This window comes from Onychomys torridus, chromosome 13, assembly GCF_903995425.1.
Source record: "Onychomys torridus chromosome 13, mOncTor1.1, whole genome shotgun sequence".
In the NCBI taxonomy this organism is placed as follows: Eukaryota; Metazoa; Chordata; class Mammalia; order Rodentia; family Cricetidae; genus Onychomys; species Onychomys torridus.
The window spans coordinates 29667530-30244245 of NC_050455.1; the positions used below are offsets into that span (position 1 = coordinate 29667530).

The 576716-nt window shown below is 38.8% G+C and overlaps 1 protein-coding gene across 3 annotated transcripts; it reads left to right on the top strand.

Annotated features, from left to right (window-relative positions):
• The first annotated feature begins 5535 nt into the window (after window positions 1–5535).
• Kctd16 (potassium channel tetramerization domain containing 16) lies at window positions 5536–288737 on the top strand. 3 transcript variants are annotated; one of them, XM_036204711.1, is made up of 3 exons: window positions 5536–6371; window positions 6699–7857; window positions 286768–288737. In XM_036204711.1, the coding sequence occupies exons 2-3, from the start codon at window positions 7026–7028 to the stop codon at window positions 287217–287219; spliced, it is 1284 nt and encodes a 427-aa protein (XP_036060604.1). In that variant the 5' UTR covers window positions 5536–6371; window positions 6699–7025; the 3' UTR covers window positions 287220–288737. The 3 variants fall into 3 exon arrangements, with proteins under 3 accessions (XP_036060604.1, XP_036060605.1, XP_036060606.1); XM_036204712.1 differs by having other exon boundaries at window positions 6703–7857; XM_036204713.1 differs by having other exon boundaries at window positions 6943–7857.
• The last annotated feature ends 287979 nt before the right edge of the window (window positions 288738–576716 follow it).

Genomic DNA, 576716 nt, shown 5'->3' on the forward strand with positions numbered 1-576716 from the left:
CCATCTTAACAACAATGCTTTATTGACAACAGTTTCTCAGTGATTGCTGTCTTGGAAGAGCTTTATTCTGGAGAGTTCTAGTCAAAAGCACCATGGTGATACAAACTGTTTCTATTTTTGTTTGTATTCTGAGAGTAGACTTCAAGAATGTTTTCAGGAAGAATCGCCTCATATGAACTGTCACTATTACTTCAAACTGTTAGCTAGATCTGAAGCAGAACTGGATGACCTCCAGGGGCTCCCTGCTCCAACTTGACTATTCAAGGCTCATGTAAACTCTTTAATGTGAGGCTTTGTGTTAACAGTAAGTGCCTCTGTTTGTTACTATCATGCTTTGCTTCTGACACAGCAAATCACTTGCTGGGTTGTATTTGACAATATTGCGGCTGTGTTTTAAATTCATTTTGCCATCACTCATCAGATCTCTTTAAGAGGAGAGGCAGTATTGAAGGAAGCAGAGGCCATCCCATGTCAAATGCTTCATTCCCATCCGACATGAACTGTAGGACTAAAGGCTGCATCTAACATTAGGCATGTTCAAGGAAATAAAAGGCAGGCCTCAGGATTCTGATATTTAATCATGTTTCTACTGGTACAATCCTTCTTTGGGCTTGTAAACTTCCACATTCAGCTTTGTATCTCAACTACTTAGTGCTGTACTGGATGCAACATCAACACTTAAAAAGTACATGTGTAATGTGACCTGTCTTGGTGAAAGATAGTGCTGTTTTCTGTTTTAGCCACTGGGATATGGATTATTTTCAGTTCCCCATTCTATTTCTCTGTCTCTTTCACAAAAACCTAAAATTTCCCATAAACTGGAAAATCGCTCAAATGAACTTTAGTCATTACCTGGCATTTTATGCTAGTGAGAGCAGAGATTTTAAAAGTAGAATTGTATTTCAATCTTGAACCATGTTTGTAATTTCTTTCTGCCTCTGCTAGAGTCTGACAGTGAACTCAGTTACTTTCGCTGCCATTATGAACACTAATTGCAGTTACTTAGTGTTCACTGGGAGCTGCAGAATGTGCCTAAGGACCCATGCGCCTTGTAACATTTAATCTGCACAATACACCTATGAGGCAGGTCTTCTTATTGCCATTTTACCCTAGCTGGGAGACGGAGCCTGCTGCTCTAAGTTGTGATTCCAGTTTATCAGGACATGAGGAGGACTAATGATCATGGTGAACCTTCATAATGATCGTGGTGAAGCCTCCATAAAGAGCAGCCATTACAATGTCAGTGATAATGCCAGAGTGCTGGGGGTGTGTCATATGATGAGTATACAGCACCTTAGCAGGAGTGGGTTTATGAGGTCAATTTTTTTCCTGAGAGCAAAGGCAGCGTAAAAGCTATCTCTGCTGCATGATAGAGGAAACTTAAGTATGTTATGTGTGGAGTGTGATTACATTATCCCCAAATTAAAACTGTTCTTTCTTGAATATACCTTCAACAGTTCATCTATGGGGGTATGCAGAAACGTAGGGAATGGAATTCAGACTAAGATATATTTCTTCAATTTAAATAATCAGTGTGTTGATGTGCTACTTGCTTGAATATTACAAAGATCAGGATGAAACAGTCTTCTACGTGCTTTCCTTAAGAGAAATACATTCTATCGGTTGTTTGGCCTTTGGGCTGCATGTCCCATCCCACAATGTTTCAGTGGAGAGCTGCCAGAAGGAAATAATAACACCAGCCGTGTGATCTGCTGACACGAAGGACAGAATATGTTTCCAGCCTCGACTTGGCTTCTTGCCTTTTGTTGAGGCACCAAGCAGTCAGCCTTACTCCAGCCTCCAGGAGATACTTGCTTACGTTAGCACTACTTAAGTCTGTCCATAGTCTGTGCTTCCTTCAAGCCTTTTGTCTCTTACATTTCACCTCTGTTTGTTGTCCCTGAGACAGAGGGAATAGGGCGTACCAGGGTCCACATAAATATGCTTCAGGCCAGTTTCAAACCTAAATCTTGATGCAATAGAGGCTCAGATTTTTGAGGCTCAAAGTATATTAGAATGTAGATATTACCAAAGAGAGCTAGCAAAGCAGCTTCCAGTTATCAGCCATTTGCTATAGTAAGAGAATGCATTCAGCACAGAACTTTAATGAAATAGTATAACTATAGAATGTTCATAGTGTTAAAAATTGACACTGTGTTTCAGGTGCTATAGGTAAATTGTAGGTCCTAAAATCATGTAGACTGGTGAATATTTACTTTTCAGTCCTCAGAATATGTCTCTGAGGGTATAAATATATAATTTTATTTCAAAATGGACTGTTGCATTAAAAACTGGGGAGTGTTATACGAATCAAGGCTTCCCATTTCTCATTTTGTGTGTGTGTGTGTGTGTGTGTTAATTGCTAGGTGTCATCAGTCCTTTCTCCAGCATCAGTTAAGAATTCCCTGTTCCTGCTTAGAGGATGGGAGAGAAATCTCTACTAGCCATTTATGTGGCAGATGACTAATATGAAGAATATATAAAGAACTCGAAGCCCATAACAACAAAAGAACAAGTAATCCAATCAACAAGTGAGCAAACTGTCTGAACAGATACTTCTCCAAAGAAGTACATCTGGCCAACAAATATACCCAAATCAAAATTATACCAATAGTTCTTCTCACTCCAGTCAGATGACTGTTACTAACAGACAAAGGATAACTGTTGGCAAGGATGCAGAGAAAAAGGAACGACTGTTATGTACTGGTGATGGGAATGGGGACCAATTTAAACATTACAGAAAACAAAAAGGTTCCCCATGAAACTAAAAATAGAACTACCATTTGATGCAGCTGTTTTTACCAGATGTAATCTTATCCACACTCAATAGAGACACCTCCATTTTTTCATTGCCATGCTATTATTCATAGTAGCTAGGGTATGGAATCAGCCTTGGTGTCTATCAACAAATGAATGAATAAAGAAAAAAAATAACACACACACACACACACACACACACACACACACACACACACACACGCACACACACACACACACACACGCACAAAGCACCCCCCCACATACATACACAAACACACAGGACAGGTCACACTGGAGTTTTACGTAGCCATAAAAGTGAACCACTTGTTATTTGCTAGAAAATGTATGGAACTAGAGGTCATCATGTTAAGTGAAATAAGCCAGACTTAGAAATAAATATATCTAACATATGTGGAACCTAAAATTGAAAAAAAATTTTTTTTAAATTTTAAGAAGATGACCTGAAAGTGGGAGGACTGTTAGGAAGGGATGAACAGATGTGGGAAAGGGAGGAATAGGAAAGGTTAAGAGTGTGGTGGCGAAGGTAGAGACAGGCAAAGTGCAATGTGAATAAATAGAAACAGCTGCAAACCCATCAATTGGTATAATTCATAGCAACTATCATTTTCAAATGAATGATTGGTCTGAAAATAACCTAACCTCTGAAACAAAGACCAATGAACAGATCCTTCTCCCTCTCTGTTTGGGTTTTTGAGACAATATCTCACTATGTAGCTCTGGCTATCCTGGAACTTGTTATGTAGAACAGGCTGGCCTTTAATTCACAGAGATCTATCTACCTGTGCCTCCCAAGTGCTGGGATTAAAGGTATACTTAATTACCCTCAGTTTTGAATTGAGAACATTTTCTTTGAAATTGTAGGATCTTTCATCTTTGTAACTTAAGTTAATATTAGAAATTCTTTGAAATGACTTATCATTAGAATGTATAATGATCTTGAAATTCTTGTTTTCTTATCAGCTATCCTCCCTACCCTTGGTCTAGAATACATAATGAAGAACTCAAGCACTGAAGCAATGGTTATAATGTACTATTACATGTCTAAAAATTAAAGCAGAGAGCCTCAAAATGAGGATGAATCTCAGGAGTTGAGGTTTTACTGTCCACATGTGAGGGTCCATTCCCACTACCATGCATGTGCATGAGAACACACACACACACACACACACACACACACACACACACACACACTGGTTAGGTGTGGTGGTGCCTGTAATCTTAGCTCCTGGAAGAAGAAGAAGGAGAATCAGGGAGTCAAAGTTAACCTTGGATACATAGTGAGTCTGAAGTCAGCCTGGGATACATAAGATCCTGTCTCAGCATCAACAGTAACAAGAGAAGCCCAACATTCACTTGTTTTCTTATTCAGCCCAATCTGTACTTAAATCAGTATGGACTCAGATCCACTCTTTTCCCTGAGTTGGTGGAAATAGAATGTTTATTTTGTCATCATGGTGAATAATGAATACAAAGTAAATTCAGTTCACTATACAAACGTAAAAATGGGTAGTATTTTTAGTTCAGCCTAATTTCCAGATACCCAACTGTACTTATAGTTTTGGACACTAGATGGCAATATAAGTGCATCACATAATAAACCTTTCCTTAATTGCTCCAGCTTTCAAATCAGGCTATGGAGGCCAGAGAGAGCAGGTTAATGCATTAGTTAAAGCAGCAAAGTCAAATATAATCAGGGGTTGGAAGTGAGCTAATACTCTGATTATATTCAGTAACCAATGGTTATTAAAAGAAAGGATTGTTACACACACACACACACACACACACACACACACACACAAATTTAGTCGGCTGTTGAGAGATCTTCAAGCTAATAATTCATGGTGCAAAAGTTGGCAGTGAGCACACGCATTTCCTCAAATGTGTTCAACTTCATTTTTGATTTTCAGCTTTTAAAATAGCAGTTGTTTGGGATGGTGTGTGCCTCACCTGTATTATTCATTGATGAAAAAGTGCATTCTTACCAGGGCTGTGAGCCCAGGACTTTGGCATTTTAAGGGGAAATGGTGGACTTACTGTAAGCAGTTGGCTAGGCCATTATTGACTGGCAGGCTCAACTGGAAGCACTTCGTTAGTGTATTAGGTTGCCCTGGAAATGCCTTCTTGAAACTCTAATGATGCACTTAACGGAGCCCTCTGGGACAGGGGTAAAACGTCTCTTAGCAGGCGTGTCTTCCACGGGAGTACTCTTGGGATGGGTTGGGATGGGCAGGAGCATCTAAAGAGAGTCTCAGTAAGGAGGAAGCATCAGAACAGGTTGCAGGTAGCAGTTTCTTACAGGTAAGTCAAGATAGTGACTTACTGCTAAAACTCCTAGCTTTTTGTGGACATTTGAATAATCATGTTGAGAGAGCATCCTCAATCTGTGTGTGTGTGTGTGTGTGTGTGTGTGTGTGTGTGTGTGTGTGTGTGTGTTGGCCGAAAGAATGAAAGGGGAAGGGCATCTGAATGAATCTGACTGTAATCAAAGGCTTAAGAAGAATCCAAAAGACTTGTAACTTGAACATTCCTAGGATTAAAGGAAAATGGTTTAGAGGAAGAAATGCGCCCTTCTGCAGAGTCATGCATTTGAAGAGCTCGTCCTGAGGTTTTTCAAATGAAAATCACTGCCAGTGTGAAGGCTAATTGGTTTATGTTGGGGGTGGGGGGACAGGGGGTTGGAGGTGGGGTTGAAAACAAGGAAGAAAGCCCAGAGGTGGCCTCTGCAAACTCAAGATCACAGGCGGGACGGGGGTCGGTGCAGTGCAGCGTCCCCGCCCTGCGCCAGCAACCAGCGCCTCCCGTCCAGTGCCCACCGCGGGCGCCACGTCCCTGTCAGCGCTGGCAACCTGTCACCGCCGAGGACGTGACTCCGAGCTGCCTCCGCTCTCTCTAAGCCCTATTCCTTTAAGATGATGTAATAGTCATTTCCCTGGATGGTTTCTTGCCTGCACTGCTCACACAACAGCATCGGAACTGCTCCTGGCACGGTGGGACCTCCTAGCTCCGGAGCTCGAGCCTCGCAGGCATCTCCCCGCCGCCCGGGCTTCTTCTCGCTCCTACCTGGCGGGGATATGGGCGTCCCTTTGCCCTTGCGGGCAGGTGGGGTGGCTGCTGCGACCCTGGCTGGGCGCATCTGTCTGTCTCTCTGCCTCTGGGCTCTCTGAACGCCTCAAAGTCCAGTTACCTCTTGCAACTCTCCCAGGTGTAAAGGATCTGCTCTAAAGGTTTTGATTTTGATATTTTTTTCTCTTCCTGCCGAAGGTTTGGTTGAATATTTTTTTTCCCTTTGCTTCACTTCTTCGACTCAGCCTCCTTCTCATGGTTCAACTTTTTTATTTTTGCGATCCCTTTTAACTAGAGATTTGGGAGTGAATACGTACACACATACATACATATACACAAACGTACTTTTCAGAGCGCCTAAGTGCGGGATCGTTTGTTTTCCGAGAGCACATCTCTCTGGCACTTTTCTTTGATACCTCTGTCCTTTACCTGTTTGGGATTTGACAAGACCCAGCGTGGCTGTGGTTCCCGATTGCTCTGCAAAAGATTTTTTCTTCGCAAGAACTAAGTCTCCAGAACTCGCTAAGGTAAGAGCAGAGACTCACGGCTTTCTCTGTCGGGCTGAAAAAACGGGTCTTTAGAAGTTGAAAACTGCTTATGCCATTTACATCAGATTTACAAACAGGATTGATTTGAACAGCAGTTGATAGTGTCATGAGGATTAACTTAAAGACAGCGCAGTCAGGGAAGCATCAACTCAGTTAAGGAGTGATTAAAGTCAATAGTTACAGGCTGCTTATGTAAAAATAATCTCCTCTCTGTCATTCCCCCCCCACCCCCGGTCCCTCCCCAGAGATCTCTCTCTTTCTGACTCATTCTGGGTCTGAGGAAATAATTTCTCTCTTTTCCCTCAGACAGACCTCTGAGTAACTGGGCACTTGGCCTTCTTGCCTACCCGGCCTAATGGAAGATGGGAAGTAGACAAGCTGATTATTACATTCTCTGAAGTAGTAGCTCACTACCAGACAGCTTTGAACTTCCTGTCCAACATTACTTCACCTGTGGACTCTCCTAAAATTTGCTTTGTTGGGGGAATAAAGAGCGAAATCGGGGTAAGACGAGGTCATTTTTTAACAAGTTATCACCTCTTCCTTCCAGTACACCTGGATGCAAAACCTAAGGCTGTGACTCCGACGTCGGATTGTACCTTCAAGTCCAGGACGCTGCATAAGAAAGGGACGATGGCTCTGAGTGGGAACTGTAGTCGTTATTATCCTCGGGATCAAGGGGCTGCAGTTCCCAACTCCTTCCCCGAAGTCATAGAGCTGAATGTTGGGGGCCAGGTTTACTTCACCCGCCATTCCACACTAATAAGCATCCCCCATTCCCTCTTGTGGAAAATGTTTTCCCCCAAGAGAGACAACGCTAACGATCTAGCCAAGGACTCCAAAGGAAGGTTTTTCATTGACAGAGATGGCTTCCTGTTCCGTTATATTCTGGACTATCTCAGGGACAGGCAGGTGGTACTGCCTGATCACTTTCCAGAAAGGGGAAGGCTGAAAAGAGAGGCTGAGTATTTCCAGCTCCCTGACCTCGTCAAGCTCCTGGCCCCCGAGGAAGTCAAGCAAAGCCCGGATGAATTCTGTCACAGTGATTTTGAGGATGCCTCCCAAGGAAGCGACACAAGAATCTGCCCCCCTTCTTCACTGCTCCCTCATGACCGAAAGTGGGGTTTTATTACTGTGGGCTACAGGGGATCCTGTACCTTGGGCAGAGAGGGGCAAGCGGATGCCAAGTTTCGGAGAGTACCCCGGATTTTGGTTTGTGGAAGGATCTCCTTGGCAAAGGAAGTCTTTGGAGAAACTTTGAATGAAAGTAGAGACCCAGACCGAGCCCCAGAAAGATACACCTCCAGATTTTATCTCAAGTTCAAACATCTGGAAAGAGCTTTCGATATGTTGTCAGAGTGTGGATTCCACATGGTGGCCTGTAACTCCTCGGTGACAGCATCTTTTGTCAACCAGTATACCGAGGACAAGATCTGGTCAAGCTATACCGAATACGTCTTCTACCGTAAGTAGGAAGGCTTCCGTTTATTTTTGTGTATTCTACTTTTCTTCACAAATGTATGTGGTCTCGTGTTTTGCTAGGGTCTAAGGATACTGGTTTGGGATTGCAGCTATGCTAAAACTATTGAGTCCTAGAGGTGGCTGTACTTCAGTTCTTGGGTTTTACTCCTTGTGCTGGCGAAATCTTTCTTGTTTTTTCCAGTGAGGTCACAGGATAGTCAGACTTCATAAATTAGAAGGGACCAATGATGCTCCAAGAGTTCATAAACAAGCATGCACGACTTTTTTCTACATAGTGATTTGTGAAGGTAAGGTTGCTGATTACAGCTTGGCTGTTGGTTCTCAGGGTTTGGAGTTTTGCAGAGTCAGTGTGGATGAAGTACCACTGCCAATCCTTTCAGCTAAACTCTTGGGGTCTGTTAAGCTGATTGCTGCAGGCTTGCTTTCATTAGTGGTTTTCAGAACACCAATGGATGTTGTACAGAGTGATGTGGTCTTGGCTAGATGGCAGTGCAGACTGCTGAAAAGCCCCCCATTTCCCCCAGGTCTGAAATTCACTTTTATGGGCTTTGCAAATCTGTTTTTTTTTTTTTTTTAAACATTTTCTACTGAGACTGGAGTTGCAATGCAGGTTTAATTAAGCTGAACTTTGTTTAAGATCCACCTAAAATGAACTAGATCTCTGAGACTTGCCAATCACATGCAAACACCCCAGATACCGAGTTGATAGAATTCCTGACATAAAATAAAATCAGTATGTTCATAAGAGGGGATGTGATTGCCAGTCCCTTTCAAGTAGGGCTCTCCAAGTCTGTTCTTGTGCTTAAATGGAGACTTATGGTGTGGATAGCTTTGTTTTATGGAAGGGCGTTGTGAATACAAGCCATTGGTCTTTGGAGGATGAACAGTAAATTGGTCTATACAGTGTGATGCTTGCAGGATTTGGGCTAAGATGTTGAGTTCATTCCACAGAGATTGTGTTCTCAGTATTAACATTCCATTTCCTTCTGTTGATTTGAAAGCAACTTCAGAAATCAGGATTAAGATGTCTACATTTGTTTAAATATGAAGAGAAGACTGAGTTTCTTGGACCAGGCATTGCCTATAGTTGTATTTCTCCATTTGGAGTTAGTGCAGGTGGAGAAGCCAATGGGATGTGGAGTTTTCCAAAGTGGGTCATCACATATCTACTCAGAAGTGAGGATGCGTACATTGCATGGACAAGGTGGCCCATGAAGAAAAAAAAAATCAAATCAATCCCAAGAGCCTACTGATGTGTATGGAATAGCAAACATTATTTGGTCCAGTGGCCCTAATTGTGGTCTTGTCAATCAGTATCTTCATTTAGGCTAGAGTGTAACCAACAAATATCATTTTCTTCTGTCTGGAAAAGTTCCTATGGATACAGAGATAAGATTCTTGATTTTTAAACCTTTTGTAAGGAGCTGACACTGTCTGTCATCCTGTAGAACATATATCTTCTTCAAACTTTTGGGGAAAATGTCCTTTAAAGATAGGTCAAATGGAGGTTTGTACACTTGACTTTCAATCATTTACCCACCTAATGATGCCTTTGCCATCTAGGTCAGTGGTGTTTCCGTGTTCATCAAGCGCTTATCTGTCTGACACTATGTCCTCTTTAGAATGCTCTGGAAATGTTCCAATTTCCTGATCATATAATTGCTGCTTCTTTTGTTGAGCTGTGGAGTCGTAGTTTGCTCTCCGTATCTCTATGAATAGGCTGGCACAAATGCACAGGAGCTTCATACTAACAGTATATATTTTGCAAATCATAGACTTCCCTTTTGTACCCAACATCCAGAGCTAGGTATTAACTCTTCCTCTGTCTTAGGACCAATAAAATTGACAGCTGGATTTCTAGGGTGCATAACAGCTTCCGTGCAGCTGCTTAGCCATAATTATTTAATTAGAAGCTGCCAACTGTGCCTATATAAGCATTAATTCATCAAGCTGTTGTGCTCCGCTTAATGGGCCGAAACCATGGGAAGTGCTCTAGATCAGGGAGTTGACTGCATGCAAAGATGCTTTTCTCTGAGGAACTAATTTTCTTCCTGAGCTTAGTGGTAGTAAATTCACACCACACACACACAACCCTTAGATGCAAGGTATTAACTATAAGCAATCAAAATTTTAATAACTTAGGAATTATGTAAAAGCACATTGCCTGGATTCACATCACATTAACAAATGAACATAAGGAACTAATGCATTTGCTCTGGGTGGTTAGCAGCTATGGGGAGGGAAGACTGTCCCCCATCATTTCCCTGTTTGTCCATTTTTTTCATCCAAGTCTTGCAAGAGTAACATTCCATCTGTCAACAGATTAGATGGATAGCATCATTGCCACCCTTAACCTTTCATGTGGATCTAATTGATGGCCAGCATCAGGTAGTACCGAGTGTTCTGTTAACATAGAAAGTCACCTGGTGTCTGCAAATGTTTAGGAGAGACAGAAGAAGTGTAAGCTGTCTCGCTCAGTCACTAAAGAATGAGTAGGAAAGGGATATAAAAAGAAGTGTCTGTGTTAGAATCAACTCACAAACTATTTTAGACATTTTTTGGCCTTTATTTAAAACAATGAAAAGGTCCCTTTTCACCCCATCTGCTAAGTCCCACCTCCTTGTTCTTCAAGCAATTCATAAAAGGCAGCACCATAAAGAGTCAACAGTGCTTCCCTGGCTCATCTTTAAATAAAGTGTCAATTCAGTAATTTGGAAACCAGAGGCCCTACTGTAATCAAGTCGCAAGTGCACAGAGAGGGACGAGCACTGGGTTTCTAAGGCTTTTTCAAAGACTGTCACATGTTTTCTGAGCCTCAAGAGTAACTTCAGGTGAATGTATGAAAGAACAGGGGTTTTAAAAACATTCTCATGAAACAACATGACCACAAGTAGAGAGTTTTGTTCATAAGATAGTATGTGTATACTCTGAGCTCCATTAATTGTACAAATGGCTACCCATGCACCACCTTTTGCACAAATGACTGCACATGCGTATGTTTAACCTTTATCCTTTCCACTTTGTTTCCTTAACTTTAAAGGGTCACACCAACAAAAGTCTCAATTTTTTTGCATACATACATACATACATATATACATAAGCTATTGATTAAATAAAGACTGTCAAAAAGTAGATCATGCAACGATTTCCCACTTAGAATTCAATTTTCAGACCACAAACTGAGAAGAAGTGATTGTATTGACTGTGAATCATTTCTTCAATATTGACCACACAGCTTCAAATAAAGGGTATACTTGCATAGGAAAACAAGAAGAAGTGGAAATGCATCTACCCCCAATGACAGTAGTGCCTTTTATCTTGTTTACATGGCAGACACCAGCGATAACTTTAGTTTTTATTACTCATAGAGACACAGCATTGGCACATTCAGATGAACCAGAGTGTAGCCCAAGTCATGGAGTAAAGGATGCTTAATATCTGTATCTCTTCTTCCTGTGACTTTTCCTCTGACCTTGTAACTTAGGTGTTTCCTTGTCTCCTTGTTGAAGCTCCTCCAGGTATCCGGTTCTGTCTCCCCATGCTAAAACTAGGGTTTGTTGCTAGGAAAACTTCTGTACTGTCATCATATACAGAATGCTCTCAAGGTAGGACATTACTTCTCCAGAAGTATCTGAACATGTAAGAACTTTCCAGAGTTGTATATCAGGCAGCTTTTTACCCTGAAAGTAATGTTCTTGAGACTCCAGTTTACTTAATTTTTAATTAAGAACAAATCACAATTTATTTAAGTCTGAGGCCATCTGATGAAGTCAGCACAGGTCCAATGCCAGGCAGATATCAGAGGGCAAAGTACAGAGGGGAGGTCATCATTTTCTCCTTATTGCTTTAAGATGCTGTGTGCTGAGAAATGGGCTCTATATAATAGTTAAATAAGCATGTTAGTAATCCATTTGTATACTGTTTTCACTTCTATTCCAAATAAGATCTGTTGCCTGACTTCAATCCCTTGTGGAAGGTGATTGAAAGAGGTTATTCCTGGGACTATGATGTTACTGAATGAATTCGGCAGCAAGAAAAATGTCAGTGTTTGAGAAGAAAGGGAAGAGGACGAGTCTCTCATATTGCTTTCAAATGTCCTGAAAAGTTTAAAATACACATACAATTGGGAAGAGAGGAGCAAGTATTACCCACAGCCTCATGAGATTTAGGTCCTATCAAATAAGTTAGAAGTAAAGAGAGCTGTGAGCATACTAAAGCTACCCAACATAGAAGACCTCCGAACACAAAACATGGAGAGAAACGTCTGAGGCACTTCAGGTCCCCATTTCTGAAGGCCATTCCCTTAAAACTGATAGACAAGCTCTGCTTCATCACTCACAGCTGCTTTTCTTCTGTGGTTTTTGCTCTAGCTTTCCTTAAATCTCATAGTTCTTGGGTAGTTAAATTTTTATTGTAGAAATACTTCAAGTGTAAACAAACGCAGAGGCAGTGTGTGAGACACTTTGATCTAACCAATTACCCCCCTCCCCTCTTTTTTTGAGACAGGGTTTCTCTGTGTAGTTTTGGTGCCTGTCCTGGAACTCACTTTGTAAACCAGGCTGGCCTCAAACTCAGAGAGATCCACCTGGTTCTGCTTCCCTAGTGCTGGGATTAAAGGTGTGTGCCACTGCCACCTGGCAACACCTATCTCTTGATGGTTGCGACTGTTAGCATGAGGTAGTCATCCTTCATCTATGCTCTGATTTACCTTACCTTTGGTCTGTTCTGGATAACTTTGGGATAAACCCCTGATACTGGTCTTGTGATTCATCTATAGGTACTACAACCAGTATTTGTATAAATGAAAATTTTAAAAATATAAAATGCAGTTATTGCATAGAAAATCATTATCTTCACTATCAAATATCAAGCCAGTGTTCAAATTTTCCTGATTTTTCTTTGCATTATCTTAGCTGGATTGTGTAAATCAGTGTCCATATGAGGCATATCCATTACATTTAGTTGATGTAGTTTCCTTATACTCTTTCATAATTTAACAACACTGCATACAACTTCTGTGCAACCAATTGGTTAGGCACTGTTAACTTGTTAGATGTAGGCATTTGAACTGGTCATTTGAGTTTCAGTATTTCTGGTTAGTCTTCTTCATTGTTTATGGCAAGTGGATTTTCATTTGTATAGGTGGTCTGGAAGCTACATGTTAGGAAGTCAAATAAGGGCATCCTTTTATTGTTAGCTTTTATATTCATTATAGGAATAGACAGCAATGGGGACAATTTCTCTCCATTTTCCAAGTCCATTGTTTTGACAAAGTAAGCATAACAAGGGGCACCATACTTTTCCTTCCAGTTGTTCAGGAGACACCCAGTATTCCATGCTTGTTGTCATCATTGGATCAGGCTGCCTTGAGGAGTACATTGAGCTTCCCAGGATGTGGACTGTGTCTTACTGACTGTGAGTAGGAGTCATCTGGGGTGGGAGAAGTCACCTTCTACCCACTCTAATTTTGTATTTGAGAATCCATGGATTCTTTCAGCCATGGTGACAGTCCACTGAATTCACCATCTCTTTCCAAGTAGTTTTTTCTTGTGTATTTCCCTATCTCAGTAAATGGCATCTTCAGTCACCCAGTTCTTCAGGGATAATAACCCCAGAACGCATCCCAAGCCTTCATTCTCCCCAGTGAACCTCTCTAATTTATTGCGCATCCTCTTCCTCTCTTCTTCTTTCAAAAACCCTTCCATGCCTTTCCATAGTCATAGATGCTACTCCTTCCTGTCTGAGTCATCAGTGTTGCCCTTCTAGACAATTGCTTGGATTGTCCTCCACACCTGATACTCCCCTTTGGATCTAGTGTCCATGCTGCAGACACGGTGAGGTTTTGAAAACGTTAGTCTGATCACGCCACTTTTCTACTTCATCACCATGAAGTGCTCTTGAGGGGAGTTTTTACTATGCACCAGGACCCTGTACTTTTGAAATGACCCCTGTTTCCCTCTCTAGCCTCTATTGTTCCATCTCACCTGTGTGTTTCAAGATCTCTGGAATACATTTCATTAAGTTCCTGGATTTCATTTTTAAATATCTGCTTCTTCATTCTTACACATGATGTTCCCCTGCTTGGAACTTTGCCTCCACCTGTCCTTACCAGAAGTCACATTTTTAGATGCCTTTCCTGATCCACTATTGGATAAGGCATGCCTTATCCTTGCCTCCCAGGGTCCTAGCTTCTTCTACAGTAACACCAATCCAAATATGTTATTCTTGCTTACCTGCCTATCTCTCTACATCTCAACTTCATGAAAATAGAAATTGTGTCTGTCCCGTTCATCATAATTCCTGGTACTAACACTCAGGTAGGTACACTGTCAACCTATTTTTAAAAAATGGAAAAATGCCAACTGCAATGTTCTGCCATGGCCACAAATGCCACTAACTGGGAATACTGTTAGAATAGCTCTTAAAAGAAATGCTGGCGGCCAGCAATGGTGTGAATAATGCTGTAATGACTAGTAAGGACTCTTCCTAATGGCCATTGAGTGCTCCTTTTACATACAAAGTGGAAGTGTCACAGAAAGTACTCTACTATTAGCACTTGTCCAGTGATTCCAGCCCCAGGGAAATGAGAAGAACATTTACCAGCAGTGAAGCCTCCTGTGCTCCTTTAGCTAGAGGGAGGAAATTGAAGCTGGGTGGGACTTGTATTTAAGGAAAAGCCCAGAGGGGAATCAGGATTCAGAAAAGCATGCAGAATTGATGAAATACTCATAATAGGAAAAGAAATTGACTGAGTACAAAGTATGTTACAAGACCTGCCTTCTTTATTTTTGATCTGCCTTCTTTATTTTCTTTCTGCCCAAGTGTTCCATTTACTTTCTTTGATTCCCATCAGCAATCATATTCCTTAATGCCAGGGGCAACCTGACCCTGTGGTTAAGAGCCTGGTGATTGGAGCACAGGTGAAAAGTGTGCCATTTCTCCTTAAAACAGTGCCCAAGTTCAAATCCCTGTTTGTTCCCTATTAATAATGCTAACATTATAAAAATACCTTCCTTGCAAGCCTCAGTTTCCTTACCTGGAAAGTGGGGTTAAGAACAATAGTAGTTGATTGATAGGATTATGAGGCTCAAATGGTTGATGTACAAAGCACAGTAGAGAATGCCTGGTACCACACAGTGTTCACGATGTGAACACCCAGTCCCCTGGTAATTCTGGCAGGGAGTAGTCACAGGACTTCAGCTAAATAACTTGTTGGCTTCTTGTTGGTAGTTCTTTGTCTAGTTTACTGACCTAATCATGCACAAATGAAAATCATGTATAAGTATATTTGATAGAAGGAAATTTTGATTATTCATTTTGATTGAATAACTGTAAAGGCAAACTCCACAACAGACTTCAAATTAAATGGCACATTGTATCCTATGAATATGAAAGTTTCTAAGTATGAATTGAAAGCATATGTAAATAAGATTATGTAAATATTAAAAAAGAGAGAGAGGAATAGGTCTGACAATCCAGCAAAGTTATGCTTTACATTCTACACTGGAAACTGTTAACAGTGGCCAATTCCCCAACTGCATTTCAACCTTTGGCTTTCAGAGCCTAGGATAACAATGTAATGGGGTTGGAAATTAAGAATACATCTTAAATCATAGATTCAGTCTCTATGGAACTAGAATTCCCTTTTTATGAATCTCAGCCTGGAGAGTATCCTTTGTGGTGACATCAGAAATGATTATTGAGTAGGCCACTGACAATGGGACCATCCAAATTGTTCCAGAAGCAAAAAGAAGACATTTTACTCCACCTATACATAGCTCTGTGTTCTGATACAACAGGGAAATGAGCTTGTTGATCCACATGTGCTACCATGTGACTTATTCAAAAACTGCTCCATGTAAGATAATTCACTCTTATCTATTTTTTTTTCAGCCTTATTCTGAGGCAGAAACAACTTATAATCATTTCCATGACCAATGCACAGTAACCTTTCATTCCCGAGTGAGTGTGATACAGTATGTTTAAGAACCTGCTGCACTCAGGAAAATAAAAGGCGAGCTAAGAATTTCAAGCTTCTGTATATTGTATCTTGGAGAACTGTGAACTACCCAGTCACCATTGCTTATCAACTAAACAAAGCAGGGGAGACTCTGGAGGAACAGAGAAATTCCAGTGAGCAGTATAATAGAATTTGTGCTCATGTATGCTGGAGTGTTGCAGAGGCAGAGGAAAGTATCTGAGAAGTTCTGAAAATACTCCAAAGAGAAAAAGATCCCATCTGACATATAAAGTACATTGAGTATTGGACAGACATCATTGGTCACTCTCTTTAAAAATTGACCATCCATTTGCATCTGTTGAAGCCATTTTCCTATAGACATGGTTCTTCATATTTACACAGCAATGTGATTGAAAATAAGACCCAGTTTTTATTTAACTCGTTTCTAGTAAACTAGTTGAAATCTTTTCTTCTTTAAACAGAAGGTAACTGTGTACAATTCAACTTTGACAGTCTGCAACAGAATGGGGAGGTATTAATTTTTATTTTTCCAAGAAAAACATACCTTACAAATAAGGAATTTTGCTTTGCTGTTCTTGATGGACATTCATGTGGAATAGGGATGTGGCAACCAACATTCTGTAGTGCTTTCCAAAGCTTTAGGCATGCTTTTGGAGTTTAACGTAACAAAATAGTTACTGTGTTTGTTTGCAAAGACTTTATTAATTCCTACTTTGTAAGGATCCGTCTCATGTAAAGTATCATTTCATAGGGCTGTCAGCTTGAGATGGGTGGAAAATGTCAAATCTGTATGCAAAATGTCTAGATCCTGACTCATGAACTCTTCATGCTAATGAATTTCCAGTACTTCTCCACAATCTGCTGAGGAAGTGATTGACAACCCGTACAAACGCCATTGATTGGAAGCCATAGGCACTTCAAACTTCCCTTCATCTGTACCATCTGCATGCACCAAAAAGATGCAGTGCAGTGTTTTCTAAAACATCTTGACCCCCTTTCACTAGAATACTCTTCAACGTTAGGCCGACTGAACTCTTACTTCAGTTATCTGTGGAGTGTGCTACTCATTTCCTTCTGGCCACATGAGTACCTGCTGGCCACTGGGACCTTGCTCCATTCACTGCTGGCTCAGATACTTCTGATATTCTCCTTGAATACTGAGAGGTTTCATGAAGAGAATACTATATTCAAGTATAGTATTCTCTAGGGCTCATGGTTTATGGGGAGATTAGATTACAAAAGGGAAATTACAATTTTATGTGATGGGAAATGTACATAAACACACAAGAGGATCGAGAGTGCATGCCTAACCTGAACTTAAGGGTATCAGAACATTAGACTAGCTTTCATATTAATGCTTAGAGAAGAGAAAATGCTTAAATCTTCAATGCATTTGTTGATGTTAAGATACTAGCTCACTGATGAAGTCATAAAAGTTATAGCCTAGTATGGCTTAGGAGAAATTTGACATTTCTACTAATCCTGTCATTTCTCATTTAATTGGCTTTTTTTCAATGATAGCTGTATAATGATTGTACTTATGCCCAGAACCTATAACATGCTTTTTAACTCTTTATTTCTCTCTTCTGTTGAAAACATTGCTTGTAAAAGTGTATGTTCAAAATCAGAACCCAAATGCTATCCCACATGACCAGTAATTGGTTATTAAATATTGTACTTTTATGTCTCTATTCTTAATTTTATGAAGACTCTCAAAGTGGTGTGCTTTTATTATTGATACTTTAATTTTTAAGGACTACTGATTTACCTTGTCAGTCTGATTCAGAAATCATTTCTAATGAGTACCACAGTGCTGAAGACACAGGAAGTGCTCAATAAGCATGTGTTGAGTGACTGAATAAATTTATAATGCTACTTTTTAATGAAAGAAAATGCGAAAGGTAAAATGAATAGGATTTGCTCTCTATTTTACTCAGTAGTTATCTTTAGTCATGGATTTATCTACAAGCAATAGTAACAGTATGGTTAAATACATTAGAGGCATCAAACCTATGCACAAAAAAACCCCGTAATTCTATCACATCCTGCCAAGATGTGCCTGAACAATCATCAGCTAAAAGGGGGTAAGGAAGCTTCTTTCAAGAAAGCACCCAAGCCATTAGACTAGCCAGTAGGATGACATTTCCATTATAAGCGATGTTGGTTTGTATAAAAGACTCATGAAGAGAGTTTGGAAGGTGAACTTATTATAGAGGACCTTGCCCATGATTGAGCAGAAGTCAAGCTGCTAGCCACTGGGTCTCACTCTGGACTAATTGCCACACACTTCATTCCTCAAATAAAGAACAAAATCAATCACATAGCCCATTTCTCTAGCTCCCTTGGCATGCTCTCTGTGTCCATCCTTTCTAAAAGCATTGTGCATTTGCACTGTCCCCACCCTGGGCTTTACACAGTTCTTAGATCTGCCTAGTTTCTTTTGTACTTCAAGATGCTGCATTTGTGTTTCCTCTTCCCCAAACACTCTCTTCGACCTCTCACCACTCTGAATCCTACTCCTCTTTCAATGTCAGGCCTTAGTGGGATTTTTTTTTAAGAAAAAAAATTTATTCAGTTTACATATCAATCAAAAGATCCCCTTTTCCTTCCTCCCACCCCTCCAGCCTCCCCCTCCCAGCCCAACTCCCATTCCCTCCTCCAAGAAGGTAAGACCTCTCATGGGGATGTACATTTAGTAGAGGCAGGTCCAAGCCCCTCTTCCTGCCTCAAGGCTGTGTGAGGTGTCCCACCATAGGTAGTGGGCTCCAAAATGCCTGCTCATACACCAGGGATGGATCCTGATCCTACTGACAGGGGGCCCCTTAAGCAGATCAAGCTACACAATTGTGTCAATCATGCAGAGGGCCTAGTCCAGTCCCATGCAGGCTCTACAGCTGTTGATCTAAATTTCATGAGTTCCCACTAGTTTGGTTTGGTTGTCTCTGTAGATTTCCACATCATGATCTTGATACCTTTGCTCATAGAGTCCCTCTTCTCTCTCTTTGACTGGACTCCTGGAGCTTGGCCTGGTGTTTGGCTGTTGATCTCTGCATCTGCTACCATCAGTAACTAGATGAAGGCTCTATGATGATAGTTAGGGTATTTACTGATCTGATTACTGGGGTAAGCAACTTCAGGCACCTTATTCACTATTGCTAGTAGTATAAGCTGGGGTCATCCTGGGATTCCTGGGAACTTCCCTAACACCCGGTTTCTGCCTATCCCCATGATGTCTCCCTCTATCATGGTATCTCTTTCATTGCTTTCCCACTCCATCCTTGTTCCAGCTCAACCATCCCATTCCCTTATGTTCTCATCCCCCATCCCCTACCCTCCATTGCCCACCCATCATCCCCAGTTTGCTTAGGGAGATCTCATTTATTTCCCCTTCCCAGGGTGATCCATGCATCCCTCTTAGGGTCCTCCTTGTTAGCTAGCTTTTCTGGAGCTGTGGGTTGTAGTCTGGTTGTCTTTTGCTTTATATCTAGTATCCACTTATGAGTGAGTACATGCCATGTTTGTCCTTCTGAGTCTGGGTTACCTCACTCAGGATGATATTTTCTAGTTCCATCCATTTGCCTGCAAATTTCATGATGTCATTGTTTTTCACTGCTGAGTAGTACTCCACTGTGTATATGTACCACATTTTCTTAATCCATTCATCTGTTGAGGGGCATCTAGGTTGTTTCCAGGTTCTAGCTATTAAGAATAATGCTGCTATGAACATAGTTGAGCATGTGTCCTTGTGGTATGACTGAGCATTTCTTGGGTATATGCCCAAGAGTGGTATAGCTGGGTCCTGAGGAAGATTGATTCCTAATTTTCTGAGAAACCACCATACTGATTTCCAAAGTGGCTGTATAAGTTTGCACTCCCACCAATAGTGTAGGAGTGTTCCCCTTGCTCTGAATCCTCTCCAACATAAGCTGTCTTCAGTGTTTTTGATCTTAGCCATTCTGACAGGTGTAAGATGGTATTTCAGAGTAATTTTGATTTGCATTTTGCTGATGACTAAAGATGTTGAGAAATTCCTTAAATGTCTTTCAGCCATTTGAGATTCTTTTGTTGAGAATTCTCTATTTAGCTCTGTAGCCCATTTTTAAAATTGGACTGTTTGTTATTTTAATGTGTACTTTCTTATATTCTTTATATATTTTGGAGATCAACCCTCTGTCAGATGTGGAGTTGGTGAAGATCTTTTCCCATTCTTTCCTTTTGTCTTATTTACTGTGTCCTTTGCCTTACAGAAGCTTGTAAGTTTCAGGAGGTCCCGTTTATTAATTGTTGCTCTCAGTGTCTATGCTACTGGTTTTACATTTAGGAAGTAGTATCTTGTGCCAGTGCATTCAAGACTACTTCCTACTTTCTTTTTTTATCAGATTAAGTGTAACTGGTTTTATATTGAGGTCTTTGATCCACTTGGACTTGAGTTTTCTGGATGGAGATAGATATGGATCTATTTGCAATCTTCTACATGTTGACATCCACTTATGCCATTTATTGAAGATGCTTTCTTTTTTCCATTGTAGAGATCTGGCTTCTTTGTAAAAAAAGAAACAAAAAACAGGTGTTCATAGGCGTGTGGGTTAATGTCAGGGTCTTCAACTCGATTCCATTGGTCCGCATGTTGGTTTTTATGCCAATAACAAGCTGTTTTTATTACTATAGCTCTATAGTAGAGCTTGAGGTCAGGTATGGTAATGCCTGCAGAAGTGGCTTTATTATACAGGATTGTTTTAGCTATCCTGAGTTCTTTGTCTTTTCATATGAAGTTGAGTATTGTTCTTTCCAAGTTTGTGAACAATTGTGTTGGGATTTTAGTGGGGATTGTATTGGAACTGTAGAGTTTAGAAAGGCCTCCCATTCTACCACAGCTGAAATAATCAGTCTTCCGAGTGGCTACCTGCAAAACATCTTGGTTTTTTTCCTGTTACCTGATCGTGCTGCTGATGCGTGTGATCATATGTCTGATTCTCTCTCTTTCCTGAAAGCTTTATCAATATAGTAGTTTATTTGTCCTTTTTGTCTGCATCCTCAGCACCTAGTGCCTAAAAGATTCTTAGATTTTTTTCTTCTCCATCTTTCACATACCATCATGTAACATTATAGTAGAGCCCCCCTCATATAAAGTCCATTGATGTACACACATACACACACGCACGCACGCATGCACACGCACACATACACTTCACAGATGAAGATCTGGCTAGTATAATACAAACAAATGAGAGAAAAAAAGAAAAAAAAAAGGGAATGTAAACCTTTAGAGAAATTACTTGAGATGTGGACACGAGTGGGGATAGTTACTTTGAAAGGTTACTTAACCTTTCCAACCTAAGATACCCTAACTGCATAACATGAACGGTGGACTAATTTAGTTGTTTCACAAAAGAGTTAGCAGTAACGTGACATGTGTTAAATGATTATGTTGCTTGATTAGTTGTTTGTCATTAAGGCAGATTTTATTATAGCTTGACTAAATATCCAGAAAATGTCTCAAGGACAAGCAGCTACAACTGAGGAGAGATTAAATCTGTTATTTTTAAAAGTGTAGAGGTATTTAAACATCAGTGTTCAGAAATAGGCAAATAAGCTTTGATGGGAGCATAACGTGGTATAATTTCAGTTTGTGTAATTATAGAAGCTTGAGTAACATACAGTTGAAATGTACTGAGTACCCTTTGTTTTATCCATTTGTGTAATGATCATACAAATATAGAGAAGATGCTGGACAAATGAATAAACAGGCCCCTTATCAAGCCTCTAGGCCATAATGGTGAGTGGGAACCCGAAGTGTATCTGTCATATTTGGGGAATATGCTGGGTAATTTTTGTCAACTTGACACAAGATAGAGTTACCTGGGAGTAGAAGCCTCAGCTGTAAAAATTCTTCTATGGGCCCTTAGGCAAGCCTCTGGGGCATTTTCTTGATGGATGATAGATGTAGAAGGGCCCAGGCCACTTTAAGTGATACTAGCCCTTGGCAAGGGACCAGCCACATGTCCCTTCATGATCTCTGTGTCAGTTTCTACCTCCAGGTTCCTGCCTTGAGTTCTTACCTTGGCTTCCTTCATGGTGGACTCCAACCTGTAAGACAAATAAATCCCTGTCCCTCAAGTAGGTTTGGATTGGTACTTGATCTCAGCAATGCAAGGCAAACTAGGACAGCAAGGAACCAACTGGATTCACCAAATCAGAGCATCCTGGTGGGGTAGAGGGGATATCATAATGTTATGACTCAGTTTCCTCTGAGTCATCAGGCTTTAAATGAAGTCCTGGGTAAAAGCCAACATATGCAATCTCTTTAGTGGTGCTATTTTGATTGTGTTGAGAAGTGAGCATAAGTTGTCACTTCAACTCCTGCTTACTTCCTTTTCCTGCCCTTGGGAAAATTCCAGGAAACCCAGAAACCACAACATTTGGTTGGAAGAAACATGACCGGATACTCCAAACAAATGATGGGTTTTCTTCGTTTGAAAAATTTTCAGTTTGCATTTCTATTAGGTTCATCTTCATTTAATTTTCATTTGACATAAGGTTTAGTTGTTAGACAGAATCTGTAGGAAATCAATGAGAAAAGCTGAAGAGTTAAAAACAGAGTTAATTTGCCTTTTATCTCTGACATTTTCAAAGACAGCTTACTTAACCACTTTAAATGTATATTTATAACAATGCAAACAATGGTAATTATTTCTATGGAGATGGTTTCTAGGGTTGACTTCATATGCTGCTAACTTGGAATTCTTTTCTGTATTGTGAATACAACCTAAATTTGTATATTATTCTATAAGACTAATACACTATGTATTTCCTGCAAAGAGTTTAAGAAATTATGGTAAAATCTATGGTTAAAATGGTGCTGCTTTCTGTATTTATATTCAGAATTGATTAGAAAAAACAAAAAGTCTGTTGGAGGCTTTTGCACACAATTTCTCTTACCAGTCATATTCATATATATAAAAACAGCAAGAACACTTTCCTTCTGCCATAGATATATTTTCATATTTAAAATATACAATTTGCTTTGGTAATTTCTTATGGGAAAGAAAATTTTCTTAAAAATAACCAGATGCAGTCTAGTCAAATAATTGCTAGTTTAGCTTGCTATTGAAGCCTCCTTGATTTCAGAAAGAAATAAAGGTTACACACTAGGATACATTTAAACTCTAAGATGTTAACAATATTCATGAGCAATTTTTATTGAACTTTATGTCATATATTATGTAAAACATTTTTTCATTTGATTCTAACAAAACCTCTACAATGAGACATTGAGGTTCAGAGAATGTAAGCTTATCAAAGATCACACTTTCAGTAGGTATTTACTGCATTGAAGGCTTTCTATGTAGATGGATCAAATTGCATCTATCTTGTTTTATATTTGAGCAAAGTTCATTAGTTTCTATCATCATTGAGTTCAAAGGATTGACTAGGATCTGTGGTCTAGGGATGGAGCTTCACTACAAATGCAGATCGGTATTATGCCATCTGATAACTGGTGTGAGCCCAACTCAAACCTCAATTGTCATGACCACCGATGTTCTGATATTCTTAAGTCATGCCATAAACACCACAGAAATATCACACAGCAGTGCTGTGTTTTCAGAGCTGTCAAGTAGCTGTTCAAGGGAATCCCACATAAAGCCTGAAGTAGAGTGTGTGGATGGTAAAAGGTGTTCCACACAGATGACTTCCCTTGCACTTCCCTTTCAAATCTCAAGGCTTGTGAACATGACTTTCCCATGCTATAGCTTCAGAAAAGTTAAACCAGATTGAACAAGTCTGCAAATCTGTCCTCAGTTACCCACACAGAGCTTCTGGGATACAGTCTCTTCTTCCAGAGACTCCCACATAGCATTATTTTTACAGATTTGATTTTCTAGGTGCCACAGATATGAAAAGGCACAATATTTCATAGTACAAAAAAGATGTCAGAAACATTTGAAGTGAGCATGGCAAATTTATCTTATTTCCCCCCATTCCATTGAATACCTAAGTAAAAATAGCATGTGTGTGCATATGCATACATGTGCTTGCACGCACACACACACACACACACACACACACACACACACACACACACACACATCAAAAGAGCACATTAGCAGGCTTTAGTCCTAAAGCTAGTAGCAAGACAGAGATCAGACTCAGATTGGGGACATGACAATCACTGATGGTTCCTGAAGAAAAGGAACATTGAACCCGACTATTGTGAAACTGTAAATAACAGATGCAATTTGAACTTCTTATTTAGTGGCTTGCCTTGATTGTGCTTAGGGAGTTAACAGGAAGCTTACTTCTCTGTACTTTATGTTCATAATAGTTCTCCATTACTTTAGAGGCCAGTGCTGCAACCAAATACTAAAGAGAAAACTTCGTTCTCTTGAGTTTACAACCAGTTTGGTTTCTTAAAGCAGTTTATTCTCAAATCTTGTAAAACACAGAGAAAGAGCAGTGTAATCTTGTTTGTCTTAGTTTCTTATGAGTTTTGCTTTTCCACATCTACCTGTTTGCCTTTCCCTAAATTGAGTTATAGATGCCATTGAATGCAAACAAATCAAAAGTGCTTGTGGACATGATGTTCCCCTTAGAACACCAGGGGTCCTCTTAGCAACAGTTTGAAAGGATGGTCTTTCCCATTTTACAGACAAGAAAACTGAGACATATGAAGATTCTTACTCAAGTTTACAGCTAGCAAATAAACAAAATCAGGATTCAGACTCCCTGTCAAGTCTGTCTGACACCAAAAACTGTAACTGCTTTCTAGCTGCTAACATTCAAGTAGAAGATCTTTCCTACTTATTGGTTAGTATTTTTAGATCACATAGAGTAACCACTAGTAAGGCTGCATGATCAAATAGGTCTTGTTTCTTTGTCCACTGTGAGACTGGGCCTGGAAAGATTATGAAGTTGACTCTGAGGAAGCAGAATCTGTATTTGTATGCCTTCATAATAATAGCTAATATTTATAAGGGTAGTTTATCTGTGCAAGGCTTTATATTAAGGGTTTTATGCAAAAGCTATTTACGCAACATTTTATTTAAACAGGGCAAACAGAATTGAATTCAACGTTGAATCAAGTAAATGTAATTTCCTGACTTCAAGAAACTTAAGTTTTGGTGTGTGTGTGTGTGTGTGTGTGTGTGTGTGTGTGTGTGTGTGTGTGTGATGTGGGATAGTTAATAGGCAGCATAGATAAGGAAAATGTGATATATAAGTATAAAAATGAGAACAAAGATCTGCACTTGGTGGTTGCTACAGTCAGCTTTAGCTGTCCACTTGACATAAATATATAGTCATCTTGCAAGAGGGAACCTCAATTGAGGAATTACTTTCTTTAGAATGGCTTTGGATTTGTCTGTGGGGGCATTTTCTTTGTTGTTGGTTGATGAAAAAGGGCCTAGGCTAGTATGTACGGGGGTTGGCTCTGCTAGGTAGATAATCCTAGGTTGTATAGGAATGATAGCTGAACATGAATGAGCCTGGAAGTAAGCCAGTAAGCAGTGTTAGTCCATGATCTCTGCTTCAGTTCCTGCCTAGGATTCCCTCAGTGATTGATGGATAATGACCTGGAAGCATAAGTCACATTGGTTTTTGTCAGTGTTTTATCCCAGGAACAGAAAAGCAAACTAGAACAGTGGTGTGCATTGATTTCAGAGAGAAGTCTGGCCAGGCATCATTGTGTGGTGGTGACAGTTAAAATATGATGTGTAGGAGATATGTCTTCAAGTTGTGGAGTTTTTAAGAATCCAAAGAAAAAGCATGAGCAGAGGTCCAGAGGTGAGAGAGCACTAGGTCTATTAGCAAAGGGGCTTAGGGGGTAGCTGGAGCAGGTAAGGGAGACAGATCCAAGAAGGAAATAAGAACAAAGAGCTACCTAAGGGCCAGTTTGTGGACTTCTGTTAGGACTTTGGCTCTACCTGCTGGGTGATGTAGGTAGTGACCATGGAGTTGTGAACAGATAGATGAACCATGTGGAGTGCTTTTCGAAGCAGCCTGCTCGGTGATACAGGAAATCTGGCTTACCTTTTCTTAACTCGTGCTGCAGCTTTCAGAATGATGGGGACACAGGAAGAAGGACCCTCAAAACAATGCCTATGTGAATGGAGAATGATCCAGTTCTGGTTTAGTAGTGACTTCATGTGGTTAAGGGGGTTGTAGATGATGAGAATGGCCAGACTCTGCATTTACACATGGCTGTATGTATGGCAGAAAGGATGACTCCAGGCAGTTTGGCTTAAGCCTCTTGGCTAACTGGACCATTACAATTGTAGGAGAGAAAGACTGAGAGAAGAGCAGGGATTGGTGGTCATAATAGGAATTCAGACCCTGGAATTTATTACACATTTATGTTGATATGTCAAGTAGCAAGTTGGATATATGCGCCTGTGACTGTGAAGGAGAAGGCTGGGATTAACATACCAGTTTGGGAGTTATCTTTACAAACTTGAAAAAGCTGGATGAGAAGTGCAAGTGAGTAAGACAGGGTAAAAGAGTAGGTCCATGAACTAAGGCCCAAGTCTTCAAAGGTTAAGGTCTGAGAATTGAAGAGAAACTGCAGAGGATGGCTCAGAAGGCATTCTTAGCAAAACGGAAGGAGAACCAAGTAGCCTGAGATGCAAGTGCAAGCACAGTGCTTTGAATAGGAGGGAATGATTAACTAGGGAGAGACTGATTAATCAAGTCACATACTACTGCCAGTGACCTAGATGAGAATCCAGAAGTCACTGGTGACTTTGACTGCAGTCATTCTGGCCAGTTGGTGAGAATGAAAGCTTCCTTAGAGTGCTTTAAAGAGAGACTAGGAATGGTGGAACTTGGGAAAATGAGCGCAGATGGCACTATGAAATACAATATAGAAGTTAGGTGGGACAAGACAAAATGGGAGTAAAGGAAGAAATTATCCAAGATGGTGGATGAAACAGTATGTTGTATGCTGAAAGAAGTGAAATGAGTGCATATCCAGGGGAAATAGTACAAGTGCAAGAGAGGAAATGTAGCTATAGTGATATCTTTGGAGAAGTAGGTAAGGGGATGGAGGGCGTTCAGAGCTTATTATTAGTTTGAGTTTTGTCTATTCATCCACAGGAATAATCTCTCTCTCTCTCTCTCACTCCATATTCACTATATATGGAGCTGATATTGTATATGTAACATATACAATATATTATAATATGTATATACATATATAATATGTATATATAATATGTATATAATATGTATATATATATATGGAGCTGTTATTGTACATAAATAATAGTATCAATATATATTCATATGTATGTGTGTAAGGAAGTATATAAAGTTTGAAGATCATCATAAAAATAGTAATCTAGTGCTGTGGAGGAATGAGTGAACTAGAGAAGTGTATTGTTGATTAGTCCCATCAAGGACTCACTTGAAGCAAATAACATTCAAGTGAAGCCCTATTTACTTATTTTTTACTAACAGCAGTCTCTTGATATAAGGGCTTTGCCCTGTCTTGCTGCATCTTGTTTTGTCCTGTTTGTCTCTTAGAGGCCTGCTCTTTTCTGAAGAGGAAACAGAATGGAAGTGGATCTGGGGAGAGGGGAGTTGGGGGATAGCTAAGAGTAGGGGAGGGATGGCCTCAAGTTAAACTAGGCATTGGTGGGTCATTCCCACAAGTTCTGCGCCACCATTGCCCCAGCACATCTTACGGGAAGGACAGATTGTAGATCGAGGGTTTTGTGGCTGAGGTGGTGTCCAGGTTGCTCTTATCATAGCTTGCAGAGTGTTTTCTCACGACAACGAGGCTAGAACTTAGGGGTGAAGGCTCCATGAAGGCACTAGCTTGACCTCTCTACCTTCAATGAGTTGTGTGGATGTTGTCCTCAGCAATGGGGCTCCACTGTCTGTTTTCACAGAGAGTGACCTTCTGTCTTAGCTTCAGCCTGGGTTGTTTAGAGATCTCCATCAGACTCCCTCAGCCATGTACAACCCAGTCCCACCACTGCAAACCTTGCTTGGCTACTTCAGACTTCTTGATCTTCCATTACTAGAAGTCCTCACCAGGGTCACCTTCATCAATTCCAGGAAGTTTCCACTGCATTAGGTTTCCATCTCTCCAATCTTCCCCAATTCCAGCTGTCTCTCCTGACTTCTCTCCCTCCATCCCCCTACATGATCCCTCCCGCTCCTTTTCCCACTGCCTGCAGTCCATATGCAAAATTTTCTCTATTTCACCTACCCAGGGAGGTTCATACAGCTCCCAGAGCTCTCTTCTTTATCTAACCTCTCTGGGTCTGTGGAGTGAAGCTTGATTATCATTTACTTAACACTTCATACCCTCTTATTAGTGAATACATAACATACTTGTCTTTCTAGGTGAAGCCATATTTTAAAGTGACTTCATTGAGTATGGTTGTCCATTTTCTTTCAAGACGTCCAACTATCTGGGTACAGGCAATATATAGATTCAGATAGGCCTATGACCGCTGGTTAGAGTCATCACAGACCTAAGAAGAGTCATGGCATACCTGAGACTTATTAAAATAACTGACCATGTGTAAGAAATATAGGAAGTGGAAGAAATGAGAGGCAATGAAAGGTGTAGGAGCAATGAACTAGAAATTTTCATGGAGTCAAAGGTCCCCATAGAACTGAGTAGTGGGGGAAGTAAGCTGGAAACATGGCAGGAAGGGGCAACTGTCTTCAGGTGCACATATGGACAGGAAAGGCATTAATAGCTGGGTATAGGTATGGCAGTGAAAGTGAGTGATCAAAGGTCTAAATTTAGAAGAGAGGAGTTGGGTTGTCTATATGGGCATTGTAAGAATTATTTCTTCTTCTTCATAACAACTGTAATCCTTATTTTAGGGAGCAAAGTAGAAGATCAGAGTGTGTTTAGTGCAAACTCCCCAACACTAGGAGATTTTAGTGCTCATATTTATTTGAATCTGCCATTTAGGATGTATCTTTTACCTACTGTACATCATGGCTCCAGCAATAGTTGTAGCTTTGTTGCCTCCATGCCATGGACAATGAAAGAAGTCAGGGGATTTTAAAATATTTTTGTTTCATTTATATAACCAACTTGTCATTTGCAAACAGAGTTTTATTTATGTATTATGAATTTATTTATTTGTTTAGATCCCTGGCATTGAAAAACCAGCTCCTCCCACATTCTAATTGCATCCTCACTTCCTAAGCTGCACCACTAGAACCCTAAAGTTGATTTACTTAGGCAACTTCTAAAGAGCATTTCTCTGCACTGGGCTGTTTGCTTCAGAGACAGATAAACATCCTGTGTGGAATTCAGTTTTAGCTATCATTACCTGTGCCAACACAAAAGTGTTTGAATAATTATTTCAATGTCTTATGGCCTCTTGCCTTATTATGTTATAAAAAATAAGTAGAGAGTTGAAAATGAAAGTGCAGATATTGGTGATAAGAACCTAATATCTCAGGAATTTAATATAATTGAGACAAAGATGGAACTATTCTCGTAAGCTGAAAAAGGAAAATCCTTAGCTTTAAGTGTATATCATTGGATTTTTGCCAGTTGAGTGAGTTTTCAATTAGGAAGAAAAAGAAATCATAGTTTAAAATGTATGAATTGTGGGAAGTATATTTCAGAGATGCTATGTAGAAGATGAGGCATAATTAGCCATTGTATTATTTGTTTCTCATTAGGTAATGCTGGTTATAAAAGGTATAAATCTATAGATTATATTTATGCAGCTACATCTTTTGCGTGATTTCAGGAACTTATGAATGACTATGTACAACATATATAAAACATAGCAATGGTGCAGATATTAGGAAAACAAGTGAAAGTATTCAATTTCTGTGGTGTAATGATCAGAGAAGTCTTTTCCAAGGTAGCAAATGTTTAGCAAAGTCATATAATATAGAATGAGCCCGTCAAATACAGGAACAGAATTGGGGCATAAGGACAAGCAAGGACCATGGCATGGAATCAGGGGAAGCAGAGCCTGTTCTCTGGACTTCATAGGTGGTCTGTAAGGGTAGAGAGCAGACAGAGAGGACTGGCGAGAGCAGGTGGTGAAGACTCATCATAGCACGTTAAGCTGCCTACCTTCAGCCTAGATGGTCGAGGCACATTTGGGGACCTAGCAGCCACAAAACATTCCTATCTGTGTTTTCTGCTAATTGAGTGTCAGCTTCATTGATATCTGTATTCTTTGGTGCTTTTATAATACTTTAAAATATTTAACTATTTGGTTCTGAGCATATTTCTCAGACCTATGCACACAGATTTCTTCCTTTTAGTTGCAAGTCTTACTAAGCCCTTGTCTTTGTTCATTTATTTGATAAATATTTATTGGGCACCCATTCTCTACTTCAGCATGAGCAAAGTTTCTGTCTCATGTAGCTTATATTGGTGATATATATATCTCAACAGACAAGCTACTACAGAAATATTATTATTTTACATGGATTTTATAGTGTTTTTACTTATCCTTTGAGAATTTTATACAATATATTTTGATTATTTTTTTTCTCCCTTAACTCCTCTCAGATCCTCCCTCATCTCCTTAATGACTTCAACTTCATACTAATGTTATTCCCTGTCAGTGCCTCATCTTTCTTACAAGACTTTGATCTAGTGACAGAGTGCATCATATCTATCTATCTATCTATCTATCTATCTATCTATCTATCTACCTACCTACCTATCTATCTATCTGTTTAATCAGCTAAGAATGTTAGGTCAAATCATTGCCTATGGATGTATCCCTAGCATTTGCATTATGTAGAGCCTTGAAGATGATACTTGCTCCCCATTCTCTTCTGTACTTTTAATCCTGTCCGCTGTTGAGTTTCCAAACATCAAAGCATCATATACAGAAAGGAGGAAGATTCCCAATTATATCATTAGTTCTCCAATTAAAAGAGGGGGTTACTCACAAGCTGACTGATTGCCAAAAGATTATTCTTCACGTGTGAATTTATAAATGAAGAGTAAAGTATTAAATTTTTCTTAAACATGTTTTTGGAATTTACACTCTCAACAATGTTCCAATGACATATTCTAAACACAATAGGAAGGGTACCAGCCCATGTCTTTGAATCCTTACTTGCTATCTACCTTAGATTTACCACTGGAACATGAAAAGTCATGGGCTCAGAGCCACAAAGCAAATTGTCCAAGGTCAGAGCTAGTAAAAGGCAGAGCTAAGATTTAGATCATGGGTTTCTAGAGCCTGACTGCCAACCCCCTCTGTGCTGCCAGAAGGCCAGGCTACCAAATAGTAGTCTTTTTCATTCTGGAGAAGTACCCTTTGATAATATCTATAGTTGACTCTCTCCCCAAGGTAGAGTTTATAGAATTTGGAGTAGTCATTAGAAACCTGCAGTAAGCTATGCATGCTGATTTATATTGTATAGTAGCCACAAGAAGTAAAATGGAGGGGTAGAGAGATGGCTCAGAGGTTAAGAGAACCAACTCCTCTTCCAGAGGTCCTGAGTTCAATTCTCAGCACCCACATGGTGCCTCACAACCATCTGTAATGAGATCTGGCACCCTCTTCTGTATACATAATAAATAAATAAATCTTAAAAAAGAAGTAAAATGGAAACTAAAATTAATTAGAATAAAATGTTTTAACCTAATACAGAAAAAAATTACATCAACATAGTTTTAATATTCATTTGCTTCAATTTTTAAGTTAAAGTCATTGACACTAAACAAAGCATAAACGTTACATTCTTGAAACAACTTGCCTTATTTCATGGGCTTTATAGCTATGTGTTGCTAATGACTATGGCCTTGAAAGGGAAGGGTTTGCATATTCTCATTTAAAAGAGCTTCAAGTTGCCCATGCCCATGTAACATACAGATCTATCAAGAGACCTGAGGTTTTAGCATTGTCTGGTGAGAGAAGATAGAAAATTAGAGTATTTCTGTTTCTGTCAGGGCAATATTCTCTTACTCATTGTCCCTTATCCATGTAACTGTCTTCTAGAATTTGTAAGTGTTCAACAGATACCTAGCATGGTTCCAGCTTGAAAGGGCTCCCATAAATGGGCTTACATTAAGGACAAGCTTCAGCTGAATAGTGACATCAATCTCGAGCTTGCTGTCCTTGTAGTCACAGACTGAGTCAAAAGTTGTGAACCTTGACTTTTTCCTTCACTCATAAGGGATATTATGATTCTATCATTTTCAAGTCATTGCTTTAATATATTGAAATCAACATCCTGAGCCCTTGGTATCATCATGATCAGCTCTTTGCATCTGAGCTTTGCAGTCAGCAGGAGGTCTTACCTATCAAAGCATTCTTACTAAGCTTGAGCAAAAGAAAGAGAAGAAAGGAAAGAGATGTTGGAGGCTTGCCTGTCAACTCTCCTCATACTTCCCCCTTCCCCCATTCCTCTTTATATTTTATTGTAAAAGACAAAGAATTTTGTGATAATGACTTCAGGTTCTATCCATCAGAGTCTGTTCCCCAAAGGAGCACGCTATTACGTTATTTGTACCTGAAATAGAATCCATTGTACACTAGGCTTTTTCTTGTTTTAGGCCCTTTAGATCATCTATAAACAGGAGAGATAATGAACATAAAAGGGACCAGCTTACCTAGGAAGATAAGAAAGAATTGTCCAGGGGTTTAAATTGTGCTGACTGGTTTTATCTGGTTAAGATAAATCCCTTCTTGCCTTAGCAGTCAATCCCAGAGAAGGGGAGAAATAAAAATGCACAAATTAGTACTCACCATTTATTTTGTACAATATCTGCCTTGTACCCAGGAAACCATATTATTTACCAGACAAAAGTCTCCTAGGATTAAAACACAATGGCAGTATTTTCTGCTTGGGGAAGAAAATATCAGCAGGAGTGAAAGATCCTTGCGAAGAAAAGACTCTTCAGTTGTTGCAGTTTGCTTTGGACAGATGCATTTGCATCCCAGTCATCCAGCACCAAACTGGTGCTGTGTCAGCAGCCAAATCTCAGTGATGGAGAGAAAACGAGTTGTTTTTACTTCTGATGTAGCCTTCCGAGGCTCCAGCTTCAAAGTCAAGATGGACTGTTCAGACTTCCTTACCAAGAAGAGGCTTGGGTCATCAGTCTCAGCTTCCTGGTTATCATCCCACAAGGGCCAATTTATATTCTAAGTTTTTGTTAAGATATGTGGTATAGAAAAGCCTCACTTTAAAAAAAAATGCATGTTGGTTCTGTCAAATCATACCATATTTGCCATCTATAACATCCCTATCCCAGCTATTACAAGTTATTTAGGTAACATCCCATACATTGTGCTAATAAAGGTGGTTTATAACCAAACTCAATTCTGAAGGCAAATGAGTATAATAACTTAGCAAGAGGCATCCAAAGCTTAAATTGTTCAGTCTAGTTGTGCCTCCTACCAGCATTGTGACTCTGAGCAAAGTACAGGGCAGCTATGTGATAGATCTTGAAAAAAAAAAAAGAGAGTGTCTTAGGGTTTCTGTTGCTGCAATAAAACACCATGACAAAAAAGCAAGTTGGGGAGGAAAGGGTTTATTTGGCTTATATTTCCACATTGCTGTTCATCATTGAAGGATGTCAACACAGAAACTCAAACAGGGAGGATCCTGGAGGCAGGAGCTGATGCAGAAGCCATCGAGGAATGGTGCTTACTGGCTTGTTCCACCTGGCTTGCTCAGCCTACTTTCTAATAGAACCCAGGACCACTAGCCCTTCCCCATTGATCACTAATTGAGAAAATGCCTTACAGCTGGATCTCATGGAGGCATTTCCTCAACTGAGGCTCCTTCCTCTCTCATGACTGGTTTGTGTCAAGTTGACACACAAAACCAGCCAGTACAGGGAAAGACAGAAAGAGAGAGAGAGAGAGAGAAAGAGAGAGAGAGAGAGAGAGAGAGAGAGAGAGAGAGAGAGCGAGCAATTCCAGACACCCGCCTTACTAGGTTGTTGTATATATTTCAGAAGATGCTGTTTGTAGGAAAATATTTGGAATACTATAAAGTATTATGTGGAGAAGTTGTATAGATGGGTGTAACCATACACATTACAATCTCCTTTTTGCATATCAAACTTATTATGGTTTGAAAATGAATTGCTGAGATAAGACAGAAACTAATATATACCCAAAGGGACCTTGGCCTTTTTCTATCTCTCTCTCTTAGTTGAAAAAGAAATACACCACTAACTCTGTGTCTTGTAGATGAAAGCTAAAAGCCTTCCAATAAGCAATAAATAAACAATTGCCAGGAAATATGCACACTAGGGCTCACTGAGGCTGAACTCAATTTTTAGTCCATGAAAATATACAAGTGCACCTAGCTGATGGAATAAAATGCTCTCTGCTTATGCTTTTAGGGATAATCATTTTGCATGGATGATAATCTTGTTCCTATGTATGAAGCAGGATGTACTGATTCTGTGATTTCCACCTTTTAGCAATGCATTCCTCATGACTGGGGCTCAATAAGGTCTCATACTTTCTTCTTCTTTGGAGGTTCTGTGTACCCCTCTCCCAAAGGTATGGCATCCCCATACACAGTGAAGGGAAGCTGGTGCACTCTCTCTTCCACTTAATTGAGCTTTCCTGAGACTGATTATAGACTTTTACTATCATAGTTTAATATGTGAAGGAATCAACTTAACTGGGTTCAAGTCCTCACTCTACTGCACACTTTGTGTCTGTCCTTGTGTATGTAAGTTTCTTAAACTCTTGATGATTCGGTTTCTTCATCTATACACAATCATGACAGTACCCATTTGAGGGAGTTACTGAGAACATTAAGTGAAATGATTGTAAGACAAAAAGTGCTTAGTTCATGGTAAGCTCTCAGTAAATGTTGGCTTCTGTCACAGTGTACTTAAACATCATGGGCACAAGACTCCCATAGTGTAGACATGTGGAATGTGTACATATCCATCACTATAATATAAATGAAATTTTTAAAAAGCCCAGGAGATAGGACATTATATTAACATGTTCTTTATAGCTTTTCAACCTTCCAGCATGTCTTTTGAGAGTCCTTATTGAAAATCTATTCCTATAGGAATAGGACTCCTTTTCTCTGAAGTCATTTTATATATTCAATTCCTTTTTCAAAGGGAAAAACGTCCACCATAGGAATTGAAATAACTTGAGAATATGAATGTCCTTCTCCCTTCATTTTGGTTCTCTATTTCATCACTGTGTGCTTTAGGGCTATTGATCCAATATTCACTATGATGATTTTTATGCTGGAGTTATTGTCGGTGAATTAGAAAAAAATGGTGCATTCCTTGGCAATGCTTTTGTTAAATGTTTGATATCATGAGCCAACAGAGCCTTTACCAAGGCCTCCTGCATGCCAGGCACTGTTAGATGCTGAAGATACATAGAACTCTAGTGATGCCTGTACAGGTGGTCTCCTCGAGAAAAGAATCACAAATTCAAATAATTATCAGATATCAATTAATGCTATGTCTGAGAGCAAAGTTTAAAAAAAATGTATGGAACAAAATCCAGTTTGTTTAGTGAGCAGAGTCAGGCAAAGCTCTGAAGTTGAGGCAGCATGTAACTAGGCCTTCAAAGGTAAAAAGGAGTTGGCCTGGTGAATGGGGTCTGGAGTTGGGTGAGAGTCATTATACCAGAAGGAATGACATGCACAAACACATGGAACCTTGAAGATGGCTTCATAGAATTTTGGGGAACTGGTGGATAATCTGGAATATCTGGAACAGAGTGGTAATGATCATCTCTTTAATGATACCTGAGCATTATGGACATACATCTCTTCTATAGTGTAGAAATGAGGAATGTGTGTAGCTCATATTTTATGACAGAGCCTAAATATTAAGCAATGTATTATCTGAGGGAAACTACTACTTTTTTTGGATAATTTAGTAAAGACTTTGTTAGAGTGAGGGGCTTGGAAGGCCTGTGATCTGATTTGTCACAAGGGGACAGTCTTGGCAGATGCATTTAACTTTGGTCTGGGATGCATGTGAGAGAAACATTGGTCTTAGAGGAAGGAGATTTGCTCTTAATTATATAAGTTAATTAAAGAATATTGATTAGCCTCAGTGGGCCTCAGTTTCTTTATTTGTAAAGTAAGATCTTTGGTCTAGATGATAATGAAAATCTCAAAATTTAAGGATTTATCATATTGGTATTAGGTATCTCAGTACTGGACTGGACTGTGGTTTTCTGTGTGGGATTTGTGTGCATATGTGTGTGTAGGTGAGTATATGTGGTATGTACATGTGTATAGAGTTATATTTGTATGTGTGCAAAGGTATGGGGTGTTTATGTGCATGTGTGTGCATATGTATGGTGAGTATGTGTTTGTGTATATAAGGAAGTACGTTTGTATGTGAGAGCAAGTGTGTATGTGTGGGCTGTTCATGTGTATGTATGTGGGCATGGATGTGTTTATGTGTATGTGCATATGTTTGTGTGTTTGTATGGAGGTCTAGTGTCAACTTCAGGTATTGTCCACCTTGTTTTTTGAGGCAGAGTCTCCCAGTGGTCTGGAGCCCACCGATTAGGGTAGGCTGGGCAGTCAATGAGCCTAAGAGATTCACTTATCTCCACTGTTGAGGTTACAAGTGCATGCCACAGCACTGAGGTTTTGTATGTGGAGTCTGAGGATCAAACTCAGGTCCTCATGCCTTCATAGACAAATTCTATCTATCTATCTCCCTATCCTCTTCAGCATGTATATCAATGGATTACCTGATTTCCAATGGAAAATTTCTAAGACATACCAATTAGGTATCAGTGGTTAGCCCTAGACTGAGAAACGAGATCTTTTTTGATGTTCTTTTCTTATTGCTTGCTTGCCCCATACATTCTAGGTTCCTTGGCATGCTATTCTTTTCCCCTTCCCTTAGTCCAAAAGTCTGGTTGCTTATGGATCTGTCAATTATATGCTTCTATTTGGTTTTAATGGGGGTGAACATCAACTTCTGAAATAATTTCTGATCAAAATGGTTTGACTCTGGTTGGTTTCTCATCCCAATAAAAATTGGTCACTGTTTAGATCCTGAGCCATGAGCCCACTGTCCCTACTACTTTAATTGTGATTTGGCACATTGATACAGTATTAAATTCCACTTGAGCAGATGGTTCCAGGATTTAAACTTATGCTTATCAGATGCAGATGGTCCAAACAGCAAACTTATTGGTTATTTTTATTTAAGCAGGTTAAACATTAATGACTTTGTATCATCATTCTTTTGGGACTTTTCCCCCCAGTGATTATGAATGATCCCCCCTAATCCTCCTTCTTTGTAGGCAATCTTATATTTTAATTAATGTATATCTCCCCTATTTCTGACCCAGATTGTCACTTGTAAGTAGGATGCATTTGATTTCCAGGTTTTTGCTTTTATTTATTTTTAAAATTTTATAATTAATTTAATTTACACATCAGCCATGAGTTCCCCTGTCCTCCTTCCTCCTGTCCTCCTGCCCTCCCCCTAATCCACTCCCCATTCCCATCTCCTTCAGGGCAAGGACTCCCCTGGGGATTCAGCTTAGCCTGGTAGATTCAGTTGAGGCAGGTCAAGTCCCCTCCTATCTTCACCCAGGCTGAGCAAAGTTTTTGCTTTTTTAATAATAAAGAAAACCCAGTCCATGTTGCTGATTGTTTTGAAAGCAAAAGGCTTGCATATGATGGAGTTTGTTTTTCCCCATTCCTGCCTTGATATGAAGTGTCAATATCACAGTGCAATTTAGAACCTAGAAGGCCTACGCTCACTTTAGAGAAAAGACAAGACAGCACCAGATAAACCAAACGATTTGTCCAAGGTTCCAATGAAGAGTATGAAAGAGTCAGGCACAGTACTGTGTGTTCAAGTTGCTGTTTGGTGCTCTTTTCAGACTATGCAGCCTCCTGGAATGACTGGTTGCTTAGCATCAGGCACAATGACGAGTACCTGGCAATGGAGAAATTGATAGTCTCACCATGGAGAACAAATCCTCTGCCAGCTTTCTGAAAAACCTTAAATTCTGTCAACATCTCATGGTTCTGATTTTGAAGGTGATGTTTATGCACCCAGATAGCCATAGACCAAAAAAGGTGATGGTCTTGTAATGAAAGAGACAGGAACAAACACCAAGGTGTTGGTTTTCAACTCAGGATAATGAGATCATTGTATGCACAACTAAAGGGAAGGGAGCTATTTCCCACTGGGTTTCCACTGTCTTCTTGAAGATTTCCAGGGACTTAGTGACCAACAGGCTTCTACTCAGTATGTCATCACTCTGAGAATGAGTAAGTACCAATTGATTTCATTTCTGAGCCTTTTTCTGTTTGTTTGGTTACTTTCAATCAGTATCCATCATTCCCACACTTCTTTGGAGGAAGTGGGAATTACCTAGTGAGTGTGACAGAATTGAGCTTGAAAGAGTTCCATATAAACTGCTTCATTTGCAAAGGCTGTAGCTTGGACACATGCTACTCTCTGATCATCTGAGCTCATGTAGTCAACTTGGAAGTAGGCCTGACCCTTTCACCAGGATCACCTTGTATCAGGGTCATCCATAGATGTGTTCTCTCTTGGAAGGAAATGAATTATAAAATGCTAATAGCTATACATAATTTTCATTTATCTAATAAAATTATTTTACATTCTTTTGGGACATCCTTCAGTATCAATTTTCTGAGCTTTCCCCATTCCTTTATTCCACAAATGGTCCTTAAGTGCGTGCCTGGTGGCAGGCATGCAAGGACACAACTGGGGTCAAAGAGAAACCTTTCTGTAAGGATCTTGTAGTCTGGAGAGGAGACAGCCAGGTGGATGATTACAGTTCCCCACGATAACCTCAGAGCTATGATAGTAACAAGCCCACAAGGCTGAAAGGGCACACCAAGGAAGCCTTTGGGAGACACCTCAGTTGTCTTATCTGAAGACAGGGAAACAATACTTTGCAGATCGCTTCTCCAAGTTTTTATGAGAATCAATTGAAACAATACACTTAACAGCACTTAAGAAGCCACAATGCTGTGGAAGGGAGTCATTAACTGATGTACTCTTCCTGCTGTTGGGTGTACCCATGGTACAGTTATTGAAATTTAGAATTTATTATAAGTTTTGAGTGTGTTTCCTGGGAGAATGGATTTCAGCCAAGGAAATATATCTTAAGAGGCCTGAAAAACTCCAACTTATCTTCCTTACAAGACAAAAACACATGACATAGGCTCCAAAGATAGTGGCAGAGAATCTAATTTAGTTGGCATGTAAAGTGAAGATGATTCTGAAAGACTTTCATTTTTCCTTTAAAGGGCTTTTAATTATATATTTATCTCTTTAAGTCATATTTTGACAAGTCTTTGAATTCCCAATGACTAAACCTATGTGTTTCCAGATTCCCCTAGAGACACTGAAAATGCCATAATCATAAATAATCAAGACTCCTTGAATGCCTTCAATGCACATTACATTGAAGAAAAATAAGAATAAATGAGGCTGTCCCTAATATCAAAGATTTTATAATATAGTTGATAAAATGACTATTATTCACAATAATATTTAATGTAGAGCATATTAAAAACTGGGGGTTAGGGAACTTATTATTGGTTCATGAGAACACTGAGAGTCCATTAGCACTTGAAGGAAGGATAGTATTTGGATAAAGCTGAATGTAATGATAAATAGTTAACCCATATTAATGAAAAGGAGGCATAAACATTTGAAACTAGTAGAATGAATGCCAGTTTCCAGGATAATGTTATTTGCTTCCGTGTATTAATGCTGTCATGTGACAAAAGTATGTTAAGGTTGCATGGATTGCCTCATTTAGTCCTAACAACCTTAAGAAGTTGGTTACATTAATATTCTTGTTTCCCATACTAGAAAATTTAGGTTCAGAAAGATCAAGAAAAGAGGTATCAGACACACAGTTAGTAAACACTAAAGTCAGGTTTCAAACTCAGCTGTCTGATTCTAAATTTCATGTTAATAACCACACTATGCCACTTTCTTACCCCATTTGCATCACAAACATTCCAATGAGTACCTCAGATCTACTGAAGACTTAACATTTAAGAAATTTATCTCCTGAAATATCTTCCTTCCTCCTTCTTTCTTTTATCATGATATGTGGAGATTTTTGTTTGTAATAGTAAATTCTAAAATTTAGATTCAATGTTAGTCTAACAGAAGAGTCGAACAAATAACACAGACCCTTTGCAAGCCTCTCCTCAGGTTCCCATTTGAGGTAATTATAGTATAGAAGCCAAAACTCAGCAGTTAACCTTGATATGATGTTATTAGCTAAAGTTCAGAACTTTCATGGATTTGACCATTTTTCACTAATGTCCTTTTCCTGTTAGATGCTACAGCTTGTTTCCCCACATCCTCTTTTTGTGTGGAATACTTTCAACTGTTGCTGCTTACAGAGATAGGTGGGCTCTTGGGATGTTACCTATGATGGCTCTGAACTCCTTGGCTCAAAAAATCTTCTGCCTCAGTTTTCCAAGGCCTGGGTTCATCATTTTTTTTTAAACTAGATATCATTTTGTATTTTCAAACTGAATGGTGCGCTTCAAATATTTCTTTTTATTTATTTAATTAATGTATTTATTTTACACCTCACCCACAGACTCTTCCCCCTTCTCTCCTCCCACTCCCTCTTTCCACCTTCCCTCAGACCCCCATCAATCAACCTCTCCTTTGTATTTACTCTGGAAGGGGTAGACTTTCCATGGATATCAGCAAAGCATGGCATATCAGGCTGCCAGAAGACCAAGAACCTTCCCCTGGGTTTCAGGCTGGGCAAGACAATCCAGTATAAGGAATAGGTTTCCAAGATCCAGCCAAAGCACCAGAGACAGCTCATGCTCCCATTGCCTGGGGTCCCAGAAACAGACCAAGCTATACAACTGTCACATATATGCAGAGGGCATAGGTCTGTCCATGAAGGTTTCCTGGTTGTTGGTTCAGACTTTGCTCATTCCCATGAGCCAGGCTAGCCATTTCTGTGGGGTTTCCTATGATGTCCTTGATGCTCCTGGCTCCTACAATCCCTCCTCCTTCTCCTCATCAGGACTTCCTGAGCTTGGTACAGTGTTTGGCCATCTGTCTCTGATCTTGCCTTCATCAGTCAGTGAATGAAGTCTCTGGGCTGACAACTGGGATAGTCACCAATCCAATTACAGGTGATTGCCTGTTCAGGCTATGCATCCACTGCTGCCAAAAGTCTTAGCTAGGGCCATCCTTGTAGACTCCTGGAAGTTTCCCTTGCATCAGGCTCCTACCCTACTTCATAATGCCCCCCTTTCCAGTCATCTCTCTCAGCACTCCCCGCTTCTGCCCACCTCCCAATCACCCCTAAAGTTCCCATGCCTACCTGCTCCCAATCCAATCAGGAGATCTCCTCTATTTCCCCATCCCTTGGAGATCCATGCACCCTCCTTTGGACCCTCATTTTTACCTGGCCTCCCTGAGTCTGTGGATTGTAGCATGGCTATCTTTTACTTTATAGATAATATCCACTTCTGATTGAATACATACCATGTTTGTTTTTTCTGAGTCTGGGTTACCTCACTAAGGATGATTTTTTTCTTAGTTCCATCCATTTGCCTTCAAATTTCCTGGAGTCCTTGTTTTTAACAGCTGAGTAATACTCCATTGTGTCCCACATTTTCTTTATCTATTCTTCAGTTGAAGGACATTTAGGTTGTTTCCAGATTCTGGCTATTACAAATAAAGCTCTGCTATGAACATAGTTGACCAAGTATCCTTGTGGAATGATTGAGCATCCTTTGGGTATATGTTTAAGAGTATTATCACTGGGTCTTTGGGTAGATTGAGTCCTAATTTTCTGAGAAACTGCCATTTTGATTTTCCAAAGTGACAGTGTAAGTCTTCATTCCCACCAGCAATGGCAGAGTGTTTCCCTTGCTCCACATCCTCTGCAGCATTTGCTGTCACTTGTGTTTTTGATCTTAGTCATTCTGACAGGTGTAAAATGGAGTCTCAGTGTTGTTTTTATTTACTTTCCCCTCATGGCTAAGGATCTAAGGATGATAAACATTTCTTTAAGTGTTTCTCTGCCATTTGAGATTCTTCTGTTAAGAATTCTCTGTTTAGGTTAGTACTCCATTTAAAAATTGGATGATTTGTCTTTTTGACATTTAGTTTCTTGAGTTCTTTAAACCTCTGTCAAATGTGGGCTTGATGAAGATCTTTTCCCATTCTGTAGGGTGCTGTTTGTCTTATTGACAGTGTCCTTTGTCTTGCAGAAGCTTTTCAGGTTCAGGAGGTCCCATTTATTAATTGTTGACCTCAGTGTCTGTGATACTGGTGTTATATTCAGGAAGTAGTCTCCTGTGTCAATGTGTTCAAGGCTACTTCCCACTTTCTCTTCTATCAGGCTCAGTGTAATTGGATTTATGTTGAGGTCTTTGATCTACTGGGACTTGAATTTTGTGCATGACGAGTGATAGTTATGGATCTATTTGCATTCTTCTACATGCCAACATCCAGTTATGCCAGCACCATTTGTTAAAGATACTTTCTTTTTTCCATTGTATAATTTTGGCTTCTTTGTCAAAAATCAAGTGTTTGTAGGCATGTGGATTTACCTCAGGGTCTTTGATTTGATTCCATTGATACATCTGTCTTTTTTTTGTTTTTGTTGTTGTTTTATTTTTTGTTTTGTTTTGTTTTGTTTTGTTTTTGCCAGTACCATGTGGTTTTTATTATTATAGCTCTGTAGTAGAGCTCGAAATCAGGGATACCTTCCACATCCTCTTAACTATCATTTGTCCATAGTCTTCAATCCATAGCAGTTCCCTGACCTTTCTGGTCTTTTGAGATCCTAACACTTGTCAAACATATGGTCAGCTACTTACTTTCTTTTCCTAATAAGGCCTATATGGTCCTTTATTATGATTAGGTTGGGGTTATGTATCAATGGGAAAGGTGTTAGGGAGGTGATATGCCTCCTGTATATGTCAGTTGGTACTTCTTGACAATGTATAGTTGAAGAGGCACTCAAACACTCTTAGGGTTGTTAAGGCTCTTGAATAAATTAAAGAAGAGATGTACCTTCACCAAGAGTAAGAGTAGGATTGCCCTAGCAGGTCTGGAGTGGGGAGTAGCAAGCCCTAGTCCCGTATCCTATCTCCATACTTCAAACTGCTACAGAACAGAGCAAGACACAAATCCTTCCATCCAGTCATGCATTAATTCTGAGGTTCTCTTAACCCTGAAATTCACTCCACAGGGGCTTGAGCTTTTGTCTGAATCTGATTTTCTGCTTTGATAGACTGGGATTGTGATGCAGGAAAGAGGGCACTAAATGAGTAAAAAGCATTCCAAATAATAGCAGTGCCTCTCTACCCTCACTCCTGCTCTCAAAGTGTTTTTCCGAAGCATTGAAAGACAAGGTTGGAAACCTGGAACACAGCTTTCATTACGTCTGAGGTGGGTAGCTTATATTGGAAGCACTCATCATGTTGGGAAATAACAGGATGTTGCTGCAGTAGAGTCATTTTTCACAGAAGGCTTTTGCTTATTCTATAGACAGGACATTGCAATCAGCTCAATTAAAAGGACAGTAGTTTCACAGGAATCCTTTAGTCACCAACTTTAGTGGAATCTTAGTTTAATTAAAAGGAGTCAAATAAGCCGTGTGTGAATAAAAATGAGGAGATTGGTTTTATTGCTATCACTCTTCTTTTGAATGTGGTCTCGTGATTTGAAATGAATCATAAGTCAGTGACAGAAGAGAGCGCAGTATAATAATCCAGGGTCCCATGTTTTGTCTATGAAGCAAAAATAACGTTTTCCTTGCCATTTCTGAGTGAGTGGATTAAGCAGCTCTGAAGAATTAACCGTGTTCTTTCAGGTATGAGCTCACTATACGATTCAACCCTCACCCCCGCAGGAAAACTCCATAAATTCCCATGTTCTGTGAAATGTGCAAAGGATCTAATTTCAATATCTTGCTTCATTTAACTGGTGACACATCTGTGATCCGACATGGCAGCCATGCTGTAGTGGAGAAATAAACAGCACCATTCCATTCTCTAGAAGAAAAGAGTGCACAGAGGACTTTGCTCTACCCTTTTTCTGGGACAGTCCTTTGCAACTCAAAAGTTATAAATTCAGGAGGAAAGCTGACAACATAAAGAGGTTTTCTTTTCTTTTCTTCCTTCCTTCCTTCCTTCCTCCTTCCTTCCTTCCTTCCTTTCCCCTTCCTTCCTTCCTTCCTTCCTTCCTTCCTTCCTTCCTTCCTTCCTTCCTTCCTTCCTTCCTTTCTTTTAATAGACCTATCTTGGCAGCATGCTTAATCTTCTGCAAACTTGTCATGTCAAATCTGAAGCTATGCTAAAGCAAAAAAAACATTGATAGTACTTCTCCAAACCTAGGCAGTCCTTAGTTATCTAGGGACAATCAACACCTTGGTTTAAGACAGGGGTCATGTTAGTCTAGTTGACAAAAATATATTAATTACTAGTTCACAGCTTTTTTGTAACAAAGGATACAATATTTCAGCATATAAAATATTATTATTAGTAATAATATTATTATTGTATAAATAATACAGACTATAAACTATTATATAGTTGTTCACTTTAATAACATTTGCCAACTTCCAAATTAATATTGCTGTTGTTACATATTTTAGTTGCATATGTCTCACTGACCATTATAAATATTTGGTGCAGCTGATATTCTTCAGTAAAGCACTATTGATATGCTATGAACTAAAATACAGAATTTACCCAGAGTTCCTCAATGTTTACCCCTTATTTTTATTTCTGTGTAAGTTTCTATTCAAAGTACCATGCCACATTTGTCTTGTCTCCATAGTCTCCTCTTTGTTGGCATTGTTTTGTGATTAGATGGAGGATAGGCTTTTGGGGAAAAGACTACAGAAGTAGAATGCAATATCTTTGCATTGTGTTAAGAGAATACATTATCAGCATGACTTAGGGTTTGTCAAACTAGATATAGATCTTAGTCATTTGCTAAGGCAGTTGTTGTCAGGTTTATTCAGTTTAAAGTTATTATTTCTTCCTTTCCCATATTGTTATCTCTTGTCTCTAGTCAGATGTCTAAGGCCATACCTCAGTAATGACAAGTAACTTGCTCCTCAAAGACAGAGTGTCCACATATGTTATTTGAATTTTTTTTCTTGAGTGGAATAATTTAGTTTCTTCTCCACTACTTATTTATTTACTCAGTAATTTATTTATTGTAGGTATTTGTCTTCCTCTTTGGGAAATAATGAGGTACCATATTAATTGTAACTCAGCTTGCTCCAACTTTATCCATTGGTAGTTCTTGCTGTTGGTGCTTTCTTCCTTTCACATATAATTAGCCTTGTCTTCTGTGTTGTTTGATAATTTGGAGGAAGACACTTAATGTTGATCTACAAAGCCTTGCAGGTGTGATGCTCTGTCTGCAATCCCAGTGCTCAGGTTTTTTTATTTTATTTTTTATTTATTTATTTATTTATTTTTATTAAGCCTTACATCAGATGTACACTAAGTCATTGCTTAGAGTACCCCCAGTTTTTGTTACTGGATAATGGCATTATAAATCAAGACCTGGGTGCTACAGCGGTTCATTACTACTATGGTGATGTTGCTTCCAGATTTTTTAAACTGCTAAACACTTGTGAAAACTAACTCAGGTGTACATACATGTTTACAAATAATGTACGGTACATGAAGTAATGGTACACAGACAATGCAGTAATTTTTATCTATGTTAAGGGAAATAGAAGTTGGTACCAATATCTCTAACTTGTGGTTCATTAGCATGTGAATCAGTCTAGCCCCTGGTCTTTGGTTTTCTGTAGATTCATCCTCTAACAGTAAGAAAACTTATATGCTGTGATAGACACATGCTTCCATTTTCCTCTCTAGCATGCACAAATAACAAAATCAGTGGGACACAATCTTACTGACCAGAGTGTGCTTCCGTACAGTTTCTTTTTCGTTTTGGAGTCTTGTCCTTTCCAGTGTCACTTAGCTCAGAACCTCTTTTCTTTGCCCTCTTCAGCAAGGTTGTTTTACGCATTGGAAGCCTATTTAGAGTTTTGTCCTATTCCACAATACTCTAGTATGACTAAATTGTTTTGTTCTCTATTTTTTAAAGCCCTTTGTTCATTCATGAACTGTGTTGGGTATTTTCTTCTAACCTCTCTGTTTCACTTCTCTAACTCTCTCTTCAACCAGGTTTATTATATTTTAAAAATCACCCGTTTAATTCTTAATTTCGATGGCTGTGTTTTACAGATCTATGTTTTTCCCTTTATTTTGGTTTAACAATTTCCAGCTCTCAGTAAAGATTTTTAGTTGTGTATATTAACACTTTTGAATATTTAAAAAATAGTCTGTGTCTAATGACTTTAATATTTGTGTTTCCTGAGGGTTTGTTTATACGGTCTTTCAAAAGATCTTCTTTCTAACTGCTGTTTTTTCTCTCTTTTTGGGTGGTTTATTTCTTATTGAATTACACACCAACTTGAAGAAAATGTCACAGTAAAGTGATATCTCAGATGGTTTTTTCCCCCCAGAGATGGTTTATTTTTGTTCTTAGCACAGAGCCAAGGACACTAAAATATCCTAGGTAACCTTAACCCAAATTCAAGGGTTATTTCAGCCCAAATTCAGGATGAAAAGGAATTTGTTTATGAATATTCATTCATTTATGTTATGTAGCTTTTTTGAGGTCTTCTAATCAAGCATAAAAAGTTCCCAATGATTCTTACTTTGATGGACTCAGAATTCCAATTGCTGGCACATAAAATCTTTGAAGCCCTCACTAACTTCTTTTGGGGAATGACAGATATCTAGTGGCTTTCGTTAAAGGAGAGGATGGGGGCGAATGATCTATAAGGTCCTTAAGTGTGAGTTATAGTGTTGGGTTAAGCCATAGTTGCTTGGGAGACCTGTTTCAGTAGTGAGAATAGAGGTATACACTGGATACATTAAGAGCTGATATGAGCCATGCACAGTGGTGCACACCTTTAATCCTAGCCCTCAGGAAGAAGATGCAGGTATCTGTGAGCTCAAGTTCATCCTAATCTAAAGACTAAGACTGATTAGAACTTGTAAGATAGAAAGAATATGCATAAAACAGGAACATAAAGTAGAAACTGATGAAGGTTGTGGAGTCAATTGTATAGAATTGAACTTCTTATCTTTGCCAGTTTTTGTGTATGTGTAGTGTGTGTGTGTGTGTGTGTGTGTGTGTGTGTGTGTGTGTGTGTGTGTGTGTGTGTACATGTACATCTGTGCCTACACATATAGAGGCCAAATGTTGAAGTCAGGTATTAATCTTTATTATTCTCCACCTTATTTTTTTGATGTAGAGTCTCTCATTGAATCTGAAGCTTGTCAAGATTGTATGGCCACTGAGTTTCAGGGTTCTGTCCATCTCTGCCCTTCCCCCATATTGAGTAATAGATATGCTTAACTTTCATGTGTGAGCTGGGATCTGAACTCAGTTACTTGCCTGTCTAGCAACCACTTTACCCATAGCACCAGCTCTCTATGCCACATTACACTGATTTACTAAATACTTTCTAGGCAGATACATGATCAGATATATCTAAATTTTAAGAAAGTAAATTCTTCTAATAAATTAAACATATATTTTTACTTGGAGCTGGAATGGTGCATTGATTTTCAGATATCTTTCTCAATGTGCCCTCAGTCAATGATGCAGCTGCTAGTTGTTCACCTTCCCTAGTCATATCTGCCTGAAGTTTCTGTTATCTTGAGTTTAGGTTCTTTATCAGGAAAGATGGAGCTAACAACCAATTCCCTTTTAGGGTGGTTTTGAGGTCCAAAATGAACTGTAGTAGTGATGAAGCTTCCTGAAGGCTGAAAATTACATATGTTTTTGTTAAATTATTAATATTAATTTGTCTTATCATCAGATTAAGAACCTTGAATATAATTGAGAAAGCTTTGGATATGAACAGACAATGACAAATATTGTATAATGAGCTCATTGAGATACTTATAAACCTGAACTGTGGTTTAAAAATTCATTTTTATATTCATGCACTTATTTATTATTTAATAAGTAGCTGAATATGGGTTTGTCACTGTGATGGGTGCTGAGGTTGCAAAGAAAACATGCAGTCTTTGTCCTCCAGAAACTTATCATCTAGCAGAAAGATTAAAGACTCTCAGGACTTACTAAACATAAATTCCAAATATAATGAGGGGATGGAGAAATCAGTGATTACCATGAGATTAAAATACATGCATTAATGATACACAAAGAGGATGTCAACATAATCTAGGAAAGGCCTAACATCTGTAAAGGTGTTGTGGTAGAGGACATATGACATGTCCAATACCAGATGTGATGCACACCTACAATTGGGGCATTTGGGAGGCTGAGGCAGGAGGCTCATGAGTTGACGGCAGTCCTGAACAAAATTAAGGAACAAAGCCACCAACAGCAAGAACTATGAATGGCTAAAGTTGGATCAAGCTGAGTTACAAATAATATGGTACCTCATTATTTCCCAAAGGGTAAGACAAATACCTACAATAAATAAATTACTGAGTAGATAAATAAGTAGTGGAGAAGAAACTAAATTATTCCATTCAAGAAAAAAACATTCAAATAACATATGTGGACACTCTGCCTTGAGGAGCAAGTTGCTTGTCATTACTGAGGTATGGCCTTAGACATCTGACTAGAGACAAGAGATAATAATATGGGAAAGGAAGAAATAATGACTTTATATTGAATAAACCTGACAACAACTGCCTTAGTTGTATAGTGAGACCTAGGATTCCTAGCTTGAAGGAAGGAGCACAAAGGGAGTGGTATATGAGATGTAATTGAGATCCAAGTGGAGAGTGAAATCTCCAGGGCTCTGTGGGTCAGAGTCAGGATTCTGATCTTCAATTAAGGGCAGGGTGATCCCTTGCCAAGTACATGCTGATTATATAGTAAGTGACACTACTGTGTCACAGAGGTCAGGTAATGTCTATGTGTTCTTCATCAAGCTTCATGCCCACTAGTCCAGTTTTCCATTTTCTACTATTATGTTCAGAAGAGTGACAGAATGTGAGTTCTTCCATATTGAGTAGGGTTTGTGTCTTGACCTATGAGTGGATTATTGAAGGGCACTGAATATAGTCCCAGGGATTATTTTAAATGACAAAACCATATCATTTACTGAATCAATGTATGGAGGACATTTAGGGTGAAAAAACAACAAATCTGGCTTGAATTAATATGTACTAAATATTCTTTTTAAGGAATAAAATAGGGAATGTCAAAATGGTATTCTACTTAAAGTAGAATATACAGTAAATAAATAAAAATTATGTAATTTTTATTATAGTTTGAAATATTTGTTTTGTATTGACATAGGAGGGATGACATATATGATATTGGCTATAATCTCCACATCTCCTCAGATGATCCAGTTCACAGTGGTACACAACACTGGAAGGAATTTCTATGATGCCTACTTCCCTCCTTTATTTTAATTTTTATTTTCGTACCAATTTCCCTCTTTTATGCCTTCTGGTTTCTGGAATATTCCTCTGCTTCCACATCCTATTATTCATTGAGCTTGCTTAGTATTTCATCCTTGAGCCCTGGGGATGATTTATTCTGACAAGCATGCCCTCTGGAGTCAGTTCTGTATTAGTCTGGGTCTCAGCAACAGTAAATGTCAACAGTGTGATCTCGAGCAAATCAGTTCATCTCCCTGCAGTTCATTTTCTTCTTATCCCAAATGTGGGATTATGCCTCCATATAGGGATATTGTAGGAGTTGAGTTATGTTGTTAATGATTATCCTAGTTATAATTTTTAAAAATGTCCACAAAACATTGTTCTCCCAATCTCAATGTTCTTTGGCAGTGAAGCCAGCTACTCTGATATTAAGGGTTAGGATTTATCTCTTTTCTGTGGCTTGTGACTGCTTTGGCCATAGAGTGTGGTAAAAGGGCATGCAAGTTCCAACACCAAATCTAAAGAGATTTATATCTTGTTTCCTGGATGCTTCTATTTGGAACCCTGGACTTCCATGTACAAACCTAATCATTCAGAGAAAGCTCACCCACAGAGAGGCCACATAGAGCCTGGTAGGTCTCAGATCATAGCCAGTATTGACTGTCAGTCATACAGTTGAGCAGAACTTGGAGTGATTTGACTCTCCTGCGAGTCAAGTCTTCCCAGCAGAGGCACTGGATATCATAGAGCACTGAAAAAACAACCCCATCATGCCACTTGCACCTCTAAACACATAATCTGAGAAGACAGTGTGGTTTTTTTTTTTTTTTTTTTTAAGCTGGTGGGGAGGTAGTTAGAGGCAAACTGAAATACTTTTCATAAATTCTAGCCATTTATCCCAGTTTTCTTTCTGTTTGATAAACACCATAATCAAAAGCAACTTGGGGAGGAAAACGTTTTGTTTTGTACTTACAGATTACAGTCCACCATGAAAGAAGTCAGGCCGGGAACTCAAGGCAGGAACCTGAGGTAGTAACTGAAGCAGAGACCATGGAGGAGTGCTGCTTACTGGCTTACTCTCTTTTGCTGGCTCAGTCTGCTTTCCTACACAACAAAAGTCCACCTTCCTATGGGGTGTCACAGCCCACAGTGGGCTGGGCACTCTCACATAATTCATTAAGCAAGAAAATTCCCCATAAGCTTGCTTACAGGACAATCTGATGGATGCATTTTCTTAATTGAGGTTCACGCTTTCCAGATGACTCTAGCTTACGTCAACATGATAAAAAAAGTCATTAACACAATTGAGCCTTTCTCAATTTGACAGATACTTCATTATTAAACTGTAATCTTTCACTTTTGTTTACCTCCAAGATATCATGTTAATATTACTATCGTAATATAAAAACAATATAACTTTTAAAGTCTTACAGCCTTCAAAAAATTCAAACACTTTAAGTCTTTTTAAAATATTCAATGTCACTTTAAAATCAAACGTCTCTCAGTTATGGGCTCCTGTGAAATAAAAAAAAAAATTCGCCCGTCATTACAATGATTATTATGACCTTCTAAGGTTCTCAACCTGTGAGTTGTAACCCCTGGCAAACCTCTGTCTCCAAAAATATTTACATTATGATTCATAACAGTAGCAAAATTACAGTTATGAAGTAGCAACAGAAATCATTTTATGGTGGGGGGTCACCACATCATGGGACACTGAGTTAAGGGATTGCAGCATTAGGAAGGTTGAGAACCACTGCTCTCAAGGTAATTTTTATATAGTTCAGTATTGGAGACATAAAAAAAATCAATAAAACCAGGCCCTTCTGATAGTGAACATGTAGAAATTCTTTATTTTCTTATCAAGTTAGTGCTGCCATCAGTAGGCACCCTAGAGTATCCTTTCCCTTAAAACTTCCTTCTAATGCGCATTTTAATGTTCTTGCTATCTTTTCTTCACTATTCCTCCCCACAAGCCACACCCCATTAACCAGGCTCAGTGTGTGTGTGTGTGTGTGTGTGTGTGTGTGTGTGTGTGTGTGTGTAGCATGGCACTTAAGAAGTGTGTGTGCGCGCGCGCGTGTGTGTGTGTGCGCATGTGTGTGTGTGTGCGCGTGTGTGTGCGTGCGTGTGTGCGTGTGTGTGTGTGTGTGTGTGTGTGTGTGTGTGTGTCTGTGTGTAGCATGGCACTTAGGAAGTGTGTGTGAAGTTCAGATTCCTTGTTTATGCCGAAAGTAATCCTATGGTCCTGGGAATGCGGCACTGAAAGAGACAGACAGCCTTGCCCTTAGGGAACTTATGTTGCAGTTTGGAAAATAACCTGAAATGAATGGTGTGGAGAAGCTTCAGTAGAAGCTTCAGGAACAAACTGTTGGGAGCTACTGCCTTGGTAGAAAGGTTAACAAAGGAAGACCCCAGTGAGAGGATGAAACATCAGAAAATTTTGAAAGAGGCGCGAGAGAGGGTCATCTGACATCTAAATAATGTATTTTGTCTAGGAGAATTGGGAAAAGCAACGGCCTCATATTAGTGGCTAGGACCGTTCGAGGATCCGCAGGAACATCCGTGAGGCTGGGAAGAGTAAATGAGCAAATGTGGACTGTGGAGGAATGGGTTCAACAGTGTCGGGCCTTCTGGGCCTGTGATTGGGGCATTTGACCCTGACTTCGGGATGGGAGAGCAATGAAGGATTTGGGACGGAGGAGTAACATCATCGGAGTTCCATTTAACGGGCTCCGCAGGTGCTGTATTCAAAGCAGACTGAAGAAGGCCAAGGTTGAGAGCAAAGAGAACAATTAGCAGCCATTTCAATTTCATCTGGGAAGGAGCTAATAGGATTTAGGATACTGTGATGGCATAGATAGAGATAAGGACAAAAGGCCCTCAGGTTTTGCTGGTGACCTGGACAAGGCAAGTATGCCTTCATAGTGTGAATTCTGAAAGCCAGGAGTGTGTAATGCCATCTGCTCAGGAGAAAAACGGTAGGTGGAGCAGAGCAGAACACAATCTCAGTTTGGAATTCTGGTGCCTACCATAGGGAAGCTTTCTTTCTGTTTTCAGAGGGTTTTTTTTTTTTAAGTTTTTTATATTTATGAGTGGGTCTCTAGGAGTATTTGCCACATGTATGCAGGTACCTCTGGAGGCCAGAAGAGGCCACTGGACCCCCTGGAACTGGAGTGACAGGTCGTTGTGAGCCACCTAATATGGGTTCTGGAAACCAAATTTAAGTCCTCCAGAAGAGCCATGCTCTTAAACATCTCTTTAGATCCCAGGAGGGACTTTCTTAAAGTCAAATATTACCTGTACCTCACAACAGAAAAACCGACCAGCCAACAAACCAACCAAACAAACAAATACAAACCAGTGTCACCATACAAAAGCTCTGCCCTTCTCATTGACTTTGGTCAATGTCCACACCTGGAGACCTGTGGATTGCATCACTGTTTTAAGAACCCCTGAACAGTTCCCCCTTTGTCGGGTTAGAAGAAATCCAGATTCCTTACCATAGCCCCAAGACTCTTCCCAAGCTTACCTTGTCCACTCTACTGGAAACAGTCCCCTTCTTCTTCATTGTGATACTGTCCTTGGGTGTACTGTCTCTTGCTTTGGATGCACCAAAATCAGTTTGGATTTGTAGTTACTGGTGTTTTTTTTTTTTTTTTTTTTTTCTGGAATATTTCCTTTTTCATTATTATTTCTTCTGGACTAAAGACTGCTTATGATTATAATAATCCTAGCCCATGTGTTCGTTTTATCAGAAAGCTCTTTTTAAAAATGAATTGCTTCAGTGTACCAAACAGTGGGTTTCATAATGACATTTCTGTGTGTGTGTGTGTGTGTGTGTGTCACTATTCTCTGTGCGGAAATCTCTTTTGTGCCCATTATTTTAATAGCACTTCTCATCCTGTGACACCGTGCATTTCCTTGCTTTCATATCCTGTGACTACTCCCGCCTTATCCCCTCCTCTCTGATGTCTTATTTGACTTCTTCGCTACTAGATTCATGGCAGTCTTGCATAGAGTTACTCATTAAATATTTGTCAAATAAATGAATGGAACTAAGATAAAATGCAAATAAAAAAACCCTTTCTTGTTTTATAATAATAGTTTTTTTTTAAAAAAATCAAATATTGTCTTTACCTTGGCTATAACTGTCCTCTGACATAAGTGAATGCATTTCATGGTTCAGATTTTACAAACACTGATAATATTTCAAGTGTGCTTACACCAGTAGTGTAAGATAGGTTGGCTTGTCCATCCCTGTTGTGAGTCTGAAAACAAGCCTCCTAGAGACCGGTTAACCTCCTTAAGCTCATTCTGAACTTGAACTTAGGTCTTTGACCTTGAGCCCCTATTAGTTGCATTTTCTCTGGATACTATGCCAGGTCTTTTTGATGCCACAGGCACTGATAATTGTCAGAAGGAGCAACATATAATCAAATGGGTCAGATAAAATTAGAAGTGGTCTCAAATTTTGCTGACTCCAGTCTTTGCCCATGTTTAGAACCAAAATCAGATTTACTAATGTTTTTGGCTTCCCTATGCTTGAATAACTCTCTTTAATTTAGGTACTAGCAGTGTAAGAGGGAATCTAAGATGTCTCCCAGGGATAGTCTCATTTTCAAACATTTGTCCTATTTCACAGTTTCCAGGTGCTTTAAAATCCTCTAGGAGACCAAACAAATGGCTGGTTTCAATATGTTCCACAAACCACAGCATTTTCCACAGTCCTCATTCCAAGGTGAGGGGATGAGGCATTTCCTCCTTGGGTTATTTTTGGAAAAGCTGTACAGGAGAGGGCTCCCTATACCCTAGCTCTTGGGCACTGTCTGCTTTTGTGTTAACCTACCCATTGGCAAGAATAATGTGCACTTTAGTAGAATGGTGCTTGGGTGTGGGGAGAGTGCAGGGAGGGAGCAAGGATGCTCCTAGGGCATCTATAGCCATAAGTCCTAAAATGGACGCTAATTTTGGAAGTCTTTGCCTTTATTAGCTCACTTCTACAAATAGGTGCGGCTTGAGTCTGTATTTCAAAGTCTGCTCTTTGGTCAGGAGTCAGACTTGGATATAAGGCTCTGTTTGTTTTGTTTAACCTCCCCATGATTTTGTTTCCTCAGGTTTCATGGGATCAATGATTCTTATATGTATTATTACCTACAGTTATACAACTAGAGAAACAGAGTTCTTACCACATAGTAATTGGTTAATAAATATTAACATCTACAATTAATACATGTTCATATATGTGTTTTAAAATGGTATGCAATCCTTGATATGTGACTGCATTTCACATTGAGGAAATGACATTTGCAGGGTTGTAAAAAGGTCAGAACGTGGAGCTGAGGAGATGGCTCAGTAGGTAAAGTGCTTTTCCTGCAAGCATGAAGATTTGGGTTTGAAGCTCTAGAAATCATACAATGTCTGCCTCAGTAGAGCATGCTTGTCATCCTAGTGCTTCTTCAGGGACAAGGAGGGCTGCAACAGGAGAATCACTGGATAACACTGGTCTGCTTTATCTAGTAGAAAAACCAACCAGCCATCACCACCACCACCACACCACCACCACTGCACAACCACCACCAGCACCACCACTGCCATGAGCACCAAACAACAACAAAAGACCCCATCTTAAGGTAGTAAGTGGATGAAGTCCTATGCTTAAGGTTGTTCTCAGATTTTTACATGCATACCATAGCATCTGTTTGTCCATATTCACACACACACACACACACACACACACACACACTCACACACACGCACATGCACACATGTACTTGTGCATGCACACACGTGTACACAGACAGATAACAACAACAATAAATAATAATAATAATAATAATAATAATAATAATAATAATAATATGTATGAGAAGTAGCCAGGCTCAGTTTGATCAGAATTTGGCATCTTCTAATGTAAGAGATAATAAAACTGAAGTCACTTTAGGTGAAGCTTGAAATTTAACTGTTGAATTGAGAATCTGTGTGAGCAGATGAACAAAGTACATGGTTTTGCTCCCTACTTCCATTGTTTACTACCACACAGCCTTGGGCCTTGGGCAAGCAGGCAATCTCTGCCTCCGCTTCTTTGGTTATAATGTCATTATCAACATCAAAGACTTACACTGAGTATCATGAACTAGAGCTAGTACATCCTCATTATTAGCTGAAAGCCTGACAAAAAATTCAGTAACTGGTACCATTATTATCATTTGAACACAGCTGAGTAATTGGTTTACAAGTGTAGAAACAGGATATTCATTTCAGTGCTCTTTTATAACTACAATGGGAACACCAAGAAAAGCTTTGAATAAAGCAGGCAAAATGTGACATTTAAACCTCTCTACCCCTAGTATTTGCTTATTCTCTATTTTTCATGGCCATTTACAGTCCTTTCTTTCCCTTCTCCCTCCTTTCTTTTCTTTCTCCCTTTCTTTCCCCTCTTTCCTTCCTTCCTCCTGTTTTTCTGCCTCTTCCTCCTTCCTTCTCTCCCCCATCCTTCTTGCCTCTTCCCCTCCCTCCATCACCCATTTTCCTTTCTTGTATTCTTATCTTCTCCTTCTTGAAGAGGTTCTTCTTATGTCATCTATACTGGCCTGGAAAGCTTGACACTCCTGTCTTAGCACTTAGCTAAGGCAAAAGGATCTCCAAAAATTCAAGGCTATCCTGGGCTATGTTTGATATTACATATAGCATTGAATTTTTAGTGTAGCCAGTATGATATCTATCTGGATTTCCAGAACTCACTCATCCTTCATAATCCATTGCCCTGACCAACAATAAAGTCCAACTGCTCATTTATTGAAGTTGTCCCCTGACTACCTAAATAATACTTAGAAAATAACTCTTTTGATAGGGCTATCTAAAGCTCCATTGGAGCTCAATGTCATGTTTCTCTTTCCTTTCTTTTTCAGCAACTTTATAAATATTCCAAATTGCAAATATTATTATTGTGTCAGTTTTCTTCAGATGCAAACATTTGACAAATAGCTCTAGTACTTTTCACAAAAAATTAATAAGTAGAAATTTCACTTCCCCATAAAACTTCAAGGAGTCCAAATGCTTCACCTGAGATTAATGCCCCATATAGGACAGTTGGATTCTCTTTGAGAATTTCATACATTTCGATAATGTGTTTTGATCAAGGCACAGCCTAGTCCCTCCCCTCCAGTTTCTCCCCGTCTCCCTGCTGCTTTGCCCTTTCACTTGACAAGCTTTGATTTTAACCCACAGAGTCCACTTAGTGCTGCGTATATGGGCGTGGGTATACAACCACCCACCAGAGTGGGACATGTGTAGCCCCTACAGGAACATATCTCTGAAGAAAACTGATTCTCACTCTGCCATCAGCCATCAATTGCCAAAGCTCCTCTGCTAGAGGTGTTACTTCAAGAGTCCTCTCCCCTTTCACTCTGGGATTTTGGCAGATAGGTTCCCATAGGTTGGAGCATACACTCACAACCCCTATGCATGCATGTGTCCTGTCATGCCCAATAAATACTGTTTCTCCGTAGGCATCTCCAATTTTAAAAGTAATTTTTTTTCACAGTGAGATTTAATCAGATCACAAATATTCCTCTGAATTTTGAGAATTCCAGGAAGAGTATAAATATTGTCAGAAACCCACGATGGGACATTTTACTGGGAGCATCTTTAACTAGATGACATACATCAGGCGAGTCTCCTAGTGGAGGATGGGCCAGTGATGTTTCATCTTTCCTTACTGCTTGCAGCTCAGTGACTGGAGCTTGGCTTACTGTATTACAGCAGATTCCCTTTCTATTGTCCCCTAATTTTAACTCCCTGTCACCTCTTTCTTTTACTCATTGTCAGTTGGTGTCTCTAAAATCAGGAACCCATTTGAACATCTGTGAACTAATTTTTAAAAGTCAGACCTGCTTCTAATTATCTTAATAAAGTAAATGGAATTAAAAGTACTATAATTTAGATGTATCTATTTGAGAAAGGAATACTAGGAACATCCAGGATATTTTTTGCATGCCCTAAATTGACCCCTCTTTATTTCCAAGCTGGCATGTTCTCTCCTCCCACACCACTACTTATGAGTAGATTCTGACCTACCTGTATTCCATTTATATAATACATAATTACATATTACAAGTTGATAACAGTAACCACTTTCCTTCTGGTCATGAAACTTTGTGATCTGGGTAACACTAATTGGTTTGTCTTATAAACAGTTGTAAACATATAACAATAGTGTTGCCCACAAACTTCATATATTTATTGGGTACTATGTAGTATGTGTGCTCCTGAATCTTCATGAGCTCCAGGGTAGTGGTGAGGAAAAAGCAGGTGCACATTTGCTTATCAAGCTGATTGGCTGTTTATCAAATATATTCCATTCTCCTAAACAAGGATCAATCTATGATTTCAGTAACTGCATCCTTCTCTCCTTTTTTGGTTCACAAATAAACTTGTTGCAAATATATGGCTTCAGAATATAATACAATTATTCTTGGAAAAGAGGGAAATGGAAGGGGGAAATGATATAATTATATTTTAATTAAAAAAATTAAAAGGATACATGAATATTTATAAAGACATAATTTTTCAGTGAAAAGTTATGAAGGCTATTCTGCACTGATGGAATGTATTTTTTGTGGTGTTTTGATTCTTTTGCATGTCTTATAAGCACTCTACCACTGAACTTTGCCTTTGACTGAACTATGGTTATTACATAAGTTCTTGTCCTACTTGGCTGGGGTTGTAGCTTGTGGTAGAGAATTTGCCTACTATGTACCAGACCATAGGTTCGACTCCCAGTACTACAATAAATGAATCAAAGAATGAATGAATAGATGACTGCTTCTAAGGATAAATATAGATTGAATGCTAGTGAAATCTGGAAGTATTTTCCATGAAAACTTTGGAAAATAGGTTCTTTTTCATTTAAAAGCTTTGGAGCTTGTTTATCAGGCTTACAGAAAGAGAAGGTTGTCTGCTGTGCTTTAGGAAATCACCACTGACTCTCAAAGGACCTGAGGAAGGAATCAGCAGCTGATACAGCCTCTCTAGGGTAACAACTGTTGTCTGCTGACCTGTGTATCCAGGGCCTGGTAAGCCTCCAGAGAATGCCATTGTAGTTAGGAAATGCATGTGATAATACTCACTGCCTTAACCAGGGAACCCCCTCCTTGCATTTGAGAGTTAAGTGACCACCCAGTCAGAAAGTCTTCTAAAACTTTCAAAAATATGTTACATTGTCTGACTGACTTTGTCTAGTGCATTCTGGTGGTTGGTCAGTAATTCCTCATTCATCCTTCCCCAGCCCCTGGCATCTACCATTCCATTCTTTATTATATGACTTTGACTATTTTAAATATCTCATATGAATAGATACATGAAGTATTTGTACTCTGATTTGCTTATTTCACTTAGTATGGTGCATCTAAGGTTTAGATGTTAAATGCCATTGCATATGGAGACTTTCTTTCATTTGAAAGCTGAACAATACTGTGCCTGTGTATATGCCATCCTCTCTTTATTTGTTCATGTGTAATTGAACATTCATGTTAGTTCCACACCTTCGCTACTTTTAATTGTGTAACAGTGAATTGAAGAGTGCAAATATTTCCTTGAGATGCTAGAATTGAACTGATTTCTTATTTTGATAAATGTGCAGAGCTAGACTTTGTCTCTTTTTAAAACAGTGTGAGTGTGTGTGTGTGTGTGTGTGTGTGTGTGTGTGTGTGCGCGCACATGCGCGCGCGCCCACATGCGCGCGCGCCCACATGATTTTGTGTTTGAGTATGGGCCACAGTGCATCTGTAAAGACAGGGTAGAGGACAATTTCATGTGTCAGCTTTAGCTTTCCACCTTATTGAGGCAGGGTCTTTCACCTTCCAAACTAACTGGCTTGCAAGCTTCTGGGAATTCTTCTGTCTCACCCCCCATCTCCTTGTAGTACTGGAATTCCAGCTATGTTCTACTGAAACTTGCTTTTCTGTGGGGTTACAGGTTTTCTAAGCCAGCTCCTCAAGCTTTTGCAAGCACTTTTCCCACTGAGCTGTCTCCTCATTGCAGCTTTGTCTTTTCAATAATATTCATATGAGCAAATGTGGAATGGAATATTATTGTGGTTATAATGTGCATTTTCCAAGAGTAACAGTGACCATTTTCTGCCATATATATATAGCAGATATTTTTATATTTTCATTGGTGAACTGTCTATTGAAGAACTTAACCCATTTGCCTTTGTGATTCCTCATATTGAGCAAAGAGACCAGCATGCCTTTGACTGAAAAGGGAAAAGTTAGAAATGAGCTCAATTCTAAAATTATTTCACTTCAGACAATATAGAGGCATATAAAACTATCAACATTTGGCAAAGAAGGAAATAAAAAACAATCATGTCCTGTAATAAATAATAAAACCCTTAGAGAGTGCTTAGTTATTTTATGACAAGTGATTGGAGTTGTGGAGGGAATAAGTGAGCTGGGTGAGGACATCTAACCACTTACTGGTAGAAGCAGATGTCGAACTAGCTGCTTGCTGCTTACTAAATCACACACAAGGAGAGCTAATGCTGTAACTACTAGGTCAGTAATGTGTCTGTTTTCGCTTTCCCATTTTATACCAGGGTGTTTTTGTGTTTTTATCCTCTATTGATGAAGATAAAAGAAATTGCAGTTGTTATGTTGCTATTATCTAATTTGAATTCAGGAATTTGAGTTAGAAGTGCCTCTTAATTAAACTTAACCCTACAAACTGGGCATTGCCTATGGTAACAGGTAGAGAATCGTTTAGATGAGACTAAAACAGAACAGATAAAAGGTGCAATGACAGTTCATGGTAAGAATCCTAACACCACATTCTACCTTACGTTATTATTTGGAGTTCAAACCAAAGAATATTTCCAGCCATTGTAAACATTGTGACTTCAGCCAAACCCACAGACTTCTGTTTGCCTCTTTCCTTCCTAATGAAATAAAATTGTGATGACTAGTTGTAAGAGAAATACTATTAGAACACCTGTTTGGCAAGAATCTGTTAGGTGTTCATCAAACAGAGTTACCCATAGTCTGGCATTTCCCACACACGATTCATTATTTCTTGAGCTGAAACAGGAAAGACCCAATGAGGGAAGACTAGCAACTGAGATTTTCAAATATCCCTAAGGAGTCTTTTAATAGTGACAGTCTGTTTGACTTTCCCCGGGGCTCGCCTGAAAGGAGCACCCTCCTAACAACATAGTCAAAGCAACAAAACATTGTTTATCTAACATGCAAGACGAACAATATGGGGATAAGTTTTGCCTTTCTAAAAGTAATATCGAAGGTCTTTCTTACACATGTCTTACATGGGGGATGGAGGGTGCACCTGCATATGGAGAACTGTACATATGACCTGAGGCTGCCTGGTCATCATCCTCAATCGCTCTTCTCTTTACTTATTGAGGCAGAAGTTCTCAGTTGAACCTAGAGCTTGTTGATAGGCTGATCTAGCTAGCTAATTGGTAACAGGGATCCCCTGGTCTCTACCTTCAGAGTCCTGGAATTAGAGATGGGCTGCTATATCCAACAAGCATTCTTGTAGGTGCTGGGGATCTGAATTTCATTATTCCTGTCATTAGGTGCTTTACTTTCTGAGCCATCTCCTTAGCCCGTACATACCCTAACTGCCAACAATCAGTATCTAGTTATCATTCTACTGCATCACCAAATTACTTACACATATATCTGTATCTCTAAGAGATCTGGAGTTTTTAAGTATTACTTATGTATTAATCCTTCTAAAACACAAGTCTTTGAACATGTTGAATGATTGTAGAATTATTTTTACTCTAAAATGCCTCTATCACCACTACAACAGAGGAGCCTCAACTTCATAAAACTGTAAGAAAACTCTATTGTAAATGTAATAACAAGATTAAATGCTTTTTATACAAGTAGGCCAGTTCATAGCTAGTGAACCAATAAGAAAGATAGTTTGTTTCATATTTGCAAATTCTAAAATAATTCCAAACAATAGTGCATCTTTATCTCATCCCAAGGAACAATCAGAAATTTAGATACTATTTATTGTTGGACTGTAGGGCTTCAGTCTGCCATGCTGAGCAGTTCAGTACTTGCAACTGACCTGGGACAACACAGAACAGCAACATAAGCCCCACTACCCCTGTAGAGCTCACTTAGCCTATGCTTGATGGAAGCTGTTTAGATAATCTTTAACCACAGTTGTCTCTGGCTGGATGGATATATCTACCTTAACTCATAGAGCTGTACCCCAGAGAGTCCAATTTGCCAATATTTATGTTGTTTATTCTTTTATACACCAGGCATAGAGTTTTATCTCTGTGCAAGACAACACCCAGGTTCTAGGAATTCTGAAATGAGTAATAACACCTTAGTGGGGAATGAGGCTGGAAGAACTTCACTATGAAGCCTGGCTGGCATCCACTAAGTCTCTAGTGAGTATCTATACACCTTGGTTCCTGCTCTCAAAAGTTAAAACCAAAGGATAGACAAACTGAGTCTGTAGGTGTCATAGTTTGATCATTTACTACTTCTGATGTTATTCAAGTTAATAATTAGAAAGAAACAAATACAACTTTAAATATACCTTTAAAATGAATATTAAAAGGATGCCAACAGACCTTGTGCTCAAGGACCATAGCTAAAGGACAGTGTTTATTTAGTAGGATTAAATGTATAATCAGTATGTAGTGTGATTAAAGCATTAAATAAGACAATATCATACATAGTTTTATGTTTCTATGTAATTAAATAGACCATAAGTGTAATATGTACCAATACACAGGAAGAGAGTACACAGTTACTAAAAGTCCTTGTTCCATTATTAACCAATACATGCTTTGATTCAAAAGAGTAGAATTAGGGAAAATGTTCATTCTTCTTGAATGCTTTCTGTGTTGCAAGACATTGACTGCTACACTTTAAAAAGTTTGACCTCACTTCTTTTGCATAGCTATTTTTAACAAGTATTATAAACTTTGATGTTAAAACATCTTGCAAATATAAAGCCATTATACAGATGAGTTTTATTGTGCCTTTCCCCACTTTTGGTCAACTTGATAACAAGTTAGAGTCATCTGGGGAGAGGGAACTTTAACTGAGAGATTGTACCCATTAGATTCCTGGAGTTAAGACGGTGGGGCCTTTTTTGATTAATGATTGATGTGTGAGGGCCCAGCCCACTGTGAGTGATGCCATCTTTAGTTCTGAGTAATATATTAAAGCAGACTGAGCAATCCCTGGGAAGGAAGTTAGTAAATAACATTCCTCCATGGATTCTGCTATGGTTCTTGGTTATGTTCCTCCTTGAGTTTCTACCCTGACTTCTTTTCCTGATGGACTATGATCTAGAAGATAAATTAAAGTCCTTATTCCTCACATCACTTTGGCCATGGTGTGCTGGGGATGTTCTTTATGTCAAATGTGTTGCTCTGATTGGTTAATAAATAAAACACTGATTGGCCAGTAGCAAGGCAGGAAGTATAGGGGGGACAAACAGAGACGAGAATTCTGGGAAGTGGAAGGCTGAGGCAGAGAGACACTGCTGGTCTCCGCTATGACAAGCAACATACTGGTACTGGTAAGCCACGAGCCACATGACAAAGTATAGATTAATAGAAATGGTTTAATTTAAGATGTAAGAACCAGATAGCTAGAAGCCTGAGCCATTAGGCCAAACAGTTTAAATAATATAAGAATCTGTATGTTTATTTTATAAGTGGGCTGCAGGACTGCCAGGGTTTGGCGGGAGCTAGAAAGAAAAACTCCAGCTACAATGGTGTTTATCACAGCAATAGAAAACAAAATAGGATAGTGTTTCTCTTTTTCCATGTCATAATCCTATCAGAGAACTATCCATGTATCACAGAGGAAATTACTAATCATATTCTTTTGAGAACAGTCCCTATATTGGGGGAAGACATGAATACAGATACTGCCTCATTGAAATGTTCTTCTAAACAAGTGATGTGTCCAAAATTTTTCATAGCTCTTACAGAATTCTGTTCCATTTCTATGTGCCATTGACTTTGAGATTATTAAAGAACCAGTAGCTGGTTTCAAAGCTATCTTATTTGCAGATTTTGTAGATAGGTCCCCTTATGCCCACCAAACCTGTCAGTCTATATTATACCCAGATAAGTTGGTTAAAATGGGTATTCACTTCACTTGGATTCATTTGTTGAAGAGTACATTGGCAGAGAATGACTTATCTTCTCAAGGTATAAAGTGCTTTGTCCTCAGTGGTTGTCCAATAAATATTTGATGTTGGTTGAGTAGATAATGTTGATGGTATGTTGAGTTCACTTCCTTGGAATCATGGATGTTACACTCTTTGCCAATCAAACAGATATAAACAAGTGACCCACTGAAAGTTGATGAAACCCTCTAGTCATCAAGAAGCCACTTGTTTTCAACCAGCAAATGTTTTCCTGTTAAGACCTTAGTCTCTGTTCTGGACAGTTTGTCTGTGGGAATTTAATGGCTCAACTATCTTCTATTCTGTCATAAAGTTTAATACTATGTTGTCAAGGTAATGGACCAGAAAATAGGACAAAAGTTTACAAATCAGCCCTAAGAATTTTACATTTCCTTTTTTTTTTTTTCAGCCAGCATGACATGATAGGCCCACTTAGGGATGGTTACTTCAAAATTGAAGGTACTGTACACAAATGGTACAAATATGAGCTATGACATCCAGAGGCCTATAGGAAGATTATGTGTGAGTAGATTAGAGAAGATCCTGAGTGCTATGTTTGTTTATATAGTTCATGATCTGTGGCTTCATGTGAGGCATTCCCCTGGCCTGGTTTTAAAGATCCAGTAATGCACAGTGATGCTGATGGGCAGGAGGCTGAACTTGTGTGCGAAAGAACTCATCTGCAAGTAGCTTCTGAGCAGGAAAAACAAGAAGATGGGATTTAGGGGTGACACTGTTAAAATCCAGAAAGCTCTGGTGAACAGAGAAAGAACACCAAACCTCTTCTGAAGGAGTGGGTCCCAATCTAGTGATCTATTGAAAAGAACAAGGACCCCAGTCCTTTTTTGTTAGGGGAAAGGGATCTACTCTTTATGAGAGTGTGCAAAATATGATTTGTTTATTGTTCCTGCCCCAAATAGAACAGAATTAAAAGGTCAAGTGAAGCGTAAAGGGAATTAACAAATGTACGATTCCCGCAGCTTGTTGAAAAGACATGGTTGTCTGCTTCTTTTCTTTCTTTCTTTTTTTACCTTGAGAATTTTGAATTGCTTGTCTTATCCTTGAGTCAGCATTTATCTTGCTAAAAGAGATCATTATCCTAAGAAAAAAATGTATTCTATTGCTATTATCTTTTAGGTAATTATTAATATCATTTTTTAATAAATGGATATAATTAACTCACAGACTGGCATCTTTCTTTAGAATTTTCTCTTTTCTGTCTCTTGAGCTTATCCTGATATCTGACTTCAGTGTGTAAATATCTGTTTAGAATTGATTAAGTGACCTCATTCGGGCCCCAGTGAGTGGAGCAGTGGAGACTGTCAGACTGAGCCCTAATGTACTGATACAGGGTCAAAATTAACAAACAGAGGAAAGATATGTAGAGAATAAACCATACAGGCAAATCCCCTGAAGATCCCATTTACACAAAGCCTGGATGTTAGGGAAGGAATGTTAAAGGAAAATCATTACTAGATTAATAACTTATACATATGTGATTAAAAATTCTATGTACTGAGAGAAGGGGGTTTTCTTAGAAGATTAATTTGAAAAAATAATGTGCCAGAGGCATCCCTCAAGTGTCCTCAAATCCTCCTGTTCTCTCTCTATTTTTATAAAGGGTAGAATTTGACCCAACACATTACCTCGCCCTCAGTACTGCTTTGCAGCAATTCTTTCATCTACAGATTTCAAAGTGTTTTCAAATATGTAAATTAGCGAGCCTCCCCACTTTTCTCTATAGAGATAGTTCATTTAAGTAGCACAGAAACTTACCTAAATGGCTTTTTCAAGGTCACTGGAGAAGTCTTTTGTGTAATCTGGATATGGATATTCAAAATGTAAAAATACCTTGCAGACTCAGTGCGGAGCTAGGTTCTTTGAAACTCTTGGCAAGTAACACTGAGGGAACAATTAGTTTTCTTCTTTAATCTTTACCAAGAGCCTTCTACCAGATGGCCTTCTCTCAGCCCCAGAAAGCAGCCACAGAGGCAGAAACTTCTGTCTGGTTTACCTCCAAAGCGCGCGCTCTCTCTCTCTCAGTCTGTTTTTCTGTGTCTGTCTGTCTCTCTGTGTCTCTGTTTTTGTGTCTGTCTCTGTAGGTATGTCTGTGTGTGTCTGTGTGTGAGAGAGTTTTTCAAGACAAGATCTCACTGTGTAGGCCTAGACTGACCTACAACTAATGATCCTTCTGCTTCCATCCCTCAACGTCACCCCTAAGTTTTGGGAGTGGCGGGAAGGCCATGATTGAGAGCCAGAAAGAGAACTTATACAAGTCTGGATCAGGAAGCGTCTCCAAACAGATGAACTCGCTCAGTTCTTAGCATGGCAAATGAGAAATGACAGCAATCTAATCTGATAGAACTGCCACTCCCAGACTGAGACTCAGCTGGGGTAGAACAAAGGCCACTCCTGACTGCTCTCATTTGCTCAGCAGAAATTGCGTGCTAAGAAACGGCATATGTAGTGGTTCATCCTAACCTAACGGCATGTGCTACAAAATCAAGACTGCCACAGCCCACCAACTTACACAGGCTATGTCTCTGTTACTGCCATGCTTGTATTCATCATAGCGTGATAAATGAGTTTGTGTTTTTATCTGCTGTGCTCTGAAGGGCCTATTCTTTCAATAACTTGACAAGTCCTCCACTCCGCTAGGTTTATAGACATGTGTTTGCAGACCTGTGTAATAATAATTGCTTATCTGAGACTTAATTCTTTTTTTTTTTTTTTTATTGCTTTCCCCAGTGAAAGTGACAAACATTTGCTGGATACTTATTTTTGTTACCAATCATTGTGTTAGACCTAAGATATGTTGCAATCTTGCCCCTCCCTTTCACAAGGAAGACAGACAATACACAGGAACGTATCTTGTGATCCGCAGGAAATCTTGTGAAGTGGGTACAGAATGCGTGCATCATGGGAGGCCTGTCTTCCAAATAATGAGAGTTTTACTGAGCCCTGCAATATGGTAAACCAGACTTTCAAAAACACACAAGGGGAGAGTGCCCTTGTAGATGGAACCACAAAAGTAAAGAGCAGATATCAAGTGGAAAAAGAGATTGGCACATTAGAACCCAACCCCGTCTTAATGAGCCAGTGTGAGTTAGTAGGAAACTGCTGCAGAGAAAAGGTATACTGTGTGTACCCTGGAAAGACTGTGTCCTTCATTGTTAAGACAATGGCCAATCTATCATGGGTTTTAAGTAGGACAGTAATATGCTCTGATTACAAATTTTAACAATTACTTTCTTTTAACCATTACATTAAAAGAATAAAAATTATACACATTAAAAGGTCAGACTTATGCTTTAAAACTTATAAGAAGATAATCTTGCTTGCAAACTGTTTGGCCTTTCCCTACATATTTAGTGTTTCAGCATGTGGAACAGGTTTTCTTCTTACACCTTGTAGCCACTGAAGAAACTGGAGTAGAAAGTAGCTTTTACTCTCATTTTAATCTTTTAAATGATTTATTCTTGTTTTTTTTTTTTTTGTGCGTGTGCGTGTGCGTGTGTGTGTATGTGTGTGTGTGTGTGTGTGTGTGTGTGTGTGTGTGTGTGTGTGTGTGTGTGCGTGTGTGTGTCCTTAGAGGCCAGATGAGGGCATTGGAGCCTCTGGAGTTTTAGGTGCTGTGCTGGGATGCTAACCCTGGCCCTTTGCATGATCAGTTAGTGCTCATAACCGATGAGCCCTCTCTTCTGCCCTCATTTTAGTCTTTACCACACTACTTTCTTGAACACTCATAATCACAGAATGAAATGCTGTTTTGAGGGGAAGATCTACCTGGCACCATCAGTCTCTGCAGTAATTGTGATTGGCATTCTTGCCTTCCAGGATCAGGGACCCCACGTGTTTCTGTGACATTACTCTTCCTTCTTTGTGGTCCTAACCAACTGCTATGCAGATACCTCATGCTGTGAATCTCACCACTCCTTTTTTTTTTTTTTTTTTTTTTAAGTTAATAAGATGTTCTCCTATGCCAGATGTTCTGCTGCTGAGTTCTGAGGGCTGGGACTATTCTCCTCCCTTTCTATTTCTAATTTCTCTCAAGGAGCTGGTGCACTGGGTACTCAGAACTGGGTGGCTAGAGACTTAGACCATGTCAGGACATGTCAGGACACATCTGAGTGTGGGAAAAGGGCACTGTTAATAACTAGGACATGTGTAAAGTTGTCCTAACCACACTGAGCTAGGATTGTGACTCCCTTAGTAATCACTACAATAAATTACCAGCACAATTGTGAGTGCTAGGGTCCTGGGGTTCTTTATAAGCAAAGGATAATCTAGTGACTCAGTTGGTTTAGGGCAATGGGTTCCAAAGCAAGGCGACATCATGCATAGTCGATATTTGCAAGTGACTGGCCATCAGAATCAAACACTTCCATAATTCCCCCTTTGGTTCTTCATTAATCTTGCTAATCATTATAAAGAGGAACCCTCAGTTGGATGCCTGATTAGCGTCACCCCTCTAACCTCTGCTAATAACCTTCCTTTATTAAGGAACCAACTTTAGAATTGGAATCTTTGAAGAGGGAATGGTGACTGTCTGCAGTTTGATATTACTGTGTTAATTAGGTTTGTTTTGACTCTTTTCTTCTTTTCATAATTTATGGTACTTTCCCAGGTAGGATTAGGATATAAAGTTTAATTCCTAATGAATGTTTTGAAATAGAAGGTGTAAAATTTAAAATACCCCAGTGAAGAGTTATGAGATTTTTAGCAAAAGAGAAATCCCACATCAAGTTGACATACGTGAAGTTTAATCTTAGTTTTCAATTTGACTGGATCTGTGGATCTGTATTTGACTAAGAAACATACCTGAGGTGTGGGGGGGGGCAATGTCTGTGATTGTAATTTCAGGAAGAATTATTTGAGAGCTAATTCTCCTAAGGTGAGTAGCATTGTTCTGTGCTGGCTCAGCTATAAGCAAGTCTGAGTATTTACCAATCTGATTACCTGAGTAGGCCAGTTCAGGCACCCTCTCCTCTATTGCTAGTAGTGTAATCTGGGTCATCCTTGTGGATTTCTGGGACTTTCCCTAGCACCAGGTTTCTCCCTAAACCCATAATGTCTCCCTCTATCAAGAGATCTCTTTCATTGCTCTCCCCCTCTCCCCCTCCCCCAGCTCAACCATCCTGTTCCCTGATGTTTTCATCCTCCCTCCCCTCCCCTCTATTGCCCCGCATAATAGAGCCTTCTTCATCTAGTAACTGATGGAAGCAGATGTAGAGATCCACAGCCAAGCACCAGGCCAAGCTCCGGGAGTCTAGTTGAAGAGAGGGAAGAGGGATTACATGAGCAAGGGAGAGTAAAGACCATGATGGGGAAATCTACAGAGACAACTGAACCAAGCTCATATGAACTCAGGAACTTTGGACTGACAGCTGTGGAACCTACATGGGAACAGACTAGGCCCTCTGTATACAGAAGACAGTTGTGTAGCTTGGTCTGTTTGAGGGGCTCCTGGCAATAGGATCAGGATCTATCCCTGGTGCATGAGCTGATTTTCTGGAGCCCATTACCTATGGTGGAACATCTTGCTCAACCTTGATGCAGGTGGGGATGGGCTTGGTCCTGCCTCAACTAAATGTACCAGATTTTGCTGACTCCACAGGAGCCCCTACTCTTTGGGATGAGGCGATGAGGGGATGAGGGGTGTGCTGTGGGCGTAGACTGGGGTGGAGGGATGAGTGGGGGATCTGTGGTTGGTGTGTAAAATGAATAAAAACATTCTTAAATTAAAAAAATATGTCTGGCTGGGTGACAGTGGTGCACGCCTTTAATCCTAGCACTTGGGAGGCAGAGCCAGGTGGATCTCTGTGAGTTCGAGGTCAACCTGGTCTACAGAGCGAGATCCAGGAAAGGCAAAGCTACACAGAGAAACCCTGTCTCCTAAAACAAAAACAAAAACAAAAACAAAAAATATGTCTGAGTAGTCAAATAAGGAAATAGACCTTGGTGGCTAGCTTTAGGAGTGTCATCCAAGGGTTTTTAGCAAGGCAGAGGGAATGGGGGAGAAGGGCAAGGCCTGTCAGAGCCATGTGAGCTAGTGTTCCTTCAGGATGGTCATTGGTGATGCATCTGTCTTTGAGTCATTTCTGCCCCTGTAAATAATCTCTCGCCCATATTACTGTAGGTAATCCAAGAATTCATTGGTTCACCTGTACTTTGGTCTGTCTTCAGTTACCTATCTGGGGTGAGCAGATGGTGTGTGTGTGTGTGTGTGTGTGTGTGTATGTGTGTATGTGTTGTGTCTCCAGGAAACAGCTGACTACCAAAGTCCAGCAACCAAAAGCCCCCTTTGGTTCACCTAATGAACGTGCCCAATTAAAATTACACACCTCATTCTAACATGGGGTTTCCCCTTCATAAACCACCATTTGCCTCTGGGCCATGCCTGTCTCCCTTCTATCCAGAGGCTGTCTGTTGTCCCTCTGGGACAAATATGCCTTCTCCCTTGTCACCTGTCTCCTTTACCACCATATCCTAGTCCATTCGAACACAGACTTAACCCTTCTTCTCTTCTTAAAGATTATACCTGCATGATTGTTTATGAATAATTTTCTGTCTGTGTCAGAAAGAAGCCCCCTTTTTTACTTCCCCACTTAATAAAGGATCTCTCTGTGGGGGGGGGGGAAGGAAGTCTGAGTAAAAACCAGTCTCTCTTGCTTGCTATTGGTGAATACATCTATCCCAAACCCACTAGTCCTCTGTCCTTCACTGGCATCAGAGCCCAGCATCTTTAGTTTTCCAGTGTGGATTAAAGACCCATAGTTCTCTAGGAATCCTCTTGGCTATTAGCCCCAAATGGGTGCTATGGAGGCATCTTGCCTTGTGACCTGTGCAGTTGCTCTCTTGAGGTGCAGGTGGCTGTTGTTGGATTGCCAACCCCATATCATGTAAGATAATCTAATACATCCTCTCTATATCTCTATCTGTATCTCTTCCATTAATTCTGTTCTTTTAAAGGACCCTGATGAATAGAGTATGCAAATGGCTATAGTTTGGAAAGTGACTCAGAACAATGATTCACAATGACTCCCTTCTCTCTTTGTTTGTATTGACTACTATACCAAAATACCATCCACTTGGTGGCTTAAACAATAGAGATTGGGAAGTCCAAGACAAGTGTGCCAGCATGGTTGAGTTTCCTAGGGGGTTGTAAGGGGCCTCTCAGAGTCGGTATAGGACACACCCAGATACCAAATTCTCAGCACAAGGGAGATGTGTTAACCTGGAGTGGCAAGCCAGGTGTGGGGGACTGGATTGGACAAAGACAGACAGCAGGTGTTTCTGTAAGAGTGTTTTTTAAGGATAAAAAAGGGCGAGTCTGTGCTAGGATGAGTTGGTAAATCCTGACTGGACATGTCAGCCAGTAGAGCCAAATAACAAATTTTGATTGCTGGACCTTGGTGTTTTGATAGAGGGACCTTGGAGTTTTATTCAGGTATAACAAAGTGACCAAATAAGGGAATGGACCTTGGGGGCTAGCTTTAGGAATGTAATCTAATAGTTTAGCAGGGAAGAGGGAAAGGGTGGGCAAGGCCTGTCAGCACCGTGTTTGCATTGCTCAGGCCTGTTAGAGAGCCCTTCAAGGGCTCTCCTTGCATGTATATGACCAACCTCCTGCTGTAGTCTCACAGAGTAGGGAGAAATAACTCAAGTCTCTTCCTCTTCTTGTAAGGACATTGATCTCATTATGATGTCTCTACTGTCATAACCTTTCTAGACTCAATTACCTCCTCAGAGCCTTGACTCCCAATACCAGCACAGCATGGATTTGTGTATTTACACATTCTTTTTTCATTTATATGTTAGTAAGTGTGCAGTCTGATTCCAGATATTAACCATTATGAATAATGCTGCAGTAAACACGGTTGTGTACCTATATTCATCGTAAGCTTAGATTCCTAAAGGTATACAGCCAAGAGTGGTATGACTGGGCCATATGGTATTTCAATGGTAGTGTATTTGAGGAGCCTACATCCTGATTTCCATAGTGGCTGTATTAGTTTACATTTCTACCAGCAATATATAAAGGGTCCTTTCCCTCCATGTCCTTGCTAACACTTATTGTCATCTGTTTTCTTGACAATAGTATCTGACTGGGATGAGATGGAACCTCAATGTGGTTTATGTGCAGTTTCCTAATGGCTAAAGATTAAACCTTTGCTGTTATTGTTGTTGTTTTAACAATTTTACCAGAACATGTATTTTTCTTCTCTCAGCAACCTTACTTTGCTATTGCAGAAAAAAAATAAAAGCACAGCACATTGAATTGTGTTCTAATTTCAAGCCAGAAGAAACCTGTTTGGTGCATATCGAGCCAAACAGGTGTGAGTAGATGAGTGCATGCTTATAAGTCTGGTATAGGTGTCACAAATGTCTATTTACATTTCTGAAAGCATAAGGACATTAGCATGATGTAACATTGTTACCTTCATCATCAACAGGTAAGAGGCTTAAAAATAACAATAACAAACAGCAACAATATCAATACTACACACCCAAATAATAACCTGATCTTCACTCAGTGTCTTCTGTTTTCTCCAAGGGTTCTCTGTTCAGAAGGCTGCCTAAACTATTACTTGACTTTTATATTATGTATTAAATTGTGTACTAACAGGTGGAGATAGTATGATCTTACAGCACTTTGTTAAGAAACACAATTAAATTAAGTAAACAACCTGTGACCAAGAAATGGACTTGTGGCCATGCCCTGTAATCCCTTTCAGTCTAAATGCTAATAATTTTAAAGAGTAGTACCCAGGAGAGCTATGGAATTGTGATCTTGGCTGTATCCTCTGTACCCAAGACAGTGCTTGATTCTTAGAATACTCAATGGGCATATGGCTTACTTATTAAATAGCCACAACATATTTTTACTATATTTTGTACATTGGTCTTAATTTTCACTGTTGTGTTCCAAGTTCACACAGGGGTAGGTGTAGAATTCAAAGCTAGATATGTCTGACACTTAGGCTTTAGTCTTTTTCCTCTACAGAACAAGAAAGAGTTGTATGGCTTCAAAAAGGGCTTTATATATGAAAAGAGAAAACTCTAATAGTTCAGAGTTAGAATAAGGTTCTTTTGTATGGTCAGAGGATAGAAATATCAGAGAAGAGAGAGAGAGAGAGAGAGAGAGAGAGAGAGAGAGAGAGAAGAGGAGAGAAGAGAAGAGAAGAGAAGAGAAGAGAAGAGAAGAAAATAATAATCCCTCTGTAATTCTGGAATTGTGTAAAAGATTTTTTTCTGCCCCTCAGAGGTTGGGAAGAGACTTCAAAGAGTGATAAACATATACTTCGTTTAAAAAATAAGTACACACACACACACACACACACACACACACACACACACACCAGCTCCCCTCCCCGCTCTTCCTCTTCTCTTGTTGAATAGCTTCTCTTTACCAGCCTGGGGACATTGAAGGACTCAAGACAGACACCATGACTGGATTTCTCCTTCAAGTCCTGTCTCTCTTTGGCAGCAGGGCTGTTGTCTGTGGTGAATGGAGACCAGAATGTCTCCAGAAGGGAGCAGAGAGTAGCACCAAACAACCTTCCAGGAGATGACGGCATCAAAGATACCCATTCACTAGAGTCTGCAGATTCCTGTAGCTTTATGAATAATTCAACTTGGTAATGCTTCATCAAGTGCAGCAGAATCACCTCAAAAGCCATAGAAGCTAGGTTTTCAAAATCTAAAGTAAAGCATATCAGGAATGTGTCCCTCTATGCCTAAATTTATTACTTTTTCATTTCATGGAGAAAAATGTGTGAGTTTGCTATGCTTTCCCACTTATTGTGTGAGGTCCAGCTTCTGTGTCCCACCATCAGGCCACATGTATAGAGTACACGGATCCAATAAGCTTTCTACTTGGTGTTTTCTTTGACAAATTACAGCTGGATACTGTGCTTGTCTCTGGGAAGAATCTAGTGAAATGGGTATTTATTTACCATCCTTGCTGAGTCACATTCCCAGTGCCATGACAAAACATTTTCTTCATCTGGCCCCTCACTATGAATTGAACCCAACATATTTAAATTGGTTGATTTGTTGTTTCTTGGTATTCATGACTTGGATACACAAGTTTTAAAATATGCTTCTCCAGTCCCAAGGTGAATGAACAGGAAAAATGGGTGATTCAGAAAACTCTATCCCAACTTCCACTGAACATTCAAAGTATCTTCCACAGAGGTGGATCCTTACAGAAGACAGGGTAAGCTGATTCACTGTAATCAATAGACGGGAACTCTGTCACCTGAACCTAGCAACATCAACTACTTTCTTCTACTCTTTATCTCACTTCCTCGTCTGTTATCTGTGGGTAAGAATGATTCTGACCTCAAAGTTTCTTGAGGATTGTTAATAAATGAAGGGCATTTGGGGGAAAGGTGGAACACAGTGCAGGGCACTTTATAATCTAACTGCTATCAGTTATGCTCTGCCTCATCTTGACACCCTTGCTATGCAAAGCTTTTCCTCTGGGCATGCAGACAGCATGCAGCAGATATTAACTTAATAAATGGGTGAGTGATTACTTGACTTTTCATCCCAAGGTCTTCTCTGTTTTTCATTTTCCTGGAATATATTTAATGTATCATCAGCTCTCCCCATCTGTACTACCCTTTGAGACAAGGCTTCAGAATATAATCTCAGCTGGTCTAGAACTCTGTAGCGTCAATACTCCTGATTTATCCTCTTGAATGGTGTCAAGTCATGTCAGTATTTCCCATGTTTCATCAGTTCTCCATACATGTTTCCTGATATACATGATCAGTAGAAGAAACACAATAAACAGGGAGTTGTCCAACTCATTGACAGTGACACTCTTCCTCAAGTGACCAATACAAAGTGAATGGTTTGAGCTGATGGGATTTTGAAACTTAGCTTTTCTGCTGGTCAAAATCTCTTTATACAAAAGCACCATGTACAATATAAACCCACTCTGAGGCTTTTAGATATGACGTACTCAAGATCACAGGGGCAGAGGGGCTCTAGGAATAGTGTAGAATACTAGCCCCCAGGTGTTTATAGTTCATCCTTAACAATTGCACTGGGAGAATTTGTAGTAATGATTTTGAAGTCTGAGGTCTATTCGATGTTGTTGTAGCTCCCAAAGGAAATCTTAGACACTAAATTCTGTCTATTTCACCTATGAGCACAGTAATCACTCCCCATCCCCTCACCTTACTCTGTGATAGGCAGTTATGTATGTGATATTGGAATACTTTGTATATAACTTGCAGGAGATAGGATGGCCCAAAAGCATCCTGCCTTCCTGACCATCAAGGACCTGGATTGTGCAGGCTGATTGCTATTTATGATCATGAAGGTGAAAACAGAGCAGGTAGCAATGGTCACACAATCCATCCAAATTCTTCATGTTCATCTTATTTCACCTGAAGTGATTCCCAGAGAATTTAAAGTGCTGGAAAACTTCCTTTTAACTCCATTCAATTTTTGCTCCTTTGGGTACCAGACATCAAATATCAGGACAGACAAAAGCAACTTTTCAGAGGGCTAGGTGTCTGCGTATGCACAGGGAAAATGGAGGTCCAGAAAAATCCCTGGAAGACCTTAGATTTATACCTCAAGTTTATCTTTGGCACAAACACAGGCTACGAAATGAAAAACAAAATAACAACCAATAAACAAAAACAAACAAAAAATCCACAGCAACTCCTGGGAAAGAGAAAGAATGTGGTTTCCAGAGTTTACACCATTATAGAGCCTAATGTTTACTCCTTGAGAATCAGGAGATTGTGTTCCATTAAAATAAAAACAAATTCTGCAGCAATAATTGATGAAAAGATCACAGGATAAGATTTCTTAGACAAAGACTTTGAAACTCTTATGTTAGAGGTGCTAAAATCAAGAAAACAAAGTCCTGGGACGACCAAGAAAGAGTTAGAATATCCATAAAGAAAGAATGAAGAAATTTTGAACTGAAAAGTGACAACAGCAGAAACAGAAAAAGTTTGCTAGAGGGCCTATGGTGATATATTGTGTACCCTAATAAAGCTTGCTTTGAAGATCAGAGTGCAGAGCCAGCCACTAGGTTAGACATAGAGGCCAGACAGTGGTGACACACACCCTTAATCCTATTACTCAGAGACCCATTTGAATCTGTATGAGTTCAAGACCACACTGGAAATAGAACCAGGCAGTGGTGGCACACACCTTTATTCCCAGTACTGAGAAGCACACTTGCCTTTAATCCCAGGAAGTGATGGTGGGGTGGAGAAAGGTATATAAGGCATGAGGAACCAGCAACTAAGGCAGTTCAGCTGAGATTCTTTCGGATGAAGACTCAGGCTTTCAGTCTGAGGAAACAGGATTGGCTGAGGAATTGGTGAGGTAAGGTTGGCTGTGGCTTGCTCTGCTTATCTATCTTTCAGCTGTCACCCCAATATCTGACTCCTAGTCTTTTATTAAAAGACAATCTGAGATTTGAACCACAAGGGCCTCCAAAGCAAACCTGACCAAGCAGATAACTGAATTGAAGACAGAACAAAGGAAATACAGAACACTGAGGAAAAGACTGAATAAAGTAGGCAATCACGTACCATGGCATACACTTGCTGGAGTATTGCAAGTTTAAGACCAACTGAAGCAGTTTAGTGAGACTCTGTACAGAATCAGAGTTAGGTAAAAGGTAGAAAAGAAGGTGAAGGGTAGGAGAGAGAGAGAGAGAGAGAGAGAGAGAGAGAGACAGAGAGAGAGACAGAGAGACAGAGAGACAGACACAGACATAGAGACAATCATAATTAAAAGATATTGAGAGTTGGCCCCATTATCCATCTGTCTTATGGTGACAGGGTGTTGGGGTGAAGTGCCCATCAACACCAAAGGCATTGATGGGAGAGATGACTTTGTGGTCATGAGAGTGGGAGAGCCATCCCTGACCCCCACCAGATGGCTGCAACACTCTGGAGAGCAGGCTCTGCACCTCTCCAGGACAGCACAATAAAGCCAACACTGTTAGTGCACATGTAGGTGAGACAGAACCAAAATTGTGACCATGGGAAAGCTATCCATATTTCCTAGTGGACCAACCCTACAGCTGCCTAAGCCCAGACCTAGGCTTGTAACTTGGCCTGCCCCAACATCCACCCCATCTATGATTTGCAGGAGCATGTGAATGTGTAATGGAGACCAGGGGCCTTGAACCAGACCAATGATTCTTTGCAATGAACACTTGCAAGTAGAGATTTATGGACAGAGGGGTATACAGTTTGACTTGTTGGGTAACACTGCAGCTTTCATGATGAGATTTTTAATTCCTTCTCTTTTTATTTTTTCTCACTTTATTTTCTTCAGGTTTTCTCTTGCATTTTGTTTTATTGGGGGGGGGTGTGCAGGGGCAGAGGGCAGATGGGAAGGGATGGGGAATGAGTGGGATCAATATACACGATGTGAAAAACACATAGAATAAATAAATAATAAGAAAAAGAAAATATACTAGGGGGAAAGAAAAGGGGCTGGTAATATAGTTAGTGGTAGAGCACTTGTTTAGCGTGTATGAGGTCTTGGTTCAATCCCTACTCCAAAGAAATGAAAAAAAGACAGACAGACAGCAAGGACGGGAGGGAGTAAACAGATCCTGTACACATAGGACATCACTAAGTAGACCAACATGAAATGTGAGAATCTTTATGAGAAGATAAAGAGGAAGAGATAGCATTTAAAGACACAATGCCCTAAGCCCCCAAATGTAATAGCAGATAGGGACTGCACCATGCAGTTTGTGCAGTGATCTTGAAGTAAGATAAGCCAAAAGGAGAACAAGACATATTATCCCCAAACTTCAAAACATTGTTGAGGGAGTTTGTCACCAGTGGATCTTCACTGTAAGAAAGGCTCAAGGTTAGTGGGTAAAGTGGAGTGGAAGCACACAGCACAGTAACTCAAATCTGTGAAGACCCGAAGAGGTGAATACTCGGATAAAAAAAGTTCAGTATGTTTTGTAACAGTTTATAATTCCATTTTTTGTTTTGTATGTGATTTAGGAAACTGATATAGAAAAGCATATTAGTCCGAGTTAGTATTAGTGTAAGTTTTGTTTGTCGGCAATGCATTTTGGTTTCTACATAATCCAAGGGATTAATGCATTTAAAAGAATTACTAGTTTATGTTTTTGAGATCCAGTGTGTAATCATGTAATTTTTTTTATACCAACACACAAAAGAGATGGGGCCAATGTGGTAAAGAAACAGAATTTTATATTATTGAATTGAGACAGAAATAAAGTTATTCTAGAGTGTTCATGCTTTGGGCAATCAGGTTTGATTTCTATGGTAACCACAAAGAAAATGCCCATAGATTATATATAGAAGGAATTGGTAAAAAAAAAAAATTACTGCAGATATCAATAAATTATAAATGATATCAATAATCCTGGAGATACTGGACATATTCTATAAGGAAAAGAGTCACAAATCACAAAGTAGCAGGTAGTTAAGACTTACTGTAAGTGTCATACTTTAAGTAAGAATGGATTAAATTATCTACCCAAAAGAAAGATAGGAGTGGGACAAAAATGTATTGCCTAGCTATAAGCTTTCTACAAAATCTCATTTTAGATAAAAAATGTAAATAGACTGAAAGTAAGCAAATATAAAGATATATGTAAATTAAACAAAAAAGAGATATAGTTACACTAGTATTCAGCAAAGAGTAATGGAAGATGTTTAATGAAAATGTAGACAAAAGACAAAGAGTGCTATATATTAATGAGTGATTTAGTACAGTAAGATTTCTTGATAATGATAAATGTTACATGCCTACTAATAGCACATAAAACGTATTAGCACAAATTGAAGGAATTAAAGGAAGCAATAGTCTGCAACCATAAGTAGAGACCTCAGTATGTCACTTTTAACAATGGATAGGACAATACAGACATACAGAAATAGAGGTGTTACAAAACACAAAGAACCAATTAGAGTCCATGAACACATTCAGAATTGCCTACCCAGAAACAACAGCATACGCAGTATTCTAAAGGGCACATGCTGCATCTTCCAGGATTACCAGATACTAGGCCCCTAATGAAGCCTCAATACATTTTTTAAAAAATGAATATTGTATGAAGTATCTGTTCTGGCTAATACACGGTGGAATTAAAATCCAACAGTGGAAGTGAACCAGGCAGTTCACAAGTTTGTAGAAGTTAAATAACTTACTCTTAGAAAACAGAGCAAAGAAGAAATCATAAGGAGAGAAAAATGCTTAGAGGCAAGTGCAAACGAAAGTTAAGCTATAAGGGAGATGGGTGGGTGGGAAGGAAAGGAACTCATTATATCAGAAATCAAAAATGTAGTCATTAGATTATTATTTCTCATTTTGCTGAAGTAGAAATACCATAAGCAAATACTAATTGCATCAAGAAGGTGAAGTGATTGAATTTCTAAAAACACAGCCTACTATGTCTGTCATGAATAACTAAAAAAAAAAAAAAAATTGATCAGATCTACATCTGATAAAGGGATTTAATCAATAATCAAAAATACCTCAAGAAAGAAGAACACTGGACCTATTTATTGACTTCACCAGCAGGTTACATTAAACATCTAAAGACAAGAAATAGCATCAATTGTTACTAAATTTTTCCAGAAACTTGAAAAGGTGGAAACTTTCTTAATTTATTCTGTAAAGCCAGATAAAATCTTGGTACCAAAGCCGGATAGAAACACAAGGATACAGGCCAACATCCTTAATAAAATACCAGAAAACAAAATTTACGAGCATAGTAAAATGATTCTAGAACATAAATTTGATCTAGCATATCAAAAATGGCCACTGAATTAATATAATGAAGTGGGGGGCACATAAAGTCATCTCAGTTAGCCCCCTCAAAATTGTCGAAAGTCACTGTTTACTCATGCTAGGAAGGGGAGGGTGGATGTTGCAATGGATACAGTGAGGTAGGAAGTCACTTAATGGCATTAAGTTTTAGTTTTACCAAATGAAAGAGTTATGGAAATGGACTGTGGTGTGTAATATTCTGAATGACACCACAAAACAGTTTGCTAAAAGTGTCTAAGGTGTTACATTTTATGTTATGTGCATTTTAACATAATTCAAATTCTGGAAAACCCACATGGATGTTTTAGAGAAAGGATCAAACTATTTTAAAGGCTGTTTGGAAATTGCTTCTTCCTCCCTTTCCAGGTTCTCTCTTCCAATAACCTCTGCACCCTCCTTGTGTTTCTTCTCACTTAACATAGTTCCAAATGTGTGGCATGCACAGTGGGACACCTTTAGAGAGGGAAGATCTGTGGAAGTGAGGTAGCCTGTTTAGAGTCAAGGCTCCTGTGCTGTGGGGTCATGAATACTGAGAAAGCAGGCAGGAAGCGGGATTTGAGAAAGCTTTCAATGCTTTACTTAGCCATGGTAACACTAACCTGAAGTCACTGACACTGAGGAGGCATGGGGAAGAAATGTATACTGTCTTTTATTAATTTGAATGTGACTCTACAACCTAATCAATCTTTCTTCAGAATCCACAGAAACAGAATTGGTTACTAAAGGTTATTATGACCCTTGAGAGATATTTAAATGTGGTGCACAGTAATGCTGCTACATACTGTAAGGACTCTACCTGTTTCCGCATTTAGCCTTCTTATTTTTAGCACATAAAAAACAGGGTATGATGATAGACAGAAATAGCAAAATATCTTGCCCTCCTGTATCCTATGGAAGCCTTTCTTTAATATAACTCACTGTCGCAAGCCTGTGTACTGACCGTGTGAATTCCACTTTTAAGGCCTCCTGGATCACAGATTTCCTTTTTTCCTTTGGATTTTCTGTTTTACAAGGAACTTCAAACAAAGTCCAACAGAGTTGCCGTGTTTCTGAAAGCTAACTGTTTAAAATTGCGCCCAGGTAATTGTAATTTCTGTAAATGGCGACCATTCCTCTGGTAATGTGAAGTCACACTTTAAAAAAAGGATATTTTGAAATTCTTTAACAGCATATTAAAATGCAAATCGGTCTTCCTATTAAAGATTTCTGGAAGTTCTCTGACAACACATTTAAATGCAAATTGCTGAAGTGTAGATGCTAAAATTAAAATGGGGGAAGCATAATACACCTTCGTGGAAGGGGCAGATGATTTTAACAGGCAGAGAGAGGAAGGCAGATCGCTAGGCTCCCTGAGCTCTAATCACCCCGGGCAGTGACCAGGTGTGGAGCAGAGCTGCAAAGCAGGGTGTGAGAACAATCCCTTCTCCTCTGGAGCCCTGCAGTAGCAGGACCTCAGCAGAATAGACACAGTGTAGCAGGTCCTTTCTCTATCTTCCTTATCGTGATGCCTGGGTGGGGACAGGCAAAGCTCTGCCCCTCTGGCACTATTTACTTTGTGGTGATGGCTGCCTTGTCATAATTGCAGCCTGTTGGGAAATTTCTCCCTTCTCCTGCTGTCTCCAAACTGGATTATCATAGGAGGCAGATCCCCATGGCAACCATACAAGCAAATGCCTTCCCACTTCTGGTTTTGTGACACCACAGGGTCTTTCTAATTATTCCAAAGAATGTCACAGGCTTCTCAAAACCAAATTTGTTTTAATTCACTCTAAGTTTAAAAATAAATATTCACTATTCTGGTTTGGGATTGCTCAGTGGTAGTGAAGCAGTGGGTAATAAGTTACATAAATGTGACAGTAGGCGTGAAATTAAGTAATGAAATGAAGAAGTGCTCGCCAGACTGGAAAGCTCAGTGTTAGAGACTGTTTTACAACTGTGATTTCTTATGAATAGGTGGAATGGACCTCCAATCCCTACAACATGGCTTCAAGATCTGTATCCCCTCTCCCTATGAAAAGAACCTTTCTTGGCAAAGCTAGGCACTGCCATCCTGTGACACTGGTTGTCCAGGTGACCTATCTTTTTGTGTTTCTGTGTGGCTCCTGAAAGTTTCCTGATGCAATAAGTTTCTTTGGCAGCTTTGCTTAAAAATTAATTTTCAAAAGAATACTAATAACATGTAACTACACTTTCTCTTTAAAAGACCTTTCGCTTTAATGCAACACTTGTCTCTCCTTTCTCAGAAATAACCCTAATTTTGGCTTTGCTATGAACATTTCAAGACAATTCCAGAAGCATCTATAGACAATAGAAGTAACAATTGTGTGTGTTCTCTTAAAGTATTGCAGTTTTGCAGTATGGTTTTGTTTTTTCATCGCAATAATATTTTTAGGGATTGATTACTTTTCATAACTTTAACTCATTTTTCTATCTCTGATATCATGCAATAATATTATATCACAGTTTATTTAATCAGTTCCTTAAGGGTAGCCATAGACTATTAATATTGCACACTAACAAGCAGTACTGCAAGGAGTGATTTTTGCATGGAGTTCACGGTAGGATAACAAAGTGGAAGCATGCTACTGCTCCTCATCCATCACAAGGCTTCTGGCCAGGCTTATTGAAACAAAGTCAGAGAACATGCTGAAAATGTGCATTCATTCAATACAATTTTACATAACACCCAAGGCTTCAAAAATTAATACTCAAGTTTTGTCAAATTTTCTGTACAGATTCACTGACAAATGGACAGTGTGTACAAATGTAACTGGGCATCAGGGTGTGGTCTAAAGTAACAGAGTGAGGAGGGAAACTCAATGAGGCCTTTGTGTTCACATGTATAGCATGCCTTTCTCTCTGTGGGTATTGGGGGGAGGATCCATCTGCAATGAAGATCTTTGAGGAAGATCTTCTAATGCTGTGGAGCTTTGTTTGTATGAGAAGGGTTCTAGTTACCATGGTCTGTCTTCTAGAAAAGGAATTGTAGTTTCTGTAAATGGGCATTCCATGTAGTACCATCTTTTGTCCAGCTGACACTACTTAGGGTCCTTCTGAGTGGCTCTGGGAAACAGAGACAGACAATAGGAAGATGTGAGAAAGTCTGTAGATCTTGTTCCAGGGAGTTTCCATCCTCTGAAGTTCAAAGCATGTAATATGGTGGGCCACCGATTCTTAAACTGTTGTGTGTTGAGAAATGGAACTAGTATGTTTTTAATTTTTCACATAATTTTCCAACTTCTTTCAGCCTAGTAGTTCACGAATAGACCAAGAAGTATACCTACCAACTGGAATCTGGTTTCCTGGAAGGAGAGATTTTACCCCTTATTATAATTCTAGTCTATAATCTATGAAATTAAAAAGAAATAACAGAAATGCAAGAAGTTAAAATGACAGCCATATCCTGTGTAATGATAGGGTGTAAAACAGGGACCTGAGTTTTCAGCTAATACCATTTTTTTTTTTAAAAGTATTTTTATGTCTATATGTGTTCTATATTCTCCTCTGGGGGTTGAAAATCTCTCTATAAATTTTCCCTTGTTTTATTCCCTTTCTTAAAACTTTGTTCAGGAAACAATGTTTTGCAATTTTAGACTTCTTTGTCTTATTTTGTGGTTTCCTGGTCTAGAAAGTCAAGTATTTGGTAGCTTTAGGCATGTGAGAAGTTCAGCTTTCATGATACTGTGCAGATGGAACCACCCCATCTGGCTGATCTGTATCTCATGACCTACTGGGTCACTTTCTGATGAGGAACACAGAAACCAATGGAGGAGAAATGCACCATGTGCTTCACCTTCAATCACTTGACTGCAGAACTTGAGAAAGAATTTAGACTCCTGCCATAATAAAATGTCTGAGAAAATTTACTATCAAGGAATGAAGCATCTTGTTCCAAAGCTCTGAGCAGGACAGCATCAGGACCAGGATTATCAACCAGACTCTGCAAAGTTGAGTTTGAAGAATTTATATAAAGTTAACTTTTATTGGCACACAGTCCCATGGATTTCGAAAAAAAAAAATCCTCAATAAAGTAAAAGGATACCTAAAAAGTAATTTATGACTCCTTTGCATTCAAACCCTGCTTCCCCTTCCTGGCTCCTCACAACTACTGCTCTCTAAAGCTGACATAGTACAATTTCCAAGATCTAATACAAATGAACACATGTGGCACTCAACATTTAAACCTGGCTGTTCACTTACATAACATGGTTAAGGTTAACACATCTCAGTGATTGCATTAGATATCTGTTCTTATTTCTTAAGGACAGTTCATTGCATGACTTCCAGCATGGCTTGTTCATTCACTTATTGAAGGACAGTTAGATTATTTCTACCTTCTGGCAATTATGAATTATGCTGCTATAAATACTTGTGTATATGTGTTTTGTGTGAACATTATATTCTTACGTGGTGTATAGCAGTGTGGGATTGTTAGGTCATTTAGTAAATATATATTTAGCATAATAAGAAATTACCAAGTTCTTAAACATCATGATTGTGTCATTTTGCAATGAAGCCAGTCATCTAGAATTTTGTTTGTACTTGGTGTTTGCAATGTTTTGATTTGAACTAATTTATTCAGTTTATAGTTCTATATTTTGTGCTTGTCATTTGAATATCTTTTGAGGGAAAATATCTGTTAAAATATTTTATGTAGGCTTATATCAGTTTGTTACCTTTCTGTTGCATTTTGAGATGTGAACACTTATCTTTAGATGCAAGTCCTTCATTAGGTATGTAAGTTTTTGGTTCTTTGCTCCAAGTAGGAGGTGATTTCTACATTTACCATTTCAGAGGCAAAGCATTTAATTTTGCTTTTATGAAGATTTTCGTTTTTGGCATAGAAAAACACAATTTTGATAGGAAAGAAGCACTTTTTGGCTGTTGTTTTTGTTTGTTTATGATGCTAGTCCTGTTTTGTACCCCAGGGTTGCTCTAAACTCATCATTCTCCTGCATCAGATTGCTGAGTGTATTATAAGCCTCTGTCTACAGACATGACTAAATGTAATGATTTTACTTGTGTTTCTATTTCAGTTCCAAAATCAAGTGACTCTCAGAACCAGGGCAGGTTGAGAGAGCTGTGGGACTTCCTGTGAGTTTGAAAGCATTTAAGGACAGAAAATGGAAATGGGTACAACAGGTAAAGTGAGGTAGAGACACAGGATCACTGACAGCCCCATGTTCACCTTACTCAAACATGGTCTGAACTGTAGCACCCTGTCACTGACTCAAGCTTGGCTACTCTTGGTTGGCTGATATCCAGCTCTGTGTTGCTCTAAAGTTTGGCTCTCAATCAATTTTGTACTAAATTAAGTTGCAGTTCATTACATAATGGCTCATGTGTGTAGGCCTGTAGGCCTTTTCAAGACAACTTTAGCTTGATTTAGAAGTTGTATGTTTTCCTGATGTGTCTAAGAATTCTGCCTAACCAGAGATCTCCAAGATCTTCTGTGGTATTGTCATCATTCGGTGTTTTCCAGTCTAGTGGAGTATCCATTTTGATTTCATTCTATTTACTGAGCAAAGTATACTTTTGAGTAATTTTTGTTCTGTATTTCTTTTTCATAAATGTTAATATTTGTAGCTTTATTTGTGACCTGCTTGTTCACAATTGTCAAAGAGCAATTCCAATTCCTATGTGTTTATTTCTGCAATGTCTAATTTTTTCATTTCTGCATATAAACATGTAGTGGGTCGCCATCCCAGCATTGGCCTGGAAGTTCCAACCCCCATTGAGGCTTCGGTAATGGTCACACCCACAAGGCAGGGCAGAGGAGGCTGAGGGTGGGAGCCGCCTGGGCTTTTGGAATTTGCCCCACGTGAGCACCAGATATTGGTGAAATTATTAAGGCCACTCCACGTAGTTAAAAGGGAGGTTTATTTTGTGGGCTAACTTACAAATGAAGGGGTAGGCTGCAGGGTCTGGCAAAGGTATAGTGCAGTCCAGGGGTGTTCTCTGGAGAACTCTGCTCGGTCTACCTCCAGAGTCCAGGGTCCGGGAACCAAGTGCCAGACCTCTTCCTGATCTTTGATCTTCCGCTTCCTCCTCCACCCTGCCTTGTGGGCGTGACCATTACCGAAGCCTCAATGGGGGTTGGAACTTCCAGGCCAATGCTGGGATGGCTATCCACTACATAAACACCCATTCTTCCATAACATTAAGTTTATTGTAGCTTTATCTTCTTTAATTGATTAATTAATTGGTTCAAAGAATTGAGTTCAGGGCCCTGCTCACAATAGGCTAGTATACCACCACTGAGCTACATCTCTATCTCATAGTGCACTCTTACTATGCATTTATTAAAATATAAGTGAGCATCCTCCTTTTTGTTTGTTTGTTTTGAGACAGGGTTTCCCTGTGTAACTCTGGCTGTCCTGGAACTTGCTCTGTAGACTAGGCTGGCCTTGAACTCAGAGATCCACTTGGCTCTGGGATTAAAGACACATGCCACCACTGTCTGATGAGCATTCTACTTTCAGTGGTAGTTTTCAAGTTTTCTCAATTACTTTATTTCCTTTGGTTTTTCACTATAAATTAGATTTTGTTTTTTTACAGGAATCACCCTGGAATTTTCACTGGGTTAGTATACATCTCTGTATTGTTTAGAAGAAAGTTGAAGAAAATAATAATTTTAAAAAATGGAATACTCCAAACTCTATGTAATGTTTAGTGAAGTTATTTTTCATATTCTTTCATTGGTGTTCTGTGTATTTTAACAGTAAAGTCCCAACTCATTTTATTAGGTTTATCCCCAAGTTTTTCTTCCTTCCTTCCTTCCTTCCTCCCATCCTTCCTTTCTGTCTGTTGAGATAGCTTAAAAACTTTAATTACTTAAAATCATTGCTTAAAATAAAGAAATATGACTGAGTTTTGTTTATTGATCTCAGATCCTCTGACTACACTGAATTATTAATTCTTTAAGTCAAGAGTCCTTTTTCTAATTGGTTTTGAATTTTTTCTTTTCAAATAATTATTTGTAGTTTTGTTGATTCTTTTCCAGTGTGAATACATTTTCTATCCTTGTGCCTTTGCAGTAATTAGTGCTTTAATTATGTCCAATTGAAGTGATGGAATGGATGTGTCTTTGTCCCATTGATTCATTCATTGTTAATTATGATGTTGGCTGTGTATTTTTATAGTGATTCTCAAGCAGCTGCATGTTTTTAATAGTGATTCTCAATCAAGTTAAGGGATATTCCCTCTACTTCTAGTGTGCATAGAGTTGGGGCTTTGTTTATTTGTTTGTTTGTTTAAATCTTGGATGACTGTTGAATTTTTAAATATTTTTTTTCTACATGAATGGTTGGCTTTCTCCTTTGTTCTGTTAATAATAACTACTGGTTTTCTAGTAAGGAAATAGCCTTGCATTCTTCAGATGAAGTTCACTTTGTCCCAGTTTGTGCTTCATTTGACTTATTGCCTGAACTGACTTGCCAGTATTTCATGGAGGGATTTTATGTCTAATATATTCATGAGAGAGAATAGCTCTATAGTTTCCTTTCTTCTTCTCCCTATGTCTAATTTTGGCATCAGGATAATGTTGGCATCATGAAGTGAGTAGTGTTCTGTGCATGCCTGCCTTCTGGAAGATATCACATAGACTAGGCACTATTATGCAGTTTTTAGATGTGAAACTGTCTAGGCCTACAGATGTGTTTTGAAGATTCTGAATTATGACTTCAACTTTTTCACTAGGTATAGTAATGCTCACATTATTGATCATTCCCCCACCAAAAAAAAATGGGCTTTGGTGATGGGTCTTTCACTTGGTTTATTTCATCTAGTTTGTTAGGTTGAATTTTTTTTGTATTCTCCTGGAATTCTTATCATGTCCACAGAATCTGTTGTATATATTTTGATACTGATAGTTTGTATTTCCTGTTTTTAATTTCATTTCTCCAACTGGATCAGCATTCATCTTTTTTTGTTTTGTCAAAGAAGGTGCTTTTATTTTTATGGACTCTTTTATGTTTCATATTTTTATTACTATATTTACTTCCTCTGCCTAACTTAAGCTCCCTGTCCATTTCTCTCTCTTTTTAATTTTTTTTTTCGTTTCTTGGGGTAGAAATTTAATTTATAGACTTTCTTCATTATGATATAAGCACGCAGTGTTACATTTTCATCAAAACATGCTTTAGATGCACCCTCAGATTTTGACATAATGTATATGCTCAGTTTTGTTCAATTCTAGATACTTTTCTGCCATTTTTTTCAAATGTTTCCTTGACTCATAGTTTATTTAGAGTGTGTTGTTTAACTTTCAACTATTTGGGGGATTTTCCCCCCATTGTTGACTCCTGGTTCCATTTTATTATAAACAGAGAATAATAATTTGAATTATCTTAACTGAGATATTTCTAAATTTGTTTTTTTCTGATGTAGCCTGTCATCTCACACACTGTGTCTGTCATATGTGCACTCGAGGGGGAAAAAGGTGTTATGTTATTGTTGAGTGGAATGCTTTGTAGGTGTTAATTAGGTCAAGATCACTGCTGGTGCTGTGCAGGACTGATACATCCTGTTGACTGTCTCTCTACTTGATCTCTTGATTACTGAGAGAGGAGTCTGCATGTATAATTACAAATGTGCCTGTCTTTCCATGTTGTTACATCCATTTTCTTTCTGCATGTATCTTGAATGGCTGTCATTAGGTACAGATACATTTAGCAGTTTCATCATTTCTTCACTAACTGATTCTTTACCTCAATTGGTGATGTTCCTCTCTAGGTCTGCTGTGATATTGTGAGATGTATGTTCGGTTTCCTTCCAGTTACCCAGCCCAAAGCTCCTAAAACTTCAGAATCTATGGAATGATGAGGGTATTTAATGTACTGCTAACATGTGCTGTATGGGGGTTGTTGTGGGTTTCATGATGAGTCCTGACAGGAGAACACTCACATCAGGATGAGAAGATTTGTACTTTAGCCTCATCCTTCAGTGGGTGGCAGGGGTGGCAAAGGCAGGATGAAGGGCGAAATGATTATGAATGGCCAGTGATTTAATCAATCCATACCCACACAACAATGCATTCACAAAACCACAAAAGGCCAGGTACAGAGAGCTTCCTGATAACTGAACCTAGGGGTCGCTTGCCAGAGAGGGCTTGGAGCCTCAATGCTGCTCTCACATACTTCGCTCTATTCATCATTATTGGGTGGTTTATCCTTTAGACTATCCCTTATTAATAAACCAGTGTCTGTAAGGAACACTTCCATGCCTTATGGGAGCATCTATAGTGGATTATTCAAATTTAAGGAAGGGGCCATGATTTGGAACCATTTTGTTAGAAGTATAGGTGACAGCCTACTTCTTGGTACCCGAAGTGACAGGCAGTTTTATGGGACTCATGTCAGATTTACTGTGTGAGGTGCTTTTGCTAAAAGGCATTGATTACACTTGACCCTGCCAAGCAATGAAAATCACGATAAAAGCAGCCTGGCATCTCTGCCTTTATGTTACATTTCTGTCCTTTAGTGTAGGTCAGGTGACTTCTTAGTCTTGTCTGTACATATGTTTACCAAGTAAGGGGGTGTCAGTCTAAAAACTTATGAGACATGATTGAGTGGCCCTCTAATTTACCTAACCCATCTTGTTACACTTCATGAAGTCAAGAGTAGATAAGATCTTTTATTTCCAACTTCCAGAGTATTCTGTTCCACATCTTCAAAGAGGTAACAGAAAATTAGCTGTTATTATTTTAAATCTGCAGTGAGATTAGAATCTAGAATGGGTGGGACCTCCCAAGTATGCCTTCCTCTAATTAGGAGTAATTACTACATAGTGGAAATGGAGCCTGATCCCCAAGTAGAAGCAGTCAACTCCTAGGAACCAGATGGCCTCCTCAAATGGTAAGTGCTTCTCTGGAGCCAGCTTTTAGAACCCAGAATGAGACCATGATTGACTGGACCACAGTTAGCCAGAACTAACTCACACACTACTCACTCCATGCCCCCATTTTTCCATTATTTAAACCTAAATATGCTGAGATGTTTCATCTCCCTACCCAATCATACCCTTATTAATTGATGTTCTTTCCTGGCTTCTTAGCATACTTCTATTTGATTTCTAGGGATGTGTAGCTAGCTTGGCCTTTTCAAAATCTCAGAGCTGAACTCTGGGCCAGGACTCTGGTTAACAGAAGGAAAAACCCTTGTTTCATTGTCTTATATCGAATAATTTCTTGTGCCACTTTTGTACCCATTTCTATAAGGGTATGATTTGGTGGAAAAGGAGCAAGAGATACTAAATTAGACTCGTGAAAACACTGAAGGTTTGCCAATTTTTCTGGTATTATAGAAATGCTTTATCTGAGGTCTTCTAAAAGCCTCCACAGGGGCCCAGGAACACGACTGAGACATGCATGAGTTGAACTCAGAAGAATAAACAGGAAGGTTAGCTAGTTGTGAGAAACCTGCTGGTGATCCAAGAATTTAAGAGGAGAGGCAGGAGGATTGTGAGCTGCAGGCTAGCTTGGGTTAGTTAGCAATTTTCAGTCTCCAAAAACAAAGGAGAAAAACAGGGAAAAAAATCAGTATCCCCACCCTATCACAGCTGTTTTTGTCCTGTAGAGGTCCTTTTCTGGTTCTCTGATTAAGGAAAGGAAGAAGGTACCTCTTGTGATGTTTTCTATTTACCCTGTTGCATACAGCTGGGATTTAGGCTCTAGTGAGTACTGTGAGGCATATGTTGTATGGGGGATAGGAACAGTCTATAATGTTGACCATACCTCTGGTTTTATTATTTGCTGTGGAATGTTCTGTATGTCAAATGTGTTGCTCTGATTGGTTAAAATAAATAAAGTGCTGATTGGTCAGGAGCCAGGCAGGAAGGATAGGGTAGGTGGGACAAGGAGGAGGAGAATTCTGGGAAGTAAAGATTGGGGGGGGGGGAGATACTGCCAGCCGCTGCCATGACAAGGAAGATGTAAGGTACTGGTAAGCCACAAGCCATGTGGCAAAGTATAGATTAATAGAAATGGGCTAAATATAAAAGTAAGAGCTAGACAATGGTAGGCCTTAGCTAATGGCCAAGCAGTTTAAATAATATAAGTGTCTGTATGATTATTTTATACAAGGGTTGAGGGACCACAGGGGGCTTGGTAGCACCTGGAGAGAAGCTCTCCAACTACAATTATTTATATATTTTTAATTTGTGTTTAGGTATATGTGCCTGCCTTAGTTTATATGCACCACATGCATGCAAATGCCCTCATGAAGTAAGGGCAATCATAGGCATTTGTCAGCCACCTGATGTGGGTGCTAGGAACTGAACTCAAGTCCTCTGCAAGAGCAGTAAGTGCTGAGCCATCTTCCCAACCTCTCTGTTATTTGTTTTTAATGCAACCTGGTAGTTATCTCCTAAGAGCTATCCAGAGGCTGTCTCTGTAACAACTGGTAGAAAATGCCTTGAGTAAGACAACTTTGTAACACTATCTCCTAAGCCAGGTTTCTTCTTTATTTTATTCCACATAGTGGAGAACTGAAAAATAAACACACACACACACACACACACACACACACACACACACATAGCACACACACACACACATGGCACACACACACACATAGCACACACATACACAGAGTGTACACACACACACACACACACACACACACACACACACACACACACTATTATACATTCCCGTATTCACTTCAATAAATATAAGGCTATAAAATGGTAATATCCAACTACTTCAGTCAATTACATATTAATTATAATTGGCATATGTGGTAGTTTGAATAAGAATGGCTCCATAGTCTCATATATTTGAATGCTTAGCTATCAGGGCATGGCACTACTTGAAAAGGATTAGGAGGTGTGGCCTTGTTGGAGCCCAAGTCAGGCACATCTCTTCCTGCTGCCTGTGGATCCAGATACAGAACTCTCAGTTGCTTTTCTAGCACCATGTCTCCCTCCATGCTGCTGTGCTTCCTGCCATGATGATAATGGACTAAATCTCTGAACCTGTCAGCAAGTCCCAAATAAATGCTTTCTTTTATAAGAGTTGCCTTGGTCATAATATCTCTTGAAAAGCCGTACAACAGTGACCCAGACAATGTCGCTTGTATAGATTCTAACCTAAAACAAACACAGAAATTCTTTGGTGTAACTGAGAACTGATTCTTAGAGACTTATTTTTTAAAGATCACACCATAGGCATAAAAATCATGAAAAGAGGTAGGCAAATAAGAATTTTGCCTACCAAAGCTATGTAAGCCTAGAGGTAGCAGCTTACATCAGGAGGGATTCTATAGTTTGTGATCATAAACAGCAAATAGCATTTGTTTTAAGATAAAAGGGGGGAAGTACTTAGAACTAGAGGGACAATATTACTTCAGAAACAGTTGGATCCAGTCATTCAAACCTTAATGCTTGAAGCCCGGCCTCTGTTGTATGTCTCATATAGTTTTCTTTTGGCTTAATGCTTAGACGAATTATTTTCATGACGTGGCCAAGTCATAACAACTCCAGCTTTATGGTCTTCCTTCTAAACAACTTCAGCAAATAAAGTATCTTTCCCAGTTTTGTAACTGAATGCAGGAAGTTCACAAGAACTTATGTGAGTCAGGACTGGGATGAAAGTCAAGGTGTGCCCTGTCTTGTCTTTGCAAACAGATTTTTTGCCAGAAAGGAGCAAGTGCTCTGATTGAAATGAGGTCCTGTGAACAGTAGGAAGGACTCAGACTGGGAAAGACAAAATGAGCACTCTCTACTGTGTAGTCGAAGTGAAAGGTTGGAAGGCTCTGAAGAGAGACTTTTCCTGCTTCACAGTGTGACATGGGAACCTGTTTTCTGTGAGAATGAAAGCTCACAGGCTGGGCTTCTCAAACCCTAGCAGAAACAATTCTCTTGCATCTGGGGGAGGAAGTAAATATGTGGAGCTTTTGTATTCACTCATTTTCAAATTGACACGTATAATCAATGCTGTTCTCCAATAATGTTGAATGGCATGTATGGAAGACAAACTATGCCCCTTTTGCAATAATTGCTACCTGCACTGTTTTGTTACTTAAAAAAAATTATAAGGAACAGATTGCAAGTTTAAAAAGACTGCCTTTCAAGTTAAAAAGTCAGATATGCTTTTTGTGTCAAAATTTTCAGAGCTGTGGAAAACTCACTGAGAATCCAAAGCAGACTTGGTGGAAGAAGAGGGCAGACATTTCTAAGCTTGTGACTGTCCCTTCTCTGTCTTGGTTCTCATGGTGAACAGGTTCAGTCAGGGTCCACCTTTCAGTGTGACACAGAGCCAGGTTCCTTAATTGGTTATCCCAAACACATCTTCATGGAAGCACCATAGGTCAGCCCCCACTGGTCAGCTACCAGGTGGCGTGGTGGAAGTGAGAAGTTCAGAGACAAAGTGACTTCACAGAATATTGAGCAGGCTTCTGAGAAAAGGTTATGTGTAGGTAGATATGAAGTGAGAAATATACAATTGCTGTAGAGGTTGATACAACATGAAGAATTTCCTAGGAACCAATAAAGAGACAGGAGATTGAAGATTTCCTGTTCAAATGCTAGGGTGACCATTAACACTCAAGGGACAGAAAATTTATCTGCAGCATCTTTGACACAAGGAGAAAAAATAATAAGAAATGCTTTCATGTTTTTTTTTTTTTTTTTAAGTAATGTGTTATTGTTTCTCTGTTAAATGTCCCCAGGCTCATGTGATTCAACACTGGCTATCTACCTGTTGGCCACAGAATCCTTAGGAAGCAGGCCCTCACTGGTGAGTGCAGGTCTAGGAATGGGCCTTTTAGAGTTATAACCTGCCTCTAGTTTTGCAAGCTTTCTCTTTTGTCCCCCTAGAGATGTGAAACAGCACCCTCACAAGCTTCAGTAGCTAGTGAGTTGACCTCTCCAGTTGTTATACCTCCTCATGATGAAACTGTGAGCCTCTCCTCTGTTCTCCAGTACATCACTCCTACCAGGTGTTTTACCATAGTGATGAGAAGGTAACTAACATGGTACCCTTACTTTGTTCTGTCCCTGAGCCCGCCCATCACACTCTGTTCCTTATCTCTGCTTTATATAGAGTCAGAGTGTTTGTGTGCTTTGGTACCCAGTAACTTTGAGTTGTTTTTTTTTTCTCTCTCTCTCAAAGTGATACATGCTTACCATGGCTCTCTTTCCTTGGATTCTATTGAAAACATTCAAATGATGTTCATGTACTATTTGCCTCCCAAGCATAACATTGATGAACAATGAAAGGAGCATGCACAATTTCATTTAAAGCTTGCACTCTGCATTTCCATCTGCACCTTCAGGGCTATTGTCAGGAATGATGGTGTTTTGGGGTTGACAATTACAACATTCTGGTGATCTGACATGAAAGCACATGTGCAGGAAAACCATTTGTACTTCATGCTCTACTTCTTCAAAACAGAATACCAGATAGAGACGTTTTTAGACTTGGAGAATATTTTGTTTCAACCACAGGTTCAAGCCTTTGGAAAATAGATGATGGTAGTATGCCAGTCCGTGCCATCATAACATTATCTGTTTAAGAGGATTTTGTTGTTGTTGTTTGTTTTTAAAATTTTCATCCTAGCCAGATGCCAGAGAGGAGTAATTTGTTATGAAGCCTGGAGAGTTGAGCTTAATAATTTTGTATTGCTTGTCTCATTTTGTTCTTCGATGTCATACCTCTGGACAATGTATTTGGGAAAGTCATATCCCAAGTATATGAGTGAATACATCTTCTTTCTTTCTAAAAATGCCTTTGTTGTACACGTTTTTTCACATTCCTGAGTTATAGATATGAATGGGCCAATAGACTCCTACAGAGATAACACTGCTCTCTGCTGTTACTTTGAGCACTAACCTGATTGTGCTTAATTCATAAAAGTGTGTACATTTTCAAAGTGCTCTCAAATTCAATGAAAATAACTCATTTTAATAAGCAGTCTACCTTGTACATTGTGTATGACAAGCCTTGGATAATTTAACGATTCAGTTTAAAGGGTAGTTATGAAAACCATCATGATTAGCTACCATCAGAGATGCTGGTGCTGTTCTGGTGAATAAGACTTTGTCTTCCTGCATGGGGGTTGGAAGCAGGAAGCAGATGCCCTTGCTTATTGACATTCTGCATTGTACTTCAGGGCTGTCATTTAATTTTATCCTCAGATACAGCTTTATAAGGAAGGATTATATCTCTGCCTTCAATGCTAATTTTAAGAGTATTTGCAAACTTCTTTTATATATATCAGGCTACCCTGAGCTGCTTTAACAATGTCGTGGTGCATGCCTTAGTAGTGCGGCTGAGGAGAAGCCGTCTATTTTCTATGGTAATTGTGGTGAGAGCAGCAGCAGCAGCAAGAGCAATGACATGATGTCAAACACTAATTAAGCATTTACTATGGACTGGGGATGACTATACACATATTTTATGATTTATCTCTCCTAATCTTTATGTGTTCCCAGAAATAGGTATGACGACAGGGTTGAATATGCAAGCATTTTGTTAGGGAAAATGTCTCCAGCAGCAAAATGAGGGGAAACTGCAGGAGGCTGGAGGTGTCTCAGGTCATTATGGTGGCTATTCTTGGTTGTCAACTTGACTACACCTGGAATTAACTGAAACCCAAGCTGCTGGGTACGCCTGTGAGGTTTTGTTTTTTTTTTTTTTTTTGTTTTGTTTTTTTTGGTTTTTTTTAATTAAATAATTTCAAGTGGAAGGCCCACTTTTTCCCTTTCTATTTTATTCTTCTATCACAATTCCATTCCAAGGGCAGTTCCTGTTCCTCCACTCCTCCCAGTCCCCTTCCCCTCTCCACCAGATCCACTCCTCCTCCCTCCATTTCTCTTAAAAAAAAAAAAAGAATTGTGGGAAGGCCCACATTTAGTCCAGATCTTTTGAGGAGGAAAGATCCATCTTTAGTCTGGGCTGCACCTTCTATAAGGTCATGGAGGAAGGAAGATCACTCTCTTTGCCTGCTTGCCCTAGCTCTCACTGGCAATCCTCTTTCACTGACATTAGAGTCTACTTCTTTGGGATTCCAGCATGCACTGAAGCCCAGCTGAGACCTCCAGTCTCATGGACTGAACAATTCCTGGATTCGTCAAACTCCTGTTGGTAGATAGCTATTGTTGGACTAGTTGAACCACAGCCTATACTCCAGGCTAACAGGTCCCCTAATTTAACTAATAAATTAACTACTAAATCCCCTAACTAATAAATTGTAAGTTCTGTTCCTCTAGAGAATTCTGGTACAGTCATGGTCTCTGTTTCTCCTGAAGTGAGAGTGGAAAGGGAGGTTAGACAGAAGCACCTTAGATTGTCGTCAGTCACAGGACCACCAGTCAATGTGTCTGTGGTGGCTTGAATGAGAAGGGCCCCCATCAGCTCATGCAGTTCAACGCTCGGTCCCTGTTTGTTTAAACTGTTTGGGAAGGATTAGGTGATACAGCCTTGTTGGAGGAGCTGTGTCACTGGTGTTGGGCTTTGAGATTTCAAAAGCCCATGTCAAGCCCAGTCTCTCTCTTTCCCTGTCTGTCTCTCTGTCTCTGTCTCTCTCTGCCTCCTGCTTGTGGGTCAGGATCCAAGCTCCCAGCAACTGCTTTAGCACCATGCCCGCCTGCATTTGCCAAACGTTCTGCCATGATAACCAGGGTGTAACACGCTGAAACCATAGTCAAGCTCAGAATTAATTGTTTCCTTCTATAAGTTGCCTTGATCCTGATGTCTCTTTATAGCAATAGAAATGTAACTGACACCAAGACTGTCCATGGAGTCCTTGAGTGGAAATTGGCTGTCAAAGTATCCTCAGACCTTCCAGAAATGGGTCTGTCTGAATATGCTTCCTATAATGGGAAGACATCTAAGCGTGGGATGGGGGAGGGGTATTGATTGCAACACTGGTGTGGATATTGGTGCAACCACCACCTTGGTAAATTGACTTCTGATGCTGAATGTAGCTGAAAGTTTGTAGATACAATTATGACTATTCCATTTTGCAAGTGAGAAAACTAGGGCTATACAGAGAGTTCTTAATAAATCTGGGGAAGTTTAACAAGTGACAACTGACAGCCAGGGTCTCAACCTTCACAGTCTGATGTCTCATTCTATGCCTTTGAGAAGATCATTATTTCTCAAGGTTATATTTTCATAGTTTTATGTCCCTTAACCCAACAGATTCTAGATTGGTAGATCTGGGATGAAACTTTAGGATTTGCGTGTTAAGGGCCATCCTTCGTGACTGTTTACTAATGGTTCTTGAATCAGACTTTCATATAAGCTGCCATGGAAAACAAAATTTCAGTTGGATGCTGAAAAAGGTATCTGACATTCTGGTTAAATCAATTTATAGTTGCAAGGCCTTGGATGATTTGCCTAAGTTCATGAGACCCAGCTTACAACTTTGCAAACAGGGATGGTAATTACATTGCCATTTAATGACACAAGACTCATCCCAGGTTGGTGTGAGTTCCCACTGGGCTAGATGCCAGCACTGTGCATGGTGCTGCAAGCATAGTGCAAACACAGGTTGTGATAATCGTGTTCCAGGTACGACCCTCCCTCAGCAACAAGGTGTTTCTCTGAGTGCATCTATCACTGATGATTGGTGGAAGCCAACTATTTGTCAAATGTCAGGTACTTCAAATTTGGACCTGTTGGATATCTGTCTTTCAACCTCTATGAGGAAAAGAGGAGTACCATTTAGTGAGGCAATAAATCAAAGAATGAATTTACTTCTATTTCTGCAGGAAGGCACATAAGGTCTTCAGAGAACATCCTGGTCATGTGAAAGGCTTGGGAATGGCATCTTTGCAATGTCCTTTCACTGGTGCACTTGCTGACACCTTTAAGAAGTCAACATTGAAAGCATATCAAGCTACTGTGGGACATGATGGAAAAATTTTATTTATTGGTTGTTCTTTTCTGCAGCTTACTATGGGGACCAGAATGTACCCAGTGCCTGCAGACTGCTACATTTTACCCTTAGGTGCATAATGTATGAATTGCTCATAGGAGACATTCACAGGGATCAGTTTAAATGCTTGTTTTCCAAGGATTTAAGTGAATAGAGGTTTAAAGTAGTGATGCACCAGTCATTGATGCTTTGTCTGCCTATAGATATCTGCCTGCTGTTTCATGGGTCATACATTACTTAGCCTCTTTTGTCTTCCCAGGACACAGTGTGGTTAGAGAGGGCTGCTGAATGGGCTATGCTGCCTGCTTGACTCTTTTGTGTTGTTAAGCCAAGATTCTTAGCAAAGGGAAAGTTGCTACCTCTCCTAGTTTCAGCTTCTACAACTCGAAGCAATCTCTATTTCAGTGAGAATGATCATTAGATAAAGCCACTCCTTTCCTAAGACTTAGCTGGCCACTAGACTATGGTAAGTTGTCTTCAATATTAATTCCTGTTTCTAGTTAACAAAATAGTACAAATAAAACTTTAGTTTCTGGAAATGTTTAATAGCATGAAATTAAGAAATTAAAAGTTATCAAAATAAATGAAATGAACATCCAACTGATAACATTTTAAAAACAGAGCATCATTCCATAGCCTAGCGTGGTGGTTTGAATGAGAACAAACACCATAGGCACATATATTTGGATATTTGGTCCATGGTTGGTGGAACTGTTTGGAAAGGTTTAGGAGGTGGGGCCTTTTGGAAGAAGTATGTTCCTGGGGCTGAGCTTTGAGGTTTCAAAAAGTTCATGCCATCCCCAGTTAGCTTTCTCCGCCTGTGTATCAAGATATGAGTTCTCAGCTACTGCTCCAGAGCTGTGCCTGCCTACTGTTGCTAGGCTCCTTGTCATGGTGGTCATGGACTCACCCTCTGAAACTGTAAGCCCCCAATAAACTCTTTCTCCTATAAGCTGCAATAGAAAAGTGACTAAAGTGCCCAGGCTTGCCTAGAACTCATGTACTTATACAGTCCAGACTTGTATACTTCAGCTTGTAAACTCCCACCTCAGCCTTCCATTGTGGGGTTACATGGTATTAACCACATACCTGGCTCCAAGGGATAATTTTTAATAAATGTTTGCTAAGTCTATAAAAATAAATAATAAAGGTCTCTACCTTTAAATAGGTCTTTCAGAAAAATGATTATGAATGGATAAAGATGTATCAAATAAAATTATTTCTGGACAGGGATCTTTCTTTTCTATGGTTTATTCATTTTAAAGATGTTAATGACCGAGTCCCTATACTTCCCAGTTATTGGGATAGTGAATGTGCAGGGAGAGGAAGTTTTCATTATGACTTATTTTTCAAAGATTCTATGTTCTTTGCTGTCAATACACTTAAACTTGTTCATACTGCATATCTGTCAGACATGTGCTTTATAGACAGATGTCATCATTTCTCATTTGACAACGTGGCATTCCCAAGGCATTTACTTCCAAAAAAAGCACTGTTTTAGTCTCTCTGAATGCCTGTCAAGAAGTGTAGATTTTATGTTTAGAAACGTCAGCTAATGACTTTGGAAATCATCTTTGAAGTGTTTGATTCATTCCTTCAGCTTTATATGAACTCTACCCTCATAGCAGCCAATTATATTCATATTCAGACAGAGCCATATGGATTTTAAAGACACTTAATTAATTTAAAACTATCTTGTTTCAAAAGGATTGTGAGTTACAAAGATATAAGAGTGAAGGACAGAAAAGTGAGAGAGAGAGAGAGAGAGAGAGAGAGAGAGAGAGAGACAGAGAGACAGAGACCCTATGGACCAGGGTGGCAGATGAAGACCCAAGGCATTTAGCCTAAATGGAGGAAAAACTCTTCTGTGTTTGGGCACTGGAGATCGGGGCTCTAAGTTGCTATAACAGAAAAAATTAAGACATGGAATTTAGCACAGAGTGCCTAATACTCTTTTATGACTTGTGGGCTGGCATTCTGAAGTCATAGATGTTAGAAATCAGGTATACTCCCATCCCAGCTTGTCTACAGGGACTTAGCTACTCAGCAGCTAAGTCAAAACTAGTTACCAACTCTTTAAAATGTCCCATCCTCTTAGATAATTCTCTTTTTCTTTCTCTTTGTTTGTGTATCTGTCTGTCTTTGTCTCATGTTCCCACTCCAAGATTTTTTTTTTCTCCCTGCCTGCCCCCATCCCCCAGTAAACTTCTTAAGTGATATCCCTTGCATGGTGTGATCTCTTTGTGACACACACCTGGGCTCCAAACCACCAAGGTACTTCTGACACTTAATCCTTATAATATACACCTAGTGAAGCCAAGATCCCCTCTTCTCTCCTGTCACTCTTTCTGGTACTAAATAAACTTCTGCCTCCCAGATCACTAACTTTAGCACTCCACTGTGATATACATCCTGCCCTTTCATTTTGATATGATCATATGTTCTCTGTGATATTTTCCTTTATCCTTCCAGGCAAACTTTATGATTAATTTCTCTTTGTTAAAATACAGCATATACCATTAATTTGATGAGGCATATTGGCTTAGTCATCTTTTATCCTCAGTTAAACTGTGTACTTTAAAGACATGCATTGATAAGTAGTTGCTCATAATTACTTCATTTGAATTGCACTGTGTACATCCTGCTTGAAATTTTAGAGAGGAATGTTCTGTCCATATAACTTTAGTGAATTATAGTCCCCAAAACCATAAAACCAGGAGTTATTAACATGAGATTATAGTAGACCCAAAAACAAGCCAAGAAAAAAAATACCATCTGTATTTCTGTTTATCACCATCTTGAATTTCACATTTTTTAAAGTTATAAACAGTAGCTACCAGTTCAGTCATAGCAGTATCTCACCTCTACATCAATCTGTCTATCTATCTATCTATCTATCTCCATCCATCTATCTATCTATTTTAAATCAGTTTTGCTGTGGATATTGCTTTGTATGCTGTGAATGTGTTGCTCTGATTGGTTAATAAATAAAATGCTGATTGGCCAGAAGCCAAGTAGGAAGTATAGGCAGGACAAGCAGAGAGGAGAATGCTGGGAACAGGAAGACTGAGTCAGGAGTCACCAGCTGCCTCCACAATAAGAAGCAAGATGTAAAGATACTGGTAAGCTATGAGCCACGTGGCAAGGTATGGATTTATAGAAATGGGTTAATTTAAGATATAAAAACTAGATAGCAAGAAGCCTGCCACAGCCACACAGTTTATAAGTCTCTGTGTGTTTAATTGGGTCTGAGTGGCTGTGGGCCCCGGCAAAACTGGAGAAAACTCCAGCTACACAGTTTGTGTTTGTTTCTCTGCCTGATGCTGTAATAAATCACCCAGGACAAAAAAAGCTACTTGGGGGAAAACAGTTACAGGGCACAATCATTTCAAGAACTCAAGGCTGGTCACATCACAGTCACAATCAGGAAGCAAAGAATGGCAAAGGCTTCTGTGCAGCTGCCTTCCTCCATCTCACAGAACTCACGCCCAAGGACTTGTGCCACTTGTTATTTTTCCTGAGGTTCTTCTCACCCTAGTTAAGGTAATCAACATAATGCCTCACAGGGATGCCCAGAGACTAAATAATCTCTCACAGCTGTGTCTAGAGTCCGGTTTCCTAGGTGATGTCAGGTTCTGTCCAACTAAAATTTATACTAAGTATCACACCGTTTCATAGTCATTTCAGTTTCAAAGAAAATTGTTTAAGAAAACTTTTTCAAAGTCAAAGTGGTTGTTGCACTATGTATGGATAGATCTTGCCATTTGGCTAATTATATCTAGGAACTCATAATTCTACATGGATTTTTTATAGTATTTTAACTATTTTTCAATAAACTTGGGTGATTGTGATTCTTTACATCTTTTTTTTTTTTTTTTTTGGTTTGTTTTTATCCTTAAAAACTAAGTGGCAAACTCCCTAGCCTCTATAAGCCTCCTTACTCTACCCTCCTTTCCAGGAAAGCTGCTCTGACTTACTGCTCTTGTCCCTGTTCCTCCTTCATTGCCCTCTCCTCCACCACATTGGTTCTGTATTACATATATTAAGGGTCCTTTCCACTTTTATAGCAATATCCTGTTTTTTTTCAAGCTTTAAAATAACTGTCATCTGAAATCATGAGACTTCAGCCATGACCTCTACCATAAGTGAAACCTAGGAAAACCTAAAGATGTATACTATTTATCATTTTCTCCATCATTTAATAATCTATGTTTCTTGTTAGTTTGATTTGGCTGTTTCAGAAACTTAAATGCTTGTTTATAAAGGTTTTCTTTTTCACTAATATTCTTGAAATCAGAACCAATGGTATTGGTGTGTTGCCACAGTCCTGACTGTATGAGACAATGAAGTGGAAGGGTTGCTTGAACTCAGGAATTTGAAGCCAGCTGGGCAGCATAGCAAGGTTCTTTATCAGAAAGTACAGTCAATTAACTGATTATCTTTTAATTATATGTATTTATTTAGTTGGTGGGAGGGGGGCTACATGCTGTGGCATAGATTTGGAAGTCAGAGGATAACTTATGGGAAATGAGTTTATCCCTTTACCTTGCGAATGCTAGAGAACAAATGTAGGACATCAGTCTTGGTGGCAAGCACATTTACCCAATGAGCCTTCTTGGTCACTCTGGAGTTTTATTTTTATACATCACTACTGTCTCTGACCCTATTCACTGCTGAGATTTTATTTTGAAGTATCTTTTAATTTTAACTGAAACTTTATTCATCCATAGAGACCTCCCAGAGTATTCATATTAAGCAGGAAGGATGGTAACCCATTTAGAAGCCTGCATCTGGAATTCCAAAACCCCTTAGGTCCATGCCAATTTTCAGCGATGAATTAACCACAAAAGCAAAGCTTAATAAAACAGAGTATCCATTTCACTTCATTAGTCAGTCTTTTTATGTAATTAAACAAGCAGCCAATTGCATTTTACATATAATGTTGGATTTTTTTTTAGGAGATTATTAAGTGGTTTAACTAGATTATAAGCCCTACATCTTGGTAAATTAAAACTGCAGTGTATTTTTGAATGAATACCAATGAGTCATATCTTACTTTGCTTTTGCTGACTCTAAAATGAAAATAATGACAGAATAATCAAAATGGATTATAATGAATTTTTAAACAGCTATTGACTTAACTTTCACTCGATTCCCATCAAAAATATGCTGATAACCATAATTCAGAGCAGCTTTCTTTTTAACTAGATGCCTATGATATGAGTTTTCTAAGATGCACAGAGATGTTTAACAGTGTCCTTGATACCAAACTCTCTGGGTACTGTGGACATGTTTACATATAGACTTTATTTTGTAAGAGGTATCTTTCCTATTTATGAGCTCATTATTATTTCACTCATATTTTGTGCATACATAATAGTTTAATTTTACACGGTTGTGATTATCTATGATCAGAGTCTTGGGATGATGAATTATGTGGTAGGGGCTGGGTGGGGAGTGTTTTTCTCAGCACTTTTGTTTCATAGTAGGGATTTGGGAATGGGAGAGTGAAACCTTCCTCCCTCCTTCAAGGTAGAGTCTACCCCTTTTCTGAATGGAACAAACTGATTTTAGGTTGTGAAATGATACAGAATATGTGTTTGGAGTTGACACTGTGAGGTTCAAACTATTGCTTCAATATTCATAACATGCATATTACCAATTTAAACTTTTCAATCACCAGAAGCTTTATCTGTAGTAGTAATTTCCTCACTCAGCTACCATGTACTGAAAATTTATTAGTTGGAAGGCAATATGTTAGTGATCAAGATTAACTCATAGAGAATTTATTTACTTGTGTGTTGCATGTGTGTGTGTGTGTGTGTGTCTGTGTATGTATCTGTGTGCTTGTGTGTGCATTGTATAGTTTATATGTGATTGAGCACATGTGCATGGGGTGTGCCCATCTAGATGTGCATATGTGGAGACTAGAAGTTGACTTTATGTATCTTACTTTATGCTCTTTACTTATTTTTTTCTGACAGAGTCTCTCATTGAATCTGGAACTCTTCATTTCAGCAAGACTCCCTGGATAGAAAGCACTCAGGATCTGTTAGTCTCTCCCAGAGCTGGGCATGTAGGCATGTGCCATCATATCCAAATTTCTCATGCTTGGGATGGGACTTGGGTCTTCATGTTTGTATAACACTTCACCCACTGAGTGATACACCATACCCGGGGTTAACTACTTCATTAATGGAGGATAATAATTGTACATTTATGTAAATTAATGACTGTTAGTGATTAAACAAAATGCTAGATCTGAGGAAGGGCTTGGTACAGCATAGATACTTTATTATTAATACTAATAAATATACATTTACAGTTGGTTAATGTTGGTTTGCTTCAATGCCTTGAATATTGTCTGGCATATATAAGAATCTTCTTGGGTAGGGCTCTTTATCAGCAAAATCCCAGGAAAGAGTTTGTGTCTATCATTACAGAAGTTCTTCCAGTATTGACTAGTAAGGTCCATAGAGAGCAGTACAAGATACCAGTAAGGACCAAGCAAAGGTAGGATCTATGCATGCTAGTTGAGGCAGCCTGATCCTTCAGGACACGCTGAGCGAAAAATACCCCTCAGGACAATTTTAAGGAGATAAGGACTTTCATACTTTGGTACATGTCAGTCAATGACTAAGAGTTACTATAGGGTAGGCAGAATAGTGGCCTCTCAAAAATATCTATGCCTTAGTCCCAAAACCTGTAAATGTATTTCCTACATGGCAGCAATAACTGTGAAGATGCTGTTAGGAATATGGATCATTAGGCAAGGCAAGTATCTTGAGTGATCTAGATAGTCTAACAGCCATGGAAGTAATTAGATGTAGAAGATTTTCCCAGAACTCAGAGAGATGCTGTTCTTCAGATAAAGGGTTAGAGAACTATTTCTAATGACTCTGAGTGGAGTAAAGAAGCCAGAAGGCCATGAATGTACAATAGCTGGAGAATCTGAAAACAGGCAAGAGAATGGGATAGCTCCCATCACTTCCAAAAGGGAAAATTGTTTGGCAGCACCTAGTAAGATTCATGACTGGCTTCTGATTTACACAATTTTAGTTAATAAATTTTCATTCATTCTATTTATTAAATCAAGACATTGCGATAATATTATTGTGACAACAGAAAACTAACACATCTTATAAGCTTCTAGACTTTCATAGTCTACCAGTCTCTGCCCCTTAATTTTAGCAGCCCATGGTAATTTCTCCAAAGAACAATCGTGGGGTGAATCCTGGAGTTGGAGGAAAAATATACCAAGGCAGAAAGGGCTAAGAAAACCTTGAAAGAGGTCTTGGTAGATCTGATGGAATTCGTTACAGATTGTAGAATTTTTCAGCTGAGCAAAGAATGAATGAACAGTTGTGAATTCTGAGTGTGGAGAGGCTGTGACAGCAAACAGCACTATGGTATTTCTTTTTCAGAGTGTATGAAAATCAATACTTTTTTTTTCACATTCAATTGTCTTTCCTTATCTTTAGGTTCTTGAAAGGCCAGTGGATTAGAAAAATAGAAGTGTTCTTTAGATCTAATTAAAAAAAAAAAAAAGCAAGGTTTCAAACTCTGTCTGCACCATAGAAATCTTTCAGAAATACAATGATTCAGCCAGGCAGTGGTGGTGCACATCTTTAATCCCAGCACTCGGGAGGCAGAGCCAGGTGGATTTCTGTGAGTCTGAGGCCAGCCTGGGCTACCAAGTGAGTTCTAGGAAAGGCGCAAAGCTACACAGAGAAATTCTGTTCCATTCTGTGTACCTGACTTGTAAACTGCTGTAACTAACCAGCTGGAGAATTCTCTGCCCTCTGGAGCATTTGGCTTGCTTGGCAGCAAAACAAAACACAAGTACCAAGGAATGGAAAAGGAGCATTCTTTAGAAGCAAATGTTTTGAAAAGTAAGTTAAGGTCAAGACAGAATAAGCTAAAGGAATCCTTGTCACATTTTGATGTTTACCTTACTCTAGGCTTTCTCTTTTCTCACCCTTTGTTTCTGCACAAGAATCCCAAATGAATTTCTTTCTTACAGTAAATGTAGACTAAAGCCTATGTATGTGGATCATGATCTCTACATCTTTGCATTTAAAGAGTCAATGAAAGACAAAGATAACTGACATGGATTTGTTCATGTTCTTTGAGCCATGATTTCTGCAACTGACATGGTTTCATGTTGCCCATCTACAAAAGATGCTTTAAATCTAGTAAAATTGAAGTGAGCTCATGAGCAGCAGCCTGGGAGGTGCTGTTATCATCAAATCAATACTGCTATTGACTCCAGTTCCCTCTTTTAGTCACTTCCACAAAAAAGTGTTGGTAGTATTTTTATTGCTGCATGAAGAACAATAGTATATCCTTTTAGATTTAAATGTCACAATAGTGAGAATGCCTTCACTACAAGTAAGAGAAAATTTGATCCAAATATGCTTAAACAATAGGTATTTGTTAGTTCTAAAAAGTTGGGAGACAGAGGCAGTCCAGGTGAAGATCCCATGCTTTCTATCTTATCAGATTCCTGGCTTAAAGTTGTTTGCAGAAGTTTGGAACCATGTCTAGACATACAGATCATATATAAAATGAAAAAAAAATTGCTTCAATGAGGCTTGTTTTGGTATGGACAGAAGCTCTGTAAAAGACCTGTCTTTAGTTTACTTCTCTTGTTATTATTATAGCAGGTCGAGAAGCTAGGCATAAATGGGGATTGAGTATCTGTTGCAGGTTGTTGGAAAATATTATTTTAAGATGCGTTACATTTGTTTTTACTGTGGAACCTTTGTTTAATGATGCAAAGATGTGTTACATTCTTTTATGTTGCATTTGTTTAACTCTGTGAAGTTGTATTACTTTGCCTGTCTAAAACACCTGATGGTCAAATAAAGACCTGAATGGCCAATAGTGAGGCAGGAGAAAGGATAGTCTGGGCTGCCAGACAGAGAAAACAAAAAGAGGGACAAATCTAGGAGGAGGAAGAAGAAAGAGCAAGAGAAAGAGGATGGCACAAGTGGCCAGTCACCCAGCTATACAACCAGCAATGGAGTAAGAAAGAAACAAAGAAATACAGAAACAGAAAAAGGTAAAAGCCCAGAGGCAAAAGGTAGATGGGATAATTTAAAGTTAAGAAAACCTAAAAAGAAGCCATGCTAAGGCCAGCCATTTATAATTAAGAATAAGTCTCCATGTGTGATTTATTTGGGAGCTGGGTGGCAGGCCCCCAAAAGAGAAAGAGCAGGTCTTCTTGTTTTTATGTTGAGAGATTGCCTCTGCCAGTGAGGAGAAAGAAGATTGCTATGAGACAGTCTTGAGAACAGGTTCCCCAGTGTCATGATAGCACAATATGTTAATGCTGGTAAGTGCTTAGCACTGTGCATGTAAGCACACCCAGGTTTAGGGTGCCTTCTCGGGCATAGTTCTTTGGGAGGTGCTTTTTACTAGGTTATTATAGTTAAGAACCACCAGCAATATCAACCCAACATTTCAATGAACTTTATCTTGTCTCTCAAATTAGATACAAGTCTATTATTTTGTCATCAAAAATACTTAGAGCATCTTCACCCATTCTCATCTTCAGCCCACACCTCTTTGTTAGTTAGATCTGTTTAGTCTCATGTAGACTTTTGGAATTCCTTTTCATTCACTATCCCAAGCCACATAATGACGTCTCATGAATGGAGCAGGATGACACAGAATTCTTGGGAAGCTAACCATGAAGTAGGATTTTATTGGTACGTTAAATAGAGCAGTGTATTTTACTTTGACCCATTACTGAACTGTTTGATGCTGCCTAGCATTTTAAAAAATGCAGTACTAACACAAACTTTTCAGGACTAGACCCAGAAACTTTCCCAGTGAGGCTGAGAAGGGAAACAAGGGTAATTTGCTGTTCATGAGGACCTGCTCTGCTTTTCGAACAGCATTGTATGCCAGAACAACACCTAACAACCTAGGTGGAAATACTTGTCAAACATTCAAGGAAAGAAGAGATCCTACTGATCTTCACCACACTTTTTTTTGCCTTTCTCTCAGAGTTTTTAATTTCTCTGTGCCTTGGGTGGTGGTAACCATACAGCTCTAAATCTGCCTTTGTATAAAAATGTTTGTAATAATGCTAAGAATATGATTGGTTGCTCCACTTGGATTCCAGTGTTCTTTCTCCACCTTCCTAACTGTTCAAGATGTCCTCCAGCTTTGAAAGGAGAATTAGCTCCATCCACCATTAATTTTTATTACTCTAGGTCTTTGCATATTGTCTGAAGGAAAGTACTCAGACAGTCATTTAATTGCATAAACAAGTCAGTTAGTGCCCTCCACTTTGGGAACAGTATTTCTGATTATGCCTCTGTGAGCTATTCTACTCAGCCTGTAACACTGACATGACTATCATTACTATAATTCTCAGGTTATTGCTAAGGTAAGGCTTTTAAAAGGTTATATAAATTGATTGAAGTGATACAGTGGATGGTAACCAATATATCATTAGGTCTTCCTAACATGCTTTTAGAATATATCAACCTGCTTATGGCTAGTGGCATTGGGAAAACTGTTACTAAACAGGAATGCCATTATTTCAATATAAACATGGTATAGGGTCAAAGCATTCACATGTCAGTGAGATGTTTAATAGATTTCTCTACTAAAAGATAATATGTGTCCTACTTTACCTCAAATTTACAAATATTGGAGAACAAATGCTATTATTTTGTTTTTTAGAGTCCTACTCCTCAATGACTTACAGTTTTATATGATATCCATCTGCAGTAGATTAGAATATTATAAAGTAATGAAAGAATGTAGGAAGAGAAAACTAAGTGGGAAGATAACATATTTATAATAGAGCATAATATAAAATTAAAATTTTGTTATGTACACTATTTATCAACATGTGGTACAAGAAAAAATTTGAAGTGTATAATACTATTACTGGCACAAAATTAATTTTTGTTTGTTATACACTAAGAAATGAAGGCATTCTAGCCCAGAAAATTTCATCAGTTATCATTTCTGGTTGGCTAACTTGGAAATCAATACAGATTGTTCCATGATCAATGTAGCTGCATTGCTTTTAGACCAGTCGAATGTGCTGACTAAGGTTGTCTATAATGGAGTTGTTCTGCTGCACTCAGATACGGCCAGAGCACAAGCTATGCTAGCTCTCCATAATCCCAAGTGAAGGGCATTAAATCATAAAATATACAGACATGTTTAGGAAGGCAGGGGGAGGGTAGTCTCTTGGGTTTCTAATCTAGCTAGTTATACTTTCGCAAAAACAGTACTAGATATTTTATATACGCTACCATAAAATATGTGTTTCGCTGTCACTCTTCAAGTCCTCCCTGCCCATATTTTCTCCCTCATCTTTACAACCTGCCCTGAGTGTTGCTGCTAATTAGAGCACCCAGGTTTTAGAGTGTGTCACTTGTAATATTGAATGAGTATGAATTACTTTCTCCTATTTCACTGAGATAATGTGGCAGGAAGTGTTCTGTAATACACAGGACATTTTGCAATGTAATATACAAGCTATAATTGACTTTGTACATTCAAGTCTGCAATAAATACTGATCATCTAACCCATCACTGATATGATGGTAATTTCAGAGGATGTGAGGTGAAGGAGAGACATCCTGTTAGTGAAGACCTGACACTGGGGGATGATGTAGCCATAAACAATGTGACTGAGTGAAGCAGAAGAAATTACCCTAAGGATTTTACACTAGGAAGTACCCTTCCTAGACACTAAGCAGAAGTTTACTAGAATAATGAAAGAAGGACATACTCCTGCATGGGATGCCTAGAGTTAGGAGAAGTCATGTTCTGGGAATGGAAAATAGTTTGGAGTGCATTATGAGTATAACCCAGGAAAACAGGACCAAGAGGAGGATCCAGGAAGATAGGACCCATAAGATTACAGAGGGCCTTGAATTAAATAATACAGGAATTAAACATTTATTTTTCCTGAAGACAGTAGGAAGGATTTCAAATAGAGAAACAATTGAATAGAATCTCCATGAAGTTGGACTCCAAAGACACTAAATATAATAAAGGTAAAGACATTTTCAGAGGTCATTTAAATAGCCATAGAGGTCAGGAAATTAGTTAAGGGGACATAGCAGCAGAGTTTTCAAGGGAAAGAAAATAGAATGCCGTGGTACAAAGGGTTAAGGGGGAGTAATAGAACAGGAAGGCTTAAACTGGGTTCGGAGGTAGAGAAGGGAATACAGAGATAAGAGTAAAGACCTTTTGAAAAAGTCACATGAAAACCTACTAGTATAGAAGCTTCTATCTATCTATCTATCTATCTATCCATCCATCATCCATCTACATCTATCTTCTACATATCATCATCTATCTCTATCATATCTATCTATTAAATATATCTTCTATCTACCTATCTATCCATCCACACACACACACACACACACACACACACACACACACACATGTATATATATATATGAAAAGAGTTAAAATGAAGTTACCTTATAATAGGGAAACAATAGCCCTATTAGATACTACATATTACCAAATAAAAGATCAGTGCCAGGAATGGGGTACTCTGAAATACTGCAGACTATTACTAATGCTATTAGTTACCTTCCAGTATTTGAAGGTAAAAGCCTACTGCTGAAAACACAGTATCCTTGTTTCAGAGAACATTGACAAATCAAGCTGGTACTTATCTGGAAGCTTCATCCCTATTGACTAGCTTTCATATCCTAGAATGTGTTATGCATACTATAAGAGGGGAAGAGTGATCATCAGTCTACTAATTGTGGACCTTCCCAGCTACAATAACAACTGGCCTAGAAAGACATGCCCACTGGTGCAATAGTGGCATGAACATATGGGAGTATCCAACCACTTTATGATTGATTTTAAGTTCCACTGCATGAAATAAAACCTGTATTTGGCACCATTATCAGTCCAAGAATCTATGGCTAGACAGGTCATAGACAGTAGGAGAGAACATATTACTACTACTGCTAAATGAAAATAAAATATTAAGTTGACTACTTATGACTTATTGTTATATCCAGAGATTAATGCATCTCTCACTTCTTATCAGAGAAGGTTCAGTTTGTAGTAGATGGTGATGAACAAAGAATTCCACAATTGGCCAAGATGTAGAGAACCATACACTGCAGAATGTGAGCCCTGAAGGGGGCATTACACCTACTCCTTCCTATCCTCAGGGATCATTGTAGAAGAGGGGGCAGAAAGATGACAGTATGCACAAAACCAATGCAAGTTCAAGCCAGATAAAATCCCAACATGGAGAGGGGATGAGTGTTGTTGGTTGCTCATTGACTCTTTTGGGAACCTGCCACCTAGTTCCCAAATAAATACACAGAGTATTATTTTTTCTTATGAATGGATGGCCTTAGCTTGGCATATTTCTAGCCAGCTTTTGGCTCTGGACTTTTATCTTTCTTTATTAAATATACATTTCTTTACTTCTTACTTGGTGTTTTGCAGTGTAGCTGGGTGGCTGTCCCCTGATGTTTCCCTCCTTCTTTTCTCATTCCTTGGTCATCTCTTCCCAGACTTTTCCTCTTATTTATTCTCTCTGTCTGCAGGCCTCACCTATCCTTTCTCTTGTCTTACTATTGATTCTTCAGCTCTTTATTATACCAATCAGGTGTTTTAGACAGGAAAAATAACACAGCTTCACAAAGTTAAAAAAATGCAACATAAAAGAATGCAACACATCTTCATATCATTAAACAAATGTTCCACAGCATAAACACATGTAACACATATTTAACAAATATTCAACAACAGAGATAGGCATGGAGTCCAACCCAATCTGAGAAGGTATAGGCAACTATAGTGGTCAGTATAAAAAGTGTGGAGATAATAGGTATGATATAGCACAGTGAACCAATGCTTTGAACCTGGCTAGGGTAACATAGGGATATTGAAGGAGCCTAGGTAGGATTCAGAGAGAAGAAATAAGTCAAAGAAGAAAAGGAGTAAAAGAAAACAAATATAAAAACCAGAGAAACTAGTTTAAAAGAACAATGTGAACAGTTGCATGAATGATACAGCCTCAGGAATTTTATGGCAGGGGATTAAGGGACCTTCACCCATGTGCTATGTTGTATCCTTGGAGTAGAAAACTATTTGAGCACTTACAGCATGGCTGTTTTTGTGGAATGCAGCTTTACTTACTCCCAGGCTATTTCTAGACCTGTTAACAAATTCACATTCTTCACCCACTGATTTTTTTTTTTTCTGGATAGAACCAGCTGAACTGACTTCTAGCTTTCTGAATATTTATTATTGAATTTTAAATACACTATCAAAGAAAGGATAACTTAACTTTTCAAGACCCTGTGTTTTGATTTGATATCTGAAATTCACACATTCTGTACAAGAAATTGCTCTCATCTGTAAGATGTGTTTTAAAGTAATATCAAAGTTGATTCCATGGTTGTATATGGAGGATGGGAACGCTTTGTATAATTTGATATAGACAGAATGATTAAAGGGCCCCTCATTGGTTATGTCTTCGTTCTTTTGTTTTTATTAAATTGGTTCTCCTTTGGTTAGCTGATCCAGGGGACAGAAATGTAGCCTATAGACTGGCTAGAAGAGTGCTATGGAATATGGAAATTGTTTCTATACTGTAGGAGAAATCTAATTACCTTTATTGATCATTCATCTGGTCTTTCCTCTCCTTTGTTGTGGGTCTTATTTGGTTATATAACTAGCATCATTAGAGTCTCCCTTCAGAAGGCCTGTGGTTTGGTGGTCACTGGCAACCTTGATGAAAGTCAAGGACAGCATACCTAAGCACAGTCTCCAGACATATGAGTGCCTGGCCCTCTCTAGTTAACTCGTTTTTCCCTGCATATGTCACTGGATCCATGCTTTTTTCCATGCAAGTCCTCTGAGTTTCAAATTGCTGTTAGTAAACTAAGCCTCGGAAGTGATGTTTTTCTCTGGTGTGTTAGAAAAGATGAAAAGTTTTGTAGGCCTATTAGGCAGATTTCTGTTAACTTGCTTACAATTGATAAAAAAAAAAAAAAATCAGCTCTGCTCCTTTAACGATTCTCTAAGACTACAAGGTAGTGAGAAGTTCAGGGGCAGAAATGGAAGGCTTGGCATTTGTGTCACAAGAACAGTGGCAATGTCCAAAGGTTTCTAAAGGTTTCGAACATGACTAAGTTTACTGGGTCCATGACCATGGAGTAATTTATGCCTCATTCTGTGGTCATCAAAAATATCACTTGTAATACAGAAAAACCTCTGGGATGAACTCTTTTCTCTAGCCTATATACATGGTGATGTGGATCAGACCAGGGTGCATGATGAGACACAGGTTGGGTAATGGTTCTTTGACTTTGAAGAAATCATACCTCTCCAGCTCCAGTCCTCTATTTCCTATGAGTTGGTCAAATATGTGAGTTTAAACTTTAATGTCCTTAGAAGCCTAGAAAGAGAACACCAGAGAGCAGGCAGGACTTAAGTCTGTGGCAAGTAGAGAGTCTAGGACAACTTGGACCAGGGTACTATGGCTATAAACTTACTTATAAATAAATACCCTGTCACAGCAACTATAAAAGTGACACCCTGTAGGCTTAGCTATCCATGTGCTGCTCCCCAGGTGACATCGTTTAAACTCCTCCCATTTGGATATACATTACCTGGCTCTAAAACAATGAAAGGACTGGAGTTAGCACAGTGCACACCAAGACCAAGTCGTCAGCACAAAGCAGGTTTATTTGCCCCAGAGCGACAAAGACAGGGAATAGGAGACAGGGGAGAAGGGGAAAAGGGGGAACGAGGGGCGGGGGGGACATTTGCTCCAGAGGGACAAAGGCCTGCCTATGGATAGAATGGAGACAGATGTAGCCCATAGGCAAATGGCAGTTTATAAAGGGGAAAGGGAAAAGCTGTGTGTTAGGATGAGTAGGTTTGTTTTGATTGGTCATGTTAATTAGATAAGGCAAAGGGGGCTTTTGATTGCCAGACTTCAATACTTTGGTAGCTAGACCTTGGTGATCCACCTCATGAGGAGGAAGTGGCCAAATAAGAGAACAGAACTTGGTGGGCTAGCTTTAGGGATGTAATCTATGGCTTTAGCAAGGGAGAAGGGAGGGGGAAGGGCAAGGCCGGCCAGCCCCATGTTTGCCATGCTCCAGCCTGCTAGAGCCCCTTCAAATGGTATTTCGGTAGAAATAGAGAATGAAAGACCTAAATTTAAATACTTTAGACTAAAGAAAAACAAAGCGAAGCAATAATTCAAAAGTGGTAGCGATGAGCTTAATTAGCTTAGGCAGAACAACAACCCAGAAGACCAAGAGACCACAGTTATAATCATGTTCAACCTGAGTAATGCCAGTGGACAGTATTTCTGTGCAGGGAAGAGAAGGTAAACAGCATGACAATGTGCTTCACAGCCTTAGCCAGTAATCTTTCTGCCATCCTGAGCTTTGGTCTGACTCTCATTGTGAGGCACTCCAGATGTGGTCAGAGACATCTTTGGAACAGAGTATGAAGATGCTCAGAAGCACTAGGGCTGATTTTTAGGGGATGCAGAAAAGAGTGTGAGTTGATTGGACTGGAGAAGAGAGGAGAGAATGTAGTTTCCCTCCCCCAACGCTAATAGATGTCTATTTACCCCAAATAGCAAAATGACAACAGAGCAAAGACATGGCTCTCCCCAAGTCTAGCTTAGTGAATGACTGAGTTCACTGCCGTTACTTACAGGAGCATAGAGCAATCCCAGGGAGATGCACCATGGACAAGCCCACCTGGCTGTATCATGGGAACTCTTTTATAACTTTTAAGTACCTTATGTGACTAGAGTCTCCTTTCCCTGGCAGTTGTTTACTACTTTTACCAGCGAGGGGACTCGTAAATGTTCTAGGTTTCCAGACTTTCCTGGAGGCTTGAAAGTTTTATTTACTTCTTGGGTCTCATGAATCTGCCTTCTTCCTCTAGTAGGGAATGTTTCAACTCAGAGGAAATCGCTACACAACACATCCCCAAAATTAGGATCTGCTTTCATTGCAAAGGGTAAAGCTACACACCTCCTTTGCTGAAAGTGAAAGAAGCTGAAACAGAGAGCTTCCGTGAAAGCTATGGAGATTTGACTGGGCATTGGAAACACTATCGGGGGCTCACTCGCAAGCATCATCTATTGAAAGATGGTGAGATGCTTTGATCTCTGCTGATAATTAAGTAGAGCAGAGGCAAATATTGTCTCTGGTTACCCTCAAAATTAGCTGAGAAGCTGGGCTTGTGACTTTCCTGACACTGACATCCTCATCCCCACCTCCTTTGGAGAACTTTCTTTAATCAGAAGAGGGAGAGTTCACAGAACACTGGGGTTCTCCTGGGGTAGTAGTAGCAGAAACTTCAAAGCCACTGAAAGTATCAAAGTCTTTTTTCTTCCTGAGCTTTGCTTCCCCGGCTAGTCACCCTCATTTTTGTTTATTGCCTTGTTCTGTTTGCATTATCTGACATGTAGGAAACTCCCATTTAGACTTCCTTAGAGCAGAAGGTTAAAATGATGGACCATCTCTTTTCACTCTGGTCCCAGATTCACAGGAGAGACTCCATGATGTCTGAATTGGGTCAAATGTTGACTCCATCTAATTAACCATTCCATGGAGTGGGGTTGGAAGGACTTGGGTTGAAGATGGTCAGAGGATCTACAAACCAAGGTGGTTATGTGAGCTGGGTGATATTCCTAAAAAGTTTGTACATTGGAGCCCTTACATTCACTGGCTCAGGGGATGACTCTATTTGGAGATGGCATTTGAAGAAATAAGTTAAGATGAGGTATCAGGATGGGCTCGAATTCAACTGGACTAGTGCCTTCCTTCTTCTTTCCTTTTTCCTTCCTTCCTTCCTCCCTTCTTCCCTCCCCTTCCTTCCTTCCTTCCTTCCTTCCTTCCTTCCTGCCTTTCTTTCTTTCTTTCTTTCTTTCTTTCTTTCTTTCTTTCTTTCTTTCTTTCTTTCTCTTGTTCTTTCTTTCTTTCTTATAGTTCTAAGCCTAGAACCCAGGGCCTCCTGTATACCTGGTGGAGCTTTCTCACTGACTACACCTCTAGGCCATGAGTGGACTAGTGTCCTTCTAAGAAGAAGACATTAGAACACAAAGAAAGTAAGGATTCATGACACTGAAAAAGTCCTTATATAGATAAAGTAAGGAAGAGACTTTCTGTAGGCCAGGTAGAAACCTCAGAAGAAACCAACCTTTCTAAATTGTATATTGTGGAAAAATACTCTTGTTTAAGGCATATGGTCTATGGTGTTTGCCTATTGTAGACTAAGAGATGAATAAGAACTGTCAGGGCAGCACTGAGAACAATAGGATTTATTGTGAACTGACCAGATACACAAAGGAAATACCACCACCACCACCATCATCATCATCATCTACAGCAACAATAGTTGATAATTGTACAGACTTAGATAGCTCTTGTCTCCCCTTTTAGGAGTTTGTCACTAGATGTAAATGTTGTGATTTGTACTCCAGCTGCTCAGCAGTGTTTCTAAATCACTGCTATATTCTTGGTTAGAGAAGTAACTTCAGGCAAGAGGAAGGCACAGTGATTTTGCAGTTTGGTTCTGGCTGTTGTGGTAGTAAAACCTACCAGAACCATGACCATTTCTTCCCTTTCCTCTCCCCACTGGTCATCAGCACTGTGAATCTTTTCCTTGTTCTGTTATCAGCCCCTATAACTATCACTGGCAGAACTGTGTTCTAGGTTCACAACCTCCTCTGTGCCATGAATGCCAGTGAAGATGGTGTTTCTGTTGGCTTTGCAAGCCTGAAGAGCTAGAAATCTACTGGGTCCCTTTGCCCAGAAATGAACACATTGCTTCCTCTGTTTTCTGCTTGACTTGGGCCAGGGCAGCAAGCTGGGATTTTGGGGCAGCAGAAGACCAGCTGTTAGCATTAATGAATCTCACCATCTAATTCCATTGCCACACAGGATCTTGTCCATTGCTAAAAACCTTCCTAAAGGCCTGGAAACAAGGCTAGATATTCCAACTGTTGTTTACAGAGATTGGGAATGTCTTGGATGTGTTGCGAGCAAGCCATTCAATTCAACACTATTTTTAATATACCAGAACCAAAGAAAACTTTCCTTCTCTCTGATTTTATTTGGACAAATAATTCTAATATCCTGAAATGTCTGATGACTTTTTAACTAGGCTGAACATCTCTTATCTGAAATACCTGGGATCAGAAATATATTTAGCCATTGGATTTGGTGTGGGAGTGAATGTTACAATATTTGAATGTACATAATGAGCTATTTCAGGAATGAGACACAAGCCTAAATGTAAAATTCACTTATGTTTCATATACATGTGCTACCATAGCCCAGAAAAAAATTTATACTGTATTTTAAATAATTTTTATATGAAATAAATTTTCATATTAAGGAATTTTTTTACTTGTGATATTATGTAAGCTTTCTAAAATTTTGTAAATTTTAACATTTTGGATTTCAGATTGTTAGGATAGGAATCTTCAGTCTCTGTTTCAGGTTAAACCTTGGATCATCTTTCTTCCTCTCCTGCTCTCTCTCTCTCTCTCTCTCTCTCTCTCTCTCTCTCTGTGTGTCTCTGTCTCTATCTCTTGCAGTGTGTGTGTGTGTGTGTGTGTGTGTGTGTGTGTGTGTGTGTGTGTCTGTATAAACTGGATACTGAATCTAGAGCCTTATCTATCCTAGACAACTGTACCACTGAGCTACCCCTCCAGATCACATTATTTCATTTAATAGTCTAATGTGTGTGTGTGTGTGTGTGTGTGTGTGTGTGTGTGTGTGTGTATTTAAATGAAGCAACTAAGACTTTAAGTTTACATTACCCCCAAGTTTTACAGTTTGTGAGTAGTAAGAGCTGACCCCATTTCTACTTCAAAGCCCACCAGTTTAGATTGCCATCTTGAGGTCCTCAATATTCCAATGCTGAGTTGAATGGATTAAATAGCCTTTCTATTATGGAGCCCTAACCCATGCTGAGGTTATTCATGCAACAGACCCTGTCATAAATGCTGCTGCTACTGCAGCTGCAACCGACTTCTATCCCTAATTCCCAGCCAAGAAGTTTCCTGAACAGAGCTTTGGGGAGATTCAAAGCCCACAAGTGTCATTAAAGATTAAGGTATATAACTAATCTTGGCCCAGCCATGCAATAGCTTAGAAAGGTGATGTGTTGGATGCATTTGCCATGCTAAGGAGAGAACAGCCGAATGTTAACCAGAACATAAATCATGCTGACAGATGGTCTGCCTGGCTTGGTCTCTTAAACAGCCTCTTCCTCTCTTTCCAGCACATTGTTGTGTATCTATTAGTGTAAAGAGGATGACATAAGATATGGTGGGCTTAGGTGGGAGCCAGGGCAACCTTTTAATATCTAGAAGGAAAGGTTAGGCTCTACAATTATAATTGCCTTTAGTCTGCTAGCCCAGAAAAACAACTCCTTTCCTTCTATCACAGGTGCCCACCCCATCAGTACACTTAAAATATATGCTCACATTCTGCCTGGCAACCAGGATAGCTCACAATCACAGCTTCACACACAGCACTGGAAATGACTACCGCCAACCAGTCCGATAAGCGTTCCCTCTGAGGGGAGCTGCTGTCCCCTGACTTTATTTTTGTTGGCTCAGTGGGTTGATTCTAATTTGGACGAAGCAAAATTTAGCTTGTCTGAGGCTGGTTGGCAGGTGTTGATTTTTGTAACTGGGCTTTTTGAATTCTTGGGATATCTAGATTTTCCAGGCTACCATCACCTTAACAGGAAACTATTTCTTTTTGTAGCAATGTGGCATTTTGGCAAATTTCTTCTTGTAATGGTTTGATTGACAGTGCCTTGACTAGGGTGTGTGTGTGTGTGTTTGTGTAAGTTAATCACACACAAAGATAGAAAAAGCCAACCTTACTTACACACCATGGGGATGAGGAAGAACAGGCCAAAGAAACTTATGAACAAGTAGTTAAACAGGGTCAGTAAAAGAGGAGAGAATATGACAGTTCCTTCCTTCCTTCTTCATGAGCACCCACTCAATGTTGAGCTGTCATCAGGCATCTCACTGAATGCTTAGACATAGAATTTAAGGTTAGCTTCATAGCTGCTTTATGGACAAGAAGACGGAGCCAAAGTCACACTGACTGTAAACGGGGCTGGGAACTAATGTAGGCTAATCATATCCCAATACCCACCTCTGTCTTCTATAATGAACTGTCAACATTTTTGCAACACATTTCCCTTTGCCTTTTTGGAAAAACAAACTAATTAGTAGTGAGAGGAGGTGAAATGCTAGAAGCAATCAATACTTACTCCTTTACTGCTGTGTTTAATGGACAGTTCTACGCCAAAGCGCCCAAAGCACTTTATGTATTCTTAGAATACCCAAACTTGAAACTGTTAATTGATACATTCTACAGCTCTGAGAAGGAAGTTATTTACCCAGGATAGCATCCTCTGTCTGGAGGCCCAGGGTACTCCTATTTTCTCCATGTCAGAGAGAGAGAGAGAGAGAGAGAGAGAGAGAGAGAGAGAGAGAGAGAGAGATGTTTTGAATGAACTCTTCATGGTTGTTAATATTTTAGTCTTCCAAGCCTTGCAAGATTGGGAAGTGGGCCAAGACATTTGTAATCATGATGGCAAGAGTCCCGAGACTAGACAAATTTCTGTTGTTTGGGGCTAAAATATTAGTCTGCAATCCCCTGAAGTCTGAGTGCAGATGGAAGAATAGACCTCAGAGGCATAACCCAGAGATTATGCATTGATTTAACCAATCTGCAATACAATAGTTTCTTTAAAAAAAATACATATGCCAGATTTGTGTTCAAGAGGCTCCCCGAAAAGTGTCCTGAAAGAGATGAGGCATTTGGGAGGATAACTATCAAGAGGTGGGGAGATACTCCTCTTTGGAAGAATTTATATCTCTGTGGCTTAACAGAAGAATGTAGAAGCAGAAGAAGGGTGGGAGGAGGAACATTTGCATACAGGACAGTTTATTTTGGGGTTCTCATGATGTCATTGTGTATGTTTAAAGCCTAATTTATGAAGTGGTTTATATTTTATACTCGTTTTTTTTCATTTTCTAATCTAACTATGATTTGTTCAAAGTGGAAGGAATACTTTTTAAAAATCACCCATCCTAACACTTAACATTAGACATTAAAGTTTGGCCCATGACTGGCTTATCAGCCCACAGAGGAATTCCTCTTTGTTACAGGCAAGCTCATTGAGGTTCCTGTAGATTTCTCTTCTTCTCCAAGTAGCCGTGGGAGAACCAGTTAGTGGTGAAGAAGGAAAACTGCACAAGGGCAGAAGGCTGACAGCACTTGGGTTGTGCTCCCTCCTTCCCGGTGTTGCTCCTGTCCTTTTATAGTTCTCACTGCTATCGGACAGCTCCAGCAGGTTGAAAATCTGTCTTCCCTACCACCAATGCATGCTGCTCCTCACATCACCGCCGCAGGCTGGTCTTTCCAGAGAGTGCTATGGGAAATATTTCCCAATATCATTGTGGGTGGCCAACTGCCGAAGCCAGTGGTGGCAATTCTGTGTCAACCCCTGGTTAGGAATAGGCAAGGCTAGACCATTCTTTAGGGTTTGCAAAAGCTGTTGAAAGGCTAGTATCTCTGAGAGAGTTACCACTTTTTAATGTGAAAACCATACTAGTATTTAGCATGCTTGTTGTTAAAAAGGATGAGAGTTGTTGCTTGGCAAATGCCTGGCATCTACAAGACTCTTGATAACAGGTATGATGTCCTTGGAAAGATGACCAACTTTGCTATAATTCTACTCCTGAGAAGTATGCTGACAGCCTAATTTCAGATACATGCAGAGATGTGTAGAAAAAGATGTAAGTTTATCACAGTATCACCTCTAATTGGAACCATAAATTATTGAAGACTACAGGAATGGTTAACAATGAAGTCACTGCCACAAACAATACTCTGAAGCCACTAAAAATTACTTGATATAATTTTATTTTGTGAAGAGGAAAGCAGTTGGATGTATGTACTGTCGTAAAGAATAAGTTGCTATCCAAAGATAGTGTTAGTTACAAACTACAGACATTAATGCAGGTATATGGAGTCAGATAGGATATCCAGCCAAAGTCATTGAAAGGTATTTCATAAAAACATGGACTTTTGGCAAACTACACAAGTTATATACATCTGGCTTTATTTTCTAATCCAGAAGATACAGATATCAGAAAACTATCTCTAATTTTTTTGACAGAAAATTTAATGAAAATCTTGGAGAAAAGCATTTTGTTTTCTTGAGACAGGGTCTCTAACTCAGGCTGGTCTGGAACTTAGGTAGCCTAGGCTGGCTTTGAGTTCACAGTCCTCCTGCTCTAGATCCTTGAGTGTTAGGAATGTCTTTACAGACTCACCCAGAAGAATATTTGACTAATCTCATAGACGCATTTCAATGGAAGGAAGTGGACAATCAAGATTAATAGTCATGCTCTCAGCACAACCTATTTCAGGCTAATACATGCCTAGTATTTCGTTTGTTTGTAGTGCTGGAGATTGAATACAGGATTTTGGGCAGCTAAGTGAGCACAGTACCATTGAGCTATGAGTTATGTAAACGAAGTTTACAAATCTTAAAATGTTAATCTCTGTTTCTTTTGTTTAATAAGCACTTGAAAAATTTCCCCGTGAACATTTATCACTTTGTATAACTTTTAAAGCCCCTAAACAAGGACATTATTAAGTTATTTGCTGCCGATCATCCAGTACCTATTTATAAAGGGTTTTCTCGGTGCCAGTTACCTTGCTTGTTCCATCACAAAAAAACTGTCTCTTGAAATTTAGAGTGTAACATATCACACCAAATCAAAGAAAAGGAAAATGGGAAATTGGTTTGGTTGTCTCTCTGGACAGGGATGAGAACTGAGGTTTCTGTCTCCAGTATTCCATGCCACTCTGCCCTGTGAACAGCTGTTGACTCAAAACTTTAGGTCATCAGTCATGTTCCTCAGTCTTCCTCCTCAGTACCCATCGCTCTGACTGAACATATATACTTGAAGTAAAAATCAAATTGACCTCAAATACATCTTCAAGGAAAGTCTCCCTACTACCATCTCCAGTCAGATTACTGTTGCTAAACCTTTCCCATATGAAAATTTTGGAGCTACCCATAATAGGAAGGAAGTCAGATTGTGCTAGTTAATTTTAACTGTCAACTTGACACAACTAGGAATCATCTGGGAATAAAGTCCTAATGAATAATTATCTAGGTTAGGGTGGTATGTGGAGGATTGTCTTGATCGTTAATTGAGGTAAGGCATAGTCCATCGTGGGTGGCACCACTCCCTAGATAGATGGTCTAAACAGTGTGAAATGGGATAGGTGACAGAAAGCAGCAAGTCTCCATGTGCTCTTCCAATTTGAATGTGAATGTGATGAGTTTAGCTCCTGCCTTGGCATCTCCAACACAGTAGGCTGTAACCTGGAATTGTTAGCCAAAAAACCCTTTCTTCCACCAGGTTGCTTCTGGGTCAGGGTATTTTAACACAGTAACAGAAATAAAATTAGGACACAGGCATATTGTATTTAAGTTAACTTGTAATAATTTAAGTAGTTAGCTTTTAAGTTCACTCTGTTTGTTGCACTGATGTTGTCTAATAACTGATTCCTACTTGTGGTCTCATACATAGAAGAAGAAACTCTTGACTTTGTTCATGTTAGTAAAATTTTTGTTGTATTTTGTCAGTAAGATTTGTTGTTATATGTAGTCAGATATTTGGTATAACAATATTCTTGATCAAAATAAATCCAGGGAGGAAAGATTGGTTTTTGATCAGTTTCTGGTAGTTCACTCCATCACTATTGGCAAGGCAGAGTAGCAAGCAACATGGCATTCAAGAAGCAGAACATGAGAGGGAACTTGCTGATGGGTTTCCTTTTTCTCCCTCTATTTCATCTGGGGCTCTAGTCTATTAGACGGTGTGCTGTAGACCATGCCTTACTCTCTGAGCTAATCCACTCTGGAAATGTCTTTATAGACTCACTCAGACGAGCTTTTGATAGATCTCATAGGGAGGCATGTTCAGTGTAATCAAGTTGACAATCCAGGTGAACCATTATAATCTTTCTACAGAAGAAGGTGTCTATTGAGAATTATAATATACAATAATGTATTGTTGGCAAAGTCCTTCAAGGATGTCCAAAATGCTGAAAGAGTTTCCCCTTTATCCCTTTTACTCCTGTGCCTAACAGCATTTGGAGTGTTTCTGAAGTGCAGTAGGAAGCACAATGCCAACAGTCTGCAAGGAGACTTGACAAGGAGAGATAAATTGGTTCCCCAAGAACTGTCAGGTATCTCCTTCTTAAGCAATTATTAAAGGAAGTTTTGAATAACTAGTTTGTACACATCAGCTCAGATAAGAAAGTGCTGGTTGGAAGGCATAAGTAGTACTGGTGATACTAGATGGCAGAGAAGCATGAGAAGAGCTATGGAAGTTCATGCCATGCCCTGCAGTGTAGTTACAGCCTCTGTTGGGCCATTTTTATGATGTGGAGATAAGTTGATAACACATGGCTTTGAATTGTGGCTGGAGGTGAGCAGGAGTGTTTTCTTAGGAGGGGTTGTTTCATGGGGTTGTAAATATATTGGAAATCAATGTACGTTAGAAAACATAAATACCAAATACACCAACATAAAAAGGCACACTAACATTAAAAGGTAATATTCTTGTAGCATCTCTGCCGCTAGAGGTGACCAGCCTTTCACACAAAATTTCAACTTTTGCTGGCATAAATCTGCCAAATACAGCCTGTTTATGGCATCTAAGCTATAGTTGAGCAGTTTTATGGTGATGGTCCTTCAATTATCACCTGTAACCAGACATCAAATTTACTGTAAGTTTTAATTATCATAGAGTAGAACAGAAATTTTAAAGGGAAGTGAGAGATGATAATTTATTAAAGTTACAATAGGGACCACTGATTCTTCTTTATGGGTATTTTCACTGTAACTTAATAACTTCCACAACGTAGTTACATTTTATAAAAAGGATCCTCCTCCTTACTTTGGAAATCAGGGGGTGATGTTCACCTCTATGTAACTATGGCCTTCTTGTAGTGATGAGATGGAAGCTTATGTGTTGAAATTGACCTACATGGGTAGGCAATATAGAATGCTCAGTCTCGCAAATTAGTTGTGATCTCAGTAGCCACCACAGTATAAGCATCAGAATCAATAATAGAAATAACAATAATAGTGATATGTATTGAGCTCATATCATGCCTAACACTGTCTCAATGGAAACTCTAAGGATTAGTACTATGAATGTGTTATCTTATTTTATTATCCATTGTGGTAGTGTCATTATTATTTCTGCTTTTCCTAGATAAGAAACTGATATTTGAACAGGTTATTTTAATTTAGGGCCACAAAGTGGATTTGACTTCAAAAATCTCACATTAGACTTTAGGCCTTCCATTCTAAGGACCACATGGAAGAATGCAATCATCTGAAAAATTTTCTCTCATTTTCATTTCACTTGGAGCAAAGAAGATTTATTAATTATCAGATTTATTAACCAGTGTTGGGTACTAGTAAAGCTATTAGGCAGACTCAGGGTATTTGTATGGGATGGAAGTACTCGATTCTTTATTCCGTTTATATTTTGTGAGCCAGGGACATGAATTCTTTGGAATATCAGGGGAGGTTGAAGTGAAGTGAACTGAGATAAAGCATCACCGTCTTGGGAGTTATGAGAGTTCCAGCAAGGGCAGTTTCTCATACAAGGAGATTGTAGGTTGTTTCACCCACTGTCCTTGTTGTAAGTCTGCACGCTTGGTAAAGAACCTTAGGCTATGTGCCGTCTTCTCTCTTGGGGAAGACTGGTGAGGCAGCCCAGGGACAGAACCCTAGGAAAGCCTGGGGCCCAAATTAGAGCATGGCCTGCACCTGTGGTGTACTTGTAGCCAAGTGGACATTATGTAAATTTTTTAATGAAAAAGTGTGTGTGGGGGGTTACATGAAGGCTAAAAGAAAAAGGAACCTGCCTCTTTTCCTCTCTTGGTTATTAATTCATTAAATAATTGATTTTCCTCTTTTGGTTACTAATTAATTAATACTGTCTTTTTCTCTCCTTCTACATTCATTGGTACTGCATTTGCAATTTTAATCAACAATAGCCTAAAAACTTTTGTAAAATGTGTCTTTACTAAACATGTTCAAACATCTTTCTCACCATTGTTCTTTAACTAAAAAAGGATAGCAACTCTTTATAAAGGACAGTTAAATTTATAATGCATTAGGTATGCAAGTGACATAGAGATGATTCAGAGTGTACAGAAAGCTGTGCCCAGGCTATGTGCAAATGCTACTCTATCTTATAAAGGATTTGAGCATCATGGCTTTTTGTGTCTCAGTGGAGAATGTTGAAGCCAGAACCAATAAATTATAGATACTGTGAGGTGTGCTTTACTTAAAAAGAAAAACCTAAAAAAGTAGAAACCTTATCATTTTATTTGAAAAGATAGGCATTTTATTATGTTAGTTGATGACCTATTTTTTCTAAATTTTTTATTATTTTATTTGTGAGTGTGTATGTGCATGCACATGCATGCATATATGTACATGATGTGTTTATGGAGCATGCATGCCACAGCCTGTGAGCAGTGGTCAGAGGACAGCTTTGTGGAGTAGGTTCTCTCCTTCCATCTTTATGTGGGTCCTGAGGATCAGACTCAGGTTACCAGGTTTGTGTGACAAGAACCTTTACCTCCTGAGCAAGCCATGTTGCCGTCCTCATGAACTCTTCTGTACAAGCACATGCACACCGTGAGAACAGAAAGTGCAGTTAACTCTTAACTACTTTATGCCAGAGCCCTGGTGGCTGGATCACGTCACAGAGTTGTCTGCGTTCACGCCTTCATTTCACCTTCTTACCTCTGGCAGCTACTTCCCCATTCAGTTGAGGCCTATAAAAACATGAAATTCGTTCAAGGATAGATTTTCAATAGACAACATCGTAGCCTTGAGGGTCATCAAAATTCAACTCTTGGTGTTCATTAATCACTGTCCTGGGTTTTGGATTGTCCTCCTGGATTTCTAATAGACCACAATATTTTTAAGGCACAAGCATATCCACAGTATGAAAGGCCATGATGGGAAGTTCCATGTTCTGAAGAACACGGCAGTCTCTAACACCAGGTTATATGGTAAACACTGAAGTTTTAAATATTGCTAAAACATCTTTTCCTCAACCTTTTTTGGGGGAAACCCTGCAGCTGACAACCATAGCTGAGTAGACCTAGTGTGTATAAACCACAAACATACTCTATTTCCCTACTCCTTCTGTTTAGAGCCTATTTCCTTAATTACTCTGAATATTTTTTTTTTATTTATCTGGGCTGAGGAGACCTTTATTTTCCACATTTGTTTCCAAAATATGAATATTATGGTTTCTGGAAAGCATAAATGATATACTACTGATTATAGGACTTTAAGCAGTGGAGAGATACAGATGGCAGAAAATGGGCATTTTGCAAATGCATTAATCCCAAATATAATAATAGTAATGAGGATCAAAATAACATTTGTTTAGTGTGTCCCAGTTAGTTTTAATTGTCCACATGACAGAGCAATGTCACTGGCAAGAAAAGCCTACAGTAAAGAATTTCCCAGATCAGATTGGCCTATGGGAGATTGTCTTGATTATTAATTGATGAAGGACAGCATAGCCCATTATGTGTGATAGCATCCCTAGACAGGGAGGCTTTGGTATGTATAAGAAAGCCAGCTAAGCATAAGCTTGAAGGCAAGCTGGAAATCCATGGTTTCTGGTTCAAGTTCCTGCTTGAGTTTCCACTCTGACTTAGCATGATGATGGATCATAACCTTTAAGTCAAAATAAATCCTTTCTTCCCCTCAATTTCTTTGGTCAGAAAGTTTTCTCATGGCAGCAGAGCTAAAACTAGTACATAAAGGTAAGTGGAAGCTAAACTTTTCATGCATATTAGCATATAAGAACACACACAAAGATACAGACACATACATTCAAACATACACACATGATCACACACACATATATACACATACACAGGGGCAACACACACATATACATAATACACACACATCTACACACACACGGACTATATATAGATATACATATATGCGAACACACATACACATAGCACATAGACATACACACATACACATAGATATACATATACACATATAGCAATAGATACACACATACACAGCATACATACATGCACACACAGACATGTACACATAGGCATATACTCATACTCACATACACACATCACACACACACATTTTTTATAGTACTTCCATGATATAAGTACAATTTAAGGATAGTGCATGAGAGGCCTGAGGCTTGAAAGGCAAGATGATTGTACAGTGTACTAGAAATAGTAGATAGGAAGATAGACTCCATTTACTTATTTAAAATTGTAAAGCCTATTCTGTAAGTACTGTATTTAATCAAATCAGGACTGATCATTGTGTACTTTCACCACCGAAGGGGATAAAGAAGGAGCAAAAAGAAAAGTGAGTTATACACATCCAAATGTTTTATTTTAACTATAAATATACATTCAGCTCAGTGTGGTGGGATGTATTTGTAGTCCTAGCACTTGGGATGCTGAAACAGGAGAATTGTCATGAGTTCCCTTACTTAGAAAGACCCTGTCTCAAGAACATCCTAGAAAAAAGTGTGTATTTATGTAGGAATTCCTTAGTCATTATGGAATAGTAGGCCCACCCACACAAAATATAGATTCAATTGTATTGTTATGGAAGGATGATTATAAAAGCAGCATTTTCTTATAGTTTATGGTTTTCTTTTTGGTATAATTTCAAAAGAAAATTATGACAGATACAAAACTGGCTAACCAGGATCAGACAAAAAGCCTTAATCCTAGGAAGGTATAGGCAGAATTGCCTGGGGTTTCCTAAACCTGGGCCTGTGTATTATTGTACAGAGTGGATTTTAGGGTGATTGGAGAGGTCAGTTTCAGAGAAGAACTTCTATAGCACAGTTATCGAGGGTGCTTGGAGTCACCTGGCAGAAGCCACTCACCTTAGGTACCTGAGGCCTACTCCATCCTGTATCTAAGAATACATGCTGATCAAAGTCAGTTCCATGATTCTCAGCAAAAACTTCACATTTCACATCATTTGTATATAAGTTCATCTATCTTTCTAGTTTCAGTCTTTAAAACATGAATAGGGTGGTAGGTGTACACTGCAATGAGAGAACATGTACTTTCCATGACTATATTTTGGGTTTAATCCTTAGTATTTGTTGTCTTCCCCCACAAATAGATGAGATAGATAGCTAGATGGATGGATGGATGGATGGATGGATGGATGGATGGATGGATGGATAGATAGATGATAGATAGATAGATACATAGATAGATACATAGATAGATACATAGATACATAGATACATAGAGACATAGATAGATACATAGATAGATAGATATATAGATGGATGGGTAGATGGAGAGACAGACAGGCAGACAGACAGATAAACACACAAATGAAACAAAGCAAGTCTTCAAAGCTGAACTAAAAGTCATGCAGTGAATTCTCCTAAAGAAAAACCTCTGAAGCTGCTTCATTGAGACTGGGCTGATGGGTTGATTGGGTGATGGGCTGATGGGTTGGTTGATGGGCTGATGGGCTGATGGACTGACAAGGTGAAACAACTGACTAAGACCTGCTTTTGAGAGAAAGTGCTAGTTTAGCTTTCACGGTGTTGTATAGTAGAACAACCCCATAGGGTTGAGGAAATTGGCTCAAACCAGTTGCCAAGACATGCACATAATGTACTTCCTTATAAAGCCAACCTGGAGTTTGGCTATTTGCCTTCAACTGACTCCAGGTGTCTTTGTCATTGATGCTGTGTCTTCTCACCCCTCCCCTGAGGGAGCCTTTAGGAACCAGAAACGGTGTCAGTGTTTCTCAACATGTGACATATGGACCACGTGCTATCAGAAAGTACCTTAGCTACTCATAGCACAGGTTTGGGAGCTTTAGGAATAATAGGTCCAAGAATCATAAAGCTAGTATGAGCACAGCATACTCTTCCATGTTTAAGGCCTTGTATAATGTAAAGCTACTCACTGTTTATCCGAATAAGCATACAGAATACTTTGGACCTGCTGCATTGATTCTGGCTTTGCCCTTAGTTCTTCTTAGAATGTGCATCCTCACTTTTTTCCTGTACTAGGCTGCTGGGAAATCCTTCCAATCTCTGTTCATGCCTGCTTCTCTTTGATTTCTTTGGTTCCCCCTGCCCCCTATCTATCAAACTTCTGTGCATGCACCACCCAGAATTGTAATTACCTTTTTACCTGTGTGCATCTCAGGACAAAAGGAGAAGGTTGTATTCATCTGTATTTCTCTAGCCTCATTCCCCATGCTTGGCAAATACCACTCGATAAATATTTGCTGAAAGAATGAACAAAATCCCAGGAAACACAATTTCTATTTGGTCTCCCACCATACTCAGGCTGGAAGTATGAATGCGTTAGCTGTGATGCATTTTCCTGGGTGTGCAATGCTTTCTTTCAGCCCCAGGTAGAGGAGATGGAAAAGCGGTTTCCTTCACTCTTGCAAATCTTTCACCAGATTTGAAAGTGGGATCAAAGGCAGAGCCCTGAGTTGCCAGCTCTAGTCTTTGTTACTACTTTCCCTTTACAGATAAGAATGAAGGAGGATTTTCTGTATATCTCACCACAAACTTTGATCTCACTTGGTTGATGTGAATGGTATCTTGTCCATTGTCCATTGCTTGGGACTTAAACAAAGCAATAAGGAGATATCTGTGTGGCAGCCAAGTAATGCTGAGGAAATGTATGGGCTTATTTCATTAGATATAATATATATTTTCAGCAGATACTGGTCTGCATGCATAATGTGATTCTTGGAATACCACATCAGGTACTCTGTTACAGTAAGGTGACTGCATTATTTTGCCACTTTTAGACTTATTAAAGGGGAGCCTGAGCTCTACTAGTCTACTTGTGAGTCCGACTCACATTCAGCACATTTACCCAGGCTCTCCTTTTATCAGGCCATGCATCTTGTTGACCATGCCTAACAACCTCACCCAAAATGCTTCTTAGCAAGTGCCTGAGCTTGCCCTTTGTGGGCACAGAGACTGCTTGGAAAAGAAAGAAAACAAATCCTTTGAAAACACAGCATCTGACTTTATAGCCCCTGTTGGCAGGTTTCCCAAAGAAAGCAGAGAGGCAACCACACTGGTGATGATGCTAGGTGATTCAAAGATTCATGTTTACATTTTGGCTTGAATACTTATTAGGAAAAATTAAACATGGCATACAAGACAGGATTTCACTGATTTGATGTTCAAAGAGAAGTTAAGGCACCTACTCCGTTTGAAAGTGAGATAACCCATCTTCCATCTCTGGAGGGTCATTCAAGGGCAACAGAAATAGCCTACATCAGTGGTTCTTGAGCTGTGTATAGCAACTCCTTCAGGGGCTGCATATCAGATATCCTGCATATCAGATATTTACATTACAAGTCATAACAGTAAGAAAATTGCAGTTATGAAGTGGGAATGAAATAATTTTATGCTTGGGGGTCACCACAACATGAGGAACTGTGTTAAAGTTTGCAGCATTAGGAAAGTTGAGAACAAGTGGCCTATGTTCTGTCAGTCTCTTGGACAACCCTGACGAACAACCCAAAAAAAGTACTTCTCATGTCTGGTGTTGGTGGTTTTTGTTAGGTGGCCTTTGGGTCTTGTGAGAGCATTGTCAGCCAAGGTGGAAATTTTTCATTTAAAGTATGTGTTTATACATCAACTTACATGTATTACAGGTACTTTCAGGTAGATAGTTAATACTATGAATCCTTGTGACTTTTCCAGACATCTTTACTGTTAGTTTACCTTTTTCCTCCTTCTGTATTTATCAGCATCTTTCCTCCCTACTTGAAGCCCCACCTCTATTTTTCTCATATCTCTGCTCAGATCACTGGCACCCTACTATTCTCTTTGCTGTTGCCTACCCATCCCTCCATCCCAAACAGGTTGGGTGCTCATATCTGAAGACTTGGAGCTAGGAGCCTCATTGAAAGAGAACATTCAATGTTTGTCTTTCTGGATCTGAGTTACCTCATTCAATGTGACATCTTTTATTTCTATCTTATTTATCTACAAATTTTATTTTTCTTTACAGATGAATAGTATTATATAGTGTTTATGTACCACATTTCATTATCTAGTCATCAGTTGAAGGACATTTAGATTGTTTCCATTTTCTGGTTATTATGAATAGTTTATGCAGAGAAAGTCCAGTTGGCCTCAACCCTACATGAAGAACTGCAGGCAACAAAGGAAGGCTGAGAGCAGAGAAATCATCTTCCCGAGGAAGAACACCAATTGGTTATCGAATACCAAATGGTCAGCCCTGAAAACTAAAAATGTGTGTGTGTGTGTGTGTGTGTATGTGTATTTTCATATACATGTATACACGTAATTATATATATGCATATATATGTATATATATAATAGTATATAGACTGAATAGGATATATTTATGTATTTAAATTAATGATAAAAAAGAAGCCATGAAAGAAACTGAAATAGATCAAGGAGGGGGATATGGGGAGATTTGCAGGGAGGAAATGGAAGAAATGACATAATGATAAACTATTAAGTTAAAAACAATAATAAAAATGTGAGATAACTTGAAGATAATTTTAGGAAAATGATATTAAAAGTTACATGGGGGAATGGCTAGAGTGACTAAGGTGATAGTCCAGGAGCGAATGTGTGGGAGACAGACCTAGAGTCTTGCTTGGTATGTGCTTACGAGATGTTTGCTAGGATGAGTGAAGAGCAGCTAAAAACAGTAACAATAACTTCAGTGTACCTGTGCCCGTTTTGTGTCCAGTTCCTATTTGAGAATTATCATAGTGTTTATTTTGATTCTGACAATTTGTTTTCATCTTATCAATAAAGGAACTGAGACACAGAAAATAACTTGTGCCCAGCCTCACAGTGAGTGGTGTTAGACCTACTGTCTGCTACCCAAGCCCATCCACTCAAGTGACTTCTGTGATTAGATACTGAAGGGTAGTGGGGTTGTGATTTCCATCTGCCTAGGTTCTCTGTGGTATGATAGTGCTTTGAGTTTATCTCAGACAGCTATTTTCTGCTCAATGTACTGCAAATATTGTTCACTGGATAAGTTCTGTTGGGGGGTTGCAAGGTTAAACAATAGGCATTTTGAGAAGTTTCCTGAATCTCTCCAAAGTCCATGGTCTCTTCTGTCATCTCATAGGGAACTCTTCTTCTGCTTCATTGGCACTGCTATAAAAATGGGTGACAGCTTTGGGTGAGATTTCCAGGTCCGTTCATAGGTTGCCCCCCAAAGTTTATCTCTAACAAGACTATCAGCAATGATGAGACTTCATTGGGAAACTTGTTGTTTGAATAAAAATGGTTCTGCTGATTTATCATGACATGAATGTGCAAGGTGCTTTTGAAAAGTCTGCCAGGGAGATGACATTTTCAAAGTTACTCTGTTATTTATCTTGGTGAGTTTACATACAAATGTGTGAATACACAAATGCATTACTTATATTTCTCGATGTTATAAATTTACATGGACCAAAAGCTTCCTTCCTTCCTGTCTCCTTTCTTGATGTAGTGTATCTTTTCAGTGCCAGGCATAATGACCTATTTTCTAGGACAACAGGAATGGGCTAAATATTGATTAAGTTTCATAACCTGATAAATAAAACCTGGTAATGTCCCAGAAGCCTTTCCTTGGATCTTTGGGGAAATCTCAGAATACTAGTAGCTTCCAATCTCATAGCTGTAATCTTTCTAAATTTAACACCATCTGCATTCTCTACAAAGGGTCTTGTTCTGTAAAACCCAAGAGCAAGAGGGAAAAGACATTCAGAAGAATGCATTATAGTGTTTTCATAGCCTCAGTAAAGTTATATGCTGTTTCTTACATTTGTTCTTCAGTGCAACTCATCTGCTACTAATGATAGAACAGGGGTGTGTGGTTTGGATTGACTTCAGAGTCGAGTAATGTTCATTAAGTAATGAAAATGGTGTTTTTTCCTCTTCATTCACTCTTTCCAACACTAGCTTCAGTAAAAAGACAGGTCAGACCATAAGTAAGTTATGGGAATTACACACATCTCAAACTTTTTTGTTTACTTATTTGTGTACATGTGTATGTGTTGATGTATGTGGACATGTGTGTGGGTACACATGGAAGCCAGAAGCAGGACTCAGATCACTGGGATTCAGATTCACCGCTGTTTGTGGGTGCCCAGCTGGCTATGTTGGGTGCTGTGATCTGAACTCTGGTTGTGTGACAAGCATTCTCAGCCATTAAGCCCTCTTTCCAGCCCGTCATTCACCTTTCATATATATGGCACACATTACAATCTTGAGTAAAATTGCTCTGCTATGTCAGTGAAAATCAACAGTTTCGTCATTGGCAATTGAGATAGACAAGGTATTCAAAAATCCTTTCTTTTAGAATTTCTCAAAATTCAATCATGATCTTCTGTTTCAAAATCCCTGGGGTTGTTTAAAAAAAAAAAGATTCCTGGTTTTCAATGTACACTGTGGTATCTCCAAGGGACCAGAAAAAACAAACTTAGAAGCCAGTCAGGGAATTGCTAGGAAGGCTAGAGTTGGATGATAATGTTAATCTCCATAGGGTCCACAGATACAGGGACAAGAGAGAAGAGATGTAGGCTGGAAAGCTAGGTGGTAAATAAGTCTACTTACTGTGCTTTTGTTATTTGGTACCACCTGGGTGAGCTGAAGTTCTTTCCTTCATTTGACATGCATCTTTCTGCTTCAGCGATGTAGTTATATACCTTAACTACTTCTTAGTTTGATTTGATGGCCTTATTCTATTAGATAAGATGTGTTAATTACTCTGATGGCATTTTGTGGCAATAAAGACTTGGTGTTACATTAATAATTTCAAGATCATGAAAAATATGCAGCACCTCTGTGTCTGAGCCATTATTAATTTGTTTCACCAGTGCTGAAGTGTTTAAAATGCAGTTTCAAGCATGTCTTCTCTAAGGAAAAAGGATGATACATGTATTGAAAAGCTTTTCTTTTATTCTGCTCTTTACCCTGTCCATGCTATCACAATTAGTAGTACCTTGTACCCAATTAGTGAGGCAAAAATCCAATTTTATTTTATTTTTAAGAATGCAAGTAAATCAAAACAAAGTCTTTGCTGACAAATGAAGGTGAAGAGTACAGTGTTATAAATTTTGTGAAGTTGTTCTTCTTATAATGAAGCTCAGGGTATATAATTTTATAGCAGGATTTTTTTAATGTCCCAAGTTTCTCAGAATGTCATGTTTCTCCTCCTAAAAGTATGTTTTGTTCCTCAACCGCATGGTAATTGAAGAACAGACACCTGCTCTGTCTGCCTGTCCAGTATCCATTGCTATAGGTGAGAAGTGCCTTTAGTGCCAACTGTTGATGGCCATTTCTGATTGACAAATCAGCACATTCTACCATCCTGGGAATAGGGGCTATCTCAAGGAGTCTCTTGTTCAGTTCTGCTTCCTGTTCATGAAGGTGTCTATATATGTCTATATATGTATATGTATATACACACATATATACATATATATTGGTTTTTCAAGACAGGGTTTCTCTGTGTAGCTTTGGAGCCTGTCCTGGAGCTCACTCTGTAGACCAGGCTGGCCTCAAACTCACAGAGATCCACCTGGCTCTGGTCCCAATCCAAGTGCTGGGATTAAAGGTGTGGCACTGCCACCTGGCCCATGAAGATATTTTTACAGCCATCACATATGCTAAGATTTTCTTCAAAGTACCATCAGTTTAGTGTTGCACACGGAGTAGAAGCATAGACTTTCAAATCAGAGAAGGCCTATTAAGAGTATAGCTCAGAAAAACGGGACCCTAGGAAAGACACAGGGATCACCCAATGACAGAGAAATGGATGAGATCTACCTGGATGACAGTGGGAGTAATGAAGGGCAAGGTTTGAGGGAAAGAAAGCTTAGGGGAGCAGGAGATCCCAGCTGGATCAAGAACAGAAAGGGAGACCATGGAATAACAGACCATGATAAATGAAAACCACATGAGAACAGGAATAGGCAGAGTGCTGGAGAGGTCCCCAGAAATCCACAATGATACATCCTCTGTAGACTGCTGGCAATGGTCGAGAGAAAGACTGATCTGACCTATTCTGGTGATCAGATGGCCAAATACCCTACCAGTCGAGCTGGAACTCTCATCCAGTAACTGATGGAAGTGGATGCAGAGATCCTAGGCCAGGCCCCAGGTGGAGCTCCAGGTGTTCAATAGTTGAGAAAGAGGAGGGACTGTAAGAGCGTGAATTGTTGAGATCAAGATTGGAAAAGCACAGGGTAGTTGTGCAAATCTAATGAGGAACAGTATAAATACTAAACAACAGAGCATCTGGTCTCCCTTAAATGCTTAATAATTGTCCATGGTGGTTGTAATGAAGGTGTCAATGGTGATAGACATATATAGATCCTTTTGAATATGGCAATTTATAGATCTTTATCCATATTTCCATATTTAAATAATATATTGGAAATTGCTGATTGTGCACTGTTATAGAGTTCTGAGGCAGCCTTTCAGGTTTCTGTTAGTTGCTTTTGGAATCTTGAGGGCTCCTTCTCTTTCTTGTTCCCAAACCTTGTCTATGGATCACTCTCCTCCTCTATATTTTTTCTATTTGTTTCTTCCTCTCCCTTGGCCTTCAGTTGAAGTACAACTTATTTAGTCAATACTTACCTATTTTTTACACAGTAAATATTTATTATTATTATTATTTACTCTTAAAAGTCAACTATTAAAGTCAACTATTTTGAAAACCACAGACACTGTTTCTATTCATTTAAATATTTATCTTTGTACTTTATGGGCACACAATTTCATATTAACTACTTAAGAACAAGAAAGATTAACAGATTGTACTGTTATATATGTACATATATGCATCTATATGAAATAAATAATTGATCTCAGTTAAAAGTCATGGCCAGCTTGACAACACCAGCACATCCCTCTGATAGATAGTGGCTATGATAGCAGACTGTGCCGCTCATAACTCATGGACCATCAGTGCTCGGCATTGTGGCTCATGTACTGAATGTCTTGGTATGTTGATGGAACAATGATCTGTTTTAAAGTTGTCACACTTGCAAACACAAGAAGACAAACACTACACCTTTTCACTCATATGCAGACATTTTTAAAACTTGGTTTTATAGAGGTAGAGATCAGCAATTGTGGGTGAGAGTATGGAGAAACCCAACTGACAAAACATAGTCACATGGGAAGATTATGTTCTGATGCTATACACCATGATGGGATGACTATAATTGACAGTTATTTGTCATGTATCCAACGAAGAACTAGAAATCTTGATGCTCTCCATCTCAAAGGAACTATACCTGTGTGAGGAGAAATGCTGACTTGTCCATAACATATTGTATTGAATTGTTACATTTCCTCCATTGATATGTGCAACTGTGCCCAAATTAAAAAAAAAAACCTGAGAAATGTGGCAATGCTAGGTTTTTGTCCCTATGTGTGCAAAACGAAAACATAGTACTTGTATGTAATTTATAGCCCACAGTCTTTAAAATCTAATGCTGAGTTAATTTTCATTATTATTATTTTAATTATATTATTAAACTCTAATTATTTCCCATAGCAGATTATTAATAAGTAATCTTTAGTCATATGAAAAGTAATTTACTCATGAGCTGAATGATTAATTGGCAGTGTTGGAGCACTGTGCAGACTTTTCTGGGGTCCTATTTTGAAAAGCATTGGTCTAGTGAGGTGTCAGTCAATGTAGTAAATCAAGTCTGACCCATAAGGCTGATTTTCATTTCCTGTAATCACTGTTAACCAAGACCCTTTCTTCTATATTTTCTCAGGCTCTGTCCTTGGAAAATTAGTTATTTGCTGATTTCTCACAGTATGATTACATCTTTTGGTTTCTTATCCTACATCATTTTGTTTTTTTCTTTTTTGACTGATACTTTGCCTCATGTTCTCTCTCCCCATTTCTTTCTTCCCAAGTCTTATGCATACCAGGAGGGCTGACTTAGAAATATAGCCAAGGATTATCTTGAACTCATGATCTTCCTGCCTCCACATTCTGAGTGCTGGATTCACACCTGTTCTCTCTTACCTGGCTGCCTAATTATTTTTAAAGGATAGATAGCTAAAAACTTATATCTAACTTTCCATATCCCCCTAATGAGTACTGTGGGCAGAATCTCAGTATGTGTTCTTCTTGCCTATTTCTTATTTTTTTAAAGTTTATTTTAGAATTTCATATATGAATACTGTATTTATATCATTCTCCCTCCAATCCCTCCCATGTCCCTCCCACTCTTTCTCAAATTCACAGCTTCTTATTCCTTAATTGCAATCGTTACATATATATGTGTAGAAGTTTATAAATACAATCTGCTGAGGTCATTTATTGCTGCTTATATGTACTTAGGGCTGGCCTGTTGAGTTGAGGTAACCTACTACCCTAGAGAAGACTAATTTTTGCTTTCCCAGGGACCATCAGTTGTGGGTAGTTCTAAACGTGAAGCCCCTTGGAAATTTCCCCATTTACCCTGGTATGTCAACCAGTACCATTTTTAGGTCCTATTTAGGCACCTAAATGGTTGAGATTTCCAGTGTGCAGCTTCCCTGTCACAAATAGAAGACAACATCATGCAACAGATGTCCCCACTTGGTCCTCTGGCTTCTAACACCCACTTTGTCCCTGATCCTCTTGCTCCTACCTGTCCTTTGTCTCTCTGCCATGATATTCCCTGAGTCTCAGGTGTAGAGGTTCCACTGTGGATGTATCAGTTGCATCTGAAAAACCCCATAGTCACTTGTTCTCTGCATTTTGACCAGTTGTTTTGCAATTCCACCCCAAGCTCCACCCGAAGGTCTTCAATGTCTTATCTTCATCTCACATTTTTTTACCCAAAGATCCTTAATGTCTTATTTGCATCTTCCATTTTTTCTTCTGCACTTTGCTGACCTTCCCCTTTCCTTCTGGGCTTCTATACTCACCCATACCAAGTTACATCCACTGTGCTCCCCCTTCCATGGGCATTTGAACCAACACTTCCATTCACATCAAATCTCTTTCCCTTCTATTGGAGCTATTTATTGCTTAACCTACAATTTTCAGGTTGGGCCTGACAGCCTTCACTTTGGAGAAACACTCTACCCACTAGCTTCCAAAACTCCCAACTACTGTTTCCTATCAAAGCCTTGTCACACTGCCTCATACCTGCTCATTGACCAGCCCAGTACCCATCTCCCTTCAACTCTACAAACCATAACTAAGGAGTTCTGCTCTGTTCATTGTCTGATACCCAATGTCTAGAAAAATGATTGGTATGCAGTAGACATTCAATGAATATTTGAACTAACAAAATATTTCATGTAGAAATTCTACCATGTGTGAATGTTTTCATTTATATTTAATTTCATTTCAAGAGAGAAGCTAATTAGGAGAGGACTAATAATTAATAACAAGACCCCCAATCAAAGCTGTTTCTTATGCAAGTAGTTTATGTGAGGAAAAGGTCTTGCTCTTGCTTCTTCATTGAATGGAGGTCACCCATAAAGGAGGAGTGTATTACAAATGTTTTGCAATTGTTAAAAGACGACATTTAAATGGCACAGATCCGTGACTATTTCCCCCATCAGTTACCAGCACACTGACTGCTTTTCAGACACACCCTCTCCAATGTTGGCATTTAAGTCACTGACAATAAACCCATAAAGTAAATTGACTTTAAGAGAGTAATAGTAAATATAGAATACCAGTGTGATCACAGATGATAAATGCCACAAAGTCGCAGGAGAAAATAGAAAATAATGATCTTGCTAGTGGAACAAACACATCTAACTAAAGTTAAGCTTAAAAAATATTTATTGCCTTTTCCATCAAGGATACCAGTTTATGGTGTGTTGAAGTATTTTCCCATCCACTCGATATATATAACTCAAAGCACTAAAACCAAATGAAAACACTTGTGTCACAGATAAAATTGGACCTTATAACTAATCCTGCTTTCAATGTTAATGTCTCCCACTATGTTTTTGACTAAAGATAATTGTAAATAGGTTTGTGTGGGCTCTTCTGAAACCACTATTCACCATCTTATTACCAGTTTATATTTATTGAAAGAGGGAAGAAAGGAAAAAAATCTAGTGTATGTGTATGTATGGTGTATGTGTGCTGGATGTACATGTGTGAGTGGATGTGAGTTCCTGTGCATGCAGACAGAAGCCAGGGGACATAGGTTTCCCTGCTCTATTAGTTTCTATTTTCTTGAGGCAAATGACCCTGGAGACAGGCTGGAGTTGTTTTTCCCTCTCCATCCTCCCTGCACATAGTGGGATTACAGGGTCATGCTCCCACACCCAGCTTTTTACATGGGTTCTGGGCATGAGAACTAAGGTCTTCATGTTTTCTCAGTATTCTTACAAATTGAGCTATTTCCCCTGCCACTCTTTTGTTAAGTGTTAACTATTACATGTTCATGTTCAAAGTGATGTGTTTCATTTTGCCATTTCATGTGTGTTAGATATTTTACTCATAGTAACCCACATTCCTCCATGTTTCGTGCCTTAATTATCCTTTCCCCCTTGACTTTTGTGCATGTGCGTGCGTGCATGTGTGTGTGCATGTGTGTGTGTGTGTGTGTGTCTGTCTGTCTGCTTGGGGGATGGGGGTGGTGGTGTCGGTGTGTGTTCTAAATTCTGTATATGAGGGAAATTGTGACCTTTGTTTTTCTGAATGTTATGAAGTTCCACCCATGTTCCTAAAAATGATGACGTATCTTTATTCATGGCAGAGTAAAATTCTACTGTGTACACATGCTTCTGGATCCTTTTTGTAAAGATGAAATAGCCCAAGAAAGACTTTTCAGAAAACAAGCCTTAATAAAATGCTTTGAAATGCCCTTAGTGTCATAAAACACTCTATAAAACTGGCACATTATGATCACAATTTAGAGCCTTTCTGTCCCTATAGTATAACGGCATGGTCAGTTTCCCACATGACTGAAGTGTTCAGGACATGATTAAATTTAGTATTATTGAACAGTTCTGGCAATATGGGGGGAATGTGGAGTCTTAGAAAGCTCTGGGCATGAGAGGGACTGAGAAACACAGGGAGGACCTGGCAGAAGAGAGTATGTAGAGCCGGAAGTGATGGTGAGACCTCGACCTCTATATCAGAGCACAGCAACGTTTTTCTAGAAAGAAATAAGCAATTCTTTCTCTGGAGGTCTCCTGCTAATCACATGGTCCCTAGTAATATCAAGTTCGGAGACTGCTTGTTTCAAAATGAGTATACTGTCTTCTGAGAGTGACATTTACCTGCTTAATTTGAAGGTTTAATAGTTGCTCCTGGAACAGTTTGTGTATTGCTGGTGCAGCTGTGATTAAATATAAACATGGATTTACAAGATCAATTTAAATGATAATGTTTGGGGTATTTTTTTAAAATCCACATTTGTATTTACTGTGTGTGTTGGCCAGTCTTATTTCAATTGGACACACAAAACTAGAATTATCTGAAAGGAGGGAACTTCAATTGAGAAAATACCTTCATAAGATCTGGCTATAAGGCATTTTCTCAATTAGTGATTGACGAGGGAGGACCCAGTCCATTGTGGATGGTGCCATCCCTCAGCTGGTGATCCTACATTAAGAACGAAAGCACGCAGAGCAAGCCATGGGCTAATCCAGTAAGCAGGACTCCTCCATGGTCTCTGTATCAGTTCCTTCAGGATTCTGCTCTGTTTAGGTTCCAGTCCTGACTTCTTTTAATGATGAACACTGATGTGCAAGTGTAAGCCACATAAACCCTTTCCTCCCAACCTTGCTTTTGGCCATGGTATTTCATCATAGCAATAGAAACCCTAAGACACTGTACATTGAATATATTTCTACTAGCATATAGAAGTCTGCCTTATTTTAGCAAAGCAGTCATTTTAAAAGTCTACTTCATGGGTACTTCTTCTCTTACTGTACCTAGGTTCCTAATCATGGAGGCTTGGTTGTTTATAACTTTCTGTCTTTATGAGAAATGCAGTGAAAAATCTGTGGCAAATTTTTGCAGGTAAAATTCCAGGTTACATCTCAAACTAAAGCCTTTCAGGGTTGAGAGCACATGCTTAATTAATTTTTGTAGGTAAATGCTATAAAAATTGCACCAATTAGTTTGCAAGAAGCAGAATATTATTAAATAAAAAATGGTTTACTTTTCTCTTTCCTATCAGGTGAGAAAATTGAGTGCAGAGCAGTGTGTTTTATCTCTTAGTCCCTACCACAGGTAACAGAGCACTCAATAAATATTTGCAGAAGGAAGAAATGAATGTTACATTATCAGAGTTATGTCAGAAGCAATATTAAAATCACGTGTTAATTTGACACCAATACAGATCTTGATAATTCACGGAAAGGTGCATATGTGAATGTGAATACACCAGGCAATTATGTAGAAGCCCCTCATTCATCTTATTTAGAGGCTCAGGGAGAAAAAGAGATCTTTCCAGACTCAATCTACATTTCCTTTCTTTCAAACTGGCTATTTACTGAGGTTACCAGAGGCTGTGATTTCAGTCTGTGGGAAGGGATGGAAGGAAGGCATATTGTCTTCTTTTCCCAAAGCGAGAGTGCACACCCCTACCAGATTAATTGGGGGCAATGTTGGCTGCATCATGCCATTGTTCAAGGGTATTGCCTCCTCCGTGTGAACACTGATTATGGTTCCTAAACTTTCAGTGAACAGCCTTTCCCCTCTTCACTGACCATGAAGGGATTTCATTGTCCAGCTTAAGTGTATATTCCATGACCCTCCGTTACTCCAAGTATTCCTGATAGCTAGCTACCTATCATAGCTTTTGAAGAACAGTTTTCGTGGACTCACTCTACCCTATTCCATTGTGAAAAGTTCTTATCTTCCCAAGTCTTAAGTCTTACATCTTATGACAAAGCTTTAAAAAAAAACCCTATCATATCTATTATATATTATATTGTACCTTTTGCTGCTGTGATAAAATACCATGACCAAAAGCAAATTTATTGAGGCAAGAGTTTCTTTTGGCTTGCTGTTCTAGAGCATGAGAATCCATAATGACAAGGAGTGCACGTGGAAGAGAGTTGATCACATTTCCATACATACACAGGAATCAGAGGTGAGGGGAGATGGAGAGAGAGAGAGAGAGAGAGAGAGAGAGAGAGAGAGAGAGAGAGAGAGAGAGGGGGGGGGGGGGGAGAGGTGCTCCCAGTGAAATACTTCTTTCGGCAAGGCAATACTTCCTAAATATTGCATAATCTCCCCAAACAGCTCATCCACTGAGAACCAAATATTCAAATACATAAGCCTATATGGGACACTTCTTATTTCTTATATGAGTCACTGAAGTCAACCATTCATAGTTCATTTTGGGTATCACAGTGATTTTTCATCTGTACCTGGAGTTTGGGTGAATAAGCAATAAATATGCCATCTTTTTGTATTCAATCCCAGAGACACAGAGTAGGATTTTGTTGTTGTTAAGACCTCTAGTACTTTCTAAGGCAAGTTTATTTGAAATACTGTCTGTATCTGCAACACCAATGCCCTTGGGAGAGACAAGGTGCATCTTAGAGGTATTTACTTCCTCCTCATGCTCCCCAGCCTGATGTCTGTCTGCCTGATCAGCCCTGACTGTTTCAGTGCAGGTGTAATGAATGTCCTAGATGACCTGGTGACTTTGAACTTTAATTTTTATTAGCTAGGTTCACTCAAAGAGCACATCTGTTCCCCTGTAGTCTTTAGGATGTTCCTTCTCTGGAAGCTGAAAGGATTTATGAGCTCAGGTTGGAAAAAACATAAAGATGAGAGGATCCTCCTGAGAGATCTGTCTCTTCAGGTTAGCGTTAATGCAGAAACGTTATTTATCCACTAGATCCCAGGGCCATAAAAAGGAAATCCACAGAAGAGTTCTAAAAGATGGCTCTGGTTCAGAGCCATTGCAGCATCTAAAACCAACACTGCAATCAATGAAAATCAATGAAAACATTTTATTGGCACTCTCTGGTTTTACTACAGGAAAACTACAAAACTCTGTTTTGTATCATAACAGCAACAGATTTTGTTGGTGGCCATGAATCAATCTGTTAAATATACTTGAAGGAATGTGGATATTATTGAAGTTGGATAGGAATTTTCAGGTGGTGCCAAAAAATGAGCTTCTACAAATAAGCAATCAATCAAACAAACAAACACAGTAACAGGAGCACTTGCATAGGTCTTACAAGATTACAAAATATTTTTACACATATTGTATGTTCATCATCTTCCAACTCCAGGAATAACATGGCCCAGGTCTGCTTTTTAGCTATTACATTTTAGATACAAGTGTGTATTTGAGGTTCAGAGGCCTTAAGTGATATGTATGAGACTGAGACTTTCTTGAGTGGTTTTGGAGTTGTGTGTGTGTGTGTGTGTGTGTGTGTGTGTGTGTGTGTGTGTGTGTGTTACACTTTATAGCTTGAAAAACAAATGAGGAAAATGTAGATGCTTCATTTCTAAACACACCAAGTCCTCAGAAGTAAAGATCATTTCAGCACAATGTAAAATCACCACTTGTAAATGTTACAACCTATTAGAATGGTATTAGGGAGTTCACCTGGGCAGTTCACTTCCTCAACACAGTTAGGGTTTCTTCCCCATTGGAAGAATCTACTCACTTAATGGGTTACTCATTTGTCCCCTTATTTACACATTGAAAAGTCACTGGATGTTTTCTGTGTATCAGGCACTATACTGGAGAAGATGAGTGACACATGATCTTTTAAGAATAACAGTAGCAATATAGATAATATTATGGTAGTTTAAGATGGGTCATGTAATTTGCCAATTACTTAAGGCAAATTATAATATTTTAATCCAAGTTCTCTTATTATTTCTCTCTTCCATGTGTGAAAATGGAAATTCATATCCATTAGTAAGTCAGTAAATGGCAGCTCTAAAGTCTATTAAAAGCAGGAAGCATCAAGTTGAGATGGAGTAAGTTATGGGAGAGGTAGATTTTAAATGAGCTAAGGGAGGTGGGTGTGAATATGATCAAAATATGCAATATGCATGTATGGAATTCTTAGAGGTATTAGATGTAGATGTAACCGTCTTGTTAAATAAGAAACATAGAGCCATTTGCAGAGTTAAAAGCCAAGAGGTCAGAGCAATAGCTGAGAGCTGAAAACCTTACCCTTCACTGCTGCTCTGTCTTTTCTCTCCACAAGAGACCTACTTCCTGTATCCTGTCTTTTATATAGACTTTCTGTTCTGCCTTCTCATTGGTTGTAAAGCCAGCCACATGACCTCTTAGTCAATGCCTGTCTGTACAGAGACCTCCAGGTCTTCTATGGTTGGTATTGAGATTAAAGGCATATGTGTCGCCATGCTGGCTGTATCCTTGAACACACAGAGATCCTGCCTAGCTCTGCCTCTCAAGTACTGGGATTAAAGGCGTGCACCACCACCACCCAGCTTCTGCTATGGCTTGCTCTGACCCCAAGGCAACTTTATTAATATACAAATAAAATCACATTTCAGTAAAAATAAATTATCAGTATAATTAGATATTATATTTAAAAAAAACCCTTCACTCAATGTCTGTTTTGATCACAATGCTCACACATTGTCCACTTTCTAATACTTCTCTCCCTTACTCTGCTAAAGCTATGAGAGAGACAGACTCAGAAAAATATAACTTAGCAATGAACTAGAGGAAGTTCAGGAACAAAGGAACAAATAAATTATAGGAACACAAAGTAAGCAAAATAACAGTAGTTTGCTTTACTAAATAGAACTGATCTCTTTTTAAATAGCCATGAAATATTTCTTGGCAAAGAAGAAAAGTTAACCTAGGAAGAACGGATGTATGGACTAAATTGTAAAGTCACATCTACAAATGCCTGCCTTTAGTGTCATGGGAGATATTCATTAGTTGCTGACTATTAATAATTATTGAGTCTTAGAGTTCATGGTATTGAATCAGTTGTCTATAGTTCTATCTGTGGAGTAGGTGTGATGCTTTCTTTAATTTTATTTTAAGGTAGAAAGGGTGCCTCAACGTTTTATGATAATCAGACCTCAAAGCACAGCATCATCACTGGTCTGGTAGACTCAGTTTCCCAATAAGCACAAGCTGTGAATCCCATCCTCTGTTTTATCAGGGCTCCATAATACAGTGATTGCTGCTTACATATTCAAAAAGACTTCCCATTCACACAGGAGCCAGTAGCATTGGTTGAAAAGCATGAATCTATAATTACCCAGAGCAGCGAGAATGACAGTTGTCAGCTGTCAAGCAATGTATGCTTCTCGCTGTGCAGCACAGTTACAGGGGGAGACAGGGTGGGTGTCCATTTCTCTACAGACTTAAAGTCTTTGAGGTTTGTAAATTAAAGCTGGGATTCCAGTGTCACTCATCAATATTGGTATCATATCATTAGGAACCCCAGAAAATCCTTGGAATGCTGAGTGCTCCACCCTTAAGAAACAGTAACAAAGTCCCCAAGCTGTGTGGAGAAATAAGTGGAATGTATTGAATATAATTATCCAGAGAATTCTTTTGAGTAATTGAGTCATAGTCTTATTTTCAAGTTGGAATTTTCCTAGCTCTAAGTTCCATACAGGAAGTTCCTCTACACCCTTAAAATATTTCCTATAATTAGAGCTTGTGACCTTCTGGTTACTAGGAAGAAGCCAAGAACTTTTAGAGGGTTTCCATGCATATTAAAAACCAAGGAGGGGGGGCATTCCATAAAAGACAATAGATTATGTACATGGGTTGTCTTTCTTCATTCTCCTGTCCCTATTAAACAACCCCTAAAATAATACAGAGGAATAAAAGCAAAATCCGCACGGTCCAAGGACACAGCCTGGGAGGTGATACCTGATGAGAAATGTCAACATTTTGAAAGTGCGAAAGTGGATGCCCAAGTGGTGGCTGTCATAGCAGGAAGGAGAAAGCTGGGGCAAAGTGGATAGGAAGGATGAAAGTGACTTTAGGTGGTGACCAGCCGAGAGGGTCTGGAAAGTCCTGGTCACCTACGTGCTGGAGGAAAAGAAGAGTGCTGCTAAGTTTTTGTCAACGTAATACAAGCTAGAGTCATCTCAAAAGAGGGAACATCTGTAGCAGGCTTTCTTTTGGGTCACCAACCTGCTCCCAAATCATGCCATGGAGAATTATTGTTAGTTACGAATGTTTGACCTTATCTGATGCTTGTCTACTAGCTCATAACTTTTAAGCTGTTTCTCTTCATCTATTTTGCCTGGGGCATTTCTACCTTTCTGTTATTCTGTATATACTACTTTTCCTGCTTCTTCTGTGTCTGGTTGGTTAGCAGCCGCCTGGCTGGCTGGCCCTGGGCCTCTCTCTCTCTCTCTCTTTCTCCTTTGTCCTTTCTTCTCTCTCATTCTCCCTGGAGCCTAGATTCCTCCTCCTACTTATTCTTTCTGCCCACAAGTCCCACCTATTCCTTTATTGCCTAGCCATTGGCCATTCAGCATTTTATTAGACCAATCAGGTGTCTTAGGTAAGCAAAGCAACAATCTTTACATCATTTAACAAATGCAGCATAAACAAATGTAACACACTTTTGCATATTTGAAGTAATATTCTGCAACATAAACAAACATAACACACCTTTACGTAGTTAAAATAATATTTCACAACAAACATCAATGAAGAATTGGCTTTATCAGGTTGACCTGTGGAGCTTTCTATAGGGGCCCCACCTATAATAGTACCAAGTTACATAAGCCAGCAAACTGAACAAGTCACAGTACTCAAGCCAGTAAGTAGCATTCTTCTGTGGTTGTGCTTTAGTTCCTGCCTCCAGGTTCCTTCCTTGAGTTCCTGGCCCGACTTCCCATATGATGGACTATAACTTATAAAGGGAAATAAACCCTTTCCTCCCCAAGTAACTTTTGGTCATGGTGTTTATCATAGCAACAGTGAACCAGGACATCTGGAAAACTGTGTAAGGAAAGGCAGGCTTTGCAATGATTCACCTATTTTGTGCAGCCTGGACAAGAGTAGGGTCAGTTTTCTTCAGATGACTGAGAGGGGAGGCTTTGTACTTATGGATAGCAAGTCCAGTAGATGACAACTTTGTGGTACTGTATTGAAAATAGAAGGTTTGAATTAACCTCTACATTGATTCACAAATCCCTCAACTCCCATCCTTTGTCTATCTCACAGAATGGTAAGTAGCTCAACATGAAACTGGGAGATTCCTCTTTTGTAAAAGTTACCTGTCCAGAGGCAGGCTGAGGAGAACACTGAAGATATGAACATTTGGTATCACCCAAAGAATCAGTTCCACCTGCATTCAGTCTTTCTACACTGAACACCCATCAGTCATTTGTCATAGTGCCGTTCTTTCTTTTCCCACTACACAACATGGTTTTAAAAGCAATTTCATTGTGTACTTTAGGACCTCTGGGATGAGAGAATTAATAATATAAGAGCATTTCTGCAATCTGTTCTGTAGTGCTGGAATCACTGAGTAGTTGCACAGGAGCTCAATGGAGTTCTCCAGTCAAAAGCTCTTAGAAAATAAAATTTATTTGCTGCAGAGTATAGCTTTTTTTTTCCTGTTCTCATAACTTGGCCACAACAATGCAGAAAAGAAACCTTCCTCAAATATTACTGACTTAGAACAATATACATTTATTTAGCCAATAATTTTGGGCCAGCTGGGTGGAAGCTTTGGTTCTGGCTGGCTTCACTCAGCTCAAGTGGCTTTGGGTGGCAGTTGGGGACTTGGCAACAGTGCTACTGATTTGTTCTCTGCTCTCCCTGTTAGTCTCTGTGTGTCTAGAGGCTAGTCAAGATGTTGGCTGCTCCAAATTGTCCAAAGCAGGGATACTGGAGACAACCCCATGCTGCTTCTTGTATCTTCCCAGCAGTCTACTCCGGGTGTGTTAAAAGCAGATGGTACCCTACTTACATTATAATAACTAATGTCCCAGTGGCAAAGCATGCCACAGGGCTGAGTATAAAATCATGATTTGGTGAATAACCAGATTCCTCAATGTCCCTGGTCTACCATACCTAGTTCTGCCAACCCTGTATCTGGACCCATCCGTGCAAAGTAGGGAATGCTGATATTTAGGGGTCAGCTTTACCCAATAATTTTCTCTCAGCTGAAAAGATTCCCCACCATATACCTTTTTAAAACTTCTGTACTTCAACATGCAACTCAACTTGAAATTAGAATACATTTGCCTTAGCAATTAAATGATGTGGAAAAGAATCCTCTGGAGGTTTGAGAGAACCAATTTATTCAGAAGATGAGCTGTTCTGAATGATGTGATTGTGAAGGAGTTTACCAATATGGGGTTAAATCCACAAATCCTCTTCCAGAATTGAAGTGACATATTGCTCTGTTGTGCCATCTGATTCCAAATTTGTACTCTTGGACCACATACAGGGTGGGGTTCCTAGTGGAGTGAGCATCTTAGTTGGCTCATTGCTTTAGGGTACAATGTGAGGTGACATTGAGAAATCCCTTGACTTCTGTTTCATTCTCGAGAAAGAATGATGTTTCATTTGTTTAAAACAAGCTATCTCATAGACTCTGTGACAGAAGGAGACAAATGGATGATGTTATTTATCTAAATGTAAAAATTCTAGACAAATTAATAATTTTATAGCACCACTATTGTGGCAGAAATTTGTATTTATGAACCAATAACACCTCCAATGAGAGTTTTTATTGGCTAAGTATATACTGTATCCCAGGCAATATGTTAGGGGCTTCCATAATCTTATATAATCTTCTTAGTGTGGCTATGGAAGTCACTATTACCCTTGTTTTACAGAGTGTTGGGTTTTAGAAAGGGAAACTAACTCAGTTTTGTAGAGCAATGATGGGGCGTATGAAAGGAACCTGGTGGTTACCAGAGCATGTACTGTGAGTTAGTGTTCCCTTGCTACTCACTGTGGGAATCCATTGCTGTCTGGAGCCTTCTGCACTCTTCAGGGCAGTCACCTCATAATGAATTCCCATGATGTAACATGTTGCATTAAATAGAAGAACATATTGCTAATTATTAAACACCTACTGTTTGTAGCATGCTGCTAAAAGTGAGACAGGAAGGCTAAAGCATATGAAAGGCTTACAAGTAATGTGGCCCACACCAAAGCAAGCAAATAGCTAATAGACAGATGGGTCGAGGGCAGGGGCCAGGTGAAGCTAAGATCAGATTGAAGGGATATATATGTGTAAATTACTTTTATTTCTTTGTCAAACAGTCGTATGTTTGTTCAACAGTCATCAACTATGAGGAAGATCCTGGATGCTGAGACTTGAGTAAGACAGTTCTTGTCCTGAAGGAGCCCAAGTTCTAGTGAAAGGCACAGATGGAGAAGCCCTTTCTCCAGCACCCATGGTGCAGCACAGTTAATAACAGAAACAAGTTTGAAATGCAGAATTGGGGATGGAAATTTAGTGAGAGAAACACGGCAGGAGGAGGTAACGGTTGAACTGAGCTGAAAGATTGAAGAGGGGACTGAGAAGGAACCCTCAGAATAAAAAGTTGAGAAATAAGTAGAAAATCCAAGCAGCTGTGCAGTGAATACAAAGCATGGTGTGATGAGCCAGGGGCTGGATACAACCAGAGAATGAAAGCATGGTCAGAAAAGAATGTCAAGAGACAAGCATGGAGCAGGCCATGAAAGACCATGCTGAGAAAATGGGGACTGTCAGTCTTTAAATCTTGGAAATTCATCAGTAAGAAAACATAAAATGATTGTTTCAGTGTGCAGGCTTTGCCTTTGTTTTTAAGGACTAGTAAAGACAATGGTGATGCCACATGTCCCTGCTGTGAGTCTAGGACATTGGGCCTTCCTATGAGTCACACAGCATTCTCATACTGACAGAACCCAGGCAGACAGGCTCTAGTGTGCATTGGCCCATGCAAAATCAGAGTGGCTACATAATGTCTCTGAGAAGATGGAGGTCTTCTTGATGCTGGAGGAAATAAGCCCTAATAGGAACAAACTCCCAATGTGTCTGCTGACCTCACTTTGGTGTCTGTAATGGCAGTATGGGCAGTAAGCAATGGAGATGATGTGTGAGCCTCAGTCACAGGCCACAGTTGTGCAGAAGTCTGTTACTCTAAGACAGGAACAGGTTGTGCAAGAACAATGTGACTTGGAAGCCAGGAGAATCGTCTGCATTTGCAGGCTGTGAATTAGAAAAAAATCTGCCATGGCAGAGCCCCTGTAATGTCTTTTGTTTTGATCAGCCTTAAAATCCTTCAGAGACCATGTTGCACCCTGTCCTGTGCCTGATTGACGGCCTGAGCCCATTGCTGCTGTGCTCTGGTTACATCCAGGTCATTATTTTAAGGTCCTGCATGCTTCTCACCTTTTTAAGTTGAACAAGTTGCCAGGTTTCAGGAGTAGACACTCAGCAAGCTTGTTTTTATGATTTCTTTCTAGTTGAAAATGGAAAACTGTTCCAGGAAAGTAGTTCCAGAGTAGAAAGTATCTATTCTCATGCTACAAACCCAGTTCTTACTCTCACTCCTTCTCATAACTGCAGAGTACCCACACTCACACCCCTACATCCTCTATTGTCCATGTACCACATAATCACAAAATTTCACCAAAGCAAACCAAGATCTGCAGGATTTCATATCACACAGAATTCAAGGGAAAAGAGATGTCTGCATAAGTGGGTGTCAGTAATAATAATGACTAGTGCATATATTTTTATATTTTGTTATATTCATACAGTGTTAATTTTTACAAGGCTCGGTAGCTGATATAGAACATTACATTGGCTTGATGGATCATCCTCACTTTATTTGTATTCTTATTGGGAACAAGTCGATTTCAAATATTTGTATTTATAACTAAAACCAAATGAAAATCTTTGCATAGAGTTTTATTTATGGAATAATTTCTAGAGGAAAAGCATCCTCTAGTACTTTTTGGAAGGGGGATAATGGGAAACTTTATAGCTCTCAATAGTTATTTTCATCTTGCTTTCCCAAACAAGTGAAAACCTTTTGTGTCAATGGAGTATGACTGTGCCAATCTCTGGGTTTTCTGAATAATGGGCTGTGGTATTAAGGTACCTTTCTCATCCAGTCTGTTAGGTATATTGGAAAGAACAAGCTTGCTTTGATTTGAAATTTCATGATAGTAGAAATTTTCCCAAGCACTTACATATTTTCCCTTATGTATATTATATGTTGATATCTTTTATATATTTGATGTCTGTGGTACTTCTCATAAAACTTAATGGGCTTTAAAAAGTGGTGTAAATATTAACCACTTGGATAAAATCTTAGACATCTGTAGAAAGTAATAACTTGCATTTTGAAATGTTATTTCCCTAACTATAAGTGAGATTTGTTCCTTTTTGACAGCATCCAGCACTCAGCTCAACAAGCAGCTTCACTGAGAGAGCAGCCCTGACCTGCCTGTAGTGTTGGGGGTGTGGGGTACCATAGACTGACTAATTGGATCTTAGTTCTGCTACCTACTATGAAGCAATAGATGCAATAGAGACACTTTTGAAAATACTTACTCCATAAGATTGTTGTGTGTATTGGATGGTTAGTATAAATATCACACAATATCTACTGCATAAGGTTGTTGTGCATATTGGATGGTTAGTATAAATATCAGATAATACCTACTCCATAAGATTGTTGTGAATATTGGATGGTTAGTATAAATATCAGACAAGCCAAGCATATAAAAATAATACATGGTACAGCAAGAACTTTAGATACTAGTGGGCTGAGATGCAAATCCCACCTCCATATCCTGGCTGTGAAAACTTAAGCCAGTTGCTTAACTACTCTGAGCTTCATTCATTACAGGCTTAAAGAGTTGCTCAGACAATTAACTAAATTGCAACATCTCTGTAATGACCCGTGAGATATATTGGATACTTAATAACTACAATAACTAACTGATATTGAGAAGTATATATGGGTGATTTTATTGACAGAGCATTCTGCTAGTGCCTGCAGAAAGCTTCCCATGAGTTCAGAGAACAGGCAATTTTGAGCTGATTTTCAGATGACAGGTTTAGATGTCAGAGATACCTTTAACTGGGGTGGCATGACACAAGCCAAGATTTCAATAGGGATCTTTAGAATATATGCATCAATTTGCTTTGCACCTACTGAGAGGAATAGTAAGTGAACATATGCATTGCACTAGCTAAAGACCTTGAAGTAAGTGCTTGATACTTAGTACATGATGTTGCTGAACATACATATTGCTATCTAGGGAATGAAGTGGGTAGTTGAGTTATAGGTGTAAATGAGCCAAAATCAGCTGTGAGTTCTGATGGTGGAAGATCAGTAGACTTCTCTCTGAGATGCATTGAGATGCTTGTGAAACAGAGCAAAGAGGAACAGTCCAGGGCAGTTCGATGGAGCTTATAGCAAGAGATACGCTATCCTGTGCTCTATGATGCACTGAAGAGAAACCACCTCCATTTATTCATCTCTTTGGGCTTGAGTTAAAATTTTTTTTCCAGATAAATGCTTTGATACATCCATGGAACAACTTTCTGAGCCATCTAGATTAGCATCAGATTTGATTGGCTGCCGTGTCTACCATTTATCAAGCATTTACTTTGCACAGAGACGTCCTAGCTTGTGGTGTACATCAAACCATTTTACCCTATCGGTAATCCCCAAAGCAAGCGAATCACTGATATCATCTTCAGGATGAGGACATTGAAGCTTGGGGAATTACACAGCTGGGAGCTGCTGAGACTAGATTCAAACCTGGGCTTGTCTCTTCTCTCAGCAGCATCCACTCACTTTACACTGTCACTACACAGCTACCCAACTGCATTCTTCCCATCTTTTTTTTCCACCTCCTCAAGTACATTATAATTCTTCCTCTCTGCCTCTTTCTTCCTTTTGCTTTCCTCAGGCTCATTGTGTGCTTGGTCTTTGGGGGTTTTGTGAAGTCCATGCCATATGGCCAGCACTCTGCTGAGTGATTCTGTTTCAGGTTTTACTTCTGCATGATGCCACAGTACTAGAAAGGCACTCAGTGCACACACAAGCTTGGTCCAGGGCCATCCAAAAAGTGCATTAATGCTGTTTTAGCCAAAGGTGCCAGAGGTAGGAGGAACATGCTTGATGGCTTTCTTCTTCCCTTTCTCTCTTCTATGCTCTTTTCTCCTCAATTTTCCAGACAGTTGTCATGTGAATGTCCTATATTAAACACCATGTCAAATACTAGGGGTAAAATGGATTTGCAAGGAAATACAAATAAATGTAATGAAACAGGATTTTTGATGCAATGCAGGAAATACATCTGAAAGTTGTTGCTCAATGTTATTCCTCACTTTGCAGTAATAACATGCTATTGCTTCTGTCTTTTGTATAAACCCCAAATAGAACTAAGCTTAGACCCAGAGGAAAACACCAGTGATTAAAGAGAGAGGGACACCAGAGTAGTTCTTATCCATGCTTTCTTTCTGGGAACTACAGACTTTGAAGCATATGTCCAATAGGATTCTAAGGTTATAGTCACAACTCAAAGCTAGAGAGGAAGAGCTGGAGCAGCTGAGATGTTAAGAACCTGAGAGTTGAACAACACAGCTATGGCCATGAAGCACAGTGTCTGGGTGTGTCTAAGAGTGATGGACTGGATGCACATGCTGCCCAACAACTGAATTTTGTAAATAGTGTATACATATACATATATATGTAATATATATATATATATATATATATATATATATATATATATGTGTGTGTGTGTGTGTGTGTGTGTGTGTGTGTGTGTGTATGTGTTAAATGTGTGTATGTGATTCCATGTGTGCAGTATGTGCACATACATGTTAAGGCCAGAGGTGCCTTACTTTATTTATTGAGATTGGTCTCTTCCTGAGTCTGGAGCTCACAAATTCTTTTAGGCTAGCTTGCCAGTCTTAAATGTGCAGCAGGGGTGTACATTTCCTTTGTGTTGGGATTATAGATATGCTCCACCAAACCTAGATTTTTACTTGACTCTTGGGAATCCAAACTCAAATCATCATGCTTGAATGGCAAGTACTTTACTGACTGGGGTGTTTCGCAAATCCTCTCCTTGTTCTACTGATTACTGGGTTGAAGCCTTAGCCCCTGATACTAAATCACATTAGGGTCTTAAGCATTTGGGAGATAGTTAGGTATAGATAAGTACATGAGAGAGGGTCCCTGAAGTAGAAGTAATGCCTTAGAATGGGAAGAGAGACACCAGATCTCCTTTGGCCATTGTGTTAAGGTAAAGAAAGAAGGCAGCAGTCTCCAAGGCCTATACCAGGAAGTGGGCCAGCAGGAGGTTTGATCATGGTCTTCTTAGAACCAAGAACTGTGAAAACTAAACTTATGTTCTTTAAGTCATGTGGTTTAGTTGGTCTATTTTATTTTATCACCTGAACTGACCATAGCACCATGTTTTTCTAGCACCAGGATGTTTGTCTTCTATGAATGACTGGAGGGATCAGACAACATCCTTTTTCTCTTCTGGGTGGGATGTCAGAGAAGCAGCAGGGTACTGTTCTTCCTATTCACCTACAGAGAACCTATTTCCCAAACCACACATCGATGAGAAGTAGTTATCACAGAGAGTATGGAGTACACTCTGACAAGCTGGGCCTCTTAGGGCCTGACCTCAGCCCATCATGCAGACAGACACCCAATCTTTGTGAATTAGATGGGAGGGTAAAGTACATTTGCTTTTCACAGCAGATATCTGAATGTCTGCATTGAATAGGAATCTTGAGCTAGCCTGGGAGAGGGCGTTATTTTCATCACAAGCCAGACCTCCTTTTAAAATATCTTCACATAGTTGATCTCTGATGACAAAGAACTAAGAACCTGAAGATGTTCACCTACTATTAACTTATTCATCAGCAGCCATCATGAGCTTATGTTTCTCAGCCCCAGGAGGACATAAAGGTTGGACTTCAGGGACCAGCATGTTCTCATTTTCTAGTGGTAGACACTCATATATTTATTAAGTGAATAAGCTGAGTACATCTAGCCCCACAGGAAATATAAATGTTAATTTTTCATTCATTTCACACATTACTAGCATACATTTGTGTAACAGCAGAATCCTGTGAGTTAGTTTCATGAATTTGTTTTTACAAGTCACCTCATGGGAAGTTTTTATTATATTATTACCTTTGCCTTTGTTTCAGAAATCTCCTGGAAATGTCTGACAAATGAATGGGACTAGCCACAAAGTTACATAGTGTTAGGAAGTTTAATTACCAGAAATCACATATAACATTCATGTCACCAATTAATTTTATAAGCTATGTACCAATTAGATCCTGAGAATCGCTGGATGTTTTCAATCTGGAAGTCTGTTTTCCTGGACCATTTTTTTTTTAAACTTGGAAAGGATGTAAAATATCCTTTGGCTTATCATTCTGGTAATTCCTTCATTTGTCCAAAAGGTATTTACCGAGCATGTCCCAATGCCAAGGATTGTGTTAGATAATGGAGTACAAGAGTGAATGATATAGATAAGGGATTTGCTTTTACAGAATGCATGCTATCTGCCAGTGCTGTCTAGCAGGGCTGCTGAGCTGATGGAACCATTACAGTGTGATTAAGTTTGATCAGAAAATGACTTCCCGTCCACTAAGCAATAGCCAAGAACCTTGAGTGGCTGCTGAGTCCTTGTGTATTGGCAATACAAATGAAGAACGTGACTCTCAGAATTGTGATTCTTAGTAAATTTAAACCCAGCTAGCCACCAAGGTCTAGTGGCTAGCATCCTTGACAGCACAATTCTGGTGGGAGAGACTGACTTTGAACAAATAGATGGGAAACCAAGATATATTCACACCTTGTATACTGTAGAGGATAGAAGTGTTAGGTATGTACGGTGCAGGTAGTGGAGGAGGCTGGCTTCAGATGGAGGGCTAGGATGGGCTCTACATTAGAAGGAGCTGGCTCTGAATGAGAATGAGTGGTTGAGGGGGTGAGAACTATAGGCAGTGTGAGCAACAGTGTCAAAGTTAAGCCCAAGTTTCTCCAGAAGTTTACTGAAAGTAGGGACACACTGACTTATGGGCACACTTGTCCTTTTTCAGGTATATGTCCTATATGGATATTTCTACTTTTAGATGACTAAGTCTCTGCTCTGGGAGAACTATTTCTTTGAAGAAGCATGTGTAAGGTTGAGGAGTGAGCAGGAAGGCCTCTCAGATCTACCCCAGTTGAGTTCTTGAATTGCCATCTCTGCCCTACATGGTACTTGGTGCAGGAAGCTGCCTCTATGTCCTAGGTGGTTCCAGATGTTTTCTGAGTTCCCTGGCTCTAGGTCTCCATGCTCAGCAGAGCAGTATCTCTTGCTTAGATTATTTTCTGCATCTAATTTCTTTTCTGATTTCTCTGGAGAAGGAATGCAATTTCCTCCCCGGACTCACTTTCTTATCTGCATTCAAATATCTGCAACTTTTCTCACTGCCACCATCTTGAGTCCATTTATTTACCTGCTCATCAGACCAGCTCACTGTTTTTCCTCCTTATGCCATCCTCAATAAGCCATTTCTCCGATTCTGTGTATAATGTTATCCTTCCATAGTTATGCAAAACTTTTGCATATACTGGAAAATTTGATACTCAGGGTGTGGCTATTATTATTATTATTATTGCTACCATTAACGTTATTGTTGCCATTGAATTGGAGAAAGCAGGAAAGATCTGTAAGGACCCAATGCCTCTGTGCATTCAGATGAAGGTAGAGGGAGAGAATAGGGCCAACTGGGGCCAGATATAATTAAGATACACTGGGTATATCTGTGAAATTTCAAAAAATAAAATAATATGATAATAGATCTTTAAGATAAGAAAAAACCTACAAAGTCTAAAAAAATGCATACATGGCTGACATATGGAAAGTCTTTTCCTGAAAAGTCTGGTTTTTAGAGGAAAAAAACTTAAGATTGGATAGCCTCATCTGTTTGGCTTCTGAAGGAGATTCTCTGGCTTCCTTGCAGTATGGTGGGTAACATCATGGGATACATGTGCTAGAGAGAGAGCAATTACAAGGTAAGATGGGAAGTAGCAAGGGATTGTTCTTTAAAACAAAACAAAACACTGTAATTTTCATTCTCCTGGGAGGCCCTGCTGGTCAGAGGTTACAGTCTATCATGGCCTGGCAGCTTTCTCCAATCTCAGCAATGTAGTCAGAAAGTTTCTCCAGTCCAGCCAAGCCCCCACAGTCCTGTGGCCCACTTATAAAATAATCACTCAGAAGCTTATATTAATTATAACTGCTCAGCCATTAGCTCAGGCTTATTACTGACTAGCTCTTACACTTAATTAACCCATAATTCTTATTTATGTTTAGCCATGTGGCTTGGAACCTTTTTCAATTCTGCCTTCATATTTCATATCTTGCTTCTCATGGCAGCGGCTGGCAGCATTTCATGACTCAGCCTTCCTGTTCCCAGAATTCTCCTCTTTCTTTGTCCTGCCTGTACTTCCTGCCTGGCTACTGGCCAATCAGCACTTTATTTATTAACCAATCAGAGCAACACATTCACAGCATACAAAGTGATATCCACAGCAGTTCTGCCTTGTCATCTTGCTTCCTCTGTGTCTGGCTGGCGACTCCTGAATCAGCCCTTCCTCTTCCCAGAATTCTCCTCATCTGCTTGCCCCACTTATACTTCCTTTCTGGCTACTGGCCAATCAGTGTTTTATTTATCAGCCAATTAGAGCAACACATATTCACAGCATACAGACCGACATCCCACAGCACAGCAACATGAAAGACTCCCTCCCCAGGGAGGTTTTGTGCTCTCTACCTATCCTTATCTGGAGGATGTCTCTAGGCCTGCGTGCCTAACTTATCTTTAGTTTGACCCTTGGCATGGTTCCCTGCTAGAAGCTTTCTGCCTTCTGCCATATAGTAATGAAGACTTGTACTAGGAGTTTTGCCATAGGACACTGCTGCCACATACAAAGCCTTCTGATAGTGGGCGTGCCACTTAATGCGAATTAGGGTTTGTCTCCAGGCTTCCCAATCCTATATATTTTCTATACTCTGGAATAAAGTTCAGTTGCCTCACTGAAGTCATATCCTGGAGGGCTCTCTCCGTTGTAGTCATCTGAACCTTATTCCCTGCTTTTGCTCCTTCCCCCTGGTGGACCAGTGGACTACTATCTGAGGAAGAAGGATAACCACATCATCTTATTGCTAAGCTGTCATGTGATGTTTAAGCCCTTCCTTGTCTCTTGCACACCATACCCCTCAGTCTCCCAACCGCATCCTGGCTCAGGATGACCCCATGGCTCTATAACAGGAAGAGAGACAATCAGCAAGGAGTGAAAGACATTAAAAATCACTGTGTCCTTGAGAACAGCTCGAAGACAAGTCATTTCCAATACAGGTTAGTATTGTTTATCCCATGGTATAAAAATGACTCTCAGGAAGCTAGAGGTTCTTCCATGGAGAGGAAGCTCAACTGGGAATTCCAGCATCCCGCCTTGACTTCCCCTGTCCATTTCTGCTGGATGGTTGCGAGCTCCCTATTTGATGATGAAGCTTTGTTTGCTCTTTCAGTCAGGCTTCTCCTGTCGTTTCGGCTGGATGCTGTTAACTATTTTGATGCTGTTCTGTTGTCTGTTGCTTCTGTCTATCACTAATTGATATTTGTTCTTTCATTTTGTTTGCTGTTACTTAATAAGCTCAGCCATTAAAAAAATGAAAGTTAAGACAATCTTAGTTCTTTCTCTGAAGTGTACGGAATACTCTTACAGGGACTAGCTGGGCTTCCAGGAGAAATCTATCCATCCTTTCTGAGGCCAGCACCCCAGTGAACCAAATACTTTGCGCTGAGCTTCAGCTCCTCACAGTGATGCCATCTCCCACTGCTAACTCACTGGGTACCACACTTCTAACATGTGGATCTTCTGGGACACACATGAATCCTAGCTAAACTACAGCAATGCCAATTTCTATTTTTATATTTTAAATTACAAAAATTAAATTCCTTCCAAGGCAATGAATACAGAGTGCCAAAAATGGAGAACTAGTTGTTCTTTTTATAACAGAAAAAGATGAAAAGTATTGTGTTTGGAGCATGTCAGCTCTGTCACAGTGAAGACATAAAACAAAGCTATATTTATGACATTATTTCAATATTAAATTATGAAAACCTGAACATACTAAGTTTTTAATTTAAAAAATATTAAATTTAGCTGTGTGGTGGTGGGCACATGCAGAGACACACAGATCTCTGAATTCAAGGCCAGCTTTGTACTGGTCTAGATAGTGAATTCCAGGACAGCCAGGGCTACATAGAGAAGCCTGTCTCAAAAAACTAATAATAATAATAATAATAATAATAATAATAATAATAATAATAATAATAAATTCATTGAATAAGTTCTGTGAAGATGAGTATTTTGCCTGCATATATGTATGTCTGTGTTCCATGTCGATGCCCACAGAGTTCAGAAGAGGCCAGAAGAGGGCATATGATCCCTATAACTGGAGTTATAGTTGGTGGTGAGCTACCATCTAGATGATGGGAACCAAACCCAGGTCCTCTGCAAGAGCAAAAAGTGGCCATAACTGCTGAACTGTCTCTCCAGCCCCCATGTTAATTTTTTAAAAGGAGTCCCAGTCACATGAATAATGGCTTTACATGAATGCCTAGGTGAGTGGGGTGTTTTGTTTTGTTTGTTTTTAAGCCCATGTTGCCCTTCCTGCTGCTGTGAATCCTCAAGAAGTAAGAAATTCCCATTAATAACAGACATACCAATGCTGAGCTGTTAGAAGCTTGATGCTTTGGAAGTTTGGGTTCGCATGTCCAGCCCTCCCCACCCCCAAAGATGACTTATACAACTAGGTAATTAATGAAAGTATGGTATTTCTCTTCTAGGATAAACTTGCATAATATTTTCTTTCCTGGCATTTCCACTTTGCTACTTTCGTGATGAGACTCTTTATCTACTTTTCATTAGAGAATTCTTAGTATTATATACTTTGTAAAAATTTCACATTGGATTCCTCAACCCCTGATTCTGGAGACATAAAAAAAAAAAAAATTTGCAAGATGCAAGAGGATTGCGTTTTTTGTGCATATGTACCTATGTGTTTAGTGTCAGGGGTCAAATCCAGGGTCTTGAATATGCTAAGCAAGCACTCAGCCACTGAGTTAAATCTTCTACTATATTTTAGTTTAAAATTTAGGGCTGGATACCACCCAAAGAAAAATGATACTTTAAAATGGGTTAAAAAGTCAAATAGAAGATGTGTACTGGGTGAGTGATTTAAGCATACTCAGGACACTGATTGATTCTCTTCAAACTCCTTTATGGAGATTTCTGATACTTGTCCATTGTTCTCAGCCTAGGTTCTCTGCTCTTTCTTTTCATCCACCCTATCTGCATCCTCTTCATACCACGGTGAAAAAAGGCCCAATGTGGACAGGCCTGAAGTAGGGGATCATGTTGTAACAGACTTAATAGCCGATATGATTAATGTCATTTGGACAAATGTGCCCTTTGGAACATTTAATGTTTTAAAAAGAAACAATCAAAATGTATTTATTTAATATACATTATAATGGCTCAGAAATACTTAATTTTTAAAAAAGGAATAAATAAGCAGGTGGTGGCGGTGCACGCCTTTAATCCCAGCACTCGGGAGGCAGAGGAAGGTGGATCTCTGTGAGTTCAAGGTCAGCCTGGTCTCCAAAGAGATTTCCAGGAAAGGCACAAAGCTACACAGAGAAACCCTGTCTCGAAAAACCAAAACAAAACAGAACCAAAAAAAAAAAAAAAAGGTTAAATAAAACTAAAATAACATTACAGGCCAAGATACACAGTCCTATACAGACAACAAGTGAAGAACAGACCATCTCAGGACAAAAAAATAAAAAGACTGTACATAAGAGAGGCTGGACAGCTCAGGTCAGGGCTCTTGACATGAGACCGACTTTGAATAGGTTTCTTCTGGATACTTCTTAACAGCTGTCCCCCACTCCCCCCGCCTCCCAGCCCCAGAGCTCTACAAAACATGTGTTCAAAGAGCTATCAATGACGGGTTCTCCTAGGAGGCTCTGGATAGAGAGAGTGTTGGACCTGGCATCATACAGAGCAGACCACTTATCCCAGTCAGATGTAACTGTTACAGTGATAGCAGATCTAAAGAACTTCACTGTGGGTGTATTAAAAGGGTTGCCACTGGGGAACTCTAGTGAGTTTGATCCCTCGGGTTTTCATACTCTCTAACATCAACTCCATGCATGGACCCTATCTACTTGAAAAGGTTGACTGACTCAGGAAGGCAAAAACTGTCTTGTCACTAGATATTATGCATGCCATCAGCTCTTGTTATAGCCTCTTTCCCAGGATGCCTTGGGTGGCCAGTAGACTTAGGTGCTCAGTGGACAGTGGTAATGTATGGGTTTCAGCTGGGAAAGGCCATCTTGATGGCTTTAGTGGGTAGACTGAAATGTGGGGAAGACCTCTGCAGCTCTGTTCTGTTTGTTAGAAAACTTTCCAAGTACTTGACATTAAACCTGGGCTAGAACAATGGACCTTCTCTACACCAGGAATAACAAATAAAAGAGACTTCTAGGCAAAGTCATGTGGACAATGACAGGACAATGTGGAGGTGCAGACTCAGAAAGGAAAGACAAGGCTTTGTGAAGGCTGTATTAAGCTATTCTCATGATTTGAACTTGATTCTGCAGGTAATAAGGAGCCAGCCAACTTTGGGAAACAGGATCAGACAACATCATTCATCATCAAAGAAATGTACATTGAAACCACAATAACCTATCAAGTCATACTTGTTAGAATGACAATGACCAAAAAAACAAAACAAAACAAAACAAAAGCAAACAAAAAAAAAAGAAAGGAAGGATGGTGAGGATGTGGTGGAAAGGATATTTACATACTGTAGCTGGGAATGTAAGCAAGGGAAGCCACTGTGAAAAACAAGAAATTTCTCGTGATATTAAAGACAATAAGCAATTCTGTTATCAGTTACATATACAAATATGAAATAAATAAATCAAGAGACAAATATAACCATGTGTTCATTGAACTATTGTTCAATATATCTGTGATTATGGAATCAGCCTGAAAGACCATCAGCAGAGAAGTATCTAAAGGCAATGTAGTATACATTCTCAATTGAGTACTATTTAGCCTTAATAAAGAAGCAAGTCCTGTCATTTATGACATGGATACATTTGGAAAACATATGTTGATTGAAATAAGCCATGCATGATCTTATTGTCAGAAAAGGTGGCTTCATAGACAAGGTTAAATGGTAATTATCAGAGGCTTGGGAATGGAGGGAGAGTTGAGAGATATTGGCAAAAGAAGATTTGATAAGAGATAAATAACTTTATAACTGTTGTACAGTAGGTTTGCTATAACTATTGTGCATGAGAAAATAACTAAGGGATTTAAGTGCTTTTTCCATGAAAAATAAACATGTCAATTAATGTGTTTGTAATATTGCTTGATGTAGCCAGTACTTATTGCAAACATATGTAAAACATTCAGTATGTGTCATTAAAATTCAATAATTTCCTGAGAATTAAAAACAAGTACAAGAAAGAACATGAAGGCAAAATATGATCATGCCCAACTCTTAGAGATCCACAACAAAGCAACAAATTGGCTGGGAGATTTTATTATGTTTGAGACTGCAGTCTGATACCAAGGGTAGGAGAAGGTGATCATGGTGGACATGTGAAGAGACTGCAGGTGACTTGAAACTGTGAGCTTCCTACTGGGAACCAAGACAAGTGTAGGCTGAGGACGAATCCTGAGCATATGTAACATTAGTGACGTCAGCTGACAACCCTCCCACCCTGCCACCTGCCCCACCCATTCTCTCCTGCTTACTCTTCTGAACTTGGGGCTTTGTGGTAAATTCTTCTGAGAGTCTTTTCATACTTGTAGTTCAATAGCTTTTTGATTTCTGGGGTAGCAAAATTAAGCAAATTGAGTACAGCCCCTACAGAGCTACTGAATTGTAGAAGCTAAGATTTACAAGAAAGCAATTTGATTGTGCCCTGTCTCTGAAAATTTTTCATTTGCTTCTGTGACAGTTCTTGCTATGGTTTCAGATCAAAGGGGAGTGTAGATTTATTTTTTAGCTATTTTCATATGTAGAAAACATGACTGGTGATTTATGGGGACAAATCATCTGACTTGGTACTAACAGGGTTTTAATCTTCTTCCTCCAGTCATTTATTTTTAACCTCAGCATACCCACTGCTCACTGATACAAACACTCACTTCTGAAGCCAGTAACCTGCCTACGGAGGAATACTGGATCAGCCAGTGACTCTCCTTTAATTAGACTTTTCTCATTATATTTGGCTTCTGAATGTAACATGCTTTCGAAGAGGCACAAACTTAGGTAACTAAATGGAAATAGGACAATGGAATCTTAACCTCATATAGGCCAGGGCTAGTATCTGTATGTCTTCCTCACTCGTAGGAAGCCGAGGACCTCGTGTTGTCCACAAAGAGTCCCATCAGATCTTGGAGCACTCTAGAAAAAAATTTTTTGAGCACACTGTTTTAGAAGACACTTTCTGCACTGGCTGATCAGCCCCGAATTGCTGGTTATACTAGTCATTTGTCTCCTGGTTCGAGATCATGGGGGCGGGAATGTGTGGTACACTGTCATTTCCAAGTGCTTTTCTGATAGCTTTCCAGGCAGAGCAGTGGAATTAGAAGAAGTAGAGAAGAGATGGTGCAATGGTTAAGAATGCACCTAGAAGGACTGGAGAGATGGCTCAGTGGTTAAGAGCGCTTACTGCTCTTGCAGAGGACCCAGGTTCAGTTCCCAGCACATGTATCTGACAGCTCACAGCTAGTTGCTTCAGAGCATTCAAATCCCTCTGACTTCCATGGGTGCCTGCCTAGATATGGTGCATATAAACTCACACAGGCATACACATATGTACATCAATAAAGTAATAGAAAAGATATTTTAAAAAAATGGAATGAAGCTAGAGAGACAAGTAGAGGGAGAGTTGTTTGGTTCCAGCTGCTGTTCCCAGAGTAGCCTTTGGGCTTAGAATAATCTTCACTCTCTAAACCTATGAGTTTCTTTACTTATAAACTGGAATAATTCACTAAATTAATTTTATTTCATTATTGTGAAAATTTAGGTAATATGTATAAAGTGCTCACATCATTGGTTCACTTTAATAACTGTAATAATGTGTGTTATCATCTATTTGTATCCACTTGAGAGGTATTCCAAAGAGCTCTCTAACTCCTGCATTTCTTAGTGGTGGGGGACTTCCCAAGACTAAAGAATCTAGCATTTAATAATAGTGAGTGGTATGGAAATATACGTAAATAGCAGAACTTTGATTAGATGGTTATTCCTGTGACCTACTTTATTTGAATATAACATAACAGAAATAAGGGGCTCGGCATTTGCCTATGCTGGCGGTGGTTTTACAAAAAAATATTAAAGTGTATCTTGAAGATAATTTAAGTGCCTGAGATATATACACATAATGTATTTTTTGGCTTGACATCATCCTCAATTATAAAACACATTGATGTAATACTTTTAGGAAAAGAGCAAAGAAACGCATCATTGAACACATATTTTAAATTTAAAGTAATTTGGTGAATGTGAAAATGTGGAGAGTAAGCTGTCTAACTTGGAAAAATATGGTAGCTGAAAAGGGATCTCCAGCTGGGCCTATGTGGTACAAGTTTGCAGTCAATACCAGATAGATGCTTGGGAAGCTGAGATGCGGGGTGAGGGGATGGGATCTCGGGTTCAAGTCTTGTCTGGGACATAGAATGAAACAAGACCAGTGTGAGTAATTTAGTGAGACCCTGTCTCAAAATAACAAATATTGGACTATGATAATAGCACATAAGTAGGATGCTTGTTTACCATGTGTAAGCATGCCTGTGTTTGATCTCCTCTACTAGAGGGACTTTGGGAGAAAGTGGAGAGAGAGAGAGAGAGAGAGAGAGAGAGAGAGAGAGAGAGAGAGAGAGAGAGAGAACTTAATAAAAAGAAAGCACAAAAGAAGGGAGCAGTAAGCCCAGTTTAGCAGGAGGGTGGTTTCCCAGGAAATAGGGTACCTGTAGCTGACAGTATACCTTTGGGGGATTGGTAACAAACTTATGACAAAAATTGGGATGGGGAGGGGATGAGTTGGTCAATTCAGTTAGCCTAGCCAGGTGTTCTGGTGTCTCTTCTAGGTTCTAGCCACACAGTCACATGAAGCCTTTAGGGAGAGTGCTCAGTTAAGAGACAAAGACACAGGGAGCAGAGCTCTCTTCAGGCCTCCTGCCCCCAATGAGGATGTGCTCAGAACTACTGCCCTGTTGTCCCCACCCTCCCTGGCCACTTTCTCTCTCCTGTTCTTACAGGAGAAAACATGAAACTAATAGACATTAATGTTACTGCCTATAGGCAATTTTTATTAGCCAGTGAAATATGTTTTCTGGGCTCTTCAAAAATAAATTTATCATTCATTTTCTGATATGTATACTTATGTTTATACATGCTTACATTTTATAAAGATATGTACAATATATGTGATACCTATATTTAGTATATATTATAAACACCATCATGCAACTTAAAAACAATTATATAACTTGTTTTTATTATTGGATAAGTAGACTTAACTTCAGTGTGAATGGAGTCAAATCTATCCAGTTGTAAGAATTGATGCCAATAAATCTACTATATACATATGGTTTGGTACCTTGACCATTCTCTTGCTGTGTCTGTTCCACAGATGCCCCAGGCTCCTTTAAAATCTAAGAGGGACACGGACTCCTCCAAAGCAACATTTTAAGCTTTTGGTATTTACATATATTTTAAAAGAAATCTTGGCACCCCTGAAATTGATTTTAGACTCCCTAACCACACCTACGGTCAGTGGAAATTTAAAGCTCCTAAATTTTGCAATGATTGGCTTTCATATGAAATCACATCTAGCATTCATGGTAAATTGTTAAACACTGAATTTTGATGTCAGTTTGAAATTAAAATAACGGTTTTAAATATTCTGCTTTCAAAATTCTGAGCAAACTCATTTGATGGAATAAGGTTTCTGTCTATTGTAGGGGTTTCCTCTTTGTTAGGCTCAGGTATGTGTTCAGTCTATGGTTGACATAAAATATGATTTACATGTTAATCAGAAAAAAAAAGGGAATTTCAAGTAAGATGTATAAATCATCATAGGCCCCGTGATACTAGGATGTTACTTTGAAATTTCTTTTGGAGTACAATGTAATTGAGATGTTATAATGAACAATGGCTTAAATTTCTTTGAAAGTCTAATAACTAATCATAGTTAACATTTATTGAGAAGTGAACATGATAGGTGGCTCTATTAAATTCTTTACATGTGTTTTCTTACCTGGCTCCCACAGCATCCCCAAAAGGCAGGTGATTTTGTCAACCTCATTGAGCAGTTAGTGATCTAGACAATCTTTCGCTGAGGTGCTACATCCCTCTTCTCATGCAATTCTATAATGTGTCAAGTTGAGAATTAGAACTAACCATTCAAGAAGTCGAAGGAAACATCTGCTCAGTCAGACTGTAGAGGAAGTAGAGGTAGTGCAATTTCATTCTTATGACTGACATGAACTATTTGTTCTTTCTGTGGTATTCTACTGTGTAGATGAAATAATCTACAATTAGTACTCAGACTCAAGGGTTTTTAAATTGTTGTCGATACCATGTTGCATCTTAGAAATGTCTACTTACTCAAAATATGAATGACGGCTTTGAGTTGAGGAGTGAGAGTGACATTTCCATGTCAGTAGATCAGATGAGCTTGTGTCCGGTTGCTAGCTCACCCATGACTTGAGCAATTCAAACATTAAGAGTTAATTTTCCCTTTTATAAAATACTTGAGAACATAGGAAGTCTTAAAATCACATCATCTGCCAAAAGAACTGGGAGGATTATATGTGATGAGGCATACAGATTCCCCGATTTAACCTCTGACATATATTAAACACAGTAATTTCCACTTTTTAGAAGTAGTGGTATAATTAGTATTATAAAATATCATCTGAAACTCAACCTTATCAGTACCAATATAACTATGACATAGCTAGTTTTGTGAAATGAGACAATGAGATTTTCCTCCTTTATGAATTGTGAGATAATGAAATTTGTATCATTTGCATCACTGTATTGTCAGGCTGGAAATGCTGATGCTAGCACATCTGCACTCGAAGGGAAGGCATCTCAAGTGGCCAGCTAATTATGGGTCTGCAGAATGTTTCCTGCTTAATGGAATTCAGGTATAAAAATAAAATGAAGGAAACAGCCTGGTGTTCTAACTGTAGTTCTGGCCAAGGGGTAAGAAGATGTAGACCTTGGCAGCCAAGGCAGAGGTGGGTGGTTTCTACCTCTTCAGTGGACCAAAGCTTTCCTTCTCTCTAGAGTTCCTACAGAATATTATCTTTAGATGTAGAAATACAATGCCTGATCCTTTGTTGAAGGCTCTAATCTCATGGGACAGATTTATCAGGGAGGAAAGTACAATACAAATCACTCTAGCCATCAAAGGTATCGAATATGTCTGGTGCCAAGGACTGTTATCAGAGTCTGGGCAGACAGGGAGAAGTAAAATGGAACTGAGCTATGCTCTATTTTTCCAAATGCTCACAGCTCAGTAGATGTGATAATAGGTGACAGAATAAGAGACTGGTAACAGAGGGCCTAACTTTGGAGATGGACCTTGAATAAATAAGAGTTTACCTGGAGGAGAATGAGGTAAAAAAATGTTTTAGGAATAATTTTTCAAGTCACTCACAATTCTCTTTGTCTTGGATTCTGGGAAAGATATACTTTCCCCATCACCTCTGTTTAGCTCAGAATCACCTAGAATGTTGTTAAAAATATAGCTTTTTTACATAAGGGGAAAAACAAATAGATGTAACAATTATCATAGAATACATACTGAACTCTCCATGACATACTGAAATAGAATCCATGGATGTTGGGCACAGACGTTTATTCTTATAGTAAGTGGAGACTTGGAGGTTGTGAGAGGATTAGCTGATTTTCCATTTTGAAGCTTCCGGGCACATTAAGATGAGAGAAATGCCACCCAAAGGTTACTCAAAACTATGACTTAGTGTGCTTGCATTTGGTAACTTCATTCTCCCAACACATATACAACACGAAGTGGATCCAATTTTAGTTGGTACTTGGAAAATGTTGACATTTGAAGACTTTGAGATATTTATGCCTTTGGGGCGAATGGCCTATGTTGTCCCTACTTTCAAGCTGTCCTAACAAATTACCATGACCTTCAAGGCCCATAAACCACCACAAGTGATTCCTCAGTTCTGGAAGCTCAACATCTAAGACCAAAGTGATCGGCAAATTTGGCACCTGTGTTAGGACCTGCTTTCTGATTTGTTGATGATATTCTGGTTGTAACTTTAAGTGGTAGAAGTAACTAATGAGCTCCTGTGGGTCTCGTTTTTCAAGGTTTTTAATTCCATTCCTGAGAATTCCTCTCCCCAAGGCCTCACATCTTAATTCTCCCTTGAAAATTCAGATTTCAAGTTGAAAATCTGGAGACAGAATAAATGTTCAGACCAAGGCAGCTATTTTCTGAAATTTACCAAGTGCCCATCTGCAGATTCACACTTGAGATTGTTTTCTGGCTGCCCAACCCAATTGTACACAGGAAACTAAGACTCAAGTTCAAAGTGTGACCACTTCCACATTTTAGAAATGAGCAGAGGCTGAGGTAGTCATGCATCACAAATACTCACTGAATCAAAAACTACAGTCCAGGTGTCTAAAATGCCCTAGCTCTGCAGGACTGAGTATAAATGGAACACCTTCTGAGAGTGTTTCTCACAGTTTGGGTTACACGCTCTTTTCATTTACAGACACCTCATAGTGTTTTCTTCAGAATCATTTCCTCTCAACACCTGTCAGACGGTGGCTAGAAGAGGCAGAAGCTCTTCAATAGAACCAGATTGTCTTAAGCAGGTCCTCATTAGCCCGCTTTTGTGAAAAGAATAGTCATGTCTTTCAGGAATTAAGAACACAGAGTGAAAGGGGGAATTTGGAAAGTTTTATATTCTACTGTACTTGCTATTCATCAACTTTCAGCCTGCTCTGTGTTTTATGATAATTGTTATATCTATTTGTTTTTCCCTTTGCGTAAGATTTTCACACCTCTTACTCTGGAATAGTGAACTCAAATGGAGGCTATGTTGCCAGGGGATATATCGTTTGGCCTCAAATGTTAATAGTGCCAAGTATGACAAACCCTGCTATACAACATAGTTTTAGTAATTTTTATTTTATGTACATTGATGTCTTGTCTGCCTGTACGTCAGTGTGAGGGTGTCAGATCCCTTGGAACAGTTACAGACAGTTGTGAGCTGTCATGTGGGTGCTGGGAATTGCAGCCAGGTCCTCTGGAAGAGTAGCCAGTGCTCTTAACCACTAAGCCATCCCTGGATCCCCCTACTGTGATGGGGTTTGAAACAGGTACTCTTATAATAGAGTCTATGAGTCTATGAATGGACTATAAGGAATTTGTGAATTTCTCTGAAATTTTGTGTAAGAATTTGGCTGTCCGCATCTTGTTTATAGGGAAGTGTTATAATTTTCCTCATATTGTCAAATGCTTACGTAGTAAACCACACAATTTCACTCTGTCACATGCTATGCTAAGGAAATTCTCCATACCATTTTGTTCTATAAACCTTGTTTCTGACCTTCATCAGAATGTGTTTAATACTTGTCGGTAAATGTGTATAGACAAATAGGATGATTGTCTGTCCTGGGATACTTGAGGAATGCTAGCCTTCATTAGTAATAATATCCCTATCAATATCAATTGGGTCTGGTCCTGATGGGAGTGATAGGTTGTCAGATTACCATTTCGGTATGTTGAGTCCTTTTCAAATCTCTCCATGCTTTCAGACAATCCCCACTGCCAAGGAGGAAATTGTGTATTTTTTTTTAAAGAAATGCTTGACAATCCCACAAATGTATATATAGAACTCCTTTATTGCTGACTACCACCTCAGGCTATGTAATCCTACTGGGATAGAAGGAAGAAGGATGGTATAACAAGTGCCCCAATTATATAAATATTTTTCTCAGGATATTCTTATGTACTAAAAACAGATAACATTTAGAAACCTCATTATGGATACAAAACACTTGCTAAATTAGGGCATGTTCTCAAATCTGTAGCCTACCTAGCTAAAAACCCTGTAAAAATCAAAGTTTATAAACTTTGGTCTCGAAAGAGGCACATTATTTTATTGCTCTATTGTTGTGAGACTGGTATTATTAATGTGTGTGTAGTGAGGGTGACATTTTTCTTGCAATTGTTTCTGAGGAAGTCATTAAGATCCAAGAAGGAAATCTGTAAATTGAAGGCATTAGAATTAATTTTCTCTAAAGTCTTTTCCAGTGTAGAAATCTATATAGATTCTTCATTCACTCACTCATTCATTCATTCACTCACTCATTCATTCATTCATTCATTCATTCATTAATTATTTCTTTCTTTCATATATTTCTTAACTGGTGTCTCCAAAACAACTGAGCATTTCCTCCTACAATACAAAAAGAATAATTCTTTTAGATTCTAAGGACCTCAGGCCCCAGTAGGCAAAGAGAATAGCCAAGGACATTTTAAAGTGGATTTCTTAGCACAGCCCTGACCAGAAGAGGAGAAAGATGATGTAGAAAAGGGAGGAGAGTATATTTGTTTACTCTTTGAATATAATTCAGCAGTAAATGCCTGTGGGAAGATCTGATTCCAGTGGGATGAGCGTGGCTCATCTACTAGATGATAAACTTCCTTCAAACAAGAAATCACATTTTCTTTTACAATATCTAATATGGTGGTAGAAAGGCCACTAGGGGCAGGGCTTTGCTGCTGGATCTGCTTGGAATGACAACTCTGACATCTTGGGCAAGAGAGGTCACTCTCTTGAAGATGCCACTAACTATTTTAAAGGAGGACTTAACAGGATTGACTAAAATGATGTGTCGAAGGATCAGATATCAGTACTGAGGCAAAGTTAGCTCAGGGGTTGCTGGATGTGAACATCCCAGGAGAAAGAACATAGCTGTGAGTGTTCAAGTCTAAGCTCAAATACAATCCCTGATGATCAAGGGAAAATGAATTTACCAGTCTCAACCTCACCTTCTTATCTGTTAAGTAAGAATAATTATATACACTACACAGAGTTGTCATAGTTCAAGAACATATGTGCCAAGTGATTGGTAGATAGGAATAATTATTTGAGAAGTAGTTTCTTCTTTCTTAAATCCTTTCAATTATCTAGGTTTACATTGACCCTTTACTGAAAATATCTATAGAACTACAACTCACCATGTAATTTGTTCATTTTCAAACATTTATTGTATGCTAGCCTGAGCCCAAAACTCAAGGCAAGTCTTCATGGTGGATAATTGGAGGTATCAGTATAATTGTTTTGACATACCCCATCAGTATGTCTTTGCATAGGAATGCTGGTAGCAGTGGCCACATCTTCCTTTGTCCTGCTTCTTCCTGCTCATTTGTGACAGGCTGCCTGCTATACACTGATGCTATGGAAGTTACAGTGAACGCTGCTCCAGGAACATCAGAGTCAAACTGGAAAGGACAAGTTTTCAGAGGCCGATTGCCTCTGAAAAGGGTGTGTGTACTAGGGCAGGGGGGCATGCTGCTGAGCTGTCTACTTTCATTGAATTCTCATCTCATCTGTGCATGTCAGGATCTATGTTCCCAGTGTGACACCTCTCAGAAATCATCAGTAACTGCTGGAGAGCTGCTTTCTTGGCCTTCATCTTCCGACTTCTGCCTCTTTGAAGCCCTTTCTTGGTGAACATTCTTTGTAACTATGTGTACTTCAAAGACAGTGCCATTTATTGCTCTCAGATTTTACAGAGTAGCCAAGGTATGATGATGGGATTTGATAGATTTTATTTGGAAGGATGATGCCACAATTAATTTTGTGTGATTCAGATTTTTGTGAAATTTATTTACAGATTAAAAGGTATTTTTTAAAGGTTGGTAAAGGCAAGTTGCATCCTTAAGTCCTTAGTTCTCAGATATTTGATACCTATGGTCATTTGGGGGACTAAAATTATGTCCTAAAATTCAAGCAGTGAAGTCATGGTTCAAAGCCAGGTTCATGGCCTTCCCTGACTTTGAATACAGTTTTCTTGTATGAAATGATTGTGGGAAGCTAAGTCTGTCATTGCACTGCCAAGCATCTGCACCTGCAATTCTTGAATTGAAGCCAGAGCTGGTAGTTTTTCATCAAAAGGACACGCTAGAAAGGAGGATTAGCAAAGCAATTTTTACTTTTCACTTTTGATTTTTCTCTCTGCCCTGGTGGGTGTGCCTGGATGAAATTGAGAACTGGTGGGCAAAGCCAAGTACACATTGGTTGTAGTCTGTTGCCTTCCAGAAAGCCAAAGGGAACAATAAGCATTACTCCACAGGTTATCACATGCAAGGAATCCAATGGTGTGCTGCTGCACTCTGATCTGCAAAGCAGAGCACGGCTTATTAATATGTAACTATACAATCATTACATATTTAGGCTCTATCAAATACATAATTAGAGCCATGGTGACTATAATTTATTGTCAGTAGGCACAGTTAAGACTGTTAAGATAACCATGTACTGTAATTATGTAGTAATTGCTATTCTTTGAGTAAAAGTAGTTACCAGTAAAGTGAAAGCTGGTAAGTAATTGCTTTATAATTATTTTGGGAAAGGAATTGTTCCAAGTTAAAGACTAGAGATAAACAGATGAATATTTCATCTGATAGACTGTGCTCACTAGCTCTAGTGAGCTCCACAGTTGCAGCTAGACAAGTCTCTGCCTCTTGCCTTGCCTTTGTTATTTGTAGCAGTTTGGGCAGTAGCTCAAAGTATGCAAATTGAGTCTGCTTAGGACCCTTGGAGTAGATATCAGCAGTGATTGCTTTCAAGGTGGGGCCCAGTTAAACCAGAACAGAGCAAAACCTCATTTTGTGTTTTTAAAAATCTCCTTCAGTTATTCCTTTGATGATAAAGCTATTATTTCCACAAACCTAGCAGTGAGCTGATCAATCCTAGAAGTGTTTCTATTTTGTGATTTTTAATAATTATCATGACAGTTTTTCTCATGCACCATGTTTCTTGTGAGATATTACTTCTAATAAAGGATTTTGGAGGTTTCCCTGGGAGGTTCTTTGATTCGCCATAGCTCCTAATTTATTTGGTACCAGATGGAGAGGATTAGAGATAGAGAATTCACTCAAAAACAGAGGTCTTCTAAACTGTCTTAAATTCTACTGATGTATAACTGATTTAATTATTATTATTTATTTTACCACTAATTCTAATTAGATCAACAGGGAGATTTTTTTTTTTTTTTTTTGTATTATTGTTGTTCTCAGGTTGGTTTTTAAAAAGCCACAGATGTAAACTAATTTAGCTCATGTAGGATGAAAATTTCCTTTCTATTTCCTATTCTCGTTTGAAAATCAAATAATATAATTGCATGGATCTTTTGGAACAAAACCAACAGGAATCAATACTCTCATTAGCTTGAGGTTGCTTTACCTGCTTTTTTTTGTTTTTTTGTTTTGTTTTTTTTTTTTTGAAAAATCCTTATGTTGTTGGGAGGTGTGAATAGCAATTATGCAGGATGCTAGAGTTTCTGAGCATACAAAAATGTGTTTATTTGTACAAGTTATAATTAGTGGACAGCCCACTAATGGAATGGGGAGCATAGAGTACATGGAAGACTTTTATTTATTTGTTTGTTTGTTTGTTTATTTTTTGTGAACATCTCTACAGTTACTCAGTTGAAATCATTTTTAGACTTCTGATCAAGGGGGGGGGACAAATAAAGAAATGTGTGAATATTATTCCACTATTGAAAATATTGAGCTATGGATCTGTTATTTGCATGAATATAATATTATTAGTGAAAAGATACATCAGACACTGGTTGCAAAGTTTATTCTTGACATGGAATCCAGGGATTTTCATGGAAAGTGTATACATTAGAGTGCTTTCTTTGTTTTCTCTTTATACATCTCTTTTACCTAGTTGGAGTGTACACAAAAACCATGTACTTGTTTGCATGGGTGGGAAGGGTACCAATGGTAATGTGTCTGTTGTAAAAATTAGACATTATTGTTACTGTTTTAGTTGTCTAAAGCTGGTTCATGACAGAAACTGTTAATACCTCCACTCTCCAGTTGCCTATCAAAGATTTGTTTGCCAGAATCATTTAGGTGTGGAAAACTCAAGCCCAGAATCTCAAAAAGCTGCAAGTCCAGGGAGGAATATTGAATAGAGTGAAAACTTGTTTGTGTCAGGAAATCTTTAAGCAAATCTCCAGACTGAAGCAGAACTTATGCTTCTGAGATGTTCCCAGACATTACAGCGAATTTTCCAGGGTGGTGAGTTGGAAATTCCAATTCCTGGCATAAAGACCAAGCTTTGCCCATTGCTAACTCCAATTTGTAAGGAATTGATGATATTTCTGCATGCTCTTGGGCCTAAGGGGACTTGGGAGTGGTCCTTGGGCAATAGCTGTGGGGTTTGCACTTAGAACACAAAGGGCTAATCCAATCACAGGTGACTGAGGAGTGGACATGGAATCTAGCTACAAAGATGTGGGCTACCTCCAAGAACAATCAGTACAAATGTCTTGCCTAGTAGTTCATTCTGGTGAGTGGTTGTGATTAGAACCAGTTGACTCCTCACTTGAAAGACCTGGAGCTTCTCATGTACATTCAGGAGATGGGTTCTGGGGGCTCTGGCTATTTTGAGAGGGATGCAGAGAAAACCCTTTTGGCAATGCCCACACAGTTGAATCCCAAGAATTAACTTCCACCCTATACATTGTATACATTCCCGAGCCTGTTATGTCTATCAGATGTGGTCTTGCCCCTCTGATTACAGCTTATAAGATAAGAGAAGGGTGGGAAATGTCAATTCTCCCCTTTGGGGGTTAGAGCACTGGTCATATCAATCACCTGAATTTTAGGCAGATCAACACTGGACTTGGGTGAAGGGTAAGTGAAAGGCTTGTGGAGAAAGGCTGGTATACCAAGAGGGAAGCAGGCATGCAAATATGGTTGTCTACATGGGATCTTCAAGGTAACATGAATGGGAATAGGTTATTAGCTATTTCTTTGTTTCTTTAGTAATAAATCTTAAAATGTTTTCTTTTATTTTATTGTTGTTTGTCTGGGGGGTGCATTAAGAGTACTCCTCCCTGCTTTATATACATTTATATACATATATATATTTCTTTATTGATTGGTCTTATATGACAATTTCATACATGTAAATAATGAATTCTGGTTACTTTCTGTTCTCTCCCTCTTTCATTTCCCCCTGCAACCTCCACCAACCCCATAATACCATTGAGAAGGTATAACCAGCTTTGCTTTAGATGGTTTCTCTGCATCATGCACATATGATGTGTGGTTTCTACAGCAAGAGGGTGCTACCATCTCGTTTCAATGGCAAACTGAAAGGAATGTAGTTATTTTTTACAGATATTCTGGGACCTCTATGATCAACAACTCATAAGGTGGTATCCCAGCCCTGGTACTAATGTTCTGTTTAATAAACCATGGTTTCTGGCAACAGCTTTTTCTAGACTTGAAGAATATTTCTTTTCAAACTTAAAAAAAATATTTTTATTTAGTTATAAGAAAATAGGTTTCATATAGCTTTTAAGTATCCCCTGCATTTTATTTAATACTTCCTTCTGTCTGCTCATCTCCCAAATCCACTGACCCCTGCCTACTAATACTTGCCTAGCCCCAGTATTCTTTCTTTCTTTCTACTTTGAGGTAACTTACACTCTACTATTTCCTTCCCATAGGACATGCTCCTCTCATAGGCCTCTATTTAGATTTCTAGTTTCTACAGGAATGCTAAATTGAACTCACAACATTAGAAATTCAAAGCAAGGATCCACATGGGAGAACATGTGGCTTTGTTTTTCTGTGCTGGTCTCACTTCACTCATTATGGTTTTATTCTAATTTCATCTGTTTTCCTGTTAATTTCAATATTGTTTATGGCTGAATAAAATTCCATTGTGTATGTATACCACATTTTTATTATCCATTCATCAGTTGATGGCTGTGTAGGCTGACTCTACTCCCTGCATTATGAACAGGCCAGCAACGAATGTGGATGAGCAAGTGTCTTTGTGGTAGGCTATAGAGTGAGGCCTTTGGGTAGATGCCCAGGAGGGGAATAGCTAGGTCATATGGTAGGTAGTTATAGTCTTGGCCCTTTGAGGATTTCTGTGCTGATTTCCATAGTGCCTGGACCAGTTAGCACTCTTACCAACAGTAAATAAATATTTCTCTTTCCTCATAGGCTTGTCAACAGTGGCTGTCATTTGATTTATTGATGTTAGCCATTCTGACTGGGATTAGATTGGAATCCTAGAGTAGCTGTAGTTTATATTTTCCTGTTGGCTTTTGGTGTTGAACACTTTTTTCCTGTATTTATAAGTCATTAATAATTTTCCTTTGCAAATTCTCTGTTCAAATATATAGCTCAGTTTTGACTGGGTTATTTTATATTTTATTGTTTTTTTAAGTTCCTCTATGTATTCTAAATATTAATCCTTTCTTAGATTTGCAACTTACAAATATTTCCCTCCATTTCTTGCCCCTTCACTGCTGGGTCTTTCCTTTGCTGTATGAAAACATTTAAAAGGCTCTGTTTATTGGTTGTTGTGGTCCACACCAGGGAGGTTATGCTGGAGGAAAGAAGACAGAAGGATCATGAATCCCTTTTGCTTGTGCTCATATTTTATAGAGGATTTTCATTGGAAAGACACAGCTTTCTGCAGTGAACCCTGCTGCATACTCAGGCTCAGAAAGACTGAGCCCCAGAGCAACCTTGTGTGGCCTCATTGGGTCACAGTTCATAGTCTTCCTTGTCAAAAATCACATAAATGAAATAATGTTTATCTTTTACCACACCCTGACATATTTTTCAAATGCTGACATAGAAAATATTATCAGTATTTTTTATCATCTGCAAAAGTCAGGTGACAATGTACCCTACCCTATCCAGGAGCTTAAATATATTTCAAACTTTGTTTTAAAGATGCAAGTAAGACATTATTAATGTCTTAACATCCCTGTGTATACTGGAGATTTATAGTAAATAATATATTCTCCTATAGCACTGGCCTGTGGATAGTAATTAACAGATTTGCTTTGTTTGTATATGATAGGGAAAATCTTGTTTCTATATAACCTTTGTGCCTAGTACTAATACTTGTAAATAAGTCACCTTATATTAAATTTATCAATCAGTTGATTTAAAATGGGAAGAAAATACAAGATTATCCAGGTAAACTCAATGCAGTTAACACAAACTATATATGCAGAAGGGAAACTGGACAGTGGTGGCTCACACCTTTAATCCTAGCACTTGGGAGGCAGAGTTTAAGGCCACCCTGGTCTACAGGGCTAGTTCCAGGATAGCTAGGGCTGTTACACAGAGATACCATGTCTTGAAAAGGAAAACCAAGAAACAAAACAAACGGACAAAAGCCAGAAGGGAGTCGGGGACTACGTTAGAGATTGGAAAGGTGAGGACTCAGCTTGGCATTGTTGGTTTAGGTGAGGATTAGTAGAAAATAAATTTTCATCCCCCAAAGGAACAGAGAAAGGGTACCCCTAGCAGGCAGCCACAAGAATAAGAAATTCACCATCCATCTTGTTGAGCTTGGAAACATTACATCCCAGAGTCTCAGAGAAGAGCCCAGTCCAGACAACACCTTGAATTTGGCCTTGTGAGACCAAGTAGAGAACCCAGCTAAGCTCCACTGTGCCTGGGCTTCTGACCTATGCATACTGCATGATAGGAAATGATTGTCTGAATTGTCGAGCCTCATAATTAGTTATGGGACAGATATGGACTTAACACACATGTGTTCCAAGGCATGGTGCCAAGTCCTACACTTGTTCTAATAATGATTATCCTGTGATCTCCAGAAGCAAGACTGCTTGCCTTTCTGTTATAAAGGAGGAGGGTGAGGCTCATAGAGGTTAAACTCTATATTAAAATTAATAAATTTATTATTTATTATTGGCGGAGCCATGACTGCAACGCAGCATGTTGGCAGGGGTCCCAAGTCAGTGTAGTTTGCAAAATAAGATTTCAAACTCTGGCTAATTGGAAATGAGGCCCTGCTTCATTCTGGTAAATAAAGGGACTTTCTTGAAACGTTCTGTCAGATAAAGAACTCGTCTTATCCCATCTCGTCTCTGCTGGTGATCCTCTATACAGAGAAGGAGCCAAACAGCAGCTCTGCACCTGCACAGAGTGGCTGTGCTGCCCCACAGGCCAGATTAGCCTTAGTCAGCCTGTGGTGGAAGCCAGGGGCTCATGTGGGGCCTGGCTCACTCCCTACTTGGCATCCTGAACTCAGTCAGCATCATTGTCCAGGCTCTGAAGCATGAAATGGGGTTTTGCGCTGAAGCTTGGGAGACATGGTGCATGGAATTTGGTTTGGCTATTTTCCCCCCTGCTGTTTGTTTTTAAAGATGAAGTAAGGGCAGGCATGAAAAAGGTCTCCCAGGTCTTCTGCATGAGATGGTAGCCACTGTTGCAGGCAGGAATACAAATAAGCAGAGGCAGAGCCGGCTCTCTGAACCCCAGCATACAGCCAATGCTTAATATGCAGTAGTCATTTTGATTATTACCTCAGCTATTATTATGTGATTATTTCAGAGGCATGCATAAAGCCTCCAAAAAGACTCCTCCACTCATATTCCAGGGACCTTTCTAGTATGTTAGTTTCAGATTCATGTCCTATAAAATGTGTTTTTCTTTTCTTTCTTTCTTTTAACCTTGACCATCACTCCCCTGACATCTCTGAAATGCACAGTGTTATAAGAAAATAGCAAGTACCATAAAGAACTTTAAGTATTTTTATTCAGTCTAAATCTAATATTGACCATAAGAAGTGTGTGTCATTTAGGTTCTAACAGTGTTTCCTGGGTGTCAAATGCATCCCATAGATAGATGCATTTGAGATGATTATAAGTGATTTGCTGATGATATGTTCACTATGTGCTTTTAATATGGATTGTAAAGAAGCATGAGCAATATGTTAAGGACATGTTTTCTCAATGGGGCTAAAATGGATAGGTTGTAAAATAATGTTATTGGAGGGAAAATATTAAGTGGATAATATATAGGGAGCCTAAAGGTAGAAAAACAGTTTGGGGGCTCCAGTGACTCTGCTTTAGCGTGTGTCTCAGCGTATTGGATTACTTTCAAAGAGTACACCAGAACAAGGGTAAAATAAAAGGACCATCATAGTCCTCTGAAGAAACTGTCAAGACCACTTGAAGGGAATGCCAAGGCAGCTGAGAGTTCAGGTAGAGGTAAGCTCTGACTAAGAAGTCTGTCTAATGGGAGTGACGTGCATCTTTTTTCCTAGCTCTACTCACACAGACAGATAAGTAAATGGCCTGAGACAGGGATGTTGGCTTACCAAACTGTCTCACCTGTGAACAGCTGGTCCACTGAGTGGTTCACTTATTTATTTTGTGGTGGCAGAATTCACTTAGGGTTACCCTTTGGAGGAGAAGAGTCACCAAAGCAGGTACTAGTAGGGACCTGATTTGATTCATCCTCTTGCTGACAAGCAGTTTGGAACATAACAAAGGTAAATTATTTCTCTGAGGTCTCATAGAGAGTCAGTGGAAAGCTTGGGTCACCATCCTCATCTTGTGACTCACATTGGAGAATGGAGAAATTTAATCTAGTATAAGAAAGGGTTGAAGCCTAGGTCCTGTGTTGATATGGCACAGGGAAGAGACACAGAGAAAGGTATAAGCACTAGATTTCCTTATGTCCACTTTATGCTGTTTCCTTTGTGTGTGGAGTGAGGTGAAGGCCAGCAGGTGCATGTGTGCACAGGTGTACATGAATGTGCTTGTGCCTATAGATTTTCCTGTGGTGCCCTGCTCATTTACTATCTGCCTTATCGTTTTGGGACAGTCTTTTACTTACAATAACTCACTTATTTAGGTAGACTGGCTTGCCAGCAAGCTCCTGGGATCATCCTGTCTCTGACTTCCTGGAGCCAGGATTAGTGTTTATACCACTATGCCTAGGCTTTTACACGGATTTTGGGGCCTTCAAACCTAGGATTTCATGCTTGGACAGCAGGTACTTGTGCAGCAAGCAAGGAACTGTATCTTCAACCTCCTGCTTTTATGTTGTTTCATCCTAGCTTTTTGTTTCATCATTATCAATGGGCAATGAAGACTGAGCCAAGTCTTCCCATGGTAAATATATGCTGTTCCAATGAGCCAGAACATCAGTCCCTTCATCCACCTGGTCTTAGGAAACATTGTAACACACTGCATATTTAAATTTAAAATATATAATACATTTATTAATGCTTTGAGGATACTATACATACATACAATATTTTGATCATACTCCCATGACTCCTTCCAACATCTCCTAGATGAACAGCTCCACCTTCCTATTCATTTCCAGCTTGATATCTTCCCTTAAAAAATAACGTACTAAATTTATGTATGCTGCCTGTAGCAGAGAACTACTTGCAGGGAATGTGCTCAGACCAGCCAGATGACTGTCCTATGACACCCTTAGTTATGTATGATTCTGAGTTTCTGCTCCAGGACAATGTTTAAATGTTTTTGATACAAGTTTTGGTATAGCTACATAAGCCAAGGATCTTGAATTAGTGGTAACCAAGAGTCTTGGAATAATTCTTTTCTGGCTGAAGCTGTATTTGCCTTTTCCATAAATATGAGACTTAGAGTCCTCTAACATATGGGAATAGTTTGAAAGGAGAGAGTCTGCTGTGAATCCTCAGGCATTCATTCACAGAACAAGTAATACACAGTTGTTATTTATGGGGACATATGCAGCAATAAAGATTGATGTGAGATTGCTAATCGCCTATAACAGCTCCTTCCTGTATAAGATCACCTCCATTATACACCAGAAACAAATATCTGTATTATTCTATGAACTCTCCATCCACGTCTAGTAATAATAATAATAATAATAATAATAATAATAGTAATAGTAATAATAATAATAATAATAATAATAATAATAATAAACTAGGTTATTCCATTTCTTCTTGAGGCTATCACTTGTGAAACAAAGCTGTGATTCTGTTGGAGTTGAATGTCTGCTTCTGGTCACCATGGTCCTGCCACCCCTTTGCTTGCCATGTTAGCAAGTGTCTAGGTATTCCTGTTGTGGTCTACATTAGCATTTGTCACATAAAAGCAAAACATCCTGTCTTACGTTGCTTTAGCCATGATGTGTATGCTCCTCTCACACCAAGCTCTTCTTCCGCCACAATCTCTTCATTTTGCACAGTGGTCTTGGGTTGGTGAGGTATTTCAGGACAAAATCTCATTTTGCTAGAGTGTGGTATATGAGGGATCCTTTCCCACCACATCCACAAACCTCATTCTGAATAAATGATTTTGTGGTATGGAATAACGGACATGACCCTTGTTCAGGTATTTTTACTGTGATGTAGAGGCATGTGGTTTAAGACTATTTGGGGGTTGAGAGTGAAACACTAATTTACCATGAGACTTTCCCTCAGTAATGCTGTCCCAGGCTTACTGTCTCCTGGTAAAATGAGGAATACTTCCCCGTACCTCTACCTATAAAGGTTCCTGCATGTCTCCTTGTCCCCAGACACCAAGCATAGCAACTGAAAATTGCTGATTCTGTGTCACCAAGAAGAGGCTAGTTCTTAATTTAGAGCTAAGAAATATTTATTGAAAACACTTCCTTTCTGCTGGTGTGCTGCATATGGGGCAAAAGCTAGGTGAGAGCGACAACTTGCTACTAATGAATAATTAGCACTCTTTTTAACAACCCAGAGATGTCCCCTGCCTCTCCTCCTACTAGCTGTCACCTTGAGCTTTGTTTGGTAGCACCTCTTCTCACTTTTTACTCCATTATCAAAGCAAGGAGGGATAAAGGACAGGGAATTGGTCATATCTGTTTCATTGACAACTCAAGATTATCACATGTCTTTATATGTTGAGCACCAAGAGGAAGGGTCAGTAAATTCATTCATTCATTATCATGGGCAAGCTACATTCACATGCAATTTCTAATTGGGTAAATTTGGGAAATGTATTTTACACATCTCTGCTTTAGTTTTCTTATCTATGAAATGTGATTAATAGTATTATCCATCCAATTGAGTATTTGGGGAAGAATTAAGTTGTAGAAGACACAGTATCCATGCTGTAGTCTAAGCCTCTGATAAAGGTTAAATAGTCATTGTTTTCTTAGTTTATTCAGCAGTGGTTTATTAATATCTCTCTGTGCAAGTAACTATGTGCTGGAGGCACAAAAAATACAAGACACAGATGTATTAGTTATGCTCTCTTGTTATTGGGACAAAATGCTAGACAAAGGTGACTCAAGGGAGGAAATCTGATTCTGTTTTGGCTCATGGTTCGAAGGTGGGGAAGGTGTGGTGGTAGGAGTCTCTCCCAGCCAAAATGATAGTCCATATTAACCATCACAGCAGTTTTACTGGGGAGGCCATTGCAATGGCCAGGCTAGAGCTCTGAACTCTACATGCAGTTAGTTATTGTCTGGTGGGAAATGCTCCACTTTAGGGCTACATGCATACCTTAGAAGGAATTTGTGGGAAGAAGCCTACCTCAACCCAGTCCTACAGTGAAGACAACACTTGAATCATGCCATTCAGGTCTTTGGGTACTAGATAGTCAAAGTAGTCAGGGAAATCACGTGATAAAGGCATGGCAATAGGAAGCACTCTGTATTATGGCAATTGAATCCAACATGGACAGCCAGAGTGCTGCATATCAAAGAAAGCCAGAAGGTTAGGGGAACTAGATCGTGAAATACTGAGCCAAACACTTTACAGACTCATGGCTCAGTATGAAGAGCCAAAGAAATGCTGTGAGGAGGTGAGAGTTCATTTTTGCCTTTGAAGAGTTGAACTGGGCAAATTCTCTTCCGAGCCAGTTTGGGAAAGGATTAAAATAGACTGGAGAAGAAGTGATGAAGCCTTGTCTAAATTCACCAGTTAAGTGCAACTGAAAACAAGGCACAGATTCGAGAGAAATTGAGGACACAGAATGAAAGACTTTGGTGAATGATGTAATGTGGGGTGCAAAGAAGTTAAAAACAACCCCAACGTTCTGGCTTAAGCAGCTGGATAGTGTCATTAACCAAAATAGGGAAAGAAAAAAAAAGCAGGAAGCAGAACTGGGCTGAGGAGAACAGAGACTTATAAATTAGAGTCTATGGCTTGCCCTGGTGCTTCCCCAGTTAAACTATTGAGGTGTTTGTCAGTGATAGGGCTTGAGGATGGTAGTACAAGACACAAGAGGCATATCCAGAGCACCTTGGAAGTAACAGGCTCACTTACCTCTCCATAGGCAAATGAAATCTTTAGTCTGCCAGAGACAGAAAAAGAGCCATTGATTTTCAGATCGTTAAATGATGAATGCTCATTATAAAAAGAGGAATAGGTTTCCTGCAGCATTAAAGGGAATATAGGTCATTCTGTGATCTCACCATCCAGAAATAATCACCTGGTGAGTTTGGGAGTGTTCTGGTTTGCTTTTCATTTGCCTCGATAAACACTGTAACCAAAAACAACCTAGGGAAGAAAGTTTATTTCTTCTTATTGATTTATAGTCCACCATGAAGGGAAGTCATGGTAGGAACTCAAGGCAGGATCCTGGAGGCAGGAATTTAAGCAGGTACAATGGAAGAAGGCTGCTTACTGGCTTGTTCTGCATGGTTTGTTCTGCCTGATTTTGTATACAACTTACAACCACCTACCTGGGGGTGGCACTATCCACAGTGAGCTAGGTCTTCCCATATCAGTCACTAATCAAGAAAATGCTATACAGACTTGCCTATGGGCCAATCAGTTAGAGAAAAATTTTCAATTAGGAGTAATTCTCCCCAAATATGGCTAGGTATGGCTGACAAAACCCAGCTAGCTTAGGTTGCTCTTTTTGAGATCCAGTGTCAATTCCTGCATGCCCTCTGCTTCTTATTATTTAAGAACACATAGTTCACATCCCAGAAACTAGTTTAATCTTGATAATATTGACAGTTTGTAATTCATTAGAATGGGTGACAGAAATCATAGTGTGTAAATATCCTTGGGAGAAGTTCATAGGTATGGAATAAGCTTAGGCATTTAAAAAATGACAAATCAAGACTTACTGTTGGTTTCTATTTGACAAGTTGATAGTTTGCCAGTCCAGGTTCTCTCAATGAGAATGGAGAGGATATGTGTCTTTTCCATGACTACTGGAATACATTAGTTACAAAGTTAGTGTTTTAAAACAATACAAGTGTCATGTCTAGCAGCAACCAGTCTGAAATGAATGTAAAGGGGCTAAAATGCACAGCTGATTCCTCAGGGAGGCTCCAAAAGAGAAGAGTTTCCTTGCTTTCTCCAATTTCTAGATTCATCTAGAAGCCTTTAGCTCCTGAATGCATCATTTTAATTTCTGTTCTGGTACATGGGGAGGTTTGAGTAAGAATGGCCTCCATGGGTCAATATACTTGAATGCTTAGTCATCAGGGAGTGGAACTCTTTGAAACGATTATGTGTGTCCTTGTGGGAGAAAGTGTGTCACTGATGGTGGGCTTTAACGTTTCAAAAGTTCACACCAGGCCCAGTTCCCCCTACTCCTACCCACCTGTGGATCAGATTGGAGTTCTCACTGCTTCTCTAGCACCCTTTCTGCCTGCCTGGCCTATGTCATGCTAATAATGGACTAAGCCTCTGAAACTGTAAACAAGCACCCAATTAAATACTTTCTTTTATAAGAGTTGCCTTGGTTGTGGTGTCTCTTCTCAGTAATAGACCAGTGAGAAGGACTGTAGTTGGAGAGCTTCTCTCCAGGTTCCACCAAGCCCCCATGGTCCCACAACCCATGTATAAAATAATCATACAGACACATATTATTTAAACTGCTTGGCCATTAGCTCAGGCCTACCATTGTCTAGCTCTTACTCTTATATTTAGCCCATTTCTGTTAGTCTATACTTTGCCACATGGCTTGTGGCTTACTGGTGTCTTTACATGTTGCTTCTCATGGCAGCGGCTGGCAGTGTCTCCTCCCAGCCTTCCTGTTCCCAGCCTTCTCCTCTTCCTTGTCCAGCCTACCCTATCCTTCCTGCCTGGCCACTGGCCAATCAGCACTTTATTTATACAGGGTGATATCTACAGCAAAGGACAGTCCACACAGTTCACCACAATCCCCCTTGTTGACTCTGTTGCCTCTGTATACAAACCCTTATGGTTGCATTGGGGCTCATGTGGATAAATGCAAATCAATTAGTTAGCCATTTGTGCAAAGTCCTTTTGTGTTGTATATGACAATGTATTCACATGTTCCATGTAGTAGATTGTGAGTATTTTCTGGAGGTTATTTATTTTTCATATGATAAATATTACAGAAACATAATATGAAATTTTCCATAAGAAATGACTGAAATTGGAAATAACACTCACTGCTTGGCATGTATGGCAATGGGCCTTCTGTATTTCCTGAGACATAGGGATGATGAGGAATCTCCATCAGAACAGCAATTTCTTGCCTTGTTAGGGAGAAGTTGAGAGGGACAGAAAGGTTAGTATTTAAAATGGCGCGAAGATTCACAGTGATAAAACATTCTCTCCTACAGGTCATACTATAGGTTAAATAGGAAAAGGAAAGTATCGTAACTCAGATTTCTCTAGAATCTTACATGTATTTTTCTAGAATGAGATTTCGCACTAGTACTTTAGTTCATTTCTTCCTAATGGAGGTGAAGTTGGTAGCAGAAGGGAACGTAGAGAGAGCCATATGGAGCAATAGCTCCCTAAGTGGTGTTATATTGTGCTCAGCAAATGGGGTTGCTAACCCTGTATCCTTTCTTGCTTGATTTCTATGGTCTTTGCTGTGCTGTGCTTCTCACTGGGCTTTAAGGAGACAGATTTCCTGGGCTCTGCATTCTCACTTTCTATCCAACAACAATAGAAAACCAACCAACCAATGAAATGTGAAGCCACTTTCTCAGGACTATTCACTTAGGGACTGTTGCTGTTTCTCAGTCCAAACTGCCTTGCATATCATTCCATATGAAAACCACATTTGGTATGACACATTTTAGGTCAGTTATGCAGTACATTCTACTGCTTGCTTGTCCCTGGAGAAGGGGTTGAGCATATGAAAGCAGGTCAGCCATTGTCTTGTGGAAGCCATAATTCAGAGTTTCTTTATCCAGTAGATAATGACTCATTCCCTCCAGGTTCATGGCTCCACATGGCTTCTGTTAGAGGAGATACAGGGAAACATGGCCATAAATCCTTGGCTAGCAGATATGCTAGAAAACTCATAACTCCTGCTATCCCTTACTCTTCTGAGTCTCTAGATAGATTGCTAGTCATATATTTCCACCTGTTTCAACTGTAATAGAAATTGAGCTGAGTCCCCGAAGCTTACTATCACATAGTTGGGAAGTCACAAAGCTTTCTGCAAGTAAGTGTCAGAATGTGAGCTTATACTTCTCTACAATGTATGAGCATATGAGGTTTTTGTTATTGTTGTTGATTTTTTTTTTTTTTTTTGAGACAGGGTTTCTCTGTGTAGCTTTGCACCTTTCCTGGAACTCGCTTTGTAGACCAGGCTGGCCTTGAACTCACAGAGATTCGTCTGCTCCTGCCTCCTGAGCGCTGAGTTTTGTTTTTTAAAGTACTTAAATGGAGAGGGCTTGACCCAGAATTCCCTTCTTTTTCCTTTATGGTTAGCTGTAGTGTGGATACCAAGAATGTGTTGACCCTGTCAAAGAAGACAGTATCCAAGGTGATGGTGGGAATGTCAGGTAGGTGGGGTCCTAGTACTTAAAAAGCTTTAACAGTAGAACTTGCTGTTGAGTAAGAAAAAAAAAAGTCCTCTTTATTGCAATCATTGTACTTGTGTGTCTCCTTTTGTATGACATGGACATTTGCCTCAGTGTTCATTTCTGAAAATGGAGAGGTGACATTCTAGGGATACTTGCTAGGATTGCCACGTCAAAAACTTTTTCTTATTGAACCCTTACTCATTTGGCCTCATTCATGGTTTTTCTTTTATGTTATATATTCTTTACCTCTTTCAGCACTTAGCTCCTACCAGCACATAGCTAACTCATTTCAGATACATATTTCCACTGGCATTTGTTTCATATTGTATGTACAGAAGGCACAATATTTATCAAAAAGACATACACACAATACATATGTAATGATGTGGGTGAACTGTTGAAATCTTAGTGGTTGGTCTGGTAATATTTTCTAGTGAGAAATGAACTTTGCTGTGCAAATAATTTGATAAGACCTTCTCCTGTCTTTATTTGTTTAGTGCTACTACAACATAATACCAAAATGAGTAATTTATGAAGGAAATAAACTAATTTCTCATAGTTCTTCAGGCTAAGGGGATTTATCATTGAAATGCTAGTATCTGCTAATGGTCTTCTTTGTATCATTATTTCATGGCACAAAATCAGATGAGTTTAATATCCTGAGATGACAATAATAGGCTTATCCCATCCTTTGCCCAATAACTTGTTCTTGCACTATGAAGCCCACCCTTATAGTAACAGTATTAATGTTTTCTATTGAAAAAATAAAATATTGTTATTTTTAGTTCGCATGTATGTGAGTGTCTGCCATATTGTGTATACATGCCTGTGGATAGCAGAAGAGGGTATATGATACCCTGGATCTGGAGTTATGGGTTGTTATAAGCTGAGTAAAAAGTGGGTTCTAGGAATTTAACTCAGGTCCTCTGTAAGAGCAGTGCACATTCTTAATGGCTGAGCCATCTTTCCAGCCTCATTGGTGTCATTTGTGAAGGCAGAGCCCTTGTAACTGAACTGGGTTTTGAAGGTTCCCCCTGTCAACACTCTTGTATTGAGGATCAGTTTCTACAACATGAACATTGAAACCATGACTCCTCTAGATTAGTGTCACATTCTGGATTCTAGGAAAGAGCCTAGCAACTGAGTTTCATGGTGAAGGAGCTAGTATATGCAATAAAAGAGTTCAGTTAGCCTTTCAAACTGGCCATTCTCCATGGAACTATTTTCAGCTCAAGAAAGACAGCACATTCTGAACTTAAAAAATCCTTGGAGTTCTGTTATTGTTACAACATAAATTTCTTCAAGTTAAGTATTAATGGAGGTCCTGGGTGCAGCATACAGGAGTAAATGTCTGGGTGTTCTTACAATAGTAAAGACTAAGAAACTGATGAATTTACATCCCAAGTAAAGCAGGCAACTTTCGTTCAGCTATTCCTCATTTTGTTCCAAGCATGGAAGCTTGCTAGTGTTACCAGGTCTGATCTTCAAAAGAAACCAGAAATTATGAACAGTATTGCTATTTCCTAACCGTATTTACATTATAGAGATAAGAAAATGCAGAGCCAAGTGTTATAGTGAAGATCTGTACTTCTAGAAGAAGGAAGTTTTGGGCAGGAGGACCATGGGTGAAATTCCACCCCAAGCCACATAGGTAGCTCAAGGTTACACAAGACTGTGCAAACAAAATAAGTAAGTGAGTAAGTAAATCAATAAAAACAAACAAACAAATAAACAAAAAACAAACAAAAAAAAACCACTTACCTCTCTGGGGCCAGAATTATTTTCCTAAAACGATCAAAATTATCCTTCATTTAATCCTTTCTTCTCCAAACTCACTCAATCTGCTCTACACAGTTAATATTCTGAAGACTGGAAAAAGGGGAGAGAAAGTCCTCCCTCAACTTGGTCCTCATAGAAGGTTACTCATATCAACCAATGCATTCATACTGCCACTAAGCACAGCCTGTAGATAAGTTCTCTGCAGGGTATTGTGCTACACTATTCATCACAGGTTCACTGTGCTCCCAGACTCAGGAATGGATGGGCATCTAGGAATGGGAATAATGACAACAAAATGCCTGTGCCATATGCCCTCCTTCCACGGTGCTAGTTTGTTGTACATGTATGAAAGACATCACTTCTATTTTTCATCTTACACAGATTTTCTTTTTCTGTGACTTCTTCTCGCACAACTAGAGAAGTGTGGATATAAGCATCTTCCTATACGTAGTACATATATGACTTCACCGTATTGGGGGGAGGCATTAATATGAAAAAAGAAAGAACTTGGGCTTTTGGTGTAGATTAGTGGTTAGAACACATTCTTATCATGTGTGTGGCCTTGGTTTCAGTCTCCAGACAAAAATCCCAAATGAAATGAAACCAAGTAAACTAAACCAAAAGCCTTCAATGTCCACCATTGATTCACATTTCCATGGGTGGCTTTCGATGTTAACGATGTTTCCATGCATGTCTAAGGGTATGGACTTCTCTCTTTGTTTTCTCTTTTTCCAGGTGAAGGAATGAAGGAACACTGCTAGCCATGTGGATGGGATGGGAGGTATGTGTAGAGGTATAGGGAAAATCTGTAGTGCAAAGTAATGGAAGAAAACAGAGGTAAGGAATTCCCAACATGGGAGTGAAACAAGACTGACAGGTATATGAATAAATCATCTATTGTTGAGTAAAAAATAAGCAGACCTAGTTCTCGGCTTTGTCAGATCATTGATAAGTGGTTTAAAGAATGCAAATCTATTTTAGTTTTCATTTTTTTCTAAAGACACTATACCATTGTATGTTCTTTACTGAAATCTTGCCACAGTCAAAACAATTACTTAGTCTCATGTGTGTGCATAGTAAAGACAGTCTGTAGGGTTTTTAATGCATATTTTGACTATTATCTTTATGCTATTATTATTTTCATGTGTAATTTGAGTGAGTTGGTTTAAGTTCATTTAAATCATTGCTCATATTTCACCAATAGGAGATTAGCTTTGTTAGGTTTACCTGTATGAAGGCAGAAGAATAGACTTGGATATTAAATTATGCAAGTGAGCAGCTAACTTACCAGGCAGAGATTGAGCTGGAACAATGTAGTATTTGGTCTGTTTTCTCTGCCTCCCTGCACACAGACAGATAATTGCTTTGTCTTAAATGACTTTGTACAACACATTGATTTTCTACTAATGCCTGTCTTAGGAGAAGAGGTAAGCTTCCATGAAAGGATTTCTACTGTATTAATTGTGAGCTTTCTGTTAGATGCCTTGGCTTCAGAGCAAATGCTCATGCATCACTGTGGAAAGAAGGATGGACACTAGAACACTGATGTTTGGGATTTACAAAGAATTTCTTGCCCTTGATACAGTTGTGTTCAGAAGTAGATGCTGCTTATCAAGGGATGTTTGAGGCAGATAATAGCATTTCACTACTATCCACTTCTTCCTTATCTTCTGCTTATTAGGGTTTCCCATTAATATAGTTGTCTTGTGTCCAAAAGATCCATGTGTTTCTAATGATGATCAAAATATGACCTACAGATGTCAGAAAGATGCATATACAGTGTACACATTAGGTTGGACTTCAAAGATGGGAGGATTAGTAGATATACTTCATGATCCAAGTGAAGATAGATTTTATTGGGGTGAGTTTGGAATTGTGACAAGATGAAGGGTGTGCTGTAAGTGAGCTCTGCAACTACTAGGCTTGTGAGAGATCAGTGTACATTGCTGAGAAAGTGTATGGAAACTATCTTTATAGACATCTTCATGGTAAATCAGGAGCAAGGAGTTCATTAAGAATATTTGTGGTATGCTGTAGTCTTTTTTTAAAATTTTTTCTCCAATTCCTTCCCCCAACTCCCACTCTCCAATCCACTTCTCCTCTGTTTCTTTTCAGAAAGGGGGGGCCTCCCATGAGTGTCAACAAAGCATGGAATATAAAGTTCAAGTAGAACTAAGCTTCTCCCCTTGTATTACGGCTGGGCAAGGCAACCTAGTATGAGGAATAGGTTCCTGAAGGCCAACCAAAGCATTAGGGATGGGCCTTGATCCACCGCTAGGATTCCCACAAGTAGACCAAGCTGCACAACTGTCATGCATATGTAGAGGGCCTAGGTTGGTCCCATGCAGGTTCCCTAGCTGTTGATCCAGACTCTGTGAGCTCCTAAGGGCCCAGGTTAGTTATTTCTGTGGGTTTCATTATGTGACCTGACCCCTCTGGCTCCTACAATTCTTTCTCCCTTTCTTCAACTGGACTCCCAGAGCTCAGCCCAGTGTTTGGCTGTTCGTCAGTTTCTACATGTGTTTCCATCAGTTCCTGGATGAAGGCTCTCTGAAGATAACTAGGGTAGTCACCAATCTGATTTCAGGAGTTGGCCGGCTCAGGCACCCTCCCTAATATTGCAAGGAGTCTTAGCTGGGGTCTTCCTTATAGATTAGTGGGAGTTCCACTTACACCAGGTTTCTACCTGACCTCAAAATGCCCTCCCAATCAAGATTTCTCTTTCATTATTCTCCCCCTCTACCCACCCACTCTAGCCCAATCCCTCATGTTCCCATCCCCACCTGCCCCCAGTCTACCCAGGAAATCTCTTCTATTTCTCCTTTCCTGGGAAATCCATACATCTCCGTTTGGGCCCTCCTTGATATCTAGCCTCTCTGGGCCTGTGTATTGCAGTGTGTTTATCATTTACTTTACAGTATGCTGTAATTTTAACTGTAGTTGTTAGTTTACTTTCAAGGACAATGTCAGTATTTTCAGATAGCTTTTTCATGGCTGTATTTCAAGTTTCTAGTGAGACTATTCACCATTTCTTTTTAACTAAGATTCCACACAAATACACCTTAGAAGTGCATCTAATTAGAGATGATCTATGGCCTATCTTCTTTGGTTGGCATCTGATATTGAGAACTTGAGTCAGGCACGGTTGGTATATTCCCAACACTTGGAAGGTCAAGGCAGGAAGATCAGAAGTTCAAGGCCAGCCTTAAGTACATAAGAAGTTCAAGGCCAGTCTGGGTCACTTGAGCATAAAAATTGATACAATAAAATAAAATAGAGAATTTGGTAGAAATGAATCAGTGTATTGCCCTTTTAAACCCATATCATCTGAAAAAATGTCGTAGTAAATTTGTATTTTAAAAAGCAATATGTGAATTAGAGATCAACCAACTGACCAACATCTCTATTACTTAGATTATAAAGATAATCTATATATTTAATTTTCATTTTTCTTACATAGAAGTGATACATTTTTACAATGTATCAATTTAAAGCATACACATAGTTGCAAATGTAGTTTGGGTTTCTTATGCCTGGAATGCTATCCATGGTGATCTAGAATTCACCTTTAGAACTCAGGTCAGTCTTCAGCAACTTAAAGAAGTTTCTGGATGGATCCCATGTCTCCTTTCTCTGATGTCACAATTAGACTCCTCTTTCTCAGCTGGTTATATTTGTTGCTTGATATACATGTGTTAAGTGAATAATTATTGAGTGTATTTATAGACCTTTTCACTTTAGTCTGAGTTACAAGAAAGTAGGAAATAAACTCTGTTTATAGCCACATGTCCAGCAGCTAACATCATATCCATCATATAGCAGATATTCTAAAAGCCCAAATAGACTGTTCTAAAGCCCTGAAGTAACCAGTTAGAATAGACCTGAATCTGTCAGTGTGCCACAAGAATTCTTACACATCTACATTTATCCCACTATATTCACCATAACCCAAATATGTATATAGCCCAAGTGCTACCCAGATGAATGGATAAAGAAAATATGATATGTGAACAATAGAATTTTATTTGGCCATAAAGAAAAATTAAATTCTGCCATTTGTGTGAAAATGGATGCAGATGTAAATCATCATGTTAAGAGAAATAAGCCAGACACAAGCATATAGTGCAAGTTTTTTCTCATTTGAGGGTCCATATGTAGACTCATGTCATATGACCTGAAAACAGGAGGAGGGTTAAGTGAGGATAGGAAGGAGACCTAGGTGTGTGTCTGTGGGTGGCCAAGAGAGTGTAATAGTGAGGTGAGTAGTCAAAAGCACAGGATTTGATTTGCATATGTGAAGAGGTCACCATGAAGCCAGCTCTAATTGGAAAAGAAAATGATGTCATTGAAGGAAAAGAAAATACATGGCAGCCAGAGTGCTATTTCCTCAAGTGGAGAGCATTGTTTGAATGTGTGTATAGGAAGAACTAATAACAAAGAAAATTAAAAAACCAAGTGACAAATGAAAATGGCAACTCTTTGTTCCTGAGGGGAAACTGTATATTCTTTTGGCTTTTTGAGACAGGGTTTCTCTGTGTAGCCAGGCTGGCCTCGAACTCACAGAGATCCCCCTGCCTCTGCTTCCCAAGTAAAGGTGTGCGCCACCACTGCCCGGCTGAAAATGTATATTCAAAGCAACCTATGGTGTATTTTGAGCCCATTTATGATTGTTCTTGTGCCTTAAAATCTGCTTAACTTCTTTCTGGATATTTGGATATTTCTGCTTGTGTTGGGAGCAAAGGGCTGTAGCAGGAAGCTTCCACTCAATTCTCACCCTGCTTTGTACGGCTTGTGCACATCTCTCACACCATCTTCTGTAGGATTCCTTTTCTGTTTGGAACACACAGTGACCTCTAGTAGAAGGTTCAAGTGGCTTTTCTTATCCTGTGAGGCACTGCAGGTTCCTCACCTGTCCTTAATATTTATTCCCTTTGTGGATAAGCAGCAGCGTTCATAATCTCTTGCTACAGACCAACAGCCATGTCAGCTACTCTATGGTCTGAAGAACCAAACCAACCAAACATCAAACAAAAACCACCAAACCAGATAAAGAAGATGGTTGAAGAGGATCTGAAGACTCTCTTCAATGATCGATGAGGATTTAAAAATTACTACTTTAGCTACATACTGGACTTGTTGGTTAAGTTGAGAAAGCTAGCCGTTACCCTTTCATCCCACGGAACTGAGATTTCTCTTCAGGCAGAGCTCACACTCAGACCCTTCTTTTCGTATTTTGCTGAGTTATTCACTCCCAGGTTCAGCTTCTTTGATTTGAAAGACTCAGATCTACCTTTTCTGAGGGGTATGGGACTCCTCATATTCCCCCCAGCAGCTTTTCATGCCACTGAACTACATCATGTGTTAATAAGCTTTTTACTGTGTTAAATTGCTTTGTTTGTGTAGCTGATTTGAAGGCAAAAAGACCCTAGAGGGTGTGTGGTGGGGGAGGAGGAAACATTCGAAAGTAATTAGAATGATTACAGCAGCTGAAATCATCGCTTTCTTAAAATTGTAATATTTTCTTAGTATTTTTTTTAACACTAGGCCCAGGGTACTCTGGGATTGGTGTCCACAAAGCAAATGGTGGTGGACAGTTTCTCTTACAGAGCAAAGGGATAGCCAGACCCTGGAGATTTTTAAATGTGTTGTCCTCATAGCTCATCTTGCTTGCACTGTGTTTGGTTCCCTGTCTTCATGGCCACCTAAGTGTGAGGACAAGCAGAAATTTTGAAACCACTTGCTCATAAACTGATATTATGCTTATGTGTAAAAAGCTATTTGTTGAATGTGTCAAATGCTATTGCTTAATGATCATGTTGCCAAACCACCTTCTGAATATTTATGTTTATACCCATCAATGTGTGTTGCGCTCAACCTTGGTCAGAGAGTCTTTACAGAGAGTTAGTTAAACTCAGAGACCCATAACTAGACAAGGTACTGTCTATGTGACTCTGAATATTCAGCTGTTGTTGGCTCATCCGTATAAACTGTCCCTTACCCTCAGCTCAGGGGGCTGAAAGAATGCAAGAGCCTGAGGTTGGGGGAGAGAGCTATGAAGTGCTGTTTCATGATCATGGCAGGGCTACTGCACACATGAACTTTCATGAACCTGTGGTCACCTGTACAGAATACCAGCACAAAGAGGTATAATGGACACCTAAAGTTCCCCCAAGCTGAGGAACTAGTGGTAACTGTTGGCTGCGGAGGAAAGGACATGGGGATGAGAGGGAGGCCGGCTGGTGGGTCCTGAGGTGACAATGAGCAGCTTGGGGGAATAGTTTGGGTGGATATCATTAAAATATGTTGTACACATATATGAAAATTTCAAAGAATTTTTAAAAATGTAGCAAGTTATACATATAGGGTTCGGTGAACCAAATTAGCAAATGTGGTAGTTGTGAATGGACAGTAACAACAGGTTAGCTTCCATCAGTGAAACCAGGCTTTGTGCAATCCAATCAGTGTCACTTCTTTTTCTGGGGAAAGCTGAGTTTGATTTTCATGAGAAGAAGAACCCACTGAAGCAGGTGAGGATGTGTGATGGAGTTATCGTGTTTTATTTCCTTCTCTCGTGCCATCCCATGCAGATCGGCAGTGCACAAAAACCCATTTTGGAATGCTTTCTGACTGTCACAAAATCATTTGCCCATCATTTCTCCATAATAGAGAAACAGGTTTGGGCACTCCTGTGAGGTATGAAAGCTGGTCAGGAGGACAGACTAGAGGCAAAGGAGGAGGTCTGGAAAGGAGGCTGCTCAGTCCACACTTGACATCCTCTCTACTCTCTCCCTATCCATCGGGAAAACTCAGCAGAGCTATCTGGATCCATGTAGAAACACCCAAATCCTCACTGTGATATCTTCAAATCACACACATCTCCAGGTAAAATTTCCCTCCCAAACTGCAGTACCTGGTTTGCTGCTATTTTAGCACAAAATTATATCTGTTAAGATCAATCCATGTGAGTCTGTTTAATGGGCAATTGGGATTTATTAAGATATAAATTGGAGAAATACACTCATTGATACAGAACGGAGTAAACAACTGAAGTCATACTCTGTTCTGCTCAGGAGTGAATGCACCTGGCCATCTGGTGTTTGATCACACCCATAAGAGAGCATGACCCCCCCTTTCCTTTTAAGAGGTCACACACCCAGGCAAGAGGTCATGTACACAGGCAAGAGGTCATGTACACAGGCAAGAAGCACTGCCTCTTTCAGGCTGTATAGCCCAAGGTCATGGGCAGAGCAAATACCACTACACTTTCCCTTTTTGTTTTAATAAGAAGGTTCTAAGCCTAATATAAACTATATACAATAAGAATGATTAACAAGTATTGTCCAGGAGAAATAAAGGGTAATAACATAACCAAAAGTGGGACTACAACCAACAAGGACAACATCAAGTAAGGAACATACTAAATGTCCACAACATAGGTAAACGACAAATTACAGAGATTACTCCAAATCTGTCCTATCCTGAAGAATCTGAATCTGGTACCTAATGTGCCCTTAGATAAGCTATGAGAGGCATGTAGCTGTAACTATCTAGTCTTCAACCCTATCAAAGATCTGAGAAAGAAAATAATAGTACCTGAGTAAATGGGAGTTGGAAGCCAGCAGCTTCCAAGAGATACAAGAAATGACAGAGACTGCTAGCTGTCTGGACAGTCATCCAGTATTTCTCTGCAATGTTGGGGTATCCACTTATGTCTATAGACCTAGAATATATGACAGACCAGTTTCAGAAGCAGAAATTTTGAAAAACCATTTTACCCTGTCTTGGCAAGGTTCAGCAGTGACTTTTCCTTGTGTCTTGCTTGTCTGGAATGTACAGCATACTTACTGTCAGCAGTCAAGGCAAGGGCGGTTCTTTGTCCATTTTTTTTTTTTTTTCCAAGAAGAAGACAAACTCCATATGGAGTGTCTTCAATGCCTAACATACTCTCAGAGTAAATAGATGCTGCCAGGAGCAATTGTGTCTCACATCAACAGAATTACATCTAGGTTATTAAAACATTTAAATGCCATATTCTCTAGGTCTATGAAGTTTCTGAAGTTTACCTATCTATCTGACATCTATTTTTTATATCTAGAAAACCTAATTAACATGACTATAAATATGACAAGCATGGGTGACTATAAACCTGTAATTCTTTTTTTATTCCTTTTTTAAAAATTATATTTGTGATTTAATTTTACACATCAGCCATGGGTTCCCCTGTCCTCCCCCCTCCCGCCCCCACCCCCACCTTTTCCCCATCCCCTCCCCTCCATTTCCATCTCCTCCAGGACCAAGACTCCCCTGGGGATTCATTTAAACTTGGTGGATTCAGTATAGGCACATCCAGTCTCCTCCTTCCAGGATGAGCAAAGTGTTCCTGTATAAGCCCCAGGATCCAAACAGCCAGCTCATGCACTAAGGATAGGTCCAGGTCCCACAGCCTGGATGCCTCCCAAACAGTCTAAGCCAATCAACTGTCTCACTTATCCAGAGGGCCTGATCCAGTTGGGGGCTCCACAGCCTTTGGTTCACAATTCATGTGCTTCCATTCATCTGGCCTTATGTCCCCGTGCTTTTCCCAAACCTGGGCTCAACAATTCACACTTCCACAGTCCCTCCTCCTTCTTGACAACTGGACACACGGAGCTCCACCTGGGGCCTGGCTGAGGATCTCTGCATCCACTTCCATCAGTCACTGGATGAGAGTTCCAGCCCAACCGTCAGGGTGTTTGGCCATCTGATCACCAGACTAGGTCAGATCAGGCTTTCTCTCGACCACTGGCAGCAGTCTACAGAGGATGCATCACTGTGAACCTCAAGGGACCTCCTCCAGCACTCTGCCCAATCCTGTTCTCATGTGGTCCTCATCCATCATGGTCTACCATTCCTTGTTCTCCCTTTCTGTTCCTGATCCAGCTGGGATCTCCTGCTCCCTCAAACCTTGCCCTCCATTTCTCCCACTCTTGTCCAGGTTGTTCATGTAGATCTCATCCATTTCTCTGTCCTTGGGTGATCCCTGTGTCTTTCCTAGGATCCCGTTTTCTAGGTAGCCTCCCTGGAGTTGTGTAGCAGTCTAGTCATCTTTGTTTTACATCTAGTATCCTCCTATGAGTGAGTACATACCATGTTTGTCCTTCTGAGTCTGGGTTACCTCACTCAGGATGATTTTTTCTAGATCCATCCATTTGCCTGTAAACCTCATGATGTCATTGTTTTTCTCTGCTGAGTAGTACTCCATTGTGTATATGTACCATATTTTCTTAATCCATTCTTCAGTTGAAGGGCATCTAGGTTGTTTCCAGGTTCTGGTTATTACAAACAATGCTGATATGAACATAGCTGAGCAAATGCCCTTGTAGTATGATTGAGCCTTCCTTGGGTATATGCCCAAGAGTGCTACAGCTGGGTCTTGGGGGAGATGGATTCCCAATTTTCTAAGGAAGCGCCATATTGATTTCCAAAGTGGCTGTACAAGCTTGCATTCCCACCAGCAGTAGAGTGGGAGAGTTCCCCTTGCTCCACATCCTCTCCAGCATAAGCTGTCTTCTGTGTTTTTGATCTTAGCCATTCTGACAGGTGTAAGGTGGTATCTCAGAGTCGTTTTGATTTGCATTTCCTGGATAATTAGGGATGTTGAACAATTCCTTAAATGTCTTTCAGCCATTTGAACTTCCTCTGTTGAGAATTCTCTGTTTAGTTCTATAGCCCATTTCTTAATTGTACTGTTGGGCATTTTGATGTCTAATTTCTTGAGTTCTTTATATATTCTGGATATCAGCCCTCTGTCAGATGTGGGGATGGTGAAGACCTTTTCCCATTCTGTAGGCTGTCGCTTTGTTTTGTTGGCTGTGTCCTTTGCTCTACAAAAGCTTCTCAGTTTCAACAGGTCCCATTGATTGACTGTTTCTCTCAGTGTCTGTGCTACTGGTGTTATATTTAGAAAGTGATCTCTGGCGCCAATGCATTCAAGACTACTTCCTACTTTTTCTACTATCAGGTTCAGAGTAACTGGATTTATGTTGAGGTCTTTGATCCACTTGGACTTAAGTTTTGTGCATGGTGACAGATATGGGTCTATTTGCAGCCTTCTACATGTTGACATCCAGTTATGCCAGCACCATTTGTTGAAGATGCTTTCTTTTTTCCATTGTATATTTTTGGCCTCTTTGTCAAAAATTATATGTTCATAGTTGTGCAGGTTAATGTCAGGGTCTTCAATTCGATTCCATTGGTCCACATGTCAGTTTTTATGCCAGTACCAAGCTGTTTTTTATTATGGTGGCTCTATACTATAGTAGAGCTTGAGGTTGGGGATCATGATGCCTCCAGAGGTTGTTTTATTGTACAGTATTCTTTTGGCTATCCTGGTTTTTTTGTTTTTCCATATGAAGTTGAGTATTATTCTTTCCAGAACTGTGAAGAATTGTGTTGGTAATTTGATGGGGATTGCGTTGAATCTGTAGATTGCTTTTGGTAAGATCGCCATTTTTACTATGTTAATCCTGCCTACCCATGAGCATGGGAGGTCTTTCCATTTTCTGACATCTTCTTCAATTTCTTTTTTCAGGGACTTAAAGTTCTTGTCATATAGGTCCTTCACATGCTTAGTTAGCATAACCCCAAGGTATTTTATATCATTTGTGGCTATTGTAAAGGGTGATGTATCTCTGATTTCCTTCTCAGCCTGTTTGTCTATTTTATATAGGAGGGCTACTGATTTTTTTTGAGTTGATCTTGTATCCTGCTATGTTGCTGAAGGTTTTTATTAGCTGTATGAGTTCCTTGGTTGAATGTTTGGGGTCACTCATGTATACTGTCATGTTATCTGCAAATAGGGAAAGCTTAACTTCTTCCTTTCCAATTTGTATACCCTTAATCTCCTTTTGTTGTCTTATAGCTCTGGCTAGAACTTCAAGTACTATATTGAATAAGTATGGGGAGAGGGGACAGCCTTGCTTTGTTCCTGATTTTAGTGGTATTGCTTTGAGTTTCTCTCCATTTAATTTGATTTTGGCTGTTGGCTTGCTGTAGATTGCCTTTATTATGTTTAGGTATGTTCCCTGTATTCCTGATCACTCCAAGACCTTTATCATTAAGGGATGTTGGATTTTGTCAAATGCCTTTTCTGCATCTAGTGAGATGATCATGTGGTTTTTTTTCTTTGAGTTTGTTTATATGGTGTATTACCTTGACAGACTTTCATATGTTGAACCACCCTTGTATCCCTGGTATGAAGCCTCCTTGATCATGGTGGATAATTGGTTTGATGTGTTCTTGGAGTCTGTTTGCCAGTATTTTATTGAGTATTTTTGCATCAATGTTCATGAGGGAGATCGGTCTGTAGTTCTCTTTCTTTGTTGTATCTTTGTTTGGTTTAGGAATCAGGGTAATTGTAGCCTCATAGAAGGAGTTTGGTAATATTCCTTCTGCTTCTATCATGTGGAAAAATTTAAAGAATATTGGTGTTAAGTCTTCTTTGAAGATCTGGTAGAATTCTGCAGTGAAACCATCTGGTCCCGGGCTTTTTTTGGTTGGGTGACTTTTAATGACTGATTCTATTTCCTTAGTGGTTATTGGACTATTTAAATGGTTTATCTGGTCTTGATTTAACTTAGGTATGTGGTACCTATCCAGAAAATTATCCATTTCTTTTAGATTTTCCAGTTTTGTGGAGTAGAGGTTTTTGAAGTATGACCTGATGATTCTCTGGATTTCCTCATTGTCTGTTGTTATGTCCCCCTTTTCATTTCTGATTTTGTTAATTTGGATGCTCTCTCTTTCTTTTGGTTAGTTTGGATAATGGCTTGTCTATCTTGTTGATCTTCTCAAAGAACCTACTCTTTGTTTCATTAACCCTTTGTATTGTTCTCTTTATTTCTATTTTATTGATTTCGGCTCTCAATTTGATAATTTCCTGGCATCTGTTCCTCCTGGGAGACTTTGCTTCTTCCTGTTCAAGGGCTTTCAGGTGTGCTGTCAAGTCAGTAGCGTGAGATTTCTCCAGCTTCTTTATGTGGGCATTTAGTGCTATGAATTTCCCTCTTAGCACTGCTTTCATAGTGTCCCATAAGTTTGGGTATATGGTGTATTCATTTTAATTGATCTCTAGGAAGTCTTTAATTTCTCTCTTTATTTCTTCCTTAACCCATTGGTGATTCAGTTGAGCATTATTCAGTTTCCATGAGATTGTAGGATTTCTGTAGTTCTTTCTGTTGTTGAAATCTAACTTTAAACCATGGTGGTCTGACAGAACTCAGTAGTTTATTCCAATTGTTTTGTATCTGTTGAGATTTGCTTTGTGGCCAAGTGTGTGGTTGATTTTAGAGAAGGTTCCATGGGGTGCTGAGAAGAAGATATATTCTTTTTTTTTCGGGTGGAATGTTCTGTATATATCGATTAAGTCCACTTGAGCCATAACATCAGTTAGGTCCATTATGTCCCTGTTAAGTTTCAATTTGGCCAATCTGTCCAGAGGTGAAAGTGGGGTGTTGAAGTCTCCCATTATTAATGTGTAGGGTTTTATATGTGATTTAAGCTTTAGTAATGTTTCTTTTACATATGTGGGTGCCCTTGTGTTTGGGGCATAAATATTCAGAATTGAAACTTCATCTTGGTGGATCTTTCCTGTGATGAGTATGTAATGTCCTTCATCATCTCTTTTGATTGATTTTAGTTTGAAGTCTATTTTGCTGGATATTAAGGTGGCTACACCAGCTTGTTTCTTAAGACCATTTGATGGGAAAGTCTTTTCCCAGCCTTTTATTCTTAGGAGGTGTCTGTCTTTGAATTTGAGGTGTGTTTCTTGTATGCAGCAGAAAGATGGATCCTGTTTTCATATCCATTCTATTAGTCTGTGTCTTTTTATAGGTGAATTAAGTCCATTGATATTAAGGGATATTAATGACCAGTGATTGTTTGTTCCTGTTATTATTTTTATAATTTGGTGGTAGTGCGTGTACTTCTCTTTTTTGGGGTTTACTTCTGTGGTGTTATCTATTGCTTGTGTTTTCATTGGTGTATCTGCCTTCCTTATGTTGGAATTTTCCTTCTAGTGCTTTCTGTAGGGCTGGGTTTGTGGATAAGTATTGTTTAAATCTGGTTTTGTCTTGGAAGGTCTTGTTCACTCCATCTATGATGATTGAAAGTATATTAGTGTAGGCTGGCATCCATGGTCTCTTAGTGTCTGCATTATATCTGTCCAGGTCCTTCTGGCTTTCAAAGTCTCCATTGAGAAACCGGGTGTTATTCTGATGGGTTTGCCTTTATAAGTCACTTGGCCTTTTTCCTTTGCTGCTCTTAATATTCTTTCTTTATTCTGTACATTTAGTTGTTTAATTATTATGTGGCGAGGGGACTCTTTTGGGGGTCTAGTCTGTTTGGTGTTCTATAGGCTTCTTTTATCTTCATAGGCATTTCCTTCTTTAAGTTGGGAAAGTTTTCTTCTATGATCTTGTTAAATATATTTTCTGTGCCTTTGAGTTGGTATTCTTCTCCTTCCTCTATCCCTATTATTCATAGGTTTGGTCTTTTCATGGTGTCCCAAATTTCTTGGACATTTTGGGTCATGACTTTGTTGGTTTTAGTTTTTTCTTTGACTGGTGAATCTATTTCTTCTACCGTATCTTCAACACCAGAGATCCTCTATTCCATCTCTTGCATTCTGTTGGTTATACTTGCCTCTGAAGTTCCTGTTTGTTTACTCAGATTTTCTATTTCCAACATTCCTTCTGCTAGTGTCTTCTTCATTTTTTCTATTTCCCTCTTCAGGTCTTGGACTCTTTCCCTTGTTTTTTCCTGATTTTCTTTCAGGGACTTATTGTTTTCTTCTGCTTTAATTGTCCTTTCCTCTAGTTTTTTATAGCGTTCTTTCCATTTTTTGTTTGTCTGTTCCTCCACTTTATTTTTGATTTCTTCTATATAAGGCTCTAGCCTCTTCATGATGTTACTTATAAGGTTGTTTTCTTCTTCCTCCTCCTCCTCTTCTTCTTCTTCTTCTTCTTCTTCTTCTTCTTCTTCTTCTTCTTCCATTTTGTGATGTTCAGGTCTAGCTGTTGGAGAAGGCTAGGTTCTGGTGATGCTGTATTGCTCTTTATTTTGTTGTATGTACTTCTGCCTTGGCATCTGTCCATCTCCTCTTTGGTTCGTTCTTGGTCTTATCAGTGTACTTGGTCCAGACAGAGCTGACAGATTTATGGAGCTTCTCTCTGGGCCAGATGGAAACTCTGGGCCAGATGGGAGCTCTGGTCCAGATGAGAGTGTTGGCCGGATAGGAGCTGGGGGGCTGGACTCTGAGTTGCAGGAAGTCCCTGGGATCTGCTTATCTTGTCCATATGGGAGCTCTTCTTGTCCAGATGGGAGTTCCAGGACAGGATAGAAGCTCTGGTCCAGATGGGAGTTCTGGGGTCTCTCTGGTCCAGCTGGGAGATCCAGGACAGGATGGAATATTGGACACTGGTCTTTAAGTCTCCGGAAATGGCTGGGGTCTCCAGCAGCTGGGTGTGGGTGCAAGGAATTGAGGTTGTAGTGTCCACCAGAGGGTCTCTCTGGTCTCTGGTCCAGATGGGAGTTCCAGGGCAGATGGGAGCTGGGGGCTGGTTTCTGAGTCTCAGGAAGTGGCTGGGGTCTCGGACAAATGGGTGTGGGGACAGGGTGTGGAGACTACAGGGTCTGCCTGCAGTCTTGGAAAAGGGGAACCTTCTCACAAGGCCCACCAATTGGCCAGAAACTGGGGCCAAGTTGGGTAGGTCCTCCCAGGATTGTGCCCAGGGGTGGGACCCAGGGGTGGTTGCCTCTCTGACTATAACCCCAGGCACTCACCTCTGGTCCAGATGGGAGTTCAGGGGCACATGGGAGCTGGGGACTGGTCTCTGAGTCTCAGGAAGTGGCTAGGGTCTTGGGCAAATGGGTGTGGTGGCAGGGTGTGGAGACTGCAGGGTCTGCCTGCAGTCTTGGGAAAAGGGGAGCCTTCCAAACCTTTAATTCTTATCAACCTAAAAAACTTAAAGACTAAGGCTTCACATTATAAAAATGAACAATCTGTAAACAGATGTACAGTATAAATGCAATGACCCTGAATTTGTCACAATATATAAAATATCTTAATCAGAGGTATATTGCAATATAACAATATCCTTAATATGTATCAATATACAAAATATTCTAAACAGAGATGGAACTTGCATACAGTATGACAAATATAATCTTACATTTGTATCAATATACAAAATATTTCAAATAGGAGTAAGAACATGTCTACAACATGACAAATATAGTTTTGTATTTTTATCAATATACAAATTATCTTAAACAAGATTAGAAAAAAATAATTTTACATTTGTATCAATATACAAGAATCCATACCAATGCAAATTATCTAAAGCTGATAGTTCTGATTTAATTTACAAATAGATACAATAATCTACCTTATTATCCTATCCTATCTTTTCCCCTTTTTTCTTATCCAAAAGTGAGTCCTGAGTCTAAACTTTGTCTCACTCCCAACCCTATTACAACTTATAACCAACTCCTAAGAGAGGACAAGAATCCATAACCCTGAGAAAATAAAACCTGTTGAGAGAGGGGGCATTGTTTTCTTAAAATTGCTTTCTGCTGTCTAGAGGGCTATGGTATCTCTCTAGGATTCTGTAAGAAAACTAAAACAATGGGTTAGTCTCATAATGACTAGCTGTAATGCTTCTAGCTAGTCTCAAAGTAATGGTTAGACTAGATAATTATAATTCTAGTTTTCCTTAGCCATGATAAAAGATAAATTAGGTATTAAACTTTAGACTCACAAAAACAGGATAGATGATAGAATATTTACTTTAATTTTGCTAAATACAAATAGACTAGATATTATAACTGTAATTCTTCTTGATAACTGTTTTGTTATATGTAATTTTACTATGTTAAAGTTAAAACCTTCCTTTTTGATTAGACAGCAAAGGGGAAGTGCTGTGGGGTGGTCTTTCTATATGCTTTGAATATGTGTTGCTACTATTGGTTAATAAACAAGCTGTTTTGACCTGTGGTAAGGCAGGATAAGAGCCAGGCAGGAAACCCAAGAGATTTAGGAAAAGAGGGTGGTCAGGGCAGACACCAGCCTACCACCCAAAAACAAGATGTCAGCAGACCAATACACCACGTAATGTGACAAAACATAGATTAATAGAAGTGTGTTAATTTAAGATCTAAGAGTTAGCTAATAAGAAGCCTGAGCCATAGACCAAACAGTTTGCAATTATTTTATAAGCCGCTGTGGTTCTGTGGGTAGGCCTTGACTTTGGGGCCAGGAGGAACCGAGAAATATCTGTCTACAAAAATCAAAGAGAATTTTACTTTTTCTCTGACTTGGGATGCATTTTTAAGTATTTTCGATGATTTTTTTGTTAACATTTCCATGCTATTTATCTAGTGTGGAGACTAAAGGCTACCAATCCAAGGGACTCTTGTCATGACTGTGGCTTATATTTAGGATCTTTTGGTTCATCATTGTTGTTTCTAATTATGGTTACTTGGTTACCATGGATAAATATGTCGATAACTGAGTATGCAGGATGTGACAAGTAGAGAGTCAGTAGTATTAGAGAATGGCCTTTCATGAAGCAAATATGTATGCATATATTCTGTGTTACTGCTTTGGCTGCATTCTGTTTCCTACTCACTTTTGGAATGCTGACATTCAGGGGAGTGTTGCATACAGTTTTGTATTTTGGATAGTGTCTGAAGCTAGGAAGAATAATCAGCAATCTCAAACACTGTGATTTTCTTCATGGTTCACTGTCAGATAATAATGTACAAGCTTAAAACTATGTGCCTTGATTATAGCTCGTACTGAAGGGAACTCCTGATTGAAGCTATAGCCTTTCAAATTCAGAAAAATGCTTACATCTGTTTGTAGGTACTGATGACTTTAGTGATAGAATTATTGTCTTATGGCTGCAATTTACTGGTAGTAGACATACAATCAGGATCTGGAATATATATATATATATATATATATATATATATATATATATATATATATATATATGTTATTTCTTTTTTCATACTTGGTTTTAAATTTCCCCCAGTAGTAGATATATGGGGTCAAACCAGAAAGCTTTGGGTTGTTTCCATTGCATTTGCTTTCAGTGCTGAGTTCAACTTCCTGTTCTATTTAGAGTGTTACTCCTCCTTTACTAGCAATGGGTGGAACAGTGTAATTAGCATTTTTTCCATATTAAATTTCTGTGTTTTTCCTAGACATCTGTTTCGTGCCATTCTGTCACTATAGAATATTTTTTCCTCAAAATATAAATGTAGCCACCATAAGTTCCCAAGTTCATGTGTTACTTTTCTCACCATCTTAAGAGAATGAAATTGGTCCTCGACAAAAACCTGTTGCTCCTGCTCAAATCATGAGTGAGTGTGTGTGATAGGTGGAGGTGGACAGGTTACCTGCCAAAAGCTGCTCCTCTGAAGCCAGTATCACTACTTTTTGTGTGGACTCAGAAAACTCCAGGGTTAACCTCTATCTTAAAGGGTGTCATGGTTCTTTTGTAGAAGCCTTACATACTGTCTCTTTTTTTCTTTTAAAATTATTGATGTCCGGAGGGTGTTAAAAATGTCATGAAAAGGGGAAAATGTAATCAAAATATATTATATGTACTATAGGAATATCACAATGAAATATATTACTTTGTATAATTAGTGCACATTAATAAAAATAAGCAGAATTATTGGTGGAGAGTGAGGCTGAGCTATATGGTGATCACTGTTAGGGATTTTAAATGTTATTCTTCTAAGTTCCCCATGCCACCCTGCTGCCACTGAGCAATTGTATGCCTGGAAATGTATATATACAGAACATGATGAAATGTATACATCTATTGGATAGACAGGAAAAGCTGGCTAAGAGCAAAGCAAATACTTTTTAATCTCCTGTCTGCTGCAGAGCTGAAAAGCTATTGACTTTTTCTCTGGGTTGATTGGAAAGGGCTCTCTATGGTGAATTGTGTAGCTAAGGTGGGTACCTCTCAAGTTTTCAGTTCTGTCGTTATAGTATCCCAGCTGTACAATGCCCAACCCCAGAGAATCCCAGATACCTTAGTGAAGTCAGTGGCAGGAAGAATCTATTTTTGGAATTTTTTTTTTTGTCATTGTAAAAATACATTGACTGTTCACTTGAGGAGACTGCTGTATTACTTATTGTTCTAAGGAGGTTATTGACCGCTCTGTGGTCAATGCTATGCATAGTGTTATGGTCCCATTTATAAAGTTTTCCCCTGACTTTTTCTGTCATTTTGCATTTCCTTCCTTTAGACTGCATAGTCCATTATAATACTTAACACACTAGTACTAAATGACTGAGTATGTGTGTCTGCTGTGATGGAAAACATATCTGCATCTTTTTATATTTCTTGGATTTATTTTCTTTTTTCTTTTTCTTTTGGTTTTTTTTGAGACAGGGTTTCTCTGTGTAGTTTTGGTGCCTGTCCTGGATCTCACTCTGTAAACCAGGCTGGCCTCAAACTGACAGAGATCCTCCTGCCTCTGCCTCCCAAGTGCTGGGATTAAAGACATGTGCCACCACCGCCCATTTCTTGGATTTCTTAGCAGGATGCAATGCGATGCTTCTGTGAATTAAGTATTCAGTTAACACATGTGGGTAAATAGGGATATAAAAGTTGATATGTGCCTGGATCCTTTTGAAAATATATTTTTGAAAAATAAAAAATCAACCATTTCTAATCAGGAGAACTCATACTACAAGAGTTTGGAAGAGTCAGTGCTCAAGATACTCACTGTAAAATTATTGGGGACCTAACAGTGAAATAGGTCTTATTCTTACTATAAAAATAGAACTCCAGAGACGCCAGACTGAAAATAGCTTATACCTGAAGGACCCTTGACCAAAACATTTCAAGTATCGGTAGCTTTGTGAGGGTGATCTTTTTGATGTCTCTACTTTGTAGGTGGAGAAATGGATTCACTGGAAGAAGGTAATTGGTCACATATTTACTAATATACTCCAAGTTCTGGTTTCCTAGATGTGTCTGAGTTCCGTCCTACATCCTAAGAAAACCTATGTGGGGTGAAAACATCCTGTCTTACAGAATATAGTGATTCTTCTTTATATATATGAATCATAAAGTAATAACTAGGCCTATCATTGTTTATTTGGATAGGAATTCAGTTGTGACTGTTGGAATGGCTTATAAGCTCCAGTATAGGCATGAGGTTCTCCAATGAGAGCTGTAGATGAAGAAGATTGTGGGCATGACAATTTCTCTCAATCCCATGAGCAACACTAGAAGTGCTGTTTTCAGAATGGAGTTCTTTACAAGTTAAAACATGGGCCAGCCAGTGTGTTGTTACCAGTGGACACTGCACTGTGATACAACTTTCAAAGGCAGGTACTTAAGCAACAACCCCACAAGCTAGGGGATTGAATGGACTCTCAATCCACTCTTTTGAACTGGTCAGAAGTTCTGTGGGGAGTGTTTAGTAGTCTATCTGAGGATGTCCATGCAGAAGCACCAAAGCCAGAGTCAGTGGTCTCTCAATTCTTTTCTTTTTTTCATTTGTAAGGTCAAATGTCATGGGGGATCATATTGTTTACTATTAACCAGAAGAAATGAACCAGATTTTAATTTTAGAGCAACCTTTTCAAAGAAGTAGACCACTTTCTCTCGGGTTGCACCTGGTGGTGGTCAGGGACAGCTCTCTTGCCCTTCTGATCTCAGGGATACCTTTCTCACCTGCCTCAAGCATTGATGGGGAAGCATCTCTCCACCACCCATGCCACCACATGACAAAAGACATTCACCTCATCTGTGATCTGCTGGAGCACATGAAGGTACTGGTCCTACAGACCCAAAGCTCCAGGGTCTCCATGACACAGAGCAACAATAGAATAACCAAGAGGAATTCTACTGAGGGCCCAGAATTGATAGTATAGCAGAAACCAGAGGCCTCAAACCAGACCACTGCTCTTTACAATAAACACTTGCAAGTAAGATATATGGACAAAAGGATTTACTGTGTGACTTACTATGTCACATCACAGCTTCCATGATGATATATATTTTTCTTCTTCTCTTAAATTGTATTTGGCATGGGAGTGGGGCTATAAGGGCAGAAGGAAGATTCACAAAGGACAGGAAATGAACTGGGACCAAGTCACATGATATGAAAGACAGAATAAATAAATGAAAAAAAGTAGACCACTTTTGCATTATTGTTCTCCCTTCAGCTGCTGATCTATGCTCTGCCTTAGCAAAAACAAAAGAGGTCCAGCCCCTATATGTTTTCTCCCAGGGTCCATGGAAGAATCTAACCACCAGGTAAGGATCTACACTTAGGGATATTGAATGAATCTATGTACATCAAGCTTTTACTCCATTCACTTTATTCTTCTCAACCAATTCTATCTACACAACTTCTTTTTTGTTCTCATACTTAACTCCTCTCTGTCCCTTCTTCTGCTGTTTTCTTGTTGTTGTATCTTAGTTCTTTCTCCTTTATTTCTCCAACCAAGCATATATATATATATATCTATATATATATATACATGTATATATGTATATGTATATATGTATATATGTATATATATGTGTGTATATATGTGTGTGTATATATATGTATATATATGTATATATGTATATATGTATGTGTATATATATATATTCATTACCATTCATTTAATAAAAACTACAAAGTAAACTCTCAGATACAAGTATTCTGATAAGAGTCAAACTTGGCAAAGACATGGTTAGTTAATTGTGACTGACAACAGCTGTAGGTTGTAAAAAGTTCTGGCTATCTTTTAAAGGGATGGCTACAAGGGTTACAAGGGAAGAAAATAAACCAATGAGAAATTTAGGGGAAAGGCAAAGAATATGTGTATTGTTTTATGTGATTAATAATATCTGGATATGGTTAGTCAGTTAACAACCTTTTCCTGTTAATCACATGAATCTCAGGACCTATACATAATTAGTCTACTGAGTCTAAAATCTTGCATTAAAAACTGGTGTATAAATAAATATAAAGTATTAATTGATTTTTGAATCACAGTGGGGAGGTGGTGGTGGAGGAATCTTGGGACAACACAGGTGCTATTGATCTCTTGAAGGACTAAGACACACCAAGGCCAGACACCTGCACTATCACTTCTGGTTCACTATAATTCTTCTGAAGGGTTTTGATCCAACAAGGCCAGGCACCTGCAGTTCCGCTCTGTGAAAGTTCTATGAGGACACTTTGTCTGGCCAATTTCACCTTGTCAGTGCCTAAGGATGGACAACAAAGACCTCTAAGTCTTTACAGTTCATGTGGAACAACAGACCTCATTATGAAGCATATTTTAGTAGGTTTCTATTCATAAAAATATTGTATAGTTATGTAAGAAACCATCTTCTTGACTATCCACAATTATGTGTGTTCATAAGATCAAGATGTAATCATGAGATTACATGTACAATTTACATGGAAATGCATGATAAATGGGGAAATATCATAGCTGTTTTGCATAAGAAGTTTACACCAAGAAACAGCCAATTCATTCAAAAGGCAGTAATGCCATAATGCCTTGTGTGATGGTTTCCTCCAACAGAACTCTTGGTTCTGATAGGTTCACCTTCTGAGCACTAGTTGTCACCTGCTGTATACTCTCATGGTCTTTGCTACCAATAGCTCTCAATACTGCCTTTATTAGTTTGCTTTGAATATCGTCCTAGATTTAATTCCCATTTAGGATTTTATCCTTGGTTTAGGATCATTTTAACATTAGATTGCTCAGGCTAGCTATACAATCAGTGTAGGAAAAAATGTTAACATTAACCCTAAATGAGTAATCCATGTAATCTTATCTCTCTGTACAAATGGAAGGAATCCTTTTCAGCATTTGTAATTTGGGATTGTATATAGTATGCTGGGCCTAGTTAACATTTTTGGTTTCCCTCAGCCATATTGAAAGTTGGCAATAGGGGTGTATACTGATTCATTAGATAATAATTATTGAACATCAAAAACACTTGAGATATAGTATTCAAGACAAGACTGTACCAGTGACAAATAATATCCTCTTCATGCATTGTGATAAAATGAATTAAGTATACTTTAATGTGTGAGAGAGAAAAAAACCTATGTGAGGTAGTAGATGTCATAGAGGAAAGTACAAGAATAGAGTAGGGGGAGATGGATTGTGAGGGATTCTACAGAGGGTGGTCATGGAAAGCCTATCAGGGGGTATGGGAAGGTGGTATCTCAGAGGAGCACTAACCCCCTTCCATCAGTGAGTCCTCTCTGAAGTTGTGTATTGTAATAGCAGATGAAATGGATCCTAGAGAAGAAGGACATCTTCTCTGAACACATCATTAGAAATAAATGATTGTCGAAGATAAAAAGCATCATGCAACAGATAGTTAAAGATCCACAAGGAACATGGATGAGACTGAGTCAGATGGCAAGGTGGGTAAAAGCACTTGCTGAGTCAATCACTCAAATGCATACAATGGAAGGAGAAAACCAAGTACTGCAAGTTGTATTTTGATCACGTGTGTCATGGCATCCACGGGCATACACACAATTGCTGGGATTTCAGTGGATAGAGATTCTCTGAATAGTCACTGTGCCTATTGCACCCCCTTGGAGATATTCATTACCTAATCTCTTATTTTAAAAATTCTGTTTTCAAGACTAATGTGTCCTATCAGTTACCTCTGAAGCTAGCGGCTACACACTTAATATTGCATGTAGTCCTCTTAGAAGAATGTGAAGGGAATTCAAGCTGGTCTCACTCTGGTATTATCCTTCTCTATGAGTGAGGTGGCTGCCTGCCAGGCCAAGTGCATTTCCCTGATTTTAGGTCTATTCCACTAACTTTAGACTCCTCTATGAGAACAAGGAGCGATGTACAGTGGGGCCCCCTTGTGGCAGGAGCTGGAAATAGTGATCTTTTCAAAGCAAAAGGGAAGGGAAGGTAGGAGTTGGAATACAGAGGAGAGGAAGAAAGTTGACTTCATATATCCACAGCTATTGGGAGTATGAGGGCTTTGGCTTTCAGGGTACAGCTCCTTCATACTGAAATTCATGTGAGTAAAATAAAGTGACTAAAATTCATAAGCGGGACTGTTTAGAGCTCAGTCGTAGGAAGCATGCTGCGTGCTGTGGTTTCTTTTGTTTCACTGAGATGGAGTTGTTTAATCACCTAGGACACAGTTTCTCTGTCTTCAGCATCTTTTCACCTTCTGCCTTTCTTCTGTGGTCTTCCTTTGGATTCCCTAGTTATTGATCATTTCCTTCTCCTCCTGTCTCCTGAGAGCACATCCAAGGTTCCTTTATTCAGCCACCATAGTCACAAAGCTCCTGCATTTGCCCTGCACTACCCCAGTATCTTATGCAACACTCTGTCCTTCAGAAGCACTCAAAACACATTTCTTGACGACAAGATGTGATGGAGCTTACTTTGTTAATATAATCCCCACTGAGCGCCACAGGCATTGCATAAGGGCTTCCGAGAAACATGTTTGTCCATGCAGTGATGCTGGAGAGTTCAAGGTTCTCAGAGATACTGAGAAGGACATATTTATGAAGCCAAGCACCTGATGAAGTTTTTCTTTTGCCACATCAATTCCTTTGGGCAGAGTTTCTGAAATGAATTCAAGACTGAAGGTCACACTTGGCATGTCTATGCAGTATGCGGCCCAGGTGTTGTATTAATAATTTCCCTTTCATTAGCACTGCCCCCACATGAATACTTCTAAGGCTGACCTTCTTAAATTGAGAGACAGGAGGTGTGAGGCGAGAGAAACACATGGACAGTCTGAAGTTTCCACTTCACCTTCTGGCATTGCTTCCAGACAGCAGGATGCTATTGAGTGGGTCTCCTCACTCCTCTTCACTTCCATTTACTCATTGCAGGATGGTAACCTGACCTGGCCATTTGTAGATTTGAAGGGCCATTTGCTGATAATGAGTATAAAATCTTTATAGAAATCATGAAGTAGGAAAAAAAATGACATAGAAGTGTGTTTAAATCTAACATTTGGATGTGCACTGTAAATCCCAGATTAGTGGCTTTCTGCCATGCACATTTTCACTGATTTGTTGATCCCTACCAGACACTAACAGTAAAGTTATGCTAAATTTACTCATCCATGTGGATGTGTGTGACGAGCCTAAGGGAGGTTGCTAAATACTGTGTATAGATGGTGGGAAAATCAACATCGTTCCTTCCCTCAGTGAAGTTCTAAAGGGAAAAAGATATTAAACCAACTCATGAATAATTATACAATTATAAAGTTTAATTAAAAGGATGACAATTCCAGGGAAGGAGCCAAATGCTGTGCAAGGGAGCTTCGAAGGAGGTCCAGTGGAGGCAGGGCAAGACTAGAGGGGGGTACTGACAGAGAAGTTCAAGGAATGAGAGAAATGCTAGCACTAATGTGGTGATATTTTATTTGTACTGAAATGTGATTTTATTTGTATATTAATAAAGTTGCCTTGGGGTCAGAGCAAGCCTTAGCAGAAGCTGGGTGGTGGTGGTACATGCTTTTAATCCCAGCACTTGGGAGGCAAAGCTAGGCAGGATCTCTGTGTGTTCAAGGACACAGCCAGCATGGCGACACACACCTTTCATCTCAATACCAACCATAGAAGACCTGGAGGTCTGTACAGACAGGCAGTGACGAGGAGGTCATGTAGTTGGGTTTACAACCAATGAGAAGGCAGAATAGAAAGTCTATACAAAAGACGACACAGGAAGTAGGTCTCTGGCGGAGAGGAAAGACAGCAGCAGCATTGAAAAGTAAGGTTTTCAGCTCTCAGCTATTGCTCTGACCTCTTGGTTTTTAACTCTGCCATTGGCTCTGTGTTTCTTATTTAACAAGGCAGTTCTGTCTGCACACTAATGCTTGACTGAAGGAAGGGAGAGACAGGAGTGCTCTGAGCGGGTTCAGTAGTGGACAGAAGGATGCTGTCATAGTGCTGGGTAGGACTGGTAGGAAGCTGACATGAAAGCTGTGATCATGTGACCACACTGAAACATACGGAAGCAGGACACCCATAGGGCTACTAGAGTAAGGTGTGGTATGTATGTGTGTTCTCACTCCATGAGCTTTGTGTGAACAGACTGGCAGCCATCTGTAGGGACAGGCACACTAGTAGGCACACGGATGCAGTGGTCCAGGCCGTGGATGCGGGTGTTAGTGGCCATCACAGGCAGTCTTCATCCATGCTTCCTCTTCTCCCTCTGATTACAACTCCCAGGGCACAATAAGAGTTCGCTATTCATCTCATTTGAAAGGCATCCAGGAGCTTTTCAATATTTACTCTGGTCAGGGACACTGAGAAGTGACGTGTGTCTTTCCTAGAGAGGAAGTTTAAAAGCACACGTTTTATTTGCTGTGATCTCTATCTTCTGCTTCTCTGTGTCTGGAAACACGTTTGCATGGAGCCTCTTTTGGTGTGAGCTGTTGAGTAGTTATGATTATCAGAGTCAACTGTATATCTACTGTGCCACTAACATTTTGAGGTTCTCTGTCACTGCAGAGGAAGTTGTCTGGACTGATTTGTATTCACATGTTAGCATACTATTTCACTCTCAAGAGCTTTAAAAAAATATTTTTAACAATTTTGTACTATTAATATAATGATATTTTATCCTTTTCACCATCTATAGTGATTTTATAGCAGCTGACACTTCTCAATTATGTTGTTAGCATTGGAGGTTATCGTTATGGCATTCATTTTATACCTTGATCAGGATCACTGTTCTGCTGGTGTTAATGAGTGGGTGACTCGCATCCATAGCCTAGTCTTTTCATAAGGATAGTTCAGTACTCAGAACTCTTGTCTTGGTTTCAGATTTTTCCCCCTGAACTTGCTGCATGTCTATCGTTCAGAGCATAGGCAGAACTGAAAAAAGCAAAAAACTTAAGTATGTGGGAAGTTTACATTGCTCTGTTCTGTTTTCTTTAATTGATGGTGAATTTGTACTTTTCACTATATAAATATTATCAAGACATGAGAGATGCTTTTTTTTATTCCCATGCCATTCTTTATTTAAGTAAAACCTCAATTATATACATTGTCAATATTCATATGCATATAATTATGTATATATGAACTGTACATTACATGTTAAATGTACATGAATCTATATGTATATGTTTATATACACATAAATAAAAAGTATCTATTTTAAGAGAGCCAAATTAGTTCTTCCCTGCCAGCTGCTTGCCTATTTCTCACCCACTTATGCAAGTTATGGGAGAGCAGGCTGTGTATTTAAAGTATTGGCCCATTCCCTGGCAACCTGAGTTCCAAGGTTTAAATGGCATGTGAGCTATGGCAAGAATGGGAAGAGTTAATTGCCTGCTTTATTTTGTCGGGAGAGGCAGCTTTCATTTCACATTGATTTTCTGCATTCTCTGTGCCAATTTGTGACAGCTTGTTTCTCAGCTCCACATTTGTTTAAAGCTCTCTAACAGACTGGTTCTATTTTTTCCATGCTGTTTTTTTTCTTTCTTTCTTTCTTTCTTTTTTTTTTTTTTAAACTTAGGCTAACATGGCGTTGCACGTGGCTGGGAACCCAGATAAGCCTTCTTCTCTAAAGACCATGATTGGCAGTTCATCCTGTCATGCAGATGTGAGTTGAGGAAAGCTAATTTTCCCATAGACTTTCTAGTTTCTATTACTATCTGTCATTTGTATAACAGTACTCATTACAGCCATCTTCTTGCCAGATGGAAATCTGCCTACTCACGGGTGTCTATTTTCTGCCACTCATGGATCATGACAATGTCAGACAATATGTCAGCAAACTCCCTTCAATATCCCTTTTTGCATTGGATAGATGGTGGCACTACATGAAATATTTGGTATTGGCAGGTAACTGTCTTCATGTAGTATGTGAGCAATGGCAAGACTGGCAAGTCTAGTGTATTCAAGAAAAAAAAAATGTCCGTTGTATGAGAAGGGATACATAGGGCCAGCATTAATTGTCCTCTGAAATGAAACCAAGGAATAACCCACATGGACAACTCCATGGTGTTGATGTATACCCAGTTAACACTAGACAGTCTTAATTTTGTTGGGATGACAAGGCACAGCTGGAAACCAGGCTTAGCTTAAAGCAGTTGCTCTAGAAGTATGGTGAGACTTTCCAATGTCACCTGAGACTACATGAGAACCTCACACTCAGGCCCCACTCCATGCTTATTGAATCAGAACTCCAGGGGTTAGCCCAGCAACCTGTTATAAGGAATCCTTAGATGAACCTGGCAGCTAAAGTTAGAGAACCACCATAGGGACAAAGCAAAAGTTACAGAATGGGTATCATCACCATCCTAGGAATATTGTTCGATGGCCAGACTCTTATTTTGGTCTATGTTTCTTTTTCTTTCTTTCTTTCTTTCTTTCTTTCTTTCTTTCTTTCTTTCTTTCTTTCTTTCTTCCTTTCTTCCTTCCTTCCTTCCTTCCTTCCTTCCTTTCTTTCTTTCTTTTTTTTTGTTTTGTTTTTTCAAGACAGGATTTTTCTATGCCTTTCTTGGAACTCACTCTGTCATCCAGGCTGGCCTTGAACTCACAGAGATCCTCCTGCCTCTGCCTTCCAAGTACTGGGATTAAAGGCATGCACCACCACCATCTGGCCTAGACTCTATTTCTTTAATATGTATGTAATGAAGAGGCAACATTTCTGTGACTGATATATTAAACAAATAATTTGTATAATACAATCAAAACACAAAGTTGTCAAAAATATTTTCTTTAAAATGTATTGATTGAAGGGCATCTTCTTATGTTGTTTGAAGAGTTTTCAGATGCTTTCATTGAGCCTTCCCATGTTATTGATGTCCTGTGGACACTTTAAGGACAAACAGATCTCACAGGATTGTTAAGACTTCAGCATCAGCTGAAGGCAGAGCCAAAGGTGACCTTTCTTATGTCTCCTTCCCCACATCCTCTCTACCCAACACTCACAATTTTGTGAATCTCCTGCTTGATAATCTCTCTGCCTGAGTTCAACCCTTCTCCCAGAAAGTCCTCTTGGTCAGAATTCAAGCAATTCCAGCTGACTCTTTTTTCCCAATATGGCAGTAATCTGGAGCATGGGAAATCATCAAACATCTTTGCCTAACAGCTGTAGTCAAACATCAGTGAAGCAGCCACTGTTAGGGCTCTGCTTTCAAAGGCATCTGTCTGTCATCTCTTCCCTTAGCATCTCAAGTATTGACAGTTACTACTCCACAGACCAGCTCTATTCTGCTGCCTGGTTTTATGAGCTAAGTTTCACTGAAGTGCAGCCAAATACATGAGATTATATCTGATATGTGGTGGATTTTAAATGATGATGGGCAGAAAACTGTATGGACTGAAATACCTAAACTATTCACTATATGACTTCTTGCAGAAAAAGTATGCTGTCTTCTAGACAGGAGTGTGGAGAGTGAATAGTAAAGGGATGGGAGTGCACAGACAGAGTGAAAAAGAAGAAAATTGAGAAGTCAGACCTCAGTCTCCTTTGTTTCCAAAACTCCAGGGATAGATGTATCTCTCTTAGGCAGTGTTTTGCTTTTTTTTTTTTTTTTTAAAGTACCCTAGGTACTCCTGCATTAAGGTAAGGAAGTAGCCACATGGTCATGGTTTTATCCAAGAAATCCCTGCACAGATTCTCTCCTTACTTTTCTGACTTTCACACCTCATTCATGATAATCTAAGGAAAGTCTCCAGGAGCCAGTCACATAGCTTGTAAACACATGATATTGGTCTACTGCCTCATTTTGAGGCAATATTTACTGCTTAATGTCATGAGTTAAAAAAAAACCATAACATGCATCCAGGGACATTTGGGTTTAGAGAGTTAAACAAACCTCGGCTGATTACCTAGCTCTTGGTTTGGGACTTGAGGCAACTATTGATGGACGTCATTAAAACTTCATTGATCATTTTCTTTGAAGATAATGGAAGTCAGAGGCTAAATCTCATGAGATGAGCACTAGAGCTTGACATGATTGTCCAAAGTGCCTGGCACAACAGTGACACTTCAGTTACTTCTTAGGCCCTTGTGAAGCCTTCTGATCACTAAAGGTCAAGCACAGCAAATAAAAATTCCAAGCACTAAACTGGGTGGTGGTGGTGCTCGCCTTTAATCCCAGCACTTGGGAGGCAGAGGCAGATAGATCTCTGTGAGTTCAAGGCCATCCTGGTCTACAGAGAGAGTTCCAGGATTGCCAGGACTATCACATAGAGAAACCCTGTCTCAAAGAACAAAAAAACAAAACAAAACAGATCCAAGTACTGCTCTTTTTCAAACAGGTTCAAACTAGGCTTCCTGGTGATCAATATTCCCATGACAACACTGACACATGCATTTAAGCATGTGCTTGTGCATGTGTGCTCACATGAGAACACACACACGTATTTCAGACATTGAAGTTGTCAGAGCAATAAATTCTTAAGTTTATTTTGTATATTAAATACACAGACTTAAGGGAAGAAATGGAAAATTTGTTGTATTACTTGAAATGGAAACACCCTTATGAAAGTATTGATGATATTTAACTTAGCTTTGGATTTTTCAAATTCTGCTAATTTGCTTTTTAAGAATGTATTTTGAGGGGTTGAGGATTTAGCTCAGTGGTAGAGTGCTTGCCTAGAAAGTGCAAGGGCCTGGGTTCGGTCCTCAGCTCTGAAAATTTAAAAAAAAATGTGCTTTGATACCTTCTTTATCAGTCTTCATGTTTATTGGTGGGATACTAGTGACATCCCAGGTAGCAATGAGAAGAAATGGTTAAAGTAGTAATTATTATGTACACTTTACTATTTTGTCTTATCAAATCTTGTTTTCTTCAGTCTATTATGTTTACAGCCAGTCAAGTGTATTTTAGGCCAACATGATTATGAGAACACACTCATTTACATAGTTATAGCACAAGAAAGATTGTTAAGAGAAAGTGAGAGTTTTCTTAGTTGATAATTCCCCATTAAGTCTTCCAGCATGAACTTGAGAAATATTAGTTGTCTTGTAGCCTCGAGTTGTTTTTAAAAAAAATTATTCACAAGCTTTGAAGCTTGGTTAGATGTAAAAATACTGCCTTCTATAAAAAGGCTGAGAATAGTTTTATACAAATAAACTCCTGTTATAAATACTTTTTAAATATCATACAAACATACACACACATATACACACTCACACACATTCACAACACAGAGCCATATTTATTTAAATTCATTCCAGGAGACTAGCACAGACTTTCCTATATTAGATATGCATTTGTAATTCTTTTTTTGGAATACTTTTGTTTCCTCAAGATTTATGCTATTTCTGCACATGTAAATAACATTATTTTTGTTGTTTTCTTTCAGTGATCCCATGCATTTACATCTCACACCTTTATTCCAATAGAGAAAAAAATAGACTCCCCATTGGCTCTTATGATCACCATCTCTTGAGCTGATGATCTACAAGGGCCAGAGGAAAGTGGAAGCATCTTTACTAATTAGATGAGCAGAGTGTTGACCGGTGCTCTCTGGAAACAACTGGTGATAGGACGAGTGTGCATGAAGCATGATTCTTGATGCTGGGAGAAATCTATAGGTAAAATGATGTGAGAGCTACACAGTGAGCCTTTGGGACACTCATGACCTAGATGTATTGTTTTATCCAGGTTATCTCACATGAAAGAAATCCACATGAAATGATGGTTTACTCTCAAGTTATCTAGGTCATTTCTATCTCCTTAATTCTCCAAATAAAAACAACCCACCCTTAATGATGACTCTCTTTTGTTCCAGATTTTTTTTATCAGTCTCTTAGTGCAGAACCACATTTATCTCTTAAAAAAAAATAGAAAGAATGAAAAAGACAGTAATGGGCCTTTTCTGGCTTTGGAAATTTCTTCTTGCTCTTCATTTCCTAATAGCATTACTTTTCCATGATGATTTATTTATTTCCAGCAGCTCTGTCAATTATGAATGTATTTTTGAAGTGCAACCATTTAAATAGATAATGAAAACATACAAGCATCTTTTTTTTCTAGCAATCTTATTGCAATGTTAAAATATATCTCATTGCTACGAGTACAGTCTCCTAAACACATTCGTTGTAGACATCACTAGCATGTTTGGTAAATCTGTAGAACAAATAGAGTTTCATACACAAAAGGAACTTCTTACAGAATGTAGCAAAATGATGCTCATCTCACTCTCTCATCTTCCACCCTCCTTCTGGGGGAAAGGTAGAACTTCAGTTCAGTGTTTACTAAGCTTCGACATGAGAAAGAATTTAATGTCCATCTACTCAGGTAGAGAAAAGAGGTAAGGATTTTTATGATGCTACAACCTCATATTTTGAGTATCCATTAGTTAGTACTAAAATCTCCAATTGTTTCAGTTTTTCTGACTGATTTTCCCCATGCTTATGGACTTGAGTGTAATATAGACACAGCAGTGTTCTCAGTGTCTTAGTAATTTTAATTTCAAAATACATTGTCTTCTGTGCACAATACAAATTAATCCATTACCTGTAGCCACATGAGTTCTCTTCTGGGAAAGGTTGAGGAATGGTTTGGGTGGACACAGTCAGGATAGAGTTCTTGAGGGCAAGATTCCTGCCAGAGAGAGGTACAGTTTTGCAGTGAAGGAGAGAACATTTGGAAGGTTTTCTTCAAAGACACTCACATGAATACATGAATTGGACAGGTGTGATATCCCTACTGGTTTATGATAAGAAAGGGATCCAGAGCCTGAGAGGGCAGAAGGCTGGACAATATGAACAGAACTTTCAGAGCCTGTTGCTGAGGGCACAGCCTCAGGATTCCTCTCACTACTTAAACCCCCAGGCATCACATCAGAATTTGTGAAATTTCATTATTCTTCATGGTATTTGAGGAATAGAGGTATAGGACATGAACCCCAGTAGATTCTCAGAGGATACTGAGTGTCCCGTGAGAGGAGGTGTAGGAGTCATTCTTTGATATCCTAGGCTCCTGGCAGATAAGGTTGTTCCTTGTATGGCTAGGTACAATATTAGAAAGGTAGGCAAACAAACAAATAAAAAAACAACAAGCACCAAGAAAATATATATTCATAAGAAAACAACTAAGACTGTAATTACACTGTGCTTGTCTGCCATGGACAGCATCCTGAGTTTGATCCTAACATTGAACAATAAAGAAGCTCACAATAGCAATTACGTTACAACTTTAAGTCAAGCAATAAGAATAGACTTTTCTAAAGAGGAGACATAAGAGCAGAATTCAAAGGTGGGGGGACAGGACATGACACACAACCAGCCACTGATGTTAAAAAAACTACAAAGGACAACTTTAGGCAGATGATTAACTCTAGTAGCCCAGAGCTGTGAATTTAAAGTGGAGAAGCCTTTGGGACACCTCCATTCACCTACCTACCTACCTACTAATCCAGCCAGCCACCTACCCATCTATAGGGAATGAATGAAGTTATGAGTTATGAATGAAAGTATATTCTTGGCATGGGTGTGACCAAGTTAACACCTTAGTGCCTTAGTTCCAGTGAATGAAGGAGCCTTCCAAAGGTGAGGCTCAGAGATTGCAAAGACTTCCTCTTGTCCAGGTATACATGTTGGCAGTGTGCACAGAAAATGCCCAGGGTAGATTTCGTCCTCGGATGTTTCCAGCTGGAGACTGCTCTCCTACAAAGATTAGTTAGCTATGCCTCTTTGTTCAGTTTTGTATAATAACCAGCCTTCTTGATTAGATATCTGTATGTAATAATTATCATCCTTGTTCAGGCACATGGAATAACCCTAGATCCCTGTTCAACTGTATATGATAAACACTTCGGGTTTCCAGGTTGCTATGGCTTTTCCATTAAAGAGCCAAGTCCACCTGATGCCAGCTTTTCTATGTGTATGCCTGCCCTTTCTTCATTCTCTCTCTACCACAGTTAGGTCAGTCCCCAGAACTGTACAAGGCTGTGGCACTATCCATCTTTCTATTCAGTCCATTCATTGGCTGACTTGATAGTTTCTGGTACTTGCAGTGTCCTGACTTTCCTTTAGCATTTCTTGTAAGTCATCTCTCATATAGATTAATTCCCTCCGATTTTGCTCTTCTGAGTCTGAATTCCCCTTCTTTCCTTCCTTTTTGAAAAAGGATTGCTGAGGATCATTTCCATTGTTTGCAGGCTTTGGATTTTTGTTTTTATTTTACAGGATTTGAAATACCTTAACTCACTCCCCTCTGTGTTCCCATCACAACAAAATGGAATATATGGGGGGGGATGAGATGATGAACATGCTCATTAGCCTGATTTGACTAGTCTACCTGTATACATGATTGAATCATCAAAATTGTACCCCATAAGTATGTAAAGGTGTTATTTTTCTCTTTGAAATAAATAAAGAATTCAAAAACAAGACAGTTCCTATACAGAACATCTTTTTAAGAATCAAGTCTTCAGTGCTTTCATAAGACAAAACTGCTGTCATTCCGAGTTCAATGTGAATATCAAAGATGTTAGGGGAAGTGAAATAAATTATTTAAACTGATACAGCCAATATGTAACATAAGGATGTGATCTATCACAAAGCTTAATATCGCTGATGGACAATCTTCCAGACACACAGAAAAAGTCCAAAGAAAGGAAGCAAAAATGATGGATTCTGTCATCTTCAATTTTTGGAAGAGCGGGTCAAGTTGGCACATTAGCCAGGACCCTTTGGCACATGTGATATTCAATGTTGTTATTTACTTTATGCCAAGTGACTACTGGCACTGCTCACTGCTCATTGGCTTAAGAATACTGTTTATAAGCCCAATGATTATCTCACAAAAGCATCTGCCCCAGAAAGATGATTCTGTGGCCTCTCTTTTACCACTTCCCCTTAGAGGTCAGGTGAATAACGACTGTTTTTCTTATATGAAGACATGAAGAATGGAAGTGTGAATTTTATGCCACAGGCAGACCTGACTTTCTGCTTTGTGTCCAGAGAGGCCATTTAACTAACAACAAATAGGTAACAGGAGATAATGGCTTAATGATAAGACAGATTATATGCCTTGGACTCAGACCATTTCGGGTTTAGTTCTTAAGGAGGTAAAACTATTACCATCAGTAGTGCTAATTCTTTTTGAAAGTTCCAGGAAGCAAGGTCTTCCTTAACTTGTCTAGCTTTTAGGGCTCTTAGATTTCATTAACTCATAATTAAAATCTCTGCCATACTGGTAATAAAGCAATCCCCTCTATATTTTTCCTGTTCCTAGGCTTAATGTGGCCATTGTGCATAGTGGCACACCTGGATAATCTAGGTTGGAAGCTACTCAACATTTTAAATTAATGACATTTGAGAAGTCCTTTATGCTGTGAGTTACAGATTAAACCATATCTGTCACAGTAGGCTGGTGTCCCATCCTGTAGTAAATACAATCTTATGAGGAAGGCTGTGTAGATGCAGTCAAATTTCAATGAAGCCTTATCCCATATATCCTAATAAAACAAGTGAGATTGGCCACAGATATCCAAAGAAGAGAATACCATGTGAACACACATAGGTGCCTATGATACAGAAAAAGAGTGTGATGTGATGCCTCTATGAGTCAAGTAAGGATAAGGATTACCAGAAACCACACAGAGGAAGAGAGGCTTTGAAGAGGGAAATCCCCAGAAGTCCTCAAAATGAACAGTTTTACAGAGAGGCACCAATTTTGAATTTATGGTCATGAAAAAATGATGCATCATATAAGATAAAATATACTCAGATTCTAAAAATTAGTTCCTGAACATCTTGAGGGAAGGGGTTCCATTATTCCATCTACCTGGACATGTATGCATAGTTTTCCAGCTTCCTTTCCCTTGCCTTCCCCTGGGCAGGGCTTTCAGATAAGCAGGAATCACAAACTACCTTGAGAAAGAAAGGGTAGTTGAGGCATCTTGGAATCATTCCCACTATAGGTTGATTTAACAAAATTAGTGTTTACTTACTACTCTATTATAAATAAGTATGAAGATTAGAATATAGCATTCTCTGTCTCTTTAACCTGACCCCAACAAAAGATTTGCTTCTGGAAGGGTAAACAATAGGATCCTGTCTTTAATGTATAACACTCTCACACTTGCTAAAAAATTAATAATAATTAATGTAAGTAAATAAATAAAACTTTGACAAAATCATGGCCTGGAAATATCTTGGGCACCATCCAACCCATTTAATAAAAACAGTATTTTATAGAAAAATTAGTAGAAGAATTAGCTAAAACATAATTTGAATAGCTTCTGTAAGGTGCCACTTGCATATTTGGACATGAAAGTAAAATATTGTTCCTTGTGGTCTGATAAGAAAGCCTGACAAATATAACAGAATCTACTCTCCCATGAGTATTAAATATTCACTAACCTCCAATTAATACTGATAACATTATTAAGCTAAGCCACATCTCTCATTTTCCATGGTTTGGGTTCTCTGCACGTACTACATGTGAAATCTGGGTATTATTTCACTGGTAAATGTTCTGGTCATGGGGAATATCTGTGAATCATAATTTGTGCATGACATCTTCTTTTAAAATCTGTGTCACATGGATACTAAGACCATGATACATCTGAGTTGGCAAATGTCAGCATGCTTTGGAAAGCAGCAATGTATAATTATAGAGGAAAATTGAGTAGGCAAAACCAATGGGTTTTATACTTGTTGGGAAGCCAGAACAGGAATTTGGCACCATGGCATGTTGGGAGCATTCTATTATGAATTTCATTATGGTACACAGGTGCCAGGTTACTTGGTAGTCATTATGTTGTGGGGAATTGGTGATGAAGACAAATTTAAGGGTTCCTTCATGGTTTTTGATGCCTGTTTACACAGATGGACACTGCTGAATGACTCTCAAATTCAGGACATACAGAGTTAGCCTGTATATAGAGTACTTCCAAGGGATCCAAACTTTGACTTTCGTCCTATCACCAAGGAAGTAAGCCAGATCTTTCTTGTGCCCTATACACAGTTTAAATAAACAGTGGTAGCAACAATAATACCAAGTCAAGTCAATATTTATAAGCATGCTGACAATAATGCTTTTTGTACTTTACACACTATTATTTTCTTAACAGGGGACTGAAGTTGAGTAATTTGCCCATGGTCCTAGGCAATCAATACCTAATCCAGAATTTGAGACTTAGCTTTAAAACTAATAGTCTATGTTAAGAAAAGCCCACTTGGTTTGGGTGTTTCCTACCTAAAGATAAGAATGAAAATTGACAGTAAGATCATGACAGTGAAACATAGTTTTCTACAGACCCAGTTTTGCCAGAGATTGGAGTGAATTCAGGCAATGAGGATGTGAGCTGAAGAGATGTCTGGGACCCTGTGATGTTTCGAAAATTGCTTTTCTGGAAGTCTTGATCCTTGCAGTCACAGCATGCATCTCACTCTTGTTCTCTCCTCAGTAGGGATGGAGACATGCCAGGAACTATTTTTGCAAAATGAATCTTTGTTGTTCTCCAAGATGCTTCTCTCATGCCCTGCCTTGGTTTCATTACTCTGTAACACATGAGAAATCTCACCCTGCTAAGATATGGACTTAGATTCTATATTTGTCACAGCTCACCAGGTAATTCTGAACTTGGAGCCCCAGGGCCAAGAATTCTAGCAAGCATCACATCTGTAGGAAGTTGCTTTCCCCCGGAGATACTGGTGTAGGTGGCTTTGTTGGCAAATAGTTCTGTTATGGCATATAATTGATTGGGATGCCAGAAGAAAAAAAAAAAAAAAACAGCAGAGATCTCTAATAGGATAACTGAAAAGAACAGGGTCAATAGAGCTCCCCAGCTAAGCTTTGAGTTTTATCCCACTGAATGAACCATTTGGAAACCATGGGTAGCAATAAGCCCCCGCAGAAATCCTAGTTGATTTTGAGTTCCCAATGGAGTGAATAGAAAAATGAAGGTGAACTTGACTATGTTTATTAGGAAGAGTTGATGACAGAAAGAATTGTTGATGTGCTAGTGGATTCTGATGAAACCCCAAATTTGTTTTTCCTAGTGATGCTTTATGCAAACATGGCCAGCTAGCATTACAAAATGATGTGCCACTTGCAGTGAGAGTTAGTCAGACAAATAGGAAGAACCCTAAGAATTCTTAAAGCTTTTTCAGCATAATAAGAGGAAACCCAGGAACATATGGGCAACATAAATTATAGTTGATATTTTTGTTTTGTTTTAAGAAATAAAATTTGGAGTAGGGGAGTGAAAGTCGATCTGAGAGGAATTCAGAGGAACTAGGGATGCAAATGACCAAAGAACATTGTATGAGGTTCTTAAAGGATTAATAAAAATAATTTTTATCTATCAAAATAACATTTATTACCACAACATGAAAAATGAAACTGACAAAGTAAGTTACACATTCCTATCAATCTTTTAAAAATTCCATATATTCATTTACTAAAAAGGCCTCACTTGCAAATTCCGCTTGAGCTACTCTAATCAAATTCTCACATAAGTAAATTATAATTGTTAACAATCTCTTTTGAGGGGAAAGTTTGTGGTTTTTTCAACCTAGATGCCCTTCAACTGAAGAATGGATAAAGAAAATTCGGTACATATACACAATGGAGTACTACCCAGCAGAGAAAAACAATGACATCATGAGGTTTGCAGGCAAATGGATGGATCTAGAAAAAAAAATCATCCTGAGTGAGGTAACCCAGACTCAGAAGTACATGGTATGTACTCACTCATAGGAGGATACTAGATGTAAAACAAAGATGACTAGACTGCTACTCCAGGGAGGCTACCTAGGAAACAGGACCCTAGGAAAGACCCAGGGATCACCTAATGACAGAGAAATGGATGAGATCTACATGAATAACCTGGACGACAGTGGAAGTAATGAAGGGCAAGTTTCAAGGGAAAGAGAGCTTAGAGGAGCAGGAGATCCCAGCTGGATCAAGAACAGAAAGGAAGAACAAGGAATAACAGACCATGATAAATGAAGACCACACGAGAACTGGAAGAAACAAAGTGCTAGAGAGATCCCCAGAAATCCACAATGATACATCCTCTGTAGACTGCTGGCAATGGTTGAGAGAAAGCCTGATCTGACCTAGTCTGGTGATCAGATGGCCAAACACCCTAATGGTCATGCTGGAACTCTCATCCAATAACTGATGGAAGTGGATGCAGAGATCCTCAGCCAGGCCCCAGGTGGAGCTCCAGGAGTCCAATTGTCGAGAAAGAGGAGGGACTGTAAGAGTGTGAATTGTTGAGACTAATATTGGAAAAGCACAGGGACAAATAGCCAAACTAATGGAAACACATGAATTATGAACCAAAAGCTGTGGAGCCCTCAACTGGATCAGGCCCTCTGGATAAGTGAGACAATTGAATAGCTTGAACTGTTTGGGAGGCACCTTGAACTGGCTGTTTGGAACCTTGGGCTTACACAGGGACACATGCTCAGCCTGGAAGGAGGGTACTGGACCTGCCTAGACTGAATCCACCAGGTTTAAATGAATCTCCAGGGGAGTCTTGGCCCTGGAGGAGATGGTAATGGAGGGGAGGGGCTGGGGGGAAGGTGGGGTCGGGGGCGGGATGGGGGAGGACAGGGGAACCCATGGCTGATGTGTAAAATTAAAACACAAATATAATAAATTTTAAAAAATGTTTTTTAAATGGAGGAAACTTACACCAAGTGTAGAGTGTTCAATTTAGACAGGATGGCTGTAACCCTAAGCAGTGGCTAAGAGGATTGACTCATGTTTTCTCATCACTAAACAGAGTAAGTTATAGTTCCCCACTTTTGTCTCAAATTTATTGTCACCAAAAGACCTTAGTGTTATTACAAAATGTCATGCTCTGGAAAACAAACATCCCTTAAAGGCCAGAGAGTCTTTAGTGATTTGAGTTGACGGAGAACTCAAAAATCAACTTTGTGGTCATGTCACTTTTGAAGGCTTTTTTAATGATGCATCCTTGAAACCTCTGTTTGTTTTGTTTTGTTGACAGTTTTTCGAGACAGGGTTTCTCTGCATAGTTTTGGTACCTTTCCTGGATCTCGCTCTGTAGACCAGGCTGGCCTCAAACTCACAAAGATCTGCCTGCCTCTGCCTCCCAAGTGCTGGGATTAAAGGTGTGCTCCACCACCGCCCGGCATGAAACCTCTGTTTGTAAGTGACCGTTTTCTCTCCAAAGCACCAAAAGACAAGCTTTATTCTCACTTTATATCCTGTGGTCCAGATGAATAAATTATGGTTCAGATCGTTTCAGAATAACTCATACATCATATTGGGGCATTGAAGCATGGCCAATTCACCACCCAGTGGTGGTCAATGTGGGGGCAGTTGTGGCCTTGCTATTTGAAAAAGGAAAGGGACTTCAGATTGGGGTGATTACAAGAAAATACTAATCTCTCAACTGATAGATATTTCTACAGCATTTATCTTACTTTCCAGAAACCTTTTGCCAAAAAAAAGTATCATTGATTATTTCCAAACTTAATGTTTCTTTGGGTTTTGAAGACAAAATTATTTATTCTTGATCCACTTGTCAGTATGCGGCACAAAGACTGGGTTTTAGCTTATATTTGAAGACATAATTTTATTTTAATGGCACCAAAGTTGGGTGAAAAAGCAGAGAAAGAATTTTGGTAAAGGTAGTAAGGGTCCTTGATATCACACTCTAAAGTCAATGACTTTGATTGGTGGCCAAGTCAAGGCAGAGTTACAAACCCAAACATACGGGTGTTAGCGATGTCTCAGAATCTTCTACCCTGCTTCCCCTAATCCTTGTCTAGCTTTTCTATATTTCCAAAAGATCTGATATTGGAAATACAAGAATAGAAAAGACAGATGAACGTTTACTGATGGTTTCTTTAGACATCTATCATCTAAGCTCATTGACTTGAAGTTAATATGAAGCAGAAATGTGGAGCTTTGGGCAACACCACTGCATTTTCTCAGCACCACTCTCTTGCATGTCATCTATCTGGGACAAAGCTCAAAGCCAGGAGCAGGTGTTGTTTTATGTGGATTACCTTTGTAATTAAGCATGGGCTCAATAAATTCCTAAAGAAAGATCTTCACTAAAGCTCCACTTTGGAAACTATAACTTGATGGTTTCATGAGGTCCTAGCAAGCCAGTTTCTTCATGAAATGCATTTCCATGGAAGTATATTTATGTATAACCATAAAACCCCACTTTGTTTTGGAATAGCTGAAATGGATCGATTCCTTTGCTCTATTAGTTCTTCCATTTTTCCCCCTGGTTCACTTATCAGTTCAACAATGGAGACTTAGTAAAATAAAGGTATCCTCCTTTGCAGAAAATGGACTTGGAAGCAGAAATAACGGTTGGAGCTCTCATGACACCTAGGACACCTGAACACTCCTCACTTTGTCCAGTTTGCCCTGTAAGCTGTGGCCCTGCCTGAGGCTCTGATTTATCATCACAAGTATCCTCTTTGCTCCCCCGCATTTCAGCCGTTCACACTTCTACGTTTTATTTCGAAGCTGCAACTTCTTCCCCATTTTATGATTTTCATTGCTTCTTTGGAGCTTCACGAAATTCAAATTTTCTTAAATGTTAGCTCAAATTCTTCCTCCTCAGAGATATTACTTTGGCACTATATGTATAAGTCACTGTATAAATTTTTATAAAGCATTTTAACCTGTCTTCTGTTATGAGAATACATATATCAAGAATACTGAGACCCCATTTTTCTTATTTGTCCTTATATTCCTGGTGCCAGGCATATTTGTTAGTGCTTAAAGAATGTTACCACATGGTTGGATAAAGTTCTATGTCTTGGTTAATTTCTAGAATTCTCTAAGCCTTTAAATTTTCTTTTTGTAAAAGGGGAAAAACATATTGAATCGATAACTTAGGTTAGTTTCATGTCTGGATTGAATATGTGCATGGATTATACACCACTGAATCCTGTTGTTCTTTGTGCTCATAAAAACCCCATGTGAAAATGTATTACAAGTTGGGATTTCTAGTCATGATACATTAACAAACAGCTTATATGGACTGAGTTTTGACATCATCTCTGGAACAACAGTATCGTTTTTCACCCATTCAACAAAATTTCATTGAGACCAGGCATAGTGTTTGGTTTGGGCAGTGCAACCATGAACAAGATTGTCTTTTGTCCTCAGAATTCCCACACTAGCATGGATAAGACAACAATGAAAACAGGCTATTTCCTGTCTAAACAAGAGCTGAACAAGGACAGTTAACAATAGAAAACATGGAAAACAGTTAACATGGCAAAGCTCTTTATATATATATAAAGAAAGAAAGAAAGAAAGAAAGAAAGAAAGAAAGAAAGAAAGAAAGAAAGAAGGAAAGAAAGAAGAGGATACAAATTTGAAAGAGCAAGGAGAGGGGTATATGGGGGGTTTGAGGAAGAAAGGGAAGGGAAATATGTTGTAATTATATCTCAAAAAAAAGAATAATTTTAGAAGCTATCAATAGAGTTAAAAGTAGGGACTTGAGGCAGTGTTGTATGATTTCACAGGCAATGCATCTGATGCCAGTGTAAGAAATCACGAATATTTTTACAGTACTGAGACAGTTCAGTCAAGCAGAGGCACTATGGGTCAGGTGATCAGGTGATGGTGAGAAAGACTAGCCTGTGTCAGGAAAAGGCACCTCTGTGTGCTGATGCTTCTTGGGGAAGGCACTACAGCAGTGGTTCTCAACCTTCCTAATGCTGCAACCCTTTAATACATTCCTCATGTTGTGGTGATGCCCCCCCAACCATGAAATTATTTCATTGCTACTTCATAACGATAATTTTGCTACTGTTAAGAATCATAATATAAATATCTGATATGCATAAGATATCTAATATGCTACCCCCAAAGGGGTCGTGACTTCATAGGCTGAGAACAGCTGCTCTATAGCATAGTATCTCAATAGAGTGCAGTTGGGATGTCTGAATCTGAGGCTGCAAAGGAATGCCTGAGAAATACAGCATCCCTTTTCCCTGTACATGCCTCTGCAAAGCAAAAGGAGTCTGGCCCAAAGGAGGCTTGATTAGTCCCTTCGAAGACTTAAGGTCCAGAGCAGGGTAAGTTATTTGGTTTATGCAGCTGTTAAATTATTTATATTTTATGATGTGACCTATTAAATGTGTTTATAAAGATAGTTGAGGATTAATTCTGATTTGGTATTTCATTTGACTTTTCCAATATCCTACACCGAGCAATGCATTTAAGTGAGATAATTCTAGAAGAATGTGTTCAGAGAAATTCAGTTCTAGTCCCTTTATGAAATAGACAATGGCACTAAGTGAACCACTGAGTTTTCAAATGCTGCCAGTTCCCAATAATAACCGTATGTGTGCTCAAAAGCTGAACTCATTCTGCTGTTCACTCTGGGCTTGTTCATCAGTTCTGTGGCATTTGGTCTTTATTCTGCTTGATCTGATGTGTCAAGTCCCCAAATTCTCAGCCCATATTGTCACGGGATGAGGGATTGGATATTAGGCAATAAAATACTGTTGGGAAAATAGCATGTTGGAGACTTTATTTTTCCTAATGCCTTAATTGTAACTGTTAGCATAAAAAGAAGTTATATTCTGCTAACTTGTAATATTCTGATAACTTGAAATTATGTTCTTAAGGTTTCTAAATGCAGCTCTGTCATGACTGGTGTTTGTGGGCTGCATTCTGTCCACATTCCTGTATTGAAGTCCTAGTGCCATGTGCCTCAGCATACTATTGTATCTGGAGCTAGTGTCTTCATAACAATAACTAAGTTATAATGAGGCCCTTTGCATGAATTCTCATCCATTATGACTTGTGTCCTTCGGGCAAGAGGAGAGTAGGACACAGACACAAGCAAAGGAAACACTGTGTGAAGACAGGGGAAGTCATAAGGAAGAGAGAGGACACTGGAAGAAACAACTGTGTGGAAATCGAGATCTGTTATGTTTGTCTGTAAAACCATCTGGAAATAAGTTTCTATTGTGTAACCTACCTATGGAACTTGGTTATGTTGGACTGGGAAGAGGAATGTAAGATAATATAAGTTCCTGTAATTCATAAGGTGAAGATGATGCATAATCCAGTCATTTATAAATTAACTTCATATATTGTTCTTATAGAAGAAAATGTTTATTTTTTTCTATCTATATTTTTCACTAATATTGTATGAGAACTCCCTGTCGATAATGTTACCTGGTTCCCAGGATGAATCCATAAGATCTCCCTTGAAGTGACAAGAGGTTGGGAATATAAAAATGATTAGTTAATTATCAAAAATCATAGTATATAGTAACATTAGTGGCAATTCCAAGGCATGGTCAAGATGAAAAATTACTTAGAATTATTAAGGATTTTGGAATGGATATGTAGTTTATAATTTACAAAGTTTGTGAGTGTTCTTCCTGTTATGTTAGGACATTAGTGATTTAGTTGGCTGGCACTGTAGAAAGAACCCTGTTTTACACTTGAGCATCTGAGCTCCAGTTGAGGTCTGCCCCTATGCCCATGCAAACCTTCACTCTTCTTTTTTTTCTTGGATCTTACTGTATCTGTAAGCATGAATGAGGGAACTAGCCTACATGACATTTCAGATCCATTCCATTTTCAACATCCAAGGTAAGTGTCCACAGTGGATAAACATACTTGAAAATAATTTCATATTTGTGAGTCTTAAAGCATTCTATCTAAAGTTCTAGAAGTCAATATTTAGAAAAAAAACTTACCTTTGCTACTTACTTTCAAAGTGTCAGTGAAAGCATTATGAAATGTAATTTCTCCAATGTCGCTCTTGTTATTTCTTCCATATATTCCACTCCATGGGAGTTGGCATTCTATATTATTGTAAAATAAATCTAGCTTCTGATTGATAATATGAGAAATGCCACATTCCCTCAGAACCCAAATAGGTTGTCATGGCAACTGGTGAAATTTTGAACCTGTGGAATACACTAAGAGTGCATGGTTGTGTATCCCTACAAATAATTCATGTCACTTTTACAGTGGGAATTATGGACCCAGCAATGATGGGAAAGTAGAAAGTCATCCAACCTAAATTCCCACTTCATAGTCTCGCCTCAGGCAGGGCTAATGCCTTCTTAATCATGGAATTTCTAGGTCTTAGAATAAAGCATTCATATGATTTTTCTTTCTATAAATATATGAATAAGTATCACACTTACTTTGCTACAATATTATCTCTAGTATAATATAAAGAGCCAGTTTGCTTTGATCAAGTTTTATTTAACACAGTGAAGTGAACATTTGTCAAGTTTGCTGATTAGATCTACTTACACCCTGATTTTCTGCTGAGACACCGCCTCCTCTCAAATTTTGATTGAGGTCACATTTTATCTAAACAGATGAATAAATGTGTGACTTGAGACTGGCCAATGAGAGTTTTGTATTCAGATGACATAGTAATTCCTTCATAGACAGAAATGAACTAGTTTCAGAAGGATTCACTACTGAGAGAGGGCAAACTCCTTTTTAAATTATTTTAACCTAGCCTAACTACTAGTTGGTCTAAGGCTGCTGTCAACCATGATCCACTAAAGGAACCTGAGGACGGATGAGGTTGTTGTGGAACAGAGGTCTGCCAAGCATGCATGGGATTGGTGTGAACTATTTCTAAAATGAGACGCCCCCCCCCCCCCCCCCCCACTTCCCATCTGTCAACTTTATAGGCTACACTAATTCTTCTACTGTTTCAGACAGTGTGAATGTATGCATGCCACTTATTTGGCAAAACACACCCACAGAACACAGACCCACAACCAGCTTGGAGGTGTTGGGAGAAGAATCCTGATCACTAACCAGCTCTTGGCTGTTTTGCTTTGGGAAAACACCTCTTTGAAAAAGGGGTCAATTACCTTGAAACTTTCCACTTTCTGTGATTATGAAGAGAATCAGAGTTGAAAAAGTAGTTCTGAAGTGCTTTGTGGAATAAAAAACTTCTGCTGCTAGCTATGAAAATATTGACAGTGGGATATGAAAGCCACTCTGATGAACTGTGTTTTCCAGAGAGTGGCTACTTCTACAGTATATAGGGATACATATGTCCATTAGTTCATGCCCCAGACCAAAGGAAACCAAAGTCACAAGACCCCAAACTGTTTTATTTTTCTTAACTGATGGAGACCTGGATATATATGTGGGTGGTCTTAGGAAGTAGAAGTGTCTTTATTTTCATTTGGTCTGATGTCTTTATTTTAAAAACCAGATGCAAGACATACAGATGTGTACAAGTGGCCCAAACTTTTACTGTTAAAAACCAAAGGAAAGAAGCCCTGTTTATAGCAGCTGTGATTTATCCTGGGGAGTGGGGGTGATATTCTTGGAGACCCTGACAATTCGAAGAAATGCAGCATTAATGGATACCTTAGCACTCAGAGATAACCCTCCATGGATGTTCACAGCATCAACTCAGATTGCCCTCTGAATTCGAATTTCACACTTGATATAAGTCATCTCAAAACCCATGAAAGAAATGTGGGCAGAGGAAAATGGATTAGTGTAATCTGCTCTGGTTTCTTTCTATTCCAGCATCCAGAGCATCCCTCTGTTCCTTCTCTCTCCACTGCAGGGGTTATAAGCTTCACTTTGTTATTCTGGTTTCTCAGGACCTTTTCCCCAGCTGTGGTGTCTTGGGCCATAGGGCAAGCATAGGCATGTCTTAACTGCTTATTTTTAATTGGAAAATCTTGTTCAGAATACACATGGAGTTATGTTCAACTCAGGTGTTTGTTTCCTTGGGTTCTCAAAAGCCTACTCCTTCGATCTATGAAAAGAAAAGAATCTAGGACTTTAATCAAATGAGTTTCCAAGCTTATTTCTTCCTGCAAAGGGGTGATTTATGATCTCTTGAAGAGGCTTGCTCCATGGGCCCAAATCTGTACTGACAGTTGTGCTGTGTATGCATCTGCTGGTCCGGGAAGGCAGTTCTGCATCTATTTGCATAAACTGACTTATAACAGCACTGCTATGTGTTGCGCACAGGGGTAGGGAGGGTTATTTTATATGTGCTTGGAGCCTGAAACAAGATAGAATGGAACGCTGTCAGTATTTCACCCAGCTCCATGGATTGAGTGTGAACGCCAGGGTATTCAGAATGTGAGCCTGCGCTGAAGGAATTTTCTTTTCAGAGGTGTAGGTGAAAGAGTCCAGCAGCAAGCAAGGAGAGGGGCCTCACATCTCCAGGATTGCAGCTCTGAGCGTGTGCACAGCTACATTCTTAGCTTAGGCATAGCCATGGGCACAGATACTGAGAGATAATGGTTACATTGAAGCAAACATAACTTCAATAGGAATTGGATTATCTCACTTTTTTTTATATACTTAAAGGCAGGTAGGTCCTGGGATGTTACTTTAGCTATAAAAACCCTGGTCATAAAAATTAGTTGTCAGCAACGTGGTAGAACTTTAATAAAAAATCTGGAACAGTAAGTCCTTGGTAGAATTTCAATCAATGCTCCTCATCTACTCAGCGTGTCTCTAACTCTTAAATGCCATCTAAACTCTCCTCCAGAGTGATAAAGCAGAGACTGTGAAACTAAAAACAAATTGTCTAGCTAAACTCTGGGCTGCTAAGCATGTGAACCTGATTGTGCCATTAACTCTGCAAAGCTGATCATCATCAAGGCTGTGGTCTACTGTTTGTGAGAGAAAGCCAGGACCAGAGTATCTGAGATGTTGACTTTATCTGATTGTGTGTTGGGGTTGGAAGTTGGAGCGGGATGCCATGTACTCATCTTGCCACTTACTTAGGCAGCTTGAAAGTTAGCACAGCCAAATTTTTACAATCTCAAACAGGTCCACAAGTGGAAGTATTTGTGTTCCTCTGTTTCTGTGGGGAAAAAAATTAAAACATGCTGTACTGAACATTTACCGCAAGTGCTAACTATTCTTATTGCTTGGTACAGATCCATCTCAGCTCTATTTCCAACTAATACAGCACTGTGAGTTTGATCTGCAAGACTGGTTGATGAACAGTGTGACACTATTGATCAGCATCAGAACTCAATTTGTCCTACCTCCCTTTTCTACTCAATAAAAGACAAAAGGATGTATATGATTGGTAATAAATAATCCAATAGTCAACAATAGAGGATTTGTTATGTGGTCTATGGTTTTTTATAAAATAATTTGTTGCCACAAAAAATGAAAAAGTAAAAGAGGTTCAGGAACATCTAATGGGATGAAGGGATGATAAACCACTGCTAAGTGAAAACAGCAAATGGCAACCATCAATATAAGGCCTTAGTCCTCAAGGTTTAGTTTGGACTGGCTACTGCGTACTCTCCTACCCTGTGCTACACCACTCTTTCTTAGAGGGGGCAACCTCTTCTGTCTATATCTGTGGTCTTCACTGGAACAATCTTTCTTCTTTTCTGTCCTCCCAGGAGGGGCAGTTGAAAATGCCTGAACATACTTTGGTTTCTATAATAGCTAAGGGGTACTATAAGAATTTAATAGATACCTAGGACACCGTGAGCCATCATACAATGCACAGGCAAGCCTCTCCTGCAAGGAGTTGTCTCACATAACATGTTTGTGGGGCTGAGAGTGAGAAACCCTAGACTAGCATATACCTAGAGGGAATGCATTCTGGGAAGGGATGAGGCTTACTTAGGAACTGATGAGGAGCTGAGAGCAGGCAAGGAATGAGGTATTGAGAGCTGTATTCCAGAACCAGGAGCCCATGACTACTGTACAAGGCTTCTGAGCAAGTAGTGGAAGGATGTAAGTGACTCTCAAAGTCCACATTTTCAACACTTACTGCTACTCTCAACCCTGGTATAGTACTGTGTTGCTCTGAGTAGCATCATTGTGGCCTATGAAGCACAGTTGCATTGTCCAGAAGTGTACGTGATCTGCTGATGTCACGTTACAGCCACTAATAGGGGTATTTATGTACCAGAATGGGCAAGTGGGTGAATTAGTATCTTTGCTTCAGCACCTTAATAAATCAGTAAAGCAAGACTTTCTGGCTCACTTAAAACAAATCTAAAGGCCTTAGTCCTCAAGGTTCAGTTTGGACTGGCTACTGCTTACTCTCCTACCTTGCGCTATACCACTCTTCCTTAGAGGGGCAGCCTCTGAATACCTTGGCCATCCTTCTGGCCTGTGTGTATGCCGAGCTCCTATCCATCAGATGTCTTTTACATTCTTTGTTCCCTCTTCTTGGAGTACTTCTGTATAATTACAAAGGTTAGTGTTCTTGAAACGGGAACATGTAGCTCAGTATGCTTGGTAATAGGGTAGCTTTAGGTTCTAAGAAATGGAATCACAGGTAATCACAACTAACCAGCTTGAGAATATAAGGTTTGCTAAAAGAAGCTAGAAGTGACTTCCTAACTTAATAGGAGAAACTGGTGGTTTGAATAAGGGCAGCCCTAGTTCCTTGAACTCCTATTTTAGATTCACTTGCTACTTGTTACCATCACAGCTAGCTATGGTAGAATTCACTTGGCCTCTAGGTTTTCATGACTACTTTCTTACTTTTCTGCACCCCTACTTGGAGATCCAGGGGTATATGCTGTTCCGTTGTGCCCTAGAACTCTTGCCATTCTGTATTTCTTAAGAAGCAGCTGAAGCCCAGAAACGACACTTCCTTACATTTTCTGACTCAGATGTAATAATGAGCCTCTTGAACTTAATCTCATCAATTATTAGCAAAAACTCAGAGAACAGCTACTTGTTAGACTACTGGCAACACATGTATCTGTGTGTTCAAATAACCTATGTATGTAGAGTTTTAAGAATAGTGATCCCTGGTATCAAGTCCAAAGGCCATAATTTAATTGGTAAGGAGTACACCATGGGTACTTCCCAGGTGATTCTGAAGAGCCATCTTTGAGAATCACTATTGTAGATTACACTCATAGAGGTAAGATATAGCTCAAACAAAAATGACACAAGCCTTGGAATTTCACAAATCTAACATCTCAGAGAGGGGTACTTCCCAAAGATCTATATTTCAGGTATATCTTCCTAAGGTAGATTTTGCATTGTCTTCTGACTCAGCATCGTTTGCAAAGGGTAAATCAGTGGTCACGCATCCTTCACTGTTGCTAGTGTATAACTCAGCATCATGGAAACAATTCTGGACACTGATATCCTGTTTGTCTTTCTGATGCCAGTACTCGCACATAAGCCATTTGTTAGACATTTGTCATTGTTTTTATACCATAACTTGGTAATTTGATTTAGACAGAGGCATTTTCTGTTGATAAATCTAGATAGATTTCCAAGTCAGAACACATTTATTAAAACACCAATTAGATCTTGCTCCCTCATCCATCACATGACCTTTAATTTTTGTGCAACTTTAGCAGGGAGCTCCAGAAACCATGTTTGTCTAAGTGAATGATTTAAATCAAACTGTCATACTATAAGGATTACCTTATCTCTAAACATCATGGCAAGCCATTATTTATGTACTCTCTCTATATACAATATTGTCTACAAGAACTACTACTCCATTATTGGAATACAATATAAGTATGGTGATGATGATGATGATGATGATGATGAGTAACTGAAGCCCAAAGGGGTCAGTTGTCCAGAGTGCTTATAGAAATGAAAAAAAACAAAAAAAACCAAAAAACAAAAAAAACCAAAAAACACCAGTGTGGTGATATATTGTGTATGCTAATAAAATTTGCCTGAAGATCAGAGAGACAAAGGAACAAACCACTGCCACATCTCACATCCCAAACTCCGAGAATCCTCTGACTGAATGTCTCTGAGTCTTCCGCCAAAAGGGATCCAGCTGAAAAAGCTTCTAGTTCCTGTCTCCTCGCGCCTTGTATACCTTTCTCCACCCAGCCATAGCACTTCCTTCTTAGTGCTGTGATTACAACTGTGCCTCTGAGTGCTAGGATTAAAGGTGTGTGCCACCGCTTTCTGGCCCCTGTTTAATCTAGTGGCTTACTCTATTCTCTGATCTTCAGGTAAATTTTGTTAGGGTACATAATATATCACCAGTGACATGAATGTAGTAGAAAGTTGTGTTAGCAAGATTCAATATCAGGAAGAAAATATGAGACCAATGAGAACAGCAAATTCTTTTTCTTAAGTGATTGTTTAGGTGTATTTTAAAGTGGAATAAAAAGTATTTTCCTCTTCCCCATAACTTTGATTTTTAGCCAGCATAGATTGACAATAGTAAGATTTCATTTTTCCCTACATGTCTTAGGATTGTACATTCTAACAGCTTACTACTCACCTGTGATGGGCTGAATATAAACATCTCCTGCATATGACAATAAAAATGCTTCTTTCAGAGGAGAAAACAGAAAAGAAGTGTCAGGAACTAGGCAAGAAGGAAGGTTAAAAAAAATCTAAGGAAATAATGATGAGGAAAAGGCACCAGAGTGACTTGGAAGAAAAATGCTTCAGTAAATCTTTATTGAACACCAATTTAGGGTAAGACCTTGTGAGAGTAATTGTCAGGATGTTTGGTATCAAAAATCCATCTTGAGCAAGCTTAAGGAAAAATACAGATTTTTTGTGAAAGGATACCATATAGCTTATAGACCAGACACAACTTCTCAGTTCTATGTGCAAGTGGTTTTCATGCTCTCCAGATACAGGAGATGCTAACCTGAGCATCTGTGAGTGTGGCCTCAAGTAGTGACCTCACATTATTCTATTAAAGTGACCCAAGATACAGTGTTTTCTTTGATAGTTCAACTTTAACAGTCCTGGGAAGAATCTGACCCAGTTTGAGTCACATATTTCTCATTATGTGAGTGATGAGAACTTCTCATACATCCTCCTTGGCTGAAGGAGGTTATCCTCACTAATGGTTACCAAGGGAACAGCATACCTTGGGTCAGAAAGAAGCTAGTCCGTTAAATCTGGGAGTTGGAGATGGTGGAAATATAGAGCAGAAAGTTCTCCTTGAGCAACAAATGAAGAAAACTAAAATAAGGAGTGCAAAGATGAACAGGGGAGATAAACCCTTGTAGAGAAGCACATATCACATCAAAAAACTGAGACATGGTTTTGCACAATTTTTTTTTCTTTATTTCAGAGAAATAAAAGATGTGGTTTATTTCAGAACCAAGTGACCATGGCCTGGGAACACAGATTTAGGTCTCCTCAAATTCTATATTCCAAGGAGGTAGCAATGTCATGAATTTTATAGTCAATAGAACAAAGAAAACCATAAGTCAAGACAGTTTTCAAATACATTGGTAGGTATGTGAGTTATAAGAAAGTGGAGAAAGTGCTGTTGGCTTTGGGTGCTGTCTGGCAGCATTCTCATTTGATTTGTGGAGACTAGGGGTTGGTTCACACATTCCAAAGAACTTTTATCTGTCAGTCATAAGATGTTAGGGCGATAAAGGTAGACTAAGATAAATTGTAATTAGGCTCTCTTTAGCAAATCTCACTATCTCCAAATTACCACACCTTTAATTAGTTATTTAGCCTTTGCCTACACAGCTTCTTTCCAGGAATTATCATTCACAGACTCATGTAGCCATGATTGACCTCAAGCTCAATATGTAGCTGAGGGTGAGCTTGAACTCCTGATCTAGCTGTCTCCACCTCCCGAGTTCTAGAATTACTGGTGTGCTTCATTCTGGCTGGCTATGTGTGGCTGCTGTTGTCATTTCCGATGCTGAAGACTGAACCCAGGCTTCATGAGTGCTCCACCACTGGATCCCAGTTACCCCATCCCCCAACCTGCCAATTTTGAGACAGGATATTGCTAAATTACTCAGACTGGCCTTGAACTTTCTAACCTGCTCAGCCTCTCTAGTAGCTGGAAGTACAGGGCTATACCAACTGGCCTCACTCGTTTAATCAGTTCATAAAAAGAAGGCAGTATGATTTCTTTCTGCCACCATATCATAGCTTTTTCTCATCATATTGTGTAGTCCAGGTTTGGATTCTTTTGGTGATAGTCAAGAGCACCAAGGGAGGGCATTTAAAGGCTCCTTTGAAATAGATTATAGCAAAACCCATTATTTGAAGTTCCTGGTGGTTGGGACCATCACTGCCCCCATTGCTCTATATAGTAGGTGTCAAGATTGTTGACTCCTGTCCTATTGTGCTTTCATTCCAGGCTAATATTCAGGGCTTTCTTTATGAAGCCCCACTGAAACATTGCTCACTGGTGGCCACATCCTCTGCCACTTATGCTGCCTCCAGAGTAGCACACTGAGAGGAACACCCTGCCACTACAGAGTTGATTATCTTCCCTCTTTCAGGAACCAGGATGATAATAAAGAAAAGGAAATATTGAAGAGGAACACACAGAAAGAGATAGAGGATGACATGTCTCAAGGAGTGGTCACTAGCCAGCATGCCACCTAGCTCCCATCCTGCTAACACTACCTATTGAAAGCTCTGGTGAAACCTTATGGAGAGTGCCATCCAGCCTCAGCTCAAAGACATTCCAAACACTGTGGCCACTGCTTAAATCACCCTTCCTTTTTGCCCAGCTACAGCCAGTACACGCTGGAGAATGCCCTCTTCCCCTGTGACTAATCCAGACCCATTTTTTTTTCCCAGCACAAGTACCTGTTCCAACATCAATTTATATATACAAGTAAGAAATACTACCCATGCCCAGACTGTGGGTGGCAATTCTTCCAGAGGGGTTTGTGGGCCTTAACCATGCTAGCCTATTAAAGTCACTTCACTTACCCCATCTGCTGCTCATCCACTAGTAAAAAGGTATAGATGAGAAGCCCTACCAGTGTCTTCTATACAGTAGACTGTATTTTGCTCGGACCTCCTTGCTGGCTCTCACGTGAGTGTGCCCTCTGGCAAGAAGCTTCCCCTGGCCTTGTCTGTGGCCTTCCATTTACCTGCTCATACCCACTCCACAGTCATTGGATAGTTATTCTCCTAGCCTGTCCTTCCACCTCTCTAAGTGAGGCAAAGGCCTGGAAATGCATCTGTGGCTCCATCAGTCCCACCTCTGCAGCTTGAGGTGGCTGCACTAGAGCTTTCAGAGCCTGTCTCTGTTTTGTTTTTGTTTTTTGTTTGTTTGTTTGTTGCTTGTTTTGTTTTGTGTTTTTTTGAGACAGGATTTTCTGTGTAGCTTTGGTACTGCCCTGGATCTCGCTCTGCAAACCAGGCTGGCCTTGAACTCATAGAGATCCACCTGACTCCACTTCCAGAGTGCTAGGAATTAAAGGCTTCTGCCACCACTGCCCAGCCTAGCTCTGTTTGTTGTTGTTGTTGTTATTGTTTGTTTGTTTGTTTTGTTTTAAGGATAGGATCCCTCAGTTCACTTTGGATACAGTTAAAGAGTGTGGGAGACAGGTCATACAAATTGATGAATTTATTTATTTATTTTTTATTATATTTATGTTTTAATTTTACACATCAGCCATGGGTTCCCCTGTCCTCCCCCCTCCCGCCCCCACACTCACCTTCCCCCAGCCCCTCCACTCCATTCCCATCTCCTCCAGGGCCAAGACTCCCCTGGGGATTCATTTAAACCTGGTGGATTCAGTCCAGGCAGGTCCAGTCCCCTCCTTCCAGGCTGAGCAAAGTGTCCCTGTGTAAGCCCAAGGTTCCAAACAGCCAACTCATGCACTAAGGACAGGTCCTGGTCCCACAGCCTGGATGCCTCCCAAACAGTTCAAGCTATTCAACTGTCTCACTTATCCAGAGGGCCTGATCCAGCTGGGGGCTCCACAGCCTTTGGTTCATAATTCATGTGCTGCCATTCATTTGGCTATTTGTCTTGGTGCCTCTCCAATCTTGGTCTCAACAATTCACGCTCTTACAGTCCCTCCTCTTTCTCGACAACTGGACTCCTGGAGCTCCACCTGGGGTCTGGCTGAAGATCTCTGCATCCACTTCCATCAGTTATTGGATGAGAGTTCCAGCACGACCATTAGGGTGTTTAGCCATCTGATCACCAGACTAGGTAAGATCAGGCTTTCTCTCGACCATTGCCAGCAGTCTACAGAGGTTGTATCATTGTGGATTTCTGGGGATCTCTCGAGCACTCTGCCTATTCCTGTTCTCATGTGGTCATCATTTATCATGGTCTGTTATTCCTTGTTCCCCCTTTCTGTTCTTGATACAGCTGGGATCTCCTGCTCCCCTAAGCTTTTTTTCCCTCAAATCTTGTCCTTCATTACTCCCACTGTCATCCAGGTTGTTCATGTAGATCTCATCCATTTCTCTGTCATTGGGTGATACCTGTGTCTTTCCTAGGGTCCTGTTTTCTAGGTAACCTCCCTGGAGTTGTGTAGCAGTCTAGTCATCTTTGTTTTACATCTAGTATCCTCCTATGATTGAGGACATATCATGTTTGTCCTTCTGAGTCTGGGTTACCTCACTCAGGATGATTTTTTCTAGATCCATCCATTTGCCTGCAAACCTCATGATGTCATTGTTTTTCTCTGCTGAGTAGTACTCCATTGTATATATGTACCATATTTTATTTACCCATTCTTGAATTTTTATGATTAGTGCTGGGATGTTCAGCAACGGCTTCTCTGCTCACTGGCAAGGTTAGGAACCCAATAGCTTCTCCATCCATGATGTTGCTTGCCTCCACAGTCCCAAGGTAGCTCTGAGGACCTGGAGAACTGTTGGTCCCCACTCCATGTTGGGAGATTAAAGAACCTGGGCTCTGAGGGTAGCGAAAGATGGTGGTAGCAGTTGGGTGGATGGATGGATTCATCAGAAAAGAGCAAAGAGAAACAGGCCGCATAAACACAACTCAGATGGCAAAGCAAAAAGTGAAAACAACTATTTGAGAAGAGAGTGAGGAGGAGTGAAAAAGAAAAGGAGAAGAGAAGGAAGTGGGCTGAGCAGAGAGCAGGCACACACTCAGAAGATAACTAATTCATGAGTCTATAAGACCAATGCAATGGTAGCTTTGGGAGAAGAGTAGCAGACACAACATAAAATATGTAAGTTCAGCTGAGTCTGCCCAGTGTCTCCAGAGCTAAGGTCCCTGGAGTTATTCCTGAATGCTCTCACAAATTTCTTCATAAAGGAAATCACCAGCAGGGACATCGTTTTCAGTTGTAACTTTGTAAATATGATTATCTTCTAGTTGCTAGATTTTTTATTATTCCATAGCTACAACCAACCCTGTCTTTTAAAATAAAAAGGTGAAATTTGGAGTGAGAATTATTGTCATGCTAAGACAGCAGGAAGTACCCAAAGATAGAATGGTCAGAAAAGGTTAATTTGAGGCCAACTGTGTGAGAGAGGGTGCACCAATCTAGCAATGTAAAAGTTGTTCACCTCTTGGGGCCCTACAGTTTCTCTTACTAGCATCTGAGAGATTTAACTACATCATGGTTGGAGAGTTATTTTCTCCCATGTACCAGTTTTGATCTATTAGCAATGAGAAGGGTGTGCTTTGGGGGAAAGATGTAGCACCAAGGAGGTAATATCTTAAAATATCATCTGCCATTCATGCTTTAGTGGGAAATGGCTTGCCAAGAATTTTCCATATGGCAGATGAGAAATCTTTTCCCTGGGGTGTCATAAGGAAACTGGTCCAGCTCTCCTTCTCACTAGCCAAACCAAGTCACTCAATTTTAACCAGTGACATCCCTGGAATAATGCTATTTGTTTAGTATATATTGCTTTTCTAGTTTTTCATTTCATAGTAGTTTATAGCTGTTTTGTGACACTGATTTTCTCAAGAATATAACCATAGCTGCCCATCTCTACTCTGAAGAACATGAACATCTCATGTTTTGTATAATATTTGAAGAGTTTTGTAGTTCCCAAGAAGACCAAAAAGTTCTTGCCAGAAGAAAGTGCTAGAGGGGATCATGGATCCCCAGTTGAGTACCCTTGATATTTAGTTTAATGTTATTTTTTTATTTGGCTTGATTGTATACTTCTAATTATGAATTGAGCAGTTAGAAAATATTATCACATATTCATGTAAAGTACCTGTCAAAGCTGAGTAGCATGCTTGCATAAACAAACAACATCCAACAAAGAAAATAATTGAATGTTTTTTATTTCTTAAATGACTAATTTGTTATTTTACTTAAGATGATAGTGGTAGAGTGAAGTAGCCCTTAACTTTGTAGAGGTGAAGATCCCTGTTTTCATTTATTCACAAATGCAGCAAGGTATTTGAATGGGTGACATCCTAAGGTCTGTACTACTTAGAATGCATTAGTATTTTAATGTAGAGTTGAAGATTTATTAGTGGATTATTAAAAAATGGAATTGTATGTATCTTATTAGCTTTGATGAGTGGATCCAGATTTTGGGGCACACAGAAATTGTCCCGCCTATCTGTAAATGCAGATTGGCAGGTCCAAGAGTCCCTGAGTCTGTCCCAAGAGAAAGAAGTTTTCACTTATAAATGTGTGACAATTCTGATACAGGTGGCCCCAGGATAACACTTTGAAAAACATTGCCCTAGAAGGTCTACTGGTAGGACAAAGATCAGCTATGACTGTTTTTATTCTAATACAGTTATGTGCAAAATGACTACTTAATATGTGCGCTCAAAAACCTGAAGTGATCTCCCTTGAATGAATTCAAGAAAAATTGGCTGTGCTTAGAAACAGTTTGAAGAGCACTGTACACCATTATATGTGGAGTTATGGAAAATGTTAACACCATTCCATATGTCTTGGGAATTGCAGCTGAATTTTCTATATAATGTCTTTTTCAATATGCTGATCATTTTACGTTGCCTATTTTCTAATATGGTAAAAAGAGCCATGTGTGTTCTGTAATTCAGCAAAAGTGAAAGATGTGATTTGGTTTTTCATTCTTTTTATTATTCAAATGTACCTTTCAAACACATGCTATTTTGTAATATGTACATTTAGGTCACTTAATGTCATTTTATCAGTGTTTGGAGTTACCCTGGGTTTCATTTAAAAGGTAGAAGTAGCGTTTTTCTTTCCTTTTCTTTTTTTTTTCTCTTTTTCTTTTCAGTCTGAGTCAAATGCTTTTCAAATCAGTCCCTATAAATGTAGATGGAATCACCAAGTGTTTGGCTCCTTTAATGTGCTGGGAACACTGACAAGTATTTTAGAAGCTCATGCTGAGTAAGACTCCCTGTAGTAACTTTAAAAATTATTTATTTTTATTTTCTATGTATGGATGTTCTGGCTTGCATATATATATGCAATACCTGTGAAGACCAGAAAAGGGTTATGGATCTCCTCTATCTGGAGTTACAGGTGGTTGTGAGGCACCATGTAGGTGCTAGGAATGGAGCCTGGTAATCTAGAAATGCAGCCAGTCTTCTTAACCACTGGGTATTTCTCCATCCTCACTTCATACCATTTCTCAGGTGAAGAAATGATTTAGAGGAATATATCAGAGTTCTAATTAGTAGACAGTAAAACTGGAAACTGACTTACTTAACCTTTTTAATAATACTTGCATAGCAAACATAGGATATTATGATTTAATAAAATGATATATTTTGGGGAAAATTCTTTATATCCATTAATATGTGATATACTAGAGCAGACTCATACCTTTCTGGTAAAGAATAAACTGAGACCCATATTATATAACATGTGTTAATCAGTTTTCTGTCAGTTTGACAAAACACCTTGAGAAGACAACTTACATTTTGGCTGATGATTTTAGACATGCACACCTGTGGCCTGTTGGCGCCATTACTTAGAGGCCCATGGTAAAGGAGAACCATTATGGAGAAAGAGAGCAACCAGGAAACAGAGGAGACAGACAGAAAAGGGCTGGAGAAAAGCAAGGTCTTTAAGGACACACACTGGCCTAGTTCCTATAGATAGCCCCATTTCCTAAAGTCAGTTGCCAGTACCTCCCAGAATATCATCACCATGTAGGTACAAATCTTCAAGTTGTGACACTGTGAGGGTATTACATCGTCAAGCGATAATATAAATGCACATCTAAAATACAAGTGCAGGCATGAGCATACGCACATGGGGATGGGGACAAACACACACACACACACACACACACACACACACACACACACGTGAATAATTTGGAAGAGAAAACCAGAGCACTCACAAAACCAAACAACTTTCTTTCCTCTGATTGTATCATTCCATTTAGGTCTAAAGATTCTGAAATTTTCACAGCCGTTATCAACACAATTTAAGTGTTTTTTGTTACGCACTAGCTAATGGTTCCATACGCATATGCAGTTTTAATAGTCACAGTCAACAAAAGAGGTGATACCTTTGGCATTATTCCCATTTCACTCATGAAGAAGTGGATTTGTAGATTAAGGAAACAATTTTCTCAAGGCCAAACCACACTGCGTGGCAGGGTCAAAGTTGCACAGATGCCAGTTTGACAGTGAAAGGCGTTTTCCTAGCGAGCTCCCGTGTGCCTCAGGAAACATCCGCAATCACTATGGAAAGCAGGCTCATCTCAAATCTTAGTGTGGCAGATTCGGACTAAAATCCACACTGCTGGGTTCTTTTGGCCTCTCCTCCATGTTTTCATTTTGGATAAGTTCCTGGGTAGAGAGAAACTTGCTCTGCACTGAAAAGTGATGGATGAGATAGAGTGAAGAACCTCAGCTTGTATTCAGCACAGACTAAACTTTGTATATTTTGGAAGAGCAAATGAGAGCCCTGACAATACCAAACAACTTTCTTTCCTCTGATTGTATTGTTCCCTTTGGGTCTAAAGATTCTTGAATTTTCATAGCATTTATCCACACCTCTTTGTACGTTCTTGTTATGCACCAGTTAACAGTTCCATATGCATACATATTTTTAATAGTCAGAGTCAACTAGAGAGATTGACGCCACTGGCACAATTATACCCCTTCCTCTCATGGAAAAGTGGATTTGTAGAGAAGGCAAAAGACAAAAAGACATCAGCGAGTGGGGCAGACTGCAGTGGAGAGGGCCTTCCAGAGCACAGCTGTTATCATCCTTAGGGCAAATCTCCAATAAACCAGATTTTCTTTCTGATGCTTTTCAAGAAAAGTTGGAACTCTGCCTGATGTTAGAGAAATGCCCAAGTATTCTTTTCAGCTTTTTGATGTTTGATTGTTCCTTTTCTATAGCCTAGGTAGATCCCAAACCCAAACTTATAATAGTGTCCTGTCTCCAAGGAGCTTCAAGTAGTATGTTTTTTTTTTTTTTTTTTTAGCTCTTCTTTATTTGTTCTTTGAGAGTTACAAATTTCCTTCTGTGTGTTTTGATAATATGTATGGCCCAAGCTCTTCCCAGAGCCCTCCTTTTATACCCACCCAACATTTTTATTTTATTTTAAACACTCAGGACAAATTTGTGCTGCCCAAATATTCTTAACTGTGTAGTATTATCTTGGAAAATGATCAACTTAGCAGGGTCTACACTCTTTGAGAAAACTGACCCTTCCTTTCCAAGCAGGTATCAATTGCCAATCATTCCACAGTGAAGGGTGGGATTATGTGCTCAACTCCCTTATCCATGCTGGGATTTGTTCCAGCTTAGGTTTTTGTAAGTTTTGTGCATACTTTCACAATTGTAGTGAATTTTTATGCATAACTGCACTATTGTGTCCAGAAGATGTTTCCTGTGTCTGACAGAGGATCAGTTCATCATGATGACCCACAACTAGAGAATGTACAGAGTAAGGGCCTTTGGCACACTCAGGCCTAAGTGTGAATCTCAAGGTTCATGGAACTATGTAGAACATGAGGCAGCAAGACTGTAGGAGCCAGAGGTGGTGTGTGAGTGGTTCCAAGACAATAGCATCTTCCCCATACAACACTGCTGATGCTCATATGAACTCCTAAAGACAGTGTGCATCTGACCTACACTGGTTCAAGCCAGAAAATACCCCAGCACTGAGAAGGGGAAGTGGGTACAAAGCCCCAACTCTAACCAAGAAGCTTTTTGCATTTGATACTAGCTGGGAGAGGGAAGATCAGTTTCCTCCAATGGAGTGACACTGGGTGTATCAGTCACACTCCAGGGCAGGTCCCATGCTCAGGGTGGTTGGCCAAACAAAGTAGATTCCATGTTTGTGTGTGTGTGTGTGTGTGTCCTTTTTCTTTTCTTTTCTTTTGTTTGTTTGTTTTGATTTTTGATTTTTTTTCCTGAGAAAAAAAACATGAGGTTGGATAGGTAGGAAGGTGGGGAGGACCTGGGAGGAGTTGTGGGTAGGGGAAAGAATTGTGGGGGCATCACATCCCCACATTTCCCCAGAGTACTCTTGAGCAGAAGCAGTAGGAAATATTAAATAGAAGGATAGAAGGGAGAGAAACATATAGAAAATACAGGATAACCTCAAGAGGGCCTGGATCCTAATCCATCAGGCCCTGACTGTCTCAGCCAAAGGGTTTTTAAAGGAATGCCAAGGGGGTGGAGCACAAGACCTCCCCCCCAATACAGCAAGTGCAGACCATCTCAGACACCTGGTACTCAGGCCCATGGTCCAGTCAAGCTCTTTATGCAGACCTGCTGGGTAAAGCTACTGGGAAACCTAAATGGGCCCCAACAAAGAATATGATCAAAATATGTAAAAAAATAAAAAAAAAATAAGAAACAATAACAAAAATAAGACAGTTTCCTGTAGCTGTCCACTTCCTCTGGCACTACTCCTGAGCGCATGTACTCAAAGCACTCCATATCCTACTATAAAGATATTTGCTCAACTGTGTTCATTCCTGTTCTACTCACAGTAGCCAAGAAGTAGAAATAGCCTAGATGTCCACCATCTGATGGACAGATAGTTAAAATATAGTATATTTGCACAATGGAATATTATTCAGCTATTAAGAAAAATAAAATTGTTAAATCCACAGATAAATGGATGGAGCTGGAAGTAATCGTTCTGAATAAGGTAACTTAGACCCAGAAATATATAGGTCTTAAATTTTCTCTTATCTGTGAATGTTAACTTCAGATATGTGTGCTCCATTTATAATACCCATAGAGGTCAGGAAATTGCTAAGTGTTATGGGGAGAGACATTCAAGAGAGAAAATGAGAACACTGATATAAAGTGTTATAAAGGGAATAATGAAGAGGAAGTGTTAAACTAGGGTCAGGGAGTGGAAGATAGAAGAGAGTATGAGGGTGAAGAAACAGCACCAAAGACCCTTTGAAAAAGAAATATAGAAACCTACTGTGTATGGAAACTTACACACACACACACACACACACACACACACACACACACACACACACAGGGTGGGGGGATGGATTAAAATAGAGTGATCTTACTGCAGGGTAACAATGTTCCTGTTAGATACCAGTGGCTAACAAGTAAAAATCTCAGTGCCAGGAATGAGTTACTTCTTTGGGAGCTGTTGGACAATGAGGTCCCATAGACCTGCAAAAGCTACAGGCTATTTCCTTTGCTCCAAAGACTCTATTGCTAAAGGTGCTACATATTTACATCACAGAACATGGAGAAATCAAGCTAGTACTGACCTGGATGCTCTATCCTTATTGGCTAGCTTTCACAGTGCTAAAAATTTGACAGGAGAAAAGTAATTATCAGTTATACCCAACATTCAATTTTAAGTTGTGGTTTATGATAAAGATAATTTAAATTTTAAAAATTATTCCATTTATTGATTGAAGGGGTACACATGTGCATGTGGATATTAGAGCCATGTGAGGTTTGAGCTCAGGTCATCAACCAAGCTTGGTGACTCCAGCTGAGACATCTCACCAGCATCCCCCGCCCAAATTATTTTAAACAGAGTTAGCGAGACTTTACTCTAAAATTGTGTCAGCTAAATAAACATTCCAAGTTAAGTTCTTAAGGCACTGGTCATCTGCCCTCATCAGCATATTTACTGATATTTGAAAAATAGATATGGGGGCTCATGTCTTGATCCCAGCTACTCAGGAGGCTGAGGCAGAGGGATCTAGGTTCGAGGCCAACATGTTTCAAAACGAAATTTTAAAAGAGCTGGGAATGTAGGTCAGTGATCCTCAGTATACCTCACAGCACTGGAAAAGAAAACAAAACTATGTATGTATTTTTGAATGTGTAAGTATAGAAGTTGCCTCCACTCTGCTCACTTCCCAAGCAGGCTGCCATATGCTCCTCTTGGGTCGGCTTATAATTTCTTTCTGTTTCTTCTTACAGGACTCATATGACTAACATGTCTATAGTGCTTGTGGTACTTGTAGTCTTCAAAGATTTGCTTCTCCCTCTGTAAATAATATATTATACCTTTTTGCTCAGGAAAACCACTGTGCCATTAGGTACTCCCATCAGGGTTTTCAGATAATGTTTTTGTTTGTTTGTTTGTTTTGGTTAAGAGCTAGTCAGCAGGAGCAGCTGCCCTCTATGTCCCATTGTCATTAGCTGTTGGCCAGAAGGAATTAAGAAAATGATTCTTGCCACAGAGCAACATTACCAGAGACAGAATCTCAGCTCTATGAACCTGCATGTTGGTTCCTTCTTTCCAGCATACTGAAGGCTAATTGCATTCACCAATGAAACAAAACTATCTACTGAGCCAGTCTGTTGAGCTAGAGATTGCTCTTGCTCACCTGTGTCAGTCAGCTTAGCTCAGAGATTATGCAGTGTGTCTTGTTTGCACATAACTAAACTTAACGAGTAAGCTTACAGTAGAAAGAATATTTACCTTTCATGGTGACCTTTTCTGGGTAATCTTGACTTTTGTTTTAAAATCTGAAGTGTATTCCCTAGTTAAGAAGGGATTTCCCCTTCTTCAATATCAGAGGACTAAAAGCATGTGCTTAGATTTCATGCAGGAATTAATAGCTGAATTAACTGTGTCCCATAGAGGGATATCATAATATACCTATGCATCAGAATATTTAGTCAGACCTTAAGTAAGGAGGGGTGTGAAACTGGAACACCATGGCTGTTGTGGATTGTGGTAATCTTCTTAAAATGTCAGAAAGGAGATTGAACGTCACTGGCTGCGGGCTTCATTTCACTCACACCCATGTTTTTTAATCAGTTTTTGTATATTATATATTATAGTCTATGATTAGACCATCATATGGTATGAGGGAGGGATTAATTGCAGCTGGACCAACCTGGTGGTATTTCAAACAATTATCCAAAGCCTACTCCTTCTTTCTATTTTAAATGATTAGAATATCAGACCAACATGAAATGTGTTGTAACACAGTTGGATGCAATGGTAATTAGTGTGTGAGGGGTCACATAAATACTTGATTCCATGTGTCTAATATAGTACAAACACATTTGTGCCACCATGGGATGCACAACTGAACAAGGAGGACTTTAGTATGAATATTAGCACATATTTTGTAGTGGTGAAGGCCATTTGGTGGCCAAATATCTCTCAGGGGAAATTAGAGCAACAGAGTTCTTTATTTGAAAGGGGAGTGGGAAGTTTGTATAGAAGAAAGCTGAGAAACATCTTGGTATTAGTTGGAGAGATGGCCAGAGGTAACTGTAAAGAATTTGTGGGTCATTAGTTTTACACAATTAGAAAAAAAAATCATAGTATTTTGTTTCATAAAATACCATTTGTCACTGAAGAAAATTATATGGAGCTATAAAATGAAAAAATTTCACTCATGTTCTCCATTCTGGCAAGCCAATATGAGCTTGATTAAAGTGTTTCACCTTTTCCTCATTTATTTATCTTTAAATCAAAGATAATAATAGTTAATACCACCTTCATAGATTTTTGTAATATTTAAGTGAATTAATATGTGGAAATGCTTATAGTGATGCCATTCAAGTTCAGTTTTCTATCTGACTGATTATGTCTGCCTATCTAGATATTTACATATCATTCTAATCTAGTGTGTTATTCTAGTACTTGCTTTTCACCATGTCAAATTATCATGAATGCTTTTTCATGTCTGCCTATATGAAACTTGCATCTAACACTTTTCAAGTGTATTTTATGTTCTAGTATGAGAAAATATTGTAATTGTTAGTTCACTTGGAATGAACACTTTCTCTCTCTCTGTCTGTCTCTGTCTGTCTCTCTTGCTTTGTAGACCAGGGTGGCTTTGAACTCACAGAGATCCACCTGCCTCTGCTTCCTGAGTACTGGGATTAAAGGCATGGGCTGCTGTGCTAGGCCCTGCTGCTATTTTTAACTACCACAAAAATTCTGCAGTAACTACTGTAGTTGGAAGTTTTCCTGTGTCCTGCCTAATCCACAGCCACTCCGACCCAAATAAACACACAGAGGCTTTTATTAATTATGAACTGTGTATCCATTAACTCAGGCTTATTACTGACTAGCTCTTACACTTAAATTAACCCATAACTCTTATTTTTGTTTAGCCATGTGGCTTGGTACCTTTCCTCAGTTCTACCTTGTCATCTTGCTTCCTTTCTGTCTGGCTGGTGATTCCTGACTCAGCCCTTTCTTTTCCCAGAAGTCTTCTCATCTGCTTGCTCCACCTATACCTCCTGCCTGGCTACTGGCCAATTAGCTTTTTATTGATCAACCGATCAGAGCAACACATATTCACATACAGAACAACATCCCACAATTAACAACCCTTTTCCATGTGCCCTTATTGGCAGCAGGATTGAGGCTGTGTTAAAATTGTTGTGAAGTACTGTCAACCTTCATTGAAAGAATCTGAGGCTGTTTATAGTGCTCTTACTGATACTTGAGAATTTAATTTCCCTAACACTTTCGCTTGTATCTGTGGAAGTGATTGTGTGCTCCTAAGTGCTCAGCAGTGTGTGAGGATGGGTGTGGTGGTGCACAGTTTTACACTGATTCCATTCCCTAGGAATGCTGTGATGCATGCTCTCCTCTGCCCTACATTCAGTTCTTCAGCCTGGTGCTTCCATCTTAGTGGCTGTGAGTCCATCTCTCTGTCATTCCCTTTACATCATTTTCAGTCATCCATATACCAAATGGGAAAATAACCATTGTACTATTAGGCATATGTTTAAAAAATTTCTAGGTCTAGCTCCTCATGGACCCATTCTGAGATTTACCTAGGTGACTCATGAGGGAGATGTGACAAGAAGGTGGAAGATATCCAAGTACCAACTACTTGCTTTCCATGTGTCAGGCTGAAGCTTACATCCTATGAGCTAAGATGATCTTTGTACTTTGGGTGGGCCGATCTAGTGTGGCAGTAATTGGTGTTAATAGCTACCCACCCAGGAGAAGCATCTGCCTCTTAAACACTCTTGCACATCTTGCACCTTCTGCCAGTAGGCAGGAAAAACAGTCCTTGTCTCATTTGGCCTATGCCACAAAAGGTACAATGCTGCCCTCAGAAAGACTGAAAGGCAGGCATGGTGGTGTGGTGACTAATTTAGATTTAGAGTCCAGATGTACTCAGTTCAAACCTGGTGACCTAATCCACTTGGGAAATGGATGGCCTAGATACTTAGCTGAGTAGAGATGTTTTCATGAGCTGAATGAATTGATGTGTGCCAGATTCTTAAAACAGTATTTGACATACAAGTTCAAAAGTTGTTTCATCAGGCTTTCCAGAAAGGCAGAAGTTAAAACTAGACAGACAAACATAACAATGAAAATGTACCCCACAAACTCCAATACTGAGTTGTGGTAAAAGTCCAATGTCTGACAGTTTTTCTTATGGTTCTCTCTCAATTCTATGTCAAAAACTGGTTTTCACCATTATGTACTATCATTACTATTCTTCTATAAAATGAGGGTACAGACACATGACTTGTAAGGTACCTGAAGCTACTAGAGTGATATGAAAGACAATGAGGATCAGGTAGACATGGATAGAAAAATGTAGCATGTGTAAGGACCAACCAGACTGAATCTGGATTAGCTCAAGCCTTACTGCCCAATATAATAGGCACTAGCTTCAAGTTGCTCTTGAATCTTGCAAATGAAATGAGTCCAAATGGACTAAGTTTAAAATGCATAGTCCTTTCAAAGAATTCATCTAAAAAGAATGAATGTGAGGTATTATAGTAATTATATGAAAGTATTTATACATGTTGAGATGATATTATAGATAATAGGTTAATGTATGTATTAAACTTCTGATTCTCTTTCACTCTGTGTGTGTGTGTGTGTGTGTGTGTGTGTCTACTCACATGGAAGCCAGAGGAGGATGTCCCCTGCCCTGCTTTATCACTCTCCACCTCAGTCTTTCACAACAGGACTTCCCACTGAACTTGGAGCTAGCCTAGTGGCCAATAAGCTCCAACAATCCTCTTGTCCCCTCCCTCTACAGTGCTGGTATCATCAGCAGTGGAACCATGTCTTTTTCTTATTTTTCTGTGGCTCTGAGATCCAATCTCTGGCCCTCATGCTTGTACAACAAGCACTCCTGTCTACTAAGCCACCTCTCCAGTCCCCGTGATTAAACTTAATGTGAACAGTTTAACCTGTTTCTTACTTTTCCAGGATGGCTACTACAACATTTTCAATTATAGATGTGGCTCACACTCACTTTCGCCGTGTAGCACTGGATGAGAAGACTGGAGTCTAGTAGTCTCTAAGCAGTAAAAGTGTCCTTCATCCCCATAATTGTTACTTTCAGGGTACTTCAATAACTAGTTCATACATAGCTGGAGAAGTCAAGGAATAGTCTGTCTTTAGGCTTGGCTACATCCAGGAACTAAATTGGTACTGCTTCTACTTGTATATTCCATGGATCCATCTCTGTTGTTTTCTGATGTGTTGACACCAGTGCGAGGCACCTTCTCACTTCAGGTTAGCAGCAATAGTCATTGCTCTATACATTATTGTACCTCCTCACGCCTGGTAGAAAGAGGTGGACTCAGCTCCTTTACCCTTTCTACTCTAGCTTCAGTCTGATGCCCATGCCTGCACCAGTCACTGGGTATGGCATGGGATGCTTTGATGAGCCAGGCCTGGTCACCTGCTGCTCCTAGGGACGCAAACAGACACAGCTATTAAAGCCCATGCAAAAATGTAATCCTGCAAGACAAGAATGGCATGGCTACTCTGCAAGGACAATTTGTAAAGCCTGTCCAGGGAAAGAAAGGGTAGACCTTTACCTGTGTTCTTTATTTCATGTTCACCTGAGCCACAGACTTGTACATCATGCTCTTCCACCTCTTTCTCACATAACCCCATCCAGCTGCTCTCCAAACTCTAGTAATTTGCCTTGTAGACAGTTTTACAAACAACCCATTATTTTCTGAGCTTTGTACATGCTTCTTATCTTTTCCCCCTTTCTTTAATCTCATCTCTTTGGAATTGAATTGAGATTCCCTTCTTCTCATATCCCGGAGTGTTTATTTCACTAAAATACCTTATATAAACCAATAATAGCAGATACGAAAAACCATGCAAATCAAAACACTTGACAGGATGACTTGTTCCAGGACAAGAATCCCAACAGCTGACTCACAATTCAGTCAAGAAAAAGAACACCACCAGGCCCTCTGGAAGCTCCTTCCATGTATTCATTCCAAATGCAACCATAACTGGTTAACATGCAGAAAATAAGAGCCTATGAGGTGTTCAGCCATAAACAGAAGGTCTGTATCACACCTATACCCTCAGAGCTTTTGTGTTGCTGGCTTTGCACCTGGGATCCCGCTGTCTCTGATCTCTCTCAGGGGCAGGGGATGAGCAGATGCAGAACCAATGACAGAGGCTGTGGGAGGTTTGCAAGCAATCTCGTTTATTAAACAAAGGGCTGAGGTATTTATGTGTGTGCTGTTTGGTGGGCTTTGATTCTGTGGCTATTGTGGCTTTTCTTGATTTGACCCTAGTTCTTATTTTTGCAGTTGTCATATTGGGGCTCTGGTTTCAGGCTCTTCTGGGTCAGGGCACTACTGCACATGTCACAGCTCTTTGTTTGCTTAAGGCATGGCCCAGTGCTTTTGGCCTTTCCTGCCTCACTTGTGGGTCCTCATTAAGGAGGGGATAGAAATATTGTAAGAACCAGAAGAAGTAGATAACTATAGTGAAACAGTATTTGGGAGGCACAACAGAGTACTTGAACTTATCAACTCATGGGGGTTTTGACAGTACAAACAAGACATGTGCAAGCTCAAAGCAGAAACTTCCAGCATGAAGGGTAAAGTAGGCACAAGACCACTCCCTAGGCTAAAGAAGCTATTGACTATTTATTAATAGCTGCTGTGAGAGGCAGAGGCAGATTTCTTTAAGGGTGTTACTCTTAGAGGTTAACCATGATCTAAGGGATAGCCTTATACCCAAGAATATTTAGGCAGCACAAATTTAACTGGGGAGACACACACACACACACACACACACACACACACACACACAGGGGGGGGGGGGGAGAGAAGGAGGGAGGGAGGGAGGAAGGGAGGTAGGGAGAGAATGTCAACTTGGTAGGGAATTGGGAGTGGATCTGGGAGAAGTTGGGGGAGGGGAATATGAGCAAGACAACTTGTATGAAATTCTTAAAGAATACACATATTATTAAAAGAACAAACCTCTACCTTAGCTTTTATATTAAATACATCATTGACACTTCTCAATAGTTATCTCTATATCACTTTGTCTTAAAATTTATTTGGTGAAAATGTAGGCTGGGTATAAGAGTTTTGTCCTTAATTGCGTCATCATCCTGGGACTAGGGCCAGCCTAAAAAGTGGGTGGACCCTCTATGTCCCCCCTTACTCCTTCTCTCTTCCCTCCGTGTGGTCTCTTAGTCTCTTACTCTCTGTGTCTCTCTCTGTGTCTCTGTCTCTGTCTCTCTCTGTGTCTCTGTCTCTGTCTCTGTCTCCCTCTCTCTCTCCCCTTCTCTCCCAATAAAGCTCTAGAAAGGTAACCATGGCTCGTGATTCTTCCACCAGCATGCTCCTCCAGCTGGCTGCAGCGGGCGGTGCCCACCAGCAGCGCCACTTTAACCAACATTTGGTGTTTAACCAACACTGAGGATCAGGAAGATGACACGGCAGGCAAGTTTTTGTCATGCAAGCATAAGAACCAGAGTTTGTGTCCCCATAACCAACAAAACCACTGCCCATGGCTGCATACACCTCTAATCCCAGCAATAAGAAGGTAGAGGCAGGCAGATCCTTAGTGCCAATTGGCCAGCCCACCTAGACAATCAGTAAATTCCAGGTTCAGTGAGAGACCCTGTTTCAAAAAATATAGTGGAGAATTGGGGCCAGAGAGATGGCTTATTGGTTAAGAGCACATACATTCTACTCTTGCAGTGGACCTGAGTTCGGTTCCCAGCACTCAGGTCAAGTAGCTCCTGACCATTTATAGCTCACAACCTCCAGCTCCAGGGTAAACACATACTCTCTTCTGGTTTCCACAGGCACCTTCACACATGTGTAAATATCAATCTCCCCACACATATAGTCATAATTAAAAAAATAAAATAAGATATAAAAAATAGGTAGTTACCAATTGAGGAAGACACTATATACAAACCTCTGGGTTTCTCATACATGTGCACACATATGCATTTACACATGTCCACCTCTAATCACAGGTGCATACTCACACTCACATATATACAAGCACAAAACAAACACACATGAAAATGCCAGTTGATCTGGGCACGCTCAGCAGCAAAGTGAATGCATGGGCCACTCAGTTCAATCCTTACTCCAAAGAGGAAATAAATAAGGAAAACACAAAACACAATGCGCACTAACTAAATCATGTTCCTCACAGTTGGGATAAGGCTGATTGCAAATGTACAGTACAATAAGAATGCTTTGGTCTGCTTGGTATTTTCTTTATAGTGACAGCTGGAATTAAAGACTCAACCTGACAGAGTCAACTCTCAGGTTGCTTTGTTAGATGAACGTCTGGTTATTATCGTCCAGTGATTAGTAGCCATTAATGTTTGATACCCATATTTGTTAGTTCACTGTAAATTGTAAAGTGGTTGCATCATTTCTCTGCCATTTTACTTAATTATTTTACCTTTTTATTGAGATATATTTCACACATGATATGAGTCACTAATTTGAAGTGTACAAAGACATTTGAAGCTGTATTTGCATGGCTCTGTAGTCATTACTATTTATTTTAGAACATTTTATCCTCCACAAATAGAAACCCTCTATCAACTCTAAGTTACTTCTTCCCTCCACACATACAAAAGCTGTAGGAAATCATTAATTTCACTTATACAGATTTGTGTATTTTGGACACTTCACATATATAAAATGATATATTTTATGGCCTTTGGTAACCAATTTCTCTCATTTACAGAATGTTTAAGGTTTATTCATGTTGGAGAATGTAGCAACACATTCTTCATTTTTCAAAGAATAGATAATATTCCATTGTATGCTCATATTTTGTGTATTTGTTATTATTTGATGGATATTTCAGTTGTCTCTACACTTTGGGCTATGTGGGATAACATTACTATGGACATTTCTGTGACATGGACACCTAAGTGGACATATGTTTTGCATTTTCTTTGCTGTCTAACTAGGAATTAGAATGTTTTGGTAACTCTGTTTGGAGAAACTGCTAGTTTTCTAAGAAAGCTGTAGCACTTTGCATTATCACCTCCAATGTATGAGAGTATCAATTTACCTCCATGTCCATCAATACTATTATGTGACATTTTTGTTTGTATTTTTGAGATGTAGTTCACTACATTTATGGACTAGATTTTAGGATCCTGTTTTCTGGATTTCCCATGTACTAAGTGTGTGCTTCTATACTTTGTATCTCTACTTTTTTTTTGATAACCTACTCATCCTAGTTAGTGTGAAATAATATCTCTTTATGATATTGATTCACTTCTCTAAAGAATAATAATATTTTACACTTGGGTATGTTTATTGACCAGATGTCCTTTATGATTTTTACTATTTGTATTTATGTTTCAGAAATATGTATACTATGTAATATATTTAGCTATCACTGGCTATCCGTTCCATTTCAAATCTCTGACATTTCGATTAGGTTATTTACCTCACTCACATCTATTGATAATGATTTGGCTGTGCTTTCTATTTTGGTATTCTTTTAAAAATTGTCTTAATTTTTGTTCTTTTGTTATTATTTTAATGTTTAGAGAAGCATTAGGATTATGAGTACAGACTACTCTTATCCAATCACTCCATGTGATAATATCCAATAATACTATAAAGTAATTCCTACTTTAAGCATACTTCTTTTAGTACCTAAACCTCACTACCCTTGTCTATTTGTATATATCATTATTCTCTTTATTGTTTCCTTTTTCCTCAAATGACTATTCACCTGATAATTATCATGCAGCTTGTAAGGAGCAGGTATGAAGATTGTTATAAGTATCTGCTTCTAATATATGACAAAAGAATGGCCAATTGACTGTAAATTTAAATTATCCTTTTTGATACTGAACCTAGTGTTGAGCCCTAACTACATACAAGCATGAGCCCATTCTTGCTTGGAGGTGAGAGTCAGCTCTCCTAAGCTTTTTCCATGGGCTTCTGAACTGAGTATTGAGAAGAATGAATCACTGACCAGGACTCCACAAGGTGTTTGTTTCTGTAGCTGAAGATTTATATTCATAACATTGAGGCTGGAGTTGGAAATTAGACCTGCCACTTTAAAATATGCTTAGACTAGCTCAGGTATAGTGTGGAGATGATTCTTATCAGGAGTTGCATTAAAGCAGCATCAGAGACAAGAACTAGCATATTTTTTAAATGACAGCTCTAAGGAGTCTGCTTGTTATATATTAAATCATGATTCGAAAGACTAAACCCTGGATTAAAGATTTTGATTTGCCTCCATATTCTCTTAATCAAATCTCCTTTTCTTAATGCTTCTACTCTTAGGAAAAATGAGAAACCACTTCTGCCTAATGGCTTTTATTGCATCACATTAGGTCCCAACAGACACTAAGCAACTCATCTTGATTTGAAATGAGATGAACTTTGGTGCAACTACTGAACCTCCATGAAAGTGCTGAACCTACAATCAGACTTATCTTTGCAGTTATAGAAAGATGATAAAACATCTGGAAGCATTCATATAAAAATGCGCAAAAATAGTTACTTGTAGAGTAGAACTGTGGATGGCTGTAAGCATTTTAACTGTTTTCACCTTAGTTTTCTGATTTTTTTTTATGATGACCATTCACACATACATGTACATTTAACAAGTGTAGTTAGATAATATCCCTCTAAGTCAGTAGATTTACCTTTTTTCAAGATGCAAGAATAAATTTATGAAGACAATGAAAGCCTTGTACACTGAAAACTATAAAATATAAAAAAAGAAAAGAAAGTGTTTGTTGGTTGGATATCTTATTTTAAATTTTAATTATTTTTGAGAATCTTATACTTAAGTACTGTATTTATATCAATCCCACCCTTTCCAACACTCACAATGCTATTCCCATTGACATGTGAACTGGCATGGTTATTATTCAGGTCTTGCTTAGGAAATTCTGTTGTTGATATTTCATGGGTGTAGCTTCTCTGCTGTGTATAAAAGATACTCTCCTGAAGTAGGCATGCTGGGCCTCTGGCTCTTACAATCTTTCTATCTATCCATTCTTACACTAGTTTCTCTTGTGTCTGAGGTATAAATGACTATCTTTAGATTAGCCAATTCAGGTTGGGTATCCCATGGTCACTTATTCTCTTCATTTGGGCATTTTGTAGGTTTCTGTAATCTTTTCCATCTGTTACACAAAGAAGTTTCTTTGATGAGCAGTGATAACTACACTTACATGTGGGTACAGTGATAAGTATTTAGAATATAATTACAAATTGTATCAATTTAAGAAAATGGCAGTAGTAGGTTCTCTTCTAAGGTGCATCCTTCCCTAGCCTTGGATAGCTGACTAAGTTTCAAGTACCAGGCATGATTTCCCACCTGTTGAGTGGGAAATTGCTGCTGGTTACTCCCAAGATAGCTACTATTGCACACTTGAGTAGATCTCACTAGCCTGGTTGTTGTGACTCACAAGCTTAACAGCTAGGTAGGGCATTGATTGCTCTCTCTCTCTTGAAAGGATGCATTTTCCTATGCTATGGGATCCAGTCCTCAGTAGGGAGGATTCTAGGTCAGTTCCAGCTTGATTCCTCAAGTCCTGTATTTAAATATTAGGGAATGTCCTTTGTAGATAGCTCAGTTTATCTGAGCCTCTTCAAGGCCACTCTACTGGTCTCTGCTTCTTCCAGGAAGCTTAGTTGGTCTGTGTTTCTTTTAGGAAGCTTAGCATGCTAAGAGTATCTCTCACAATCCTTACTGCTTATATATGCTTCGGCTGTGAGGGGACCTAGTGAAGCTGGTCAGTTTCAGGGACTTCCTGGAGCCATTGAGTTGTTTATTTCCTGTGTTTAAGGAGCTTCCCTGAAAGATAGAATGGTTTACTTACCCTTAGAACGTCCTGTTCTTTTACCTCCCTATAAATGTCCTGCTCTTAATAAACTTCCCCTCCTGATATAAGGTATAAATCTTGGAGAAAACTGCTATACAACTATTGGTATTCATATAAAATAATGCAAATTTTATAGTGAAAGTGTGGAGTTTCCTTAAAGTTAAAATTGAACTACCATGTGGTCTATTAATTTCATTTATGAATATGTAGCCAAAGCAACTGAAGTCGAAACCCAAAAAGATTCCCAAAGCTACAGAATTCAAAGCCTTCAAAGGAGGGAATGATAGCTGTCTTCATACTGGTGTGTTCCCCATCCACTGCTCACATCATCTTTCCTTCTTTAAGAGACTTTGAAAGGTAACTGAATCCTTGTGGATGCATTTCTAAAATTGTCTTCTTAAATAAAAAGCATGGATCCAAATATAAGGGTGAAAGCCTTAGATCAATGAAATAGGGTCTCTATGGTTGATACTGGGATTAAAGGCGTGTGTCACCACCCTAGGCTCTGTTCCCTGGTATGGCCTTGAACACACACACACACACACACACACACACACACACACACACACACACACCCTGCCTGATAAGTGATTGGATTAAGGGTGTGTGCTGCCTGACTTCTTGTTTACTTAAAATGGCTGGCCATTTCCCCACTGATCTCCAGGCAAGCTTTATTAAAGCTCAAATAAAATATCACCACATTTCATCACAAATAAAATATCACCACACATAATAGCCAAGATATGGAAATAATCAAAATATTCATTGGTATATTAGTAAAGAAAATGTCACACACACACACACACACACACACACACACACACACACACACCATTTGGTACATTGTCCATGAAACTAAAGGACATTTTGGTATGTGAAATAAGCCAATGAAAGAACAACCATCATGTAATACTACTTCAAGAACGCATATAAAAGATTGACACTCCTAGACAGAGGAAATAGAATGGCGGTTTCCAGGGAGTGGGAAGAAGAGGAAATAGAGAACTGATGCTCAGTGAGTCTAAGTTTCCATATTGAAAGATCAAGAAGTTACAGAAATCTGCAGCACTCTACAGTGTGCATGGTTAGTAATAGCTTTCTCACTGTTTCAAGTTTGTTCTTATCACAAAATTATTCAGAGACAAATAAATGACACAATGAAACTTTGTATGTGGTGGGTAAGTTCATTTCTTTGATTGCTAAGGTATCACACAACACATGCATATGCCCAAACTCATCAAATTGTATATATCAATTATGTACAACATTTTGAGGTTTGAGTCATAATTTAATGAAACTACTAAAACAGTCCCTTGGGAAAAACTTTCAAATCTTTTAGCCTTCACATTTTCTTATCTGAATTGCAGAACTGGCATAACATTTCACAACAACTTAACTTACTTCCTTTACTCCTCAAGTTAAAAAAAAAAAAACAAAACAAAACTGGTCATGATTCCTGATTAAAAGAAATTAAAAACACGTAGGTAGTATATCTACATTGTGTTCATTCTCAGACATACACCAAGGATAGATGCAAAGAAAAACACAGGAGAAGCCAAGTGCATTTTCATTGTTTCTGTGTGACTGACATGGACTAGGTTGCCCTATAAGGCTCAGCTTTGACTCATGTAATTCTGCCAAGAGATAATGACTGCTAGGGGGCATTAATCACATGTTATAAAGGACAAACCAATAACAAGGATTGAAATACAAGTCTCACAATTTTTAGAAGATCTTTTAAAATCAAACTTTAATCATGAATTGTGAAATAGAACACAGGCAGTTAGGTGCTACTAAAATATTAACATATCTATTGAAACAGAAAGGCAGGCACTTTATTATCCCTATGACCAGCTCTGGGGTTTCATAATTAAGTCTTTCAGTATGATTTATTGAGACTCTACACAAAGTTTCAAAGAGACTTTGAGAGATTCGTACTTAGCACATGAATGTGCTGCAGTTCCTGAGGCAGTTCAGAACTGGGTTTCATTATTCTGACACTCTGACTCAGAAGCGGGTATTCTGAGAAACTTCTTCTAAATATCCCTACTCATTAACTGTAAGAAGGACCTCACACATCCCTCTTAGCCATGTGAATATTCAATGTGTGAGAATGTTATACTTAGGAGCAAAAGCGTGTTAGTCACAATTTAAATTAAAAGTGTTTTGCTGTTGAAGATTTTATTTAATTTTAATTAAAATGTAATCACATCACTTCTACCTTCACTTTCCTCTTTCCAACCCACCCCCATGTCCCCATCTTTAACCCCTTCCATATCCCCTCCACTTCCTTTCACATTAATGACTTCTTTCTTATTGTCACACACACACACAGACACACACACACACATCCATAAATATACAAATATACCTGGCTGAGTCAGGCTGGTGTTGCTTGTGTGTAATTGGATAACCAATTAGTGGGCTTGTCCCTGGGAGATATTAATTCTCTCTCTCTTAATATCCATAATTGCCTGTTGTACTTTGTCTAGGGATGGGACTCTATTAGGTTTCCCACTTCCACATTAATGTATCTATTGGTATTTTTACTTTTCAGGTTTTGTTTAGGCAGCCTTACTGTTGAAGTATCATGAGGGTAGCTTCTCTGTTATCTCTATAAGGCACAATCTTACAGCAGATTTCCTGGTTCTCTACTCTTACAGTCTTTGTGCCCCTTTGTCTTGATGTTTCCTAAGGCTTAGATGCAGGAATTGTATTTACACACATCAATTTGGAATGGGCTCAACAGATCAGTTGCTTTCTGCATTATGACCAGGTGTGGTTTTCTGCAATGGTCTGTTTGCTGAAAACAGAAGCTTCTTTGATAAAAGATAAGAGCTACACTTATCTGTGGGAATATAGATAAGTTTTAGAATACACTTACAAATTATATCCGTCTCATAAAGTGGTGGTTTTCTGCTGAGATCTGTGACCTCATGAGCCCAAGAAACTGGCTTGGTTTCTCACACCAGGCTTGACTGCTTCTTGTTGAATGGGCTTAAGTCCAATTAGACAGGTGTTGGTAACCACTCAAATATCAGTTACATTATTGTACCTTTAGAAGTATCTTGTCAGGCTAGTCACTGTTGTAGTTTATAGGTGTCATGGCTTGGTATGGTTATTGATTGCTTATTGAGAGGTAGTAAAGGTCCTGTGAAGTGAGGGAGAACAAAGAATTCCCCAATGAAGGATCAGCTTAGCCTTTAATGGAGGATGAAGATTAAGTTTTAGCTGAGGCAGTTGAGGACACAATTAAGTTATACTCAATAAAATACAAATCTGTGACTGAAAAGCAATTATCATTTGTAAGATGTCCATTTAGTATTCAATGAATCCATCTATCATAGGTAGATGAATCAATTAAAATATGTTTTATTTATTTGCTCACACAAAAGTCTTCTGCGAAGTGGTCCTTACAAGTCCAATGTGTGGCTCTGCTGTGAAGATTAAAGGAATTAAGCATAACCCCTGCTGACAAAGGGTTTCCAGTTTAATGCAGTGACCCTTTAAAATGCAATGCTGATTGTACAAAAGAAATGTTCCCCCAACTAGATGTCAGGATGGAGGAGAACGGATAGTTACTTCAAGTCTGGAGTTCTGAACTTGCACATTATGGGAATCAAGTGATACCTGGCTGGATATGAGGATGGTAGTACATGCCGGAATCAGATTACTAAAGAGCAGAGGACAGAAGATCAAGATTTCAAGGCCAGTCAGAACTTGTGTAGCAAGACTGTCTTAGAAAGCTGAGGACTGGGAACATAACTCAGGACTAGAGTGATTGACTGGCATGAAAGGTGGAGATAAGATGGAGGAAGTTAACTAAGCCAACTCTTTAAGGCCAAGTTATGCAAGTGAAAAAAAAAAAAAAAGTGAAGCCACTGTAGACAGAAATGCAATCTGATTGAAGTGATGAGTGTTAAGAAATAATGCAGAGAATGGATGGCAACATGATTCAAAAAAGAATGACTTAGTTATCCAAAACCTTCTCTATTCTGCTTGAAAGAATAATTCATAGTCAATGAGACCAAAGCAAAGGCTGACAGTGATGATAATACCACCAATACAAATCCCCTCTCCAATATATGTGCTGCCACACTATTATCTCTGCAGAGTTAATATTATTATATTATTTTATTATAAGTTGAAATAAAGTATGCAAAAATATAGAGGCCTTGGGAATTTAGATAAAATTATATAGCTTGATGGTACCAGACTGTGGCTGATATAATAGAATGGCACTCTGTGCAACATGAATATCTTTGCTTGAAGCTTTCCCTGTACCCAGAAATCTAAGCCAGTCATCCTCCTCTATATGGAGTAGATGGGATTACCACCTCACAGATGGGATATACTAAGCTGATCCCAGATCCATTGATGTGGTGGTTTATTGGTTACTTAGACCTTGCTGTGGCACCTTGTCACATATTGCATCTGCAGTCCAGAAGCATAGAGATGAATTCTTGAATTCTGTCTACTTCCTCTTTTTGCTTGTAGCACGGAATATTGTCACCCACATTCAGAACATTCAGAGTATATCTTTCCTCAGTCAAAGCTTGCTATAAATGCCTTTACAGACATGACCAGATAAATGTCTCAAAGGATTTTAAATCCAATTAGGTTGACAGTGAAGATTAACTACCAAAAGTCCATCCTTTTTCCACCTGATATCCCAATACATCATTTTAAAACATTAACATTCTATAACTTGTCCTTATAGACTTATGGACATCTCAAAGTATAAAATGCATTTAGTTCATCTATAGTTCCTAAAATCATAACAGGTTTAACATTGTTTAAAAGCCCCAAATCTAAAAACTCTTCTGAAACTCAAGACAATCTGTTAACTCCAAGCTTCTGGGGGATCAGGGAAGTTGCATACTGTCAACATACAATGGCACAGTACAAGAATTTCCATTATAAAAAGGAAGAACAGAGGCACAGCAAGGAAAGGTTGGGGAAAAAAAAGACTGAAATCCTGCAGGATAAATGTCAAATTTTGTAGCACCATGACCTGGTGCTGTCAGTGGCATTATCTGGTTCCCACAGGTTTAGGTAACCCATATTAGTTACCTTTCTCAGTTCCATGACAAAAATAACAAACAAAAGCAATTTAAAGGGAAAAAAACATTTTATTTTCTCACACTGTGAGGGGATTCGAAGTCCTTCATGGTGAAGAAGGCATGATAGCAGAAGCAGAAGGTGTCTACAGTGAGAGCGTGGATGAAGATGAATACTGATGTCATGTTAGTTTTCTCTCTGTCCTTTCTTCTACAGTCCAAGGCTTCATCCCATGAGATGATATTCACCACCATTCAGGGCAGCTGTTCCCTCTCCATTTAAACATCTATAAAAACATCCTTGCACATATGCCCAGAGATGTGTCTAAGAGGAGATTCCATGTCTGATCAAGTCAATAGTGAAGATTAAGCATCAGATAGGAAGCCCCTATTCTATGTGAAATTTCCTCCTTCAGTGGGAAAATGGAATATGCAGTAACTCAGTGTAGTGACAATTATAGGAAGTACCAGTAAGTACAAATATTTTTATTTGCCTACAGAGGTGAACAAACTGAAGACCTGGAGCTCATCACCAAGTATCAAGGAGCAGAAGTATAATAACATTCCAACATTTGCTTGAACTCATGGCAAACTACCATCTTATATACTGCTGCTTGAGTTATGTTAAACCTGTAGCACACCACAGTGCTGCTTTGCCATGATTAAGGAGATCTCTCTCTCTCTCTCTCTCTCTCTCTCTCTCTCTCTCTCTCTCTCTCTCTCTCGTGTGTGTGTGTGTGTGTGTGTGTGTGTGTGTGTGTGTGTGTGTGTGTGTGTGGTGGAGGAAGGGAAAGAGAGTATCACAGGAGAAGAGTTGGCAGGAGGGAGGGGAAGAGAGTTAAGAAGAGAGAAAACAAACCCCTTAGACCCTAATGGGACTTTCTTTATTATTGGCCTGTTAATTCTGCTTCAGGGGCAAGGCTGTAATAAACATCTGTTAGAGGTGCTGTTCCTTGAATAAAAACTTCATGTACACGCCAAGGAAGGGAAACGAAGCTGAACATACTGAAAAGCTGTGTGTGTTTTTGCAGTGTTTGAGCTTTGGGTTTGCCTCCTGTTCCTAAGATCTCATCAGGGTACAGGGCTGTCTTCCTGCATTTCAATGTGTTTGCAGCTATTTTCTCCTTCCCACTAGTAGGGCACACACAGTCAGGTACTGAGATGTGACAGGATGATGGAAATGAGGAAGGGAAGATGGCACATGGGAAGGCGGTAATTAACTGGAATGCATATTTATCATAGTCTGTCATTGTTTACAAACATTGTAATGATTCCTGATTGTTGAACTAAACTCCAAGCTCTCCTTTGTGAAGTCAATCAAACAACCCCAGCAGGTGCAGATCAGCAGCAGGACAAAACAAGTGAGTGCTTGGTATGAAAGAACTGGAGACGGTGGGATGTCTCCTGTTAAAAACAGATCTTGGAGGTTGGAATTATAACTCAGTGGTACAGCCTTTGCTTGGCATGTGAAGGATCTAAGTTCAGATCCCAGAACCACAAAATAAATATATGATCAGAATGGTCAATCTATAAGCTTCATTTTCCTCATATGTAAAAAGAAGAGAAGAAATCTACATTAGATGATCCCTGCTCTCCACTTTTATTCCTAGACACCATCCCTTCTCTTAACTAGACATCTGTGATGGCTTCCTGATTGGCCTTGCTGCTTCTATTCTTGCACACCTATAATCCATCTTCTAGTTAAGAAGCAGAGGAAGCTTGCGATAACCAAAGCTGAGTCATACAATTCCCTGGGCAAGTCCATCCTTCTTTAGCCCTGGTTTCAAACATGCCCATTGACTGCAGCTGCTGAGGCCCTATAATGATGTCACTCTCATCTCTTCTGGCTTGGACTTCCTCTTCCACCATTCCCCTCTTTGGATCACTTCAAGTCACTCAGGCCATCCTTCCCTTCCTTGCACAGGTGTAGGCCTCTACATCTACTATTCATTTGGTTGCTACATGATCTTTGTAGGTTGCTTCCTTTGGACATTTGATTATGTCTCTAATGCTACTTTCTCTGGAGATGAAATCTGACTATTGTGACCATTCACTACATTCCCTCACTCCAACTCACTGCAGTGAATTATGTACTTCCCCCCACAGCCCTCATTACTACCTGAAATTTTATAATTTATCATTTTTACTGAAACATGAACACCTCCATGGTCAACTATGCCTACATTGCCAGCAAAGCATCTGCAAGAAATCAATCAATCATGAGTTGAGTGAGTGAACGTGAGAATTAAAGGATAGTGAATAGAGAGGATTCTATAATCTATTGAATGTCATATAAATGATTTTTTGCCTGTTAATTAGAGACCCTCTGAAATATTTGTTAAAGTCAAATGAGTATGATTTGCAGACATGCTCTCCTACGTTCAAGCAGCTTAAAATGTATGATCTAACGAAAGACAAGATTAGCCTTAGGGTAGTGTTAAAATCCCCAAAGTATTCTACACTCAATTTCTGAAGTTTTCTGTTTTGTACCATGATTTGTTATTCAAACATATGAACACATGCACATCATAGAAAAGGATGCTTAGGAGTTTCAGGAGAAGCATAGAATGGACAATTTGAAGTCATGCTTATAGCATCCTGGGATAATATTGATATCTTGGATGTTCTACCAGTCCCCAGATTTGCAAATTGAGCTGATTGTCTTCATCACCTCCCCCTCCCCCAGCCTCTTCTTCCATGGTGCCTGCTTCAGAGAACAAGATTAGCTGCAAGAACGGGGTACTCCTGGAAACATCGTTTATACCTCCCTCCTCTCGTCCACATCTGTAACTTCTGCCCTCTCAGTAGCTCTGATAGCAGGCAGCTGCTCTCCATTTTTAGAAACAATAGCAGGTGCTATCATTTCATCTCACCTGGGTCATTTTAGCAGCCTCCTAACTTGTCTGCAACTCCTGTGTTCTTTCTTAGAGCAATCTGTACTTTTGTCATCTGAAACGCATTTGTAACCTGATAACTTCAGTAGTCCCTTCGTCCTCCGTGACAAGATTCTGTGATCCGTATTCTAGCTCTAGCTGCCTCTCACCTTTCCCATGACATCCTCATTCACCAGATGCCTGTGAATTCCTCCCAAGGTTATACTTTCTCATATCCCCACTATTGAACACTATTTTCAGTATCTCACACAGTATTCATTGGTCTTTCTTCTTACCGTCTCTTTACTCTTTAACCTAGAGCCAAATGCTACTTCCTTCCAGAATAATGCTGAACTTCCCTAAATCTTAAAGACATCTCAAGCACTCTAGTTCTATAGTCTTCAGAATTTCATTTTAGTTTCCTAGACTTCTACTCTGGCTCCTATCACAGGTTTCAAATTATTCTTGGAAACTGACTGCTTGCATGATTGAGAACAGTATTTCATAGGGTGGAGAATATGTACCCTCAGTCCCCGATGGCAACATTCTTCTGGAAAGGTTACAGAACTCTTTAAACATGGGGTCTACATTGAAAAAATAGGGTACTAGGTTGTTGGGACATATGTAGGCTCATAGCCAGAGGGCAGAGGTGTCTGCCTCCTGGTGCATTGCTGAGACATGAACAAGCTGCCACACCTACCCTCCAGCGGCCATAGACAGAAACTAGCTTTGCTGTGATGAACACTGCTCTCTCTTCTCTGTCATGAAACTGTGATACGAAACACATTCCTTCCCTAAGTTGCTTGTGTCAGGTATTTGTCCCAGCTATGAAAAAAGCAACCAACACACTGACCTTCCATTTCTTATGTTTTGTGACTTTCTCTGCTTTTCTCTTTTGCAGCTATCTCCTTGTTTGTATGCTTTGCTTTCTCAGTCTTCCTCTGGTACTAGTATTTACATATGCAAGGGCAGCATAGAGCTCGGTGTCCTCTCATGTAGACCAGGGGCTGCACAAATGTAGGTCAGTGTTATCATCACACAGTGCTCTAGACTCTTGTTGACCTTTTTAACTTACAGTGATCCTCTTGCATCGACCTTCTGAGTGTTGGGCTGGTAGACGTGTATCATCATGTTTAATAATGTGTTCTTTTGTCTCTGGGTTTTCATTTTTGCCCCTCTTATTTTCTTTCTCTTTATATCAGTTTCTGATCTCCATCACTTTGGAATAGGGTATCCATGTGTCTAAACTGAATGTTTCAGTAACTACAGATTCAGAAGTCTGATCAAGATCTTGCCTGATTCTGAAGGCTTTACAAAATATTTATTTTTATTTATGTATATGTGTCTGTGTGAGTGTATCCCTTGTGCATGCAGGTGCCAGAAGAGGCTAGATAAGTGCATTGCCAGAGCTGGAGCTACAGACAGTTGTGACAGCCTGATGTGGCTGCTGGAGCCCATACCCACATGCTTTGGAAAAGCAGAAAGAACTATTAATTGCTGAGATGTCTCTGTAGCCCCAACTTTGAAATTTTCAACTGAAGCTAAACCCCTTCTTTCAATAAGTCTTGCTATTTTAGGCTCACCATGATGTGATGAGAAAGAAAATTAATTCTCTTAATGACCAAAGTGGAAAACAATGGGATAAAAAGTCCAGCCACCAGGACAACCCTTTCCTCCTCTTTAGAATTCTTGTTTTGATTCTTTTTTAAAAATTCTCTTTCCCATTCATTTCTCAGACGTTAACAACTAAGAGCCTGTTACTAAGTGTTTAATAATCAGTGCAGAGAAAAGTATTTAATACACAGACATCAAAATGTAGAAAGACCTCAAATGTCTATCAATGTAATCATTGCAAAGGAATATCAATGGACACCAAATAGAATGGACAGAACCCAAATAGCTCTCAACCTAATTTTCCCGTGATTATAACTGGGTCTGAGTATTTATTTTATATCCCTCCAGTCTGAAAATTGTCAGTGCTGCTTATATTGCCTCTATTCCTTTGCTGTATTTGCTCATAGGACAGATCTGTCAAAGTACTTGAAAGACTATTTTAAGTGAACTAACATGGAAGTAATGGTAGGTTACTTTTCTTGAATCATGGATAAATGGACAATCTCATAACTTTATGTATGCATTTCACCATAGCAGACAACTCACTTTTGAACAGTTAACAATGAACTGACAGAACAATGTACAACTTATGAATCCCTTCAGGAATTCTCTTTCTTTTTGAAGTGCAAGTCAAATATGCAGTCATTGTTCTGGAAAGCCAAGAAAGAACATTTCTGTATATACCGGTCTGTGTGTACACTAGTGTTTTATTGATGAAATTATTAAGGCCACTCCACATAGTTAAAAGGGAGGTTTATTTTGTGGGGTAACTTACAAATGAAGGGATAGGTTGTAGGGTCTGGCAAAGGTATGGTGCAGTCTGGCAGTGTTCTTTGGAGAACTCTGCTTGGTCTACCTCCAGCTTCCAGGGTCCCAGAAGTAAGAGAGACCTCCTCTCGATCCTGGGTCTTCTGCTTCCTCCTCCACCCCACCTTGTGGGCGTGACCATTACCAAAGCCTCAATGGGGGTTGGAACTTCCAGGCCAATGCTGGGATGGCTACCCACTACATCTCCCCCTTTTGTCTAAATAAGAAGGTTCTAACCTAATACAAGACTATATACAAAGAGATGGTTATCAAATATTGTCCAGGAGTAATGAGGGATAATGACCTAGATAAGTTGGAATTACAATAAGTGCAAACAATATCAAGTGAAAAACACATGGTAAAATCTAGGGAAGTCTAGAGCATGGGTAGGTGGCATGTTACAAAGATCATTTCAAAAGGTGTCCTGTCCTAAAGAACCTGAGTCTAATCTTAATATATTCTATCTAAGGTATTATATATGTATATATACTAAGTTGTAACTATAACTGTTAGTCTTCAACCTCATCAAAGACCTGAGAAGGAATATAATAATACCTGAGAAATGGGAGAAGGATGCAAGCAACTTTCAGGAGTCTTGCAAGAGTAGACAGAGACAGCTGGCAGACTGGACAGTCACCTAATGTTTCTCAGCATCGTTGGTGCATTCAAATTGGCTACAGGCCTCAAGTATCTGACAGACTATGTTTCAGAAGCAGGAATTCTGAAAGACCATCTTACCCTGTCTTGGCAAAGTATAGTGGTCGCTTTTCTTGTGTCCCACTTGTCCAGAAAGGACAGCATTTGTACTGTCAGCAGTTGAGGCAAGGGCAGTTCTTTTCCCAGTATGCCAAGAAGACAAACTTCCAAATGGAAATGTCTTAGAAGCCCAACATTCTCTTGGGATCAAATTGGTGCTGCCAGGAGCAATTGTGTCTCATGTCAACAGAATTCTAAGTTATTTACATGCCATATTCTCTAGGTCCATGAAGTATTTGAAGATAACCTGTCCATCTGACCTATGTATTTATAAATCTGGATAACCTAACTAACATAATTATAGAGATGACAAGCATAGGTGACAATAAATCTATAAGTCTTATCTACCTAAACAACCTAAGGACTAAGGCTTCCTATAAATAAGGCAAACAGTCTGTAAGCAAATATACATTAAAAGGACAATGATTTTAAATTGTGACAATACATAAAATATCTTTAATAGAGGTAGGAATGTATAGTGCAATATGCAATATGATAATAATCCTAAATATATATCAGTATACAGAATATCTTAAATACAAGTAGAACATACATACAGTATTACAGATATAAATTCATATTTGTATCAATGTACAAATATTTCAAATAAGAGTAAAAATATGTGTGCAATATAACAAACATAGTTCTGTATTTTTATCAATATACAAATTATCTTTAATAGGAATATAAAAAGTTTATATTTGTATCAACATATAAGAATTCATAACAGTGCAAAGGCTGCTATATTACTAAATTTGTTTACTAATGTATATGATAATCTACCATAATATCTTATGCCTATCCATTCCATTTCTTCTCCCCCCCCCCTTTTTTTGAGACATATTTTCTTTCCTTAAGGAAGGTACTGAGTTTAAAAGTTTCTTCCACCCCCCAACCCTAGAACCATTATCCATAACCCTGAGAAATATGAAACCTTAGGGATAAGGGGCATTGTTTTCTTAGAATTGCTTCCTGCTGTTTAGGGGGTGATGGTATCTCTGTTGGGTATTGTGAGAAAGCTCAGATAGTTAAATCTCAGTTAGACTAACTGTAGATTCTGCAGCAACTCTCAGAGTAATGGGTAAGACTGTCTGAAATTCTGGCAAGAAGTGTAGTATGATGATGATTACCATGGCATCATTCTGGATTGGGTAGAGTTGTTGTTGGGGCCCCATCTTCCTTATGGAGACTTCAGAGATTGCTGTTGAAAAAAACTTATCTTTTTATCAGAATGGAAGGTTTGGATTTAAAGATGTCATGACATGTAAGAAAGGATTCCAAGAATTCAAGAGTAAGCATGGAGAGAATAGAATCTTGAAGACAATGGTCCCTTATAATTGGTTTCCTTCTGTCTCACATCAGAGGGCTCTTCTGATATGGGACTGAAGAATCTCTCAACCTTTTCTTTTATCAATATGCTTGGCTTTAGAGAAGGAGTGAGCCAATTCCATCTCTAAAGCCAGCTTGGTTTATAATTAAATTGGAACCACAACTATTTTAGATTGATAGAGATATAGATTTTAGACAGTGATATCATATCCTGTGTAGATTGGTACCAATAGATTCTTTCTTTTTGTTGTAAACATCTGGATATCCAAGACCTTATGATTTTTGGAAGATGGGTATTTCTATTATCCTGGAAAGACAAAAACAGAACCCTACCCCAACCTTTGATTGTTAAATTTTTTTACAACCTGAAGAGATGTCACATTGGTGGATGATCTTTTACTTTTCCTCATCAACGGGTTTCTCTTGTTCGAATTGAATTTTTATTAATTTTGTTGTTATCCATAGCTTTTCTTCTCCTGTGGAAACAAATATATTGACAATGCCTTTGTAGACAACCCGTGATAAGGGTGCTAATTGGCAGATTATGGTTAGGTAATAAGAAAATGGATTGTGAGTGGCCTGAACATTGGAAGAATGGTTGAAGAAATGGGATTAAATGGCTGGTTATCTTCAGTGAAATTTCTATTTAAATACTTATACTAAAGTTGATGTTCACCTTATTATGCTTAACATACAAAGTAATCAGTTGTTTTATAGATTTTTTTTTAGATAGTCATTGAGAATACCCTAGGAGTTTTTTTGTACAAGGATGAGTCTTATCATTCAGTTTTTCTACTCCTTCAGCCAAATGTTTCTATTTCCCACATTACCAAAGAATACATTACCAGTCATCAGCAAGAGCTGAGGTCTATACTTGTTTCTTTAGTTTAAAGCCCAGTATCTGGGAACTGGGAAGATGGCTTATTAGCTAAAGTATTGATGGTGCAAGCATGAAGAGCTGAGTTCTATCCTGTCTTAGTAAGGATTTTTATTACTGGGGTCATTGTCAGATTTCTTCTCGGGACTGCCAGCCCCTAAATAATGACATAGAGACTTATTGTTAATTATGAAAGTTTGGCCTTAGCTCAGGCTTGTCCCACTAGCTCTTATAACTTATATTAACCTGTTTATATTAACCTATATTCTGCCACTTGGCTTTTTACCTCTCTTCCATTCTGTACGTTCAACTCCCTCTACATCTCTGGCATCTACACCTTTCTTCCTCCCTATGTTCCTGTCTCTGTCCAGAAGTCCTGCTGATTCTCTCCTGTCTAGCTATTGACAATTCATCTCTTTATTAAAATAAGCAGATGCCTTAGGCAGGCAAGGTAAAATAGCAACACATCTTCATACAATGTGATAAAATATCCCACAATATGTGATAAAGGCCATGACCAAAAGTAACTTGAGGAGGAAAGGGTTTATTTCAGCTTATACCTCTCTGATCATACTGGATCACTGAGGGTAATCCAGGTGGGCACTAAAGTCAGAAACCTAGAGGTACAAACTGATGCAGAGTCCATGGAAGAGTGCTGCTTACTGGCTTGCTCCTTGTGGCTTGCTCAGCCTGATTTCTTATAGCACCCAGGACCACCAGCTCAGGGGTAGCACAATCTACCTTAAGCTGGACTCTCTACCATTAATTATCAATCAAGAAAGTGTCCCTTAATACAAGGGGAGGTGCTTTGTCTTAACACAACTTGATATGCCATGCTTGGTTGATACCCATGGGAGGCATGGATGAGGGGGCAGAGGGGAGGTAGAGGGAGGGAATGAAAGGAAAGAAGGGGGGGGAATGCAGCTAGAATGTAAAATAAATTAATAAATTAAATTTAAAAAATAATAATTAAATTAAAAAGAAATAAAATTTCCTATAGGCTTAGCCACAGGCCTACTTAGTCAGGACATTTTTTATCTTAATTGAGGTTTCACCTTCTTAAATGACTATCACTTGTGTCAAATTGACATAAAACTAGCCAGTACAAATCTCCAGCACAAGGAAAAATGTGGTGGCAGGCTTATAACCCTAGCACTGGAAAGGCTGAGACCATCAGATTCTAGCCAGTCTAGCCTAATGAGCAGTGAGACCTAAGTCCCAGGGAGACACCTTGTATAACAAAAAGGATCTCCAGCCTTCATGTGTATCCACAAATACACACACACACACACACACACACACACACACACACACACACACACACAAACCAAACCAAACAAAGCCCAAGAAACAGGACAATTGGCATGACTACCTGTCTCTCTATGGAGATCCTGGGACCAGACTGCCTGATTCTTCATGCCAGTTCCATTTTGTAATGGCATTGGGCTTCTGCTTACCCTTCCTGGGCCTCAGTTTCCCTTTCTGCAAAAAGTGAAAGACAACAAGTATCTTTCCTAGGGATTCTGCAGATCTCAAATGAGTCTCAATGAGGAAACTGCATAAGACAACACATGGCATGTAGTAAACATCCCACTTAATGATCTCTATTATTATGACAGGTTATTAATATAGGCTGTGCCTATATAGAGAAACTTTTGCTTAGCTCTGCCTTTATCCCATTTTGAACTCCTAATTAAAAGAATAGCAATTAATTACCATCCAATTAGCTGAGATACAGGTTAAGGCAGAGCTGCTAAATTCTGCAAGGCTTTCTCTTCTATTATCATCTGAAGACAGCCTGGTGAAAATGAGGAGTTATTCCCATTTGGTAAAAAATGAAAGGGCAGCTCAATTTCCCTTTCCTCTGCTTACTGGGTTTCTTTAAAGTTTATCATTAATGGGGGACGGAGTGTGCCAGATAAGCTCCTGTCAAAAAGGTAGCTTTCCACTGGAACAGTGCAATGTGGTGAAGAAATAGACAGGGGTCTTGAAGCTAAAACAACCAAAAACAATCCTAGCCTTGTCTTTTACTGGCTTTGTAAGCCCTGGACCACTTAGTCAAGTTTTATCAAATCTGGTTTGCTATTCAATAAGTATGCACATTTATTTCAGAACAGTGAGAAGATCCCCCCAGGGGACATTAAGTGGCCCCCCTGGAGAGTCAATTATCTTGGCTGAGGAGAAATTTTCCAGGTAAAGTTTAAGGTTGGAGCCAGCCGCCACTCAGCCTATAGTGCAGAGGGCAGACTCCACAGGAAGCTAGGCAAACCAAATATTAAGGTGAAAACTCCCTGCTGTATGTCTGAGTAGCATCTCAATGGGCATGTGGTAGGTGCCCATAGTTCAGTAATTCAGTGCAGAATTTTTAAAATTAATATCAATACTAGTCATTACCCATTTCTGTCTGTTTCCAGGCTCCCATCTCTGTGTAGCCTGAGAATTGTGATAAACCATTCTCCCTAGATTTCTGAAAATGATTCTTCTGTCAAGAATACACACCATTCAAAAAAGGCCATTTGATGTTCCTTATAGCAAAAGTCAAACAGAATGGCAGCCTATTGTTACCTGGAAAAGGCAGGTCCTAGCCAGCTACCTACTTGTCCTGAGGTAGAAAAGCACTTTAGTCCCCACCTCTCTCCACAGGCTGAAACATTCAGTGAGATGCTGCCAGATGCAGGACAGCATGGAGCTCAGTATCTCCAGCCTGGAACTGTACCAATGTAGGCCAATGTTATCAACACATAGGGCTCCCTTCCCCCCTGCTACTCTCCCTTCCCTTCCCCTTCCCTCTTCATTTCCTTTCTCCTCCTCTACTTTCCTGTCCTTTCCTATGCTCCCCTCTCCTTTTCTTCCACCTTTCTCCATCAGGTATGTGATTCTATGCAATATCCTCTTTCTCCAACTACTTTATCATACAAAGTTATCTTCACTGTCAGGAACAACAGCCTCTTCTGGAGAGTGTTTTTGCTCCTATTTATTTATTTATTTATTTATTTATTTATTTATTTATCTGTCCCAGATGATAGATTATTTGTTTAGAAGATTTTCTCCATTTGGATTTGAGTTATCTACCTTTTGTCCCAGGGCACAACATCCCAGTGGTAACCGTGCTGTGGTCCCAAGCAGGGTTCCACACAGAACTGGCCTCTGACCCCCTCTAGACCCTGGGCATATCCTTTTAGTGCTCTTTAGATTTTTGCCTGTCTTTCTAGGATCCTGCCTCTACACTATTGCTGTGGCCATCCGGACTTTGCATCTCTTCCTTGTTGGACTTCTCATGAGAGCGTCTTCTGCTCTCGAGGTTTTCTGCTTAATGCTGACTTCCTTCAGAGTGATGCATGACTCACACATGTTCTGAGACAGTTCTTCTATTTCATCTGTGTTGCTCAGATCCCTGAGTTCTCTGGCTCTTGAATAATTAATTGTTCTAGCATAGGCTGACTCTTTTTGAACCATGAGAAACAATAGAAGTTTAGGTCTGCATTTGCTCACAAACACATTCTCCCCCTTAGTAAGACCCATGCCCTGCTTGGCTATTCCATATTTATTAAACAGTATTAGCAAATATTATATGTTTATTATGTCACAAAGGGCTTTTTCGTGAACTAATGAAGTGCACACTTCAGACACTACTGGTTGTTACCAGAGCAGCCGCAGTAAGAGAATACATGAAGAGTGTGAACTATCTCCACACATCACTAAGAGAGTCAGCATGCTTTATCCTTTAAGTTAGTCCTGTGCCAATATTTTGGAGGGAGAGAGCTTAAATTTCTTACACAAATATAAGAATGAAATATCTAAGAAAATAGAGACTTTTCAAGTTGTTCTAAGTCTATTATGCTTAGAGGTGTTATTGAAGGTAGAGTCATTACGGTGTCCATGCTTTACAGTAAATGTCTTAACCCTTGCAGCTTGTTGGCACTTCCAATATATCTCTTGCAGAAGTGTGTGTGTGTGTGTGTGTGTGTGTGTGTGTGTGTGAGAGAGAGAGAGAGAGAGAGAGAGAGAGAGAGAGAGATATTGGAACATATTTTCACCAAAACCCAGAATATCTTGGTTTGAACTCCTGTCACTTCTCAAGCCTGTGACTTTGGACTGGGCTAATTTAATATTAAGCTGCATTCATTTTCATGAAAAGCAAAGTAAAAGAGCACCACTTAATGGATTACTATGAAGACTGACACATATGGGGTCCTCCATCAATTGCATTAATTTATATTTTTATTATTATACTAAAGTTTTGGCTGGGAGGATAGCTGTGGCCTTGTTCACAACTGGAGTTCTTTTGCAAAACAGGTGGTGATGTAGATTTAGTTTGTTGCTTCAAATGCTGTTTAGATTTGTTGGGGATAATGTGATAAACACAACACCACCCCAGAGAAGAAACAGGTCATTCTCAAGACAGCTTTTCAGTCCTGATAGTTCTCTCCCTCTGCATCCTTGGTGTTGGGAGTGTGTTTGTATGTTCAGATGAAGAAATGGATAAAGTTAATAGGTGCTAAGTGTGCCTATATGAGTTTGATATAGTTCTCAAGAATCTTGTTATAAGCTTCAGAAAATTAACTCTTACTAGATTAATCAGAAAGAGAATTTCCAGGCCTAAAGATTATAAATCTGTCTCTAGGGCCAAATTGAGACTCTGCTAAATGATGGGCTGTTTCTCTCTATTTTTCAGCTTTTCCTGTCTCCCTTGGCTCACTGTTCCATGAATGTCTTCCCCAGCTGGTGTGAAAGATGGCTATTGGACTCACATTTCCCAGTTTGGCAACCTCCCACAGAATACAGCATTTATGACCCATATGTTCTAGCAGAACAGTCCCAGTGAGGGCTCACATCTACCTAGCTTGAGTCACACAGCAAGCCAGCATCACCCACTGTGGTCATGTTAGGGAACTCTATTCACATCAGGGCCATATATCCTCCCTTTGTGACCTAGATATTGATTAAGACATAGGGTGGGTCATGGGAAACTTGCCCCAGTTTACAAAAAAAAAAAAAATAAGTTGAAGAAAAGGATAAAGGCAAATTTGTAGAATGAATGGAGGCAGGTAGGAAAGGGGTTAGAGTGGGCCACAGAACTTGGACTAGATGACTAATAAGGACTTTGGGGGTCAGAGTAATAATGTGTGACCTTAGCTAAAAGGAAGGAGAAAAAACCTAAGGCTGCAATGAAATAAAATGAGGAGAAAGGCAATTAGAGAGCAAACAGTCCTTGAAAAGTGGAATAGTCATGTCATCACAAGCTGTTTAAGAGAAGAAGATACCCAACCATGGAGTCAAGCTTCAGGATTATCAGCTTTATTCAAATCACTGATTGCTCTAAAACCTAACAGGTTCAAAACCAGAGGTGGGAAGGTGGGTCTGAACATTACCAAATAGGAAAGTTATACCAATATGAAGTATAGATAGAGTAGCTAGGAAAGTTGATTGCTATGTAAGTTCTATAATAATGCAAGGTCCTTTATATTAACAAGTCATTATACATGAGGACTAATTTATACACACATAGCCATATACAAAATAAGGCACTTTGAACTTGTTGGACAGGCCATGCAATTTGATTGCTGTCAAGCCAGCCTATTTTATCATGATTATATTGGATGTCTCCTGATAGTACTTCTTCTAAAGACTTTCATGAGTCAGAGGTCTTTAGTTATTTGTAAAGAATTTTCTGTCTCTTTAAGCCTCTCTCTCTCTCTCTCTCTCTCTCTCTCTCTCTCTCTCTCTCTCTCTCCTTCTCCCTCTCTTCTCTCTCCCTGTCATATACCCAAAATCTCTAATCATATGGTGTATATATATATATATTATATATAATATATATATCAGTTTTCTGTTCAATTCATTTGTCCTATGCATAAACATTTACTGAACATCTACATACACCCTAGAATATACTCTCGCAGCCTGACCTGTGTATATTAGTACGGTGTAGAATTCAGAAGGCCATTGATACAGCCTACAGCCTTATGTGGAAAACAGCCATTTAAATTAATAAACCTGGAAGAATACACATATACACTGTGCATGTACACACACACACACACACACACACAGAGAGAGAGAGAGAGAGAGAGAGAGAGAGAGAGAGAGAGAGAGAGAGAGAGAGAGAATGTCAGGCTTCTACATACATGATGTTATGAAAATATAAAAGTTAAAGTTAAAAGCCAGAAACAAGAGATTAGGATGATCTTTAATTGTTCTTTAATTGTACTGGAGAATAGAATGGGCAATCCATTCTGTGAAGTTACATTTCAGCTGTGTTTGTGCTGATGTGAGCAGGTTAAGCCAGTGTAGACGAGAAGAGTGTGTGTTTCTGGCAAGGGGAGAACAAATTGAAAACCCTGAAGTGTAAAAAGGGCCATAGGGCAGGAGCTGAAGTGAGATCATGGCTTTCTTTATTGCCGTGTACTAACTCTTCTGTGCAATACACTCCACCTGGCGCAGAGGGTGTCTTATCCATTGTCATCCCTCATAGCATCCATACGCTGGTTCTGAAGGCACTGTCTCTGCTCCAGACCCACCCTTCTTGGCTATGCTTTGTGATGCCAGGACTAGGATTCAGGATCACCACCCCAACTAACCAGTCACACAAGGACACTCTTCATGTACAAAGCTGTCTTTCTGCTAGGTTTTGTCAGTAGGGGATGCTGGAGGAAGGCGTGAGACATGCAGCTGAAGAAGATTCCTGGCTTGTTTCAAGCTACATCTGCTTTGCTTTGCCTTAGAGCCATTGGCTGTTCTCTCTCCATCATGATCTCAGAGGTTGACTCCTACAGGTACCTTCCCCAGTAGTGTGGCAGGCTTCCTCAGGCATATGGACCCTCCTCCACCAGACACCTCTTCTAAACTGTTTAAGCTTTAGCATTTGCACATTCTTCTGTCCATCTTTACAGACAGTAGCTGTAGCCCCTGGTCATTCTGGTCATCTCTTCAGTGTCACTTTTATCCTTCTAATGTCTGTTTATTTACCTTTTATTGAATTCTCCATGTTAAGATTAATAGTGGAGTATATGCTTTCCTGACTGATATGTGGATGGCTTAATTATCTTTTCTTGCTCATATACACTACCTCTTAAATAGGCATCCCAGGTGGGCCCACCCAACGCCAAAATGCCCTTGAGTAAAGAAAATGTTTGCCAAGAGCAAGAAATGATGATTGTCAAGCTTAAGAACGTTTTGTACAGAAGCATGCGTAGCCTGCCTATTTCTCTACCATTCAATGCATCTTCAAAGGTTAGCAGAATTAGAAAAACATCAATTTGCTCATTATTGACTTCTCAGCTGTGAAACTAAGAGTATCTTTTAGCAGCCTTGATAAATTAAATCTGGCCACCTCTCTCCCAGACTGGGAGGCTCCTGCATCATTGACAGAGAAGACATGGCAGGCCATCTCTCCCAGCCCAGCCGCTGCTGTAATGTGGTACATTGTACTCACAGTCATTAGCAGGTGGAGAATTTGAAGTGTGGGTAGATTACAGAGATGCCTCCTTTAAAAATGCATAAGCACTTTGTGAGTTTGCTAAGTCATGTCTCACTCAGCTGGCCTTGAATTTTTCATGGAGGCATATTTTGTAGGCTTTCCTCTCCTACTTCTTACCAGTAAGAACCGCTGCACTCAGGGCTCTGTGGAAGCTGGGACACCTCAGTCATACCACCTGCTTGTCTGGTCCTTGACTTTGCTGAGATGTAAAATATTCAAAGGTTTGAATGTAGATATTTGGACAGCTGATTTTCCCACTTTCCCTGCATTTAATTTAAAATTCAAAATTCTTCCTATCCTGCATTTAGATAACTCAAGTAAATTTTTATACCAGAGGACTCATCTACTTGTTAACTTTTAAGCACTGCACTGAAAGATTCCTTTCTTCCAGAAATATTCCTGGTAATATGGTATCTGCTAGATACTTTTTATGCTTATCATTATTCTCCATTCCAATGGCAAGTCAGGCATTACCAGATACTCAGTTAATACTTTCCTACTGCGTCTCTGCTACAGGGTCCTTCCTAATGAGGCACTTGAGCCATCAGTAAATATTGACTATACAGTGCATTTGTAGCCGAATCATCATTATATCAGTCAAATTTCTCATTGAAATGTTTATGCCGACTGAGGCCTGGCTTGTAGTAAGGCCAATATATTTGAACGAATGGAGTACATATTTTGTTCTATAGACTGAGGCATACTTTACTTCAATGATTTCATTTAATTTTCTTCAAACATCTGTAAACAAAAAACTATTAGTTTAATTATTTTTCAAATGACTCTCAGAGATCTCAAGTAACTGTTCCAAAGACCCACACTTGTCAAATTGTTGTAACTAATGCTGGAGCCTGAGATCTTTTCTGCCAAGTTTTCAACTTGAAACATCTGAAAGTATGTTTTTAGCACATGTGTTCATTCATCAAACATTTATCAAAAATCTATTATGTGCCAGATACCAAAATGGTTGCAGAAGCCATCAAATTCAGAAATGGCTTATAAAAAACAAAGTGGTATTATCAAATTTTAGGTTTTAGCAATTCATAAACCTCTGAAAGTCACTGGATTTTCTTCTCTTTTTAATACCATTAAGTTAGACTTTTCTTTGAAAGAAATAATTTTCTACTTATATATGGCCAATCAGTTACAACCTGTTTTCTAGCTAAATGGAAAGACTCCAAGCAGTGTTGAAACGTCCCAGATTAGGAGTGAAAGTATTTAAATCTGCAGCTCTGGGGTATTTGTGATGCTGCTTTTCTCCACAGTTGGAAAGGTCCTAGAATACCGTACATAGCAGAACTGGCCTTGCTTAGGTCTTTCATGACTTCTTAAGGTTTGTGAGCATGCCTCTGAGAGACTGCAAAGTCAAAGTGCCCTGTGTTTCCAGCCTTCTTCCTTCCTAGTTTCATACCTCTGCTTCAGTTACATTCTTGGGAAGAAGGTAGTTGGACACAGTGCTTCCAGGGAGGAGATGGTGAACATCTCTGTTCAACATGACTATTTTCAAATTTCATATTGTCTCTGTTTGGACTATATTAATCCCATCTTCTTTCTTGATTTCAAAAGAATATAAAAACCTCAGAAGCCATTTTATAAATTACCTTGCCCAAATCGTAAAATATCCAAATGTTCTTGTGACATATTGAAATGCGCAGTAGTGACAAGCTCCACCAAAAGTAAGTTGTTCAGTTTCCTTGTAAGAGTGACAGTGCCCAGGATGAATGAAAGGTAATAGTTATATTTGCCTGGAAGCTGGAATATCCCAGATGACACTTAGATGCAGGATCTTCCCAGCATCTTTAGGAGACAAGCTGCAGTGCCAGGCCCCTTGATTGCTAATGCAGTGCAAGGCTGCACATGGGTGCACAGGGGTCAATCACATATGGGTTTGGGTGCTGCTTTAAAGGCTCTTATTTAAAGGCTCTTAAGAAGATTCAAACTTCCTTTGGAGCCTTGGTGACTGAAGGGACTTTCTTGTGGAAGAGAACTCCCAGGCAGGAACATACATTTCTGTTGACTCAGAGGGCTTATGGCCAAAATGTTTTGTCACCTTGTTTTAAGGTAATAGACAAGTATGTTCCAGATAGTAAGTATGTATGTTTGTATGTATGTATGTATGTATGTATGTATGTATGTATGCATGTGTGTGTGTATGTGTGTGTGTGTGTGTGTGTGTGTGTGTGTGTGTATCCTCCCTGCCTCTTTCCTACAATTCCCTTCCTTATTCTAGTCCTTCTTCCCTTTTTTTTCCTCAATGCTAAATCTAATTTCTAAACATTCTCCAGTGGACCAAGTTACATAAACTCCTGTCTGAAGTGATTACTTTTATTTAGTCCAATTCATTGGACCTACCCCACTTTGAGTTGTATCAGTAAAGAATGATCCCGTTGTCAGGCAGCTGAGGCAGATTCTGACCAGAGGTGAGAAATATTTCCCTCAATATCCCCTGGCAGACTGAAAGCGTTTTTCATTGTTGATATTTCCAAGCACCAGCTGGTACATGTGGAGCAGTTTCTCTGTTGTGCAGAAGATATTTAGTTGTAATAACTGAGAATAGCTGTGGAGTTACTGCTATTATGATTCCTTTTGGTTAATTGGATTGTGGCGTTTAATTTAATAGCTGTATAAATGCAATGATTACTCAGTCATATGTTAGAAAGTGAGTCTATGAGTGTGTAAAAATTAGTTGTTTGGGGGCTGTGATTTAGAGAAAAGTATTTTTACTTCTGAAAAAATATGAATAGTTGTCAAGTGTGAGAATCATTTAACATGTGAAATAGAGACATTCCATAGGATGTCAAGGGGTGACTTTTTAAAATAGGTTCATTTCTTTGATCATATTAGAAATGGCAATGAACTATATTTTTCATAATGATACCTATAAAATCAAACTGCATTTTAAAAACTCAGAATATATTTTATTATTTTTCTGTTATATTATTATCATAAAGATATTAGTCTTCCTTCATATTTTTATGGCGTTAGTGAAGTGGGTGAATTGAAATGCCCAGCTGCACCAGGCTTTCTCTTTTGTCCACCAGCCAGTTCCCAAATCATAACACAGCAACTTATTTGTTATGAATGCTCAGACTAGCTTAGGCTCATTTCTGGTTAGCTCTTTTAACTTAACGTGTTTCTCTTTATCTACCTTTTTCTCCTGGGATTTCTACTTTTCTTTCCTTCTATGTATCTTACTTTCACTGCTTCTCCTGACTGCTGGCTGGGGGGCTGCCTGGCTTCTTGGCTTCAGCGTGTCTCTCTCTTTTTCCCTCATTCTCTTCCCCTTCTTTCTCTTCTCTCTTTTTCTTCCCCCATTTATTCACTCTGCCTGCCAGCCCCCACCTATTCCTCTCTCTACCTAGCAATTGGCCATTCAGTTCTTTATTGGACCAATCAGGTGCCTTAGGCAGACATGGTGAAATAAATGCAACACATTTTTTTTGCATGATTAAACACTCATCTTTACATCATTGAACAAATGCAGCATAAATAAATGTCACATACCTTTACATAATTAAAGTAATCTTCAGCAGCATAAATAATTTTTAACACATCTTTTCTAGTTAAAGTAATATTGCACAACACCCAACCTGTAATATATGATCAGTACATAGAATGATTCCACAAGGTTTGGGGCTATTCAGAGATTGGAAGGATAGAGGCCAAAATTTATGTCTGAAAAAGTTCTTTTGGCCATGATTGTGAATTTTTCAAAGTTCATGGAGCCACCGACTGTGTACCTGAAAAATTGTTCTGTCTCCAAACTGCTGGACTCATTTTCAAGAGTCAACACTTAGGGGATGGGGACAGAAACTCTCACATTGGTTTAAATTAAAAAGGGATGTTTTTGGATCACATAACTGACAAGCCCACTGACAAGACTAGCTACAGGCATGGCTAGATCCAGCTACTTTAAAGTTATTATTAAGATGCTCTGTATTATTAAGTTTCTTTGTTATACCTTGGGTGATTCATTAGACTTGCAACAATGAGCACATCATCATGTCTACATTGGGAAGATGATGGTCTAATAGCTTCTGGGACACACGTAAGGTAGTTATGTGCAATAGTTAAGGTGCTTAAAAAGTACAGCCATACCTGTGGGGAGACAGACATTTTTAGGAGAGATGCATAGGGACTTCAGAGAAATTCACACTTGAACAGTATTTTGAGAAGCAAGAATTTTACAGACAGGCAATTTGTTTTAGGAAGCAGTTAACTGACTTGGTTATAATACTTGGGACATCTGTATTCAAATCCCAGCTCTTCTACTAACTATTCAAACCATGGCGTATCTGTTAAGCTCTCTGGGTCTTGGTGTTTCCATGTGTGCAAATGCCAAGTGGAGCTTTTGTGCTCATAGGATGATGGAGAGCCAAGTAGATGATGGGGCTGGCCAGAGCCCTCTTCACTAACCACTACCATTTCCCCTTGGATAGCCTCTTCCTGAATCCTGACTGTTACAGGTGTGGCTTTAGCTGAGGGTTTAATGTTACCCATGGTAAAATTGGCAAGCACTTTCTGAGATTACTGTCAACCATTCCATTCCGCTTGTTTCAGCTAAATCATCTCTAAGACTCTAGGTAGCAAGAAAATACTTATCTTGGTGTTAGTGCTGGTAGAACTGAAGTCCTAGAAATTTGGGTCTGTCAAGTGCCAGGTTTGATAAACACCTGGGTATTTCTGACGGGGCTCTTCAGTGCAGTGCCAGTGTGCTTAAGCATGATACCATAGTCTACTAGATGCACAGTCTTCTATTAGTGATGGACGTCCATTCAATGACTTAGCTTCTGGATGTTGCTGTGGTGAATAACCCTTATTCTTTTGAGTACTAATGTGTTCTGCCTCTGCATCACCCTGAGTTGCTGGCACTCATTTTTGGGGTCTGTGTTTGCCTTTCAGGTGAGCCTTCCAGATGGTCCTCTTCTCATTGCGACTGCTGCTGCAAAAATGGCAAAGGAGACAAAGGGGAGAGCGGGACCTCCTGCAATGACCTCTCCACTTCCAGCTGTGACAGCCAGTCAGAGGCCAGCTCTCCCCAGGAGACGGTGATCTGTGGTCCTGTAACGCGCCAGAGCAACATCCAGACTCTGGACCGGCCCATTAAGAAGGGCCCCGTGCAGCTGATCCAACAGTCAGAGATGAGGCGGAAAAGTGACCTGCTCAGGACTCTGACGTCAGGCTCCAGGGAGTCGAACATAAGCAGCAAAAAGAAAGCTGCGAAAGAAAAGCTCTCCATCGAAGAAGAGCTGGAGAAGTGCATCCAGGATTTCCTGAAGATAAAAATTCCAGATCGCTTCCCCGAGAGAAAACATCCTTGGCAGTCTGAACTTTTACGGAAGTATCATCTATAGGGGAGGGCTGGGGATAGTCACCATTTTGAAATAAACCTCCCCAAAGGAAGACATATGTTAAAGGAAAAATGACAACTAATGAATGATCCACATTTGTTAGAACACAATAGTCCATTGATGTGCTACTGCCTACTTTAACTAGCTCACCTTAACGTGTAAATCCACAGGGTAGATTTCTTTTCAGATGTGGAACCAGAAGTGCGCTCCTGTGTTGTCCTTTGTCTTTTATTAACTTGGTCCCATGTGCTGAGAGTCTTACATACAATGAAAGCTGGCTACATGTGAGTAGCTCACAGACTTTGGGAGTCATCTATCCCAAACCATTTTTTTTTTCTCCCTCTCATTTTCTGCCTCCTTCCTTTGGTCAAGGATGGGGAAAGAGATATGATCCAGTGGCATAAGTCAAGGTTTTTCATTTTTTCTTTCCTTTTGTTCATGGGGTGAGGGGAGAATGGCAGATTTGTATGATTTTTCACTTAGATCTCTATGTGCCAGTTTCTATTGACTCTGTATGCATGAGCACATGTGCAACACAAGCACAATATATGTCTGTACATATGCACAATGGATGCACATGACCCAGGGGCTGGACAGCCAAGGACTGACACCCTGCTGCCAGCTGCCCCCACAAGAGCACTTCAGACAAAGGAACCTCTGCCTCTTTATTAAAGCCCTCCTGGGCAGGTTTTCCAGCCTCCCTTGGCAACACCTTCTAATGTTGAATAGGCTCGAATCATCAACAAATTCTCTTTCTTATTTTGAAATGAATACCCCCAGGCTCCTTTGCACTGCTGTGCTCTTTCCCTACACTAGGAGACAGTGAGATGAGCTAGTGGAACACTGTTTGTGTTTTAAGAAACTCGCAAATATTCTCATCCATAAACACAGCTTTGAGATGCCCTGCACTCAGCCTTCTCCATTCTTATTTGATGATCACCATTCTCTACCTGAATCAGAGTTCTAATTTGCCCACATTTTCCTGATGAGGCCTTTTGTACAATTCAGGCAAGTTCTTTGCATCCTTATGAGTCGTGAAGCTATGAATAACACACAATAATTAAAGATGCATCCAGCCTTCAGTTTGCTTGCTTTAAAGGATTTGTACCCCACATGCTTCCTAATTTCTCATACGAACTTTAAACTACACCTGTACATTGTTGCTTGCTTATAGCCAGGCTTGGTTGCCTTTGGGATTCTGGGGTTTGGCTGTGGCCATACTATGGTTTAGTTGTACCATTTCTAAAATGTCTGTAATGACCCAAGTGGGTGGGGCTGGAACACAAAAGTTATGAATTTGACTTTTAAAGCTTTTTTAAAAAATATATTCCTGACCTGTACAGATATAGTCCAAAAGAAATTGTTAACAATGTCTATCCACATGACTCTTGTCTTCTATTAATCTCTCAATAGTTCTTTTGTTCACTTGTGCTAAATGAATGTCCAAAGACAACTTTAAATTTTCAGCATTCCTCATACATATCAGTGGTAACTGGAAAAAAAAATGATTTGTCACTATAATGTGCCAAGCATTCCTAATTTTTTGGTGTGTGTGTGTGTGTGTGTGTGTGTGTGTGTGTGTGTATACATGTGTGCTCACATATGTGTAATTAGCACAGGTAATAAAGACAACCAGACAATTTCTATGGGAGGAAAATCTAATGATCAGTTTCTTCTTTCTGAAAACCTTCATTTAGGTACATTAATTTTAGAATCTCCTCATTGATTTATTGGTACCCATTAGCGTATAGTTGTCTTTCTATATTTTTTGTAATTCTTTACTACACAGGTGGATAATAGGATAAGGCAATGCTTTCTTGTCCTGATGCTTCAGAGAGTTTAAAATTTTATTTAAGTGAAAAAGAAAGTTTGCTTGGGGTGCTGAGTTGCCAGGAAAATTATCATTTATAAAAGTATTCTTTTGTGTATTAATATTTTAGCAGATAGATGATGGATAGCTTTGTGTAAAGCCTACTAATGTACCTTCATTCTATGTTTCTTGATGGTACTTCAAAGATACCATCATAGTAACTATATAAGATACTGAGAAGCATCATGGATCTTAATAGATCAGAAGACAGTGGATGTAAATGACTGACCAGATGATTATTGACTCACTGAAATGCCTTTCAGAGAATCTGAGATTTCAATAAATTGGCCAAAGTTCCAAGTTTCCTTAAATTTCAGCCCTAATCATAATTGTATCAAGACAGTGAAGCACTCAAGAACTGGGCTGACCATCAACCCATAGTTACTACTTCACTTTTCAAATAGGAAATGAAATGCTATACCCAAAGTATCATAGCAATGTTCTTCAGGCTCTGTTGTTAAGGCATTTCTTTTTTCTTCACAGATACTCTTTGTACCTACAGTGAACAAGCTTAGTAGTATAAATCTGTTGAAAAACAACAACATATCACTTTCAGTTTGGGCTACTTGTAAAATAGCATCTTACCCATGGTAAATGTTTAAAAAGAAAAGACCAAAAGCATGGCATTCACTTGTAAGGGTGTTGACATGTTCAGGAATAGAGCCTGGGTTAGTAGAAGGCTTTGAGGAGGCGCCAAGAACATAAAGTCTTATGTTCCCTTTGGCATGGAGTTATCTAGCATGCTCCTTATAGTCTTCAACACACTGGGAATAACCTTTGGCTAATGAACCATGAGATTAAACATTCTGATATCCCTGGCTTCTGAGCCCTAAGTTCAGTTATGGACAGAACAATATTATATACAGTTCAGTTCTTGAATGTGGATTTTGGCAGGAGCTATACATTGTTGTTATCAAGAAATGAATAGTATTGGATGGTCAAATGAATGAGACCTGACATGTGTATAGACTGAGTTTGGGCTGCTTCTCTGAAATCATGTAAGGCTAAATTCTATGAACTTGGGGAGGTTATTCCTTAAATGGATATGTAGTTTCCTGAAGTCAGGGACCCACTATTGAGTAGGGAACACTATGCAAACAGCAGAGGGAAAAGGAAAACACGTTAACATAATTTATAGTTACCTCTTCCACTGCTCAGAAAAAAAAAATGCACTGATGTAGTCATGAGCAACCCTGTGAAGTGACTTCCAAAATACACTGTGATGTATTCCAGTGCACATCAGCATAGCTGTCCTACTGGACATGCATGCATGCTGCGTTTTTAAAAGGGAGGAAGAGTGCAATGACAAACATATCTCCACAGTGGAATACCTATTCCAGCTGACTCATTTTGGAGCAACATTTGACTAAACGAGGGATCACATGGAACCTCCCATGTATCACTTGGCCTTGTTTGATTCAGAAGCATCCTTTCTCACAGATGGCAGGTGTCTGTTCATTATTTATTCTCTTCGCTACCCCTGACTTTGATTCTGGATGATGTTTGCTTTTCCAGACTCTCCATTACTCCAGTTTGATAAGCAGAACATGCTCCAAGGAGGGAAGGAAATGGCAGATACAATATTAAAAAAAATTACTCCAGTACAGTTCCTACAATGAAAGTCAAAATTTGATTCTCAAACTTTTCTTTGCTATCACTTCAATCTTCCAATTTGGTGTAGAGTAGAGTAGACCAACACAGAAGAGATGAGAGTTGGCATTCTCTACCATTGGATACATAGTCATGGAATTTGAGTAATGGTGGCCTTATGTTTGATCTTTGCTAGAATTAATAAGACATTTTCTGTGAACTTATAGGATGAATTTTTGTCATCTCTACTTGACATAACAATTTTCTAAGGAAAAATGAAGGGAATTATTTTCCCCCTGGTGACTCTGTGGCAGATAAATGTTTTTGCCAATTTGCATGCTGAGTTATAGGTTTTAGCATGGGCCATTTCTCTTTTTAATGTCTTGGTATTGTTGGCATCTTGCAATCTTGATGGCCTACTGGTTCCAATTTATTTATTTTCTCTTATAGTGTCAAAAGAACACACTAGAGAAAGAATCAGAGTGAGCAGTGTGTATTTGGACCTACAATGGAGTTAGATGTCATTGGTAAGGGACTGTACAATGATAGATACCTGCAAAGAAATTAGAGGAAATGGAAAATGCTAGAATGAGTTTGATTTATATTGCCTTCATCACTTTGGTTCTAGATGAAATGGTTATTGCTCCCCATCCCCGTGGAAAGAAGAGTCTTCAGCTTTAATAACTACAGCCTTGTGATGCAGCCACAGAATTTGCTTTGAAATGTCTGTTCTTCTTATTTTGCTATGGACACTGGAAAGGGGATTTTCCCCCAGTGACCACTGCCGCAAACACTTTTGTAGTTTGGTATTCATCACACATTAAATCCATTTATGGCACTTTCTGAAAAGGAGATCCCCTTATGTAGATTTCAGAGTCAGATTCATAAAGCTTGAAGCAGGGCCAGGGAATCTGCATTCTGAACTAGTATCTTTAATCATTTTGATGATGAAAGGACCACACCTTAAGAAATGCTGTTGAAGAACGAAGGAGAAGTCAACATATAATTCAAAGCAAGTGCCTTTCATTGTCTATGAAAAGTCCATTAAATCATGCTTTGGGACTAGGCCACAGTATGTCTCCAAAATCCCTTTATCACTTTATCTGCCATTCAACCAAAGTCTTCTTCCCAGAAGGTCTATGTTTGTGCCTTTTCCTTGAGTCAGAAAGCCTATATCACTACAGCTTTATCTTTTGGCAGATGGGCCTCCGCTCCTCAGTCAGAAAGCCTGTATCAGTATAGCTTTATCCCAGGTGGATGGGGAATATCTCTGCAAGAAGTGTCTTTGAATAATACCCAACAGGCAATGAAAGTAATGATGCTTTTTGTGCCAGCTGTTCATTTTATTACTCAGTTTGGGTCAAAGGAGCCAGAGAGTAATCCATAATTTAATGACTGTGCTGCACCAAAAATGGTTCCATTGATGAAATACACAGATAACACCAAAGCAATGTGGAATAATCAGTGAATTCAGCTGTTAATCAATTCAACCCTGAACCATTGAATTGCTTGCTCTGTCCAGTTTGACTTAAGCAGGATATGAGGCTCATGGATGATGGAGATCTTGAACCATAACATTAACCAAAAATGTAAATGAAAAGCCTAGGTATAAGAATAAACATACAGGAATGGACAGAAAGAATTAAAAATGGTGATAACCCAGCTGTAAGGGCACAAAGGAAGTGTAGTGCTAGAATTTTCCTAGTCATTCTACCAGAAGAGATTGCCACACCATAATCTCTCTCTCCTCCCGCTCCTGTTGTCTGTCTGTCTGTCTATGTCTGTCTGTCTTTCTCTCATACACACATACACTACAGAGGCTGGAAGGTTACAATGACTCACCCAGTTGACCCTACCATATAACAGAAGAATAACTGAATAAATGACAAATGTCCATATGGTAGGAGAAGTAGAATAATTAACTTGTCATGAGTATTATTGAACATATAAATAAATACAAAAGGAAGTGAGGAACAGCTAATGAAATAGATGACCTTGAGCAGCTAACTAAGATAACTTGTAAGCACACACACACACACACACACACACACACACACACACACACACAAATAGTTCAATTTGTTTCAGTCTGTTGCTTTCCCAGCTCTGCACCCAAATGGGAAGATGCTTTTATTGGCCTAACTTCCTAACCTTTTTAAAAAACAAATTCTTCTTGTTTGTGAACAAATTGCATTGTTAATTGGGTAATGAATTTTAAGCTCTAGAATGTCAGCCATCCTTTATTTAGGGAAACTATTTTTAAAAAGATAAAGAACAAAATGTTCCCTAACCCAGCAATTATCATATGGTTTGTCCTGGAGGAGGGTAGGGGTAATTTTCCTGTTAATCAGCCTTGTAAAAGCACTTAGAGGCCAACTAAGGATTTAGTGAGTCTGAACTTCTGTGATCTGCTCTGTCTTGTTTAAGTTATTCTTAGAACAAACCTTTAGCTATTCCCTGAATTTACACAATAAAAACCAGAAAAGGTTTAGGTTCCCTTTTTTTTTTTTCTTGCTGATATTGGCTCTATCCATCACTGAAGGAAGCAGAACCAGAAAGCCAATGCATTACAAAGTAGTGAAGAGTTACTGTAAAGTTGCATCTGTGTGTCCACAGTGTGGATATGAACACAGGTGTATGCCTTGGTTTACATTCATGGTAGGCCAGTGGTTATTGGCCATGCAAGTACATAGGAAAAGTCCTTGGTTAAAAAATTTAATGTATTTTTAAATTCTGAACAATAGGTTATCATTTAGAATATCAACTAATTAATATTGGTCCCCTGGTATTATTAAAACATTACACATGTCTGAGGTGTGGGGTGATCAAACTCCCTGTCATGATGTGTAAAGTCAAGAATGAAATCTTACATAAAAATAAACAAACAAGTAGGAAAGAAATAGAAGGTAGTGTCAAGAATTAAACCAGGGTCTAGGGCAGGGAGGCAAGAGCTCCAGCCCTTGGCTACAACGGAAGCCCAGAAGAATGCATTTTGGGGAAGTTAAACTAGCATTCATGTTGGTCATTAACCATTTTTCTTCATTGTGACCAGGGGTCAGTAGTTCATCTTTTTGTGTGTAGACAAATAATTTTAGAAATTCTTTTGATTTGCATAGGCTATGTACATTTATGGCAGTTACTGCCAACTAAGGATGTTTTTGTGGCCCAGTAGTCTTTGGCAATACCTGCAGACATTTTTGACTGGCAGGTGCTGCTGAAATCCAGAGAGTAGGGATGAGAGACTGCCAAGACTCCTCCAGTGCTCAAGAAAGACCCTCATGGCAAAGAATTGTCCATTCAAAAATCTTAATACTGCCTAAGTTGAGAAACTTAACTAAGGAATGCTTTACATTTCTTTTTCTTTCCTTTCGTTTTCCTCAATATAATACCTCTCTTGATCATTTGGGATTTCTATATAGTGCACCCTGATCACATTGACCTCCCATTCCTCACAGTTCCACCCTTCCACCCTTGCACCTCCCCCCCCCCCACACACACACAAAGAAAGAAATACACTAACTCCTACTTGTGTTGCCCACTCATTGGAGCATGGTCAAACTCCCAGTGGCTAGCCCCTCAAGATAAATGAATCCTTCCCCTCCCCCTGCTAGAAGCCATGGCTTCCCTTTTGCACTGTGTTTAGAAAAATCTTCCTGGTTGAGGTACAAGCTAGGCCAGAACAACAATCACCAACTAAAGAGTATATGGGATTGATGATGTCTGATGCAACCGTCACTTTATATAGATGTGAGAGCTGAGGTTTAGAAGAAGGAATATGCCATCATTTTGTAGGGCCATGAAATGGAAGTGGCAGTCTGTGGCTTAGGCAGCCAGGGGATTTCTAGGTGAGTTTTTTTGCTTTTCTCACCCAATTACACTTTGTTGATATTGTCAGTCAGGTTAACAAATAAGTGTGTTAGTTCTGAAGCACTTTGGAGTCTTTGGGGTTTTGCATGACTCCACTGGAATGCTTTTTGAGCTGATCAACAGTAGACTAATAAGGTCTCAGATACAAAATCAGGAGGAGTAGAAAGTTCTCATAGTGGACCAAAGATTCCATCATTTTAACTGTTCATTGTAGACCTTATTTCTTTGGATTGAGGCACTTAGATCTTGGAAAAAATATGTTTCCTTGTTTCATAGACTTGCACAGGTCTGGTTCTCACTCCCTGTTGTCATAGACATGACAAACCTCAGAAGCCCTGGGTGCTGAGCCTCATCTAGTAGGCACATGCCAACTCTGAGGAAACTTTTGTGGCCTTAAATAATTGGTATCTATTTTAAATTAATCAGACCAGCATTAAAGTGATAGAATAAAGATTATCTTATCCCCATTTTACAAAAGGGAAACTAAAGACCGGAGAGTTTAAATCAATCAATCATATATTTGTTTGTGTACGTACCCATCAAATATTGGTAGAATGCATGCTGTGTAAACACCACTGCAGCAAACAATACAACTACTCAGAAATCTGATTTTGGATAAAGAACTTGAATTCATATTACCTCTGTATGTCTACTATATTTATCCTATATGTATATATTATATCAACATATTAGAATTATCAGTTAAAAACCAAGTCTTAAGGAATGTGTATTAACGATTTGTCATTTCAGGCCAGAAATTCTACTTGGTATTTAACATACTTTATTTCACTAAATCATTTACTAATCTAACAATGTATCCTCCCGCACCGGCCCTGACCCCCGTCACTGCTGCTTGCCTTACAGATAAGCTAAATGACATTCAGAGAGAGAGAATGGGACATATAGGCCCATAAAAACAGTGGCAGAAACACATTTTTACTTGGGTTTATTATTGTACTCCAATGGCTGTGGACTTAACCACCCCACCAAATAACCACTTCCCTTTTTATTATGAACTTTTGTCTATTTCTCTTTTTCTTTTACTATAAGTGAAGGGTAGCCAGTATGATCTCTGTCCAGCCCCCTTTCTAAAATAAATGAGTTATTTAAAACCATGACTACTATCAGACATGAATTTCCAGAGGAGATAAGGAAAAGGCAAATTTGGAAGGCTGTTCTCTGTTCTCTCTGCCATGGGCTTTATTTTGCACTCCAAACCCTTTGGGGGACAGTCAAAGCACACAACTAATAATCTCTGTCCAGTCCTAAGGAATACTCACCCTAAGCTGTTCTCTGTACTAGGAGGGCTGTACTTGAGACTGCTTCCCATGCTGTGTACAGGGCACCAGGGCAAAACTCAAAAGACATACACCAGGTAGGAGGCTGTGCACATGTGTTATACAGACATGTGTCTATGTACACTTTTGCTTTCTCATTTTGACTTTCTTTTTGCAAATATTAGTGGCTATTTTTTATTCAAGTCAGATCAAAAGTACAAATGAATTGGCTTCCCACAGAATCTCATGATTACTCTTCTAAGCTGGGGTGGAGGACAAAGCAAAAATTGTCAATGAAATACAAGAGTATGTGTGTGCAAGGAGCATGGGTATCTGGTGTTTTGTGTGTTGGTATATAAATTACATGTATATATGTATATATGTGTGTACATCTATCTAGATGTATATATATAAATAGCTATATATCTATACATATTTATACACATAAACACATAACTTGAAACTTTGAAATTTTGAGTTTAGGAAACTAATTATTACAGTTTATATTGGTTTCCTAGATAGTCTATTGTAGTTCTGGTTTCCAGAATTCTCTTCTACTATGAATGTATATATTTATTAATGATACAGAGAATATGATACAAATATCTAGATTTAACTTCTACAGATAAAACTGTATTTAAAGAAATGCCAAACCATGGGTTTGAATTTCAAACTATATGTTTCAAAATGTTCACAACAAAAACAAAACAAAGCAAAAGGAAAGAAACAAATTGCCACCAAATGAAAAGTGGTGATTTTTAAGAAGAAAAGAAAAGAAAAAAAAAACGACAGCAGAAACCCACTGACTATTGCCCAGTGCTCTCTCACTCACCTGTTGATTAAATTGCTCTCTCTTGTAGTCCATGGGGTCTATGCGGCCTGCATGATCATGAGTGACACTGGTTATCAGTCTAACTATGTTGAAGTTACAGCAATTGGTTTAAAATATGCATCTTGTAAATAGGTGCCAAGTCTCCAGGGCACATTGAGCACTCTCTCTCTAGTCTCCTGCCAATCACCTTTTCAGCCTGTTTACACAAGTATCAAAAAGTTGTTCAGAAAAGGAGGATCAGAGTCAAATGAAAGAAAGTGTGTCTTACTTGTTAGGATATCCTACAGACAGAAGAGCCAACTGTCTAAATTTGGGGCAAAAAGGTAGGCTCTATTCTCAGAGTCAAGTGCTCTGGAGGTTGTGGGAGAATGCAAGAAGTGTTTGAAGTTAACCTATGCGGGGCTTCTTGGGATCAGTTTGTAAGCACATAAGCCTGACCCTTCAATGAAAGTCTGTTTCCCAAGCCAGGGCTCAGCTGATAGAGCAAGATTCTTTCTTCCTGGGCACCTATGTGGAGTGCCACAGAACCAGACAACCCGGCACCCCATTGGGCAAATTATCTCCCTAAGCCCTCTGTGTTGTCTTGCAGGCTTGAGGAAGAAATGCCTTTTCTTCATGCTTTTTAATGAAATGTTCTAATGACGTTTGAGAACTCTTGCAGTAATTTTCTTTGTTCCCAACATTTTGGAACGGATGGGAAGTTTTACATCATCCTGTCCTTGAGTTCCCTTGCAATTTTTCCCATTTATTTATTTTTATTTTTTATATTAAAGGAAACTGAATCAGGAAAATTTTCTTAACATGTTCTGCCTAGTTTAGAGAATGGCAATGTAGTTATGGAAAGCATGCAAGGTGGGGAGGTGGGGGTACCAATGGTGCTCGTTACTGTCTCTCTGTATAAGAAACTGGATTCATGATTTATTGAAATGGTATCCTATCTAAAACATTCGGAGAAACTACCTTACAAGAGCTTCCCTTCAGACGTTTCCCTGAAATTTGTTAATGGGATCAGCTTCCAGTGACACTCTTCAGGCTGACACTAGCATTCAGCTAAGTCTGTAATGAACGACTCTGAGATAGTGGAAGGAAGCTAAAAAAAGTTAAGCTCTCATTCTCCACATCTTTCACAACAAGCAGAGCAGTAGATAGAACCCAATAAACAGAACAATTTCTTTAAATTACATGTACATGTTTAAATAATATTCGTATCACCTTTGACCCTTCTCATCTTTGAGGCTGTGCTGAATAAGCTACCTGAGATCTCCAGATACATACAGCAGGGATTGTCACATTTCTCTTTTCATCTGTCTTTGATGCTTTGAATGTGATGTTACCCCACATGGAGGCATCTGGATTTTGCTGGAGCTAACACTGAATGGTGATTGACAGGGGCTTTGCTCATGTTCCTTTTTTGCTGACCTCATTCCGCACTTGATGATGGGTCAGCTTGTTGCACATTAATACATACCAAGGGACACCCATTGAAATTACCTCTTTGCTTTTCCAAGGCAGTTTGCTTGTACATAAGTGTAACGTCAACTTGTTTACTGGTTCTTTTGTGTATAATTGTGATAGCGGGTTTAGCTCAAGCCCTAAGAGAATCTGTTTACTGAATGGTGTTAAAATGAATGTGCTTATTACAGTATAAACATCATTAATTATGGACTCACATGAATGCATGTCTATATGTCATCAATTTCCATCAGCTCAGATGTTCAGCTGTCTGCAGTCTGTGAATAGCAAAAGTACATAAGCTGCTGTGACTGATAACTTAGTAACCGTTTTACCTTGCTTTGTAGCACTGTAGATCTTAGCTTGCTGTATTTCTTTCTTGTATATTTGATTTGTGAGAGAAACATGGTTTAAAAAAAGAATACTACCAATGTCCCAGTAGAACTGCACAGCATTTTGGCAATCATTGGTCAACTCAAAAGGCAAGTACCTACAGATGGAACAAAAGCCTGAGCAACACATGGGTATATTCATACATATGTCTATTATGTAAGGTCTGCAGTGCTAATGACTACCATCCATCCTCACTGCCAATGGGAACAAACTACCTTCTTTGGAATCACTGATGGATATGGAAAAAATCATTTTCTATCAACTGCTTTCATACTTTGTTTTGTTCTTATAGTATGGTAGATGATACCAGTGCAGTATCAGTCTTGTAAAATTGTGTGACAAAAACTGCAAAAGTAATTCTGTGGATATATTTTAAAAGGCAGAACTATATTTCAGATTCTTGTGTGAATATAATTACAAAACTAGGTAACTATTTTTACGTGTTTCCATAATGACTCCATTTCATAAACATTGTAATTTAGCACCAATCATAATAAATCATTTGGTAACATTTAGTTGTTATATATAAATATATATATTTCAAGTACATGTAAGAGATCAATGAGTCAACATTATTTCATGCTAACTCAACATTTTACATGAAAGAGAATTATTGTTAGAGTTAGTTTATTTCTAGTTTGGTATGGCAGGTGGTCAAACAGGAGTATAGGAAAGAGGAGATTTGATAAATTGGTTATTTATATAGAGATTTAATATATTTAATATTAAATTGCTATCAGGACAATGAGTAGAAGCCCTGCCTCTGTCTCTTATTGATTAGATGGTCTTGCAATAATTATTATTATTTATGAAATATCATCAGACCCTGGTTTCTTCTTTTGTAAATGTAAAACAACAGACCATAAGATTCTTGTGATAATTAAATCAGATAATCCAAAGAGATAATTTATCAAGGTGTCTAACTCATCAAATAGATACAATAATAATTCATACAGCTTCATTCCTACCACTCCGAAAATGCCAATTTTAAAGTGGGGTTTGGCTTCAGCACTCTAAATGTCTGAATGTATTTATTTATCTCCTGTTAGTAATTTATGAAATTGCCTATAAATATTCATTATGATTTTCAATCAAAGGGGGAAAGTATTGAAGAAAAGTATTTCCTCAGATACAAATTTTGAAAATCACTTGATTTTTTGCTATGGTGCCATGTGTCCAGCAGAGCACTTTTCCCTATAACACACACTCAAAAATGGAAAGGATTGGACGGTGTACAGTTTGAGAAATATAGTATCTTTCATGCATCCCACTTTGTAATTTCAAAGTCTTCTTCATAATATTTAATGTGACCTCTATGGATTTTTCAGTAAAGAATCTTTTCAAACTTGTTAACCCAGAGTCTCCTACACTTTGCTCACAAAAGCTGTTTGCAGTTTTGAGGCACACACTTGGGAATCACTGACCCATCCCTGGTCAAGTATAAGAGAGAGAAAACCGGAGACTCCAAGAGGGAGCAGCTCTGTTTCAGGTGGGTTTGGAACCTCCTCTGTGGCCTCAGGCCAGGCCTTCTTTTCCACAGCACTTGTGTAAATGACTGGAGACAGTTATTCTGACTCCATAGCACCTCTTCTCACATGGACCTAGTGTGTAGTCACATGAAGCACTGAAATCCAAGTGGCAGAAAGGAAGGACTCCAAGGCATAGGCATCCAAAGATGTAGTCACCCAGACTACATGGGGTCGAGTGCAGGCTCTGGTTTGTTTCCATAGGCTGATTTTTTTCAGTTGTCTCCATTAAGACAGAAACCCTCCACCACACTGAACTCAAAAGACCAGAGGAATAAAAGTTTACACAGACAAAAGCAATAGGGATGTTTGAGAGGAACTTTCCCTATGTATTAGTAGGTGGAATGCTATAGGGCTTCTCCTGAAAAGCCCTGTGCTGAGAAGGTGAAAATTGAATGAAATCCAAAGCCCCAGAGATTGGTTTAAAGTAAGTATATTTCATTAGACTCAGGCACAGGAAAGGCTTTCACCTCTGCATACTGCTCCAGTAGGACAGATGAAGAGAAATTAACATCAAGAGGAAAAGTTGGATGCACACTTTCTGACTACAGCATCAAAGTCTGAACAGCTGCAAGCATTTCACTGACCTTGTTCTGTTTAATGCAGAATCTAGTTTCCTCACAAATGCAGGCTTCAAGGACCCTGAGCTGGGGTGATAAGAACACTTCACCACACTGGGAGGTGGGGAGTGGGACAGGTGGCAGGTAGGTGGTGTGCATCAGGGAAAGAATTCTCATTAGTGATTTTTGGAGGCTTTTAGGTGGAGTGTTTCTTTCTTCATGTCAATGCTGTAGCTATAAGCCAGTATCTGCACATAGCCCCTGTCCAGAAACTCATCTCTCTGCCAAATTGAGTTCAACAGGACTTGATCAGAAGGATCATAACTATGGAATGGGGGCACAGAAATAGCCCAAATCACCACCTTCCCAGAGAATACTTCCCCTCCCCTCTAATTTTAGTTCAAAGGCACTGTTTCGTTCCGTGTCTATATAACACTCAGAGCTCCCATCAATCCCAGCTCCAATGGCAGCTGCCACTGAAAGAGGTCATGGTGGGTGTTTATCCCAACAGGAGGCTAGCAAAAGTTCCTCTCCAGAAAAGACAGCTTCAGCTTTAAATAAGCCATCCTCATCTTGTAAGTCCACAAAATTATAGTAAGTCAGCAAAGGCCAGATAGTGTGTGCAGTCAAAATGTTCAGAATGCCAGAGAGCTCCCCTGGATCCTTAGCAACCATGTGTGAAGAGAAATCAAGCCAAAGTCTGGCATGAAATTTGACCTTCCCCCTTGATTTTCTCTTTCCCCTGGACCACCTTGATGTGTCTTATCTTTAGCTGATATGAAATGCTGCTATTCTGTAACCAGGTCTGAGCACACGTGTGTTAGTGAGCTCTTACGTGCTACTACATATCTATGATGGATAATATGAATCAATTAAATTTGGTGTCTCTGAGACCTAAAGTCACACAGCTGCATGTACTTCATGACACAAATAAAGCTTTGTCTTTCTTACTCTTTCAGACCCTCCCTACCTCTTCATTCATTCTTCCTTCCTTCCATTATTTCTTTTCATTTTTACTGTAAATTGGTTTTAGAAAGAGTAAGCTTTGTATCATGGGATGGCCTTGAACTCAAGGTTCTTTTGCCTCAGTTCCCCGAATTCTGGGATTACAGGTGTGCACCACCATGTCAGGCCAAGTTAAGCTTTTCTTCTCTTCATTCTCCTAGAGTCTCTACTTCCATCTGTGGATTTCTGCTCCCCTCCTCTCAGCCCATTTTATTTTCCTGCATATGGAGAAAGAAAGAAAGATAGATAGATAGATAGATAGATAGATAGATAGATGATAGACAGATGATAGAGACAGAAACACACACAAACCCACATGGTGGGAGAGAGAGATAAACATGGAGAGAACACTATATTACAGTGTATTATCTACCACTGCTGCACACAGGTTCTCTTGGTTTCCATGTCTGCTGTGCTGTGAGGACTTGGAGGGCTTTATCTGTGTATAATTTTGGACTTTTGTCACCCCTCTTCTCTACAAGTCTTCACCTAAGATATTCCTGGTCTCCTGTTTGGAGGCAGAGCAGAAGCTTTGGAGATTCCCACAGAGTCACCATCTCAGACTGCCTTCATCTGAGGTCCCCTGACATGAAAGGAAGGACTGAGAGGAAGTGAATCGGGTGATGGTAGAACTTATACATATTCTGAGTGTGTTTCTCCAAAGCCAATGTAAATGGAGAAGCTGCCCTGATTCTTCATGCTCTTTGGTCTGTTTCCTGCTAGTGTCCACATTTGTGTAGCTTGGCCACAGAATTTTCCATACTACCCTGAGATCATCTTGGGTAATCTCTTCCATCTTCTGTTCTGCAAACTCACTTGGAGTTTCTATCTTATCTTCAATGTGAACAGAAGGTAACATATTAGCAAGGCAGGGAAGATATGAAACTTAGCTGGAAATTCAAAGGCGCAAAATTGGCACCAAGGTTGTGATCTATCCATTTGCCTGTAGGAAGAGTGGCCCTTGGTCGCTAAAAATAATAGACTTGAGGACGTTTTTAAAATAAGGTAAATGCCCTACTCTCTCTACACCTAGCATTAGCACATATGACAGTGTTTGAAGGGAAAAAGAGATACATTAATAATAACCAGATCTGCATACCAGAGCTGTACATTTGTTCATTAGAGCAAATGAATATTGTTGCAATTACTTGGATTTATCCTTCAAAGAGCTGCCTACCAGTGGGTTCCTTTGTATGTTCCAGGCTTATGCTAACAGCAGGATGATTTCCACAATGTTTTCTTGCACCTTAAAATTTTGATGCGAAGTTTTCTTTATCTAATGTTCCTAAAAGCTGAAGCAAAAGTTTGAGACTTGAAAATAACCACATTCTGTGTCCTATCACATAACTTATCATGGGCCTGGCTAGCTATTAAATATCCTGCAAATTGGCAGGACAAATTGGTCTCTAAAGTGCTTTGAGGAAATGGTAAAGTTATAGCAGATTAAGAGTTAGCAAAATTAAATATAAACTGGTTTTTTTTTGGTGTACCTTTTCATTAATAAACATGTGTCAACCAAGACACGACATATAAGACGTGTTTTCTTTGAAAGGAGAAAATTAATTTTCATTCATGACATATTGATAATAGACACATTGATAATAGTCATCTTAGCCCCAAGATATGAAAGTGAACAAATAAAAAGAAACCCCAAATCCACCAGGTTGATCTTGATTGACAGAATCCTGAAAGTGTTTGGTCAACGTAAGGGCAGAGTGGGAAGAGTATGAACAGGTGCAAAGCTCTGATAATGCAGAAATATAAAAACAGAGAAAATGGCAAAATGATAAAAAGGCAAAGAACTATATTCCTTTGGTATATGACTTCAGGGATTTTCTGGACCCACTTTCATTGACATAACATCATAAACTTTCCTTCCTTTTGGGCCTTTTCCTCTCTCCAAACCTATTGTTGTTTCTGCTGTAATACTATCATTGTGAATTCCTCCTGGAAGCTCCCAAAGAGGCAGAAAATGGGCAGGAGGGCTGAGGTAAAGCAGCTTCTGGCTTTGTATCTCAGGACAAACCTTGTGGGTTAATTACATAGAGTTATAAGCTCTCAGAACCAACCCTTCCTGCCCCAACCAAATCCTGTTGGATATGAACCAGAATAGATAGATCCCAGCGGTACCCCATGCATTAAACTTGAGGAACATTAGTCTGTAACTGTGATGAAGTGAGCAGTGATAACCTCAAAGGCAAAGAGATGTTGGGGAGGAAGAGGTGCATGGGAAGCTGGTTGTTTTACAATGACGACCACAACAAAGACAAATATAAACAAAAAACACTTGGGCTGGAGAGATGGTACAGTGTTCAAGTACTTCCTGTTCTTGTAGGGGAAAGGAGTTCAGCACCCAGCACCTACACCAGGTGGCTCACAGCTACCTATAAATCTAGGTCCAGGGGATCTGGTGCCCACTTCCAACCTCCACTCACACTTATACTCACTTTCACATACTCCTCTCCAGCCATGAATGTATACAAAATTTAAAATAGAGTAACTAATTAAAAATAAAATAAATCATTTTAAAAGTCCTTAATACATTAGAAAATACATTGACATTAGATACATTGCTTTTCTCAATATAAAAATTTAGCACGAAATGTAAGCAAAATAAGGCAATAAAATAACAATCAGATATCTCCATAGTTGGTATTTCATCCAATATTTTTCATTTTCTATGTATTTATTCATGTAGGTAAAATGTTTATTTTCATCACATAAATTAGCCACAATATACATGAATCAATATCAATTATTATGAATTATGAATACACTCATACACACTTATGTAATATATATTGGTTATACATTCACAGTAATAGATATTGGTGTCTGATTGTTACACACAAGCTGCCTGACGTCAAGCTTCTTGGCTACCACCACACAGCAAACAGTGCAGTCAGAATAGGAACCTAACTCTCCTGATAGTCTTCACTTTCCACTCTTCTACAGAGCCTGTTTTACACACACACACACACACACACACACACACACACACACACACACACACACACATTTTCTTTGAATTTCTTTAGTTAGCACACACAGCCTAGGTGAAGAAGTAGACAGTTAATAAATACTATCACTTTATCCTTGCTTTCATTTTATGTTTATGATGTTTATGAGAACAATGAATGCCCTCTTGGTTTGTGAGAAATGACTGCATAGAAATTAAATTAAGTCATGATTGGATAAAAAATTTGAAGCAAATATGCAAGGTTCTTTTAGATTAAGAAACTCCTTTTTATTTTGTGGCTGGATCAAGAGAGGCATAGGACCCAACACCCTAAACCTGTAGACAGAAATTGGACTAGGCTAGGGGTGATTGCCATACTTACCATGCAGAAATCTTGCCTACCCCCTGGAAGGCAGCTGGGGGTAGCTGAAGCTGCTAATACTGTCACTGAGGTGAGGGTAAGAGATCCCAGTCCTGGGGGTAAATAAATTAGTATTAATTATGCATTTTGAGGAAACATATATGGGGTTCACATTTACACTGGTTGTGATTTCAGGCAGTCCCTTGATTGTGGCTTTAGACTTTCCTGGGACCCTTTTGCATGTTTCCATACAGGAAGATCACCTGCAAGCCTCATGCTTGGCACACACCTTCTGTGGAGCGTACGTAGATTTTCCTAAAATGCAGATGCCTTTTGGGAACAAACAGCTCCTAATATATAAGCACACGTTGCCCTCTGAACTCTGAACAACATTTATCCTCTTTTCTTCTTAAATGGAACCAAACATCATTTGTCCTGCTTAACTCAGACCTTCAACTCTAGCACCAAAGCCCATGATTTTTCCTTTGGATCCCCTGCCTTACTGATAACAGGCTTCTAACCCGTTTGTCAGGGGATTTAGGCCTAGAACTCTTTACCTTGCCCAGTTATGAGTTATGAGTTGAGTTAGGTAGCCTGAGGCCAGTTCTTAATCTCCAGGGGTCTGGAGTTAGACTTTAAACATCAAAGTTGTGATAACACAGGAAGGTGAAAATATATGGTTAACTCTTACCTAAGGAGACACCAAACCCTTGCTGAGTAGTCCTTCCAGCTTAGGCCCCAGACATGAATGCAAAGCGGCTCCCATTCCCCTCAGGTTTCTGATAATCCTACTGTTAGATATACATGCTATGCTTACATTTATAGTGGTGGGGTTTGAGACTTATGTAAGGTAGTTACTAACTGTATTCAGGCCCCACCTTAATATTTTATAAAGCTTTGCAGAGTGGACATGGAAGCCAGAACACCACTTTCTAAATTGTTAAAAGTGTTTAGCAAACTTTAAAATGATTGGATAAAATATGTTCTTCTATCCAAGCTTCACCTTCATAACCACAAAACCAGAATATAAAGCGATGTTTTTTTAGATAATAGACAGTCTGAAATATACTAAGAAGGCTGCATTTAATTATCATTGTTTATATATGCACACTTTACAAATACAATAACAAAATGAAAATAAATAACAAAATGAATAAATGTGTAACTAACTAATCATTTTATACTCATTCTTCCAATTTTCTTGACTTACTTCAGCCAAGGTGCTAACCATTCTGTCATAATTAATACTGTAACAAATTAATTTGGTTTTAACCATAGTAACAATCTGGACTGAAAACATACTTTTATACAAAGTGTCCACATTTTGATTATATTTTCATATAATATTTAAAGCAAATTATAGGAAATATAGTAAGTCAAAGACGCTTTTCATAATCTTTCAAAAGATTACCTCTCTCTGGTTTCAAAATTGTAGGAACAATTCAGATTGCTAACAGTGAACTTCAGCATTCAAAATAATTACGTAGATAAACATTTTAACTTAAGTCATAATTAGAAATTTCATATATCTCTTACCAAGCCTCCAGCTTTCAATGATTTAATTAAGACAGTGGGAATCAGTAAGTGGAATGCTATGGGGATTCAGGAGTGATGTGAGTGGGAATCAGTAGGTGGAATGCTATAGGGATTCAAGAGTGATATGAATTGCTTCATTTTGCAGATTGATCTTCAGGGACCACATTGCAAATGGCGTTGATTCCTAACTACCAAGGAACAAGGAATTGGAAGCCAAACAGAAGCAAGAAGTGACATACTCAAGGGGAAGGATACTTTGTTAAGCTGAAAATCGACTGCTTTCCTGCTATCTGAAAGACTGTGATCAGATTCTTTATTTGAGCAGTTCCCTGGTGGCTCAACGCCAACCCTTTCTCTGGAGTTTTACCTGCCTCTAATACCACCAAGCAGATACCCGCAGCACAAGCTTGGCATGTTAAGGAAGAGTCTTTTTGTTTTGTCTTGTTTTGTTTTGGGACAGCCCTGGCTGTCCTGGAACTCATGCTGTAGATCAGGCTGGTCTCCAACTCACCTGCTTCTGCCTCCTAACTACCAAGGGCTGGAACTAAAAGTATATGCCACCACATCCTGCTAGTAAGGGCCTTCTTAAAGGAGTCAAGCCAAGCATGTCTGAGGCCTGTTTCTTTGGCTTAAACAGCACTGGTAGACATAGACTGGGTGGCTATTTAGTTTGAGGTCTCATGTTGATAGTCTTTTTGCTTTATTTTCTTGTGTGCATTCCTATATACAGGTTTCTGCAAGGCAGGGGACAGGAAGCAGAGTCCTCTCTTGTATGATTATGGGCAGTGCTAGGTACATGATTTGAGCAAATTGTTTGGGTAAGAATTCATCCTCTCTCTTGATGATGGAAAAATATGGTTTTTTTTTTTTCCTTTTGAGATGGGGTCTCACTGTCCTGAAACTCCCTACAGAGCTCAGGTTAGCTTTGAACTCCAAGAGATCTGCCTGTCTCTGTCTCTTGAGTGCTGGGATTAAAGGGGTGCACTGCCATGCCTAGCTGGAAAAACCCCTCTTGATCAACCTACAGAGTTCTTAAGAGAGTGTGACAATGGCGATATGTTTATTTTGCCTTTCTAGAATATGTTGATAAATTTGATAGAAATAGAAGCTTAGTATTGACGGACCAGAGACTGCAAAACTTGATTTCATTGTTCACATGAATTTCTTTTGTATGTGACTGTAATGCCAATGAGTCAAACGGTAATAGAGTGGCTTGATTGTTGTTACCACATGTTAAGTGTCATCTAGGTAGGAATTGCTACTAATATCAGCAATCACATACAAAATCTGAAAATGTTTTCCTCCTTCCCTTATTGCTATCCTAAATCAAAAGAAAAGATTCTATTTTTTTGGTGAATGAGTGCATAAAATATATTCAGTATTGGAAGTCTAAAATCTACTGTGAGGCTCCACAGCTTTCATTCCAAACGTGTCTACTTGAACTGTAGTTGTCTATTGAGTTGTATAGTCTTTGGTTCTTGTTAATTCTGGTATGTGATAGTTTTTTTTGGAACTTCTTTTTAATAATAAAGTTTAATTTTTCTAATATATATATATATATATATATATATATATATATATATATATACGATGTGAAATGGAGATGGCTTGTACATAGTTGGGTCAAATCATGTAAATGACTGACTGCTTTTCTGCACACTAAAACACTGTGGTCAGTTCTGCCTTACAATGGAACAGACCAGACATGGAAGTTGTATCATCTTATCTCTTTATGGTTCCCATTTTCTTCCCAATAATACTCAGCAGATTTTTAGAATCTATTTAGTATCAGGATTCAAGTTAAATTTTTACATACAGTTTGTCATTGAGTGCTCATACCACCCAAGTTTTATTAGTGTGATCTCTATGTTAAAATAAGGAAGCAGAACACAAAATTCTTGCAAAGGTATTGTTGATGGTGTGTGAAGGGCCCAGGGGGAAAAAAGGATTTGTCTAAATTATAGACCAACACTCTAAATTATCACACTGTGCTTCTGCCACACAGATGGTTGAAGATGACCATGAAGATCTATGGACAGACTCACTGGGCACTGTCTCCTCAGTATGGATTAGGGATGCTGATAGCTTGGGATCAGGAACACTATATATGGGATTGAATTGAGAGAGAGAGAGAGAGAGAGAGAGAGAGAGAGAGAGAGAGAGAGAGAGAGAGAGAGAAGCTGTTATTTGAGATGATCGTAGAGACTTTAGACTCTCTCTCTCTCTCTCTCACTCTCTCTCTCTCTCTCTCAATTCAATCCCATATATAGTGTTCCTTATCCCAAGCTATCAGCATCCTGATAGAGAGAAAGAGAAAGAGAAAGAGAGAGAGAGAGAGAGAGAGAGAGAGAGAGAGAGAGAGAGAGAGAGAGGAAAAAAACACTGACCCATGGGAATACCTTGGCTTGCTTTGCTCTTTGCTCTGCCCTAGTTGCTGGAGTACACAAAGTGCTGATTTTGGGGACCTGGTTCAGGATATTGTGTGACTCTGATTCAAACAGAAAGACCAGTGTGTTGTTTGCACCCATCTGTGTAATCAAAGCTGAGCAGCCTGGATGGATTTCTGCTAATTGGTTCAACAGAAACGTGCAGCTGGAATGGGATGCAGTGGAGCCGTCTGCTGTTGTGAGGATAGAACAGCCATGGCCATGCTCCTGGCTGCCTGTTAAACAGATGCCCTACTTTGTAAAGAGGCACAGAGTAGTGGTCCTCGAATAACTAAGCTGCTTACCATTTGCAGACATTCACAGTAATGAATCAGCTGTCAACACACCACACACACATTAGTGGGGACTGTGACAGCATTGCTGACACACTATTGATTCATGGCACAGGCTGTTTATCTGTGACAAGAAAACATCAGCTGATATTGACAAATCATCTGAAGATACTCACCTTCTTGTGCTCTATCAAGTTGAGTGAAATACACAGTAAACTGACTGCTGGAGAGTCAAGATAAATCTATGGGGAAAGAATGTCCATAAGATATTAGTCATTCCCCATAAACAAACTGTATCTGTACTGATAAAGGGGCATTTTTTTTTTGTTCTAAGGCCAAATATCGAAAACCAATTGTGTTAGAAGGAAAAAACAATGAGGGAATTCACAGTGGGGCTTGATTACATGATTCTGTCTTGCTTGCTGCTGGGTATACACTGCCAGTGTGGAAGATTTTAGCTTATTAAGGAGATGGACATATGATTTTAGTATTAAAAAACCACAATAAGGTAGAGGCTTTCATTTAACCAGTATTTTACATGCATAGTATAGGACTCCTTCTCTGGTTGTTTTGTTTTGAGGCAGGGTCTCCTGTAGCCTAGGCTGGCTTCAAACTTGTTCTATGTAACTAAGGGTGATTTTGAACTTCTGGCTCTTCCTACCTTCCCCTCTTGATTGCTGGGATTATGTATTTATAGCAACATGACTGAATTTATATGGTGCTGGGGAGTGAACCCAGGGCTTTTTACATGCTAAGGAGGAACACTATCAACTGAGCTACATATCTACTTTCTCACTAGTTACTATAATTAACTTCTGGGATAACATTATAAAACACACTTTGTAGGTGGGAAAATGGGAGCATTCACTAGCCAAATAAAGTAATTTGGCTTTACTTCCCTAGTAAGGATTAGAATTGGAATTCAAATACAGGAATCTTTTGTCTAGAAGTCCCTCCCATCAGATGTGCATACCACACATGACCAGAATGAGCTTTCCCTCTGCATCACATGGTTCTGATTGAGGTGTTAGTAGCCACAGAAACCACAGATGATCTGGTCACTGTGAAAATCCCTGCCCTGTACTCCCCCAGGCCATCTGGCTCTCTGATAGAATCCCAGGGACTCAATGATCAGTTTTTTTTTTGCCAGGGAATGCTTAGAGTTCAGGAGAATCAGAATCAACTAGATTCATAGGCTTAAATTGGGGGGGGGGGGCAAAAGAAAGCTTTGTCACTAAAGAGAAGACTTGAAAGTGGTAAATTCTATTCAAAAGCTTTCTCATGAGTTAGTAATACAAGTCAAGAAACAGATATCTCCTTACATGATTTAGTCCCCTGTTAAGGATTGATTGAATTCACACATTTGCCAATTTACTGAAAATAACTTCAAGTGTCATTCCATGACTGTCCACAGAGTCCAATTTCAATCTGCCCCATCTCTTTGTTTATAGCCACTATCTTCTTGGATACTGCAGGGAATGCTTGTTCTCTGCAATAGGTCTAGCAGAAGCAGGGAGATAATTTTGCTGAATTATAGGAATTCTTTTCTCTAACTTGTTTCGATGTCTCAATGTCTCAGTGGGCTTAGTTGCCTGCTGTTATTTTCTGTAGAATTTTTTTTTTCCTTTCCTGTGAATCGATTCTTTTTCCCTCCAGTGATAAGCCTATGAACATTTTAGACGCTGTCTGTCATTGCAGTGGGATCATTTTATGGACAAGAAAATGTCACCTTACAATAAGGTTTTCCTGTGATTTCAGTGATAGAATTACAGCAAATAAGGTACAAGATGAAGGGCCTGCTAGCTCCACATTACAGGGGAATCTGCTTTAATAAGACATTGAATTGAGGATGTGTGTACTAGAAAATGAAGAGCTGAAGTGACCTAAGAACTGTTCCTCACCCCGACTCAGAAAGGTACTTATTTCCACCAGCGTTGACTTCTACCTGATTATTGGTGTGGTGGTCACCAAGTGATGCATTGTCATTTTGCAATCAAATTTTGATTTCCGGAAATAATGAAGTAGTCATGTTTAGTTGACAATAAGTCCATGCTTTCCCATGGTATCTCAGGCCATACACTTATCATAAATGTGATACAGTGCTTGGTAGTTCTTGGAATGTGACTATTTCTTAGCACAGAACATGTGTATAGATGAACTCAACAAAAGTTTGCTATCCACAGATAGATGGATGCATGGCGAATGAATAGATGGGTGGATGTATAGAAGAACTACAAGAAACATTAATACATTCTTAAAGGAGGTGCTGAATCAGCACACATTACTACGTCAAGATGATGCTGCACATAAAGACAAAATCCACCTAAGTTTTAATATTTCAGGAACTCAGCCTTACAGGGAGCTAAGAAAATACAAATTATACCAATGAATAATGTATTAGTCTCCTAAACAAACTCTTTCTTCTCTAAGTTGATTTTAGTCATAGTACCTATCATAGCAAGAGAAGAATAACTAATGCAAATGCCACTCGTTTTTTAATGGCCAAACTTTTATCAAGTATTTGAAAACACAGATGTAGGACAGGCTTTCTCTCAAGAATCTCATAGCCCAGTTTCAGGAATGTAGGAAATTCCAAGTCAAAGACTTTTGCATATGTATGCTGTTTCTCCAATGTCTATTGTTTTTATTCCACCACTGATATATCTCTTTTTCCAGTTTCATAGATACAGGCCCTTCTAAGTTATTCTTAACAAATCCCAGATCAGATATTTAAATGTGAGAAAATACTGCTACAACATTGCAGTGAAATGTTTTTCATTTTCTCTACATTCTATTTTATAATAGTTTCCTCCTAAATCTTCATGAGGATTTTATTATCTGGCTGAGAGAATATTCGCATAATTATTAGCATATATTCTAGTTTAATAGTCTGCATGGTTTTCACTGGTGCAGCTAATGTAAACAGAATGGCTAACTAAAGTGGAATGTATTGGAGGATTAAGAGTGAGAGTTCTGAAAAGCAGAGAGCACATGATGTTGTTTGCACAGATCCTCTTCCAATGTGTTTATTATTGTAGGGCTCAATGTTTGACTATCCTCATTTAGGAGGCTCTCAACCTAAGATTGTCTCTATAGCAGTGTATGTGGGAGCTATAAATAGAGCATATGATAGTAACCAAAGAAGATGATAACTTGAAATTTTTTCAAATAATATAATCTATCCAATGGTCTAGTCTTTGATGAACAAAGCTGGGAAGGCTATTTCTAGATGCTTCCAGAAGAATAGAAAGAATCTTTTACCTGAAGCCTAGGACAGTGGACCTGAGTCATTTTTTTTTTCTCTTTTAAGTCTCTTTACCTGCAATGCAAAGAAAATTACAGTGGCAACATCTGTCTTCCAGGAGGTTACATCCTGGTTAGAAGGGTGGCATGGAAATATTACATTTATGTTTTGAGTCAAACTTGCTTTTAATTTTTGTGACCAGTGTTTTAATGGAACTATATGGAAACCTGCATTCAAGCATTTCATTTGGTGCTTAGCAAATGGCCACAACCTTATTTAGCTGTAAATGTTATCAGAATTTTGAATACAAAAGTTCTGATTATGAACATGCCAACGTTAGTGTTTCTTAAATCTCAGAACACCAAAATTTGCACTGATTCCTCTAGTCTAGGTCCCTTAGATGGATTTTATGTTGTGGATCTAAGATCTATCTCCATTTGGATTATTCTGACTTTGCCTATCTGCTCAAAGCTGCTCAACAAGACAAGTCAGTCCTTAGGAGGATGAGTAAGTGTTCAATAAATTCTCAAATATTTAGTGATATAAATACTTACTGAAATCTACATAGTACCTTCTTGCCAATATTTTCATTTATACTGTGTTTTCCTCCAGGATACCTGTGGGTATCTGAAGAGGCAACACAATTTCTATCTCCTTTTTCAAAATAATATTTATGGCTTTGAATCTCTTAGAGATGAAGAAGATTACCAAAAATGTGTGCTAGGAATGTAATTACATATCAGGGCATGTGTCCAAAATTCAGAGGTGATAACTAAAGATTCAAAGACTGCCAAGAAGAAAGAAAGAGAAATGTAAGAAATCTGCCATCTGAAAAAAATTAGCTTGGACATTCACAATGTAACCCTTCTGTGAAAGATTCCCTGTCAGTACCCATTAAGTTCTGTAATGCTCAAAGACCCCTATAACGCTTAAGAGATTTCTCTGTACATTAGCATGAGTAAGACATTGTACATAATATAATCTTTATGCACCAGAGTCAGAGAAGCTGGAATCATAAAAACAGAATCATATATACTAATGTTTCTGTGGGCATTATAACACAAATTGTTAAACAGTCTTATTAATAAAAATCCCAGAGCCAGACATTATGGTAAAAGCTGAAAGATCAGAGAGGCAGAGCAGCAAGCCACTAGTTCTTACCTCTATGAAATCCTCCACCAGAAGAGAGTGAGCTTCCCTCTTCACCCTGCCTTATCACTTTCTCTCTCTGCCCAGCTCTATCACTTCCTGTCTGTCTGTACAGACCTCCAGACCTCTATGGTTAACTAGTGGCTCACTCCTCCTTCTGATTATCAGGAAAGCTTTATTTGTTAGAGCACAAATAAAATGTCACCACAGGGCATAGCATTTACAATGACATCATTTAGGAGCATTTGACATGTGGCTTACCAATGGCACCTCATCTTTGATCTGTGGGTTTCTTGAAAATACCAGCAAACAACTTACTTGTGAGAGGAAGTGTTACAAATCCTTACAATTTTTACTAGGCAAAATAGGAGACTTCAAGCAAGGAAACCCTGAAATTGTCTTAGCTGCGTGGTACCTAACAGTGAACTGTTTCATATATACACACACATATGTGTGTGTATGTGTATGTGTGTGTGTGTGTGTGTGTGTGTGTGCGTGTGTGTGTGTATGTGTGTGTATTCCAGAACACATTGTTATATATAATTGTTATGTATCTATATATCCTAGAATATATATTCCAGAACATACATATATGTATGCATATATGTATATATATATATATGTATATACATATGTGTATGTGTGTGCATATCAGCATACTAGCTCTATCTAATTACATAACTCTATGTTCTGCTTGAGCTAATTGGAATACAAACACATGCTATATATTAGAGTAGGTATGTTTTATTCAATAGAGAACAGAGAACAATAAGTTCAAAGACTTATGAGAGAAAACTGACCAGCATGGATGAGTCATTGTGGGGTCTGGGGCTGAGTTGGAGTCTGTGAGAATCTAGGGGTATGCAGCTGTTAGAGTAGAATTGGGACTCACTCATGTAGAAGGCTTTGAAACATTGTTCTATTTTCCTTTTGCTGGTCTAGGTTTAATGGAATTTCAGTGAGGCATCTAGCTGTAGGTCTGGAGTTGCTGCTATACTCTAGTCAGCAGTAATACTTGGATGGAGATTAAAGGAGGGAAAAGGCAAATTATTTGCCTCTCTCTCAACCTGGAAGTGCTGGTAGTAGATGACTAATGTATCTTGTCCCTCGAGTTATACCCAGTGTTGTTTGTTATTCACTCTAACTAGAACCACACAGATAAATCAACTTCCAGACATAGAGTTCCCAGATGGTCGAGTTGAGACAATGTGAAATAACAGTTTTTGTGACCTTAGGGAAATTTTTTAAACTTCAACTTCCCTAGCACCCTGTTTTATCTTCTACAAAGAAGCGAAGTAATGGTACATATACTCCTATGGTGTAACTTTAAGCATTAAATGTTGTCCTTGATGTATGTGTCTTGCATAGTATTTTATGCATGCTAAAATTCAACACTATTTTTATTCTTACATCTATGTTCACTTGTCAGTGGCTGCATATGCCTCCTATGACTGCTTTATCAATCTTTGTTTATCTTACCCTTGAGATATTTTTTGAGGTTGTGTCAACCTTAATTAAGGTAACATTCAGAGACAGGATATTCTGCTTTCTAAGGCTGTTTCAGAAGGGCTGACCCACATGTTAAGAGGGGGATTGTTCTCATTGAAATGATAATTGTGTGCAATCCAGTAGTTTCTAGAGGATGAAACATGTTGATTAACCTGCAGCTATAGACACCTGGAAATAATCACATTCTAGTCTCTGTATTTGTGTACCTTGCAAAAAAAAAAAAAAAGTGGCTGTTTGAATTGTATGATCTGCTCAGTGGCTCCCAATGTTGCTGTGGGATAATGCTTTTGTACACTGGTTTAATAAAATGCTGATTGGCCAGTAGCCAGGCAGGAAGTATAGGAACACCTGTTAATAGACATGGGCTGAGTTTCAGTGTAAGAGCTAGCCAGTAGTAACCTTGAGTTAATAGTCAAGAAGTTTTAATTAATATAAGCCTCTGTGTGTTTACTTGGGTCTGAGCGGCTACAGACTGAGTGGGACACTGGAAAACTTCTGTCTACACAATGTCACAGTGTCTCCACACAAGATGACTGCTTTTCCTCTCAGGTCTATTTTTGTGCTGCTAATAGTGCCTTCCTCGCTGGGTTAAATATGAAGATTTTTGACTCAGTATCTGTAGATACTCTTTGTTTTTCTTCTGTGGCTAGAGCGAGGACTCTTCAGGAGCAGATTCTCTTAAATTTACTACAGATGCTCCTGCTTTGACAGTTGGATTTGACTTCATAAGCACTGTTCCCATGAACCCAAGTGATTGCTATACCTAGTCTTTCCACAAGTCAGAACTCTAGAGCAGGGGCTGGCTCTCTGTTGGTTAGATCAGCAAATGCAATGTTTTCTGTAGCTGTCTGCTTCAGGATGAGCTGTCTAAGGAAGACACAGCAGGAGTCATCTGAGTGAGGAGGAGATTCATTTTGTCGTCATAGAAACTCAGAAACTGGGCTCCTAGCAGAGCAGCCAACATTTGCAGTGATGGGAAGGTACGCTGGAGGCGGGGTCCTGTGTGGACTTTCAGCCCTTTGATGTTTCTGGATTTGTGCCATGCACAAGTGAATCAAGCATTAGGGCATCCTCAATTTTATATATTCATTCCAATCTTAATTTCTGAATTCTATACCACAGCCAGAATATAGAAGTGCAGGGGACTATTCCCTTCTGGCTTCATCACTGGTTCATCTCTTTGATTAGTCTTTCTAACCATCATAACTTCCAAATTCTAGACATGTCCCTACCTATCCAATATAAATTTATATAACTCAAACTTAGTCTCTCTCTCTCTCTCTCTCTCTCTCTCTCTCTCTCTCTCTCACACACACACACACACACACACACACACACACACACACACACACACAGACACACACACACACACACAAATGCTTTTATAATTTCTACATCTTCTAACTTTATACTAGTTTACAGAGCTGTGACTGTAATATCTGAGAAAAACAATGCAAAAGAAGTAAGTTTTACTTTGGTTCAGTTTTAGAGACTTTAGTATCTAGTCATTTGGCCACATAGGCTTAAGGAGAGAGCATCAGAGCAGTGGGGTCAGAAAGCGGTGGGTTTTTTTCAAGTCATGGCAGTTAGGAAGCAGGAGGAGGTGAGGGGATGTGAGGACAGACCTAACCTTTAAAGACATGTCCTTAGTAACATTCTTCCTCCAGATAGGCTCTCCTTTTAAAGTTTCAAGAAACTCTCAAAGTAGTACAAATAGATAAAGACAAAACATTCAACAACCCTGTGACAAGCCAGTGAAAGCTATTTCTTAGTTAAGTAATAACTTTAAAACTTTACTGTATTTCTTGCAAAAACTATTGCCCAAAATATATTGCAAGGATATCAACTATGTCCTAACCTAATTGATTATGTTACTTAGAGTTACATATGTCAATCCTATGGCAATAGGCTTCAATGTGGGGATTGCATCTCTATAGATCAACTGTATTGTACTGTACAATACTGAAAAGACTTATAGCCTTATACTTTAATGGCATTTATCTTATACTACTAAATTGGCCACAGCTGCACACATCATAGTGGTAGTTATGTACAAAGCATATATTGGATGCATGTGACAAATAATAAACTACCATGATCAAGTCAGCTTGATTAAAGAAATGTGGGGAAGTTTCAAACAAATGTGGTGATGGTTCAACACACACTAGTTGAGAAATGAAATGTACCATGTAAATGGACTCAGCACAGAAATCACATAACCACTTCAATGGATTAAAAATGGTTTTTGACAAATCCAACTTCCCTTCATGATAAAAGCAATGAAAAAACTAGGATAGAAGGAACATATTTCTAATGATGAAGGCTATAAATCTATAACCAACATTACTCAATGTTGAAAGTTGACTCTGTAGGTTTCCCTATTATGATCTTGATGCTCCTTGTACATAGAACTCATCTTCCCTCTCTTCAACTGGACACCTGGAGCTTGGCCTGATGCTTGGCTGTGGATCTCTGCATTTGCTTCCATCAGTTATTGGATGAAGGCTCTATGGTGACAGGATATTTACCAATCTGATTACTGGGGTAAGCCAGCTCAGGTACCCTCTCCACTATTGCTAGTAGCCCCCTGGCAGTATGATCAGGATCCATCGCTGGTACATGAGCTGGCTTTTTGGAGCCCATTACTTATGGTGGGACACCTTGTACAGCCTTGATACAGGGGGAGGGCCTTGGATCTGCCTCAGTTGTATGTATCAGGCTCTGCTCACTCCCCATGAAAAGCCTTACTTTTTCAGAGGAGGGAATGAGGAGTGGGTTGGAGGGGAAAGGCTGGAGGGCATGAGGAAAGAAGAGATAGGTATCTGTGGCTGGCATGTAAAATAAATAAAAAATTTCTTAATGAAGAAAAAAAAAGAAAGTTTAAAGCATTTCCACTAAAATCATGAACACTTTCTCCATTCTTATGCCATGTAGACTAGCTTAGTCTCAAACTCACAGAGCTCCACCTGCCTCCTTCCCAAATACTTGGATTAGAGGTTTGCATCAACATGCCTAGCTCTCCATTCTTATTTAACATAGTGCTTGAGTTGTTATTTAGAAGAATAAGACATGAGGAGACAAAAATGATTATATTCCCAAGAGACCCTAAAGACTCTATTAGTGATCTGTTAGAGCTAATCAATACTCTGAGTAGTGTGAGAGTGCAAAACTAACATAGAAATCAGTAGTTTTCCTGTATATCAATGACAATTATGCTAAGAAAGAAATCAGAAGAACAATTTAATTCACAGTTGCCTATAAATGTTTTCATGATTAAATCTAAGAAAGTCAAAGTCCTCTACAATGGAAACTTTACAACACTAAAGAGAGAAACTGAAGAAGACATTTGGAAGATAAAAAAAGAAATTCAATGCCTGTAGACTGGAGGAAGAATTGATGTGAAAATGGCTACCTTAGCTGGAGAAATTCACAATTTCAGTTCAATCCTCTTCTAAATCCTAACACCGTCCTTCTCAGAACTAGGAAAATAAATGCAAAAATTCATATGGAAGCAAAAAAGACTTCAAAGCAATTCTGTGGGGGGTGGGGGAAACACTGTCAGAAGTACCACCATACTTGATTTCAAGATAAACTAGAGTTAGAGTAATAAAAGCAGTGTTGTGGTGGTACTAGATTAATAGAACAGAATAGAGAGCCAGAAACAAACCCATATAGTTATAACTACCTGAATTTTTGACAAAAGTCCCTAAACTATAGATTTGAGAAAGGACAACACATTTTTTAGGACAGCACTTTTAACAAATGGTGCTAGGAAAACTGGATATTCACATGTGGAACAAAACTAGGTAATTGTCTCTTACCCTGTATGTAAAATCAAAGCCACACAGTTGAAAGACCTTAATGCAAAACAGTTCCAAAATTGATAGAGGAAAATTATGGGAAAGACCTCAAAATATTGTTATAAGCAATTATTGTCTGAATAGGAGTCTAGTTGCTTTGGAAATTGTATTGTGACAATTGACAATTGTGACTTTGTGAAGTTAAAAGGCTTATGAAAACAATCAGGTGTGGAGACAGCCTATATGTGCGAGAAAATCTTTGTTAGCTATATATCTGACAGATTATTAGTATCTAGAATACACACAGAACCAAAAAATCTAAGCATCGAAAAACTGGAATAGATGCTTCTCAAAAGATTAAATACACGTGACCAATAAAATTATGAAAAGTTCCATATCATGAGCTATCAGAAAATGCAAACAAGCACTACATTTAGAGTCTACCTCACTCACCCTGGTCAGAAGGGAAATGCTCAGGAATAAAATTATGCCACAGGAAAATGGTACAGAGAGATCATCACATTAAATTAATAAGTCCTTTGTAGAAAGACACATGTGGACTGCCTTTAGTGTGTTGATTGGAGACTTTATAGATACATAAAATTATATAGTGTAGAAGACATGAAAATAGAAATGAAACTGTCTGGGGGAACAAGAGAATGATGGAGGGGGAAAGGGAGGGGTCAAGGGTATATGGGAATACTCTCAACGCACATTATACATTTGAAAGAAAATTGAATTATATAGTCAAATATAGTATAAATATTTTAAAGGGGGATAAAACAAACACTTTACTATCTTTACTTTATGATCATCGAGCACTGATTCCTTTTCAACAAATAGTTTATCTACACAAATTTTAGAGCAGTATAACTTATCACATGGCTCTGCCACTGTGAAGGAAATTAAGATCCAGTTGGCTACAGCCCCAAAGTGCTACTGAAACTGTTGCTATTACATGCATGTTGAGACAATGAACAGATTAAAGTTTCCAAATCTAAATGGAGACATGAATAAAATAAAACTATAATGCAAGTTTCATAAAAATGCAATTTGAATGATAATTGAACTCCTTATTTGCTTCTACTAGGAAAATGTACTTTCTTATGCCAGATATGGTTATACTTAAGCCTTAACATAGTACCTGCAATTACTTACAACCAGCCCCTCCTTGCGTCCTGTGAAACCTTAGAGCACATTCATTTGATTATATGCACCAAAGGAGTAAAAAATGTTAAAGTGAAGGTAGATGTGTTTATCAGATTCTCAACATGTGGATGAAAAATGGAAAAAGCTCCATCAATCAATTAGATGTTTCTGGAACCAGATGCACACATAATGACAAGGAACTGAACATTTGGAAACATCTGGATAATTGACAGGCACTTCTTTTAAGCATGAGGATGTTAATATTGGATTGATTCAATGAACACAGAAGTACTTTCAAAATCCGGGCTTGTGAAATCAGATTAAGTTTCTTAAAATATTTATATATAATAAAACATGATATTATTAAGCTAACTAACCATAGGAACGCTACCACCTTTCCAGGCTTCTCATCATTGAAAATGCAAGTTTTACTTGGAGAATTTCATTCACTCAAAGGGAGTGAATGATTGTAGAACTTTTATATTAGCACCAGTACATAAAATCTGTATATCCACACTTTTGCTTTCTGACTCTTCTGAGCTGTTCTTTTACTCAGTAAGGCTCAAAGAATCATCTCGAATGCCTTCTTTTATCCAGCTCTTGTTGTCAGCCAGCGGGCAAGTACTTTCTCTCAAGCCAACTCTAGAGATATTTCTCTTGTCTATCATTTTTCTCTCTTGATGAAGTCCCATTTTACATCCTACAACTTCTTCAAGGAAAGTGTTTGGATTCCTCTTTGTTATAAGACTAACATATACTTTCTTGAGATAAATTCAAATCAAATAAGTATTCAATATAAAAACTGAACAGTTCATTGCCACATTGATCACTTATGTTATTTCTTTATTTGGGTTATGACTATGTAATATGTTTTAGTTATTTTTATCCATTAATATTCTATGCCCATTATCCGTATCAATGAAACAATATTTTCTAGTATGTATAGAACAGCCATTATGAACCAGCAGGGGTTTAAGTGGTTTACATCAATTTTCTCATGCGATTTCTGTACATATTACATTTGTTATCACATTCATTCTGTTATCTACCTAATAAGTGGTTGAATCAGAGTTTTGATGTCACCTGTTTTAACACCTTATCTTCAAATTCCTCCATTCTATATTAGAAGTGTTATTTGTTATTTATTAAATAAAACTAAGATAATATAGGATTTCTGCAAATTCCTTTTTAAACTTAATATATTATAGATGCTTATTGTTTCAGTGAAGTTCCTCATGCTTATAAATGTTCAAGAGTTGTTTGACTACAATGATGAGTAACCACTTATTTACATTAACCCCTACCAGGAGGCATTTAAGTGACATTCTTATTTTCAAAGAAATATTTTACTAAATCTTTGGATGAAATTCCTCAGAATTGAAATGTAGGGGTTCTTAAGTCATTTGTGACCTCTAAGATTCTGTCCTTTCTGGTCTTTTCTCACTCCTTCCAGATTTCTTGTAAAAGAGTATGGGCTGATGGTGCCAGACTCTGGAGTCCCCTTGACTTACTGAATAAAACACAAATGCTATACTTTCTCTGGCTTTCAAATTTTCATATTCTTTCAATCCAAGCATGTCTCGCTCAGGTCACTTTTACTCATTCAGAGCTGAGGTATTAACTGTCTCAATAATGCCTTAGCCTGATACTCTCTCTTCATATTTCAAGTATGATTTTTTTTCCTGTTTCAAAAATCTAGCTCAATTATTCCTGCTTTCACACATTCTTTTCAGCTAGCAGGTCTATCTTCACAGTTCCAATTTCTCAAAGCGCTTGCTCCACATCTCTGTTTGCACAGCTATCATGTCGCATTTTGCATTTGAGGTGATCTGCAATGCATGCTTGATTATCCTTTGAAAAATTATAGAAATAAAAATAAAGACATGGCTTGTGGGTAAGCTCCATGTCTAGTACATTGTGTGCCCCCCCCCCGGCTTCACTTATTGGCTTGTTAATTAAGTAGTAGTGTCATAAATGAATTTACATTTAAAGATGAAGATCACTTTACTGTTTCCTTCAGTTGCTTTTGATTATACATAGGAGACTAATCATGTACACTTATACAACATGCCTTGAGCTAATTCTTTGTAAAATAAGCATCTATCCACCTGCTTTAAAGGTGGGTTTACAGCTGCTTTGTTGATGGTCTACTCAATGCTCCAAATGTGTAAAAGAGTTGGCTGTCTCAAACATGCCTTCCATGCAGGATTATATAGCGAATGGCACTGCCCTCTGCACTACAGCCATGACTACAGTGTCCTCCAGGAAATTAGGCACTGGCTATTATGCCCTCTGCAATACAGCCATGACTACTGTCTCCTCCAGGAAATTAGGCACTGGCTACCATGCTCTCTATGCTACAGCCATGACTACTGTTTCTTCATGAAGATTAAGCAGGAATGAACCCTCCTTATATGGACAAGAAATCTTGATGCTGTTCAGTAAATGATGATTTTTTTTTTTAATTAAAAAGGAGGTAAGCCAACCAGATTCTTTTCTAGAATTCAGCATTAGTAAACTACAAGGCAGAGAAAGAATATGGAATACAAAGATATGCTAAGCTAGTACCAAGGACCAAAGATTTAAGAACACATAGAACGAACACAATGGAGTCATATGTTTGGAACACAGTTCCCCTTCTTATCCTAGCAGACCAATATTGACTATAAAATAAAATGATTTTAATTTTTTGTGGAAAACAAGTTTATAATTCTCAATTTTGAGATAATGGTTAATTTTAGGTGGAAAAATTCTATTTGCTCCTGGTTGTGCCAAATCTGTACAGGGGCCATTTTGAAACATAACCAGAAACATTAAAAAATAGCTCAGAAAAATCACTCTGTCTAATAGAGCTTTTCAGATTTTCAATGGATAGTGCAGGAATCAGACCTCAGAAAGAACACAGGAAAAATACTAGGAAAGGACAGCAGATATTTTGGAAGCAGACTAATTGCCCAGTGAGGTGCAGCCCAGAGTATACAGGCCAGCTTCCTACCAATTTCCACCATGGGAAAATTGTTTTCCACACCTACTGGGCTTATGCCAAAGAGAACATGAAAATTAAATGAAGGAATGCATAGTTTTAAGTGTGCTTGGCAAGAGGAATGAAAAAAGCGTTGAGGGAAACCTCAGCTTTTCTTTCTGCTTGCAATATGTTGCAATGGATTGTGGTCTGTGTTAAAACTTTTTTTTTTTTTCATCTGTCATAAACTTGGATTGAAATATACACATTTGTTCATGCACACACACACACACACACACACACACACACACACACACACAAGCACACACATTTCTACTAAGAACACTAGTAGACTGACTCACGCTGTTTCATTTTTTTGGGTACTAAATAAAGAAGCCTACACTCTATGAGGTTCTTTTACAGCAGACACATGTCATCAACTATAATGACCTCTCTTATTGCAATGTATTTTTCCTCCATACCAGTGGTTTTTGTTTCCCATGAATACACCTCTCTCTTCTTGCCTAAAAGATGAGTCGGTTATCTTTGCTCTTCACTAAGGAGACTCATGACCCCACCTCATCTTTTGTATTCAGACAGGTCTCCTAGGAGATTCTGGGAAAGGTATTTTCATTTGTGAAATCAGAATAAAACAATGTCTTTAACATACTCACAGATTTGACTGGTAAATTAGGAAGGCATATTTTATCAGTGACAAGTTAAACATTATACGTGAAACTGTTAATAATAAAAATGAGACGTTATAGAACTAGGCAGTGCAAGGAACCTCTGTTGGAAGGAGGCTACTGTAAGACTTTCAGTATGATAGCTCTGTGCTGTTTTATTTAGGTTTAAGTGTTAATCTGTTTTTCAATGGTGTGATGAAATATCTAACACAAACAACTTAAAGGGAAGAAAGGCTAATTTTGGCTTGTGTTTTCATATAGTTCAATGCATCATCACTTGATGCCATCAGTGTGTATCTGGAATAGGCAGAACATCAAGGTGTGAGTACAGTGGAGCAGAGTTGCTGATCTTAGGTCAGGAATCAGAGAGACCAGAGGACTGAGGGGTCAAGGTAAGACTTCAGGGACTTGCTTCCCACAACAAGGTTCTACCCCATCATAGTCCATTCAACTGTAGGTTTATCAGTTGATTAACCCATTGATAAAATCCAGTTCTCTCAATTATCTCTCAAAGCTCATCATCTGGAAACCTAGCTGTATTAGTTAAAGTTTTCTAGAGGAACTGAACCAAGATAATGAGTATATATGATGAAAGTTGATTAATTGGACTTGATTATATAATATGAGCCAGGTAGTCCAACAACAGCCAGTCATTTGCTAGAGAGGCTGAGAACTTGGTAGCTTCTCAGCCCATGAAACTGTATGCCTCAGTTGTCAGTAGGCTGTGGAAGTCCCAGCAAACTGCTGGTCTTCCATCACTTTAAAAGGCTAAGAAGATTTGCTCTGCCATCAGCAATGGATGATGACCTCAGTAGTGGGGTAGACAAACTCACCATCAAGAACTAAAGGCAGGCATGCTATCACTAATTAGTAATACTTTTCCATTTTTTTTTTATTTCAGAGTTTCAACTATTTCATATTAGAAACGTTCACTCTGTGGAGTCTATGCAAATCTTTCAAAATTTCCAAAATATCCCGAATCTGAAAGCTTTCTGCTCCAGGCACTTTGTTGCATAAGGGACACTCAATATGATTTACTAATGCTTGATTTGAATTTAGCACTAGAAAAAGCTCATAATTTTGGCTGAAGAATTGAGCATAAATTTGGGTATTCAGATTGTCTTATTAGGTGACCAGGTACACATTATTACAAGTTGTTTATGAATTCCTAAACTTCAAAAGCCTGAACTGTCTTAGCAATCTCTTCTGGCTGGGATGATTTATATATCCTGCTCATTGATATTTGATCAACACAATCTATCCTTTTCTACACTTATTAATTAATACATTCATAGGTGTTAGACAAGGGAGATTTTTATGTCATTTGCATTCACAAAGGTGATAAAGACTTAGGTCAAATTCACCTTCACTGTAATTTGCTGAAACACTTGTTCAAGGACATGAGGAGTCCCCTGGCAAAGCTCTTAACCTTGCTGTGTCCAAGTCTCCTCAGCTGCGAAATGGAAATACTCAAATCTGTCTAGACACTCTTGTGAGGATGTGTGAAATAATGGATGTGGACCCACAAGTTGTGACAGATATTTCTAAATCTTCACAGAGGGCTGCTGCCGCCCTCACTCTCTGGCTATGGTCATTTCTTTCTCTTATCCCATCTTTGTGTCTTGTCTTCCTGTATCTTATATCCTTTTCCACACAAAAACATCAATTTTAGGGGATGTCCACTTAAATCTCTTTATCTTCCCATCTTCTGCACAGACATGTGCCAGGCTACATAAACAGAAAACAGTGTTTCTCCTCTGTCTCTCCTTTCTTCCCTCCCTCCTCCCTTCCCCCTCTCATTTTTCCTGTTCTTTTCACATTTATTACAGGCTTCAGAGTCAGACACAAGACAGGGAAGATGGTAATTAAAAAGAACAGAGTCTAATACTTAATAAATTGAATTTTTACTCAGTAGAGAAAAACAATGACATCATGAGGTTTGCAGGCAAATGGATGGATCTAGAAAATATCATTTTGAGTGAGGTAACCCAGACTCAGAAGGACAAACACGGTATGTACTCACTCATAGGAGGATACTAGATGTAAAACAAAGATGACTAGACTGCTACACAACTCCAGGGAGGCTACCTAGAAAACAGGACCCTAGGAAAGACCCAAGGATCACCCAATGACAGAGAAATGGATGAGATCTACATGAACAACCTGGATGACAGTGGGAGTAATGAAGGGCAAGATTTGAGGGAAAGAAAGCTTAGGGGAGCAGGAGATCCCAGCTGGATCAAGAACAGAAAGGGAGAACAAGGAATAACAGACCATGATAAATGAAGACCACATGAGAACAGGAATAGGCAGAGTGCTAGAGAGGTCCCCAAAATTCCACAATGATACATCCTCTGTAGACTGCTGGCAATGGTCGAGAGAAAGCCTGATCTGACCTAGTCTGGTGATCAGATGGCTAAACACCCTAACTGTCGTGCTAGAACTCTCATCCAATAACTGATGGAAGTGGGTGCAGAGATCCTCAGCCAGGTCCCAGGTGGAGCTCCAGGTGTCCAACTGTCGAGAAATAGGAGGGTCTGCAAGAGCATGAATTGTTGAATCCAAGACTGCAAAAAGCACAGGGACAAATAGCCAAAAGAATGGAAGCACATGAATTATGAACCAAAGGCTGTGGAGCCCCCAGCTGGATCAGGCCCTCTGGATAAGTGAGACAATTGAATAGCTTGATCTGCTTGGGAGGCACCCAGTCTGTGGGACCAGGACCTGTCCTTAGTGCATGAGCTGGTTGTTTGAAACCTTGGGCTTACACAGGGACACTTTGCTCAGCCTGGAAGGAGGGGACAGGACCTGCCTGGACTGAATCCACCAGGTTTAAATGAATCCCCAGGGGTGCCTTGATCCTGGAGGACATGGGAATGGAGGGGAGGGGCTGGGGGGAAGGTGGGAATGGGGGCGGGAGGGGGGAGGACAGGGGAACCAATGGCTGATGTATAAAATTTAAAACACATAACAATAAAGAAAAAAATGAACAAGAAAAAAAATTAGTTTAAAATAGTTTTAGGAGTCGGGGGAGATGGATCAGTAATTAAAGCATTTGGCACACAAGCATGTGAACTGGAAATTAAGATCCCCAGAACCCAAGTACATGCTGGATAGCCAAAACAGCTGGCTGTAATTCCAGTCTCAGAAGATAGAGACAATACCAGAGCAGATGAGCCATGTCTGTGAGCTCTCGGTTTGACTGGGAGATTCTGTCTCACTGAATGATATGGAAGGTCAACTGAGGATGATCCCTGACACCAACCTCAGACCGCCATGTGCACACAGACATTTGCATGGGTACTACCAAGTGCCTACATTCAAACATCCATAAACATATACACATAAAACATATCACACATATACATGAAAATTAAAAAAAAAAAACAGTTTTGTATTTATAGACAAGCTGCAAAGATAGTTCTGAGTTCTCATATGCCCCTCCTTCAATTTGCCCTAATATCAGCATCTTGTGTTAACTATGAAAACGTAAGTAGTCATTAGTGACACAATAATGCTGTTCATTGGATCCCACTTTGTCCGCATTTCTATGCTTCCCCCACTACTTTTCACTTTTGTCTTCTAGGCTCATTTCCAAGAGCCCGTGTATATTTGATTGTCATATCACACTCTCTTCTGGTCTGTGACAGTTTCTCAGCCACTGTTATTAAGCTTTAAGAATGACTGCCACAATGTACTGTAGAACCTTCTTCAATCTTCTCCTGATGTTTCTCATTAAACTGGGTGATGAGACTTCAGGAAAGGTACAGAGGCAAAGTGCCTTTCTTGTTGTATGCCCGCAGAGTCCACATTTTGAGTGTGTGAATAGGACTCCTTGACTTGCCCTTTTCACTGTAGTGTATGAGTATGTGAGTGCGTATTTGTGTGTGTGTGTGTGTGTGTGTGTGTGTGTGTGTGTGTGTGTGTGTGTGTGTGTGACAATCATGTGCCATGGTGTGCCTGTGGAGGTCAAAGACAACTTGTGGGAGTCAATTCTCTCCTACAATGGGGGTACTGGGAATTGAACTCCGGTTATCACTCTTGATAGCAAGTTCCATTATGGCTGAGCATTTCACCTACTCCTTATTGACATCTTATTGGTCATGCTACCTTTAACCATGTGGCCCCAAAAATATGCACAATAATTTCTTACTCTTCTCAGAACTCTTACTATACTGTGTTCTCACAAAGCTTATTGCTAAGATTCCCCTCTTGGTGTCTATGAATACCTTACTTGATGTTTTCCATGTGTTTAATTAAAGTAGAATAGACTCTATGCTGGATTCTATACTTGATGCTATAGTCTTGGCAACACCCACTATTTATTTTATTATTCATTTATTCCATATTTGATCATTAGGAACTTTTTACAGGTGGTCTTTTGTGTTCATTTGATGGCTATATCCTTTTGTTTACTGACTAGTCTCTTTATACGTTCTGATTGCTTCAGGCTTTTCTTTTTGTTTTTCTGTTCTAGTCTGATGTCTTTTTGTATGTGCAGCTCAGGGTTCCTTTCCCTGGGGAAGAATATTAGAAGCCAAAATTTAGTTTCTCAGCACACTTTTTGCCATTGGGTGTCACAGTCCAGAACTTTTAGAGACTTCAATCTAACATTAGGTGGTGGTCTCTGCCCTGGAAGCTCTATAGTTAGTTCTTTTCTAGAACATTCCTGGGGGGTTCACAGATATTCCTGCTCTAGCTTTATCCATGTGGTTATTAAATTGGCACTGGGAGGTAATGACAGTTTTAAGATATGGCATGATAGCAAAAGTCAAGGTTTAGCCATTATTTCTTGCATAGCTATTCAGGAGATATAATGGAGCAGCACCAAGACTAGAGATGAGAACAATGCTTGGGAAAGAATGAGCAGGAAGAGCCATTCTGAAAATCAAATAGAAGTCAATGGCGATAAGAAACATCCACTAGAAGTTTTGAAGATGTAGGTGTTCATGCCACAGTCAGTGACTTTGAACATCCAGTTCTACTGTTACTACAGGACATAATTCTGAAGAACTGATTTCTGTTTGGACACTTGGGCTTTAGGAGATTCACAGAGTGGTCACTGCAGGCTGCAGCTCCCTGGCTTAAATCTCAAGAGTGCATACTATTTCCCCTCAGGAGTACAGTATGTCATTCGCTAACATCACTGCAGATCCAGGGAGAAGTTTGGACTAGGCACCTAGTGATGATTTGAAGTTACTCTCACAGTACTCATTTTTAATTTGTAATAGTTTTATCAGTTGGTAATATCAAATGTTAAAGGCCTGCATGCATTTGTGAGGCAAAGTGTTATTTAAAAGATGCAGCGGAGATAGTCCAAAGCAGTTCACGTGAAAATTCTGATGAACATGGTGGGCTTTTCTACTTCTGTGGAGAGTACATGTTTGATCTTCTAGGATTTCCTTTGCTACCCCGAAAGCGGTCTAGAAAGCATCAGGAACCTAAGTACTTGGGAAATGGTTAAGGTATGCAGTCTACTCAACAGGAAATTACATTTGAAAAGAGACTCCAACCACCAACAAACACATTAAAGTCTGAGATTAAGTGGTCTAGAATGGTCTGCTAATGGAGTGGCTCCACATAGCAATCATATGTAGAACTCTAAGAAATACTACTGTTTGGGTTCATCATCAGAAATTATAATTTAATTCATACTAACGAGACTAGAACAGTGTGTGTGTGTGTGTGTGTGTGTGTGTGTGTGTGTGTGTGTGCATGCGTGTGTTCTCGCACGTGGTCAAACACACATGTGTGTCTGTGGGTGTATATGAGTGTTCATGTATATGGTGTGAAGTTAACTGTGAATGTCTTCTCTGATTGCTCTCTATTCTATTTACTGAGCCAGGCTCTCTCACCAAACATGGAGCTTACAGATCACAGTCTAGCCAGACAATTTGCCCCAGGAATCCCTTGTCTTTGCCTCCCAAGTGCCAAGACTTCAGGCAGTTGCCACACTTTCCCAACCATTAAAAGCGTCTGAGGATCTGAAATACAGTCTTCACTTGCAGGGCAAGCACTGAGAAATTTTCATTGCTCACATTTAAGTTTATACTTCCCAATGTGCAATAAATATGAGAATTACTGATTCAAAGCACCCATACTTTTTTAATTTAATTTTTAAAATTCATTTTAAATACCAACTACAGATCCCACTCTCATCCTTCCTCCTGCTCCCCATACAAGTTTCTCCCAACCACAGTCATCCTGCATCCCCTCCCTGGCAGTGAGATCGGGATCTATACCTGGTTCATGAGCTGGCTTGCTGGAGCACGTTACCTATGGTCAGAAAGCCTTGTTCACCCTTAATGCAGTGGGGAAGGGCTTGGTCCTCTTTCAACTGAATATACCAGGCTTTGCTAACTCCCCATGGGAGGCCAAAGCACACATTCTTAACCCTTGCTGGACAATGAAATTGCTTGAGCTGTTTACATCCATTATCTACCAATGCTGTCACTATAAATAAAGCGTTTAGAGGACGAGAAACTAGAATGAGGAAGAGTTAAATGTGATTACAATATTTTATAGGCATGCATTTAAATATTGCAATAAGACTCATTGCTTTACACAGTTAACATATGACAATAAAATGTTTACAAACATCTTGTTATTTGGGGGAAGATATCTAGCAATTCTTCATCTTTTTTTTTTTGTAGTTTCTTACATAACAGCAATTTTCTGGCGGCATTTGATAACCTTTCCCTTTAGGCCCCAGGAGGCCACACCTGGAAGCCATTTCTGGAAAGTGGAATAGAAGTCTTGAAGACATTAAGGGACCTGCCAGGGTGAACGTGACTAAAGAGGAGGATGTGTAGATTGCTGCTCTAACTAAAAGCTGCTGTTCACTTCCCATTTTCAAGATGAATCACACAATAATGTACAGGGCTGAGTATTATCATTCCTCATAGAAGGCTTTTATTACTTGTTTGAATCTACCATATAGCCTGAATCCTGTGACATTTGCAAATTTCAAAAACACCAAATTATCAATACATTTCAGGTTGTGTGTTGGAAGCCAGGCATTAATCACTGGATTGTATAACTCTGTCATCTCCACACATACACATTTTGAGAACCCTGTAGGAGTATTCTTTCCCTACTTCAGAGCACTACCAATGCATCTCTAGGAGCTTGGCTTCTTTGTCGCCTGAAGTCACTTGGAGACTAAACAGTCTTTTCTCCGGTCTCTGCAATCAGCCTGTATTCTCCGTATAAACACCAGCCTCAGCTTTTATTTTTAGAGTCTTCTAATCCACTCTGATAAATGTTCTCCTTCTAAGGGCTTGTCAGGAGCAAGGGTGATTGATAAACTGTACCAACAGAAAGAGAAAAATGTTCTTTCTAGTATCTGCCATTGTAACAGATTACATAAATAATGTTCTAAGGCTAATCAGCACTAAATGGATTTTGTATTTGAAGTATTCTCTGCAGTCTTCCAGGTATGAATCACCTTTCTTTTTCAAAATCACCATGAGAGCCACCTTGACTTGTAAAGTCTGGCAAATAAACAGGGGAAACCAAATAGTGGCGGGTCTGTGCACATGCTTTATCAAGGCATTGTATTGTCGGCAATCACATAAATCATCACTTCATATAAAAAGGCCTGACAGAGAAAAGTAAAAGGTTCATCCTTGGTCATCAGCACAGCTGCATGGGGATATGTTGCATTCTCAACATCAGACAGCAGAGGCTTCATCTCTTCACTTCTTCCTCCTCTAAATTTCAGGACAGAATTCTTTGAAACAGTGTTTTCTGACATATGTCACCAGAGTGATTTCCTGTGGTACAAGAATGAATATTTTGAGCTGACTTTTGTAACATTTGTGTAGCTTTGTGATATAGCTCACTCCTTAATTTGCTTATGTCAAAAGATTCAAAGGGAGATGGGGGGAGGAGAAGGGAGATGGGGAGAATAGGAAGCACCTACTGTTAGTGAAGAACAAATCCAGTGCTAACACAGTGGCATCTGGGATCCTGCCACATGCAGAGATGTATGGATGTGGTTGTGTACACCCACAGGCACAAGCTTGGCACCTTCTGATATGTCTTCTGGGGGGTTCCCCATTTTGGGCACAGAGCTCCAGCTCATCTTCTCTTGCCCTGTGTGCTTCCTCTTCTTAAAAAAGAAAAACAAACTCAGAGAGGTGAATGGAGAAACAGGCAACAGCAAAGAAAGGCTTGGAGATGGGAAACTTAACAATAAGTCTATACCACATGGTTCTGAAAATCATTGGAAATCCGTGGCTTTGTGGCTTTGTGTGCTAAAGCTATGTAATACAGCAGCCACGGTTATATTTGAAAAAGCCCTACTTTGGGGATTATTGAATAAAGATGAAGTCCCCAGGTGTGTCTTTATTTGCTCTCGACCTGGGACTAGTTAATTCCGTTCTGAGCCCTACTTTCCTTGTTGGTAAGACATGTCAGTGGGGTTTTAAAAACATGGCTCATGGCTATTTTGTCAAGGAGTGAGTTAAACATGATCATCAGTTTATGCTTCACATAATTTTTAAAGTTGCCTGTAATGACAACAAGTGAAATTGGCTCTCTTCTTATAATAATGCTATAAATTCCTGCTTTTTGAATAATTTAAGTTAAAATGACTCTATAGAAGGCCAAATAATCAACAACTTTTGTATCATGAATTGATGCTTTGGATGTTTTCAAAGCACTTATTCCATGCCAGGCCCAGTTCTTTATAAGTTACAGACATTAATTCTTTTGATCTTTAAAATTTGTAAAAAACAAAACAAAACAAAAAACAAAAAACTTGTTTTTGTATTTGCTACATATTGGCATTGAAACCTTAAGAGTTAAGAATCTCGTAAATAATCAAAGCAGAAGGCAAATAACAGAGAGGATGCCTTTAATTTTACTTCAAATCATGACATTTGTTTCTTACCTAAAACTTTGCCTATTAATAAGAAGGCTGCCAAAACTGGTATCATAAGTAGCTAAAAGAATGTATTTGTGACCTGTATCACAAGCAGCAGTGGCTTCCTACTGTCCGGCTTACACCATGCCACTCTCTTGGTTAGATTGCCTTCTCCTTTCTAGTCAATGAGGACCAGATTCAGCCAATACAACTCAAGACTACTCACATAAGTTTAGATTTCGGATCAATAACTGTTTTGATTTTTAAGTCTAAATGTATTCCAGGGAATATTAAAAAATCTATTTATACTAGAATCACTCACTAAACATTTGAAATTCAAATTTAGCTGGGCCTCCTGTGTTTTCTGGCAACTCTCTCAATTGACTTTGGAATCACATCCAAGCTCTTCAGCCCCTTTGGAGTTTGTCCTGTGCTTGTTTCTCCAGCCCCCTCAGACCATTGCCCACATAGGCTCCATGTTCTAACCTGGCTGGGATGTTTCAGTGTCCCTGGATGTACAGGATCTCTCACTTACTGATCTTTCTCTGCTCTGTTTTCTGTTCTTCCCATCTTTTACCGGTACTGTTAAATCAGGTTAGCTGTCACTCCAACAGAGGACGGCTTCAAGACCACTCCATCTGGCTCTCTCAGCCTTTGTATTACACTGGGTAGACACTGTGTATTTGTTCATTGGGCTATGTGGTAGAATTTAAACCAGTCTTTGTTAGATTAACTGACCTCAGCAGTGTAATTATGGAGAAAGTTAGGCTCTTTCCCAATGTAGTGTTGATTTAGGTAATAATGAGCTAATAAAATACAGATATAATGGTAGGTGGTTCAAGGCAGGATTTTATATATTTTCATCATGTCACACACATTTTGAAAGTAAATATACTTGACATTATTACGAACTTTTTTTTTTTTTTGAGCTAAGGATTGAACCCAGGGCCTTGTGCTTGCTAGGCAAGCACTCTACCACTGAGCTAAATCCCTAACCCTACATTATTAAAGATAAAGCTTTACCTATTTTTCAGATAGGATACACATGATTTCATTCTTTCAGAAGCAGTTTCTATATGGTTTAACCAATGATAAATAAAGCTTTGTTTTATTTATTCTATATCATTGTAACCTCATAGCTTATTTATAAGGTTTTCTTTTTACATAATTCCCACATCAAAATATACTTTACTCAGTTAATTGTCTAATTCTTCTTGTCATCCTCTCCCGAGTCTGAATATATGGAACATTAAAAATCACCGCTAAAGAACCACACTGTACAGTGGCCATTGCTGGGCTATTCTAGGTGGCTCTTTTCCAGACTTGGACTAGGTAATCATAAGTATGGTCATTTTTCGCCAAAGACATTTCAATAGTAACTTGAAATTGCTCATGTATCTCTGGCATCAGCATATGACTCAGTGAATACAAACTTGTAAAAATTGTTTTGCTTTATCAAGGTCAAGTTTCATTCAAACGAACAAGCAGTTTTTGTGGTGAATCCTCCAATGGCACCTTGGTAGCAAATGCTGCCAAAATCTTTCTGGAGAGTAATGCTACTCTCACTAGAGTATGGGATTTTCAGTGAAAGAAGATTCTAAAGACTTTCTGGTTTTGTTCCAAAATCTCTCTTACCTTATTACAAACCAGGTGATCCTCCCTACTTCTGGAGGAATGCTACATTAGTTTCTAAATCATTTTTCTAAGTCCAGCCCCAGCTAACTTCATTAGGACATGTTTCGTGTGTGTGTGTGTGTGTGTGTGTGTGTGTGTGTGTGTGTGTGTGTGTGTATGTGTGTGTGTGTGTGTGTGTGAGGCTCAAAACAACCAGAGATAGCTGGACATTAGGGAACCCACTGCCTTTGTTTGACAATAATTACCATGTATAAATGATGTATAAATACTAGTTAATTTAGGTAAATAGATCTCTTCAGTTCTAATTGTTAGCTCAGGTTAGATCAAATGAATTTGACGAGGAGTTTGAAGAGCTGAGGATGAGAGTGTACACAGTTTCCCTCTATCTCCTTATATTTCAACTTGTAATGTACAAGTGGCATGGCAGTCTTCATATATTTTTCTTGTGGCCTTAAGAACTTACTGTAAATATGTCATATCCCACTCCTGGGATACATGTGCCTACTATGTTTATAATAATTAGCTTCCATTAATGAAAAATTCAAAATATCATAGATATCTAAAAATAGAAGAAGTAAAACACATGAATTTTCAGAAGTCCCTGTCTTCCCCTGGCAACTTAGAAGCTTGAATAAATAAATATCTTGAGGCATACTCCAAGCCTGCTTGTAGCATACTGAATGAAAAGTTCTGAACTATGTCTTTTTTGTGTGTGTTCAATGGGATATTCTAGCTGGCAAAATGATTATATATCTCTAAATATATTCATAATAGCAATTATCCATAGTAAATTTTATATGGACAAGGATTTATACAATTTGTATATATGTACAAAACCAAAGGAGCTGCATGGAAGAATAGTAATGAGTTCTTTTTTAATTAAGTGATGGGATTTTACATGTACACAAGTTGTATTTATCTGTGTTATTAAGTATTGCCTATTATAGTTGTAATTTTTTCTGTACATAGGAGAAGAGTCTCATCTGCCAGTGTTGGTCTAGACATTGACTCCTCTACTCTTTTTCTCCTCATTGAACAATAGACTTCAGTATTTTGGAGATCTTCATTTTAATGGGGTTGAAGTTGAATAATCACAGTGCAGGAATGAACTATGCATAGGTGTTTTCTTAGTGACATTAACCTCCATGGCTGGGCTGTAGAAAATGTGAAGAATAGGTATAGCACACTACGGGTACAGATGTAGGCTCCTCTGGGCAGCTGTGGAACTGGTGCTGACTCTGAAATGGATCATAAAGGCTTAAGAGTAATAGAAAAGACTGACTGTAAACTGCCTGTGAAAAACTGTAAGCTGCGGGTGGATTCATAACTAGCATATTTATTTGCACAGCCTTATTTTGCATTAGAAATATCTGATATTATAGTGTTGATAAAATATTTACAGACCTTCAAATTTTCTTTTGGAAGGATGAGATGGAAAGTGAATGAACAATGTAAAGTCTTCATTAGGCTTTGTCCTGTTCCAGGTTTCTGTGAATATGTTTGGGTTGGCTTTATAGCTGCTTTGCATTTTTTTCTACATGATAAATGGAATCAACTCATTAATTAATAGTTCTCCATTCAGTGGAAAGAAGATACCAAAGGATTTTTGAGAGATAGCATAGCTAGGATTGAATTTCACAGCTGGTATAAACAGTGCATTTGTCTCCTCCATAGTTATTTTCCTATTCATCCTAAACCTCATTCGAACAGATAATAAACCACTTCATGAGCAGATGTGCCACGCATTCATCTAGCACTATGATGGTAATGAGGTGAATGTGATCTGGAGTGTATATGGAAAATGAACTAAGCCAGACTGGTGTGAATAATACAGACTAGAAATACTGGGACCCATACTAAAAGCCAATCATAAAGTACTCAACAATGCTGTCTTTGATGAAGTCTGGTGGTATACCAAAACACCTATGTTTTAGGTGCTGGATTCCACATGCAACCAGTGGTTCTTACAAATGTAAACATCCTAAGTTGTTTAGGGCATAAAGGATAAATTTCCTGCAGGTGGAAGCAGCATCTGACATTGCAGAATGCTTCAGAGAACTTAAGATGAACTGAAAAAAAATGAGTAATTTAACATTTTTAATTTTAAAAAAATGGAGACCAATTTCACCAAAACTTGAAAATCAAATCATGGGTAATTATTAACATGGGACCTTCTGCACATATGATCTTTATTTATACATAAGGTATAGCTGTTCTTGACATGGAACTATGCACACTCCTGCATATTAAAGGCAAATAATGTTGTTCCATGAACTAAACCAGAACTATACTATGTGGTTTTGGTGACTTTGTCATTTTATACCATATTTGGTACATAATGATAAAAACAAAACAGTGACTCTGAGCATGGGGGTTTGTCTCATATATTCCACACCCAATGATTTGTCACACTGGCTTTTCTTCCTGCTTTTGTGTCTTTGTTTGGAAACATGGACAAAAACATCAGTTCCCCTTATGGATCTACTGACTTGAAACACTGTCTATGGTTTATAGGCCGCAGTTCACTGATGTCTCTTTGCTGCAGGAGGGAACATCTAAGTGATTCTATCCTACTCCAGAAGTGGAAAGCCAGCATATGGTGCAGAGCAAATCCAGCTTTTGGACTTTTGGATATGCACTACTCAATAGTTCAATTAACAAACCCTGTGAAGAACAGGTAATAATTATTTCTTAAAAGTAAAAATCATTGTAAATCAGCTTGTCTATCGAAGCAGAAGTGAAAATGTCACAGTAATGGACCCATGTTGTACTCAAAGTTTTAACTGGATTCACTGTGTTTAAGGTGTCTCCACTAATAGCTCTGAGGAGTGTTTGAGGTGATTATCTATAACACAAAGCATGACTTTAATTTTTGAACTGCAGAAAGTGGTTAATGTTCAAGTATTACTGTTAAAGGATATTGAGCTGCTTGTATGTATAACCAATTTGTTCTACTCATGAGGTCCCTGTTTCTTGGAGTGACCATGTCACACACACACAGGCATTTATCCTGGAGTAACAAGTCTAGTTTTCCAGACCTCTCAAATCTCTCTAAATGTGTCATTTTCATGAAGGTCATGGTTACCACCCTCTCTCCTCCTGCCTTCTTTTGGTTACCTTAACATTCAATATGCAAAACTCATCTCAGAATTCCTCTACAAGTCTTCACTCTTTCAGCCTTTTCTCTCATGAAAATTATCTGTATCCTGATGTCACCTGATGCTATGGAGACACTTGTCACACTGAATTACAGTTCAGCATCTACTTGTTTGTCTCTTGTGGCTTACGCTGCTGGAACATTTGAAAGGTGGACCCTGAGTCTTATTGGTCTTTGTATCTGAAAATCCCAGGAATGTTCTTGCTGCCTGCAGGGTGAACCTTGTGTTCCTTGTAGGAAAAATGAGTTAACATGGGTTGAAATGTGGTAGAGGCTTTGATCATCATCAAGAATGAAGTAAACCTCATGGGTAAACTAAAGCCTTTCAGAATCTCCTTCAACCCCTCTTTCTCTCATTCTGAGGCATTTGACAATTACTTTCCAGCCTGATAAGATAAATGTCTAGACATATTTAACCCCCTCTTACTCATTTTACTAGTCTTGATCATTATTTTAGGATATCCTAGTTAATTTCCCTTATCATCATTGCCTAAATTTTCATGACCCTGAAGCAGATGTGGTCTTTGACATATTTTGTAGAAATTAGACAATCTGTGGTCTTCAAAGGCATGAAAATCATTGTCTTCACTGGAAATAGGCACGGCAGAAAATGACTCTAGCTGGTTTCTATGAATGTAAAAAAGGAGACAATACTCTGAAAAGATTAAATTCAAAGATGCTGTTCTCTTGATTTTAATAAATTAATTAACTAATTAATTTTAAAGGGCTACTTTTCTTGATATGAGTGAGTAGTAGTTGCTTGTATCCTTTTGTGAGGAGCGTGAAAAGACACAGATAGGATAGGACATTTCCCAATTTGTGAATAAGTTCCTTTGTGACTTCAATCTTGTGATTTACATGGATTTTAGTGAATACTAAATCATAAGTTTTTCAATTTGGTTTTAACACTAATTTCTCTGCTTACTACTTCTTTTTCCCCCAAGGGAAAAAAAGTAGCATGAATACAAAACATGGAGTTCTAGGAGAGATGGACCAGGAAAGTTACAAAGACCACCAGTGCTTCCTAACTTAATTGTATTTACACAGCCAGGAGAACCAGAAATACTGTCAGCTTGGGTGGGTGTCTACTGAAGGCAGAGTTGATATTCTTCCCTTAGTCTTGAGAAATGTTTAAGATGTTTAAGATGAAGTTGGTCCCTCATTTCTCCTGAGAGAATGTTTCAAGTATTGAGAATAAAGTATGTTCTGTTGCTATTTGATGGATGGATCTGCATGTGTTTGGTAGATCCATTTGGTACACAGTCCAGTAGAGGCCCAATGTTTCTTCATTGATTTTCCTGATGTCAATTTGCTTACATTTCTCTTGCATCTTTAGCATCTCTATTTACTGCCTGATGTTTGAGTTCTTCAAAAACCAGTTTGGATATCACTTAGAGTGGATAAGTTTTGATGCTCTGGCTCAAATCCTTGTGTTTGTAAACATATGTTTTATCTCATTGACAAGACTTGATTTCATTCAAAAACTGGTTGTTGACTATCGATTTGTTATATTTTGGATATTGATGTATTTATTGTAAAAATGAAGGCTCTATTTCCTTTCATCTTCATTCAATTAGCCCACTGTCCTTTGTAGTTGGTTTCTTTTAATCTTTGAGAGCCCACCACCCAGCTCCCAAATAAATACATGGAGACTTATTCTTGCTTATAAATGCCCTGCTGTAGCTTGGCTTGTTTTGAACTAGCTTTTCTAACTTAAATTAACCTGTTTCTCCTCTTCTATCTTTTGACTCTGGGAGCTTTCCCTTTTTTTATTCTATATATCTTTCTTCTTTTCTTACTCCTTGTCTGGTAGTGTGACTGGGTGGTTGGCTCCCGGTGTTCTCCTCTTCTCCTTTTCTAGATCCTCCTCTTCTCTTTTTACTCTCTGCCTGCATGCCCCCCCATTTCTCTCTCCTGCCTAGCTATTGGCCCTTTAGCTCTTTATAAGGCCAATCAGTTGTTTTAGACAGGTAAAGTATCACAGCTTTATGGAGTTAAAAGAGTGCAACATAAAAGACTATAACATATATTTGCATTATTAAACAAATAACCCACAGCATAAATGAATATAGCACATCTTAAAATAATAGTGTTCAATAGTCCTCTACAGTTATCTTGGTGTAGGTACTAATTGGCTAGTGTCAAGAGTTACTAACAGAAATGGCATGGACACTCAGTTACTTCTATCTAACTACTATGCAGTCAACATTGCTATCATGCCAAAGTAGGACTCAAACTTTCCTTTGCTCACTTGGCCATCCTGTGTGCAAAGTAACAGCCTTAAAGCAATGTGATGGGTACTTGGATGTTGTAAAGCTTTTGTACAACCAATGCTTTTCAAAAATTACTAGTTTTACTTCTTCAGCTTCACTGGAATATAGTTGAGAAAAGTTGTATATATTTAAGGTGAACAATTAATATATTAAAATACATAGTCACTGTGAAATAATTACCACAATAAACTGGAAGTATATATCTATCACCTCAGACAGTCATTCCTCCTCCCTCAATCTGTCCTCCATCCTTCCTTTTTCTATCCTTCCAGGTGAAGCATATAAAGTTAATATTTAATATCTGATCTCTTGATAAATTTCAAGTATTATACTGGATAATATATCATTATCAATTATGGTCACCATGGTATACTTTGAGCCTCCAGAACTAATTTATCTTATTCCTGAAAACGTATACCTTTGACTGTCTTCTCATTTTCCCTAGACTCTGACCCTGGCAAATACTCATTTACTCTCTGCTTCTGTATTAGATTTTTTTTACATTAGATATCTAAGAGAGACCTGTGTATAATTTGTTTTTCTGTACCAGAGTGTTTTTTTCCCCTTTAATTTAGCACAATTCACCTCCCTGTTTGTCCATAGTGTTGTAATGACAAGATTTTATTTGTCTTTAAGGGGCTGAATAACATCCTACTATGTGCATGTATATGTATGTGGATTATATTTTCATTATCAATGGGCTGATGACCGGCTCTTTTTTTTCTCCACAATCTTACCAGTTCTTATTAATGTTTGTCTTTATGGTGGCAGCAATCCTAATCTATGTCATATGAAATACTGTGGTTTTTATTTGTCATTCTCTGACTCATGGTGATGTTGAGGGCTTTTTCATGTACTTGGTATAGACTTGTATGTTTCCTTTTGGGGAATGACACTTTATAGTTTTCCACTCACTTTTTTAATTGGCTAATTTCTGCCTGTTCTTAGGAAAGTATTAATTTTGGTTTCATGCATATTTCCAATTTTAGCTCTTTACCAAATTCAGGGTTTGCAAACATTTCCTGCCACCTCACAGGTTGTCTTTCCACTCTGATATTGATTTTGTGGTGTAGAAGCTCCTTAGTAGAAGTCATGATGACTTGTTTATGTTCTTTAGTTGTATTTGACTCTTGTGTCATGTCCAGATACCATAGCCCAGGATAAAGCCAGAATGTTTTCACTACACTTTTCTTCAGTAATTTTATGGCTTCACTTTATCAGATTAGGGTTTTTTATTGTGTGTTTATTTTTACATTAGTTTATGTTATGTTTCTAGATCTGCTGCGGTGTGGTGCCACAGTATATATGTGGAATTCTCAGGATAACATGAAGGAATCCATTCTTTCTTTTATCCATATGCATCCAGGGATGGGAATCAGGCCACCAGACTTAGCAACAAGCATATTTGCTCATTGAGCTAGCTTGCCAGTTCTGGGTAAGGTTTTTAACTCATCTTGTGTTGGTTTTGTTTGTAAAGTGGATTTATTTCTCTGGAGGTGGACTGTTAGTTTCCTTAGCATCATTTGTCGCTTAGACTGTTCTGTACTGTGATGTGTTCTGGGTCTCCTTACGTGCACAGATTTATTTCTAGAACTTCTATTCTATCCCACAGCTACTGGTGTCTGTTTTTATGCATTATCATGCAGTTTTAATATAGCTTTCTACTATTGTTTCAAATTAAAAAATGTGCTTTTAGCTACTTTAGATCTTTTGTGAAGTTTAACAACATTAATAAGGTCACTGAATGAGTAATCAATTCCCAGTAAATAAAATCTAAGGACTAGATGGCTTCATGGATAAATCCACTAAACTTTCCAAAAAGGATTCATATCAATTCGTTTTTTTTCTTTAATTTATAATTGTGTGTGCATATATATGTATGTGTGCTGTTACACATATATGTACAGGAATATTTGCATATATGTGGTCATGAATATACAGGCCAAAGAACAACTTCAGCTGTCATTTTTCAAGTATAAGACACTTTACTTTTTTGAGATATAATATATCATTACTCCATGACTCACCGAGTAGGTTGGACTGACTTGTCTGTGAACTCCAGGGATCTACATTTCTTCATTTCCACAGTGCAGAAATTACAAGGTCACAGCACCATGTCCAACTTTCTTTTCTCCCTTCCTTCCTTCCTTCCTTCCTTCCTTCCTTCCTTCCTTCCTTTCTTTCTTCCTTTCTTTCTTTCTTTTTTTCTTCCAGTAGGTTCTGGGGGATCAAACTGAATCATCTCAGCCTTCAAACGATTTTAAATTTTCTCAGAAAGTAGAAGAAACAATCCCCAACTAATTTTATAAGGAAAGCCTCACTCTAAATCCAAAGCCAGATGAAGACAGTACAAGAAAAAGAAACCATAAAGCAATACTCTACGAGCATAATTGCAGTGTTCTATGATAAAATACTATTAAACAAACCCATTGTCCCATTAAAGCAGGCCCATGGCCATGTGGACTTGTCCCTGGAATACAAGGTTTACTTGACATATGCAATCCAGTCCTACAAGACACCATATTAGCACCAGATAATAGAGGCAATACATACAGTTATCTCAACAAATAAAAATGAATTTGGGCCAATTCAACATCCACTCTCAAGAAAATTTTATGAAACAGTGTGTGTAGAAAATGGTTTTCTCCATATGATAAAGACCATAGCTGTTCAGTGGAGACAGTTCAAACCATCTCCTCTTGGATCCTGGGTAAGACAAGGAGGGCAGTCTTGCTACTTCCATTTATCATATGCTCTTAAGTCTTAGGCAGAGCAAGTAGGCAAGAAAAAGAAGAAATAATACCAAAACAGGAAAAAGAAGAAAATAAGAAATCTTAGCTCTGCTTGCTGATTATATGTTCTTACATGTAGAAATCTTCCTAGCCAGGAAATGATGGCTCATGTCTTTAATCCCAGCACTCAGGAGGCAGAGGCAGGCAGTTCTGAGTTTGAGGCTAGCCTGGTCTATAGAGTGAATTCTGGGATAGCCAGGGCTATACAGAGAAACTCTGTCAAAACAAGAGAGAGAGAGAGAGAGAGAGAGAGAGAGAGAGAGAGAGAGAGAGAAGAAACAATCCCATTTGCAAAAGCTACTGAACACAATACTTAGAAATTAATGAAAAATGTAAAAGTTTGCACCATACAAAGTATAATAAAAGCATTGATGAAAGAAACTAAAAATGTACAGTTAAGGAGAAAGTGATCCTGTGTTTGTAGATGGGAAGACAATGCTATTAAATGCTTGTGTTGCCCAATGAAAGTCACATATTCGATGCAATTTTTGTTTAGAGACAGGGTCCCAATTCAAACCCTCGCAACACTGTGGCGATTAGGCCAGACTTGAACTCACAGAGATTTGCACACTTCTGCCTGAATGTTGACATTAAAGATAGGCACCACAGCACCCAGTGTCAGCAAAATTCTTATAAAAATGCCAACACTAGTTTTTACAGAAGTAGAGATATAATGATATTAAAATCTGGATGGAACCGCAATGCTTTTAATATTGAACAGACTTGGTTCACTCCAGTTTTATGGAAAAAGCTTTTCAGTGTGACAATTAATATTCCTGGTCTTTTAATTAACTTTTTAGCAATATAATTTTAGGGGTCAATTTTGACATTATTTATATATTTTATCAAGTTTTGATCCTACATTTTCAATATACTTTTATTTTCTTTGGTTGTAAGTATATGATCCTTTTAAAGAAATATAGCTTCTCTGGTCATTTTAGATATCTATATTATTGAGTTAGAGTGTACATACTATGCATACACTAACATGATCAACAGCACATGTTTAATTGAGTTTTAATAATCTAGTACAGTAATGCAATTATTACAATACAAATATGAAATAATTGCATCACCTCCTAGAATCCCCCTGTGTACCTTAGAAGTCCATCTATTATCTCTCCTGCACCCCAGGACATCCCATAACAACTGATATTTTTTGTCACTGGAGTGTGGCCTTTTCTGTCCTCTGTCAGCAGAATCATGTAGGTTATAATAGTGGGGTTATCTAACTTAGCACAAAGAACTGCATGTCCCAGCATCAACTATCTTCCTATTTTATGATAGTGTTCAGTAGCATCCCACAGTGATCTGTTTGTTCTTATACCATTCCGTGCCCACTTGGAGAGTTCTTGATTATAAGCCCCTTTCAGTAAAGCATCCCTGAATAGTTCATCTTGCTTTGTTCAGTCATATATTGTCATTTATCATAAGCAAATGTCTTATAGTGGGATTGCTGGATCATAGTTATCATTATATATACATATGCATACACACACACACACATATATATATATATATGATTATATAGATTGGTTTTTTGAAACAGGGTTTCTCTGTGTAGCCTTGGCTATCCTGGAACTTGTTCTGTAGACCAGGCTGGCCTCGAACTCAGAGATCTGCTTCTGTTCCCCGAATGCTGGAATTAAAGGTGTGTGCCACCACTGCCCAGACATAGTTTATTTTTATAAGATACTGCCAAGATATTCTGCAAAGACACTGTATTTTTTTGTTGTTGTTGTTTCACTACAAGAATTCAAAAGTCCCTACTCCACATACCTTTACACTCAGGGTCCCATTAACCTGATGGTGTATGGGAGTCCCTGTTACCATCTCAACATCTGAAATTCTGTCTCCTCTCTCTTCCTGTCCATGTCATCTTCCTTGTTCTTACTCAATGAGACCAATGCCTAATCAATTTCATTGTTCTTTTCTGCCTTAAGGGTTTTATCAATGATTTTCCTGAGATAAAATTTATAATTTTTCTGTTTATCCTGTCATTTCTTCTGCTAAATAAAAAATAGCTTGCCTATTTTTCTCTTCAACTTCTCAAAGTAGAAACTCAGGTTGTTGATTTGGTTGGTGCTTTTTAAAAGATATAGCATTTGATGATAATCATTCCCTGTTAAACACTGTCAGCTACGTTGCATAAGTTTTAGGATGTTGTCATCTCATTTTTATCCGGTTCAACACATGTTATTATTATGGTTACTTCATTGGTCTGTGAGTAATTTAGAAATAGATCTTAATAATTACTAACATTTTTATGGTTCCCTAAAAAATGGGTAATGTTTGATTGGATAGGTTTGAAAAGCCTTTCTGAATATAATTTGTGGTATGAAGCATAATTTAATTAAATGTTAAGCCATAGTCCTGATCACATATATTGGCATAAGGTTTAACAGTCAGCCTGTTGAAAGTATTGTATAGACATGTCTTTAGTTAGAGCTAGAAGTGCCAGAATGCCATGTCCTACTTGACGACTGGTTACTGGTTCTTAGGAATTGTTGTGTCTATTAAATATATTCATTCTATGAGATTTCAAAGTTTTTTTTACACAGTTTGGTTGAAATGTGCCTAGATTAGTGCTAGGAAAACTGCAGAGAGTAGGTGTGGGTTAGGAGCCAAGACAGCTCCATGCTGTTTGGGTAAACACTGAGTCTCCAGGAGATGATGAGTTCTCTGCTCGGGGATGAGCATTTTTGGAACCAGCTTCCTCCTTATTCTGCTTTTTAATTCTACCTTCTTTTCAGTGAAAGGCAACAGTGAGTTATTTGTTATAGTTTTACAAAATGTAAATATCTCAGAAATCACTATTCCCTGAAAATATACTTACACTGTAAAAGCCATACGTCCTGGCTGTGAGTTACATCACATAAGCAGAACACTTTTGCCTACTGTGAGTAAGGAATTCTATTTTAATTGTGGTTCTTATCAGGTTTTCTTTTTGGTTTTCATTGTATAAGTATAATTTTCTTTAGAATTTAAAAAAGAAAAGCTATCACTTTGATTAAAATGAAAGTTCAAATAGTATGAAACTTTTAGCCTCCATGAAACTATGTTAAAGCAATTAATAAATCCTAACACTGAAGTGTTTAACGTTTTATCTCTCTGTGGTCAGTAACAGTATCAATACTCCCTCTGTCATTTCTGCTTTTTATAATTTGTGTCTTCTGTCTTTATTTCTTCTTCCTAAGTCTAGCTAATTGTCAGCCTTATTAATCTTTTAAAAATCCACTTTTTTGTTGATTGTTCTGCTGTCTTCTTATTTTCTAATTATTATTTCCCCCTTTGAACTTTTTTCATTCTTTATGCTTGCTGTGTATTTCATCTGCCTTTTTTCTACTTTCTTACACTTATTAATTTAGGATCTTCTTCTTCTTCTTCACTATAGGCTTCTGCTGCAATGTATTTTCTCTGTGTATTGACTTAATTGTATCCTTTAGGCTCTGGTATGTTATGTTTCAATTGACATTCATCGCAAATTATTTTCTAATTTCCCTTGTGGTTTCGTTTTTGATCCACTGGTTATTTAGAAGTGAGTAGTTTCGTTTCTTTATAGTTGTGAGGGCTCCAAATTTTCTTCTGTTAGTGATGCCTAATTTCATTCCATTGTGTTTAGAGACACACTCTATCTAATTTCAAATTTATTGAGACCTCGCTACTTATTCTATGGCCTACAATGGCATCTATCCTGGAGTGTGTTCCACATGTACCCAAGAAGATTCACTTGGTTCTTGCTTAATGGAGTGCTCCATAGTAGACTAGCTAATAATATTCAACTCCTCATTGATTTTGAATTTTTCACTGAAAGTGGAATATCTATGTATATAGCTATCATTGTTGAGGTGTCTACTTCTCAGAGAACCTATTTTTAAGGCCACCTTTACCTATGACTAGTACAGCAGCTAATGATTGCAACCCATGTCACTTACACAGCATTTGCCCATGATTTGCCGCTGACTTTTCAACAGCAAACTTAAATGATGACTGTCTTTTATTCAGTCAAGAATATTCAATAGAAATGATATTTAAAGAAATAAGATAACCTGACTTGAACCTGGTAAAGTCAGTGCTTGAATTAAAGTATGCTAGTTAAAATCTTATGTGTTTTCCATGAGAGCAGGGTGTGGCCCCTCCCCCACTTTATTCCCTAGGCATCAAATTATAGCTGCTTGTCACCTGCAGAGTTCTGTTCTTCCTCTTTCCTTTTGACCACCAAGCCCTGTTCATTCTCAGCCTACTGACTTTGGCAGAGCCTCTGCCTGGCTTCCATCCAGCTGTCTATGTCAATAGCTCACCTCCTGGGCTCACATATTCCAGTATTAAATTCTTACCAGTCTTTGGGACCAGAGCCAGGAGGCTCTGATGATGACAGCAGACTTCCCCACCTGTCTATTCAGATACTGCCAGCTGGGCAGTGTCCCTCTCCTCAGCCTGCCTAAAATCATCTTTCCAAAACTACCGTCCCACCCTTCCTGGCTCCAGCCCTTCTCTTGGCAAAATATAAGAAAGACATTGCAAGACAGAATCATACAGCAAGGTATTTTTCAAAATCCTTGTATAGAAAATAATTGATGAAATCTGAGTGTACCTACAGGAGAGGAAACAACTGTATGAAAAGTGGAGGGACACTTAGTGATTTAATTTTGTTTTACATTCAGCAAACAAAATAAGTCATTCAGCTGTGGTTTTGTTTCTTGTTTGTTTGTTGTGTGAATTGGGCAGATGTGTCTTTCAAGCAGGTGCACAATGGTTCCATGGATCAAGAGTCTGTGTAACTGGGCCAGGAGTATGTGTGTTTGTGTGTGTGTGCACGGTGACCTGCAATTGAAGTTGTTTCAGATTAAGTCTGAAGTTTGACTTGGAAATCTTGGGATTAGAGTCTATGGGTGTGGCAAGAGAAGGACATGCTTTAGATGAGGGTATGCAATGGGGCTTTGGAGTGCCAAAATAAGTCAAAAGCAGATTGAAAAATATATAAACATTTCACTAGTGCACATACCCATTACTTGATGTAGATATCTTTATAAACAACCTGTTCGACAGGTGAGTTACAGCTTAGCATTGTATATCCCAATACAGATGGCTGAATAAAATGAAATATAAACCCAATGTATTGATTAGTGAGCAAGAAAATACAGTCATTGTCCTAGACTCAAGTGATGGTACATGGTAAAGTCATTGTGGAAGACAGATGTATGAGTTTGTGAGGATTGGTGTCTGTCTCTGTTGGCAAGACCTTTTGGAAGAGATTTTGGTATTCCACAAAAGACATCGAGCATGCAATAATTTAGTGTTTTGATCTTTTCAGAATTGGCTCATTACTCTTCTAACTTTGTAATTGATACAAGTGAAAAGTGGTTATTTCTTATTCTTCTCATTGGTTAGACTATGGGAACAGGATTCTAATTCAAAGTATGAGGGAAATGCACTTCTTATTGGCTTCTGGGGAAGAATAAACCCATAGTGCCTTTGGGCTATGGATTTTTATGGTGTCATTTTGACATCTGGGCTTGGATAAAGCAAAGAGTCTTTGTCCTTTTACCCAGAAAAGACAAATGCAAGTATTTAATAGTGATAAATCGGAGACCATTTAAATTGTCCTTATCAGGGGAGTAAATAAAAAGAGTAAACTTATACATGAGATTACAAGTTGGTAAGAGGAATGAGTGGATATAAGCAAAGGGATAGGTTCCTCCCAAATCACAAAATAAGTTAGGAGGCATAATACTAGTTACACATGTTTGAAACAAAGACTCAATGTTATTCAGCTTTAAAGAATATATACACAATTTATGAGTGTGTATAACATAAAATTTGGAGTTTATACTAAATTCATAATTAAGATTGGAGTATGTTATTGATCAAGTAGTTCTTTAAGAAGATTTGTATTTGCATATTTCAATAACTATAAAGTGATATATGCATAACACAAAGTGAAGTTTTTAATTGGGTTTGATATTTGGGATAATTCATTACTTTTTAAGTGTATTTTTTAAAAGTGCTTGGGCTTGGGCTGGAGAAATGGCTGAGCAGTTAAGAGCATTTGCTGCTCTTAAAATGAATGTGGGGTTAATTCCCAGAATCCTCATGGCATCTCATAACCATCTGTAACTTTGGTTCCAGGGTATCTGAAGCCTTCTTCTGGCATCCATGGGAGCCAGACAGGCACATAGTGCACAGCATATATGTAGGCAAAACAATCACAAGCAGAGGGTAAACTTATATTTGAAAAGTACTTAAGCTTGCAAAATTAAAAAAAAAAGGTAAGAGATAATCTGGAACATTTATTTAGTTTCATCTACTTGTGAGGCTAAGGCAGAAAGATCAGGAGTTCAGCCTCAATAAGGAAGGGGGAGAGAATAAATGTTAAGTTTTTTTTTTTTTCCAGAACAAATGCTCAGTACAAAAGAGCACTTGTTGCACGTGCACAGGGTCCTGAGTCCAGATCTTATCTCTCATGTAAAATGCAAGATGTGTCAACTCATGTATTTATGACTCTAGGGATGTGGGGAATGGGGGCCACTTAGAGACAGAGGATTGCTGGACTTTGCTGATCAGCAGCCTTGCTTCAGGTTCAGTGGGAGATGTATTGCAGAGAGAGATAAAGCTAGACACCTGACATATTTCTCTGGACTCTGCATATAACACATATACATATACCACAGTCCCATCTCTTCAGCCTCAACTTTGCTCATTTCTATATTGGGAAAAGAAAGCAGTTGTAACCTTCACTTTGAAATAACAGGAAAACATTGCAACATTCAGGGCTTAGCTCTGCAACCTAGACTCAGTGAGGAGATGAAGAAAGGATGTGACATTAAAGAAACAACAGACACATGAATCAGAAGAGCTAGGTCAGGTGAGCTGATGGAGTGCTGTCAGCTAAGGCAATAACATGGAAACGGAGTGCATTTATTGGGTACAGCACAGGAGAAAGGGTTAGCTAATCATGCTAGGAGTGGAAGAAGTGTCTGTAGGAACTCTCTATAGGCAAGAATTCTCAGTGTGTAAACATCTGGGAGAATGAAGTTATAGTTTCTTGGTTTTACACATGCTGGTCAATGTTTATAAACATTCATATTGAAATCGGACAAAGGCTTTGCCTTTCTGAATCCAAAGGGGAAAAGACCCTGTCAATTTCCCACAGATCTGAGGCCTGGACATAGCTGTGCTCATGTCCACAATATAAATTCACTCAGGACTTCATCTTCCCATTACACATTTGCTCAGGACTTCCTCTACTCCCATAAGAAAGAATGAGTTTTGTTTGCAGGAACTTTTATACCTTGTAGGGAAATGCTTGTCCTTTCTTTAAGAGAGTCTTCTTAATAAAAGTATTTAATTTCAATGGAATGTGTCAGAATGCTAATCAAATCTATGTGTGGAGAGCTGGAGACATTTCTGCAATAATGTGCACATGTAATGTACATCTTTCACATCAGTTCCCTGACAAGGATACACCAAAATCTACGATGGAGTCCTAGGGTACCACTCAATGCCCCCAGAAACCCAAGACTGACACAGACTGGAAAGCAGTCATTATTAAACAATGTGATAAATACTATAATAAAGATATGTATAGATTTATAGATGTACCTTGTTTTTGTCAATGACTAAGTAATAGTGGACGTCTCTTCCACCATGAAGAACTTGAATTCAATAGCTGTGTTCACTTCCTGTTTGGACCACCATCAACACAGAACTGTGATTTTTAAAATAATAACACAAATGAAGGGAATGCTACAAATAACTGGCTTTCTGCAGGGATCCAACAATTTAGGATACTGTTCTGAGGCAACACAAACACAGCAGAGTGGCCTCCCAAGGCTGAAAGGAGAGGACATAGTTTGGAGATTAGAGAGGCTGAGGTGGAATTTGCAGAGATGATTACAGAGGAGGGTACTTCAGGACATAAAGGGCCCCAGACTCTATGTTGTGTGACCCTTGAGCTGTTTGTAACTAAGAAGCAGTACTCATGTAGGGTTTCAGGTGAAACTCAAGGAGGCCAAGTGAGCTCCCAACTTACCAGAGTAATTCTCAGGTCTCAGAGGCATTTATGTCTCAACGAGACCAGAGAGCCACTTAGTTGAACATGTTTGTCACACAGCAAAGAAACAGAGCATACTGAAGCTAGTAAAAGTAAATCTCAAACTTTCAGAAATAAAGAGATACAGCATCTGCAATGAAACAGGGAAGGCAGTTTGGTTGAAGTTACAGGCTGTGAAATTAGGAAGATGAAAGAGTTGACTTTCAAAGAACCTAGAGTAATGAAAAGTACAATATTCCTTCATTAAATCTCTAAGGTCCTAGAAAAGGATCAGTAAAGTATAGTAAACCAAAGGAAAGAAATTATACAAGGTAAAAATCAGTGAACAGAAAGTAGACATACAGAAAAATCAACAAAATCAAAGGCTTGTTTTCTTTGTAAAGATTAATATAATCAGCAATCTGAAAGTGATCACAGTTTAAGTCTATAAAAGAAACAACACACATTGCTGATGCCAAGTTAACAGGGAGGCACAACTACGAATCCCAAGACATTGAAGCTGACAGAAAGGCAGGGTAAATTATGGAGATATGAGAGAAAAAGGAGCTCCTAGTCTTGGAGTCTGATTGAAACTTCTCATCAGTTAAGAAGCACAGAGGCCAACACAATCAACAATAGTTGTTGTAAATGTTGCCAAAATAGCAATAGTATTCCTTTCATATACAGATATTTTATGTTAAAATAATAATGATGACCCCAGGTTTAAGTCCAGGTATATATGACATCAGAAAGGAATACATTTATTTCTCCAGATATTTTTTTCAGGGAATCTCAAAGAAGACCATTAATGTTATCTACAGAAAATATGTCCTACCTCCCTTCATCTCTGGGAGCTACAATTTTACTGTATCAATTGTAGTCCAGGGAGGTATCTCTCAAGAATTACTCTGTGGTCTGATATATGTTCCTCAGCTATACTTCAGAGCCATCAGCTTCGCTTCCTCTCTGCTGGCCAGCTTTCATAACACTAGAAAGTGTTAGGCAGGCTTCAGGAGAAAAATCATCAACATCCTTACTTAGCTCTGAACCCAGTGAGCTGTAATCATGCCCAGTGTGGTAAGATACACTCACTCATGCAATAATAGCATCAATGTTATGGAGGCAACTAGCTCACTCTATAGGAGAAAACAATTGCCTAGTACTGTAAATCTGTCCCAGAACTTGTGGTTGAGAGGTCTTAGGCTCTAGGGGTTAATCTACTGTTACTGTTTTGCTAAATGGACATGATATTAAACTATCCTTTAAATTTGTATCTCTCTATATCTCTATGTCCACAAATTAGTGTAGCTTTTAGACCTCATCAGAGAAGTTCCTTTGGGCAGTAGACAGTAATTAAGACAGGAGATCAGAACTGGTCAAATTGCAGAGAATAAATGTCTGTGTAGTACTCAACCATAAATGGGACATCTCCATCATACACATTCCTCCTAAAACTCAGGGACCAGTGTGGAAGAAGGGGACAGAAAGATTGTTTGAGACAAAGATTGGAGATGACCAGAATAAACAGTGGACAACCAAACCCTGTGAGTATGAGGGCAGCACAAATTGGATTTGGTAGGTTGTAAAAAAAAAAAAAATGGACTTGAAGTTGGGAAAGGATGGGAGGTTGTTGGTGAAAGGTGGCTATTTGGGCACATAGGGGAAGGCATAGAAGTGAATATGATCAAAATAATTTATATATATTTTTTTTTCAAAGAGTTAATTAAAATGCTATATTTAAATTAAAATTCCAAATCATAGTTTTAAACCTTCCCAAATCCTATATAATGTGCCTATTGTAAGAAACAGTGAACTACAACTCCTCTTTAAGAAGGCCATACCCATGATTTGAGGTGTTTCTTTCTTACTAAGAATCTTTCTTTCTTTTAATCCTTGTCCTTAAGCCTACATTATAACACCTGCATTAAACCCTAAGTCTGTTTCATACTGACTAGTCCTGACATTCATTTCTGACATCATCTGTGGTTTATGCAAGTTGAGGTCACTAAAAGGTTAAAGGGGGCTTCCAGGCTTCTTGGATGACAGTGATGGAACTGTGCCTCTGACCCCTTCACTGTTGACAACATGATAAGGTACAAAAAGGAACATCACGAGCACCTTAACATTATGTGTTGCAGAATATTAGTAAAATGATAAATTACTTAAAAGATACAATTTACCCAAACTAATCTGAACATAAATAGAAAAGACTATCGTATGTATTAGAGATATTAAATTCATAAGTAGAATTACTACACATTAACATTTCAAATTCAAATTCATGAAATTATATTTTCAATACTAACAGCAATCACCTGTGTGTGTGTGTGTGTGTGTGTGTGTGTGTGTGTGTGTGTGTGTACAAAATTAGCACCAAAACATTAAACATTTATGAAATATGGGCAAATTCTTTGTACTGAAAGTTTTAAAACATGACTAATATTTTAAGAGGGAATCGCACATTCATGACTTTGCAACTCAATATTAAGAAGCTATTTCTACTTGGGCATTTTGGCACACACTTTTAGTCCTAGTGCTCAGAAGGCAGAAGCAGTGAATCTCTGTAACTTTGAGGCTGACCTGGTCTACAGAAGGAGTTCCTGGCCAGTCAAGGCTGCATAGTGAGACTCTGTCTTATAAATCCTCATTTGTTCCCAAATTGGAACTGAACAGATGTCTAAATTCAAAATGGAATTTTTTTTTTGTGGAAAACAATGGGGTGATTCTAAAGAATCCAAAATTTTTTAAAGTGAAGGTACAAATTAAACAACATCTATTACCTGCTTTCAGAGCTAACTATAAAACTGTAGCAATCAATCAATTAGGCATGTGAATAGAATAGATAATTTACAGGTATGTGCATAACTGACCAAGTGATTTTCAACAAATGGGGCAAGGAATTTCAATATACAAAAATAAAGCTTTCTAGCAAATATTTGTTACCAAATATGGAAAGAAGCACTGAGTGGTGCATTTATAACATAGGAACTCTGACAAGTTTTGTTAAATAACTTATTTTTAAAACTAGACAAAATATTTGACAGATATGTCATGAAAGAAAATACACATGAGGCCCAAGAAGTGCTTGAGACTATGATTGACAGTGTTGAGTATAACACCTAGGAAAGCAAATCACCCAGTATCAAATCCTTGAAAGTCCCCTTTAGAGTACTCTGGCTTCAGCCAAGTCAAAGAAGCAATACAAAGTGTCCAGAGAGAGGCCAGAGGGTTCAAATGGAGGCACAGGGGACAATGGGGTCTGAGAAGATCTGCCTTGTCTATTGAGGGCACCGGCTTCCTTCATGGGAGCTGTCAGGTGCTTCTAGAATGCTCTCCTTGTCATAGCAGGACAGATGTAGCTTGCTAATGACACCAGTGCTTATCACATGCCATCCATAGACTATCTTCTTGTGCAGTGAGCATGGTGATTGAGGATCCCCTGAGAAGACAAGTAACCTTGGTCTTGCCACTCCAGTGCAACACCAGGGAGAACGCATGAGTCTCTGCCACTGAACCAGAAGGGTTTCCTGTTTATTAATCCATCTTGAACTTGCTCAGGGCAGTAGAGAAGACCTGGTTCTCCAACTTTTGTCTAAGAAGCTCTGTGGTAGGTAGGGAACACTCCTTCAGCCTTTGATCTTCCAGGCAGTAGTTCTGGCTCTTGGAGGACGCTGTCTGTCATAGTAGCTAACTGATGTTGTTGACATCCCTGATGATGGTTAATTTCAATGACCTTTATATGGTTTCCCAGGCTCTGTTTGTTTCCTTTGGTTAATGAAACTTGGCTGGGATGTTATAATTAGTCATTAGTGAACACAAATTGAAACCAGGTCAGTTAGGTGTTGTCTGGGTACCCAACAGAGCAGCCAACCTGCAGAACAACAGCAACGCTGAGGACTGTTGAGGATGAGGAGCATGAGAGCTAGTACATGGCTCATGGGCATGCAGAGTTGCACAGCCAGTTTGAAAGCTGTTTTACAGCATCTTAATAATACAAAATCAATTTATAATAAGACCTAGCAATTCCTTTCATGCACATATTTACCCAAGACAGATAGAGACTTATTTTTACACCAATATTTGGACATGATGTTCAAAGCCACTCAATTTCTTACCAAAACTGAAAACTCACGTACATCAAGGGAATAGCAAACACACTTTAGTACATTTGGTCAGTGAAATATAGTCAGCAATAAGAGGAAGAAGGTATTGATCAGTAGCACAGATGGAGCACAAAGCATACTGTGTCAAAGAAGGAAAATAAAACACACTTGCTATATGATTTGTTTACATTAAATTTAGCAAAGATAGTACATTGTCAAAAAAGAAATAACAACATTGGACTTCAATGGTGTAGAGTTGCTTGAAAAGTCAATTTTGAGGATAATGGAAACTGTTTGATACCTTGCCTGATATACTAGTTGCAGCAATATGAAAACCCATTAATCTGTAACCTCAAAAGAACGCACTTTTAAGATGTAAATTACAGCTCATAATTACAATTAATAAAGATAAAACCAAAACTTGTATCCCTAATTATACAATGTAAAATTAATTACTTAAACTTAATTAAAATAATGTTGAGATGGATCATAGACTAGCACTAAAACTTTGAAAGTTTCCTGAAGAAAACAGAAATACACATTTCTAACATTGGACAAGCAAAGTTTTATTTTTCCCCAAGGGGGAATAAAATACATTTAATAAATGCTTTTGGGGCATGTAGAAAAGGAACCCATTTTTTTTTTGGAAATTAGGGAAGGCTTTTTAGAAAGTGGACTCTTGACAGAATTGCATAATTTCTGGTGCAGCATGATCCATGCGCACCATGAGGAACCAACAGCATCAGGACAAGCATTCAAAGGCAAAAGGATAAGGAAGGATGTCTTTCTGTATCTAAAGAGTATTCTAACAAATGTCCCAAATGCCACTGTCTATATTAAACAGGGAGGTGACTTTAAAGATGTGGAGTAGCTTGGGTGATAGAGGATAGGAAAGGCGGGATAAGAAAATTTGGCAAGCAGCTTACCTCTGCCTTGTCTCTAGGTGGCATCCATATTCACTTCAGGTCAAGGTAATTGTCTTATGAAAGAGTGTGACGTCATCATTGTCAAATTAGATTTTTCAAGAAAACCTGAACACTGAAAGTTTTATGCAGGATCTCCCGAGTTTCAAACCTTGTAACAGTGTGTGCGCCAACACCGTGTAGGTCAAAGCACAGAACAGCGAAATCACACATACACACATCTCCAGACAGGCTGTATGTCTTCCGGTTTACAGCCTGTGTCCTGAGTGTAAATCTTGTGGAATTTAGTATCTTGAGGGAGGATGATGAATGACTATTCAGAAGTTTCTGACTGGGACAGTTGATTGCAGTGACTGGATTCAGAAATCAGACATTACAAGCATGTGCAGGCACATGTATGTGTCTGTTTGGCTCATCTTCAGTTTGGAGTGCTATGTAAAGGAATTTTCCAGAAGGTGTTGGAATTCCTCAAACTATTGTTAAAGGACAGAATGAAAGCTGGAAAATTGGATATTATAACTGATTGTGGGATTTTGGTCTGTACTCTCTCTTTAGAAACTGTCCAACTCGGTTTCCTGATGCTACTGTTTAAGCTGACTCTCTCAATACCTACTTAATAGTTTACTTAAGGTAAGTTCCTTGGCTTACTAGTCTCTTCAAAACCTACCTCCTATTTCTTTTGTGTAATGTGGTTTTTTTCTTATGTAAGACCATCCCAAAGTGACAAAGCCATTGATTACTTCCTAAGGTCCATTGACAAACTCCATGAAAACCATCAATGCATACTTGCCAATAGGAATATTTTAAAGCATTTCCTCCCCCCATGCCCCAATGTCCAGGCTCCAACCAGTGGAATAAGGAAACATGGAACCCATCGGAAAATTCTTGGTGTGCTTCTCAGCTGGTAAGAGAAAGTCGTTAGAATTTTAAGCTGGAGAGATTGGATATGAGCTTTGAAGAGATGAATTTGGTAAGAATTTTTAAAATGAACTGGATGATGGAAGCCAGACTACCATGAATTCTATTTTGAGACTTTCACTATCCCCACACTAAGAGGTAATTTACAGGTTCATTGTTAGTTGTTCATTGTATGGTGATAGCAAAAATAAAAATAAAAATAAAAATAAAAGCAGTGAAAATTCACCATGAGGCTTGCTGATTTTTAGAATCAGTCTTTGAACTTGTTTTCATTTGCCTGCGAGTATGCTTTTTGTTAGTCATGAATCTTTCTTACAAACTAGATTTGATTTGAAATCAATTTAAGAATATTTGTTAACTCTCTGGTACAGTGCTGCCTTGTGTCTGTCCAGATAGGAAATAATCCAGTAAATGGGCCTTGCTCACAAAGGGGTGAAAATGTGAATCCCCAAGCTAAAGAGGAAAGATACAAGAGGGATCTCCAAGTTCCTTGCACATTCCTAGTTCCAGCAAGGTGCTAGGGTGACAGGTGGTCTGGAAGTGTGAGAATGAAGGTAGCCAGAACGCCGCTAATCTTCACATAGAAATCGCCCATTTGCAGTTGCTCTTAGAAGATTAATGAGGAGATGGATGTGCATAGAAAACCTCTAAATGACTATATTTTTACATTTGGAAACTGCGGGCAACACCAGCCCACACCATCTGTTGGCTTGGCAGCTGTGACAGTTGACAGCATCGCTCAATGGAGGAGCCAGCATTCACTTTTGGGAGGATAAACACATAATTAAGCATGGCTGGGAGAGTTTTCGGACAGTGGTTTCTGTGGAAAGTCTAGAACCGACTTTTTTGCTTTCCAAGCTGTGCAAGGCTCAGAACTTTAAAGTTCTCTCTCAGCACAATCGGCTCAGTCCCCCTCACCTCTCATGGAACTCCTTTCTTTAGCACGGTATGACTGTTGCTGTCCCTATCTGACCTGCTGTGTTTACCTGGAGGACATCCATGCATGATTGAGCCCACTCACCTTCCACTTTGGTAAGGGGGTCTTCATCAGTTTGATGCAGCCCTTCCTCCTCCTCCACAAGGATATATTAAGGTTTAACAATCAATGGGGAGAGGATTCTTCTTTGATACTGTAGGGGATTGTAATCTTCACCCATCCTCCTGTAGGTAGCCAGCTTAAACATGTTGGTTCACCAACCTGGATCCTGCAGTAATTCTTTGGTCTGTCTGGGTAAATCGACATCTGTTCATGTCCTCCTTGGAAAACTTGCACAAACAATTCTGAATAAACCCTGTCTTGGTACTCAAGACAGGTACTTCCTTCCTCAAGACCGAAAGCTTTTCTTGCTTGAGTTCTTACTTTTCTTCCTTGCTGGGTTCTCACACTTACTCAGCTGGATTCCTTTTACTCTTTTGCACAGTGCATTTGTCAGCCCCAATACTGGACAAAAATTCTACTCTCAATGTCTTTGAAACATCCATGCCTGTTTGTTGCAAGATTCATTTATGTGAAGGTGATGAGTTGATCTATTCTGACTTTCAACATTTAACTAAGATTATCTATTTGAATTCCTCTTCTGCAAAGTTACACTAAAATCTCTTCTGGAATATACATTACTTTTTAATGTATTTGATGGCAAAATCTAGTGTAGATTTTAACCTAAAGTGACCTGGAACTATTACTTAATTATTTTTATTAGCAGGACTATTACTATTTCACTAAACAAATATATAATTTGCCATTTGACAGAAGATATATATTAGATCTACATTATTGTACCACTAAAACAAAAATATGAATTCTGAAGCACACTTAACCCCGACTGTCCAGTACATTTTTATGAAACTAACAAGCTTGTGCCATGGTTTTTATTTTTTAATTTTCATTTTTTTACAGTAATCTTGGAAGGTGACCAGTGCTCTGCTGCATCCATTTTCAGATGATAAGTGGGAGAGCTAAGCTTTGAAACTAGATGTTCTTCCATACTCCCCGGTGCTTTTGCACATTTCCTTCCTTAGCAGCTATTGTTAATTGTATTTTTAAACCAAAGGTTTCAGTAACAAAGTAAAACTTGGAGAACGAGAAGCAGTGAATAAAAGACTCTCAGCCTGCAGACTTCTTTGTTGTGAACGCCTGTCTGCCTTTTGTTCTGGGCAGTCATTCCAGATCTCAGACAAAATAGACATGACCCATGTGTGCTGTTTTGCATAATGCTTTCCTTCATTTAACTTCTGTTATACGCTACTCTATTGCGCTAACTTATCTTCCACAACATGATTTAGCTATTTTGGAAGCTTCTGGTACAGGGGATTCATGGTGTATTCTCAGAAACAGAGTTTGGATTTTGCTTAGTACTGATTTCCATTCTACCCCCTCTTCTACCTTCCCTCATAGACACCCACCTCAGAAAGTTCTCATATACATGAAAGAAAGGTAAATATTCATATCAAATGAATGTTATAAAGAAACTGTATGGTAACAAATTACTAAGTATATTCGGAGTGTTATTTAGGTTCGAAATTTAGGTCCAGAAAACATAAAATGTTTTCCTCTGTATTTCACAGTATATATCTGTTTCCCTTTGATGCTTTATTTTCTGCTGCAAGATTTTTCTATCCTGAATATTGACAGAGGCCCATTCTCCTTCTGTGAATTGTCTCTTTCCAAGCTTGTTATGTCTGTTGAGAATACTGTTTCCAAATGTGCTATTTATTAATACGAGCATTTCTGAAATTAAAAAATAAAGGATTATATATTTTCTAAGTAATTTTAATCATAATATACTAAGAACCAGTCTTGCTTTAATGTTTTCATACTTGTTCTTTTTTTAAGATCTAACTACATATCTATCATCTATTTATCAATCTAAGTATCTATTTACCACCTGTCACCTATTTATCTTTAGTCTATCTATTGTGGTAGCCCACAAAGGTTTCCTTGTTAGATCTGAGCTTGCTTTACACAGCATAGCTGCATTAGGGGATGGCTTGACCACGTGTAGGCTTACCAGGTGTCTGGGGTGGTCTTCACTTGGCTGTGCTGGGGGGAGTTCCTTTGCTCTACCCTTTGGCATTCCTTTCCAGGGAGTGGGTCTTCCAAACGCCACATTTCCCACACCACCCTGGGGCAGGGATTCGGCGCTGGGCTCTTCCCTGTTCACTCGCCGTTACTGAGGGAATCCTGGTTAGTTTCTTTTCCTCCGCTGACTAATATGCTTAAATTCAGCGGGTCGCCACGTCTGATCTGAGGTTGCAGCCTCGATCAGAAGAACTTGGGTCCCCCACAAGAGGCGCTTTAAAAGCCCTTTAGTAGAGACAGAAGGGGCTGGTGTGTTTTGACCCAGGCCTTCCAGAGCTATCCTATGTTCTAACTATCTCTCTCCTCTATACTTCTGTCTACATACTTCTCACTTTTCCTTCCTCAAGAGTACCCTGGGAGAAAAAGAGAGAGCTGGTCTCCCTCAATCTATCATCTATCTATCTATCTATCTATCTATCTATCTATCTATCTACTATCTATGTCTATCAGCTATTCATCATTTGCCCATCACTTATTTATTTATAGTCTCTATATTTATCTATCTATAATCTATATACCATCTACTATCAATCTATTCACAAACTGTTTTATCTATTACATATAATTCATATATAATATAATTTTAAATATATAAAATCATCTGTGCCATTTCATTTTTTATGATGTTTCTACCTATCTACCATCTATTTTTTCTAACTATATTTAACTGCTTAGTGGTATCAATGAAGGTCAGCCATTTAAGATTGATGAACACTGCATAGTACTGTCTGTACAAGCAATACAGACAGTACTCTGTGGAACAGCTCTGACTATGCTCTTAAAGGATCTGAGTAAGAATTTCTAGAGTACAATGGTTCATTCATAAAAAATATAAAAGTTGAATTTCTGAAAATAATGCTACATTGTTGTAGTGGTTTGAATAGAAATGGCCCCCATAAGTTCATAGACTTGAATGCTTGGTCATCAGGGAGTGGCACTATTAGTAGGTGTGGCCTTGCTGGAGGAAGTGAGTCACTGGGAGTGGGCTTTGGGGTTTCAGAATCTCAAGTTAGGCCAGTGTCTCTCTCTTCCTGCTGCCTGCAGATCTAGATGTAGAGGTCTCAGTTACCTCTCCAGCCCCATGTCAGCCTGCATGCTACTGTGCTTCCCACTATAATGATAATGGACTAAACCTCTGAACTGTAAGTTAGCCCCAATTAAATGTTTTCCTTTATAAGAATTGTGTGCTCATGGTATCCCCTCACAACAATAGAAATCCTAACTAAAACAATTGTTTTTGAACACCTTTGATAGTTAAATAATTAGTAAGAAATTCATGTATGTTTTTTGTTTCCCACCCACACTAAATCCAGGTATACATCAAGTTTGAAATCTGGTGGCTATAAAATGGGGATTTCATTCTAATGTGCAATTTTCAATGCTTCTGAAATTGGGAACAATCTTTATGCTTTGGTTGTCCATTAGTGGTTTTATAACTACATATTCCTTTGTCCTGGTACATTTACCCTTGGATTTTTGTCCTTATTTCTATTCAATAGTTTACATAGACATAAAGGAAAAATGTTCCATTTAATTGGAATATTTAAATTCTTTCAATTTTTAATTCATTTTTATTTTCAAAATTAAATTATAGCTACAACAATTTCCTCTTTCCTTTTCCTCCATTCAACCTCCCTCTAACTCTCTCTCAAATTGTGGCCCATGGCCTCTTTTTATTTAATTTGAAAATATATAAGATATATTCTCTATATATAAATATATATTTCTAAATATGCAAATATAATCTTCCCTGAGGAAGACTATTTTCTCCCACCCTCATCATTTCTTAGTAGCCTAAAGTTCTTACTGTTGGATTTTTTTATACTAGATCTATTCATTGATATTTACATAATAATAATACAGCATTATTTATTTTTGGGTTTGTTTTTGTTTTTGTTTTTGTTTTTTGGTTTTTGGTTTTTTGAGGCAGGGTTTGTCTGTGTGGCTTTGTGCCTTTCCTGGAACTTGCTTTGAAGACCAGGCTGGCCTCAAACTCACAGAGATCTGCCTGCATCTACCTCCCGAGTGCTGGGATTAAAGGTGTGCGCCACCACTGCCCGGCTATAATACAGCATTATTATAATATACTTGTATTTACATCCTAGTGGATGGCCTCACATCCATTCATATATATGCAACACTAATTGGACTTAGTTATGAAAATAAATAATTACACAAATGAAAATAAAACCTGAAATTGGGAGGAGGACATCTTAGGGGAAGATATAGGGGCAATTGGAGAAGAACAAAGGGCATGTATATGATCATGTTTAACTGGATACTTGTACAAAATTCTAAAGACTAAATACAATTATGAAATTACTATAAATGTAAATAAAACTTTACAAGCAGTTAGAAAATTAAAATAAAATCATTCAGAAGCTTTTCTTAGTTTTCCTATGTTCTGGAAAACTTTAAATAACATTTCAATGATTATATACATAATATAACTTCTGAAATGGTGGGCCTGGTGCTGATCCCCTTCCTTCCTCCATCCACCCTTTGCCTTCTCCCTTTCCCCTCCCTTCATACCTCTATCTCTTCATCTCTTCATCCCTAATACTTTCTCAACACCCCTTCCCACACCCCATGTGCAGTTTAATTTAGACGAAGGGTGGTTTCTGCCATCCACGGCTCACATTTGATTCCCTTTGGCTCCATAGTATCCTGTGGTCTTGCATGCAGCATAACTTCTGAGTGCTTGTGGGTCCTTGCCCTTGGCAACATGCTTGTGAAACATGATATGATCTAGGACTGTAGCTGAAGTTTTCTCCAGTCCTGCCTGGCCCACAGTCAGGACAAATCTCTCTCACCTGTCAGTCCCACAGTCACTCAGACACAACAAAGTAAACAAACAGAGACTTATATTACTTATAAACTGTATGGGTGTGGCAGGCTTCTTGCTAACTGTTTTTATATCTTAAATCAACCCATTCTATTAATCTATAAGTTACCACATGGCTTGTGGCTTACCAGTATCTTTACATGTTGCTTGTCATGGCAGCAGCTGGCAGCATCTCTCTGCCTCAGCCTTCTACTTCCTAGAATTCTCCTCTCTCCTGTCCCACCTATACTTCTTGCCTGGCTACTGGCCAATCAGTGTTTTATTTATTAACCAATCAGAGCAACCAATTTAACATACAGAACATCGCACAGCATAGGACAGATGTGTACTCTTTGAGAGCAGCTGTGCAGGGCTTCAGCTCCATCAATCACAATGTTAACATTGCTTGGATTCTGAATGCAAGTTCTATGCCTGAAGGACAGTGACTTCTCTCTTTTCTTTTCTGGTTGTGTTGTGTTCTGCTTAGCATGGTGTCAGTCCTTGGTACTGTTGGTGATGTGGTATAGATAAGGTCCCTAAATACTCAAAGGATGCTTAGTCATACCACAAGGACACTTGCTTAACTATATTCATAGCAGCTTTTTTGTAATAACCAGAACCTGGAAACAACCTAGATGTCCTGCAAGCGAAGAATGGATAAAGAAAATGTGGTACATTTACACAATGGAGTATTACCCAGCTGTTAAAAACAATGACATCATGAAACTTGAAAGCAAATGGATAGAACTAAAAAAAAAAAAAAAAGAATCATCCTGAGTGAGGTAACCTGGGCCCAGAAAGACAAATATGGTATGTATACACTCATAAGTGGGTTTTAGCTATAAAACAAAGGATAACTATGCTACAATCCACAGCCCCAGAGAGACTAGGTAACAAGGAGTGTTCCATGCCCAAAAGGGGAAATGGAAGAGATTTTGTGAGTGGACTAAGGGCAGGTGGAGATGGGGAACATGAGCAATCAGGTAAGGAGAACAGAGGGAGAGAGTTCTGAAAGAGACTATGGAAAGGGGGTGGCACTTTAGGTTCAGGTAAAAACTTGATGCAAGAGAATCTCCCAGGAATTGACAAGGATGACCCTAGCTAAGACTCTCAGCAATAGGGGATATGTACCCTAAATGGGCCATCTCCTGTGACTAGGCAAGACTTCAAGTGGAGGGGGTGGGAAACCAACCCAGTCATATAACTTTTGACCTACAGTCTGTTCTGTCTATGGGATGTGCTGGGTTAAGGGTGGCCTGAGATTCAGGGAGTGCCCAACCAATGACAGGTCCAGCCTGAGATCCATACTATAAGAGTGAGCCTATCCCTGACACTGCCTAGAGCTCAGGACCCACAGGCTAGATGACCTAGGATGTATCCAAACACAACTGGAGAGGGGAAAATGCCAATTTAATGTTGCCTAATGATGTTCTACTCTACTCTGATTGGTGCTTAGCCCAGTTGTCATCAGAGAGGCTTCATCCAGCAACTGATAGAAACAAATGAAGACCCACAACCAAACATTAGGTGGAACTTGGAGGATCCTGTATAATTAGGGGAGAAAGGATTGTAGGAGCCAGAGGGGTGACACCACCAGAAAAACCACAGAATAAACTAACAGGGGCTCATAAGGGCTCATAGAGGCTGAACCACCAACCAGGGAACCTGCACAGGACTGACCTAGGCGCTGCATATATGGTACAGTTGTACAGCTTGGTCCTCTGGTGGGACTCCTAACAGTTGAGCCAGGAACTGTCTTCTTTTGCTGGCTTTTGGGACACTACGCCTCATACTGGGTCGCCTTGCCCAGCCTTAATACATGGGGAGTGCTTGGTCTTCCTGCAACTTGATGTGCCATGTTTTGTTGATATCCATGGAAGACTTTCTGAACACAAAAAGTGGGTTAGGGGTTGTGAACAGATGGGGGTGGGAGGGGGAAGGGACTGGGAGAGAAAGGGGAGGGGAAAAGGTGGCTGGGATGTAGAATGAATACAGTAATTAATTTAAAAAACAGCAAGAAGAAGAAAAATCTGCTGTGCTTCCATTCTGAGTTACCCATTGGACCCCATGTCACCGTGGATTCCAGATGTGAGCAGTGATCTTGTGTTTCTCTAACCAACAGAGGGAGGCCACAGGCTCTACTAAAAAGGGTTCAGAAAAAAAATGGCTTGTGAGATCCAAAACTAATTGTTTTGTTTTGTTTGTTGTTGTTGTTTCAGGGTTGGGGCAGGACTTCATGCCATAATCCAGGCTGTTCTCAAAATTTCTGTGTAGCACAGGGTAGACACAAACTGTCACTTCTGTTTCAGCCTCCTGCATGCTAAGATGATAGGCATCAGTTAGCACACCCAGTATCCGTTGTCTAAATTAGGGCCAATCTTTTAACTATTGTTTTAAGGTATATTAAGCTCGATATTTTCAGTGACAAACTTGATTATAAATTGATAAACCAGCCATTGTTGTAAGTTAGGACTTTCTCAAACACTTTTTTCTCTGTTTCTACATTATTTTGCTTCATTGGAAAACATTGTTCTACTCTCTCAGAGTTTTCTATACAGTGTCCCAGTGTCTTCTGATTTTACCCTCATTTGATGCTGGACTTTTGTGACTGTTGTATGTTCTCCCTGTGTGTTTGCTCAGATTTCGTACCCTTCTCTCATCTTGTGAATTCTCTTAGCTCATCATCCAGAGACTGCTAATTTTTAACATTGATGGATGGAATTTCCCACATGTCTATAGCACATGTTCTTATCAGATATTCTCTCTCTCTCTCTCTCTCTCTCTCTCTCTCTGTCTGTGTGTGTGTGTGTGTGTGTGTGTGTGTGTGTGTGTGTGTAATCACTTACAGGGATATGGAGATAGTGTGCTTTTTAAAATGCTTTAATTTTGAAATTTTTTTATAGGATCAACTAATTTTTTTTGTAGTTGTTTCCATGTGTATGTATGCGGAATATATATATAAAATTAAGAGATCTTCTGTTCATTTTACATACCAAACTTAGACTTCCCTGTCCTCCCAACCCCCAGCCTTCCCCCAACCCACCCCTTATTCCCACCTCCTCCAAGGCAAGGTCTCCCATATGGAGTCAGCAGAGCCTGGTACATTCAGTTGAGGCAGCTCCAGGGCCCTCATCCCTGCACCAAGGCTACACCAGTGTCCCACCATAGGCACTGGGTTCCAAAAAGGCCACTCATGCACCAGGGATGGATCCTGATCCCTCTGCCTGGTGGCCCCCCTAAACAGTTCAAGCTAAACAACTGTCTCACTTATCCAAATGCCCTAGCCTAGTATCATGGGGGCTCCTCAGCTTTCTGTCAATAGTTCATGCATTTCCATGAGTTTGGTTGGCCATCTCTGTACATTTTCCCATCACTGTCTTGATGTCCCTTGCTCATAGAATCCCTCCTCTCTCTCACTGATTGGACTCCTGGAGCTTGGCCTGGCACCTGGCTGTGGATCTCTGCATCTGCTTCCATGAGTCGCTGGATGAGGGCTCTATGATGACAGTTAGGGTATTCAGCCATCTGCTTACCTAATTATTATAGTTTCTCTAGGCATGTTGCTATTTGTTCTTTGACCTGGGGCTTACTTTAGATTTGATCTATACCATGTCCAGGTATAATGTACAAAATGGTAGGGAATGCCACATCAAGTGCTTCTGAACAAACATCCTGATTTCTGGACTTGAAGTCTGAGCATCAGAATTTTTATGTATACACTGTTTCCTCTTCTGTATAGATCAGAGCTGCTTTCTGGGGACATCTGATGCCAGCACATGGACCCTTTGGATTAATATTGGTCAATAATTTGGGGTTTGAAAGAATATAGACCTCTCTCACCTTGGGGGTTTATGTTTTGGAAAGCTATGATCTGAGAGCATAACCTTAGTCACTACTCACCTTCATGGCTCCTGATTTTACTCCGTGGCTTTTCTCAATCCTCTGACATGTCTTGAGGGAACAGCTTTCTCTTTATTTGTAGGATGCATTTTTTTTGTTGCTCTTATTGCTTTTTAGATGATTTCATCGAAATGTTCACTTAATGACTTCATTTTCAAAAGGAAAGCTGATTAAGAAATATAATCTATTTTTATTCCATGATTAAATTTTCAATTTGTTAAATACTACTTGTACATTTCTCACTTTCTGGAAGTCAATGTCTTATGAAGAATACATACTAAAAAATATTATTCAGAATATACTAGGATAATCACAGTTTTTCAAAATCCTTTTGATCCTTTAAATAAATCCTCCTTGCAGTTTTAATAAATATTTTATATTAATAAAAATGAAAAAAGTTACATTTGTTGAGTGCTTAATACTCAGTTTTATTGTTATACATTCAATTATTAGTAAATATTTTATGTGTGCAATCTTTTGAGATTTTTGCTACAATTCTGTGATGTTTAATGGTATTAACACTTCATAAATGAAGACACACCAAGCATAAGCCATTCACAAACTTCACAAAGCAGTAGATAGAGGAATCTACTTTTCAAACAGGCTAATTGTCTTTTAACTCACCTCTTATTATTTTAATGGACTAGTATATTTAATACCATATTTAATTTTAGTAGTCTTCAGCATTTCCTGTCGCGACCACCTCGACCAGCAAGGAAGATGCAACACCGAGCTCTTCTTTCAGCAGTTTACTCAGGAACCTTGAACAATCTTCTGACTTCTGACCTTGGGGAAACCCGCTCACAGCCTTAAGTAATCACTGGGTAGCCAACCCTGATACGCCACGTGGGCACTACCAATAGGTCCAGGTGCGCATAAGCAAGCCAGATTCTCAGCCTTGGCCAATTAAGGAGTTGTTTATCACAGAGAGCGCTCACCTTCGGGAAGGTGGAAGGCGGAAGCCGGCGCCATCTTTGAGGCACGGCTGTACACAGCTCTCTACAATTTCCCATGTTATTTGCAGTGCTACCATTGATTTGAATTTGGTTTTCGTGCCTTCAATAGGACCTTGTTAATTTTATTTTCCTAGAATTTGTCCCCTTTCGTTGAAATATATTGTGTTTTTAAATATTTCCTCTGTATGCTCCACAGCTGCCTTCATCTCAGATCCAATAACAAGATAAAGATGCTAATACCAAAGGCAACTGTAATGTTCATTTTGATCCTTCTTAGGGCCTTTTGACTTTATCAGGCCAGTATCCACTGGGCCTCTCTGAAAAAACAGACCCACATATCAATGTTTTGCTTTTGTTTGAATATATATTTGTGCTTGATTTTTGATTAATAATTTTCTTTTAGAACTTCTCCAATGTGTTAGGTTAAAAACCTAATGTATTTCAACTTTTGTTTCTTTTAAAATATTGCTTTAATTCAAAGGTGTGCATTTCTTTCTTTCTGCTTTAGCTGTTTTCTGCACTATAATAATTTCAATGCCATTATTTTCTAAATAGCTTGTAATTATACTTTTGATTTTTTCTTTTAAAATTTTTCCTTGTGTCGGTTTTTGAAATATACTTTTATTGTTTAATGCTGGCTTTATTGGATTGTTATCAAAGGAAGTAGAATGTAATTTCTACCTTGGAGAACTAACATGGGTTTTATAGTCAGAGAATATAACCAATTTAGGTAAATGTTCCATAATCTTTAAAAATGAGATAGAGTTTTAATATGTGAAAACCTGTTCTATGCATAATGTGCATTGTGTGGGATTCCTCTATATATTGTTTATATGTGCTATTTTGCCTGAAATTCTGTCAAAAGCCCAAAGTGTTCATTAAATTTTCATATTTCCTTGTGCATCTTTTAATCTGTCTTGCTAATTCTATGATATGTTTCTTACTATATTTTAATGCTCTTTTATTTTTCACTGGAATGGTTGTGAGTTCCCATTTAAAAGGCCTTATTTAACATTCAATTTTAGTACTATAAATGTCATCATTTTATTTTGATTTGATTTGATTCAAACAATGTCTGATACGTTTTCCCAACTCAACTTTTTAATATGCTGTTATGCTCTCTCTCTCTGTCTCTCTCTGTCTCTCTGTCTCTCCCTCTCTTTCTCTCTCTCTCTCATACACACACATATACACACAAACATGCACACACATGCACACACACACACTATGCACACACACACTTTATTGCATTTATTATAGTGACTGGTAGCTATGTATTTGCAATATAACCTCATCAAACATGCTAGATGAATTTCGCTCTTTTAAAAAGCTGAACAGAAAGACTCACTTCAGATGATGGTCACACTTACAAGCATACCAGGGTAGATTTGTTGAAGCTGACTACCCTCAGAATTATCAGGTACCTTGGAGATAGCAGAAGTATGTCATAGAAAGTTAGAGGTACTATTATCCACAGAAACTGGATGCCACCAGAGCCTTTGTGTCCTGACACTTTACAGTAGCTCACTTCATGAAGGGGACCTGCTTCTGAGCCAGGAGCTGGTGACCAGAGTCCATCTCATGACAGGATTCCCCAGGGGAGCATGTGGTTTCTGATAGGGCCACACAAGAAACTCCAACTTTTGAGGTACCAGATGTAACCAAACCAGGACTCCTATGCCCAGTTCTGCCTAGATCAGGCCCTTCAGGAACAATCACAGCTAAAGCAGTTCTCTGAATGAGTGAGTAATCCTCCCAGGAGGGAGGCAATCCCCCATGACAGACTGAAAACAACAAATCCTCAGCAGCAATGCCTTGCAGAAAAGAGAAAGGAGAGCCACAGCCATGGTACTCTTCCTCCAGGGAGTTCTTTATGCACATCCTTCAGACTAGCTCTCCTGGGAATGAGAAAGTCCTTATGGCTTCTGGTCTCCGGAGAGGAAGGTAGCTACCAAGCCTCCTGTCAATGTGATGTTTGTTAGCATGACTAGTTAATGGGAAAAATAAGAGATCTGGATGTTTACACCCAAACTTGAGGGTGTCCTCAAAAAGTTAGATATGATATCATCTTTATATTCTAATTGTGGTTGTTTTAACGTTTAAAAATGCTTGAGTTTGCCGGGTGGTCGTGGCACACGCCTTTAATCCCAGCACTTGGGAGGCAGAGCCAGGTGGATCTCTGTGAGTTTGATGCCAGCCTGAGCTACAGAGTGAGTTCCAGGAAAGGTGCAAAGCTACACAGAGAAACCCTGTCTCGAAAAACAAAAACAAAAAATGCTTGAGTTTAATTTACCTGAACAGGATACAACATGTCTTTATTCAACTAAACAAATATCTCTTATTTATTATTTTTTCTTTTCTTTCTTTAAATTATTTATCCCATTTGTGTGTGTGTGTGTGTGTGTGTGTGTGTGTGTGTGTGTGTGTATGTGTGTGTTGCATGTATGCTTGTGGTAGTCAGAGAATAAATTGTGAGACTCAGATTTTTAGCGTTCAGGCATTTGTACTCACCTCCTCTCAGGGACATGTCATCAGCAGCAGTCAAGATGTGACAATGTTGCTGCTGCAGCCACTAAGCAGAGCTCTCTCCCTATGTTCATGTTCTATATCCCCTTAAAAAAGGCAAGCCCTTCTCAACCCCCTCTCTCTTTCCTTTTTCTCTTGCCCAGAGACTGCCTCTGTGCCTCCCCCAATAAGCCTCCCACATGAGCTCTGTTGCCTGGTGTGACTTTGTGGTGCCCTTGACTTCAACCCTCCAAGGTCACCTTCTGCTGCTAGACTATTACAGGGTTCTCTCCTTTCTCTATATGGGTTCTGAGGAACTCAGATCACTGGGCTTGGTGGCAAGCTCTTTAACCCACTGATCCATTTATATTATTTCTTCTTTGTTATCTGTTCTTTATTTTTGTGTTATCTAAATTAAGGGTTTGAATATCTTTTTTTTCTCATTGTTTGCTATCATGTTAATATTCCTTTATATCATTAATGATTTTTTTTACCTTCCCTCTCAAGTTATGGGATGTAAAATGCTTCAAACTATGAAAAATTCTTTTAAAAAACCCTCTTTATAATCCTCAGTGATTTTAGAATATTTTCTTCAAAATAAATTCTTAACTCCATTTTCACATATAAAATATCCTCTTTAGTTTTCAACACACATTGCAAATTCTGTACGATACATTACCGGTTTGTACAGACAGCCCATTTTAGATGATGTCCTTTCCCTTGTTTCCTTCAAGGTGACTCCTTTTCTGACCTGTGCTTACCATCAGGAGTCGTCCTTTATTTGCTTACATGACACTTTTCCTGTGTGGCACCAGCATGCTTCCTCTTTCTCATCTAGGGGATGTTCTGGGGTGCAGTGAAGTCCTCCCCTCTCCAGGAAGCTTTGTGTCTCCAAAAAGATCCCAATCAATAGCATTGTTTCTTCCTGAAGATGAATTCACACAAATGTTGTCCATTTCTGGATCCTTCTTGTTTCAAGCAGTGATGAGAATTCTCCCTTCCAAAAATACACATTAGGTGTTTGTAGAAAAGGGTAGATGAGATACTATGGCTTATCTGTAATATTTCAGATAATCCATAGAAGATTATGAAACAAATATATTTCTCTTACATAACATTCCATGCCTGCTACATATATTGAGTCTCACAGAAACTATGACCTTCTATTATTCTCTAGCTGAATTCTCATCATAAAACACACAAGAGCTCTTTCATACCTATCAGGACCTGATAAGATCAGGTCAGCTCATTGATAGTATGATAGCTTCTTGAACTATTTACTTCTCTTTACCATTTTCAGCTCCCATGCTCCTATATATCTAGTCCTCACTGTATGATACCTTTTCCTTACAACTAATTTCCACCCATTTCTTTTCTTCTAGGAGGGAAACTTGCCTGAGTGTCTTTTTTCTAATTCTTTTTATTTAAACATTATATATATATACATATATATATATATATATACATGTATATATATATATATGTACATATAATATATATATATATGTGTGTGTGTGTGTGTGTGTGTTTGTGTGTGTGTGTATAATCACACAATTTCCCTTTCCTCCCTCCAAATCTTCCCTTGTATCCACCCACATTTCATTCAAATTTATGTCCTTTATTGTCCCAGATAAAGGCCCAGACACTGTGGGGCCAAGTAATCCCCACTGAGCCTTTTTTACCTTCGATTCACAGTCTGTTAGCATAAGACTTGATAATTAAAATCCATTAAATAGTCAGACTAGTGCTAGATATGTGAAGTCATGCCTGTACCCAGAAGTTGAAAGCATGAGGCAGGAGGATCACGAATTTGTGATCAACCTGAATGATAAAGTAAGACCTTGTCACAAGCAGAGCAAAACAAACAAAACCAACCCCAACCAAATCCAGAATAATGATTTAATCATAATTATATAAGCCCCTCCATATCTAATGGCCTTTACTGTCTGAATATATAGGTCAATATCCCAAGGATGTTTGGGATTTGATCAATGAAACATGTCACATATTGCACACTGCTGAGTGAGCTGTGCATTAGCTGGTGCAGTGTTTCATTTTGGCAGACAGTTCCTTCTGTCCAGGTAAGTCTGGGTGGTAGAATTTGTTTCTAGTTTGTAAAGTTCAGTAGGAGATGGATTTTTTCCTTCCTCCTTGCCTAACAAACATTGGTAACTGTGTCACTCACTGCTGAATAATTTGCAACACAATAGTAGCAACCATAGCTCTGCTAAGTGTTTATTCTCCTTGTACCTGGATGTACTCACCAAATTTCTTGACTATATACCTTTCTTTCTACCCCAAGTTCCATTAAGGTTTAGCAAAACACTAAGAAAAAAACAGGAATTATTAATATTCATTCAGCCTGCCTCTGAGCCAGGCCACATTTTTCTTAGGGATGTTCTTCATACACCATGTTGTGCACTAAGGACATCTGATTCTCCTCAGGTTTTATGAATCACTAAGACTCCAACAGACTTGTAAATGATGGGCACATAAAAGCTGACAAAGGACCCATTACCAATGCATATGAATAATTGCAATTGTGATGTGTTCTCTCAGCCAGAACTGCTATTTGAACTATTTATTCATTGAAAAATTATTAAATGAAGTCCATATGCAAAGAGCTCTTTTAGCAAGATGTTGACAATAGCAAATTAAACAAAGCAGATCAGACCCCACTTCTTACAGAATCTACAAACTAATGGGCAAAAGCTTCAAATCATTTATCTGTAAAATGGAATTGTAATTTACTGCTCCCAACTATGACTAATGGAACAAATACACACACACACACACACACACACACACACACACACAGAGAGAGAGAGAGAGAGAGAGAGAGAGAGAGAGAGAGAGAGAGCACATATGATGGAACCTAAGTACTTTTTTTTTTAAAGAAGGATTGCTAAGACAAACAAATACAAAACAAGGAGTAATTAATGTATGACAGAGACTGTGTATGAACTGAATTGCCAAAATTACTATATGGCCCTTTGCAGAAACTGTCTGCCAATTCTATATGATTAAGGGTGACAGGTAAGTGCTTGTGTTGATGTCTGTCCTGACTTGTTCACAGCATACTTTTTATTTAAAGGATTCCCTCAGTGACTTGGATTCTCTATCCACATAGTACACTAGAAGTTGCTACCAGACTAGGAGACTAAGCACATTCTTGTGTTCATAGGAGTTTTAAGGCCATCTATCTCTGTTAGTGTCCTAAATCCCATTTCTGCAGCTTTTTACTATGTTCTATCCAACTTCCATTGCCAATATCTACATTTCTTTTGCATGAGGTTTTTTTTTTTTTCCAAAATAATAAACGGTGGCCCTATTTCTATTCATAGAAGTTGAGGAATGCCAAGGACTTTAAAAACAAAACACAACACAACAGGAGAACAGTCTCGAGAGTCAGTGTGTGAATGTCTCAGCTCCCTTACATAGTGGGTTAGATAACGACAAGGCATCCTTAGTAAAATCTTCCTGTTTGTCCATGAGGCTGAGCTCTGTTTGCTCTTCGTGGCAGCTGGCTTAATGGTGTACTGGTTTTTTGGCTGTCTTCCTTTCTCTTCATCACTGTTCTCTTCTGTTGTATGGCAGTTTCCTCCAAAGGGAAAAACCTCCATCTTGGAGGGAAGCTTCTTAGGTCATGGAATATAAAGGGAAAAACATGAAATAATAGGATATTTTAGGACAGGATGTTTACAGGGACATAGAACAACAGGATGTTCAAGGGGCAGGTGTAACATTCCACCCTGAAGGGGACTTCATCAAGGCAGGAAGAAAACAACTCAAAATGGCTTCAGGAAATGCCTCAAACTGACCAGATTCACCAGATCCCCTCCATTCCCAAGAGAATATAAGCAGTCAAGACTGCCGAGAGTCGCTCTAAGGTGAGCCAAGCTGCAAGAAGACTCAACCAAGCCCAACTACATGGAAGAATCAAGACCAGGCCAGCAGCCAGGAAGAAACAAAGACCAGCTAAACATCCTAGAAGAACAAAGGCAAGCCAAGCTGCCTGGAAGAAGCTTAGACCAATGAGTCACTTGGAAAGGACATTCTCTGACTGTTGAGCTATCTCACAGACTATGTGGGATGCTCTAGGTTTTCAGATTTTTGTGGGCTATCACCCATGCTAGGGTGGACCTTCATGATGCAGCTTTCTTTGAGTCATTTCTGCAGTTGTATATAACCTGCCAACCATATTTCTATAAGTAACCCAAATATAATTCATTGGCTCAGCATGTTGGACTTTGGTGGTACTTACACTTTGGCCTGATGTTTCTTCCCCATGTGTGTTGAGAAAACAGCTTTTCATGTCTCCCTAGGAAAAATCTGCCACACAACCACTTCAGTGTCTCCTAGAGAAATAACTTAGATCCAGTCCTTGACCTAGTCTACTGAAGTAACTCAAACCAATACTGATTTCAGACCTGCTCCTTCAAGAAGTTACACACCTACAAAATCCTGTGACTTAAAGCATGACCAGCTTCACTTACTGGTCCTCGAAATTGCTCCCTGCAGTTATTCATTTTGAGCACAGCCAATTCCGTGTGGTCTAATGTGTCTATTCTTGACTCTGGCATTGTGGATGGGTTAAGCAATTAATTTTGTGATTGGATACTGGTGCTTTTCAGCCTCCTACTCCAGACTCCTATTAGTGAAGGGACTTCCTAGGTGCCCTCACAATGGAAAATTCACAACCAATAAACACTTGAATCTTAAGATTTACATTGGCCAGGCAGGTTGCAATACCAAGTGCTAATAATAACTCCATTTTTCCTCACACCCTGGCAGAAAATTCAGGCAGCTGTGTCCAATTATGCTGAGCACAGCAAACTCAAACTTATTAAAGGTAGGAAACAGGCTGTTTCAGGATGTGAAAAAAAACCTCAAAATAATGTGAGGATAACTTCTCAAGTGTACAGTTAACTTGCTGTTTTTATTTTATTTTAGTTCACAAGCCAACATTAAGTTTCAGTTTTCATATGTAGGGCAGGAAACAAAGTTCTCTTTAATACACAAAAGTCAAGTCCAAGGTCCAGCCTAGCATGGGTGACAGCTCACAAGGTCTGCTCTGAGCCCAACCCAAACCTCCACTGAATGGCTAGATCAGACCACTCTTCCATTTTACAGTTCAGAACAGTGCACTGTGCAGTGCTTACTAGTCAGTGAGGGATTTTGAGTAAAGCTTAAACTGAGTTTTGATGTGAAAAACCAAGGTGTGGGGAAAAGAAAGAAGGCAGGGCATTTTAATGTATTGGCACATTGAGTCCATACTGCCTATGGGAGCGTCTCATGATGAGGTTCATGTTTGGTCATGATTTAAATTTATTTTTTTCTTCCCATCACATTTCTTCATTACATCACCTCTGACTTCTAAGGAGACGATTTCATGAGCAACTTGTTCCATCTTCGAATGCTCTGATAGTGCTCTTCATGAATCTAAGAGTTTTGTACAATACTGATCTACAATACCAGTCTGCTTTTCCTTTCTACTGATGAAAATAATTGGCCCCTCTGCTAGCTTTCTCTAGTGGGGGCTAACGAAGGATCAATCTCTTTTGTCACTTTTTTGTAACTGAATATCCCTTTCTGCACTATTTCATTACTGTATCCAAACAATATTCACAGTGATTTTTCATGATCCCCTAAGTTACAACCTTAGTGTGTGTGTGTGTGTGTGTGTTTAATTTCCCATACCCCTATTTAAATTAAGTCCCTTGTTATATTTTTAAACATACTTTTATCGGGCTAGGATTGGTTAAAATATTAAGGCAACTCCATGCAGTTAAAAGGGAAGTTTATTTTGTGGGGTAACTGACAAGTGAAGGGATAGGTAACAGGGTCTGGCAAAGGTATGGCGCAGTCCAGCGGTGTTCTCTGGAGAACTCTGTTCAGTCTACCTCAAGGGTCTAGGGTCCAGGAACCAAGAGAGCTGGCCCATCGAATCTCAGGTCTTCAGCGGTCCTCTCACAGCTCTGCCTTGTAGGCATGACAGTTACCGAAGCCTCGATGGGAGTGCTACTTCTGGATCAAACCTGGAATGGCTACCCACTACAGGCTAGACAGACAGGTCAGCTATTGAGAGCTAATATTCATAGATCTAAGTATACTTCTACACATTTATTATATAATTTTATTGTTCAAGAATGTTTTCAGCTATGAATATTCTGAGTTCTAGGGTTCTATGGATATGTGCATATACTAGATACTAGCTGTATATATGTCATATATGCATTATATATGGGTCATATATGTGTACATATGTAGGGTTTGGGTTTTTTTTGATGAGATAATGAGTAAATAGCTCTTTCTCTCTCAAGTTTTTCATTCCTGTAAGCTTCCATTGCAGAGAATAAGAAGTATTGTTAAAGTTTGCTGTCCAAGTTCTGTTTATTTTTAACTTTTTTTTAACAGATTAAGTTTGTGTTTTTATTGTTCAGGCTGAGAATGTACAATACACTGGCTACATTTATATTAGTTTCCATGGTTTCCAATACTTCAGAAATTGTCCAAGAAAGGAGTGGAATTTTTCTCACCATGCAAAGATGTTTTTCCCTAACTTGTTTGTGCCCACGTAATGTACCAGTTTGAATCGTCTGCCTTTCTCCTCCCCATCTGTGCTGTTTGCAAGGGGTGGGGAGAAAAAGAAAAGAATTAAAAAGGCAGGTGGAAGAGAGACATGCTTTCCATTCTAGCATCCCTCAGCTCAAAATTATGCTCTTTTGCTTGATGTCCACAGAAGGCTTTACTGACTCTGTGTAGGCAACATCTGTAGTTTGCTTAATTCCCTCAAATCACTCTCATTCACATGAACAGCAGCTATCACAGAGAGAGCTGGGCAGAGACCAGTGGTCTCCAGAGGCAGAGTTGTCCAAAGAGACTTCGTGCAAACAGCTTTATTTTTGCTTGCTTGCTGCAGCAGCTTTTAGCTATTTTTCCTTTCTGACCAGTTGGAAGGATCTGATGGTTTTTTTGGTTTTTGTGTTTTCAGGCATGACTACCTCTGGTTCTGGTCCAGCTACTACCTGTGTTATTATCTCAGTTCTCCTAAAAAACAAAAACGCATCTTCCTCAAGAGATGGTGCCACTTTCCCTGTTTTTCACTTCCCCCTTTTCATTTCAGTAGCTCTTCTTGCATCCTGTCTCTCTCCATAAGAGTTAACTCTTGCAAATACGATGAATTTTAACCTCAGACTAAGCTTCTGAACAGGCGCTGCCGTTACAGCCATTTTACAAATAGAATGACTACAGAAGAACAGCGTGTATGTGCCTAAGACTTTAAAAACATGTCTGTATGGAATTAGACTTCATTCGTTCATTCAAGAAATTCACTGACAACAGGCTATGCCTTGGGTGTTTTATCAGTTCTGGAAACACATTACTGAGCAACATCAATGTGGCTTCTGTCCTCGTGGAACACTGGTTCAATTTTTCTTCATATTAGGCTGTACTGTCTCTAGAGGCCAATTTTATAAAAAAAAAAAATACTGGGGCATTTTATTCTTTGTAAGCTGTCCTCTCACATCAGAAATCTGTCTATCTATTGTCAGAGAAGAGAACTCCAGTGGAAAAGCGTGCTGTGTCGATCCAACCTTTTCTCTACTTCACCACTGCCCACAGGCCCAACATGTGTTTCTACTGTATCTCATGACCCTCCTAATACCCAAGGTCACTGCTGTCACCATGGTCAAGTGTTTATTGTGAAAATCTAGAATTAAAAAAAAATCAAAAAGATTGCTTGCTACATGGAAAGAAAAGATTAAGTGATTAGACATATGCATGTACATGTATTCATGTGTGTCTGCATATGTGTGTGTACGTGTGTGTATGTGTGTAAGTATCTATGTGTTTGCAAATAAGCATGCATGTTTGGAGGTCAGAAGATTATTTCCTTGGGTGTTGGTCTTCACCTTCCATCCTGTCTGAGATAGGAGCTCTTGTTGTTCTCTACTGGGCACACCAAGCTAGCTGGCCTGTGAGCTTCAAGGATATTCTTCTTTCAACCTTTCATTTCATGGTGGTAGGTGTATTAAAATTATAGCCACACATGTCTGTCTGTGTTGGATTGTGGGTTCTGGGGATTTGAACTCAGGTCCTCACAGTTGTGTGGCGAAAGCTTTACTTACTGAGACCTCTCCATACCCTATAACTGATTTTAGAATTTTAGACTGCCATTCTAAGAGTAGAAGTATGTTTGATGGTGGAGAGAAAGGAAGAGGATAACAGAGAATTGGGGGACAGTTGAGTAGATATATAGAAAGAAACACGAGTAAGAATCACGTCACCAGGTTTTGGTGGCGCATGCCTTCAATCCCAGCACTCGGGAGGCAGAGATAGGCGGATCTTTGTGAGTTCGAGGCCAGCCTGGTCTATAGCGCGAGATCCAGGAAAAGGCACAAAGCTGCACAGAGAAACCCTGTCTTGAAAAAAACAAAAACAAAACAAAAACAAAAAGGAATCATGTCATCTTAGGCAGAATGACACCAACAGCCACTGTTTAGCTCTGACTTCCTCTCTTAGTTTCAGCTGTTGGACAATGTACACATGGCCTTGGGAGTGGTCCTAGGAAGCAGTTGCATGAAATAGATCTGGGAGTTGGATTCTCCTGAGCCTAGTGGTAGTGAGGACACGTTAGTGATAAGAGTGAAGCAGTAGTGGTCCTCCTGCTTCTTTAGTCCTTTGTCTTTAGTAGTGCAGTGATTGTGATAAGCTGAGATTTTCACCTATGATTATCCAGGGTTCGAGGACTATCCCTGCGTGCAATTCCAGAGGAATTCAAAGATGCCTGAGAGGAATAATTATAATGATAATGTGCTGATCATTACTGACGCTTTAAGAAATAAGATGGCAAGCTTAGAGAATTGATGACCAATTTAATATAATGAGTGAGAGTCAAAGATCTTCCTGGCGACATTTAAACAGAATCATTTTACCTACAGCTGGAGGGCACAGTAACTAAGGATGGGAAGAGGGTATGTTTTAGAGGAAACCTAAACTCTCCACCTGGCAATTCACTATGGTAAAGAAGGGTCCAGTGGAGATTATGCGACCCTGGTCTGGACTGGTGTGTGGGCAGATGAATTTAAATAAGTTTACTCTTCAGACTCCACTGTCTTTTTGAGCCACATAAGCATCCCGATCAGCAGCTTGCCTCACCCTTGACTTGAAGCTAGAGAGACAATTTTAGAGGCAGGTCTTCTTCAAGATCTGTTTCTGCCTCCTCTTGGGGCAGAACAGATCAATAACATATCAATAACAAAAGACAAATAACAATGAGTTCTGTGTTTGCTAAGGTATGTTGGGGCCTCAGATACTAAATAGGCCACAGGCACTGGATACCATGCACTAAAATCATTGGCAAGGTAGGACTTAGCAGAATTTTGAAGGTGCAGTATCAGGGTAGACAGAATGACAGATTATAGAAAGCTTGCTGATTTGAGTGCCTCCTCCCTCTGTGATAAGACTCAGCATCTTGAGTAGAATCAAGTTCAGGAGACAGTCCTAATTTACTTCTACAGCAAGCCTTTAAAACTTGGATTTAGTAACAGTTCTTATGAAATCATACTGATATTCTAAAATTACCATGCAGGCCATGTGAAAGTCATGAGTAGAAGGCTTCAAAAAGTGACATCCTTGCTACTTGCACGAGTCTATCATCCAAGACTAGAAAGCCCACCAGAGGTCTATATCCTTAAGATGAGTGTTGCAGTGTGCTGAGCATACACTTACTATCAAACATTGGGCAGGACAATATGGGCCTCGAGTGACAGTTTGGGAAATCCGGGTGAGATTGTGTTCTGGAGTTGAGCTGACAGTAGAAGATACTGGTATGCAGTGGTAAGCTCTCTAATAGAAGCAAAGGTAAGCTGTGAGATTCTCAGAGGCCACTGGCAGCGTTCAATCACCAGAAGTAGGGTGAGTATAATCATGCTAATTGGCAGCAAGTCTGAAGTAAAAACTGAAGGAACTGAAACTGAAACAGGAGAATCTGTATCTATGTCTACAGGAGTCTTCCTTAAATTGGTCATATATCCCAAAATCCATATATCGGGATCATAGACAGAGAATATAATGTAACACAAGATGCCCTCTCTTCCAGACTCTAGCCTTAGAGCTTCCTGTGGAAGCCATACTATTTCAAAAGGATAGGTGGGGGAGGCAGGAGAGGGAACATCTCTTTCTGAAGTTTAACTCTAGTTTACCTCTGCCCCCAAGGTGTTCTCGGGCAAAGGTGGCAAGAATCAGTATACATTCCACTGTTACAGAGCTAGCCCAAAGTGATGGCACTGAATATGTAGCCTGTACAACTAGTATAGGAGTCCAGATGCTGTCCTCTGGCTACTGGATGGTGTATGCACAGAGAACACATGGTGCTCAGACCTCAGAATCAGACAGCAAGTGGGGTTCTAATTTGGTCTAAAAATGAGCCCCCACAATAATAACCATGCACTGTCATATTGCTTTGAACTTGTAAAGTAGTTATTTGATCCTTTGCCTCATTGGACCATTGCCTTCTCCTCAAGGAGCAGAAGAATCAAAGCAAATATCTTCTAAATTCTGTATCTATGTGACTTAGTCTTTAGGAAGAAAATGCCCCATCTCTCTTAAGTCCAAAGCCACATACTTCAGGAAGTACAACTGGTGAGGTGTTTCTTGTAGATTAATCAAAAGTAGCCAGAGGGACACAGGCATGTTGAATCAGGGCCATCCTTGGGTGAAGAATAATTGCTGATTCTACCATGTTCTCTCTCCATAGGTTTCCATGAAAGAGTTTGGCAATCCTGAGAGGAGGGCACACCAAGCTCACAGAACCACTTGATGTCAAAGACAACCAACACAGCAGCTGCAGAGATGGCTTAGCAGCTGAGAGCATGGCTGCTCTTCCAAAGGCTCAATTTCCAGCACACACAAGGTGGCTTCCAAAGGCTTCAATGCAGGACCTATCATCCTCTCTGGCCTCTTTGGGTACTGCATGCAGACAGAGAATAGACATGCATGCAGAAAAAAACACCCATAGATGTAAAATAGTAGTAGTAGTAGTAGTAGTAGTAGTAGTAGTAGTAGTAGTAGTAATAATAATAATAATAATAATAAATAATAATAATATCCAGACATGAAGGTAGAATACAAAATCTCAGAATCTCAGACTCTACTCCTATAGTCCTATAGAGTCTGGTAGAAGGAGCTCTAAGCCTGAAATCAAGAAGTAGTTATCCCAGTCTCTGGGTGTACAGCAATAGGTGACTTAACTGTGTCTCTGCTTTTCAGTATTACATGGATAGAGTGGCTGTCCTATTTATTGATTACTATAGAAATCAAATGATTAACTACAAAGACAAGATAGCATAGTCACATCAGCCATGTAGACAAGAGTATCTGTATTCAAACATCCCATCTTTCCTGTGCCTCTTCCTATCTCTGTTATATTATTTTAGATAGTGTCCTTTTTTTTCCTTCCTGATGGGATTTTTTTCTTTTTTGATTATTGTATTTTAAAAATTTTATAATTTAAGTTAATTTTACATATCAGCCACAGATTCCCCTCCTCCAGGGCAAGGACTCCTCTGGGGATTTAGCTCACTCATCCTGGTAGATTCAGTCCAGGCAGGTCCAGTCTGCTCCTCCCAGGCTGAGCAAAGTGTCACTGCATAGGCCCCAGGTTTCAAACAGCCAGTTCATGCACTAAGGACAGGTCCACTCCCACTGTCTGGGGGCCTCCCAAACAGTCCAAGCTAATCAACTGTCTCACTTATCCAGAGGGCCTGATCCAGTTGGGGGCTCCTCAGCTATTGGTTTATACTTCATGTGTTTCCACTAGTTTGGCTATTTGTCCCTGTGCTTTTTCCAATCATGGTCTTAACAATTCTCAATCATACAATCCCTCCTCTTTCTTGCTGATTGGACTCTGGGAACTCCACCTGGGGCCTGGCTGTGGATCTCTGCATCTCTTTCCATCAGTCATTGGATGAGAGTTCTAGCACGACAGTTAGGGTGTTTGGCCATCCAGATCACCAGAGTAGGTCAGTTTGGGCTTTCTCTTGACCATTGCCAGTAGTCTATTGTGGAGGTATCTTTGTGGATTTCTGGGGACCTCTCTAGCACTTTGCTTCTTCTTCCCATGCTCATGGATAGGCTGGATTAACATAGTAAAAAATGACAATCTTACCAAAAGCAACCTACAGATTCAATGCAATCCCCATCAAAATACCAACACAATTCTTCACAGACCTAGAAAGAACAATACTCAACTTCATATGGAAAAACAAAAACCCAGGATAGCCAAAAGAATCCTGTACAATAAAACAGTCTCTGGAGGCATTATGATCCCTGACCTCTACTATAGAGCTACAGTAATAAAAACAGCTTGGTACTGGCATAAAAACCGACATGTGGACCAATGGAATAGAATTGAAGACCCTGACATTAATTCACACACCTATGAACATATAATTTTTGACAAAGAAGCCAAAACTGTACAATGGAAAAAAGAAAGCATCTTCAACAAATGGTGCTGGCATAACTGGATGTCAACATGTAGAAGGCTGCAAATAGATCCATATCTGTCACCATGCACAAAACTTAAGTCCAAGTGGATCATAGACTTCGACATAAATCCAGTCACTCTGAACCTGATAGAAGAGAAAGTAGGAAGTAGTCTTAGATAGTATCCTTAACTATCCAAGGCCTCAGCAAAATGAAAATGACTATACTGACCTCATTATGAGAATTAATGAGTCATTATGAGAATTATACAAGATAATATCTCTAAGGATATTTAACACCATCGTTAATACTCAATAAATATTAGCAAGCATTAATACAGCACTAACCAAAACCACAATCTCCTAAGAGCCTAAAAATTCACTGAATGTTGGGATTTCAATTTATATAGGTTTATTCACTGAATGTAGGAATTATATTTTATGCACATATAATACCTTAACGTTATCCCACCAAATATCTTGTCACATTGTCCAAACTTCATACATATGTTCTGAATCACACTATCATAGTATCTCACCACCCATTCTTAATACTACCATTCTTTCTGTCATCTATGGAAAAGTATTGAATTTGAATACATACACATATATACAGAATTAATTGTTATGTTATGTATACTGTGATCACATTAGCAACTGTTCCTTCATCTGAGGTATTGCTCAGTACTTGGCTCATTGTGATTATGGAGAATGTAGGTAAATTAAATGCACTACTCAAAATCATTAAGTATAGGAGTATGTGATGGAGAACACAATTATCTAGTACTGTGCTAACCTGAAAACTGACCCAAGGTCCTTGTACTTGGAGACTGGTTATTCAGCATATGTTTCTCTTTTTTTAAAATTAATTTTATAAAGTTTATTATAAAATAAACTTGCAAACAAATAAAAACAACACACAAAAAAATTAACCAAACCTAGTCTATAAAATGTAATGAATTTCAATACAGTTAGAATAGGCATTTGGAATGGAAGCTGTGGCATTTTGCATTAAATTTTTGCACATTCAGTATCAAATATATTTTATGTACTTATCCACCACCCAAACCAAAAAGAAAAAAAGAAAAGAAAAAGGAAAAAGAAAATGCCATGACAGAATTACAAGTAACAAAAAGCTCCTCCTCAGCCCCTCATCACTAGCCTTTTTCTGTCTTTTGTCTTCTGTTGTACTGAGCATGTACATCTGTTTTCAGGTGTACATATATTGTAAAATTGGATTAATTTCAGCATATGGGAGAGAACACATGTTCTCAGGTTTCAATTCCACATTTATTTCAGTGTATATAGTAATGCTTTCTAAGGATTTCTAAACTACCCTTTTTTTTCTTGTGGGTTTTCTTTTTTGTCTTCTATGTTCTTCCAAGAGAAAGGAGAAAGGAAACACATGTTAATTTTGTTTGCCTAGGGAAGGTGCTGGAACCTGTCTCTTGAGGCACACCTGTTCATTTCTAACTCTGGCTCTGAGCCACGCCTTCCACAGACAGCTTTACTTCTTGGGAAACAGCCAGGGGTATATTTTTATCGTTGTTGTTTTGGGTTTATTGTATGTTAGTTTGTTTGTTTCAATAGCACCTGGACAGATCGTTTAATTCCTGATGTTGCCTTCAGGGGACTCATCTCCCCTTTTCATTGGAAGAGCCTTTAACAAGGGGCATGCTCAATACAGCAGATTCCCAGGACAATGAATTCTATGCAGGCCTTCAGGCAGACAAAGAGTAAGAATTCTTCTGTAACAAAAGAAGAACAAGCCATTCATTTTTCTCTATTTGCAACTGTGTCCCTCCATGCTTACCCAAGCTGTGACAATATTTGTGTTCAATGGATTAGAGCAGGGAAGTGCTTTTTCTTGGAATAGGTTTTAAAGACACAAACTTCAGCCCTACATTTCATCTTATTTCCCTTTTTCTTCCTACTTCTGTTGTGGACTAATCTTTTTGTTCACTGTGAATATGTGTCACTAGGATTGTTTTAATAAAAGCTGAATGACCAGTAGCTAAGCAGGATTTTCAGAGCAGAGAGAACACTAGGAAGAGGAAGGATGGAATACTGTGGAATAATTATTTTGTACATTGTAAAGATTTGCCACTAGAATTGTTTTAACAAAAAGCTGACTGTCCAATAGCACGTCAGATATTGGGCAATAGAGCCAAACTGAGAATGCTGGGAGTCTGGAGTTAACAGCAGATGCAGAGAGAAGCAATATGGGCATGCCATACTGAGAAAAGGAACCAAGCCATGTGACAAAACATAGACAAGAAATATGGGTTAAAATAAATGTAAGAGTTAGCTAGTGACAAGCCTGAGCTATTGACCAGGCATTTATAATTAATATTAAGTTTCTGAGTGGTTATTTGGGAGTAGCTGCTGGTTCAGCAAAACTCAACCTACATTGGAGTCAAGAGGAGTCGCCAGCCAGATACAGAGGAAGAACAAAACAACATGGGCAGGTAATAAAGCCACGAGGTATGAAGCATGAATCTTAAAAAGCCTTATTAATAAAAACAAACCTGGAGCCAGGTATTGGAGTGAATGCTGGAATATCAGAGAAGAAGAACAAGCCACAGCCACCTCATCTCACCAGTTACTCAGCTGATCCTATTTCCTTAGACTGGAAGCCTCTGTGTCCTCATCCAAATGGATCTCAGCTGAACTGCTGCTCAAAAGCCTAAAGGCTTAACCAGCTCTAGTTCCTCGTCCTCACACCTTAAATACCTTTCTGCTTTCTGCCATTACTTCCTGGGATTAAAGGCATGAGTAATTATGCCTGGCTGTTTCCAGTGTGGCCTTGAACTCAGAGATTCAGATGGATCTCTGCCTCCCAAGTGATAGGATTAAAAACATGTGTGCCACCATTTTCTGGCCTCTATATCTAGTGGCTGTTCTGTTCTCTGGCCCCAGATAAGTTTATTAGGGTGCACAGTATTTTGGGGAACACAATATCACCACAGAGGTAGAAAGTAAATTAATAGAAATAGGTTAATTTAAGTTATAAGAGCTAGTTAGAAACAAGCCAAAGCTATCGGCCTAGGTTTCATCATTAATAAGTCTCCCTGTTGTTATTGGCAAGCTAGTGGGAGAGATAGAAAAATCCGCCTACATGTTTCATCTTATGTCTTCTACCGGCAACTAAAAGCAGCACTACCCCATGCACTGGAGGACTGTAAAATTTCAAATTGCCTTAACCTGAGTTTCCCAGAAAACAAAGTGTGGCAAAGGTGTTTGAGGTGTTATTTATACATAGATGTGATTCTAAGGAGGCTAAATGAAGTACAAAGGTGTAGGAAATGTGAACCAAGGAATCAAGAAGAGCACATACACGAGTCACCTTTCTCATCGCTGTGGCAGAATACTTGACAGAAGCAACCCTTAGTTTCAGAAGGTCCAGTGCACATGGCAAGGGAAGCATGGGAGCAACTTCAACACCATGGAAGCTTGTGCCCACCTCTTCATGCTCTGGTGGGAATCAGAAGCAAAGACCAGACTGGAAGCAACCATTATCTTCATGGGCCCAGCCTTGGTGGTCTCCTTCTGCCACAAAAACCCCATTTCCCAGTGATTCCCTACTTTCCAATCAGTACCATCCCATCCGCTGTAGCCGACCAATAGGGGGCATTCTAGCTTTAAACAGCGATGACTGTAAGCTAGAAAGGCAACACTTTCTGCTATCAAATAGTTCATGCAGCTCCATCACAGAGGGTTATTGTTAGAGAAGTTTATAGACTGCTGCCCAGGGGAGTCTGCCCAACAGAAAAAGGATGGTGTTTACCTGCCAGTGCCTCCACTCCATCCCTAGGTTACTATTGGTCCCAGTATCATCATGGGAAGGCATTACATTCTTCATTCTTCATAGTTTTCATTAGCTCTTATCTCTAGAAAATACCCAGGAAAGACCCAATAATGCATGTGAGCAGTGGAAAGAGCACACATAAGTTTGAAGTTTGAGGTTCCTGAGCTTAGGTCTGGTTAGTCTGGCAACTAGAGCTGAAATAGGTAGCAAAGAGTGAAGAGGCAAGAAAAATCTAAAGTAGTACACACGTGATGTGTGGTGCACATGCTCACTTTTCAGGAGGCGTTTTAAAAAAGAGATATCATCTGATTGTTTTTTGTTCGTTTTGAGTTTCTTTTTTCTTTTATTCTTCTCTCATATGTTACATCCATCTGACTTCAGTTTTCCCTCCCTCCACTCCTCCCAGCCCCTCCTGCACTTCCACTCTCTTCCAGATCCACTCTTCCTCCACTTTCTCTTCAAAAAACAGGCAGACCTCCCAGGGACAGAGACAGAAAGAAAGAACATGAAGTTGAGTAGGTAGGACCTGGAAGGAATTTAGAGAGGAGAAACACTATGATCAAAATATATTGTACAAAAATAATTTTTACATGCAAATAATTAGATAATATAATTAGTACATGGTTGCCACTGTGATGCACCTGGAGCCACAGTGTTCTCACCTGTAAAATAATGCCTAGAAAGAAAACATATTATGAAAGAGATGTGGAAAATTAAATATAAAGTAATTTGTGCTAGACATTTAACATAATGTTTTTCCCATCACAAGAAGACAACAATTGGGGTAATATCATGAAGTTAACACAATGTTTTCCCCATCACAAGAAGACAACAATTGGGGTAATATCATGAATTTAACACAATGTTTTCCCCATCACAAGAAGACAATTGAGGTAATATCATGACTTCTTCCATTTATGGCATTGTGCTTACTTCTGTCTGACACAAATTTTATTTACAGTGTCTTTGAATAAACTTTCTTCCAAGGCCTCACAGGATGCACCCTTCACTGTTTCTTTCTGTGTGCTAGATAAGACACTGAAATAGAGAAGGAATAAGAAAAGAAGAAGAGAAGGAAGAAGATAAAGGTCATGCCAACAAGGCTTTAGCCATGGGGTACTGAGCAAAGAATAGGTATTTCCCAAGCTTTAAGTTTTTCTCATACGGACCATCTACAAACTGTAACTGCCTCTAACCACAAACTTTCATGTGTCTATTAGTCATAGTAAGAACTGTGAGCTTGGGGTGGTATTATTCCATTACAATCTCCATAAGACAACATTTTAAACACTTACCTGCCACACTCAAACATCTTTGGTTACAGCCTTTGTGTTTTATGTGGGTGTCATCAGAGAGCACAGGAAAGATCTGCGAAATGCTGCAGGTGATGAGCTTAATTAGGGTGGGAATGTATAGAAAGAAGTAAAGAGCTTCCCCCCACTTTGAGGCACATTCTTAGGAACTGTAGTTTTTAGTGCCCTTTGTGGATTTAGCTCTCCATTATCCTTTGGGGAGCTCGGGTGCCTGCTTTGTGATTTGTGAGTGCCAGCCAGATTTGTCTGCCCAGTCTGTTGACATACCCTATCCCTTCCGGAGGAAAATGTATGTTTACTGAGACCACAGTCACCAGATTTTAATCCTGGACTTAGCAAAACCTATTTATGAGGCAAATCCTGTGCTGTGCAAAATTAAAATCAGCCTTGAACACCTTCCCAAACCAAGCTGCAGTGGTTTTTGGATTATCCAGGGCAGTGGATTATTCACACCACTGCTCTCCTATTAACACAGACTTGTTCCTCATTCACCAGCCAGTCAGTTCCAATATGTGAATGAGCACTGTTCTGAGTCAGTTGCAAACTACTCAGAACATGTTATCCTATTAAGTCTTGAGGAACTGTGGTTAGACTCCTGGTCGGATGTTCTCAAAGCATCATCCTTGACTACTAGCATCAGCACTACCATCACTAGCTGGAAACTTGTTAGAAATGCAGAAAAAAACACAACCACAAGCATTTTGAATAGTTGGGTAAGGAGTTCGCAACACTTGCAGTGAGCTGCCTTGGTATCCTAGTTACTTCTCTAAGGCCGTGACAAAACACCATGACAGTCTGCGGGTGTCATTTGGCTTACATACCCTGAATTACAATCCACTAAGGGAAACTGAGGCGAGAACTCAAAACAAGCAGGACCTGGAAACATGGGCTGATGCATAGGCCATGGAAGAGCGTTGTTTATTGGATTGCTCCTTATGACTTGCTCAGCCTGCCCTCTTATAGCACCTAAACCACCAGCCCAGGGGTGGCACTACCCCTCTTTGGTTTGGCCCTCCCTTATCAATCACTGATTTTAAAAAAAATGCTCTGCAAGCTTGCCAACATCCCAGTCTTTTTTTCCCAACATACTATTTTTATTATTTATTTGGGAATTTCATACAATGCAGCCCAGTAACACTTGTTCCCCAATCTTCCCAGGTTCACCTACCCACCCTTGTGCCACCCCACCCCCCCAAAAAACCCCACCAAGTCCCATTTGTGTTATCCATATACTCAATGGAGCATGATCAAACTCCCAGTGGCCAGCCCAAAAAAAACCCAAACACCAACAACAAAAAAACCATACAAAACCACAAAACCAACTAAGTCCTTCCGCACCCCATCTGCGTGCCACATGGAGGCATTTTTATTTTTAATGGAAATTGATTTTTCTCTCATAAACTATATCCTGAACATAGTTTCCCCTTTCAGCTTCCCACCACCTCCCACCTCCTCTAGACCCACTGTTCTTTCCTTTCCTCTTCAGAAAAGAGCAGACCTCCAAAAGGTAACAGCCAAACAGGACAAAACAACACACAGTTAAGATGAGGCAAAAGCCCTCACATTGAGGCTGGACAAGCCAACCCAATAGGAGGGAAAGAGTCTCAAGAGCAGGCAAAAGAGTCAGACAAACACTTGCTTCCACTGTAGGAGTCCCACAAAACACCAAACTAACAGCCATAGCATATACGCAGAGGACCTGGTGCAGACCCACGCTGGCCTTGTATTTGCCGCTTCAGTCTCTGGGGGCCCTTGTGAGCCCTGCTCAGTTGACTCAGTGGGCCATGTTCTCAGGAGCCTTCCATCCTCTCTGACTTCTACAGTCTTTCCTTCCCCTCCTCCCTGGGGTTCCCCAATCTCCAAAAGGAGGAACCTATTGGAGACCTCCCATTTAGACTTTCTCTTTCTGCATAATGTCCAGCTGTGGGTCTCTGCACTCACTCCCATATGCTGAGGGAGGAAGCCTCTATTTTCTTAATTCAGGTTCCTTTTCTCAGATGACTCCAGCTTGTATCAAGTTGGCATAAAACTATCTAGCATAGTTGGGAAGTGTTATGCATTCATTAGCAAAATGAAAGATGGGATTACATGAAAGAAGATTTTTAGTTAAGTTCTTACTGCAGAAGAGACATTGGACAAGGCCACTAACATTGCCTCTGATGGTAACATTCTGTTCGTCCATTAGCAGAAGAGTGGTTCAAAGGTCTCATCCTTTTTCTTTTGTTTGGGGATTGGAGATGCCCCTGCAGACACTTAGCACTTATTACTTGCAGGCCATTGTGGACCTTTGCCTGAGTTTTGCTGTAGTATGCAAACCAGCTAATTATTTGAGAAATGTTTGTCCCAAATGGCCTTATCTGTAGCCAGAATTTCTGAGGTCTATAAAGACTAAAAGCATAATGAAAACCAAATGAGCCTGTGTTTGGGTTGAGATAAAAACATTTTGGCATTGTGATTAGGCTGATCCATAAGTATGTTGTTATTTCCATCACAGGGAGGTAATTATTGTTGACACTTCACCAAATGTTAACAGGCTGTGACTGCCATAGAGGAAAAAACACCTTTATGCGGTGCTTTTGGTAGTAGGAGGTGCCTCCACACTTCAAAACGCTTATTCTCCCAGTGCCAAAGGAGAGACTTGAAGTAGTAAAGTTAATGCTGCAAAGAATTTACTAATAAATTTGCTTAGGAAACATTAAGTTACACAAAGCAAAATTTAGCTAAACATGACTGGAAAATAAAGAGTGCCTAGAAACATAGGAGCAGGGGGCCTCAAGTCCTAGGTTTGTAAGTCCATGGTCTTCCTTCTGCATTAATAGCTCTTACATATTATCTTCTGCTCAGGAATTCCACTTACTGAGTATATGAAAGATCTTTTCTTCATAGGATTTAAGGTTATAAATGTTGTTGTTTGTTTGTTTTGCTTTTTACTCTTTGAGGGGGTACCATGCAGCTCCCAAATAAATCACACACAGGCTTATTCTTTCTTATCAATGTCTGGCCTTAGCTTGGCTTATTTTAGCCAGCTTCCCTTAACTTAAATTATCCCATGATGCTTCTGGGTTTTTACTTTTCTCTATATAGCTTTTCTATCCTTCTTACTCTGTGTTGGTTATATGGCTGCATGGCTGGTGCTGGAATCCTCCTCCTTCTCTCACTCCTTCTCTTCCCAGATTTCTCCTTCTGTTTATTCTCTCTGCCTGTCAGTCCTACCTACCTATCCTTTCTCCTGCCTTACAATTGGCTCTTCAGCTCTTTATTAGACCAATCAGGTGTTTTAGACCGGCAAAGTAACACAGCTTTACAGAATTAAGCAAATGCAGCATAAAAGAATGCAATACATCTTTGCATCATTAAACAAATGTTCCACAGCATAAACAAATGTAGCACATCTTAAAATAATAATCTACGGCATATAGACATACATAAATTACAGTATTAATACTGCTTCATTAATATTTTTTGGGGGGAAGCAAACCAAGGTGTGAGGGTGAGATATCTCCATCAGCAAAATGCCTACTGTACAAGCATGAAAAGCTGAGTTCAGGTTCTCAGCATCTATGTAAAAGATGAGCGTGGTGGCATGCATCTCAACTCCCCCAGTCCTGGGGTTCAGAGATAAGTGGGTCACCAGAGCTCACTGGCCTGTCATTCTGGTCAATTGGTGAGTGCTCTATATCAAGAAATAAGGTTAACAGAGATGGAGAGATGGATCAGTGAGTTAAGTAATTATTGTGCAAGTTTGAGAATCTGAGATCATATTCCCAGAACTCATGTAAAAGTTGCATGCAGTAGTGTAAACATTTGTAATTCCAGCACCTCCTACCAAGGTTTTGGAGAAGAGAAAGAAATATTATTCTATCTCATAGGCCAGCTAGCCTGGTATGGACACTGATGGACAAGAGATAACCTATCTCAAAGTCACCCGGGACTGAAAGCTGGAGTTTCCGTGTTTCTTTTTAATATAGTCAATTGAAGTAATTCCATTGAATTATATGAAGAAAATTTTACTTCCTAGAGATATGTTGAAAAAAATTTGCACCTTGAAATAGCCATTAGAGATAATTGTTGATATATTTTTTAAATATTATACTCAAACTCAACAATTGATAGTTTCTGGAAGATAAATTGTAATATATTGAATCAACCAATTTTGACCTATCTTACATTTAAGTGGTTAGTTTATCAACAGCGTGATATTATGACATTATACTCTGGTCACATGGAAAAGCATTGTTTGAGTTACAAAGATCTCCTAATGTATTTATGTTTTTCTATAGATCCAAATGTCCCATTAATTAATGGTACCAGTCCGGTCATATTCTCAGAAGCCTTCGTGTACTGAGATGATGTCCAGTTTACTGGTTGCGGTCACAGTTTGTGAGACAGGAAAATCATGAGTTTTAGGCAATCCTCAGTCCATCACATGATCCTGTGTCAAAAAGCTGAACAAAAACAACAAAAAAGATACCTGTGAGTACTACCTGTGAGTAGTACTTTATTTAGAAATAGAAATTTTCCAGATGTAATAAATGTAAGATGCCCCCCTCCAAGTAAAACCAGCAACAACAAAACCAGAACTGAAGATCAGGAAGAATGAGAGTAACTTTAGTGACTACGCCCTTCAAAGGAGACAAATGCTCGGGACATAGAGGCAAAAAGAAATTAGAGAAGAAGCACACGTGAAACAGAACCAGAGGGATCTTACACTGCTTGGAGCCAAGGCCTAGGACTGCTTGGGGAAGGCACTGTATGCAACAGATTCTCCCTTGGAGCCCAGAAGGAACCACTATCACATACAGCTCGATTTTACACTCTTGATCTTCAGATATATGAAAGAATCCATGTCTGTTGTTTTAGGCTGCTTCACTATTTATAGCATTTGTTACAGCAGCCCTAGGTAATTAAGTGTTCCCCTTAGCACTTCATGATATATCTTTGTAGGAGCCAGCAAAGAAATCCAGAAAGACCCGGGAAAAGAAGACTTTCATCAGCCACACCATGGTGTGTCAGACCCTGCAAATCCTTTGTGAATCGACTGGAAATTTAAGTCTAGATTTTAGGAAGTGAGTGCCCCTGAGGGAAGTAGGAATCCGGAGAGCCAGCTTGAGGGAAGATTGGTGTTGTCTATCCTTGGACCAAGTGTACTTTAAAAGAGGAGCAATTCATAGTAACGTAGAAGGGCTTCAGCTGCTTCCAAGCAGTAGGAGCTGATAGTGAGCCACTGTCAATGAGTCCCTGTCCACGCAGCCCATGATTCTCTGATGGCTTCACTTGAGTCATTCTTTCCACATCATGAGTTTTTTAAAGGTGGCTTTTTGAGGTGGTAAGGATGTTCATGTTTGTAACAAAGAACATCTGAATGTAGACAGGCTATTTGATGTGTTCTGGGCATCATATGTTTTGGCTTTTGCCCTCTAGATCAGGGACAGAACAATGCTGATCCATTGGATTTACATTTCAGTCTTTTGGGAGATTGGTCCAGGAAAGGTTTCCACCATGGGAATGAAGCAGTTATTGTCCTTAGTCATGCTTTCCAGAGATAGATTTTGATTCATTTGGCACCGCTATTGCAGGGGAGCACCCCACAGTGCTGGCAGGGGATCCTCCAGTGGATGGAGCTTCCCTACCTTTGGGTTATTTATGGGTGCTTCAGGGCCTAGATGCAGCATGGGAATGGACTTTAATGGAGCAGGCTGAATCATACCTATGCTTGTGAATGAGCCTGCCTACAGCTATGTGAATTATTCAGAAGCCCTTAGAGTAGCCCTTGGTGACAAGCATGAGATGGAGAGCTGGGAGGAGAGATAGTCCACCTGCCCATAATCATGTGAGAATCTCTAAGCGTTCCCCATTTTTTTATTGTAGTAAAATGAATTTAAAAAATTGAGACTACAGTTCAGTAGTGTTAAATACATTCATAGTGGGCAATAGTTACTACCATCAATGTTTAAAAACATGCATCTTACAAAACTGGATCTCTACCAATGTCTCTGGTAACCACTGTTCCGCTTCTATCTCTATTATTTTGGATTATGCTAAATACTATGTTCAAGGACTCACACAGCATTTATTTAGTTTTCTAACTAGTTTATTTCAGCCAAGTAAAAACTTAAGCCATAATTTATAAAGACTCTTTGTATGCCAGATGCTGCATAAAAACATAATAAGCCTTAATACATTAAGTTCCAACAGCAAGAAGATTAAGCAATCATCACTACCCTCATTATATGGAGACTCTGAAGCATTGCATAAACTGAGCAAATTCTCCAAGTCACATTTGAATACAAGATGAAGTTGGCTTTCATCCACAGGTCTGATTGATATCAGCCCTATGTCCCAAGAAAGTAGCCCCTGGGCAGAGCTGGAAACAGACAGATTACATAGGTATGATTCTCAGGTTATAATAAAACCTCTGTGTGACAGGATATTAATACTAACATTTGACATGGAAATAAGGAAGGAAGGCCCATAAGTTCAATGCAAATTCTCATTTTCTCATTAACATATACCTAGAGATCAATATGGTACCTTGCACATGTGGCTATCAGTAAACATCTTTCTAATTAATACATAAACAATACAAATTAGTAGATAAAAATATTGTTCTTTGCAGTGCTTTATATCACTATATTTTTCATAGAACAAATATTTTTCAGTAAACAGAGAAAATATTTTTTCAAATTTTCAGATATGAAACTAAATTTTCTATAGTTTGCTCTCTCCACTCCATCTTTGTTCAATCACCCTGTACATTCTTGTTGCTTTCACAGAGGAGTTGAGATACTGGACCAGTTGCTGCTGATTACCTAGAAGAGGCTTAAAATTATACAAAACTCACTGCTGCCTGCTTTTTACACAAATAAGCTGGGAAAATACTGAGATCTCTTAATTCAGGGAAGGGAAGCTACTCCTGTTTAAATGTCCCTCTCTGAGCTGAGAATCACCACCAGCATACACCATACCTAGAACTGAAGATCCTGGAGCCAACACTGCAAAGCAGTCCAGTAACTCATTTGCCCATCTCAGCTTATCCTTAGTGATGCAGACATTTTTCTCTAATTTGTCACAGTCACATGACTTACACACGTTCAGAATGGAACATCTGTTTGACATTGAGAGTAAGGAGTGAAAGATACAAATGTAAACAAACCTGTAGCTACATACATAGACTGACTGACTGACTTAAAAGTTCAAAACTCTGTGATGCCTTCAAACTATAATTCAATTGTATTGATGCCCAGTCATGGTTTTTGTTTTTGTTTACTTGCTTGTTTTTCTCCTACATCTGCCACACTGCTAATAGGCAGCTTGGCAATTCTTCAGGCCACTCCATAGTCATGTGTAAAGGGAGAAAATTGTGTATAATATGGAGGAAACAAAAGACAGTTTGTATATTAGCTTGCAAACATTGTGACAATAACAGAAATGGTAAGGACCTTTTGGATCTCACTGAGACCACTTGTGTCCTGTCACTACCACCTGTCTTTTTTGTTTAGTGATTCATATGGAACCAATTTTTCATTTTTTTGGAATTAAAGTCACATCTTTGGAAACATAGAGTGTTGGTCCACTATGAGTTCTGTGCTCCACTGTTTAAAATGAACTTCCAAAGATTCCAGCTAGCTTCCTCATTGTATCTACTTTATGTATCTCTTTTCATAGCTACTATTGCAAGGTATCATGAAGTTCTAACATATATTGGGCTCAGTGTTTCTAATTCAGAGCTCTTAAGTCTTATACTGAAAGCCAAGTACTCCCCATCTACAATATCTGTTCAGTTACTCACTATGATGCACTCAGCTTCATGGCTTCTCTGATTCTTTTCCTTCTGTTTCTACCACAATTTCACCTTCTAAAAACATTCATATAGAATATGTATATCTTTATGAATAGTTCCTAGGATTCATAGTGTCTTCTTAGAGTAATCCAAGATGCCACCATCAACCAGAGCCTTTTAGAAACTGCACCTGCCAAATAAAGTTAGTGCCTCCTAAAGCCTTGCAGCAAGTGAGCTCCACATTGTTCTGGAGTTAACTGTGCCCTGCTTTATTTTTCTTTTGTCAAAATATAAGAAAATGAAGAAGTCCTCAGCTCAGTTCCAGCCCTAGAGGATGGGTAGTACATTGCATGAATAGATGTGTAGCTAATGGTCTAATAGAATAAGTATCCTAGAGTCTGATTGGTTAGACTTTAATCCTAGTTGGAAAAGACTATACATGCATAACCCAAGACAACTTAACTGATTTGGAACTTGGTCCTTTAATTTAAAAAGAATAATAACTGCCTTTATACACATATCTTATTATACAGTATTAACTACTATTACCTAGCACACATTAATGTTTAATCATTCAATCAATTTACTGATATTTTCAGTGGAGGTAACAAAATGGAGAAATCTCTTTCACAGCATATAAATTCTACAAGGAGGAGACAGAGTTCGATATTAACCTGGTATGAAGTAGCAGAAACAAACTGGTTTCTTTCAGACATTTCTATTTGGTTTGCCAAAGGTGCTTAACCTATATGAATGTTTAAAGATTCTGGATGAAATTATGGATGTGTGTGTGTGTGTGTGTGTGTGTGTGTGTGTGTGTGTGTGTGTGTGTGTTTGTGTATGATTACTAAGTGATGTGGAAAATTTTCATGAAGCACTCTAGTAATAAATGTCCTATTCCAAACTGAAAAGTGAAGCTGTAACATGAGGAGTTCAAAGGTGGCATGTAAAGTACACTTCCCTGTCTCCTCCAGCCATCACTGCAGTCAATACAACTACATGCCAACCTCTGAAGAGGAAGAAAGAAAAGATACACAGAGAGAACTTGAGCATCAGCCTCATTCAAGGAGATGAGAGAGGAGGATGCTTCCTACTTCATCTTGAGGGAATAGAGGTGTTTTAAGGCAACCCCCATTTTACCCTTTCTCTTTAGCTAAGGAATAGGGTGCACTTGAGTTTCAGTTCCTTACAAAGCCAAACTCTGAAAGAAGAGTGGCTAGAAGGTTTGATAATGGACTTCAGGAACATTAAGTAGCCCACTCTCCTTGAGTTTACAAAGGCAGATAATATTTGAATATCTCCTATGGGCCAAATGTGCATGAAAGTATAAGGAAAGGGAGGGTGAGTAGGCTCCTACCTTAAGAGTACTGCAGGGAGATCCCAGCTGAAATAACTCTCATATTCTTTATTCCCCTGTCTAAGGAAAGAGTGATCACTGAAGTAGAGATATACTCAACCTCCTTGGTCATCAAGATGGACTGGGGATGTTAGATACTTAACATGTTCCTTTTTTACTTATGAAAGTAAGTAAGGAAGTTTGAGAGTATAATAAGAGCTTTGGAAAGAATTAACTAGAACAACTGAGTAAAGATTGAGTAGGGTAAGAATAACTCCCAGGAAGTAGGCTGGGAATGGATGGTCAGAGCACACAATAGTAGATTGACAAGAAGAAGCTGCAGACAATCCCCTGTGCATGAGAGTCTGCAGACAAAGAAAGTAGCAAGTTTCAAGACTACTGGGTGAGAATGAGCTTGACTTATTTTAGATATACAACAAAAACAAGTGTTCAGAAACTGACTAAAGAGCAATGAATTAATAATGGTTATCATCAGAGAGGACTGAAGACTTTGACCAAGCAGGGTCTCCCAGGGTATGGTAGGGGTCTGCTTTTGAGTAGAAGATGGGTTTGTGAAAGAATTTTAAACAGAAAGTGCCACGAAATGATTAACCTTCTGTAAAGTATGCTTTTACGATCGAGTGAAATTACAGAAAAGTATTAAGCACAGAGCTGAGGCAGAATCAAAATCTTCTGGAGGAAGACCATGCTCTAGTAAGGTTGAACCTTTGGAATTGGATAGGAGAAGCTGGCAAGAATTGAGAATGCCTCTCATCTGTGTTCAAGACCATATACAGGCACAGAATTTACAAATGTACCAGTCACAACTTCTCCAGGAAATTTCTGCTACTAGGTGATTGATGAGATTGATTAGGACTGGTCCACCCACGTGCTAAGTAAAGTCTCATGGGTAAACAAATATCTATGGCCCAACCCAACTTGGTAGTCGTCTTAGGATCTGAGGGTAATATCTTTACAAAGAGATCAAGTGTGTAAATAGAATCTAGGAATGATAATGCTGGGCAGAAATCAGGAAGGAAGATCCCCAAGAACAGTGGGAGACAGAAATTAAGTACTGGCAGAAATTCAAGAATGGGTTTGATACTGTCTTTGGCCATGGCCAGAAAAGAAACCATTGCTAGCAATGAAAAATTTCAAAGCTTATCTTCATGCCTGTGGACAGGTCACATCCATAGCCTTTCTACTGATAATCTCTTCTAAATTCTAAACGAGCCTGCATCTATCTGAATTGCACTCCTCTATTTGTTAGTGTGTTCGAATAGGGCCTGATTCCACAATCAGATGTTTACGATACTGGGAATTATACAAAGAAAGATTCTCTAATCAATTTTTATTAGTGTGTCTACAATTTGATTGTCACCTACTATGTTTCATTGTGAAAGATATCCTTCAAATACCAAAGAACTTAACATTTTTTTTGTAGATGGCATTAGATAATCCCTTGGAGAAGCCCCTCTGAGGCTCGCTTGGTAAAATGTTTGCAGCCCTTTCCTAGCACACATGTATAAAGCTGTATGTGATGGTGTAGGTCTGTAATCTCAGTCCTGGGGGAGCAGAGATAGGAGGACCCCAAGTGTTTACTGATAATCCAGGCCACATGTCCTGGTGAGTGCCAGATTCTGTGAGAAATCCTGTTCCCCCAAATAAGGTGGAGAGTTACAGAGAGACCTATGACATGAACCTCTGGTCACTGCATGCACAAATGTGTATGTGCACCCTCCTACATGCACATACATGTATGCACAAAAAAATGCATAGATATTTAGCTATAATTAATATGTACATGTTAAAAAGAAAATATATAGTATTGTGAATAATATAGAAACCTTTATCTACCTATTTTCTATAACTTTGGGGAACAATATTATGACTTTAAAGGAAGAGAGAAACCACTGTTTTGGTTTTTATTTGTAATCTCTCTGGCGCATAGAAAGAGTCCATTCATACTAGTTGAATGCCTGTCAGAGTGAAGAATGGAGGCTGGCTTCCTGACTATGTGCTCTAGCAATAGTGCATGTTCTTTCCTCATCATGGCACTAAAACCACGAAATCATTATCCTCATAATTCCATGGGTATGGTGGTCAGGGAATTACTGTAAAGACTTTCCGTGGAATAGACATTCCCTTTCCATCTGCCTATACACATGGAGATGGTAGCTCTTCGTCTGTTTCAGAAATTAGATTAATCAGTCTAGATGCACTGTAATTAAACATGTATGGAGAACGTTCCTAGTGGCTGTTAAAAGGTTAGAGTCTTGTGAGTGAGTTTTAGTTGGGCCAGAAGAACATCCATGTAAAAAACAATAAAGGAATTAATGTGAAGATGAAAAAAATTTAAGCAGATAATGGTAAGGAATTTAAAGACTAGAGTGAGAGATGCCAAATATGGTAAATCTAGAGGAAGGTGATTATGTTCTGGTAGGCTGACTGTGATGCTGAGACGCATACATATTTCCTATGGATACAAGTTACTTCTGGACCTTTGTACTGGATTCTTTTCAGAAGGCTTTGTTCCTGCCCTTCTGTCTAGTTATGATATTTATGTTTTAGACCTCAGCCTGGTATACTTTCCCTACCAACCTTGTAGATAGCTGCCCCTCCCCATTTCCCTTCCCATCACCCTGTTACATCTTTCTTACCATCACATTTTGCATTTATCTCATTGATTTGTAAATTATAATCAAAGAAAAAAAGGCTATTGACTTAACAATAAATATTTGAGGAAGACATGGAGGGAGGGGTAGAAAGGAGGGCCACTGGGGAGGGGCAGAGGGAAGAAAAGGAGGAAGTGATATAAATCTATTTTAATAAAAATGCATTTAAAAATAAAAAATAAAAATGAGTCAAAAATATTTCACAAGGACAGGTTATTTCACTTGGGCATCTCAGAAGTATTCCATAAGATACTCATAATTGCCTGTAGTAGATATAAGGATGACCATGTATACTTAAAAAATTATTTGTATTTTTTCAAACTTATGGAGAAAGAAATTGCAATGATTAGTTTTCTATTATTTTTATTTATCTGCTCCTAATAGGTTTTCCCAGATCCTTGAATGTTTAACCTGAAGGTTCTTGCTTATCATTTATCTCTATTGATTAGAATGTCTTCATACTGAGTTGTTGTTTGCAACTCTTCTCTTGCTTGTATAGTGAGAAGACTGAACTTCATGGTAATATGAACTGTCTTCTGAGGCTGAAGTACCATGAGTCATAGAATGCACAACTAATCAAATGGGTAAAGAATTCCTTCCTCACATTCCCAATCCCACCTGCAAACCCATTGTTTGTTGAAGCCATGACTTCTTTACAAACAGCATGTTTAACAATAAGTATTTGAAACTACAAGGTGCTAAGGATGAGTTAAATCATGGAGGAAATAATTTCTAAATCTCCTTCTAACCAATTTCCTGATGTGTTTTCACTTCCTTTGGTTAGGTCCTAATTCCTCAGCTCAGGCTAAATTCTGAAGGATTGATGGCTGTGGTGACTAATTTATGTCAGCTTCACACAGGGTAGAGTCCTCTGAGATGAGGAAACCCTAATTTCAAAAATGTCTTCATAAGTTTGGGCTGTATGAAATACTAAATGGTGATTTCTTTATTAATGATTGATGGAGCAGGGACTGGCCCATGATGGGTGGTGCTATCCCTGGGCTGGTGGTCCTGGTTTTTATAAGAAAGCAGGCTGATCAAGCCATGAAAAGCAAGCTGGTAAGCAGCACTCCCGTGGCCTCTACATGAGCTCCTGTCTCCTAGTTCTCACCCTGTTTGAGTTCCTGTCCTGACTTCAGAGATGGACTATGGATGAAACATAAGCCTAATAAATCCTATCTTTCCTACCTTGATTTTGGTCATGGTATTTCATCATAGCAATAGTAACCCAAACTGAGACACTGTTGGATATTTTAAAACCTATATTCCTCACGAACTTCTAAAATTGGTTCCTGTTGGCCATAAGGGCCACTTCCCTTGGCATATACCTGTGGTTACATATCAGCCCCATGTTAACCTCTAGTTACATGGTCCTGTAGTCCCTAGTAACACGTACCTATTATGAATATCAAAGCCCCTGTGCTAGGCTCCTGGCCCTTCTCAACTCCCACACCCCATCCCCTGCCACTATGCTGGTTTCCAGGCTGTTCCAGCTAACCCACTCTCCTTGCTTTGCAACATAACCATTTTCCATTGGCAGAACTCTTCCTCTAGTTCTGCTGTGTTCTCTGCTCTTGAGAGATAATCCTGGCTACCATCAGTCTGCTTGTTCTCTCTCTCATATCTACAATAAAATCCTTCTCCCCATACATGGAGTAGTCATTTTGGTGGTCTCAATGTTTCCTTGATTATACTTCATTATGCAGTTATTCAGCATAATAAATAAAAATTGTATTATTTATTATACTGAATAAAATATGGATTTAACATTTTGATCAAGTATAACACAGGATAAACTTCAACATAGAGCCTTCAACACGATGGTTACAAATATGGACTTCAGAGGTACATGGATTGGATTTCAAAATTTGGCATCTTTGTGTCTTCCCAATATGAACTTGAAAAAATTATTTGTAATATTATTTGGGGAACCTCCAATTTTATGTGCTAAATGTAAGAGCTTCCTTGTGTTTGTTACACAAATACAAGAAAACATTCTTAGAAAACACAGTGTCTAACATATAATCACCTAATTATTCATTAATAGCTATACTATTACTGAGCATTTTAAAAAAAATGTATTTTACCCCTCTTATTTATGATGAATGTTGTCATTTCTACTTAATGCTTATTAATCAAGTTTTCCTGAGTTAATATGAATATCAACAGCAATAAAAAAACTCATTAAAAAATCAGTGATTTAACATAACTAAATGTTACTTTTTGTTGACCTAAAGACTTCTGAGGTTCTCAATAATTTAGTTCAGGTATCCTCTAATTTGTCAGAAATATGAATTTTATTATATTTTATCTTCTCCCAAAACTGAACACAAGAAGGCATGTGTTTGGGCCCAGAAGAGGAAAGTGAATATTGGGGACTCTGGCAGTGCCTTTCATGCACACACCCCATGTTAGGATCCTCTCATGTGCAGCTTGAAGTCTGACATCTTATGTCATTTGGGGACACTGGCAACTATGTACCCGCCTTCAAACGCCAGATGCAGACCCCCATGCACTCTCTCTATGCTTTCTCTCTGCTCCCACCAACTTCCCTTCTCTCCAAGCCTGGCTGCTTTCTAATAAAGCTCTTTGTACCTCTGGTAGTCATGGCTGTGGCCCATAACTTTTCTGATGGCAACCAACTCCACCAACCAGTGCCATTTAACTATCACTCCAACAGATTCTTGGATACACACAGTGAAGACAAAAAAATGCTGCTTATTAAGACAGAAATAAATAGCCTTTAATAAGGCAACAATTACATGGATCTTTTCCTTCCTCTTGGGAAAAAAAGTCTTCATCATAAACCGACACCTTCCAGAGGCATAGAAGGCAGGGACATACCACATAGCCTTGCCAGTCCTGGCTGGAGTTAACATGAAGGCATTCTTATGCAGTAATTTCCAGCTATGGTTAGAATAAATATGTCAGAAATATTGAAATTTTCAAAGAACAATAGAATCAACTTTTCTGTCTCTGATTTAAAACTTCAATATTTTGCCAGAGTATTTCGCTTTCCATGCTCTGCCTGTTTAAATTTTTTTTAATATGAAATTTTCTGATGTGGATGCTATGTTATTTTGGTATTAAGATTTTTGAAATATAGCATTAGCTGCTGATGTTATAATAACATCTGCACCATGCCACTGTTGCATCTACAAACAGATTATCTAATGTCATTTAACACTTAGTTGATGTCCAAGTTGTTAGTTATTTTTGGTGCTCTTATCCTTCGAGGAACACATCCTGAACACGACAAATCCACAGAAGAGCTGTTTATTAATGAGGATAGAGGATAGAGGTTACAGGCCTGTGTGAAGCACACACGTGGGTGAGGAGAGAAGAGAGAGAGAAGAGAAGAAGAAGAAGAGAAGAGAAGAGAGGAGAGGAGAGAGAGAGAGAGGAGAGAGAGAGGAGAGGAGAGAAGAGAGAGAGACCTGTGCAAAATGGCGCCAGCTTTTTAAAGAGTGAGTTGTGCATGTGTACAGGACCGCATGTGGCTATTCCGTGCATGCGCATAGATTACATGGCCACGTGTGCTTTACGCAACCATGTACAGCCACAGAGTCCTAGTCACGCGAGATGTTCTGACCTGGAAATGGCTATTTTGAACCGGAAATAACTAGGCGGTCCACCGGGAAAACCCAACCGTGTGGACATGTGATTTCCTATCATTCCCAACTCATATGTTCTTAAAAAAAAGAAAAAAATGTGGATAGATGGGTATGGGGCACCTTTTCTCTCAAAGACTGCTTCAGGCTGAATGATGGACGTTGATTGGTTCTTGGGGGGAGATGAGGAAGCTGCTTCCTAAAGTCCTGGGATGAAGTCCTGCAGCTGTGTCCATCCTCCATGGTGTGGCTGGTCCTGGGATGAAGTTCTGTCACGCCTTGTCCTGCAGCTGTCCTGTCCTTTATGGTGTGGCTGGGAACCTTCTGTCTGACAAGAAACTGGTGACATAAAAGCTTAGAGAAAAGACTCATTATTATTTTGTTTTTGGAGTTGACATTTATCTGAGGTGGATCTGGCCTGACTGGATGGAGACATGTTGAAAGGTGGCTGTGATGTTTTAGTACTCTGCTTAATTTTTACCTGAGACAAGCCTTATTTAAGGCAGTTTATTTAAGGCGCCTGTTTGTTTTGTTAGTTTAGCATTTGGGATACACAGGTGATCAGTTGCTGAGTACTGAACAGTGATAGATTGTTATGTCCTTACTGCCTGGATATTTTGATGATCCCTTTTGCCTCCTGCCCTGTTTGGCCCTAGTTGGAAAAGGGATGATACCTTATTCCTCTGGAATTGGTGACAAGGCAGTGGATCCTGGTGTCCTCTGGAGCTTGAGAGTGGAAGAGAACTTATTTTTTTGAATTAGGGACAAGGCAAAGATCATGGCCCTGTCTGTATGCACATGAGAAACACAGGCAGTAACTTTGAAATGAGGCAATGAGCTCTTATCTTAATAGGAAATCTTTTTCATTAAGTAACTCTGAAAGTACAATTAAATCTGGTGAGGTAAATAAGGCTGTCCTCTGTTCCCAACAATAGAAAGGAGTGACATCCTAAAACTCCCAGGACTGAGTCAACGGCTCTGGTGTCCAGAAGGAAAGAAACTGATCGCTTCCCTGCTGAGTTCTGGGTTCCCTGCTGTGTCTGTAGCCAAGCCTAGGTTTGCTGGAGGTCTTAGCTTGATGTACCCATGCGTCTTGGTGCCTGGGGACAGTCAGCTGACTGGTTGTCTTTCTAGGCAGCACAAGGACAAGGCTGTTGATGGGCAGGGCATTCGCTAGCCCATGGCCTTTTTCATTTAAAACAGGGACCCAACAGCTTTTGGGAGTCAGCAAGTGCCAGCATTTGCCAATTTTGTTTTCGGGCTTCTATCTCTTGCCTGGCACACCTTAAACGCCACAGATGACTCTTTTGCCCATGGGGTCAGGAGCCTTGCTCTCCAGATACTTAACTTTAGCTGGGAACAAGAGATGGATTTTACTCTGTGTCCTGAATTTTTTCCTGACGATTGGTGGCATAAGGAGAGCTTTTGGAAGGTCTGCCAGTAGGCAGACTGTAAACTGATCCTTTGGAAGACTTACCTGAGGCTATAAGCTGAAACTTTTTGGCTTAGGAGCCATCCCGATTATTGTAAACTTAATTGTTTATATCTCAGCTGCTTTTAGACCCGTGTGTGGTTCTTAAGGCAGTTTGAGAATGAGTGAGTGGAGTTAAGGTGAGTTAGGGCGAGTCTTAGAAACCGCCCAAGCCCACGCATTTGAGCCCACCCACCACTGGCGCAGAGGTCAGACAGAAAAGGTTACACGTGGCAGATGCCTTAGTGGGAAAGGAAAGGGTTTAGAGCTTTAGCAGAAAGCTTGGAGATGAAGTAACTCTTATTTTCCCGTTTGCTGGCTGAAGTACCTGCCACACGGTTATGTGGTCAGGTTTACCAGTACCGCAAAGCTGTTAAGCGGCCAGATTTACTGGTACCCACCCCATCCGCCAATGTAAGTGGGTGGTATCCGCACTCTGTCCCATGGCTGTAGCTGAGTGGAAAATAAAAAATTAAAATAACAAACCAGGATCAGACTCCAATCTTGGGTGTCCCCAAAGAATGGAGAGAGATCTAAGAATCAGCTCAAGTTCGCCATCCTCTTTGTCAAGGGATGGGAAGGGCTGCGACTGTGCTGCAGTGGTCTATCTGGTAGACCCCAGACGACATTTTTGCTCCGAGCAAAAACGTGCCTGCCATTGCCAGCACAGCCTGAGCACAACCCCCAGGATTGTCCATCGCAAACATATAGCTCAGATTTCAGCCATTAGAACAGCAGACTCACTGTGAAAAATTGTGGCGGTATCAGTAGTGGAAAGCTGCACTTCTCATGGTTGGCCATCACCTGTGGCGGCCAGCTGGAGGTGCGTGCTGGTTGGCAGAAGAATCATAAGCCATGGTTACCTTTCTAGAGCTTTATTGAGAGAGAGAAAGCTAAGATAAAGAGCAACTCTTTCCATTTGCCTGTTTGCTGGCCAGAATTAGATAACTCCCGTAAAAGATTGGGATTTTTGTTATTTTTTAAAGCATACTTGGGCCATCTCTCAGTACAGAGACAGATAAGCTTAGGAATCTTTAAGTAAACCTTCAAGAAGACAGCCTAAGGGAGAGGAAGTACTGATCGGGTTGGAAGCCTTATTTCCCATGTCTGAAGCGGAGAGGCAGAAAAAAAAAAAACCATGATCCGGAGCCAAGACCTTCCGGAGGCTGGAGAGATCTTGGGCACAAGCTGCCTTATCAGCTGATAAGCGTCCCCCCGCCCCCCGCCCCCGATGTGTGAAGCAAGGACTCCCTTAACGCTCAGCCGCCCCGTCGAGCGCAAAGAACATGCAGGCTTGACACAGCCCCAGGACGCACCTGACAGTGGTGGTCCCATTTCGAAAAATATCTCAAGCTGCAGATGTGGGAGGTGGCTGGAAATCTGTGCCTGTGATGGGGACGACCGTAGCCAGTGAAGACCAAAGCCATGGTTTCCCCAGGTCTCAAGAAAAACCAGTGAGGCACTGGATGCTCAACGGTCATTCTCACAGATTCAGGAAACTGTTTCCGCTAGCCGAAAAGGGGAAAACTCACCAATCAGTAGCGGTGTTGCAAGCAGATTTGTATGACCAGGCTAATGGAGAGTGATCTGTCACGAACAGAGCAGAGTTCCCGGTTTGTGCAGCACATGTGGCTACTCCATGCATGCGTGTAGATTACATGGCCACGCACGCTTTACGAAACCATGATGTTCTGACCTGGAAATGGCTATTTTGAACAAGAAATAATTAGGCGGTCCGCCAGGAAAGCCCAACCATGTGGACATGTTGTGATTTCCTATCACAAGTTTCTTTAACAATTTCAAATACATCCTCTTGTATTGACTTTTAAAAATCTAACCAGTTATGGCATTTGGTTGTTATTTGTTCTTAACCTATGATGGACCACAAAAACATATTATAGAGATTCAGCTGTGTATTAAAGCTTTACTTTGACCAGCCAAGGGTCTGTCAAAAGGCATGAATATTTGGTGTTATCCTGCTTTTAATATTTCATCTGCCTTCTGCTATGAAATTCTTGCATGCCCAAATATTTCCAGACCAATTAGCAAACAGTCCAGCTCCTCACGCCTGCTGAACTTCTAGGTAACTAACTTTCCTGCTGGAGCCAGTACTTAGATAAGATTCTGTAGGCAGACAAGCTGGTGGAAGACACATAGCTTTGTTTCTTGTGCTAATGAAGCTCAGACCATCCTCTTGCCTTGAGGCCTAGTGGCTCTCCAGAGCAACTGACTAAGAACAATAGAGGTTTTTACATATCAAGGTGGAAGTTGGAGCAACATTTCTGAGGAGGCATAGAACTGAGTGGCCAGGGCAAGGAGAGACAGACATTTTCTGTAGAACAAAGAGAAGGGCATGGCCAGGGAGAAGAGAAGAATAAAGCGGTAGATAGTAAGGCAGAACAGAGCAAGTAGAGATGGAGTGAGAAGAAACAGGATGAAGATGGGGCAGGAAGCATGGTTGTTAGCTTTGCTTAGTTGTTAGCAGGACTTTGAGGGAACAGTAAATGAGAGGACAAAGAGGAGCTGAGTGTCAGGATGGAACTGAAGCTATGGAGACAGGATTTCACCCCAGAGAAATAAAGTAGACCACAAAGAGCTCGGTGTATCTAGATTCATTCTTGTCCTGAATGCCTGACAGAGCTGTAGCTGAATAGATGGAATTATGTCTTAGCGGAATAAAGTTAACAGACATAAGAGCATAGTGAATGTAGAAGATATCCCACACCAGACGTAGGAAAATCCCCAGACCCTGGGTAATTCATATTAACCTATTTTTATCATGTAAGTCTTTTTTTTTTCCTGTTTTTATAGCCTTACTTAGTTGAAGAAATTAGATTAGTTGTTCTGTGTAGTGGTGTCTACATACTCTGAATTTACTTGTTTCTTCATGGTTTGGCTAATCTAGTTTTGTGGGTTTTTTTTTTCCTTCTATAAGCTTATACATAGGCAGAAAAGGTTGAATAAGTTGGGAACCTATTTATTTGCAGTGTGTGAGTTATTTATTTTTTTGCTTATGTTTTACATTTCAGGCATTAGTTCAAAACGTTTCCTTGGAGAATTCTTACTTTGAATAATAGTGCCACAGAAATATACATTAATGCTATTAGCAAGTATAAATGTCAAACAAAATATATAAATAGTTACGTGGAGGCATAGTAGAGTGACACAAAGGTAGCAAAAACTCAAAAGAATAAAACTATTTTTTTAAAGGAAAATATAATGTCAGATTCACTTTTAGTCCCTCAGTTATAGGAATGGCTAGGCTTTGGAAGGAGAATCTAATTAAAGTAGAAACCCACAAAAGACTTAAACTCTGAGATCTTCATATATTCTCTGCAAATTTTAGACATATTCTTGAATTGTACATGCATGACATAAAACTAGCAAGTTCAAAAGTTAAGAGTTTTGGATGACAGGGAAAGAGTCTGGAGTATAGTCCTCACTGAATTGTGAGAAACTAGTATCAAAGACCTTAGGGTTTTGAGGTTGAAAAAAAGGGTGGGGGTCATGACTTAGACTTAAGAACTGTGTGGCCTAAAATAAAAAATTACAAAACTATTAGAGAAAAAAACTAAAGCACACTTGTTTGGGTAATGAATTTTTATATTTTCTCCAAATGCTAAACAACAAAACAGAAACAGACAAGTGTGAATATATCAAAATAAAAGGCCTTGGACAAAGAGGGAAACAGGGATGGATGATATAAATATAGTACTCATACACAAAATCTTCAAAAAAATGAAATAAAATGAGAATGTAAACAGTTAACAAATGAAAGAGACAACATACAGGTAGTGAGAAAATACTGGCAATTTCTGTGCTGTGGTTGGAATGTGAGCTGTTCCCTAAAGGTCTTTAGCTATAGGCACTCTTCAGAAAGGTTGTTTAACTTTTAGACAGGGTAGCCCTGCTCGAGGAAGTGGGTCACTGTGCCTGAGCCATGAGGTGTTTTAGCCCTGTCCCACATTCCTATTTCCTGTTCTTTCTGTTCTTTCTAACTGTGGATACAATATGACTAATGTCTCCCTGCTGATCCTATCATGTCTTCCATGCCATGATGGATACTACCCTCCTCAAACTGTTGCCAAAATCATCTGTTCTTCTTAAATTGTTTATTGTTAGATATTTGTCACAGCCTTCAGAAAAAGTAGCTAGTATACTACATATCTGGTAAAGAATTCAGAATCAAAAAAGTATAAGAAACCCCCCAAAAAATCTATAGAAAAATGACAAGAATAATTCTAGTTATCATCATCATCATCAGCAGCAGCAGCAGCAGCAGCAGCAGGAGCAGCAGCAGCAGCAGAAGCACTAGACGAATGCGCTTTGAAATCAGGAACAATCCTCTCATGTTCATCATAATCACTACTTCAAAAGAGACTAAGAGCCAAGGAGTTGGTGAGGATGTGGATAAAAAGGTGCTGTTCTACACTACTGAGAATATTCATTTGTGCCACCATTGTGGGGAATGTTACGGAGATTTTTTTCATAAACTAAAAAAATGAATTCTTGGTGACCCAAGAACTGCTCAGTGTTTAGCATAAAGATTGTTGTAGACATGTGCACATGCACAAGTGTAGATGGATTTTTGCTATGTGATAATGCTCTAGTACACTAAAGATTTGTCACTCCTATTGGTTTAATAAAATGCTGATTGGCCAGAAGCCAATTAAGTTTAACATTTTCTTCAACTTCATATTGATTTAATAGAAAATTTGGAATAGTAATTTTATTATGTTGTGACCTCAGTTATAACAAAATCACAAAGATTTTGTGGCTTAATAAACTTATTGCCTCTTAGTTCTGGAGTGGGGAGTCTAAACTGAGTCCATAGAACTGTATTCAGTGAAGAAACTATGGAGACAATAATTTCCTGGACAATTTTTAACTTTTTAAAATAAAACTTTCCTTTTATTTATTATTTGTGATTTTCATATCATGCATCTTGAACCTATCATTTTTCATCCCTCCATACCCTTGCTCTACCCTTGCATCCTCCCCTCCAAAAAATAGAAAAAAAAGTAAAATTTAAGAGAAAAAACAATCTTGTCATGGATGCTGTAGTGTGACATAGTGAGTCACACAGTTAACCTTTTTGTCCATTTATTTTCACATGCAAGTGTTCATTGCAGAGAGTCATTGGTCTGGTTCTAGGGCTCTGGTTTCTGCTACACTATTGATGCTGGGCCCTCACTGGAACTTGTCTTGGTTATCCTGCTGTTGCCCTGTGTTGTGGAAATCCTGAAGCTTTGGGTCTGTAGGACCAGTCCCTTCACGTACTCCAGAAGATCACAGACAGGGTAGATATTGGGGTGAGCTAACCCATAACCTTGGTTCTGGGCTTGGGTAGTTGCAGGGTTCTTCAGTCCACCAGCTCTCTCTTGTCCTCACCACCAGGGTGAGCTCTCCTGCATTGCCTTAACTAGTTCTCACTTTGCAGCGATGAGCAAGGAGCAGGGCCAGTTTGCCTGCTTTCAGATCCTCAGTGTTGGAACTCCTACATCTAAACCTTCAGAGTCAGCTCTGCTGTGTTGCCCAGGTATGGTGTAGGGCCCACTCTCCAGACTGCTGCAACAGATAAGGGACAGGTCTAGTTCTCTCTCCCACTCTTACAAACTTCAAGGCCAGCTCTCTCACCTGACTGGAGGCGGAGAGGCATCTCTCTCCGACCAATGCTACTACATGACAGGTGAGTAATGGGGACAGCTCTCCCATGGTCACAACTTCAGGGCTGGCTCACCCACACCTCTGTCCACAGAATTGGTTCTATTGTGCTGCCCAGATGAGGAGCAGGGCCTGCTTTCCTGAGTGTGGCAGCTCTCCTGCCCTTGTGCCCTCAGAGTCAACTTTCCACCTGCCTTGTGTGTTGATGGGTGGGCATGGGAGGACAATTTTCAACTTTTAAAGGCTCTCTTTCTTCTTTGCCTTTTGATTTTTCCTTCATCTTCAAAAGCAGAGATGATCCATGAAACTCTGGCTCTGACTCAGTGCTGCCAATGCATCCTTGCTTCTCTGTCTCCCTCTTGCCATGACAAGGATGTCTGCAAATGCATCATTGCCTTGCCCGGATATTACATGATAGTCTCCTTCATTTCAAAACCTGTGCTACAATGTCTATCAAGTTAATTCTTCCTCCCCCTCTCCCCCATTTTCCTCTTATCCTACTACTTCTTCCTTCTCTGCCTCTTCCCCCCTCTTTCCTTCCTCCCTATCACTGCAACTTCAGGAAAAAGAAAAACCACACCACGCAAATATATCAATGAATTTCTGTAAGGTATTATGTCATAACAGCAGCGAGGGACACAATTTTTATTTCATTTGTTATTATTTTTTAACAATGCTGATTTTAGAGGATGGGACTAGAATATCACAAAATCAACTTATGACAATAGAGTTCTAACCTGAGAAATAATCTGAATCTATGAATTGATTCATCTGTAAGATCATGCAGCACATGAATTAAATACTAATGTGTATAAGTGAAGGTTAGGAATATGACTCAATGGACATGAATTGCCTCAGATGCTCAAGGGTGTGGGCTGGCTCTCTAATGGTGGCAAACAACTAAATGTACTTTATAGAAACATTTTTTCCTTTAATGACTGAAAGAGAATGGGGTGGGCTAGTACATAAACAGTTTTGTTGAATACCTATATAAGCTAGGCCCTGAAAATATAGCAATAGGTATCATAGATGTGTGCTCTGTGTCTGTGGAGCCACTGGTATAATTTCCAAAGTAACATTCTATTGAAGAAACTTCTTTTTGAAAGAAACACTTTTGAAACAAAGACATTTGCCTCTCACTAATAGTGATAGAAAGAAACCTGGTTCCCAGCCTATCAAAGTCGATGATAATATCACATGCCGTACTGAGAGTTAATCTAATAACAATTTTAAAAATGTTTTATAGCATGATAAATTTGGTGCTTAGCATTTTGCAGAAACACTGAAGTGGAAATAATTCGGAGTGGAACAGAATCCTAGAGCAGTATCTTCTTAACAACAGCTGAAAGGGAGTACTGTTCACAACAGACTCATCTCCTGGATTGACAGATGGGCACTGAGTTTCCTGGGACATGCAGAGAATCATATTTAAAATCTCAAAATAAAAAATATGGTATACAGCCACTCATCAGTCATCACTCATTATTCCACAGCAGATGAGGTACGCTCACTGTTATCTCTCATTCCAAATAGCAGCAACTCCATCCCAGCTTCCTGTGTTTCTTTTCCTAGCACCCCGATTTTGAAAAGATGTACAGACTCTTGTAGTCATCACCTTAGAGTATTCTCAATAGGAGAAAACATATTACATAAGATTCATTCTCATTGACATGGAATCCTAATCTGACACCTCACTGTTTTTTCAGTGTACATGTGTGTGTGTGTTTCACTCTGAAGCAGAAATGATACACATTGTTTAGGAAATATAAGGTTTCAAATATTGCAGAGAAGAATAAATAGCAAATGCTTATTCCAAGTACATCGAGGTATGAAACTTACAATGAGAAGGAGACTCATAGTACAATGTCTGAGCTGACACACTGAGGGAGAAGAGAGGTAAACCATGGCTCCACATATCAGTGGATTGAACATAGGGATTGTTTTCTCTCAAGGGATGAGGTGCACTGCAGCATTTTCTGTGACAACTATCCTGGGTGAGTTGATGGAAACTGGGAATCTTCATCAGGCTGCAGCAAGAAAGCTGAGTATGTGTTGAATGAATGCAGGAAAATAAATAGTCAGAGGTTATTTCCTCCATTGAAGGCTTGAAATGACAGATACTTGGATGTTTTCTTTTACTTGTTTTAAATTTATTATTAGAAAAAGTTATGTATGAGAATGCTCACAGAAAATAATGACACTCGGATTGGCTAGATTACAGGTTCTGATTCATTATTAGAATGGCTTGTGGTCTGCATTCCTTTCAGGGAGAAAAGGGATTGGCTAACCAAATGGAGGACACTTGAACAACCAATCAGGTTTGAGGACCTGCTTTCTCTTCCCAGCACCCATATGGTTAGATAGCTCACAACAACCTCTAAGTCCACCCCCGGGATTCCAACGTCCTCTTCTGGCCTCCATTTCACTCACATGCATAAACCTGAAAGTAGACACAAACATGTACAAATAGTTTTATTTAAATTTATTTATGTAATTGGTTTTTTTTCTTAAATTTTTTTAATTCATTTTACATACCAACCACAGATCCACCTCTCATCTCTCCTTCTGCTCCCCCAGCTCTCCCCAACCCCCCATTCTCTCCTCCAAAAGGTTAAGTCCTCCCATGGCCGGGACAGCAAAGCCTAGTACCTTCAGTTGAGGCAGGACCAGGGCCCCTCCCCCCTGAGTCAAGGTTGAGCAAATTGTCCAACCATAGGTAACGAGATCCAGAAAGCCAGCTCATGCCCCAGGCATAGATCCTGATCACCCTGCCAAGGGCCCCTCAAACAGACCTTGCTACACAACTGTTTCCCATATGCAGAGGGTCTAGTCCGGTCCCATGCAGGTTCCACATTGATGGTCCTTAAAATAATCCTGTCTCCCTTACCTGTTTAGCTTTGTGTTTCTCTTCGACAATCCCCTCCTCTTGTTCTGGCCTTGCTTCTCATAGCTTGTTCACCCTCAGGCTGTCCACATGAGCTGCTTCCTTGATAAGACTCTTCTTCTTCTTTATAAGTGACAGTTCATGACAGAGCTTTTCTGGTCAGTGGGAACTCAGCTCAGCGCTCCTTCATTGGCACTGCGTGGGTCTACTCTCTTCTTCCATCTTTTTGATCTTAGTCATTCTCAGTTGCACCATGCCTACGTTATCTCCATGTTACATATCATATCTGAAATTATTATTTGCACAAGATACGAGCTTTGGATAATAATAATAATAATAATAATAATAATAATAATAATAATAATAATAATAAAACTTGTTAGCTGTTAATGAATGACTCCATGCCAAGTCCCTAAAATAATTTCTGACACTTAGTAGATGCTATTTTTTTTTTTTTTGGTGAAGTTTCATGGTTGTTGTTTCAGGGTGCCCTTTACATTTTTATATTAAAAAATGTTAGCCACATGGAACTCTATCTCCTGCTTTGCTGTCTTCCTCCTCTCGCTGCCTTGCTAGTTATCAAATATTGTCCCAGGCCCATCCTTGACCTCCATCTTCTCAACAACAGGAAGAGTTTATTAGTGACTGAGATTTAACAAACTGGCCTGAAAGGTGTTTACATGGCAGTTTGTGACCACATCATTTCTCCTGTTAATAAACAAATTTTATCCTCAAGTGGCTGACGTGTGGCTACAAGCTGAAGTTTTCTTGCTGGGGAACACATGGGTCCAACTATGGAGAAAGCAGCATGTACATTCTTCCATTTGCTACAATAGATGCTGGTTGACAGACAGGCGCCAGATCTTTTCAGTCACCTAAAGTGTAGAAGGAAAGTAATTTGCGGTGCCACAGACACTCCCAAAGGAATTGCTAAATTAACCCAGGCAAATTTCACAAATTTACTTTACTGTGCAAGCACCCAGACACCCAGACACCCAGACACACACACACACACACACACACACACACACACACACACACACACACAGAGAGAGAGAGAGAGAGAGAGAGAGAGAGAGAGAGAGAGAGAGAGAGAGAGAGAAGCCCAAATTGGGGCTAGAAAAATAGTCATCGTTTAAGTTGGCAATAATTAGAAAAATGAAGTGCCCCATGTGAACTCTTGTAACTCCTATAATCGGAGGCTAACCTCCAAAAGCAACTTCAATTGATTTGTTAAGTTACTGAATTAACTGTCTCCTACATTCCCAGCTCCAATATTCTGCTAAGTCTTCCACTGAGGCCAACATAGAGGTTCAAGAACTTATCTAGGGAATGTGATTAATGGTGACACAATTCGGAACAAAATCCTATCTCATTATCATCAGCAGCTGTTGCCCTTAAAGCCTAGAATTTCTGAATAATTGTTTCAATTCCTTTTGTTTGTCCTTTGAAGGCACACAAGAAGCAATTTGATGAGAACAAACTTCCTTAGAGGATGTGTGTATATTAGCCAAGAGAGTATCAACAGGATGCCATCGCCTCTCACATCACTGGTGTCTGATAATCTCAATGACATTCATAAAAGTCTCCTGGAGTTAAACGCTACAGACGATAAAGGGATCTTCTGTGCAGAAAGCCACAGAGAACAGAGCCACAGCAGCAAGGCAGAGCTGGAGTCTTGCAAATGGTGGGAAAGAAAAAAAAAATCAAGACACAGTAACAGCTGTAGCTGTGGAGTTTTCCTACTTGGTTTTCGATGAAGAGTGAAGAAATGTTAAATGGAGAGGATTAAGAGCGAGTGGCACCAGCAAACCCTGTTTCGTTTTCCATTTTCCAGGGATATACTTATAATCAACCTGATTTAAACATGCAATATATTTACATCTATATTCCTAAACACATAGCACAGAACTACAACCTGCTGAGTCTTATAATGTTACTTGAATGTACATATTTTGCAGGCTGACCTTTTGGTATTGGATAACCAATTGAGCTGGACACGGATGATAGCAATAGACATGCCAAAGTGGGTAGGGGAAAGGCTTCAACTCTACACAAAGAACTGTAGTAACTAAACAATGATGTGAACAGGTGAAATAGTCTTCCCTGGAGAAGAGCACACCAATGGGGGAAAAATGATGTCATTAAAATCGGAAAAAGAGGAAAATTTAAAAGGAAAGGAATCATGTTACAGGCACATTTTACTTTTTTCCAGTGGAGGAACTGGAAACCTTGTGTGTGTTTGGGGGGCTCTAATCAGGGATGTGAGAGGGAGAGAAATATAGAAGAGGAAAGGAGGGTAAAGTAACAGTAAGGATGTCTGGAAAAGTCATAAGGAATCATGCCACTATCTACCTTCAAAACCTATATTACACATAAGTCAGCGTATAAATTTACATATATAGCTTAAATTAAATTTCCCGTCTGGGCTGACAATATTCCTTCCAACAGCCAAGAAAGATCTAAGAAAACCTACAACACCAGTCATGAGAAGCCCTCTTTAGCTGTTTGTTGGGGTTGTCCCAGAGGCTCTCCCCTTTCCCCTTTAAACATATAGTGTGTATACATGTGCCCAGTTCAGTTTTGGTTTCAGTGTATGTGTACTATCTGTTCTATACCTCCCTACTATATGTGCAGTTTAAAGTGATGGCATTGCACTGTGCCTTGTTTTTGTTCACTCTGCATTTTTTATTGGAGACTGGATATGTGATTCCATAGGTGTGCCGAATGGTAGGTCCCCCAAAGGCTGACTCAGGAGCACTCCCCAATACTGTGGGAGATAGACCAGTTTTGGAATCCATGGGGACATGGAAGACCTTAGGCCACATTTAGTAGGTGAGTATGGAATCTGAATCTGATGGAATGTTGAGCCCCAAGGTCTTGCCTGGCCTTCGGGCCAGAGGCTGGCCTGAGATTTCATAACACAGAACCAGTTCTCTGGCTACTGGCATGGGCTAGATGTCACAAGTGGCATACTGGTGCTGGGGTATACTTCAAGTCTGTGATTGGATGGGCTGACCTGACCCTGGGTTGGTCAGGTCTCTGGAGAATGCCTATGGATTGGCTCCAGGTGATAGTTTGATAATTGGTCACACAGGTGCTGTTTTTACTCTGGAGTGGGCCTAGAGCCTCAGGGCATGGATTGTAGTTTGCTTATATACAGTCACTTGATGGCCCAACTAAGGACCAAAAATCTTGGCTAATGCATCATTTGTCTGTAAATGGACTCCCTTTTGTTTGAGCTGAGAGGAATGTGTGACGATAGACAGGAGAGACTCAAAGGAGAGCAATGAACAATGTCCTTTTCTTCAGTATAGCAGAGAAAGTGACTGCCACTGCCCTAGGCAAATCCTGACTTATTGAGACCAATTAGTGTTCAGCTCAATGAATAATTATTTCCCTTGATTTTTGTCTTTTTGTTTATAAATTATAGGATGCTCAAAGGGACTTAGCTTTAGTCTCTTGCTGAATTTCCTTTGTTTTAGTCTGAGAAACACATTTGTCAAATTCATTGTATTGGGTTAGAGTGTCTGTATACTTGCTTTTAGAGTCTATCTTCATTAATTCTTTTTCCCTTTACTCTGCATGCTGAGGCTATGTGACTGAAGTTTTTTTGTTTTATGTTTCTTGTTTTTGTTTCTTTCCCCCCTTTTTCAGTTTGCCAACATATTCCTTTTAACTCTGACCCACGGTATGTATGTATGTATGTATGTATGTATGTATGTATGTATGTATGTATATCAGGAGAGGAAGCTGGTTTGAGAATTTCTATTTATATGGGTTTGTAATAGTGATGACAAAATAGAACTGTAAGGTGGCTGGTGAAAAAAATCGTTCTCAACAATGTCTGTGAACAAACTTCAATGTAAAGAGTAGGGGAAAAGTGTGGGCATATTAGAAGAATTACAATCATTTTTCCTGTTGACTATATTTATAAATAAAAGACTACTTCTAGAAAAGTAACTGTATGTTATATATAATTTTACTATGTTAAAGCTAAAACCTTCCTCTGTGATTAGATAGAAAAGGAGAAGTGCTGGGGGATGTCTTTCTGTATGCTGTGATTATATGTTGTTCCCATTGGTTAATAAATAAGCTGCTTTAGCCTATGGCAAGGCAGCTTAGAGGCAGGTGGGAAATCCAAGGAGAGAGACAAGAAAGAGAAAGGTAGGGTCTGGAGAGAAACGCCAGCCTGCCACCCAAGGAACATGTCAGCAGACTGGTAAGCCATGGAACACGTGGCAAAATATAGATTAATAGAAATTAATAGAAATGGATTCAGTTAAGATATAAGAGCTAGCTAGCAAGAGGTCTGCCATAGACCATACAGTTTGTAAATAATATTAAGCCTCCGAGTGATTATTTTATAAGCAACTACAGTACAGGTCCACGGGTGAGAGAGTTTTGTCTGGACTGCCATCTAACAGGTTGTCATCCTTGTGGCCATCTACCAAGATCCAAACGGAGCTACTGGTCAGTTATCTGAGGCTCTGCTGAGACTTATTTTTGTTCTAAACAGATTTCGGCTCCATACTAGACATCCATGCTGTGATCCTCTTTTCTGCTGACAAAAAAACAAAAACAAAAACAAAAACAAAACAAACAAACAAAAAAACCAAACAACAACAAAAAAACAAAACTCAAAAATGCTCTCCGCTCCAAAACTTGTCTCAGACTTGGTGACTAATTGGGCCTAGTAGAGAGAAGTATCACCTCTGACTAAAGTGGAAATTGACCAAATGCAGGGAAGTTTGACAGGAAATTATTTCTCATACTGAAAACAAACAGAAAGAAAGCATTACTAGTCTCAGTCCTCAGATGAAGAAAAAAAAAGAGAGAAATGTATATTTATTTGATTTCTACATTCTAACTATGTCTTTGATTCTAGAATTTTCACTACTGATCCTGATTTCATCTTTGATCCTTCTACTACATTCCACTCAGTCCTTTAAACTTTTCTCCCTCCCATTTCACCCTGACACCTTTATGCCTTTTTCCTTGCCTAGTTTTCAAACCTTTATCCTTTGTTCATGTGTTGGCCATACATCACACCACATATTTCCCTACTAAGAACTGAGTATGCCAAGATGAATTAGTCAAAGGAGCTATGTGAATAGTGTTTTAGGTTAAATAGTTTTAGCTGTCATATTGACATAATCTAAAATCACCTATGAAGATAATCTCAGTTGAGGAACTATGTAGATCAGGTTGGCCTGTAGTTATGGCTCAAGGGGATTCTCTTGATTGTTAACTGACCCAGCCCACTCTGGGGAGCACGATTTCCCAGGCTGGGCCCTAAACTCTTCAAGAGTTGGGGGATCAACAAAAGAAAACAAGGAAGCAGGGATCCATGCCTTTATCCTCTCTTTGCTCTTGACTATGGATACAACTAGTTGCTTTAAGTTTCTGCCTTGAGTTTCTTGAGATAATGGACATTTGTAAGGTAAAACAAACCTACGCTTCCTTAAGTTGCTTTTTGACAGGCTATTTTATCACAGCAACAGAAATAAAATTGGTAAGGTATTAAAAATACTATTATCCTGACTGTGCTTTAGGGGAAACTGAGTTCTCTTTATTGTATTTGGAGATTCAGCAATTGATCCATTCTTCTTCATTGCCTCTGAGTAGACTATAGAACAGATAGGTGCCATGCTTCAACAGACATAGAGGGCCTGTAAAAGCAGTAAAGCTACATCAGAATGTCATGCTCCTTATTTTTTTTTTTTAAATAAGAAAAATACATTTTTGTTAAGCTCCCTCTATGTTTAGCTCATTTCCACTGTGGTTGAGTGAAATGTCCCTTTTTGGTCTGAAACATTCCCTCAGTTTGCGACCAGTTGAAAAGCAGAAAACATTTTTTTTTTCAGTCTTCCAGGCTATCATAAAGAAGGCTGTCCAGAGAAGGTATGCTCAGTAGGAAGCTTAAAATATTGGCTAATGAATTTGCTGGGTGGTTACTATTGCAGCTGGTGGTCATATTAGGGCCTTGTGCAGGCTAGCAAGTGTTCTTCTTCTGAGCTCCCTGAAAGGGAAATAGAGTATAGTGTTATAAAGGGATAAAAGGGAAAGAGAATAGAAGGATTAAATGAGAAGGAATATAGAGATTAGGGAGGGCCAAGAAACACTAAAGGCCTTTAGAAAAGCCACAGGGAAATCTACTACTGCAGAAGCATCCGAAAATACATTCATTTATGGAAGCATACTTAAAATCATTGACCACAGGTGGGACAAAGGAGCAATTGTTTCCTTTCAAGCCCATTATCTATTGAAATATATCTCTCTCTGGCATCAAACATTCATTTTAAATCCAATTTTTCCAACAACAGGTTTTGCTCATGGTAGAAAGCAAAATGAAACATTGCATTAACTTCTGGATCCCAGTGTGCCCAATCATGAACCTTTAACAAGGGACCCTCTCACATCACCCAAGTAAGCTCTCAAGCTGTCATTGGGAAAGACACTCCCTACCATTTCCACAAAGGCTGTGGTTGATTTGGACAAGCAGTTAAATAAGCACAGTGCTCTATGCCCCCACGCCAGTGAAAGTACACTTCTCTCTTAGTTTTAAGAGATATACTCTAGTCTTTTTTTTCTTAGATTTCTCAAATCTGCAGATACATTAATGTCATTTTCTCTTAGATTTCTCAAATCTGCACATAAATTAATTCCTTCATTCAAAATAGAAGCCAGACTCACTTTTTACCCCAGACGCTATTGATAGGTGGTAGAAGCTGTGAAGTAATTTACCCACAAACCTTTTAAACTAAAACATTAATCCCTTTTTCTAACAACTAAATAAAATTCTGTCTTTAAATATTAGAGAAGTTTTTTTTTCCACATGCACAATTAACTGATGAGGCTCCTAAATGTGCAATTATCCAATTATGAGAAAGGAGGAAAGTAGCGATTAGATACAGCTTTCCCTTGAAAGAATAATTAAACTGTTACATCCCAAGAAGAAATATTTTGCTACAAAAACAGGAAAAGAGAAAGGAAAATAAATGAATCACCAGGATGTGGATTTGCTGGGGGGTGGGGTTGGGGTGGGAGGAGGAATAGAAAAAGGCTGGGAGAGCAGCTGCGACGGGAAGCATCAATAAGTTGTATTTATTTCCCTAAGGTTCCGCCCCTTTCTGGAGAGATAGTAATAGACAATCAAAGTACCTCTGGATAAATTCCTAGGGAGAATGCAGGGAGCACAGTTGTTTTAAGGCAAATTATGAACAACAATGATTGGCTTTTGCTTTCTGCTGTTTGCCATCCTCTGGGCTAAAATCAAAATAAGAAAATGTCTGGAGGAGCTATGCTTTCCCAAGAAAAGGCTCAGGATGATTTCAAAGGTCAACCTTTTTTTTTTGTTGTTTGTTTGTTTGTTTGTTTGTTTTGGTTGTTGTTTTCTGAGACAGGGTTTCTCTGTGTAGTTTTGGTGCCTGTCTTGGATCTCTCTCTTTGTAGACCAGGCTGGCCTCGAACTCACAGAGATCCACCTGGCTCTGCTTCCTGAGTGCTGGGATTAAAGGCATGTGCCACCACTACCTGGCCAAAGGTCAACATTTTTGGGGATAGTAGATAACATAGTTGGAGGACTGTCTTCCTAAATCTTCAGCCTGACTCTTTCACTGACTGTACACATTGAACACACACCGTATGAGAACCCTTGGCTGGGCAATCTTGATAGACAGCATAGCGGAAGAGAAGTAGTCCTTCTGTACTAATAGGAACCCAAGTTTCTTTTCCTGCAAATGACTTTTTCTCCTCCTTTTATAACTTCTAGTGGTAATTAAGCTAAAGGTTTAAAAGAAACTGTTTAAAGTTCAGTTACTGTTCCATCTGCGTAAAACACTTCTTAAAATGCTTTGAGTTCTTATTGGTTATAAATCAACATACATTAATGAGATTCAATGTGTTTTGTCCATATATATCCAGCCACATTTCTTCCACTTTTGTCCCAGATCCCTGGATCTATACACATTTCCCAATACCTAGTCACTACTGTACTTTCAGGTGACTTTTAAAATAGTTACCTCTGATTTTAAGATTCCTCACTCTTCAGCAGCTGGGACACATTGCTCTATAAAATGTGGGTTTAAAATTTTTTTTCTCCCTAAAAATCTTTCAAGGGTAGCTAATGCTGCTTTTGTGTTCTCTATTTCCCTTGTAGACCAGAAGCCATTCCTTTTTATTCCTATTACACTTGAGAATTATGACAGATTCTACAATAGGACACATGCTTTTAGAGACATTCCAAATGACTTTCAGACCTTACCCTCAGAGAACATGCTGGAAAACCACAGCCTCTCAGGAGCAGTCCAACTGCTCTGAGATCCTTTGAAATGTGTAGGGAGATGGAGGCAACAGTAGCCTGAGCAGTCTTCTATGAAAATGCAAGACAGTAAATCAAAAAGCATCTTTACCAGTCCCAAACAGAAGCTGACAAGCTATCTGTCTACTCTCCATCAAGAAACCAAGAAACAGTTCTCTAATTGCTTTACTGTAGCAAAGGAATTTTCCAGATTGGGCTCAAAAGAGGAGACACTGATGAGCTCTAGATTATTAATGAACTTTCCACTACATGTTCAGATATGGCATGATATGTAAATATAGATGGTTCTCAAATATAAGACTTCCTTTTAATCTATGAGATGGCTGGTGTCTCCTCTTCAGATTTTCTGCTATGTACTAACAACTAAATAAATCAGATTGTAAGGAAGTCATGGTCTATTTAGGGATGCTCTTTTGTGGGTAGTCCTTGCACTTAATGTTGGAAAGAGAACATGTCTTTATAAGTTGTAGTCACAGACCAATCCACATCCTTTGAAGATACCTTGAATCTCCTTTTCTAAGTCATCTTCTAGAACTTTCCACTCAGCTATGATTCCTTTTCTATATTGGCCCAGATTATGGGTGTTAGATGATCATCTAGGAAAGCCCTACATATTTTGTGTGATTATTTTTGCTGCTCTGATTTTTTTTTTTGTTACAAGGCTTAATGGTGTTTGCAAATTTTAAATATTATACATGCTCTTTGAAAGTCAGGTGACTTACCTGTCTTTCTAAGTCACAGTTTCTCAGAAAAATTAAGTCATCAAGGGACAAGTAGCTTTCCGTGTGATGGGAAGCCCAAGGGAGACTGGCAAAGCTGAAACCTTAGAGCTCTGTGAAGCCCCTTAATTAAATGATCTAGATTGAGAAAACGAATATTTATAAAAGGTAAAGATTAAATGAATTAGGTAAAATTGAGGCTTCATGAGAAGACCCAATATGTCAATGACTATGAGCAGGTACTTTATTAAAATATAAGAGATTACTACTATATTAATAACTACGTATTAAGGCTTCCTTTGCTGAATGCTTCACTAATCCTATGTTGCTATGAAGTCTCTTCATAAGATGATGTACTGGCTTTTAAAGTGATAACAATAACCAAGCATCTCTAATAGCAGTACCCAGTGGTGCCAAACACCATTCTGAGGACTTAGTCCTTCCTAATGATTTGTCTTTATCTTCCAAATAACACAACGAGGCAATATAGTTGTCAAGGTTCCAGAAAGAAACACTACACTGAAATAGGACCAATAAAGAGTTTATAAAAGATGTATTTTACAAAGGTGTAAATGATATTAAGAAAACCCAGTGAGAGGTGGTGGAGGAAACTGTAAGAGACATTGCAATCTTTATATCCTTGGGGCACAAAGATAAAGCAGTTATTTGAATCTGAACAGAGTAGCGGATCATTCAACCAGAAGTGTGTCCTTCAGATGACAGCGACTTCTGCTGCTCTTTCTATGAGACAGAAGGAAGAAAATCTATTTATGAGCAAATACAGCTACTGACATCTCCAGTTCTGTAACTGGCCATAGTGTCTAGTTTGTAATTGTAATATTCTGTTTTGCCACCCATCATCAGTGTATCTTAGTCCTGCACCTTGGCTGAACAAATCTGTGTGCATTGTGGGGTAATGTGAAACCATTATTCTCAGTATGATAGACTTTTGTATTTCAGGATCCTGTTTTAGCACTGAAGATAGGAAAATAACCTCCTTCATAACATCTGCAGTCATGACTAGTCCAAGAGGACAGGCAGCATATGTCAAAGAATGGTAGGGCCTCTCATAGGTGCCTTTTTAAGGTTTTAGTAACAGAAAAGTCTTCTGTATCCTCTTGTGATTGTGCTGGTTAAAGTACAGCCTGGCAGGCTACGGATGTGGACCCATTCCAGGGAACTTTTCATATTTCTACAAAGCAAACCAACTGGCTTTAGGACATTATTGAATCTGAGTTTAACTAGCCAACCAAACAGACTATTGATTCTCTTCCTGGTAAAGTAAATACACATAAATCAATTTCGTTGGCACTATACAGTTTTATGTTTTATTTTTATAACCCAACACTATTAGTGTCTGCTTTCATGCATGCTCTTCTAACTCCTTTCTCTAATAGAAATCAGAAATGTTCAAAGTCAATGGACAATTTTCTTAGACACTAGACTTTGTAACTCACTGCCTGAGCTATGCTAGGATTTAACTTTTATTGGTTTTGTGTTCAAAATGGCTGCCTTTGTTAGGGAGAGTTGGGGGTGCAGAAGTTTTAGCCTCATCTGTGCTCTGCCAAAATATAATCTTAACTTTCTCCTGGATTATAGTTTTACTTTCCATTGGTATCAGGACATAAATGGACTGGTGCAACTGAGTTATTTTTATTAATTCTTTGATACGTTCACACATGAATATAATATATATTAATCACATTCTACCCTACTCTTTTCCTAATTCTTTCTAGGTTCACCCCCACTCCTTCCCAAATTTCTGTCTTCATTTTTTTTTATAACCTACCTACTCTAATTTATGCTAACCATATATCCATAGATGTGAGGCTATTCACTTAAGTATGATAGAGCTACCAGGGGCCACATCCTTAAAGGAAACTGAGTCTCTCTGAAAGCTTCCCTCTAGAAGCCATCAAATGTACATATGTTGGGGCTGAAGTGGGGGCTCATGAATCTCTCCCACCTCCATGCTGTAATGTTGACTGGCTTGGTCTTGTGTATGTCTCTAGTAGGGAACCACAGCTAAGACGAGTGGAGTGTATCAGTTCTGTAACATCCACATGATACTGTTTTTCTTTGGCCCTCCCCACACTCTAGCTCTTACAGTTTTTCTGCCCTTCTTTAGAGATAATCACTGATATAGGGGCCAAGAGTATGACAATAATGTCCTATATGTGGGAATCATGTTTAATCAGGCTGTGATTTCTATCACAGACATATCAGCCCTGTGACTACAAAGAGCACCCAAAAGTTATCATTAATGCTGAACTGGGAAGTCAGAAGACTTAAGTCTTCCTTTTTTTTTTTCCCCTAAGAAAGTCCCTCTCTAAGAACATCTCCAGATGTTGGAAGTAGTTAAGTATCCCTCCAGACATGTTGGTTAGTAATGTTACCATGGATCCTAACCACCTGATCACTTAAGTTCCTGCTTTCTGTTGGTTCTTCATTTTAGCTCATCTTCAGTGATAGCGATGATAAAAATAATTCCACTCTATCTTCTAGAATGCCAGTGATCCATTTACCTCCTACACAGACAATACTGGTGTTTTTTTGAAAATGTATAAAGGACCTACCCTCAGAATTCCATCTGACACTGTTTGCTCCAGGCCTTCCTGTTGCACCTTCTTTGATCTCAGTAGGAAGAAAATGCCAGAATCACATAGGACTATTTGAGAGTTTTGCACAAAGGTATGGATTACAAATTGTGACCATAGCTAAGAGACGTTAACAGAGATGGTGAAAATCTCTAGCTGGCGAGAACAAATTCAAATCAGTTGCCACCACCTTTAGATCCATCAGGAATTCAAAGAGGTTGGAACCAAATGTAGGATGAACACACTCAGAGCTATAAATGAAGCCCATTTCCTTGTAGCTTTGGCTGGAGGGAGAAATACGAGCAAAGCCTGGGGATTTGATGGTCACTGGCCCAGAGGAAACACATTTCTCTCAGATGAAAGTTTCACTTTCTGTCATTGGTGCCTCCCTTAGCCACATCATCGGAAAGTCAGAAGCAAGGCAGCCTGTTAATCTGGCAGGGCTAGAGTAAAGGCACCTTGATGGACAAAGAGAAAAGGCAGCCTTGTTACCTAACAAAGATGTTCTTAGATGATCCCCATTATAAGGGGGAAAACAAGCAAACAAACTTAAGCTGAGAGAAAATGTCACTTGTGAAAACCCATCCAGCTCACTTGCTAGAATCGCAACCAAAGTGGACCGATTCACTGTTTGTCGTGCAGAAACTGCTTCCTGGAGCAGTCATTTGACATTTTATCCTACAGACACTTTAATGATAATGGCCTTTGTTTACTCTATTACTAAAGATGTTTTCAAAAAAAGAAATGGTTATTATTCTACTTAGACAACAGAACAGGCTCGAGGGCGTTAGCTAAGCTCTTCACATTTACTCTCGGTGCTGCGTGTGAGAGCTGCCTGGAGTGCTTCTCCGGCCAGCACATCACCACACAGCTCTCCTCCTTCCCTAATTTTTCTTGTCTGCTTATAGCGACTCCTGCTCTTCTTTTTAAGGCTGGGATATTTAGGTCTAATAACAAGCACGTTTATTTTTGTCCATTGATTTTCTAAGGTTTAATATATTCCTTCTAACCTCATCCACTCATGGCCATCCAGCTGTTTGTCTGTCTCATCAAGTGATATTTGCTGTGTCTGGGCATTAGGAATGTACTTCCTCTGCCCACAGAACAGGCAAATGAAAACAGAAATTTCTGTGGTGCTTGGAAGAATCACTTTAGCATCAGCTTTAGGGTATTAGATTTATTGGGCTATAAATAATGCTGTGTTATAAAAATAAGACAAAATTATTCTTCAACAGCTTAGGGCTTAGCATTTTATCAGCAGGGAAAGAAAATAATTAGTGAAAAATTGGGACAAATGTTGCTGAAGTATTCGTCTAACCTATTAAATGAATCATTAAAAAAATCCTCTTCTCTAACACCATTACTGTTTTATATTTGGTGACATTTTCTCCTGGGGATTATGATATTAGAGTGATTTTTCCCTGTGAGGATATTTTGGAAATCATATGTAAAGGCAGTAAAGGATATTTTACTTTTCTTGAGTTGTTCTGAGTTATATCACACTAAACTGAGGACTTCTCACCTGCGGCGTGTTTCCTTTCGATTCTAGATCAGCGCTGACACTTTTATTGCTATCATGTTATGCCAAGCATATGTTTTCATTAAGAGTGTCAAGTGGCAATTCTCTACTTCAGGAACTAAGCAAATGGTACACCTTTCTTTGTACCTTTTTATAATTTCTGCACCCTGTGTGAACAATTCACAGAGATATAAAAATATGTTTCTCAGGGTATGATTGCAATATATTGTATGAGCAAATTAAATAAAAATATGTAAATAAAAATTCTGAAAATCATGTTTTAATTCAAAGATTATGGACACACCCATGTGTTATGCTCAACGTATTGAGCATTGCTTTTCTTGATTATCCAGCATGTGCAAAGATTGTCAAATACTAGGTTGGGAACAAGACAAGAAGAGCGGGGTGTCAGAAAACAGAATGTAAGAAGCAGCCATAGACTGTGTCATGGAGGGCCCTGATATGGAGTGTCTTAAGGAAATAGCATCTTTTCTCTTAGTCTTCACCTTTCTTGTAAGTTTTCATAAGAAGGGGATGCGAGAACATGCTTTGTCCAGCTTGACACAGCCTGGCACAACAACATCACATTCGAGTCTGAATGTGATAGCTCTCTTTCACTGCCGCTTAGAACGCTAATCCCTTTCCCTTGAGTTCAAGTCAGTAAACGCAGGGAAGATGAGTTTCCATGTTTTACCCTAAAACTTCCATCGATGAGTGCTCATCAGCATGGTGAAGTGACATTCCTCAGAGTGTGAAGCATCCATTTCCTCATTTGTAGTCTCTGCTCCAAATGACAAAGAGTACCTCACAAAGTGATTTATTCAAAATGCTCATCTCAGAGTACTGCACATATTAAATGCTTAATAAATATTTTCTATTAGAATGATTATATAACCGCACCAAGGTTTCATTTTTTTTTAGCATAGCTCAGGGCTATTTGTTTAATGTAATATACAGTTATTTGGCACAGAGTCATATGAGGCTATTTTCTGAGAAAAGATAATCAGCTCATGCAGTGGAGGTAATTTGAAAAATATTCTTGGTCTTATTCCAAGGCATTCTTCAATGTTCCATTTTATTTGATCACCAAACATCATATTATGCTACATTAGCTAATGAAATGGGTAACACTACTGATGGGCTTGACATTTTCTGACCAGTTGAAAAAATTAACCAGGCTGACTATAAACATGGAGGAAATTGGTAACCTTTCATTCATTAACAGCATGATGACACACAGAAAAAGGTAAAGAGAGATGATTTATGTCTTGAAAATGAGTCGAGAATTCATTCATGGCTATGAGCAGAACGTTGGACTTCTAGGAAAGTGCTTCTCTCAGCTGCTATGTGTGTGAGGAAAGCATAAAAAGATTAAAAGTATGCTATCTCAGAAATGCAGGTTTTAATGTGTTTATCACTATGCTGCAGCTTAATGCTGTGGAACTTTGCTGAGGCTGATAGGCTGCTGTCATTGGCCCCATTTTGCAGGTGATGGGCCTCTATTTATACAAAACCCACTCAAGTGTATGCTTCTGATATCCTGTGTTTGAAGATAACAGTGCGACATTGTGAGTGTGAACTCCAATCTGGACTGATCTATGTCTATTATAACACCATAGAAACTCACACTGCATTGTTTAGGTAGAGTTGATGAGACTCTCCTCTGAGCCTTTGCATTACTCACATCTTATCTCCTACTTCCAAATATTTTAGTGAAAGATTAACAGATGAGGAAAAGAAGGCACCATGAACCAAAGCTGTCTGCCAGCAGAAAGCAGTAGAAGACTTCTAATCTGCTTCTCTGGCCTCCCGGGTCCCTATAATTCCATCACCGACTACTCCAGCTGCATATATTTTCTATTTGTTTCTAACCAGTAATCCTTTGCTTCCTCTACTTCGAGGAGGCTGCAGCTACTACTTTCTCTTTGCACATTTCATCTCAGACTTCCACTTGCTCACAGATCTTAGTTCAAGAAATACTTCTGCAAAGTCTTTCCTAATTCTCCCCTTGCATGGTCACAAGATCTCTTCACTTCCTGTAATTCTATAATTTTCTGGATTGAACTTTTCACATGTTTGCATTTATGAATTATCTATATGAACCACTGGTAATGTGTTGATTATTTCTGTGGGTAACAAATAGTGGAAGAAAGGGTACTTCTCATGCCTTTTGGGCAAACTGTAGTTTCTCATGTATTACTTGTATCTATACCTGGGAATCTGGATCTGGGCATGTACAGAAATAAAAGAGCAGGACAAAAGGCACAATTTATTCAAGTATCTGTATCTAGTTGGTATTACAGAAGAAAATACATTTCTATAATGATAGGAAAGCAAATAAAACAATTTTAACCCCAAACCAAAAAGTAGCCTGGGCTGTGGTAACAAGTTGCTATGTGAGAACAACACTGTGTTATAGGGAAACATGGAAAAGTATCTCATTTAGTATCAAGGCACAAAACATTCATTTCCTTCTTTTAAGTGGCAGCTCTAGAATGTCATAAGAAGAGAGTAAATGGGCTATTGTAATATATTCAAGGAAATTAGGAAAAAAGTTGGTGAAAAGAAATCAAATATGAGACATTTCTGCTCTGCATCCTTAAGCCAAAAGGGGCACTCAGACCATTTCAACCAACCATACCTTTCTTTGACATATACACACATGTAGTGGGTATCTCTTCCACCTATAACTTTGAGGTACCATCCACTAGGGCATAGATTCAGGACTAGTTTAAAACCTGAGGGGCATGTATACCTCATTCTCTTCTGTCCCTCATGGGTTTAGGTGGTGCGTGTGGACTCAGGCAGCAGGAGGAGCATGGGACAGGAGCTCAGCCTCCCAGGACGCTGCCACAATGTTACCTTATTTTGTTTAGTGAGTTGTTCTCTCCAATTTATATCCTAATAAGCTCCCTATACCCTTTAAGCAGACTCCCTGGGATTTCTCGCTATATCTTGTGCCCAATGTGGGGCACGGACACACGACCCTGTGATTTAGTCTCCTGCTCTATTTACAGAAAAGGAAAAATGCTGTGGAATGTCTTTCTGCATGCTATGAACATGTGTTGCTCCCATTGGTTAATAAACAAAGCTGCATTGGTCTATGACAGGGCAGAATGGAGCCAGGCAGGAAATCCAAGAGAGACAGAGAGAGAAAGGTGGCATCAGGGGACACACTGTGAGCCACCATCAGGAGAAGCAAGATGTGAGAGAACAGGTAATGCCATGTGGCAAAGCCATGGTGTAAGAAGCCTGAGCCATAGGCCATACTGTTTGTACTTAATATATACCTCTGTGTGTTTATTTGGGACTGAGCACCTATGGGACGAGGTGGGACATATGAAAACTTATACACACTCACACCACACACACACATACACACACACACACACACACACACACACACACACACACACATACACACTAATTCATTATTTTCCTGCATTGGCTTCTTGATGTATCTCATTTAGAGTGTCTCAATTGGCAAAAGGTGTGATATTTTTCTACTGTACAATGGAGTTTGCTGCAATATGTCAGAGGACAGATGCCCTGATGTCCCAGGATTAGAAAAATTACAGGAGAGAAGGCTTTAAATACAGAAATGAGGAGAGTAATACAGAAAGAGAGAGGAGAATGGAAGAAGAGATAAACAATATTAAGAATGTTTGAAAATCAGTAATAAAATGTGATTTCATAATCTTATTTAAAGTACATATATAATATACAGACATATCTATTTATGATTTAAACATATTTATGTTACATAGGATGCTAATGTTCTCTATCAAAGCCACAAAATATATAACAAAACCCTCAGTACTAGGCATAGGAAATGTTCTTTAGACTTGTCCAGGGGAGTCCAAGAGACTCCCAAAACAACAAAGCCAATTGACATTGCCTTTGATTGACTCTTAGAGCTTGAATATAAAACCGTGTTGAAAGTACCACATGCTTCCAATAAAGGACTTAGAGGAATCAAGCTGGAACTGACCTGGAAACCCACCCCTCATCTGCAGATGGCTAGCTTTCACAATATCCAAAGGTTCTATGCAAGTCACCAAGTGAGAAAAGCAATCAATAGTTCCACCCAGATGTAAAGCCTGCAAACCACAATGACCAACATGGCAAGACATCCCCAAGGGTTAGCTGATTGGATGTGAGACCCACTCCAACTGGAGAGAATTCATATCTGGTTCTGTAAACACAGGCTTGAAAAGAGAACATACTACTCCTAATTTCTGAAAGTAATATAATTTCTAACTATTCTAAATGTTTATCCTTAAACCCAGATGGTATAGATCCACCCATTCAAAGAAGCTTCCTTTTGAAATAGAGACTATCACAGAGATCCTCAAATGCTGTGGGATGTCTTTCTGTATGCTGTGAATGTATGTTGCTCTCATTGGTTGATAAATAAAGCTGTTTGGCCAATGGTGAGACAGAATAAGGGTAGGTGATGCATTCAGACTGAAGACAGAGATGAAGAAGGATGGAGTGAGGAGAAGCAAGCTACCACCAGGAGAAGCAAGATGGGAGAGAGCAGTTAATGCCATGAAGCCACATGGCAAAACATAGATTAATAGAAATTAGTTGAATTAAATTACAAGAGCTAATTAATAATGAGCCTGAGCCATTGGCTATACAATTTGTAATTATTAAAGCCTCTGTGTGTTTACTTGGGACAGAGCAGCTGCCGGACCGGGCGGGACACAGGAAAACTTCCAGCTACACAGAAATGGTCAAAATGCAGAGAACAGGTGACTCTGGGGGTGTCCAGGTACAATTGATGCATCTATCATGCATCCTCTACATCTAAGGCACAGAGAAAACCATGAAAGAGGGAGTAGAAAGACAGGAAATGCCAGAAGACATGGGTATCTCCTCCTAGATAGTGTATTCTAGACATAACAGGAAACTGCTCCCATCTCAACAATATTATTGCTTAAATAGGACCTATGTAATAATTGCATCAGTTGGCATGCCTTTCACACTCACATAAAAATCTATGAGCAATCTGTAGCTGCTGAGAGAGAGAGGGGACTAGTGTTCTCTAGGGATGAGCTTGATAAGTTATTCACTTCCTTATGTCCTATATATATGACATAAAACAACCCCAAATCCCTCTCATATATATATATATATATACATATATATATATATATATATATATATACATATACACATATACATACACACACATATATGTATATGTATATATATGTAAGTATGTGTAATATATATATATATATATATATATATATATGAAACAGGAGACAAGAGTAGTTGGAGGGGTGGAGGAAGGTGTGAAAATTATGTAAATATCATACCCATGTATGGACTTTTCAGAAATGTAAATTAAAAGAACAAGCTTGCAGCCTAATGACAGTGAGCAGTAAAAAGGCTGTAAGTTTAATTAGAGTTAATGTTCATGTGCAGTAGAATATTATACCAGTTCAATTTCATATTATCTTATTCAATTCTCAAAACACTTTCCTGAAGTAGATACTATCAAAATACACATTGTTTTTTTTCAGGATTGAAAAAAAGAAAAAACTTTAGGGAAATTAACATCATGTTCTCAGTGTCATTGAAGTAGCAAGTGGCAAAGCCTGGATGCATGTCAAGTAATGCTACACTCCAATGAAGATAGTCCTGTGGAGTATGTCTATTGTCCTGGCTCCCAAGGCTAACACACCCTGATGCTACAATAATAAAATTAACATAACTGATCCATCCATAACACAATCCTGACACCCGAGGCTCAGAGACCATTATAGAAGAGGAATGATTGGAAGAGCCTGAGAACAGTCTGCTAGCTATGAGATTACTGCCTAGAAATGCCAAAGAATACACACACGAAGTCCCAACAACATGGGCTCCTAAACAAGACATGAACAACTCCAATGGATGTGCGTCCCATTTCTTCATCTTTACTTCAAGTTGTTGAAATTAGTCCAATGGCTGTAGAGAACTTACTGAAAAGTTTTATAATATTAATTCAATCTCTTCTTGGTCATTTCATCTCCTTTATCCTTGACTGATTTTTCTTTGCACCTGCATTATTCGCATGCCACCAATAGCATCAAAAGAAATCCTGGTTTCTACTGGGCAGTGGTGGTGCATGCCTTTAATTCCAGCACTCAGGAGGCAGAGGCAGGTGGATCTTTGTGAGTTCAAGGCCAGCCTGGTCTACAAATTGAGTTCCAGGCCTTTTACACAGAGAAACCTTGTCTCAAAAAACCAAAACCAAAACCAAAACCAAACCAACCAACCAAACAAAAACAAACAAACAAAGAAACAACAACAAAAAAACAAGAATCTTAATCTTTGTTTCTTGCCTTGATCACTCATCAATCACAGCTTTTCTTCCCTTACCCCAGACTTGCATTTGTTGTAAATGTCCTGCGCCAGAACATACAATGGAAAGTGAGGATGTTCATGCTGCTTTAGTAAATATACAAGGACATAGCAAAGGGTGTAAATATGAGTACACGCATGTAAAGAAAAGCATGTATTACCATGGCAAACCCTAGGGATAAATGAACAAAATATATAGTAAATATAGTATTTATTAGCAGTGGTAAGAGTGGAGAATTTCATTTTTGAGGTTTGCCTTTTAAATATATACTCTTCAATAAACTTGCTATCATTTCACATATAAGAATATTATGCTCCAGGCTGACTCTTTGCTTTGCTTTATATAAAGCAAAAAAGGAAAGCCTCTGGACTTTATTTTTAAATTTAATTTACAGAGAAAATGAGGAAAATCTCACTGGAGTAAAGATACAAACAGTATGCTTTATGCCCCTATAGTCTTTTTTTTTTTTTTTTTTTTTTTTTTTAAACAGGGCTGGACTTGAGGAGCCTGGAAGCTCTTTGCAGGTGTGGCTCATGAGAACATCGTAAACATTCTCTTACACTATGGTGAGATAAGGCAAAAATGGAATGCCCCTTTATTTCTGATGTTGGTAAACATCAGAGCATAATACCATGTGACACATCCTAGGTATCCTATTGTAGACTGCAGCCACAGATATGTGCCACTCAATTCAACTATACCCACCTTCTGTGGTAGATATGCTTCCAGGTCTAATTGTAAGAACCAGCTTTTCTGTGCTTAAATTAGATCATCTGTGTGATTATTTTTCCATCTCCCATTCCTTTATATTTGAAAGCATGTTCAATGAAACAGAATAATTGTATCTGTGTTCTATTAACCACTGTGTATTATATACCAGAAATTTTCATGGGTGCCTTGTATTCCTTTGGAGGATACCCTAAAATTTTATTTAGTTGATTCCCCAGTTGCTAAATTTTCATATTACTTTTTACAATTTACTCATAGTTTATATATACTTGTAGTTATACGTATGATAAATTCGTGGGCTATATTCTTAAAAATATGTTTCTGAGATACTGCTGCTGTAATATAATGGCAAAGTAATAGAAGGAAATATATACAAACTCATCTGCAATGTAAAAAATTGTATTTCCCACTAATTAGTTTTGGGTATTAATATTAGGACAATGTGACAACTTGATACTTAAAAGTTGTCTCATACCAGGGGAATTTTTATGACATGATGGAAAAGTTTTCCTCAAAGTTATATATGCTTAGCATGAGGCATTTGTTGTTGGTAGAACATGAGAATACATACTTTGGAGGAAGCCATGTTCAGGTTTAAATGAGTAACCCTAAGTAGGTTACTAAACCTAGGCTTCATAAAATAGTGATAATTGTTGTAGCTCCTGGAGAAGAGTGCCATGAAGATTACATGGACTAAAATATATAGCATTCTTGAAATGGACTTAGAGAGTAAGAAATCCAGAGTAAATGTTAATGTTTATTGCTCTTCTGAGGGTGTTCTCCTGTGAGCACTGTTCTCTAAACCTGTCAGTGAACCATGGAGAGTACAGAGAGATGCCCAGAATGACTAGCAGACAAGAAAAAAGTCCTGTGAAGGTAGAATAAAAGCTATCAGGAGTGTTTCCACCATGAAGATTGGCAACAACACAGGCATGGAAGAGATATGCTTCAGATATACAAAGGGTTTGTGAGGAAAAGAGACTGTGTCATCTGCAGGTGACTCTGTCAGCCCCTCTAGGAAAAGTGCATTTGAAAGTGAATCAGAGTTTGGAAGAATTTTTCAGTAATGAGAATGTTGTAGACTTTTTTTATTTAATCATTTATGGTACTAAGTTCTCCCCACTTTGAGAGAAGCATCCCTAAGATTGTATAGGGAAAATGCGTTTATGTTAAATTCCAGTGTTCTTGAAAAAAAAAATGTATTTTTTCCTCATCTATCTCCAACTTGGGCACTTAAGAGTAGGGCTTGACTAATTAATGATTTAATCACCCTCAACACTGTCAGTGAGATTGTTAGAGCAGAAATGAAAACATTGTATGCATTACCTACAGACTTCTGATATTATTATTCTGAGAGAGTCTTTTTCATTTTCCTGGAATCTTCCACAACTAAATGAAAGTTTCTCAGTTTTTCCTATGGGAAATGCTACCCAGGATGGAATCTTCCATTTGCTGCTTTGGAGACACATCCACCCCTCTCTGGTGCACTCTGCACTTTGGAAGAGCTGACCTCTGCATGTCACACCAGTGGGTTCTCCATTTCTCTGGCATATGAAGAGAAATAAGGATAGTGCAAACCTGAGGAAGACTATAGTGCTGATACTTTGCCCATCCCTAAAGCACCACTGTGGCCTGGCTACTTCTCTCATCCAACACATAGATAGTTTCTCCCCACAAAATTCTGTTTCTAGGCCCAGTAGCGGATTCTTGTGCCTGGTAATATTAAGGGGTTAATGCTTCACACTTCCTGATTCCTTGCTTCTGTGCATCACTTTCTTTCAGCTACCTAATTTGTGAGCGCCATCTGTTTTTTTCCAGGACCTTGAATGATGCAGAGGTGTGTTTTTCCACACTCTGGCTTTTCATCTAAGCTTGCAGTGTTCAAAGTCTCCACTGTAGAATCCTGGCCCAAGAAATCTGGCCATAGATCAAGTGATATCTCAGTAGTGAGATCTCTGGAGAAATCCTTTCAAATTCATCTTGAAGTATTGGTAACTCAAGGAAATGCATCACAGTAAAAAATAATTAGCCAATAGTCAGTAAATAATCATGCCAAAAATGTATTGTTTGGATCTTGTTGAATATTTATGCTTTTCATAACTCACTGTCATTGTCTTTGTAGAGACAGTGTTTGGGGGATTCTAGAAATCTTTAATCAAGCAGCCTAATTTTTAATCAAGAGCAACTTTCTCTTGCAAAATTGAACACTTTACATTTAATGGAGCAAGTGTAGGTATTGATTTAAAGTGTGGCCTTGGGTGATAGAAACCTGGGTTTGACTCCAGAACTGAAAACTAACAACTGCCTGAACTGGAAAAATCAAAGAAATCTTCTAGATTGTACTTCTTTATTCAGGAATTGAAGGTTATGATGGTGTTTATTATATATTGTATACAGGACACTTAGTAAAGTCTAAGCACTCAGCCAGCTATCATTCACTGTGACAATGGTATTTTCTTTACATCATTATTTCACCCATTTTAGCTAAGACCTCTTAACTCAGAAGTCTGCAGGGACAGCAGCAATGTGAGTAAAGATGAGTAGACACAAGAACTCTGTTCTCCATAAAAACCTTCCTCCATACTGTTGCATGTATTTGAAAGAGGGATCAAGAAGGTGAAGGAGAGAGAGGCCCCACACTCATAAGAAAAATGTGGATGAGGCAGAACACAGCTTTTGTGAAACCAGTATTAATTTTTCTCAAGATCATTAAGAAATGATTATATATGAAATTATATATGAAACCTCTAAATGTCCAAATGTTGGCTCTCCACTTTTGTTTTTCTGTTTTCAAGACCATGCCTGGAAAATTAAACCTATCTGCTGACCCAGTCACCAACCTAGGACACCAGCTTGAGCTCTAACTTAGAGATTAAAAACTACGTGGTTCTAATAGGACTGATCCAGAGAAGGCAGGGTTAGCAATCCAATTTTCAGACAATTCTCTCCTCTGATGGAATTCATGATAGGATAGCACCTGCGGAATTTGATGGACCGTCTGCTGACACCATTGCCCAGTCCTAGCGATGACAGGAGGGAGGAAGAGAGACTCCCAGGAATGGCCGGAGGCTCAAGGGTGACACGTGGGTCTTCTTGGTAAAGATGTGAGGAATGGCAAAGAAAGGAACAAGGCTGCAGCTTTAGTTCTCCCGTGGCTGTCACAGTTAGAACACTCTGTGCTAAAAGAGGCAGAGAGATCTTGGCCTGACCTCCTTTCTCTGGTACTTTTCTGCTTGCCTGTGGGCTTCATTAAATGTGCAGGAAGCAAGCTCAGTCAGGAAACCTGCAGTGGGGAAGCAGGCAGCAGTCTCTAAAGTAGGTGCCCGTGCATAGAGAAGAGCTGGAGCAAAGGGGACTAAGGCAATCTGATGAAGCCCTGTGACACCCCAAAGAGCGTGGAAACTAGTTCAGGAGTGGGCTGTGGTGCACACAGCAGGGGAAAGGAATGCTATCCATTCTTAGTTCTGGAGGAAGTTAATTTTCCTCAATGCCCTTCATAGACTTCAGGGATCCTCCAATCCATAGTCATCCATCACTCACTCCTCACTCTCCAATTTTCTTTTTCACTAAATTTATTCATTCAGTGGCTCATCTCTTTAGTTATTATCCAAGAGATATCTTCTCCCTGAAACAGATGTGCCCAGCCTTTGACATTATGATAAAGCACAGATATCTACAAAATTGACATTGAGGAACTACATAGTTGAGCTAAAAAATGTCTCATAATGTGTACTAGACCATGTTCATGGCTAGCTCATGGTCCTGATGAGCTGCCGGACACTGGATCATAAAAAATGAAGATATTGCCTAGAGATTAAGAAAGATTGGAACAACTACTCGATGTTAACCACTCTGACAATTCTAATGGGAATGAATATGCAGCTTCTATTCTTCTCCCACCCTCATTTGATGATAAAAAGAGGACACAAAATTGTAGGGAAGGGGGGATGCATCTGGGAGGATTGGCAAGAGGAGAGGAAAGGGAATTCTCAAAGAATGGATAAAATGTATTTTTATAAACTATGTTGTATTTTTTTAGAATAAAGCCTTGAGAGCAAAAAAAAGGAAGTGCCAGGCTACTTCTCTTTATGATCCCCCCTCACAAGACAAGTGCAGAAGAGTTCTTCAGAGGGGTGCAGTGAAGTGACAGGGGTGTCCAGTGAGACTTCAGGGTACTCACTCCTCCACTCCCTTGCCCTCCCTTGGTGGAGCTTCAAGCACTAATGGTGCAGTTTGCATGCAGGACCTTGTTCACTAGAGCAGGTGGTCTACCCTGTTGTTATGCTGCTCAGTTATTAAAGGGACGTGAGGTCTACCGGGCAGATGACTCACATGTAAGGATTTTTCCTCCCCATAAAGACTCTCTTCAAATGTAACACTTCCATTTCTCTGATGTCCCCTACAGCTTAAATATCCTCCCTCCTACTTGAAAAAGAGAAAAGAATGTTCTCTAAGTTATTCAAAACTTATTTTCTGAAGGACTGACATTCATAAGAATCCATGCCAGCTAGATTTATATTATTCAAACATTACATTTAGGGCATGATTACCTGATGTACCCTATATTATTGTGAAAATTAAATTGTTTGATGATGAGATTCTTTAAACATTATAACACGGCAAGAAGCATTTGGCTGATGAGGAGGCTGTCTTAAAACCAATTATAATTTTATTTTACAACCAGATTTTTACTATCATCTTCTAACTCTGGGGACGATGCATTTAAATTTCAATTAAAAATCAAGAAGCTTCTGTCTCCAATGAAATGCTTCATTCAGGAAGAATTCATTAAGTGGGATCCTATACCAGTAATGCCATATGGAGTGCTCTCTGCGTTAAACCATTACCCTCATGCCTCCATCTACGGGAGCCCAGTGGAAGGCAGAAGCCACCATAGCAAATGTCTCCATAGAGAACGAGGTGGAGTCAGCAGAGCAAGGTGTGTTCAGTGGAGGCAGGTCCAAGCCCCTCCTCCCCGCACCAAGGCTGCGCAAAGTGTCTCGCCATAGGCACTAGCGGTGGGAGGAAGGAGGAAAGGGGAATCTGTGATATCTGTGGTTGGTATATAAAATGAATAGAAAATCTCTTAATTTAAAAAAAGGAGGAAAAACAAGAGAGAATGAGGTTGAAGTGGATCTTTCTCAAGGTGATTTTAGATTTTAATGATTTTTTGACCAGACTGAGAATTATATAGAGAAATGATTTCAGTCGAGGAATGTATGGGACTTAACTAAAAATTTAAACGTAACCTCTCTGCTCCCAATTCCTTCAATAATGATTCTTACACATCAGTGTAAAAACCACCATGAAACTCCAGGGAAAACCTAGAAACAGCCTACTTTAACTTTCATTTTTTCTTTTATATTTTTGGATCTAGAGTTTGCTTGGCTTATTGGCTGGAAACAGATGCAGTCAAGGATTTATATTTTAGCCTTGAATTCAGCAAGGAGATGTATTCTGTTTTCGTTATGTACAACAGAACTTTCAAGATGTGTATTACGTCTGAAAATATTCATGAAAATTTGGGAAAAATTCCCAGACACAGTTCACCAGCTAAAAATGGAGCAAAAGATGCTCCTAACACACACACACACACACACACACACACACACACACACACACACACACACAGGCACACAGGAACCTTTTTTCTGCTGGAATAATTACCTGTGGATTAAACGTCAGCTCCAAAATTACTTCTGTGTTTGAGACAAGTTCGTTTTCCTTGTGTGTATGTGGGTATTTTGATGTATGTATTTGTTTGTAATTTAACTTGCACTTGAAAATGTTAGTTTACATGTAATATTTCAGTACATGTATATTACATGTGTAATATTCAAATCAGGATAAATACATCTATTTAATTAAACACTTATTATTTGTTTGGAGGGAGAACATTCAAAATAAGTAATTTCTCCTAGATTTTTGAAATATACACATTACTTATATCTTCAATGATTTATGAGACAAGACATCAGAAATTATGTCTTCATGACTACATAGGCATTACTCTTTCTCCAGCCTTCAATTAACCAGGGTTTTAGTCACAACTTCTGAGATCAAATCTTTCAATTTCCACATATAAGTGAGATATTATGCTACTTATCTTTTTATATCTTCCTTATTTCTCTTGATGTAATCTTTGGGTATTCCCACATTGTCACAAGTCACAGGATTTCATCCTTCATGCCTAAATAATATTCTCAGTGCATGTATCATGTTCTCATTTGTCCATTTGTCAACTGGCGAAAACTTAAGTTGTTTCCATGTCTTGGCAGTTGTGAACAGTGCTGTGATAAACATGGAAGGACAGATGCCTCATTAGCATCCTGACATCATTTTCCTTGTATATATACTGTAGTAGAATGACTGAATCTATTAGAGTGATACTTTTTGCTTTTAGGAATTTCCATATATTTTTCATTTACTTAACTGATATATATTCCAACAAAGCTCTTTTCTTCATATCTTGATTAGTACCTCACCCTACTCCTATGTCTGCTTCTCTTTTCAAGATGAGTTCTTCCTACATCACACAGGCTGACCTTGAACCTGTCATTCTTCCCCCCCTCAGCCTTCCCAAAACTGGAATGGTAGACACACATCACCACACCCTTTGTCTTCTGAGAAAAGGGATTCTTCCTAGGGTGAGGAGATATCTTACTGAGGCTGTAATTTTCATTTCCCTGAAAATTAGAGACATTAAGGCATTTCTGTTTGATAATTCCATGAATTATATAATGTGTTTTGATCAAATCCACCCCCATCCCCACAGCAGCAATTCCTCCCTTATCACCCCACAGCTTTTCCCTCCCAGCCTCATGTACTGTTCTTCTACACCCACTGAGTCCACTAAGTGCTGTGTGTGGGTGGAGGGGTATAAGACTGTGAGTACATGGGTGGGTCAACTACCAATGGATTTATAAATAGGATTTCTTTTTGTCTATGAGAAGCTAAGATGTCATTTTTCTTTCAAGATAGATTTTGAGCCTTTTAAGAATTTGTGAGTATAATCAGCATTATTTTCAAGATGTTCTTGAGATTATGGAGACAATGCTTCAGAAATGTAGCTACATATTGGCCACCTAGAAGGATGGCAGTAGCAGTAATAGGCACTGGGGACACATGTGCACACTGCTTCTTGTAGCAGTTTGAATTCTTTAAGCAAACTCTCCTCAGCTGAGCATGGGATTCTTGATAGGCAAGGGAGTCAGAATGAAGCAGAAATGGGGTTTATTAAGAAGAGGTTATAACATAGACTTAAGCACCAGCATTGTTAATAAAGAGGAATTCTGAGAAAAGTAGTGCATACCCAAAATGGATGTGGCCTTCTCAAGAGATTGCCTGCAGACTTCCTGATTGGTTAAGTGATGTTTCTAGGAGTGGTTGGACTTCTTGCTTATATTTTGGTTATATTTTGGAAAAGTCTTAAGCTTCCTTTGCTGTCTTACCAATGAGGGGAAAACCAGAGCAAATGAAGTCTTGTTCTGTTCTGTCCTACCTAGTGCTGGAGAATGGGGTGATGGAAGCAATACTTTGGCCACCAATTCAGCTCAGACTCAGAAGCTTGCTCTGCAGGCAATAGCCTGAGGCCAAGGGCCTGGAAGGTTTTCTTCAAACCAAGCTTCACTGGCCTAGTATGATTTCCATGTCTAAGGCCAGGCTTTTAATAATTTGTTTAGCCCTGTGTAGGACACATGGCTCTCTACACTACACTTCTTAGAGCGTGAGGAGGGATGCCATGGTCAACACTTACCTTCTTGCCTTCTTCATTGTATATTTTCTTATTATTACTCTAAGACAGAGTCTGTGACCTTAGCTCCTCTGAAGTTAGTTTCATGCATGAATAGCTGCTCAAATTGATGTTTCTCTAAGGTGATTATTGGAAAGTGTTAGTCCACGGCATCTCTCTGTCTTCTTTTGAGGTGACCATTAATATCAGACATTTGTCCACCCTAGAGGAGGAAAACTGACTTTCCCAGGATGCCTTTTGCAAACTTCTTTCAGTCAGAAAATAATGATTGATCCCAGTCAGTACCAGTTAGCACACTGTCTCACAACTGACTTTCAGATAGCGAGTGATAAATAAATAGGTGCATAAAACAGACTTTTTAATCAAGAAGTGAACATTTTTCTGATGTGGCCCAGATTTAAAATAAGGACAGAATAAAATAATTCCAGAAATTTAATTATGCTGGGTGGCGGTGGTACATACCTTTAATCCCAGCACATGGGAGGCAGAGGCAGGTGGATCTCTGTGACTTCGAGGCCAGCCTGATCTATAGAGCGAGATCCAGGACAGACATCAAAACAACACAGAGAAACCCTGTCTCAATAAACCAAAAAAGAAAAAAAAAAGAAATTTAACTAATACAAGTGCTTATTTGGTACCATGGAACAATTTTGTAGATGTCACTAACTCAGAGTCCCAGAACCTGTAGTCAATGAAAATCCAAAGGATCAAATACTCTGTAAGTCACAGTCAAACAAACCATACAAAGCATGGGCTGCACCAAGTGGAACTCCCAGAATGCTTCTCTTCAAGGAAGTAAACTGGGCAGCTTAGAAAGCAGCTTCCACAGTTCAGAAATTTGGACACACTGGATTAAATTTAAATTAACAAAGCTGTCAGAATCCCTTCATTGCTTCTTTGGGGGGCCTCTATTACCCAAGTATGAAGTGTGGATTTCTTTGAAGGGTATTCTAGACAAGAGAATGGACTAGAAGAAGTTGCAATGTGACTTTGAAAGAGGTGTGTCAATTAATGTTGATTGCATTACTTTTCACAGTAGCTGAATAATGGAATCAACCTAGGTGTATATTGACAGAGAGAAGAATCAAGAAAACATGGTTTATACTCATAATAGACTTTTTCTTGCACAAAGAAGGATGAAGTTATATCACTTGAGGCAAAATAGATGCAGTTGAACATAACTATATGAAGTGACTTAAGTCAGTCTCTGAAAAAGAAATATGTTTTCTCATTTTGGGGTCTCAGACACATAAAACCATTTGTGTTCAGATGATATGGAAGCCGAAATGAAACTGTCTTGGGCACAGAGGGGACTAGAGGTGAGAAAGGGCAGGGATGGGGAGAGTGTGCTGAAAGCAAATGCTATACTTGTACAAAAATGGCCTTATGAAAACCAATAGAACAAAATCAAATAACAAGAAAGGGGCATGTCTAGAGGGAAGAGAATATTAGTGGGCAGTTTTGTTTTTGTTTGTTTCTTTTCTTTTCTTTCTTTTTCTTTTCTTTTTTTTTTTTTTTTTTTTTTTTTTTTTTTGAGTCAGGATTTCTCTGTGTAGTTTTGGTGCCTGTCCTGGAACTTGCTCTGTAGACCAGGCTGGCCTCAGACTCAAAGATCCACCTGCCTCTTGAATGCTGGGATTGAAGGCGTGCACCACCACACCCAGCTAGTGGCCAGTTTTATAAACAGTATGACACACTTAGAAATAGCCAAAATAGAATGTTTCTATAACTTCTGCCAATCTCTTTAACACAAAGGCAGCTTCGTTTGTTTTAGTCTGCATTTCTTTTATCATGAATGAGGTGGAGCATGTTTGTATCTCTTGCCCATTGTTCTATTAGATCACCAGCCTTTGCTTCTTGATGTTTGCAAACAGCCTTTTGTGTGTTAGAGAGCTTGGTCCTCTGTGCAGAACGTAAAGTTGTAGTTTTCCTCTTGTTCAGTTTGTCATATATTTCTGCCTTATTTATGGTGTTTTATTTTCTGCACCGAAGTTTAAACATACATAGTTTCATTTATGGTTTTTCATTCATGGCTTATAGATTTTTGATTCATAGTTAAAAGGTTTCCTGACTGCTTGGAGAAGAATTAATCACCTTCCCTGCACTCTATTAATGTTGTAACTAGCTAATCTTTCAATGTTAACAGCTGTGCTAATCAGTTACTTTTAGCTCTATAAACACATTTTAGCTTTGTTTTTGATGGTAACTTCTTGTTAATGGCAGTACTGAGTAAGCCTTTCTGCAGACTGCAGAAAGAGAGCAAGGTGGGCAAATAATAGAGACTGCAACTCTCTAGCTTCCTTCCTGAAGCTTACTTGTGTGTTTGTTGATTGAGCCTGAACACTTGAGTTTCGGTAGAGAAAAATGTCACAAATGATGGTTACGTTTTCTAGCTTCTCACTAAACCTGTCTTAGGTCTGTCAGTACCAAATCACACTGTACTTGGAATGCTGAGTTTCTATTCTGATCTCTAGACCTGCAGAGGAAGGAGAAGAATTAACATCTTTGGTGTTCTGTGGGAACTGCAGTACGCAGAACACTGCACCAAAAGGAGCTGCAAACATGTGGTGATGAAGAAATGCAGCTGCTTCACAGCACAATGCATAAACAGAGAAAGTGCAAAGGGAGACACTCCCCAAACATTGCCTCTAAGAGTTAGTCTCTATATCATTGTCTAAACCAAAGTGTAGTCCAGAGGACAAAGTGTTTCAGTTATGTGGTCCTTAGTGTGCAGCCTCCAGGCCACAGAGAAGTAGAGGTTGTCAATAATCAAGGAATGCCAGTGGATAATTAGCATGCAGGTGGACACTGTAGAGGATTCAACATGACAAGTGAAGAGTATAGAGATCCATGCCACTAATAATGTGAAAATAATCCAGGCGATGTAAATGGACAGACGTTTTTCAAAAGGACAAATTGTCAATAAATACAGGAAAATAATAGTTATCATGGAAATGGATGTCAACATTTGAGATTCTGTTGCATTCTGGTCAGAATGACTATCATTAAAACAAGCAAATTCTGGTGAGGATGTGGGAAAAACTGAACCCTTGTTTGCTGATGTGGGAATGTAAATAGTGCAGCTACCATAGGGATTCCAAATGCAGGTTCCTCAGAACCTGAAACTAGACCTTGCACATAATCCAAAGTATACCACTTCCAGATATATAAGTAAAATAATCAGCTACTTGATATAATGCAGGCATACCCACAATTATCATGGCACTATTTATAAATCATGGAATTGGCCTCCATGCCTATTAACAGATAAATGGATAAAGAAAGTACAGCCTATCCACATGATGGTATTTTTTTCAGTACTTGAAGTCAGCAAATGAATTCTACATATGTAAATTTGGCAAAACCATTAAGAATTTAGTTGTCTCAACAGAAAACTGATTGTTCCACCTCTTCATACTTATAAAATAATCTACATACCTAGTGAAAAGTGTTCCTGTAAGGAATGAGTGAGATAATTAATCTGAAGTTCTAGATATATAATAAATACTTAAAGGTGATAGTAGCAAAATGCATTAATGTTCGAAATGTGAGAGTAGAAACAACAAGGTTGTTGAAAGAAAACAAGGACACATTCTCATAACCTTGTGTTTTGCATTGTATTATTGGATCTGTTCCCTGAAGTGTGAGGAAAGTTGTGTTTCATGGGAAAATTCAAACAAATATAATCAAACAAAAATTAGAAAACCTTTATTCATTAAGTGAAAAGAGTAATATGTGAGTAAACAGCCTAAAAAATGAGACCATTGTTTGAAAATCATGTACCTGATATAGTTCAGAGCATCCATAATCTCATAGGTTAACAATAAAAGAACAAATAGTTCAATAAAGAATTCACAAAAGAGTAGCAGCTTACCGGACTAGAGCCATGGAGCTTTGTAAAAGAGATTAAACTACCCTTCAAGCAATTCATGTGCCCCCCAAACCCCCTAACACTGAGGAAGGAAGGTAGGGTTAGACATACATGACTGTAAGTAGGAGGAAGGTTAACTTCCTAGAAACTAATATAGACATTCCCTTGAATGTCCTAATCATCACTTGGCTTTCCCTGACCCATCTGTTGGATTGTGCTTCTCTCTCTTAACAAACAGAAAAAAAAAAATCTAACCATACCAAGAAGGGAAACATTATTCCAAGGTGACATTAAGGATGTCAAAAATAATTTAAGGACTGATGTATATGAAATGCATCTCATGAATATGATTTTAACACAGAGGATGGTGGGATGATATATGCACAGTAAATATAACATTATATAATCTAGAGATGTCAATCACCTATGTCAGTCAAAGAAAGATCGACCCTTCAGGGAACTCCCTTCTTTCTTTTGGCAGTTAAAATCCCCTAAGCCAGGAACTGAGAATCCTTTGAAATACCTGCTTGCTGGATCTCTTCTCAATCTGAGGGTTGCATGCTTTTACTTTTCAACTTCAAAGCTATATTTCCCATACTGCTTATACTGTTTCTTGCTCAGTTCTTTCTTCTATAAAAGGGGCCTATACACTGCATTTTGGAAGATCTGCTAGGTCCTTTCCCTGCCTGGTCCCAACATAATTTACTAAGAAATAAATGTTTCATTCTTGCAAGTAAGAGTGTGTGTTCTATTCTTTCTCTTCCTAGTGTGGTTCTCCACCTACATTATTTTGGTAATCACAACCAATCTGAAGATCTGTAGAACATTTCCATTTGCTGTGTGTTGGTGAGGGTCAGAACTTCATCAGATCTCCATGTGTTGACTCTAATATTTGGAATTTTCCGAAAATGTTTCAACAACAGTCAGCATAGCAGAACTTCACTTGGATGAAATAATAAAATTCATTCCAGATATCTCAATTTAACATAGTTCAAGCAAAATGATTATCAGAGAGACAACACTGGTTCATCTTCTGACAGAACTTCATCCTGGGGCATAAGTGATGCCATCAGGACCAACTCTTACTCTCTTCATCTTAGTGCTTTCTTCATCTGCTTTGTAAAGCTTTGCCCATGTGTATTTTAAGGCAGTCACAAATTGCAGAGAGAAGGGCAATGGGCTTTAAGGTGCTCAGTAATTAGGATTTGTCTTCTAAATATGCTCAGTTAATTCACACAAATGTTCTTTATAATATCATACAAATATAAATGTTTAACGTGAGGTTCAAGCTGGAATAGTGACAGAGTGAGAGAGCAAGGAAAGAGATACCATGACAAATGAAAACATCATGGGAATAGGGAGGAACAGAGTGCTGGTGCTGGGGAAGTTCCCAGAAATCCACAAGGATGACCCCACCTTAGACTACCTGCAATAGTTGAGAGGGTGCCTGAAATGGCCTACTCTGGTAACTGGATGGCTGAATACCCTAACTGTCATCATACAGCCCTTATCCAGTGACTGATGGAAGCAGATGCAGAAATCCACAGCTGGGAGCCAGACTGAGCTCCTGGAGTCCAATTGATGACAGAGAGTAGAGATTCTATGAGCAAGGGACATCAAGATCATGATGAGAAAATGTACAGAGATGGCCAACCAAACTCGTGGAAATGCATGAACTGTTGACAGAAAGCTGAGGAGCCCCCATGATACTAGGCTAGGGCATTTGGATAAGTGAGACAGTTGTTTAGCTTGAACTGTTTAGGGGGCCCACCAGGCAGAGGGATCAGGATCCATCCCTGGTGCATGAGTGGCCTTTTTGGAACCCAGTGCCTATGGTGGGACACTGGTGCAGCCTTGGTGCAGGGAGGAGGGTCTTGGATCTGTCTCAACTGAGTGTACTAGGCTCTCCTAAATCCCCATGGGAGACCTTGCCTTGGAGGAGGCGTGGGGGTGGGTTGGGTGAAAGGCTGGGGGGCAGGAAGAGGAAGGAGAGGGGAATCTTTCATTAATGTGTAAAATGAATAGAAAATCTCTTAATAATAATAATAATAATAATAATAATAATAATAATAATAATAAGTTTAATGGACATCTCACCAAGCTCTGAACAGTTGTTTGGACAGAAATGCTACTGCAGTGTTCCACTATGGGGAGGTGATTGGAAAGCTTGCATGCTCATCCTATGTTCACCATGAAGTTCTTTATTGGTGGCAGGCTGGGAGGCTAGTCTAACCTACCAGCCCTGGGGAGTAGACCATGGGGGCTCCATCTGGTTTTTTGCTTCCATTCTGCTCATTGACTCATTTTATCAAGATGTAGTAGTCTATAACAACCTTGTGGATTATTTCAGCCTTAATTAGAATTAATTGTCTTGGAATTTGAATTTCATTTTGGCTTGGTCCAAGGTGGTGGTTGCCCTTTATCCATCTCGGCCTTAGGGGGTCCCTTTGAGTATGATTTAAATCCCAATAATTGACAATGGACTCTGGTGTACAATTTCTAGGTTTGGGGTTTGGGGGAACCCATTCTCTGGGGAGGTCTCTCTTGGCTTAAAAACAACAACAATAACAAAAACAGAAACATACTGAGCCTGCTGCCAATTTTGTTCTACTGCCAGTGCTGTGTTCAAGGTTATACTCATGGGTTGTTGCGCATTTCAGATCAAAGCATTTTAAGGCTGTCTGGGGTATGAGCTATCGTGGGAGTTTGTTCCCTATTTCATACACCATACATAAGACAGCAAGCTTTTTACTAATTTCAGTTCCTTTCTTTGGAGTTTCCCATTTAAGTTGACTGCCTATAGCATTATCACCTAGCTCAGGCAACACAGCTGTCATCTTAATTCAAGGAGTGAAGTTGGTTGCCTCAATTCTGCTGCCTTTTGCATGGCTGAAATTCTGAATGATGGGTGCTTTAAAGCTGCTATTAATTGCAGCACTTCATATCTATAACTATTAGATTCTGTCTTCCTTCTATAACTTTTAGATTCTGTCCTACTAGATTTTTAGTAGCCAGTTTACTTCAGTCATTCTTTTCTGGGGGAAAGTCTTGTCTTAGCTCTTGGAGTTCTGATCTAGAGAAGCCTTGATATTGGCAGTTATTTCTTCATGGCTTGCATTTGCTATATCTAGAGACACTTCTCATTGTCCTTGAAGAGTGATGGGGTGAGGGTAGGTAGGGTGAGTAGTAGTACCCTTTAAGATGGAAGAAGGGTATGTCTGGTTTAAGTCACTGGTGGATCCAAAAATTACTCTCTTAGTTAACTCTTTGCCTCTGCATGAGTCCCTATCTAATGTCTATTATAGTTTTTATGAGAATAGCTGGTATCTCCATTTGCTCTTGTCAATATGGGCTCAACCGCTTTCAAGGGTTTGAGCACAACTTGTAATCCTGTGAAAGTTTTACTGGTAGTTTTTTTGTGACTAGTCTATCAACATTTTCCCATAGGTCTTTTATGTAATCATCTTGCCTATGCTTCTTCTAAAATAATCTCAGGCAATTTAGCCAGCTAGTCTAAACAAAATCTTAACCTTCTTTTTTTGTGGATATACCAAGATAATTTAGACTCTGAGAGTTTTAGAGAGATATCTTCCAGCTCCCTCTCTGCCTAATTAATTAATTGTTTGGCCTGGCAACCATGCATCCAGTAGAATCCTGCTGATTACACCAACCGTGGACAGTTCTGCCTAAGGTTTATAAGGCACTTGGCAATTAGGCTGTCCATACAAGATCTGACCTTTGATTATGCTCCGTTTATTCACAAAAACATCCCTTATAATACCATGCTAATACAAAAATTAAAGAGACGTCTCACCAAGGAGCAAACTGTTGCTTGGGTAGAAATGCTGCTGCAGGATTGCACTGGGAATCTTCCTTGGTGAGGAGTCTTAGGAAGCTTGCCATGACGTCCTTCAGCTTGGCAGGCTGGAAGGATGGCACTGATGGAGGTTCAGGAAGTCCTTGAGTGTGTTGTTTAGGAGATAGTGCTGACAGGCCCAGCAACAGTGCTGGAAGTTCAACAGTCACTGAGGCCAGGGCCATGCACAGTCTCAAGTTCTCTTGTCAATGGAAATCATCACAGAGGCTGGAGAGTGCGATGGTCAGCACCCCCAGAGTTCCATTTTATTTCTCTCATTGCATTGGGCTGCAGCTTCGCACTATCAGGGCTCACTGCCTGGGACTGGTTTACTAGCATATCAACACCACCTTGGGGTTACTTTATTCACATATCAAGGTCTGTCCAGGGCTAGGCTCCCTCTGGACTGCCTGGTAGCCTGCCAATGGCTTGCTGCTGAGGCTTAGCTCTTATCAGAGCTGCCTGGTGGTAAACTCAGGCATCATATTATTTCAAGTCACATGAGATGGCTTTCAAGTAACAACAAAATGGTTTCTGAGTTACACAAAGTGGGTTTGAAGTTACCTTCCTAACACAAACTCTCCCCTCCCCCTCTTGACATAGAGGATGGGATAACAGCTGTCCATACCTCTCTAGACTACAAGTTGACAAGAAGGCACCTCAAAGGAAACCCTCCTAACAAAACAAGGGAAAATCTGTAGTGGACAGTCAAATAGGATAAACTGTGTTCAGAATGCCAAAAACGAGTCTTTGTATGGATAGCAAAGCCAAGTTATAGTCTCATGAAACAGAACTGGTCTTTCCTGGACCTTTGATATGGCTGCTTGTCATGATGTTCTGATAAAGAAGGTTTGGGGTTACAGCCAGCAGGACTTCTGAGTAGAGAGTTGGGTGCCAAGTGAGAGCAGGAGAAACTTCTGGTAGCATGAACATTGGGGAACAAGAAGAAGGATCAGAGTTCCTTAACTAACAAAGAGTGTATCAGAAGGAATGGATCAGATGGTGAAACATGCCTAGCAATGACTCAGAGGTGGAGAAATGAGAAAGGAAGGGTGATTGACACCTATGTTGAAGGACAGATGAGGAAAGAGTCACAGGAATAAGCTTCTGGTGTATGTGATTATCATGATAAAAGTGTATTAGGAAAGTATAAGTATCGAACTTTCCCTGTGTGCCAGGCACTGCCCTGATGGGTCTCATCTCCATAGTAACTACACTGAAGTAGGGTTATTGCTCCCATTAACTTTGTGAGGAAGCTCACTATGTTCTCATTTTCACCCAGTGCTTGATGTTTAACTATGAAGACCTTTTCTCTTGCCATTCTATTGGAGAGTGTTTCCTGGGAACTAAAGGCCACTGAGCTGACAGTTGGTTGCTTTTGACTTCAAGCCTTGCCTTTGTAAAGCACAAGATATTGAAGAACATGCTACATATGAATACATCCTATGTGATAAACATGGTCTTAACAGCTTCATGAACATCACTTACTTTTATCCTTGCATGTACCTTCTCCTTTTTTGACCAATGAGGAAACTGATGCCCCAGTGTCACAGAAAGAATCTGAGCCAAGAACATGTGATCATCACTGTTGACCCTTGTATCACCAGAAAGAAAGCATCTTGATAACTGCCCATTACATCCCTACTGTTTTCATAGTAAAACATTAAGTATATCATTACTTGGAGAAAAGGTAAGAGCCATTCTGAGTCTTATTTTTGCCCTGAGCATTTCATGAGTCTATTTATTAGATTTCTTTCCTCATGCTAAAAGTTTGATGGTTTCCCCACTGTTTATTTCTCTTCCCAGAGATGACTTTGGTACCAATATGTGATTTGATTTCATTAGCTAGAATCTCTAAGGTGCCTTGATTGGTGCTTAGTTTAAAGCCCTGGGGATATGCATCAAAGTAGGACCCTTGATTTTCACATGGCAAGAAGAAAAAATAATCAATCTTCACACCTCAGAGACAGAACTATTGGTATCAAAAGTCATTCTATACCATAATACTTATTTTTTTGTCCTTGATTTTCTTTAGGAAGATCATTATTATAGGACACCATTGTATATATGACAACTATGTGATAATAATACCTATGACAATAAAAAAGCACAGTTATAATGGCATATATTAATTGACCAAATACTTACTGAGAATGTCTAATGATCCAGGCTCTTGAAATGCATCAATAAACCAAGTGTTCAAAGAGCTTTGAATCTAGCAAGTAGAGATGGAAATAAACCAACCAATAATAAATATAATATGGAAATACATTAAACAGCATAATGCTCAGTACTGAGGCTGTATAAAAATAAAGCTTAAGAGAGAAGAGGGGTGAATAAAGAAAGAAATGAGGCTAGAAGGAAAACAAAGATTAAGATCACAGAACACTTGTGGGCTTCTGGAGGGAGCTTGATCTTTATTTCATGTAAAATAAGGATCGGAGAGAGGAAAGTCTTCTATCATCCTTTTTCCAAAAAGAATCTCTTTGAGATTAGATTGTATGGTGACAGATGTAGGAATAGAGAAAAAGAAACCATTGGGAGCTGGGCAGTGGTGGCACACACCTTTAATCCCAGAACTTGGGAGGCAGAGCCAGGCGGACCTCTGTGAGTTCGAAGCCAACCTGTTCTACAGAACAAGATCCAGGACAGGGACCAAAACTACACACAGAAATCTTGTCTTGAAAAAAAAAAAACCAAAAAAACAAAAAACCTCTATTAGAAGATTGTCAGAGAAGTGTCTCATCATTGGATGTGGTGGTAGCCATGGACATGTTGAAAAGAAGTCAAGTTCTTGGTAGATGCTGAGCTTTCCCATCAGATCTGTGGGGGAGCACATGGAACAAGTGGTTATCTACAGCTTTGGGTAGAACACTTTCAAAAGGAACAGCTGAAGTTTTCTGCATTAATTAATTAATTAATTAATTAATTTATCCTTTTGTCATTCAACAACCAGTAAGTATGTAATTTGAATCATGTGTTCTCCCCTTAACTTTCTACAAGATTAAGAAAGAGGATAGACAGACAGACAAAGGTGAGAGATGAGGAAGCAGAGGATCCCAGAGTTCAAGCCATTTGCAAACTCATTCTGATAGATATGACATGCTTAACTATATATAGCCTGCCACATGTGGCTTGAACAGATGAACAGGACCAGAAAAATTAGAATAATATACTGTTTTGTTTATATGCTCTTAAATCTAAGGTAAATTAAAAAATATTTCTGCCTATTATACACTTTTTGTGAGATACTATGAACACTTCTGTCCATTATGTACATAACATATATATTTAACAAGTTTGTAATTATGTGCAATGTATTATTTAGATCACATTCACCCCTGTTCTAGTTTACTTTATGTTGCTGTGGTAAACACAATACCCCAAAGCAACTTTTGGAGGTAAGAGTTTATTTCATCTTACATGTTATGCTCCATCACTAAAGAAAGTCAAGGCCTGGACTTAAGCTTAAGCTAGAGGCTGCAACTGAAACAGAGACTCTGGAGGAAAACTGCTTACTGGTTTGCTTCTGGGTTTATGTTCAGCTACCATTCCTATACAACCTGGGACTTTCTGCTCAGGTGTAGAAACTCAGACTGTGACTTGGACCCTTCTATATCTGTTAGCAATCTAGAAAATTCCAGGCAGACTTGCCCTCAGGCCAATCTGATGGAGGCAATTCATCAACTTAAGTTCCCTTTTCCTGTCTGTGCCATCATAACCTCCACTCTCCTCTCTCATCCCCTCCCCCATTCCCTCGGGACCTCCCCATCCCAACAAGCCCCTCTCCTGCTTTCATGATATCATAAGAGTCTTGGGTGAGGGGTGGTCCTCTCGGGGTACTGCCAAGTTCTGTCCATGGGGTGGCCAAATGTGTGTCCTGAAATGACAGAGAGTGACAGATTGTGATAGTTACAGACCTGAGGTAGGGGCTTGAAAGTGGCAGCCAGGTACTGGGGGTCCCTGACAGAGGATAACAGGTACAGATCCTGAGGCCCAACTTTAAAGCAGCCCCTCTCCCCTTCTCAAGAGTGAATATGGGCATCAGGAGGGTCCTTAAGATTATAGATCTGAGGCTGGAAGGGAAAGTGGCAGCTTCCCACAGCTGAAGGAGGGTTCCTGAGGGTTGGGTTCTGGACACAGAGCTAAGCATTGACAGAGACATCAGCCAGGGATGGGGAGCTTCCTGATTGGGCCTGGGTATTCTCCTTTGGATAGGTTCTTTTTTGCCCCTGTTGTCCACAAACTCCTGGTGTGTGTGTGGGGGGGAAGAGAAGCAACCCCCAGAAGAGGGAACAACCTATAGTAAAGGGGCCATTCATGGTTTTCTAGATCATCTCAAGTTCCTCTGACCCTTCTTCATTTCTCTCTCTGAGACTGGCACTATTGAGGATGGAGGAGGTGACCACTCTCGCTGATTCCAGGTAAAAGGTGGACAGTATTCTAGAACGTTGATCCAAGAGAGGATGTTTTCAGGCATAGGTCCTAAGGTTCATGCACAGGCACAGGGATGAAATAGCAATCAGTTGACTGTGTAGAAACAGGTTTCTGGAGAGCTATTAAATGACAATATGTGATGTGGATCAGGTAAAATCTATAATCTACAGGGAGTAAAATCATTAGGATAATTATGACTCCTGGTGACAACCTGATCAAAAAACAGTTGGAGCAGCCTTGTCTTTATTAAAGGAAAACAGACAAGAAAACCATGCAATAACACTTTGCAGACTTTGTTGTAAGTATCAGCTAGGCTGGTGATTTCCCTACCACCTTTGGCCATTACAAGGTATACTCCACGGAGAAGGCCACTGGGTTGACTCACAAAGGAGGGGTGATCTTCTGAAGGACTGTTACCAGGACTAGAGCTCCAGATCAGAACTGGGATTACCTCATCTCTCTCTTCCATCAAGAGCTCCTTTCCTGAGCTCTGAGAGGATTTGTTGGAATCTGGCTAAATGACTCATATAGGACACCAGGTGGGAAGTCTCCAGTCATGCAGCAGGGCTCTCCATAGGTAATGTCTGCAGACAAAGCTTCAAAAGGGGTCAGTGCCAGTGACCCAGGGATATCCCTTAGCTAAGTGAAACTTAAAAGCAACAACTATGTTAAGATAATTTAGACCTCTTACATCAATTTAGTGACATGTATTTTGCATAGGATGTTTTTTCTCTCAACCTTTCCAAAAGACGGGTGATGCCACACTCAGTGGAGGTTACACTGTATTGCTGGGGCTTGAGTGACTCCTGCAGTTCCTTCTGTTTTGAAGACTGGTCCATTATATAAATGCTTCTAGCACTTTGGATCTGAGAAAATTTTCATTTACGAGGGAACTTACACTCTCCTTTATCCTTTCTGCTTGGCAATGGAAGGTTTCAACCTCTTCAGTCAAGGTGTTGAACCATACTACTAGCAGATAGCTTTTAGCACCCCTGGTATGAGTAGTAAAATCAATTTACAATCTTCCTCTCAATATTTCCTCTGTCTCTGTATGCCAAAAAGGGAGTGTGAGGAGCCAAAAAAGCCCTGAGTGACTGTGTATTATTTATATTGTTTGGCTGGTGTCAAGGGCCAATTCCTCAGACTCATGTGAATGGCAAAGTCTTCCCCCCTGGGGTGAGGCTCAGAGGGATGGCAAAGCTTTCCTCTGGTCCAAGTGAGAATATTGGCTGTGTGTACAAGTATGAGTGTTTAGGAACAGCTGACCATTGTTTCCAAAAACTAGCAATTGCAGCTTTCTCCTCCTGTATGTTTAAGGCCTGAGACTGCTGGTCTATAGGCACCTCCTACAGAGACTAGCTACCTCCTCACCCTGTGCTGAACACCACCTTTAATATGCAGAGGGTTAGCCACTCAGGCATTGAAAGTGGCAGCTGGTAGCCAGGATCTATGACAGAAAGTAACAATTTCAGATCCCCAGTCTGTACACAAAAGCAGCCCTCACCTGCCAGAAAGTGAAACTGGAGATTTTGAATGTCTGGGACACAAAATAACACTGGAGATGTTGAAGGTAGGAGACACAAAGAAACAGTTACATGGTTTTTGTTTGTTTGTTTGTTTGTTTTTTAATGATCCACAGAGTTTAATCGAGGTTGCTTTGAGAGCTACACTACTGAAGAAAAATGACTGTTTTGCCCCAGTAGCCATTCATTGCCAGTAGCTCCCCAAGTATGAAATCTCATGAACCACTTCCTTACTAAAGGTAGAAGGCTGGCAGGCTCACTCTTATGGATCTTGTGTAGGTGTATGTGGCTAACCATAGCTTCTTTGTCTCTCCACAGACTATTTTTTTGTCGTCCTTAATATATATATCCCACTGGATCCTCTACGCCAGTAGTTCTTAACCTGTGGGTCTTGACCCCTTTGAGAGTCAAACAACCCTTTCACAGGGGTCATCTAAGAACCCTGGAAAATATAGATATTTACATTATGATTCATGACATTAGCAAAATTACAGTTATGAAATAGCAACAAAAATAATTTTATGGTGGGGGAGTCACCACAAAATAAGGACCTGTATTAAAGTGTCACAGTATTAGGAAGGTTGACAACCACTGCTCCAGGCAAGGACAGTCCATTCTACTGCTTAGAAGATGTATCAAGCCAGCACACTCCTAGTTTGGGACTAAGTGATTCTTCCGTTACTCCTAATTGCCTCCGTTGGAGGTAAAAACAATTTCCTTTAGCTTCATTGGAGGAAAAAAACCAAATAATTATCTCCCAGCTTTTATAGTCACCTCTTTTAATCTTACATTTTAGGCACCAATGTAATAATTTGTTTGTTTTGGTCATGGCCAGCAATTATGATTTCTGAGGTTATTCCAAAATTTATGTATTGCCATAAACATGTTCTGTTAGAGGGGTACGTAATCTATGGACCTCAATTTCTATTTGAATTAGGCAAAAATCTCCTTGGCCCATTCAAGATGTGTGTTTGGTCTTGCAGGTGCAATTTTTTTAGTAAGTGAAAAAGGACACGGCTCACAGCTCTGTGAAAACATAGATGTGCTCTCAGTACAAGCTTGCTTCTATCCTTACCTTGGATGCCATGTGAAGGAAAAACAGGAGGTATGGATAGGACATAAGGGAGAATTAGTCACTAATAGGCAAACAGAACTCATGAACACTTGGGGACCCATAGAAATTAGCTACGACATTCTCCATGTATCGGCACAGCCTGGCATTATAAGTGAGACCTGGAGTTTCTCAAGAGATGAGAGTCAGCTAAATTGTAATGTATGTTCTTATCTGGGAGCCAGTTAAAGGAACTGAAGCCAGGTACTGGGTGCGGATCCCTGTCACCAGTGGAGTTAAATTTTTTGTTGTTGTTTTTTTCGAGACAGGATTTCTCTGTGTAGCTTTGTGGCTTTCCTGGAACTCTCTTTGGAGACCAGGCTGGGCTCGAACTCACAGAGATCTGCCTGCCTCTGCCTCCCGAGTGCTGGGATTAAAGGTGTGTGCCACCACCTCCTGGCAAGAATGTTAAAATTTTAAATAATTTGTTTTCATGGTAAAACAAACAAACAAACAAAAATCCCATCACATTCTAATCTTTTACCTCTTCATTTTGTGCATCAGAAATGGATCCATCAGTATGTTTTCTATAACAAATTACCACAAGCTGGGTGTATTAAAACAATGTGGATTTATCTTCCAGTTCTTTAAATTGTGGGTCTCATGTGATTAGAATCCAAGGATCTCAAAGGGCTATATTTCTGCATAGGACTTGTAGAAAGGAGCCTCTGACTCTGCCTTTTCTGGCATCGGGAAGCTACTGCCTTCCTTGGCTTATCATAGCCTTTTTCATCTTTAAAGCCAGGAGTGACCAGTCAAACCTATTTCACTGGTTACTCTGACTTGGACTTTTCTGACCCATTCACATTGTTCCCACTGGAACAATACAGATCATTGCAGAATCACCTCCCGATTAGAGAGTCAGCAGGTCATCAGCTTTCCTACTCCTTCAACCCTAGCACACTTCCCCATCCTGTACATATGGAGGAATTATTGACAAAAATGCTATATTCTAGACACTATTATTCCGTCTACAGCAATAGGATCATCTGCTGAATTGCCGTTAGGTAGAGATAAATTGACACAAATCTTAGAAATAAAATGTGCTGGAATTCTGGTGCCCAGTGTTCTGTTTACAACAAGCTGCTAATTGCTCACAAGGCTCTCACTGATGACAGAAACAGTCTCTGAATCCTTATGAATTTCCAAACATACTCTGAGCGAATGAGGAAGATTATCACACGAGATTAACCATTTCTTTGTCTCACTTAGATCTAATTTCATAAAATATTTATAAAGCAAACCTCTTGAACTAATTTAGATTGACAGTTTTGACTAGACCTGTTCAAAACAGCTGTACTTATTTCTGAGTCAGAGAATTACATTTATTCATGTTGTCCATAAACAGAAGCCAACACAGGGTGAGAACACATTTCAAAAGTGATGACAACCAAAGATGTCAAGGATTCAGAGAATAAAGGAACTCTGATTTAGTGCTAGTAGGAATACAAACAGTACAACCACTGTGGGAGATGCTTTTCAAGTTCCTTATAGACCTTCCCAGGGAGGAGCATACCATTCAGCCATCCTGTATGAAATGGTCAGCCTTTGAAGACATATATTATACAAACAACACTACAAAGTTTGAGCAGGCAAAAAAAAAAAAAAAAGATTTATCAGGACATATATATATATATGTCTAATCACATACATATATCCATGTAAAAATAGTTAATGAAAACAGAGGCCATGAATTTGAAAGAGAGTAAAGAAGATATATTGGAGAGTTTGGAGGGAAGAAAAAGTAATGATGTAATTATAGTGTAATCTCAAAAGGAAACAGAAAAGAAGTAGCAGTTTTACCATATGACCCAGCCATCACACTCCTCTATAATCAGTTAATTAAACTGCAAATACATTTACACAAAGCCATACATATATATGTTTATAGAAGCTTTACTCACAATTTCTCAATATGGAGGCAATCAAAATTGTTTCCACAGGTAATTGCAAATACATTTAATATTACCATACATTAAAAAGAATGAGATACTGGTTCACACAAATGAATGAATCTTCAATGCTAAGTGAAACAATTTCAGTCCAAGAAATACAAACTATATGATGCCATTTATTTAACATTCTGGAAAGTGCAAGAGTAAAATATAGATAAGAGATTGCCAAGGGTCATGGCAAAAAATATATATTTGACTACACAGAAGATGCAGGTGATGTATCCATTCTGTGTGGTCCTGGGATAGTAAATATCAGACTCTATGAATTTGTCAAGATCTGCAGAACTTTACATGACAGACAATAAACTTGCAGACATGCTAATTAACTTGAGAAATCAAACAAGAGCTTCGGGAAATCCCACTATGAAATACAGACCATGAGAAGGGAATCTATTTATACCACGCAGTATGACATATCCTCCCCAGAGAGGCAAGAAACAGGACTTCAGTTAAGTATCTTGGGACAAAACAGATTTTTATTTAGAAACCACAAAGTTGTAAAGAAAAAAAATCAACTGAATGCAAGCCTTGGGTCTCATTAACAAAACTATTTGTTATAGAAATAAAGATTACCAATATTGAAAATGATTTATTTTTGAACTGGAGTCAAAGACATAATTATGTGGACTTGAATGATGGTGGGACATAGGTTCATTGTCTCAGAACTTTATAGATGAGTAGAGTAAATTATGTAGTCCTGGATTAGAGTTAGAGACATTTGCATTAACATATGTTCAGTTTAACATAAATACAGATGGAGAAACCCAGAAATAATTATAGATGTGTGTATATACATGTGTTAGTACACACATATAAATTACTGAGCTTTGCCCACCATGAGAACTATGCAGCAATGGCATCCTAGTAGAAATGAGTAGAGCTGGTGTCCAAATTTTAGACTGCAGATGTTATACTCCAAAAAAATGTATCTGAACTGTTGAAGAGATTGCTGATCCTAGTTTTAGGAAATAGAAAATAATATGAGCCTGAAGCTTCTTAAAGGGCTGGAAGTTTTTTGTTTTTGTTTTTTGGTTTTTTTTTTATGCTTATCAAAAGAATATAGGCATCAAATGGAAAGAAATCCTATTGTCTCAAATTGGGACAATTAAACAAAATAGTAATGATTATAGGGCAGTACTTTAATACAAAATAAAAGCTTAATAGTTAACTGAATAAATACATTTGTGTGGAAGAATTGCATAATTCCACATAATTTAAATTGCTACTCCTTCTTCCTGATAGCAAAGCTTATCTTCCCACACACTTGACTATGGGCTGTCTCAGTGATTGGCTTCCCAAGAACGAAGTCATGAATCAGAGAAGCCAGACAAATCTATTTTGACCAAGTGATTATAGTTAATATAGGTCATGTGAAAAGTAAACACCTCAGATACAGTGTGACTAGAGAGGCACTTTATTTAATAGTTTCTTCTGAGACACTACTACCCTTATATAACGAACAAATTGAAATTGTAGACTATCACACAGAATCCTGGATCAGTACTCAGAAATATCAGAGTCACCAGAAACAAAGATGAACTACAATAAAGTATGTAAGTCCGAGGAAGCTGGGGACACATGCTGACAAATATAATTTGACATCATACATTCCATCCTAAAATAATACAAAAACATTAATAAAAGTTGTGCAAAAACTATTGAAATGCACATAAGCCTATATGGAGTTCAGTTAATAACAATCCAATGCCAATGCCTGGTTTTTTTTTTTGTTGTTGTTGTTTTTTAATTTTGACAAATGTACTATGGTTGTAATGATGTTGAAATAGGATACTAAAGGCATAAATCTGAATTATTTGAACTAGCGTTGCAAACTTTCTCTAAATTTAATATTGTCCCTCTTCCCAATAAAGCAAACAGACATTGACTATTTACCAAGAGAAATGTATTGAGTATATATTGCCATTTGATATTAAAATCTGTCCCAGGTTAGATCACTCTGTATTTTTAGGCTAGTATTTATATATTTGTAATTAGTTATGAAACCAAATAATGCAAGATTCCCATTTGTTATCTGTTTCTTTTTTTTCTTCTGGAAAATGTTTTATTTCTTGTATTTTCATGAACACTTTCAGATCAACTTGTTGATTTCTTCATATAAATTTATGATCATACATAGGGGAGATGATAGTAAGCATATAAAAATATTGAGTCATTAATATATTTTCTTGCTGTTGTTAATTTTAAGACAGGATCTCACTGTGAAGTTCTGGCTGTCTTGGAACTCACTTTGTAGACCAGGTTAGCATTGAACTCACAGAGATTCCTGTCCTCTGACTCCTGAGTGCTGGAATTAAAGGTGTGCACCACCATGTCCCACCAGTCACCAATATATTAAAGATTATTTTTCTTCATTTAGGTTTTCTTTGTCACTTTTAAATACTGTTTAAGAGTTTTGTGAACTTGTTAAATTTCTTCCATAGGTGTTTTATGTTTTGTACTTTATTATACCTGGTATATTTTTAGTTAAATTTTCAAATTATTTCTTGTTAATATTCAGGAGCATGTTTATTTTATGTACTAACCACATGACCTATGTCTTTCTTGAAGTCATGTGTTGATTTAAGTCTTCTTGTTCCTGTCATTCTCGAATAGTCGACAATATTTGCATTTCATTCTTAATATGTAGACTTCCTAAGTGACCCAGACCATCCCTAGAAGACTGTCTATGACTGTTTCTGACCCAAGAAGAAAAGTATTCAACATTTGACTATTCAGTCTGGAGAAGAATTTCAAGGTTGTTAAAGACACTTCTTATCAATGACTAAGTTGCTTTCAATGCTAGTTCGAGAATAGTGACTATTAGGAGTTAAGTATTGTTAGATGCCCTTTCTAGATGTGTTGAGACCATTGTGTAATTTTATTTTCTCATTCTTTACTGCTGTGAATTATACTGATTGGTTTTTTAAATTATAAAAACAGACTTATCATGTGACACACATTCAATTTAGGAAGATGTTGGCTATTTTGAATACAAATATTTTCATGTCTCTCTGTTTTGCCTTCTAGAATGCTAAAGTACATGCTCAACTAGTTCAATTGATTTTATCCCACAGATATCTGATTTTTACTCTATTCTCCCATCAAACTTTGTTTATTTACACTTGGATCCTTTCTAATGATTAATCTTCAAGATTTTTCTGCTTTACCTTATCTATTATTAAGCCCACTATGATAAATTTTCATTTCTGTTGCAAAAATGTATATATCTTATACCTTTTGATATTTTTAAAACATTTCTGTCAATCTCTTTTCTCTTACAAAAGTCCTTCTAGAATTTGGTTTATTTAGATTTATTTATATCCTGAGCTCTCTGGTGAGCATTTAAAAGTTGTGATTTCATAGCTTATTGGGTTTATTTAAATTATTAGAGTAAGAATGAGAATCTCTTGTGATTTTCAAATTTCTAACAGTAATGAAAGTCTGTATATATTTTGAATATAGGGCTTGCTATAATATTATTTTTCTTCTCCTATGAGACATAGCAAAATTTTCCTGATTGCATATAAGTGGTTTAAAAAAAAGTGGGGGGACATTTACTGGATAGTATTTTAGATGAATAGTACAACTCCTATTTTAAAATTAGTAATATATATTTTTAATTGAAGGATGTCTTTTAAACAAATAACATATTCTGTAGAGATCATAGATCTTGGGTAGATGAGATGGCTCAGTGGGGAAAGCACTTGCCTTGCCAGATTGACAGTCTCTTCAGTCTACAGAATCCATTGTGGAGGAAAGTGAATGAACTCCTAAAGATGCTATCTGATCTCCATATATGCACCAAGTCATGATTATATGCATGGTTACACACACAATAATGATAATGATAATAATAATAATAAATCAGATTAAATTTTAAAAAGATGACTGACCTAGAGCAAGTTTAATGCATGGAGAATCTCTTACACAGCAGGAGAATATACATGTCTAAACATACATACATGTATGCGTGCCTGTGAGTCAAGGCTACAAAAGGCACATTGGACAAGTTTCTCACTGTAGCCATGCATCATTCATTACTCAATCAACAAAATGAGAAAAAGTGGTGCAATAATCCCTGAAATTAATAAGACACTTTTTTCTCCATGAAGACTAGGCCTAGGCATGTGTAGAGAAAAGAAATTGGGTTAGAGATTAGATTCGGATGACCAGATATTTGGATTTATGTCTGAAAAAGAGTAGTGATTGTGCATGCCACCAATAAGTGTTTCTATCTTTCAAATTCTCACTCAAAGTTTACCTACTACCTACTCTTTGTAAATTTATCTGAGGATTTTTTTTTCACTACTTCTTCCCAGCCCTTAGGAAGAATGGCTGCTTTCTTGTTTCTGACTTTCAGGTTCTCTGTTCACACCCATTAGAATCAGCATTTTGTGTCTGATGCATGTCTAGACCTGTGCTCAGCAGTTTTCTCCTAGGCATACAGAATCTTGTTCCTAAATTGCTATTTTCTAGTCCAGTTGAAATGAATTGACTGCTACTCTGTCCATTTTTATTTTAACAATGACTATACATGTCCAGTCTGTTTATTTGTCTACTTGCATGTTCCATTACATTTGGTTTATCTAAATGATATGGCTTGCTATTGCCACAGTAGTTTCATACATTCATTCAGTGACTTTCTTCAACATATATCAAAATCTCTGATAGTATCCTTATATAATGAAACACACAATCTCTGCTCTTTTTTTTTTTTTCTTGGTATCTCTATGCCATATTGAACTGATTCAGAGTCTCAAAATACTGAAATAAGACATATTCCAAGAAGATAACTTTCAATCAATATGCATTAAAAAATACTATACCATGAAATATGCATATTAGTGAAATACTTGCAAGTGATAAACATGGTTGTTGTTCTAATTAAGGTCAAAATACAGCCAAGAGTGGATATTAATGAAATCATTGCATATGAGGTTATGTGATAACTATAAGGAATAAAAGGTACACAATATTGTCTGACCTCATATAAGTTTGGGAGGGCTATTTCTGTCTAGTGGATGAGTGTTGTAAGATGAAACTATACATGAAACGTATCAAAGTGGTGCAAATTTTAACTAATTACATCAAACAAAGCAAGTATCACTGACCTCTATTTTTTCCACACCATTGTTTGTTTTCTCCTATTTTGTCCAAATAAAATTTTAACCATTTGTGAAGGTGGAGATGAAGGCAATAATCCAGAAATCAGAAACTAGGTAAATAGAACATTTCTTAAGTAATATTCCATTTGATTGATTTAATAAACTTCCTGGTGAGCAATGTCTTACTCACTGAAAAGGAAGTTTACTCAAAGAACTTGTGATGCTTGGCATTACCATATGTGCCCATATGTGTGCATACATGTACACATAGTTGCTGGGAGTCCACAGAATTGTTTTCACCTTGTACTGAAATTCCTGGTAGAACCTTTAATAAGCTGTGATGTCTGGATTTATTCTGTTAGCTGGTTCAGTTTCCTCAAAGATCCATAAAGGTATACTTATTTCATAATGTAACTAAGAATTTAAGATTGAAAACTATCAATGGGTCAAAAGAAACAGTTTACTCGCTGTTTTCCTTATCTTCCATTGATTATAGCTGCACGTCTCAGAAAATCTGAATAAAATCACTGATAAAAGTGAAAGAAAAGTAATGGCAGAAAATGGTTCAGGGAAGAAATGGCCCCAAGAGAACTTGTTTCTTCCCGTCTGCATGCTCCTGTGGCTTGCACGGTTTTGGGTAAGAAGCAGCTGCACTATTACCCGCCGTGGCTAAGGGCCCCCCTCGACCCCTTTGCTTGCTTCTTTACTTTCCTTTTGATGTTGGCTGTCTGCACTTTGACTATGGAAACCCCAGGTGGCTTTTGCTGGTGTATTGTGATGTATTGTGGGTCGTAGTGTTTTTGTTCTCTTCTGGACTGAGGATTCATACCTGACACTCTTTTTTTTGGCTCCTTCCAGCATTTTAATTATGAATATGTTCTCCCTTTTGCAATTGTCTTGTATATCTTGGTTTTTCCTGTTCCTTTTTTAAAAAAAATCATCATTTTATTCTTTTGCATTTCAGTTTTGAAGGTTTCTATTGATCTATCTTCAAGTTCACTGGTTTCCACCTCAGATATGTCAAAATGACTGACACACCCTTTGATGAAAACATTTCCTCATTTCTGTAGCTGCGCCTTTTTTTTATTCCCAACATTTTCTTCCGATTCTTCTCATACTCTCCATCCTTTAGCTGATATTATCCAACTGCTATTGTGTTCCCATTTAAGACTTTAACATGGTAATGGCAATTATTTTAAATGCCCTGCCTAGAAGGTGCTATCTGCATCAAGTCTGAGCTGACTCTGAGCTGACTCTCTTTCGACTAGGTTCAGAGTTCATCCTTTCATTTTGTTTTCTGGTTTGCCTTGTCATACTTCTGTGAAAGCTGGACTTGGATTATTTTCTAATATATATTGAGAGAAATAAGTTTTCACAGAGTGTTTTACCAGCCTAGGTAAAGCTTGGCTCTGTTTAATTTGTAGTTTTTATTGAAACAGTTATCACAACCTTCAGGGTCTTCTATTGCCCTTATTTTATTTATTTATTTATTTATTTATTTATTCATTCATTCATTCATTAATTCATTCATTAATTCATTTATTTATTTATTTATTTCTTCACTCATTTATTTATTTATTTATTTATTTATTTATTTATTTTGTTTTTTGAGACAGGGTTTCTCTGTGTAGCTTTGCGCCTTTCCTGGAACTCACTTGGTAGACCAGGCTGGCCTCGAACTCACAGAAATCCGCCTGGCTATGCCTCCCGAGTGCTGGGATTAAAGGCATGAGGCACCACCGCCTGGCGTTATTGCCCCTATTTTTAAGCACCTGTCTTGTCTTTAGGATGTTGTTTGGTCTGATGCTCAGAGGACACTTGTATCTGCTGCTCTTTTTCCCTACACTGCTGTAATTGTTCTAATCAGGGTGGGTGGAGTATAAGGAGAACATGGGATAAATTTACATCACTGTCAGGTGTCTGTGCCACGGTGATGGAGCCTTTGAAGTTGTTGCCATTCCTATGCCAGCAGGAGGAAGTTGTTTCATCTACCCTTGGTTCATATTTTCTTCTCCAGTTACTTCATTTCCAGAACATTCTCTTAAGTCCCTTCTGGTTGTGACATCTTTGGTGTCTTTAGGTGAGTGTAAGTTTGTAGCATGCTACAGTGGGTAGAAATGTAAATATCTGTAGATATATTTCTTATATTGGAGCATGTCCTTTGCTATAGAGAAGTCTGAGAGAGTTTCAGGATGGCCTTTTCTCCTCTCCCAAGGTCACTACAAGATCTCAGATTCACTACAGGATAAACTGGTACAGCTGACAACTTCCTATGGTCAATGGCTCCCAGGAATTTCTTACCTAGATGTAAGCCAGCATTGAGTTCTAAGAATTGTATCCAAATTATTACTAAAATATGAGCTTCATAAACATGTCTTTACACACACACACACACACACACACACATATATGTATATCATATATGTATATACATATTGCCACCCACACATACTATATATATATATATATAGATAAATAGATAGATATAGAGATAGATAGATATACAGATAGATAGATAGATAGATATACAAACAGATAGATATACAGATAGATAGATAGATAGATAGATAGATAGATAGATAGATAAATATACATATAGATAGATAGATACACAGATAGATAGATACACAGATAGATAGATATACAGATAGATAGATAGATATACAGATAGATAGATAGATAGATATACAAACAGATAGATATACAGATAGATAGATAGATAGATAGATAGATAGATAGATAGATATACATATAGATAGATAGATACACAGATAGATATACAGATAGATAGATAGATATACAGATAGATAGATAGATATACAAATAGATAGATAGATATACAGATTGATAGATAGATAGATAGATAGATATGCAGATAGATAAATAGACAGACAGATAGACAGACAGACAGACAGATAGACAGACAGACAGATAGATAGATAGATAGATAGATAGATAGATAGATAGACAGCATAAAGTAGCAGAGAACCATGTAGAGGGAGCAAAATGATTAGCGGGTGGGACGCAAGAGAGAGAAGTAGATGTGTGTGGACCATAAGTAAAACAATATGATATGAACATTTAAAGACATTGCTATGATGACTAGTATTTTGAATGCTCATTAAAAAGGAAGCTACAATATTCAGAACTATGTGTCAATGACACAAGCATAGATGTATAGCCTAATGGCTTGAAAGTCCAGAAATAAATCACTGCGTCTATGACAAATTGATTTTTGACAAGGTAGCCTAAACAATTCCAAGTCGGAAAAGATGATCTCTTCAACAGATAATGCTGGGAGGAATAGATACTCATATAGAGTAGAGTGAAGTTGGATGCTTACCTCAGATCACATAGAAAAGAAATTAATTCAAAATGATTGTTAACTAATATAACAGCACCAAATCATAAAAATTTTGGAAGTACAAGGTTACATCACAATAACTGACAGCAAAAGATCAAAGCATATATACTTGATAAGATCAAATCACAAATTTTCTACCATAAAGAATTATCAAACAACATCTAGATAATATATAATTAATGTTTTGCTGTGGACCTTGTCTGATAACTATAATATATTGTAACGAGTCTTTCTCTTTCCCACTAGCTCTCAAATAATGAAAGGGAGGCTTCTTATTAATTATCAAACCTTGACCTACAGCTTAGACTTGTTTCTAACTAGTTCTTATAACTTAAATTAACCCATTTTTATTAATATACATTCTGCCACATGGCTCATGGCTGTTACCTCTCCTCCTGCACATCCTGCTTTCTCTTGTGTCTCCTTGCATCTCTACCTTTTTTCTTTCCAGATTCCTCTCAGTCCCCAGAACTCCCACTTAATACCTCCTGACTAGCTATTGACCATTCAGCTCTTTATTTCACCAATCACAGCAACACATATTCACATACTGTACAAATATTCTACAACAATACATCATAAAATATCTTAATGACTCAATAATAAAAAAGAGAAGTAGGCTTCTTTTAAGAAATAGAAAAGCCCTGTGTGACTTGATAATAAAAATCCAATTTCTCCTTTAAGTATCCAGTAGATTGTAATAGATATTCCTTCAAAGAAGATATACAAATGACATGTGAGTACGTGAACAAATTCCCAGCCAGTTAGTCATTAGGGAATTATGGAAAACAGTGGTGAACTGTCATTTCCCATCATCAGAGCATCCAACGAGAAACAGCAAGTGTTGGCGGGGATCAGTGGTAGTGACGGAAGGGCAGAGACAATGTGTAAAACAGTTTGACATTCTCCTCAAAACATTAGAATGTAATTACTATATGACTCAGTGATTCCACTCTTAGATACATACTCCAAATAAGTTTTAAAAACAGCTATTGAAACAAGTACATATGCATGCCTATTTTTAGTAGCTACATTTGCTATAATTAGAGGCTCAGAACAGTCCAAATGTCTTACAAAGAATGAACAAATGATGATATATAAAAGCAATGTAAGTACTTATCCATATAAATATATGAAATACTGCAATGTGGATGTGGATGAACCACAACCACATTCTGCTAAATGAAAGAAGACAGAGACAAAAAGATGGTATCTTGATTGATTCTATTAATATGAAATAGCCAAAATATTTATATGTGCACAATCCAAATGCAAATCAGTATTCTACAGTGACGAGGGAGAGAGGGCAACCAGGAGTATATGCTTAATGGGGAAGGAGTTTTCTTTTGGAGAGGCGAAGACATTTTGGAACTAGATCTAAATAGTTTGGGCCTGACACTTTAAATATAATAAATTCCACAGAATAGTACTTTTTAGGATGGTCTATTATAGTTTAGGCCTTAGCAATTTGTTTGTTCTTAAAAAAAAAAGCATTATAAACCTAAATGTTAAACTTAAAAATATAATGCAGTAACGGAAAAATCTTCAGGATTTGGGGTTATGAGACAAATTCTTATTTATAGCACAAAAACCATGATCTACAAAATACAAAGAAAATGATAGGCTGGATTTAATGAACTGTAATTGAATTTATCTGTAAAAGATATTGTTTTTAAAATGGAGAAGCCTACCACAGATTGTAAGAAAATTTCTGTAAATCATATATTTAACCAAAGACCTGAATCCAAGCAATATAAGCCCTCAAAATGCATAAAAAGAAAAAAAAAATCACCTAATTAAAAAAGAAAAAGTTTGACATTTCAATAAGAAAACCAACCAACCAAACAAACAAACAAATAAACAAACAAAAAACAAGCATTGTACGTGATCACATGGCAATTGTTATCCATGTTATTAGTTACTGTGGAAATTCAAGTTACTCCTATGTAGCTATTATGCTGACTGAACTACACACTGACATATTTTGACCAAGACCTGAATAACTGAAAACCATACCCACTATTGCTGAAAATGTAAAACAATAACAGTCATCTAGAACACAGTTCATTGATTTCTTCTTTACCAGATTATAGACAGATTACTGTATGCTTCAACAATTACACTTCTACTGATACAAAAATGCATGCTACACAGAAATACTCAAGGCATCATTCATGACCTGTAAAAACAATATTTAACTCAAATTCCTTCAATTTGTCACCTAGAGATGAAAAATAAGTTAGCTGGGCTGGAGAAACAGATCAATAGTTAATATTATAAACTATTGTTTTATTTTTTACTTATTTATTTGAGATTATTATATAATTACACCATTTCCCACTTACCTTTCCTCCCTCAAATTCTCCCATGTACTTTCTTTTGCTCTCTTTCAAATTTGGGGCTTCTTTTTCTTTAGTTTTTAATTACATATTTTCTTAGTTACCTCCCTATTGCTACCATAATCAAGGTTACCTATAAAAGATAACATTTAACAGTTTCAAAGGATCAGAGTCCAGGATGGTGGAGAAAAGGAACAGCAAAGTGTTCATATCTTTACACACAACCATGAGATGGAGAACACTTTACCAATATCAAGTGAGACATTTGAAAATCTCAACCCAGTGCCATATCTCCTCCAAGGTATCAATACCTCCTAGTCCTTCTCAAGCAATTCTACCAACCAGAGGCCAAGTATTCAAATATATGGGCATATAGTACCATTCTCATTCAAGTTCCACACATATAAATATGTGTGCTTCTGCATGATTATACACACACACACACACACACAAACACACACACACACACACACACACACAGAGAGAGAGAGAGAGAGAGAGAGAGAGAGAGAGAGAGAGAGAGAGACTATTATTGTGTATTGTATATCCAAATGGTGGTTGTCTGATATGTAATGCTCTTGGCAAAGAAGTGTGGGTGGGTGTTAATGTTCTGGTAAAAGCCAGAGGTTCATGTTGGATGTCTCCCTCCATCATTCTCTACATTATATATTGAGACAGGATTTCTCACTGAATCTGAAACTCACAACTCAACTACTATAGCAAACCAGCTTGCCCTGGATGCCCTATTTTTGCCTTTCAGGTGTTGGGATTATAGGTTCTCCATGATGCCCGTGCCCTTTGCTTTTTATATGGTTATTTGGGATCTGCATATTTCTGTGGCAAGTGCTTTATCCACTGAATTACCTCCTCAGGCCCTGAGATCAATTTTTGAAATTGAATTTAACTAGCATTCTTAGTGTTGGTGTGAATGGATAGGAGAAGAAATGGTGGGTGGATTTCGTCCTGTGTGAAATTCTCAATCAATAAAACAGTTACAGAAAACAATACTATAACAGAAAAAAAAAAAAAAAAAAAACAAGTAAACAAAGAACTCTACATTTCTACAGGTCCAGATAGCTTTCTCAATAAATTCCATTTTTCTTTAAATTCTGTCAAAATATTAAGAAAGAAATAACATTAATTCTACACAATCTTTTAGGCAATTGTATAGCAGGGAATACTTTCACAACTCAAATTTTGAAGATGCTAGCACTACTTTGATATCTGAGCCAAATAAATGCATAACAAGAAAGCTACAAATCAATAACTTATGAACATAGTGGCATTTTTTATTATTTTATTTTATGTACAACTGCTTTTCAACATATAAGTTCCTTCCCAAAAATAATAACAAAAATAAAAATGGTAAAAGGAAAATAGGCATTGATACAAAGAACAACATGGATGAAATATATATGCATTAGTTGAATGAAAAAAGGAATGTACTGTAAATTCTATATACTGTACAGCTCTAATTATGTCATTACGGTCATGAACAAAAGAACCGATGTAGTTAGAGTTTTCCTGCCTGGCTCAGAGTCAGGACAAATCTCTCTCACCTGCCAGGCCCATAGTCGCTCAGACCCCACCAAGAAAGCACACAGAAACTTATATTGCTTACAAACTGTATGGCCGTGGCAGGCTGCTTGTTATCTACCTTTTCTATCTTAAATTAACCCATTTCTGTCTATACTTTGCCACATGGCTTGTGGCTTACCAGTGTCTTTACATGTTGCTTCTCATGGCGGCAGCAGCTGGTGGTGTCTCTCTCCAGTCTTCTACTTCCCAGAATTCTCTTCTCTCTTGTCCCGCCTATACTTCCTACCTGGCCACTGGCCAATCAGAACTTTATTTACACAGAGCAATATCCACAGCACTTCCCCTTTTCTTTTTTTTTAAGGAAGGTTTTAACTTTTACATAGTACAATTACATATAACAAAACAATCATCAAACAAGAATTACAGTTACAATATTAAAGAAGATATCCTATCTATCTTATATTTGTGAGTCTAATGTTTTATATCTAACTTATCTTTTATCATAACTGAGGAAATTATAACTATCTAGTCTTCAACCACATCAAAGACCTCAGAAGGATATAATATTACCTGAGAATCGGGAGAAGGATGCAAGCAACTTTTGGGAGTCTTGCAGGGTAGACAGAGACAGCTGGCAGCATGGACAGTCACCTAATGTTCCTTTGTAAAGTTGGGGCATTTGTCTTCAGCACACAGGGCTAGAGTCTCTTGGTCACTTCTCTCAGTGTCCTGTAGAATGTCTGGCAGTTTCCTCTGCGAAGCAGGAACCTGAAGGACCATTTTGTCAAGCAAAGTTTAGTGGTCACCTTTCTATGGGTCCTGCACGTCCAGTCGATCAAGCAGTCCATACAAGAACAGTTTCTTGCCCAAATGGCTATTTTTGCCAAGGTGAAGATAAACTCCGTATGAAGTGTCTTCAATGCCCATCCTCCTCTCTGAAGCAAATGGGTGCTGCCAGGAGCAGACATGTCTCACTGTCCAGAAAGTCTAAATTTTAAAAATATTTTAAATGCCATATTCTGAAGGTCTTTGAAGTATTTGAAGATTACCTATCTATCTGAAATATCTCTATGTATACCTAGAAGACTTAACTAACATGGCTATGAGTATGATTATCACAGATGATTAATTATTAAGCTATTTTTAATTATCCATTACAATTTTAAATGAGCTATACAAACACAATATCTTAAACACGAATAGAAATATATACATAGTATAACAAAATTAACTTTAAGTTTGTATCAATAGACTAAAATCTATACCAATGTATAACATTTTAAACAAGTTGTTGCTCTTTAGAAGTAAGTTCCTTCCTTAATCTACCCTTTCATCCTGTTATATCTATATCATATCCCCTTTTCTTCTTTAGAAAGAGATTGTGTTTATAATTAACCTGCTTTAAAGAAAAATATTGGTTTTTCTCTGTCCCACACCAGAGGGCTCTTCTGATTTGGGACATAAAAATCTCTTAACCTTTTCTTTTAGCAATATGTCTGGGTTTAGAGAAGGAGTGAGCCAATTCCATCTCCAAAGCCAGCTTGATAATTTTGGGAAATTGGGCATAGTTTCTCTTGCTACTTCCTGCTGGAGGGGGTCGCTGTATCTTATGGGGAAACAAAGAAAATTTTAGGATTATAGAGTAGTCCATTAGGGTAAACCTCTGAGCCAGTTGCCTTGAAACCATTCTGGATGTTGGATCATCTGGGCCATGGTGTCATCGGAGACCTTTCAGGTGGTCTTGGCTGATCAAACCTGATGTATCTTAATCTGGAACAAATCCACAGCCTCTGGCTTTCTGTGGAAACAAAAGCAGAGACTCTTTTCCAAAGCAACATATCCTTATATCCAAATTTTGAAGGCAAGGTACCTTTAAAATTTACATATTTGTTTAACTCAACAGCTTTTATGATCAAAAGGTTTTCTGTAGTTAAAAATTCCAAAGACAAAACAAACCAGATTCTCTGTGTAATATGAATCTTTGTAAGACTGAAATGCTGCTGTGGCTGCTGGCTCCGCCCACCTCAGCTTCCCAACATGGTGGTGGTACAGTTTACAGCCAGCTCTGGGTCTGGAGCCATGTGTACCATCAACTATCAGAAGCAATTCTATCAAAGCAGTGCATAGCCCAGAAACTTTTTTTGTTTTTAAACTAGCAAAGGCTAAATCTACCATGTAGCAGAGTAAAATGCCGCTTGTAGATTCCTCATTCCCGCCATACTACAGGTCAGACGCACATGCCAGGAACCCGCCATAGTAGTTCAAACTGGCAGGCTGCCGCTAACTTGAGAGAGACAACTAGGAAGTTCTTTTTAGCTCTGTTTTAGAATCTTTTTTCTCAGGTTTTAGGTGGAAATTCTTGCCAACACGTTGGGCGCCATTTGTAGTTAGAGTTTTCCTGCCTGGCCCAGAGTCAGGACAAATCTCTCTCACCTGCCAGGCCCATAGTCGCTCAGACCCAACCAAGAAAGCACACAGAAACTTATATTGCTTACAAACTGTATGGCCGTGGCAGGCTGCTTGTTATCTACCTTTTCTATGTTAAATTAACCCATTTCTGTTAGTCTATACTTTGCCACATGGCTTGTGGCTTACCAGTGTCTTTACATGTTGCTTCTCATGGCGGCAGCAGCTGGTGGTGTCTCTCTCCAGTCTTCTACTTCCCAGAATTCTCTTCTCTCTTGTCCCGCCTATACTTCCTACCTGGCCACTGGCCAATCAGAACTTTATTTACACAGAGCAATATCCACAGCAAACTGAGATTAAAGTTGGGAGGAGGGCTTCTCAAAACGAGACCCACCAGTGGAAAGAGTTCCTAATGAAAGAATTGCTCTGAATGTTGTTTATGGGAATGGGAATGTACCTAATCTAAGAAAAATTTTGTTATATATCAATTAATAATTTAAAGTAGTTTTATTATTTCTTTAGCCTTAATTTTTGCATGTATGGATGGTCTGCATGTATGGATATCTTTATAATGCATGCATGCAAGTGCTCATGGAGGACAGAGGAGGACCTTGGATCTTGTGGGACTGCAGTTACACACTGTTTTGAGCTGCCTTATGGTTGTTGGAAAGAAAACCTGGGGCCTCTGGAAGAACAGCCAGTACTCTTAAGTTGAGAGCTATTGCTGTATCCCTTAAATCAATAAATTAAAAGTTAAATAATTAAGCTAGAATCTGATTTATGTCATAGAATACCTCACAGTTGTATAAGCTGACAAGATGACAGCCCCAAGGCATGGTTAGGAAGTTTTTGTTTTTTGAAGTTACGGGACAGAGTACAGCCAAAGGCATCTGGAAGAGTCCATAGCAGGAAGATAAAGTATGCACAGCATCCCAATAGACTGGCTCTGGTCAATAAAGGAGAGAGAGGTATGGAGAGCCAGAGAAGAAGACACAGATGACCAAGAGATAGGGGACCTAGAGAGTACCAAAACAGCAGAGTTATAAGAGAAAGAGAAGCTGTAAGAAGGGAAGCCCATGAGCTGGAGAAGTTTAAGCAGGGACTGAGGTGAGAAGAACTGAGAAGACTCAGGATGTCAGCATGAGCTCTGAAATGAGTACCTGTGATACCGAGGGAGCCTGGAGGTATGCTAATAGGCTGAAGAGACAGCCATTTGTCCCAAGTTTCTTTTGGATCCAGCAGCAGTGAATCTCAGTTGTCAGCTTGACTGGAAGAAGTCTCACACAGCATGTATATGGGGCTGTTTCATGGGATGTTTAATGAAAGAGGAAAGACTCACCTTTGGTTGGAGGCTGGGAAAGAGAAGGAAGTCAACAAAGCATTTGTCTGTCTGCTCCAGATGATGGACGCAGTATGATTAGCTGCCTTTTTCTTGTAAGCCATAGCTGGAGCCACCCTTGTCACCATGTATTATTTTCTCAAATGGTGAGCAAAATAAACCCAAGTCACCTCTTGGGTATTTGGTCACAGACAGAAAAGTGAGTAACAGGAAGCATGCATTTTATGTGTTACTAGCAGCCTGACCATCTTCAGTAGTCAGAGACTTGGCATTCACTTTTTAAAAAATTTATTTCATTTTAGGCTCAAAGTGAAAAATGTCTAGCATCCAATCCTTTCTTTTTCTACTTGATGCACACTAATTTTAATCTGGATTTGGTCTTATCTCCAATTGCTTTGGAGCCTTCTAGTGCACTATAGTGGTTTGCATAAGAATTGCACCTCCAACTTAGGCTCAGATGTTTGACCATTAGTCCTAAATTGGTGGTGCTGTTGGGGTGGGGGGTGGTCGGGGTTTAGGAGATGTGGTTTTATTGGTGGAAGTATGTCACTGGGGGCTGGTTTTGGGCAATAAAGTCTGGCTCTACTACTGATTTGGTCTCTCTGGTGCTCATGGTTATGATGTGAGCTCTCGACTCTGAGCTTCCTGCTGCTTGCTGCCATTCCTGCTGCTTGCTGCCATGCTGTTCCTGTCATTTTGTGCTGTAGGCTTCTATGACTACAGGCCAAAATAAACTCTTTCTTCCACAAGCTGTCATTGTCATCATATTTTATCATAGTGAAGAAAAGCAGTACAGGCACCAACATAAGAGATTCCTGAGTGGCTTAAGCCTGAAAGCAATCTGTCTTTCACATTGAATAGATATACAACATTTTTTAAAGAGAAATGAAAGCTAAAAACAAACAAACAAAAAAATGAGACAAATAGAGAAAACCCACATATCCACATGGCTTCAGTAAAAAACTAAAAAGCAATCTTCCTTTCTTTTCTTTCCTTTCTTTCACCATGTCTAAAGTCCTTTTCTCGCTCACGTTTTACTTTAAGTGTCCCAAGGTATTGACTTACACTGGTTAAATTGGGCTTCTTCCATGATGGCAGGATTTTCCTGGCAGAATGATTTACTCAGTGCAAGAAGGTAATGGGAGTTTTAATTTGAAATTATGATAAAGCATTAAGATATGATATTAACATTAAAGTGTGATAAAATATTAAGACAAAAGCAACTTAAGGAATGAGGGATTGAGCTTGCTCACAGTTCCAGGATACAGTATATCATGGTCGGGGAGTTATGACAGGAGCTTGAGGTAGGTAGTCACATTACTTCTCTGGTCAGGAAGCCATGGGGATGAATCTCACATTCAATTTACTGTCTACTCTCTATTAATTTCAGGACCATGAATGGTACTACCCACAGTCAAGATGAATTTTCCTACTTCAAGTAACCTAATCTCTCACAGGCATGCCCAGAAGACTGACTAAACTAGATCATCTCTCATAGGAATACCCAGAAGATAACCTAAACTAAATCATCTCTTGCAAGCATGCCCAGAAGATAACTAGTCTTTGACAGGCATAGTCAGAGGCTCTTCTCCAACATGGTTCTAGATCCCATTATATTAGTAATATTATCTACTATAGCTTCTGATGCTGTATGTCACACATTCTTCCCAAAGCTTTTCTCTGTAGTTTTCATACAGCACTTCACAAGTTAGGAAGTGATCTTGCCAGCTTATGGGTCAAAAAAGAACTAAATGTTCAAATATTTGTTTAGTTCTTTATTCCCTTGTGTTGGCTCTAGATGATGATTAATTGTAGCCTTGGGCTAATTTGTTGCCTAATATTCTTGTGTATAGCTATAAATGTCTTAACAGATTTAACTAGAAGAAGGCAGGATCTCTCTCTCTCTCTCCCTCTGTAAACTGAGAGTTGTGTGAACTATGCAAATAAGCAGCCACATAAGAATGTCATGTTTGTCTTCCTGGCTGCAACTTTGCCTGCAGGGTAACTCCAGCTAATCTAGTAATTAGTGGTAGGAAGCTAAAAATCTGCAAAGCTAATTTACACATAAGAAAACTATGTTTAAAACGACATTAACTCAATAGGTTTCTGTATGAGGCTTGGTACACAGCTGTTCCAGCCCCTTGGCTATGTCCCCTGCGGTGCTTTGAAATGGGAAAGGGCATTAGGGTCTGGCTGGGAACAAGAGACACATCAAGGCTGAGGCAGTTGAAATAGAAATTGTTCTCTTTGGTGCAGCTGCAATCCTAATTTGCTATCCCACTGATTAGAGACAGTATTAACAAATGCTAAATAGTAATGACAATAATTCCTCTCAATTATTGAGTACTCACCAAGTCTAGGTCATGGACATAGATGTTTATGTATGTTATTGCAACTCTCCTCCATCTTCCTCTCCCTTCTCCCCCCTTCTTCTCATCCTTCTCCTGTTCTCTCCCCTCCTCCTTTTTTCTAATTTCCTCCTTTCTCATTTCCGGTAAGAAAAACAAAACAAAATAAACCATCGTCATCACTATTTTATGAACAAGAACTACAGTGGTTCAGAGAGCTTAACTAGCTCATCTAAAATCACACACAAGTATGAGGGTATTGAGCTTAACTGTTTAATTATAATGTGCACTGTCTATTATAATACCAGACTTCGGAAGAGATGTTTATATTACTCTTATTACAGTCAACCAACTGTAATAAAGTGTGTTGCTGTTGTCTGAAATTTCATAGGCACACAAGTATTAATACCAGGATTTTTTTTAAAGGGTTGAATCAACTTCATCCTTTGGATCAAACATCAAAAATCCTTGCAAGAGTAGACAATATCTGCTGACGTCTTCTCTCTTCATCCTTTCTCTTTAATCTAACCCAGGAGGGCATTCATCCTTAAAATAAAAGGAATCTTACTAAAGTGACTTCTAGGTTGGCTCCTCTTCCTTGGCCTGTCAGTCTCATTTGACATTGTGGATTCTTTTCTATTTCTGGACATCTTTTCCTTAACCTTTGAGGCACCATGTACTCCTGTTCTTTCAGCTCCCTTCAGTGTCCCTATTTGACTGATTACCTTTGTGGTACGCTTTATTTTTCATGTTTTAAGAGTTGCAAAGCTGAGGATAGAGACACAGATCAACAAGTCAAGTGCTTGCCACATAAGCACAAAGACCTGGGTTCAGTCCCCAAGTCTCATATAGAAAAGGTGGACATGGTGGTTCCAACTGTCATCCTAGCACTGGGGAAGTGGAAGTGGGAGAATTCCTGGAGCTTGCTGAGCATCTCATCTTGCCAGATTTCTTAGTTCAGATTCAGAGAGAGATTGTACCTCAAAAACTAATTTGGAGAATGACAAGTGAGACATCTGACATTCACTCCTGGCCTCAATACTCACATGTACATAAACACAAAATTACACACACACACACACACACACACACACACACACACACACACACACACACACATTGCAATGCTGCAATGCTCTCATGGGCTCAATGTTTGTTTTCTCCCACATGCTCTCATGGGCTCAATGTTTGTTTTCTCCCACATGCTGTACTTTTTAAGACTCATTGATTCAATTCTCAAAATTTCACAAATCCACTCCCTCCGTGCCTGTCACTGTCATCTTCCCTATCCTAGCCACTGTGCCAGTGGTTCTCAACATGTGGGTCTTCTAAGACCACTGAATAATACAGATATTCACATTATAATTCATAACAGCAGCAAAATGGCAGTTAGGAAGTAGCAATGAAAATAGTTTTATGGTTGGGGTTCACCACAACATGAGAAACTGTATTAAAGGGTCACAGCATTAGGAAGGTTGAGTACTACTGCACTATACTCTCTTTACTTGACTTCTGCTATAAGCTCTTTATTGGCTTTCTTCTCCTTCTCTGTTCCTTTAAGATCTACTTTTTATTTATTTTAACTTTATGTGTATAAGTGTTTTGTCAACATATATGTATGTGTACCATGCATGCTCCTGGTCCCTTTGTTGGCCAGTAAAGGGTGTTTGATACTCTGGAATTGTAATTAGAGATGGTTGTGAGCCACCATGTGCATGCTGGAAATGAACCCAGGCCCTGTAGAAGAGCAGTAACTTTTTTTTTTTTTTTTCTTTTCTTTTTTAGCTGAGGATCGAACCCAGGGCCTTGTGCTTGCTAGGCAAGTGCTCTACCATTGAGTTAAATCCCTAATCCTCAGCAACTGTTTTTAACCACTGAGCCATCTCTCCAGCCTGAGGTCTACTGTTTCCTGTAACAGACAAGATAGGCTTCTTAAATCACAAATCAAACAGCAGTTTTCCTGACTAAGGCCCTACACAGTGCTCACATTGTGCTTAGCATCCAAGTAAGGATGCACTTAACAGTGATTTCACACTTGTCACTCTCTCTCACTCCAATCCCATTGTCACTGTTTTCTCTTTATCTTTTTTTTTCTCATAATGAAATTTCAGGTTTCTTCTAAACCCTGGTCTTGTGCACAGCTGGTTCCCACCTTCAAACTCTCTCCCCTTAGATGTTCATAAAGAGCATGCTTATATACTATAAATCTGTTACACTTCCCTTTGCAGTTGTCCTTAGAACCCAGCCTAAAAGGGATTCCAGCATTTATTCATATTCTTTCACCCTTTATCATGCTAAACTTACTTTACTAGACTAATTATATCCAAAATTGTTTATATTGTCAATGTTTTGAATTGTTGTCCATTTTCTCTACTAACATATGGACTGTGAAGATGGTAACTTTGTTCTTCAAATTTCTATTATATTGAAACATAGAAGATAGCAAATATTAAAAAAATGCACTTGAATTGATGACTAAATACAGTTTTATAAAACTAATTGTATGTGTCCTGTAATAGACTATATCAATCTATAAGTATCCCCCAACATCTCATCTATGCTGAACAATTCTCTCCCATTTTTTAATTTACTTCCACACACTACCTTTTGAAAAATTTTTCTTAAATAATTCTTTTATTTCTTTCCACACATCTGAGCACCTGTCACATAGCAATTAGAAAGGAACAATGAACAGGGCACTCATTTTATGACACAAATATTTATTAAGCCCCTTTGGTATCTTAGAATATAAGAAGGATGAGAGATGAAGCAAAAGAAAGTTAGTTATACCATGAACTAAACTGACTTGTTGTGTGAAAGTCTGGATGTAATTTATATAATTTCAGAGCCACCCAATGTGCTTTATTAGGAAATAAGCAGCATCATATGATCATCAAGATCAGATAAACAATTGAAATAGATCAATAACTCCTAAGGAACTAGAAACAGTTATTAAAAGTCTCCCAACCAAAAATAAGCCCAGGACTAGATATGGTTTCAATGCAGAATTCTACAAGATTATCAAAGAAGAATTAATCCCAATACTCTTCAAATTATTCTACATAATAGAAACAGAAGGAATGTTAGCAAACTCCTTTTATGAGACTATAGTTACTCTGATTCCCAAGCCACACAAAGATGCAACAAAGAAAGAGAATTACAGACCTATCTCCCTCATTAACATTGATGCAAAAATACTCAACAAAATATTGGTAAACTGACTCCAAGAATACATCAAAAGCATTATCCACCATGATCAAGTAGGCCTTACCTCAGAGATGCATGGATGGTTCAATATATGAAAGTCTGTCAATGTAATATACATATAAACAAACTGAAAGGAAAAAAGAAAACCACATGATCCTTTCATTAGATGCTGAAAGGTCTTTGACAAAATCCAACACCCCTTCATGATAAAGGTCTTGGAGAGATCAGGAATACAGGGAACATACCTAAACACAATAAAGGCAATCTACAGCAAAACAACAGCCAATGTCAAATTAAATGGAGAGAAACTCAAAGAGATTCCACTAAAATCAGGAACAAGAGAAGGCTGTCAGCTCTCCCCATATTTATTCAATATAGTACTTGAAGTTCTAGCAAGAGCAATAAGACAACATAAGGAGATTAAGGGGATACAAATTGGAAAGGAAGAAGTCAAGCTTTCCCTATTTGCAGATGACATGATAGTATATATGAGTGACCCCCAAAATTCAACCATGGAACTCATATAGCTTATAAACACCTTCAGTAATATGGCAGGATACAAGATTAACTAAAAAAATCAGTAGCCTTCCTATATACAAATGATAAATGGGCTGAGAAAGAAATTAGAGATACATCACCCTTTACAATAGCCACAAATTATATAAAATACCTTCGGGTAACTCTAGTTAAGCAAGGGAAAAGCCTGTATGATGAGAACTTTAAGTCTCTGAAGAAAGAAATTGAAGAAAATCTCAGAAACTGGAAAGATCCCCCAGGCTCATGGATAGGAAGGATTAACATAGTAAAAATGGCAATCTTATCAAAAGCAATCTATAGATTCAGGGCACTCGCCATCGAAATCCCAACACAATTCTTCACAGACATGGAAAGAACAATACTCAACCTGATTTGAAAAACAAAAAAATCTAGGATAGCTAATAGAAAACCACCTCTGGAATCATCACCATCTCTGAAATCAAGCTATACTATAGAGCTACAATAATAAAAAACAGCTTGAGATTGGCATAAAAACCAACATGTGGACCAATGGAATCAAATTGAAGACTCTGACATTAACCTACATACCTATGAACACCTGATTTTTGACAAAGAAGCCAAAACTCTACAATGGAAAAACAGAAGGTATCTTCAACAAATGGTGCTGGCATAACTGGACATCAACATGTAGAAGATCCATATCTGTTGCCATGAACAAAACTCAAGTCCAAGTGGATCAAAGACCTCAATATAAATCTAGTTACACTGAACCTGATACAAGAGAAAGTAGGAAATAGTCTTGAATGCATTGGCACAGGAGACCACTTTCTAAATATAACACCAGTAGCACAGACACTGAGAACAACAATTAATAAATGGGACCTCCTGAAACTGAGAAACTCCTATAAGAGCAAGGACGCAGTAAATAAGACAAAATGACAGCCCACAGAATGGAAAAAGATTTTCACCAACCTTATATCTGGCAGAGGGCTAATCTCCAAAATATATAAAGAACTCAAGAAACTAGACATCAAAATAACAATCCAGTTTAAAAAAAGGGCTATGGAGCTAAACAGAGAATTCTAAAGGGAAGAATTTCAAATGGCTGAAAGACATTTAAGGAATTGCTCAACATCATTAATTATGAGGAAGGTGCAAATCAAAACAGCTCTGAGATACCATCTTACACCTGTCAGAATGGCTAAGATCAGAAACACCATAGACAGCTTATGTTGGAGAGGATGTAGAGCAAGGGGAATACTCCTCCACTGCTGGTGGGAATGTAAGCTTGTACAGCCACTTTGGAAATCAGTATGGTGGTTTCTCAGAAAATTGGCAATCAATCTACCTCAAGTAAATCGTTTTTAAAAGCGCTGGGTTTCTATGGTAGAAATTTGATCACTATTAATATAGACAGAAGTATAGGATAAATTATGGAAGAGACATTTTGGCTATGGAACTATAAACTGACAGTCTATACACATAGGGATATTTGCCCTATGGACATTAAATATACTAGATAGAATAATTGTTAGGGACCAAGATTTCAGGAACCAAACATGAACCATGGAAAGTACTAGCTAGGCCAGAGAACAAGGCATAAGCCCACTGCCCTTCCCCAGAGCTATAACACCTGTTTACTAACCGGAGGCTCCCAAAGATAAGAACATTCCACAGTCAGGTGCTATGGCAACCAAATGTAAAGAGCATTCCATGGTCAGGTAGCCTAGCAACAGAAGAAATGGCCCCTGACCGGTGACCTTAGCTGACACCTTGCAGTTGCATGACCTGCACGTCTCATCTTCCATGTTCTGCACCCCTTCCACTTCTCTTCCCCTTCCCTCCTTCCTGCCCCCTCCCCTCCTATGCTATATAAGCCTTGTGGAGAGAAATAAAAATTGCAGCTTGATCAGAATCTTATCTTACTGTCCATCTCTCATGTCCCCTGTCTCTTTCATTCGCTCCCACAGGTGTGTCGCCCCGTTGAAACCCTACTGGCTGGGGCAAATAATAGTCCCTCAAGACATATATGCACTCAATCCCCGAACTTGTGACTACATTTCTGGTGAAAGTGACTTTGCAGATATGAATTGAGATGAAGACTTGTAATTGAGGAGATAGTCTTGGATAACCCATGTGTAGGCTTGGTATAATCACAAGCCTTTAAATGTAGGGATTTTTTTTTTAAAGGATGCAGATGTGGCATTGTTGGTTTTAAATATGCAGGAAAAAATAATCAGGTCAAAGAATATGGGAAGCCTCTAAACTGAAAGAAGCAAGCATTTTCTCCTAGAGGCCACAAACAGGAGTGCAGTTCTAAGGACATCTTGATTTTAGCCTAATGAGACACTGCAGGAATTGCTCCAGGAAACCTGAGCAGCAGAGCACAGGTGGATTTCCAGAATGACCACAGCACAGAATGAAAGTCACATGTCCAGGTGCTCCTTTCTGCATGCCTGTTTCACTTCCTCCCTCTGAAGACTGCCCTTTCTGCTGGTCTTGTTTTTATGTCTGAACAATGGCTGCTTACATTTGTTCATTCTTTCAGCTAATACATATTTATACAAAGAGAGATGGCTTTTTATTCTTGACTTTATTTCCAAAACTTCTGTCTGAAAGCTCTAATCGTTCTTGCTTACAATAGTCATTTAGGATCCCGGCGGTGGTGGTGCATGCCTTTAATCCCTGTGAGTTCAAGGTCAGCCTGGTCTCCAAAGCTAGTTCCAGGAAAGGTACAAAGCTACACAGAGAAACCATGTCTCAAAAAACAAACAAAAAACAAAACAAAACAAAACAAAAAGTCATTTAAGTACCAGAGAATAGACTTTCAGAGTTAACTTAAGTAGATGGTATCAAATACCAATGTGGGCAGAATATCTTCACAAAAGGAGTAAAGTAAGGGGAACCAAACCAGCAAAAGGACAGATTTCATTATCATCATTGTTTCTTTTTGTGAAGGTGCTAGGCCTGGCATCCACAGCAGTCACTGTGTCTACTATGTGCAAAGCTCTGAGATAGTGACTAAGCCCCACCCATGAGGGTCCACAGCAAGATCCAGCTTTGCTCTACTTATATTTCTAAGAGAAAAAGTTGTGAGCTAAACAAAACTACAGTTAAAAATATCAGTTTGGTATAGGTGAGTGAATAAGAGACATGAAATCTTTATAAGATAATCTATGATTAACAATATACTGAAGCCAAGTCTCAAGGCAAAAGAAAGGTTGATGAAACAAGAGTGTAGACTCCACTCAGAGAAAATCACATTTGCAAGAGTATTCAGGCAAAAGGAGTTTGTATTTTATAGGAACCAAACAATACAGTGAAGCCAGCTTTGAAGCAATGATGAAATAGTAATGTGAGAAGAAGCTAGGAGGGTGAAGATCAAAACTGCCATTATTAGGGTGCAATGTGCCACACTGAAGCTTACAACTTTGTAATCAGGCAATATTTTAAGTAGATATTGCCCTAATCTTTCCATTTGATTGCAGAGCTTTACATGGAACTTAGCAGACTTGTTTGGAAGTTCTAGGAGGGAAGTACAGCTACTCCCAACTGTTACCCAAGAATGATCAGCCCCTATCTTGGAAAGTTTTCCTCTTCACCCTAGCATGCAGCTTCTGGAAGGATGTACATGGGACATTGAGGGAGGAAGGAACAACATGCCTAGCCAGCTAGACTTGCCAAATCAGTCCAGGTGAGCTATGGGGTGATAGATGTCACTGGCACAGCTTCTGAACATCAACAGAGCCTTTCGTGTAACCTTATGAATCAGCTCAACTGACACCTAGAAGTCAGCATTTTTGTTCTGTCTCCTTTTGATTTTTGCATACTTTAACTAATAATTACTCTTTTCAAAGACAAACTGAAACTGAACACTTTGTGATAATATTGTTTTTAGAGAACTCGAGGTATGCTGCTTACCTATCTTGAGAACCAACACAGAAACAATGGTAAATTATGTTTTTCCAAAAATTGAAAGACCAAAAGTTAATAAACTTATTAAAATGTCAGACATCACTGGTGTTCATATCAGCATACTCTATGTTTCAATTAACCTTATAACCACCATTTCTGTATCACAATAAAGAATGCTTGGAAGGGAACAGATTAAATGGGGGCTTTCCCAGCTTTAGCCCTCAGGGAACACTTGATGCTTTGTTTATACTTATTTTAAAATATGAGAAAGACATTTCTACTGGGAAGAATGTTAGAAGTGTGGGTCTACCTGCCAAATGGCTACTGATTGTTAGCTTATCTTCCTGTAACTTTGCAACTGTTAACTTGATGAGAATTTACAACCATTGACTTTCTATTCACCAAATCCAGTTATATTGGCACTCAACTGGAAACAAAGGGATATATAGCATTGATTTACTATACAGCGTTTATGTTTTTAGATAGTAAAATAAATAAGCATTACTTTGAGAAGCATAAAGTAACTTTATCATGTTTGTAAAGAGAAGAAATAGTCATTGGAGAAACACTGGAAAACTGAGAATCTGAGTGTTTTCTGCAGAGCACTCCTTCTTGTGAGGAAGATTCACAGGTGTCTTTCTCAGCACTCCATCACACCCTTGACAAGGGGATGGTTGCTCAAAGCTGACTTACATTTGTTTGGGTGCAGACATAGGAACAGAGTCATAGTCCAGAGAACTCTTTAGCAATCTGCAAAGCAAGGAGACAGGCTGGAAGATATAAACATTCCCAGATAGTCATCAAGCACTACTATTTCATGTTCCTTTAAGGGGAATTCTTGATTATTCCCTAAAATATTTTTTAAAATACAACACTGAACTTAATCTTTTAAATGTATATCAAAAATTAGATCAAGCCGGGTGGTGGTGGCGCTCTCCTTTAATCCCAGCACTTGGGAGGAAGAGGTAGGCAGATCTCTGTAAGTTTGAGGCCAGCCTGGTCTCCAAAGCGAGTTCCAGGAAAGGTGCAAAGCTACAAAGAGAAACCCTGTCTCAAAAAACAAACAAACAAACAAAAATTAGATCAAGACTGATTACAAACTTGCAATGAGATTTAAAAATGCACATGTTTCCTTCCTGGAACACCATTATTTGCTTAACTTCTATACTTCTACACATCGAATTAAAAGATACTTCTTCAATATTTAATTAAAAACACTAGACACTCAGAAAGAAGAAAAATGCAAAATACTCTTAAAAATAAAATAACAGAGTTGGGGATTTAGCTCAGTGGTAGAGTGCTTGCCTAGCAAGCACAAGGCCCTAGGTTTGATCCTCAGCTCAAAAATAAATAAATAAATAAATTAATTAATTAACAGAAACAGACACAGGCATGGCTCAGATAATAGAACTTACATAGAAATACAAATTTAGAAAAAGTTATAACAAGTATTTTCAGTAAAAGGAACACTGAGGTTTTCAACAATAACAATAATAACAACGTTTTGGTAAAGACAAAAGTTATTAAGACATCAGCCTCACCCCTCCTAACAAGCATTCATAGCTCTGAATAATACTTTGCACTGGAAGAGAAAAAAATCAGTTTTCATTTCCCCCATCTACAAACCTTGTGACCTACAACACAGACCTGCCTACAATTACTATTAATTACAATCACTATTGTAGTGATACAATAGTGGTATAAATGTTATGGGAGTAACCAACCACTTTCTGATTGGATTTAAGGCACACTCCATGGGATGGAACCCATATATGATACTGACCAAATTAAGAACTAAGAACCTGAGAGTAGATATGCCATGGCCCTAGGAGAAAATTACTACTAGTAATTTGTTACAGGAACATAGCAATGAAAGTACTCATACTGACATATTTCTGGACCCATAGATCACAGCATTACCCAATCTTCCTTGGAGAAGCTTATTCTTGCAGTAGATGAGAATTAACACAGAGACCCATAAATAGACAATGTGCAGAAAGTGAGAGACTTTGGAGCACTCAGTCCTAAATGGGATGTTGTCATCAAATCCTCCACTCAATGTTCAGGGATCTATGTGGAAGAGGAGGTGGGAAGATTAAGAGTGAGAGGCCTTTCTTGGATGACACCAAGGAAATAGTGCTTTTCAAACACAACAAGACTGATTCATGCATGAACTCATGGTGACTGTGTCAGCATGCACAAAACTTGCACAGGTTCAAAGCAGACACTATTCCAGCACTGAGAAGAGCAAGTAGACACAAAGTCCCACCCTACCAAGAATCTATTTTCAATTAGTATCTTGTGGGAAAGGCAAACTCAGTTGTCTTCAATACAGTGCCACTGGCCATATCAACCTGACTCCATTGTATGGCCCATGTCCAGGAGTAGTTGGTTAGCACAAAATGGACTCTATTACTTGTGTGTGTGTGTGTGTGTGTGTGTGTGTGTGTGTGTGTGTGCCTTTTGTTTCATTTTGCTTTGTAATTATTTGCCTTATTGAATTTCTTTTTAAATTTTAAAAAAATTTTTCCTTTTTTTTTGATAGAGTAAGAACTTGAAGTTAGGAGAATAAGGAGGTAATGATTATATGGGAAGAGTTGAAGGAGGCAAAATAATATGGTCAAAAAAAAAAAATATATATATATATATATATTGGTTTTATGAGACAGCGTTTCTCTGTGTAGTTTTGGTGCCTGTCCTGGATCTTGCTCTTAGACCAGGTTGGCCTTGAACTCACAGAGGTCTGCCTGGCTCTGCCTCTAGAGTGCTGGGATTAAAGGCATGCACCACCACCGCCCGGCACATAAGGAGTTTTTAATAAAATATTTAAAAACATGTTATTCAACATGCTAACATATTGAAAAAAAAGAAAGAAAATTCTACATTCACCAGAAATAACAACATACACCTAAGGATGGATGTATATATATATTTAAAAGTGTCCAAGAGCGTTAAGTCATTACAGAGTGAAATTAAAATAAGAAAAGATACTGTCTTTGTTCAGAAATGGAAAGATTCAGTGTTATAAAGATATTCATCATTTCTAAACTGATCTCTGTTGTACAAATCCAAAGCCCAGTGAGCTTCTTGTGCAATAACTAAGACAACAGAGCTTGGAATACATATAGAAATTCCCCAAAATCAGAAAAGCCAAAACAATCTTACAGGGAAGAAAGAACTTCAGAGCATACAATATCTGTTTTTAGAACTTCTACAGTGCTATGCCAATGGAGACAGTATGTTAGTAAAAGGTAGGAAATTTTGAGGAAATACATATAAGCAGTTGGTTTTATTTAAAAAAAAATAGTAGTAATTTTATTTCAATTGATTTTTCATTTATCAAGTTTGTTCGCATCAAGAATATTTGACTAATTCTTGATGATAGTGCCATGTAAATTCAGTGGAAGCTCAAATGTCTTCTCAAGTAGCCCTCTCCATATACTGTAAAGTGGATAATATCATGCTCTATCCTGTCTAAGGCCTATGATAATGTGCATTTATTCAGTCTCTATGTTTACCTGTTCTTCTAAAAGGTAATGCTATGAGTGCAAGATTCTGCCTCCTTGATTCCCACTGTACTACTATGTCTTAGAAGAGATGTAGAGTATTTATTAATTGGACAATGAAGTACAAAAGGCCAGTAGGACTAAGAAAGTTAGGTCTTATATCTGTGAACTGGGGACACTCTAGACATTTGGGTACAGTTCTGTAAACCTCTGTCTGATGGAGCAGCCCTCTGCACAAATGCATTTCTGTTGCATTTTATAAAGCTGTTATGTGGGAGTCTCCACTGTATCAGAAGCCCTTCTCCTCAGGGAATATCTGTCTTCACACTGGATGCTCAAGCATGAAAAGCTTTCACTTCTGCACATAAGCCAGACAGTTTCTGATGAAAACAGCCATCACTCTAGAAGAACTTTCAGGAAATCCAAAATGTTGCAAATGTCTTGTTGATAAAGAATTCCCAAGAGCTGGGTAGTGTCCTTGCATTGAGGGATTACAACTCAATCTTTTCTCCTTAGTTGTAGTTGAAGGCTGTGTTAAGTGAGACAGAAATGCCAGAGAGACAGAGCTGAGATCACAGACAGACAGACGAGCAATGTGCTTTTGGTTTCTAAGTTGAGACGTTGATGTAATGATGATCTCTTACTAATACAAGAATGTCTTGTGATTCTGTAGAATTGTAAGTCAGTTGAACACAAATGTCATAATTTTTATTTAGTTAATAGTTTAGGGAAATGGGCAGAAAAAGGAGCAGAGAGATAGACAGACAGACATCTACAATATTCTTTACACTTCTCCTTAGAAAACTTGTACAATATTAAATAAAGCACCAGTAAAATCCCACTGAATACATTTGTCACAAACCACCTGCATAGAAACTTTTCCTTTTGTTTTTAGCATAGATCAGTGTAGATGAACTTACCCTTACAAGGTGATGAAGGGTAAATATGTTTGACCATCAGACATTCGTGCTGCAGCTCACTGGGGCAGAACAAGCGGACAAACTGACAAGTTACTTATTGGGAACATTTCCCTCATTTCTTAGGCACTCTCTGCCACCAGTTATTTCAGGGCTACACAAGGGCGAGCTGATGCTTCTTTGCCAAATCGCCTTGTTTAAATCTCCATAAAACATTGCTGCCATCAGCAGCTAGGAACTTTGGGAACTAATTTAGGGCTGATATAATTTGCAAGTGATTTATCAATGCAAGTGGGTGGTTTTATTAAATAACCGCAGAGAACTTGTTTTAAAAAGACAGGAAAAGAGATGCTACATTACCTTTATTTTTCTTCTGTCCTGTCTCTATCTACTTGTTTTATTCCTTTTCTGATGTAGTTATTTAAACTTCTATGTTGAAGAACATGAGCCAACAGCACCCTGCAATTAGGATGATAAACTTCATTAAATTTCCACATCAGCTGGAATAAACAGAAAACTCTAAGAAGGTTTAAGCAGAGTATGAGGGAATTTTTCCATGCCCAGTAAAGGAAGGGGCCAACTTTGGGAGGCTGAAGTCAAGTTGCGTAAGGAGAATTCACTGTAGAACTATGTAATTTTATTTAATGCTGAGGGTATAAAATGGGTATATCTGCAGTGTCAGTGATCTGTAGAGTCTGTATTTTAATTTTGAATAAAAATGTATGTTTATGTCCAAATAACACCAAATTACCAAGGCAGAACCAGGCTACTGGTATGTCCTCACTACTGGAGAGGCAGGAGGAATAGAAGCTTGCAGCAACTTGTGTGTCATAGGGAGGTCACAGTCAGTCAGGTCAGATGTCATTCTGGGAAACACAACAAGCCCTGAAAGGTAGTAGATGTAGTTCAGGGGTAGAGTTCTTGCATAGCATGCAAAAGGTCCTGCATTCAATTCCCAGAAATGGAAAAATAAATAAATAAAACAAAACCTCAAGGCTAGTATTTGTTCATTTTTCAACCATCATAGTTATAAATCAATATTTTAAATAGCATGTTAAAAATTTGTAGTACAATGAAAACTAAATCAAAGCTTTGCAGAGGTCAACCTCATGGCATTTAACATATTACTGTTAACTAGTGATACAGTTGTTGTAATGGAGCTTCTTGTTGGAAGCTTTATGTGGGTCGAAAGGCTGAGGAGTCTTGATAGACAAGTATCATCTTAGGCTAAAGCAAGGGAGTTACATTTTTTCCATGACCTAACCTTTCAAATCTGACACTCCATGTGAAATTGCTTAAGAAGGCAGGGAGGCTGGGATAAGCTTGATGGGGCCAAAGAAACTTCCAGGAGCAATGAAAGATACCAAGTCAGTGCATGTGGAATGATTATCATCTTCTGGGTACATAATCTTTAATCAACTCAAGGAGATTTTCATATGGTTGGATACATATTTTTCATAGAAGCACATTTGCATCATAAATGCTTGCTTGGGTTAATCATGGTAAAATTTTAAAAATTGCAAATTTTTAATTGGGTCATTTAGTCGATAAACCTGGTAACTATTAGAGAGGAAATAGCTAATACACTTTAACTGACTTGTATGAAGAAGAATCATCACTGCTTCATATCTGGTGGTTAACTGTGACCTACTACTCTTACCATAGTGGGCTCCGGAATTGTCCTTTAAGCTTTGAATTTATTTATGTTTTCATTCAAGGTTTTGAATTTCTGGAAATCAGCCATGGAAAATGTGAAGTGGAGCCAAGTAAGATGAAGAACTCAAAGAAGTTCCTATATTTGCATATACAAATAATACTCAGTCACTAACCTTTTGATTTATGGGCTTTTCTAAGTGTAGAACAGGCTGCAAAATCAGACAATGTTACCTGATCCCATGAAGAGAATACCATTGCATAGTATTTGTGTAAAACATGTATTACTAAAAGAAATGGATGTGAATTGTTAAAAATGTTGAAAGATGACTGATTTAAAATTTTTAGTATTTGTGTTTATCTAGTCCCCTGTGGTCTATGGTATTAGGTAGATGTGTTTCTTGTCACTGTCTACAGAAAAATCTCTCATTAAGACTTTTCTGTGATGGCTAAGAATGTTGAACATTTCTTTTTTTAGCCATTTGAGATTCCTATGTTGAGAGTTCTCTGTTTAGATCTGTAGTCTATTTTTAATTGGATTATTTAGTTCATTGATGTTTAGTTTTTTGAGTTTATATATTTGGATATCAGCCCTCTGTCAGATGTGGAGCTGGTGAAAATCTTTTCTTATTTTGTAGGCTGCCATTTTGTCCTATTGATGATGCCCTTTGCGTTATAGAAGCTTTTCTTTTTTCTTGTCTTTTTTTTTTTTTGAGCTGAGGATTGAACCCAGGGCCTTGTGCTTGCTAGGCAAGCGCTCTAACACTGAGCTAAATCCCCAACCCTCTTATAGAAGCTTTTCAGTTACATGAAGTCCCATTTATTAATTGTTGATCTTGGTGCCTTCGTTATTGATATTCTGTTCAGGAAGATGTTTAAGGATATTCCCTACTATTAAAAGTATTAAAAATGATTTTTCCAAACTTACATTTTAATTAAACAATTTCATACATCTTTGTAGCTTATCTTCTAAAAATAATTGTTTGTTTGTGTGTGTGTGTGTGTGTGTGTGTGTGTGTGTGTGTGTGTGTAAAGTAAACATCATCCTCTATAAACACAATATGTAAATACTTACTGGGTGGTTTGGGGAAAGGTCTACAGAGGCAAAGCACTGGAGATCCTGGCTAGCTGCTTGCTCAAATATAGCACTATTCCCCATGAATTGCTAACAAGTCAAGCAGTTGCTTGATTAAATCTAAGATGTGAGATGTGTAAGTCTTAGATTTGGCCACTTATACTTTACCAGTATAGAATATATGTGACTTTCTTAGATTCCCAACTCAAAAAATGGATAGGTTAATTAAGCATCTGTTAAAAGCCCAAGTAAGAGAGATTCCTCTTCTCTGGCTCTCCTATTTTGTCCTATAATCAAATATATGGCTACATAATAGGAGGCAAGGGCAGGGCAAATATGTCTCAGTTGGAACAGTGGTAATGACCAGGAGGCAGGTAAGATTCTGACACGAAAAGGGAAGAAAAAATTCAGTTGTATTCTCAACTTCCTTCATTTTGCCCTATAATTATTCAAGTGAACTAACTCCAGGGTCAAGGATAATGGAAGAAATTTAGACATCATAAATCATGATTAGATCATCTTGCGTGTGTTATTAAATGCTTCATGTTAAATAATATGCTTTTGTAATGCCTTAGAAGTAAAAAGACTTGGGAGTATGTTTCTTTTACCTAAATAGAAGAAGAAATGTAGGTTCCAAAGGAATAAGTAACTTGTCCTAAAAATACAAAGTATGAGGCTGTTCACTTTTAGAACCCAGGCCTATGTAAGGCTATTATCTTTTAATGCCCTCAGATGACTGGATACAGTGGCATATGGTAGTAACCTTAGTATTCAGAAAGCAAAGGCAAGAATATCATGTCTCCAAGGTTGGCTTGGGGTACAGAGAAAGTTCAATGCCAGTCTGCATTATATGAGACCTTGTCTGAAAAGACAGAAATAAACAACCAATAAAGGAAACAACAACAATGAAAAACTAAGCAAGCAAAATTCTCAGATAGACACTGTAACAAATAAGATTGAATCCAAAGTCAAGTCATTTGGGAGTCATTAATCCTGCTATCAAGCTAAGTCATGAACTCTATGATGGATGACTGGATCCAGAGATGATAGCAAATTAAAGAAAGTAGAAAGTATTTTAACAAAATGTTTTCACTGCATCAGAGATTGCATCAACGGTTGGAATGGAACATATTACACCCATATTAACTTGCACTTTAACTATGAAGTAACACAGCAATCTGAGTTGTGAGTCCAATTTCTGATCTTTAATTGCTTTGAGATTCAGTCAGAACTTTGGTATCTGGGCATTTTTAATCTCTTTTGGTGGTCAGTGAATGTAAGATTCCAGTTCAATAGAAAATGGATTTAGTATTGATTCTCTGTACATTTAAATCTATGATAAAGCACATAAACAGAGCAGCTGCTTTCAATAGCAGAAATTAATATGAATTATAAAGCAACTAAGTAGGAACTAAATGAGTAGATTTCTCATTTGGAAAGAAAAATGTTAGACGTTTGTTTCATATAGTTTACTGACTAGAAATTGGCTCTGTGATCAGATTGCTGCAAACTCCAATGGGAACCACTCTGACTCATCAGAAAAACTTGCCTGACCTGAAATTTTCACATCTCAAAATAGAGATTATTCTACTGTCTAGCATGTTATTGTAATGAGAATTGGAGGGATGCTAAGCATACACAGAGCCCAGTGTCTGCCATTGTTGTATTCTAATCCATTCAGTTAGTTTTTATCACTGTGAATACCACTGAACTAGTGCATAGAAAGATAACAACATCTTTGGACAATTCAAACCAAGACTCTATTCAACTGTGGTTTAAACTCATTCTTATACCTTGAAAAGATTTATAAATGGAAAGGCATTTTAATAAGAAGTCTTCCATGTTTCCTTTCTATTAGCTTTTGAATAATAGCACAATTACTGACTCCTTTACTCAACAGCTTTATCCAAAAACATATTATCAACAAATATTTAATAAACTGAGTTGATTTTTCTTTCTATTTTTGCTCTTGTGGAGAGATAGGTAAGAGTCAAAATGGATGGTGCAAGATGCACAAATGAGACTCGTGATTCTCGGATATCTGCAGATTACTGCCATGAAACTATTTAGTACAGTGACAATGATTATATTTAATCAAATATTGGCACTTCCATAAAGTTTTAATGTGTTAGAATGGATGCTCTGGCATTGTTTTATGACTCAGTGTTCACACTAAGTCAAGGAATGTAGCATTAATATGCTGTTCAAAATGTCAGGGCAGAAGTATAGCAGATGTTCCTAAGTTTTGTTCCCTTTGGAACAGAAGACAACTATTCCTTCTTGGACAAGCACTGACTGAGCCTTTCCTGTGTATCAGAGACCGTCCCAGATATATGGTTTTATAGAAAGAAATGTGTACTAGAATCTAACTCTTTGGACTTACATTCTGGTAAGCACATTTGGAAAGAAAATAACCAAATAGTCTATATAGAGTAATGCTTGTCACAAAGAAAATAAAGTGGAAAAAGCTTCTAGATAGTGACCCTGATGAATCATGTCTTATTTAGACTGTATAGTGGGGAGAGCTTGTAATAGCTAATTATTCTTGAACTTGCCAGTAAAGATTAGAGGAGTACTAAGAAGTAAAATAAAAGATATGTGTTCTGGGTGTAGAAAAACCTTCAAGTGACTGGATTTATTGTGTAATTTCAGTGGACATCAAAGTTGTGAAACCCCCGGTGCCTTATTTGCCTGGCTGTCTCCAACTCTTTGATTACTTTTCTCCCCTAAAACTTACATGATACACTGTCTCACCTAAGAGACATCCCTGATCTCCCCAATACAATTTCATAATCCCTTGTGTGCTACCCTAGCATGTCTGTATACCTTTGTAATACTATAATGAAGAGGATTATTTATTACCCATGCATAAAATAATAAGCCTTTTTTTCCTTTTCAATGAAAAGCCTTGTTTTAGAACTTGTGTGATCAGAACCTGGGACAAGGATAATTGTCCTATGTAGGCATAAGGACAACTAGCCCCATATGCTTATCGTGAGAGAAAAAGAAAATATATGACATTTAAATTTCATTACTGCTAGGATGCTTACTAAGCACATCCCTTTCTTACATATATATTTTCTCCTTTCCTCTGATTTTTTAAAAAAATTACCTCAATGAATTTCAAATACAACATTGTGATGTTAAACCAGCTCTTTCTTCCTATCTCTCTTTCTTTCTTTCTTTCTTTCTTTCTTTCTTTCTTCCTTCCTTCCTTTAAATCTTTGAACTTTCACCTGGTCATGAATGCCTAGCAGAATTATTTAATGCTTAAGGATTCAACCAAGGAATATAGTTGATCAATAGTTTAAAAAGTAACTCATAGTTACTAAAGAAAAAAAACCTACCTTTTAGCATTTTCCCATCATCTTTTGTATCAAACCAGTTAACAGTTATTTTTGATACTCATTCTAGTATTGATTCTCTTCTTGAAACATTTCCTTCTTTGGTCCTTATCTCATATTTGAATCTTCCTGCAAGGAGTCTCTAGCTTTGCATATTTGCAATCCCTGAAGAAAACTGTCACTGGAGCAGGGTGTATTACAATAGGTAGAACTGGTGCAGGAGAGTTAGTTGGCAAAACCAAAAAAAACAATCAGGGGAGGATTTAGTTTACATACTAGAGGGTGACATCTTGCCAATATTTCTAGTGTGTTCTGAAATGGAAATGCTAAGTGAAATCTTTAAATATGTTCAGCTCAGGGGGCTTCAAAAATCTTTTACATCAAAGATATTCATGAAGATTTTGAAATCTGAACATTTTTGTTCAAAGCTCCAGCCCTGTGAAATCCAAGTGCAGAATCAAGAAAAAAAAAAAAAAGTATCTCTTTGAGGAAATTTGAGATGAGATCTGAAGTTTTATAGAGATATGCTCATGGTCCTATATAAATTTTTAACTATGTATACTTTTACAATAGAGGTGTGCTGTTTGCTGCCTTCTGATTTTCTATGAAAATGGGAATACAGCAGCAAGGTTCAGTCTGCACATACGTGAGGCCCCAATGACTGTTATTCACTAATTTACCAAGTATAAGCTACAACCAGGTGTTGTGAAGGATATAAATTTAGCTGGCCTAATAATCTGATTTAGGCTAACTCACAGGTTGTGTAGCAAACCCCTCAAGAATTGAAAAATTCCTTCCTGGAGGGAGAAGGGTGCATCATGATAATCAGGAAGTAAACAAAACACACAAACCTGGAAAAGCTCAAACTTAACAATTTCATAATACCCCTTCCCAAAGTTTTGAAGCAGGTTGTTGACTCCAAGAAGTGTCACCTGTGCTGGGGTGCATTTTGGGGTGATGCAGCTTTCCAAGAGTCTTCTTGTTCCTTTATCTCGGCCCTCCCTCACAATACTCCTGTGAGTAATGCCAACAAACTACTTTGTCACAGTGGACTTTGACAGAATCAAATCATTGCTATGTTCTGTCAATGGTTTCTTATTTGGTGTTCCTAGATGTCTGCTTGTAGATCATCAGGAAAAGTGGCACATAACACGGCAATACTAGTTTCCCTGCATGTTAGCTTCTACCAAGATGAAATGCTGTGATGCAGTTCCATCACAACTCCTCTATCTATGTCATCAGGAACACCGTGGTAGTGGTAGACGGGGCTGAAAGATTCTAAGAACCAGAATCCCAGGAAGTCAAAATCGGGATACTAGGAAGTCAGAACTGGCATACCAGGAAGTCTGCTGTGAAATTCTCCTAGAAATGGCTAAATAAGCAAGACCTAAACAGTCAATACCAATGGACACATTAGTGTGGAAGGAAGAAAATTTTGTGTGATATCAACCCCTAGATGAAGAACTACAGGCAGCTAATAACTACTGGTGCTGAAGAATTAGTATTTCTCAGGGATGAACCCCATTATTGGCTGTCTAATACAGAGCATTCATCTTTGAAACCACACACCTATCAACAACAAAAATAGACTCAGCAGGTTTTATATATAAAATCTACATATAAATATACACATACCTATGTAAAATAATGATCAAAGAAAATAGAATATCAAATTGAGGGGGTTCATGGGAGGGGTTAGAGCGGGGCTAGCTAGGAGGGCCTGGAGGGAGGGAAGAGAGGGAGGAAAGTGATGTAATTTAATTCCAATAAAAAGCATTTTAAAGAAATAAAATATAAGAGAAATTCTGAAATAACATTTAAGCATATAAACACACACACACACACACACACACACACACCCCTATAAACACAACTAATTATTTTACTCTGGTATTTTCTTTTTTCTAAAGATTTTAAACTTTCCATAATCAAATTCACACTATGCTAAAGATAAAAACATTGATGAATCATCATAAATCTACTGAAAACATAGTGTGTGACTCTGATTCCAAATTCAATCAAGTGTTAATTCTGCTGATTCTGCCCCACACGTCTTCTGTGTACTTTTCCACTTAGCTTCAGTGGGCTCTACATATTCCACAGTAGAAACCATGTATCCAATACTTTATAGTTTACATTTTTTATTCCAGTTTAAAATATATTTTATATTCAAATTATTCTATACTAAAATTACAGATTTAAATGATCCTTAAAATATATGTCTCTTATCTCTTTACAGTGTACCTATGTTACTCCTACAATAGTATTGTAATTACATTGCATCTTTTTTCAAAATCCTCAATACTTTCTCAGATATTTAGGTAGTAAATTTTGGACTCTTCTTCTATTAAAAGCCACCTTACTCAGTCCCCAACTTCAGGAATCTCTCTAGCTATAGTGTTTGATAGCCAGATTCCAATCCTGGCTAGACAATTTATGTGCAACATGTTTTAGCATCTTATGTAAGGTGGGGAAAATAATATTAATTGCTTTGTTAGCTTATAATTAATATTAAGATGAATTTAAAGCTCTTAGCACTGTCTTAATTATTAGTATATATCTGACAAGTAGTAAATTTTCACTATTAATTTACATTCATTATGTATAGAGTGATGTATATTTTCATAATGGGAAAATCTAAGCCATATCGTCCCCTAAAAGAGTATTATCCTTTTTGAATATGTGCTGAACAGTGCCAAAATGACAAGCATCTAATGGCCATGGAAACAGAGTAGTTGACAATATCCCTTTCCTGAGTTTTATGCTAAAGTTATACTCAGTTGATAACCAAAATTAAATTCCTGAAGGAGAATGATTTTGATTTTCAACAGGACTGATGCTCTGAGAGCTTGTATAGATTATGGCCTATGATAAATGAGACATGTTTCCTTATGCACAAATTTCCGTGTTTGAAATCATGGGTATTCCTCTGTCTTGGATGCATATTGTTGACATCTGAACTACAGGGCAACCTAGAAAATCTTCTAATCTAACATGATCCCTCAACATTACAAACATCTATTCAGATTTTATTAAAATCATTTTAGTGTGCCATTAAGTAACTTTTAATTGATTGCCTATTGTATACTTGCTTAGACTTTTTTCCACATATAATTTGCCAAATTTGAAGATTTTTTAGCTGTTTCTTTTATGACTGATATTTATTGCTGTCATCTTTCTCTTCTCTCCCTGAGACACCAATGAAACACTTGTTATATACTATAATATAATTTTGTGTGTCCTTGGGGCTATTTATTTATTTTATGATTGAACCCAAGGCCTTCAGCACTCCAGGTAATTGCTCTACTACTGCATGTACCCCATCCCCCTCTCTGATATTTTGACTCTTTATTTTATATTGTTCTCTCTTGAAATTTTCACATTATTTCACTTGAGATCTACATTCTGCAATGGTTTATTTTGATCGTTTTTAATTTTTATTTCATTTTAAATATATTCTGTACCTTTCCTGAGACTTGACTCTCATTACTCTTAAACATGTTTGTAATTCTCACGGGCCACTTTTTCTTGGCCACTATAAATCCTTGTCAGGTACTCTAACATCTCAGTTGCCCAGGTATTGGTATATGTGTGTCACTTTTTATTACTCAAGTCGAGCTGGTTCAGCTTGAATATGTTGAGTGTCATGTGATGTGTCTGACTGAAAGCCTCCTCTAACTGCATCATTGGGGACAAGAGCACATTGAGTTCTCATCAGATGAGGTTGGAAGACCAGGGTTCCTGTGTCAGATCAGCCTGTGTGGCACCTGGAGGGGTCCTGCCTCATTAATGCCAGTGAAGGGTAAGTGCAGACACCTTTGTAGGCTTCTGTTTTCAAACCACTGTCACTGGGAGGGTAACCGTGAATTATACCATCCCCACATGCTTTGACTAGTGGTCTTGTTATATGCCAAGGCCATTTTACACACACCCACACTCATACACACACACACACACACACACACACACACACACACACACACACTCACACACACAAAGAATACCATTACAATAACAACTCAAACAAAGACTCCTAGAGAAAACACTGAACCTACATGAGGACAACAAAAAAGAGGGGTGTGAGCAGGGAGAAGATTAGTAGCCAATAATATCTTATTTTATAAGAAATAGGCAATGAAGAGAAATCTCACCAGGTAAGAGCATGTACTGCCCTTCCAACGGACTTGGGCTACACTCCCAACACTGTAATCAAGAAACTGACAACCACCTATAATTCCAGTTCCAGAGAATTCAAAACCTTCTTCTGTCCTGTATGGGAACTTGTATACACACACACAGACACAGACACACACACACATACACACACACATGCACACACACACACACACACACACACACACATGCACACACTACACACACAAATAAAACAAATATTACAGAAAAGAAATGAGATTCACATAAAAGGAAGACACATGACAAATAGACACAACTGACAGTATCTGAGATATTTTTGATAATAAAAATGAATAATGACAGCAATTAACTCAAACATTTTAATTAAATGAAGAATTGTGGGACTTTCTTGCAGAAACATGAAGAGAAAAATAGAGTATAAAGAGAGAAAGAGATGGGATAGAATGAGGAAGGGAAAAAAGAGAGTTAGAGCTCTATAGCTGGAATTTTCCTGGTCCTGCCTGGCCCACAGTCAAATCTCTCTCACCCACCAATCCCACAGCTGCTCAGATCCAACCAAGTAAACACACAGAGACTTATATTACTTACAAACTGTATGGCTGTGGCAGGCTTCTTGTTATCTAATTTTTATATCTTAAATTAACCCAGTTCTATTAATCTATAAGTTGCTACATGGCTCATGGCTTACCAGTATCTTAACATCTTCTCATGGCAGTGACTGGCAGCATCTCTCTGCCTCAGCCTTCCACTTCCCAGAATTCTCGTCTCTGCTTGTCCCACCTGTACTTCCTGCCTGGCTACTGGCCAATCAGTGTTTTATTTAACCAATCAGAGCAACACATTTGACATACAGAACATCCCACAGCAGAGCTCTTATAATAAAGTCATAATGTATATGGAAATAAAAACTCATAAATGGTAATGAGAAAGTTTAGTGTAAAAAGGAACACAAGACTTAGTAATTTAAAATTTGCTTACATTATTTTTATTACAAAGAGAGAAATAGTAACTTTACAGTAAACAACCTAGTACATAACACCTTTATTAAATAATAACAGTAGGAAATCACCAGTGACAAGAGACAATGGTATTGTGGTCTTTAACAAATGATAGATGATTGGTGTTCCCAGATAAATTCATAGCTCTAACAAAATTATGAGGAATAATTACACACATCACCCAAACTGAAGGGTTTTCTGCCAAATAACTACCATATAGATTTAAAACTATTATTTCTTTGTTTATATTATAATAATACTTACATCATTTACCCCTCCCTTGCCTGCCTCCCTCCAAACTTTCCCATATACCTCTCTTTGCTCTTTTTCAAATTTATTTATTTTCATTAATTATTGTTGTACATGTATAGTTATGAGAGCTAAGAAAGAGACAAAGAGAAGCTATTGAAGAACTAGCTATTGTCACATGTGATACACTGTGTCCTCTAATGTATTGTGCACGCTAATGAAGATTATCTGAGGATTAGAGGAAAAAGCCAACCACTATATTAAACATAGAAATTGGACAATGTTAGCACATACTTTTCATTCTATCATTTGGGAGGCAAAGATCCGTCTGGATCTCTGTGAGTTCAAGGCCACACTGGGGAACAGAGCCCGGCATGGTTCCCAGAACTAAACACAGAGATCTGGAGGTCTATACAGACAGACAGAGAGGAAGTGAGATGCAGAACAGAAAGGTATATAGGCATGGGTATACAGGAAGTTGATCTCTTTGGCTGAGGATTTCCAAGTGGTAAGAACGTGGCTGGCTTCTTTTTGCTTTTCTGATCTCTGAGTTTTTACCCCAATATCTGGCTCTGGGTTTTTAATAATAAGACTATTTAGTAATTCGACTTACAGTCACAGAACCTGAAAACCCACAGAAAGCAAATGTGATGTACTGTCTATGCTAGAGTGTTTCTGTACTGGGGAAAATGGCAGCAATGACCATCAGCAGGAAGAATTAATGAAACACGGGATATGGATGATGGTTTGTCCAGGGACTGGAAACAACAGAGCAGGGGCTGAGTGCACTGCACAGTCTATTTTTTTCAGATGTGTTTTAAAGGATTTTAAAAAAATAAACAAACAAAATGAATAAAATGTTACAGAGACCTGATAATCCCATCAAAGCCTAAAATACTTACTGTGTGGCCCATTTTTATTGAATTCTGGATTAAGTCACTAGTGAAAGTCAAGATGCCTTTTGTTTGAGCTCATAGATCCACAAAGACAGATGGATCTTTTGCTTTTTCTTGTCCCATGAGCCAGCTACCCCACTTTGTTCTTTAACCTTGTGAGTTGCGGCTCCCACACCTGCACACCGAGGTTTGGCCCCACACTGGCAGGCCCACAGCAGCATGCTCCTGCATGCTTCTGCTTGTATTCAGGTGAAAGTCATGAAGTTTCAGCTAGGAAATTCCCCTTTATCTTTCTTGTTCTTCCCTCCCAGAATTAATGAAGAGAACTGTCAAACAGCCAGTGGTTCTTATGTTCTATAGATGGGTTTAGCTGTTAATTGCCACTATGTTCTTGAGTTTACCCGCTAGCACAGATACTGTTTAAGTTTGTAGGGTCTTTTCTAGAACTTACCAGTGACTCAGATCATGCCTGGCATGGCTGCATGTGTAGACATTTTCCATTTGATCTGCTGCATGTGTTCCTGCAAATACCATTATGCACTCCTCTCTTTTCAGAAGAAATATCGATGAAATGTGTCCAGTGTAATTAAAAATGGATTCAAAATGAAAATGCCAATTCAATGAACATAACTAATAACACTGAGAGTTCATATAATTACTTTTTAAATGGTCTAAAGATCTGATAAGAAAAAAGGCTCCACCATCATATTGTATTATTGCATAAATTTACATTTATAGAAAATTCATAAAGCAATCCTACAGGGAGGAGAGAGTGGAGGCAGAGCAAAGAAAGCCCCAGAATGGTCTAGAGAAATGAACTTCTGCCTTTTAGTTCCAGTCTCAGTGTGTGTTAGCTTTCTGCTGTAAATATATGTCTGAGATAATTAACTTGAAGGGAAAAGGTTCACTTTGGTCCATAGGTTTATAGCTTTTAGCTCATGAACCACTGACACTAGAGCACTGAGCCTGGGCTGCATGAACATCATTGTCAGGAAGATGCATTAATCTTATGCCTGCCTTTAGGAAAAAGAGGGACAGGCTAAGACCCCAGTGTTCCCTGCAAGGGCCTGTTGCCGGAAACAAAAGACCTCTCATAAGGCCATACATCTTACATCCTATCATTTTCCAGTTGTGCCACTCTGAAGGAGAAGCCTTTGATACATGCTTTGAGGGGAACATTACAGGTCCACACACACTGTAACAGACTGTAATAAATTATCAGTTCTCCTTTCCACACATTTCAGCAAGGATATACAGTATGTATTATATACTGCATTATGGCAGGGACCACAGATAAGGTTCATAATACAGCACAGCCTCTATCATTAAGTAATCACAAGTAGTAAGGAAGAGTAATCTCATACAATGGCCTCTAAGTGAAATGAAAGTTGTGCATATAGAAAACTAACAAGAAATGCTGCTGAGGATGGCAATACCTATTTCCTGCTGATGAGATTGGAAATCATTGTAGCTACTATGGATGTGAATATAGAGGTACTTAAGAATTAAAAGTAGAATCTCGATGCCGCTTGCTCACAGAATCCTGCTTCTCTCTCTTTGACTGGACTCCTGATGCTCAGTCTAGTGTTTGGCTGTGGAGCTCTGCATCTGCTTCCACCAGCTACTGGAGAAAGGCTCTATGATTACAGTTAGGGTATTCACCAATCTGATTATTAGGGTAAGCCAGTTCAGGCACCCTCTTTATTCTTGCTAGTAGTCTAAGCTGGGGTCATCCTTGTGGATTACTGGGAATTTCCCTAGCACCCAGTTTCTCCCTGTCCCCATGATGTCTCCCTTTATCATGTTATCTCTTTCATTGCTCTCCAACTCCATCCACATTCCAGCTTGACCATCCTGTACCCTTATGTTCTCATCCCCCGTCCCCTACTCTCCTTTGCCCACCCCTCACTCACAGTTTACTCATGGAGATCTCATCTATTTCCCCTTCCCAGAGTGATCCATGTCCCTATTTGGGTCCTCCTTGTTAGCTAGCTTCTCTAGAGCTGTAGCTTGTAGCCTGGTTATCCTTTGCTTTACATCTAGTATACAGTTATGAGTGAGTACATATCATGTTTGCCCTTCTGAGTCTGGGTTACCTCACTTGGGATGATATTTTCTAGTTCTATCCATTTGCCTGCAAATTTCATGATGTCATTTTTTTTCACTGCTGAGTAGTACTCCATTGTGTATATGTACCACATTTTCTCAAGATCATGATGGGAAAATCTACAGAGACAACTAAACCAAACTAGTGGGGACTCATGAAATTTAGATCAACAGCTGGGGAGCATGTATGGGACTGGACTAGGCCTTCTGGATATGCAAGACAGTTGTGTAGCACGATCTGCTTAAGGGACTCCCTGGCACTAGGATCAGAATTCATCCATGGTGCATGGCCAGGCCTTTTTGAGCCCACTTCTATGATAGGACACCTTGTACAGCCTTGAGGGAGGGGGAGGGGCTTGGACCTGCCTCTACCTAGTGTACCTCCCCATAGGAGGCCTTAACTTCTTGTAGGAGGGAATGGGGGTGGGTTGGGAGGGGAAGCTGGAGGGGCAGGAGGAGGGAAGAGGGGGATGTTTGGTATGTAAAATGAATAAAATTATTTTCTTAAATAAATAAATAAATAAATAAATAAATAAATAAAATCTCCATGTGATTTAGCCACATGACTTTTTGATATATACCTGAAAAAGTCAGTCAGCTTGTTATAGAAGAAACTGGAAGCCCAGGTTCACTGCAGTATTGTTCACAGTGGTCAGTTTATAGGAATAACCTATGTGTTGATTAAAGAACACATAAAATATTGGTTCATATACTCAATTCAGTTTTAGTCAGCTGTGATAAAGAAAATTGAAAGTCCTGGATATCATTGTGTTAAGTAAAATGTCAGTCCACAAAAATAAGCATGTCATATGTTTTCTTTTTATAATAAATACTTTATTTTATAAGTAATTTAATTTTATATATCAGCTACCAATTCCCCTTTCTTCCCTCCATCCTCCCAGCTCCCCCCCTCCAACCTACTCCCATTCCCACCTCCTTCAAGGCAAGGTCTCCCCTGGGGATTCAGCCCAGCCTGGTGGATTCAGTTGAGGCAGGTCCAGTCCCCTCCCCGCTGCACCAAGGCTGAACAGTGTCTCTGCATAGGGCCTAGGTTCCAAAAAGCCAGCTCATACACCAAGGACATGTTCTGGTCCCACTGCCTCGGAGCCTCCTAAACAGATCAAGCTAATCAACTGTCTCACTTATCCAGAGGGCCTGGTCCAATTCCATGGGGGCTCCTCAGCTATTGGTTCACAGTTCATGTGTTTTAGCTAGTTTAGCTATTTGTCCCTGTGCTTTTTCCAATCATGGTCCTCATATCTCTTGCTCATATAATCCCTCTTCTCTCTTGCTGATTGGATCCTGGAGATCCTGGGGTTTGGCCATGGATCAATGAATCTGCTTCCACCAGTCACTGGATGAGAGTTCTATCATGACAGTTAGGGTGTTTGGCCATCCAATCCCCAGAGTAGGTTAGCTTAGGCACTCTCTCGACCATTGCCACTAGTCTATTGTGGAGGTATCTTTGTGGATTTCTGGGGACCTCTCTAGCACTCTGTTTCTTCCTATTCCCATGGGGTCTTCGTTTATCATGGCATATCATGGCATCTTTTTCCTTGTTCTCCCACTTTGTTCCTGATCCAGATGGGACCTCCTGCTCCCCTAAGCTCTCTTTCCCCCAACCCTTGCCCTCCATTAACCCCCCTTACCCCTGGTTTGCTCATGTAGATCTCATCCATTTCTCTGTCACTGGGCGATCCCTGTGTCTTTCTTAGGGTTCTCTTTACTCTCATATACGGAGTCTAGGTGCAGGTAGATCATGAAAGTGAAAGGTGGAGTGTTAGGGATGTGAAAGTGTTAGGGAGGGAGGATAAAGAAACAGATGTTGTAGTTGGAAGGTTTCCACCTTCCCAAAGCGGTCCAGACAAATCTATCTCACCATGGTCCCACAGCTTATAAAATAATCAACCAGAGGCTTAATATTATTTATAACTGCTTGACCATTAGCTCAGGTTTATTACTGACTAGCTCTTACACTTAAATTAATCCATAATTCTCATCTATGTTAAGTCATATGGCTTTGTACCTTTTTTCAGTTCTGCCTTGTCATCTTGCTTCCTGTGCATCTGGCTGGTGACTCCTGACTCCACTCTTCCTCTTTCCAGCATTCTTAGTTTGCTCATCCTGCCTATAATTCCTGTCTGGCTACTGGCCAGTCAGTGTTTTATTAAATCAGTATACAAGTGCATTACCCCACAGCAAGATGTTGCAGAATATTTGTTTATACTGTGTGAAGATGTGTCAGTGTGATTGGTTTAATAATGAGCTGAATGGCCAATAGCTAGGCAGGAGAGATAGGCAGGATTTCCAGGGAGAAAGAGGAAGTGGAGGAGGAATCTAGGAGCATGGGTTATGATAGAGACATGCCAGGAGATGTGGAACAGGTTGGCAGATTAATTTAAGTACATATATTAACCTTAATGCTGTTTATCTCTGCTATTACTATTACTCCATCCTATCCCTATTTGTAGCAAGCTTTCTCATCGGCCACCAGCTCACAAATCATGACAAGGAAGCTTCTTATTAATTATGAAAGCTTGGCCTTTAGCTTAGGCTTGTCCCCCACTAGCTCTTATAACTTAAATTAATCTGCTTTTATTAATCTATATTCTACCACATTGCTTTTCCACCTCTTCTCCATTTCCATGCTTCTGTCTTATTCTGCATCTCCTGGCATCTCTCCCACATAATACATGCACCTAGATTCCTCCTCTTCTTCCCCTCTTTCCCTGAAATCCTGCCAATTTCTCCTGCCTAGCGATTGTCTTTATATAATATAGACATCAATCCTATGTCTGATGTATACTTGACAAAGATTTTCTTCTTTCCATAAGATTTATCTTCACTCTGCTGATTATTCCATTTGGTGTGCAAAAGCATTTTAATTTTGTGTTATCCATTCTTTTAAGTTTTAGGACTATTTACTATGATGTTGGAATCCTCTTCAGAGAGTCATTGCCTATGTCTATACCTTAATTGGTGTACCTGTGTTATCCTCTAGCAATTTCAAAGTTTCCTTGATCCATTTTGAATTGAGTTTTTTTTAGGACAAGAAATATGGATGTAGTTGAATTCCTTTTACTGTGGAAATTTTCCAAATGCACATTTTCTAAATATGTTAAGGAGGCTGCCATTTTTCTAATGTACACTTTGACACTGTTGTTGAAAACTCATACCATGTTGCTGTTGTTACTGTGGCTCTCTTATATACTTTGAGATCAGGAGTTGTGATGTCTCCAAAATTGTTCTTTTCACTAACAATTATTTAAGCAATCAGTATTTTTGCTTTTGTATGAAATATGGGAATTGGGTGGCACTGTGTGAGTGTCTATGAAGAATGTCATGTTATTGGGATTTTGACAGAGACTATATGGGATCTGTAGATTACTTAGAGAAGCATAACTACTTGTATAATATTGAGTATGCCACTCTGTGAGTATGAGAAGTCTTTCCACCTTCAGTGTCTTTATTTAGCATTTAAAAACTTATCAGTATAGAAATATTTTATTGCCTTAATTAGGCTTATTCCTAGATATTATTTTAAGCTACAATAAATGAGATTTCCCCCGTTTTCTTCCTCAACCAACTAATTGTTATATAGAAATCGTGTGGATTTCTGAATGTTTATTTTGCCTCCTATTATTTATCTGATATATAAGAAATTTCTGTCGAAATCATTATTATCTTTTAAAGTCAGGATCATACTCTCTGAAAATAGGTATACTAATATTACTTCTTTTAATATTTGCATGCTTCTTATTGGACTCACTTGTTTTATTGCCCTAATAAAGATACTTAATAATATACTGAGTAAGAATGAGGCAGGTGGATCATGGAGGAAATGGTTCAGTTTCTCTCATTGAGTATGGTATTGGCTGTATAGGTTTACTGCATATTGACTCTATGATATTGAGGCGTGTTCCTTCTACTTCTAGTTGTTTGTGGCTTTTATCAGTGAGGAATTTTTAACTTTATTCATGGTATTTCTGCACCTATTGGGGTGATTATAAGGTCTATATTTTTTAATCTATGTGATATACTGCATGTATTGATTTCCATATGTTGAATTATCCTTGTGTCCCTGGAATGAAAACAAGTCATTCACAGTTCATGATTATTTGAATATGATTTAGAAAATATATATTGATTTTTTAAATCTATGTTCATCAGAGAAATGGATGTGTAGTTTTATTTTTGTTGTGTTCTCTGGTTTTGTGATCAGGATAAATCTACCTTTGTATGCTTAAATTGGTCTTGTTCATTCCCCTTCTCTCTTGTGGTAAAATTTGAGGAGTATGGATTCTAGTTCTGCTTAGCATTCTTTTAGCTGTATCCCCAATATTTACTAAATTGTGTTTTTATATTCATTTAATCCTAGGACTTAAAAAATGTCTCCCTCATTTCTTCAATTACCCACTGGCCATACAAGACTGGCATATAGGATTTTTGGTAGTTTCTTTTGCAGTTGATGTCTAGTTTTAATCCACTATACCTTGGTAAGATACAAGAACTATCCTAATATATTTTATTTGTTGAGACTTGCTTTTAGGCTTAAAATGCCAATGACCTCTATTTTAGAAAAGGGTCTACGCTCTGTTGAGAAGAATGTATAATTTTGTTTCTGTTACAAGAAACATTTTGTGTACATCTATAAGGTTCTTCTAGTTTATGCCTGAAGTTTCTTTATTGCTTTTTCTTTTAAATAACCTCTCTATGCATGAGAGTCAGATATAGAAGTCACACTCTATTATAGTATCAGGGACTACCAGGTACTTCATTCCCATTAATGTTTGCTTTATATGTGGGAGCCCACAGAGGTTTCCTAGTGAGATCTGAGCTTGTTTTACCCAGAAGGACTGCATAAGAGGATGATTGGACCATGGGCCTGGATGCCAGGTGTTTGGAAGTGTCTACACTTGGCTATTTTTAGCAAGGGGGAGGTCTTTTGCCTCACCCCTTGACATTGTTATAAAAAGTCCCCCCAAAGCTATTCTGTGTTTCTCTTTTTCTTCTTGTCAACTAGGTCTCTCTTTCTACCTGATGTTTTCTTATCCCTCTCTCCTCAAGAGTACCCAGGGTGAAGTAGGAGCAGATCCCCCATATTTATGGGAGCCTCCATGTTCAGCACATAAATATTTATAATGTGTCTTCTTGAGGAATTGTTCTATGTCTTAGTATAAAGTGATCTTTATTTTTTCTGATTGATTTAGTATAATTTTGTTTTGTTTGTTTTGATTTTTGTTTTTTGATCAAACATCAGATTAGCTGTACCTGTTAGTTTTCAGCTTCCATTCATTTGATTGACTTAGTCTATGAGTGTTTCATCAGTGATACATGTTTCTTGGATATGACTCCTGTGTTTGTTTAAATGTATGTTTGTGTATCTGTTGTGTGTGGTGTATACATGTGTATGACCATGCCTGTGTGTATATGTGGTTCATGAAAGTTTATGACATTGTGTGTGTGTGTGTGTGTGTGTGTGTGTGTGTAGTGTAGTGTAGTGTGGTGCATCTATGTGTTCAGAGCAACACATTTGACATACAAAACATCCCACAGCACTTCCCCTTTTCTTTTTTTCAAAAAGCAAGGTTTTAACTTTTATATAGTAAAATTTCAGATAGCAAAACAATTATCAAACAAGAATTACAGTTACAATGTTAAAGAAGATATCCTATCTATCCTATATTTGTAAGTCTAAGGTTCTATATATAACTTATCTTTTATCATAACTAAGGAAATTATAACCACCTAGTCTTCAACTACATCAAAGACCCCAGAAGGATATAACATTACCCAAGTAACAGGAGAAGGATGCAAGCAACTTTTGGGATTCTTGTGAGAGTAGACAGAGACTGACATGTTAACTACAATATGCCATGGAGCAATTTATCTCAGTAATGCTTATTAGGGAATCTAAATGCCTATTTTGTTTGGATGTTCATTTATTTCTTTAAATTTGGGGAACTTCTGCTACAATTTAATTCAATAAATTGTATATGCCTTTAGTTTTATTTCAGCTCCTATCCCAGGGATGACTAGTTTGGGCCTTTTGATAGTACTCCATAATTCCTGGGTCCTGTAGTCTCACAGTTTGTTTTCCTTTTGGTTACCTGGAGAACTTGCTAGACCACCTGTACTACCTCTGATATTATTTCTAGTGCTTCATGGAATCTTTTGGTGATGCTTTCTACTATATTTATGAATTTGGTTATTTATTTTTTAACTTGCACAATGTCTAATTTTGTGACCTCTTGGAGGAATTGGATTTTCCTGTTATTCTTTATTTTTTGTGATACTCTGATGCAACATGCACATCTGTAGGTTTGGATATCTCTCCTGGTTTTATTTTCAGATCTTATTCAGTAACCTGCTCTTGAGGAATCAATCTCTAATGCCATTGACTGAGCACAAAGCAAGCTTTTCTAACAGCAAAGGTACCAAGCTGTGGAAAATACAGAAATTCACTTCAAATCAGTTAAAGTCTATTCATATATCACCAGACCACAGGCCAGATAATGAGAAAACCATAACAGAATGTACTGTGAAGTTAAAAATTACTCAGGGATGTGAAATGGCAAATGAATAAGAGGAAAGAAAGAGAAAGGTCAGAGGATGATAAAGGAGAAGAAAGGCCAAATAATTGGAAAGAAGGCTTCAGCAGCATGTACTTCCAAGCTTTCAAGACCATTTTACTGGGCACAGAATGGCAAGTTAGCCATTTAGTTTATTAATATTCTTCATTTATTCTCTTGCCATCCAATTAATTTATTGGCTAAAAGTGTCACTTAGTTAATTGATTGTTTACATTTTAGTTCCATAACAAGCTGTTGACTTCTTGACTTTCTTTCAAATAAATTCTATTGTGTATATTTAAGACTTATATCATGATATTATAGGACATATACAGATAGCAAAATTATACACACACACACACACACACACACACACACACACACACACATATACAAATCAACACATTTCATCCCACATAGTTATGCTTTTATTTGGTGAAAAAGGCAGCCAAAATCTATGTAGTTGACAAAAATCTCCAGTTTGCTGTAATTTTATAAACTGTGATGCTTATCACAAATAAACATTCTAGACTTGTTTATTCTACATGTATACTATATTAGTCAGTGTTCTCTAGAGAAACAGAATTCATTTATTAGAAATTGGAGTGACTTACAAGCTGTTGTCCAGCTAATCCATCAATGGCTATCTCTTGATGGAGAATTTAAGAACTCAATAGTTGTTTAGTCCACAAGGCTGAATGTCTCTGAGGGCCTTCAGGATTGGTTGTCATTCCTCAGGTACCATCTGTTTTTTGAAGATTTCTCTATGTCTTATTAGGCTAATCTGGTTGGCCAACAAACCCAAGGAACCAATTGTGTCCACGTCTGTGGTTCAGGGATTACAAAAATGTACCACCACCTATGTCTTATTGATACCAAACTTGGATCCTTATGCTTACAAAACAAACACTTCACTGTCTGTGCCATCACCCCAGCCCTTTCACAGTCCTTTTCTGCCCTACCTGGCCCATCCCAGAACTGTGGACTGTGAAAGTAAGGATTAGGACAAGTACTTCTCATGTAACAGATCCTCTTAGTAACAAGATCTTCCCAGAAGATCTGGGAAGTTTTTCCCCAGATTAAAAAAAAAAAAAGTGACAGCAATTCCTCTGCAGTAGTATAGTGACTTCAAGTGACTGAAGATGTAGGACTATTGAAGCTATCAAAAGGGACACCACCAAGAACATTTGCATGGCAAATGTGATAATACCCAGTGACTTGTAGAGTGCTGTCTACTCTGGGAACTTTCTTTTTTGGGGGGGGGGGGTTGAGACAGGGTTTCTCTGTGTATCTTTGCGGCTTTTTCCTGGAACTCACTTGGTAGCCCAGGCTGGCCTTGAACTCACAGAGATCCGCCTGGCTCTGCCTCCTGAGTGTTGGGATTAAAGGCGTGTGTCACTTTTGAAGTAGGTCAAATTATAATGTATTCTTTTTTCACTTTGAATATGTTGCAGAAAATGGACTTTTTCAGAAAATTTTCTTGTTTTTAAACTTTTTTAATTAAGGAATTTTTTTTATTCATTTTATGTACAACCACAAATTCCCCCCACTTCCCTCCTCCTGCCCCTCCAGGCTTCTCCCCACAACCCACCCCCCCCCCCATTCCCTCCTCCAACAAAGTATGATCTCCTATGGGGAGTCAGCAGAGCCTGGTACATTCAGTAGAGGAAGGTCCAAGCCCCTTCTTTTACCTCAAGGCTGTTGTAGTGGGTAGCTGTTCCAGTTTTGACCTGGAAGTACTATCCCCATTGAGGTTTCAGTAACTGTCACACCTACATGGCAGGGCCAAATCAGAAACCCTTAAGACCTGAGATCTGGATGTGCCAGGTCTCTTGGTTCCTGGATCCTGGACACTGGAGGTAGATCGCGCAGAGTTCTCCAGAGAATACCACTGGACTGTGCTACACCTTTCCTGGACCCTGTAAACTATCCCTTTACTTGTAAATTACCCCCCAAAATTAACCTCCCTGTTGATTATATGTAGTTGCCCTAATACTACAACCAATAGGCTGTTTGGGGTGTCCCCATAAGTACTGAACCAGGTGTGGATCCTGATCCTACTGCCAAGATCAAGCTTAAGCAGATCAAGTTACACAACCATCTTGCTTATGCAGAGGACCTAGTCTAGTTCTGGGGAGACCCCATAGGTATTGACCTAAATTTCGTGAGTTCCCACTAGTTTGGTTTGGTTGTCTCTGTAGGTTTCCCACCATGATCTTGATGCCTCTTACTCATAGAACCCATCTTCTATCTCTTTGACTGGAATCCTGGAGCTTGGTCTGCTGTTTGGCTGTGGATCTTCACATCTGCTTCCATCAGCTACTGGAAAAAGGCTCTATGATTACAATTAGGGTATTCACCAATCTGATTACTGGGGTAAGCCAGTTCAGGCACTCTCTCCACTATTGCTAGTAGTCTAAACTGGAGTCATCCTTATGTATTCCTTGGAACTTTCCAGCACTCAGTTTTTCCCTATCCCCATGATGTCTCTCTCTATCATGGCATCTCTTTCATTGCTTTCCCACTCCTTCCCTGTTCCAGCTTTACCATCCTGTACCCTTATGTTCTCATCCCTATCTTGTACTCTCCATTGCCCATCCCTCATCCCAAGGTTACTCATGGAGATCTCATCTATTTCCCCTTCCCAGGGCGATCCATGTGTCCTTATTTGGGTCCTCCTTGTTAGCTAGCTTCTGTGGAGCTGTGGGTTGTAGCCTGGTTGTCCTTTGCTTTACATCTAATATGCACTTATAAGTGAGTAATACCATGTTTGTCCTTCTGAGTCTGGATTACTTTATCCAGGATGATGTTTTCTAGCTCTGTCCATCTGCTTGCAAATTTCATGATGTCATTGGTTTTTACTGCTGAGTAGTACTCCATTGTTTATGTCTAACACATTTTCTTTATTTATTCTTTGGTTGAGGGGCCTCTAGGTTGTTTGGCTATTATGAATAATGATGCTCTGAACATAGTTAAGCATGTGTCCTTGTGGCATGATTGAGATTCCTTGAGTATATGCCCAAGAATGGTATAGCTGGGTCTTAAGGAAGACTGATTCCCAATTTTCTGAGAAACTGCCATAATGATTTCCAAAATGGCTATACAAGTTTGCACTTCCACCAAGAGTGGAGGAGTGTTCCCCTTGCTCTGAATCCTCTCCAAAATAAGCTGTTATCAGTGTTTTTGATCTTAACCATTCAGACACGTGTCAGATGGTGTCTCAGAGTCATTTTTATTTGCATTACCTGATGAATAAGGCTGGGGAGCATTTCCTTAAATGTCTTTTGGCCATTTGAGATTTTTCTGTTGATAATTCTCTGTTTAGCTCTGTAGCCCATTTTTTAATTGGTTTGTTCAGTGTTTCAATGTCTAGTTTCTTGAATCCTTTATCTATTTTGGAGATCAGTCCTCTGTCAAATATTGGGTTGTTGAAAACCTTTTCCCATTCTGTAGGTTGTTGTTTTGTCTTATTTTCCATGTCCTTTGCCTTACAGAATCTCCTTAGTTTATATATAGGAGGGCTACTGATGTTTTTTAGTTAATCTTTTATCTTGCCACATTACTGAAGGAGTTTATCATCTGTAGGAGTTCCCTGGTAGGATTTTTGGGGTCACTTATATATACTATCATATCATCTGCAAATAGTGAAAGTTTGACTTCTTCCCTTCCAATTTGTATCCCCTTGATATCCTTTTGTTGTCTTATTGCTCTAGCATGTCATAACAATCTTCAAATTCATAAAAGAACACATACTGGAGAAAAACCATATGAATGCAAACAGTGTGGTAGAACCTCTGCACAACTCAATTGTCTTCAAATGCATAAATGAACACGTACTGGAGAGAACCTCTGTGATTGTAATGAATGTGGTAAAGCCTTTGCCTATCACAGTAGTCATCCTAAGCATGATAGAACATATACTGGAGAGAAACTTATGAATATAATCACTGTGGTAAAGCCTTTGCTCTTCAGAGTACTCTTCAAAGGCATAAAAGAACACATACTGGAGAGAAACATTATGCATGCAATCAGTGTGGTACAGCCTTTGCACAACTCAGTTGTCTTGAAATGCATAAAAGAACACCCTGGGGAGAAACCCTATGGATATAATAAATGTGGTAAAGCCTTTGCATGCCTTAGAAGCAACTCTTTTTTTTTTTTTTCATTGATTCTTTGTATTGATCTCTTTGTTTCTATTTTATTTATTTCAGCCCAGAGTTTGATTATTTCTTGTCATCTATTCCTACTGGGTAAGTTTGCTTCTTTTTGTTCTAGATCTTTCAGGTGTGTTGTTAAGTTGTTAGTGTGAGATTTCTCCAACTTCTTTATGTGGGCATTTAGTGCTATGAATTTTCCTCTTAGCTCTGCTTTCATAGTGTCCCACAAGTTTGGGTATGTTGTACATTCATTTTCATTGAATTCTAGGAAGTCTTTAATTTCTTTGTTTATTTCTTCCTTGACCCATTAGTGATTCATTTGAGCATTATTCAGTTCCCATGTGATTGTAGGCTTTTTGTAATTTTTGTTGTTGTTGAAATCTAATTTTAAGCCATGGCAGGCTGATAAAATACAGAAGGTTATTCCAATATTTTTGTTTCTGTTGAGATTTGTTTTATGACCAAGTATGTGGTCAGTTTTGAAGATGGTTCCCTGGGGTGCTGGGGAGAAGGTATATTCTTATGTGTTAGGGTAGAATGTTCTGTAGGTATATATTAATCCCATTCAAGTCATGACATCTGTTAGATCCCTTATTTATTTGTTAAGTTTCTGTCTGGCAGATCTGTTTATTTGTGAGTGTGGAGTGTTGAAGTCTCCTACTACTAGTGTATGGGGTTTGATGTGTGATTTAAGCTTTAGTAATGCTTCCTTTACATATGTGGGTGCCCTTGTATTTGAGGCATAAATGTTCAGAATTGAGACTTCATCTTGGTGGATTTTTCCCATGCTGAATATGTAATGTCCTTTCTGATCTCTTTTTATTTAATTAAAATATAATTACATCATTTTCCCCTCTCCTCCCTCCAGACTCATGTCCCTGTCCCACATCTTCTCAATTTAATGGCTTCTTACTTTTTAACTTCTTTCTTCCTTCCTTCCTTTGTTTCTTTCTTCCTTCCTTCCTTTCTTTCTTTCTTTCTTTCTTTCTTTCTTTCTTTCTTTCTTTTCTCTCTCTCTCTCTGTCTCTCTCTCTCTCTGTATGAATAAAAAAATATATGAATGCAATCTGCTAAGTTTTTTTGATGCTGCTTGTATGTATATGGTTTTAAAGCTGACCTCTTATGACTGGATAACAAATTGGGGCCACGTCTCTGGAGGAGACTAGCCTTATCTCTTTCAATAGTCTTTAAATACCTGTAGCTCCTAGTTAAAGGGTGGAGCCTAATGCCTAATGTGTCTTCACTTATCTACCTTGATATGTAAACTTGTGTTTATTCTTAAAAGGCAAAAAGTAGTTGTACTCTGTGACTGCTCTTTATTTTATTTTATTCTGATCCAGCATTAACTTTTTAGCCCACTCTAGACCCAGTGACTTTTCTTCAGTTTTGAATTCTGCATTGTCCCTGTGAGTATCCTTTGACCTCTATCCTCTGAAATCTAGGAGGAAGGTTGTTTATTCTCTCTTTTGCAGAGTCAGTGTAGTAAGACTTCTGTGACTACGTAATTTTACAGAAACTGACAGATGCTTTAATGGGAAACCTACTGAGGTGTACACTTAGATCTCTGTGCTCCCTTCTCTTAGGGATGTTGGCACTTCACATAAGAACAGCTTCGGCAGTGTCAAAATCTTATATTATATCCATAGTCCTATGGAATTGCCCTAACACTCTACTGACTTTTCTACATCAGCCTTTTTCTTTTTCTCCTCAACTGCCCTTTTGCCCCAAGTTGGCAAATTTCCCCATCAGAAAGTAGGTATTCTATACCCATCAGAAAGCAGGTATTCTGTACATATCAGTAAGTTTCACTGTTCTGAAATGTCCTCATGAATCTTAGCTGCTGTGATTTTTAAAAACTGTCTTCAAACTGTCTCTCTCTCTGTCTCTCTCTGTCTCTTTCTCTCTCTCTCCCTCGGTGTGTGTGTATGCATGTGCATGTGTGTGTGCATGTGTGTGTGTGTTTGCATGTGTGTGTGTGTGTGTGTGTGTGTGTGTGTGTGTGTGTGGTATATGCACACATATGTACTTAGGGGTGGGAATTTGAGTTGTCAGTGAGGAACACCACTCTCTTATAGCTTAGATAAAAACAACTGTTACTTGCATGTTATTTTAGCCATTGGCACGAATATCTGAATTCATATTATACATAAAGTTCAGAGTTTTAAGCTTTTCCCTTTCATTCCAGCAGCTTTCTCTAATGCACATGCAGCCTTACCCACTCCATGGTTCCATGTTGAGTCATTCCTGTCTCATTCATACCCTCTGTAATCATGTATTTTTCAAATGTTATAGCATATTACAGAACATTGTGTTTTCTGTCTTCAAGTTACAGTGGAAGAAAGCACTCTTGATGGAAATAAAAGGATTTCTATTAGAATCAACTCATCTTTCTATAATAGGAATTTTTCAATATAGACAAGACACTTCTACAAAATATTACCAATATATTAAATGACCTGCTATGCAACATAGTTGTAGTGAGGGACTTGGACTGGTTAAAAATTAGACTAACTACATGTACTTGGAGACAATAATTTCACTAACTGCTGATATAATGGTTTAAACCATAAAACACATATAATTGCATCTTTTCAATTTTTCAATCATTTACTCACTCACTCAATACTTACTGTGCATCTACTCCTTTATAGACATGTAAAATCAGTGGTAAACTTTAATTTTAGTAGAGTGGTAAATGAATAGAGAAACATTTAAGTGGTAGCTTCAGATAATCTCAAGAAGTTATTGTAGGTATGACACTGCTGCCAGAGATAACCATGTCCCAATAATTATAATCTATGACTTTGTTACTTTTTATAATAAATAGAAGACTACAGCTCCCAGTAAAGTTAAAGACTTTGAAACAGAGATATAGCCATGCACTGATATTGAGTCCAAATGTGGATATTTATTATTATTATTATTTGTTTGTTTCTTTGTTTTTGAGACAGGGTTTCACTGTGTAGTTTTGGTGCCTGTCCTGGATCTTGCTCTGTAGACCAGGCTGGCCTCGAACTCACAGTGATCCACCTGGTTCTGCCTCCCTAGTGCTGAAATTAAAGGTGTGCACCATGACCACCTGGCAAATGTGATTATTTAAAACCATAGAAATTTAATGAGTACCATGAGGTAGATGTGGCTACAGAAGAAGAATAAGATTAATTCAATATTGCTGACTTTTAATATGTAGGAAAGGAGTCAAGTTCCAAAGACTACAGATGATCAGGAGAAATACAAAATCCTGGAGTCTCCTCTAAATCCTTGGAGGGAAATACACCAAACTTGCTCATTGATTTTACTGCTCCCAGCTGAGTAAGGTACCTGAACTTTGGCCTATAGAATTCCAAACAAGACACTCTGTTGTGTAGCTATAATCTGACAGGTTTGTAGTAATTTTTATAATAGCAATATCAAGTTAATAATGTTATGAATAGAATAATACAGGAATTGGAACATCTAAGGAAATGTCCAGAGGAGAAACATGGTGCAAAGCCAATAGACAGTGTTGAGAACATTTGTCATGTGAGCACCTCAAAGAATGTTAACTGAAGGCCAATTAAAAAGTAGAAGACCAGTGATGGATAAGTCTCGGCATTTGAAAAGGAAGGTGCTGGGTCCTGGAAGAGGGTTTAAGTTTTATTCATTATCTTTAGAGGGATTTTCTTCAGAGGAATTTTCAAAGGAGAGTGTTGTGATTTTATGTAAATTCTTGAGTACATGCCTAGAGAAATTGGTTTATTAGGGTTATGAAGGATTGTGAGGATCTATATTTAAGTAATATCCCAAATAGTTCTAATGCAAGCAGCTCACATTTGTGATGAACACTGTTCTACCATTTTTCAGAATTTTATTCTTGATTATTTGCATGTGTACATTTGTATCCAAGCCCTTCCATTTTTTCCTTGAAGACACAGACACTCTCCAAATATATCAACCTCAAAAGCCTAGAATTCACACACATACACACACACACACACACACACACACACACACACACACACACACATTCCCTCATGGTCTTTAACTAATTCAGAACACAATAAAGGCATCTCAGTACACATTTATTTAATTGAATGAAGCAATAATGGTGTAACAGAAATCCTAGGTCATCACTATTCCATGCTAAATATACATGTGTATGCATTGAGTGTGCACTTTTAATGACGCTGTGCAAATTTTACCTTTTCATATCTTCTCACCATGCCTTTTAGTATACTTTCTCAATTCTTCAACATAAAGAAAAATCCCTTTCTTTGAGGAGCAAATGAATGCCTTGTATTAATTGGCTGTAAAATTTGAGGAATGTAAGAATGGAGAAGTTGAGCAAAGGAAAATACATAACTCACATAACTCAAAAGTATAAGTGGGGTTTAGGAAAATGTACCACATTTTGGTCATGATGAAACCTGAAGATGTCTTTACAAGCCAGCAAAAGTTAGAAATTTTCTTCGGCAGAAGGAGCCATCATACCTGATTTGACTTCTTCCTCTTCAAAGATGGCTCCTCAGAACTCTCACACTTATTTGATGCAAATGTCCTTATCACTGATTTCCTAGGACCAACAAGGAAAAAAAGAAAGAAAGCCTTTCATTTTTTAACCTGCAATAAAAAGTCCTTCTTTTATTTTTTTGAGATTATAGTATAATTACATTATTTTCCTCTTCCCTTTTCCCCTCCAAATAGTCTCATATACTCCTCTTTGCTCTCATTCAAATTCATTCTCTTTTTTCATTAATTGTTGTTTTACACACACACACACACACACACACACACACACACACACACACACACATATATCCCTAAATACATAAGTGCATTCTGTAGAGCATACATAATATTTTTTCTATGTATCATTTTTAGGTTGGCCATTTGGAATTAGATAGCCAATTCATATACTTTTCCCTTGGGAAGACTATACCTCTCACTTTTATCTCTTCATGTTTTGTGGTATGATTGAAATCCAAGAATCTTTCTTTTAAATTTAGAATCTTTCTTGCCTCAGAACTGCATGTGTTTGGTACAGCTGATCACCTCCTGGCAAGCTTCTCATTTTACTAGCCTCCCTGTTCCAGGTTGCAAATTATCTTTGATCTCATGTAGAACTCAGCAGGTATATGTGGGATTATTTCCTGACTTCTCAATTAATCTTGTCTTTCATCTCTAGCATGGCTTTTAGATTGTGCTTGTATTTTTTTCAAATAAATTCCTTTTGAGTGACACCATTATATAAAAATATAGATGAATATTCTTATGTAATTTTCCCAAGGATGTGGCTAGCCAGGGGATAACTGAGGTAATTGTTCAGACAAATTCCAGTTTTCTGGACACTTTCTCCTTTGAATTGAATTAACCTTAATGTATTATGATGACCCCTTTTTATAGGTGGTAGCTATTTTATTAGAGGTTTTTACTTATGGTCAAAACCTCCATTTCTAGCCTATCTCTAAACTTATTAGTAACCTACATTGCCTGCCACTCAGTTTGCACATTGCCCCCACCCCCACCCCCATCCCAGTGCTTTACTGTGCTTCACAGCATGAGACAGGCTGTACTTTCCCTGACTCTGGTTCTGCAAACTACATCTGTGCATTAGCTCTAAGGTACATACACATTCAAGGTAAGAGCTTATATTTTGCATGGTGACAGGGAAGGGAACAGGAGCCAAGAAAGAGAAGCACTCTGAAAGGTCTCTAGGTGCATTGTGAGATGATGTCCCTTCCTTTATCATTTTAGTGGTACCTCAGAGTAGGATTCTGGTATTGTATTCTCGTTTTTATTGCTCTTTGAATTTCTGGCTATTTGTACTCTACACCATATTAAATCCCTTTGAAGATACCAATTTGTAATTGTCTCCTCACAAGTTTGTCCAATTTCAATGCTTTTTTCTTATTTATTTATTTAAAAAATTTTTTCATTTTACATACCTACCCCAGTTCCCCCTCCCTCCCCTTCTCCCACCCCCTCACTTCCTCCTGATCCCACTCCCCATGCACTCCTCAGAGGAGGTAAGGCCCTCCTTGGGGAGTCAACAAAGTCTGGTGTACCAAGTTTAGGCAGGCCTAACCCCTAACCCCTGCATCATGGCTGAACAAGGTATCCCTCCATAGGGAATGGGCTCCAAAAAGCCAATTAATGTACTTGGGATAAGTACTGGTTTCACTGCCAGGGGCCCCACAAACAGATAAGCCACAGAACTGTTACCCCTTCCAAGGGCCTAGGTTGGTCCCATGCATGCTCCCCAATTGTCAGTCCAGAGTTTGTGAACTCTCACTAGCTCCAGTCAGCTGTCTCTGTGGTTTGTCCCATTATGATCTTGACCCCCTTTGTTCCTATAGTCCTTCTCCCTCTCTGCAACTGAACTCTAGGAGCTCGGCCAAGTGCTTGGCTGTGGGTCTCTGCATCTACTTCCATCAGTCACTGGATGTAGGGTCTATGATGACACCAGAAGGGGAAAGGGTTAAGATCTCCCAGGTAAATTCGGGAGGGAGAATACAGGAGAGGAGATGGGGGGTGGTGGGAACATGAGGGATTGAGTTTAGGGAGGGAGGGAGAGCAATGAAAGAAATATCTTGACAGAGTGAGACAGTATGGGATTAGGGAGAAACCTGGTGCTAGGAAAACCCCCAGGAACCCATACAATGTCTCCAGTTAAGACTCCTAGCAATGGTGGAGAGGGTGCCTGAACCAGCTTTCCCCTCTACTCAGATTGGTGACTACCCTAATTGTCATCATAGAACCTACATCCAGTTTCAATGTTTTTTGTTTGTTTGTTTTGTTTGTAGATAACAAACTCTGATTCAAATCTAATGAATAATTTGTCTCACCAAAACATGTGTACCATACCAATAATCTGAACTTGACGCCTACTGCTAGGCCAAGGGATTCTTTCTATCATTATCTTTTTTCCTTTGGAAATTAGTGGCCTCGCTCTTCGGTGACTATGTTTGATTGTTTTATCTGTATTGGGAGATTAATACTAGATGCATGTTATCATTCTCCTATTGCAGTAGCTCAATAAAACAATCTCTCCCTTTGAGTAGGAGAACCGAATTAAACACAGACTTCTGCTTAGATTATCTAGACAGAGTTCTGTCACTGTGGCTATGAGAAGGTCAGTGAACTTCAAATTGGCCATCCTTCATCTTTAAAATGAAAAAAAAAATCCTAAGTTGCCTTCTGGCTATGAAATTCTGAAACTCTTTAATTGCTTAAAAATGAATCATTTTATCTTTCAGTAAGCGATTAATGTTGGGGAAGTCTCTGGACAAAATAGTTTACTTTAACAAGATGAATTCTTGTTTTGATTTGTTTCTTTTTACAATTAACATACAAAGCAATAGATTCTTTTATGGAATGTTCATGCTGCTTCAGGGAGATTGTCTCTCCCTTGTGCTCCTCTGTCCCATTTCCCACCTCCCTGCCACTGCTCTGATTACACTCTTCTGACCCAAACAGAATCCATTTTTATCATACCATATACATTATTTTTTTAATGTGGGTTTTTGTTATAATTACCTTCCATTTCCTCTGTACAACCTTTTCTATGTACACTGCTCTCTTGTTGTCTCTCAAATTTATGGTCTCTTTTTCCATATATATATATAAAATATGTGTATATGTAATTGATTATAATTATATATAACATATATTTTTAATTATGTATATGTTATATAATACAGCTCTTAGCTATTGCTTTCCTGATCTCCTTTTGGTTGCTTTCTATTTTGGCTTTTATTTTACTTCTCTATGCAGCATCTTCAGGTTTAATTTTGTCTTTGTTTTCTAGTTTCTAGTCTCTCTGCTTGTGCTATAGCTCCTAAGTATCAATGCCTTATGTTATCACTTTCATTTGCCTCACAGTATTTTTGTATTACTTGTTTGATTCCCTCATTCATTGTCTTTTCAGTCATTTGGGAGTGAGCTGTTTAATGCCATGTGTACCTGAATTTTCATATCCTTGTGTTGTTGATCTTATCCCATTATGGTTGAAAAAGATACTTAGTATTATTTCAATCTTATAATTGATAGAGCTTGTTTTGTGATTGGATGAGTTATACCCCAGAGTATTCATGTGTATTTGAGGACCAATTATTTTCTGATTCTGATGAGTAGAAATCCCACACATTAAAACTTGTCTCACATGGTTCTCCCCAGGTGGGGAAAAATACAATAGATTTTATGTGTAGACTGGGGGCAGGGGATGGAAACAAGAGGTTTAGGTTGGGAAAGGATGGGGAGATGATGTTGTGGGAGGGAATGTGGGGAGAGACAACTAGAAATTGAGGGGTATTTGAGGGTTAGGGTGAGAACCCAGTGCAGTAGAAATTTCCTAAAATGTGTGAAGGTGGCCCTAATGAAGTCTCCAAAAGAATGAGGCAGATGGAGTCCCAAATGGTTATCTATTGCTTATCACCAAGCAAAGCTCCCAGTACTGGGTCTGGGTTATATGCAATTGAGTTGTTGGCCAAAGGCATCCCATGGAAATTGTCAAACAATCCAGGCTATTGCCAAGCCAATAAGTTGCTCTCCATGAACTGACAGCAAGGTGCCATTGTTGAAGACAACACCTACACAAGCCGTTAAACATGGAGAAGTTGAGCTTGTACCTATACAGAATCTCCAGCCCCATCTTCTATTGTCATTGGTAAGAGAAGGTACTCTATAGGCTACCAAAAGAGAAACTTGAACACTAAGCCATACTTGAAATCTTTGATCTATAATGCTGTCTTGTCTGCAAAGCATGCTATGGCAATGGTGGCACAAAGCTTGTGGAAGTAACCAACCAATGTCTGGTTTGATTTAAGGCCCATTCACAAGATTGAACCCATATCTGACACTAATTGAGTGACCCAGAACCAGACACTAGATAGCCCAGAGACCTAAGGTAAAATGAATTACTACTGGAAAAAAAGAAGAAATGATGAAATGACACTTAATGATTTTCTGCTATATTTTAGATCAGTGCCTTATTTAGCCATCATCAGAAAAGTTTCTTCCTGCAGCAGATGGGAAGAAATACAGAGATCCAAAGACAGACATTATGAAAACAGTGAGACATTGGAACACACAACTCTAAATGGGATGTCTCCATCAAATCCTTCCCTTCAGAGCTCAGGAAACCCCACAGAAGAGGAAGCAGAGCGAGTGTAAGAATCATAGGGAATGGAGAACAATGCCCTCTAAAACAACTGAGCAAGACTCATATGAACTCAGAGAGACTGAAGTAACAAGCACAGGGCTGATCCAGGTCTACATCAGGTCCCCTATGTATATATTATGTATTTCAGTTTAGTATTTTTATGGGACTCCTGAGTATGTGAACAAGTGGGTCTCTAATTCTTGTGCCTGCCCTTGAGGCTCTTTACCTTTTGTTGGTTTGCTTTGTCCAAGTTTGATATGATGGCTTTTGTTATCTCTTATTAAACTTTACTTTGTCATGTTTGGTTGTTACTTCTTAGAAGTCTATTCTTTTGTAATAAGAGATGGAAAGGGAGTGGATCTGGATGGGAGGGGAGGGGAGGGGAGGGGAGGAGGAACTGGGAAGAATAGATGAAAGGGAAATTGTTATCAGGATGTACTGTATAAAAAATTATCTATTTTCAATAAAAGGAAAAATTAAAATAAAAGCATGCCTCAGCCTTCCCTTCTCAAAGGAAACTCAGTGCTGTTCTGAGACCAAGAGATTGATTGTGGTAAGCATATGGGGGAACAATTCTCCTTGATCAGATGTGCAGCTTTTCACATTCATCTGGATACAGGAGTCTCTTAAGTGTTTTCTAGACTTCTCACAAAGGGAAGCAGTCCTTATGCTGTTGTTTTAATTTTACATCATGTGGGTGAAATTAGGGTATAGATATTTCATGCCAACATCACCCTGATGCACCACCGCCTAAATCCCCAGTTGTGTGGGTTATAAAGGCTGGGTATACATATAATTTACTTCTGTGTCTTATAGTCCCCACATAGTCAATCCATATCAAGTAATTTAATGGATGGGTAAGAATAGGAGTCAAACTAGCTATAAAATGGACAGTAATACATAGTCCTAGGATCCATTGCTTACTTAGCAACAAGAAGTTAAGTTTGAATAACTTCAGAGAGACACTTGCATTGATCTGCTATTTCATCAAAGTTCATGCATGAAAGAAATAAAACAGAAGAAATGTTGAAGTCTCCAGACTGACAGAACAAATGAGGTTGATAATTTTACATACCCACGGTACTGACTTCTTTTTCAGTGATGAAGCCACAGTATTGTTATGTCAGGGAAACATATCTATCTAGTTCCTCCCTCCTTTTATTTTATGTTAAAAAAATGTTCCACCCTGGGAATTAAAGAGTTGTTCAGAAATCTTACTGCTAATTAGAAGAGTAACAGATCTAAGAAATAACATGACCTTGAGTGCAGCTCTTTCTAATGTAGCAACCCATGTCTCAAGTCTGGAATAATTAGGAAGTGTGAGAATTGCCTCCAAATTTTTGAGTACAAAATGTACTTCAAAGGTAAATTTAGTATTCAGAGATCATTATTTCAAATCTCCAGCTGTGAGAGAACAAGGCTGCCTCCAATTCCAGTGTTAACAGATGTCTGCTAAATACTTACTACTAATAATTAAAATAGTAACCACAGTACTGAAATTACTCCATGAGAACAACTGTGTGCAAAGTTTTCTATCCTCGTTTTTCCATGCATCATAATGGGTCTATGTTAACATGAATGAAGCAATTGAGAATAAAAAAAAAAAAAAGCATAAAATAAAACACTTGTTGGGAGATTAGTTTTTGCCACTTAAAAATCACTATCTACACTGTGCATCTAAGTTAAGGATGTAGGGAAAATATACTTTTGACAGCAAAAAAATAAAGCAAAGATAATTTCTGTATTTTTTTGCTTACATAGAAAAAAATTGGCATAAGATAGTGACAGAGTCTCCATCAGGAGCTCTCCCTACCTCTCTCTCATAGGAAGGTTGACGGGGGACAAAGCGACTCATGTCTGAGTTTGATTTAGGTTAGCTATTTACTGACCTTCCACCTCAAAAACCTTACTTGACTCATCCACTCCACAGTCATTTAGAAACAATTATTTTCTACTTACATATTGACAAAGTAAATGAATGATTTGACTCCATGGAAAATTTAAAATATGAATAAAAGTAGCATGAAATATTCATTCTATACCAAGAATTTAAATTTTTTTCAATATGTACTCTCACTGTAGATGGTACTATGTTATCTAAGGCCATTTTTTTTTTTGTCCAAGTATACATTTGAGATTTTAAAACTATCTAATAACATGTCTGGAGAAGTGGCTCAGTGGTTAAGAATACATACGATCCTTGAGAGGACCCAGCACCCATATCAGGTAACTACCAACCGTCTATAATTCTAGTTTGAAGACATCCAACACTTCTGGCCTCCACAAGGCACTTGCACTGAGGTGCACATACTCCCACATGCACATACTTGGTGGGACAACCCAGTGGGTAAAGATGGCTGCTGCCAAGCTGGAGGATCTGAGTTTGCTCCTGGAAACCTATGTAATAAAAACAAACAGCAGATTGTTTGCAAACTGGCCTCTTAGGTCACACCTGTGTGTACACACATACACACAATAAATAAATCGATTGTTAAAAAGATTAAATAAACAGCATCATAAAAATCTGATAATTTTGTTAAATATGTGTGTTTTGGTGATAGCAAGTGTGGGTAGAAACCAGGAAACTGGAACAGGCACAAAAGTTAGGGAAAAGGATGTTAGGGGGGTGGAGTGGGGAGTGACTAGTGAACACGGAAAGGAAAGGGAATTACTAAGGACAGAAAAGCACAGAAGCGAAATGGGGATCATGGAAAGGATGTTGAGGAGGGAGGTCGGAGTGCCATCTGGACTGATCGCATGCAGACTTTTTCTAATCATTATTTCCCCAACATCGCATTGACAGAACATTTACATTTTAATAGATACCACAAACAATAAAACACTGGGAGAGAACTGACCTATTAATAAATCATATAACTTGTACAAGGTCAGAAAAATCTATATTTTTGAAGAGTTAGACTGATGTGTAAGATCCTGGCTAGGGAAATGTTCTCTCGCCTCCTATAATATGCAGCCTCCCTCTCTCGAGCTACACAGTAAAGCTTGAGAAGTTCATCAAATAAAACAGTTGTCCTTTCACCCACTAAAAACATAATAATGCAAAAATTATTTCAGTGTTTCCATGAGGTTTTGAATAGTATCAAAGGCCTTTAATGAGAAGCAACAGCCCTCAGATCTAAGGTTAAGGGCATCTAGGGAAGAGACATTCCTTTGACCCTCTTGTTTCAACCTTGTTCTTAATACATGGAGAAGTAGAAACACTATAAACCTACACATTCCTAACAAGATCACCTAGGGAGACAGCAACCAACACACAGCACCCTAATACATCTAATTAAACAGAAAAATATATTTGTAAGAGCTGTGCTCAACCCAGCTTTCTGTAAGGATGGAGTGGATGCAGTTACTTTAAAGCTTTAGTTGGGAACTGTCAGGCTCCATGAAAGAGGGAGTCGATGCGTGAAAATCATTTTGATATTAATATGTTTCTAGTACTTGTTTTATATATTATAGTGAGCTCAGTAGATTATGAAATCAATGTTGGCATGAATATTTGAATAATCCTAATTGTTCCTGTTCAACTTCAATTATAAATAACCCCAGACTCAATGGATTCCCATCTTCCCACTTTAGTTTTGGAGAGGGAAATACTTCTCAAACTTTTTCTCACCCTGAAAATAACCTATGAATCTGTTGTTCAAGTAAGAGCTCAAAAAGAAACTCTGAACTCTTTTTTTTTTTCTGTAAATTAACCCGTGCGTATATTATTTATCATGACATTAAGGGACTTTTGAAGACCTTGAAAGAAAATCTGTAAATTCTGACATTAATACACAGAAAAATCAATTTGATGAATGCAGGCTTTGGATTCATTTTATTTTAGGGTGAAAAATACATGTGAGATATGAGTTTATAAGTTTTATTAATCCTTTGATCCTTGGGTTGCAAAGGCTGACACTCCTCCATTAGGCATTTTAGAAATTATAGTGATGGACAATCTGTCAGTAAGCCTCTGGCCATGGGCCTTTCCAGCAGCCCAGTGGCCCAGTAATCGATAATATGACCTAGTGGAAGGCTCCTGCCAGGGCTGTCCTCACATTGAAACTGGAAAAGAATACAAATCTAGTCTGTCAGTTTTACTTTGATTTTTTTTCTTGTTTTGTTCTGAGATTTGATGTTCTTGGAGCACGTCATAGTTCTTAAGCCATGTCAGAACCTTATTTTGTCGTTTTATTTATTTATTTATTCTTTATGATACTAAATTATAGTGATTAAACAACTCAAGTATCTCTATGATGACAAAGATTAGGAATTAAATGAGTATGTTTAGTTTGTTGGGATCGAGGCAAAGACAGAATCAGACCAATTCCACAATTTCCAGCTGTATCCAGCTCATTCCTCTCAAAAATAAGGAAATTTGTGCATCTTGTGAACATAACCTTTGTCAGTATTTGGAATATTGCTTTTTTATACTGTGAGATTAATTTAATGATGCTCATAGATACAGGAATGACTTGTTAATGAGATATTGATTCTTAGAATTAGAGTATGGCTAGTATCACATTTTCAATCCCTATTAATGTTTCATTAAGCTAATTAATACCATAACAATGATAACAAATTTATAGACAATGGTTAATCATAATCAACACTGTTCCCATAGTGGCCCACAGGTATCATGTGATCTTTTAGAAACCAGAGGAGCTTTCCATGCAGCTAAAGTAAGCTGTTTCTTGTTGTTGTTGCTGTTGTTGTATCACTGCTATAGCATGATTAAAAATGGTAAAGTAGCCAAGCTGTGGTGGCACACGCCTTTGATCCCAGCACTCAAGAGGCAGAGCCAGGTGGATCTCTGTGAGTTCGAGGCCAGCCTGGGCTACCAAGTGAGTTCCATGAAAGGCGCAAAGCTACACAGAGAAACCCTGTCACAAAAAACAAAAACAAAACAAAACAAAATGGTGAAGCATTAAGACAGGACTGTATTTCATCTGTATAGAAGATCTCCCTTCCCCTCCCTCTTTCCCTTGCTTCTTTAATTTCTCCTGACTCCTCTCTTCTCTCTCTTTACTCTTCTTTTCATCCCCTGATTTTTGATGCCTATGAAGTCTTTGATATATTACTTCCTCTGGTACAAGTAGTTCACTTCATTGAGAAATAGAAGAGTTCTAAGAAACTAATATCCTTTGTACTTGTAAAAACTGTTATTTTGAGAGAATGTGAGAAAGAAGGTGATTTCATATATTACCTATATTTTGTTTAACAATCACATGCCTGTAACTTCAGATTTTACCTCTATTTCATTCCTGTTATTCAGCCTTTTTGTAAAGGTATCACTTGGACATTCCTATGTAGAAGTGTATTGGGGCCTAAGGGGAAGGCTGACTCCCACTGAACTCTTCATCTTCCCTATTAAATGTATTCCTTCTAAGTGTCTCAGATGAGTCAATTATGCCCAAATCCATTCATTCAAGTAAAAATGTATGGTGATTATAGCCCACTCAGACCTGTAAGTCACAGTTCCAAGCTGTCTCCATAATATGCCGTCTTCCTACTCATTGCCTAGGATCAAGGGCTTCTACCTGGGCTAAATCCACCTCACTTCCCTCACTGCCTTCTGTGATCATATATCTACATTTCTACCTTTAACTCTCTTCCAAGTAACCCTTCTGAAAGGCACATGCTTTTATACAAACACTCATATTAAGTACCTTCTCAAATTTACCAAATCTGTAAGAACCCCAGATGTCTCTCTGTCCGTCCATGCCACCATGACCTCCTCTGGGTTCTGACTAAGTTAGATTATGTTTTTACCACTTTTGCTGTTTTCTGTTACTTTGATCCACCACTCTCTGGGTTACACCCCTTGTGGCCACACTTTTAGAAATCTCTTTTTCCTAAATCATTTCTTTTTGGTCTGACCTTACTTACTACAGCTGAACTTCAAAACAAAACAAGCTCCCTAAAGATAATAATAATAAAAAACACTTCTTCAATCCCATCTCAATGCATTAAGAATAAAATACATGGTCCTTTATGTTTAGAGGGTATACTCTGCATTTCCCTACAGGTCTCTATGCTCTTTCTCAGCTTGCATTTTTATCCTTGTCTCAAAAGTTCTTTAACTAACAGGACACTGTTCTAGTCATATGACAGCACATTAGAGTGGGGGGTGGGCAGAGGTTACAAAGAGATTAGCAATATTTTAAAGTTTTGTATGTACACCCAATTCAATGAACTAGTTGTGTTTATAAAAAAATTTATCATAGTTTAGTCTAAAAGAATTAAAAAATAAAAACATTGGTAGGAAAGTTCCTAGATAAGAAGAATAGGCAACTCACTAGCTAACTGCCATCAATCACACAACCCACACACACAAATTCACCCATGTTAGAGATTAATTAGCATCTTGTGGTGTTCTAAGCACTTAAGATTAGTAAATCAATAAGAGTAATACGAAAATGGCCTTCCCTCAAAAATTTTACAAATTGTGTGTGTGTGTGTGTGTGTGTGTGTGTGTGTGTGTGTGTGTGTATACAGTAACCCATAGGAGTCTGTTTTCTTCTTCTTCTATCATTTGGGTTCTGGGGATAAAACTTAAGTCACTAGACTTAGTAGTAAGCATTCATAACCACTACGAACCATCTTGCCAGCCATCTTCTTAGATTTTCATGCAGAATGTGACAAATGTATCAACATAAACAAGGGCTTATTGGTCAAAGGAAGGTAGTGAAGCGCTGCCCACAAAGCTTTCTGCATTGATTCTGGCATTCTGTGTGCTTCTCAAAAAGGTAGTCACATGTGGTTATCTAGCATTTTGAGTTTACGTTAGTGTTGTTGAAGACCAGGGTTTTCAATTTAGTCTTAATTGTTTTAAGATTAATAGCCACCAGTGACTAGTAAATATTTCACTTGTCAATACAGAGTTAGGGTGGCAGTTCCTTGAGTAAGAATGGGAGTTTTCATAGATCGAATATGAAAATGCCATTTGAGGAAGTGACCTTTTGATGGCATGAGTGGCTGAGGTGAAGAAATGACCCTTATAGATGTGGAGTAGGGGAGTGGGATCTGGGGAAAGAAGGCAGCATATTTTTGGAGTGAGCAACTGGAGATGCACTGGAAGGAGTACAGTTACTATGCTAGGATGCAGAGCAAGGGGAGAATGAGTGTTGCCTGTGCATACAGGCTTCAATATCACCAGAAAATTTACATTGAGATTAATGCAATAAATTGTCACTTGACTGATTTCTCTGCACTATTATGGTCTGAGTTCAAATACAAAACTCCATTCTAACATGCACCTCCTCACTGGACTCAGAACGCATCACTTCTGAAATCATTTGGCCACTTATTAAATTGATCATGAGTTAAAGTGTGAGATTGTTCAGAAAAGGGAATATGGTATTATGAGTCTTGTTCAGTATCACCCCTCAGTTTTGAGAACAGCTTCAGGCATAGATTAGATATTTAAACAATACTGGCAACTAGGAATGAAATTCAGCAATTATATATCACCTCCTAAGGGAGAACGTTCCCAGTTTCTTAGCCCAGTAAGTAAGATTTTTAGTATGTTTCCAAATATGTCTTGTAAACCTCTTAAAACTATTCATATTGATCACAATTTCTTTCTAGTGTCTGTCTTCTCAGCCATTGGTTCATTGAAAGTGTGGTTGTCTTATCCATCAGTCTCTCCAGTGTGTTCATCAGTTATCCTAGTTTGCCTTGGGCTCCTGAACTCCCTGAAGACACCTTGAAAATTCCTGTACCCTTAGCAACTATTAGATGCTGGACAAAGTGGTCATCTTAGGAATTTAAATCTCTGTAACACTGAATGATATTTATTTAGCTGAACTAACAGCAAATGTACTCTTATGGATTGTACTATCTGGCTTAAAAGTTAAGAGGTCCAGTGGGAGGCTGATTCTGAACCAAAAGGTAGCGGGAGATGGCACTTTCTGCAAGTTCATCTGAATACTAAATAAGAGTTTTTGTTCCCTTTAGGGATTTTTCAAGCAAGGGTCATTTATTCATCAGTTTTCTTAGCTGAACTGAACTGTCAATATCAGGCAGGAAAAATTAGGATAGGAGAGATTAGGTTAATTACACAGTCCTCAGTAGAACCAAAATTAGGGGCTTTGCTAAGACAGAAGGTAGTTTCATACTTTCTTTTAACTTCCCCCTTTACCTTGTACACTGGTTAAACATCGGGGCTCTCATTTCATCCTGGCCTCTAGGACTCACCATCCATGAAACTCTTTTAGCCTCCTTCTTAGTATTGGTGGGATAAGGACAATAACTCTAGCTATCATATGCGCTGTTTCCAAAGACCAAATTAGATAATATATATAAATCATTTGTCAAGGTATCTACTACACATCAAATCATAGAAAACATTTTGTGGCAGTAGTGTGTGGCTTGCTGAGTCATTTATAAAAGCTAAGTTAAATACCATTTTATAGCAGTTACATTATGTTGTCTTGCAATCCGTAATATTTTCTAAGCAGCAGATTCCTGTACTTTGATGTAAATCCCACGAAAATGCAGCAGAGATAGAAGGCAGCTTTCATCTTCATTACTAAGATAGCATCGGGTAGAAAAGGCTACCTAAGGAAAGATATTTAGTTAAAAAAATGTTTAATGTACATTTACTGGGTCACTCTTGATAAAAGGAAAATTCTAACTCTAGCGGAAGATACATTCCAGTGAGGGGACTGGCAATAGACTTAATAAAGAGGTTCTTATGAAGGAGCAGATTAAGAGACCAAGTACAGTTTGAAAGGTGGAGTTTGGTTAGGCTGATGAAAGATGCTGTTTGAACTATCCCCCCATTTAAAGAATCTTCGAGATGATCAAAGAATAGGAGACTTGTTGTGTCTGAGTATCAGATCTGTGTACTTTGTGCCTTGGGATTAGTAAAGGATTCAAATATTTCAAGTGCAGCATTACAGATGCAAAACAACAAGATAGATTTTTTAGTTCATTGATATAGCCATGAAACAGACACGTATTGGGTGCTCATTTATTGTTAGTTTTAGTGTAGTTAGTATTAGGTAATAGAGAAGGATTCACACAAAGCATTCAGAAGAGAGTGGATAATGTGACTCGGGTACCAGCATTTCTCCTTCCTTTGTCGCAGCTATGGCAGAGGACTTTATAGCACATAGCAAGCTCACAGAGAACCCGAGTCCCTCTCAACTGCCTCCCTGTGTCAGCTTGTGACCTGAAGCCTGTTTTTCTGGTCTGTGACTCTTTCACACTGAAGACAGAATTATTGTCAAGCATGCCCTGACATTCTGGATCAAAGATCTTATTTTCATCTGTCTTTTATGTTTTAATTTCATTATATTTTAAATTTGTCTCCATGGACCACTTGCCATAGTAATGTCAGACAATGAGATGTTGTTGTTCGCTGTAGATTAGAGCTGCGACTGTAAATATAGAGGTCAATCCCTTCATGATGAGCATACCTATATTTATTGACTTGTACCATAGATTTAGGATGATAAAGAATAAACCTGCAATTAAGAACTGATTATTTTAACACAGTCCAACGTCCACGTGGCCTGGCATGTCATCAATCGATACACCTGACCTTGCAATTTTTTGATTTATCTCTGATACTTCCAAACCCATAAGGCTTCTGGTTTTGAAAGCATGTTTACAGTATTGTTGCCTTGTGCATGGACTTCCCCCTTGCCTCACCTATAAATTGCTTCTTTTGTCCTCATCCTATTGAGTAAAAAGGAAACAACTGAACTCCTAAGTATATTTCCTAAGTGGCATGTTAAATTGCAGGTGGACCTGTTCTCTGTAAATAATTGTTTAGGACAGATAATGCAGTTTCATGTTATTGATTCAGAAGCATGGGCTTTTAAAGGACAATAAGAAAAACTAAGTGTATGAAAGCCAATTGCTTTGGAAAGCGAAAATAAGTTGCATCATCATTAAAAAACATCTTGATGGTACTGAAAAAAATACTTTTTCCAGGCTGAAAATAAGTATTCCATTTTGGGAAAAAAAAAGAAATTTACCACTGAAAAACAAATATATTGCAAAAAGATCACATCTATGTAGTGATTAAGTCTCTATAGAAGCTCTTCCCCTACCTCCTCCAAGTCAGACAATGGTGCTCTAATCACGAAAGCAGGTGCCTGTGGCCTACATTCTCTGAGTCACACATGGCCTCTCTACATGGGAACGAATCCAGTCATCTTTCTTTGTGGAAACTGTAGGCAGGGTAGGGGAGCTTCACTGAAGAGTATTTTGGGAAAGCCTGCATGATCCCAGCTAAATAGACTTGTAAGGCAAGAGTAGCAAGACTTAATTGCATCCTTGTGGGACTCAGGGTGCTCAATATATGTGAACTCAAAACACATTCTGCTAATAATGACACATACACACAAATACACTTTCAAGCTGAAAGACATAGAAGGAGGAACGGAAGGTTCCATACATAGAACACAGAACAAAAGGCTTGGGGAGGGCTGGCTGCGAAAGCAGCATTCACTCTGCTGGGAGATTAGTTTTCAAACCTGGTTTAGCTTTTCTCTTCAGATTGTTTGTTTGTTTGTTGTTTGTTTGTGTCCCCCCTCCCCTTAGGCCAGTCTTTTCACCCTGAGTCTGTTTTCCCTTTAGAACTGAGAGTATGGATTACATTATCCTTTACGTATGTCATCATACATATGCTTATGTATTCAGGCCCTTGAGAAGAACAATATTCCTGGCAAGAAGCCTTCCTAGCATTTTTGAAAAAAAAAATTGTTATAGCAACCTTTCTCTTGTAGTCCTGTAATCACCCTCACTACACATTTGGAATACAGCTTCGCCAGGCTCTGTGATCTGATCCACGTCATTTTATTATCAGTGAGTGTAAGAGGAATTTAAATGGCGCTTGCCTTCTGTAGGTTGGTGTTTTCAAACACAGCATAATTTTATCCCCTCTAGGATTTTCACACTACTGGTGTTTTTATTTTTTATTTGTATTTTTATTTATATTTTTTACCTCGTCCAAACTGCTAAAATAGTGTTGCCTATAAACTAAGGAATATAATTTGATGTAGACTGATAATTAAATGTAGATCTATATTAACTATGATGAGGGAGACATTTGTATTCAGTACCTTTTTTTGAATTTCTTAATTAATGCAAAAATAAGGAAGCAATGACCATGCTTTTCTGTTGCAGTCTGAGTTAAGAGAGGGAGCTGTCTCTAATGATCAGAAAAGATTGATTATCAATAATTAAGCCATATAACAAACAATTGAGTATGAAGACACACTACTGGTGCTTCTAAGTAAGTATATTAAAAGAAAATATCTCTCTAAGGTTAATGGTCTTTACATATACAAAGACAGCTATTTTACTAACTTATTTTGGCAATTGTATTAACAACTCAGGACAATTGCAGGAGAAAAAAATCTGGAGGAGAGTTGTATATTGTGAAGGAAAATGTCAAGAGTATTGTTTATGAACTTTCTCCAAAACTTTCACATCATATCCAGGCACATTCACCATTATCACCATCATCTTTGTATTCACAGGTGGATTTTGTAACATTCCACCTAGTGTATCAGTTCTGATTTGTAACTCATACTAATTTTAATTTTGTAAATGCTATTAAGTACCAGTTAAAGGTGGCTTGATATGAAACTTTAAAAGACAAAGAAGAGTGGTTATAAGTTTATTTAGAATGACAAAATCCCAACTCTTACTGGTTTAAACAAAACCAACAGAGAGAGGAGAGGGAGAAGGAAAGAAGCAGGGAGGAAAAGGGAGAGAGGGAGGGAGAGGGAGACAGAGAGTGAGGAGGAAGAGACAGAGATTTCATTCAGAGGCACAGAGGATCGCTGGCTTTTGTGCCTGCTGACTCTGGGAACCCAAAGAGTGAAGATTCATCGCCTTCTTCTGACAATCAGCATTGCTTCTTTCTATGGTTAACATTGTATGTAGCTTCATTCTCTGGCAATATCCTTCCATGACACAGGAAAGAACCATCAGAAGCCCATAGTATTATAGCTCATAATCCAAGACTAAAAACTCTTCATCAGTAATTTGGGGTTTACTAATTCCCTGCCAGGTAGCACATGCTTGTTATTTATTTATTTTTAACTCTAGTGATTGATCATACCGGTGAGATTGGCAGAACTACAGAGAGTGTGGCATTAGAGTTTAGTGCAAAAATGGAAGTTAGTTGACCAGACAAACAGGGCATAGTTATTATACATAGACAGTTATTTATGAGTAGTTTCTGTGTTTTCCCAAAATGTTTGATGCACCAGGTGACAGGTAATGAGGCAGTAAGTAAATTCAGGTAAAGAAGTTGACACAGCTCAACTGTGAGGACTACAGAACGTCTTTTTGGAAAACTAAAGTAATAGCAGTGGAAGTTGAGGGGATGGGGCAGAACTTTTTCATTTCACCCATGGACCAACTGCTGGGACTGTTAATCTAATCATGGGTACAGATGACCAACCTAGGCCTGAATCATCTAAACAGCAAAGTACATCATGTTCTCTCTGTGGAGTGAACTCACCCTCTTTCTCCAGCTCCTCCTCTCACCATCTCTGTCATTTCCATCAAACATAGGTGAGTCTGGCTTGCTTGTATGCAGTACTCAGAATGCTGCTTACAGAAACTAATGTCAAGATGGATAAACCCCAAGAAAACAGGAAGAACAAGCAGTCCTGTATTAGGATCAAGGTTGTCATTAATACATTGTCATGGCTTTGTTGTAACAGCAGCCAACCAACCACATTGTCTGCCCTGTCTCCTCAGAGCACATGATGCTGAGGACAGCTGTGGCTTGAGGTGATGAAGATCTGGATGCTGGTGAAATGTGAAAAGCCGACTGAGTAAAAGCAGGACAGTCCTTCTCATTACAAAACAGCTTTAAAGGCCCTATTACTTAAGCAAGTTGCCACTGTTAGTGCTATTATGTCCTTCTCAGAAATGTTGTTGCTCCTAATTTGAAACAAGTGCTTTCTTTAGGGCTAATTAAAGAGATGAATGACACCTCCCTGGACCACATGGTTACTATGTTCAGTGTACAACAAAGCCAAAAATGCTGGATAAGACAGCAGGAGATTTGTACTTACATAAATAATAGCCTTCTAAAATTTGTATTTATTTTATTCATCATGTTTTTCTGTTGACTACAATTTTTAGGTTGAAATTTCTGGTTGGTGAACTAACAATAAATAATTTTTTTCTGGTGGTGTGAGGGTGAATTGAGATGCCAACTGAAAGTCACTCATTGGAATTCTTGAGGCCCAGTGAGCTGTGCTCAGAGGGTTGGTTTTATAAAAATCATTTGGCTGATTTCTACACTAAAGTCTAAAGACACCAAATTTGGGTCGGAAACCTGACCAGGCTTTGTTTCATACAAAGTGAGAATGACTTCAGCAATTATTTTTCCTCACCAGGAACTAATGTATTTTCATTCTAGAATAGGAGAAATTTAAGATTGTGATATTGGTGACATTCTCCCAAAGCACAGTGGTGCTGGATTGAGATTCATACAGCTAGAAATCCATAAGTGCCCTCACTGGGGTAAATATGTCCATATACCTCTGCATTTTCAGGACGAAGTTGGTAACATTAGCAACCAGATTTTAAATACTTCTAGTTCATAGACCTTTAAAGAGATCTCTCATGATACTGTATTCCAAATTGCATGCATCTTGATTTTTATATCAAGTTCTTTGACAACCCATCTGGTTCTCACACGATTCCATCAAGATAGAACAGCAGCACACCACAAAATAGCAACTATTATTAGATCAAAGTGACATTGCATGCAATTAGCATATTTAAAATACATACCAAAGAGCATAATACTTAGAAAAACATCTTCCCATGATTTTTGAGACTTTCCATCTACCCTTCTTACTTATTTCTGTTATTGGGCATCTATCTACCTCTGCGAAGAGATTGGGTGTGCCTGTTAAATGTGTCTGTGTATATGTGTGATCTTACATAGCATCTGTGTCTCAGTTATACTGTTTGTGCTACAGATGTTCCTGTAATAATTTATTAATCAAATTGAGCCTATTGACTCTTCTTATACAGTTTATAATGTTTTATCATTGAACTGTGGCCATAACTAAGGATGCCTAAAATCTTGACTCTAAACTAAATACGGTTTAAGCTTATAGAGTTTGTTCTAAGCCAACCTCCTTTTCATTCTACAGACTGGCAAAGGCCCTACTAAGACCTCTGAGAAAATATGTTCTTACATCAAAAAGAGCCTTTCCACCCAAGGGACTTGTTCCTTATCTCTGAATGATGGAGCTGGACTAAGAGACGCTTAATGTCTCATTTAGGCCTATGCCAGTGTGTTTTAGAGGATATGAATTTCTTCCCTGAAGACTAATAAGAAAGAATGATGACTTTTGCTGCTAGACTCACCCACACTCATCACAACGGGCAAAATATCCCAGGCCTTAGTAATTAGAGCCAGTCTTCACCTCCAGACACCCAGAACAAAAAGGAGGATTGTAGTGGGTAGCCATTCCAGACTTGGCCTGGAAGTTTCAACCCCATTGAGGCTTCGGTAATGGTCACACCCATAAGGTGGGGCTGAGGGAGGACGCTGAAGACCCAGGATCCAAAGGAGAGGCTTCTCTTGGTTCCAGGACCCTGGATGGACACTGGAGGTAGACCAAGCATAGTTCTCCAGAGAAAACCGCCGGACTGCGCCATACCTTTCCCAGACCCTGCAACCTATCTCTTCATTTGTAAGTTACCCCACAAAATAAACCTCCCTTTTAACTACATGGAGTGGCCTTAATAATTTCACCAATAGAGGTTGTTTTAGAACAAACTCTGCAAGCTTAAAATGGATTTAGTTTAGAGTCAAGATTTTAGGCATCCTGAGTTATGGCCACAGTTCAGTGATAAAACATTATAAAGTGTATAAGAAGAGTCAATAGGTTCAATTTGCTTAATAAATTATTACAGGAACATCTGTAGCACAAATAGTACAACTGAGACACAGATGCTATGTACACAAGTGTACAGGATGTCACTCATGTAGTGGAGCCTTGGAATCATGGTTGTTACCACTCCCTTGGTACTTGTTCAGCACCCTTTAACATAGCAGGCAGCTTACCTGTACCACAGCTGAAGCACTCCTGTGAGTCTGGCATCATTGTACCTATTTTGTGAGGCTAAACATAGCAAAAGGAGCAAATAGCATGGCCACTGCCATAGGTAGGTTTCTGTCTATCTGTTGTTCTCTGTAACCATGCTGTGCTGTCAAGTCTTTTTATTTATTATTTTACCCAGTTCCTAATCTTTTTCTTGCCCTAGATTTATCAAGGAGAGGATATGAATTTGGCATGAGATTTTTGGCCCAGGATAAGGATGTTATCTTTGGCTCTGTAGCACTGTCTGTACTGTCTATGCATGGTGCCTCTCCTGGGATTAGATACCACAATGGTTTCCTTGATTGATACTCTTAAACCTAATGCCTGATCAAAAAGAACCATGAAGTTCTAGGTTAACTGTACCTTGGCACAGATTCTGAGCTGCTAATTAATTCATTGGAAGAAAGAGTTGGCAGCTACTAGAAGGCATAGTGAGTATCTCTCTGTGAAACAGCTTGAAATGTTTCTCTCCATGAAATCCCTAGAACAAGAGTGTGTGTGGTTTGGGGTGACCTATATCTTTTTGAGGAAACAATTGGATAGAAGGTGGTAGTTCTGTGAGATAAAGATCACAAGTCCCATCCTCTAGAGTTTTCCAAAACTGCTTCAATTTCACTGTTTACAAAGCATGAGACCTCCCCTTGTGTTCACTTCACCCTCTGCTTTTGAACTGACATAAATTGTTTACTCTTCCACTTTGAGTCATCACCATCTAATATCTGTGAGCACAACTTATATTTATTCAACAAAAAGTTAGTAGGCACAAATGTATACCAGGCATTGGAAGTGTAATAACAAGTAAGACAGATTTCTCCCAGCACGAAGATCATATTCAAAGGAAAAGACAGATGGCAAATAAAGAGAGAGCCATGGATTTACAACATAGTTTCATTTGGTGACAAAAAGTCAAAAAATGGCGTCAGGTTGGATGTTAGATATTCTCTGCAGATAGAGCACTGAAGAAGCCCTTTATAGAAATATAAAAAGTATGTGCCAGATCTGGGGGTAAAACATTTTAGAGTTGCAACAGAAAAAGTCAAGATTTAGAAGATGAGTTAGCTCCACCTTTATGAGCAATGAGAGGCACACATAATAACATAAACAAGAAGGATAAATGTAGCTCCAGTGCAGGGGAAGGTAGGATGGGGTCACCAAGGACTCTGAGGCTACAATACGAAGTTCGAAGAAATTGTTGACAACTGAACACATTAAAGGCACAAAGTTTGTAAACTAGCTGGACAGTTATAAACAACCAGCATTGTCTAGCCTTTGGAGGGTTTGGAGCAGAAGCAATAAACTATGCATGTGTGACTATATAATATTAATTAGTGGTAAGCTGTAAAGAGAAAAGAAAGAAGCAGGAATATGTGAATCAGTAAAAAAGCAAAGGAGGTTTTGAAAGACAATTGGGATGAAACTAAAGTCAAGAAATAAAATATATAATTCTTCCTCAATGAAAGAACATTTTCAATAGAGCTATAGAAAGAAACTGAGGGATGAACAGGAAGGCCTGTTTTGCTGGATGTTGGGAACCAGGGGGAAACTGGTATGAACTGTAGATCCAGTAGAGTTCCACAGGTATAGTGAAGTATTTGGCTTTTATTATAAGTTAGATGGAAGCTCATGTGTAAGCCAAGAGTCCACAGACTAGATAGGGAAGAGATACCTGACTAGAAAACAGACGTGAAAAATACAAAGGTAATGGAGAATCCATGGCAGTCCTGCCGAAAGAAAACACAAAGCACAGGATAGCCGGCCTCATGTGTAGTTTCATGTTATTGCAGTAATTCACATAAAAATCAAAACAAGGGGCATACTAAGTTGGGGTCAGTTGTTTTGACTACCCAAGGAAGGCCTTACCTTCTATGAGGAGGGGATGGCAGTGGGATGGAAGTAGGTGGGAGCAGGGAGTGGAAGTAGAAGAGGGAGGGGGAATATATGTAAAAGGAAAGAAAAACATTTAAACAAAAAGTTACAAAAAAAAAATAAATAAACAGCAGCTAAGTGACCTTAGCACTAGTAATGCATTTCACTTGCCCCCTGATTCACTTTGTTTTCCTTTGAAGCATTTCCCGCTGTGTGTTTCACATGTGGCATATCTAATTCTGTCTTCTGTGACTACGGATGCCTAGGAGCTGTCACAGCAGTTCCAACATCTGGAGGTGGCAAGGTCGATGGGTGATGAGAAGAGCTCAGATTAGGGGTGTATACTCTTTTTATTTTTTCTTTATTATTATGTGTTTTAAATTTTACACATCAGCCATGGGTTCCCCTGTGCTCCCCCCTCCCACCCCCACCCCCAGCTTTCTACCATCCCCTCCCCTCCATTCCCATCCCCTCCAGGGCCAAGACTCCCCTGGGGATTCATTTAGACCTGGTGGATTCAGTACAGGCAGGTCCTGTCACCTCCTTCCAGGCTGAGCATGTGTCCCTGTGTAAGCCCAAGGTTCCAAACAGCCAGCTCATGCACTGAGGACAGATCCGGGTCTCACAGACTGGGTGCCTCCCAAACAGTTCAAGCTATTCAGTTGTCTCAATTATCCAGAGGGCCTGATCCAGCTATGTATTTTAAAGAGAGGGCTAAGAGGTTTGTTTAAAGAAGGAATGTATGGATGTATAAGGAACAAAATAAAAGGATTTTCCAGAGTAAAATCTTTACAAAGGAATTCAATAGTTACAACAGAGAGTGGCTTGGTGTTAGGAATGGCAGAATACTGCTTAACTTAGAGGCAATTGCCAGTAATGTCTCTCTAAAAAGAGAAATCTGCATAATTATGTTTAATAATTTTTATTTTAAGTAGATATAAAGGAAAAAGAATGAGCCAGGACTCAAATCACGCCACCAAATTTTTCATTCTTATACAGTCTTACATTCAAAAAACATTTAATGGCTTCCATATTATGTCCAGGTGACTATGATAGCTGATAAGAATTCATTCATTCATTCATTTCTTCCTTCTTTTAGACAATGAATATTTGTTGAGCACTAGAACTACATGTAAGTTTTTCCAACAATTAGTGAAGGAAATAAATATGAGTGATGATGGTCCAAGGTAAGGTTTTGATCATATTCCATTATGATCTTATTAGAAATTCAAACTGATGCAAATTGGTGAGCATCAAGACCATCATTTGGGTCTAGAATCTGTGAGAGAGAAATGCAGATCTTGGAATTTAGTACACGTCAGCATAGAGAGTAAAGTGAAGTATTAGGTAAGAAGGGTTTCCTATAGAGATGAGCCTGAAGGAGTAGAAGATCATTGATTGAGGATGTGAACCCATGGAGGGGACAAGTAGCATTAAAAGGAAATCAAGGAAATGTTCCACCCTGGAATTTTCGGGATGAAAATAGGGCAAGTTGGTAGAAGAAACAAAGGAACAAAACGCTGCCATTAAATCAAGTCAAATGAAGACTGAAAGCACACTATAAAGTTTAGCGACAAGGAAGTTATATATCAGCTTGATAGAAGAAGTTTCAGTAAATCCTGGTTGGAGTAGTTTTTTTTTTTTTCTTTATTATTATGTGTTTTAAATTTTATACATCAGCCATGAGTTCCCCTGTCCTCCCCCCTCCCGACCCCCACCCCCACCTTCCCCCCATCCCCTCCCCTCCATTCCCATCTCCTCCAGGACCAAGACTCCCCTGGGGACTCATTTAAACCTGGTGGATTCAGTACAGGCAGATCCTGTCACCTGCTTCCAGGCTGAGCAAAGTGGCCCTGTGTAAGCCCAAGGTTTCAAAGAGCCAGCTCATGCACTAAGGACAGATCCTGGTCCCACAGACTGGGTGCCTCCCAAGCAGATCAAGCTATTCAATTGTCTCACTTATCCAGAGGGCCTGATCCAGCTGGGGGCTCCACAGCCTTTGGTTCATAATTCATGTGCTTCCATTCACTTGGCTATTTGTCCCTGTGCTTTTTGCAGCCTTGGATTCAACAATTCACACTCTTGCAGACCCTCCTCTTTCTCGACAATTGGACACCTGGAGCTCCACCTGGGGCCTGGCTGAGGATCTCTGCATCCACTTCCATCAGTTATTGGATGAGAGTTCCAACACGACCATTAGGGTGTTTAGCCATCTGATCACCAGGCTAGGTCAGATCAGGCTTTCTCTTGACCATTGCCAGCAGTCTATAGAGAATGTATCATTGTGGATTTTGGGGGACCTTTCCAGCACTCTGCCTATTCCTATTCTCATGTGGTCATCATTTATCATGGTCTGTTATTCCTTGTTCTCCCTTTCTGTTCTTGATCCAGTGGGGATCTCCTGCTCCCCTAAGCTTTCTTTCCCTCAAACCTTGCCCTTCATAACTCCCACTGTCGTCCAGCATTCATGTAGATCTGTTCATGTAGATCTCATCCATTTCTCTGTCATTGGGTGATCCTTGGGTCTTTCCTAGGGTCCCGTTTTCTAGGTAGTCTCCCTGGAGTTGTGTAGCAGTCTAGTTATCTTTGTTTTACATCTAGTATCCTCCTATGAGTGAGTGAGTACATACCGTGTTTGTCCTTCTGAGTCTGGGTTACCCCACTCAGGATGATTTTTTTTCTAGGTCTATCCATTTGCCTGCAAACCTCATGATGTCATTGTTTTTCTCTGCTGAGTAGTACTCCATTGTGTATATACCATATTTTCTTTATCCATTCTACAGTTGAAGGGCATCTAGGTTGTTTCCAGGTTCTGGCTGTTACAAACAAAGCTGATATGAACAAAGTTGAGCAAATGCTCTTGTGGTATGATTGAGCATTCCTTGTATATATGCCCAAGAGTGCTATAGCTGGGTCTTGGGGGAGATGGATTTCCAATTTTCCAAGGAAGCGCCATATTGATTTCCAAAGTGGCTGTACAAGCTTGCATTCCCACCAGCAGTGGAGAAGAGTTCCCCTTGCTCCACATCTTCTCTAGCATAAGCTGTCTTCTGTGCTTTTGATCTTAGCCATTCTGACAGGTGTAAGGTGGTATCTCAGAGTCGTTTTGATTTGCATTTCCTGGATAATTAGGGATGTTGAGCAATTCCTTAAATGTCTTTCAGCCATTTGAACTTCCTCTGTGGAGAATTCTCTGTTTAGTTCTATAGCCCATTTCTTAATTGGACTGTTGGGCATTTTGATGTCTAATTTCTTGAGTTCTTTATATATTCTGGATATCAGCCCTCTGTCTGATGTGAAGGTGAAGACCTTTTCCCATTCTGTAGGCTGTCACTTTATCTTGTTGACTGTGTCCTTTGCTCTACAAAAGCTTCTCAGTTTCAACAGGTCCCATTGATTGATTGTTTCTCTCAGTGTCTGTGCCACTGGTGTTATAGTTAGAAGAAAGTGATCTCCAGTGCCAATGCATTCAAGAGTACTTCCTACTTTCTCTTCTATTAGGTTCAGAGTAACTGGATTTATGTTGAGGTCTTTGATCCACTTGGACTTAAGTTTTGTGCACGGTGACAGATATGGATCTATTTGCAGCCTTCTACACATTGACATCCAGTTATGCCAGCACCATTTGTTGAAGATGCTTTCTTTTTTCCATTGTACATTTTTGGCTTCTTGGAGCAATCAGGAATACAGGGAACATACCTAAACATAATAAAGGCAATCTATAGCAAGCCAACAGCCAACATCAAATTAAATGGAGAGACACTCAAAGTAATACCACGAAAATCAGTAACAAGGCAAGGCTGTCCCCTCTCCCCATACTTATTCAATGTAGTACTTGAAGTTCTAGCCAGAGCTATAAGACAACATAAAGAGATTAAGGGGATACAAATTGGAAAGGAAGAAGTCAAGCATTCCCTATTTGCATATGACACGTTAGTATACATGAGTGACCCCAAAAATTCAACCAAGGAACTGATACAGCTAATAAAAACCTTCAGCAACATTGCATGATACAAGATCAACTCAAAAAAATCAGTAGCCCTCCTATATACAGTAGACAAACAGACTGAGAAGGAAATCAGAGATCCATCACCCTTTACAATAGCCACAAATGATATAAAATACCTTGGGGTTACTCTAACTAAGCATGTGAAGGACCTATATGACCAGAACTTTAAATCCCTGAAAAAAGAAATTGAAGAAGATGTCAGAAAATGAAAAAATCTCCCATGCTCATGGATAGGCAGGATTAACATAGTGAAAATGGCGATATTACCAAAAGCAATCTACAGATTCAACACAATCCCCATCAAATTACCAACACAATTCTTCACAGATCTGGAAAGAATAATACTCAACTTCATATGGAAAAACAAAAAACACAGGCTAGCCAAAAGAATCCTGTACAATAAAACAACTACTGGAGGCATCACACTCCCCGACCTCAAGCTCTACTATAGAGATACTGTAATAAAAACAGCTTGGCATAAAAATCGACATGTGGACCAATGGAATCGAATTGAAGACCCTGACATTAACCTGCACAACTATGAACATATAATATTTGACAAAGGAGTAGTTTTAAGAGAAAATGAGAAGAGAATAATTCGAGACAAAGGGTGTACACACAGTTCTACCAGAGATTCTAGAAGATGGAAAAGGGGTGAGCTGGAGGTTGATAAGAGAAAGTAAATAAATTCAAACAATACTATCATATTTGCATATCAATGGGAATAATGCAACAGTGAGTTTAAAAATGATCATTATAGAGGGCAATTTCTGCAGAGCTGTTCGTAAGTAGATGGTAAGCAGAACTTAGAATGCATACTGACAAAATGGTTTGCTAAGGAACATGAGCATTTTGTTTGGTACTACTGGAGGCAGATTTTGGATGCTGGTGTAGAGTGGCAAATTGTAAAAAAGGACATCTGTGGAAGATTTCTTATCACTGCTTTAATTTTCTCAGTGAGGTAGGATGCATGATGAAATGTCCAGTTTACACTGATTTAGGTAAGCAATTCAATGGCATTGGATGTCAGTATCCTCATTTGTGAAATGTGAGTAAAATATCTCTAGGTATCTAATAATGATTAAATTTTTATTATAGAAAAGAATATTAGTTTGGTGACTGCACCATCAATTAACATTGGCCAAGGTAGCAGTATAATTATAAATGGATTAACAAGTGAGTAGCATATGTCACCTGGATTTCAGAAAGACTTGCTTCAGTGTAGGGAGGTAGCTCTGAGCTAATATCAGCATAATTCAAAGAGGAATTAGCTTAATCATGAAGAAGTACATTTATAAAGAAAAAAATGTTACCATATTTGTCATTTGGCCTCTGACCAGGATGAACTCACTAAAATGATTTATCTTTAATTTTCTCCATTCACCTGTTGAACCAATCTTCCCCTCTAGCTTAGCATGGCAGTGATCCACTGAACAAGGGGAATAAACAAATGCCAATGCTCAGTCTCCTGTCACAGCCTAAGCGATCCAGGCATGTGAGATATCACCCTGATTAAAGTGTCAAGTGGCCCTTAATCACATTAAAATGAAATGTGACCAGAACGAAACAAGAAATGTTACATCCCTGTCACCTTTTCTCTTTTCTCCATAATGGCAATATCTATCCTCTGTATTCAAGATAATGTGAATGTCTATTTGCATTGTGGGGACAGTGAGATGACTTGCATTTGACAGATCTTATTATGCTAGAAATCAGTAGTTCCAAAATTAATGTAGGCTCTCAATAAAGTGATTATGCAACACAACCTCAGTGCTTAAGATGTTTACAAGGCAAATAACTTCCAGTTCCTTCTCTACTTTTTTCATTATGCATATATATTTACATTACATGATAATAAGGGGAAGTAGTATGGAGATATAAATGACAGACAAGTTAAAGTTTTAACTTCCTGCAAACACTTGCTATTAGATATCAGATCCATATAACAGAAGAGTCCACAATGAAACTGTGGCTCAGAATCTGAGGTTCTTTAAAAAAAAAAAAACAAGCAATGATAACAAAACAAACAAACAAACAAAAACATGTTTCATTTTCCTATCTTTGAGTCTATAAAGTAAACTCATGGGAATAAAAATTTAGACTAGGGGCTGGAGAGATTTCACAGTGGTTAAGAGCACTGGCTGCTCTTCCAGAGAATCTAGGTTCAATTCTCAGCACCCATATGGCAGCCCACAACCCTCTGTAATGTCAGTTCCAGGAGATCCACCACCTTCTTCTGGCCTCCTCCAGCACTGTGCACATGTGGTGTACTTGACACATGCAAGCAAAAAACTCAATCATATAAAATTAAAAAATTAAAATTAAAAAAGAAGTTTAGACTACCCAATGGGTCTTTTTCACCACACAAGATAATTCCCGGAATACATAGTACATATCAAATAAATGTTTACTGGGCATTTGCTAATATTTTCTAATAAACTTTTCAATATATCACTATCATGAATATGAGTATCTCTTAGATGACATATTTGTCTAACTTCAGTGACTATTCCAATTAAATTGTCTACACTCCATATTGGTCTTTCCCCCTCTGTCATGATTATTGTTCTATTGCTGTTTCAAGACACCATGACCAAGGCAGCTTATAAAGGAAAGCATTTAATTGGGTACTTGCTTACAGTTTCAGAGAATGAGTCTATTATCAACATGGCAGGAAGCATGGTGACTGGCAGGCAGGCAGGCAGGCAGACATGGAGCTCGAGCACTACCTCAGAGCTCACATCGGATTTGAAAGTTTCAGGCAGAGACAGAGCAAGGGTGCCTGGCATCAACTTTTGAAATCTTAAAGCCCACCCTGCAGGGACACACTTCCTCCAACAAAGCCACACACCCCAATCATTCCCTAAACACCACCAACAACTGGGAATCAAACACTGAAATATATTTCAATATTGATTCAATATATTTCATATATGATCTATGGGTCCATAGTCACCCAAACCACTGAACTCTCCTGAACCCCAAATTCTGGAGCATGTTTCCTAATTACTTTTGCTCTATGATCCCAGAAGAAGATGGAAATACAGAGAAGAAAATTTATTCAAGAAGCATTCAATTGGTGGTTTTTAAAATGTAGTCATCTGCTCCTGTATGCACTATAGGTGCTGCCATTTCTTAGACTCTGTCAAGAAAGAACCCAAAGTTGTTATCAAAAAAGTAAGTGGCCTATTATTTAAACTCATGGCCACAAAACCTAATGTCCACAGGGGACAAATATACAAGTTCATATATCATGTAGAGTACAAGAATATGTTTTGAGTTGTAAATGGAGCATACTGACACAAGCTTCATCTAAAAATATACAAGTAAAAATTTATTTAAGTAAGTAATACACACACACACACACACACACACACACACACACACACTAACCCAGAATTAATCACTACCAATACTATTTTATATGACCAAGAGGAAGCCAGAAATGATCCAAGGAAAACTATTTTAGAAATGGAATTAATTACTTAGAGATAAAGAAAAAGAATGTCCATATTCATCCTCCAGACCATGTTCTTTAAATCCCAGGTATTCTCTTTAATAATGGAGATAGGTTTAGTAAAAGCCCCAGATCCAGAGAGTGTCATTATTTTGCCCTGAGAGCACTCCATGCCTAATCACAGAGTGCCATGTTAGATAGAATGTACATGTTTATAAAGATATGAATAATGCGGGGAAATGCTTTTAGTGGTAGGATACAACTAAGTGTCTGGGTTTGATGGTAAGCAAAAAAGCGGAAGTCAGAAACAGAAATATACAGAGGAAAGACTTAACATCGTTAATATAAATTCTCTGAGATTCAGCTGCTTCCGGGAGGGATGAGGGGGAAAAAAAAAGCAATAAAACCCTCAGTGGTAGAACATGGAAAGTTATGTGAATTGTATATTGGAATCATGCAGGAGATTTTTTAAAAATGAAATACTTGTTCTTTTCCTGTACATAGACATGCATACATGTGCATTAGTGTGGGCTTGTACACACACACACACACACACACACACACACGCACGTACACGCACTCCAACAGTCCTCTTCCAAGAGTTTGGCCAGCTAAACCTGTAGCAAGTTATAGGGCTTTCAATGTATGTGGTTAATGGGTTTTTATTTAGAAGGTACTTGGAAGGCACGGGGTTCTCCAAGCTGCCTAAGCTTTATCTTCCTCAAAAGTTCAGAAATAAAAGTTCAAAGAAAGCATGAGCGAGGTAAGGAATAACTCCATGGCAATGATGATGAATTTATGGGGTAAAGAAGGTGAAAGGAGTTTTAAATTGACTGAAATTATATAGTTACTCATGGAATTTAGGAGAAACTATTATATAAACATTTGGAGGAGTAACACCAATGAATTCATCTGTTTACTAAAGAAGCATATGGACCCATATTATTTTATGTTTACTTATAATATGCTTAAGTAAATACACACATACACCCCATATATACATTATATATATATATACACATATATATTATATATGTATAATTTAAATGGAGTTAAACCACATGGGCATTATTACTCTCCCAAATAGCTGCAGATGATCTAACAAAACTCACAGTGTCAGGTATGGGAAACCTTCCTTCAAGTTGTTAGTCAGGGGAGTCTAAAAGACTCTCAAAGTAACATAGACTACTGCCTTTGCCCTTGGTTACCTACCAGAGCTTAAAGTTAAGATCTGTTGACTGAGGACTCTACATACTTAAGACGCAAGACTCACGGGAGTAGAATTGGAACTGACCTTGCAGCATCCTCCCTGAGGACTAACTCCCACTATCTGGAGATGCTATGAAAACTGCCATGGAAAAAAAGCAATCAAAAGTCCTACACACTGTGATGTCTAGGAGCCACATCAATGAACACCCTGGCAAAATATTCCTAACAGTATAGCCCTGGCACCTTTATCTTGCAAGTAACCAACAACTGTTTAATTGGATTTAAGGCCTGCTCAACAGCAGATAATTCACATCTGATACTGTAATTCTAGCCAACCACCCAGGCCTGGTGAAATCATGGACCACAGAGGAATACCTACTAGTGTTAGTTTCTTAAACCAGTGTAATGTCTATCTGTATTCTAAATGCTTATCCCTATTCCAACAGATAAATATAGCTCTCATCTCTCATCAAAGAAGCTTCCTTACCTCACAGAGCCCCACCACAAATGGAGAGGTACAGATAATCAACAACTTCTGAGAGAGGTGAAATTGGTCTTCTCTGGGGACACACCTCTTTAACTAGATATCCAGCCCTAAACACATAGACACACAAGTAACACTAAATGTACTCAGCAAGTTATGCTTACATATATAAATACACACATCTATATGCAAATGTATGAAACAATGATAGTTAAATAATAAGAGGTCATGAATTTGAAAGGGGAGCATGAGGGGAATTAGAGCAGATAGAGGGCAGTATGGGAATGGTGTAAATATAATACCCATGCATGGAATTCTCAAAATTTTAAGGAAAAGAAATTTGTATCACAGATAAGAAAGGCAAACTAAAAGCCCATTTTAAAGATCATGGTTGACATAAGGTGCTAAACAAAACTACCATTAAGGAGAGAAAAAAAAAAACAAAAAGAAATATGTATTTAGACCTTACTTAGAGTAAAACTGAAGGAATTCAACTTCTTATGTGCTGATTCTAGTTGTCACTGGCTTCTGGGAACACCATATTGACAGATTGCACAAGAGACCACTTGGCCTCAGAAGTAAAGCATATAGTAATGAGTTAATGCTTCCTGTCATGGAAATAAACAGGATTGTGTTTGCACTCATGAAATAGACTTGCTTCTCTGCAGACTTTCTAACTTTTATGTTCAGAAAATGTTTCAACAAAAATAATGTCTTCATCCTACCTCTTATGTACATGCATTTTATTTGTACTGGCATCCAGAATAATTATGCATATTAGAAATGCTGAATAACTTGTATATACTTAAGTTGATGTCTTCCTGTTAATACTTTATGGCAACCATAGAATTTCTACAAGCTCACATTGTGTTGAGAGAATCACTTACCCTTATTTTTGTCTCTAGCAATACAGGATTGAGAACACACCTTAAATAGTAAGGATTTATAAGTTGTACAAAGTAAAAATTTTTAATGGTTAGTTGAACATCATTAACAGCATAGTAATTTTTGGAAGGATGGTTGAAATACATGAAAGAGAAAAAGGGAGAGGCAAAGACAGACAGACAGACAGAAAAATAGACTGAAACTAGTTTGAAAGCAAATCATAGATTGAATCTGAGACTGCAAAACAAAAGAAAATGCTCTGGTAAGCCTTTGCCCTTACTACATTAGATATGATATGTATTTATAATATATAAATTTATATTACTATGGTATGTGTCATAATTGAATATTAATTCATTATACAAATATTATCACCATATTATCCATCAGATTTGGTGCCCAACAAAAGCCTCTAAGCATATACTACTTGGTGTTTTCTCCAGCATCTCTTGTTGTTGTCAAAGTAGATTTTACTTAACCCTTTGAGTGCCTCAGATCTTAGTATGTCTGCTGTTCAAAATACCAGTTTTGTTGCTTGTAGAAATTCAGGGGAATGTTATACCTCTGTAAAGGGTTATTTCACCTCTGATTATATTTAATGTATTTTTAAGCTCTAAGGATGTAGTTAATCCACTCTTCTCCAGGTGTTGTCTCACATACCTTGTATTTCATGACATTGTAACAATTAGAGGTACACTCTTGTTTATATCATTACATTGGGTCTTACTGAGTGTTGACATTGGTTAGGATTTAATCACACTCTCCAGGCTGTAAACAGTGGTTTAGTGTAGTTGGAGAGCTTCTATCCAGGTGCCACCAAGCCCTGTTAGTCCAACAACCCATTTGTAAAATAAACACACAGACATTCATATTATTTAAACTGCTTGGCCATTAGCTCAGGCCTACCATTGTCTAGCTCTTACTCTTATATTTAGCCCATTTCTATTAATCTATACTTTGCCACGTGGCTTGTGGCTTACCAGTACCTTATCTCTTTCTTATCATAGTGGTGGCTGGCAGCCTCTCTCCTGCCCCAGCCTTCCACTTCCCAGAATTCTCTTCTCTCTTGTCCCACTTATACTTCCTGCCTGGCCACTGGCCAAACAGCATTTAATTTATACAGAGCGATATCCACAGCATTTCCCCTTTTCTTTTTCTTTCTTTCTTTCTTTTTTTCTTTCTTTCTTTCTTTTTTTTTTAAGGAAGTATTAGACTCAGGTTCTTTAGGATAGGACACCTTTTGGAATGATCTTTGTAACATGCCACCTACCCATGCTCTAGACTTCCCTGGATTTTAGTATGTGTTTTTTGCTTGATATTGTTTGCATTGATTATAATTCCAACTTATCTTGGTCATTATCCCTCATTACTCCTGGACAATATTTGATAACAATTTCTTTGTATATAGTCTTGTATTAGGTTAGAACTTTCTTATTTAGACAAAAGGGGGAGATGCAGTGGGTAGCCATTCCAGCCTTGGCCTGGAAGTTCCAACCCGCATTGAGGCTTCGATAGTAGTAGTCATGCCTACAAAGCGGGGCTGAGAGAGGACGCTGAAGACCCAGGATCAAGAGGAGAGGCCTCTCTTGGTTCCAGGACCCTGGACCCTGGTTGTAGACCAAGCAGAGTTGTCCAGAGAACACCGCCGGACTGTGCTATACCTTTGCCAGACCCTGCAACCTACCCCTTCATTTGTAAGTTACCCCACAAAATAAACCTCCCTTTTAACTACATGGAGTGGCCTTAATAATTTCACTAATAGTTCAGTTAGTTTAAAAGATTGCTTTTTAACCCTTGTCTCTTTTTCTCATGCTTACATTGTTATTTTATATTAGTAATAAAACTGAGTCACTGACAAAAACCCTGATCATCTTTTTCATAGGACAGAAATCCAAAAGATAGTTTTGACAAGGTGTTCTTTCAAGAAGAAAATGTCAATGCCAACTAAATTCTCTGTGCTGATCTCCACTAATCTAGACTAGGTGTGGGTCTAGTTTTAAGTATTCCTCAGAGATATAGTTGGGTACATAATGTTTTCTTTCTAGATTGCAAGAAATTCACTTTTCTGTATGGCATTAGACTACTCTGTGAAGAAAGCCAGGAGAAGCATGTTTCTGATAGGATACTGGCATGCAGCTCATCACTGTTTGTTTCCACTGGGAAATGGATCTGTGCTGAAGGCCATGCTTAATTGTGAGCAGCAGAGATAGAGGACTGGGGAAAGCACTGCACATCCATTCAAAGATCTGTTGCATCTCTTAGTCATCAGGGACCAGAATTCCAAACTAGGGAAGTTAGAAATGAGAGAATTGGAAACAAATAAATACAAATATCAAACAATTATTATAATCATTCATTGATATTGAACAAGTTAAATAGTAAATCTGGATTGCCAACAGAGCCGAGACTTTCATGCAAAATATCCATCGAACAAGGGAGGCTTGAAGATCCAGAGACAAAAGCTGTCCCTGGATTAGTGATCTGGAAAATTGCCTCTTTCTACAAGTCATGAAGACAACAGCACTTTGTATCATTTATATGCTGGACCAGAGAACCACTCATAATCACAGGAGGCTGCTGAGACAAAGGCTGAGCATCTTTCCAACCACAAATTCACATGGGAGTTTGAAGAGTGATAGAGACTATAAAAGTTAGTTTGAATTAATGAGACACTGGCAGGTGGTTAGCCTCTGTTGATGTCATTGGTTAATTAGAAGACAAAATGCTTCTACTTCATCCTTCTTAGGGTGACTAAATGGAAAACAGTAAATATCTGATAGCATACTACTGAAATACCCTTCATCACCTCCTTCATTATTACAATTAGTTTTAGCTTGAATTCAGCATTCAGTTTAATTTTAGATATTACCAAGTCATTCCTTCTTTAGCTTGGAAATTCTCTCAGAACACTAGGGATACTCAGTGTTTATCTGCCCTGAGTGACAATTTCTATCTCCTCTTCCCAAACATTTGTAGATAGACTTTGCTTTTCTCAACATCTACAGATCCATCAAATGCTACAAAAATACTAGGATTGGAACAGGCTGCTAGCACTAAATCATAATTATTGAAAAAAAATCTAGCTTCAGAAAGTAACATATATTCCTATAGGAACACATTATGTAAGCCCTCCTGCATAGATTTCATGTGATCATAGTGCAGCACAGTTCTGCAAATCGCTTCTGATGCCACTATTCCTTAGGAGTCTCACTGATACTAGCTGTGAATACCCAGAATGCCGTTCCTTAAACTTGGCTCTGTTTTTAGACTTTTGTTGATTATTCTCATTTGTCTTCATATTTTACTGCATTGTCATGAAATTCAAGTAGAGATCTTAACACAATGCAAGTGAACATTTAAATTTAAATGTAGGGTGAATCTGGGAGGAGTTTGGGGAGGGGAAAACATGATCAGATTATATTGCAGAAAAAAAAGTCTGTATTCTTTTTATTTTATTTTTCTATTAAGAAAATTTTATTCATTTTACATACTAAAGATTTACATTCCCTCCTCCCACTTCCAGCCTCCCCTTCCCAACCAACCCCCTCTTCCCTCCTACAAGAAGATAAGGCATACCATAGAGAGGCACATTTAGTAGAGGCTATTTTTTAATTAAAGAAAAAAGATAAAGACAATGTACATTTACACAATGGAGTATTAGTTGTTAAAAACAATGACATCATGAAATTTTCAGGCAGATGGATGGAACCATAAAAATGTCATCCTGAGTGAGATAATCCAAACCTCAAAACACAAACAGGGTATGTAAGCTCTTACAAGTAGATATTAGCTGTTAAATAAAGGATAATCATGCTACAATATACAGACCCAGAGTAAGTAAAAAGGAGGACTCATGTAGGTGGATACATGGATCTCTCTGGGAAAGAGAAATAGAATAGATTTCATGGGTAGACTGAAAGGGTGGGTTGGGAAAGGAACAAAATGGATCAGTTGGGGTGGGGGTAGGGTGAAAGGAGAGAGTACTGGGAGAGGTGCTGGAAATTGGGGGACATTTTGGGAGTAATGTGGAAACCTGGTGCAATGGAAACTCCCTGGAATCTCTGAGGATGACCTTAGTGAAGACTCCTAGTAATGGGAATATGGAGCCTGAATCAGCCATCTTCTGTAACCAGGCAAGGCTTCCAATGGTGAGGCTGGGATATCAACCCAGCCACAAAACCTTCAACCTACAATTTGTCCTGCCTGCAAGATGTGCTGGGGTAAAGGTGGCACAAAACTTGTGAGAGTAGACAACCAATGAGTGGTCAAACTTGAGGATCTTGCAGTGAAATAGAGTCCACACGTGACATTTCCTGGATGGTTAGGAACCAGAGGCTGGATAGCCCAGAGACCTAGGATAAAACCAAACATGACTGATTTTAAAAAATTAAATTCTAATGAAATTCTTCTACATTCACAGACCAGAGTCTAGCCCAGTTATCATCAGAGAAGCTTCATTCAGCAGCTGATGGGAACAGATGCAGAGACCCACAGCCAAACACTAGGCAGAGCCAGGGAAACTCTGCAGAACTGGTCAGGAAGGACTGTAGAAGCCAGAGGGGTCTAGGACACTGCAAGAACTCCACCCACAGAATCAACTAACTGGGGCTCATAGGACTTACAGAGACTGAATTAGGGGGCCTATATGGGTCTCAGCTAGGTCCTCTGCATATGTTATGGTTATGTAGCTTGGTGTTCTTGTGGAATTCCCAACAATGAGAGTGGGGTTCTCTCTGATTCTTTTGCCTGCTCCTGGGACCCTTTTCCTCCTGCTGAGTTTCTTCATCCAGTCTTGATAAGAGTGTATGAACCTAGTCTATTGTCACTTGCTGATTGATATTCCTGGAAGACGTGATCTTTTCTGAAGCAAAACAGAGGAAGAGTGGAACTGGAGCTAGGGGAGATGGAAAATGGGGAAGAAGGACTGGGAGGAGTGGAAGAGGGGGAAACTGAGATTGGGATGTAATATATGAGAGAAGAATAAATAGAAATATCCCTGCAAAAGTACATTTGTAAATAATACATGAATATGTGTTTGTGTGTGTGTATGTGTGTGTGCCTTAAAAATGTAGGTGTATTAAAGTTTTTATATCAAATATGCAACTACTTGTGTCCACCCAAATAAAGTAGGGCTGAAGAACTGAGAAGGGGTACATGTCTTCATGCTTACATACCTAGGATAAGAACTATTTGAAGCCGGGCGGTGGTGGCGCATGCCTTTAATCCCAGCACTTGGGAGGCAGAGCCAGGCGGATCTCTCTGAGTTTGAGGCCAGCCTGGGCTACCAAGTGAGTTCCAGGAAAGGCACAAAGCTACACAGAGAAACCCTGTCTTGGAAAATCAAAAAAAGAGAACTATTTGAAGTCTTGGATGGCCTCTCATGCATATGTGCTTGTATCAATAACTTCCTTCAATGACCTACATGAGATACAAGGACCACTGGCTGCATGCAGAAAAATCTCTTCCATTAGTGAGCTAACATCCTCTTCTAGAATATGTTCCTACAATCAGTGTTTCCATCTCCTTACACATAAGGGTATCAGTATCTCTGTTTGCAAATCCTCCTTTATTCCTGAGTAAATGCATTATTTCTGAAGTCACTCTTCCTGTGGCAATTAGGCAGATAGTGGATACATTTTTAGACCTAGTCTTACCACATGTTCTCTATATGAATTTAGGAACAGCTTTTGCCTTTGTGACTCTCATTCTCTTTTGTTCAAAAGACAGATAGATGCACACATTCTATGATGCTAATCACACAAATGTAAAAGGTGATGTCATCATAGGATTATGTATTAAGACAAACCTACTTTCTGTGAGTATTGCTTATATATGCATTTCTCTGAACACATTCATTTGCTCATTTATTTATTTATTCATTTGGTAATACTTACATAAATAAAAGAAAGTTGGATTCATTCAAAATCATCCATTAATAATTAACATTATTTAAATGGAATGTAATTTTCAAAGAAGCAAATATAATACTACAGTTTCAAAAAGATATAGTATCACAGTTTTAAAGATATATTTATTTTCTGTATGGGTTATTTTGCCTGTATGGAAGTCTGTGCATCATGTGGAGGCCTGGTATGTGTGGAGCCTAAAAAGGTTGTCATATCCTTTGCAACTAGAATTACAGAGGGTTGTGAGCTGCCATGTGGAGGCTGAGAAATGGACCTGGGACTTCTGGAAGAACAGCTAGTGCTTTTTTTTCTTTATTATTATTATTATTATTATTATTATTATTATTATTATTATATTTGTGTTTTAATTTGACACATCAGCCATGGGTTCCCCTGTCCTCACCCTCCCGCACCCATCCCCACCTTCTCTCCATCACCTCCCTTCTATTCCCATCTCCCAGAGTAACTGGATTTATGTTGAGGTCTTTGATCCACTTGGACTTAAGTTTTGTGCACAGTGACAGATATGGATCTATTTGCAGCCTTCTACACATTGAAATCCAGTTATGCCAGCACCATTTCTTGAAGATGCTTTCTTTTTTCCATTGTACAGTTTTGGCTTCTTTGTCAAAAATTGTATGTTCATAGGTGTGTGGGTTAATGTCAGGGTCTTCAATTCGATTCCATTGGTCCACATGTCAGTTTTTATGCCAGTACCAAGCTGTTTTTTTTATTATGGTGGCTCTATACTATAGTAGAGCTTGAGGTTGGGGATCGTGATGCCTCCAGAGGTTGTTTTATTGTACAGGATTCTTTAGGCTATCCTGGGTTTGTTGTTTTTCCATATGAAGTTGAGTATGAATTGTGTTGGTAATTTGATGGGGATTTGTGTTGAATCTGTAGATTGCTTTTGGTAAGATCGCCATTTTTACTATGTTAATCCTGCCTATCCATGAGCATGGGAGATCTTTCCATTTTCTGACATCTTCTTCAATTTCTTTTTCAGGGACTTAAAGTTCTTGTCATATAGGTCCTTCACATGCTTAGTTAGAGTAACCCCAAGGTATTTTATATCATTTGTGGCTATTGTAAAGGGTGATGTATCTCTGATTTTCTTCTCAGTCTGTTTGTCTATTGTATATAGGAGGGCTACTGATTTTTTTGAGTTGATCTTGTATCCTGCTATGTAGCTGAAGGTTTTTATTAGCTGTATCAGTTCCTTGGTTGAATTTTTAGGGTCACTCATGTATACTATCATGTCATCTGCAAATAGGGAAAGCTTGACTTCTTCCTTTCCAATTTGTATCCCCTTAATCTCTTTATGTTGTCTTATAGCTCTGGCTAGAACTTCAAGTACTATATTGAATAAGTATGGGGAGAGGGGACAGCCTTGCCTTGTTCCTGATTTCAGTGGTATTTCTTTGAGTTTTTCTACATTTAATTTGATGTTAGCTGTTGGCTTGCTGTAGATTGCCTTTATTATGTTTAGGTATGTTCCCTGTATTCCTGATCACTCCAAGACCTTTATCATGAAGGGGTGTTGGATTTTGTCAAATGCCTTTTCTGCATCTAGTGAGATGATCATGTTGTTTTTTTCTATGAGTGTGTTTACATGGTGTATTACATTGATGGACTTTCGTATGTTGAACCACTTTGCATCCCTGAGATGAAGCCTACTTGATCATGGTGGATAATTGTTTTGATGTGTTCTTGGAGTCTGTTTGCCAGTATTTTATTGAGTATTTTTGCATCAATGTTCATGAGGGAAATTGGTCTGTAGTTCTCTTTCTTTGTGGCATCTTTGTTTGTTTTAGGAATCAGGGTAGTTGTAGCCTCATAGAAGGAGTTTGGTAATATACCTTCTGCTTCTATTGTGTGAAACAATTTAAAGAGTATTGGTATTAAGTCTTCTTTGAAGATTTGGTAGAATTCTGCAGTGAAACCATCTGGTCCTGGGCTTTTTTTGGTTGGGAGACTTTTAATCACTGATTCTATTTCCTTAGGGGTTATTGGACTATTTAAATGGTTTATCTGGTCTTGATTTAACTTAGGCATGTGGTACCTATCCAGAAAATTATCCATTTCTTTTAGATTTTCTAGTTTTGTGCAGTAGAGGTTTTTGAAGTATGACCTGATGATTCTCTGAATTTCCTCATTGTTTGTTGTTATGTCCCCCTTTGCATTTCTGATTTTGGTAATTTGGATGTTCTCTCTCTTTCTTTTGGTTAGTTTGGATAAGGGCTTGTCTGTCTTGTTGATCTTCTCAAAGAACCAACTGTTTGTTTCATTAATCCTTTATATTGTTCTTTTTATTTCTATTTTATTGATTTCAGCTCTCAATTTGATAATTTCCTGGCGTCTATTCCTCCTGGGAGACTTTGCTTCTTCCTGTTCAAGGGCTTTTAGGTGTGCTGTCAAGTCACTAGCGTGAGATTTCTCCAGCTTCTTTATGTGTGCATTTAGTGCTATGAATTTTCCTTGTAGCATTACTTTCATAGTGTCCCATAAGTTTGGGTATGTGGTGTATTCATTTTCATTGATCTCTAGGAAGTCTTTAATTTCTTTCTTTATTTCTTCATTAACCCATTGGTGATTCAGTTGAGCATTATTCAGTTTCTATGAGATTGTAGGATTTCTGTAGTTTTTTTTGTTGTTGTTGTTGTTGTTGAAATCTAACTTTAAACCATGGTGGTCTGATATAACACAGGAGGTTATTCCAATTGTTTTGTATCTGTTGAGATTTGCTTTGTGGCCAAGTATGTGGTCAATTTTAGAGAAGGTTCCATGAGGTTCTGAGAAGAAGGTATATTCTTTTTTGTTCTGGTGGAATGTTCTGTAGATATTAAGTCCATTTGAGTCATAACATCAGTTAAGACCATTATGTCTCTGTTAAGTTTCAATTTGGCTGATCTGTCCAGAGGTGAAAGTGGGGTGTTGAAGTCTCCCACTATTAATGAGTGGGGTTTCATATGTGATTTAAGCTTTAGTAATATTTCTTTTACATATGTGGGTGCCCTTGTATTTGGGGCATAAATGTTCAGAATTGAGACTTCATCTTGGTGGATCTTTCCTGCGATGAGTATGTAATGTCCTTCATCATCTCTTTTGATTGATTTTAGTTTGAAGTCTATTTTGCTGGATATTAGGATGGATACACCAGCTTGCTTCTTAAGACCATTTGATGGGAAAGTCTTTTCCCAGCCTTTTATTCTTAGGAGGTGTCTATCTTTGAATTTGAGGTGTGTTTCTTGTATGCAGCAGAAAGATGGGTCCTGTTTTTGTATCCATTCTGTTAGTCTGTGTCTTTTTATAGGTGAATTAAGTCCATTGATATTAAGGGATATTAATGACCAGTGATTGTTCGTTCCTGTTATTATTTTTATTTTTCGGTGGTAGTGTGTGTGTACTTCTCTTCTTTGGGGTTTACTGCTGTGGTGTTATCTATTGCCTGTGTTTTCATGGGTGTATCTGCTTCCTTACGTTGGAATTTTCCTTCTAGTGCTTTCTGTAGGGCTGGGCTTGTGGATAAGTATTGTTTAAATCTGGTTTTGTCTTGGAAGGTCTTGTTCACTCCATCTATGATGATTGAAAGTTTTGCTGGGTATATTAGTCTAGGCTGGCATCCATGGTCTCTTCGTGTCTGCATTATATCTGTCCAGGTCCTTCTGGCTTTCAAAGTCTCCATTGAGAAATTGGGTGTTATTCTGATGGGTTTGCCTTTATAAATCACTTGGCCTTTTTCCTTTGCTGCCCTTTTTAGTCTTTCTTTATTCTGTATGTTTAGTTGTTTAATTATTATGTGGTGAGGGTACTTTTTGGGGGGTCTAGTCTGTTTGGTGTTCTATAGGCTTCTTGTATCTTCATAGGCATTTCCTTCTTTAAGTTGGGAAAGTTTTCTTCTATGATCTTGTTAAATATATTTTCTATGCCTTTGAGTTGGTATTCTTCTCCTTCCTCTATCCCTATTATTCGTAGGTTTGGTCTTTTCATGGTGTCCCAAATTTCTTGGACATTTTGGCTCATGACTTTGTTGGTTTTAGTGTTTTCTTTGACTGATGAATTTATTTCTTCTAATGTATCTTCAACACCAGAGATCCTCTCTTCCATCTCTTGCATTCTGTTGGTTATACTTACATCTGAAGTTCCTGTTCATTTACTCAGATTTTCTATTTCCAGCATTCCTTCTGCTAGTGTCTTCTTCATTTTTTCTATTTCTCTCTTCAGGTCTTGAACTGTTTCCCTTGCTTTTTCATGATTTTCTTTCAGGGACTTATTGTTTTCTTCTGCTTTAATTGTCCTTTCCTCTAGTTTTTTATAGCATTCTTTCCATTTTTTGTTTGTCTGTTCCTCCACTTCTACATAAGGCTCTAGCCTCTTCATGATGTTACTTATAAGGTTATTTTCTTCTTCTTCTTCCTTTCCTTGATGTTCAGGTCTAGCTGTTGGAGAAGGACTAGGTTCTGGTGATGCTGTATTGCTCTTTATTTTGTTGTATGTACTTCTGCTTTGACGTCTGCCCATCTCCTTGTGGGTTTGTTCTTGGTCTTATCAGTGTACTTGTTCCAGACAGAGCTGACAGATTTAGGGAGCTTCTTTCTGGTCCAGATGGAAACTCTGGGCTGGATGGGAGCTCTGGTCCACATGAGAGTGCTGGCCAGATAGGAGCTGGGGGGCTGGACTCTGAGTCTCAGGAAGTCCCTGGGGTCTCCTTATCTTGTCCAGATTGGAGCTCCTCTTGTCCAGATGGGAGTTCCAGGACAGGATGGAAGCTCTGATCCACATGGGAGTTCCAGGGCGAATGGTAGCTGGGGACTCTCTGGTCCAGATGGGAGTTCCAAGGTTGATGGGAGCTGGGGGCTGGTCTCTGAGTCTTAGGAAGTGGCTGGGGTCTCGGGCAAATGGGTGTGATGGCAGGTTGTGGAGACTGCACGGTCTGCCTGCAGTCTTGGAAAAGGCCAGCTAGTGCTTTTAATCACTGAGCCATCTCTCCAGTCATCTACTGCATTTCTGAAAGGTATTTAGTTGACAGTCTAAAACAACTTCTCTCACATTTGAATTTCACCAGATAGTTGCATGAGATTTATCACCAGATTGTATATATCAAACTTGCACTTTATTTTTAACAGAAACATTAGATTGTGCTGGCAGGTTTATCATTGGAAAGAACATTTACATAACTGTTTTAGGCATTTTCTATCTGACTATGGTGCTTCTTTATAAGCAACCACAGTCACTAGGGTTTACTATTAATACATCAATGTACAAAGAACTATTCAATATTCTTTCACTGGGGGGATTTCTTCCTAAATAGCATTCATCTCACCCATGATGGTCAGACAAGCTCTGATTGTGGTGTAAATACTATCAGTAACTGAGCCATAATACATGGATTGGGAAAATTCTATAGTTCCTCTTAGAAGAGCTAGTTTGTGCCTTTGCATGATCTCACAATGCCTATGGATATTTATGATTTGAGATATTTCCAATGTGGCAGAATGATTGTTTTAACAAAAACTAACTAATTATATAATCTGAATGAATGTCTTGGCTCAAAATTGTTATAATAAAGGTAGAATCACTAAGACGTTTCATTATTAAAATAATGAACATTGTCATGCTCTAAATTACTTAACACTCAAAACATTTTTCAGTTCAGTATTTCGCTTTCCTCCTGTCATAACAGCTCACGTAGTCAGAACTACATAAAGTTTCTGAGTCAGTTCCCCAGGTTTTTTTTTTTTTTTTCATTTGATCTCTGAATATTGAGAAAGGCTTCAAAAACATCTGCTAAAACATGCTTTTTGTTGCTCAAAAGTTACATGTCAATAAGGCACATTGCTCTTGTCTCCCATAGCTAGTAACTATTACACAATTTTCTAAGCCTATCATCACTATTGGTCCATATAATAAATATATGTCATCCCTATTTATTTGAGGAGGTTTTGAAGTATAGAATGGCAACCTAAGAATCTGCCACTTGGCAGTCTTTCTGATGCACACTAATTGGTAAAACACTCTTAGAAAGACTTGCCTTTCCTCTCTCTTGGATTCCTATAGTCTGGATTTATGCCAAATCAATAAACCAATAATAGAAAACCCCTCAGCTTTTCTTCTCCCTTTCCAAGTCTTGAAAGCTTTCATTTTGTATAGAAAGTCAGTAGCATATTCACCTCAGTTCATGCTGACTTTAGTACTGTGAAAATCCCGTGCTTCTAAAATCAAATCATCTGCTAGCCTGTATGGATTGATACTACTGCTAAGCATCTTGTAGAATCCACAGCAATGACAAGGCACCATCTTCAACATTGGAAAGACCCTGGAGAAAGAAGACCCACACATATGAGACAAGTCACTAAGTAACTGTCCCTTGTCAATATTCTTGGGCCTGAAGAATGCTAGTTATGTGTCCTTCTTAAGTAGTTATAAATTTATCTAAATATGTTTTATATATTCTCAGTTCCCTTTATTATCTACCTATCATATACTTATGTATCTATCCATATATGTGTATATACAGCATTGAGTAATAGTCAGCTGAACTGTGGAAAGAGTATTTCCATTGTATCATTCTTATCTTTTCCTGAGATTTATGCATCTCACTCTTGCCATAGTAAAATTTGTTCAAATAATCAAAAACTAATTATGCTTATAATTAGTATTTTTCTATTTTTTAAATATTTACTCTTATGTTTCCTAGTTAGTATATACTATCTTTCTCAATGTAAAAGCCAAGTTCCAAATACTTACTCATTTACATATCCAAGCTTAAATACTTCTACTTTTACAAGAGACTCTCTGGTGACTCAATAATGAGTGCTAATTCATAAGAATACTTATATATGATATAAACATATCATATATGACACATATTTTTCTTTAATAACTTGCTTGATTTTTTTAAATATTGATTCTGAAATTGAAATAAAATTTAATTAAGGCTTCTTGACCTTTTCCATTCCATTAAAGAAATTTCCTTCTTCATCATCATCAAGCAAATCTTTCATCCTTATAATAACCCCCAGAGAAACAGATTAGAATTATCTAAATTCCACACCCTAGGAATGTGAATTACAGAGACTGACATAGCCTTCCCTTCATTTGGTTAGGCTATAATACCCAGATACTCAGAATTCAGATTCCACTATTATGAAGATATTATTGAATAAAAATTCTACACACCTGGTACTTCCTGTAAGCTGTACTGATGCTCAAGAAGTAATCATTGATGTTATCTGATCCAAGATTAATAATTTGCAAAATTTATCATCTAAGTGCTCATATTTTGTGTGGCCGTTCTTTTCTGTTTCCATAGCCTTCTTGCCTATACAGAAACAAGCTGGCTTCAACATCACAACAGAAAGAAAAAATTATTGTGACTCTAAAATCAGTCTAGAATCAATTAGAAGTCATGTCTTCTCTCAAAGTTCCAGTTGGAGGTGTCTACTTGGGAAACAAAGATTTCTTTTGGCTTTAATACTTCCATTAGGAATTTTGTCTTATGCAGTAGATTAAAATATTTCATGCTCTAGGATTCACTTATTATTTCTGTGTAAATTTCATCACTTCTCACAGATCTGTAAAACTTATATTTTTAGATAATCTGAATTTTCTGATTGGAAATATACTTAATTTATGGTATATCCTATCAGTTATTGGTAACATCATATAGGCATTATTCCTTTCCTTGCTTTTCTTTGTCATTGTTTCCCCTGGATTATTTTCTACACTTTCCAGAAAAGCCACCCCTTCACTAGATCAATGTAGCCTTGAGTTACTGTGCTGTGGTAAAGCTCTGACCTTGGATACCACTGCAGTTGCTGGACCCATCACTCTGAGTGAGCCCTGAGACATGGGAATCATTATCTTTATTTGCTCTTGACATTAACTGAAGAAAAATCCAAGTAAGAAACGGCCTCTTAATCAGTCCTTGTCAGGGAGTGTCACAGTCACGACACACTCCTCTTATTACTAGTCTTATTGAAAAAACTCAGGGAGACTTTGAATTGTACCCATATCTGACACTTTAGTCCAAGAGTGATTTCAAAAGATCCTCACCTGTTTACAGGGATCACAATCCTGAACAACAACAACAAAAAGGACCAAGTCCAATCTTTTCAAGGATAAAATTGTTCCTCCACACAGCTAAGTACACAAATTTCTCTATCATACTTTAAAGCTCTTTTAAAATTCTATTCAACATCTGCTAAAACAAGCATCAAAAACTCTGAAGGTTCTGGAATTGGAGCTAGAGTCTCCACATGGGATTCCATATGTTCACTAAGTCCAATGTAGCCTTGAGATTAGGGTAAGTAACAGCTGAGGTATGGGTGAAGCGAGTATTTATTGAAACTTATTTTTTCAGTAGTTTCAGAGATTGGTATTGTATCAGAATTGAAATGACTATGGGAAGTTCTCAAGTCAGGAAAGGACAGCCAAAATTTTAAGAAAGTTATGATCAGATACATTCCAGCTATAGGGCATTGGGGGATATATTTAATAGTTTTAGAAATTTAGTTTTGCAATATGTAAAACAGCAGTGTATATGATATTACCTTAAAATGTTTTAGGTGTTGCATTATACAGTACAACACCTACCAAGTGGAAGGTTATCAAATGTTTTAGTTGTTTGCCTCAATTCCGACAAAATCATCATTGCAATTTTTTTTCTAGATTGGGGATCAGCAAATGACACCAGCAGCTGAGTCTTGATTATAATCAACTTTAAAAATAAAATTTTATTGGACCTCAGTCACATCAAATTGTTTGCCTATTGTCTGTGGCTATTTCCTTGAAATAGCAGAGAAACAACTATTGTGGGGACCTTAGAATGATGGCTTATTCTGGCTAGTGATTTTGAAGCCTCTGGGTCATAACAGAAAGGCCAGAAATCAAACTCTGGTTTTTGTCCTTACTCAGATCATATCTTAGAGCTTGCATGAGATTTTCTTGTATCAGCTTTGAGGGAAAGCAAAGGTAGAAGGACTAAATTTGGGTAAATAGGCTGGTATTGAATTTCTTTTTTGAAAGACAAAATACAAGTATCTCTGAGCCCATGGGTTAGGGGAAGAAAGAGGGGCAGTTGGGTGTGTCTGGAGTGTAACTCATGAGAAGGGGTAAGAAGTAGTGCCTGTGTTACTGTAGGTAGTCCTTCCTTGATGAAACAGCAAGTGTGGGGTTGAAACATTGATTGTAAGATGAATGTGAGAAATGAGTGGCAGTTAGATCATGATTGACAATGGTGTTTGACATTGTCCTAGAGGGTTGAAATCTTGAATTTCAGAAAGGGGTAATTTTGAAGAGTGGGAGACAAAAATGACATTCTAAGTTTTCTTTTGAGTTTTATCTGAATGAAATAAGATATGGAAAATAATTGGCAGATAACAAAATAGAGGCAGGAAGAACAGCTGGGAAGGAATATTGACAATGCATATAATGTGCTCTTGCTGTCACATTTAGTAAATTAGTAAATTATTGATGGAACTGAAGACTTTTGAAAAATTCACATTGGTTATAAAGTTGATACAATTTATTTCTGGATTTTAATTAAATCATTTTAATTATGCCTATCCAAAGAAAGATAAACATCAAGTTTTATTAAGAACAGCTTAAGAAGATGGGATCTGCCATTTTTACAGAGACCATCAGAGTATTCCCACAAGAGTCTATGGATGTCATGCTCACATGCCATTGGTAGTAACTTTTAGCCTCCCCTTACTGATTTACAGATTATGGAGAGGTGTATGACACAGGCTTCAGTTCTAAGGATACTAAGAACAGCTTCTGAAACGTCCACTTTCATCATTTCTGCTGTTCAAGTAAGGGCATTTATATGCAGAAAACAAAATCAATGTACCCAAATTTGAGCTGAGATTTTTCACACGTAACTCATCTTTCTCATCCACAGAATGAATGATTCAGAAGTGCATCAGACTTTATGTTCTTCTGTTCTCAGACAAGCGATCCCATTCTGATCCTGCCAAGGAATCAAAACAAATGTTTGTTAAATGATGAATTAAAAAGTAACTTGAAATTTCATGCTTATGACCTCTGTGAGGTTAGTACCTATACTCTGCCATACCATACAATTTAGTGGTTATGATCAATTATTCAATAAAAGAACAGTATCTTTTTGCTATGCCTATAATTATGTCAAATACTATTAAATTCACCTAAAATACTTGGGAACCTTGTACTGCATGGCACAATTTATTTATATGACATTGTATAACTTGTCAAGAACTTTATCAACAAGCAACTCATTTAAACTTGATAACAGCTTCATAATTTCTCTATTTTAGGAACAAAATCTGAAGTTTAGGGAGGGTTATCTAGCCATGGTTACACAAATAATAATACTGATCTATGAGTTCAATTGTACTTTCTTTCCACTGTATTAGATTGCTGCCTATGAAGATGAAAAAAATCATAGATGTATAGAAGTTATAAAATAAATGAATAGTTTTTATTTTTCATCCATGTATTATGTGTATATATTATGAATCTATATGAATATTAGTACATATAAACAATTATCAGACCATAAATAACATAATAACCTTTCACACACCATATTGCCACCATGTAGAACATTGGCCAGAATAGATCCAGTGTGACAGAGTTTTCTGTGCTCCCTGAAAACCCTTCCCCACTCTTCCACCAGTCACTGGATGAGAGTTCTGTCATGACAGTTAGGCTGCTCAGCCCTCCAATCACCAAAGTAGGTCAGCTCAGGCACTCTCTCAACCATTGCCACTAGTCTATTGTGGAGGTATCTTTGTGGATTTCTGGGGACCTCTCTAGCATTTTGCTTCTTCCTATTCCCATGAGGGTCTTCATTTATCATGGTCTCCCTCTCTGTTCTTGATCCAGCTGGGATCTCCCACTCCCCTAAGCTCTCTTTCCCTTGTCCCTTGCCCTTCATTATCTCCCCCATGTCCAGATTGCTTATGTAGATCTCATCCATTCCTCTGTTGCTGGGCAATCCCTGTGTCTTCCTTAGAGTCCTCTTTTCTAGTTAGCCTCCCTGGAGTTGTGAGTAGCAGTGTAGTCATCCTTTGTTTTAAATCTAGTATCCACCTATAAGTGAGTACATACCATGTTTGTCTTTCTGAGTCTGGGTTACCTCCCTCAGGATAATTTTTTCTAGATCCATCCATATGCCTGCAAACCTCATGATGTCATTGTTTTTCTCTGCTGAGTAGTACTCCATTGTGTATATGTACCATGTTTTGTTTATCCATTCTTCAGTTAAAGGGTATCTAGGTTGTTTCCAGGTTCTTGCTACTACAAATTATGCTGCTGTGAACATAGCTCAGCATGTGCCCTTGTGGTATCATTGAGCATTCCTTGGTAATATGCCCACGAGTGGTATAGCTTTTGTCTTGGGAGAGATTGATTCCCAATTTTCTAAGAAAGCACCATATTGATTTCTAAAGTGGTTGTACAAGCTGGCATTCCCACCAACAGTGGAGGAGAGTTCCCCTTTCTCCACATCCTCTCCAGCATAAGCTGTCTTCAGTGTTTTTGATTTTAGTCATTCTGACAGGTGTAAGGTGGTATATCAGAGTAGTTTTGATTTGCACTTCCCTAGTGATTAGGGATGTTGAGCAATTTTTCACAGACAGACAAGGAAAGAGCAATATTCAACTTCCTCTGGAAAAACAAAAAACCCAGGATAACCAAAAGAATCCTGTACAATAAAACAACATCTGGCGGCATCACATTCCCTGACCTCAAGCTCTACTACAGAGCTACAGTAATAAAAACAGATTGGTACTGGCATAAAAACCGACACATGGACCAATGGAATCAAATTGAAGACCCTGACATTAATCTGCACACCTATGAACATACAATTTTTGACAAAGAAGCCAAAAATATACAATGGAAAAAAGAAAGCACTTTCAACAAATGGTGCTGGCATAACTGGATGTCAATGTATAGAAGGCTACAAATAGATCCATACCTGTCACCATGCACAAAACTTAAGTCCAAGTGGATCAAAGACCTCAACATAAATCCAGTTACTCTGAACCTGATAGAAGAGAAAGTAGGAAGTAGTCTTGAATGCATTGGCACCAGAGATAACTTCCTAAATATAATACCAGTAGCACAGACACTGAGAGAAACAATCAATCAATGGAACTCTTGAAACTGAGAAGCTTTTGCAGAGCAAAGGACACGGTCAACTAGACAAAGCGACAGCCTACAGAATGGGAAAAGGTCTTCACCAACCCCACATCTGACAGAGGGCTGATACCAGAATATATACAGTACTCAAGAAATTAGACATCAAAATGCCCAACAGTCCAATTAAGAAATGGGCTGTAGAGAATTCTCAACAGAGGAAGCTCAAATGGCTGGAAGACATTTAAGGAATTATTCATTTTACTGTTATTCCTTAGATGCCTGTTTGTTTTCTAAAGAGAAACAGAATGGATGTGAATCCAGATGAGAAGGGAGATGGGGAAGAACTAGAAGGAATAGGGAAAGAGGAAACTATAACCACAATATATTTATGAAAATAAATCTGTTTTCGATAAAAGAAAACAATATTTGCCTCAAAGAGTGGTTATGGGTATAACCCTATGTGTGGTATTATTGTAGATTAAATTTTAATTTAAAGAATTCATAAAGGATACTTCTGATCTATAAGGAAAAATATTGTTATAGATATCAAAAATGTAAAATATGAAAATTAAGAGACTGAAAATTAAAGCTGTAACACTATGCATAATATAATCTCCATTCCTTAAAAAAAATTTTTTGTGTTGACACATTTGGACATTTGTACAAATGTGTTTCCATAGAAATTACTCAGAAATATATGAGCTAAGGATTCTATTGGCAGTGATCTGGGTTTGCAACCAATTTTAATATTGTTAACTTGTTCAACAGCATTTGTTGTCTTTATTTTCAACACTTCTGTAGTGTATGAATTCTGATTAAATATTAACAATGTCATGAAATTATTAGGTCATTCAGTATCATAAATATCTGGTGGATGATTAATGCTGGTGGATAATGAAATAATAGTAGAATAATAGCACTATGATTAGAAACAATATTAATTAACATTGAGTATGCTAAGGGTTTGATAAGCATTGCATAAACACTGTGCCAGTTGACCCTCATTAAGTCCCTATGAACTGAGTGCTGCTTTCCTTCATATGTTATAGATGAAGAACCTGAAGATCACAGAGGTTGATCAACTTGCCTGGAGACACATAGAGCAAGTGAAGGCAAATCTGAGTTAAGCCTGCATCTCTCTACATGTAAATGATTCTCACTTAATTGCCACATATACTGTGTCTTATGGGCCTTTTAGCAACATCATCGCCTCATTGAAAGTTCCACTAACACAATCTATGCTGTACAAAATGCATAGATTACAAGCTATCTGAGTGTCCATTACATTAAGGAACTAAGTCCTTGTATAGAGAAATTTGGAAAATCAGGAGAAACTTACTAAAATCTCACTCTCAACTTAGTGAAATTTTATCACTGTAGAGAAAATTCCATTATTCTTATTTTTTGGAAGACTCAGTTTTAGTGTAACAGTAAACAATTGAAAACACTTTTCTGTGGTACATGACTATGCTCATAAACTTTGTTAAAATATTTAATACCATTTTATACAGATGCTTATATTAATAATGATAAATACTTATTGGAGAATGAATATGCATATATAAAATTTATTAATATTTTCAGTAAAGAAAAAATAAGCTGGATCTTAATTAAAGACCTTCATAAATATGCACTAAGTATGCTTAAGAAAATTCCCTTATGGTTGAAAAGAATTGTTCCAGGAGACACATTTTACAGAATCACATATATTTCATGTATGTATGTAATTTCATTTTAAAGTTCACTGAGATTTATGCTTCAATTAAACTTAATTGAACATAGTAAAGGCATACAGAAAGATCAGCAGATATAGAAAGCTAAAGGGAAGAAACAATTCACATTAGATAATTTTCTTTAAAACAGCATTAAAATGTTAGCAATTTTTCTTCCAGTGAAGTAAGAAAACTTTACTGTTGTTATTGAAATTTTTGGTTCAAGAGAAAGACAGGAATAATTGCTGGTGGTGGAGGAAGTATTTCAGAAGCATAATAAGGGCACAGAAAAAATGGACTGTTGTATCTGGAGCTTAGGTTTAGACAGAAAAAACAAACAAAAATTTTATTAATATTTCTTGACTCTCTTGAATCATTTGGATGAGTGAATATATGTTTTGCTTGTTTGTATTGTATTTTGGTTCTCTCCTCTCTCTCTCTCTCTCTCTCTCTCTCTCTCTCTCTCTCTCTCCTACTCACCCCCCATACACATTCTCTCAATCTAGACATTCAACTTAAGGCATGCACATACCAGTCATAAGCTGTCTCATGTCTGAGATGACATTGATTGCAAGGAGATGGGAAAAGAGACAAAGAGGGTTAGTTTTACACTTGGCATGCTGAGGAGTCCCTGCAGGTGTCATATAGGAAAGCAAACCCTGAGAATAGATAAGAATAAAAACCCAGTGCAGATTGACTTCATCAACCTGGATCAGACTTTGGGGAGTCTAATGCCAGGTGGTTCATTGTCAGCATATTTAAAACATGGTACAGTTTGAGAGAAGGTTTCCAGGCAACAATCAGTCCATCCAATTCCAGGTGCACAATAAAGCTTAAGTGTGACTACATAGAGACACTTACACAATGTACAAGTGACCATGAAGGTGGGTTCTATAGCTAAAAGACCTAGAATGCAGTGTGGTTTCTAACCAATAACACAGAGGTCAGCAGGCCATAAAGTTCATGTGACATCTCCCCCAAGGTTGGTTAATGGTCTAGGGAGGGAAGAGTCTGGGATAATCATTCTGGGGAATTAGGGTGAGGGCTGTTCTTCAAGTAGCAAAAAGATCTTTAGGTTATTATTATTTTTTTTTTGAATGCTGTTTATTGAAGGAGGAAGAAGGTCTTAAATACAGGCTTAAAGCATAATGGGAGAACCCTGGAGGGCAGAAGTTTGCTTCTGATTTTTTTTGGGGGGGGTTGTTGTTTTTTTGTTTGTTTTTTGTTTTTTGGTTTTTTTTGATCTGATGATCAAACCACGGGCCTTGTGCCAAGCGCTCTACCATTGAGCTAAATCCCCACCCCCCCCATGCCCCCACAATGCTCCTGATGTTTTACAATCTTGCATCTAAGCTGTTAATGCCCAATATTCTGGATACACAGACAAGGAGCTTCCCTTAAGCATTCAGGAGGGTGGAATCTCACAGGGAATTAGCATAGGGAGGATATCAAGGTCAAGGTCAGCAAGCAAGGCAACAGTTATTCAAAACGGGGGCCAGGGACCTACAGGTCCCCCCTTTTACTAAAAAAAAAATAAGCTTCTGACTTAGGTTGCTTGGGATGTCAGCTGGTCACCTTATAGTTTATGGAGACACCTATCCAGGCTACACAGGCATTCTGTCTTAGATTGGTGAGCGCACCCCCAGGCATTACCTGTTTCTGAATACTCATTATCATACAGGCTCAATGGTGTGAGAGCTGCAGAGTTAAATATTGCCAAACATCTCTAAATGGCACTGGGCTTGCATTCTGTGTGTTCAACACAGAAAAGACCAACAGAAGTCTTAACCCTCCCATAGCCAGTAGGCTAAAGGCAGCTGAGCCATTCCCTTCCTTAATGAGCCTTACTACAAATTGGAGTCCTTGTAAGATGGTATACCAAGAGCAAATGGAACTTGAGTTTGTAAATTTATAACTTTCAAAGCCAATCAAAATGCATATAATTATTGATTTAAATTTGTCATTCCTATATGCAGGGCCCTGGAGGAGATGGGAATGGAGGGGAGGGGCTGGGGGAAAGGCGGGGGGGGGGACAGGAGGGGGAAGTACAGGGGAACCCATGGCTGATATGTAAAATTAAAACACAAATATAATTTTTTAAAAAGCTAAAATTAATAAGCTAAAAAAATTGTCATGTCTAATAGAATAAAAAAATTAGTTAATTGTGGTAGCTACTTTTGCTGCCAGGGTCCCCACTGTGCTAGCTGTAGTAACCAGTTATGAAATGGCAATCCCAGAAACAGTAGTAGCAGTTGTTGTCACTGTTATAACAGCAACAACGGCAGCAGTGATGTCAAATTCTCTTCTGGAGCGTGTGGGTATCCATTGGCATGGACACAACTCCAGGAATACAAACTGCTGAGGTCCATTATTCTTGATCCCAAGAACCTCCACTCTCAGCTTTCTAGATGGAATGCAGGCATTTGATTCTGTCTCCTCCATTTAGGAGACACCTCTGCATGATTAACATTCCTGGTCTCTTAGTGCTTTGCTGTGAGTATGAGGACCTCTGTGGCCCCAACAAGTACAATTCATTTTCATGTAAGACTCTTTTTTCCCAGTGCCCCCGAAAGAAACACTGATAATATTTTTTTTTTTAAAAAAAGATAGTTTCACTAGACTAAATTCACAAGATATAGAGACTTTCTAAGCAGCTATATAAATCCCAGCATAGACAATACACATTGATCCTTTCTTTAAATTTTGCAGTTTTTAACTAAGGTCAGGTTTCAGGAGTGATGAAACCCCACAGACAGTTTCTTTTCTTTTCTCTTAAATTCCAAAAATGTTTCTTCCTTTCTAACCATCTCCCCTCCTGACTGAGACAATTCACTAAAGAAAATGTTAGGGCCTAGTTTAGCCCTAGAAAGTCTTTGGGGGCTAAAAGGTGTCCTTTCTTTTTGAGATTATAATACAGTTGCAGCCTTTCCCTCTCCCTTTCCATCGTCCAGACCATTCTACACACCCTTCCTTGCTATGTTAACATCCGTGGCCTCTTTTTTCCCCTCATTGTTGATTAGCAGCTATCTTAAAGTGATTGGTACCCTGAGAGTGAGGAGGGAAGATAGTCAATCCACTCAGTTTCTATGTGTAGATAAAACAAATCGTAATCCGACCCTCAGATGTCACCCATGGGAGAGAATATCTCCACCACATGCTGATTTTGCCTTCCAGGCTAACACTTTCTTTCTTTTTCCCATAGTATCTATTTTATAGGATCCTTAAAGGATTACGTTAAAATAAAAGCCCTTGGAATCATGCGGCAAATGGTAGGTATGCTACAACATTGGGTACTATTTTCACAAACATCCATCTCCACTAATACATAGTATTGCTTTGCTTTGCTTTGCCTATTACTCTTCCTCTTAGATGGCTTCCTTTATGACTGGATCAACCCAACTGAATTTATTAGTCATACTAGCCTTATGATAGGTCAACATTACTCAAAAAATAGGGTCAAATTAAGACAATGACCCTTTTTTCCATTCAATGACTTCTTCCAATTATATGTTAAAACCTTTGGATTATCTTTAAGAACAAAACCAGAAATGAAACAATCAACATAGCCTTCCAGACAGTCTATCTGAAATTACCTCCTTTTAAGTTTTTCCTGAATGAAAGACACTATGATAACAAAATCACGATGAAAGCAAATCCCCAAGGTCCTTCCAGCAAGTCACCTTAAGCTTGTGAAAAAAAAATTCTACTATTGAAGGTAAATTTTTTTTCCCCATGATTAAAAGCAGATAATTTTCTGAAAGAGGACCCAGGAAAGCATTGCTTAGACATGTGGTATGGGGTATGCAGTGATTCCACTTGATCAGGAATATGAATCCATGAGTCCTCATTCAGCCAAACCACTTCAGCAAATGGGTGATGTTAATGTACAGAGAAAGCTGCAAATGAGTCACTTCTTTGTGTTTGAGAATTTGTTAAGGTAATAGTTTTATGCTTTAGAAAAGCAGGGGTATTCTCTCAGAAAAATCCAAAGAGAGTAGAATTGATAAAGAACTCCTAGGAGATATTTTTAGGTAATATACTCTAGTTGCGTTATGGCAAATAATTGCTTAGTCAATAGATAGAAATACACATATGGAATGGACTAGACAATTGTCAGTCTGTCTAATAAATGCTGATGCCAACTCATAGCATACTTTCATGAATGGAAGGAACTGCCTGTGAATTACTAAGCCTGCTCCCTTCAGTAGTATGCCTTCTCTTTACCTTTGTTGGCCTGATTTATATGAATTGCATTAAAGGGATCAGCAGGGCACATCAGTATTCTACTAGCCATGTTGACTGGACAGTAACAAGTACCATCAGACCACCCTACACCAAATATTTAAGTTGGGTTGTGTTCTAGTACTCTAGCCCAAAGAAAATAAGAATAAAATCTTGAAAAGATAGTATGGTAGTTTGGATGTAATTGGCCCCCATAATCTGATAGGGTATGGTACTATTGGGAAGTATGGCTTTGATGGAGTGGGTATGGTCTTTTTGGATTAAGTATGTCACTGTGGGGGTGGGCTTTGAGGTTTCTTATGTTCAGGATACTACCCAGTTTCTCAGTCAACTTTGTGTTGCCTACAAGATTCAGAATTTTTAGCTACTCCTCCAGCACCATGTCTGTCTGCATGCTGACGTCCTCCTCACCATGATGATAATAGACTGAATTTCTGAAACTGTAAGCCACTACTTCAATGAAATGTTTTCCTTTGTAATAATTTCTGTGGTCATGGTGTCTCTTCATAGTAATAGAAACCCTAAGACAGATAGTATCGTCTTTTCTTATATAAGATAAGAAAACCCAAGAGAAAATTTTCTATACTTGATCTTAGCCAAAGGCCAAGAAGCCATGAGAAAATATTTAGAGCACTTGATTGCTGTAGGCAACTACAGCGTTTGAAGATATAGAGGCTAAACACTAAAATAGGCCCATGGCTTCTGTGAAATTTTACCACCTTACAAGAAAAGATAGCACTTAAAGATTATGTTCATTGTTCTGAGGCTAAAAAGAGTAGATTGTTATATTGTACCAAAGCCAAAAGAGAGAGTGTTCTCTGACCAGGAGGTAACTCAGAAATGCTGATTGTTACTTGGATTAAAAAAAAAAATCATGCTTCCTTGCTCCTTCTCCTTTTAGAGGATTTATTTATATATGTCTATATGTATGTTATAGGTGTGTGCCTGTGTATTTGTGTGTGTGTGTGTGTGTGTGTGTGTGTGTGTGTGTGTGTGTAAAACAGAGACTGCAGAAAGAAAGCATGGATAATATAAAACTAAGAACTGACAGATTCTGCCCTAAGAAAGTAAGCTAAAGAGCAAGAATATGCCCTGACCTTTTCCTAGAACAGTCTTTCCGTTTCATCATAGCAGCCTGGACAGTAATCCTTTAGTGATCACCTCCACTTGTATACCTGATACCCATAATTATTCATATCATTAAAAATCCCTACCTGTAAATAAGTAGCCAACTCAAAGCATTTCTGTTACCATCTTGTTCAATTTAATTTTAATTTGGCTTATGGAAAAAAAAATACCAGTCTCCCATCTGAGCCCTTGGAACACAGAAGTTATTGTAATTAGTCCTGACTTACACTCTTTGAGTGAAGAATGCCTACAATCCTATGTTAATCCACCATTGAAGATATGGGAAATCAATGTCTCCATCCAAGCCTTGTTACATTTCTTTAATACTGAGACTGATCCAAACTGAGGAGCCTAAAGCTGTTGGAACCAAAGAAAGCACAAAGAGAATATAGTCAGTTGCTAAGAGACCTTTGGGTTATCTAATTCAGATAACGTCTCCTTCCTGTTCAGCTGAAATCAAGATTACTTTTCTATTCATTTTACCTTTCCCTGAATTCTTAAGAAATAGAGCTGAGTACCTGGGAGATGGCTCAATAGGCAAAAGTCATTTGTCATGTCAGAATAACAACCTGTGTTTGGATCCCTTGATCCCATGTAATTGGACAGATTTGGAAGGTGGGAAGGTTTCGCGGTTAACGCATCTTCTCCCAAGCCTGATGATCTGACTTTATCTCTGAGGTTCACATGGTAGACAGAGAGAACCACTTTTACAAATTGCAGGTTGTCTTCTGATGGCCACCTCTGTGCCATGGGCTGTCCCTATCATTGAAAACATACTCAGGTGTATATGTGCACACACAGAAAATAAATACATACAAAACAATGTTTTCTTTTCTTTGGGGGAGGGGTGTTTCAAGACAGGGTTTCTCTGTGTAGCTTTGCACCTTTCCTGGAACTCACTTTGGAGACCAGGCTAGCCTGGAACTCACAGAGATCCGCCTGGCTCTGCCTCCTGAGTACTGGGATTAAAGGCATGTGCCACCACCGACTGGCTTAGTGTTTGCTTTTTAAAGAAATAGGATGAGAGGGCACTCATCTGTCATCCTGGAGCTCCTATGATAAGACATGGAGTGGAAACAAGAGAATTGCTGAGAAGCTTAGGGGCTAGCTAGCCTAGGGTATACAACACAGCAGCAAAAATAAAAGAGACCCCCCCACTCAACAAGGTGGTGAACAAGAACTGACTCCTGAAAATGGTAAACTCCATATAATCAACATGGCATGAGCATACTGCACTAACACACATACACACTTTACATATGCATACACAATAAAACTCCAAAATCAAAAATAAAAATAATGCTCACAGCAAACTCCCTGATCTCTTATACTCTTTCAGTACCCTCTTCTTCAATTATACCTGAGCCTGGTGTGCAAGAGCTATTTTGTAGATGTATCTGCCAGGACTGGGCTTCTGAACTCTGTATTTTGATTGGTTGTGGTTTTCTGTAGTGCTCTCTATCCATTGCACAATGAACTTTTATAACATCATAAAGTAAACTTTAAAAAATGAAGTAATGATTGTAAGTCATGGTGCAGAATACTTGTCAGTGAATTCTGATAACATCTGTGGTTTGGTCAACTGAGTTACTTTAGTTACAAACTACAGATAGGAAGTCAGTACCTCCAGTTAATATATTTTCTTTATGTTTATAGTGTAACTTAAAACAAAGTGAAAATAAAGGCTACTCAGCCAGAGTCAGGATGAACAACATAAGAATATGTTCATGTCACTTTTGAATGCACAAACTACAGGAATTGAGGGGCTAATGTGCCAAGGCCTCAGTGATGACACCATTTACACAATTGTATTCTCAGCTTATTTAACTTGGGTTTCAAGATCTTGGAAGAAAAAGAGCCCAACTAGTTTCACTTAAGCATGATGCTAAGTGCTTTTCCAAGACTTGGCAGGATATCTAACTGGTTAATCCTGGCAAAATTGCAGTTAACCATTTTTTAATTCACTTAGAAGGATTTTAGTCAACTTCTACTAGAAATACATGTGTGGATATGGAAAATTAGTAAAATGTATCCATTACTAACCATCTTTCCAAAGTATCTGTCCATCAATCAGATTATCTATAAGAGATGCTCAGTTCAACACACATCTTATTACTCCTCATTTTAAGGTGTGTTACTTTTGTGTATGTTATATTTGTCTAACTCTGGGAAGCTGTGTTACTGTGCCTGTGTAAAACACCTGATGGTCTAATAAATAAGTGAACAACAATTAGCAAGGCAGTAGAGAGAAATAAGTAGGCTGGCAGGCAGAAAAGATAAATAGAGAGAGCAAAGGGATGGAGTTGGGGAAAAATATGCTAGGAGCCAGAGAAGAAGGACTCCAGGGGCCAG

Bases quoted from the DNA above. Each gene is read 5' to 3' on its own strand.
- Kctd16 (XM_036204711.1), top strand. From the start codon at position 7,026: ATGGCTCTGAGTGGGAACTGTAGTCGTTATTATCCTCGGGATCAAGGG. The intron at 7,858-286,767 runs GTAAGTAGGAAG...TTTGCCTTTCAG, and splicing joins TACCGAATACGTCTTCTACC to GTGAGCCTTCCAGATGGTCC.